Below are 576,716 nucleotides of genomic sequence, written 5' to 3'. Positions count from 1 at the left end.
CTGGACCTTCAAGTCCCCTAGTGGGACTTGAGAAAAAGTGTAAAAAAAGTATAAAAAAAGTTTGAAAACAATAAAAGTTTCAAGTAATAAAATAAAACACAATCCCCCTTTTACTCTTATCAAGTCCTTTATTATTGAAAAAAATAAAATAACCATACGTATTTGGTATCGCCGCGACTGTAACGACCTGAGGTATCAAAATATTATATTGTTTATTGCACGCGGTGAACAGCATAAAAAAAACCGTAAAAAACTATACCAGAGTTTCTGTTTTTGGTCACTTTGCCCTATAAATATAGGAATAAAAAGCGATCAAAAACTCGCAAGTATTCCAAAAATAGTACCTATAAAAACTATAGCTCGTTTCGCAAAAAACAAACCCTCATACAGCTGCGTTGACAAAAAAAATTAAAAAATTATGGTTCTCACAACTTGGCGACAGAAAAAATACATTATTTTTACACACGTAGTTTTATTGTGCAAAAAGCTGTAAAACATAAAAAAGTCCTATAAAATAGGTATCGCCGAACCCGCAGAATAAAGTTAACATGTAATTTATAACGCATGGTGAACGCTGTATAAAAAAACCTAAATAAAACGATGTCAGATTTGCGGTTTTTTGTTTACCTGGCCTCCCAAAAAATAGGATAAAAGGAAATCGCCAAATTAGGCCTCAATTTCGCATGGTACTCTTTCACTCCTGAGCCTGGTCGAATGTCCAGGCAAAAGATTAGGGTCACATATAGGGTGTTTCTAAAACCGGGAAACACTGCATAATAATTAGAGAGCTGTCTTGTTATGGTGGCACAAGCTGGGCACCACATATTGGCATATCTATGGAAAAAATCCCATTTTCACTCTGCAACATTGAGCGCGCACTAATTTCTACAAAATCGGACTTCTACAAAATAGACTACATATCCATGTATCCTTTTCAACCTGACATAGTTCCTCCTAGAAGATGTACAGTCCGATTCTATCTTTCTGACTTCCCTGTAGCGCCTCACACAGCGGTTACCCGCTAATCTTACAGCGCCATCCACGCAGGACCAGCATTGACTTAAGGTAAATTCCCTATACATAATTATGTGGTCTATTTGACAACACATCTCTACATCTCTATACTACCGACGAGACTTTCCATTCCTAGATCCATCCACTGTTACGTGTCTGTTATATATCTCTTGGTTTACTTGTATTTTCCTTTACCACCGTTTCAGATGATTACTATACATTGCTAATTATTACACATTGTCCACCAGCATTCTGCTATTGAACATTTATGTCTTATCTGATAACCTGCAAGCTCTCCGTGCAATTTATGATTTTTTCTGTACAATACACACTGTTATATGCATAGCCGAATATCTACTATATAGGTGTGTTTCACTCAGTGAAAACTTTCTTTTTTTCATTATTTGTTTGACCTGCAGTAACCTGTGTCACATAGATCTTACAGTACCCACTTACAACTGACATTGCTTCATATGAAGATTTATATACATCTGTGATCTGTACATAATTGATTTTATTGTTACTGATGACATTCTGTACCACTTATTACGGAATCTATACTTAAATAAATTTTGTTAATTCTATAGTGCCTGAGGAAGGTCAAGGTGTTGACCGAAACGTCGCACTGTCACTGGCTACAAATAAATAAATTATTTGTTTGGACAAATAACTCCACATTGGTGTGCATAGTACTTCTTTTCTCTATTGGATCGGGTTGGGCCCCTACTAATGTACCCACACCATTACCTAGTGCTATCCGAACCTTGTAACTAAGATATTCACCCTTTCGGACGTGCACAGATATATGATGTCCACACCCACATTTTCTTTTAATCAAGAAGAGACAGATTCTATTCTGTCACAGGTTACGATCTCTAGAGATTTCCTACAGACAGCCCCAACAGAGGTTCGAAGTAGAGATCTGGAAAAGCTCTCAAGACGTCTGATTAACCAAGAATTGCATAGTGCAACTTTAGCAGAATACATTCGAGTTCAGCGCATCCCAAGAGGGCTACGGATGCCCATCAGACCTACTATCTTCAAAGAAAACTCTGAATACTGCACTCAATTTGAGCACATTCTGAACAAGTGCTCCTTCGATCTTATGACCCTCACGGTGTCACACTTGCAGAAAAACATCACTGAATTGCAAGACAAGATTGCATCAGCAGACCAACAACCTTACCTACTCCTAACTACACAGAATTCGAGAAAACCCTGAAAACTAACCTCTTAATTCACCATACCGAGATTGAGCTCCATAAAAGGAAGAAATTTCAACGGGACCTTGAAGACTATAGGAATAACAGGGTGTATAAATGGCACGAGGGATACACCATTACTCGAGGTGGATACAGAGGATACACTCCCCCATCAGACTCCTCACTCTCGGGATCAGGGAGCGAGGAACTCAGAACACGCCAGTACTACCATCATTTTTTTAGACCAACGTCGGGGAAGGAGGCCAAGAAGAAGATGAGGAGGGGAGGTCGTAAGTCACGAAGACTTCAACAGACCGATGACGACCAGATCACAGGTATGACTAGTTATGCACCATCACTAGTCATCAATATTTCATCCAAATCCTTAGGTCCGGCCCAACTTACACTCCTGGAAAAGGGGCTATCATTCTGCCCTACCTACAGGTATAACTTGTTCCAATTGGACATGGACCTGAACAGGTTTTTCAGGATGTTAAGGCTTCGGGTTTATTTTTCCAATCCGGAAGAATCCCGAAGACCAGATGACCAAGCAACCTCCACTACGTCTTCCACCCTCACCTCTAAAGAACTTGGGTTGAGGAATAAAAGTCGGTTTCCCCCCCTAAGAACTCCCCACCCGTGGAGACCTTCATTCGATTCATACAACAGGAAGTTGAGACATTCAATCATGACTTTAATCTGGGTTATTATAAAAACCAGTCTAATCTGGACAACCTGGACAGACAAGCTCTTACCTCATTAATTGAGGATAAAGAACTAGTCATCAAACCGGCTGACAAAGGGGGAGCATTGGTCATCATGGACAAATCAGACTACATTGATGAAATTCAGAAGCAGTTACAAGACGACACTGTATATGAACGCATCAACCATGACCCCACAAATCGTATTGCCCGCAAAATAGGGACCACCCTTGATAAATACTTACAGGATAATGTGATAGACCAGGACACAGTCACCTATCTTACCAACTTACACCGCATTACACCTGTTTTTTACATTCTCCCTAAAATTCACAAAAGACTTCACAAACCCCCAGGGCGTCCAATAGTCGCATCAACTGACTCTATATTATCACCTTTGTCCATATTTCTGGAAAAATTATTGACACCTTTGATCAAAGAAACTGCGTCCTTCTTGCTTGACACCAATTCCTTCCTAAACATCATACGTGGCATACACACCTTACCTCCAGGGACCATTTTGGTCACGTGGGATGTCTGTAGCCTATATACCTCTATAACACATGAAAAGGGCATCAAAGCAGTGCACGAAATCATGGGCAAAAATGAGAAAAACACCTCTATCATTGAACTAAGTATCGATCTGTTGAATATTGTTCTTAACGAGAATTTCTTCCTATTTGAGGACACATATTACATTCAAAAACAGGGCACAGCAATGGGCTCCAACGTGGTACCCCCTTACGCCAACTGCTATATGACATATTTTGAGGAGCATCACATACACACGAACAATCTATACAAAAACCATGCACTTGTCTGGAAACGCTACATAGATGACATCTTCTGTTTATGGAATGGCACAGTAGAGACCCTACCAACGAGACTTTCCATTCCTAGATCCATCCACTGTTACGTGTCTATTATATATCTCTCAGTTTACTTGTATTTTCCTTTACCACCGTTTCAGATGATTACTATACATTGCTAATTATTACACATTGTCCACCGGCATTCTGCTATTGAACATTTATGTCTTATCTGATGACCTGCAAGCTCTCCGTGCAATTTATGATTTTTTCTGTACAATACACACTGTTATATGCATAGCCGAATATCTACTATATAGGTGTGTTTCACTCAGTGAAAACGTTCTTTTTTTCATTATTTTTTTTTGACCTGCAGTAACCTGTGTCACATAGATCTTACAGTACCCACTTACAACTGACATTGCTTCATATGAAGATTTATATACATCTGTGATCTGTACAGAATTGATTTTATTGTAACTGATGACATTCTGTACCACTTATTAGGGAATCTATACTTATATAAATTTTGTTAATTCTATAGTGCCTGAGGAAGGTCAAGGTATTGACCGAAACGTTGCACTGTCACTGGCTACAAATAAATAAATTATTTGTTTGCATAAATAACTCCCATATTGGTGTGCATAGTACTTTTTTTCTCTATTGGATCGGGTTGGGCCCCTACTAATCCACCCACACCATTACCTAGTGCTATCCAAACCTTGTAACCATAATAAAGTCCAATGTGTCACGAGAAAACAATCTCAGAATCGCTTGGATAGGTAAAAGCATTCCGACGTTATTACCACATAAAGTGAAACATGTCAGATATGAAAAATGAGGCTCTGTCAGGAAGGTCAAAAGTGACTAAAGAGGGAAGGGATTAATCGAGGCCCTATTGTTTATATTGTCTGAGGTTTATAATTATAATGAGTGTAAATATGCCACGGTACTGCAAATTACGATCTGAGGAGTTTTATGTGGAGGTGTGAGGTGAAGGTCACTGGTTGTTGTCACTCATATGTAAGAAGTACATGGCAGCTATGAGAGCCCGTTGGTTATGTTACCTGGGTGTCTTTAGGTTTGAGGAAGATGCTGCCCATGACCTGTTATATCTGCAGGGGTAAAAGTGCCATTAGGACAGTAAGTGACAGTGCGACAATTATGACCAATACCAGTGACGTGGAGAAGTTTGGATTATTGCCAATACTAGTAGGTTTAACAGTAAAGAAGGCGAGGGGCTTAGATGCCAGATTCGAGGGTCCATACCAGGTCCTCCTGATCTCGCTCACTGCAGTTAAGCTGGAAGGAAGGCCAACATGGATCCACGTCTCGCACTGCAAGAGGGTCTCTTCCAAAGAATGACTATCACCATTAACATCCTTATCCTGTTTCGTGTTATTGCACAGAGTGCTAAGGGGGGACATGTAGCAATCACCCAGGCTGATGGGGTGACCACCTTTTGGTATAATTCTTCTAATACACATGTAGTTACATACCAGTTTGAATTTGAGTCTCTTATCCCAATTATTACCGTTAATAAAAATGTAGACTGGATTAATATTATATATTACAACCAGCAGCGGTTTGTAAATTATACCCGAGATGCTTTACAAGGGTTAGCCGACCAACTAGGGCCAACCTCAACTATGACATTCCAGAATAGAATGGCTCTTGATATGATATTGGCTGAAAAAGGTGGGCTATGCAGAATGATAGGGACAACCTGCTGTACTTATATCCCCGACAACACCGGGCCCAAAGGGAAAGTCACAATGGCCATACATAAATTGGGGAGATTATCTCAAGAGTTGAAAAGGAACTCAGGTATTACCGACCCATGGGACCAGTATTTTTCATGGATGACTGGATGGCAGAAAATATTATCACAAATAGGAGTAGTGATAGTGGTCTTTTTAATACTATTCTCTGTCCTTGTGTCAGGAAAATGATGACGAAAGCTGTAGAACAGACTGTGTCCACTATGTTTACACAAATAGACGAGGTGACACCGACAGTCCCTTTAAAGACAACCATCCTGTATCCTGAGAAGAATAGGGAAAGTTAGGACCATTCCGAAACCTTGGAAGTCCAGGTACAAAGGGGGGTTACTCATAAGGAGTAGCTCGTCTTAAGCTGGTGAAGAAATCCAAAACCCCTACCCGCCTGGTTCGAGTGGTCAGTAGTAGGTTGCTAGGCAAGACTCAGGGATAGAGAGATAGAGTAATAATATTTTTAGGGGGGGACTGTCAGGGATCATTAGCATGTATATTGTTTGCAAAAATATTATCCTTACATAATCAATCAATATATATATATATATATATATATATATATATATATATATATATATATCAGTATATTCCACAGAGAACACGAATGGAACAAGATGGAGCCAGCATAAGGAACACGCCTATGGAAGACACCGCCCCTGGAATGCAAGAGGAGTGTACAGATGAACTCACAGCTGAATGGAGCCAAGTGGGCTTAAGCACGTCCCACATCTCTAGGGAGGAAACTTGTAAATTCTTTGTTCAATAAAGCTCAGTTGTACTTCCTACCTCACTGAGGGAGGATCTCTACCAACATTTGTCTGTCTGATATATCTCTTCCACGCATGCCCTCAGTTTCCAATTTACAGAGGTCGTTATTCGGTGTGGAATAACCGGGAAAAGGAAGGATCCCTGACACTTTGTCAATTGCAGAACAAAGTGCATAGTCCATCTTATTTCCTATGTGTGTGGACTGCAATATGTCGGCAAGACCATCAGAGAGTTTAGGAGACTGATCAGGGACCACATAGGTGACATCCGACGTAGCGAGGATACTCCAGTGGCACGGCATGTTTGGGAATGCCAAGGTGGCGACACAAATGTTATTAAATTCTAGGGGATTGAAGATATACGACCATCTGCTAGGGGGGGGGGGATTTGGATAAAGGGATATTACAAAAAGAGGCCCAATGGATCTTCCGCATGCATACCATGAAACCTGCGGGCCTCAATGAACAAATATCATATAAGTGTTTCCTTTAATCCCTATCCCCATCTGTTTGATCCGCATGTCTTCATCTAATATGTTCCTCTGGGCCATAAATACATCGTTTCAACTCTATCCTGCGCCTCCTGTTCATTTTTCAATCAATCCTTAGTTATATCTATTTATCATTCGTCACTCCGTTGCTAGGGAACGTGGGTTGCTTTTGGATATTACTTAACATTAAGCCGCCTCCTTAACTATCTAAACAGTTTAATGATGATAGGTCTTTTTGTTCCTTACCTCATCCTAGGTCGTTAATCCTCTCCTAGCTTGTTCTATAGCGCCTTATTATCCCTGGATACTAGGGACGCTTTGTTTACTCCTGTCCGCGATTGCAGTGTGCATCCGGGGGCTTGCCCAGCTCAGGTCGCGTCATCTGCGTGGCTTGTAGGGGATTGGCTGCCCGGGCGCCGCGTCATCGTTGGGGGGGAGGACTAGTACTATTTATGTCTGGCATTCACTCGGCTCGTGTTCGACCTGCTGACTAGTGTCGTGCACGAGCCGGGTTAATGTTTTAAGCATGCAACAGGTGCTTACCGGCCATTAGGTGTTTTAATTCAATATTATTGTGACCCCTGATGAAGCACCCTGTTTACTAAGTGGTGCGGAAACGCGTAGGGACACAGCTTTAGTGGAAAGTATTGACCAGGTGTTTATGATATAAATCAAGAGGGGGAGATACCTCCATGCATCGTGTGGTACACAGACCTAACAGTACCCATCTGCACCCCCCCTTGCTGGATATCGTGCTTACGCCTCTAATAGTTTCTTGGCTATTTATCCCAATTTTAGTTCTTGATTTCTATAGTAAAATTTACATTTTAATCATTCATATAGGCAGTGATATTTACATTGAATATAGGTGAACGTACATCTATTTCTATCAATACAACCGTCAGTTGTGTAGTGTCAAATTAGTTTCCAAAATAGGGTCACTTTTGGGGGGTTTCCACTGTTTTGGCACCACAAGACCTCTTCAAACGGGACATGGTGCCTAATAAAAACGAGGCCTCAAAATCCTCTAGGTGCTCCTTTGCTTCTGGGGACAGTGCTTCAGTCCATTATCACACTAGGGCCACATGTGGGATATTTCTCAAAACTGCAGAATCTTGGCAATAAGTATTGAGTTGTGTTTCTCTAGTAAAACCTTCTGTTTTACAGAAAAAAAAATAGAATAAAAAAAATATATAAATTTCACCTCTACTTTGCTCTACATTCCTATGAAACACCTAAAGGGTTAATAAACTTTCTATATGCTGTTGTGAATACTTTGAGGGATCTAGTTTCTAAAATGGTGTGTTTGATAGGGGTTTCTAATATATAGGCCCCTCAAAGCAACTTCAGAACTGAACTGGAAAAAAATAAAAATAAAGAGGCAATACTTTGCTTTCTACATTATACGGACAAAGAGCAGTGCCCACCTTGAGATGGCCCCAGTTTTGACAGTTTGTATAAACAGAGACCCCTATTAGACCGTTTCAATGCCCGGTTTTACCAAGCATACACCCCGAGAAGTGTATATCTATTGATGAGTCCTTGGTACATTTTAAATGGAGGCTTCAATTCCGCCAGTACCTGTCGAGTAAGAGCTTAAGGTATAGCGTGAAGATATATAAGCTGTGCGAGAGTGCATCAGGGTATACTTACAAATTTAGGATATATGAAGGGAAGGACACCAGTATTCAGCCCCCAGAATGCCCCCCTTACTGGGAGTTAATGCAAAAATTGTGTGGGATTTGGTGCACCCACTGCTGAACCAGGGTTTCCACCTCTCCCTGGATAATTTTTATTCCAACGTCCCACTCTTCAAGTGCCTCGCTTCCTGAAGTACTGCGGCATGCGGCAATGCTAGAAGAAATCTGAGAGGCCTCCCTAAGACTCTGCTTGGGCAAACACTCAGAAGAGCAGGGAACATTCTAGCAGCAACATATTGTGTATCAAGTACAAGGACAAGAGAGATGTCCTTGTATCGACAACAATACATGCCCACACCAGTACCCATTTACCAGTACAAGGTACCAGTACAGAGACCCCCAAACCGGACAACAATAAGTACATGGGAGGGATGGACTTGTCAGATCAAGTCCTGAAGCCCTACAGCACCATGCGGTGTGGTATAAGAAGCTGGCCATGCACATCATACAGATGGCATTATACAATGCGTAAGTGCTACGTCGATGTACAGGCCAGAGGTGAACTTTCCTGGAATATCAAGAGGTGGTTATCAAGAGGTGGTTATCAAGAACCTAATCTTTAGTGACCAGGAAGGGGGGGGGGGCACCCAGTACCTCTGGAAGCGAGGCCACACGCATAGTACCAGGGTAACACTTTCCAGGAGAAGTTCCCCAAACTGGCAAGAAGGGAAAAAGTCAAAAGACGTGCAAAGTCTGCTATAAGAGGGGGATAAGGAATAACACAATATATCAATGTGACACGTGTCCTGAAAAACCAGGGCTCTGTATGAAAGAGTGTATTAAAATTTATCATACATTCCTTAATTTTTAATCTACCCCAGTTTTACTTACCCTGATGCACTCCGCACAGCTTACCCCCCTCATCTTTCCCTTCTGAGCCCTGCTGCATGCACAGGCAGCTAACAGCCACATTGAGGGTATTGCCATACCCGGGAGAAACCACATTACAGTTTATGGGGTGTATGTCTCCGGTCAAAATGGTGACTACACCTCTAGATGAATGCCTTAAGGGGTGTAGTTTTTAAAATGGCGTCACTTCTCTGGGGTTTCAACTGTACTGGTACCTTAGGGGCTTCTGCATACATGACTTCGCACCAGAAAATCCCCAGTAGGCCAAATGGTGGTCCTTTCCTTCTGAGCCCTACCATGCGCCCAAACGGCAGTTTATCACCACAAATGGGGTATTGCCGCACTCAGAACAAATGGGGCAACAAAATGGGGTATTTTATTTCTTGTGAAAATAAGAAATTTTGAGCCAAAACTACATATTATTGGAAAAAAATTCATTTATTTTTAATTCACAGCCCAATTCAAATAAGTTCCGTGAAAAAACGATGGAGTCTAAATGGTCACAACACCCATAAATGAATTCCTTGAGGGGTGTAGTTTCCAAAATGTGGTCATTTCTGGTGGGTTTCCATTGCTTTGATACCTCTAGGGCTCTGCAAATGCGACATGGCACCCGAAAACAAATCAAGCAAAATATGCACTCCAAAGAAAAACACAGCGCTCCTTCCGTTCTAAGGCCTCCCATGGGCCCAAACGGCAGTTTATCACTACAAATTGGGTATTGCTGCAGTCAGGAGAAATTGCACAACAAAATGGGGTATTTTCTTCCCTGTGAAAAGAAGAAATTTTTATGAAAAATTACATCTTATTGAAAAAAATTTCATTTTTCATAGCCCAATTAAAATACGTGCTGTGTAAAAACTGTGAGGGGTGGAGTTTCCAAAAATGGGGATTTTGGGGTATTCCTACTGCTTTGGCACCTCAACACCTCTTCAAACCTGGCATGCTGCCTAAAATACATTATAATAAAAAAGAGGCCCCAAAATGCACTAGGTGCTTCTTTGCTTCTGGGGCTTGTGTTTTAGTCCACGAGCACACTACACCGCATTCCAAATGATTATGCATATGTGATTTTTCGCTGATTTTCCTAAATAGTCGATGCAAATGACAGTCAATATAATCTTCAAGCCATCAACCGTAGGAGTATAATGCAAATTGTATTGAACAAATCTCCTAATTAGAGATGAGCGAACTTATGATAAGTTCGGTTCGGCTGGTTCGCCGAATTTCTTGAAAAAGTTTGATTCGGACCGAACCTGTAATTCAAGAAAGCCCATAATAAATCATGTATGGAGCTCCCGTAATGGCGGGTGGCTACATGTGTGCACCCAGCATTACGGCAGCGTTGCTAGGCGACGTCAGTAAATAGTCACTGTCCAGGGTGCTGAAAGAGTTAACTCATCGGCAGTAACTCTTTCAGCACCCTGGACAGTGAATTCCGATCACAATATAGAGCAAACTGTTAAAAAGAAAAAGACGTTCGTACTTACCGAGAACTTCCTGCTTCTTCCTCCAGTCCGGCCTCCCGGCCGTTTCCTTGGTGATGCGTCCATCTCGACATCCGGCCCGACATCCCTGGATGACGTTTCAGCCAATGTGACCGCTGCAGCCAATCACAGGCCAATCACATGCTGCAGCGGACTGTCGCGTCATCCAGGGTTGTCGGGCTGGATGTCAAGAGAGGGACGTGTCACCGTTGCCTTGGTGACACGTCCCTCTTTCGGCATCCAGCCCGACCTCCCTGGATTACGCGGCAGTCCATGTGACCGCTGCAGCCTGGGATTGGCCTGTGATTGGCTGCAGCCTGTTATTGGCTGCAGCGGTCACTTGGACTGTATCGTCATCCCGGGAGGTCGGACTGGAGGAAGAAGCACAGAGTTATCGGTAAGTAGGAACTTCTATTTTTTTTTACACGTTGATGTATCTTGTGATCGGAAATCACTGTCCAGGGTGCTGAAACAGTTACTGCCGATCGCTTAACTCTTTCAGCACCCTGGACAGTGACTATCTCCTGATGTCGCGTAACGGAAAATCAGTGACTCATAAGCCGGGTTCGGTCAAAACGTGTTCGGCCGAACCCGGTGAAGTTCGGATTCGCTCATCTCTACTCCTAATGATAACTGATTTTTTTTAGAAGTAAAAAACTCAAAATGCACGGTTTCAAATTATTATGCACAACAGAGATCAAAACATTTTAAAGGTTGTAAAGAGAACTAAAATGGTAATTTGTTGAATTTGCAGCATCAGGAGGTCATATTTACAGAAATCAAAAGCTCTTTCAATGGGGGCGTGGCCAGCTACTGATGTGAGAGGACGTGTGTGGCGATAGCTCCGGGCCGGCATCCTGCATTATATCCTCCTGACGGTACTGTAATCCGTGAAAGTTGCCAAAATTCCTTACCAGCTACGTCGGAAGGGAAGGACATCTTCCAAAAAAAAGATGAGAACGCCTAAAGCGATGGACGCAGCGGAAAAACTGAAATCCTATGCCCGCGTGGTGATCCAAGATGGCGCCGGCGGGTGCTCTGCTGGGCAGGCCGCGGCAATGGCAGGGACATCCACATCAGCTCCCCCGGAACAGGATGCGGGACTCACGTTGCAGGAGGCATCGGATAAGCTGCTGACAGCCATCCTTGAGACACGCACGACACTCACGGCTAAGATAGATGAGGTGAGAGTGGACGTGGGCCTATTGAGGCAAGACCTGCAGAATGTGCGGGAAAGAGTGACGGAGACGGAGGGCAGGATTTCGGCCTTGGAAGATCTCACTGCTAATATGCCTGCGGCTATACAAGATCTGCACCGTAAAGTGGATTTGTGGCGCCAGAAAGCCGACGATCTGGAAAATAGATTGCGCCGTAATAATCTCCGCATTGTGGGGCTGCCGGAGAGGGCAGAGGGGCAGAGATCGGGAGAGTTTGTGGAGAAATGGCTGAAGGAGACCTTTCCAGATGCATCATTCTCGCTGGCGTATGCGGTAGAAAGGGCGCACAGGGTCCCGGCACGATTACCACCTCCGGGTGCTCCCCCAAGACCTCTGCTTGCTCGGATGCTGAACTGTAAAGATCGGGATACGGTTCTGCTGGAAGCTCGGAAGGCCGGAGGGATTCGCTTTGGAAATGCTTCTGTGTCCATATATCCGGATTTTCCTCCTGATTTGCAGAGACAGAGGGCGTCTTATGTCCCTATCAAGCGCCGACTACGGGACTTGCAGATTCCTTATTCGATGGCATATGCGGCTAGATTGCGGGTTGTGGATGGAGACAGGGCCATATTCTTTACGAATCCAACTGAGGCGGAAGAATGGATTACAAGAAAGCATAGGCAATCTCCCCGAAGATGAGTGCTGTGGCTGTGCAGGATGGAAGTTATGTCTGACATATGGAACTCATGGATACCCCATATTGCTTATAGTACAGACGTTCCAGCTGAAAGTATCCTTCTAAGATAATGATGTGATGATGTACCATATTATCTGCAACTTGTTATGGGGGGCATGAGGCCCATGTTATAAGGTGTGCAGTTTAAGCCCCATAGTAACATCCTTATATGTTCTAAATTGAAGGTATGGGGAACCGATATTATACGTCAGGTATTAAAATGTCTTTATAAGTGCCTGGGGATGCTGGCTCGGGGGTGTGCTACACTTATACAGATAGTGTATTTACGGCAGAAGAACGCTAGCCGTAGAAACTACCCCCTAGAGTATAGGCTACAAAGGTTAGCTCCTGTTGAGCAAGGTTTGTTTTTGAAGGGGTTATGAAGGATATGGAGTCAACTCACATTACAGCAGAACACGGCTTAGATATTGCATACCCACGAGTCATGGAGGGTAATGCATACGGGACTGGGATAATTGTTACTCAGGGGTTGGGGGATAGGCTCCAGGGCAGTGGTGCTCCAATGTGTGTTAACAGTATGAAATGGCAGGATTACGGTTAATGTCCTGGAATGTCCGGGGAATGGGGTCTCCTGAAAAGAGGCATATGATATTTACTACTGTGCGGGGACAGCGTCCACATATAACGTGTCTACAAGAAACACACATGACACCGGACAATGTGTCGAATCTGAATAAGCCCTGGGTACAGTGGGCGGGACACGCTTCGCACACTTCGTACTCCAGAGGGGTGGCCATCTTAGTACACGCAGAGCTTCGTTGGAAACTGCTACAATCCAATGTAGACCCGGAGGGGCGGTACATTTTTTTACATGCGGTTCTAGATGATTGCCCATATGTGATCCTGGGGGTGTATAATCCTCCACCAGCTTCATTGGCAGTAATTCAGGAAGCCGTCCGATTTGTGGCAGCACACCCGGGGGTTCGAGTGATCATGATGGGGGATCTCAACTTGGTTATGGACCCAGGTATGGATAGACTGCAGGGGAATGGGAGTAGAGGCCCTGGTAGTCCCACTCAGTTGAGCATGTTGGTAAAGGAAATGGGATGGATAGACTTGTGGAGGGTGACACATGAAGGGATCAGAGAATTTACATGTCACACATTGCAGTACAACGCGCTGTCCAGAATTGATTATATATTTGGATCACATGCGGTTTTAAAGGAGATAGAATCAGTGGATCATTTACCGAGGGGGATCTCGGATCATAGCCCGATCTTATTGACATTAAAAAGGCCACAGGTAGGCAGAAGGGGGATGGGTAAAATACATCCGTTTTGGCTTCAGCTCATCCAACAGAATGATCGCATACCGGATCAGTTATCAATATTTATAGAAGTGCATGCTCAGATGGAGAATCGGTCACTGGTGTGGGATACCCTCAAGGCCTATTTAAGGGGGTGTCTCCGATCCTCCATATCCTATGTAAAACGAGCATCCGCCATGCAGGAGGAGGACATAGCATATCAATGTTCACAGGCGGAAGGGGCATTTGTTCAGGATCCCACACCAGCTAACCGGAATGCATGGCTGGATTTGGGTAGACAGTATCTACAGATCCTGAGGGATAAGACATCGCGTAGCTTATTCTTTAGCAAACAATCCCATTTTGAATTGGGCAACCAATCGGGTAAAATTCTGGCACAAATGGTACGGAACAGCTCTAGATCCCCCCCGGTGATGGGCATAGCGGGGCCTGGAGATGAGATCTACACCTCCCCGAGAGAGATTCTCGAGCAATTTACACAGTTTTATGATCAGCTGTATGCATCAAAAGTTGATTATAGGATGGAGGAGATGGAGAGCTACTTGGATGGAATATCGTTTCCTACATTGACAGCGGAGGGGGTGGCATCGCTTGAGGCTCCATTTACGTTAGATGAGATTTTGGAGGGAATGGCTTCATTGGCCAAGGGGAAGGCTTCAGGGCCGGATGGTATTCCTCTGGAGGTATATTTACAATATGGAGAGTTGCTGGCCCCCCAATTGCTGGCCCTGTTTGAACACAGCTATCGGAATTCCGCTCTTCCGGAATCCATGTGTGACGCCACCATAATTGTGTTGCTGAAGCCAGACAAAAAACCAGAAGAATGTGGTTCCTATAGACCGATCTCGCTGCTGACCGTGGATTACAAAATCTTGACTAAGATGTTAGCTAGCAGGCTCTGCAGAGTGATAAAAGAGATCATCCATTCAGACCAGTGCGGCTTTATACCTGGCAAGTCCACCTCAGAAAATATTAGGCGGGTACAGGTGGTGACACAGATTGGATGGGAGGAGCAGCAGGACTGGGCGGTGGCATCTCTGGACGCGGCAAAGGCATTTGACTCGGTAGAATGGCCTTATCTGCTGGCAGTGCTGCGAAGATTTGGATTTGGGGAGAGATTTATTGATTGGGTTTCCTTGTTATATAAATCTCCATGAGCGCAGGTGTTGGTGAATGGGGCCCTGTCCCCTTCCTTTGGCCTCCATAGGGGCACGAGGCAGGGGTGCCCACTTTCGCCACTTCTCTTCGCTTTAGCCATTGAGCCACTAGCTCTTAACATCAGGAAGGATCCTGCATATATGGGAATTAGAATAGGAGACAGAGAGGACCGGATAGGACTATATGCGGACGATATGGCGTTGTTCATGGCGAACCCCAATGCCACCCTCCCAAGGGCTATTTCCCTCATTAACGATTTTGGAAGATACTCAGGGCTACTAATTAATTGGTCTAAATCATATCTGATGCCTTTGAGACAGGATAATTGTGGATGGGGCACCCAATTTAGCGGACTGCCAGTAAGATCAGAGTTCAAGTACCTGGGGATTAATATTGCTAGAGATAGCTCTAGATCGTATGGGTTAAATGTAGCACCCTTGGTCACGTATCTAAGGGACAAAATACAGGTGTGGAAAGGCCTGCCTTTGTCAGTAGCAGGACGCGTCAATCTATTAAAAATGATAGTAATGCCAAAGTTCTTGTATGTGCTGGAGCACATGGATGTGTTGGTGCCTAAAAGGTTCTTTAAAATAATAAACTCGTTGTTCGCGCCGTTTGTGTGGGGGGGGGGAGATCTAAACTCAAGCTGTCGATTCTACAAAGACCTAAAGATGAGGCTGGGGCTGCGTTACCGGATGTTTTTCTATATTACTTGGCGGGGCAGCTCAGGTACTTGATCTCTTGGGTCTCCCCCCCCCCCTAAAGACTAATGCTGAGAATCATCTAGCCCGGGTACTGGGCTTAAAAACTTTATGGCCGATACTGGAGCCGCATGATTTTAGACACCGCTCCCTGTTACCCTTACATAAGCTGGCGAGACGGGTCTGGCAACAGGCTAAAGATTTACTGGGATGTGTGGGGGTGGTGGCGGAGAGCCCGCTGTGGGATAATCCGAGCTTTTCCCATCTGCATGGGTTGGTGGGGAAACGTTACTGGTCATCTAGAGAGGTAGTTGCTGTATCACAACTGCTAACGGAAGAAGGGTCGGTAATGACGGTGAGTGAGATTCGGGCAGCATTCAATATACCGCCAGGGGATGAATTATATTGCATACAGCTTCATCATGCTCTAGTAGCACAATTCCCATTGAACTCCGTGACATACTCTAGCTGTGACTTGGTGGTGAGGCTGAGCACGCCGTTTACAAGGGGTGTTGTTTCCCAAATTTATTCTTATCTAATGGAGGCTAAAATGCGAATGGAGCCCCTGGGGGTGGAGGATGGGTGGCGTGCATTAATTCCACAACTCACAGCGGAGGACTGGAGGGAGGCGCAGGGCTCCCATCTGCTGGTTTCACCAGCTGCAAATAATAAGCTGGTGCAACTGTTCATCATCCACCAATGTTATTTAACGCCCGTAAAGTTACATCGTATGGGAAGAATGGCGTCCTCACAATGCCATAGGTGTGGAGAGATGAGGGCAGACTTTATACACCTAATGTGGGGTTGTTATCGGATTCTTCGTTTTTGGGAGGAGGTGGTTGCATTATTAACGGCAGTGATGGGGAGGACGATAACTTGCAGGCCGGAGGTGTGTTTACTGGGACTGCTAAATGAGGAGCAGTGGTCAATGTATGAGAGGATCTTTCTCAGAGAAACACTGTTTATGGCAAGAAAGGCGGTGGCCATGAGATGGATGGCGGATAGGATCCCGACAGTAGCGCAATGGCGCAAAATGGTCAATGACATGCTTCCATTTGAGAAAATAGTGTATAAACACCGGGGAAAGCCAGCAAAATTTGATCTGATCTGGGATGGTTGGTGCTCATCGAGTCTCACTCATTGTACAGTCCAAGGGCTAACAGCTGCTCTGGCACAAGCTGGGGGTGGGAGAGGGTAAAAGACTAGGGAGGATGACACATCCAGGTGCTTCAGGGTATGATGTATAAGAAGATTGGGGCGTAGTGATAGAATATTGAAATGTGGGAGTATTCCTATTCTCATGATGTAATGTAATAAAAGTCGGGTTGGATTGAATTGAGAATCCTGTATTATGTGTGTGTGGTCTGCGAACCACGGGTTATTATGATGGATACCTGCGAGTAATCCCTTTGTATATATGGATTCTTCTGACATATGTACTATTGAATGTATAATGTTCTCCTGATGTATGTGATGGTTTGACTCTGAGGGTATGTTCACACGGCCTATTTACGGACGTAATTCGAGCGTTTTTGCCCCGAATTACGTCCGAAAATAGCGCCTCAATAGCGCTGACAAACATCTGCCCATTGAAAGCAATGGGCAGACGTTTGTCTGTTCACACGAGGCGTATATTTACGCGCCGCTGTCAAATGACGGCGCGTAAATAGACGCCCGCATCAAAGAAGTGACCTGTCACTTCTTTGGCCATAATTGGAGCCGTTATTCATTGACTCCAATGAATAGCAGCGCTAATTACGGCCGTAATGGACGCGGCGTTCAAGCGCCTGCACATGCCGGTACGGCTGAAATTACGGGGATGTTTTCAGGCTGAAACATCCCCGTAATTTCAGCCGTTACGGACGCCCTCGTGTGAACATACCCTGACAGTTACTGTTAATAAAACGAGTTTAAAAAAAAAAGCTCTTTCAATCAAAAAAAAACTTAGCAGGCCAAGTTACATGTTAACAAAGTTCCCCTTCTTTGAGATCACCTTCACAACTCTTGCATCCATTGAATTTGTGAGTATTTGGACAGTTTCTGCTTAAATATCTTTGCAGGATGTCAGAATAGCCTCCCAGAGCTTCTGTTTTGATGTGAACTGCCTCCCACCCTAATAGATATTTTGCTTGAGGATGCTCCAAAGGTTCTCAATAGGGTTGAGGTCAGGGAAACATGGGGGCCACATCAGGAGTTTCTCTCCTTTTATGCCCATAGCAGCCAATGACACAGAGGTATTCTTTGCAGCATGAGATGGTGCATTGTCATGCATGAAGATAATTTTGCTACGGAAGGCACGGTTCTTCTTTTTGTACCACGGAAGAAAGTGGTCAGTCATAAACTCTACGTACTTTTCAGAGGTCATTTTCACACCGTCAGAGACCCTAAAGGGGCCTACTAGCTCTCTCCCCATGATTCCAGCCCAAAACATGACTCCGCCACCTCCTTGCTGACGTCGCAGCCTTCTTGGGACATGGTGGCCATTCACCAACCATCCACTACTCCATCCATCTGGACCATCCAGGTTTGCACGGCACTCATCAGTAAACACGGTTTGAAAATTAGTTACATAGCTTGTACGGTTGAAAAAAGACACATCATGTTCATCAAGTTCAACCAAGGGATGGGAAAGGGGAAGTTAAAAATTTCTACACATAGGAGCTAATATTTTTTTGTTCTATGAAATTATCTCAGCCTTTTTTAAAGCCATCTACTGTCCCTGCTGTGACCAGCTCCTGCGGTAGACTATTCCATAAATTCACCGTTCTCACAGTAAAAAAGGCTTATCGCAGGTTGAACCTTTCTTTTTCCAGACGGAGGGAGTGCCCCCTTGTTTTTTGAGGGGGTTTTACATGGAACAGGATTTCACCATATTTTTTGTATGTGCCATTAATATATTTATAGAAATTAATAATGTCCCCCTTAGTCGTCTTTTTTCAATGCTAAATAGGTTTAGTTCTTTTAATCTTTCCTCAAAACTTAGATTCTCCTTGCCCCAGGGCATCTTTTCTATGAACTGGAGCCGAGAACAGAACTGCATATTCTAGATGAGGCCTCACTAATGATTTGTAAAGTGGTAATATTACATCCCTGTCCCACGAGTCCATGCCTCTTTTAATACACGACAATATCTTGCTGGCCTTTGAAGCAGCTGATTGACATTGCATGCTGTTATTTAGTTTAAGATTTACAAGTACACCCAGATCCTTCTCAACAGTGACTCCCCGAGTGTAGCGCCCCCTAGGACATATGATGCCTACAGGTTATTCGTACCCAGGTGCATAACTTTACATTTATCTACATTAAACTTCATCTGCCAAGTGGACGCCCAAACACTCAGTTTGTTTAAATCCGCTTGCAATTTTACGAACATCTTCCATAGTCTGAACTATATTACATAGCTTGGTGTCATCTGCAAAAATAGAAATAGTGCTATTAATCCCATCCTCTATATCATTAATAAATACGTTGAATAATAGTGGTCCCAGCACTGAACCCTGGGGTACACCACTTATAACTGGGGACCATTCAGAGTAGGAATCATTGACCACAACTCTCTGGATACGGTCCTTGAGCCAATTCCCAATCCAATTAGAAACTATACTTTCTAAACATATAGTCCTTAATTTACCCATTAGACGTCTATGGGAGACTGTGTCAAATGCCTTTGCAAAGTCCAAAAACACTATATCCACAGCGGTGGTTTGACAGCTTCTGTCCTTAATAAAACCGTGCTGGCTGTCACTTATAATACTATTTATTGTCACATAATTCTGTATATAGTTCCTCAAACACTTTCCCCACAATGGATGTTAAGCTTACTGGTCTATAATTACCCGGCGAAGACCTAGAGCCCTTTTTGAAAATAGGCACCACATTTGCCCTGCGCCAGTCCCTTGGCACCATACCAGTCACAAGAGAATCTCTAAATATTATTAAGAGGGGGACAGAAATAACTGAACTAAGCTCCTTAAGAACTCTAGGGTGTAAACCATCTAGTCCCGGGGCCTTGTGTACGTTTATTTTATTTAGCCTGCACCATATCTACATTCATCCAATTCAGTATATCAACTGATATATTAACAGCACTCGCAGCGGCTACATCAGCTGCTCTTTCTTCTGTTGTATATACAGAGAGGAAGAGCCCATTTAGTAACTCTGCCTTCTCTTGATCCCCTGTGACCAACTCCCCATTACCACTATTTAGGGGTACATGTTCAGACCTTGGCTTTTTTTGCATTTATATACTTGAACAATTTTTGGGTTTGTTTTGCTATCCTTGGCCACCCGCCTTTCATTTTATATTTTTGCTGATTTTATTACCTTTTTACAGATTTTATTAAGCTCTTTATATTTTACAAAGGCTACAGCTGTACCCTCAGATTTGTATTTTTTAAATGCCCTTTTTTTGTCATGTATTGCCCTTTTTACAGAAGGTGTAAGCCATGTGGGGTTTAATTTTAGTCGTTTATACTTGTTACCTATAGGAATACATTTTGCAGTGTAATTACCCAAAGTAGATTTGAAAATCTCCCATTTATCATTTGTACCATTATTTAACATTAGTTCTTCCCAGTCTATATCCTGAATTGCAGCCCTCATCTTGGGGAAATTGACCTTCTTAAAATTAAGTGTTTTTGCCCTCCCAGCCTGTGTTTGTTTTTTACAGTATAGGTAAAATATAACTATATTGTGATCACTGTTAGGGTATGTGCACACACACTAATTACGTCCGTAATTGACGGACGTATTTCGGCCGCAAGTAGTGGACCGAACTCAGTGCAGGGAGCCGGGCTCCTAGCATCTTACTTATGTACGATGCTAGGAGTCCCTGCCTCTCCGTGGAACTACTGTCCCGTACTGAAAACACGATTACAGTACGGGACAGTTGTCCTGCAGTGAGGCAGGACTCCTAGCATCGTACATAAGTATGATGCTAGGAGCCCGGCTCCCTGCACTGTATTCGGTCCGGTACTTGCGGCCGAAATACGTCCGTCAATTACGGACGTAATTAGTGTGTGTGCACATACCCTTACCAAGGTTTTCACGAACATTGACATTCCCAACAAGCTCTGTATTATTAGAAATAACCAGATCCAACAGAGCTTCACCTCTAGTCGGGTCTTCCACAAACTGGCCCATAAAATTTTCCTGCAACAGGTTGAGGAAATGTCTCCCCTTTGCAGTTGAAGCCGAACCATGACACCAGTTAATATCCCGCTAATTAAAATCTCCCATTATGACTACAGTACCAGCCTGCGCAGCCCTTCCATCTCCTCAGTTATATTGGGGGGGTCTATAGATTACACCAAAAGTAATTTTTTCAGTGTTTACCTCCCTTTGTAATTCCACCCACAAGGTTTCAACCTCCTCACAAGCTTCACCCTCTAATGTTTCATTCACACTCGCCTTCATATCGCTTCTCACATACAGACATACGCCACCACCTTTCCTATTTGTCCTGTCTTTCCGAAAAAGTGTAAAACCCTGTAGATTTACAGCCCAGTCATAAGAAGAGTCTAGCCATGTTTCAGCAACACCAACTATATCTATATTTTCCTCCAGTACCAAGGCCTCCACCTCCCCTATTTTGCTTGCTAGACTTCTGGCATTTGTGAACATACACTTTAACTTGCCTTTAAATGTTTCACTTTCAGTATCAGAAATGTGATTATTTTACTTTTTTTTTTTTCATTTTCACTGCTGTTTTGTAAGGAAAGGATCTCCTTATCTTGTTGCCTAGTCCTCTCCCCCCAGTCTGTTTCTCCCCCCACCAATATAGTCTGACCCCTCTCTAACCTGACTACCCCTTTATTTTCTACATTGACCTCCCTCCTCAGCCCTAGTTTAAACACTCCGCCACCCCAGCTAAAATTCTCTCCCCCAGCACAGCGGACCCCCTTCCATTTAGGTGCAAATCATCTGCAGAATACAGTTTGTACCCCAATGAAAAGTCAGCCCAGTGCTCTAGGAACCCAAAGCCTTCTCCTCTACACCAAGACTTAAGCCATGCATTTAACTCCATGAGCTCCCGCTGTCTTTCCTGCGATGCGCATGGCACAGGCAGTATTCCTGAGAATACAACCTTGGAGGTCCTTCCCTTCAGCTTGTAGCCTAGTTCTTTAAAATTATTCTTAAGGCTCCTCCACCTACCATTTATTCTGTCGTTGGTACCGACATGGACCACAACAGATGGATCATCACCAGCCCCTCCCAGTAATTTATCCACCCGTTCCACAACACGCCGAACCCTGGCAAAAGGGAGACAGCAAACCATTCGGTTGAGGCGGTCTTGGCGACAAATTATTCTATCCGTCTTCCTGATTATAGAATCCCCTACAACTATCAATTGTCTTGGCTTACCTGCACTACCATCCCGCTGACTACTAGCTGGGCTGTTCTCCCGGCTGTTAGGGAGATCAGTATCCACTAGGGTTGCCATTTCTGAGACCGACACCCTCGCATCCTCGCCCAACTTGGCAATTTTGCTAGGAATATCAGATACAGGATTGGCCTTCCTTTTCTTTGACCCCTTTCTACTGCCCCTAACTACATTAACCCAGCTATCTACCTGATCCTGCTCACCCATGTCTTCACCCTCCAGTTCTAACCCACTAACTGCGTGCTCCGTGAGCAGCATGCTCCGCTCAAGATTGTCTATCTTCCTCAGTGTTGCATTTTGCTCCTCCAGATCTCTAATGCGAGCTTCCAGGTGAACAACATGTTCACATCTGCCACAGAGGTATTCACCCTGGAACTCCGGCTCCAGTCGTGCATACATATGGCAAACTGTGCACTGAAGAAAACCTCCAATCTTGCTTCATGTATTTCTGAGCCCACTGCAACCATTTCTGCTTGTGAGCATTGTTTAGGGGTGGCCGAATAATAGCTTTATGCACACTTACAAACCTCTGGAGGATCCTATACCTTGAGGTTCGCGGGACTCCAGAGGCACCAGCGGCTTCAAATACCTGTTTGCTGCTTTGCAATGGCATTTTAGCAGCTGCTCTCCTAATCCTATTAATTTGTCTGGCAGAAACCTTCCTCATTATGCCTTTATCTGAACGAACTCGTCTGTGCTCTGAGTCAGCCACAAATCTTTCCACAGTACGATGATCACGCTTAAGTTTTCTTGAAATATGCAATGTTTTCATACCTTGTCCAAGGTATTGTACTATTTCACGCTTTTCGGCAGCAGAGAGATCCTTTTTCTTTCCCATATTGCTTGAAATCTGTGGCCTGCTTAATAATGTGGAAGGTCCTTGTTAAGTAGTTTTCTTTTGAAAACACACCTGGCAAACTAATTATCACAGGTGTCTGAGATTGATTACAATGATCCAAAGAGCCCTAAAACATGAGTTTAATTGAAAAACTAATAATTAAATGTTTATGACACTTAAATCCAATGTGCATAATAATTTGGAACACAGTGTAGAGCCTTATGTGGGACATTTCTAAAAATTGCAGAATCTGGACAATACATATTTAGTAGTGTTTCTCTGGTAAAACCTTCTGTGTTACAGAAAAAAATGGAATAAAATTGAAATTCAGCAAGAAAAATTTAATATTTCAAAGTTCAGCTCCACTTTGCTTTAATTCCTGTGAAATGCCTAAAGGGTTAAAAAAAAACAACAACTTTCTAAATGATGTTTTGAATACTTTGAGGGGTCTAGTTTTTAAAATGGGGTGTTTTATTGTGGTTTCTATTACATAGGCCCCTCAAAGCCACTTCAGAACTGAACAGGTACCTTAAAGAAAATGCCTTTTGAAATTTTCTTAAAAATATGAGAAATTGCTGTTTATGTTCTAAGCCTTGTAACGTCCAAGAAAAATAAAAGAATGTTCAAAAAACTATGCCAATCTAAAGTAGACATATGGGAAATGTGAACTAGTAACTATTTTGGGTGGTATAACCATCTGTTTTACAAGCAGATATATTTAAATTCAGAAAAATTCTATTTTTTCACAATTTTTCACAAATAAACACTGAATATATCGACCAAATTTTACCACTAACATAAAGCCCAATGTCTCACGAGAAAACAATCTCAGAATCGCTTGGGTTGGTTTAAGCATTCTGAAGTTATTACCACATAAAGTGAAATATGTCAGATTTGAAAAATGGGCTCTGAGCCTTAGGGCTTATTCAGACGAACGTATAATACGTCTGTGCTACGCGCGTGATTTTCATGCACGTCGCACGGACCTATGTTAGTCAATGGGGCCGTTCAGACAGTCCGACATGTCCTATATTTATTTGTCATAAAATCACGCAGCCACGCATCATATGCTGATGACACACAGAGCTTTTATGGAGCTTTTTCGAACGCAAAATGCACGCGCTCGTGTGAATCCGGCCTTAAGGCGCAAACTAGGCTGTGTCCTTAACCCTTTCAGGACCAAGGGTCATCGATGCCGCAATGACCAGCCCCATTTTTCAAATCTGACATGTGTCATTTTATGTGGTAATAACTCTGGAATGCTTTTGCCTATCCAAGCGATTCAGAGATTGTTTTTTCGTGATATTTAGTAGTTTATGTTAGTGGAAAAATTTGGTCCATAAATTCATAGCTTATTTGTGGAAAAACACCAAAAATGTAAAAAAAATTTGCAAAAATTATAATTGTTATAATTTTAAATGTAATCTACTTGTAAAACAGATCGTAATACCACAAAAATTTATATTTGCATTGTTTTTTGAACATTATTTAATTTTTTTAGGACGTTACAAGGCTTAGAACTTTAGCAGCAATTTCTCACATTTTAAAGAAAATTTCAAAAGGCTATTTTGTCAAGGACCAGTTCAGTTCTGACGTGGCTTTGAGGGCCTTATGTACTAGATAGACCCCATAAATCACCCCATTTTAAAAACTTCACCCCTCAAAGTATTCAAAACAGCATTCAGAAAGTTTATTAACCCTTGAGGGTATGTTCACACGCAAACTCAAAAACGTCTGAAAATACGGAGCAGTTTTCAAGGGAAAACAGCTCCTAATTTTCAGATGTTTTTTAAGCCACTCGCGATTTTCGCTTCGTTTTTTTACGGCCGTTTTTGGAGCTTTTTTCAATAGAATCTATGAAAAATGGCTCTAAAAACGTCCCAAGGAGTGACCTGCACTTATTTTAAAAAAACTCAGTTTTTCCCATTGAAATCAATGGGAAGATGTTTGGAGGTGTTGGAGGGTATGTTCACACGTAGTGACCAAAAACGTCTGAAAATACGGAGCTGTTTTCAGGCGAAAACAGCTCCTAATTTTCAGACGTTTTTGTAGCAACTCGAGTTTTTAGCAGCGTATTTTACGGCCGTTATTGGAGCTGTTTTTCAATGGAGTCAATGAAAAACTGCTCCAAACACGTCCCAAGAAGTGACATGCACTTCTTTTTCGCGGGCGTCTATTTATGCGCCATATTTTGACAGCAACGCGTAAATTACACCTCGTGGGAACAGAACACCGTAAAACCCATTGCAAGCAATGGGGAGATGTTTGTAGGCGTATTAGGGGCGTTTTTTTAGGCGTAATTCGAGGCTTAAAACGCCCGAATTACGTCTGAAAACACTGTGTGAACATACCCTTAGGCGTTTCACAGGAAGTAAAGGAAAGTAGAGGTGAAGTTTACTAATTTAATTTTTTTTGCCGAAATTCATTTGTATTACATTTTTTTTCTGTAACACAGAAGGTTTTACCAGAGAAATGCAACTCAATATTTATTGCCCAGATTCTGCAGTTTTTCGAAATATCACACATGTGGCTCTAGTGTGATAATGGACTGAAGCACCGGCCTCAGAAGCAAAAGAGCACCTAGAGGATTTTGGGGTCTCCTATTTTCAGAATATATTTTAGGCACCATGTCAGGTTTGAAGAGGTCTTGTGGTGCCAAAACAGTGGAATCTCCCCAAAAATGGTTTTGGAAACTACATACCTCAAGGAATTTATCTAGAGGTATAGTTAGCATCTTGACCCGACAGGTCTTTTGCTATATTTATTATATTTTAGAAAATATTTTAAAAATGTAATTTTTACAAGGATTAAAGAATAAAAAGCACGCCAAAACTTGTAAAGCTATTTCTCACGATTACGGAAATACCCCATATGTGGTAATATACTGCTGTTTGGACCCACGGCAGAGCTCAGAAGGGAAGGAGCGCCATTTGGCTTTTGGAGCGTAGATTTTGCTTGGTAATTGCACTGTTTGGGGTTTTGCTGGTATTTCAGTCTATAATGTGGGGGCATATATAAGCTGGGCAGAGAACATCAGGGCATAATAAGAGTGTATAATAATGGGGTAAATAAATAATTCATAGATGTGTGGCCGGTGTCTCACTGATAAATGGTGCCCAATCTTATCCACTTTTGGACACTCTGCACAATTTCTGTCGCTATATTCTGAGCACCAGAACTTTTTTTTATTTTTTTCTCCACCGGAGCAGTGCGAGGGCTTATTTGTTATGTTCCAATCTGTAGTTTTCATTGGTACCATTTTAGGGTACATGTGATTTTTTGATCACTTATTAGATTTTTTGGCAAGCAAAGTGACAAAAAAAACATACATTTTGACAATGTTTTTGTCCTTTTCTTTTTTCCAGTAATCACTGTGCGATATAAATGACATTTTACTTTATTCTGTGGGTCGGTACGATTACGGCGATACCATATGTATATAGTTTTTTTTTATGTTTTGTGGCGTTTGCGCAATAAAATCACTTTTCTATAAAATTATTTATTTTGTATGTCACCATATTCTGACAGCCATAATTTTTTTATTTGTCAGTCAAAAAAGCTGTGTAAGGGCTTGTATTTTGCGGGACGGGTTGTAGTTTTTATTGGTATTATTTTGGGGTACATGCGACCAGCTGGTCCTCATAGGCTTCCGTGAATGGCAAACCCGAAGGACGTTGTATGGCCTCCGGTTTTGCCATGCAACCGACGGCAGCACCCGCAATCAGTCCACAGGAAAGTTTGTTGCTACAACAAACTTTGCCTGCGATCACATGATCGGGACCTGAACCAATCAGGTCCCGGTCATGTCTCCGGGACCAGAGGCAGGGGTTAACAGCGCCATCCGGGTGTCAGAACTACTCGGAGACACCCCGTTCGCGCTTTTAACACCCACTGTTAATTCACGTCGGCGCTGCACAGAGCCCAGCAAGCGCCGACGTGAATTTACTGTGGCCGGTCAGGAAGCAGTTAATAACGGTGATCATATTCTCTGTAGCCGAAACAATTGGTTCGACTGTCATAGAACTGGTTGCTGGGGAGCCGGGGACACTGACACCACCGGTGTCAGAGCGATATCCCCAGCGCTATGCCGGCAGAATCAGAGGTCTGCAGATTCACGTCCTATCAGCACGGGGTATATGCGAATAGGACGTGAATGTACAGATTGTCGGCATGAAAGGGTTAAGGGGTTAATATTATGTGTGATGTACTGGGAAGCTGGAAAAAAAATTGAGAATGGGGTGGAATTGGAAAACAACAGCAGGAACAGCCATTTGCTTATGGGTTTCGTTTTTACTGTATTCGATGTACGGTGAAAATGACGCATTACCTTTATTCTGCGCGTCAGTACAATAACGGTAATACCAAATTTACATATCGTTTCTGTTATGTTTTAGTAATTTAAAAAATGTAAATAAATAATATTTGAATAAAGAAATTTTTTGAATTGCCATATTGTAACCCCCGTAACGTTTTTATATTTCTATGTACAGCGCGGTGTAAGGCATATTTGTGTACGTGGAAAAATTTTGTTTTATTAATATCATTTTGAGGGCCAATGTGTTATGTATATTTCAATAAAGTTTATTTTATATCGTCATGGTACATGACTTGTGCTATGTGTGTTTCATTTTCTGGATATACTAGTAGTCTTCACAGTCTGGTATAGGTATTGATCATTTTGGGGAATGTCTGGCATTTCAATCACTTTTTATTAAATTTTTTGGGGGGGTAGAAGTGGCAAAAAAAAGTGATTCGGCCATTTTGACCTTTTTCCCCACTATGGCGTTCACCGTATTGGATTTATTATTTATCATATCAGCTACAGCACTTGATGGGAAGGGGGACGAATAATCATCGGGATTCTGCTCGGGCAATACTGCAGCATTTTTTGTAGTGGACACATTTGTATGAGGCTTTGGAATCTCATGGATTCAAAAACCATACTAGTGGATTGCTTACCCTGCTTATAATACATAAACTTTGGTAGACGGTAAGAGATATTTTAAATGTTAACGTTTGCACGATACTCACCTCCATATGTGATACTCCCTGGTTGTGTGACCTTTATTGGTTGGCAACAATTGCGGTTTATGCCCCATGCACACGACCGTGCCCGTAATCGCAGCCCACGATTGCGGGCATGGCCGTCCGCATTTTCAGGCCGTGCTCCCATACAAAGTACGGGAGCACAGCCCGTAAAACCGACATGCTCCATAACTCCCGGCACAGTTCTACGGCACGGCACCTATCCATAGTGCTACGAAAAGGTGTCCGCAGCCAATAGAACTGAATGGGTTTGTAAAACCGCGGACCGTGTTACGGTCCGCGGTTTTACGGTCGTGTGCATGGGGCCTAAGATGTGTGGGGCAATTACTGCAGGATTCGGACCTTAAAAACTTCTCTAGGTTTACAGAGTATTACCTCACTCACAATTTTATAAATACTTACAAATGAGACATGCATTTTCATCTGAAAGTGTGGCGGTTATGGATATGCAGCCCACTAACAATCCTGCTGTGGCGGTGATAACTAGCACTGGCTCTTTGTAGATGATTTCGCTAATATATTGGTTATTTCTCTCAAAATACCTGGACAGATTCCAACGTTGCAGATGCTCTGGCCGGGTATTCCGCTCCTAGAGGGAGCCATTGACGTAACTGTCCATGCATTTACAGGTGTTGAGGGATGTGTTGCTATCTACTAGAGGGGGTGGGATGGCACTATCTACAGTGGACACTGTGGCACTATCTACACGGGCACAGGGGTGTTTTCAGGGGGTTGGGACAAAATAATCATAGGAATGCAATTCACCAGTTTTTTTTGGTTTGTTTTTTTAACGGACATGAAAAACGGATGGCAAATGACTGATTAAAAATAGTCAGACGGCCTGGGAAATGGCTGAAAATTTTAAGACACAAAATGGCCATCAAAAACGGACAATTGATCTGTTTGTAACGGCTGTTTTTTTTCCACTGTCGTGTGAATATAGCCTTCTTCACTCTCCCCTGCCTTGGGAAAGCCCTTGACATCACTGTCCATATACGTCCAGTGACCTTATGGACTGTATTTCTGTAGCAGAATCCCTGGCCAGTGCATTGCCGATGCTCTGGTCGGGAATTCCGCTCCTGGAGGAGCCCCTGGCCTCACCATCCATATGTGGACAGTGATGTCGGGGACTCATCCTGGAGTGGAATCCCTGGCGAGAGCGTGGCCTGTGCTCTAGCTGGGGATTCCGCTCTTAGGGGGAGACCTAATGTCGCTATTTACAGGGGCAGGCGCTATCTTCAAGGGAGGTGTGGTACTATCTACATGTGCACTGTCTACAGGGGACACTGTGGCGCCATCTACAATGGGCACTAACTACAATGGGCATTGCGGTACTATCTACATGGGCACTGTGGTGTTTTCAGGGGGTTGGAACAAAAAAAAAAACAATACAAATTAATTTCATCTTTTTTATTATCGGCCATGATCAACAGATGGTAAATGGACATTAACCCGTTAGTGACTGCCCACATGTGTTTTTACGGCGGTCACAAACAGGCTTAATTCTGATGCAATTGCCTTTTTATGGCATTGCATTAGAATAAAGTAGCGCCGCCGGGAAAAGGGATAGCTCCCTGCTCTCAGCGACCGGAGGTAGCTGAGAGCTTGGAGCACTGGCTGGGGACCGTTGTTTGTGGTCCTCAAACCAGCGATCGCCGGTATTCAACAAATACCGCCAATCTCTGTTACAATGCATTTGAGGTGAATACAAGTTTTTTTTATCTCCTCTTACCATAAATGTTTGGAGAGTGGAGATTAACCCCTTCCCGACATTTGACGTATCCATACGCCAAAGTCGGTTAGGGGAAGTATGGAGCGGGCTCACGGAGTGAACCCGCTTCATACGATGCCGGCGTCGGCTGTTTGTTACAGCCGACACCTCAGAGTAACTCGAGCGCGATCCCGCTAGTTTAACTCGTTAAATGCTGCGGTCAACAGAGACCGCAGCATTTAAATCGTTAGAGGGGGCGACCCCCTCTAACAGCTCATCACGCCCCCCACAAAGCAAACGTGGGGGGCGATGGCTGTTATGGCTGCCTGGGGGCCTAATGAAGTCCCCCAGGTCCGCCATCTTTGTACACCTATTAAGCCCTGCCTCCGGCAGGGCTTAGTAGATGCCTGTCAGAATCACGATATACTGCAATACATTAGTATTGCAGTATATCGTGCAAGCGATCTAACGATCGCTGGTTGAAGTCTCCTAGGGGTACCAAAAAAAAAAAAGTAAAAATGAGTTAAATAAAGCTTTTTTTTTGTGTAAATATATATATATATATATATATATATTAAAAGTTCAAAAAAAAAAACTTTTCCCATTTTCCCGCTAGAGCATAGTAAAAAAATAAACATAAATTGGTATCGCCGCGTCCGTAAAAGTCTGAACTATTACAATATATCATTATTTAACCCGCATGGTGAACGCCGTAAAAAAAATAAATTGTAAAACGACAGAATCTCTATTTTTTTGGTCACCTAATCTCCCACAAAAAATGAAATAAAAAGTGATCAAACCGTCGTATTTACACCAAAATGGTATTATTAAAAACTACAGCTTATCCCGCAAAAAACAAGCCTTCATACCACTTAATCGACGGAAAAATAAAAAAGTTGTGGCTCTCAGAATTTGGCGACACAAAATAAATTTTCTTTTTTACACTTAGATTTTTACTTGTAAATGTAGTAAAATATAGAAAAAAATATATATATTTGAGCTCGCCGTAGTCGTATTGACCCAGAGAATAAAGTTAACATGTTGTTTTAATTGCACAGTGAATTTCGTAAAAATGGCGCGCAAAAAACCATGGAGGAATCGCTGTTTTTTTCATTTCGACCGCACAAATAATTTTTTTCCCGTTTCCTAGTACATTATATGGCAAAATAAATGGTGCTACGAAAATCTACAACTCGTCCCGCAAAAATCAAGCCCTCATAGTACTATATCGATGGAAAAATAAAGACGTTATGGCTTTTGGAAGGTGGGGAGGAAAAAACAAAAACGAAAATCTGAAAAAGGGCTGAGGCGGGAAGGGGTTAAAAAAACCCTAATGTTAGGCCCCCGCTGCCACCGATCGTGATGCCCCCTTCCCCGAACCCCACCGGGAAAAAACAAGATGGCGCACATGCGCTGTTTCTAAGGCATGCGCCGCCGGGAGGAGGGATAGCTCCCTGCTCTCAGCTACCGGAAGCCGCAATTGCGACCCCTACAGCGACACCACTGATCAACACAGATGATTTTTTTTATTTATTCATAGGCGATCAGGTCCTGGAACTAATTGTACAGCAGACAAATTTACATGGCAGGCAATTTGTGACTGAAAATACCAGGTCTTGCTATGCCAGAGTATGGATCCCCACAACGGTCTGTGAAATTAAAAAAAGATTGATTACTTACCGGTAATCGGTTTTTCAAGAACCTATGACAGCACCCCTGGAGAGACGTCCCATCCGCTGGACAGCAAACCTCTCCACACACCCAGCCTTTAGGAAGAACTCAGGATGAGAAGTAGTTTAGTTTGTTTTTTGTTTTTTTTTGTTTTGTTTTTGTTTTGTTTTTTGTGAAATTCCCTCACACCTTTATATATACAATATTTACAGAAATGCTTAAATTTAAGGTTAGCGATCCAGCTTATGAGGATCATTTGCTAGAACCATGGGAGGGTAACAGCGGGGTGCTGTCATAGGTTCTTGAAAAACCGATTACCGGTAAGTAATCAATCTTTTACCCTTTCACCTTAGACAGCACCCCTGGAGATGTAAAATAGAAACCAATATTTTTAGGGTGGGACCACAGCTTGTAGCATCTTTCTACCAAAGGCCAAGTCAGAGGCTGTATGCAGTTATAATCGGTAGTGTTTAAAGAAGGTGTGAGGAGAACTCCATGTGGCAGCCTTAGATATTTGGTCTAGGGATGCGTCTGCTCTCTCTGCCCATAAAGTGGACACGGCCCTGGTGGAGTGAGCTCCGAAAAACTCTGGTGGCTTGAGCTTCTGATTTATGTAGGCTAATTGTATGGCATGCTTGATCCACCTTGCTATGGTGGCTTTACTGGCTGCCGAACCTTTGTTGTGACCCTGAAATTGTATAAACAAGTTTTCTGAGGATCTCAGATCCTGGGTAATCTTTAAGTGTAGCGCCCATGGCCGCGGGCCGTCGGGTTCACTCACCTCCCGACGCCCGCAGTCATGGATCTGTGAGCGCTGGCCTCCATCTCCCTCCTAGGAGATGCCAGCGCTCACTTCCGCTCCGTCCAGCTGGGTCCCGTAGGGTGCGCGCGCACGCTCGCACCCGCTCTTAAAGGGCCAGAGCGCGCACATGAAAACAATGTTCATTAACCCACATGATTTCCTGCTCTATAAGAATGCCCCAGCACTTCTGATCCTTGCTTGAGCGTTGTTAGTCTTTCCCAGTCTGTCTCGCAAATGGTCCCTTAGTGTCTCCCGTTCCAGCTGTTACCTGTGCCCTGTTACCGTTCCTGTATTCCGCATTGTTCCTGTGCCTACCCGTGTTCAAGTGTCATCTGCCACGTCAAGTGCCATCTGCCACGTCAAGTGTCATCTGCCACGTCAAGTGTCATCTGCCACGTCAAGTGTCTCCTGCCACGTCAAGTGCCATCTGCTCATCGGATACTGCCCGCCACGTCTGGCGCCACTTTCCGCACCTGCCTCCATCCGTGCTGAAGCCACAGCCACCGCCCGGACTATTTCAGGTACCTAAGCATTACTGTCTGCCATCTTACTTTCACATAGACTGTGACCTGGTCAGCTGCCTCCCTGCTACGGCGGAGCGGCCTGGTGGGTCCACAAAGCCAGTGTCCGTGTCAGTACGCTCAGGCCATGGAACCCGCTGCCCATCCCAAGACCCCAGTACAGAAGACTCAGACAGAGATGCATGATCTACGCACTCGTCAGGATCAACTCCTTGAGGCGGTAAATTCTATTCTGGTCCGCCTGGATCTACTCACTGTTCCACCCCCGGTTCTTCCTCCAGGGGCTGTTGCCGTGCCACTGCCTGTTGCTCCCCGTTTGTTCCGGATCCTCAGTTCCTCTGCCTCTTCCTCCTCGCTACGACGGTGACCCCAGAGCATGCAGAGGATTTATTAATCAATGCACGGTGCATTTTAGGCTACGGCCTCATCTCTTCCCCTCCGAGGAGGCTAAAGTAGCGTTCATTATCTCCCTCCTCGCTGGCAAGGCCCTCGCATGGGCGAACCTAATCTTGGAGCAACAGGGACCTGTATCCTCGGACATAGCCTTGTTCCTGCAGTCCTTTCGTGCCGTGTTCGAGGAGCCGGGTCGAACATCCTCTGCCGCAGCCACTCTGTTGACCCTCAAGCAAGAAGGCTTCACAGTAGGGGAGTATGCGATCTCCTTCCGTACCCTAACAACCGAGCTGGCATGGAACAATGAGGCACTGGTGGCGACCTTCTGGCAGGGACTGTCCTCTCACATCAAGGACGAACTGGCAGCCCGCGACCTTCCTTCTACCTTGGATGCCCTCATCCTGTTAGCCACCCGGGTTGATATGAGAATCCGGGAGCTCTCTCAAGAGGTTCGTCAGGAGAGCCGGGCCCACAGACCAGCACCCCCTGCCCAGAGACCACTATTGCCCACTCCTAGTGCGCTACCTGAGGAACCCATGCAGGTAGACAGAGTCCGGTTATCTGAACAGGAGAAGCAGCGCAGACGCTCCTCTGGACTTTGCATGTATTGCGGCCTCAAGGGTCATTTTGTGCGTCAATGCCCACAGAAACCGGGAAACTCCAGTACCTAGGGTTGGTTGGAGAGGCAACTCTAGGTGGAACGTCTCCAAACGTTAAAACCTCTTCCAAATTATCGATACCTGTGGCCATCATCACCGGACAGACTTCACATCCTTCCTCCGCCTATCTTGACTCTGGAGCGGCTGCTAATTTTATCCACCAAGATCTAGTGGATCGGTTTCAACTACCCACAGTCCGTCTGGAGAGACCCCTGGCAGTTGCCTCTGTGAATGGTCTACCGCTGCCTGATCCAATCATGCTCATCACTGAGCCGGTGACATTACGGGTCGGAGCTCTTCACTCAGAACAGATCTTCTTCCTGGTACTACCCAAGGCTATCAATCCTATCCTGCTGGGTCTGCCATGGCTCCGTCTACATGCCCCGACACTCGACTGGAGTTCTGGAGAGGTTCTTCAATGGGGCTCCAGATGCCATAGCCATTGCCTGTCACAAGTCCGTCCTGTTGTGCCCCCTCTGCCTCAGTCACTCTCCGATCTACCTTCTCAGTATGCCAGTTTTGCGGATGTCTTCTGCAAACGAGAGGCTGAGACGTTGCCTCCACATCGGAATTATGACTGTCCCATTGAACTGGTTCCCAATGCTTCTCTTCCCTGTGGACGAGTATATCCTCTCTCCTTGCCAGAGACTTTATCGATGTCAGCCTATATCAAGGAGAACTTGGAGAGGGGTTTTATTCGAAAATCTTCCTCCCCGGCCGGGGCAGGATTCTTCTTCGTTAAAAAGAAAGATGGATCTCTCCGACCCTGCATTGACTACCGTGGTCTCAATCAGATCACGGTCAAGAACAAATACCCGTTGCCACTCATTTCCGAGCTGTTTGATCGCATACGAGGAGCCAAAAATTTTTCCAAGTGAGATCTGCGAGGGGCCTATAATCTAATCCGGATTCGCCGGGGTGACGAATGGAAGACGGCATTTAACACCCGCGATGGGCACTACGAATACCGAGTGATGCCCTTCGGACTGTGTAACGCTCCCGCAGTATTTCAGGAGTTCGTTAATGACATCTTCCGAGATCTCCTCTATACGTGTGTTGTAGTTTATCTCGATGATATTCTAATCTTCTCCCCAGATCTGATGACCCATCGGAGGCACGTTCGTCAAGTTCTTCTGCGACTAAGAGAGAATCGCTTGTATGCCAAGTTAGAGAAATGCACCAATTGAAAAGAGGTCCCTGCCCTTCCTGGGCTATGTCATCTCGGATCAAGGCCTTAAGATGGACCCTGAGAAGTTAAAGTCTGTCCTGGAATGGCCACGTCCTCAAGGCCTAAGGGCCATACAGCGGTTCCTGGGTTTCGCCAATTTCTACCGGCAGTTTATTCCGAACTTTTCTTCTCTGACGGCCCCCATCTCTACCCTTACCAAGAAGGGTGTGAACGCCAAGGTGTGGACTCCGGAGGCAGAGTCTGCATTCATTAGCCTCAAGAAAGCCTTCACTTCAGCTTCGATCCTCCATCACCCTGACATATCTCGGCAGTTCTCACTGGAAGTGGACGCTTCCTCTGTTGGTGCAGGCGCACTTCTGTTCCAGAGGAGCTCCAAAGGAAAGGCAGTAGTGTGTGGCTACTACTCAAGACTGTTTTCCTCTGCTGAGCGCAATTATTCCATTGGAGATCGGGAGCTACTGGCTATCAAATTGGCCCTGGAGGAGTGGAGACATCTTCTGGAGGGCGCTGCTCACCCCATCCTGATCTTCACCGACCACAAGAATCTCACTTACCTTCAGTCCGCTCAAAGACTGAATCCTCATCAAGCCAGGTGGTCACTGTTCTTCACCCATTTCCAATTTCTGCTCCACTACCGTCCCGCTGACAAGAACGTGAGGGCCGATGCCCTGTCCAGATCATTCGAAACGGAAGACACGGTGGAGTCCCTTCAGACGATCATAGACCCATCCTGCGTTGTCACCGCCAATCCTCTGCAGCTTAGAAGTATCCCTCCAGGGAGAACTTTTGTTCGGTTGGCAGACAGAAAAAGAATTCTCCGCTGGGGACACAGTTCTAAACTAGCTGGGCACGCCGGTGTCCGTAAGACCTGATCGCTCGTCACTTCTGGTGGCCCACGCTACCTAAGGATGTTCTGGACTTTGTCTCTGCTTGCACGGTGTGTGCCTCTAACAAGGTGGCTCACAGCAAGCCTGCCGGCCTGCTTCAACCCCTGCCTGTACCCAGTGCCCCCTGGCAGCACATCGCTATGGACTTAGTCACGGACCTTCCTCTCTCAGCAGGATGCAACACCATCTGGGTGGTGGTGGACCGGTTCTCTAAGATGGCACATTTTATCCCGCTGACCGGCCTACCCTCTGCTCCTCGACTGGCAAGCTTCTTCATTCAGCACATCTTCAGCTTGCATGGCTTGCCTCTTCACATTGTGTCCGACCGGGGGGTTCAGTTTACCTCCAAGTTCTGGAGAGCCCTCTGTAAACTCCTGGATGTGAGTTTGGACTTTTCCTCTGCCTATCACCCCCAGTCCAATGGGCAAGTTGAGAGGATCAACCAGATCATGGAAAATTATCTCTGCCACTTCATCTCTTCACAGCACGATAACTGGGTACAGCTTCTACCATGGGCGGAGTTTTCATATAATAACCACACAAGTGAGTCCACCACCTCCACTCCGTTTCACATCGTGTACAGTCAACATCCCAGAGTTCCTCTTCCAGTGTCGACTTCATCTCAGGTACCCGCTGCTGACTCTGCATATGGGGACTTCCTGCAAATCTGGCAACAGACCCGGTCCTCTATTTTGCAGGCGGTAGATCGCATGAAGCGTAAGGCAGATACCAAAAGAAGAGAGCCGCCTCAGTATCTTCCTGGGACTAAAGTCTGGCTGTCCTCTCGAAACATTCGCTTGAGGGTGCCTTCATACAAGTTTGCTCGCAGGTTCCTTGGTCCCTTCGAGATCCTGCAACAAATTAACCCTGTTTCCTACAAGCTGCGGCTGCCCCCTACCCTCAGAATTCCTAACTCCTTCCATGTGTCCCTTTTGAAACCAGTGGTCCTGAACCGCTACAGCAAGACCTCTAGTTCCACAGTTGCTTCCAGCGGTCCTTCTGATGTATTCGAGGTAAAGGAGATCCTGGACCGCAAGAGGGTAGGAGGAAGGACTTTCTATCTGGTGGACTGGAGAGGGTTTGGTCCTGAGGAGAGGTCCTGGGAGCCAGAAAAGAACCTCAGCGCCCCTACTCTTATTAAAAAGTTCCTCTCTCACTCTGGTCCCAAGAAGAGGGGGCGTAAGAGGGGGGATACTGTAGCTCCCATGGCCGCGGGCCGTCGGGTTCACTCACCTCCCGACGCCCGCAGCCATGGATCTGTGAGCGCTGGCCTCCGTCTCCCTCCTAGGAGATGCCAGCGCTCACTTCCCCTCCGTCCGGCTGGGTCCCGTAGGGTGCTCGCGCCAGCTCTTAAAGGGCTAGCGCGCGCACATGAAAACAATGTTCATTAACCCACATGATTTCCTGCTCTATAAGAATGCCCCAGCCCTTCTGATCCTTGCCTGAGCGTTGTTAGTCTTTCCCAGTCTGTCTCGCAAATGGTCCCTTAGTGTCTCCCGTTCCAGTGGTTACCCGTGCCCTGTTACCGTTCCTGTATTCCGCATTGTTCCTGTGCCTACCCGTGTTCAAGTGTCATCTGCCACATCAAGTGCCATCTGCCACGTCAAGTGCCATCTGCCACGTCAAGTGTCTTCTGCCACGTCAAGTGCCATCTGCTCATCGGATACTGCGCGCCACGTCTGGCGCCACTTTCCGCACCTGCCTCCATCCGTGCTGAAGCCACAGCCACCGCCCGGACTATTTCAGGTACCTAAGCATTACTGTCTGCCATCTTACTTTCACATAGACTGTGACCTGGTCAGCTGCCTCCCCGCTACGGCGGAGCGGCCTGGTGGGTCCACAAACCCAGTGTCCGTGACATTAGGTACTGGACTAGGCATCTTCTTACATCTAGGCAGTTAAACTGTTGTTCCCTCTGATTTTTTGGGGAATCATAAAAAGAGGGAAGGACAATATCTTGGTCTAAGTGAAAGGGAGAGACCACTTTAGGAAGGAATTCTGGTAAGGTTTTTAGGATGACTATCATCTAGCAGTAGAGTATGTGAAGGAAAGGCAGAGAGGGCCTAAATCTCACTCACTCTACGGGCTGATGTAATGGCTAACAAAAATGTCATTTTGAGTGTCAACATTTTCAAGGAGATAGAGTCTATTGGTTCAAAAGGTGGTTTTATCATAGCCCGGAGAACAAGGTTTAAGTCCCAGGGAGGAACTGGGGATCTTATCTGGGGTTTAAGTCTGCAGGCGGCAATTAGGAATCTCTTGATCCAGGGGTGTTCTGCTAATTTGAATTTAAAGAAGGAACTTAAAGCAGAAATCTGAACCTTTAACGTAGTAGGCCTAAGGTTTTTATTTAATCCTGCCTGGAGGAAATCCAATATTAATGGAATATCTGGTTTGGTTAAAGGATTAATATCCCTGCCTGCAAAATTCAAGAATGCCTTCCATGACCTCAGATATATTTTTGAGGTAATCGGTTTTCTACTGGCTATTAGGGTGGAGATGACCGATTCTGAGAATCCTCTTTGCCTAAGGATTATACTTTCAGTTTCCAGGCTGTCAGATGGAGTTTCTGAATGTCGGGGTGCATTACTGGGCCCTGATATAGAAGGTCTGACATGTTTGGGAGAACTCATGGTTGGTGTGAAGACATTTTTCTTAACCACGTGAACCATGGTCTCTTTGGCCAGAAGGGGGCTATTAGTATCACACTGGCTCTGTCTTCTCTGACCCTTTTTTATTACTCTTGGGAGGAGGTTCAGGGGGGGGGGGAGGCGCATACTCTCTCTTGACTCCAACACTGGGAGAATGCGTCTATTGTTGTTGGGTGGTCTGAAGGGTCTAGGGAGAAGAATCTCTGGGTTTTTCTGTTTTCCTTGGACGCAAATAGGTCTATTGATGGGGTTCCCCATTTGAGGATGATTTCCTGAAATACTGTTGTATTCAGGCACCACTCTGATTGGTGAAGCCTTTCTCGGCTTAGGAAGTCTGCCACCTGGTTGTCCTTTCCCTTCAGATGAACAGCTGATAGAATCAATAGGTGTGGTTCTGCCAGAGAAAATATCTGTGAGGATAAGTCCATCAGCGAGGCCGATCTCGTACCCCCCTGCCGATTTATAGAAGATACTGTGGTCGTGTTGTCTGAATATATTTTCAAGTGCTGACCTGAGATTGCATGTATGGATCTCTTTAAGGCCTGAAGTACTGCTGCCAGTTCCCTGAAGTTGGAGGATCTTTGAGCGGTCTGCTGATCCCACTGACCCTGAAGAAGAGAGGAGTCGTAATGGGCTCCCCACCCCCAAGGACTCGCATCTGTGGTCATGTTGAGAGTAGGGGTTAACTTCCATGGAATACCCCTCAGGAGGTTCTCCCTGTTCAACCACCATCTGAGGAACATCCTTGCTGCGGAAGAGATGTGTAAAGGCTGATCCAAGGAGAGACTGCTCCTGTCCCATTGATTTAAAATGTCCCACTGTAGTGGCCTGGATCTGAAGTGAGCCCATAGTACGGCTGGGATGCATGATGTCATGAGGCCCAGGACTGACATAGCTTTCCTGAAAGATGTCGTATGGCTCAGGTAGATCTCCGATATCCTGCTCATCAGGGGACCAATTTTTATTTATTTTTTCTGGAAGGAAGGACATCTGCTTGGAGGAGTCCAGCAGGGTTCCCAAGAATACACATCTTTTTGATGGGTTTAAATGAGATTTTTTAAAATTTATGTTCCATCCTAAATTTGTAAGAATATCCCGGACTATTTGTATATGTAGGGTCAGAGTTTGAACTGTCTCTGCGACCAACAGGAAATCATCCAGATATGGAATCAGGAGAATGTCGTTCATCCTGATGTGAGAGGTCATTTCCGCTATCAGTTTGGAAAATACCCTTGGGGCTTGTGAGATGCCAAAGGGGAGGGCTCTGTATTGTAGGTGAGATACGGACCCGTTGAGTGTCACTGCCACCCTTAGGTATCTTTGATGACGATGACATATGGGTATGTGATAGTAGGCATCCTCTAGGTCTATTGAGGCCATCGCGCAGTCTCTGGAGAGGAGGTTTATAGTTGACGTGATGCTCTCCATGCGGAATTTTTTGTAGGTCAGATAAAGGTTTAATTTTTTTAGGTTTATAATGACCCTGTGTATGCCTCCTGGTTTGTTCACAAGGAAGAGAGGGGAATAAAAGCCCTGACCTATCTCTGTGCTTGGTACCTGGATTAGGACCCCCCTTTTTTTTTTTTTTTTTTTGAGTGACAGAACTTCTATTTCTAGAATCTTTTGTTGGTCTGGGTTTCTTAGGGCCCTTGTGGGAAAAAAATCTGTCTGGGGGAAGAGAACTGAACTCTAGTACGTACCCGGTTTTTATGATTCCTAGAATCCAAGGATTTGCTGATATATTTTGCCAATCCTTGAGAAACAGGGAAAGGCGACCCCCCACTGCCCCCGTGGTGTCATTGTTGGTCCTTATTTTTAGGGTCCCTCTGGGGCTTGAAGAGAAAGGACTTGTTAGTCCTAGGAAATCTCGAGGGTCTAATTCCCGTCCCCTAGGGTTAGTGTACCCCCCTCTTTTATTACTGGGCCCTCTGAGACGAAAGGACTCTCTTGTGGGCCTTGCTTGTGCCGGGAATCCCTTCCTACTATCCGATGCCTTTTCCAGCAGGTCATCAAGTGGGGGCCCCCAGATAGCTTGTCTAGCCGAATTTGCCAGGGCCGATGATCTGGCGGAAAGGCATACAGCGTCTACTGAGGCGTCTGCCAAGAAGTCTGCTGCTTTAGAAAGTGTTGGGAGGGAGGCTAGGATCTGATCCCGAGGGGTCTTGTCTTTCAAATGTAACTCCAGTTGTGCGGGCCACACTTTCAGGGATCTAGCCACACAGGTGGCTGCGATTGCTGGTTTAAAACCCCCCGTAGAGGCTTCCCGGGTTTTCTTAAGGTAGAATTCGGCCTTCCTATCCATAGGGTCAGACAAGGAGCCAAGATCTTCAAAGGGAAGGGAGTGCTTCCTTGATATCTTGGCTACTGGAGCGTCAAGACTGGGGATGTTGTCCCAGTTCTTGCATGCGTCCTCTTCAAAGGGATACTTCCTTTTGAGAAATTTGGGAATACTTGTCTTCCTATCAGGAGTTTTCCATTCCTTCTTAATAAGGTTAGATATGTTCCTATGGATGGGGAAGGTTCTATTCTTCTTAGGGCCTAGGCCTTGAAACATAATATCCTGGACAGACCGTGGTTCTTTAGGGTCATCTATATTCATAGTCGCCCTGACTGTTTTTAGGAGTAGGTCTATGTCCTCAGTTGGAAACAGATTCCTTTCTCCCTCCTCCTCACCTGAGGAATCATAGGAGCTGTACTCCCCTTCTTCACCTAGCAGGGGATCCTCTTCAGCTGAGGAATCGGAGTCCATCCGGCTAGAAGAGGCGAACTGAGGATCTCTTTTCTTTTTAAGGGATTTTAGTGAGTTCCTAACTTCAGCCCTTACAATATCCTTACTGCTTGTGGCTAAGTTTGTGGACTCTTCGGAGATGATATTATCGAGACATTTTTGACAGAGTCTTGTTAAAGGAAGATGCGAGTTTCTTTTTACATATCGCACATTCCTTATTATGGGCCTTATCCTGTTTTTTTCTAGGACAATCCCTGGCCTAAACATATGCACAAGAGAAAGCGAACAGTATTAAGCAAGGAGGGGGGGTTTTCTTTCTTACCCCATATCCTGGCGTCCTTAAGTTCCGGACTGGAGGACTTGGCATCCGAGAGTTCAGTGCGTCCTGGTGCTTCTCCTGGCGATTCCATAATGGAGGAAGAAGACTGGAGGACAAAGCTCCTGCTGTTTCTGGCCTAAATAGGCCATGGATTGGCTGGGAGGCCCTCGGCTCCGGACGCTGGAGCGCCTCCTCCCCACGTGGGCCACCAGAACACTGCCCCCTGGAGTGTTGGATGCGTCACCACCCGGAAGTGACGCGTCGCGGCGACCGGACATGCCAGTGAGAGCGCCGGAAAGCCGCCAATGCTGGGTATGGTCCAGCCCCTTCCCGAGCCGAACGAGCCCCGGGAATCCGCTCCCCGCTAGAGGAAGGCCCACTGTTAAACCACCACCTTGCCTTGCAGCAGGAGGGGGACGATGGACCGGGAGAGGAGGGAGTATCTGTACCAGACTCAAGGTTGCTCCCTCTAAAGAAGACTTATACCTTCCAGAGCACCCCTAGTGGAATAAGGTGAGACCTTGCTGGGGGTCTGCAACCCCGGGAGAAGTGCTTTTCCTCAGGACAATCCTTCCATCCGGAGGACAGGAAACCTGACTGTGTGTGTGGAGAGGTGTGTCCATTTTTATATCCTCAGGTTTCCTGTCCAGCGGATGGGACGTCTCTCCAGGGGTGCGGTCATAGGTGAAAGGGTACAAATTTGGTTATTACCCTAAATATGGGGTCAGAAAAAAGCCTTCCATCCGGCCCTACTGGGCTACCAACGCTATCCACAGCACCCGTTTTTGCAGCCGTCATGTATTTTTCCGATAATTCCCAAATCCCACCAAGAAGTGACCCAGGCTATGATCACCACAACAAATTGAGAGCCCTTCTCTCCCTCCTAAGAGAGTAATTTTTAAACATATACCCCAGGCCAAAAATGATCGGTAGATGAGTCTCTTATGTCCTTCAACGGCCGTCCATGCTTTCGCAATTTATCCCCTCCAAAAGAGCCCGACACGGTGTGAAACGGGCTACACCTGTGGCTTTTTTTTATTTCTGAGGGCAGGGATCCCCCAGGATGCCCAGAGGATATTGGCATTAGTGGGAAAATTGTCTGGGAACTCATGGTGCCATTCCTACAGAAAGGGTACCATGTGTACACCGACAATTATTATAGTCCCTCCATGCTGCTAGTACAGGGGCCTGTGGGTCAACAAGACAAAACAGAGCCGGCTTCCCTCAACAACTGGTGTCCAGACGTATAACAAGGGGTGCTCTCATTTGCCAGTGACCAGTTGCTTGCGGTCAAGTGGAGTGACAAAAAGGAGGTTTACATGCTAACCACCGTGCATGAGGACACCACAGTGGCAGTGAGAGGGGAGCTACAACTGATAAGAGGAAACCGGTCTGTGTAGTGGACTACAATAAGTTTATGGGGGTGGGGGGGGTCGATGTACCTGACACAACCTTATCTAGTCAAACGTAAGACTAGGACCTGGTATAAAAAGGTAGCGATTTACCTCATCCAAATGGCTACTTATAACAGCTGTGTGTTGTACAAGACACCAGGAAGGCTCAGTTTCCTGCAGTACCAGGAAAAAATGATAGAGCTCTCCTGTTTGACACCCCCTGCACCTGGAGAATCCTTTGAGTCAGGGGATGTCAAAACGCTCACTAAGCGCCACTTCCTTCACCCCGTCCCTGCCACTGAGAATAAACAATACCCCCAAAAGAGATTCCGGGTGTTCAGTAAACATGGGAGGAAGGATACCCAGTTTTACATCCCCATGTGCCCTTCAAATCCTGACCTGTGCAACTTTCCCTGTTTTGAGACATATCACACCGTTTCTATTCATTAATTTTATTTAACATTTAGGGAACACCAAAAAGGGTGGGGTGGGGGGCATTAATTTTAGGGAGTCAATTTCATTTATTCACACTTTTGGTTTTAGTTTCCGGGCTTTCCAAGGGAGGGAGGGATTTTCATGGGGAGGTTGTAAAGTGTATTTATTTCAGACTGTAAAACTAATTTTTCCCCTTTATGATTTTTTATACAATTCTTGGACAATTAAATCCAGGACTTGATCACTCACAAATTAATTTCTATTATATAATTCTTGGACAATTAAATCCAGGACTTGATCACTCACAAATTAATATATTTTTTTTATTGTGCAGGAGCCCACAACTGCCTATTCAGAACATGGACCCCCACAAGTGTAGATAAATCCAACACATACGGCCTATGACACCGTTTTCTTATGACTATGTCCTGCCACATACAGCTGTTACATTCTTAATTCTCTACTGTGATACGGGCATGATATATATTTTTTTGGAGGATCTCTAATAAATCGAGCTGTTCCTTATCAATGCATCATGAGCTTTGTTACAGTTTTTACTAGATGTACTACACCTGACAATTCTTCTGGAAATACTGACATCATTTTGGGGATTAGTGATCCTTTACTGTTCCTATAGATGGTTTTGGACACTGTCCCTTTATATATTCTGTAGGTGATTGGTTGTTTTGTGCACATAGCGGTTCCTACCTTGCCGGGAAGGACCTGTTATGGTGTACCGCGTCACTTGGCAAGTTCGTCCCTCATATAGGGATTGACGGAGCTAGAGAGACGTTGTACAACCAGTCACTGAAAAAAAAAGCCTTGTCATGACAGCCCTGCAGGTGTTCTTCTATCTAGTGAACAGACTCGCGTTTGCCACATAATTGGATATATTGTCCTCAATTTTTTTGAAGATATTACCCGTCACTCCATTAGAGTTTATTTTTTACTCTGACCGATTTTATATTAGAACCGAATGCTGTCCACAATGACATCATAATGGCAATGATGTGGGACAACTGCTTCTTTTCAAGACATAGTCGTAAGTACAAGCAAATCTGTATATAGCGAGTTGCATCTGTTATGAATACACGGCTTCACTTCTCTTTTGTATGCCGCACATATTTATTAACGCGGCATATTTCTAACAAAATAATCTTTTAACAAATGTTTCCTCTATTTCAATGTAATAAGAATTTGAAGAAAACATTATATACCCATTGTGTCTGAAATAATACCCATTATTTCCTCCTTTAAAAAAAATTTTTGGTCAGCATGCTCAGTACACCACTAGATGAATACTTTTATGGGGTCTAGTTTTTAAAATGGGGTCATTTCTGTTTTTTGTTTTGTTCAGGCAGCTCAATGCCTCTAAATGCATGATATAGAACCTATAATTTATTAATCTGTGCCATGAAAGCCAAAAGGTTGCTCCCTCTCTTTTTGGCCAAGCCACACGTCTAGTAGGCAGATCGAGGCCACAATGGGGGTATTTTTGAATACAGGAGAAACAGAGTGATAGATATTGGGGTGTGTGTCTTCATTTTTATGTTCACTTTACAAAGAAATCTGTCTTTAAAATGATACATTTGTGAAAAAAGTGGAATTTTATTTTTTCACCTGCTTTGCATTAATTCTTACAAAAAAAAAAACTGTGGGCTCAAAATACTTACAACACCCCTTAACCCCTTAGTGACCGGGCCTGAAAAGACCTTAATGACCAGCTCAATTTTTCTGTTTTTGCCTCTCTGCGTTTCAGCAGCCATAACTTTTTTTTTTTTCATTGACGTGGCTGTATGAGGCCTTGTTTTATGCGAGAGAAATAGTATTCTTTTTTTCCCACAGTTTGGGGGTAAGAAAAAAATTTTTTACGGCGTGAATATAGGAAAAAGCGATTCTCAGAATAGTTTTTTTTGTTTATTTTTTATCCCGTTCACGTTTCACGCTAAATAACCCATTAGATTAATTCTTCAGGTTACTACGGTCGTGTAGATACCTAATATGCGTAGGTTTTTTGTTTTTATTTAGTGTAGGGGCAATAAAATGTATTTAATGCAAAATAAAGACTCTTTTTGGGACTTTTTTAATTTATTTATTTGTTTTGTTACTTTTTTTTTTTTTTAATCCCATCAAGGGATAACTTTATTTGTGACTTTATTTTTTACTTGTAATGTATTAGCATACTTCTGTACGCTAATACATTACACTGTGTCACTATGACACAGGCTGCTGATCGGGCAGCACATAGTGTGCCTGAACAGCAGGCACACGGAACAGACAGCCCTGGGGTCCTTTGTAGGTACCCAGGGCTGACTGCAGAGGGATTCCCCATTGTTTGATCGCATCACTGGAATCCCGGTGATGCGATCAAAGAGGGGAATTCCCTTTGATCATGCCACGGTCACGGACCGCAGTAATCAAAGGGTTAAACAGCTGGGGTCCGAATGTTTGCCGACCCCAGCTGTGTTCAGGAGGCTGCTCTAGGATCAGGAGCAGTTAGTTACAGCTCCTGATTAGAGAATGAGCGCTCACACGAGTGCTCATCAGCCTGATCTACAGCGACGCCAAAAGACGACTCTGTAGACTAAGCACCCGCACCGCCTGACGTCAAAAGAAAGTGGGCGGTTGGGAAGGTATTAATAAATACCTTAAGGGTGTAGTTTTCAAAATGAAGTAATTTGTGTGTGTGGGGGGTCATCATTCTGACACCTAGAAGCCTCTGAAGACCTGACTTGGTGCAGGAAAACAAAATGTACTTCAAAATTTATAAAATTATTATTACATTTAGAAGTCTTCTAAATTGTTCAAAATTTATTTTATTTTTTTCAAAAGTGTTGCCAAAATAGAGTAAAGAGATGGAAATATCTAATTAATAAAAAAATGTGCAGTATGTATGTACATATGTGATGACTTTTAACGCATTAAATAAACAATGGCTTTTGTTGTATGATATCACACTGCAGCAAGTTATCAGAATCAAGTTAAAGATGGCTACATCCGTATTGCAGTTCAAAATAGAGAATGTCAATTTTTAAAAATGTCATCAATTTTTGTATTTTTTAATTAATTTACGCAAATTGTATCAGTCTACTTTTACCACTAAAATAAAAGTACATGATGTGACGAAAAAACAATGTCAGAATAACTTGGATATGTAAAACTATTGGATAGTTATTCTCTGATAAAGTCAGACATAACAGATTTGACAAATCTGGCTTGGTCATTAAGGTACAAACAGGTCCGGTCATTAAGGGGTTAAAAAAGGACATGCGGACTGGAAATGGATAATAATTTGGAGACACTGATGCAGAACGGCCACAAAATGATCAGTTTTTAATGGCCATTTTTTTTCATTGTCGTGTGAATGTAGCCTAATTGTTACAGAGCTCTAACAGTGTCTATATACATATAGATTTATACATGTAAAATTACAAAGAAATATAATTTTTTTTACATTTTTAGTGATTTGTCTGCTCATAATAAAAAACGAAAAAACATGAAATTAAAAGCCTCATACGTCTCTCAAAAAAACAAAGTAAAAATAGTTATAATATTCAGAGGTTGCAAAGATATCATTTAACCCCTTATGACGCAGCCTAGTTTGGACCTTAAAGACAGAGCCCATTTTTCAAATCTGACATATTTCATTTTGTGTGGTAAGAACGTCGGAATGCTTAAACCTATCCAAGCGATTCTGAGATTGTTTTCTCATGAGACATTGGGCTTTATGTTAGTGGTAAAATGTGGTCGATATATTCAGTGTTAATTTGGGAAAAATAGCATTTTTCTCAATTTAAATGTATCTGCTTGTTCTGTTCCGACGGGCCATTTTTTTCTTTCAAAATGGCCGCGTTAAAAAACACCAGTGAAAAAGAAGTGCATGTCACTCCTTGAGCCGTTTTTCATTGAGTCTATAGAAAAACAGCTCCAAAAACGGACGTAACTATCGCCGTGAAAAATGCGAGTGGCTAAAAAAAACTTTTTTTTTTTCCAAGGGAAAACGGCTCCTGATTTTCAGAAGTTTTTATAGTAAGCATGTGAACATACCCAAATACTTATTGCCCAGATTCTGCAGTTTTGAGAAATATCCCACATGTGGCCCTAGTGTGGTAACGGACTGAAGCACAGGCCTCCGAAGCAAAGGGGCACCTAATGGATTTTGGGGCCTTCTTTTTTATTAGGCACCATGTCCTGTTTGAAGAGGTCTTGTGGTGCTAAAACTGTGGAAACCCCCAATAGGGAAAAATTTGGCAAACTACACCCCTCAAGGAACTTATCGAAGGGTATAGGGGGCATTTAGACCCCACAGGTTTTTTTGCTGAATTTTGTGGATTTGGCTGTGCAATTGAAAATCAAATTTTTCCGATAAAAGGTACAAATTTTTAATTTTGACAAGGAATAAAGGAGAAAAAGCACCCCAACATTTGTAAAGCAAATTCTCCCGATTACGGCAATACTCCATATGCGGTCATAAACTGCCAGTTGGACAAACGGCAGGGCTCAGAAAGGCAGGAGCACTATTTGGCATGTAGATTTTGCCGAATTGGTTTCTGGGCGCCATGTCACATTTGCAGAGCTTCTGAGTTACCAGTACAGGGGAAACCCCTTAAAAGTGACCCCATCTTGGAAACTAGACCGCTTGAGAAATTCATTGTACTTTTCATGGGGTGAAAGCGACTTTTTGATCAGTTTCTATTTTTTAATTCTACTATTGTTTTTTTATTCTATATTTTTTACAGCGTTCACTATGCGCTATAAATGACATTCACTTTATTCTGCGTGGCGATAAGATTACAACAATACCATATGTTTATAGTTTTTTTTATGTCTTCTGGCGTTTGCACAATAACATACTTTTTATAAAAAATAATTTACATATTGTGTTGCCATATTCTAAGAGCCATTACTTTTTTATAGTTCCATCAAGAAAGCCGTGTGATAACGTGTTTTTTGACAAACTGTAGCTTCGATCAGTAGCATTTTTAGGTACATGAGACTTTTTGATCTCTTTTTCTAAAAATTTTTGGAAGGTGAAGTGACCAAAAAAATTGTGATTCTGGTATAGTTTATTATTATTATTTTTTTTATGGTGTTCACCTACTTTTGTAGTTTAGGCCATTACGGACGCGGCAATACCAATTATGTGTAGCTTATTTGTTTGTTTATTTTATTAATAATAAAGGACTGATAAAGGGAAAAAGGGGGATTTTTACTTTTAAACTTTTTTATTTTGTCCCACAAGGGGACTTGAAGGCAGGGGGCCCTGATCGCAATTCTAATGCACTGCACTACATGCACTGCACTACGTGCGAACGATGCACTTACCATGACCTAATTGTACGTCAAGGAGCGGGAAGGGGTCAAAGCAGTGCATTTCAGAAATAGAACGTTTGACCTGGACTTAACAGAAGAAATGTTCCTCTCAGGCCTGCACAACTGCATATTTTTTTCATTCCTGACTTATGGGAGCCATAACTTTTTTTTTTTTTCATAGTCTTAGTGATATCAGGGCTGTTTTTTTGCAGGACGAGCTGTAGTTTTTATTGGTACCATTTTGGGGTATATGCAACTTTTTGACCACTTTTTAAAGTAACTTTTTTTTTTAAAATACTGTACTGTATAAATGAAATGTTAAACTTTATTCTGTGGGTCAGTAGGATTATGGCTATACTAAATTTATATAGTTTCTATGTTTTACTACTTCTACTACACAATCAAATTTTTTATAACAACACAAAACTTAAAAAAATAAAAAGGCCTTTTTTGTGTAAAATAAAAAAAAAAAGTCTATACTTACCCCAGCTGTTGTCGAAGCGATGCTTTCTTCTGTTGTTCGTCCAGGCCGGCCTCCTGGGATGTTTTACCCATCCCACGAGGCCGGTCTACACGGACGACAGAGGGACGCTTTGGTTCGACAACGGCCCAGGATAAGTAGAAAGTTTTTTTTTTCTCTCAAGCGCTGTGTGGTTTTTCAGGCTGAATTCCCTGCGGGTTCTTGGTCGGACATTCTGTGTAATATTACACTGCGTATACGACCCGTGGGAACCTGGCCTAAGGTTTTCCGTCTGAATTTGCAAGCAGAAAATCTGCAGCGTATTACAATAGTGGAAGAGATTTTAACAAACCTCATACAAATGCTGCAGAAAATATCCATGCAGAAATTGACCTGCAGTACGGATTTTTTAATCCTCAGCACATCAATTTATGCTCCTGGATGGTTGTGCATTTGGATTTGCAAATTTTCTCCATTAAGCTCAATGGGGAAATAAAAACTTGGAACAAATACCAACTGTTTAAAGTTTTGCTGCAGAAAAGCTGCGAATCCAGAGCAAAAATGTAAAGTAGAAAAATATAAAAAGCCCCATTTCTAAAAAAGAAAAAGGCTTTTTTTTTTTACATGAAAAATAAATATCATATGAACCTCCCATAGTCTACTGTTTGGTATCTATGATGCCGGTCTCCTGGGACGACATTTGTCCCATGTGACCACGGAAGCAACTCAAAGGCTACAACGTCACCCCAGGAGGCCAGCAGAGCAGTAACCAGTTGAGGGATTAGAGTATCTCCTCCCTTGCTTCCACAGCTACAAATTCGGACGAAAAACAGCACCAAAATTAAAACACAATTTGGTGCAGACTTTCAGACAGAATTTCCTGCAGAAACTGTGTTGAGTTTGCTGCAAAATTATCTGCAGCAAATCTGACCCCTGTACACCTACCCTAAATCAGTAGCTGAATGAAAGAAGTTGCACTAAAAAGGGCATTAAGCAAAACTTTTCCTCCACTTGTAGAATTCAAGAAAGACTGGTTTACACACATTAATGCTATAAGAAAAATTGTACGTAACTAAATAGCACCACCTTGTGGGCACTTACAAAAGTATACATAAGCTAATGCTACTCATTCAATTGTTAAATGCCTAACAATTTTAAAATATCAAGACTAGCTATATTGATAGACACAAAATGTTGCACTGCAGTTATCCACTCTATATGCAGCCTTATTCATTTTAGGACTGTGTTTCTGCTTAGGCTATGTTCACACTGAGGTTTTTTTTCAGGCAGAAATTCTGCCTCAAAATTCCATCTGGATTCTCAGCTTGCCGCGTTTTTTTGCATTGTTTTTCACCCGCAGCCATTGAGCGCCACGGGCAAAAAATGCAGCAAAATACGCTTTCTCATGTCAATGGCAGGTCAGAGACGTAAACGCCCGAAGATAGGGCACGTCGCTTTTTCCCGCGAGACTGTTTTTCCGCTCGCGGGAAAAAAACACCTCCGCCTCCCATTGAAATCAATGGGAGGCATTTTCGGACGTTTTTTAGCGCATTTTCCGATGCGGTTTCCACATAAAAAAAAACCTCTGTGTGAACTGGCCGTTACAGTTTCAGCAACTGTGCACTTTTGATATTTAAAGAGGCTCTGTCACCACATTATAAGTGCCCTATATTGTACATGATGTGATCGGCGCTGTAATGTAGATTACAGCAGTGTTTTTTTTATTTAGAAAAACGATCATTTTTGGCAGAGTTATGACCTATATTAGCTTTATGCTAATGAGTTTCTCAATGGACAACTGGGAGTGTTTTACTATATGACCAAGTGGGCGTTGTACAGAGGAGTGTATGACGCTGACCAAACTCTTATTCAGCACAGCTTCCGTTTCCGTCACCATTAGCGCAGTCGACTACGCTATTGATTCCGTCCGAAAACCAGCCGGAATGGTGACGAACGGAAACCATTAGCGATGTTTCCGTCACCATTGAGATCAATGGTGACTGAAACGGAAGCTGTGCTGTCACTTTCACTTTCCGTTGCGGGGTTCACCCGACAGAAACCTCAGACGGAACCCTGGAGCGGAAGCGAACGGTGATGTGAACAGGCCCGAACAGAAAAGTTTTGTATTTATTTAAGCTGGTTCACAAAAAAAAAGAATTCCAAATTCTACTGGACCAATTGCCTATTTAGAGACCGGCAGCAGCTCCAGGAGCGACATCATAAGGGACACACTAGGCGGATATGCTGAGTAAAACTACACAGCTTATCCGCCCCGGTAGCCGCAGGGAATTCTGCCAGCAAAACCGCACCAAATAGTGGCGCAGGTTTGGTGAGGCTTGTCCGCTGCGGGAATCCTGCAGGGAAAAAAAAGTTTAGACTTGCCCCGGCCGTAGTTTAGGTGACGCATCTCTCTCTTCTGAACGTAGCCCCGCCTCCTGGGATGACGCTGTAGACCACGTGACCGCTGCAGCAGTCACATGGTATGAAACGTCATGACAGGAGGCCGGGCTGCGCTAAGAATAGAGGATCGCGTCACCAGGACTACGGCCGGGGCAAATCTAAACTTTTTTATAAATGTAAAAAAGTACCTTTTTTTTTCTCATGTGTGATTTTTGCGGCAGAACCGCAGCATTTCCGCAACAGAGGAGCAGCGATTCCACAGAATAAATTGTCATGCTGCGGCTTAAAAAGCCAAAAGCCACACTGCAGGTCCATTATTTTTGCAGCGTGTGAATGAGATTTGTTTAAATCTCATCCACTCTGCTGCGACTGTAATACGCTGCAGATTTTCCAAAATAAAATGTGTTGCATAAAATCCGCAGTCTTCATGCCTAGTGTGTTCCTACCCTAAGGCCGGATTTACACGAGCAAAACGTGGCGTTTTCCGCATGCAAAAGGTCCATAACAGCTCCGTGTGTCAGCAGCGTATGATGCGTGGCTGCGTGATTTTCGCGCAGCCGCCATCATTATGACACTCTGTTTGTAGCACGCGGTGCTTTTCTGTTTTCATTCATAGTTTATACTGCTGCGGAAGTGCTGGGCGGGATTTTCACGCACCCATTGACTTCAATGGGTGCGTGATGCGCGAACAATGCACAAATATCGGACATGTCGTGAGTTTTACGCAGCGGACACACGCTGCGTGAAAATCACTGACAGTCTGAACGGCCCCATAGAGTAACATAGGTCCGTGCGAGGCACGTGAAAATCACGCACATTGCACGGACGTATTACACGTTCGTCTGAATAAGCCCTAACAATAAGGCCCAGTTCACAGAGTTTTTGGGCCTTGATATTGACTCGGACACCGTCAGAATCAGCACCAAAAAATTTCCAAAACCGCCTCCCATTGATTTAATCTGAAATCAATGGGAGCCAGTCGCGGAAAAAAGAAAAAGCAGCACGTCCTTTCTTGCCGTTGTTCCGCCTCTGACCTGCCATCGAAATCAATGGGAGGCAGAAAATGCATTTTTCGCTGCGTTTTTTGTCTGCTGTCCTCAATCGCAGCGGGCAAACAACGCAGCAAAAAACGCGGCAAGATAGTGTGGGCAGGTCAAAATCTGCCTCAAAATTCTTTAAGGAATTTTGAGGCAGATTTTTTCGGCCTGCAAAATACTGTGTGAACAGGGCCATACATAAACAGCACTTTGAGACACTTTACTCACCGTGTCAGAAGAGCTGCTCACACTCCAGTCTTCAGGCGATGTCTTCGGTCCAGGCTCCAGAAAATGGCGGGGATCGTGTAACTCCTGCCGCCGCGCAAGAACTGGATTCCTCCCCCTCTCCTTACGCAGCTACGCTCTGGAGAAGGAGGAGGAGGCGGAGTCGGATGAGGAGGCGGAGTCGGAGGACGACGAGGAGGCAGAGTAGTCGGAGGCGGGCCAGCAGGTAATTTTATTTCGCTAAATGAGCACTATATTTTATACTATATTTTGCTGATCCTACTTAAAGGGAACCTGTCACCAGCATTTCACGTATTAAACCGACTATACCTGGTGGTAGTGGGTGAAAAATCATTTCTATACAACCTATAATTCTCTTCTTAGTCGGCTCTGTAGCTTTAGTATTTAGCTTTTTCGTGTTCCCACACCGTATGCTAATGAGCAGAAAAGAGTCAGATCTTCATTTGAAAAGAGTCAAATCTTCGTTTTGAAAAGAGTCAAATCTTCATTCCTCAAGTCTTTCCGAGTTTACCTCACCTTCTTACTTTTGATTGACAGCTCCTCGCCTTCCCCCAGTACACAACATCCCGCGCTTGTGCATTGATGTCCTCTTCTGGTGTGTGCGCACAAAGGGACACCGGATTATTACGATAAAAGGCGCGAAACGTTTGCAGACCGTTATTTGCAGTCGGAGGAGGAGTTTAGGAGAGGGGATAACGACAATGAACTTTTTATAGCAGCAGCTAGTGAGGGAGAAGTAAAGTTCAATAGGTGAAATGCTGGTGACAGGTTCCCTTTAAATGCTCGACAATTGTATCCCACTTTTCTATACTGCCCTGCCCTCCAGGCTATACAAATCATTACGTACAGGGACATTGTATGTCCTTTAATCCTTCTGTGTTAGATATTATTATATCCATGCGACATCTAGTTTTCCCATTTCTCTTTTTTTTGTACATACTTGTTGTATATGTACTCTGTACCTAATATGTGCACTATTTCTGCGTTTGTTTGCAGAGTTTGACAAAGGCCGGATTGTGGCCGAAATATTACACCTTTTCGCTTATATTGCCCTATTCAAATAAACCAATTTTTGCATATTTCAACCAAATGAGTGTCTGAGTTTATCTTTGCATGCATTATTTAACCCCTTCCCGACATTTGCCGTATGGATACGTCATGGAAAGCTAGTGCTTCCTGCATTTTGCCGTATCCATACGACAAATGGTGGACACCGGCTCAGAAGTGGAGTCGGTGCCACCATCGCCGGAATTAGCTTCGATCCCCGCCATTAACCCCTTTAATGCAGAGGTCAAACGCGACCGATGCATTAAAGCTGTTTGCAGCTCATCTGAACCTTTCGGTGGCTGCACTGGCAACCGGAGGGCTAATACTGGCCTCCCGGTATGCCTAGCACGGAAGCCTTCCACGACCCGCCCGCCAGCAGAGCCTGAAAGGCTTCCATAGCCGACGGCAAGATGGCGCCGGCTCAGGAGCTGAGCCGGCGTAATCAATGGTGGATGTCAGCTATATGTTACAGCTGACATCCACCAATAACGGCAGGAACTGGAGCTAGCTCCGATCCCTGCCATTAACCCCTTAGCTGCAGTGTTCGCTGCATCTTAGAGGTTGCTAGCAGATCGCCAGCCCTGCCATGCAGTCAGGGCTGCCGCTGCTGCTTTGGCAACAGGAAGCCTAACAATGGCCTCCTGCTCTGCCATTATGGAAGACGATTAGGCCCCGTCGGGAGGCGAAACCTAATCGGCTTGCTGTCAGTGAATGACTGACATATCTAATACATCGCACTACATAGGTAGTGCAATGTATTAGTAAAAAAAGTTGGACGTTGAAGTCCCCTAGTGGGACTTGAAAAAAAAAAGGGTAAAAAAAAGTTTTAAAACATATAATAAAAGTTCCAAGTAATAAAATAAAACACAATCGCCCTGTTCGCTTATCAAGTCCTTTATTATTGAAAAAAAAAACATACATATTTGGTATCGCCGCGTCCGTAACCACCTGAACTATAAAAATAAGTTATTTATTCTACGTGGTGAACGGCGTAAAAAACAAAACGTAAAAAACTAAACCAGAATTGTTTTTCGGTCACTTTGCCCTACAAATATTGGAATAAAAGTGATCAAAAAGCTGCATGTATCCAAAAATGACTATAGCTCGTCTCGCAAAAAACAAGCCCTCATACAGCTCCGTCAACTAAAAAATTAAAAAGTTATGGTTCTCACAACTTGGCGACAGAAAAAATACGTTCATTTTACAAAAGTAATTCTATTGGGCAAAAAGTTGTAAAACATAGAAAAGTGCTATAAATTTGGTAATGCCGGAATTGTACTGACCCGCAGAATAAAGTTAACATGTAATTTATGACGTGTGGTGAACTCTGTATAAAAAAAACAAAACGAAAAAATATATGCCAGAATTGCAGATTCTTGGTCCCTTGCCTCCCAAAAAAATAGGATAAAAAGTGATCAAAAAGTCGCATGTACTCCAAAATGGTACCAATAATAACTACAGCTCGTCCCGCAAAAAACAAGCCCTCATACCAATAAGTCTATAAAAAAATAAAATTAGTTAAAGAGGCTCTGTCACCAGATTTTCAAACCCCAAACCCCAGGTGATCGGCGCTGCAATGTAGATAACAGTAACGTTGTTTTTTTTTTTCAAAAACGAGCATTTTTGGCCAAGTTTGGCCAAGACGCTGTGTGTCTGTGAACTGCCAGAAGCTGGGTGGTAACGAAGAAAAGTGGATGATGCTGATTCGTCAGCATCATACACTTCTATTCACAACGCCCAGCTAGTAAAACAAGTAAAAACGCCCAGATGTACACACACAATACACGCCCAGTTGGACATAACTTTAAACACGCCCAGTTGTACATAAGAAAGGCTCATTTGCATAAATATAAAAATGGTCATAACTTGGCCAAAAATGCTCGTTTTTGAAAAAAAAACAAAACGTTACTGTTATCTACATTGCAGCGCCGATCTGCTGCAATAGGAGATAGGGGTTTGAAAATCTGGTGACAGAGCCTCTTTAAGGCTTCCATAAGTCAGGAAACAAAAAATATGCAGTTGTGCCGGCCCGAGGAGAAAATTTCTTCTGTTTCAAGAGGCGAACTATCAAGGACCTAAAATTAGGGAACCAGGAAAGGTAGGGCCCAAATATATCTGCTGGAAGCAAAGGCGTCCGTATAATACCGGGACAATACTTCCCAGCAAAATTCCCCAAACTGCAAAGGTGTGGTGTGTGGACCAAAAGGGGGATAAGGAAGTACATTTATCAGCGTGACACAGGCCTGTGCAGAAAGGATTGCTTCACAGCGTAACACACATCTATGGATTATTTTACAGTTTTTTTTAACCCAATTATTATACCACCTGACTATGCCCCTGATGTACTTTTGCCCGGCTTACACATTATAAACGGAAACACCAGCAATACAAAACTACTACCAAGCAAATCCACGCTCCAAAAGCCAAATGGTGCTCCCTCCCCTCTGAACCCTACAGCGTGTCCAAACAGTGGTTTACTTCCACATATATGGCATCGCCATACCCGGGAGAACCCTTTTAACAATTTTTGGGAAAAATTCTACATTTTTACTTTGCACCCTCCGCAGCACAATCATTTATGGAAAAGACCTGTGGGGTGAACATGCTCACTACACTCCTTAATAAATGTCTTTAGGGGTGCAGTTTCCAAAATGGGGTCACTTCTCAGGGGTTTATTTTATTATTTCACATCAGAGCCCTGCAATTGTGAACCAATACTTTGTAAATCGACAAATTAGGCCTCAGTTTCGCACGGTACACTTTCACTCCTGAGCCCTGTCAAATGTCCAGGCAAAAGATTAGGGCCACATGTAGGGGGTTTCTAAAACCGGGAAACACAGAATAATTAGAGGGCTGTCTTGTTATGGTGACACAAGCACCACATATTGGCATATCTATGGAAAAAAAAAAATTTTCACTCTGCAACATCGAGTACACACTCATTTCTGCAAAACACCTGCAGGGTTAACATGCTCACTACAACCCTAGGTGAATACCTTGAGGGGTGTAGTTTTTTCAGAATGTGGTCACTGCTGGGGAGTTTCCGCTGCTTGGCTTTGCAAATGCGACAAAATGCCCAGAAACAAATCCAGTAAAATCTGCACTCCAAAAGCCAAATGGCGCTCCTTCCCTTCAGAGAGCTACTGTGTGCCCAAAAAGCAGTTTAATACCACATATAGGGTATTGCCATACTCGGGAGAAATTGCTTTACAAATGCTGGGGTCCTTTTTTTCCTTTACTTGTTGAGAAAAAGAAAAATTTTGAGCTAAAGCTACGTCTTATTGAAGAAAAGGGAGTGTTTTTATTTTCACTGCCCAATTCTAATAAATTCTATTAACCCCTTCACCCTGCTTGTATTCTGGGCCCTAATGACCAAGCCATTTTTTAAGTTTTTCCATCGTCACATTCGAAGAGCTATAAATTTTTTATTTTTGCGTCGACATAGCTGTATAAGGTCTTGTTTTTTGCGGGACAAGTTGTAATTTTTTAATAGCACCATTTTGGGGTACATATAATTTATTCATCAACTTTTATTAACTTTTTTTTTGGGGGGGGTAGAGGAAAACCTGAAATTCCGACAATTTTTTTGCATCCTAAATCTACGTCGTTTACCGTGTTGTATAAATAACACAATAACTTTATTCAACGGGTTGTTACGATTGCAAAGATACCAAATTTGTATCGATTTTGTATGTTTTACTACTTACACAGTAAAAACACTTTTTTTTCTCAAAATTATTTGTTTTTGTGTCTCCATATTTGAAGAGCCATAGCTTTTTTATTGTTCCGCCGATGCGGTTGTATGAGGGCTTTTTTTTTTTTGCAGGACGACTTGTAGTTTTTATTGGTACCATTTTGGAGTAGATGCGACTTTTTATCAAAAATTTTTTAAGTCAGGATTAACAGAACACAGCAATTATTCCATTGTTTTTTATTTTATTTTTTACAGCGTTCACCGTGCAGGTTAAATAATGTAATAGCTTTATAGTCGGGGTCGTTACGGTCACGGCGATACCAAATATGTGTAACTTTTTTGCTTTATTGTGTTTATTTAATAGTAAAGCATTTTGTAATGGGAAAAAGTGGGTTTTTCATTTTTTAACTTTATTCATCTTTTTTTTTACTTTTTTATTAGTCCCACTAGGGGCATTTCACTATGCGATCCTCCGATCGCTATTATAATACACTGCAATACTTTTGTATTGCAGTGTATTACTTACTGCCTGTCCATTTAACACGGACAGGCATCTGCTAGGACATGCCTCCGGCATGACCTAGCAGGCATTTACTACGGGCAGACCTGGGGGCCTTTATTAGGCCCCCGGCTGCCATCGGAGACACAGACACTCGGCGATCTTATCGCCGGGTGTCAGTGGGATGAGAGGGAGCTCCCTCCCTCTCTCCAAAACCACTCAGATATGGTGCACGCTATTGAGCACCGCATCCGAGGGGTTAAAGAGGTGAGATCGATACGAATATCGATCTCACACGTTTGAGCAGGAAAGCCCCCAGCCACCTCTGGCAGCTGAGAGCAGGGACATTATCGGCTCCCTGCTCTGTTTACTTTATTCTGATGCAGCGCCGTGAAACGGCTATTGCATCAGAATAAAGCCCACTAATGACCACCGTGAAAAGGCTTATCGGCGGTCATTAAGGGGTTAAAGACCTGTGGGGTCAAAATACTCACTACACCCCTAGATGAATTCCTCAAGGGGTGTAGTTACCTAAATGGAGTCACTTTTTGGGCGTTTTCATTGTTTTGTCCCCTCAGGGGTTTCACAAATGTGACATGGCCTCCGCAAACCATTCCTGCTAAATTTGAGCACCAAAAGTCAAATAGCGCTCTTTCCCTTCTGAACCCTGCCGTGTGTCCAAACAGCCGTTTATGACCACATGTGGGGTATTGTTTTACTCGGGAGAAATTGCTTTACAAATTTTGCGGTGCTTTTTCTCCTTCGGTCCTTGTGGAAATGAAAAAACAATTAGCTAAACCTACATTTTCTTTGAAAAAACGTAGAGTTTAATTTTTACGGCATAATTCCAATAATTTCTTCAAAAAACCTGTGCGGTCAAAATTCTCACTATACCCCTAGATAATTTCCTCAACGGGTGTAATTTGCAAAATTGGGTCACTTGTGGGGGGTTTCTACTGTTTTGTCCCCTCAGGGGCTTTGCAATTGCGATACTGCCTCCGCAAACCATTCCTACTAAATGTGAGCACCAAAAGCCAAAATAGCGCGCTTTCCCTTCTGAGCCCTGCATCCAAACAGCCGTTTATGACCACATGTGGGGTATTGTTATACTCGGGAGAAATTGCTTTACAAATTTTGCGGTGCTTTTTTTCCTTTAGTCCTTGTGGAAATTAAAACAAAATTAGCTAAACCTACATTTTCTTTGAAAAAATTTAATTTTAATTTTTATGGCCTACTTGCAATGAACCTGCGGGGTCAAAATGCTCACTATATCCCTAGATAATTTCTTTGAGGTGTGTAGTTTCCCAAATGAGCTCACTGGGAGATTTCCACTGTTTTGGCACCGCAAGAGCCCTTTAAATCTGACATAGTGCCTAAAATATATTCTAATAAAAAGAAGGCTCCAAAATCCTCTAGGTGCTCCTTTGCTTCTGAGGCCTGTGCTTCAGTCGATTACCACACTAGGGCCACATGTGGAATATTTCCTAAATCTGCAGAACCTGAGCAATAAATATTGGGCTGCATTTCCCTGGTAAGACTTTGTGTTACAAAAAAAATGGATTAAAAATGAATTTCTACAAAAAGAAATGAAATTTGTAAGTTTCACCTCTACTTTGCTTTAATTCCTGTTAAATGGTTAAGAAACTTTCTAAATGCTGTTTTGAATACTTTGAGGGGTGAAGTTTTTAAAATGGGGTGATTTATTGGGGGTTTCTAATATATAAGGCCCACAAAGCCACTTCACATCTGAACTGGCCCCTGTAAAAATAGCCTTTTGAAATTTTCTTGAAAATGTGAGAAATTGCTGCTAAAGTTCTAAGCCTTGTAACATCCTAGAAAAATAAAAGGATGTTCAAAAAACAATGTCAATCTAAAAGTAGACATATGGGGGATGTTAATTAGCAACAATTTTGTGTGGTATAACTGCCTGTCTTACAAGCAGATACATTTAAATTTAGAAAAATACAAAGTTTTGCAATTTTTCCCAAAATTTTTGTGTTTTTTACAATTAAATACTGAATGTATCGAGCAAATTTTGCCAGTAACATAAAGTCCAATGTGTCACGAGAAAACAATTTCAGAATCGCTTGGATAGGTAAAACCATTCCAAAGTTATTACCACATAAATTGAAACATGTCAGATTTGAAAAATGAGGCTCTGTCAGGAAGGTCAAAAGTGGCCAAAGAGGTTAAGGTGCCTACATTGGTATCAACTGTTTTCCAAATAATACCATAGTTTATACAATTATGTGAGTTTTAAGCAAAAAGAGGTGTTTATATGTTTAAAACTATTGATCACCATATAGTTTAAATTACTCCTAATGCTATGATTTCATTTATGTACAAACTGTTAATGCAGTAAAAACTAGGAATAAAATGGTAAACAGTAAAAAAGATGTTGATTTCACCATAAAACCAGTGAAGATAAATGTAATGCAAAGTTTGAAAGTATACATTTTAATTAAATTTTCAAATTGCTATTAATAATAAAACAAACTGTTAATCCCCGACATCTAAACAAATAGGTCAATATCAACCACTTCTTCCTTTCAAAACGTTATAATCAGAAAAAAAGATGACAGACTCAAAAAGAGTAAAGAAAAATAGACATTGCACTGAAAAGGGGGTCTTGGGTTTTTTTTTTTGGGGGGGGGGGGGGAATTACAGTGTTTGTTTTTATCTTCCACAACCAAATGTTTTGTTCCAGTGTTCATATAATTCTAGATCCTGCTTTGAGACACTGGGCCTCACTGTTTGGAAGGCATTTTGAAAATCAATGTAAGTAATAGGCCTAACTTGATCAGGTGATATGGTTGAAATATCTATGGCTTGAAGGCTGCGAATCGGACCAAGGGCAGCTTCTCGACACAACTGAGTCATGTCTGCACCAGAAAACCCTTCAGATTGTAAGACTATAGCGTCCACTTCCGTCTCAGAGAGGCTACAATTCTCTCGAGACATCAGGCTAACAACAATTTGCTTTCTAGCAGAGTCTTCAGGAAGAGGAACGTACAGTCTCTTAACCAGTCGTCTTCTAGCAGCTTCATCTATCTCTTGTGGTCTGTTAGTAGCACCAACCACAAGGATGCGGTCCTCTGAAGAAGTTGTGGCACCATCTAACTGCACTAAAAACTCTGTTTTAATTCGTCTTGAAGATTCATGTTCTCCCTCACCACGCTGTGATAAAAGGGAATCTATCTCGTCTATAAAAATGACAGCAGGCTGGTGACATCTTGCCACTGTAAAGAGAGCACGGACCATCTTTTCACCTTCACCTACCCATTTAGAAGTTAATGATGATGCACTAATGCTAAAAAATGTGGCCCCAGATTGACATGCAATACATTTTCCAATCAGCGTTTTTCCTGTCCCTGGAGGTCCAAAGAGAAGAATGCCTTTTGGTGGTCCTCGAAGTCCAGTGAATATGTCTGGCCTCAGCATAGGCCACACAACTATTTCCTTTATAGTCGTTTTGGCAAATTCCAAACCAGCAATATCATCCCAATTAAGTGGAGGGCCATGATCCATAATTTCACTCATGATGAGTTCTATCATTTTTGGTTCGATGTTTTTCAAACGCTCATCAGAAGGAACATTTGACTGGCTGTTAGTAGCTACATTAGCTTTTCTCTGTGCAGCATTGTCATCACCATCATCTTGCTTTGCAATTGGAGGAACAAATTTGCCATGCAGTCCACGCGAGCGCGCAGCTCCCAGTGACTTTTTTCCAGTACCATATGTTCCAGGAGCTGTGCTGCGGGACTGGCTATTATGTTTTTTCTGCTCTTCAACCCACAGTTGTTCTTTTGCAGTTTTAAAGCTACTTTCTTCAAGTGGATTTGGCATGCTCAATGTTTGTCTCTGATCTGTTACACATTTATGTGTATCTTCATCTTCCACTAAACAAAAAGTCTTCCTTTTTCCTGCATTTGGAAAAATACTGGCAGAATAAGGCCCAGGAACACTATATATATTTGCAGAAGTTGTTGCATCATTCTTTCCAAATATCAGAGTTGCGAGCAACGGTTTACTGGCATGTGGAACAGCTGGTGAGATATTAATATCTGTATATTTAATGTCTGCTGTTGTTGCCAATTTTGCTTTTTTAAATAACTTCGAGGTACCTTTAGTTGTCTCCTCTAATGCGTAACGTTCTGTCCTTTTATGTCCTAAACTGCTGTGATCTTTACTTGTAACCAATACATTTCCAAAGGTGCTGACCCCATTATCAACACTAAGTGGTGCATCTACGGAACTCAACTGGGACGGCAGGCCTGATCCAGCAGATTCAAACATTTCCTGTACACACTTTAATTTTAAAACATTGCTGGTAGTCAAAGACGATTGCCACTTTTCACTGTCATTCCGTGGACATCTGGCCAAAGACATAATGCTGTCTGCATAGTTATTTAGGCCAATACCCTCCTTGTCAGAGTCAATAATGGCAGCATACCTTTCTGCATGCTTCTTGAACAGGTGGGCTGCTGATTCCTGGGAGATCTCAGAGTTAGCCCATGCATACTGAATCTGATAAATATGTGCACGATATACATCTGCCTTCTGTACAGGGGAGCAGGTGGCAGAATTTAGAGCAAACACATTCTTTTGCCATTCACTCAGATGAACAGAGCTGGGATCGGGAGTCTCCATAGTTTTGCCTATAAATCAAAAAACAAATATAAAACATGAAAAATATTGTAGATTGTAAAATTTAAGACTCAAGAATTTTATTTTGCTTTCTAATACAAACTGTGAAGAAAAACCAAAAACATTTCTTGGATTTTCTGTGGCGGGAATAGATCGCTATATGCATAAAATACAAAATCACACCCAACTTAAAAAGTGCAACTAAAAGCACATACACCATCAAATGTGGATCTATTAACCCCTTAATGACCACCCATACGCCTTTTCATTAAGGGTACATATGCCTTGACATGAGCCCGGTACGGGTGTCCTACGTCAGCTAAAGCAGGTGTCACGCTGTCTGAAAACAGCCGGGCACCTGCTCTAGTGGGTTCTAAATTAGCATAGATCCCGCTAGTTTAACCCCTTGCTTCCTGTCACCCATCGGAATACCCGCGACGTGATCAAGGGGTGCCAATGGTTTTAATGGTGGGCGGAGGCTTAACAAAAGTTAACCAATGCTTACTAGGACCTGCCAAAGTTATAATGCACTGCAATACAGAAGTATTGCAATGTATTATAAAAGTGATCAAATGGTATATAGAGTAAATTTGTCCCGCAAAAAAATAGTCCCCATACAGCTATGTCGATAAAAAAAATATATAGCACAAAGTAGAGGGAAGTCGGCACCACTCTCAATCTTCACAGCATGGAACAGGCAGATAGATGCAAGTGGAGTCAGGGTTTCCTTGTTTAAGCAAACTTCGGGCGGTGCTCAGCATAAAAACAGACGGTCTTGTAGTATAATGTGAATGAGAGAAATGAAAATGCGGCACTCACCCGTTTGCAAATGTTCTTAACTTTGTGTCACCTTGGCGAGGGTAAAAGCATTACAGGGAGGACAGCTAGTTGTAGGTTACAGCCTGTTTCGCGCTGGAGATCGAGAAGAAGCGCGATCTCCAGCGCGAAACAGGCTGTAACCTACGACTAGCTGTCCTCCCTGTAATGCTTTTACCCTCGCCAAGGTGACACAAAGTTAAGAACATTTGCAAACGGGTGAGTGCCGCATTTTCATTTCTCTCATTCACAAAAAAAATATATATCTCCTTAAGTGAGACAATGGAAAAAAGAAAAAACTTGATTGGCCAGTAAAGGCTATCTAAACCTATGCACACTTTTTAAAAAAACAATGTATTATGTTATTTTAAACAACTTTTCAATTGTTTTTTATTTTACTTTTGAGATGCAGTTTCTATGTATCTTGGATACACAGAAGATGTAACTTGTGTTTCGAGCCGAATCTGTGAGGTCAGCGGCACTGACTGCTTTGATAGGCCTCCGATCGCCTTTGAAGTGACCGGCAACCCAGCGATCACGTTGCTGGGGTGCCGGTGGCTATAAACTCCTCACATGCTGCGATCTCTATTGAACGCAGCATGTGAGGGGTTAATCGGAGGCTAGCTCCGGTCCTGGCCGATACCTCAGGGTGACAGCTGTAACATACAGCTGTCACCCGGTGATGTCGCTGGCTCAGCTCCTGAGCCAGTTCCATCTGTTTCACGTACAGTTACGTGGAATTGCGTGAAAACACCAGCTCCCATCACGTTACTGTAAGTGAAATTGCGGGAAGGGGGTTAAAGGCGTATTAATCGAATTAATTAGATTAACCGCCCAGCTCTACTCGGATGTGATCGATAACAGGTGAAGCCTGCGTGTCAGACACATGCAGGACACGCTGTCACTGAAGCGGTCAGTCCCGCTGACCTGACAGATTTGGCTCTGAGCGCAAATTACAGCTTCTACGTATCCAGGATGCATAAAAGCTGCATCTCAAAAGTAAAAAAAAATTTCTTTCATAAAACACAATTGAAAAGTTATTTAAAGAGGCTCTGTCACCAGATTTTGCAACCCCTATCTGCTATTGCAGCAGATCGGCGCTGCAATGTACATTACAGTAACGTTTTTATTTTTAAAAAACGAGCATTTTTGGCCAAGTTATGACCATTTTTGTAGTTATGCAAATGAGGCTTGCAAAAGTCCAAGTGGGTGTGTTTAAAAGTAAAAGTCCAAGTGGGCGTGTATTATGTGCGTACATCGGGGCGTTTTTAATACTTTTACTAGCTGGGCGTTCTGATGAGAAGTATCATCCACTTCTCTTCACAACGCCCAGCTTCTGCCAGATCACGCTGTGACGTCACTCACAGGTCCTGCATCGTGTCAGACGAGCGAGGACACATCGGCACCAGAGGCTACAGTTGATTCTGCAGCAGCATCGGCATTTGCAGGTAAGTAGCTACATCGACTTACCTGCTAACGCCGATGCTGCTGCAGAATCAACTGAAGCCTCTGGTGCCGATGTGTCCTCGCTCGTCTGACACGATGCAGGACCTGTGAGTGACGTCACAGCGTGATCTCTGGAGAACACGCTCTGTGTCTGCACTGCCAGAAGCTGGGCGTTCTGAAGAGAAGTGGATGATACTTCTCGTCAGAGCGCCCAGCTAGTAAAAGTATTAAAAACGCCCCGATGTACGCACCTAATACACGCCCAGTTGGACTTTTACTTTTAAACACACCCACTTGGACTTTTGCAAGCCTCATTTGCATAACTACAAAAATGGTCATAACTTGGCCAAAAATGCTCGTTTTTTAAAAATAAAAACGTTACTGTAATCTACATTGCAGCGCCGATCTGCTGCAATAGCAGATAGGGGTTGCAAAATCTGGTGACAGAGCCTCTTTAAATAGGCTCTGTCACCACATTATAAGTGCCCTATCTTGTACATGATTTGATCTGCGCTGTAATGTAGATTACAGCAGTGTTTTTTCATTTAGAAAAATGATCATAGGAGTCATGACCTATTTTAGCTTTATGCTAATGAGTTTCTCAATGGACAACTGGGCGGGATTTACTTTTTGACCAAGTGGGCGTTGAGGAGAGAAGTGTATGACGCTGACCAATCAACGTCATACACTTCTCTCCATTCATTTACACAGCACATAGTGATCTAGCTAGAGATCACTATGTGCAGCCACTTACACACACATTAACGTTACTGCAGGGTCCTGACAGTGAATAAATATCACTAGCAGCCAGGATGTGATGTCTATTCACAATCCTGACACTTCGGTAACGTTTGTGTGAGATTTACAGCAAGGCAAGCGTAATCTCGCGAGATTGCGCTGTAAACTGTCATTTAAAACGAGAGAACGCTTGCTGTTCTGTAAATCTCACACAAATGTTACCGAAGTGTCAGGATTGTGAATAGACATCACGTCCTGGCTGGTTGCCGCTTCAAAACGCCCACTTGGTCAAAAAGTAAAACACGCCCAGTTGTCCATTAAGAAACTCATTAGCATAAAGCTAAAATACATCATAACTGTCAAAAATGATAGTTTTTCTAAATAAAAAAAACTGCACTTTTAATGTGGTGACAGAGCCTCTTAAAGTTTATGAATTAGATGTAGGGCTGGGCGATTTAGCCCAAAAATTATATATTATAGATTTTTTTAATACTTATTTTTTCTGTTTATTTAACAGCATTACCAAGAGATAACCTAATAACATTTTCTTTATATAAATAACTAACATATATTGCTATAATTATTGTACGTAACTTCACAACTTTTAACCTCTGCAAATACTTTATTTTATCATAAATACAATTGGAAAAATGTATATCTAATTGATTATAACTACTGTGTTCCCCGGTTAACAGAATCTATAATCAATGAGGCACTGATTGCACTAACATCCCCCTCTGCCCGTCACCACCTCAGCCGGTCTCCGACATTGCCAGATTCACGCGACCGTGATTGGACCGTGAAAAACGGTCTGTTTGTCAGCCGGATTTCACGGCCCGATCACGGTACATGTGAACGGGACTCCTGGCATCGTAGTCATCTAGGCTCCAAACACAGGACAGTGAAAAAAAATGGCCATTAAAAACTGATCAACCGATCAAAATTATTTTTACTGTTTTAGTTACAGCGGCTATGTTTGCTCTACACTGACCAGCTGTATCTTTCGCTAAATCCGGCTCCCGTCAGGTCCACGGGACTGACTGGTTCAGTGACAGTGGGTTCTGCATGTCACCCTGTAATCTATCACATGTAAGTTCATAAACCAGTCCGGTCCCCGGGACTGATGGATTCAGGTCATAGCGAACGATACAACTGCTCTGTATAGAGAATACAGAACAGCTGTATCTCAAAGAGTAAAAATAATTTTTTAGAAAAACTATATAGAACTAATCACACTTTATTTTAAAAAAATAATAAATTGCCTTTCAAAAGTGTCCTTAAACATAAATGGTACACTAGCTGATCAGTGACTGTGGAGGCACGGTCAATCATTATCAGACCATTCAGATACCATGAGCAGATTGAGGAGCAATACAGAATAATTTAAAACGTAAACATGATTGGCTTTGTGCCTTGATATTCAGGCAAAAAGGGTATATCTGTAAAGTAGGAGGGGGGTGGATTCTCTTAAAGAGCCCCCTTGCCAGTTCGGCAGACGAGCACAAGTCTGATCTCTCGCAAGAGATCAGTCTTGTCCTTGTCTTCAGAGAGCTGAAAAGTGAGAGCGTGCGCGTGCATGAGCGCTCTCCTCTCTCCAGCTCTTGCACTGTCCGCAGAAGTGAGACACCCCCTTGCCATTACACGCCGCCTTGCCAGTTCGGCAGACAAGTAAAAGACTGTGTGATCTCTCGCGAGAGTTCAGTCTTGTCCTTGTCTGCCGAGAGCTGAAGTGTGAGAGCGTGCGCGCGTACACGCTCTCCTCTCTCCAACTCTTGCTGTGATACTGTCCGTAGCTGATTGGACAGTGTCACAGCCATGTTACATGCCCCATTGCCATTACACGCCTTGTTGTCAGTTCAGAGGTTTATTTAAATATCAAGCGCCAAATATAAGAGCACCGATACCTAAATAACCGAGGAGGGTAGAAAAAAAAATGTAAAGTGCCCCAGGGCTTGTGCAGCCCTCCCCATTACATGCTGCACTCAGCGGCACATGTATGGGCAGGTGAAAGGTACTCTTTAAAGGCTATGGGTGTTTGTTTTTTTTTATATAAAAAGGTGTACCAGTGTGTTTGGTGCAACTTTCTAATTACTTTTTATTAAAAATCATTTTTACTCTGAGAGCAGCTGTATCTAAGCACTGGGACCTGAATCCGTCAGGTCAGCGGCACTGACAGTTTCAGTGTCAGCACTTCCTGCATCTCTGTCATGCAGGATCCAGCTGTTACGAATCACATCTATGTTCATAACTTAGATCTGATCGATAACAGGTGGATCCTGCATGTCTGACCCGCTGATCTGACGGATTTAGTTCTCAGTGCAAGCTACAGCTGCTCTGTATACAGTATACAAAACAGCGGTATCTCAAAAAGTTAAAATTATTTTTAATGAAAATTAGAAAGTTGCACCAAACACACGGATAGACATTTTTATTAAAAGAAAAAAAAAATTCAAATGTCAAAATAGCTTTTAAAATAATGTTCGGCTCTATTCACACGACAGGATCCGAGTGTCGGCTGATAAAAATGGCCGTTTTGGTCAGTTTTTCTCGCCCGTTTTGCATCCGTTCCGTTTACGTCCCGGGCCGTGTTTCCATTTTTAACGGCCAATTTTGACTCGTTTTGCATCAGTTTTTTTCCCTGGCCGTTTTAAAAACAGATGAATTTCACTTGTAGATTTTTTTCACACACTTCCCTCTGTAGATAATGCTACACACTGCCCTCTGTAGATACTGCCACAGCCCCTCTGTAGATACTGCCACAGCCCCCCTGTAGGTAGTGCCACACGCCCCCCTGTAGGTAATGCCACACAGCACCCTGTAGGTAATGCCACACAGCACCCTTTTTGTAGGTAATGCCACACAGCCCCCTGTAGGCAATGCCACACAGCACCCTGTAGGTAATGCCACACAGCACCCCTTTACATAGCAACCCCCCCCCCCCCCTCTTTCTCTAGATAGCTCCACTGTAGGGGACCGTTCCAGGAGAAGTCCCTGACTTCAATATCTATATATGGAATGTGAAGTCAGGGACTTCTCCTGGAGTGGAAACATAGGCCAAAGAACAAGGGATTCCGCTTCAGAAGTCCCTGACGTCACTGTGTCCATATATGGACAGTGAAGTCAGGGATTTCTGCTGGAACGGAATCCCCAATCCCCCGCTCCTACAGGCAGCAAAAAAATAACCTCCTCCTCACATGCACTTCGCACTGTGAGGAGAGCGCGAGCGACGGAAGACACGGCCGTCACTCGAAACACATTCCAGTGATTGCCGTGTATTACCCGGCCCCATAGACTTCTATGGGAGCCGGGCGGTCGGGAGAAGGGCCGAAAATAGGGAATGTCCCATTTTTTGACAGCCCCGTTTCTATCGTTCCTACTGCGGCCGTGTGAAGGACGTTTTTTGAACAGTCGTCAAACGTCCGGAAAACCCTGTCATGTGAATAGGGCCTTAATTTGTAATTTTATTACTTGGCTGGTATATTTACTATTACTGGCATAATGCATAAATGGTGATCCGGAGTCATTAACAGGCCACACACCTCATTAATAAATGTCATAGGGGGAAACCACTAGGTCCGACCTGGCCCTTTTTTTTATTTACCAGTTTGCTATAGTTAAAAAGTGTAGAAATTTGGGGTAATGGAGTCATGCTCAGTGACACTGAAGCTCCGCATAATTTTTGCAACACTTTCATATATGTCGTAAAGAGAGGCACAGGGCTTCCCAAATATGGCATTTATTTAATACACCATATTTTTCAAAGTATTTAAGCCAGAAAAGCGGTGTGAATGCACTGATAAGTCTGTGTCATTCCATATATTGTAGGCTGACTAAACAAGGAAAGGACTTCTCCCTACCTTACAAGAACTCCCTTAGAGCGATATTGATAAGTATTGACAATCAAAGCACACGTTTTCTGACCTGTTATAGTAACATAAGGAAAAGCGACACTTTTGCCCTTTTTTGTTTCACAGGCTGTACAAATTTTCCGTGGTTGTTCCTGTTGGCAATCAGAATTTAATACGACGAACCAGAAGAGACATAATAAACCACGTTTGGTTATCCATGCTAGCGAATCTGAGGAAAAAAAACCTACAGCGTTAGTAACTTACAGGAAGTGTCCGCTAGTACGGTCTCCTTGTGGACATTTTGTTGAAGCCCTGGTCTTGATTGGTGGAGAGCACGCACGGATGAGGGCGTGGCGGCCGCCTTACGATTCGCGCGTTTTCAAAGGGGCTGTTCCGCTGAATTCGGCGGTATAAGGCAGTTACGTATAGGGGAAGAATGTGGGTTGCGTCTGAGAGAATTTTTTTTTTTTTTGAGTATTGGGAGTATGTGGAAAATATAAATATTTGAGGGGTTAAAGGGTATTCCCATCTATGGTATCTATGTAGGATATGCAATAAATGCCTGATTTGGTCGTTGTATTCATTTCTGTGGGGAAAGAAGACCGTGACTTGGCCCACGGGAAAAACGCACGTGAATCTGTCTGTGTGCTGGGTTTTGCATCAGTGTGCTTTGCGAGTGGCATGTGTTTTTCACTCACTCGCCAGCACTTCTCTTTTTTTTTTTTCATTGTAATTAATGCGTAAAACAACCGTGTGCTGTCCATGGTTTTCACGCACTTATTGACTACAATGGGCGGCTAGGTGCGTTTCCGCTCCAGGAGAAGTCCCTGCCTTCACTGTCCATATATCGACACTGACGTCAGAGACTTCTGAAGTGGGATCCCTGGCGCTGTGGCCGGTATTTCCGCTCCTGGAGATGTCCCTGACTTACGGGTGTTTACGTCTGATCTCCCATTGACATCAATGGGAGGCAGAGAAAGCGCATTTCGTGGTGTTTTTTGCCAGTGGCGCTCAATGGCTGCGGGCGAAAATCGGCGTGCAGCCAGAGCACATTCTGCCTCAAATTTCCAAACAGAATTTTTAGGCTATGTTCACACGGGGTATTTTGCCGAGTTTTTTGACGCGGAAACCGCGTCGCAAAAAACGGCCCGAGAACGCCTCCCATTGATTTCAATGGGAGGTGTCGGCGTCTTTTTCCCGCGAGCAGTAAAACTGCCTCGCGGTAAAAAGAAGCGACATGCCCTATCTTCGGGCGCTTCCGCCTCTGACCTCCCATTGACTTCAATGGGAGGCAGGAGAAAGCGTATTTCTCGCTGTTTTATGCCCGCGGCGCTCAATGGCCGCGGGCGAAAAACGGCATGCAGGGAGAGGAATATCTGCCTCAAAGTTCCAAACGGAATTTTGAGGCAGATATTCCTCCCCCAAAATACTCCGTGTGAACATAGCCCAAGGCAGATTTTCTGCCTGCAAAAAAACTCTGTGAACCCAGCCTTAGGCTATGTTCACACAGAGTATTTTGGGGGAGGAATATCTGCCTCAAAATTCCGTTTGGAACTTTGAGGCAGATATTCCTCTCCCTGCACGCCGATTTTCGCGGCAATTATCGCGCCGTTTTTCGCCCGCGGCCATTGAGCGCCGCGGGCATAAAACAGCGAGATATACGCTTTCTCCTGCCTCCCATTGAAGTCAATGGGAGGTCAGAGGCGGAAGCGCCCGAAGATAGGGCATGTCGCTTCTTTTTCCCGCGAGGCAGTTTTACTGCTCGCGGGAAAAAGACGCCGACGCCTCCCATTGAAATCAATGGGAGGCGTTCTCGGCCCGTTTCTGCCGAGTTTTGCGACGCGGTTTCCGCGTCAAAAAACTCGGCAAAAGACCCCGTGTGAACATAGCCTTATATTGACTTTATTTTTTCACAGACAATGTTTTTTTTTAATTAACACTTTCTTACTGTACTGGGGTCTGCCATGTTTTATTTCATCTGTGCATGTGTCTCTTAACGACACATACACAGATGGAATACGGCAGCTACAGTGCATAGGACATAACAAACGGGAGCCGTTCCTTATATTCTGTTTATCCTTCATAGCCGCTTATCAGCTGTTTTTAAAGGAACAGTGTCACCAACATTTTTTTTTTTTATATCAGTTTTATGTTAGGGTTTTATTAAAAACGTTTATATTTATTTGTGTGTTTGTGTGTTACTTTTTTCTATTTTTACACTTTTTCTTCCCTATGGGGGCTGCCATTTTTTTTTCCATTTCTGTATGTGTCGATTAACGACACATACAGACATGGAATACGGCAGCTCCAGTCCCATAGGGACTGCGAACGGGGCCCGTTCCATCCACTTTGGTGTACGCCGTGTGTGTGGGAACGGCGCATGCGCCGCTCCCACACAGTCCGATTTGAAATGCGCGCCGTCCGGCGCCATTTTCCTGTGGACCGGAAGTCGCGGCCGGGCAGTAAGATTACTACTTCCGGTCGCGGCTTCCGGACTTGTGCACATGGAGCAGCGGCAGCAGACGGAGCGGACGGACCGGAGGGCGCGGCGGCAACTGGAGCAGGTAAGGGATTTCTATGTATGTTCGTGTTTCAGTGTGTTTTACTAGTGTATGTAAACCTTCTACACTGTGTGTTAGCTCAAAAAATGGCGACACACAGTGTAGGAGGTTAGACCGTTCAAACCCCTCGTTTCTCCCGGCACTAGCCAGGATAAAGGAGGGGGGGATTCTGAGAGCTCACTAGATTTTTTCCCAATTTTGCAGTATAAAGCAATGTGGTTGCTTTACCACATACAATGCTGCAATTTTGGGAAGTGCTCCATCTAGTGACCAGTGCTGGGAAATATTATAAACTGAATCCAATTTATAATATTTCCTGACTCGTGAAAAAAATAAAAAAAATTAGAACAATGTTTAATCACCTACACACTAATTGTTTAACTAAAAAAAAAACAAAACATGTTTTGCTAACAACACATTCCCTTTAAGAATCAGCGGCGAGCACACACACAAACACACACCCCCACCCCCCCCCCCAAACATGCCACTGAGGGGGGATTGTGTGATGGTGGGCGTATGTGTTTGGGGGGGGTTTTGTAGGACCTCTAGTATTTATTGTAGGGAGAAGACAGAAGTGGCTGTAGGTGAGTAGAAGTATTTATATTTTTCATATTGCTAACTTTATTTCTTTTGTTTTGCAGGTTCCGCTGGACCTATTGGACTTTTTTAAATAAAATGGTTAACAAGGATTGTGTGGGGGAGTTTTTATTTCAATAAAAATATTTTATTATGTCTCTGTGTTTTTTTAATACTTTATTAGCGCCTTAGTAATGGCAGTTGTCTGTTTGACGACGTCCATTACTAAGGCGGGGCTTACTGTTAGCCAGTATAAAGCTAGCACTAACCCCCCCCCATTATTACCCCGGTACCCACCGCCACCAGGGGTATCGTGAAGAGCCCAGTACGATCCAGTAGCCGACCATCTGTTGAGATGGCCGAGCACTAGGGTGGCCGCAGGCTTGTACTATGAGGCTGGGTTCACACAACCTATTTTCAGACGTAAACGAGGCGTATTATGCCTCGTTTTACGTCTGAAAATAAGGCTACAATATGTCGGCAAACATCTGCTCATTCATTTGAATGGGTTTGCCGACGTACTGTGCAGACAACCTGTCATTTACGCATCGTCTGACAGCTGTCAAACGACAACGCGTAAAAATACAGCTTCGGCAAAAGAAGTGCAGGACACTTCTTTCAGACGTAATTTGAGCCGTTCTTCATTGAACTCAATGAAGCACAGCTCAAAATTTACGGCTGTCGGAGAAGCCTCGCAAAATGCGAGGAGGAGCATTTACGTCTGAAACGAGGCAGCTGTTTTCTCCTGAAAACAGTCTGTCTTTTCAGACGTAAAGGCCAGTTCTGGTGTGCACATACCCTTTATTCAGACGAACGGGAAAAAACGTCCGTGCAACGCGCGTGATTTGCACGTGCATTGCACGGACCTATATTTGTCTATGGGGCCGTGCTGACATGTCCGTGATTTTTCCTCAGCGTGAGTCCGCTGGAAAAAAGTCACGACATGTTCGTTCTTTCAGCGTTTTTCACGCATCACGCACCCATTGAAGTCAATGGGTGCGTGAAAACCACGCATGCCGCACGGAAGCACTTCCGTGCGAACTGCGTGATTCGCGCAAGAGCTGTCAAACTCTTAATGTAAACAGAAAAGCACCATGTGCTTTTCTGTTTACAAACATCCAAACGGAGTGTCTTTGAGATGAGCGAACCCGGACAACCGAACCGAACTTCACCGGGTTCGGCCAAACTCGTTTTGACCGAACCCTGCAAAAAAATTTCCGGTACGCGACGTCGGGAGATAGTCACTGTCCAGGGTGCTGAAAGAGTTAAACTGTTTCAGCACCCTGGACAGTGACTTCCGATCACAATATACATGAACGTGTAAAAAAAAAAAGAAGTTCTGACTTACCGATAACTCCCGGGATGACAATTCAGTCCAAGTGACAGCTCCAGCCAATCACAGGCCAAGCACAGGCTGAAGCGGTCAAATGGACTGCCGCGTCATCCAGGGAGGTGGGGCCGGATGTCAAGAGAGGGACGCGTCACCAAGGCAACGGCCGGGAGGGAAGTTCTCGGTAAGTACGAACGTCTTTTTTTTTTTTTAACAGGTTGCTCGATATTGTGATCGGAATTCACTGTCGAGGGTGCTGAAAGAGTTACTGCCGATCAGTTAACTCTTTCAGCACCCTGGACAGTGACTGACGTCGACTAGCCTCATCTCTATGATGGCGGCTGCGCGAAAATCACGCAGCCGCGCATCATACACGGATGACACACGGAGCTGTCAAGTGGTTTTTGCGCGCACAAAACGCCGCCTTTTTGCGTCCGCAAAAACGCCACGTTCATGTGAATCCAGCCTTAGGCCTCATTTACACGAGCGTGTGTGTTTTGCGCACGCAAAAAAACGCAGCGTTTTGCGTGCGCAAAAGGCACTTGACAGCTCCGTGTGTCATCAGTGTATGATGCGCGGCTGCGTGATTTTCGCGCAGCCGCCATCATAGAGATGAGGCTAGTCGACGTCAGTCACTGTCCAGGGTGCTGAAAGGGTTAACTGATCGGCAGTAACTCTTTCAGCACCCTCGACAGTGAATTCCGATCACAATATACAGCAACCTGTGAATAAAAAAAAGACATTCATACTTACCAAGAACTTCCTGCTTCCTCCAGACCGGTCTCCCGGCCGTTGCCTTGGTGACGCGTCCCTCTCTTGACATCCGGCCCCACCTCCCTGGATGACGCGGCAGTCCATGTGACCGCTGCAGCCTGTGATTGGCTGCAGCCTGTGCTTGGCCTGTGATTGGCTGCAGCTGTCACTTGGACTGAATTGTCATCCCGGGAGGTCAGACTGGAGGAAGAAGCCGGGAGTTATCGGTAAGTCAGAACTTCTTTTTTTTTTTACACGTTCATGTATATTGTGATCGGAAGTCACTGTCCAGGGTGCTGAACCAGTTTAACTCTTTCAGCACCCTGGACAGTGACTGTCTCCTGACGTCGCGTACCGCAAAAATTTTTGCCGGGTTCGGTCAAAACGAGTTCGGTCAAAACGAGTTCGGCCAAAACGAGTTCGGCCGAACCCTGTGAAGTTCGGTTCGCTCATCTCTAAGACACTCCGTTTGGATGTTTGTAAACAGAAAAGCACGTGGTGCTTTTCTGTTTACATTCAGAGTTTGACAGCTCTTGCGCGAATCACGCAGTTCGCACGGAAGTGCTTCCGTGCAACCTTCGTGGTTTTCACGCACCCATTGACTTCAATGGGTGCGTGATGCGCGAAAAACGCAGAAATTTAGAACATGTCGTGAGTTTTTTTCAGCGCACTCACGCTGAGCAAAACTCACGGACTGTCTGCATGCCCCGATAGACTTGTATAGGTCCGTGCGACCCGTGTGAAAAGCACGCGCGTCGCACGGACGTATATCACGTTCGTGTAAATGAGGCCTTAGGCTGAGAAAGGCCCAGAAACCCTGGTAATGTGAGGCTGCTGTTGCTGTGTTGTATGCGACTGGTTATGAAAATCGGGGGGACCCCCACGTCGTTTTTTTAAAATAAATGAACAATTTTGTGGGGTCCCCCCCCCCCCTATTTTTTATAACCAGCCAGATACAACATGGAAGCAGCAGCTTAGCATTTCCAGGGTGGGAAAAGTCACTGTATTTGGCTCTTCCCAGCCTCATAATATCAGCCTGCGGCCGCCCACGGTTCTCAGCCTTCACAACAGATAGTCGTGTACTGAATTGTACCCAGCTCTTCCCGATACCACTGTTGGCAGTGGGTACCGGGGTAATGATGGGGGTTAGTATTAGCCTTTTTACTGGCTAATACTAAGCCCCGCCTTAGTAATGGACGTCGTCAAGCAGACAACTGCCATTACTAAGACGCTAATAAAGTATTAAAAAAACAGACATAAGAAAATATATTTATTGAAATAAAAACTCCCCCACACAATCCTCGCTAACCATTTTATTTAAACAAAAACTGTAGATCATCTCAGTAGTCCACCGAATCTACCACGAAGTTCAATAGGTCCAGCGGAACCTGCAAAAAAGTTAGGCCTCAAGCACAATTCAGTGAAATGCTTCAGTGTGCTATCCGTTTTTTAACGGATAGCACACAGACCCATTCATTTCTTGGCCATGCACAATCCCTTTTTATTTGCGTTTTTTTTTTTTTGCAGTTTTTGTGTGCGCTTTTTGCACGTTTTTGAACCAATTTGAAGACACCTTTTCCTGGCTGTAGCCAAAAATAAGGAGGGGGGTTGAGATTCCCTCCCACATTTACAGCAGCTGTGAGTCTGGTTGTTTTCCCTTATTCACCTTGCTGTAGTTCTGGGAAGTGCTCCCTCTGGTGGCCAACATCGGAAAACATGTCAAATTATTATCTCATTTTTAATACTTCCCAGCATGTGGAAGGAAAAAAAAAACACGGCAAAAAACTTACAAAATATAATAAAAATAAGTAACTTACTTAAAAAAAATGTTCATTCGCAACACATTCCCTTTAAAGTGAAAAAAAATTAATTTGATTTTTTTTTTTTATGTATGTTTTCAAATTTTTCCATCATCGCATTCACAGAGCTATTATTCTTCTGTCAACATAGCTGTGTGAGGACTTGTCTTTTCGGAATGAGTTGTGTGTTTCAATGGCACCATTTTGAAGTATGAATAATTTTTTGATTAACCTTTATTAACTTTTTTGGGGGAATAGGAAAAAACAGCAATTTCGCCATTGTTCTATGCATTTTAAATTTACGCCATTCACCTTGCTGAATAAAAAAACATGCTAACTTTATTCTATCAGTCGATACTGCGATACCACATATGTATAAGTTTTTATGTTTTACAACTTTTACACAATAAAAACACTTAGGGTATGTTCACACTCACTGTTTTCAGACGTAATTCGGGCGTTTTACGCCTCGAATTACGCCTGAAAATATGCCCTTAATACGCCTACAAACATCTGCCCATTGCTTTCAATGGGTTTTACGATGTTCTGTTGCCACGAGGAGTTATTTTACGCGTCGCTGTCAAAATACGGCGCGTAAAAAGAGGCCAGTGAAAAAGAAGTGCATGTCACTTGTTGGAACGTTTTTGGAGCCGTTTTTCATTGACTCCATTGAAAAACAGCTCCAATAACGTCCGTAAAATACGCAGCGAAAAACGCGAGTGGCTACAAAAACATCTGAAAATCAGGAGCTGTTTTGCCTGAAAACAGCTCCGTATTTTCAGACGTATTTTGCTAAGGTGTGTTAACATACCCTTAGGGTATGTGCACACGATAACTGCAATTACGTCTGAAATTACGGAGCTGTTTTCAGGAGAAAACAGCTCCTGAATTTCAGACGTAATTGCATGTACTCGCGTTTTGCGGGGCGTCTTTTACGGCCGTAATTTGGAGCTGTTTTTCATTGGAGTCAATGAAAAACGGCTCCAATTACGTCCCAAGAAATGTCCTGCACTTCTTTTGACGAGGCTGTAATTTTACGCGCCGTCTTTTGACAGCGACGCGTAAAATGACAGGTCGTCGGCACAGTACATCGTAAAGCCCATTGCAAGCAATGGGCAGATGTTTGCCGACGTATTGGAGCCGTTTTTTCAGACGTAATTCGAGGCGTAAAACGCCTCCATTACGTCTGAAAATAGGTCGTGTGAACCCAGCCTAACACTCAAATTATTTGTTTTTGCCCTCCCACTTTCCAAGAGCTATAACTTTTTATTTTTCTGTCAATGTCGCCATATGAGGGCTTGTTTTTTGCAGGACAAGACGTAGTTTTCATTTGTTCATAGGACATCCCTATTTGTGTGTTGGCAGTGTTAGATTAGTGGCCAAAGTTATTTGACCCTCCAAAAACACCAGCTGCTACTTCAAATCAGTAAAAAGTGTCCATCTGCCCACTTTGATGCCAGCTTTTTTTGCCCAAAACTACTTTGGACCAGCCTGAACTCTACTGGATTTGATGTGGGACATCTCTATCTGTGTGTTGATAGAGTTAGATTAGCGGCCCAAAGTTATTTAACCCTTTGAAACCACCAATTACTTAAACCAGTAAATAGTGTTTATCTGGCCACTTTTATGCCCAGAAATTGACAGGAGCAGGATTTAGCGCTAGATACAGCTGCTCTGTAAAGAGCATACTGAGCAGCTGTATCTCAAAAAGTAAAACATAAAAACTAATTATAAAGTTACACCAAACACACTGACTGACCTGATTATTAAAAGAAAAAAACCCAATATATATATATATATGCCCTGCAAAGGTTACATGACGGCCACAAACCTTCAATGCACCTTTCCCAGGAACAATGCATTCATGATAGCAAAAATGCCCTTACTTCCCCCTTAGCAACCAACAGTGCCCCCTTGACAGCCACAATAGAACCAATGCCAGACACAATGATCCCCTTAAACTTAGAATGTCCCTTATCTCCACCAAGATGCTACCATGACAGCCATAATGCCGTCAATGGCCCCTGACACCCATAAGGACCAATGACACCCACAATGTTTATTATCCCATCCACAATGTCCCATGACACCCACAATGCCGTTAACGCCTACATGACAGCCACACTCCCCCATGACAGGTTCTATGCCTCCTACAACAGTCAAACTGCCCCCATGACAATTACAATGCCCACTTTATCAGCCACAACGCCCACCTAAATACCACAATGATCTCAATGCCTCCATGACAGTGACAAAGCCCTTATGGCAGCCACACTGTCTCTAATGTCAGCTACCATGCTTCCAGTGGCTAGCCCTGATTTATCCCCTGAGGACGCTGCTTTTGCAGTGAAACATGTCGGGGGGCTATCGCAATTTTAATGTTCACTGTCGGCATAGCAGTTTACCTAACCTCAGTGTGACTTAAAGAGGCTCTGTCGCCAGATTTTGCAACCCCTATCTGCTATTGCAGCAGATAGGCGCTGCAATGTAGATTACAGTAACGTTTTTATTTTTAAAAAACGAGCATTTTTGGCCAAGTTATGACCATTTTTGTAGTTATGCAAATGAGGCTTGCAAAAGTCCAAGTGGGTGTGTTTAAAAGTAAAAGTCCAAGTGGGCGTGTATTATGTGCGTACATCGGGGCGTTTTTAATACTTTTACTAGCTGGGCGCTCTGAAGAGAAGTATCATCCACTTCTCTTCAGAACGCCCAGCTTCTGACAGTGCAGATCTGTGACGTCACTCACAGGTCCTGCATCGTGTCGGCCACATCGGCACCAGAGGCTACAGTTGATTCTGCAGCAGCATCAGCGTTTGCAGGTAAGATCGACTTACCTGCAAACGCTGATGCTGCTGCAGAATCAACTGTAGCCTCTGGTGCCGATGTGGCCGACACGATGCAGGACCTGTGAGTGACGTCACAGATCTGCACTGTCAGAAGCTGGGCGTTCTGAAGAGAAGTGGATGATACTTCTCTTCAGAGCGCCCATCTAGTAAAAGTATTAAAAACGCCCCGATGTACGCACATAATACACGCCCACTTGGACTTTTACTTTTAAACACACCCACTTGGACTTTTGCAAGCCTCATTTGCATAACTACAAAAATGGTCATAACTTGGCCAAAAATGCTCGTTTTTTAAAAATAAAAACGTTACTGTAATCTACATTGCAGCGCCTATCTGCTGCAATAGCAGATAGGGGTTGCAAAATCTGGTGACAGAGCCTCTTTAATGGTTAAACAGCAGTCTGCAGCTGCTGACCGAGTCAGTCACACTGCATCTATGTGATACGCTATATATACATATCGCATTCCCAATGACGCGCTAGCCGACTCTGCATAACTTTTTACTTCTTAAATGTTCTACGTCCTTTGTTTAAACGTCATCATTAAAAGTTATATTTTAATCGCTATACACCTCTATTAGTAGTTGGGAAATTGGGACCACTATGCTTAGGCATATCAGATGTTGCATTGAATAGTGCTAATGTTTAGGGCACTATGCTGTTTATTTCCTAATAAGATCCGTAAGACTATCGCTGTCATTGATGTAAAAGAACAGATGAAACTGGAAACGTCTGAACTGTTGGGTTCAAAAATACATTAATACATTAATACTGTTAAGGATCTGCTAGGCACAGCTTCTGTATCCACGCCCATAGGTAATCAGTCTGCACCTGCTTCTATGTCAGTGAGACTGACTCCATCTTCCACCACTCAGCATGGCAGGCTTAGGAGTGGGAGAGCCTATCACAGCCTGGCCAGACGGAGCTAGCTCCCGCCCTCTGTCTATTTATACCTGCCTTTCCTGTTCCTCCTTGCTTGTGATTCTTCTCTGTTGGTCTCCTGGCCCTGCTGCAGCTTCTTGAACTACTTGTCCCTGCTTCGTATTGACCCTGGCTTACTGACTACTCTTCTGCTCTGCATTTGGTACCTCGTACACTCCTGGTTTGACTCGGCTTGTTCACTACTCTCCTGCTCTATGTTTGGCACCTCGTACTCTCCTGGTTTGACTCGGCTCGTTTACTACTCTTGTTGCTCACGGTGTTGCCGTGGGCAACTGCCCCGTTTCCCTTGTTCTGTGTTTCCTTGTCTGGTTGTCTGTCGTGCACTTATTGAGTGTAGGGACCGTCGCCCAGTTGTACCCCGTCGCTTAGGGCGGGTCGTTGCAAGTAGGCAGGGACTGAGTGGCGGGTAGATTAGGGCTCACTTGTCTGTTTCCCTATCCCTGTCATTACAAATACATTAAATTTTTCCTCTAGCACAAGGTAAAGACAAAATTGTTGGTACCAGTCTCATTTTATAGTGCCAATGCATATCTGCACTAAAACACGTGTGATTTCTTGCTCTTCTTGACTCAGACTGGTGGATATTTTCATTAACCTTTGCTCATGATAATTATATGCCATTGTTAACAAAGTCTTCACCAGTACACATGGAAACAGCTGGTGGGGTCACCTCTATCATCGGGGCCTGTTTCTCATGATACTGCAGATGACTCCGTACACTGTATTGCGGCGGTGCTGGGATACTGCAGCTCTGTTCCTATTCACTTGAATAGGAGCAGAGTTGCAGTACTGCGGCACGGCTGATATACAGTGGTTGAAGCCTTCTGCTTCCGGAACCTACCTCTGCATAGCTTCCGGTGCCCGGAGGCAGCTGGAACAGCTGATTGGTGTGGGGGTCCGGGTGTCAGACCCCCCCATCGATCATATGCCGATGACCTATCCTGTGGATAGGAGATCAGTATAAAAAACAGCCCGTAGCCAGGACAACCCCTTTAAGGTTTTCATCAAGCCTGATCATAAAGAAGTTATTAATTTCCAACTGATTGCTTCTCCAAAGTTTCCATTTATTTTGGGGACTTCTTGACTTTCTACTCGCAATCCATCCATCAATTAGGAAGTGTATACATTTTTCGGCTAAATTGTATATCTAATCTTCGTCTTCACTTAACTGGGAGCACATGAATTTCAAGATATCTAAGCTAAAAAGAATGCACAGAAGCTTCCTCCAGGTTGGTCATATGATTGGCCAATAGAACTTTTACCCAAAGCTAAAATACCCTTTGGTCGTATCTGCTCTCTTTCGGAACCATAATTGAAAGCATTACGGGAATATTTTGATGAGAATTTAAAAAAAAAGCTTTATCCAGCCATCTACATCTCCTGCTAGAGCATCTGTAATGACGGGGGTAGGGAAACAGACAAGTGAGCCCTAATCTACCCGCCACTCAGTCCCTGCCTACTTGCAACGACCCGCCCTAGGCGACGGGGTACAACTGGGCGACGGTCCCTACGCTCAGTAAGTGCACGACAGACAAACAGACATGGTACACAGAAGCTAAGGGAAATGGGGCAGTTGCCCACGGCAACACCGTGAGCAACAAGAGTGGTGAACGAGCCGAGTCAAACTAGGAGTGTACGAGGTACCAAACGCAGAGCAGGAGAGTAGTGAACAAGCCGAGTCAAACCAGGAGTGTACGAGGTACCAAACGCAGAGCAGGAGAGTAGTCAGTAAGCCAGGGTCAATATGAAGCAGGGTCAAATACTTCAGAAGCTGCAGCAGGGCCAGGAAACCAAACGAGAAGAATCACAAGCAAGGAGGAACAGGAAAGGCAGGTACAAATAGACAGAGGGCGGGAGCTAGCTCCATCTGGCCAGGCTGTGATAGGCTCTCCCACTCCTAAGCCTGCCATGCTGAGTGGTGGAAGATGGAGTCAGTCTCACAGACATAGAAGCAGGTGCAGACTGATTACCTATGGGCGTTGACAAAGAAGCTGTGCCTGGCAGATCCTTTACAGCATCTTTGTTCTTTGTTGAAATTAAGAATTACTCCTTGCTTTCCTGCATTAACTATAGGGAGTTTAGTGTCACAGTTAAAAAAAATTTTGATATCAATTTGCATTTAGTGTTTTATTATAAAATCTTTTATTTATGTGTGTGTTTGTTTTTTACTTTTTTCTTTTTTCTAACTTTTACTTCACTATGAGGGCTGCCATTTTGTTTTTCATCTCTGTATGTGTCGATTAACGACACATACAGAGATGGAATACGGCAGCTACAGTGCATAGGAGTCAATGAACGGGAGCCGTTCCATTGACTATGCTCTATGGCTCTGTCCTGCGCAGACGCAGGTCAGAGTCACACAGAGCAGAGCAGCTGTTTGCAGGGAGAGAGCAGGAGCCAACTTGAAGACCAGCTGCACTGCAGGTAAGATGTGCGTCTCTGCAGGGGCGTAGCTAGGGGGGGGCAAGCGGGGCATGTGGCCCGGGCGCAGTTCAGAGGGGGGCGCCAGCGCCCCCTCCTCCTGCACTATAATTGTACCTGTGTCGCAAGTTCCGTGCCCGGCCATTCAGCGCCTCTCCACGAATGAAGCGACTGGTACCTTTTGTACCAGTGACGCTTCCATCAATGAAAGGCGCTGACTGACTGGCAGGGAAAGTCATCCTGCCCAGCCAATCAGCGCCTTTCATAGACGCCGCGTTCAACCCCCAGGAGACCTGCGCAGAAGAGAGCAGGTCTCCATGGCTGCCGGACGGCGTGGGAGCGGGAATAAGGTGAGTTTGAAATTATTATTTTTTTAAAAATTGTAATAGAAGTGTGGCTGTATCTGCGGGGGGTGGGGACTTTGTCTACACAGGGGACTTTATCTACGGGGGTGTCTATCTACAGGGGGACTATATCTACAGGGCTGGGCTATATACAGGGGGACTATATCTACAGGGCTGGGCTATATACAGGGGGACTATATCTGCTGGGCTATATACAGGGGGACTATATCTACAGGGGGGCTATATACAGGGGGACTATATCTACAGGGCTGGGCTATATACAGGGGGACTATATCTGCTGGGCTATATACAGGGGGACTATATCTACAGGGCTGGGCTATATACAGGGGGACTATATCTACAGGGCTGAGCTATATACAGGGGGACTATATCTGCTGGGCTATATACAGGGGGACTATATCTACAGGGGGGCTATATACAGGGGGGCTATATACAGGGGGACTATATCTACAGGGGTGGGCTATATACAGGGGGACTATATCTGCTGGGCTATATACAGGGGGGCTATATACAGGGGGACTATATCTACAGGGGTGGGCTATATACAGGGGGACTATATCTACAGAGGGACTATATCTACAGGGGACTATGTCTACAGGGGGCTATATACAGGGGGCTATATACAGGGGGACTATATCTGCTGGGCTATATACAGGGGGACTATATCTACAGGGGGCTATATACTGGAGTGGGCTGTCTATAGAGCACCATATACAGGGGTGGGCTATATAGTATATAGCCCCCTGTAGATATAGCCCACCCCTGTATATGGTGCTCCATAGATAGCCCACCCCAGTATATAGCCCCCCCTGTAGATATAGTCGCCCTGTATATAGCCCAGCCCTGTAGATATAGCCCCCTATAGATATATTCTCCCTGTATATAGCCCACCCCAGTATATAGCCCCCCCTGTAGATAGTCGCCCTGTATATAGCCCAGCCCTGTAGATATAGCCCCCTGTAGATATATTCCCCCTGTATATAGCCCACCCCTGTATATAGCCCCCCTATGTATAGCCCACCCCTGTAGATATAGCCCCCCTGTGTATAGCCCACCCCTGTAGATATAGCCCCCCCCCCGTGTATAGCCCAGCCCTGTGTATAGCCCAGCCCTGTAGATATGGTCCCCCTGTAGATATGGTCCCCCTGTAGATATGGTCCCCCTGTAGATATAGTCCCCCTGTAGATATATCTACAGGGGGGCTACATACATGGTTGGGCTATCTGTAGAGCTCTATATACAGGGGTGGGCTATATCTACAGGGGGCTATATACAGGGTGGGCTATCTGTAGAGCACTATAGGGGGAGTTATTTGTGGGACACTATATACAGGGGGGGTCTATATGGGGGCACTATCTACAGGGGCTCTATGGCAGGCACTATCTACAGGGGGCTCTATGGCAGGCACTATCTACAGGGGGCACAGTGTGTGTGTGGGACACGGTGTATGGTGCTATTATAATTAGAGGTGCAGTGTATGGCGCTATTATATTTAGGGGCGTAGTGTGTGGTATAATGATAACTTTATATTTATTTATAGGTGCAGAAATGTTGGAAAAGTGAGAAGCTGAAGACATGTGAGCGGCAAACTGCAGAAATGGACCGGGAGAAGTCATCATAGAGGTCTGGACCAAATGGAGAAAAAGAACTAGAATCTGAGACGTCACCGGTGAGTCACTTAATGTAAATGTTCATTCTGCCTCTAATCAGCACTGTAGTCACTGTATGATCTACAGCGAGATGATGGGTGACATGATTATGATATGATTTATTTTTTGTGAAACGGCATCTCCCAGCATATCCTTACCATTGTTCGGGCCATGCTGGGAGCTGTAGTTTTACGCGATACACACCTATACAGCAGGGGTTGCACTAAATTGAGCTGTATTTGTTCTGGGGCTGTATATATGTAGTGAGCTTGGTTCTGGGGCTGTATATAGAACCATATTGCTTGTGAAATGTACAAATAATTTTATGCTCGCGTTACATAAAAAGAAATGACACGTCGATTGGTAGAGAAAACAAACATGGCGAGGGGGAAGGAGATGTCGGGAAAGAGTTTGGGGGGGGGGGCGCCAAACTGAATCTTTGCCCCGGGTGCTGGAGAACCTAGCTATGCCTCTGGTCTCTGCATGTCCCACTCTCTATCTCACAGACCCCCGCTTTCGTGACCCCAGACGGGCCCCCCCACCCGACGCCCCCCCCCCGAAACGGCCCCCCTCCGACGCCCCCCCCCCCCCCCGAGAAACGGCCCCCCTCCGAAACGGCCCCCCCCCCCACTCTTGTGTGAAGGACACACGATGAAACTGTACTGGGAAAGCCCTGAACGATAAATCTCAAGTTGTGCTGAGACTGTTTGGGGATGTGACTAATGAACCTCTCAGTCTCAGCACAACTAGAGAGATTTATCGTTCAGGGGTCTGGGAAAGCTGGGTGACCACCATTACCCCTCCTACTGGAGTGTGAAAGGTTCATTAGTCACATCCCCAAACACACTCCACTAGGAGGAGTAATGGTGGTCACCCAGCTTTCCCAGAACCCTGAATGATAAATCTCTCTAGTTGTGCTGAGACTGAGAGGTTCATTAGTCACATCCCCAAACAGTCTCAGCACAACTAGAGAGATTTACCGTTCAGGGTTCTGGGAAAGCTGGGTGACCACACTGGAGTGTGAGAGGTTCATTAGTCACATCCCTAAACACTCCAGTATGAGGGGTAATGGTGGTCACCCAGCTTTCCCAGACGCAGATATAACCAGGAAAGGGCTGGATGGACGGGCTGAGGGTGCACAGGGTTTTTGGTGATCCCCCTCTGTCATGTGATCGGACCTAGGTTACCGATTCATCAGACGGGGGTTCATGTGACTATAAATCTGTCCATAACAAGAGACAGTGCACTCAGGACAAGCCCTGCCCTCATGCCGTAGTTGTGGTTCTGTCTGCGATGATGGCGGTGGGTGGCTCTGACACCCGCCTCCCCCGTCGGGTCATCTCAGGACAGAAGGAGTGTCCGGATTGGAGACACAGCGCCGCACCTGTCCTCAGGTTGTGTCTGGTATTGCAGTTCACCTCCATTGAAGTGAATAGGACAGAGCTGTAATACCACACACGACCTGAGGACAGGTGCGGCGCCATGTTTTCCTGGACGACCCCTGTAAGACTTTTCCCGTGTGTGTGTGTGTGTGTGTGTGCGTGTGTGGCAGAGCGGAGTGTGCACGGGCGCCGCTGATACTTCATAGCCGCTTATCAGCTGTTTTGAAGAATCAGCGGCGAGCACCCCCCCCCACACACACACACACAAATCCCCCAAACACACAAAATCAAGTGTAATCAAGCATTTTTTTTTGTGCAAAAAAAAAAAACATGTCAAATACACGGCGTGTGAACCGGTCAACTGAAAAGTCATTCACTTCACTTTCATCATTCTAAGGCTGGGTTCACACGACCTATTTTCAGGCATAAACGAGGCGTTTTACGTCTCGATTTACGCCTGAAAAGACGGCTCCAATATGTCGGCAAACATCTGCCCATTCATTTGAATGGGTTTGCCGACGAAATGTGCAGACAACCTGTAATTTTACGCGTCGCTGTCAAAAGACGGCGCGTAAAATAACAGCCTCGGCAAAGAAGTGCAGGACACTTCTTGGGACGTAATTTGAGCCGTTTTTCATTGAATTCAATGAAGAACAGCTCCAAATTACGGCCGTAATTGATGCCTCGCAAAACGCGAGTACGAGCAATTACGTCTGAAATGACGGAGCTGTTTTCTCCTGAAAACAGCTCCGTCATTTCAGACGTAAATGCAGTTAGCGTGTGCACATACCCTAAGGGTATGTTCACACACAATGTTTTCAGCTGAAAAATCGGAAGCAGAACGCCTACAAGCATCTGCCCATTGGTTTCAATGTGAAATACGGCGTTCTGTTCCGACAGGGCGTTTTTTACGTGGTAGTTTTCCAAAAACGGCACGTAAAAAGACGCCCGACCAAAATGAAGTGCACATCACTTCTTGGGACGTTTTTGGAGCCGTTTTTCATTGACTTTATAGAAAAACAGCTCCAAAAACGGCCGTTAAAAAACGTGAGTTTGATTAAAAAATGGCTGAAAATCAGGAGCTGTTTTCCCTTTGTTTAGTAAGCGTGTGAACAGAGCCTTAGCCTTTTGGTGTGTCCTATAACTTCTTCCAGCTGCAGAATCACACCTAATATGGCTGCCGGACACTGCTTAGCAATTTGAAGACACCTTTACCTGGCTTGTGAGAGGGGGGGGGTGAGGTTCCCTCCCACATTTACGGCAGCTGTGAGTCAGGTTGCTTTGCCTTATTCACCTTGCTGTAATTCTGGGAAGTGCTCCCCCTGGTGGCCAACATTGGAAAACATGTCAAATTATTATTTAATTTTTAATACTTTCCACCATACGGAAAAAAAACAAAAAATACAGCAAAAAACTTAAAAAATATAATAGAAATAAGTAACGACACTTAAAAAAAAGGTTTAATTTGCGACACATTCCCTTTAATTTCAGGACGAAGCCGTTATTTTTGTTTTTTGTTTTTGTTTTTCACTCCCCACCGTCCTAGAGCCATAACTTTTTTTATTCCTCTGTCAATGGAGTGGTGTGAGAGCTTATTTTTTGTCATTTCTATTGCCACTATTTGAAGTGCCATATAATGTACTGGGAAACTGAAAAAAAATTATTTGTGGGGTGGAATTGAAAAAAACTGAGATTCCTCCATTGCTTTTTGGGTTTTGTTTTTATGGCTTTCACCGTACTGTAAAAACGTCAACTCAAATTTATTCTGCAACTCAATACAATTACGGTGATAACAAATGTACAGATGTAGCTATCTATATCTTGACTTTTAACACATTAAATACACAGTGGCAAGAAATTTTATCATCACATTTTCAATGACTTTTCAATGTCTTTTGTTGTGTGATATCACGCTTCATCAAGTTATAATAGGATAAAGATGCCTACATCCGTATATATATATATATATATATATATATATATATTTTTGTGTATACTGGTTGAAGAGGAGAAGGACCACAATGCCACAATATTAATCAATGAACATGAACATGAGGTTCTTAGTTAAAATTTTGACCAAATTGTATAAGCCCACAATCCACTTCACGGCGACCTCCGATAAGTGGGTCCCTACTCTATTGGTTGCAGCATCGCATGGAGGCACCAGCCACCACAATACCGCACCCGCAGAGGTGGCAACCCAGAGGCCCAGAAACACCCCTGCTTCTGGGCCACGTCCCCCCACAAGTGCAGCACCACAGCAACAGAAACCACTACACATTATCACAACAAGTGAAAAGATGGAATGAACATACCTTTAGATGTGCCCCAGTGGCCAACTGAGAGCACAAGAGCAGAAACATTTATGAGGTCATTCCTTAATTTAAATCAGTTGGGTTAAAAGAGTGGAGTGCTGGTACCAGAAATTGCAAAAAGGGACTCTATAAATATACTGGTTGAAGAGGAGAAACAAGGACTGCACATCCACAATATTAATCAATGAACATGAATAGGAGGTTCCTAGTTAACCCCTTAAGGACGCAGCCTAGTTTGGGCCTTAAGGCTCAGAGCCCATTTTTCAAATCTGACATATTTCACTTTATGTGGTAATAACGTCGGAATGCTTAAACCTATCCAAGCGATTCCGAGATTGTTTTCTCGTGACACTTTGGGCTTCATGTTCGTGGTAAAATTTGGTCGATATATTCAGTCTTTATTTGAGAAAAATTGCAAAATTTAGAGAAAATTTACAAAAAATAGAATTTTTCAGAATTTAAATGCATCTGCTTGAAAAACAGACGGTTATACCACCCAAAATAGTTACTAGTTCACATTTCCCATATGTCTACTTTAGATTGGCATCGTTTTTTGAACATTCTTTTATTTTTCTTGGACGTTACAAGGCTTTGAACATAAACAGCAATTTCTCATATTTTTAAGAAAATTTCAAAAGCCTTTTTTTTAAGGTACCTGTTCAGTTCTGAAGTGGCTTTGAGGGGCCTATGTATTAGAAACCCCCATAAAGCACCCCATTTTAAAAACTAGACCCCTCAAAGTATTCAAAACAGCATTTAGAAAGTTTTTAACCCTTCAGGCATTTCACAGGAATTAAAGCACAGTGGAGGTGAAATTTGCAAATTTCGTTTTTCTTTCTGAATTTCAATTTTATTCTATTTTTTTTCTGTAACAAAGAAGGTTTTACCAGAGAAACACAACTAAATATGTATTGTCCAGATTCTTCAGTTTTTAGAAATGTCCCACATGTGGCTATAGTGCGCTCGTGGACTAAAACACAAGCCCTAGAAGCAAAGAAGCACCTAGTGCATTTTGGTGGTGCTTTTTTATTAGCATATATTTTAGGCAGCATGCCAGGTTTGGAGAGGTGTTGAGGTGCCAAAACAGTAGGAATCCCCCAAAACTGACCCCATTTTGGAAACTGCACCCCTCAAGGAATTAATTTATGGTTATTGTTACAATTTTGACCCTGTAGTTTTTTCACAGCGCGTATTTGAATTGGGCTGTGAAATTAAAAGAATGACAATTTTTCCAATAAGATGTCATTTTTGATCAGAATTTCTTATTTTCACAGGGAACAAAATGCCCCATTTTGTTGCCCAATTTGTCCTGAGTGCGGCAATACCCCATTTGTGGTGATAAACTGCTGTTTGGGCCCATGGGAGGCCTCAGAAGGAAAGGAGCGCTATGTGTTCTTAGGAGTCCAGATTTTGCTGGATTGGTTTTCGGGTGCCATGTCGCATTTGCAGAGCCTCAGAGGTATCAAAGCAATGGAAACCCACCAAAAGTGACCCCATTTTGGAAACAAAACCCCTCAAGGAATTTATTTATGGGTGTTGTGACCATTTAGACCCCACAGTTTTTTCACAGAACTTATTTGAATTGGGCTGTGAATTTTAAAAAAAAAACTTTTTTCCAATAAGATGTAGTTTTGGCTCAAAATGTCTTATTTTCACAACGAATAAAATACCCCATTTTGTTGCCAAATTTGTCCTGAGTGCGGCAATACCCTATTTGTGGCCATAAACTGCCGTTTGGGCCCATGGGAGGTATTAGAAGGAAAGGAGCGCTATGTGTTCTTTGGAGCCCAGATTTTGCTGGATTGGTTTTCGGGTGCCATGTCGCATTTGCAGAGCCCCAAAGGTATCAAAGCAATGGAAACCCACCAGAAGTGACCCCATTTTGGAAACTACACCCCTCAAGGAATTCATTTATGGGTGTTGTGACCATTTAGACTCCACAGTTTTTTCACAGAACTTATTTGAATTGGGCTGTGAATTCAAAAAAATGTAATTTTTTCCAATAAGAGGTAGTTTTGGCTCAAAATTTCTTATTTTCACAAGGAATAAAATACCCCAATTTGTTGCCCAATTTGTCCTGAGTGCGGCAATAGCCCATTTGTGGTGATAAACTGCCGTTTGGGCCCATGGGAGGCCTCAGAAGGAAAGGAGCGCTATGTGTTCTTTGGAGCCCAGATTTTGCTGGATTGGTTTTCGGGTGCCATGTCGCATTTGCAGAGCCCCAAAGTTATCAAAGCAATGGAAACCCACCAGAAGTCACCCCATTTTGGAAACTACACCCCTCAAAGAATTTATTTATGGGTGTTGTGACCATTTAGACCCCACAGTTTTTTCACAGAATTTATTTGAATTGGGCTGTGAATTAAAAAAAAAATTATTTTTTCCAATAAGAGGTAGTTTTGGCTCAAAATTTCTTATTTTCACAAGGAATAAAATACCGCATTTTGTTGCCCAATTTGTCCTGAGTGTGGCAATACCCTATTTGTGGTGATAAACTGCCGTTTGGGCCCATGGGAGGGCTCAGAAGGAAAGGACCACCATGTGGCCTACTGGAAATTTTCTGGTGCTAAGTCGTGTGTGCAGAAGCCCCTGAGGTATCAGTACAGTTGAAACCCCCGAGAAGTGACCCCATTTTAAAAACGACACCCCTTAAGGAATTCATCTAGAGGTGTAGTGAGCATTTTGACCCCACAGGTATTGTGTAAAAGATAATGCGCAGCAGATGGTGCAGAGTGAGATTTGCAATTTTCTATATATATGCCATGCCAGTGTCCGATATATTGTGCCCAGCATGTGCCACCGGAGACATACACCCCATAAACTGTAATGTGGGCTCTCCCGGGTACGGCAATACCCTACATGTGGCTGTTATTAGCTGCCTGGGCACACGGCAGGGCTCAGAAGGAAAGGACCACCATTTGGCCTACTGGAGCTTTTCTGGTGCTAAGTCTTGTACGCAGAAGCCCCTAAGGTACCAGTACAGTTGAAACCCCCAAAAAGTGACCCTGTTTTAAAATCTACACACCTTAAGGCATTCATCTAGAGGTGTAGTGAGCATTTTGACCCCACAGGTATTGTGTAAAAGATAATGTGCAGCAGTTGGTGCAGAGTGAAATTTGCAATTTTCTATACATATATGCCAATTCAGTGTCCGATATATTGTGCCCAGCATGCGCCACCGGAGATATACACCTCATAAACTGTAATGTTGGCTCTCCCGGGTACGGCAATACCCTACATGTGGCTGTTATCAGCTGCCTGGGCACACATCAGGGCTCAGAGGGGAAAGATGAGGAGGGGTAAGCTGTGCGAAGTGGATCAGAGCGAGTAAAACTGGGGTAAATTAAAAATAAAGGGATGGATGATACATTTTAAAACACTCTTTCATACAGAGCTCTGGTTTTTCGGGACACGCGTCACATTGATATATTGTGTCCTTCCTTATCCCCCTCTTATAGCAGATTCTGCACCTCTTTTGACTTTTTCCCTTCTTGCCAGTTTGGGGAACTTCTCCTAAAAAGTGTTGCCCTGGTACGATGCCTGTGGCCCCGCTTCCAGAAGTACTGTAAGGCTTCAGGACTTGATCTGACAAGTCCACCCCTCCCATGTACCTATTGTAGTCCAGGATGCAGTCTGGTTTGGGGGTCTCTGTACTGGTACCTCGTACAGGTACATGGGTACTGGTGTGGCATCTCCCTGGTCTTGTACTTGACACACAATATGTTGCTGCTAGATTGTGCCCTGCTCTCACCCCTTCTGAGCTTTGCCCTGCAGAGTCTTAGGGAGGCCTCTCAGATTTCTTCTAGCAGTGCCGCATGCCGCAGGACTTCTGGAAGCGAGGCAGTTGAAGAGTGGGACGCTGGTATAAAAATTATCCAGGTAGAGGTGGTAACCCTGGTCCAGCAGTGGGTGCACCAAATCCCACACAATTTTTGTATTAACTCCCAGTAAGGGGGGGCATTCTGGGGGCTGAGTACTGGTGTCCTTCCCTTTATATATCCTAAATTTGTAGGTATACCCTGATGCACTCTCGCACAGCTCATACATCTTCACGCCATACCTTGCCCTCTTACCCGGCAGGTACTCGCGGAATTGAAGCCTCCCTTTCAAATGTACCAGGGATTCATCTATAGAAATACACTTCTCGGGGGTGAATGCTGGGAAAACCGGGCACTGAAATGGTCTAATAGGGGTCTCCGTTTATACAAACGGTCAAAACTGGGGTCATCTCGGGGTGGGCGCGGCTCATTATGAGTATAATGTAAGAAGCGAAGTATTGCCTCATTTTTATTTTATTTTTTCGTTTCCAGCTCAGTTCTGAAGTTGCTTTGAGGGGCCCATATATTAGACACCCTTATCAAACACCCCATTTCAGAAACTAGACCCCTCAAAGTATTCACAACAGCATTTAAAAAGTTTATTAACCCTTTAGGTGTTTCACAGGAATTTAGAGCAAAGTAGAGGTGACATTTAATTAATTTAATTTAATTTATTAGGCACCATGTCCGGTTTGAAGAGGTCTTGTGGTGCTAAAACAGTGGAAACCCCCCAAAAGTGACCCCTTTTTGGAAACTAGAGACCTTGAGGAATCCATTGTAGTTTTCTTGGGGTGCATGCGACTTTTTGATCAGTTTTTATTCTAATCTTAGGTGGCGTGGGGACTAAAAAAACAGCAATTTTACTATTGTTTTTTATTCAATTTTTTTTACAGCGTTCACCGTGCGCTATAAATGACATATTCACTTTATTCTGCGGGGCGATACGATTACGGCGATACTAGATGTTTATAGTTTTTTTTTATGTCTTATGGCGTTTGCACAATAAAATACATTTTGTAAAATATCATTTACTTTTTGTGTTACCTTATTCTAAGAGCCATAACGTTTTTATTTTTCAATCAGGAAAGTCGTGCGAGGACTTATTTTTTGCGTAACGAACTGTAGTTTCCATCAGTACCATTTTTAGGGACATGCGACTTTTTGATCTCTTTTTATTCCATTTTTTGGGAGGTGAAGTGACCAAACAATTGTGATTGTGGTACGGTTTATTATTATTTTCTCTTACGGCGTTCACCGCGCGGGATAAATAACGACATCATTTTGTAGTTCAGGACGTTACGGACGCGGCGATACCAATTATGTATAGTTTATTTGTTTATTTATATATTTTTATTAATAATAAAGAACTGATAAGGGGAAAAGGGGGACTTTTACTTTTATTACTTTTAAATCTTTTATTTTCTTATTTTTACATAACTTTTTTTTACTTTTTTACACTTTTTTTACTTTGTCCCACTAGGGGACATGAGGGCAGGAGGCTCTGATCGCTATTCTAATACACTGCACTACATACGTAGTGCAGTGTATTAGAGCTGTCAGCTGTTCGCTGACAGCAAGCATAGTGGGTCCTGACTTTGTCGGGACCCACTAGGCTTCCGTCGATGGTGTAGCCAGAGTCCATTGTTAGGATTCTGGTTGCCATAGTAGCCATCACGGCCCGCTATCGTGTAGCAGGCCGGCGATGGCAGCTTAACCCCTAAGAAGCCGCGATCGCTATTGAACGCGGCTTCTAAGGGGTTAATCGGCGGGGACCACCGCGATCGGTCCCTGCACACTAAGCTGTGATAGCCTGCTGTCGGAAACAGCAGGTATCACAGCTCAGACACGCGCCGGGATTAAATGGCGCCGTGTTTACTCAGGTCAGTAATAGTACTGACCTGAGCGCGAACGTTCTACTTAGCAGGACGTACTATTACTGACCTGAGCGCGAAGGGGTTAACATTTTGATCAAATTGCATAAGCCTGCTTGCCACTTCACGGCGACTCCCGATAAATGGGTCCCTACTCTATTTGTTAAAAAGGCTCTGTCACCACATTATAAGTACCCTATTTCTTACATAATGTGATCGGCGCTGTAATGTAGATAACATCACTGTTTTTTTATTTTGAAAAACGATCATTTTTGACCAAGGTTATGAGCAATTTTAGATTTATGCTAATTACTTTCTTAAGGCCTAACTGGGCGTTTTTTAACTTTTGACCAAGTGGGCGTTGTAAAGAGGAGTGTTTGAGCGTGATCTAGCGAGTTCATGCGGTGCTGTCACATACACCCACATTAACTTTACTGAAGTGTCTTGACAGTGAATAGACATCACCTCCAGCCAGGACGCGATGTCTATTCACAATCCCGACACTTCGGTAAAGTTTGTTTGGGACTTAATCGCTGCACAGCTTGATCTCGCGGGATTACGCTATGAATGACAGCAGTAGCGTGATCTCGCGAGATCACGCTGTGCAGCGATCAAGTCCCACACAAACTTTACCGAAATGTCGGGATTGTGAATAGACATCGCGGCCTGGCTGGAGGTAATGCCTATTCACTTCAGTAAAGTTAATGTGGGTGTATGTGACAGCACAGCGTGATCTCGCTGATTGGTCAGCGTCATACACTCCTCTGTACAACGCCCACTTGGTCAAAAGTTAAAAAACGCCCAGTTGGGCATTAAGACAGTAATTAGCATAAATCTAAAATTGCTCATAACTTGGCCAAAAATGATCGTTTTTCAAAATAAAAAACAGTGTTGTTATCTACATTACAGCGCCAATCACATTATGTAGGAGATAGGGCACTTATAATGTGGTGACAGAGTCTCTTTAAATCTATTTGTTAAAAAATTGTCTTGTTTCACCACATTCTGAGAGCCATATCTTTTTTTATTTTTTCATAGATTGAGCGGTGTGAGGGTTTATATTTTGCAGGACCAGCTGTAGTTTTTATTGGTAGAATTTTTTGGTACATACAACTTTTTAATTACTTATTTTTAATTTTTTAAATAGCTAGGGTAACCAAAAACAGTGATTCTGGTGCTTTAATTTTTTTTAATGTTATATTGTAATAGTTCGGACTTCAACAGACACGGCAATTTTGTTTATTTTTTACATTACTTTAGAGGAAAAATGGTAAAAAGTTTTTTTTTTGAACTTCTAATATATAGATCTTTTTTACTTCTGAAAATGTAACTTTTTTTATACTTTTTACTAGTTCCCCTAGGGGACTTGAACCAGCGATCATCAGATCGCTGATACAATACACTGCAATACGAATGCACTGCAGTATATTGTTATTTTTACAGGATTCCTAGAGGCAGAGCTGAACAGATGCAGAAAAAAAGCAGACCTGGGAGTCTTCATTAGGCCCCTGGGCTGTCATGACAACCATCGACACCCGACGATCGCATAATGGGGGGGGCGATAGGCTGTTGGAGTTGGCCGCCCCTCTTTTTCTAAGAGCTTAGATGCCCCGGTCCCTATTGACCACGGCATCTAAGTGGTTAAATGGCCAGGAACACAGCGATCACTGTTCCTGGCTGTTAGTGCAGTGTGTCAGCTGTAATACACAGCTGACACCCGTAGCATATGGAGCGGGTTTAACGCGTGAGCCCACTTCATTGCTTGAAGGGGTTAATTTCACAATTACTTGAAAGGATTGGGACATCTAAAATATTTAAAGAGGCTTTGTCACCATATTATAAGTGCCCTATCTTCTACATAATGTGATCGGAACTGTAATGTAGATTACAGCAGCGTTTTTTATTTAGAAAAACGATCAATTTTGACCATGTTATGACCTATTTTAGACTGGGCGTTTTTTAGCTTTTGACCAAGTGGGCATTGTAAAGAGAAGCGTCATACACTTCTCTCCATTCATGTACTCAGCACATAGTGATCTTGCGTTGTTCACGATGTGCTGTCACTTACTCACACATTAACGTTACTGAAGCATCTTGAGAGTGGGTAGATATCACTTCCAGCCCGGACGCGATGTCTATTTACAAGTAACGTTTGTGTGGGACTTAATGACAGCAATCATGATCTCGCGAGATTGCTGTCATTAAGTCCCACACAAACGTTACCGAAGTGTCGGGATTGTGAATAGACATCGCGTCGTGGCTGGAAGCGTCTATTCACTCTCAAGACGCTTCAGTAACGTTAATGCGTGAGTAAGTGACAGCACATCGTGTACAACGCAAGATCACTACTATGTGCTGAGTACATGAATGGAGAGAAGTGTATGACGCTGATTGGTCAGCGTCATACATTTCTCTTTAAAACGCCCACTTGGTCAAAAGCTAAAAAACGCCAATTCGGCATTAAGAAAGTCATTAGCATAAATCTAAAATAGGTCATAACGTGGTCAAAATTTATTGTTTTTCTAAATAAAAAACACTGCTGTAGTCTATATTACAGCGCCGATCACATTATGTAGAAGATAGGGCACTTATAATATGGTGAAAGAGCCTCTTTAATACACTTGATCTAAGAGGAGCATATAACCTTGTTCAAATTTGTCCTGGGGATGAATGGAAGACTGCCTTCAGGACGAGAGATGGACACTTTGAGTAATCTTGTAATGTCTTTTGGACTTTGTAATGCTCCAGCCACTTTGCTACTTTTTTTTATTGATGTTTTCAAAGACTTATTAGATCAATTTGTAATAGCCTACCTGGATGAAATCCTTTTTTTTTTTTTCTAAATATTTATTTATTGAAATTTGTAGAAGAAAATAGGATTGTACTTATCTGTTAAATCAAAATGACTCTCTGTATTTTTAGTACAAACGGTGCCTTTGATCATTCCATCAACAGGTGGATGCTATACCTGCCAGACCCGTTATGAGCAGCTCTGCTCTAATCCATTAACTCGAGCAACGCCACTGGCTATAACAATGTATGTGTCATGCCCATGGTAGCGGGCCGTCAGACTCACTCACCTCTTGATGGCCGCAGCCATGGATCTGCGAGCGCTGGCCCCAGCCTCCTCCTCAGAAGATGCCAGTGCTCACTTCCGCTTACCTCGGCCGGGTCCCGCAGGGTGCGCGTGCATGCTCGTACCTGCTCTTAAAGGGCCAGTGTGCTCACCTGAGTTAAAGTCAAAATTAGCCCATGAGCACCCTGGACTATGAGAGGGGCCCAGCCCCTTTCTGCCTTGCCTGAGCCTTGTTGTCTTACCTTAAGTTTGTCTAAGCAAATGGTCTCCAAGTGTTTCCCAGTTCCCAGTGTTTCCCGTTCCTGCTACCTGTAACCTGTATCCCGTGCTATCCTGGTCAAGTGCCGTGTTGTGCTGAAGTTGTGCTGTGCTGTATACCACGACTGGTGCCTTCCTGCTGCCTAGTCCCAGCTGAGCCTGTCTTACTACTGTCCGAGCTACCACAGGTACACTATACGAACTATAGACTGTGACCTGTTTCCTGTTGGCCAGCTGCCATACCGTCAAGGCAGTACGGCCAGTGGGTCCACATACCAAACGTGACAGTATGACAACATGGATAGGTTTTGCATCGTCGCGCCGGCCCACACTGCTCATTCAGGTGTGCTGATCCACCGTACTGACGTCCGGCGCCACCCTGGAGCCGGGAAGTAGGCCATTTAAAAGTACAAGCCTCACTTATGCCAGGTGCTTTTAGCCAAACTACCAGCAAACCATGCTGCTTGCATTTAGTGAGCCCTCTTTGTAGCTCCAGCCCCCATCCCTGCTAAGAACCACATGGTGGGGAGCTGGTCTTAGAGTCCACTGTGGCACAGTTTCATTAGGTCCCCTGAGGAGTGCGGGTGTCTTTGAGACAATATGTAGATAGGGGTGTGTCAGGGCCGCAGTTACTAGGTACTGTTTGGGTACTGCCCTAGTCAGGGTGCGAACAATTTTCAGGGACATAGGGAGAGATTACAGGTCCAGCTGAGGGCTAGATTTGGAGGACCTAATCTTGGGGTTTACAAGCCCAGGACACGGATGCCCAATATGGGCACCTGTAACAAGAGGTCGCCCTAACAGGATCCCCTGGCTCCGGTACCCAACCACCACGCTGCACTTCAGGGAGACCTATAAAACCAATTCGCACAGTGTGGACTGTTGGTTTCCTTATACTTTTTCAGATTCTGTTGCATAACTTAAGGGTACCTGATATTCAAAGAGTGCCTTTACGAGGTATGCAGTTTGGTGTGGGTTCTTATGTTACTTTTCCTGACTTGTTCTCTGGTTTGTTTGCAACGCAGTTTGGTGATGGGGCGCATCTTTCACTTTCTTGTAATATTTGGTGGCTTTTAGTAAATTATATTAGTAATATGTGTGTCAAAAACAATAGAAAAGAGAGGGCATAGCATCTCTAGCCAATGAAGCTATTGGGAAAGATTCCCATATATCCAACTTGGTATAATAAACCAAGTCTAGAAGAGTAAAATACCTGGAGAAGCGAAAAACAACCATTCTTTAAATAATAATATTTTTGTTAGCCATAAGAAACACAGTGGATGGTAGGTTTAACCAACTAGGTAATTTAAACATTTGTCTCTAGAGCCCTAAGAAGCGGCAAAATATAATTTACAAAGGAAACAGGAAATGATTAGATGTACTCTGGAGGAAACATCTGTAAAAGAGGGAGTAGTAGTCGATTTCTATTTCTTGGCAATACATTGTCAAGCAAATATAAAATTATGGCAGACCAGTTTTAGGGAGAGGTGATGCCCATATTCAAAAAGGTCTTTGTCCAGGAGGGGTAAGAGACTTTGCAGTTGAACTGTTCTGGTATAACCTCATTGTCTCCAACGAAGAGGGGATAAGTCCGTAAAAACATGTTAGAGTTGTGCTGGTAAGAGATGCCACCTCATCTGGGTCTTTCTGGTAGATTCCAGGTGATTTGTGCATTTAGAAATTTTTGGTGTACATGTAAGAACTCTGAGCCAGTCTTCTAGAGAAAATAATAACTTAAGTTGTTTCTCCCAATTTAGTAATGTTTACAGGGCCTTTGTTCATACAATAGAGAGGTATATGTGGCAGAGAGTACTCGGATTGTAGTGGTTTTAAAGGTGAGGTATGTTTTCTAAGAGGAGCAGGTCTGAACTTGGTAAGTCCATTGATGTTGCGAGAGACAGTGTCAAATTTTTAAATGTGAATGAGAAAAATTAGATTTTTCTTAAAGATTTGAGACGGTTCATATTGTAAATCTGTTAAAGAAGTCCGCTAAAGAAGGAAGACCCCAAGTCAACTATTGAGGAAATTATATTTCCATAGAATTAGGGAAGGATAACTTTAGAAAGAAATGTTTCAATTAACTCAGGAGTGTGCTGGGGAGATGCAGGTATTTCTTTTTAGGATGTTAAGTCCAGAGTAATATTGGACAAAAGCATCTGCTATATCTAAAGGTCTAAAAATGTTGCCCTTTATGTGCTATAGAGCTAAGTCTTGATTTAGATTGTGATTCTTTATTTTTTGAAAAAGTAAAGATTCAGCATTGTCTCCAGATACATAAAATTGGTCTTTAGGCTTTTTTTAATGGCAACTCATATTTATGAAGCATTAATTCATGAAGCTGCCTGTGTGGCAAAGGAGATGCTTTGTTAAATGATTATATTATATCAAGTTGGTGTAGCTGGGACAAGATTGAGTGTTTCGCCTCATATCTTTTTTCTTTTGAAAAGCAGCTAGTTTTAGAAGTAATCGTCTTATGTAGGTTTTATGACAACACCACACTGTCTCATCCTTCACATCTCCCGTATCAATGTGAGAGAGAAAAATCTAAAAAATCTTAATGAGAGGTTTGGTTAAGGAAAAACAAATTCATTCTCCAAGGTATGTCCAGGGAGAAGGTAATATAGTGAGAGATATAGGAGAATGGCCAGACTAGGTTATGAGACCTATGGACATTCCACAAATGCCACTCGCAAAGCATACTGATGCATAACGCAACGCACACAGACAGATTTACGCACAATTTTACTGCACATAAAATCTGTCACGCTCGTGTGAATGTAGCCTAAAGGAAGAGAAAAACATATAATTTCTTTCACCAGAGCGGAGATAATGGAATGGCAGAAATTATGGAGATGGTTTTTCTTTGAGTGATTGTAATGTATCTAGTCTATTTTGACCCAGGGTGGTGGAGCAGTCCAGTTCAGGAAAAACTAGATAGTTAGAAATCTCCTGTGATTAATAAGCTGCCTTTTTGAATCCTGGAGACAAAACATTCAACCAACGGAGACAAAAAAAAGAATTTCGGATTAAAAGGATAGCTTTACATTAAGAGCATATAAATTTACTAAAGTGTAGGTTTGGTTATTAATGGTACAGATAATAATAATAATGATATCTGTACAGCCTAGGGGGTCAGTCCAAGACTTCTACAAGTAAAAAGAGAGAGTATTTCTTATCACGATTAGTGCCTCATTTCTTCTTATCACCTGCTAATTATATTAAGGGTGATTTTATGAATGGTGCAGGAAGGGGATTTTTTTATGTTTCCTGTTTGTATTTCCTATAACTTCTAGTTTTAATATGGTATTTACAATATTAAAGGGGTTATCCAGCCCCTAAAAATTGATGGTCTATCCTCAGGATAGGCCATCAATAGCTGATGGGCTGAGATCCGACTCCCGGGACCCCCTTCATTTCTACTTGCTCAAGACACCGTCGACACGGATGTAGCGGCGATTCATTGGTATTGCAGCCTTCTTCTCCCATTCACTTCAATGGGAGAAGAGGGCTGCAATACATATAATACCTTATAATATTGTACATACCATATTAAAACTAGAAGTTATATAGTGAACCTTCCAAACATAATTAGAAAACAATATACCATCTATAAAAGGGTGCCATGCCTTCTCTATGTTCATTGCTGTTTTTAAACTGAAAATTAAACAGAAATAATACACCATGTATGAAATACATAGTAAATAGTAGCAAGGTAAAATGCTAATAGAGATGAACTCGCAAAGAACTGTAAAAGTCAATTTGGCGCTTAAAGTGAGGCCAACCATGTGCAACCTGCCATGGAGGGGCACAATTTATACAGCCTGGTACATGTAATATAGAAAAATTATTTGTCATTATTTTTTTCCTCACATTAAAGATGCGGGAGCATTAAATGTGGATCTAAAAGTGGGCAAATGTGAGCGTTTATCTTGATGTAAACAATCAGTTAAGGCACGAAGCACAAAATTTGTACAAAAGATGTTCTAACACGTGACTGTGGTTCATTCTCGTTCTTTGTGAGTTAGACTCTGACTAAAAAGAAGAAAGAGGTCATCCAGCGATGTTTCGTAGTTTTAAAAAGGAATCGATGTCCCCACTTTTATTTGCATAGAAAAATAGATAAAATATGGATGAACACAGTAACAGGGTGGTTTCAAATAGGGCAAGTGCCCAAGCCTACGCTTTGCGAACACGGACTGTGTTCTTATTCATGGCAGATATTCTTATGCAATGCGTGCCTCTCTGGTTTATACTCTGGGACTGTGAAATGGGCGGTGTGATTCTGGTAGACACCTGGAGCTATCAGCAATGCAAAAAAGTAACCCTTGAGAATCCAGATGGAACCAGGGTATGTAGAACCTATATGTAGAGTTCCAACTATATGCTTTTGGAAATATATATCGATTATATGTGTGTGCAACAAGAATAGAAAGAGGAACCTCCAGCTCACCTTTGTTGCATGTATGATGTTGGATGGTCATGCACGGATCCTCGTGTCGGCACACGCTGAGTAGACAAAACTGAGAAGATCAAGGTTGGATCCAGCACGAAAAATACGATTCAATCCATGATTAAGGACGCTCGCAGCGTCTGAAACGCGTAGGCTTTCCTTCAATACTACAACCTTCCTTACACTACCAGGATGTCACGCAGTGTATCCAAGTCCTGATTTTAAACAGCCAAATTATTGGCCCATTAAACTTGGAAAATCCTTTCCATTTTATCGTATTTTTCGTGCTGGATCCAACCTTGATCTTCTCAGTTTTGTGTGCAACAAGCTGTGCACCTAAAAATATTGGAACTAAATCTTGTATAAAAGTTCATATATATAGTTGGAAACAAGGTCTGAAAGCATGAGATGGAGCAGTTTTTTAGGGTGTGGCCCAACAATGATATAGTATAAATGCAGCAAGAGACATACATGGCATTGTATATAGTTAAAAAAAAATATTTTGGTATATAGAAAAACATAGAGCAAATTCAAGAAAATAAAATATATGGTAAATTTTATCCCCTTGGAAGGGAAAAAATATGAGAGGAATTGGCTCACTAACAGTTGCTTGTATGGTTAGCACCAAACTTGGAAAAGAGAAAAAAAAGATTTGTTAATATAAAAACAATGGTCAGAACTCATGCCTAAATAAATGCATATGATCATAATTGCAGTCACCATGTTTGCGGTGTGTGCATTATTTTGCATCTCTAATTCATATGTTTGGTGTACTGCAATACAACCTGCATGTATACGTAAAAATCGAAACAACTAACGATGTCACAAAATAATCAGTGTGTGCCTTGCTTTATATCCACAAGCAATATATTTACTGTACTACAATAGGGGATACATGCATAGACGGAATCCCTAGACATAACAATATTGCGCCATACCATAGACAATTTTATACCCAGCCAGGTTTACCAATACATCAAATACCATATTGTTATGGATGAAAAAATGATCTACCACAAAATTAGATGTCTGATGTTTGCACGTAATAAGATGTAAGAAAAGATTAACATATATGAAAAATCTACTTAGTTTCAATTATAACGTCCGACATGAAAAAAGCTTGGTTGCGCATGTGAGATGATGATTTATCATGTATTGTAGATATATCATATATATTATCCGATGGAACTAATAATGGAACGTAAGTTCCTTTCTGAGATTCAAACCCAGAGGAAATCTCGTTTTTAAATGGTAGATCCAAAAGGCTTCTCTATTTAATAACCTGTCTCAAATCACCCAAACCCCCCCCCCCCCCCTAGTAGAGCTTTTGATTTTTTCTATTGCATATGTTTTAAACAAATTGATGCATCTGTTGTGGCAGGTGACAAAATTCCTGGCTGCATTAGAAATGTTGATGATAGCTGGGTTCCCGATGTATCCCAGATGTTCAAGGATTCTGACTTTGAGTTTTCTAGTCGTGCAACTAACATATTTGAGATTGCAACTAGTGCATTCTATAATGTATACAACGTATTCGCTATTACAATTAATGTGTGATTTTATTGGAAAACTAACTTCACCACCAGAGTCCTGGAATTGTTTCATTACTTTAGTAAATGTGCACACTCTAGATGGATGGGAACCACATTTATAAAAACCAGAATGTCGCAATCACGTTGATCTAATTTTGTTTGATGTAAGGAGTGAGGGGGGAGGGAATATTACCGAGAGTGGGTGCCCTGCGTGACACCACACGGCATCCACCTTTCAGGATGGTTTCTAATTTGTCATCCTCGTAGAGTATTGGAATGTATTTATGCATCATATCCCTAATATCATTGAATTTGTTGCTGTATTGTAAGACAAGAGTAGGTTTATCGGAATTTAAAGTATGGACTGTTCTTTCAATATCTTTGGTGTTATTAGCGAACAATAGGTCATCCCTGTTTTTGAACCCAACAATTGTTTTAGCTCTGTTGATGTTTGGCTTGCATTGCCAAACACAGAAGCTGCCATCTCAGCTCTTGAGCGTTGCGATTCTTGTGACATGGTCGTTTGATATGTAGTTCTGGTACCAAGAATGATTAAAACCAAGCGTATATTGAAAACAATGTTTCTCTATATGTAAAAAATGAGAGAAAACCACCTCGAGGCTAATGCCTTGGTTAGACTCCGACTAGTTGGGGTAGTTAAGATCTCCTGATCTGGTAATAGAGTTGCATACGTCCTAGAAGCTAGCAGGAAGCTCCCAAAAAAGCAGATTTGCAAACCTGCAGGAATTCAGGCAACAAAATATTTGCATATTCAAGATAAAATTCCATTGCTAGGCCATCTCGGCCAGCTGTTTTATATTTGCGCATCTCAGTTATGGTTCTATATACCTTTCTAAGAGAGAGAAAGAGGCCCCCAGACACATCCTTTGCTCCTCCGTTGAAAGGTATAAATTAAGCTTACCAAGTATATCCTTCAAGTCCTGTTCTCTACAATTAAATTCGGATGTATAAAACTTGGTATAAAATAACAGAAATGTATTCTGAATTTCATTGGTTTAATAAACCATACCCCCTTCTTTCTTACTAATCACTGAAATACATGAATTGACATAAGGTACTTTGACCAATTCAGAAGGCCAAGTTATCCATGTTGCTTCAGCTAGACTAGGGCCTCAGATATCAAGGACCCTTGAATAGCAGTTATATCCAGTAACAGTCGTGGCGTCTGCGCTGAGTTCGGGGAGTCGGACACAAGTTAAGGCTGAGGCTTCCGGTCGAGCGGTAGGTCGCGAAAATAGAATTGGTCCAGACTGGCCAATATTGAGCTGAAATTATTCGGCTGGTCACGCTGAGCAATATTCCAGGGCCTGAAATATTTTTTAAATGGAGATGGAAGGCGGATTGCCCTGGATGGTATCGGCAGTGTAGAGCTCTCACTTAGTATGTCCTTCCAGTTTGGTGGAAGGACACTCCCCTTTTTCAGATAATCTTGAGAAGCTTTGCAAACCTGTCTGCACTATACTACAACAACTTTGAGAACATTGCTTATACATTCAACTTGAGAAATGTGAGTTTGAACACTACAATTAAATTCTTTGGGTACATTATATTTCCAGAAGGTCTAAGTATGGACCCTAGTCAAATCAAGGCTGTTGTTGATTGGCCAACCCTAAGTAATTAAGAATTTCAGAGCTTTATTGATTTTGCTAACTTGTACAGAAAAATCAATCTAGACTTCTTCAAGATCATAGCACCTATAACTCCACTCACATAGAAAAATGTTTGCTTTACCTGAGGCTCAGGATGCTTTCACTAAGTTAAAGGCTCTCTTTACATTAGAACCCATATTAATTTATTCAAATCCACAGTAATTTTTCGCTGACAAGGATGATGCTACTGATTCTGCAGTAGGGGTAGTCTTGTTGCACCCATATGCCTATTCTTCTCATCAAAAGTCCTCATCTGAAAAAAACTATCATCTCGGATACTTCATACAAATTTGGAATCAGGGCTGGCCTTAGGATAGATGACACCCCGTGCGAAATTATCGTTCGGCACCCCACCCACATCATAAAAAAAAATGCTCTATAAAAAAGTATAATACCCCCCACAGTACAATGCCCTATATAGTGCCCCCTACACAGTATAATGCCCCCCATACAGTTTAATAATAATATTTAATAATATATTATAACCCCTTCAAGGACACAGTATTTTGTCCTCTAATTGTGCCCACAAAGTATTATGCCCCCTAAGTGCCATACACAATATATTGCCCCCTGTAGTGCCCCTACACAGTGTAATGTCTGCTTAGTGGCTTCCACACAATATAATGCCCCCTCCCCTGGCTGCCACACAAAGCCCCCCATGTAGATAATACCCCCCCTGTAGATTGTGCCATATAGCCTCCCTGTAGACAGTGCCATAATCCCCCAATCCTCCATGTAGACAGTGACTCCATAAAAAAATAATTGTACTCACCTAAGCCTCGTTCCCATGACGAACTGAGCTGCTCCACGGCGTGATCTTGTAGCCTAGTAGAGAGTTCCCCAAGCTTTTCGGACTTTAGGTACCTCTGGGAAAAAAACATTTCCTCAGGGCATCCCTACCAAAAATTGTTTCGAGAAAGACAGAAAACAGATAAAAACAAGTACTACACTCTTATGTATGTTCACACAGCGCTTTTTGTAAGCAGAAAAAATCTGCCTCAAATTTGACATTTGTTTTTGCGTTTTTTTTAAGCCGTTGAAGCTAAGACGCAGGCAAAAAATCACTTCAAACGAGTGCCACAGGTATTTTCTGCCTCCTATTAATTGCAATTGGAGGTCAGAGGTGGAAACCACTTGAAGATTATCAGCCCCCCACTTTTACAGTAAAATAACTATCAACCCGCAACTCACAGTAAAATGACCATCATCCTGCCGCTCTCACTAAAATGAACATTAGCCCGCCACTCACACATTTCCCATGTAGGTAGTGCCACACAGCCCCCATGTAGGTAGTGCCACACAGCCCCCTTGTAGGTAGTGCCACACAGCCCCCTTGTAAGTAGCGCCGCTGTAGCTCCCTGAAGGAACGGAATCCCCCTGTGGCCGGGGATTCCGCTCCTGGATGGAGCGCTTGATGATATATATATACATATATGAACAGAGACATCAAGCACTCCGTCCAGGAGTAGAATCCCCGCCACACGGGGATTCCGCTCCTTTAGGGAGCTACAGTAGCGCTACCTACAAGTGGGCTGTGTGGCACTACCTACAAGGGGGATGTGTGGCACTTCCTACATGGGAAATGTGTGAGTGGCGGGCTGATGTTCATTTTAGTGAGAGCGGCAGGATGATGGTCATTTTACTGTGAGTGGGGGCTGATGGTCATTTTAGTGAGTGGGGGGCTGATGGTCATTTTAGTGAGTGGGGGGCTGATGGTCATTTTAGTGAGTGGGGGCTGATGATCATTTTATTGAGTGGGGGCTGATGGTCATTTTAGTGAGCGGCGGGCTGATGGTCATTTTACTGTGAGTTGCGGGCTGATGGTTATTTTACTGTAAAAGTGGGGGGCTGATAATCTTCAAGTGGTTTCTACCTCTGACCTCCAATTGCAATTAATAGGAGGCAGAAAATACTTGTGGCACTCGTTTGAAGTGCTTTTTTGCCTGCGTCTTAGCTTCAACGGCTTAAAAAAAATACAAAAACAAATGTCAAATTTGAGGCAGATTTTTTTCTGCTTACAAAAAGCGCTGTGTGAACATACATAAGAGTGTAGTACTTGTTTTTATCAGTTTTCTGTCTTTTTTTAAACTATTTTTGGTAGGGATGCCCTGAGGAAATGTTTTTTTCCCAGAGGTGCCTAAAGTCCGAAAAGCTTGGGGAACTCTGTACTAGGCTACAAGATCACGCCGTGATGTCGGTGCCATCATCGCCGGATGTCAGTGGTGTATTACAGCTGACATCCGGCTGTAATGGCGGGGACCGAAATTAGCTTCGATGCCCGCCATTAACCCCTTAAATGTAGCAGTCAAAAGCGATCGCTGCATTTAAGTTGTTTGCAGCTAATCGGCACCCCAGCAATCAAATTCCGACGGCAAGTTGGTGATAGCTGTATGTTACAGATGACATCCACTGTTAACAGCAGGAACCGGAGCTAGCTCTGATTCCTAACATTAGTCCCTAGATGCAGCGATCGAAAGCGATCGCTGTATCTTATAGGATGCTAGCAGATCGGCAGCCCTGCCATGCAATCAGGGCTGCCAACTGCTGCTATGGCAACAGGAGACACAATGTCCTCCTGCTCTGCCATTACGGAAGCCGATTAGGAACAGTTCAAAAACCATTCTGGAACAGTTCAAAAACCATTCAAAGCAACCATTGATAAGTACATAAGTAAAATGGCTATACTGTACATAGACTAATTTTTTCTCTGTAGTTTGTTAATAATTTATGGTTCAATAATGATAAATCAGTAAGGTATGCCACATCTTCACATTTATTCTACAAGATTGATTCACATTGTTCTAACAGTATGGTCAACAAGAAAATAAATATACTTTTAGGAAAATACATGATGTGTAAACGCAACATATTTTTTCATTCCTTGATAAGTAGCGTCTTGGCCTGAAAGATAGAAATATTAAATGGTTAAGAAATTAACAAGGGCACTTGCTAAAATTAAATCCATAGAAGCTACATATGAGCCACCTGTTTAAGTGTATGGGAAACTGAATATGGCTCAGTCCCCCAGCTGCAGCTCTGAGATGCTGTTATACTTCTAGTTGTGATTGAAGGGGAATGGGTCACTGGAGCTCTGAAAGTAATTTTCCAGAGATCTAAGTGCTAATAAAATATATTTCAGAATTACTTAAAATGAATGAATCTGTACAAACGTAAAAACAATATTATAGCTGAAGGTACACTATACAAACAAGAAGCAAAGCAGAAAGAAGTGAGGAAGACCACGTGGCTAAACACAAATCCTTGATTATATGACTGGAAAAGAGGACGCTTAAATGGGTTTTGCCCATAAAGGACATTTATGACATATCCACAGGATATGTCATAAATGTCAGATACATGCGGGTCCTACCTCTGGGACCTGCATCTATCTCTAGAACGGGGTCCTCTAAACCCTGTTCTAACTTCTTGTGCTCACGTTGACTCCCGGCCACTTGCCGATTACATGGTCGGGAGTTACAGGAACAGAGTAACTCCATAGTAGTGAATGGCAGTTACGAAAGCAGCATTATTGTTATCGTTGTGGGAACGGACATTCCCACATAAAGACTGCATATGGAGGCATACAGAGGATTTTCTGTTGGATTCTGTACATATAATGGCATGCGCCACCTGTACACAGGTATTCTCCCTTAGAATTATTGCTTCTAGTGAAGAATAGCTCTGTATGTATGGCACACGATGAAGCCTATATGACAGCATACAGAAGTCTCCATGCACTGCCGCACGCAACCGTGCACATGGCTCTGCCGTGTGTATGGGCCATTAAGGCCACGCTATGGTGGTAGCCCTAGTTAAAGAGGTCCTGTCATCTGTTTTTGTTTTTTTTTCGTAAACCATTTACAATACCATCAATCCCCACGGCCACCTAATTCCTGCACTTTTTTTTTAAAATGTCCTCTCTGTGGTACCGCTATGGCCAGTGCTCTGTTTTGGAGCAAAATATGGTAATTACTAGCATCGTTTCAGGTAGGAGGAGACCTAAGCGCTCTTCAGTGGGCGTTGTGCTCTCCCTCACTGTGACACGGTCCAATCAATGCAGACCACTTCACAGCGATGCAGAAGACATGGTGATCTCGCAATATTTACCCATTCTCGCTAGACCAACCTCTAAATCGGTCATTCTGGAGCCGCTGCCATTTGAAAGGGAGGTGCAGACGCTGTGGGCAGAAGATAAGATTATTGGAGCAGCAGCTCCAATAATTAGCATGTCTTCTGCATCACTGTGAAGCTGTCCGCATTGATTGGACCGCGTCACAGCGAGGGAGAAGACAACGCCTACTGAGGAGAACTTGGGTCTCCTCCTCCCTGTACCTATGCTATTAATTAGCATATTCAGGGCCAAAACGAAGTGCTAGTTGTATAAATTAAACAAAACTCAGCTATATCTAATGTGTATGTGGGCGGGACTATCAACTCTCCTCTGATGCCTAATCCTTTGTTCCCTGGGGAGACAAGCCGTTGCCAGAGGTGAGCAATCGGCAGACATTTATTTTAATGTGTATGGCCACCTTAAAGGGGTTGTTTTAGGTTTAGAAAAACAGGGCTATTTTCTTCCAGAAACCGTGCCACCTGTATCCTCTGGTTGTCTCTGGTATTGCAGTTCAGCTCCATTGAAGTGAATGGAACAGAACTGCAAAACCACACATAACATATGGACAGCTGTGGTGCTGTTTTTGGAAAATGCAGCCATGTTTTTCTAATACTGTACAACCCCTTTAAAGAGGCTCTGTCACCAGATTTTGCAGCCCCTATCTGCTATTGCAGCAGATAGGCGCTGCAATGTAGATTACAGTAAAGTTTTTATTTTTAAAAAACGAGCATTTTTGGCCAAGTTATGACCATTTTTGTAGTTATGCAAATGAGGCTTGCAAAAGTACAACTGGGCGTGTTGAAAAGTAAAAGTACAACTGGGCGTGTATTATGTGCGTACATCGGGGCGTGTTTACTACTTTTACTAGCTGGGCGTTGTGTATAGAAGTATCATCCACTTCTCTTCAGAACGCCCAGCTTCTGGCAGTGCAGACACACAGCGTGTTCTCGAGAGATCACGCTGTGACGTCACTCACAGGTCCTGCATCGTGTCAGACGAGCGAGGACACATCGGCACCAGAGGCTACAGATGATTCTGCAGCAGCATCGGCGTTTGCAGGTAAGTCGATGTAGCTACTTACCTGCAAATGCTGATGCTGCTGCAGAATCAACTGTAGCCTCTGGTGCCGATGTGGCCGACACGATGCAGGACATGTGAGTGACGTCACAGATCTGCACTGCCAGAAGCTGGGCGTTCTGAAGAGAAGTGGATGATACTTCTCATCAGAACACCCAGCTAGTAAAAGTAGTAAACACGCCCCGATGTACGCACATAATACACGCCCAGTTGTACTTTTACTTTTCAACACGCCCAGTTGTACTTTTGCAAGCCTCATTTGCATAAATACGAAAATGGTCATAACTTGGCCAAAAATGCTCGTTTTTTAAAAATAAAAACGTTACTGTAATCTACATTGCAGCGCCGATCTGCTGCAATAGCAGATAGGGGTTGCAAAATCTGGTGACAGAGCCTCTTTAAGGAGAAGTGAACATTCATATGACCTGATCAAATGAAGAAACACAGACTATTCAGACAATAAGCACGAAGGAGCAGCACATCAAACTCTATTTATTATCGGATGCAGAGCCTCAGGGAACTTGACTCCAAAAGATCCAATCAATCCAACAATATAGAATAGTATCAGAACTCTGATAAGTAACGTGAAGTATAACGTTTATTTACCCATGTTTGCAGATGCAAGCAACGTTTCAGCTCCTCCATTGAAAAAAAGCTTCATGCCAATCCCTCGGCGCACATTCGAGATAACGGTCAGCTATATTTTATTTTTTCATTAAAAATAGTACTAGACAGTGGTGTCCCCTATCCCCTTTACTATATGTACTTACTATTTAACCCTTTCGCATTACAGCGTAAAACCAGCTTTCAGGGCATTGAGGTGGGCTGCGAGATACATAAATTGGCACTCTTTGCAGATGAGTTCCTCCTGTACGTTTCCTCCCCAACAGTTAGTATCCCTGTTATACTTTTCAGCAATTTTAAGGTCAATAACCACTAAGTCAATAAGGCAATAATGTCTCCCTAGTCCATACACTGGTGACTCCCCTTCGTGCTTTCTTCCCCTTTCAATGATTCCATATGACCTATTTTAGCTCTTCCACTATAACTTTAATCCCTTAATTAAAACTATTGAAGCAACACTATCAATATAATCAAAAGTCACTTTATCTTGGTTCGGAAGAATAAACGCCTTAAAAATTTATAAATTGCCACACTTGTTGTACTACTTTCAGGCACTACTTCCCAATGTACCTAGATGGTTCTTCCGTATATGTACGCACTTATCTCTTAACAGCCTTTATCTGACATGTTAAGCTCGAAAATTGTACTTCACAAAACAGAAACAAGATGGTGGTGGGCCTACTGGATTACCATCTCTGTCACACTGCCGGCCTATCATTGTTGATTTGTTTCACGCGTGCGTGTTAAAAGGTGGGCGATTTTATAATCCTCCCTTTCTTCTTTACCTCCTACCTCGCTCTTATGGCTTCCCTCAGCCTTCCGCCCTCAAGTCCAGGTCATTTCTCATGAATACTTTACTTACATAGTCTGTTATCTCTGAAACTTTAACAAACTATTTGATCGTCATGAAGTTTTATGATCCCTCCAGACCAGCTAGTTTGTTTGTTTATCTCTTTATAGCTTTTTCACCTCATGTGTGTAGTTTAATTTATCAGCCGAACGAGCTTAATTAGGCCTAGATCTGAGCCTCTATTCCCCTATAAATTTAGATGTAGCATAAGGAGAAGGCACTCGCGCGGGGGTGGCACGACTGCAGAAGTCATATTGGCAAAGTGTCATATTGGCAGTTTTGCATGGCAGTTAGACAGGGTAAGTTAGACAGGCTATGTGGACTAAACAAACAAACTTGCATACATTAAAATTATTACTTTAGAATTTGTATCTGTTTCCTACAACTGAACCATCGCAACAGGTTTACTGCCTCACTCATCATTGTAGCTGTTGTTGGTTTACAATCCTACCATCAATTTAGCCCTTTAGAAAATTCAGTCTACATAAGTGCCTCTTTCCTTCCCTCACCCATGTACAGCTCCCATGCACTATTCACTTTGCTGTATCACCTTAACCCATCTCATCCTACTGCTCAACACAGAAGTCGCTCTGATAAAATCACTGAACCATCTGCTGTCTCTTTCCATTCTCCTGCTACTAGCTGCAGGGGACATCTCTCCCAACCCTGGTCCTCCCATTTCTTCTGCCAAGCTCAACCACTTAACTGACACACATAGAAACCCTGCACTTCTCCGTAACATTTCTCGTATGTCTTCTGTCTCTTTTAACTGTTTACTCTGGAGTTCTCGGTCCATGTGCAAAAAACTCACCTTTATTCATGACTTCTTCCTTTATAACTCTCTCAACATTCTGGCTCTTACCGAAACATGGCTACACCGGTCTGACACTGCTTCTCCTGATGCTCTATCTTATGGTGGTCTCCACTTCTCTCATGCCCCCAGACCTGAGAACAGGCAGGGTGGAGGAGTAGGTGTACTTCATTCCCCACACTACACTTTCCAGGTCATTCCCCCTGTCCCCTCACTCACATTCCCCTCCTTTGATGTCCACACCCTCAGACTCTTTCACCCTTTTTCCCTCAGAGTGGCTGTTGTCTACCACCCCTCGGGCTCACCCTGCCAATTCCTGGATCATTTTGCTGACTGGCTTCCACAATTTCTATCCTCTGAAACACCCATTCTCATCATGGGTGACTTCAACATTCCCATTGATAACCCAATCTCCCCATTTGACTCCCAGTTTCTATCTTTAACCTCCTCCCTAGGTCTGTTACAACTTACTAACTCTCCTACACATGAAGACGGGCATTCGCTTGACCTGGTCTTTTTCCGACTCTGCTCAGTTTCTAAATTAAATAACTCTCCTCTCCCGCTCTCTGACCACAACCTTCTCTCCTTTTCTATCAAATATTCTCTGCCTCAGTTAATGCCTATGTATCAGTCATACAGAAATCTACATGCCATTAACACTCTGCAACTCATAGACAGTCTACAGTCCTCATTGTCCCATATCTCTTCCCTCTCCTGTCCCAATCTGGCCGTCAAACTTTACAATAACACTCTAAAAAATGCATTTGATGAAGCGGCCCCCGCTACACTCCGAACCACCCGACAAAGACTACGACAACCCTGGCACACGCCTCAATCCCGCTTTCTTCAGCGGTGCTTGAGATGTGCTGAACGTCTGTGGAGAAAATCGCATTTGGCTGCAAATTTCCACAATTACAAATTTATGCTCAAAACTTATAACTCTGCCCTTCACAGAGCCAAACAAGTCTATTTCACCTCTCTCATCTCCACACTATCTAATAGTCCAAAACGCCTGATACTTTTCACTCCCTCCTTATTCCTAAAGTGCAGACACCGATCACAGATCTCAGTGCTGGCCACTTATTTTAAAGTTAAAATTGACAACATCAGGGATGATATTATCTCGCAGTCCCCTAGTATCATCGATCCCCTTCCCTCCCGCACTCCCTCTTTTTCACTTTCAGCATTTGAGCCAATAACAGAAGTCACTAAGCTCCTCTCTTCTTCTCGTCCTGGTCCTAGTGATCCTTTCCCCCGCACACCTCCTCCAGTCTCTCTCCCCAGCGGTCACTAGTCATCTGACTAAAATATTTAACCTCTCTCTTTCTTCTGGTATCTTTCCCTCCTCTTTTAAACATGCCATTATAAACCCATTACTGAAAAAAACAATTCTTGACCCATCCAGCGCTGCTAACTACCGACCAGTCTCTAATCTGCCCTTCATCTCCAAACTCCTGGGACGCTTGTTCTACTCTCGCCTTATCCGCTATCTCCCTGCTAACTCCATTCTAGACCCTTTACAATCTGGTTTCCGCACTCTACACTCCACAGTGACTGCCCTTACTAAAGTCTCAAATGATCTCCTGGTGGGTAAATCTTTTAGCAAATACTCTCTCCTGATTCTTCTGGTTCTCCCTGCAGCCTTTGACACTGTAGACCATAAACTCCTACTTAACACGCTCCACTCTATTGGCCTTAAAGATACGGCTCTCTCTTGGTTTTCCTCCTATCTCTGAACGCTCGTTCAGTGTATCATTTGCAGATTCTACTTCTCCTCTTCCCCTTGCTATTGGGGTTACTCAGGGATCAGTCCTAGGTCCGCTCCTCATTTCGCTCTACACAGCGCCTATTGGACAAACTATCAGCAGATTTGGCTTCCAATACCATCTCTATGCTGATGACACCCAATTATATGCCTCTTCCCATGACATCACTGCCGCTCTAATATAAAACACCAGTGATTGTCTGTCCGCTGTCTCTAACATCATGTCCTCTCTCTATCTGAAACTGAATCTTTCTAAAACTTAGCTTGTGTGTTCCCACCGTCTACTAACCTACCTAAACCTGATGTCTCCATCTCAGTGTGTGGCACTACCGTAACTCCTAGGCAGTATGCCCGCTATCTCTGGGCTCGTTTTGGCTCCAATCTTACTTTTATTCCTCACATTCAATCGCTTTCATGCTCCTGTCACTTTCACCTCAAAAACATTTCCAGAATCCGCCCTTTTCTTACTGAGGAAACCGTCAAAACGCTCATTGTTGCTCTGATTCACTCTCGTCTTGACTACTGTAACTCATTACTAGTCGGTCTTCCCCCTCACCAACCTCTCCCCTCTCCAATCTATCCTCAATGCAGCAGCCAGGCTCATCTTTCTAACCAACTGCTACACCAAAGCCTCCACCCTGTGCCAATCACTACACTGGTTGCCCATCCCCTTCAGAATTAAATTCAAACTTATTACTCTCACACACAAAGCTCTCCGCAGTACTGAACCTCCTTACATCTCTTCCCTCATCTCGGTCTACCAGCCTACTTGCGCTCTATGTTCTGCCAACAACCTTAGACTAAAATCCTCCATAATCCGAACCTCCGACTCCCGTCTCCAAGATTTTTCAAAGAATACTCTACCACAGACAATCATATTAATTCCTAATATCCAAAGTTTTAAACGTGCCCTGAAAACACATCTTTTTAGACAGACCTATAACATTTCTTAATCTGACTCCTTCCCTTGGCCCAATTAGTCATCAGAATAAGATTCCCTCACATTTCTTGCACCCTAATGCAGTTCATGTCCGTCATACACGGATACCAGCTGGTGACTGGCTCATGCAGCTTTATGTGTACCACCCCATGTGTATAAAAGATGGCTGGACGATTGCACTGAACAAACACTTTTACACTTTGTGTCTCCCTTATTTTCCTCATAGATTGTAAACTCTTGCGAGCAGGGTCCTCAATCCTCCTGTCAGAATTGTAAATTAGATTTCTCACTATGTAATGTCTGATATTGTCTGTTTATGTTCCCTCTAAATTGTAAAGTGCTGCATAATAATAATAATAATAATAATCTTTATTTATATAGCGCCAACATATTACGCAGCACTTTACAATGTAGAGGGAACATGAAAACAATATCAGACATTACATAGTGACAAAGTTCATTTACAATTCAAACCTGGGGAGTGAGGACCCTGCTCGCAAGAGCTTACAATCTATGAGGACATAAGGGAGACACAAAGTGTAACAGTGTTTGTTCTGTACAATGGTCCGGCCATTTTTATACACATGCGGTGGTAACATAAAGCTGCATGAGCCGGTCACCAGCCAGTATCCGTGTATGACGGACATGAAGAGAAGGAGTGTGAGGGAATCTTATTCTGATGACTAATCTAAATGGAGGGCCATGAAAAGGAGTCAGATTAGGGAATTTTATAGGCCTGTCTAAATAGATGTGTTTTCAGGGCACGTTTAAAACTGTGGATATTGGGAATTAATCGGATTGTCTGGGGTAGCGCATTCCAGAGGACGGGTGCAGCACGAGAGAAATCCTGGAGACGGTAGTGGGAGGTTCGGATTATGGAGGATTTTAATCTAAGGTCGTTGGCAGAACGTAGAGCCCGAGTAGGGTGGTAGACAGAGATGAGGGAGGAGATGTAAGGAGGTGCAGCACTGTGGAGAGCTTTGTGGGTGAGAGTAATAAGTTTGAATTTTATTCGGAAGGGGATGGGCAACCAGTGCAGTGACTGGCACAGATTAGAGGCGTTGGTGTAGCGGTTGATCATAAAGATGAGCCTGGCTGCTGCATTGAGGATAGATTGGAGAGGGGAGAGTTTAGTGAGGGGAAGACCGACTAGTAATGAGTTACAGTAATCAAGACGAGAGTGAATCAGAGCAACAATGAGAGTTTTGGCAGTTTCCTCCGTAAGAAAAGAGCGGATTCTGGAGATGTTTTTTAGGTGAAAATGACAGGAGCGTGAAAGGGATTGTATGTGAGGAGTAAAGGAAAGATCTGAGTCAAAAATAACCCCGAGACAGCGGGCGTGCTGCTTAGGAGTTATGATAGTGCCACACACAGAGATAGAGACATCAGGTTTAGGGAGGTTAGTAGATGGTTGGAACACAAGGAGCTCAGTTTTAGAAAGATTCAGTTTCAGATAGAGAGAGGACATGATGTTAGAGACAGCGGACAGACAATCACTGGTGTTCTGTATTAGAGCAGGGGTGATGTCACGGGAAGAGGTATATAATTGGGTGTCATCAGCGTAGAGATGGTACTGGAAGCCAAATCTGCTGATGGTTTGTCCAATAGGAGCTGTGTAGAGAGAAAAGAGGAGTGGACCTAGGACTGATCCCTGAGGAACCCCGATATCAAGGGGAAGAGGAGAAGAAGTGGAACCAGCAAATGACACACTGAATGAGCGGTCAGAGAGATAGGAGGAAAACCAAGAGAGAGCCGCGTCCTTGAGGCCAATAGAGTGGAGCATGTTAAGTAGGAGTTTGTGGTCTACAGTGTCAAAGGCTGCAGAGAGATCCAAAAGAATCAGGAGAGAGGATTTACCGTCCGATTTAGCCGCCAAGAGATCATTTGAGACTTTAGTAAGGGCAGTTTCTGTGGAGTGTAGAGTGCGGAATATGTTGGCGCTATATAAAGGTTATTATTATTGATATACAGTGATAGCTTTTATGAGAATCTCTCATCTTGACCTGGCCCTCTGACGCTGGTCTTTGGGAACCCCTACTTTTCTAAGGGGGTTACATAGATCGTAAATCTGCTCTCAACCAAAATCTCTATGCACAACCATCTTCAGCTTTTTGGATAGATACCATACTTTGTCTTGGCCTCAGGCGATACGACCGGTGGGGATTAGTGTCTGTGCCAGCAGCTGTAATCGTTTCTATCGCTCCCTATCACCTAATTCACTTTAACAACTTAGCTTTACAAAGACTCTGGTCCCTTATACGATCTTCCTTGGTCTATGGACGGTTGAGGGAAGAGATGGCCAAGACTGAGATCCCACTATTTTAGGGGAAATGAGAGTGCGATCTTGGACGCTCCTTAACTCCTGCTGAGTGGGATAGTCTTCCAGGTCACGCACAAATCTTCTATTTCCGAATACATGCAGGAAAAAACTATAAGATATTATCCAGGTTGTATAGAACACCCGATTTGATTAATAAAATATATCCTTCCACTCCAATAATGTCCAAATTTTCTGTAAGGGTTTTTTTTTCACTATATTACGCATTTTCTACAGCTAAGTTGCCTTACCTTCCAAATCATTCCTTTGTGTTCCTGATTCCAGACCCCTTGTGTTTGGCTAAAAAAGGGCTGTTTAGACATTTCCTAGCAGTTTAACAGACTATAGCAGGTCTCCGGAAGCCCTCAGGTCCATCTCCAATGGGTGATTTTCTTGACGGTTTAACCATACGAGAATGGATAAGCTGACAGCTACTGAGGCAGACAAGTTCTCTTCCTTCATGACTGCGTGGCAGCCATTTGAGCTTTTCCGTGAGGCTGACGGGTTCAGTCTTGGCTAGCTTCTAAGACCCCTTAGATGACTTGCTCACAAGAATGCCAATTCCTACCTTTTTCACATTTGTCCCTTTTCCCCCTCTTTTCTTGTCTTCTTTCCTTTTATGTCCGTCATTCATCGTCTTTGTCAAGTTGTTAAAATTAGTAGACGAGATTAATATGTACTTTCCTGTTGCAGTAGTAATGGCTGACATTCCTATATTACTACTACAGACCAATTCACTTGTTACGGTCAGATTTCTAATTACCAATTCCATAGTTATTGACTATGTGCTTCTCTTTATAAATTTTTTCTTGAGTTACAGTATTTCTTTCTATTTAACATAACATTTGAAAACGCTTTGAATAAACAATGATTTAACCAATAAATCTCTGTGGAGGAGCTTGTTTCTGTGAACACGGGTTAATAAACTTTATACTACACTTTATTTATCGAAGTGATGCTTGTACTATTCTATATCACAGACAATTCAGAGATAATATTTGAATAAATGAGATCACAAAATACCAAACTCTTACCATAAAGCGTCTTGTTATTTTTTTTCACCTTCTGCCATTAGAAATTCAGTGGCCAGTTCTTCAATATGCTTCCAGGCAAATACAATGTGATTGGATTCGACAGTTCGAGCACATACAGCAAACCGTAAAATAAACTTATCTCCTAAGCAGCATGGCACTAAATGTATTTTCTTTAAATTATTTATCTTTTGAAGAAAAGATTTGTTCAAAGTGTTGGATCCCTAAATGAAGAAAAATAGGGCAAATATTTTTTTAATTTTTGGATCTCATATATATTTAATTTATTCAATCAACTAAATGCGATTAAACAAAATGATATTTTTATGCAAGTTCTCTAAGAAACAGTTTATTTTTTTAATTATAATATTTCTTTGTTTTCATCATATGTATAAGAATAAGCTTATACAGTATACATATCAGCACATATTGCATAACTCCGATATTGCGTCAATAGTATAAAGTACATGCCTATATGCATATTACACATATGTATAACATTATATTAACCCCCCCCCCCCCACCCATATCCACCTGGAGGAGCAGAAAAAAAACAAAACAACCTATCCCTATTACTTAATACATGTTCAGAAACCAAAATAATCTCTTCAAGGGGTCAACGGATCACCTGCGGTTCTCGTTTTATTACTTTCCACTCTATAACACACCACTGCCTTATTCATTAATTTCTTCCATGCATCCACTGATGGGGTCTTAGATGATTTCCAATTTGAGGCAATTACTCTACTCGCCAGAAAAAAAGCTTTCAAGCAAACTAATTTCAGTTGTAAATTGCCCTCCAGTTCCGAATCAGTACCCAACATTTGGTTTTCAATATTTAATGAAAGCGGGATCCCAATAGCTGCTCCCAAAACCTGACCCACTTGTTCCGAGTATCTTATTAATCGTGGACATCGCCAGAAAATATGTATCATATCCGCTGTAATTCTAAGGCACCTCAGACATTTATAAGGTTCCCCCTTGGAAAATGTACTCATAATCTTTGGGGTATAGTACAACAGCTTATTATCATAAAGATATTTTGGTTATAAGTTTGTGATCAGGATTCACAATTGCATCCAGTGGAGTAACTACCACAGTAGCAGCCGTAGCAGCTGCTACGGGGCCCGCAGCATGGGGGGGCCCGTGTCGCCCTGACAGGCACATTATATAGCCGCGGGGGGGTCCGGGGGCCCGGTGATAGCCACTGCACTGATAGTCTGCCACAGACAGTTGAATAGGACGGCGATAGGTGGTAGGAGGAGCGCTCAGGCAGGGGAGAGGACAGGGGGCGGAGCTAAAGGGAACGAACGATGTGAGACTTCGGGCGGAGGACAGTACAGTCAGGACTGCCGGAGTAGTACTATCTCATAGTACGGGCGGAGGACAGTCACAGGACGGGTGGAGGACGTGCAGACTGCAGAGGACAGGTAGATGAAGCTAAAAAGTTCATGGGAGAAGGGAGAAGTTTTTAGGTAGAAAAATCTGCCTCATAATTCCTTCCGGAATTTTGAGGCATATTTTGACCTGCCGGCAGAACACTTCCCGTGTTTTTTGCTGCGTTTTTTGGCTGCGGACATTGAGCGCCGCGGGCAAATTTCTCTGCCTCTTATTGTCAATGGGACGTCAGAGACGTAAACGCACGAAGATAGGGGCAAGTCGCTTGTTCCCCTGAGCGGTTTTTAGCGCTCGCTGGAAAAAAACGCATCAGTTTTCGTCTGTTTTTTTTACACATTTTCCGACATGGTTTCCGCGTCAAAAAGCATGCTGAAAAACTCAGTGTGAATTCCCCCTAACACATATACTGATGCCTGCCTGGCCCTGCCCTCTGCCACGTTATAGAACTTCAAACTTCACACACATTACATTAAAGAAAGGGGTCCTCTGGGCATTTTATATTGATGGCCCATCCTTAGGATAATGCAATACAGCCCCCTCTGTAGATAACGCCATACAGCCCCCCCAGTAGATAACGCCATACAGCCCCCCTGTAGATAACGCCATACAGCCCCCCCTGTAGATAACGCCATACAGCCCCCCCTGTAGATAACGCCATACAGCCCCCCCTGTAGATAACGCCATACAGCCCCCTCTGTAGATTACGCCATAAAGCCCCCCCTGTAGATAACATCATACAGCCCCCCCTGTAAATAACATCATACAGCCCCCCCTGTAGGTAACGGCATACAGCCCCCCTGTAGGTAACGCCACACAGCCCCCCGTAGGTATCGCCACACAGCCCCCCGTAGGTAACGCCATACAGCCCCCCATAGGTAATGCCATACGGCCCCCCCATAGGTAACGCCATACAGCCCCCCGTAGGTAACGCCATACAGCCCCTCGTAGGTAACACCATACAGCCCCCCTGTAGGTAATGCCATACAGCCCCCCCTGTAGGTAACGCCACACAGCCCCCCCTGTAGGTAACGCCATACAGCCCCCCTGTAGGTAATGCCATACAGCCCCCCCGTAGGTAACGCCATACAGCCCCCTTGTAGGTAACGCCATACAGCCCCCCCCGTAGGTAACGCCATACAGCCCCCCCCCCCGTAAAAAATCCGACCTATAGTGTGTCCTACAAAAGACATGTATCCTCTATCCACAGGATAGGGGATACATGTGTGATCGCTGGCAGCGATAAGGAGAACCTGTGACTTCTGGCGTCTGCGCAGCTCAATAAAAATGAAAGGAGCGCTGGTCACGCATGCGCACAAGCGCGACCAGCGCTCCATTCATTTCTACGGAGTTGCCGACACAGACCCCGGAAGTCCGAGGTTTGTGGTGGAGAACTTCAGGGGACTTTCGGACTGTTCTCCCTAGTGCTGCCAGCGATCACACATGTATCCCCTATCCTGTGGATAGGGATAGGGGATACATGTCTTGTTTAATGGCAGAGCGGGGAGATACCTCCCTGCTCTGCCGTAGTGTTCAGTGGCGTCGCGCTGTAGCAGCCACCGCGGCAGCTAGCGGAGCCTCCGGCCATGGGGGGGGCTCGTGCCGGCGGGCGACACGGGCCCCTTCATGCCGCGGGCCCCGTAGCAGCCGCTACGGCTGCTATAGCGGTAGTTTCGCCACTGAGTGGCATATACATAGGAGTGCAGGCACGCATTTTAGAAAAAGAGTAAAATGCTGTTTATGTGCACTGTGCAGCACACAATCTTAACCTGCTATTGCAAGATGCAATGGCTAATATTAAAGAAATAGCAAGTTTTTTTGATGTAGTGCAGAATTTGTATACTTTCTTTGCGGATAGTATAAAACGGTGGGAAATTCTTTGTTCATTCACAACTAAATCCAGCATAACATTGAAGAAGTTGTGCCCTACACGTTGGTCATCACGCTATGAATCCCTGCTTGCTTTACGTTTCCGTTTTATGGATGTTTTGCAAGCACTGTCAAAGATCATGGTTACCTCATCAAAACCAAAAGAAAGAGAAGAGGCTGCATCTATTAAACAAAAAATTGAGTCATTTAAATTTATATTTTTAGTTGTACTTCAGACAAAAATTTTGAAAAAGGTAAATGCAGTTTCAAAAGTTTTGCAAACTAAAAACACTGATTTGTCCAAGGCGTCAAGTTTAATTAAGAATGTTGCAGAGAGTCTTGGTCAATACAGGAATCAGTTTGAAGAAGCAAAACGTACTGCAGCATCACTTGCACAACAGTGGGACATTTCACCGCAATTTGAAAAGAAACGGATCCCCAAAGTCAAGCGCCATTTTGATGAATTGGCAGTTGATGAGAGATTAAATGATGCTGAAAAACATTTTAAAGTTACAATTTTTTTCCCATGTTTAGATATTATAACATCTCAGCTTCTAAACAGATTTAAGGGACTTTATCAGGTTCTTGGTCGATTTAACATAATTCAGCCTGCAATGCTTTCATCTGCATCTGATGATGATGTATACAAATCTGCATCAAATCTGCAAGAAATCCATCAGGAAGATTTATCACCTACTTTTCTTGGGCAACTGCTTAGTTTTCGGTCTGCATTAGGTGAAGAGATTCACAATTCATCCTCAGTCAGTGATCTTGCTCACCTCCTATTGGTAGACAACAGTGCCCTTTCATCTACACTGCCTGATGTGTGCGTAGCCTTGCTATTATTCTTAACATTACCTGTGACAGTAGCTAGTGCCGAAAGATCATTTTCCAAGCTAAAATTGATCAAAAACGACTTGAGGAGTACTAGGTCAGAACAAAGGCTTTCTGGGCTAGCAGTGCTGAGCATTGAAAATGAGAGTGCTAGGAAACTAGACATAGACAGCATTGTGAACACCTTTGCCGAAGTCAAGGCACGCAGGCGTGCCTTGTAAGAAACGGTCTTTTGCGTAAGTGTAAAGTTCTTTGGGAGTTGGGGAGGTTTTAGAGGGGCCACATGAGGGTATTTTTAGTGTAAAATTCTGGTCAAGTCTAAAATAAATCCTACCCTCAGGATAAAGTGCCTGATCTCCATGACAGTATTTGTATGAATGTTGTAGAAACCCAGTTTTGTGTCACAAATGCATTTTAGAATAAGGAAATTGTTTTTGGAAAAAAATTCCGATAATCCGGCAAATTACCAGAAACATGTGTACATGCTTCAGGTGACTACGGGGATTATGATAGGCTAAATTTTAGCCCGGAAATCGAAAATTTTGTGCAGTCCGATAATCCGGCAAATTACCAGAAACATGTGTACATGCTTCAGGTGACTACGGGGATTATGATAGGCTAAATTTTAGCCCGGAAATCGAAAATTTTGTGCAATCCGATAATCCGGCAAAATACCGAGAACGTGTGTACACGATTGGAGTACTTGCGGGGATTATCATGCGCTGATTTTCAGCTCAAAATTCCAGAATTTTCTGCAGTCCGATAATCCGGCATGTCAAATGAACAGCTTGATTTTACGTTTGCCTTGTTATTTGGATTAGGAATATTTGTCATATTACTCTTATGGTGCGGAGGGCACGTACTCGAGTGGTGTCTCAGACGAAGAAAGTAAGCTAGTTATAAAAGGACTGTAAAAGGAAGATTCTCTGGCCAGAGTAGAAAGTAAGTACGGAAACTAGAAACTGTCTAAAATAGATGAGAATAGAATTCATCTGTCAGTAGCTAAAATCTGTAACAAAATACGGGTGTGCCTAAGGCCACCACTTACAGTCACAAGATGGGAAACTTGGTTACCCTCTTTAAAAAGAAGTTTCGAGGGGATAAGTAACTGTCTCAAATAGGTGAGAAAGGAATTCACCTATCAGGAAAATTACCCCCTACATAACTTAGGGTCTGCCCATAGGCGACCACTTATAACTAGGCAACAATGGGGAACTTGGTGTTCCTATTACGAGATGAGCACCCACAAGGACTGACAGCCAAACAGGTAGTGGCGGAAAGAGAGGGAAAGGATGTGACAAAAGGAACGAATCAGTTAATGAAGGCATGTGGAATGGGAAAAGCGGGAAGATTAGATCTGGAAAAATGGAATGAATGTTGTGACACAAAACGTGGATGGTTGAAAGATAAAAAGTTACAGGGGAAAGCAGAAGCATGGAGAAAAGTGTCAGAAGAAGTAGTACGAGGAGGTTTCAGAGAAACAGAATGTAAAGATAAGCTTTAGTACGCTTGTTATAATGAAGGTGGTAAACAAAGAAAGGAAAAAGCAAGTAGCCCACCGGGGTATGGGGTAGTCACGACGCAGGGACCAGGGGGATGGACGTGTAGAGTGTGTGGTCAGCAGAATCAAGCATGGAGGGATACTTGTTTTGCATGTGGGGCAGAAAGACCAGGAGGGCAAAATCCCCTAGGGATATATCCAGTGGTACCAAGAATGAGTAGCACAAACCCCTTTGCCCCCTCACCTCAACAAGTACCAGAACCATATAAACAAACAATAGGGTTGGCCCCTGTAGTGTTGGCAGGAATAACCCCAGTAACAGGAGGAGCCGAGGGCTCAACGGATGAAAGAGTAGAAACTAGAGCGTATAGAGAGAAAAGGCAGACCAAGCCGCAAAAGCAGCAGCCTTAAAGCCAGTAGGTCCAGTAACAGTTATGATGTACCAACATCCTGAAGACTCCGTGGTCAACATCAGCCCCACAATACTACAAAATCTGCAAAACCAAATATCCAAAGAAGAAATAACTAGATGGCAGAATCAGGGAGCTACCCTGAGAGCGGATGGACTATGGCAACAACAAAATAAGCTGTGTCTGCCACAAACAATGTTCCCTATGATGGCACAGGTAACGCATGGACAGACACACCAGTCAAAAACAGCAATGATGGACTTGGTTAACAAAACCTGGTATGCTCCAGGGTTTAGCACTGTAGCGAGTAAGTTTGTACAAGGGTGTATGGTATGTGCCACCAATAACGTGGGGAGAACAGTGAAAGTGCCACAAAAACACACCCCAAAGCCAATTTACCCATTCCAGAGACTACAGATAGACTATATTCAATTACCAAAAGTCGGTACCTATGAGTATGTGCTTGTTTGTATTGATCTCTTTTCAGGATGGCCAGAAGCATTTCCAGTAACCAAAGCTACAGCCTTAGCCACAGCAAAGAAACTGATCAACGAGGTGGTGTGCAGATATGGAGTTCCAGAGGTGATCGAGAGCGACAGAGGAACTCATTTTACGGGTGAAATCATGAACCATGTGTTGTCAGCTCTAGGCATAAGTCAAGCCCTACATACACCATACCATCCACAGAGCAGTGGGAAGGTTGAGAGACTAAATGGGACTCTCAAATTGAAAATCCAAAAAGCAATGGTAGAAACCGGGAAACCATGGACCGAGTGTCTACCATTAGCCTTGTTCTCAGTAAGATACACTCCAACAAAAAGAACAGGTCTCAGCCCATATGAGATCTTATTTGGATCGGCTCCCAGATTAGGATGTTATTTTCCACAGGTGCTCCAAATGCAGTATGGTAGACTAACAGATTATGTATCAACGCTGAACAAACAATTGACCAAGGTGCATGCACAAGTCTTTGCTTCCATTCCAGATCCTGATTCAGTTGAAGGGACGCATAAGTTAGAACCGGGAGATTGGGTGGTCGTTAAGAGACACGTGAGGAAAAGTCTAGACCCAAGATTTGACGGACCGTTTCAAGTCCTACTCACAACAAGCACCTCAGTGAAGCTCGAAGGAAAGGCAAGCTGGATTCACGGCAGTCATTGTAAAAAGGTTCTTCAGCCAGAAGAATGAAGATCTTTGCGGTTGTTGCGGCGGTTGTTGCGTGTGCTCTTATACAAAAAGGCAGAACTGCTACTCCTGTACACGTAATCAGTACAGAATAACTGGAACAGTTCAGGACAGGGTGGGCGAATGCCACAGTGGATAGAAAGCAGGGTAACTACACCTGTAAGGCCAATGCCCCGTGTTATACTACAAATGTGACTACAACCGAAGGGACTTGGAAAAAAGGACCACATGGAGGGACTGTGTACCTTCACATAGACAAAACAGCCAACATTAGCATACAAGAAGAGACGCCGGGGCTGTTGCTTTGTTGTTATGAACCAGATTTACAGTATCTACAGAAATATACAACCAGTAAAAATAGAAACGAAATGATAAATAAGACTTATGAAAGATGCAACAAGGAGAGGCTCAACTCTACGATTGTAATAAAAGAAACTGATGGGATGATATTATGTATGAATAATAGCGAAATAAGAAATAGAAGATATTTTGTATTCTTGATAACAATTTTTAGAGATAGTTTTAAGCCACATATAACAGTACAAAGTCTGGAAAGAATCCCACACACTTGTAAGAGTGCTGTGTAACCCAACAGCAGAAAAAGAATGTACACTTCAATATTTCCTTCCCTGAATCCCCCAGCTGTCATAGACAAAAAAGAGAATGGTATGACACGCTATTAGGAGGGGTAGGAACGGGATTAGGAGTATTGAATGGTATACAGTTAGAAACAGTTATGAACAAATTAAACTCAGTGGGAGACGACACATCTACTGCATTAAGGATAGGTGCGTCATGGTTACCTACTACCTTTGACTTACAGCAAAAAGGGTTAGCTATAGATGAACTGTTTCTAAATGTTTTTAATGAAAGTATGCTAACCGAATATAGAACATTACAGAATGTATCAACTTTTGTAAATTGGACAGTATGTACGCTTAAAAAAATGTGGCAACAAGAACAGATGAATAATTTTAAGAATAAATTGTTTAGTAGTCATGTTAGGCAATGGACAGACATTCTGCCCATAGGAGAGAGAAATGATACGTGGTTATTGTTACAGCCTGAGTATACTGAGTGTACACCTAAATGGTGTGCAGGAAGACTAATAGCATTTAATGTGAAAAATCCTACTCTATTATGCAAATTTATTGTTATGCCAATGGTAATGATTGATCCGGTGACATTATTAGGACAATATTGGATGCCGGAAATGAAAGGAACACACATAGATTCTCAAAATAAGACAAGGAATATAGATTTGTGCCAATTAACAGAGCAAGGATATGTATGTAATCAACAGTCAGGGATATATGAACCCTGTCTAATGCAGCACCAGGATAATCCCAGAAGCTAACCTACAGGTTTATATTGAAGTAGGTCCACAGCATGTATGTTTAATAACTAACAACAAGCAGACCCTTAGCCAGTTTAAACTCACAGGACCATTTTCAGGATGTCTATACAATGTGACGCATTTGACTTGGGGGAACCAAACTATAGTGTTCCTGCCTACTTTAGAAGAAATAATGTCCACTATATGGGTACCTGAACCTTTGCCCTATGGAAATTTTAGTTTATCTTTAGACGAATTGAAAAAGGTGTTACAACGATCAGGAGAAGTTGAAAAACTAATCCAAGCCCATAATGTAACTCTAAGTAGGGTGAAAATATTGGCTACAATAGCAGCTAGGGAAGTGATACATTTGTCATCAGCAATTAAAGATGCTAGTGCCCATCACTGGTATGACGTTTTTACAGGATTCTCACCTACAGCTACTAAAATATTACATGTGCTTTTCCAACCATTGATTTGTTTAATGATATTATTTGTATTGCTTACATGTTTTAATTGTTATGCATTTTGTAAAATAAGGGAAGCATTCAGTCAGAGGCCTATACATTATGATGAAAGAATGTTGTGAGATTACCCCACCTACATACCTGTGTGAATCAAGTGAAGAAATGGATCGAAGCCTTGCTATCCGGAGATAGAAGTAGCATTGGAATTTAGGTGTTGGTAAAATCACAAAAGGAGGGATTGTTATGGTATAAATCTACATATATAATGTATTTGGGACCATAAGGAGTGAAATGTTATAAAGGAGAAACATGTGTTACAATAGAATGGGTATTTTAGAAAGGTTAAAGGAACAGTGTCATCACAAATTATTTTTTTATATGTTAAAGATGTTAGTGCTTTATTAAAAACGTTTATATTCATTTGTGTGTTTGTGTTTTACTTTTTCTTTTTTTTACACTTTTTCTTCCCTATGGGGGCTGCCATTTTTTGTTCCATTTCTGTGTGTGTCGATTAACGACACATACAGACATGGAATACGGCAGGCACAGTCCCATAGGGACTGCGAACGGCTCCCGTCCCATTGACTGCAGTGTACGGCGTCTGTGTGGGAACTGCGCATGCGCCGCTCCCACACAGTCCTATTCGAAATTGGCGCCGTCCGGCGCCATTTTCCTGTGGACCGGAAGTCGCGGCCGGACAGTAATATTACTACTTCCGGTCGCGGCTTCCGGATTTGTGCACTTGCACCAGCGGCAGCAGACGGAGCGGACGGGCCGGAGGGAGCCGCGGCGGCAGGAGCAGGTAAGAGATTTCAATGTATGTTCGTGTTTGTGTGTGTTTACTACTGTATGTAAACCTACTACACTGTGGGTTAGCTCAAAAAATGGCGACACACAGTGTAGGAGGTTACATCGTTCAAACCCCTCGTTTATCCCGGCACTAGCCAGGATAAAGGAGGGGGGGATGCTGAGAGCTCACTAGAGCGAGGGCTTTTAACCCAACGTTGCAATGCTGCAATTTTGGGAACAGCTCCATCTAGTGACCAAAAATGGGTAGTATTATAAATTAGAAATAATTTATAATATTTCCTGGACTCGTGCAAAAAAATAAAAAAAATTTGAACAATGTTTAATCACCCACACACTAAATGTTTAATTTTTAAAAAAAAAACATGTTTTTCTGGCAACACATTCCCTTTAAGAGAAGAAATAGTTTGCAGATGCTCTGCCGTCCCTTGAAATTGCAAACAGATGGTGGTCAATCACTTGACCAACCCCCCTAAGCATAAAGGAAACCCAAGGGAATACCTGGTGCTCCACCAATGAGCTTTATGGGAAAGGAAGATGTAAGGCTTGAATATACAGATGACTCATATGTTATGGAATGTTCTTTGTTCGTCTGATGCTATAAGTATGAGCACTGTAGTTCAATAAATTAGAAGGATTTTTACCTTGAGAAACGTCTCAGTGTATCTGTTGCTTCTCCGAGCTCGCACCCCCCCACCTGATTTGAACCTGCATGGAGATCAAGGCGTAAAGTGACCTCATTGCGATCACACTGTTAAAGAGGCTCTGTCACCAGATTTTGCAACCCCTATCTGCTATTGCAACAGATAGGCGCTGCAATGTAGATTACAGTAACGTTTTTATTTTTAAAAAACGAGCATTTTTGGCCAAGTTATGACCATTTTTGTAGTTATGCAAAAGTCCAAGTGGGTGTGTATTATGTGCGTACATCGGGGCGTTTTTAATACTTTTACTAGCTGGGCGCTCTGAAGAGAAGTATCATCCACTTCTATTCAGAACGCCCAGCTTCTGGCAGTGCAGATCTGTGACGTCACTCACAGGTCCTGCATCGTGTCGGCCACATCGGCACCAGAGGCTACAGTTGATTCTGCAGCAGCATCAGCGTTTGCAGGTAAGTAGCTACATCGACTTACCTGCTAACGCCGATGCTGCTGCAGAATCAACTGAAGCCTCTGGTGCCGATGTGGCCGACACGATGCAGGACCTGTGAGTGACGTCACAGATCTGCAAAAGGTTTCTTTTCTCTCCACTGTTGGAGCGGGGCTTTTCTCTCTGCCTTTAACCCCTCGAATGCCATTATCAAAGCTGATCGCTGCATTCAAAGCTAAACTGAGAAGGGGGTGTCCCCTTTGCTCGCGGCACAGGAAATCCCTGTGACGCGATCAATGGCTATACCTGGTATGGGCCACTGAAGGACCCCTGGGCTGTCTGACCATATTCCTTGTTAGTGCATACTGACGTATGCCCTAACAGCTGCCTGTGTACAATCGGTACAGAGGCTAATGTATTGGCATATAGATATATGCCAGTACATTAGTTAAACAATCAAAATGAAAAATATCTCTCTATGGGATTAAAAACAAAGCTACGTTAATACAAAAAAAAAAAAAATGTAATTTTAAATAGAATTTTTTTTTTTTTTAAAAACGCCACAGAAATACACATTAAACTTTTCTAAATATAAGTCCCAAAACATGAAATAATATACGCATATTTGGTATCGCCACATCCGTAACAACCTGCACAATAAATTTATAACGTTATTTATGATGATCGGTGTATGGTGTAAAAAAAATAAAAATAAAAAAGAAGAAAACTGCAGCGGAACTGCTATTTTTTCTACATTTTTCCCAAAATAAAAATGTACATAAAATTAAAAGATTATGTAGGTACCATTTTTTTTGCACCAGGATGCAAAGAGGGAAATATAAAAAAATTGTTCTATCCTCAAAGCCAAACTTGGCCGTGTCCTTAAGAGGTTAAAGAATTTAGTATACATAATTTCAGGAGCACAACATGCCTTAAAGAGGCTCTGTCACCACATTGTAAGTGCAATTTTAGATTTATGCAAATTAGTTTCCTAATGCCCAACTGGGTGTGTTTTTACTTTTTACCAACTGGGCGTTATACAGAGGAGTGTATGATGCTGACCAATCAGCGTCACACACTTCTCTCCATTCATGTCTATTTGTATTCACTGCACAGTGTGATCTCGCAAGATCATGTTGTGCGGTCACATACACCCACATTAACTTTACTGAAGTGTCTTGAGAGCGAATAGATATCACCTCCAGCCAGGACGTGATGTCTATTCACACTCCTGACACTTCGGTAAAGTTTTTGTGGGACTTAATCACACAGCACAGCTGTGCTGTCATTCACAGCGTGATCACGCGAGATCATGCTGTGCTGTGATTAAGTCCCACACAAACTTTACCGAAGTGTCGGGAGTGTGAATAGGCATCGCGTCCTGGTTGGAGGTGATGTCTATTCACTCTCAAGAAACTTCAGTAAAGTTAATGTGGGTGTACGTGATAGCACAGCGAGATCACGCTGTGCTGAGTACAGATGAGAGCAAGGAGGAAAAAGAACGTATCTTTAGAAGGCGCTGCTACACTTCAAGTAAATGAAGGGACATGAAGAAATGGTAATCACATAAACGAAAATACATACATCTATTTAATAATAATAAAAATTATATCAGTGGCAACGCGTTTCAACGCTGAACTAGCGTCTTCCTCAGGCCATAAAAAACACATTAGTCACCCTTTTAAATACTTCAATACATTTGAAAAAGGCTGCAAAAGAAACAGAGGTCAAAGTGTAGCCATGACGTCATTAACAAAAGGGGAGTAACAATAGTTCGTCATTCACCAACAACTAACAAGAAACATTATCATGCAACCAGCAAAATTTAAAAATTATAAGCAATATATCACTAGTTAATACATTTAAAATATACTAAACCTAATAAATACATAAAAAGTTAATAGGTTAAAAATCAGACGACCAACAATACAAGCAAAGGAAATATACTAAATTTGAAGCCAATTACTCACATTAGTGCGAATAATGGAGGCGACTCCATCAACAATAAATAAGAATTTCCTTGTAGTGAGAACCTGACCGATAGTGCGCCGCTGGTTGCTAGGCAGCACAGGCGACGCCAGTAAGCGTCCCTGGAGTCCAGGCAACTACACGCGGCTACAGAAGCCGACACCTGGGTTTCACCTGGGTGAAAACGACAAGGAAGCAAAACCATAGAGGGAATACACTCCAGGTAAGTAGGTTGCTCCTTACTAAATTTACTAAGTTTCAATGTGTCAACCAGAATCACAATGTAGTTTAAATCAAAGGATGTATAACAAATTATGACGGAGTGAACCAGTGAATATCTGTTGGTTGCAAAAAAGGAAAAAAGATTCAAGTGGTTATAGATGTATACATAAGAATACACGTATACACATTTATATACATCAGCCAAACAAAATTGTATAAATGTACACAGAAAGTGTAACTTAACAAAAGGGCATGTATGCATTAATCAAGGGATGATTCAATTTCAGAGATATCGTTTAAACCACTTGGTTGTAATGTTTGAAGTCTGAATATCCAATAGTTCTCCTGTTGCTTTAATTTGCAAAATCTATTTGGAACATCAGGAAAGATGTGCTCTATAGGGGTGATAGTAATACTGTTAAATTGACTGTTCTGTACAGAGGCAAAATGTCGGGAAACGGTGTGTTTAAGGAAACCTGTATTAACATTGGATCTATGTTTATTTATCCTAGTACGTAAGCATTGAGTTGTTCAACCTACATAATGTAAGTGGCAGGAGCATTCCAAAAGGTATATAACATATGAGCTACCACAATTTAGGAATGTCTTGATGGGGAAGGATTCCTTAGTAACAACTGAAGTATACATATCTTTCCTGTCTGACATGTTAGTGCAACAAAGGCATCGTGAATGGCCACATTTGAAGGAGCCATGTAAACTAGACAACATTGTAGGACTAGATGATTTAGAGCAGGGGTCTCAAGCACACGGCCCGAGGGACACAGAGCCGCTAGTATTGGCTCTGCTCCGAGACTCTGGAATTCCCTGACATCGCTGTCCACATATGAACAGCGATGTCTGGGGCTTCCCCAGAGCCGGAGTCCCGTGCAGAGCGCTAGTATCGGCTCTGCCCCGGGACCCTGTGGAATTCCCTGACATCGCTGTCCATATATTGACAGTGTGTCAGGGTCTTCCCCAGAGCAGAGTCCAGAGCAGAGCGCTAGTACAGGCTCTGCTCCGGGACTCTGTGGAATTCCCTGACATCGCTGTCCATATATGGACAGTGTGTCAGGGTCTTCCCCAGAGAAGGAGTCCCAGTGATGTCAGGACCACAGCTGGAGTCCCAGGAAGAGCATACTAGCGCTCTGCCTGGGACTCCAGCTCTGGGGTTGCCCCTGACATCTCTGTCCATATATGGACAGTGATGTCAGGAGCAGAGCTGGAATCCCAGGCAGTGCTAGAAGCGGCTCTGCTCCGGGACTCCATCACTGGGCAAGCATCCACAGAGGGCACTGCGGCAGCATCCACAGAGGGCACTGCGGCAGCACCCACAGAGGGCACTGCGGCAGCACCCAGAGGGCACTGCGGCAGCACCCACAGAGGGCACTGCGGCAGCACCCACAGAGGGCACTGCGGCAGCACCCACAGAGGGCACTGCGGCAGCACCCACAGAGGGCACTGCGGCAGCATCCACAGAGGGCACTGCGGCAGCATCCACAGAGGGCACTGCGGCAGCATCTACAGAGGGCACCGCCAGACTGCATTTAGCGACACTTAAACTGGAAAACTGGATTGTTGAAATAAGCACGTGGAGAAATATCTCAAATTTTAAACCTAGCGGTATTATTATAGTAATGTAGTATTATTATTATTATAGTAATGTAGTGTTATAGTAGATCAAATAAGTAATTTATTAACAATAATTTTGTATTGTATCAAATTTGAAAGTAATGCGGCCTGTCAACTTCCCATTTTTTCTATATGCGGCCCACTTACCCTGCTGAGTTTGAGACCTCTGATTTAGAGCTTTTCACTCTACTGGGAGCAAGAATATGTTTTAGTGATTGTGAACGTCTAAACTTGATAATCGGCCTTTCGGGCTATTCATCTTTCAAAAATGGATCACTCCTAAGGATATGCCAATACTTATACAAAATAGCCCTAACAGCTTTATTACCACTGTTAAAAGAGGTGATACAGTTGTTATTACACCTCTTAACCTCATTTTTCGTTCGTGTTTGATTAATATAGAATTCCTGTGTTAACTTAGTAGCTTTAGAGTGTGCCCCTGTAATCAAGTTGTGAGGGAAATTTTTAACCCTAAACCTTTCTTCCAATATGTTGCATTCCTCAATAAAATTGGTTTCTCTGGTACAATTTTTTCTCACCCTTCTAAATTGTCCGAAGGGTAAATTTTTTTTATCCAGGGAGGATTGTACACTAGGTGAGAAAATATTATCACGTTTAGACGTTCACAATCACTAAAAAATATTCTTGCTCCCAGTAGAGTGAAGAGCTCTAAATCATCTAGTCCTACAATGTTCCCTAGTTTACATGGCTCCTTCAAATGTGGTCATTCACGATGCCTTTGAACATGTCACACAGGAAAGATATGTATACTTCAGTTGTTACTAAGGAATCCTTCCTAAATTGTGGTAGCTCTTATGTTATATACCTTTTGGAATGCTCATGCCACTTACATTATGTAGGTTGAACAACTCAATGCTTACGTACTAGGATAAATAAACATACAGTAGATCCAATGTTAATACAGGTTTCCTTAACCCCTTAGTGACCAGCCCATTTTAGGCCTTAATGACCAAGCTATTTTATTCGTTTTTCTATAGTCGCATTCAAAGAGCTATAACGTTTTTATTTTTTCGTCTACATAGCTGTATGAGGACTTGTTTTTTGCGGGATTAGTTGTGCTTTTTAATAGCACCATTTTTGGGTACATATAATTTTTATATTAACTTTTATTAACCTTTTTGGGGGGGATTATAAAAAAAAACTGAAATTCCGCCATTGTTCTATGCGTTTTTAAATTGACGCCGTTCACTATGCGACGTAAATAACATGTTACCTTTATTCTATGGGTCGGTACGATTACGGCGATACCACATATGTGGAGTTTTTTTTTATGTTTTACGACTTTTGCACAATAAAAACACTTTTGAACTAAAATTATTTGTTTTTGCATCGTCGCTTTCCAAGAGCCGTAATTTTTTTATTTTTCCATCAATGTAGTGATTTTTTGGGCTTGTTTTCTGCGGGACAAGACGTAGTTTTGAATGGTACTGTTTTGGGGTACATGGGACTTATTGATTAATTTTTATTATGACTTTTTTGGGGGGCAATGGAAAAAAATTGCAATTTCGCCATAGTTTTTTGCGTTTTTTTTTTACGGTGTTCACTTTGCGGTTTAAATTACATATTAACTTTATTAATGGAGTCATTACGGTCGCGGCGATACCACATATGTGTACTTTTTTTTTTTTTTTACACTTTTACTAAATAAAACCACTTTTTATGGAAAAAAATGGTTTTATTTATTTTTTTACTGTACTTTTTATTAATAATCTTTATTTCACTTTGATGACTTATTTTATTAGTCCCACTAGGGGACTTTACTGTGCGATGTTCCGATCGCTGCTATAATGCTCTGGTATACTTCGTATACCAGAGCATTATTGCCTGTCAGTGTAAATCTGACAGGCAATCTGTTAGGACGTGCCTCCGGCGCGTCCTAACAGGCATATGTCCAGGGCAGACCTGGGGGCTTTTATCAGTCCCCCGGCTGCCATGACACCCCATCGGAGACTCGCGATTGCATTCGCGGGCCGCCGATGGGTGACAGAGGGAGCGCACTCCCTCTGTAAACAAAGTTAAATGCCGCGGTCGCTATTGACGGCGGCATTTAACGGGTTAAACGGCCGCGATCGAAGTAAACTTCGATCGCGGGCGTTGGAGCAGGAGCTCAGCTGTCATCAGACAGCAGAGCCCCGGCTCCAGCCTGCACGGGGGACCCGTGCAGGACTTAGACTAGGCTGACGTGAAAAGGCGTCAGCCTAGCCTAAAGCCCATTAGTGAATCACGTAAAAAGGCGTATTAGTGGTCACTAAGGGGTTAAACACACCGTTTCCCGACATTTTGCCTCTGTACATAACAGTCAATTTAACAGTAGTAGGGCTTATTTAGACGAACGTGATATACGTCCGTGCAACGCTTGTGATTTTCACGCGCCTCGCATGGACCTATGTTAGTATATGGGGCCGTGCAGACTGTCCGTGAGTTTCAAACAGCGTGTGTCCGCTGCGTAAAACTCATGATATTTGTGCATTCTTCACACATCACGCACCCATTGAAGTCAATGGGTGCGTGAAATCACGTGCAGCACACGGAAGCACTTCCGTGTGACGCGCGTGATTCGCGCAACAGCAGTAAAAAGTATGAATGAAAACAGAAAAGCACCACGTGCTTTTCTGTTTACAAACAGTGTCATAATGATGCCGGCTGCGCGAAAATCACGAAGCCACGCATCATACGCGGCTGACACATGGAGTTGTTAAGTACCTTTTGCGCGCGCAAAACGCCGCGTTTTTTGCATGTGCAAAACGCACACGCTCGTGTAAATCCGGCCTTACTATCACCCCTATAGAGCACATCTTTCCTGATGTTCCAAATAGATTTTGCAAATTAAAGCAACGGGAGAACTATTGGATATTTAGACTTCAAACATTACAACCAAGTGGTTTAAATGATATCTCTGAATCATCCCTTGATTAATGCATACATGCCCTTTTGTTAAGTTACACTTTCTGTGTACGTTTATAAAATTTTGTTTGCCTGATGTATATAAATGTGTATACATGTATTCTTATGTATACATCTATAACCACTTGAATCTATTTTCCTTTTTTGCGTCCTACAGATATCCACTGGTTCACTCCGTCATAATTTGTTATACATCCTTTGATTTAAACTACATTGTGATTCTGGTTGACACATTTAAACTTAGGCTGGGTTCACACGACCTATTTTCAGACGTATACGAGGCGTTTTTTGCCTCGTTTTACGTCTGAAAATACGTCTCAAATACGTTGTTACACATCTGCCCATTACTTTCTATGGGTATAACGCTGTATTGTTCCCACGACGCGTAATTTTACGCGTCGTACGGCAATTACGACGCGTAAAATTACGCCTCGTAAAAAGAAGTGCAGGACACTTCTTTGGACGTTTTTGGAGCTGTTTTCTCATAGACTCCAATGAAAACAGCTCCAAAAACGGACGTAAAAAACGCCGCGAAAACGGCGCGAAAAACGCAGCGAAAAATGTGAGTTGCTCAAAAAACGTCTGCAAATCAGGGGCTGTTTTCCCTTGAAAACAGCTCTGTTTTTTCAGACGTTTTTGGTCCCTACGTGTGCACATACCCTTAGTAAATTTAGTAAGGAGCAACCTACTTACCTGTAGTGTATTCCCTCTATGGTTTTGCTTCCTTGTCGTTTTGACCCAGGTCGGCTTCTGTAGCCACGTGTAGTTGCCTGGACTCCAGGGACGCTTACTGGCGTCGCCTGTGCTGCCTAGCAACCAGCGGCGCACTATCGGTCAGATTCTCACTACAAGGAAATTCTTTTATTTATTGTTGATGGAGTCGCCTCCATTCTTCGCACTAATGTGAGTAATTGGCCTCAAATTTAGTATATTTCCTTTGCTTGTATTGTTGATCGTCCGATTTTTAACTTATTAACTTTTTATGTATTTATTAGGTTTAGTATATTTTAAATGTATTAACTAGTGATATATTGCTTATAATTTTTAAATTTTAAATTGGTGAATGATTTAAAAGGGTGAATAATGTGCTTTTTATGGCCTGAGGAAGACGCTAGTTCATCGTTGAAACGCGTTGCCACTGATATTTTTATTATTATTAAATAAATGTATGTATTTTCGTTTATGTGATTACCATTTCTTCGTTTCCCTTCATTTATTTGAAGTGTAGCAGCGCCTTCCAAAGATCCGTTCTTTTTAGTCCTTGCTCTTATTATTACTTGCGTGGACCGTAGGGTTAACCGGTTCTTGGGTCTTGACAGCAGCACACACTGGATTATTTTTTTAGAGCACGGACTTATTTTACCCAGGTGAGCATACTACTGTATGTATTCTCTTTTTGCCTGCCTGGTTTATCTGCACTATGTGGCTTCGTGCTTTTAGTACAGATGGACATGAATGGAGAGAAGTGTATGACGCTGATTGGTCAGCGTCATACACTTCTCTCCACAACGCCCACTTGGTCAAAAGTTAAAACACGCCCAGTTGTCTACTAAGAAACTAATTAGCATAAATCTAAAATTGCTCATAACTTGCTCAAAAATGATCGTTTTTCAAAATAAAAACCACTGTTGTTATCTACATTACAGCGCCGATTAGATTATGTAGGAGATAGAGCACTTATAATCTGGTGACAGAGCCTCTTTAAGTGTTATGTAACTGGGTGCAACTAAGTCCATATATAGAGACTATCTTTGAATAATGCATCATGGCAGTAACAAATCTAAAAGGACTTTTTTAGAATCACATAATGAGAAACATGCATGGATTGCAAGAATACCGTAAACACAATGCATTGAATCACACACTGTGAATGCCATTCAGCTTTGTACACATACCTTTTCGTTTTTAAATGCTTAGGAAAATAATTACAACGATATTTGTCTGGCTCATTATCATTCTAACAAGTCTAGTACATAGAACAATGATACATCCAACAGCAATGTTCACAGCTGCTTTTCACCCCAGCGGGGCTCAATCTGAAATGTGGCACCAGCACAAAGGAAAATCGTGCCCTCTCAGTTAAAACAGCAACATCTCGTGCAATCCTTTGCATGGGCTCCTCACAATACTCAGTAACTGGCAGCATCACAAGTAGGAGAACTGGGGCATTAAATTGACTAAGTGGGAGGAAGTTGGGGTATAATCATATTGTAGCAAAATAAACAAACAGGATCACACGCAATCCCCTGAACCGATTAATGACATTTGTGTTAAAGGGGAAATTGTGAGAGGAGCTTTCACAGCATAATTACTCAAGTCAAGCTCCTGTTAAATAAATTCTAGATTGTTTTATGAAACTATCTATCTAAGACAGAGTAAAATGGGAATTGATCACTTGGAAGACATGATAACCTGACACTTATGCATCTGGTAGTTCACAAGAGCATACATACAGATCTAATGCCGATCTTATATAGTATCTGAAATCGAATTGGACTCTGCCATGTACACAGCATCAAATCTGATAGGGCTTGTCCACACGTAACGGAATTGCTGCAGAAAATGTATGCAGCATTTCCATTAAAGCTAGCAGAAATTCCGCTGCGGAAAAACCGCACTATTTCCTGCGTTTTTTACTGCAGAAAATGGATTTTGCTGCATTTTTTTTCTCAAGTCTGTGAGATGGTGATAGCTCTTCCAAAAAAAAACAGCAATTCAGTCCACTTTCCGCAGCAGGAATTGACATGCTGCGGTACGAAAAATATGCACCTCTGGTGAATTTCTGGTCGGAAATTTTACGCAGAGCATGGATGAGATTTGTTAAATCTCACCCAAATGCTACTATTGTACTCTGCTGCGTATATTTTCTGTCTGCAATTCCGGACAGAAAACACGCAGGAATTCCGTTACGTGTGGACTAGCCCTTACCATATAATACATAAAAAACGAGTATTCTATATAGACATGGGCCAGTTTACTGGAGTAAATATGAAGAATTGATGTTAGGGCTCATGCACATTGGCACGCAGCCTGTAAGGCGGAGCTATCCTATCCTTATGAAATTGGAGGTATAGGTAGGTACATTAGAGGGCATATGCACCTCTGTGGAAGCTCTATTAGGCCTTGTATACACAGTGCAGATTTGCATGTATTTTTTGTACCTAAAGGTCAGTTTCCCACGGGAGGAATATGTGGTGTAAAAACCATGCAGCGTATCAGACCTGGAACCCGCAGTACATTTTGTCTAAAAACTGCACCACATTGCAGAAAGCAGTGGTAAAAACCGCTCATACTTACATAGGCCATTGTTATGGCGACGTGTCCCTCCATTGCAGTCTGGTCCGGCCTCCCTGGATGACGCTGCAGCCTGTGATTGGCTGCAGCAGCCGTCACATTGGATGTAATGTCATCCCAAGAGGCTGGCCTCTGATGTCATCCAGGCCGACCTCCTGGGATGACGTATCATCCTATGTGAGAACCGCTGCAGCCTGTGATTGGCTGCAGCGGTCACATGGGATGCAACATCATCCCAGGAGTCCAGACTGCAGGAAAAATAAGGGTGTTCTGTGTAAGTATGTTTTTTGTCTTTGTTTTTTTCCGTAGTTGTGATTTTTGTGGCATAATCGCTGCGAATACGCTGCAAGAGTCGCAACACTTGGTTTTCTGTTGCGGGTTTTGCATCTCCATTGAATTCAATGGGGGAAACCCCACAATGGAAAATCAACCAAAATGCAGCATAAATTGACATGCTGCAGAATTAAATTCCACACCACAGGTGAATTTATTACCGTTTACGCTGCATTTTGTTCTGCAGGGGAGGCATGAGATTTTATCATTCTCATCCACTTTACTTCTACTGTAAACACACACACACACACGATACGTACACACACACACACACACACACACACACACACACACACACACACACACACACACACACACAGGATACGTTGCTCACTATCTGCAACAGAAAATCTGCAGCATAATCTCAAAAAAAGTAGATAAATATGTCACAGAAATCTGTAGCAAATAATGCATTTTCGCTGTGCATATTGCTGTGGTTTTACCTGCGGATTTAGTTTTAAACAAGGATTATAGCAAAGTATATGTGCACCTGTAGATTTCCAGTGGTTTTTACTGTTTCCACTGCATAAACGCTGTAAGAACCGCAACAAAACAAATCTTGCAGAATTTATGCTCCCCATTCAGGACTATGGGCCAAACAATGAGCAACTCTTTACAGAACCCACAGCATAAATTGACATGTTGCGGAATTGAAAGTCGCACCGCAGAACACTTTCCGCACGACTTTTCTGCGTTTTTTTCTAGTCAGGGCATGCCTGAGATTTGCTACATCTCATTCACTTTGCTGCTCATGTAAATGCTGCGGAATTTCCACACAGAATCCCACTGCAGAAATTCTGCCACGTTTACGCTACGTAGGAACCCAGCCTAAGGCCTGGTTCCCATGTAGCGTAAACGCTGCGGAATGTCTGCGACAGAATTCTGTGCTGAAATTCTCCAGCATTTACAGTAGCAGCAAAGTGGATGAGATTTCGAAAATCTCATACCCAAACCTGCAGCGAAAACGTTAATAAATTAACCTGCAGTGCGGAGTTTAATTCAATTGCAAATCCCGCAACAGAAAGCCAAGTTTTGCTACTTTTGCGGCGTATTCGCAGTGATTACATCACAAAAATCGCAACTACGGAAACAAAAAAAAATAAATACTTACCCAGAATGTACTCCTTCCTGCAGTCCGGCCTCCTGGGTTTCAGCGTCACATGGCCTGCAACATCATCGTGGGACGCTGGACCACGCTCAGAGAAGAGGGAGGGGGTAAGTTCAAGTTTTTTTCTTTCAAGCGCTGCTTTCCGCCCGAAAAAAAGCACCACATTGTGATGCGATTTTTCTAATGGAATGTACTGCGGGTGCATTTAGATGAAACCTTTTTTCTGCAGGGCCTGGGGGTACTAGTAGAAACTAATTCCCCCGATACGAAAAGCCCCAAAAAAGGCCAGCGAAAAAGCCAAACAATAAAGCCTACTCATCAGGCGAACTACACACCGACCAGACCACATGAGCCATCAAACACAACAGTCCCTCACAACCAAACCTTTTCGCAACCCACGTAATGCCTGGCCTACCAGGAAGTGCTTAGTGCCTGGAAACCAGCTTCCATAGATATGTTCAAAGTTAAGCAAACAAGCACCAACTGGCACAGCAAACGGACGACCGGAGGGGAAGATGCAGAAGCATTATTAATTGCCATAACCACCCCCAAGTTATAGCAATGAAAGTGAATTTTCTTGTCCCTGAGCCTGTCACACCAAATGGTAACCGCAACCACGATAGAAAACAGGTCAAATTTTTTAAGTCAATGGGTGCGTAAAAATCACGCACAGCACACGGAAGCACTTCCGTGTGATGCGCGTGATTCGCGCAACAGCAGTAAAAAGTATGAATGAAAACAGAAAAGCACCACGTGCTTTTCCGTTTACAAACATACAAACAGAGTGTCATAATGATGGCGGCTGCGCGAAACTCCCGCAGCCGCGCATCATATGGTGATGACACACGGAGCTGTTAAGTGCCTTTTGCGCGCGCAAAACGCCGCGTTTTTTCCGCGCGCAAAACGCACACGCTCATGTGAATCCGGCCTTACTCTAACTTCCTTTAGATTAACACCTTGCCGCCCCTTGATGTACTATTCCATCATGATGAGTGCATCGTTCACATTCAGTGACAGAATAGTACGTCACGGGAGGATCCGCCATTCTGGCCCCCCACCCGGTGCACATAGGAGCTGTGGCAACTGTGGTCTCCATCAGCAGTTGCCGCAGCTCCTTCTCCAGGGACTGATCCCGCCATTTACCATAACCCCTTAGAAGCTGCGTTCAGTAGCGATCGTGGCTTCTTAGGGGTTAAAACACCATTGACTTCCCGCGACATGATCGTGGGTGCCTATGTTTGCTATGTAAACCGGTGGCCTAACAATGGTCCCCGTCTATGCCATCTACGGAAGCCTAGTAGGTCCTGACAAAGGAAGTACCCACTATGCTTGCTGTCAGTGAGTAGCTACGAATGCAGTGCAGTGTATTAGAATAGCGATCAGGGCCTCCTGCCTTCAAGTTCCCCAGTGGGACAAAAAAAAAAAAAAGCTGTGTAAAAATAAAAAAATAAAAGTTAAAGTAATAAAAAGTAAAAATCCCCCTTTTTCCTCTTTTTAGTCTTTTATTCTTAAAAAAATATAAAAATAAACTATACATAATTGGTATCGCCGCTTCTGTAACGGCCTGACTGCTATTTATCCCACACAGTGAAAGCCGTAAAAGAAAATAAACCATACTAGGATCACAATTCTTTGGTTACTTCACCTCCCCAAAAAATGGAATAAAAAGAGTTCAAAAAGGCAGATGTACCCAAAAATGGTACTGATCGAAACTACATTTTCGTTACGCAAAAAACAAGTCCTCACATAGCTTTCTTGATGGAAAAATAAAAAAAAGTTATGGCTCTTAGAATATGGCAACAGAAAAAGTAAATGTTTTTTTTTTAAAAAGTATTTTATTGTGCGAAACACCATAAGGGTATGTGCACACGAGAACTGGCTTTTACGTCTGAAAAGACAGACTGTTTTCAGGAGAAAACAGCTGCATCGTTTCAGACGTAAAAGCTCCTCCTCGCATTTTGCGAGGCGTCTTTGACGGCCGATCATTTGAGCTGTTCTTCATTGACTTCAATGAAAAACGGCTCAAATTACGTTTCAAAGAAGTGTCCTGCACTTCTTTGCCGAGGCAGTCATTTTACGCGTCGTCGTTTGACAGGTCGTCGGCACAGTACGTCGGCAAACCCATTCAAATGAATGGGCAGATGTTTGCCGACGTATTGGAGCCGTATTTTCAGGCGTAAATCGAGGCATAATACGCCTCGTTTACGCCTGAAAATAGGTCTTGTGAACCCAGCCTTAAACATAAAAAAACTATAAACATATGGTGTTGCCGTAATTGTATCAACCCGCTAAATAAAGAGTGAATATGTAATTTATAGTGCACGGTGAATGCTGTAAAAAAAAAAAAATTAATAAAAAAACAATAGTAGAATTTAACCTACACACAGGGTACTATATTTAAACCTACTTCCATTACACTATGTCCCCTCCTGACGAAAGGTGCAAAACGTGTTTTTCCTGAGACCACTGACAGCCATCATGCCAGCTGCAGGTAATTGAGATTATCCCACATCCCTGACCAATGTGTATATATTATCAACAGTAGTATATCACTGTCTAAGGGCTTATTCACACGAACGTATAATACGTCCGCGCTACGCGCGTGATTTTCACGCGCATTACACGGACCTATGTTACTGAATGGGGCCGTTCAGACTGTCAGTGAATTTCACGCAGCGTATGTCCGCTGTGTGAAACGCTCGACATGTCCAATATTTGCCTGTTTCGCGCTGCACGCTCCCATTGAAGTCAATCGGTGTGTGCAAATCACGCTCGGCACATGGAAGCAGTTCCGGGTGCCGCACGTGATTCACGCAACAGCAGTAAAATAAATTAACGTGCTTTTCTGTTTGCAAACGTAAATAAACAGAGTGTCATAATGATGCCGGCTGCGTGAAAATAATGCCATATGCTGATGACACACAGACCTTTTGCGCGCACAAAACGCAGCGTTTTTTTTGCGTGCGCAAAACGGACACGTCCGTGTGAATAAGGCCTAAGACTGTGGATTGTGTCAGGGGGAATTTGGATAGAGGTATATTATATGATCTAATTGTATCTCTTTGCTAATTTGTTGCATATATTTTATGGCTATGCTGGCACTTTGCTGATGGTCTTAGAGCTATCATTTTAAGTATGTTTTAATCATGTATGTATATTTGTGTGGGTTCTGGGGGATATCCATGTTTATGGAACGATAAAGTATGTAATTTTGGACAAATACATGTCTAGAACTATTTTTGTTGCAAAATGTGTGTTTGAGGCATATATAGGGTTACTATTGTTTGGATTATGTCTTACGCTTATATTTATGCCCAAAAGGTATTATAGGTGTTAATAAGCAATAAATATTGAGTTGCGTTTCTCTGGTAAAACCTTCTGTATTACAAAAAAAGAAAAATTGAATAAAAAAGGATTTTCTGTATAAAAATTTTTATTTGTACATTTCACCTCAACTTTGCTTTAAATTCCTGTGAAACACCTAAAGGGTTAAGAAACTTTATAAATGCTGTTTTGAATACTTTGAGGGGCCTAGTTTTTTTTAAAATGGGGTGATTTATGGGAGGTTTCTAATAGATAGGCCCCTCAAAGCCATTTGAACTGAACGGGTACCTAAAAAAAAGGCTTTTACATTTTTCTTATAAATATGAGAAAATGCTGCTTATGTTCTAAGCCTTGTAACGTCCTCGAAAAAATAAAACAATGTTCAAAGAATGATGCCAACATATAGTAGATATGGGAAATGTGAAATAGTAACTATTTTGTGTGGTATTACTATCTGTCTTACAAGCAGATACATTTAAATTCAGAAAAATGCACATTTTTTAAAGTTCTCTACATATTGCTATTTTTCACAAATAAACACTGAGTATATCGACCAAATTTTACCACTAACTTAACCCCTTCCCCCTGCTGGCATTCTGGGCCCTAATGTCCAAGCCATTTTTTAGATTTTTCCATTGTCACATTCGAAGAGCTGTAACTTTTTTATTTTTGCGTCGGCATAGCTGTATAAGGTCTTGTTTTTTGCGGGACGACTTGCAGTTTTTATTGGTACCATTTGAGAGTAGATGCGACTTTTTGATCACTTTCTATCACATTTTTTTTAAGTCAGGATTAACAGAAAACAGCAATTTTTCCATTGTTTTTTATTTTATTTTTTACGGCGTTCACAGTGCAGGTTAAATAATGTAACAGCTTTATAGTCGGGGTCGTTACGGACGCGGCGATACCAAATATGTGTAACTTTTTTGCTTTATTGTAGTTTTTTTTAATAGCAAAGCATTTTGTAAGGGGAAAAGCTGGGTTTTTCATTTTTTTTTTTTTCACTTTTTTTTTTTATTAACTTTATTAAACTTTTTTCACTTTTTTACTAGTCCCACTAGGGGACTTCACTATCCTCCGATCGCTATTATAATACACTGCAATACGTTTAAAACGGACAGGCATCTGCTAGGTCATGCCTGCGGCATGATCTAGCAGGCATTCGCTGCAGGCAGACCTGGGGGTCTTTATTAGACCCCCGGCTGCCATAGAAGACACAGACACTCGGCGATTTTATCGCCGGGTGTCAGTGAGATGAGAGGGAGCTCCCTCCCTCTCTCCAAAACCATTCAGATGCGGTGCTCGCTATTGTGCACCGCATCTGAAGGGTTAAACAGGTGAGATCGATACTAATATCGATCTCACCCGGCAGAGCAGGGACGCCCCCAGCCCTCAGCTGCTTCTGGCAGCTGAGAGCAGGGAGATTTCACGGCTCCCTGCTCTGTTTACTTTATTCTACAGCAGCGACGTAGTTTGGCGGCGCTCTAGAATAAAGCCCACTAATGACCGCCGTAAAAAGACGTATCGGCGGTCATTAAGGGGTTAAAGTCCAATGTGTCACGAGAAAACAATCTCATAATTGCTCATATAGGTATAAGCATTCCAGAATTATTACCACATAAAGTGACACATTTCAGATTTGAAAAATGGGCTCTGAGCCTTAAGGGCTTGTTCACACAGAGTTTTTTGCAGGAGGAAAATTCTGCCTCAAAATTCCGTTTGGGATTTTGAAGCAGATTTTGTCCTTCCTGCACGTCGTTTGCCGCAATTTTCGCTGCGTTTTTCGCCTGCGTCCATTGAGTGCTACGGGCAAAAAACTCTGCGAAATACGCTTTCTCTGCCTCCCGTTGAAGTCAATGGGAGGTCAGAGGCATAAATGCGCGAAGATAGGGCATGTCCCTCCGCGAGGCGGTTTTACAGCTCGCGCGAGAAAACCGCCCCACGCCTCCCATTGAAATCAATGGGAGGCATTTTCGGCCGGTTTTTGACGAGTTTTGCAGAGCGGTTTCCACGCCAAAAAGTTAGTCAAAATACTGAGGCCTAAACTAGGCTGCATCATTAAGGGATTAAGATTGGTGTATGAAGGCCTTTTCATGTTTTGGGTCTTAATGGCCAGAGCAAATTTTCCCTTTCGGAGTCACTGTATACAGAGACATGCAAAATAATTTGTGTTTTCTACATCCCTCTAGCCCCCTCTGCCGCAGGGAATTCCTGTGATATCATTAACCCCTTCCCACCACAGCCACTTTTGGACCAAATGACAGAGCCCCATTTTTTTAAATCTGACATGTGTCACTTTATCTGGTAATAACTTTGGAATGCTTTAACCTATCTGAGAATGTTTTCTCGTGAGACATTGGACTTTGTTAGTGGTAAAATTTGGTTGATACAATCAAAAAATTGCAAAAATTAGAATTTTTATAAATTTGAATATATCTGCTTGTAAGACAAATAGTTATACCACACAAAATAGTTACTAATTAACATTTCCCATATGTCTACTTTGTATTGGCATCGTTTTTTGAACATCCTTTAATTTTTTGAGGATGTCACAAGGCTTAGAAATTTAGCATAAATTTTCAGATTTTCAAGAAAATTTCAAAAGGCTATTTTTACAGGGACCAGTTCAGATTTGAAGTGGCTCTGAGTGGCCCATACAATACAACCCCCCCTCCATTTTAAAAACTGAACACTTCAAAGTATTTAACACAGCATTTATAAAGTTTCTTAACCCTTTAGGCATTTCACAAGAATTAAAGCAAAGTAGAGGTGAAATTTACAATTATTTTTTTTGTCTGGAACTCCTTTTTAATCCATTTTTTTTATAACACAGGAGGTTTTACCAGAGAAACACAACTCAATATTTATTGCTCAGATTCTGCAGTTTTTAGAAATATCCCACATGTGGCCTTAGTGTGATAATGGACTGAAACACAAGTCTCAGGAGCACCTAGTGAATTTTGGGGCCTTCTTTTTATTAGATTATATTTTAGGCACCATGTCAGGTTTGAAGAAGTCTTGTGGTACTAAAAGAAAGGAAACACCCCAAAAGTGACCCCATTTTGGAAACTATACCCCTCAAGAAATTCATCTAGGCGTAGTGAGCATATTGACCCCACAGGTCTTTCATAGATTTTATTAGAATTAGGCCGTGAAAATAAAGAATAAAATTTTTTCCAATAAGACACTTTTTTTTTATTTCCACCTGGACAAAAGGAGAAAAAGCACCCCCATATTTGTAAAGCAATTTCTCCCGAGTAAAACAATACCCCACATGTGGTCATAAACGGCTGTTTGGACACAAGGCAGGGCTCAGAAGGGAAAGAGCGCCATTTGGCTTTTGGAGCTCAAACTTAGCAGGAATGGTTTGCGGAGGCCATGCCGCATTTGCAGAGTCCCTGAGGGAACAAAACAGTGCAAACCACACACAAGTGACCCCATTTTGGAAACTACACCCCTCAAGAAAATTAGTTAAGGGTATAGTGAGCATTTTGACCACACTGATTTTTTCCATAAATTATTGGAAGTAGGCCGTGAAAATGAAATTCCAAATTTTTTTCAATAAAATTTAGGTTTAGCTGATTTTTTTCTTTTTTGCATTTCCACAAAAACTAAAGGAGAAAAAGCACTCCAACATTTGTAGAGCAGTTTCTCCAGAGTACAACAATAGCTCATATGTGGTCATAAACGGCTGTTTGAGTATATGGCAGGGCTCAGAACATAAAGCGCACTATGCAACATTTGAGGCCTACTATGGTGGTATTTACTGCCCTGTGTCATGAAACCAGAGGCTCTAGGGTGTCAAAATATTAGAAACCCCAGAAATGTGACCTCATTTTGGAAACTAAACCACTAAACAAATTCATCTAGAGATATAGTGAGAAATTTTAGATTGAAAAGTAACACCCTTCAAGGTATTCATCCAGGGGTACAGCAAAAAAAATTATTTGTGAAGTGACGACCCTCTAGTTATTCATCTAGGGGTATAGTCAGAATTTTAAATTTGTGAAGTGGCACTCCTCTAGGTATTCATCTAGGGTATAGTAATTTTTAATTTGTGCAGTAACTGAGGAGGACAACCTGGAAAACCGGCAATGGAGGGAGAGGGAATGGAAGGTCCTACTACCAACCTACCCACTGTTCCATAAAATCCAGCCCAAAAAATAAATCAAAGGCCTCAGCAAAAAAAAAAAGAGTTGCTGAGACAACCAATCTCATTTGGATTTATTCTTCTCACCCAGTTTTGCAACCCATGTGAGAAAGACTCTCCCTCGGGTTCTTGGTATAGTGAGAATTGTTTGTTTTGTTTTATTATTTTTTATTTTTTTTACACATTTTAAATGAGCCAATGGAGCTGGTCAGTAAAAAAAAATAAAATTATTTGTCATGGCCAATAAGGGAGACAGAAAAGGTGGATAAAGAATAAATAGAGGTGTGATATATTTTGAAACATTGTTTCATGCGCAGGCAGGGCTTTGTGGGACACGTCTCCCATTGGTATATGGTGTCCTTATGAATGCCTCGCTTGGCGCACACACACACACACACACACACACACACCAAATTTTTGTTTTATCCTGCTGACCGAAGGACTAGATGAGCTGGTCAGCAAATATCAGGGCCTTAATGACTTCTTCCTGAAATTGCAGGAACGTGTCGCTACTGCCGGCATATCTGCAGAGGACAAAGGTGTTGTATAAAGCCATCTGTGTAAGATGGACAGAAAGATTTTTATACCATACCTTGGTCTTGCACATGGTGCTGTATGGTTTTATGACCTGGTCAGACAGGTCATAACCACCCATATATTTATTGTACTCCTGTATTCAAAATGGTTTGGGGACTTGGGTGGTGGATCCGCGTACAGGGACAAGGCTACAGCTAATGTCATGAATGCTGGTCAGTATAAGGACATTTCTTTTATACTTATATTTCAGAAGCAGCAGTTTGTCGCTGCGGACAGCTCTGCTTTCTTCTAATTTCAGTGTCTGACCCAGCAAAGTTTTGCAGAGGCCCTTCTGATTTTTGCAGATTGTTCCACATGCCAATGTGGATCTGGACGAGAGAACTTTTAACAATGGGACACTGTTGTAAAAGTTGCCTAGATATAAATGATATCCTTTGCCAAGCTAAGGCTGGGTTCACACGACCTATTTTCAGGCGTAAATGAGGCGTATTATGCCTTGATTTACGCCTGAAAATAAGGCTCCAATACGTTGGCAATCATCTGCCCATTCATTTGAATGGGTTTGCCGACGTACTGTGCCGACGACCTGTCATTTACGCGTCGTCGTTTGACAGCTGTCAAACGACGACGCGTAAGATGACTGCCTCGTCAAAGAAGTGCAGGACACTTCTTTGGACGTAATTTGAGCCGTTTTTCATTGAATTCAATGAAGAACAGCTCTAAATTACGGCCGTCAATGACGCCTCGCAAAATGCGAGGACGAGCAACTACGTCTGCAATTACGGAGCGGTTTTCTCCTGAAAACAGCTCCGTAATTTCAGCCGTAATGGTCAATATCGTGTGCATATACCCTAAGGATGAACAAGATCCCATACGATCTTTCCACTAATTCCTAGGAAGGAGTGGCATTCTGGGGGATCTATATGGGAGTCTTTCCCCTCAAACTCTAAAAGACTAGGTGTAACTGGTGGCACTTTCACATAAAGTTTAATGCCGTACTGGGCTCTTTTATTGGGTAGATACTGCCTAAAATGCAGTCTACCCTTGAAGCTCACTAGGGATTCATCTACTGCAATGCTTTGTTGGGGTGTATAAACTTGGGAAAAACTTTTAGAGTAGAGGGCAATTAAATTAATGGTCTAATTTTATAGAGCTTATCAAAACTTGGGTCCTGAGGGGGTGGGCAGTGGCTGTTGTTGTTGTAGTGCAGGAACTTCAGGATCGCCTCAAATATTCTGATAATTGTGAGGTACAGGGGGGTATTATATAAAATATCAGGAGACCAATAGTTAAATACTTGGCTGTTTGACGAGACCAAAGCTTAAAAATAGGCCCCAAAATTTCCCTAATTCCACTGCATTTGTGGGGTTCCAATTTTGGCCTCTCGCATGAAATGAGTCGGGGTTCTGGGATATGAACTGACCTGCATATAGGTTGGTCTGCTGGACCATTAAATTTAAAAGTGTGTCAGAAAAGAAAAGTTTAAAATAATCTATGGGACTGAACCCTGTACTATCAAATTGAATGCCTGAAGTGGTTGTAAATTCAGGCACCTGGGGGGTATAATTGTCCACAGCTACCCATGTCAGCTCGGGCAGAGCAGGACCTATGGCTCTTCTGTGCTGACAGGGGGGGTGCAGACTCAGAGTCGCAGTATACGGACGAAAATGAGAGCACAAACTGCGCTTCACCTTCGCTTGCGCTGTCCGTATCGGAGCAGAGCATTTTATATGCTTCCTCTGCTGTGAAAGCCCTCCTGGCCATATTGGGGGATTTTACAAATGTGAACTAAAACAAAAAATAACTAAGGTCATTTCTGTGTAATTTTGTTCTTCTTTAACTTATTTTTTTTTTAACAAAAAAAAACCCCCTGCCACTCCCAAGAGAGCAACGAGAACGGACCGGCGACCAGTGACCCTGCTGTATTTAATAAGTGAGGATACTCTACCAGGGAAATTCTAACTGAGGTGTCATTGCTACCCAACAGGGAACTCGAGCAGTGGGCAATCTTGGGACACAGCAGGGCGATGGCGACCAGGTACTGCGACAAGTAATGTGACAGTTGTTGGCTGGGCACAGGTCACAGAAGGGCACTTTGGGTGGATTAATCAGATGACCAGTGGGCACCAAAGGTGGTGATCACTGGTCAGTGGGCAGAAATTGGGCAGATCTGAGGGTTTTATAAGATCTCTACTTCTCTTTTCTTCACTATACTTCACTACGACCGACCCTGACAAGCTCTCACACACAACAGAGCTGGTCAGAGCCGGCGATGCCTGTGAATCCTGCCTCCTATGCTGTAATAGTACTGACTGGCCAATCACAGCGCTTGACGACACGGGACCATTCTGATTGGTCCCGTGCCAGTGAGTCCTGCCTGGGAACGGTCAATAACAGTTGCGGTCAATACGCTGTCAACGTGTCACTTAACATGGTGACAGTTTAAAGCCAGGGCGTGACTGTACGCCAGATTGCGGTAAACCACTTGCAATCTGGATGTACAGTCACGCCCATTTGCGGGAAGGAGTTAAAGGGTTATTCCCATCTCAAGCGTTCATTTTTTCCCACTAATATGACAAATTATTTAAATTACACCTACGTACACCGTTATAACTGCAAAACAATACAGATTTTAAAAATGAATGTATTTACTAAAGTACATATATTGACATAATCTAACAGTTTAAAATATGATTTCTGAGATGGGAATACACTTTTAATGAAGTCACTAGTTTCCCTATCAACTGGCTAAATTCAGAAACAGCGGCTTCTGCATTTGGGAACATAGGGGCGGATTTACCAAGATTGGTCATTTATACGCGAGTCCTAACTTTAATAAATATGTTGCATCTGTCCGCGCACCACAGTTTGTGTATAGTTACCGCGCTTGTGCGCCATCCACTGACCCCCCCGCCACATTGGACATGAAATAAAAACAATTTATACGCACTTCACGGCTTCTCTTCTCCTGACCGGGTCCCTTCAGGCTCCCTCAGCATGCTGTGACTCATACAAGGTCCCGATGTGGAGCAATGTCAGGGCCTTATACGTGACGCAGCACTCAATGTCCTGAAAGCAGTGTCACATAGAACACTGCTCGGCGCCAGAGTGGACACGGGGAGGAGAAGCAAAGAGGAGCGGTGAGGTGAGCATAGCTATGTAGTTGATAAGGTTGGAAAAAAAAACAGGTCCATCAAGTTCAACCTCTAATACCGCGTTAAGCCAGGAAGGCAAAACCCCCATGAGGTGGATGCCAGATTCCTCATTAGGGGAAAAAAAAAATCCTTCTCGACTCTAAAGATGGTAATCAGAATAATTTATTTTTTTAATTGTCCGATGAAGGGGGTGTGGTTTACTCCAGGGGGGCAAAGTACAGGGCCCGGCATAGGCCTTTACATTGTTACGCCCAACAGGCTGAAGCTACAGTAGATTGTGCTATAATTTACCTCTGCTTTCTGGAGTAAGTTATAATAAATTTGTCAGGCCGCTGTGTAAAATGCCTTTTTTTGTTGCGTTGCGTCGAAAGGTTGATAAATTCAACATGAACACTGTATTTACATTTTTCATAGAAAGGGCACTGATTATTTCAGTTCTCATTCACAGAACAGGATCAACTCTGCTGATGGCATTGTGTACAGGAGGATACAGTGCCATCGAAGAGAGAATGCAAATGATTGGAACAAGGAAACCATGAGCCTGTGCATCTGGTGGCAAGGGATTAATAATCCCTCCAAAAACTGATATAAGTGTGATGTGTACCTGAGTTCCCAGTCATTTCTACTTACATAAATGCACTATGTTCTTGCTGCTATTTATAGAGAATATAAAATACATTCACAGACAAATCACAGCTGCATGTACAGTGAAGGAAATAAGTATTTGATCCCTTGCTGATTTTGTAAGTTTGCCCACTGTCAAAGACATGAACAGTCTAGAATTTTTAGGCTAGGTTAATTTTACCAGTGAGAGATAGATTATATAAAAAAAAAAAACAGAAAATCACATAGTCAAAATTATATGACTTACAAAATCAGCAAGGGATCAAATACTTATTTCCTTCACTGTATGCAAGTACTTCTAAAACACAAATAAAAAAAAAAAATCTTACCTTTAAACGGAAGCATACAAGACCCAAAATAACCTGTGCACATATTTCAAACCGGTCATCCTTTTTTACAAACTCCAGAAATTCCTGTGCTAATCGTATATGCTGCCATAGATAAATAATATACAAAATGATAAATTAGAATATGTATTTCCAAGTTACATTTTCACACAAATATTAAAAATTAACACTCAGCAGAAATAGCATTTAAAGCGATTTTCCAACTAAATTTACTCTTAGAAGAATTGGATTGATACCACAGCCTACAATGGGGTATAGCATGGCATAACTGCTGCCATTCTGCTTTTCGCCTTCTCTGCTGTTATTTAATGTAGGCCAAGGTGGTGTGAGGCCAAAAAGCAGGATTGTCGCGGAAAGATGGAGCTCACACACGGACACAAGCAGACAGCAATAAAACACACTATAGGTAAAATCTACACTATCTAATAACTATAATATTTTTAATGGGGCTGTAAAGCAGCATGCCCCTAGCAACCTGTGTCTCAGTCCTAGTTAAAATCTTCACGAACTTTACTGTATTGTATATGTGAAAACAGAAGTACATTAGGAAAGTACCAAAGAAGCAGTAGTCCACTTAAATTAACTATATCTAATTAAAAAAAAAGTTTAGAAGAGTCTTAAAGTAAAGGCATTTTTTAAATATCTGACATGCTGACTGTAAATACATACAATATTTTCTGAATAACTTTCTCAGAATTCTCGTCATATATGACAAAAAGCTGCTATTATCAAAGTGTACACTAGAGGGAGTCAAAGAAAGTCTATGGGAATTCAATATAATAATTTTTAGCTGCCAATGATCCATTACAAATGTCTTTTGTAGTTAAAGGATTTTCACGATATTGTACTGTTTTTAATTATTTTGTACTTCTGTATCATCCAAACAGTATCTAGTTTATATACGGTACTGTAGTGTTCTAAGTGTCTTTTAAATTGTAAAAATTTGATAAAGGAAGAGAGTTAAGGAAAGAAAACTCATGTCACATCATTCTTTAAAGAAAGTGGGTTGTTCTTGGTGGACAATCTCTTTAGACGGCTCCTCAACAGTGAATTGATCACCAGAAGTTTGGACGTTGGATCCACCAATCGTTAGCTGTTATTGCCTGTAGAATCTGTTAGGGACCTTTCCCCTGAAGAAAACATATCTCATCCACACACTGCGTAAATATGGAGAGGAAAAACCGCTCAGAAAATGATGCGGGGTGCAGAATTTTATGCCGCAGCATGTCAATTGTATTCACGTAAATGCTGCTTATTTCTTGCGAGTTTTCCCCATTGAATTCAATGGGGAGGTAAAACTCACAACAAATAGCAGTTGTTGCATTTTTTTGCGGCGGGTTCTCAGCAATCCCGCCGCAAAAAACGCAACTCAGAGAGAAAACAAAAAAAAACTCATACTTACCCAGAAAGTCTATTTTCCTCCCTCCAGCGCGGCCTCCTGGGATGACGTTTTGATCCCATGTGACCGCCGCAACCAATCACAGGCTGCAGCAGCAGTCACATGGGATGAAACATCCCAGGAGGCCAGCTAGTATGACGTCACAGGGCCGGTCTCCTGGAATGACGCTTCATCCCATATGACCGCCACTGCAGCCAGTCACAGGCTGCAGCGGTCTCCTGGGATGAAACCTTATCCCAGGAGGCTGGCCTGCTAGTAGGCCAGTTAATGCAGCCGTTTTCCGCAGCGGACATTCTGGGCGAATAAGTGCACCACTGTGCGGATACGCTGCGTGCTTTTACACAACGTATCGTCCCATGTGAACCTGGCCTAATAGGGCACATGAATCTGGGTTGTTCTAAATAAATAACATTTTTAGGGTAGGAACACACTAGGTGTAAGCACTGCGGATCTTCCACAAGTAATTTCACTGCGGAAAATCCGCTGCGTATTACAGAAGCAGCAGTGTGGGTGAGATTACAACAAATCTCATCCCCACACTGCGGAAAAAAAATCAGCACATAAAATAGCACTGCAGGTTAATTTATCAGCCGCAGCATGTCAATTAATGCTGTGGAATCACTGCTCTTGTGTTGCGGGTTTTCCTCGTTGAATCCAGTGGGGTGCTTAAACCCCCAACAAAGTGATGTGTGTTGCGACATTTGTGGCGGAATCGCAGCGATTCCAACACAAAACACTGAAGTAAGGAAAAAAAAATTAAAATAAGTTATACGTACTCCGAGTTCCCTGCTTCCTTTCCAGTCCGGCCTCCTAGGATGACGTTTCATTCCATATGACCACTGCAGCCAATCACAGCCAATCAGCCAATGGCCGGAGCCTCCGCTAACAGCCGCTATGGCTGCTACAGCGCGACGCCACTGAACACTACGGCAGAGCAGGGAGGTATCTCCCCACTCTGCCATTAAACAAAAGACATGTATCCACAGGATAGGGGATACATGTGTGATCACTGGCATTGATAGGGAGAACGGGGGACTGAAAGTCCCCTGAAGTTCTCCATCACAAACCTCGACTTCCGGGATCTGTGTCGGAAGCTCTGTAGAAATGAATGGAGCGCCGGTCGCGCTTGTGCGCATGCGTGACCACCGCTCCTTTCATTTTTATTGAGCTGCGCAGACGCCGGAAGTCAGAGGTTAGTCATGGAGACCTTCGGTGGACTTTCGGTCCCCCGTACTCCCTATCGCTGCCAGCGATCACACATGTATCCCCTATCCTGTGGATAGGGGATACATGTCTTTTGTAGGACACACTGTATGTCTGATTTTTTTGGGGGGTTGGGGCTGCATGGTGTTACCTACAGGGGGCTGTATAGCGTTACCTACAGGGGGGGCTGTATAGCGTTACCTACAGGAGGGCTGTATGGTGTTCTCTATAGGGGGGCTGTATGGCGTTCTCTACAGTGGGGGCTGTATGGCGTTTTCTACAGTGGGGGCTGTATGGCGTTAGCGCCATACAGCCCCCCTGCAGATAACGCCATACAGCCCCCCCTGTGGGTAACGCTATACAGCCCCCCTGTAGGTAACGCCATACAGCCCCCCCTGTAGGTAACGCCATACAGCCCCCCTGTAGATAACGCCATACAGCCCCCCCTGTGGGTAACGCTATACAGCCCCCCTGTAGGTAACGCCATACAGCCCCCCTGTAGGTAACGCTATAGCCCCCCCTGTAGGTAACGCCATACAGCCCCCACTGTAGAGAACGCCATACAGCCCCCACTGTAGAGAACGCCATACAGCCCCCACTGTAGAGAATGCCATACAGCCCCCACTGTAGAGAACGCCATACAGCCCCCCCTGTAGAGAACGCCATACAGCCCCCCCTGTAGTGAACGCCATACAGCCCCCACTGTAGAGAACGCCATACAGCCCCCACTGTAGAGAACGCCATACAGCCCCCACTGTAGAGAACGCCATACAGCCCCCCTGTAGAGAACGCCATACAGAGTCCCCCCTGTAGATAACGCCATACAGCCCCCTTTGTAGCCCGCTACGGCTGCTTCGGCGGTAGTTACACCACTGGTTATGTACGATGCCAGGATTAACTGCCTCCCTGCGGAACTACTGTTCCGTGCTGAAAACATGATTACAGTATGCCCTGAAATACACTTGAAATAGCCTGCAAACAGCTTCCCATTGATTTCAATAGGAAATACGCTGTGTAGTTCATATGGGCATTATTTTACACTTCAGAATTGAAAAACTCCTCGTAAAAGTTCACTTCTTGAAACGTTTTACACGCTGATTTTTACCATTTGCTATTCACACTTCAAAAAACGCTTAGAAAATACCCATCAAAAACGCTTGCAAAACTCAAAAAAGTTTTGAAAAGCAGTTCCAAAGACGCCTGGATTTCAGACACGGATGTCTCTTAAATCAGTCTTGTAATTTTCAGCCTGATTTTGGCCATGTGAACACAGTTTTGATGCCGTTTTTAGCTCAGGTTTTTTGAGCCAAAGCCAGAAGTGGATCCAAAAGGAAGGAAAGATATAAATATATAAAGTAATGACGCAGCAAAAAATGCCACAAAAACTCTTTCAGACGAGCATATTTGTAAACGTCCATAATACGGATCCGTAAAGTAGAAGTATTACTGATGGTGTAAAGGATCTGCCAGGCACAGCTTCGGGGTTAACTCCCTTAATTAATCAGTCAGCACCTGAATCTACATCCCTGAGACTGACTCCAGCTTCCACCACTCAGGCTGGCAGGCTTAGGAGTGGGAGAGCCTATCGCAGCCTGGCCAGACTCAGCTAGCTCCCGCCCTCTGTCTATTTATACCTGCATTTCCTGTTCCTCCTTGCTTGTTATTCTTTTTCGTGTGGTTTCCTGGCCCAGCTACAGCTCCTTCTATTTTGTTCCTGCTCCATACTGACCCTGGCTTACTGACTACTCTTCTGCTCTTCGTTTGGTACCTCGCACACTCCTGGCTTGACTCGGCTCGTTCACCACTCTGGTTGCTCACGGTGTTGCCGTGGGCAACTGCCCCTTTCCCTTGCTTGTATTCCCTTGTATGTTTGTCGTGTTTGTCGTGCACTTACTGAGTGCAGGGACCGCCGCCCAGTTGTACCCCGTCGCCTAGGGCGGGTCGTTGCATGTAGGCAGGGACAGAGTGGCGGGTAGATTAGGGCCCACTTGTCCGTTTCCCTACCCCCCGGTCACTACATAATAACAAGCCCATACCTAGTCTACCCTGGTCCCTGACACTACTATGGACCCCCGTGAGACCCTGGCTCAGCAAATGCAGGGTCTCTCCCTACAGGTCCAGGCCCTAGCTCAGAGGGTCAACCAGCCTGATGCTACCTTGGTAGTTCCCCTCACAGCACCTCTTGAACCCCACCTCAAGTTGCCCGACCGGTTCTCAGGGGACCGGAGGGCTTTTCTCTCCTTTCGGGAGAGTTGTAGGCTTTACTTTCGTTTAAAGCCTCATTCCTCAGGTTCTGAGAGCCAGCGGGTGGGTATAATTATGTCCCGGCTCCAGGAAGGGCCCCAAGAGTGGGCCTTCTCCTTGGCTCCTGACGCCCCTGAACTTTCCTCCGTTGATTGTTTCTTTTCTGCTCTCGGACTTATTTATGACGAGACTGACAGGACTGCCTTTGCCGAGAGTCAGCTGGTGACCTTACGTCAGGGTAAGAGACCTGTTGAGGAGTATTGCTCTGACTTTAGGAAGTGGTGCGTAGCTTCTCGGTGGAATGACCCTGCCTTAAGGTGCCAGTTTAGGTTGGGTCTGTCGAATGCCCTGAAAGACCTGCTAGTTAGCTATCCCTCTTCTGACTCCCTAGACCAGGCTATGGCTTTAGCGGTACGACTTGACCGACGTCTCAGGGAACGACAACATGAACGTTTATGTGTTTTCTCCTCCGACTCCCCCATGATGTCTCCCGAAGTTCCGTTGCTTCGTTCCTCCCCGAAAGACTCAGAGATACCTATGCAACTCGGGGCCTCCGTGTCCCCCCAACAACGTAGAGAATTCCGCAGGAAGAAATGGTCTCTGCTTCTACTGTGGGGATGACAAGCATCAAGTGAACAACTGTCCTAAGCGTAAGAATGCAGCCAGAGAACTTCCGCGCCTAAGTGATCATCGGGGAGGTCACTTGGGCGCACAGGTATTTCCAGTAAATAGGAAACGTACTAAGATCTTGCTTCCCTTTCAGGTCTCTTTTGGTGGTAGGTCTGCTACCGGCAGTGCCTTCGTGGATTCAGGGTCCTCTACTAATATTATGTCTGTGGAATTTGCTATGTCTCTTGCTATGCCTCTGATTGATTTGCCTAAACTTGTCCCGGTAGTGGGTATCGACTCCACTCCTCTTGCTAATGGTTATTTTACACAGCATACCCCTGTTTTTGAACTCCTTGTTGGCTCCATGCATTTGGAGCAATGCTCTGTACTGTTGATGCAGGGATTATCGTACGATTTGGTTCTAGGCCTTCCCTGGTTGCAGTTGCATAATCCCACGTTTGACTGGAATACTGGGGAGCTAACCAAATGGGGTAATGAATGTTGTACGTCATGTTTTTCTGTTAATTCTATTTCTCCCCCTGAGGAGGCGAATACGCTACCCGAGTTTGTTCAGGACTTCGCTGATGTTTTCTCTAGGGAGGCCTCCGAAGTGTTACCTCCTCATAGAGAATATGATTGCGCTATCGAATTGGTACCAGGAGCTAAGCTTCCTAAGGGTAGGATATTTAATCTTTCTTGTCCCGAACGTGAAGCCATGAGAGAGTATATACAGGAATCCCTGGCCAAGGGTTACATTCGTCCCTCTTCTTCTCCGGTAGGTGCTGGCTTCTTCTTCGTGGGGAAGAAGGATGGTGGTCTTAGGCCATGCATTGACTACCGTAGCCTGAATAAGGTCACGGTAAGGAACCAGTATCCCCTTCCTTTGATTCCTGATCTCTTTAATCAGGTTCAGGGGGCCCAATGGTTCTCTAAATTGGATCTACGGGGGGCGTATAACCTTATTCGCATCAAAGAGGGGGATGAGTGGAAGACTGCGTTTAACACGCCCGAAGGCCATTTCGAATACCTCGTCATGCCCTTTGGGTTGTGTAATGCCCCTGCGGTCTTCCAGAATTTCATAAATGAGATTTTGAGAAATTACCTGGGGATATTTCTTGTAGTGTACCTTGATGACATACTGGTGTTTTCCAAGGACTGGTCCTCCCACATTGAGCATGTCAGGAAGGTGCTCCAGGTCCTTCGGGAAAACAAACTGTTTGCCAAAACCGAAAAATGTGTGTTTGGGGTACAGGAGATACCATTTTTGGGTCAAATCCTCACTCCTCATGAATTCCGCATGGACCCCGCCAAGGTTCAGGCTGTGGCGGAATGGGTCCAACCTGCCTCCCTGAAGGCGTTACAGTGTTTTTTGGGGTTCGCTAATTATTACAGGAGATTTATTGCTAACTTCTCGGTCATCGCTAAGCCTCTTACGGACCTCACTCGCAAAGGTGCTGATCTCCTCCACTGGCCTCCTGAGGCTGTCCAGGCTTTTGAGGTCCTTAAGAAGTGCTTTATCTCGGCCCCGGTGCTGGTTCAGCACAACCAAATGGAGCCATTTATCGTGGAAGTTGACGCATCTGAGGTGGGAGTGGGGGCTGTCTTGTCCCAGGGTACCAGGTCCCTCACCCATCTCCGCCCCTGTGCCTACTTCTCCAGGAAGTTTTCGCCAACTGAGAGTAACTATGATATTGGCAACCGCGAACTCTTAGCCATTAAATGGGCATTTGAAGAGTGGCGCCACTTCCTGGAGGGGGCTAGACACCAGGTAACGGTCCTTACCGACCACAAGAATCTGGTTTTCCTAGAATCTGCCCGGAGGCTAAACCCGAGACAAGCTCGATGGGCGTTATTTTTTACCAGATTACATTTTTTGGTTACCTATAGGGCTGGGTCTAAAAATATTAAGGCTGATGCACTGTCGCGTAGCTTCATGGCCAGCCCTCCTTCGGAGGAAGATCCTGCTTGTATTTTGCCTCCAGGTATAATCATTTCCTCGATCGATTCTGATTTAGTCTCTGAAATTGCTGCTGATCAAGGTTCAGCTCCCGGGAACCTTCCTGAGAACAAGCTGTTTGTTCCCCTGCAATTCCGGCTAAGGGTACTTAGGGAAAATCATGACTCCGCACTATCTGGTCATCCAGGCATCCTGGGTACCAAACACCTCATTACCAGAAATTATTGGTGGCCTGGGTTGCCTAAAGACGTTAAGGCCTACGTCACCGCTTGTGAGGTTTGTGCTAGGTCCAAGACTCCCAGGTCCCGACCAGCGGGCTTACTGCGTTCGTTGCCCATTCCCCAGAGACCTTGGACACATATCTCCATGGATTTTATCACCGATTTGCCTCCATCCCAAGGCAAGTCGGTGGTGTGGGTGGTGGTAGACCGCTTCAGTAAGATGTGCCACTTTGTGCCCCTCAAGAAACTACCCAACGCCAAGACGTTGGCTACCTTGTTTGTCAAACACATCCTGCGTCTCCATGGGGTCCCTGTCAATATTGTTTCGGACAGAGGGGTACAATTTGTTTCATTGTTTTGGAGAGCCTTCTGTATGAAGTTGGGGATTGATCTGTCCTTCTCCTCTGCCTTCCATCCTGAAACCAATGGTCAAACGGAGAGGACTAATCAATCTCTAGAACAATACTTAAGGTGTTTTGTCTCTGACTGTCAATATGATTGGGTCTCATTCATTCCCCTTGCCGAATTTTCCCTTAATAACCGGGTCAGTAACTCGTCAGGGGTCTCTCCCTTTTTCTGTAATTTTGGGTTTAATCCACGGTTCTCCTCCGTTTCACCTGGTAGTTCCAACAATCCCGAGGTAGAGGTCGTTCATCGGGAACTGTGCACAGTCTGGGCCCAGGTTCAGAAGAACCTAGAGGCGTCCCAGAGCGTACAAAAAACTCAGGCTGATAGAAAACGTTCTGCTAACCCCCTGTTTATGGTTGGGGATCTGGTGTGGTTGTCGTCTAGGAACTTGCGTCTCAAGGTTCCGTCCAAGAAGTTTGCTCCCCGGTTTATTGGGCCGTATAAGGTCATTGAGGTCCTCAATCCTGTCTCCTTCCGGCTGGAGTTACCCCCGTCTTTTCGTATACACGACGTGTTTCATGCCTCCCTCCTTAAACGCTGCTCCCCGTCCTTGGCTCCCTCGAGGAGACCTCCTGTTCCCGTCCTCACCCCTGAGGGGGTGGAATTCGAGGTGGCCAGGATTGTGGACAGCAAGATGGTCCAAGGCTCCCTCCAGTACCTGGTCCATTGGAGAGGTTACGGGCCCGAGGAGAGGACTTGGGTACCCGCCCGAGATGTTCACGCTGGGGTATTGGTCAGGAGGTTCCACCTGCGTTTCCCCAGTAAGCCAGGTCCACTTAGAAAGGGTCCGGTGGCCCCTCATAAAAGGGGGGGTACTGTAAAGGATCTGCCAGGCACAGCTTCGGGGTTAACTCCCTTAATTAATTAGTCAGCACCTGAATCTACATCCCTGAGACTGACTCCAGCTTCCACCACTCAGGCTGGCAGGCTTAGGAGTGGGAGAGCCTATCGCAGCCTGGCCAGACTCAGCTAGCTCCCGCCCTCTGTCTATTTATACCTGCATTTCCTGTTCCTCCTTGCTTGTTATTCTTTTTCGTGTGGTTTCCTGGCCCAGCTACAGCTCCTTCTATTTTGTTCCTGCTCCATACTGACCCTGGCTTACTGACTACTCTTCTGCTCTTCGTTTGGTACCTCGCACACTCCTGGCTTGACTCGGCTCGTTCACCACTCTGGTTGCTCACGGTGTTGCCGTGGGCAACTGCCCCTTTCCCTTGCTTGTATTCCCTTGTATGTTTGTCGTGTTTGTCGTGCACTTACTGAGTGCAGGGACCGCCGCCCAGTTGTACCCCGTCGCCTAGGGCGGGTCGTTGCATGTAGGCAGGGACAGAGTGGCGGGTAGATTAGGGCCCACTTGTCCGTTTCCCTACCCCCCGGTCACTACAGATGGGCTGACTTCTAGGGAGAAAATTGAACAAGACAGCCCCTTTGAAAAGAGGATGCAATATGGATCACATACGGAAGCATCCGTATTTTAATCACTTTCCATGGACTTCCATGTGCATTTCGCAATACGGATGAAAGTAGTGCATGCTGCGTTTTTAAAATGTGCCCATATATTATACACCCCTTATCGATTAACATTAGCTCCGTATTGCGGTGCGTAAAAAACGAATGGAATACGGATGCAAAATACACTTGTCTGGAAGGGGCCTAAAACTGTTTGTGTGATCCTGGCCAAAAGGGTGTACTTACACGTGCAGTTTTTCTGGCATACTTTTTTACCACATAATCCACAAAAATGACATGCGCACCAAAAAATGTGCGTATGAAAAAAAGAAACCATTTCAATGTATTAGTAAACTCCGAGAACCAGCTCCAGCAGGGTCCAACTGCCAAAAGGTTCAGCTCACTTGTCTCGGAATGTTGGGACACAAACTTCAATACTTTAAAAAAGAGGAAATCCAGCACAGTGAGCGACCATAAAATCCAATATTTATTTTTCACATTTTCAAAAGCACACGCGTTTCTAACTTCACAAGGTCTACAGTCTAGAAAGATTTAAATGTATTGGCACTCTTTTTTTTTCAATGAAAAAAACGGACTTAATATGGATCAGAAATATGGAAGTGTGAATGTGCCCAAAACCTGCACAAAGTACACCCTTAACAGATTTTTTTACTGGCGTAAAACAGAAGTGTGTCAGGTTGATATTTATCATTTTAAATACATTTACCTTTCGTATGTGATCCTGCAGTCCATTTACGCCATACATTCTTAAAACAAACCACAATTTTAAAGAGCGAAACCTTCTTCCCAGTGGGATCTGCCAGTGCTTTTATAGAAAAAAAAAAAAAAACGTTTTAAGCAAGGTAAACAAAACGTATTCATTTCTTTAAAATTTTCATTTCAAGATTTAGAATCTTAACAATCTTGCTCTCATTGTGCTTGGTTGAATAAGTGGCTGGTGTAATAAGTGTAGTTATTAAACCGGAGTGTGTTGCCATGCTGACAGAGTATTTAAACTATTGCTGAGGAGGTCAATGCAGAAAATTAAGAGGTAGTTAGGTTAGAGAGGGGTCAGACTATATTAGTGGGGGGAGAAATAGACTGTGGGGAGAGGACTAGGAAACAGGATAAGGAGATCCTCTTGTTACAAAAAAACTGTGAAGATGAAAATGCCCAAATAATGTCAAATCACAAAAATTTAAATGCAAGTTAAAGTGTATGTTCACAAATGCCAGAAGTCTAGCAAGAATGGGGGCGCTTGAGGCCTTGGTACTGGAGGAACATATCGATATAGTTGGTGTTGCCGAGACATGGTTAGACTTCTCATGACTGGGCTTTAAATCTACGGGATTTTACACTGTTTCGAAAAGACAGGGCAAATAGAAAAGGCGGTGGTGTATGTCTGTATGTTTGTGAGAAGTGATATGAAGGCGAGTGTGAATGAGGCAATAGTGGGTGAAGATTGTGAGGAGATTGAAACCTTGTGGGTGGAATTACAAAGGGAGGCAAACACTGAAAAAAATTACTTTTAGTGTAATCTATAGACCCCACAAAATATCTGAGGATAACCGATGGAGCGGGCAACACCGGGGGGGGGGGGGGGTACTGTAGTAATAATGGGAGATTTTAATTACCCAGATATTAATTGGTGTCCTGGTTCGGCTACAACTGCCCAGGAAAGACAACCTGTTGCAGGAACATTTTATGGTCAAGTTTGTGGAAGACCCAACTAGAGGTGAAGCTCTGTTAGATCTGGCCATTTCAAACAATGCAGAGCATGTTGGGAATGTCATAGTTTGTAAAAGCCCCGGTAACAGTGATCACAATATGTTTTTTACAGTATAGATAAAATGTAGCTAGACACAGACTGGGAGGGCAAAAACACTTAATTTTAAGAAGGCCAATTTCCCCAGGATGAGGGCTGCAATTCAGGACATTGACTGGGAAGAACTAATTTCAAATAATGGTACAAATGATAAATGGGAGATCTTAAAATCCACTTTGTATAATTATAGTGCAACATTTATTCCTATAGGTAACCCCACGTGGCTTACGCCTTCTGTAAAAAAAGGGCAATATGTGACAAAAAAAAATGGCATTTGAAAAACACAAATCTGAGGGTACAGCTCTAGCTTTTGTAGATTACAAAGAGTTTAATTAAATCGCAAAAAACTATTAAAACCAGTAAAAATACAAAACAAAAGGCAGGTGGCCAAGGATAGAAAAACAAATCCCCAAAAATTCTTAGAGTATATAAATGCAAAAAATCCAAGGTCTGAACATGTAGGACCCCTAAATAGTGGTAATGGGGAGTTGGTCACAGGGGATCAAGAGAAAGGAGAGTTACTAAATGGGTTCTTTAGCTCTGTATATACACAACAGAAGAAAGAGCAGCTGATGTAGCCGGTGCCAGTGCTGTTAATATATCAGTTGATATATTGGATGAATGTAGATATGGTGCAAGCTAAATTAAATAAAATAAATGTGCACAAGGCCCCTGGACCAGATGGGTTGCACCCTAGAGTTCTTAAGGAGCTTAGTTCAGTTATTTCTGTCCCCCTCTTCATAATATTTAGAGATTCTCTAGTGACTGGTATAGTGCCAAGGGACTGGCGCAGGGCAAATGTGGTGCCTATTCTCAAAAAGGGCTCTAGGTCTTCCCCGGGTAATTATAGACCAGTAAGCTTAACATCCATCGTGGGGAAAATGTTGGAGGGGCTATTGAGGGACTATATACAGGATTATGTGACAAAAAATAGTATTATAAGTGACAGCCAGCATGGTTTTACTAAGGACAGAAGTTGTCAAACTAACCTGATCTGTTTTTATGAAGAGGTGAGCAGAAGCCTAGACAGAGGGGCGATTTAGTGTTTTTGGACTTTGCAAAGGCATTTGACACTGTCCCTCATAGACGCCTAATGGGTAAATTAAGAACTATAGGTTTAGAAAGTATAATTTGTAATTGGATTGAGAATTGGCTCAAGGACCATATCCAGAGAGTTGTGGTAAATGATTCCTACTCTGAATGGTCCCCCGGTTATAAGTGGTGTACCCCAGGTTTCCGTGCTGGGACCACTATTATTCAACTTATTTATTAATGATATAGAGGATGGGATTAATAGCACTATTTCTATTTTTGCAGAGGACACCAAGCTATGTAGTAATGTTCAGTCTATGGAAGATGTTCATAAATTACAAGCCGATTTGGACACACTAAGTATTTGGGTATCCACTTGGCAAATGAGGTTTAATGTAAATAAATGTAAAGTTATGCATCTGAGAAGATTGTAATACTGTGAACCTCCACTACAAGTGTGTCAGTGAATGGGAGAAGGCTGTAATACTGTGAACCTCCACTACAAGTGTGTCAGTGAATAGGGAGAAGGCTGTAATACTGTGAACCTCCACTACAAGTGTGTCAGTGAATGGGAGAAGACTGTAATACTGTGAACCTCCACTACAAGTGTCAGTGAATGGTGGAAGGCTGTAATACGGTGAACTTCCACTACAAGTGCGTCAGTAAATGGGAGAAGGCTGTAATACTGTGACCCTCTACTACAAGTGTCAGTTAATGGGAGAAGACTATAAGGGTATGTTCACACGGCAGCGTCCGTAACGGCTGAAATTACGGGGATGTTTTCAGGAGAAAACATCCCCGTAATTTCAGCCGTAATGGCATGTGCAGGCGCTTGAACGCCGCGTCCATTACGGACGTAATTGGCGCTGCTTTTCATTGGAGTCAATGAATAACGGCTCCAATTACGCCCCAAGAAGTGACAGGTCACTTCTTTGACGCGGGCGTCTATTTATACGCCGTCTTTTGACAGCGGCGCGTAAATATACGCCTCGTGTGAACAGACAAACGTCAGCCCATTGCTTTCAATGGGCAGATGTTTGTCAACGCTATCGAGGCGCATTTTCGGACGTAATTCGGGGGTTAATACGCCCGAATTACGTCCGTAAATAGGCCGTGTGAACATACCCTAATACTGTGAACCACCGCTACAAGTGTGTCAGTAAATGGGAGAAGGCTGTAATACTGTGAACCTCCACTACAAGTGTGTCAGTGAATGGGAGAAGATTGTAATACTGTGAACCTCCACTACAAGTGTGTCAGTGAATGGGAGAAGGCTGTAATACTGTGAACCACTACTACAAGTGTGTCTGTGAATGGGAGAAGGCTGTGATACGGTGAACCTCTACCACAAGTGTGTCAGTGAATCGGAGAAGACTAGAATACTGTGAACCTCCATTACAAGTGTGTCAGTGAATGGGAGAAGGCTGTAATACTGTGAACCTCCACTACAAGTGTGTCAGTGAAAGGCAGAAGATTGTAATACTGTGAACCTCCACTACAAGTGTATCAGTGAATGGGAGAAGGCTGTGATACTGGGAACCTCTACTACAAGCGTGTCAGTGAATGGGAGAAGGCTGGCATACTGTGAACCTCCACTACAAGTGTGTCAGTGAATGGGCGAAGGCTGTAATACTGTGAACCTCCACTACAAATGTGTCAGTGAATGGGAGAGGATTGAAATAATGTGAACCCGCTCCATTACAAGTGTATCAGTGAATGGGAGAAGGCTGTAATACTGTGAACCTCCACTACAAATGTGTCAGTGAATGGGAGAAGATTGTAATACTGTGAACCCGCTCCATTACAAGTGTGTCAGTGAATGGGAGAGGGCTGTAATATGGTGAACCTCTACTACAAGTGTCAGTGAATGGCAGAAGGCTGTAATACAGTGAACCTCCATTACAAGTGTGTCTGTGAATGGGAGAAGGCTGTAATACTGTGAACCTCTACTACAAGTGTGTCAGTGAATGGGAGAAGGCTGTAATACTGTGAACCTCCAATACAAGTGTGTCAGTGAATGAGAGAAGGCTGTAATACTGTGAACCACTACTACAAGTGTGTCTGTGAATGGGAGAAGGCTGTGATACGGTGAACCTCTACTACAAGTGTGTCAGTTAATGGGAGAAGACTATAATACTGTGAACAGTGGTGTAACTACCACTATAGCAGCCGTAGCGGCTGCTACGGGACCCGCAGCATGAGGGGGCCCGTGACACCCGCCGGCACGGGCCCCACTTCTCATGGCCGGAGGCTCCGCTAGCAGCCGCTATGGCTGCTACAGCACGATGCCACTGAAGGGGTTGTTCCTACAAAAGACATGCATCCCCTATCCACAGGATATGGGATACATGTGTGATCGCTGGCAGCGATAAGGAGAACAGGGGACTGAAAGTCCCCCGAAATTCTCCATTACAAACCTTCCGGGGTCTGTCGGCAGCTCCATTGAAATGACTTGTGCACTTGTCGCGCTTGTGCGCATGCGTGACCAGCGCTCCTTTCATTTTTATTGAACTGCGTAGACGCCGGAAGTCCGAGGTTTGTCATGAGAACTTCGGGGGACTTTCGGTCCCCCTTTCTCCTTATCACTGCCAGCGATCACACATGTATCCCCTATCCTGTTGATAGAGGATGCATGTCTTATGTAGGACAAACTATAGCCCGTTTTTTTTGGAGGGTGGGGGGGTCTATATGGCGTTATCTACAGGGGGGGCTGTATGGTGTTATCTACAGGGGGGGCTGTATGGTGTTATCTACAGGGAGGGCTGTATGGTGTTATCTACAGGGAGGGCTGTATGGCGTTATCTACAGGGGGGACTGTATGGCGTTATCTACAGGGGGACTGTATGGCGTAATCTACAGGGGGGGCTGTATGGCATAATCTACACGGGGGGTTGTATGGCGTTATCTACACGGGGGTTGTATGGCGTTATCTACAGGGGGGCTGTATGGCGTTATCTACAGGGGGGCTGTATGGCGTTATCTACAGGGGGGCTGTATGGCGTTATCTACAGGAGGGCTGTATGGCGTTATCTACAGGGGGGATTTGGGGCTGTATGGCATTATCTAAAGGGGGCTGTATGGCGTTATCTACAGGGGGGCTGTATGGCGTTATCTACAGAGGGGCTGTATGGCGTTATCTACAGGGGGGATTTGGGGCTGTATGGCATTATCTAAAGGGGGCTGTATGACGTTATATACAGGATAGCTGTATGGCGTTATCTACAGGATAGCTGTATGGCGTTATCTACAGGGGGCTGTATAGAGTTATCTACAGGGGGCTGTATGGCGCTATTTACAGGGGGATGTGTATGGCGCTATCTACAGTGGGTTGTATGGTTCTATCTACAGGGGGCGCTGTGTGGCGGAATCTATAGGGAGGCACTATCTACAAGGGGGGGTTGTGTGATACCCAGGGGAGGGGGGCCCTCAGTCAAAAGTTGCAGTATAATGCCCGCCAAAGCTACCCCATACAGTATAATGCCCGCCATAACTGCCCAATAGTCGACTGCGCTATTGGTTGCATTAAGAACAACGGAACCTTGTCACAACGTTGACAAACGGAAACCTTTAGCAACGTTTCCGTCACCACGGAGATCAATGGTGAGGGAAACAGAAGCTGAGGTTTCAGTTTGCCGTTCCGTTGAGGGGTTACCTGACAGAAACCTCCAACAGAACCCCTCAACGGAAGGGCAATGCTGTGAACACAGCCTAACACATATGGTAGGCTTAGATACAGGGCCCAAGTGCATGTGTGATACGGATTGTTGGACCCTGTATCTACTAATCTTTACTATAGTAACGGGGACCCGTCTAGTTTATTACATAGGCCCCAGTTACTATAGTAACTTTTCATTGATGTGGTGCGGGGGACCACGGCCGATCGCAACCCTATAGTTACGCCACTGATTGTAGCGTGTTTGCTATGTGTCCTATGTGTGAATGGCGTATGTGTCATGTGTACAATGTGTTAGGGCTCCTTGTGCAGCATGTATGTGTATGTTTACATTTATTTTTGTCTAGCTCTGTTGCTGTTGAAGGCTTGGGGGCTCAGGTAAACTTCTTACACAGGGCCCTTTGCATTCAGTCCACACCCTGGTCATTTTAAGTATGGTGCACAAATAAACATACAATCTTACGTATCATATTAATGATAAGAACTGCTCCAATGTACAGTATGATAAATATGTTTTAAATGATTTATAATAAGGTTCAATACTCTGTACATCTTGTGTTACCAGATTTGATATAATCTAATAATAAAAAAAAATATTCTACTCTTAGGCCGGATTCACACAAGCGTTTGCGTTTTGCGCACGCAAAAAGTGTGGTGTTTTGCGTGCGCAAAAGGCACTTAACAGCTCCGTGTGTCATGATCATATGGTGCGCGGCTGTGTGCTTTTCGTGCAGCTTCCATCTTTATGACACTCTGTATGTTTGTAAACAGAAAAGCACGTGGTGCTTTTCTGTTTTCATTCATACTTTTCACTGCTATTGCGCGAATCACGTGCATCCCACAGAAGTGCTTCCGTGTGCTGCGCGTGATTTTCACGTACCCATTGACTTCAATGGGTGCGTGATGCGCGAAAAACGCAGAAATATAGGACATGTCGTGAATTTTACGCAGCGGACTTACGCTGCGCAAAAATCACTGACTGTCTGCACGGCCCCATAGACTAACATAGGTCCGTGCGACGCGCGTGAAAATTGCGCGCGTTGCACGGACGTATTTTACGTTCGTCTGAATAAGCCCTTATAGTGAACATATTCCAGTCAAGTGCTAAAGAATAGAACTTTAAACTACTTACCCTGTAGTCTGTCACCAGCCCTGAAAGAGACAAGTCAAAATAAGAATAAAAAAGATAAATTGGTATGTGTGTGTGTGTGTGTGTGTGTGTGTGTGTGTGTGTGTGTGTGTGTGTGTGTGTAAAAATAACATAGTAATCTAATTTAACCCCATTAAGGATGCAGCTATTTAAGGCCTTGAAGACACAGATTTTTTTTGTTTACCATTACTGCATTCCGAGAGCTATTTCTTTATAGTTTGTCCATGGCCATAGCCCTAAGTGAGCTGGTTTTTTGCAGGATGAGTTTTTTTAATGGAACCAAAAAAATATTAGCTCCTATGTGTAGAAATTTTTCCTTCCCTTTTCCCTTCCCTTGGTTGAACTTGATGGACATGTGTCTTTTTTCAGCCGTACTAACTATGTAACTATGTAACTATGTAACTATGTAACCATTTTGGGATACATATAATCTATTTTTTTTTTGAGGGGGAATAGAAAAAAAACAAAACAGAAATTCCGCTATAGTTTTTTGGGTTTGGTTTATACGGCGTTCCTTGTGTATAAATGAGATTTTATCTTTATTCTGCGGGTTGTTATGATTATTTATTTAATTTTCCGGCGACGGAGCTTCATGAGGGCTTATTTTATGTGGGTCGAGCTGTATTTTTCATTGGCACCATTTTGGGGCACATAGGATTTATTGACTTAAGGGGTTAACGGAGCTCATGGAAAATACAGAAAATTAACTATATGTTTCTGAAGGGCCACCATGTGATGCCACCATAGCCCAGGAGTATTTTTTTTTTTCATGTTAATTATCTTGCTAAGCTCTGTGCAGTACTGTTTAGATGTTGGCAGGGCTTGCTATTGGCAGGATTACCATTTAAAGGACTACAATTCCCATGATTCCTCTCCCCTCTCACAGACATTACCAATATTTTCACCTGCTTGCGTAGTCACTGATGAGGTGAGAGGGAGCCCCTCTCTCTGTCTTACCACTTAGATTGAGCTCTGATCCCGGCCACTGTAATATACAGTTGACACCTGCAACCATCGGTATCACTTGCATCATCTACTGCAGATAGGTGGGAAAGAGTGCTTTAAATTAAACGGAGATAGAGAGTGTGGGAGCGTGCTAGAGTGTTTAGAACTAAAGTGTGTTTGTCTTAAGTGTGTGACTGATAAAGTGGCTTTAGATTCAGGGAAAGTAAAAGTGAATTACTGGTATCTAGTCACTGTTTGTCTCCATTTACTTGTATTAATTACTTTGTTTTAAGTGACTGTGTCTGTGACATCCTCATTAGTAACAATGTGCTCCATACTTAATGCTGTCCAGTGTGCGTCTTGTGCAATGTATGCAGTTTTTGAACAGCTTTTTGAGGGTGTATACTTCTGTGCAAGATATGTACACGTTGCCCGCTTGGAAGCCCAGTTCCTGGATCAAAATAAGCGACTTGCAACACTGAGATTGATAACATGAAAAGGAGTTTGTTTCTCACTGAGCAGGCACTCACTGGGGCAGATGTGGGGTAGGATGGATGTTCAGGCTGGTGAAACAGCTAGCACGGTGACAGAAGGCGGGGTAGAGGGAAGAGTGTCAGGGAAGCTAGTCCTAATCTGGCACACACCAACAAGGATATCAGTTCAGGGGTAGCACTGCTGCAGCAACACACTTCCTCTGACAACAAGGGGGTACCTGCTCCAGTAAGGAGGGGAATATGAGTATAGGGCAGGCCGGAGAGGTGCTGGTAGTCAGGGATTTAATTATTAGTGGAACAAATAGGGCAATCTGTCACAAAAACCGGGATCGTTGAACAGTGTATTGACTTCCTGGTGCTCGAGTTTGACATATCGTGGATAGGGTTGATAGATTACTGGGAGGGGCTGGTGAGGACCCAAGTGTCAAGGTCAACAATGACAAAGTAAGTGATAGGTGAAAGGTCCTTACAAATTATTATTCCGGCAAATGTAGTAATTTTTTAAATACTACCTGTACCACATGCCACACCAAAGAGTCAGCGGGAGATTAGGAACGTAAACAAGGGTGTCAAGAACTGGTGTAAGAAGGAGAGGTTTGGGTTCTTGGAGAATTGTACAGACAACTCTCTGGTAGGGATGGGCTACACCTAAATGGAGAGGGTGCAGCTGTGCTTGGGGAGAAGGTGGTTACGAGGTTGGAGGAGTGTTTAAACTTGGGATCGGGGAGGAAATATACACATGTAGAGGGCAAGATAATGTATGTAGATAGAGATCTTGGACTTATTAAGGAAACTGGTGCTGGAACAGAGGAAGAGGTTAGAATAGTTGAGTGTTTATTACCACAAAGGCAAAGGGTTGTGCCGAAACGTTTGTAGGGTTGGCGTCATCTGGGTCATCACCGTTTGGGACAAGAAACAAATTATGTTTGTAACTATTTTTGTGGCTCAGACTGTTATGCTGTAATACATTGTCCTTGTACTACTGGAAATTTACTTATACATTAGTATGGAATTTCTTTGCTACTAGACTTATGTAACAACTATTTATCGGACTATGTCCCCGTGATGTTGCCAACAGTATCCCCAGTGTAGCTGGTATTATAGCTTTAATACAATTATGATACATAACATAATTATATTGTTTTTTCACGTTTTGTGGCTTTATTTCATTTGTCCCTATGTAAAAGGTTGAGTTTTGAGATATACATGTCTATATGTGTAGAGAATACAGAGCTGCTGCATCTCAAAAAGTAAAACTAATATTTCATAAAAACTATTTATAAAGTTGCACTAATCACACTGACCAACCTGTTTATTTTTAAAAAAATGCCATTCAAAGGTTTACACATGTGTATGCACTTGTCTTTTTGTTTCCATTGGTTTGGCTAAATTGTGTAAAGTAATTAATACAAAGGTGGATGTCACGGAGCGGGTTAGTGGACCCACTAGGCCGTACCGCCGCAGCGGGGAGGCAGCTGGCCAAACAAGAGGACACCCCAGAAATACAATGTCCCGCACAAGGGTACCTGAATAGTCCAGATGGTGGCCGCAGCTCTGGCACAGATGAGATGGGTGCAGCAGATGGCGCCAAACGTGGCGGATGACACAGGAGCCGCAAGTTGCGCCAGACGTGGCAGATAACACAGGACGTGGCGGATTCCTCCGGACGTGGCGGATTCCTCCGGACGTGGCAGATTCCGCTGGACGTGGCAGATGACACAGGACGTGGCGGATTCCTCCGGACGTGTCAGATCACACAGGAAGTGGCGGATTCCTCAAGACGTGGCAGAGGACACAGGACGTGGCAGATGAAACAGGACGTGGCGGATTCCTCCGGACGTGGCAGACTTGATACTAGGGCAAAGCACGGGAAACAGGAACGGGAACAAGGTACGGGTAACAACAGGAATGGGAAACACTAAGGGACCATTTGCAAGACAAACTGGGAAAACTAACAACGCTCAGGCATCGAACTAGGGGGCTGGACCCCTCTTATAGCCCACGGTACTCACGGGTCAAAGGTCGTTCAAGATGTCCGGTGCGCGCGCTGCCCCTTTAAGAGCGGGCTCCGGCGAAGGTGAGTGGATGCAAGCGCTGGCGTCTCCTGAGCAGGAGGCTGGGGCCAGCGCTTGCCGACTCGTGGCTGCGGCTGTCAGCGGGAGGCTGGAGCTGACAGCCCGCAGCCACGGACATTACAGTATCCCCCCTCTTACGCCCCCTCTTCTTGGGACCGGAGCGAGAGAGAAACTTCTTTTGAAGAGTTGGGGCATTGAGGTTCTCCTCTGGCTCCCAGGACCTCTCTTCGGGGCCAAACCCCCTCCAATCCACCAAATAAAAGGTCTTTCCTCGCACTCTCTTGGTGTCCAAGATCTCCTTGACCTCAAAGATGTCCGAGGAGCCGCTGGGAGCAACTGCAGGGCTGGGAGTCTTGGAATAGCGGTTTAGGATCACGGGCTTCAGGAGGGAGACGTGGAAGAAGTTGGGAATCCTGAGGGTAGGAGGCAGCCGAAGCTTGTAGGCGACAGGGTTGATCTGCTGCAGGACCTCGAATGGTCCAAGGAACCTGAGAGCGAACTTGTATGAGGGCACCTTCAAGCGAATGTTCCTGGAGGACAGCCAGACTTTAGTCCCCGGAAGATACTGAGGCGGCTCTCTTCTCTTAGTATCTGCCTTTCGCTTCATGCGATCTACTGCCAGCAAAATAGAGGACCGGGTCTGTTGCCAGATTTGCAGGAAGTCCCCATATGCAGAGTCAGCAGCGGGAACCAGAGATGAAGTCGACACAGGAAGAGGGACTCTGGGATGTTGACTGTACACGATGTGAAACGGAGTGGAAGTGGTGGACTCACTTGTGTGGTTGTTGTAAGAAAATTCGGCCCATGGTAGAAGCTGTGACCAGTTATCGTGCTGTGCAGAGATGAAGTGGCGGAGATAATTCTCCATGATCTGGTTGATCCTCTCATCTTACCCATTGGACTGGGGATGATAGGCAGAGGAAAAGTCCAATCTCACATCCAGGTGTTTACAGAGGGATCTCCAGAACCTTGAGGCAAACTGAACCCCCCGGTCGGACACAATGTGAAGAGGCAAGCCATGCAAGCGGAAGATGTGCTGAATGAAGAGACTTGCCAGACGAGGAGCAGAAGGTAGGCCGGTCAGCGGGATAAAATTAGCCATCTTAGAGAACCGGTCCACCACCACCCAGACAGTGTTACATCCTGCTGAGGGGGGAGGTCTGTGACGAAGTCCATCGCAATGTGCTGCCTGGGGGCATTGGGTACAGGCAGAGGTTGAATCAGACCGGCAGGCTTGGAGTGAGTCACTTTGTTAGAGGCACACACCGTGCAAGAAGAGACAAAGTCCAGAACATCCTTAGGTAGCATGGACCACCAAAAGTGACGAGCAATCAGGTCTCTGGTTTTACGGACACCGGCGTGCCCAGCAAGTTTAGAACTATGTCCCCAGCGAAGAATTCTTCTCCTGTCTGCCAACCGAACAAAAGTCCTCCCAGGAGGGATGTCTCTAACCTGCAGAGGATTAGCAGTGATAATGCAGGACGGGTCTATGATGGTCTGAAGGGACTCCACCGTGTCTTCTGTCTCAAACGATCTGGATAAGGCATCGGCCCCACATTCTTGTCCGCGGGACGGTAGTGGAGCACAAACAGAAAACGGGTGAAGAACAGCGACCACCTGGCTTGACGAGGATTAAGTCTTTGAGCGGACTGAAGGTAAGTGAGGTTCTTGTGGTCGGTGAAGATCAGGATGGGGTGAGCAGCGCCCTCCAGAAGATGTCTCCACTCCTCCAGAGCGAATTTGATGGCCAGCAGCTCCCGATCTCCAATGGAGTAATTGCGCTCAGCAGAAGAAAACAGTCTAGAGTAGTAGCCACATACTACTGCCTTTCCTTTGGAGCTCCTCTGGAACAGAAGTGCACCTGCACCGACAGAGGAAGCGTCCACTTCCAGTGAGAACTGCCGAGATACGTCAGGATGATGGAGGATCGAGGCTGAAGTGAAGGATTTCTTGAGGCTAATAAATGCGGACTCTGCCTCTGGAGTCCACACTTTGGCGTTCACACCCTTCTTGGTAAGGGTCGAGATGGGAGACGTCAGAGAAGAGAAGTTTGGAATAAACTGCCGGTAGAAATTGGCGAATCCCAGGAACCGCTGTATGGCCCTTAGACCTTGTGGACGTGGCCACTCCAGGACAGCCTTCACTTTCTCTGGATCCATCTTGAGGCCTTGATCCGAGATGATGTAGCCCAGGAAGGGCAGAGAACTCTTCTCAAAGACGCACTTCTCCAGCTTGGCATATAAATGATTCTCCCTCAATCATAGTAGAACCTGACGGACATGCCTCCGATGAGTCGTCTGATCTGGGGAGAAAATCAAAATATCATCGAGATAAACAACAACACAGACATAGAGTAGATCTCGGAAGATGTCGTTAACGAAATCCTGAAACACTGCGGGGGCGTTACACAGTCCGAAGGGCATCACCAGGTATTCGTAGTGCCCGTCCCGGGTGTTAAATGCCGTCTTCCATTCGTTACCCTGGCGAATCCGGACTAGATTGTAAGCTCCACGCAGGTCAAGTTTAGAAAAAATTTTGGCCCCTCGTATGCGATCAAATAGCTCAGAAATTAGTGGCAGCAGGTATTTGTTCTTGACTGTGATCAGGTTGAGGCCCCTGTAGTCAATGCAGGAACGAAGGGATCCATCCTTCTTTTTAACGAAGAAGAATCCAGCCCCGGCCGGGGAGGAAGATTTTCGTATAAAACCCCTCTCCAGATTCTCCTTGATATAGGCCGACATGGATAGAGACTCAGGCAAGGAGAGAGGGTATACCCGTCCACGGGGAAGAGAGGCATTAGGAACAAGTTCAATGGGGCAGTCATAGGTGCGATGTGGAGGCAGCGTCTCAGCCTCCTTTTTGCTGAAAACATCTGCATACTGAGCAAAATGGGGAGGCAGTCCCGACAGCGACTGAGGCAGAGAAGGCTTGACAGGATGGATCTGCAACAGACAACGACCATGGCACTTGGAGCCCCATTGGAGAACCTCTCCAGAATTCCAGTCCAGGACTGGGGCATGTAGTCGAAGCCAAGGCAGGCCCAGCAGAACAGGATTGATGGCCTTGGGCAAAACAAGGAACGAAATAAATTCAGAGTGAAGTACTCCAACCTGGAGCTTCAACGGCTTGGTTTTAGAGATAATGGGATAAGGCAGAGGCAATCCATTAACTGAGGCAACAGCCAAAGATGTCTCCAGGGGAACTGTGGGCAGCTGAAGATGATCCACCAGCTCTTTCTGGATGAAATTTGCAGCAGAGCCAGAGTCAAGATAGGCAGAGACTTGATGCGTCCTGTCGCCGGATACCAGGGTCACAGGAATAGTCAATTTGGAAGCGAATCCTCTGTTAGATTCCGTTCCAACTAGGGTTGTCTCTCCAACCAATCCTAGGTAATGGGGTCTCTCCGGCCTCTGGGGGCACAGACGCACAATATGGCCTCCATGGCCGCAATACAAACAAAGCCCAGAAGTGCGTCTGCGTTGTTTCTCCTGGGTAGACAATTTAACATTATTACTCTGCATCGGGTCCTCTGGTGGGACGACTGAGAAGGATTGCGGGACAGCAGAATCCAGCCTGGGAAGTTCTCTCCCTCGGAGAACCTCTTGGGAACGTTCCCGGATCCTCATGTCGACACGGGAGGCGAGTAGAATAAGATCGTCCAGGATAGATGGCAGATCGCGAGCAGCCAGCTCGTCCTTGATCCCTGAAGACAGTCCCTGCCAGAATGTAGCCACCAAAGCCTCGTTGTTCCAGGTCAATTCAGCAGCCAGGATACGGAACTGAATGGCATATTCGCCCACGGAGAGGTCTCCCTGGTGTAGGGTCAGCAAGGATGCAGCAGTCGAAGAAACTCTCCCATCTTCCTCAAAGATCGAGCGGACGGTCTTTAAGAAGCACTGCAAGTCCCGGGTCTCTGGTCCCTGATGTTCCCACAGACGATTTGGTCCATGCCAGGGCTTTGCCGGTAAGGAGAGAGATGATGAAGGCGATCCTGACGTCATCCGAACAGAAGGACCTGGCATGTAGTCTGAAATGGATCAGGCACTGATTCAAAAATCCCCTGCAGGACCTCGGATCTCCGTCATAGCGTGGAGGTAGCGGCAAGAAACACAGGGGGTTGGTACCGGTACAGACAGGAAGTGTAGCAGGCGGAACCGCAGGAACGGGTGCGGTGATGACTGTGGTTGTAGCAAGCAGCCGATGGGCTATGGCGTTCACCGACAGGAGGAGCTGGTCTTGTCGTGACTGGAGATCCTCCATCTCAGTCAGCATGGCTTGTGTAGTCAACGTCTCAGGTTGACCAGCGGGGTCCATGGCCTGAGCGTACTGTCACGGAGCGGATTAGTGGACCCACTAGGCCGTACCGCCGCAGCGGGGAGGCAGCTGGCCAAACAACAGGACACCCCAGAAATACAATGTCCCGCACAAGGGTACCTGAATAGTCCAGATGGTGGCCGCAGCTCTGGCACAGATGAGATGGGTGCAGCAGATGGCTCCAAACGTGGCGGATGACACAGGAGACGCAAGTTGCGCCAGACGTGGCGGATTCCTCCGGATTAGTGGCAGATAACACAGGACGTGGCGGATTCCTCCGGACGTGGAAGATTCCTCTGGACGTGGCAGATGACACAGGACGTGGCGGATTCCTCCGGACGTGGCAGATGACACAGGACGTGGCGGATTCCTCAAGACGTGGCAGAGGACACAGGACGTGGCAGATGACACAGGACGTGGCGGATTCCTCCGGACGTGGCAGATGAAACAGGACGTGGCGGATTCCTCAAGACGTGGCAGAAGACACAGGACGTGGCGCGACTTGATACTAGGGCAAAGCACGGGAAACAGGAACAAGGTACGGGTAACAACAGGAACGGGAAACACTAAGGGACCATTTGCAAGACAAACTGGGAAAACTAACAACGCTCATGCATCGAACTAGGGGGCTTGACCCCTCTTATAGCCCAGGGTACTCACGGGTCAAAGGTCGTTCAAGATGTTCGGTGCGCGCGCTGCCCCTTTAAGAGCGGGGACGAGCGTGCGCGCGCACCCTGCGGGCTCCGGCGAAGGTGAGTGGATGCAAGCGCTGGCGTCTCCTGAGCAGGAGGCTGGGGCCAGCGCTTGCCGACTCGTGGCTGCGGCTGTCAGCGGGAGGCTGGAGCTGACAGCCCGCAGCCACGGACATTACAGTGGACAGCATTCTGTTCCAATTGGTCATGACGAAATTAGAGGCTTGGGCAGAGAAGTGGCAGATAAGGTTCAACACTGATAAACATAAGGTTTTGCAATTGGGAAGGTAAAATACAGTCAACATTGCAAGCTAAATGGGAAAACATTGGGCAATACGGACATGAAAAAGGACTTAGGAATTTTAGTTGACCGTAAACTTAACTGTAGCAACCATTGACAGGCAGCTGCTGCCCTTGAAAATAGTATCATGGGGTGCATCAAATGAGGCATAAATGAACCTAACCACAGAGTTCCACCACTTAATAAATTACTAGTACGATTGCACTTGGAATATTGTGTACAGTACTGGGCACCAGTACACAAAAAAGACATAGTAGAGCTAGAGCCGGTTCAAAAGGTGGGCAACTAAAGTATTAAATGGAATAAGTGGACTACAGTACCCAGAAAGATTATCAAAATTAGGGTTATTTCCTTTTAAAAAAACAGAACTAAGTGGTGACCCAATAACCTATGTATAAAGACATCAAAAGTGAATACAGAGATCTCTCATATGATCTATTTATACCTAGGAGGGCCGGCCTTCGGGGTGTGCGACTTGTGCGATCAAACAGGGCGCATTACCCCAGCAAGAGGAAGGGGGCGCTGCACTGGCTCCCCTTGCATTTCTGAAGCGCCCGGCAGTGCCGCAGGCCCCGTAGCAACTGCTACGGGGCCAGCGGCATGACAGCACCCCCTAGTCCGGCCCATAACATTTATGGGCTGGGTAGTGTCAATAGCACCGGGGGGGACTCCGGTGCTAGGGACTGCCACATTCACTTGTCCTCACTATACAGGGGAAGGACTGTCTGGCACTCTCTATGGGGGCTGTGTGGCGCTAGCTACAAGGAGAGAATGTGGCACTATCTAAAAAGGGGGGGCTGTGTGTGGCGCCTTCTACAGGGGCTGTGTGTGGCGCTATCTGCAGGGGACCAGGTGGCACAAAGGAGGCATTATTACTGTGTGGGAGGCACAGTTACTGATGGGGCACTTTTATTGTGTCGAGCACTGAGGGATCATTATTACCATCTGGGGCACTGAGGAATGAGTTTGTTTAGAGGATGGGGTATAGGGTGCTGGATAAGTGAGAAACCAACATTGTCTGTGTGTCAAAATCTGCAGAGACAAGTCGTGGCTTGAGTAAGCCGTCAGTGTTCTGGGCTAGATGGTGAAAAAAAAGGGAAAGTGAACGAATAATCATAGAAAACATCACCTGTAAGTCACTATAAAGACATGTTCTCTTATATCGGCAGCAGAGCTCCTGTGGATATCTGACATCTACCGCTATATGGTCACTATATGGTGGTAATATTGGCCTTTGTATAGTGGATTTTATTCAGTAACAGTATGTGGGTATTATTCAGTTACTATGCGGTTATAGTGTGGTGGTATTCAGTAACAGTATGGGGGTATTATTCAGTCACTATGTGGTTATGGTGTGGCGATATTTTTCAGTAACAGTATGAGGGTATTATTCAGTCACTATGTGGTTATGGTGTGGTGGTATTATTCAGTAACAGTATGGGGGTATTATTCAGTCACTATGTGTAACAGAGTATATATATATATATATATAATTTTTTTTTAATTTCGTGTGTGAGAGGGGGACACATGCTTTGGGGCTTGCAGCACCCCTAGAAGCGGTAGAAATCAGTTCTCAGCACAACACCTTCTGAATTGATTGCATTATTGATACAATAATTCAGCATTTAGGGCCCCACTGGCTCCGGTTCGGCCGGTTCTTCCCTGCTCCGGTGCTGGCGCTGCACTGATATGGACACGTGACGTGTTATGTGACATTTGTAAAGGATCTGCCAGGCACAGCTTCTGTATCAACGCCCATAGGTAATCAGTCTGCACCTGCTTCTGTGTCTGTGAGACTGACTCCTTCTTCCACCACTCAGGATGGCAGGCTTAGGAGTGGGAGAGCCTATCGCAGCCTGGCCAGACGGAGCTAGCTCCCGCCCTCTGTCTATTTATACCTGCCTTTCCTGTTCCTCCTTGCTTGTGATTCTTCTCGTTTGGTTTCCTGGCCCTGCTGCATCTTCTGGAACTATTTGTCCCTGCTTCATATTGACCCTGGCTTACTGACTACTCTCCTGCTCTGCGTTTGGTACCTCGTACACTCCTGGTTTGACTCGTCTTGTTCACTACTCTCCTGCTCTGCGTTTGGTACCTCGTACACTCCTGGTTTGACTCGGCTCGTTCACTACTCTTGTTGCTCACGGTGTTGCCGTGGGCAACTGCCCCATTTCCCTTAGCTTTTGTGTACCCTTGTTTGTTTGTCTGTCGTGCACTTATTGAGCGTAGGGACCGTCGCCCAGTTGTACCCCGTCGCCTAGGGCGGGTCGTTGCAAGTAGGCAGGAACTGAGTGGCGGGTAGATTAGGGCTCACTTGTCTGTTTCCCTACCCCTATCATTACATAATCACAAGCCCATATACCTAGTCTACCCTGGTCCCTGACACTACTATGGACCCCCTTGAGACCCTGGCTCAGCAAATGCAGGGTCTCTCCCTACAGGTCCAGGCCCTGGCTCAGAGGGTCAACCAGCCTGATGCTACCATGGTAGTGCCCCTCACCTCACCTCTTGAACCCCACCTCAAGTTGCCTGACCGGTTCTCAGGGGACCGGAAGACTTTTCTCTCCTTTCGGGAGAGTTGTAGGCTCTATTTTCACTTAAAGCCCCACTCCTCAGGTTCTGAGAGCCAGCGGGTGGGTATAATTATGTCCCGGCTCCTGGAGGGGCCCCAAGAATGGGCCTTCTCCTTGGCTCCTGACGCCCCTGAACTTTCCTCCGTTGATCTTTTTTTTTCTGCTCTCGGACTCATTTATGACGAGACTGACAAGACTGCCTTTGCCGAGAGTCAGCTGGTGACCTTACGTCAGGGTAAGAGACCTGTTGAGGAGTATTGTTCTGACTTTAGGAAATGGTGCGTAGCTTCTCGGTGGAATGACCCTGCCTTAAGGTGCCAGTTTAGGTTGGGCCTGTCGAACGCTCTGAAAGACCTGCTAGTTAGCTACCCCTCTTCTGACTCCCTAGACCAGGTTATGGCTTTAGCGGTACGACTTGACCGACGTCTCAGGGAACGACGACTTGAACGTCTTGGTGTTTTCTCCTCTGACTCCCCCATGATGCCTCCCGAGGTTCCGTTGCTTCGTTCTTCCACGGAAGACTCGGAGGTACCTATGCAACTCGGGGCCTCCGTGTCCCCCCAACAACGTAGAGAGTTCTGCAGGAAGAATGGTCTCTGCTTCTACTGTGGGGATGACAAGCATCAAGTGAACAACTGTCCTAGGAGTAAGAATAAGCAGCCGGAAAACTTCCGCGCCTAAGTGATCATCGGGGAGGTCACTTGGGCGCACAGGTATTTCCCGTAAATATGAAACGTAATAAAATCTTGCTTCCCTTTCAGGTCTCTTTTGGTGGTAGGTCTGCTATCGGCAGTGCCTTCGTGGATTCATGGTCTTCTGCTAATATCATGTCTGTGGAATTTGCTATGTCTCTAGCTATGCATCTGATTGATGTGCCTAAACCTGTCCCGGTAGTGGGTATCGACTCCACTCCTCTTGCTAATGGTTATTTTACACAGCATACCCCTGTTTTTGAACTCCTTGTTGGCTCCATGCATTTGGAGCCGTGCTATGTACTGTTAATGCAGGGATTATCGTCCGATTTGGTTTTAGGCCTTCCCTGGTTGCAGTTGCATAATCCCACGTTTGACTGGAATACTGGGGATCTTACCAAATGGGGTAATGAATGCTTGACGTCATGTTTTTCTGTTAATTCTATTTCTCCCCCTGAGGAGGTGAACACGCTACCTGAGTTTGTTCAGGACTTCGCTGATGTTTTCTCTAAGGAGGCCTCCGAAGTGTTACCTCCTCATAGAGAATACGATTGCGCAATCGATTTGGTACCATGAGCCAAGCTCCCTAAGGGTAGGATATTTAATCTCTCTTGTCCCGAACGTGAAGCCATGAGAGAGTATATCCAGGAATGCCTGGTCAAGGGTTACATTCGCCCCTATACTTCTCCGGTAGGTGCTGGCTTCTTCTTCGTAGGGAAGAAGGATGGTGGTCTGAGGCCATGCATTGACTACCGAAACTTGAATAAGGTCACTGTGAGGAACCAGTATCCCCTTCCTTTGATTCCTGATCTCTTCAATCAGGTTCAGGGGGCCCACTGGTTCTCTAAGTTTGATCTACGGGGGGCTTATAACCTTATCCGCATCAAAGAGGGAGATGAGTGGAAGACTGTGTTTAACACGCCCGAAGGTCATTTCGAATACCTCGTCATGCCCTTTGGGTTGTGTAATGCTCCCGCGGTCTTCCAGAATTTCATAAATTAGATTTTAAGAGACTACCTGGGGTTATTTCTTGTAGTGTACCTTGATGACATACTTGTGTTTTCCAAGGACTGGTCCTCCCACATTGAGCATGTCAGGAAGGTGCTCCAGGTCCTTCAGGAAAACAAACTGTTTGCGAAGACCGAAAAATGTGTGTTTGGGGTGCAGGAGATACCATTTTTGGGTCAAATCCTCACTCCTCATGAATTCCGCATGGACCCCGCCAAGGTCCAGGCTGTGGCGGAATGGGTCCAACCTGCCTCCCTGAAGGCGTTACAGTGCTTCCTGGGGTACGCTAATTATTACAGGAGATTTATTGCTAACTTCTCGGTCATCGCTAAGCCTCTTACAGATCTCACTCGCAAAGGTGCTGATCTCCTCCACTGGCCTCCTGAGGCTGTCCAGGCTTTTGAGGTCCTTAAGAAGTGCTTTATCTCGGCCCCGGTGCTGCTTCAGCCCAACCAAATGGAACCATTTATCGTGGAGGTTGACGCGTCCGAGGTGGGAGTGGGGGCTGTCTTGTCCCAGGGTACCAGGTCCCTCACCCATCTCCGTCCCTGTGCATACTTCTCCAGGAAGTTTTCGCCCACTGAGAGTAACTATGATATTGGCAACCGCGAACTCTTAGCCATTAAATGGGCATTTGAAGAGTGGCGCCACTTCCTGGAGGGGGCTAGGCACCAGGTAACGGGCCTTACCAACCACAAGAATCTGGTTTTCCTAGAATCTGCCTGGAGGCTAAACCCGAGACAAGCTCGATGGGCGTTTTTTTTTTTACCAGATTCAACTTTTTGGTTACCTATAGGGCTGGGTCTAAAAATATTAAGGCTGATGCACTGTCGCGTAGGTTCATGGCCAGCCCTCCTTCGGAGGAAGATCCTGCTTGTATTTTGCCTCCAAGTATAATCATTTCCTCTATTGATTCTGATTTAGTCTCTGAAATTGCAGCTGATCAAGGTTCAGCTCCCGGGAACCTTTCTGAGAACAATCTGTTTGTTCCCCTGCAATTCCGGCTAAGGGTACTTAGGGAAAATCATGACTCAGCACTATCTGGTCATCCAGGCATCCTGGGTACCAAGCACCTCATTGCCAGAAACTATTGGTGGCCTGGGTTGCCTAAAGACGTTAAGGCCTACGTCGCCGCTTGTGAAGTTTGTGCTAGGTCCAAGACTCCCAGGTCCCGACCAGCGGGCTTACTACGTTCTTTGCCCATTCCCCAGAGACCTTGGACCCATATCTCCATGGATTTTATCACCGATTTGCCTCCATCTCAAGGCAAGTCGGTGTTGTGGGTTGTAGTAGACCGCTTCAGTAAGATGTGCCACTTTGTGCCCCTCAAGAAACTACCCAATGCTAAGACGTTAGCTACCTTGTTTGTCAAACACATCCTGCGTCTCCATGGGGTCCCTGTCAATATTGTTTCTGACAGAGGGGTACAATTTGTTTCATTGTTTTGGAGAGCCTTCTGTAAAAAGTTGGAGATTGATCTGTCCTCCTCTGCCTTCCATTCTGAAACTAATGGCCAAACTGAGAGGACTAATCAGTCTCTAGAACAATATTTAAGGTGTTTTATCTCTGACTGTCAATATGATTGGGTCTCATTCATTCCCCTCGCCGAATTTTCCCTTAATAACCGGGTCAGTAACTCGTCCGGGGTCTCCCCCTTTTTCTGTAATTTTGGGTTTAATCCACGGTTCTCCTCCGTTTCACCTTGTAGTTCCAACAATCCCGAGGTAGAGGTCGTTCATCGGGAACTGTGCACAGTCTGGGCCCAGGTTCAGAAGAACCTAGAGGCGTCCCAGAGCATACAAAAAACTCAGGCTGATAGAAGACGTTCTGCAAACCCCTTGTTTATGGTCGGGGATCTGGTGTGGCTATCGTCAAAAAATTTGCGCCTGAAAGTCCCGTCCAAGAAGTTTGCTCCCCGGTTTATAGGGCCGTACAATTTCATTGAAATCCTCAATCCTGTCTCCTTCCGACTGGAGTTGCCCCCATCTTTTCGAGTACACGACGTGTTTCATGCCTCCCTCTTTAAACGCTGCTCCCCGTCCTTGGCTCCCTCGAGGAAACCTCCGGTCCCTGTTCTCACCCCTGAGGGGGTAGAATTTTAGGTGGCCAAGATTGTGGACAGCAGGATGGTCCAAGGCTCCCTCCAGTACCTGGTCCATTGGAGAGGATACGGGCCTGAGGAGAGGACGTGGGTACCCGCCTGGCATGTTCACGCTGGGATATTGGTCAGGAGGTTCCACCTTCGTTTCCCCAATAAACCAGGTCCACTTAGAAAGGGTCCGGTGGCCCCTCATAAAAGGGGGGGTACTGTAAAGGATCTGCCAGGCACAGCTTCTGTATCAACGCCCATATGTAATCAGTCTGCACCTGCTTCTGTGTCTGTGAGACTGACTCCTTCTTCCACCACTCAGGATGGCAGGCTTAGGAGTGGGAGAGCCTATCGCAGCCTGGCCAGACGGAGCTAGCTCCCGCCCTCTGTCTATTTATACCTGCCTTTCCTGTTCCTCCTTGCTTGTGATTCTTCTCGTTTGGTTTCCTGGCCCTGCTGCAGCTTCTGGAATTATTTGTCCCTGCTTCATATTGACCCTGGCTTACTGACTACTCTCCTGCTCTGCATTTGGTAACTCGTACACTCCTGGTTTGACTCGGCTTGTTCACTACTCTCCTGCTCTGCGTTTGGTACCTCATACACTCCTGGTTTGACTCGGCTCGTTCACTACTCTTGTTGCTCACGGTGTTGCCGTGGGCAACTGCCCCATTTCCCTTAGCTTCTGTGTACCCTTGTTTGTTTGTCTGTCGTGCACTTATTGAGCGTAGGGACCGTCGCCCAGTTGTAGCCCGTCGCCTAGGGCGGGTCGTTGCAAGTAGGCAGGGACTGAGTGGCGGGTAGATTAGAGCTCACTTGTCTGTTTCCCTACCCCTATCATTACAACATTACTATGCAATGTATGTCAGACTTCGTGCAGCCGCGGGGCCGAATCAGAGAAGGAGTGCCCAATGGTGAGTGAAAACCAACCAACACTCTCTCCCCGGGCCTCCAAAGCATTATTTATTCTTTGTGGGGACACTTGGGGGACATTATACTGTGTTGGGGCATTATACGGTGTGTGGCGCAATATACTGTGTGGGGGCATTATCCATTTATGGGGCATTTTGATGATTAGGTGGGGGCGCCAAAATTTTTTCCGCACATGGCGCTATCTATCTTAAGGCCTGCCCTGCCCAGGACTGTAACAATAACAAGGGGGCATCCTTTATGTCTTAATGAAAAGAGGCTTCTACACAAACATAGAAGGGGATTCTTTCCTGTAAGAGAAGTGAGATTATGGAACTCTCTGTCAGAGGAAGTTGTTATGGTAAATTCGCTGAAAGTGTTCAAACGAGGACGTATGCCTTCCCTGAGCGTAATAATATTACTGAGAAGTTAGGTTTGCTAGATTGTAGATGGGTAGCTAATCCAGGGATTCATTCTGATTGCCATATTGGAGTAGTTTTTTTTTTTTAAACTCTTAAAACCATATTAAACTCTTATTAACTCTTAAAACCATATTGGAGTAGTGAAGCAATTTTTCTTTAAGATGAGAACAAATGGCTTTTGCCTTATCGGGGGGGGGGGGGGGGGGGCAGCATTCCTCTGAATTAACATTGCTGAAAATTAGGTTGAACTGGATCAACATGTGTCTTTTTTCGGCCTTATAAACTCTCATAGGATACTATGATTCCCTCGTCGTACATTTACAGAGCTTGCGTCTAACCATATAGTGCCAGTGCCTTAAATGTACAGCAAATGTCACCGAGGGGTTAAATAGTTTTTTTTTGGGACAAACATAAATAAAATCTACTGTACTTGTTAGGATGTGTATAAAGTTTGTAATATATCTTGTGTGACAACTCAGTTACGTCACTTAACCCCCTTAACCTCTTCCCGACATTTGTCGTGAGTATACGTCATGGAAAACTAGTGCTTCCCGCAATTTGTCATATACTTACGACAAATGGATGGCACGGGCTCAGAAGCGGAGTCTGCGTCAACAGTGGCCGGGTCAGCTGTATGTTATAGCTGACACCCTGCTGTAATGGCAGGGACCGGAGCTGGCTCCAATCCCTGCCATTAACCCCTTATATGCATCGGTCGCTGCATCTTAGTGGTTTGTGACAAATCGGCAGCACTTCGATCGCAGGGCTGCCGATGTCTGCTATGGCAACAGGAGGCCTAACAACGTCCTCCTGGTCTGCCATTACGGAAGCAGATTAGGCCCTGTCCAGAGGCGGAGCCTGATCGGTTTGCTGTCAGAAATGTCATTCGTTCATTAATACATTGCATTACATAGGTAGTGCAGTGTATTAGAACATGAATCAGACAAATGGAGCTTCATGTCTCCTAGTGGGACTAAAAAAAAAAGTGTAAATAAAATGTGAAAGTTGTAAAAAATAAGTTACAAGTAATAAAATAAAACACAATCGCCCTTTCCATTATCAAGTCCTTTATAAAATAAACCCTACATATTTGGTATCGCCACGTCCGTAACGACCTGAACTATAAAAGCATTATTTTATTTATCCCGCGTGGTGAACGCCGTTAAAAAAACAAACCACTAGATAACAATGCTAGATTTGCTGTTTTTTGGTCACTTTGCCTTCCAAAAATTTGAATGTAAAGTGATCAAAAAGTCGCATGTATTAAAAAACGGTACCTATAAAAACTATAGCTCGTCTCGCAAAAAAATTAGTTATGGTTCTCACAAGATGGCGACAGAAAAAAAATACATTCTTTTTACAAAAGTAATTTTATTGTGCAAAAAGTTGTGAAACATGAAAAAGTGCTATAAATTAGGTATCGCCGGAATCGTACAGACCCACAGAATAAAGTTAACATGTCATTTATAATGCATGGTGAATGCTGTATATAAAAAAAAAAAAACTATTCCAGCTGTTTTTTGGTCACCTTGCCTCCCAAAAATAGGATAAAAAGTGATTAAAAAGTTGCATGTACCCCAAAATGGTACCAATAACAACGACAGCTTGTCTCGCAAAAAAACAGCCCTCATCCCACTACGTCTATGAAGAGATAAAAGAAGTTAAGACTACCATAAGTCAGGAAAGATACAATATGCAGTTGTGCTGGCCCGAGGGGAAAATTTCTTCTGTTTCAAAAGGCGATTTATCAAGGCCCTAAAATTAGGGAACCAGGAAGGGGAGGGCCCAAACATATCTGCTGGAAGAGAGGGTGCCTGTATTATACCAGGACAACCCGTTCCCAGCAAAATGCCCCAAACGGCAAAGGTGCACAGTGTGTACCAAATGGGGATAAGAAAGGATGCCATTTATCAGTGCGACACTGGCCTGTGCATAAAGGATTGCTTCACAGCGTAACACCTCTATGGATTATTTTATTGTATTGTTTTTTTACCCCATTATTAAACCCTCTTATGACCGGATGTACTCCGCACAGCTTACCTATGCCTCCACATTATAAACTGAAATACCAGAAAACTCCAAACAAAACTACCACCAAGCAAAATCCACGCTCCAAAAGGCAAATGGAGCTCCCTCCCTCCTTTTCCCCTACAGTGTGCCCAAACAGCAGTTTACTAGCATATATATGGCATCGCCATACCCGGGAGAGCCCTTAACAAATTTTGAGGTGTGTCTCTCCAGTGGCACAAGCTGGGCACTACATATTTGCCACTAAAATGGCATATCGGGGGAAAAATTTCAATTTTTACTTTGCACCATCCGAAACACAATAGTTTATTGAAAAGACCTGTGGTGTCAAAATGCTCACTACATCCCTTAATAAATGCCTTGAGGGGTGTCATTTCCAAAATGGAGTCACTTCTCAGGGGTTTCTCTTACTATTTCATATCAGAGCCTCTGCAATTGTGAACCAATGCTTTGTAAGTCGCCAAATTAGGCCTCAATTTCGAACGGTACTCTCTCTCCAGAGCCCTGTTGAATGTCCAGGCAAAAGATTAGGGCCATATGTAGGGTCCTTCTAAAACCGGGAAACATGGAATAATAATAAGAGCTATCTTTTCATGGTGGCAGAAGCTGGGCACCATATATTGGCATATTTATGGAAAAGTTGCCATTTTCACACTGCAACATAGAGTACACACTAATTTCTGGAAAACATCTGGGGGGTTAACATGCTCACTATGCCCCTAGGTGAGTATCTTGTGTGGTGTACTTTTGAAAATGGTCACTTCTGGGGGTTTTGGTCCCACAGGGGCTTTGCAAGTGCGACATAGCGCACAGAAACCAATCCAGCAAATCCATCTGCACTCCAAAAGCCAAACGGCGCTCCTTCCCTTCTGAGCCCTACCGTGTGCCCAAATAGCAGTTTATGACCACATATGGGGTATTGCTGTACTCAGGAGAAATTGCTTTACAAATGTTGGGGTGCTTTTTATACTTTTATTTGTTGAGAAAATGAAACCTGTTTAGTTAAGTCTACGTCTTATTGGAAACACCTGTGAGGTCAAAATGCTCACTACATCCCTAGATTAATTCCTCAAGTAGTGTCGTTTTCCAAATAGAGTCGCTATTGGAGAGTTTCCACTGTTTTGGTCCCACAGGGGCTTTGTAAAATGACACGGTGCCAAGAAACCAATCCACCAAAATCTGTGTTCCAAAAGCCAAATGGCGCGCCTTCCGTTCTGAGCCTTGATGTGTTCCCAAACAGCAACTACAAATATTGGGGGGGGGGAGCTTTTTCTTCTTTATTCGTTATGGAAATTGTTGTTTTTTTAGCTAAAACAACATATACTTATTGGTAAAAATTATAATTTTCTTTATTTTCACGTCCAAATTCTAATAAAATCTATGAAACACCTGTGGGGTCAAAATTCTCTGTACACCCCTAAATGAATGTGGGCTGTAGTTTCCAAAACGGGGTCTTTTTTGGGGTGTTTCCTTTGTTTTGGCATCACTAGACCTCTTCAAACCTGACATGGTGCCTAAAATATAATCTAATAAACAGAAGGCCCCAAAATCCTCTAGGTGCTCCTTTGCTTCTGAGGCCTGTGCTTCAGTCTATTTGCACACTAGGGCCACATGTGGCATATTTCTGAGAACTTCAGAATCTGGGCAATAATTATGGAGTTGTTTTTCTCTGGTAAAACCTTCTGTGTTACAGAAAAAAAATGGAATAAAAATGAATTTCTGCAAAAAAAATAAATTACATTTGTAAATTTCACCTCTAAATTGCTTTCATTCTTGTGAAACACCTAAAGGGTTAAGAAACTTTCTAAATGCTGTTTTGAATACTTTGAGGGGTGCAGTTTTTAAAATGGGCGGATTAATGGGGTTTGTAATGTATAGGCCTCTCAAAGCCACTTCACAACTGAACTGACCCCTGTAAAAATAGGCTTTTGAAATTTTCTTAAAAATGTGAGATATTGCTGCTAAAGTTCTAAGCCTTGTAACGGTCTAGAAAAATAAAAGGATGTTCAAAAAACTATGCCAATCTAAAGTACACATATGGGAAATGTTAATTAGCAAGTTTTGTTTTTTTTGTTAAAATATCAGTTATATCTTGAAATGTAAGGGGTTTGGGGCATAGGTTGAAGAGATGTGCAGTTTTTGATTTGATCTACAGGGGGTAATATGTCTTATGGAGATGCATCTTGTTAGAGGAATAGGAAGACAAATTGAAAGCTCATGGATGGGTAAAAGTTATCATTCAATAATCTCCTCATATTCTATGGGTGTATCAATCCTTAACCATAGGAATATTAACATGCAGATATTCGATACCTTTATCGATGTGAAGGGGAGATTTGTGGTTTATATGATAAATTCGAAGGTATTCTCTCTGTCATTGTTGCAATATATAGTCCCCGTCCTTGTCCGCTAGAGGAGGATACGACTTTGTCATGTGACCGGCACTTCTGTACTCTACGTACAAGCAGGAGCAGTAGTACATCGATTACATAGAGTACAGCGGGGCCGGTCACATTACAAAGAGTTGTATCTTCATCAAAGAAGGCTGTGCAACTATACTTCTGGTCCCCTGGCAGCACTATAAAAATCTAGGAAAATCTTAGAATCAGCACGACGGAGGATTGGAATGTATATCAGTGAGTGTACTCACATACTGCAGCAAATACACTGCTAATAATTTTTGGTCCCCACATAACCATAAGTTACATCTGGCATACATTATTTTCCTTATGTCTAACAGTAAATACTAAGTAATCCAGAAGTAAAGAGCCCTTGAAACAAATAATCACTACTGGCCTTTGAAAAATTCTGAACAAAAATGCTATGATATTCTCCGTATTAAAGATCTATACAACCTGGAGAGTTGGCTGACATGTTCTTTTCTACCATACAATTTTTAAACAAGTATCTGATCAAGAAATTGTAAGTACAGTGCTTCACCTGCATCATAAATATCCAACCTTTATTGGAGAAAACATTAAAAATCACTCGTTGGCCTGCAATTATCTTAATCATATAGTAAATCCAGGTTAGTTTAGCTGTGGGAGCCTTCAATTAGCTTTAATTAAATGCTGCATTGAATGGGCTGCCGCTACTGACCCTTTTGTTCTAACACTTTTTCTGCCAGTGAGGCATAACTTAGGCTTGGTGAGTGTTTGTGTGGCAGTGATTTTAATCTTTATGTCTACAGTGTTTTTGACCAACGAAAATGTGGCGTGATTTTCTATCATGTAAACGGCTTTCTGCACTTGAAACTTTGAAATTCAACCTTGTAAGGATGTTGCAAATTATATTGTTTCAATTAACATGGGTTATGAATAAGCAAAATGGTGGGGGAATCAACTCCATAATTCTGCATTTGTGACTGTTGTACAGTTATAAAATAGTGTTATTACAGTCACACTGTATATTGCGGATAGCCAGGGCTGGACTGGCCATCTGTCAGTTCTGCCAAATGCCAGATGGGCTGGTTGGCTGTTCCCCACACAATTATTTTTAACTATAACTGCAGACTGGAGCTTATTCACTTTGGGTGTCTGATCAGACTTATGCAGGGCCGAGTCTAGCATTTCTGCTGCCTGAGGTGAAAATTGAAATGGTGCCCTCCCAGATGTTGATGGACATCCCCCTGGATGTTCTACATCACTAGCAGCCTCCTCCAACTCTTGCGGATGCGCCGTTGACTTGTACTGGCATGCGCAGTGCAGCTGGGCAGAATACACCTCGCTGCACAGCGCATGCCCAAGTAGTACAAGGCAATGGTGCATCCGAGGAAGTTGGAGAAGACTGGTAGTGATATATAACAGCCAGGGGATTTCAATCAAACATTGAATGGTGAGTTCCGAGGAAGGACTATGTGACTCTTCAGGATAGCGGCACCGCCCCATGACCCTTTAATGAGTAATTAGCATATAGCATGCGCTATTTTAAATGTTGATTTTATAGATTTTGCTGCATATGAAACAAAATACAGGGGAATGTTTGGAAATATTGTCAGGTCATGTATTACCGCATGGTAGCGGTTCAAGGGGTTAAAATTACCTGACAGGTTCCCATTAAACTTACAATGAATTGAAAACAATTCTATTTGCTCTGAAATTTCGTTATTCTAAATATATCCTATATAATTACGTCTCCAGAACCAAGCTCAATACATATATACAGCACCTGAACAAAGCTCCGTACATATACACAGCATCAGAACAAAGCACAGTACATATATACAACACCAGAACCAAGCACAGTACATAGATACAGCACCAGAACTTAGCTCAATACATAAATACAACACCAGATGAAAGCTCAGTACATATCCGGTCATATGTGATACGGTCTGCTGGGCCAGTATTTAATTCTCTCATGCGTGATACGGTCTGCTGGGCCCTGTATCTAAGCTTATCATGCATGATACCGTATGCTGGGCCCTGTATCTAATCCTCTCGTGTGATACTGTCTGCTGGGCCCAATATTTAATTCTCTCATGCATGATACTGTCTGCTGAGCCCGGTATCAATTCCTCTCATATGTGATACTGTCTGCTGGGCCAGTATTTAATTCTCAGGCGTGATACTGTCTGCTGGACCCAGTATCTAAGCTTATAATGCATGATACCGTATGCTGGGCCCTGTATCTAATCCTCTCGTGTGATATGGTCTGCTGGGCCCAATATTTAATTCTCTCATGCATGACACGGTCTGCTGGGCACTGTATCTAATCCGCATGTGTGATACAGTCTGCTGGGCCCTGTATTTAATTCTCTCATGAGTGATATCATCTTCTGAGACACTGTGTCTAAAGACCTGGCAATACAACTGAAATCTATGGGCCATCGACCATGAAGAGAAGTGGGGGGCAAGAAAACATTTGCACCAGGGGTCATGAGCCTTTAGCTATGCCCCAAAAGTGGCAGAGAGGAAGCAATACTTTCTCTCCCCAGAAGGAAAGAGCCAACCCACCAGCCCAGAAATGGTTAGTTCACCATTTGGTCCGTGGGGGTGGGAACCTGACCAGCAGATTTAATAGGTCTCATTACATAAGAAAAAGAGAGAAGGCACCGCTGAGCGGCTGCTGCATTCTGAGCTAATAAGCAGTCACTGGACCTGATATACAGCCGCTGCTCAGCAGTGCTGCTCTCCCTATTACAGTCCCCAGTAAACCAACACTCCCCAGTAGCTGAAGAGAAGTTAAGTTCTGTTCACATCTTCATCGGAGCCTTTGTCACAGTTTTCATTCAATTTGACTGGAAAAATAATTCTGCATATTACAGTGAAAGTTTATGGAATTGCTATACAAGCAATTCCCCAAAGGCAGCTGGAGACTGTCTGGATCAAGCGTACAAGTAAATCACCCGCGTCAAGTTTGTCACCACTCTAGTCAGCAGAGTCTAATGGTCTACACCAGAGCCCACCGCAAGGTAGGTTGGATTTTGCCGCATAGAACCCAGGTTGCTTTTCAGAATAAGGTTTTGGACAGGGGTGCTCTTGCATGCAATATCAGAACGAATAACCAGGAAAGCCAGAGGGGTGACCATAGGTTTCCATTTGCATCACCGTTGATTTCAATACCGTAGTCGACTACGCTATTGCTTCAGTCAAAACGACGGAACCCTTGCTCAACTGAGACAAACGGAAACCATTTGCACCATCTCTGTCACCATTGAAATCAATAGTGATTCAAGCGGAAACCTATGGTTTCCATTTGTTTCAGTCAGAGTTCCGTTCGTGGGTTCCCCTGACTGAAAGCTCAGACGGAACGCCTGAACGGAGCCCTGACAAAGATGTCAATGAAGACTTATTAATGTGTACAGTATATACAATTCCATTATTCATGTGTGCACTATATATGATTGCATTATTAGTGTGTACAATAGATAGCGCTAATATAAAGAATTTGGCCAGTAATTACTAAAATATTCATTTTATCCACCTAATAATAAAACCAATATCTCATTTATCCTTGTTTACTAGCACTAAAAATAATGACATGTAAACGTGTCAAAAACGCTTTTTAAAATACAGGCGTTTGACGCCTTTTTCAAAGCTTTTTTGGTGCATAATTAGGGCTCCCATTGACTATGTGAATTAGGCGTGTTTTCATAACCTTTTTACGCACCAAAGAATTGACCTGACACTTTTTGTGCAACGTGGTTTTGAAACACTTAAAGGTTCCTTTTTTTTTTCACGGAAACAATAGTACTGTCGACTGCGCTATTGTTTCCATGAAAAAAAACTTTACCGAACGGAAACATACTGAAAATGGGAGCATTACCATTGTAATCAATAGCAATGCAAACGGAAGCTATAGTTTCCCTTCGACTTTCCGTTCATCGGTTCCTCTGACAGAAAGGGTGAACGAAACCGATGAACAGAACCCGAATGCTGATGTGAACAGGCCCTTGTTTATATATGACATTTTCGAACAGCACAAGTGAAAGGCAGCATATCAAGGAGCATCAGAAACTATGTACAATTTATTTTTTTATAGCTGGAAGGTGGACTTGCAACCGCAAAAACATATTGCGTGGACAGTAGATGGGCCACTTTGCTTTGAAATGCCAGGGTTGTTTTTATGTCCCAGTCCGGCTCTGCTGATAGTTCAGGAGAGTTGTGAAAGGGGATGAAAACTAAAAAAAGGGCCGCTTGTTAGAGTAGCTCCTTGAAGCATGTAACCTGGCACCACACATGTACAGTGTCTTGCAAAAGTAAGTTGGTGTTTTTCCTGTTTTGTTGCTTTGCAATGTGGAGCGGCGGTGCTCACCGCTGTTCCTTCAAGACAGCGGATTGGTGGCTATGAACTATAAGCAGCACACGGGCGCCGCTGATCCTTCATAGACACGTATCAGCTTTTTTTCAGAATTAGCGCCGAGCACCGCTGCTCCGTAATTCATTGCTCCGACTGTGAATCGCCCTCTAGCGGCGGTTCACCGTATTACAGCCTTCTCCCATTCACTTGAATAGAAGAGGCATTAATAGTAGGAGCAAGGAACGACAGAGTAGCGGTACTTGCCGCTGTTCATTCAAAACAGATGATTGGCAGCTAAAGATCAGCAGCACACAAGCAGTAGCCGCTTATTAGCTGTTTTGAAGAATCAGTGGCAAGCACCGCTGCTCCGTCGTTCCTTGCTCCTGCTATCAATGCCTCTCCTATTCAAGTGAATAGGAGAAGGTTGTAATACTGTGAACCAGGCGATTCACAGTAGTAGCAAGAAACGAACGAACGAGCAGTGATGCTCGTCGCTGATCCTTCAAAACAGCTGATAAGCGTCTGGAGCAAGGAATGAAGAAGCAGCGGCATATTACTAACTTTTTTTTGTTTGTTTTGCAGGTTCCACTTGAACGTTTGGACTACATTGTAGATTCGTTGGACGACTTTTTAAATAAAATGGTGGAGGAGGATTGTGTGGCGGAGTTTTGATTTCAATAAAATATATTTTCTTATGTCTCTGTTTATTAGCGTCTTAGTAATGGACGCGGTCAAACAGACAACTGCCATTACGAAGGCCAGTAAAAAAGCTAGCACTAACCCCCCCATTATTACCCCGATACCCACCGCCACAAGGGCTATCGGGAAGACCTGGGTACGATCCAGTACCCGACCATCTGTAGTGATGGGGTTCCCCCCATTTTCATAACCAGCCAGATACAATAAAACAGCCGTTGCCTAGCATTTCCAGGGTGGGAAGGGCCACTGTTTTTGGCCCTTCCAAGCCTAATAATACCAGCCAAAAAAAAAGCGCCATTTCCTTTCTTGTGACTTCTGCCTCTGACCTTCCATTGAAATCTCTTTGGTGGCATTATTCGTGGCACTTTTGCCAGTGGTTCTTGCTCTAGCTTCAATGGCCATGGGCGAAAATTGCCCGCGAAAACAGCAAACACAAAATACGTAGGCAGTTTAAAATCGGCTTCAAGATCTAAGTAATCCAGCGTATTTACGACGTTGTCCAAACGGTCGAGCAGAGCCTGCAAGATAAAAAAATAAAGCTACTAATATAAAAAATAAAAATCTTCTCACCTACAGCGACTTCTGTCTTCTCCCTGCACCGCAATAGAAACTAGACGCCAATGAAAAATAATTCCCTTAGGGCATGGTCACGCCGCCTCAAAAAAAAAAAAAAAAAAAAAAGTGTAAAATACACTATCGTTTCTTGTGAAGCTCCTTTTAAAATACAGGCATTTACATGTTTTTTTACGCATTTTAGGAATACTTTTTGCTTGTTTCTTTACGTGTCTTTCAAGCGGCTTTTTCCATGTTTTGTACGCGCTTTTTGCCACGTAATTATTACTCCCATTGACTATGGGAACATTTACGCGTTTTACGTGCCAAAGAATTGACAAGACTTTTTTTCCGTAACATGTTTTTTAAAAACGATCGCGTATAAACTCGCATTAGGTTTGTACTAACGGCGCGCTTTCCCATTGATGTAAATGGGAAGCTTAATCAAGCGCTTGACAAGTTTTCCGGTACATAGAATGCGCAAGAAACCGTGTCAAATACACGCTGTGTGAACCTCTCAACTGAAAAGTCATTCACCTCAGGGTCTTCCCTCTTGACTTTCATCATTCTTAGCCTTTTACCAGCTGCCATTGTAAAAACACTCGCAAAATGGACCTGAACATTGCTTAGCAAATTGAAGACACCTTTTCCTGGCTTGTAGCCAAAAATGGGGAGGGGGCGAGTCTCCCTCCCACATTCACAACAGCTGTGAGTCAGGTCGCTTTGTCTGATTCACTTTGCTGTAATTCTGGAAAGTGCTCCCTCTGGTGGCCAACATAGGAAAACATGTCAAATTATTATTTCATTTTTAATACTTTCCACCTTGTAGAAGAAAAAATAAATAAATACAGCAAAAAAAAACGTACAAAAAAATAAAAAGTAACTTATTTAAAAAATAAATTTAATTCACGCCACATTCCCTTTTACTTCATAAGTCACATAATTAGTTGCATAAGGTCCCCCAGTGTGCAATCAAAGGGTCGCATGATTCATCACGATGTCAGTATAAGGCTAGATTCACCTAGGCTTTCACGTCCGAGGTGCATCCGTGCTATGGAGGCATGCGTGAAGCGTGAAAAAATAGGACGTCCTATTTTCTCACAAACCCTTCACACGGTCCGTGAACGGCCACATTGAATTATATAGGTCCGTTGTTTCAATGGCCATCACACGGACGTTTAACACGTTCGTGTCAATAAGACCTTATGGTCAGTTCACACGTTGTATAAATACTGTGGATTTTCCGCAACGGAATTAGTTGTGGAAAATTTGCAGCAAATACAGTAGCAGCAAAGTGGATGAGAAAACAAATCTCATCCACACGCTGCTTAAATACTGTGTGGGAAAAACCGCTCAGAAATTGACCTGCGGTGCGGAATTTTATTCTGCAACATGTCAATTGTTATTGCATAAACGCTGCTTTTTTGTTGCAGGTTTTCTCCATTAAATTCAATGGGGAGGTAAAAGCCGCAACAAATAGCACTTTTTTTGCAGTTGGTTTCTCAGATATTCCGCCACAAAAAGCGCAACTGTGATAAAAAATAAATAAATTTCATACTTGTCCAGAAGTCTGTGTTGCTCCATACAGCACAGCCTCCACGTGACCGGCCTGGATGATGTCAGAGGGCCGGACCCTGGGATGATGCTTCATCCCATGTGACCGCCGCTGCAGTGGTCTCCTGGGATGAAACGTCATCCCAGGAGGCCGGCCTGCTAGCAGCAATGTGCCCTCTAAGCGTATGTTCACACGGCCTATTTTTGGCAGTTTTTCGGGCCGTAAACGTCCGAAAAATCGGAAGCAGAACGCCTCCAAACATTTGCCCATTGATTTCAATGGGAAAAAACGGCGTTATAGAAAACAGCTCCAAAAACGGCCGTAAAAAACGCAGCCAAAATCGCGAGTGGCTTAAAAACGGTCTGAAAATCAGGAGCTGTTTTCCGTTGAAAACAGCTCCGTATTTTCAGTTGTTTTTGACTCAGCGTGTGAACATACCCTTAGTCTTGGCAGATACTGAGCGGGGCATTTAGGGAGCAGGGCGAGTCTCAATCAATGGGGGGGCGATCTGATGACCAAAAGTAATACCCCCAGTAAACGCCAATATAGCGACTAAATAAGAAAACTTATTTTAAATATTACAAGTAGAGCAGTAAAATAGACTGTTAAAAACACCAATTATAGGCATCAATGTAAGAATCCCTCATTACACCACTGTCTCCTGTAGATAGCGCCACACAGACCCCCTATAGATAGCGCCGCACAGACCCCCTGTAGGTAGCGCCGCACAGACCCCCTGTACATAGCGCCGCACAGACCCCCTGTACATAGCGCCGCACAGACCCCCTGTACATAGCGCCGCACAGACCCCCTGTACATAGCGCCGCACAGACCCCCTGTACATAGCGCCGCACTGACCCCCTGTACATAGCGCCGCACAGACCCCCTGTACATAGCGCTGCACGGACCCTCTGTAGATAGCGCTGCACAGACCCTCTGTAGATAGCGCTGCACAGACCCCCTGTAGATAGCGCCACACAGACCCCCTGTAGATAGCGCAGCACAGACCTGCTGTAGATAGCACCACACAGACCCTGTAGATAGCGTCACACACATCTCCCTGTAGATAACGTCACCCTCCCTGTAGATAGCATCACACACATCCCCCTGTAGATAGCATCACACGCATCCCCCTGTAGATAGCCACCCCCTGTAGATAGCCTCACACGCAGCCCCCTTGTAGATAGCGCCACACAGACCCCCTGTAAATAGTGCCACACAGACCCCCCTGTAAATAGTGCCACAGCAGACATTCCGGGCGAACTGCACCACAGTTTGGTGCGAGTTTTTTCGGCCGGAGTTCCCTGCAGCACACAGGACAGATACGCTGCGTGCTTGACCACAGCATTTGAGGGGTTAAACGGCCAGGTATAGTGATCGCTGTTCCTAGACGTTAGTCCCGGGTGTCAGCTGTAAAACACAGCTGGAACCCGCAGCGTATGGAGCACACAGTCCATGAGCTCCATACTTCCCTATAAGGGTACGTTCACACGTCTTAACAAAATACGTCTGAAATTACGGAGCTCCTGAATTTCAGACGTTTTTGCAAGTGCACGCGGTTTTCGCGGCGCACGTAACGGACATAATTGGAGCGGTTTTTCAATGGAGTCAATGAAAAACGGCTCCAATTACGTCCCAAGAAGTGACATGCACTTCTTTGACGCGGGCGTCTTTGTACGTGCCATCTTTTGACAGCGACGCGTAAAATTACACCGCATCTGAACAGAACATCGTAAGACCCATTTCAAGCAATGGGCAGATGTTTGCAGACGTATTGAAGCCGTCTTTTCAGGCATAATTCGAGGTGTAAAACGCCCTGAATTACGTCTGAAAATAGGGCGTGTGAACATACCCTCACGCTTATCATATACGTGATAATGCGTCAAGGTGTTAAACATCCCACGGAGCACCATTAACCCCTTAAGGACAGGGCAAATTTTGCCCTTGACAGAAGAATTTCTTGATTTTTTTTTTCATTCTTGCATCCTGTCGGTCATAACTTTATTTTTTGTTCAACGTAGCTATAGGTGACTGTTTTTTTGTGGGACAAGTTGTACTTTATGTAGGTGCCATTTTTTGGTACATTTACATTATAAAAAGACAAGCCCATCCAAAATACCATACAACAGATGGAAAATGTGCATGGAAAGTTACCTCAATATTATAGAAAGTCGAAAAAAAGCATAGGTAGCTACTATAAAATATAACCTTTAATAATTACCCTTAAATCAGGTGTATAGACTCACAGGATGCCCACTGAGCTGGGGGGGGGGCGTGGCTTGGCTGTTGGAGCTGTTGGCTGCTTGAGAGCTTAGCTCCTGCACCAGTTCAGCTACTAAGCGACTAGAGCCTCGGAAAAAAAAAAAAGTGCTTTGTTTCTGCTGCAGACTGCAAACTTACCCAGCAAGACCCAGCGAGATGCCTAGACGTCGTAAACCGATGACGAGATTAACCCGGCTCACGGACTTCTACTGTCCTCGCCACTCGAACGAAGAGCAAGAGGGACAAGACGGCGAAGATACTTGCGGAGACACGTGCTCTCAAACAGGGTCACTCACCCGTGATTCGCCTCGGCATTCCCCACCACGGAACACGTCAGAGATGAGGGAGCAGAGATGGGGGAGCTCAGCGCCCATTCTAGCTCTCCTGCCGCTGATCGTCCAGGATGAACACTGTGATGATGGCTTGCAAACCGCCGATGTTTTGACCTCCGATGGGCGTGGGCGCCTTTCATCTAAGCAAGGCTCTATGCGAGGCTCCACGCAAGGATCCGCTTCTTCCTCTCCAGCCCCTCAACAACCCAGGCATTTCAGGCTCCTGTCGCAGCATTCCTCAACGGATAAGGTAGGGACGACTGAATTTTGTGACTCCCTAACCTCTGAATATGGTGACATTTTGGGAAATTTACCTTCCTCTATGAATCCTGTTACTGAACTTACTTCGAAAGCTATGCTTCAGGCTCTCAGTACCTCTTTACATGCTGGTTTTGCAAAACTGCTCCACCCTATGTCTGTGGCAATTCAGGAAGTTGAGCAAAGGATGCAACATGTGGAATCCAAAATCTGAGATTTTGTCACTTCTCATAATGATTTAATGGACGCTCACTACGATTTAGCAGACAAGGTCTCTCAGGTTAAAGCGAAGATAGCAGACCTAGAAGATCGGTCCCGCTGGAACAATGTTACGTTTAGGGGGATACCGGAAGATGTTGCAGCATTAGATTTTATTAGTTATGTACAGGGCTTCATTAAAACCATGCTTCCTCAGTGCACACCTAGAGATATGATTATGGACCGAGTTCATAGACTTCCGAGACCCAAACACCTATCAAGCGATGTCCCACGTGACGTCTTGGCTCGTGTCCATTTCTATCACGACGTCAAAGAGCTGTTGATGGCATCCATTAGAAAAAAAGACGCTAACCCACCCTAGTATAATATGATATCCATTTTTACGGATTTATCTGCTGTAACTCTCCAATTGCGGAGACAATTAGCCCCTGTCACATTAGCCTTACGGGATCATAAGATCTTATACCGCTGGGGCTTCCGAGTCCGTTTACTCATCCACCGCAATAATTCTCTTCATGTTATCCGGACCCTCGCAGACGGTGTGGCCCTCCTGCGAAGATGGGATATCGTGGTATCTACCCCAGGGATAACATCTAAAACCAACCTTCCCCAACTGCGAGATGAGTGGAAAATAGAGGGCCAGCGCAAACAACAACAAAAGCGTTGAAAAATTGAGCATTTATATATTCCTACTCTTTCAAAATAAATATTTGCAGCATCTATATAATGGCTTACTCAAATTCATACGAGGCTCAAAATACCTATCCTTTTGGTGCAGAGGCGACCACCTTGACCAACATCAAGATGACTGTTTTTTCCCCCTATTTTGTGGACAGTGTTGACTGTTCCTGTATGTTTTTTTTTTCATTCTTTCATTGATGTCTTTTTTTTTTCTTTTTTTTTTTTCTTTTTTTAAATGTTTTTCTTTATTTATTTATTTATTTATTTATTTATTTATTTTTTCAGCCAGCAGATCAATAGAAAGTCGATTTCGTATTAGACGAACATGGTTTAATATGATGCATATAATTTTTGGCACTTCCAGGTTATCAATACGCACTGTCTGCTCTTATATCTGGCAGTCACCAGCATACCCTTTCTTTATAAAATGGTTATTAAAATAGCTTCCTTAAACGCTAAGGGCCTTAACAGCCCACACAAACGCGCATACATGTGGGCGGAAGCTAAATCTCTGGCATGCGACATTCTCTGCGTTCAAGAGACACATCTTTTACAAAAGGATGCACCCCGAATCTCACATAACTCATTTCCCTATACTTACCACTCTCATTTTTCTACAAAGACTAGAGGTGTTCTGGTGGCTGTCAAAAACTCTGTTGTTTTTCAACAAATTCAGGTTCACATTGACCCTAACGGTCGCTTTGTTATATTAATATGCATGATCAACAACGTTTACACGTTAGTAAATCTATACGCTCCCAATAGAAATCATATTCGCTTTTTCCAAAAATTAAGTCGCCTTGTTCACAAATATAGGCAAGGGAGATAGTGCTATGTGGAGATTTCAATTCTATCATTGATACTTCATGAGATACTTCAAATATCTCTCGCCAGTTACACAGTCCATTAAGGAATCTTATTGGGAATCATGACTTATACGATGTATTGCGTGCACAACATAGCGCAGAAAGGGACTTTTCGTTCTATTTGCACTTTTATAATAGTTACTCCCGTATTGATATGTTCTTGGTAGATAAAGAGTCACTTCTCTCCTCAAAAAATTGAACTATTGAGATGATCAAGTGGTCTGACCACACAGCTATTACCTTGATTCTAAAGGAATATAATAATGTGAACCAGACTTATCTTTGGCGATGTAACCCCTTCCTACTCTCGAACGCTACTCATAAACAAACCATAATAGTAGAGCTTCGCGACTATTTTTTGAACAACGACACCTCAGATATAAACGATTTTACCCTCTGGAATGCCCATAAAGCATTCATCAGAGGTACCCTTATCCGCTTGGGACATATCGTAAAAAAAACAAAGATTCGCTACAATTTCCTCCCTTACGGCGGAAATTCAACAATTGGAATCCCAGAATAAAACTACACAAACCCAGCAACAAGCAGAACAACTATTTAACTTGCGACAGCGTCTTTGCTGTAGCCTTTTATTCAATTATGAAAAAAACCTTAAAAAAACAAAAGCTAAATACTACTCCCAAAATAACAAAGCTGGTAAATTGCTAGCAATGCGCATCAAAGCTCGACATCAGAAATCGAAGATTCCGTTTCTCATACACCCTCACAGTAACATAAAACAGACTCACCCTAAAGACATAGCTAATCAATTTAAAGACTTCTATTCCTCATTGTATAACTTATGGTCAGACCCTTGTTCCTCTCATCCATCCGGGGTGGACATACAAAACTTTCTTCACAACTTGGCTCTACCGACACTCTCAGAGAATCAACTAATGAGCTTGAATTCTCCAATACAGGAAGCAGAGATTACTACTGCAATTCAGCAATTGCCCTGTAAGGCTGGGTTCACACGAGCACATTAACGTCCGTAATGGACGGACTTATTTCGGCCGGAAGTCCCGGACCGAACTCAGTGCAGGAAGCCGGGCTCCTAGTATCGTAGTTATGTACGACGCTAGGAGTCCCTGCCTCTCCGTGGAACTACTGTCCCGTACTGAAAACATGATTACAGTACGGGACAGTTGTCCTGCAGAGAGGCAGGGACTCCTAGCGTCGTACATAACTATGATGCTAGGAGCCCGGCTCCCTGCACTGAGTTCGGTCCGGGACTTCCGGCCGAAATACGTCCGTCCATTACGGACGTTAATGTGCTTGTGTGAACACAGCCTAAAGGATCTGCCAGGCACAGCTTCGGGGTTAACGCCCATAGATAATCAGTCTGCACCTGCTTCTATGTCTGTGAGACTGACTCCATCTTCCACCACTCAGGGTGGCAGGCTTAGGAGTGGGAGAACCTATCACAGCCTGGCCAGACGGAGCTAGCTACCGCCCTCTGTCTATTTATACCTGCCTTTCCTGTTCCTCCTTTGCTTGTGATTCTTTTAGTTTGGTTTCCTGGCCCTGCTGCAGCTTCTTGTACTATTGTCCTTGCTTCATATTGACCCCGGCTTGCTGACTACTCTCCTGCTCTGCGTTTGGTACCTCGTACACTCCTGGTTTGACTCGGCTTGTTTACTTCTCTTGTTGCTCACGGTGTTGCCGTGGGCAACTGCCCCTTTCTCCCCCTAGCTCTGTGTACCCTTGTCTGTTTGTCTGTCGTGCACTTATTGAGCGTAGAGACCGTCGCCCAGTTGTACCCCGTCACCTAGGGCGGGTCGTTGCAAGTAGGCAGGGACTGAGTGGCGGGTAGATTAGGGCTCACTTGTCTGTCTCCCCACCCCCCGTCATTACATGCCCAGTGGTAAATCCCCTGGTCCAGATGGACTTTCAAATGTATATTATAAATCCTTGCAGGGAATTTTAACTCCCTATATGAGCAGATTTTTTCAAAAAGCTATGTCATCTGGCTCTATGCCAGCAGAAAACCAATCAGCTCTAATAGTAACTATCTCAAAACCAGGTAAAACCATGGACGCCCCTCAGAATTTTCGCCCTATATCGTTATTGAACACGGATGTTAAGCTATATGCAAAAATTTGGGCTATGAGACTTGCCCCCCTTCTGCCTTTATTGATAGAGGACCAAGTAGGATATGTGAAAGGCAGACAGGCTTCAGATAACACATGTAGAGTGCTAGGCTTGTTACATCATATAGAACGGTCACATACCCCTTCTGTTATGTTAACTCTGGATGCGGAAAAAGCGTTCGACCGCATTCATTGGGCTTATGCTTTCTCCACTCTTGAAAAAATGGGTTTTCAGGGGGCGATACTTATGGCTATTAAGGCTTTATATTCACATCCTTCTGCTAAGGTTTACACTAATGGTGTGTTATCAGATAGCTTTCAAATAACTAATGGTACCAGGCAGGGATGCCCACTATCCCCATTGGTGTTTATCCTATCTATAGAACCACTTGCACAACTTTTAAGAACACACCCTAATATACACGGGATACAAATAGGACAGAGAGTACATACCGTGTTTCTATATGCGGACGACATTATACTGTCGTTATCATCACCAGCAGATTCCTTGAAATCTGCTCTGGAATGTATTCAAATATACGGACGGATTTCTTCATACAAACTCAATATTCAAAAGTACCCGATATTACCGTTGAACCTCCCTCCACTGACATCTCACCTTCTTAAGAATAAATACCTCTTTGATTGGCAGGAAAGAGGTATTCAATACCTGGGTATCACGTTGACACCATTACATAAATCTTTATACCGTGCTAACTATGAACCCTTCTTAACAACAATTCAACTAGAGACCACCAGACTACATAAAATGGAAGTATCATGGGTAGGTAGAGTTGCTACTTTTAAAATGATGTTACTACCAAAACTTTTATATCTATATAGAACAGTCCCAATTGGCATTCCGAAGTCTTTCTTTTACCGCCTTCAAAAGATCCTTATGGGATATATATGGTCCTACCGTAAACCAAGAGTGGCCTCTTACATCCTGACAAAAGTTTCGGAGGACTAGGAATACCTAATGTATACGGATATTATGTTGCCACCTTGGTGGCACTTTTTAGCTTGGGCTGGCAGGATAATCTCCTCAAACACTGGGTTCAAATTGAACCCATGTATATCTTCCCTTCTAGTATGAAAGCACTTTTTTTTCTAGAATTTTGGAATGTCCCAATCCCTAGCCAAATCTCTCCATTTACAACAGCCGCTTTAGCCTGCTGGTCTTACTTGCAACATGAATCAATAGACAAACTTCCTCTTCTCAAATCATACCTTCCTATTGATATACTAGAATTGGCTATCCCTGACCTACACTTAAGAAACTGGAAGACCAGAGGTATAACCACCCTCTCTCACATATATAATCAAGACCGACTTAATTCTTTTGAATATCTTACATCTAATTATTCATTACGAAACAGTGACTTCTATAAATACCGTGTTTCCCCGAAAGTAAGACAGTGTCTTACTTTCTTTTTATCCCCAAAAGCCCCACTATGTCTTACTTTCGGGGTATGTCTTATATTGGAAAAAAATTGTCGAATTATTTTTTATTTTTTTTTCACAAACTTTATTTAACTGTTTTACATTTTTTTTTTTTAGTCCCACCAGGGGACTTCACTATGCGATGTGCCGATCGCATATATAATGCTTTGGTATACTTAGTATACCGAAGCATTATTGCCTGTCAGTGTAAAACTGACAGGCAACCTATTAGGTCATGCCTCCGGCATCGCCTAACAGGCAGATGCTGAAGGCAGACCTGGGGGTCTTTGTTAGACCCCCGGCTGTCATGGAAACCCGACGGCGACCCGCGATTTGTTTGCGGGGGCGCCGATCGGGTGACAGAGGGAGCTCCCCCCTCTGTCAAACACATTAAATGCCGCTGTCACTATTGACAGCGGCATTTAATGGGTTAAACTTCGATTCCGGCAGTTGCAGCAGGAACCAGGCTGTGTATAACAGCCGTGCTCCTGCCGCTGATGGAGACGTATGGAGAGGGGGGCGGCGCGGAAGTGGGCAGGAGGCAGCAATACCCCCGTGTTTCCCCGAAAGTAAGACATATGTCTTACTTTCGGGGTACGGCTTATATTAGCCGACCCCCCTGAAACCCCCGATACGTCTTACAATCGGGGGTGTCTTACTATCGGGGAAACACGGTATCTGCAAATCAGACACTTCGCTAGAGACCGGGACAAATTACGCCCTGTATGTAATTTAAAGTTATTTAGACTGCTTGATAAACCCACAAAAAATCTTAGAGGTATTTACAATATTTTAAAAACGAATGCTGAATTAAGCAAAACTCATAATAAACCAAGGCACACAGTCTGCCTATACAGACATTTTTGAAAGAATGGGTCGTTCTAAAGTGTTTACTAAATTAAATCGTGGTACTGTAATAGGATGCCACCGTTGCAACAAGTCAGTTTGGTAAAATTCTTCCTTTCTAGTTATTCCTCAATCAACTGTGAGTGGTATTATTGCAAAGTGTAAGCATTTAGGAACAACTGTAACCCAGCCACGAAGTAGCAGAAGACTTAAAGTTACAGAGTGGTGTCGCCGACTGCTTCTAGCGCATAGTGCATAAACGTCACTGACGCTCTGCTTACCCAATAACTGCAGAGTTCCAAACCTCCTCTGGCAATAAAATTCATACAAGAACTGTGCATCGGGAGCTTCACGGCATGGGATTCCATGGCCGAGCAGCTGCATTTTAGTTTTTCATAACCAAGCACATTGCCAAATGTTAAAGGGAGTGGTGCCTGACATTACAAGTGCTCTTCTGGATGAATGGACAAAATTTCCCACAGACACACTCCAAAATCCTGTAGAAAGTCTTCAAGAAGAGTAAAAACTGTTTTAGCTGCAAAGGGAGGACCAACTGCATATTAATGCCTATGGATTTTGAATGGGATGTCATAAAAGCTCCCGTAGATGTAATGTGTATGTGACCTAGTTCTTTTGTCTATATAGTGTATGTGTCTCTTATTTTATTTTTTTCCCTAACAGGAAATATGATCAGACAGTCCTGCGGTCCTTCAATGGATGTCTGCCCATATAAGGTATGTTCCTCGATCGCATCACAGAGAATCCCTGTGACACAATCAAAGGGGTCCCGCTTCTAATTTTCCCTTTGAATGCCACGATCAGCTTTGATTTCAGAATTCAAGGGGTTATTCTGATCTCCTCCGTGAGAGCGGAGCAGTTGCTGTGTAGTACAGCCGTTGCCCCGCTTCTGATCGTACGGGCATACTTGATGTGCCCATGCGATCAGCATGACCTGTATGCTTGTAATTATGCAGCAGCCTTCTGCCGATCATGACAAGCATATACGTGATGCAACGTTAACCGGTTAAATCCATTATAACCAAATGGAAATAATATGGCACAATTACAAACCTGGCAAGAGAAGACCGCCCACCAAAACTCACAGACTGGCTAAGGAGGGCATTATTCAGGAATTTAACAAAGACACTAACAATAACACTGAAGGAGCTCCAAAGATCCACATCAGAGATAGAAGTATCTATCCATCGGACCACTATAAGCAGTACACTCAGAGTGGGACTTTATGGAAGAGTGGCAAGGAAAACCCTATTACTTGAAGGAAAATATAAGAAAACACGCTTTGAGTTTGCCAAAAAGCATGTGGCAGTCTCCCCCAAACACATGGAAGAAGGTTCTCTGGTCAGATGAGACTAAAACTGAATTTTTTTAGTCATCATAGGAAACTCTATGTGTGGCTCCAACAAAAGACCTCATTACTTCAAGAACCCCATTCCCACAGTGAAGCATGGTGGTGGCAGCATCATGCTCCGGAGATGCTTTTCATCGGCAGGGACTGGAAAACTGGTCAGGATTGAAGGAAAGGCAGTAAATACAGGGCAATTCTTGAGGAAAACCGGTTTCAGTCTGCCAAAGATTTGAGACTGGGACAGAGGTTGACCTTCAAGCAAGGACAAGGACCCTAAACCAGGGCCGGCCTTCGGTTGGATGGTGCCCTCTGCGGGATAAAAAAAAATGTATATAGATTTTTTTTAACCCTATGGACGATTTTTGGTTTGAATCTCTATTTTCTTTTTTTCGGAATAATTAAGAAATTACTGTGCATGCATTTCCCTTATCTAAAAAAAATACAGACAACAATTCTTATACATTAGGTTCTTCTTACGCAACACGACCATGGGCTGTGTAAACGAGCGCCGATCAATGAGATAGCTAACAAGGAGCTATGTTTCACAAGGAGCTATGTTTGGGGACAAGCGTTCGTTACTACATTCGCTCATTTCCATATACTTCTGTCATGTCGGCGGCACGTCTCCCTGTTTACACACCAAGATGTGCTGCCGACAGCAATAATATTTATTGCTGTATAAACAATACAATCAGAAGATGAATGAGTGTTTGCTCGTTCATTGGCTGATCGTTGCCATCGTTGAACACTCGTTTGCCCGATAATTGGCCCATGTAAAAGGACCTTAACCTCATAACGCCGAAGGACGGATATATCTGTCCTCTGCAGCTGCTAGTTCGCGCAGGAGGACGGGATATATCCATCCTTTGATCACGCGTGTACTGACAATGTACCCACGCGATCAGTGGCAGGAGCACGGCTGTTATACACAGCCTGGCTCCTGCTGCAACTGCCGGAATCGAAGCGTGCTCTGATTCCGGCAGTTTAACCCATTAAATGCCGCTGTCAATAGTGACAGCGACATCTAATGTGTTTTACAGAGGGAGGGAGCTCCCTCTGTCACCCCATCGGTGCCCCCGCAAAGAAATCGCGGGTCGCCGTTGTGTTTCCATGGCAGCCGGGGGCCTAACAAAGACCCCCAGGTCTGCCTTCAGCAAATGCCTGTTAGGCCATGCCGGAGGCATGACCTAATAGATTGCCTGTCAGTTTTAGGCTGGATTCACACGAGCACATTACGTCCGTAAAGGACGGACGTATTTCAGCCGCAAGTCCCGGACCGAACACACTGCAGGGAGCCGACTCCTAGCATCATAGTTATGTATGATGCTAGGAGTCCCTGCCTCGCTGCAGGACAACTAGTTCCATGGAGAGGCAGGGACTCCTAGCGTCGTACATAACTATGATGCTAGGAGCCGGCTCCCTGCAGTGTGTTCGGTCCGGGACTTGCAGCCGAAATACGTCCGTCCTTTACGGACGTAATGTGCTCATGTGAATCCAGCCTTACACTGACAGGCAATAATGCTTTGGTATACTAAGTATACCAAAGCATTATATATGCGATCAGCAGATCGCATAGTGAAGTCCCCTGGTGGGACTAAAAAAAAAATGCTTAATCAGTTAAATAAAGTTTGTGAAAAAAATAAAATAAAAATTACAGTCAAAATCAAATAAAACTGCCCAAAAAGTGGTTTTATTTAGTAAAAGTGTCCAAACAAATAACACATACACATATATGGTATCCCTGCGATCATAACGACTTGAACATTAAAATGAACACATTAATTAAACCGCCAAATGAACGGCGTCCAAAAAAAACAACGGCAAAAATTCTCTCTTTTCTCCCATTCCCCCCATAAAAAATGTAATTAAAGTTAATCTATAAGTCCTATGTACCCCAAAATAGTACTAATGAAAACTACACATTGGCCCGCAAAAATCAAGCCCACATACGGCCACATTGACTGAAAAATAAAAAAATTACGTCTCTTGGAATGCGGCGATGCAAAAACAAGTAATTTTTTTCTAAAAGGGTTTTTATTGTGCAAACGTAGGAAAACATATAAAACCTTTACATATTTGATACCCCCGTAATCGTGCTGACCCATAGAATAAAGTTAACATGTTATTTACGCTGCATAGTCATCGGCGTAAATTTATAACGTGGAAATTAATGCTGGAATAGCTGCTTATTTTCAATTCTCTCCTAAAATAAAGTTAACAAAAGTTAATCAATATATTATAAGTATCTAAAAATGGTACAATTACAAAATACAACTCGTCCCGCAAAAAACAAGCCCTTATACGGCTATGTCGACGGAATAAAAAAAAAAGTTACGACTCTTGTAATGCGACCGTGAAAAAACAAGAAATAATCCTCGGTCATTAACGTGCAAAATGGCCTGGTCATTAAGGGGTTAAGGGAATTGCATGCACAGTTATTCCATAATATATACTGATTAACAGTATATATTTTGGAATACTGATTATCAGTATATAATCTGGAATAGCTCTGCCTGCAATTCCCTAATGTAAAATAATTGTGTCTTGGTATTTTTTTGTAGATAAGGGAAAAGCCTGCAAAGTAATTCCTTAATTACCCTAAAAAAAAAGTTTCTACTCTTTGTATATGAGACACACTGTCTAATGTAAATAGAGGAGAGAGAAACACTGCATATGAGACAGTCTCTGTTCTCTCTGTATATAAGACAGGAGAGAGACATTCTAATGTAAAGAAAGAGAGAGAAACGCTGAGGCCCCATCCACACGATCGTATTTTTGTCCACCCGTAAATACTGGCGTAAATACAGGTCCTTGGTCACACGTATTCGACCCGTATTGCACCAGTATTTACGGAACCGTGCCCGTATATACGGGTTCGGTGTCACCCGTATTTACGGGCACGTTTTCGCTGCAAAATTACACTGCAGTAATCGGCAGCCCTTCTCTCTATCAGTGCAGGATAGAGAGAAGGGACAGCCCTTTCCGTAATAAAAGTAAAATTTAAATTCATACTTACCCGTCCGTTGTCTTGGTGACGCGTCCCTCTCTTAACATCCAGTCCGACCTCCCTGGATGACGCGCAGTCCATGTGACCGCTGCAGCCAGTGATCGGCCTGTGATTGGCTGCAGCGGTCACATGGGCTGTAACGTCATCCCAGGAGGCCGGACTGGAGGAAGAAGCAGGGAGTTCTGGGTAAGCATGAACGTCTTTTTTTTTTTTACAGCTTTATCTATATTGTGATCGGTAGCCACTGTCCCTGGTGCTGAAAGAGTTACTGCCGATCGTTTAACTCTTTCAGCACCCTGGACAGTGACTATACACTGACGTCGCCTAGCAACGCGACCGTAATTACGGGTGCACACACGTAGTCACCCGTAATTACGGGAGCCCCATAGACTTCTATGGGCCTGCCAGTGCCGTAATTACGGCCTGAAATAGGATATGTTCTATATTTTTCAACGGCACGGGCACCTTCCCGTAAGCATACGGGGAGGTACCCGTGGCCAACAGAAGTCTATGGGCCCGTAATTACGGGCCGTAATTACGGGCCGTGATTACGGGCGTTTTTACGTTCGTGTGCATGGGGCCTTGAGACAGTCTCTCTCTCCTCTGTGTACATTAGTCAGCCTCAGTTTCCTTGTCCTTTATACTTACCTGGCTGCAGTGTCTCATCTACATCCTCCTTCCTGGGTCTCTCCTTCCCCCTTGAGAGCCCACAGGATCTAGTGTGTGCCTCAGTGTGTGTGTCCTCAAGTTCGTCTTCCCATCAGTACATGGAAGGCAGGGCATGGTGAGGCAGCCCAGCAGGTTTGCAGAGGAGGGTGAAGATGTCGGGGGAAGCTGATGCTAAACAGGTCGGGGGTCAGCAGGGTGTAAGTTTGGAGAGCTTGAAAAAGGTCCTATAGCGGGACGGAAACGTTGCAGCTGTGTTGTCTGAATAAAACTACACCTTTTTGATTTCTTATATATATATATATATATATATATATATATATATATATATATATATATATATATATATATATAAAAATATATATATATATATATATATATAATATTTTAGTTAACTAAGCAATCAAACAGATTTATTTAATATTAGATATAGGTTATGGTAGAAGATATTGTGATACATACAGTGAAGGAAATAAGTATTTGATCCCTTGCTGATTTTGTAAGTTTGCCCACTGTCAAAGACATGAACAGTCTAGAATTTTTAGGCTAGGTTAATTTTACCAGTGAGAGATAGATTATGTAAAAAAAAAAACTGAAAATCACATTGTCAAAATTATATATATTTATTTGCATTGTGCACAGAGAAATAAGTATTTGATCCCTTTGGCAAACAAGACTTAATACTTGGTGGCAAAACCCTTGTTGGCAAGCACAGCAGTCAGACGTTTTTTGTAGTTCATGATGAGGTTTGCACACATGTTAGATGGAATTTTGGCCCACTCCTCTTTGCAGATCATCTATAAATCATTAATATTTCGAGGCTGTCGCTTGGCAACTCGGATCTTCAGCTCCCTCCATAAGTTTTCGATGGGATTAAGGTCTGGAGACTGGCTAGGCCACTCCATGACCTTAATGTGCTTCTTTTTGATCCACTGCTTTGTTGCCTTGGCTGTATGTTTCGGGTTATTGTCGTGCTGGAAGACCTAGCCACGAGCCATTTTTAATGTTCTGGTGGAGGGAAGGAGGTTGTCACTCAGGATTTGACGGTACATGGCTCCATCCATTCTCCCATTGATGCGGTGAAGTAGTCCTGTGCCCTTAGCAGAGAAACACCCCCAAAACATAATGTTTCCACCTCCATGCTTGACAGTGGGGACGGTGTTCTTTGGGTCATAGGCAGCATTTCTCTTCATCCAAACACGGCGAGTTGAGTTAATGCCCAAGAGCTCAATTTTAGTCTCATCTGACCACAGCACCTTCTCCCAATCACTCTCAGAATCATCCAGATGTTAATTTGCAAACTTCAGACGGGCCTGTACATGTGCCTTCTTGAGCAGGGGGACCTTGCGGGCACTGCAGGATTTTAATCCATTACGGCGTAATGTGTTACCAATGGTTTTCTTGGTGACTGTGGTCCCAGCTGCCTTGAGATCATTAACAAGTTGCCCCCGTGTAGTTTTCGGCTGAGCTCTCACCTTCCTCAGGATCAAGGATACCCCACGAGGTGAGATTTTGCATGGAGCCCCAGATTGATGTCGATTGACAGTCATTTTGTATGTCTTCCATTTTCTTACTATTGCACCAACAGTTGTCTCCTTCTCACCCAGCATCTTACTTATGGTTTTGTAGCCCATTCCAGCCTTGTGCAGGTCTATGATCTTGTCCCTGACATCCTTAGAAGGCTCTTTGGTCTTGCCCATGTTGTAGAGGTTAGAATCAGACTGATTAATTGAGTCTGTGGACAGGAGTCTTTTATACAGGTGACCATGTAAGACAGCTGTCTTTAATGCAGGCACCAGGTTGATTGGGAGCGTGTAACTGGTCTGGAGGAGGCTGAACTCTTAATGGTTGGTAGGGGATCAAATACTTATTTCTCTGTGCACAATGCAAATAAATATATATAATTTGGAATATGTGATTTTCTTTTTTTTTTTTTATATAATCTATCTCTCACTGGTAAAATTAACCTAGCCTAAAAATTCTAGACTGTTCATGACTTTGACAGTGGGCAAACTTACAAAATCAGCAAGGGATCAAATACTTATTTCCTTCACTGTAGTTTTGTGCACAATATTGTAAGGTGAATTTATTTTTTTACGTTTTCTTTTTAGGCCTGAGGTCTGTTTCCTTTCCATGCCACATGAAGCAAATAATTGTATATTTGTTCTCCTGGAGCAGCTGACTGACAACTTGATGATACATGTCTATTTATACCATGTTTTCTTTCCTTTGCTGCCTTGGAGGGAGAACAATGAGCATGTATGACCATAATGATGATTTTTAGATCCGGAATATATGATACTGATTTGTTAAATGTAAATTGACATGTGCATTAGTTAAAGGAATATACAGTTTTCAGGAGTGGTACCAAAAAAATGGAACCGTATAAAAGGAAGAACTTTTTTTTCGATCCAATCTAAATTTTAGCTAAAAAAAAAAAAAAAGTCACACAAAGACTAAACCAAATCTGCACGATGTTAACAAGACCTTATATTGCTTCTGTGGGACTCTGTAATAAAGTTGATTCAAGGGCGCACAACATGTACCACTTCTTATATTTGTCCAGCGATTTTCAATTTTAACATGTAATTTAAGCGTATCAGTCACCATAATATGCTACCCTGTTTAACCCCTTCTCGACATTGACGTATCCATACGCCAAAGTCGGCTAGGGGAAGTATGGAACGGGCTCACGGAGTGAACCCGCTCCATATGATGCCGGTGTCGGCTGTATGTTACAGCCAACACTTCAGAGTAACAAGCGGCATAGTGCTCGAGCGCAATCCCACTTTAACGACCCCCTCTAACAGCTCAACGTGCCCCCCACAATGCAATCGTGGGGGTTGCGATGGCTGCCTGGGGCTGCCTAGGTCCGCCATCTTTGTGCTCCTATTAAGCCCTGCCTATGTAAAAAAACAAATAAAAAATTAAAAGTTAAAAAAAAAAAACCTTTTCCCATTTTCCCCCTAGAGCATAGTAAAAAAATAAAAATAAATAAACATAATTGGTATCTGCTCGTCCGTAAAAGTCTGAACTATTACAATATATCATTATTTAACCCACACGGTGAACACTGTAAATAAAAAAAAATTGTAAACTCCAGAATCCCTATTTTTTGGTCACCTCATCTCCTACAAAAAATGAAATAAAAAGTGATAAAAACGTTGTATGTACCCCAAAATGGTATTATTAAAAACTACAGCTTATCCCGCAAAAAATAAGCCCTCATATCACTTAATCGACGGAAAAATAAAAAAGTTATGGCTCTCGGAATTTGGTGACACAAAATAAATGTAATTTTTTACACTTAATAAAAGTAGTGAAATATAGAAAAAAACTATATATATTTGGTATCATCGTAATCGTATTGACCCACAGAATAAAGTTAACATGTTGTTTTAATTGCACAGTGAATTCCATAAAAACGACGCGCAAAAAAAACAATGGAGGAATCGCTGTATTTTTCATTTTCTACCCCACAAATAATTTTTTTCCTGTTTCCTAGTACATTATATGGCACAATAAATGGTGCTACGAAAAACTACAACTCGTCCCACAAAAATCAAGCCCTCATAGGACTATATCGACGGGAAAATAAAAAAGTTATGGCTTTTGGAAGGTGGGAAGGAAAAAACTAAAATTAAAATCTAAACGTTTTTTACGACGGTAAGGGGTTTAAGGTCAGCATTTTATGGGGACAGGTCAACTGTACGATTAGCGCAAACGGCAGAAAACAAAACAATATTGTAATGTTTGGATAATAGCAGCTATCAAACAATGCAGCAGACTTATAAGCCTCCTCACCACTGACTGATGGCTGCATGTACCAGTGACTGACATCTGCTACAATAATAGTTTGCTTGTCCATGAGGAATAACACTATTTCTGGGCATTATAAGACTTGTATTCTGCCTTTTTTTTTCTTTAACAGTTTTCCCCTCTGCAGTCAGTCTCTTTCTCTCTCTCATTCATTCATATACATACATACATACATACATACATACATACATACATACATACATACATACATACATACATACATACATACATACATATACACACACATACAGCATGGAGAATATTATACAGCAGTAGTGTAGCTGAAAATCCAGCACTGGGGCGAGATATAAATCTTACTATGAGCAGTTGCACGTCTGTATGTGTATTTCTCCGCTCTCACTCTGCTCCTTCTCTCCTCCTCCACCTCCCTTCTACATAGACATCTATGGGCAGCTATATCCTGATCCCTCAGTGACCTGAGAGCTCGTCTTGTCTAAGACAAGACTGAGAAAGCAGTAAATTCAGAGTTAGTGCACACTTTAGGAAGGAGGTGGGGAGGAAGGAGCCTGATAAGTGGAGTAAGAGGCATTTTTCTCTAATAAGATATATGACAAAGTTTCCTATATTTGCTTATACTATTGAAATATGCAAAGTTTACTCAAAATGCAGTCGCTTTTTAAAGACCACTTCTCAAATCCAAAATTCAGTTTTGGGCTCCACATTGTAAAAAGAATATCGGAAAGAGAAGGTTCATAGGCGGGTAACTACAATTTTAAATGAGATGCAAGGTGTCTCCTAAAATGAGTTCTAGAAAAATCTGTCTTGTTGCGGGAGCATGATGATGTATGGTGAAAGCTAAGCGGCATTATGGTAAAAACTTAAATGGCGCGTCTGTTGAATTTCAGAAAACGTTGGTGTGCACATACACGTATGCAAAGACTACTGTGCAGTTTCACACTGTGCTGAGGTATATGGTTTTTTTTTGGGTGGGGGTTTGCATCTGTTTTTGGGTGGCATAAGACTGTATACTACTGGAGCATTTGTAACTTGTGTCCATTTAATGGATCAAATTTGCTGCAGAAAATTCTGCAGCAAATCCAACCCAGAATTCGAAGGGAAATCTGCCAGAAAATCTGCACCAAATCGTCCTGTGGAGATTAAAAAAAAAAAGAAGAAAAGACTATACTCGCCTCCCTGGTGCTCTTGTGGCAACGTGTCCCTGGTCCTCTGGATGGTCTCTGTACAGCTGGCATCCCAGCTGTACAGAGACCATCAGGATAACGAGGGACATGTTGCCACAGGAGCACCAGGGAGGTGAGTATAGTCCTTTTTTTTAAACTATGAAAAAATACTGGGATATTTTTTGGGGACTTGACATTTGTTGCAGATTTAGATAGATAGATAGATAGATAGATAGATAGATAGATAGATAGATAGATAGATAGATAGATAGATAGATAGAGACAGACACAGATAGACAGAACACACACACACACACATTTTGTAGGTAGCTGGACTTTTCACATGCAGACAGTCTGGTCCAGTAGTCGGAGCCTCTTGACATAAATCGGCAATGATGGTTGCCTGGAGTTCAGTAGTCAGGAGGAGGAGGAGGGGAAGAGAGCCGATGTGACAGGAGAGCCTTATGTGAACTTCCCTGACCTGCTTTCTGCCTGTCCTGTCTCTGCAGACTTCCTCCCCCTCCCTCCGCTCGTCCCCGACTGCTGACAGCTAATGAAAGAACAGCTGGAGCAGAGAAGGGACATGCAGGGTGGAGAAACAAGTCCTGCGTGATGCAGCAAGTGAGGTTTTAACCAGCACACTGGTCCAATGCTTGCAGCGTGTGGGTGGCCTCTCTTTTGCCGCCCCCACACAATGCTGAAGGCTGTCGCCAGAGACCAGCAGCTTATCCTGCCTCTAAGTAGGTGCGGCCCTGTGCACCCGGCCTGGCGCCCCCCCTACCTTCTGTCTTAGTTGCGCCCGGGGCACATGCCCCGCCTGCCCACCCCTAGCTACGCTCCTGTGTTAACCCACCCCCCCCCCTGTGTGCGTGCCTGTACATTGCCTGACAAACTCTATGATGTTTTTTTTATCATATGAGAGTGTTTTATAAAGTCAAAATATATTTGATATAGACCAGAGGTAAACTTTAAGGCCTCATGCACACTTCCATCACCGTTTTCTCGGCCGTTTTTGACGGATACGTGTGTCCGTTTTTGTTTCCGTGTGCACTCCGTTTCCGTTCCGTGTTTCCGTTTTACACGGACGTTTTGCTTCCGTTTGGCTTCCGTTTTTCCGTTTAAAAAACGGATGTGAACTTCATTTGAACCTGTCACATGTCCCAGGAAACACCCATAGAAAGTTTACAAGAAGTTTCTGGTGCTGTTTTCTGTAGCTTTCAGAGCATAGAGAACAGTTTGAGATTACTCTCAGTGGCGGATTATCATATGGGCGTTTCGGGCGGCCGCCCGGGGCCCGAGGCTCCCAGGGGGCCCATGGCAGCCCGAAACGCACATCATCTCCTAAATCTATTCAGCGCGCTAGCGCTGCTAACGGCCGAAGATGAGGAGGAGCAGGGAATTGGCCGGGAAATAGGTAGGACACGCCTCCCTGACAAGTGCGGGCCGCCGCCATTGAGTAACAGAACAGCGACGGACGGCTGTTCTGTTACTCCAAAGCAGCAAGAGAAGAGCCGGGCGGGCGGTCACCGGCGCTGAGGTCAGTACAGGCTTATCCTCCTGCCCAACTGGTTCCCGACCGCTGGCTGTATTTTTACAGCCAGCGGTCAGGGACGGGTCTTTAAAACCCGAGCCATAGACTTTCTACGGCTCGGGTTTTAACTTGCTGCCCGCGCGATCGGGCAGCTGAATGTCGGGTCTCCGGCTGTCAGTGACTGCCGGGGACCCTGAGGAGAAGATAGGAGCAGCTTTCGCTGCTTCTGTCTTCTCTGATCTCTTTTACACAGCGCTCAATGAACGCTGTGTAAAGGAATAGAGACAGCAGCAGCGGCGCTGTCTCTATTCCTCCCGGTGATCATGTGACTGGTCACATGATCGCCGGGTGCCGTTAGTGGCAGGCTGCTGCTGGGTCTTACTAGACCCAGCACAGCCCTATTAGTGACAATCGTCACTATGAGAGGGCTGATTTCCCCTGTAACTGGGGCTGCTGTGCAGCTCCAGTTACAGTGGAAAAACATGGTGTAAAACAAAGAAAAAAAATATATAAAGTTCCCCAAAGGTCTTTTTTGACCTTTGAGGATCAGACCATAGTAATAAAAAATAGTAAAGTGGAAAAAAAAATTAAATAATAAATACACATAAAATACCCACCCCAAAAAAAACGTTCCCCCCCCCCGCCAATCATTGTTGTAACGCTAGCGCTGACCCAATTACCCTAATATAGACATGTAATATATTAAAATTTACGGTAGACAATGACGATTACAAATAAAAGGTCTATTTTAGGGTAAAACTATGTTATTGCCAAAAAAAAATAGCTGAAACGTAAAAAAGCTTAATTTTTTACTATTATTTTCAAACTTTATGAATAAAAATTCTAAAATAGCAAAAAAGGTGTGTATAAAAACGCTAAAAAAATGAAACCTGCATTGTCTACGGAAAAAACGTCGCAAAAATCACGTCGGTTTTATTTTTTTTTTATAAAAATGTGTGTTTGGGGCAACTTTGTAATTACGTTTTATTAAAAAATATTTTCACTTTTTGAGATACAGCTGCTTTGTATCCTGTATCCGTCAGGTCAGCAGGACTGACGGGATCAGTGAAACGGGCCCTGCGCTAAATTATAATCTTAGATGTGATAGATTTGAGGTGGATCCTGCGTGTCACTGATCCTGTCAGTCCTGCTGACCTGACGGATACAGGATACAAAGCAGCCGTATCTCAAAAAGTAAAATATTTTTTAATAAAATCAATCAATCACACTGATACACACACATACTATATATATATATATATATATATATATATATATGTATATATATATAACTATAATATAAAGTTTTTAAATGTGTACATAACATTGTGGCACTATATACAAGGGGGAGCGCTGTGAGGCACTATATACAAGGGGGAGCGCTGTGAGGCACTATATACAAGGGGGAGCGCTGTGAGGTACTATATACAAGGGGGAGCGCTGTGAGGCACTATATACAAGAGTGAGCGCTGTGTGGCACTATATACAAGGGGGAGCGCTGTGAGGCACTATATACAAGGGGGAGCGCTGTGTGGCACTATATACAAGGGGGAGCGCTGTGAGGCACTATATACAAGGGGAGCACTGTGTGGCACTATATACAAGGGGGAGTGCTGTGTGGCACTATATACAAGGGGGGGCTGTGTAGTGCTATCCACAGTGGTATGTGTGTGGCGCTCTTTATAGGGGGGGCTTTTTGGTGCTATTTACAAGAGGGGGAGGGCTGTGTGGCGCTCTCTACAGGGGGGCTGTATGGCACTATCTATAGGGGGCTGTGTGTAACCCTCTCTACGAGGGGGATGTGTGATATATAGAGGGGGCTGTGTATGGCGATATCTAGGGGGGTGTGTAATATCTACAGGGGCTGTGTGTGGCACTATGTACAGGGGGCTGTGTGTATGTGATGTTTTACAGTGTGTGGTATTATTATATTCAGGCGCGCAGTGTTTGGTGCTATTATATTTAGGGGTACACTATGTGGCACCATGATAACTTTATTTTCGTTTATAGGTGTGGAAATGTTGGAAAAGTGAGGAGACGTCTAAGTGGCAAATTCTGCAGAAATGAGTCATGGCCGGGAGAAGTCGTCATGAGCGCTGGACCGGATGGAGAAGAAAAGAGGAAAAAAACTACTAGAATCTGAGACGTCGTCACCTGTGAGTCACTAGATTTATAGAGAATCTGTCACCTTTCCTGACATGTTTATTATAGGAAATCCTTGTATTTCACAAAAAGTCTTTCTGCAGTCCAGGACTGATAGACAATTCCCCTTGTCAGGAGGTTGTGTCCCTGCACAGTGTGATCCTGTCAGTATGTAGGGACACCGCGCTGTGACAAGGTAAATCGTAACACTGTTAATGCTTGCCCAAAAAGGTAGTGTTAAAAATGGTTACGGCGCGGCAGGGCGGCGGTGAGGAAGGGGGGCCCAAGTTTGGGTAACAGCCCAGGGCCCATGGTCTACTTAATCCGCCACTGATTACTCTGCTTCGCTTACTTTGGTTTTTTGGGTGTTTTGGAGTGAAAATATGAGCCTATCTTCAGGAATGAATGTTTACTGTAGTCTGTGAGTCTGTGAACTTTTGCTCACCCAGCCGTTGCTATGGCAACGGATCCGTCAAAAACGGACGGCACACGGAAGCCTTCTGTGTGCCATCCGTTTTTTTTCACTGACCCATTGACTTCTATGGGCCACACGGTCACTGAATCACTGAGCAAAGTAGGACATGCTCTACTTTGCACGGAACGGAACAACGGATCCGTTTAAATAACTGAAGTGTGCATGGAGCCATTGAAATGAATGGGTTCAGGGTGCCATCAGTGACAAAAACGGAAGGCACCCTGAAGGAAAAAACTGAGTGGGCATGAGGCCTAAAATGTATAAGGATGCAGATTAGAACGTGATTGTCAATATTTATCCATCGACACATTTGACTCACCTGATTCTTGCTGATCATATTGAAGGTAAACAGGATCTACTTTGAAGGCACCAATTAAGTCTGATCTTTTTTTTATCCTGTGATATACAAGGAGACTAATTAGCAGTCTGATTTAGAATGTAATAAGAAGTACATTGCTGCAGATAAACAATAAAATAGGTGATAATGTCCAAAAATACTTTAGTGACATTCCATCCTTAAAACCATTTTTTCATTTTTCCTAAATATGTTAAAAATGTTCTGTTGATTAATATATCTTTATAGCAGTTGGAGCTCATTTTTTTTTTTATAGTATAGAGCTTCATATCCCCTGCATAGACAAACTTAAAACAAAATATACTGTCTGTCACCGCCACTAGAGGGAGCTTAGGAGCTAACTGCAAACTGTTATCATTCATTTATTATTTTTTAAGTTTTACTAGTTACATTTTTTTTATCATAGTGAACAGGCTTCTGAAAAATCCTGGTCACACTAAGCAAACTAACTGTGTTTTTAAGGGAATTCTGTGTTTTTCTAAAGCTTCAGCATGCATTACACTTTGTGTTTCTCTCAGATTTGTTGTTACCTTTTTGACATTATTGAGAAGAAAAACAATGGCATGTTTTCATATGCATTATTAGGATGTTCTTTCAGGCCCTACTATACCTCCAGATTTTATTAACTCCATACTAATACTGTATTTTCATAAAGCAGTGTAAATTGTGATGGCTGAGGGCTCGTGCATATTACAATGTTGCGTGCACAGACCCTGTACAGTGACACACAGCGTTAAGGACCTGTAGAGACATTGTGTTCTGACTACAAGTCTGTATTATAGGCCATTGGGGACTTTAAGAGGCACAATATTATTCCCTAGAAGCAATAGCTAAAACGACCTCACTAATAAGGCATGGGATGGAGCATACCACCTCTGTGTGTCTCAGCATAAAATTGGAGGCAGTGTCATAGCTATAGGGGTCGCAACAGCCCAGGTCCCCCATTGCAACACAGCGCTGACCGCGCTGGTCCCGCTTTCAACTGAATCTGCGTCCGCAGGATGCACATTCAGTTAGATTCAATGCTGGAGCCTTGCTGCAGTATTCATTGTGCCGCAAGCGGCTCGGCGCAGGCAGGCGCAATGTAGTGATGTCATCGCGCCTGCCTGCGCCGAGTGCAGAGGAGGAGAAGGATCTCCTCCACCCGTCGTGGTAATAGGGATAGGGAAGTAATTATGTTATTGTTTTTCTATTAGGTACATATGGGGGCATTATTCTGGTTATGGGAGTGATGGGGCTCATATGGTAGCTGCTGAGGGGGCATTAAACTGTATGGGGGCATTATACTGTGTGGGACTGCTATAGGGGCATTATAATGTGTGGGGCATTATACTGTATGGGGCAGCTATGGGGGACTATACTGTATGGGGGGCATAATACTGTATGCGGCAGCTATGGGGGTATTCTACTGTATGGGGTATTATAGTGTTACATATACTTACGTAGTTAGTACGGCTGACAAAAAGACATGTCCATCAAGTTCAACCAAGGGATGGGAAAAGGGAAGGGAAAAATTTCTACACATAGGAGCTAATATTTTTTTGTTCTAGGACATTATCTAAGCCTTTTTTAAAGCCATCTACTGTCCCTGCTGTGACCAGCTCCTGCGGTAGGCTATTCCATAGATTCACTGTTCTCACAGTAAAGAAGGCTTGTCGCCTCTGTAGGTTGAACCTTTCTTTTTCTAGACGGAGGGAGTACCTCCTTGTTTTTTGAGGGGGTTTTACATGGAACAGAATTTCACCATATTTTTTGTATGTGCCATTCATATATTTATATAAGTTAATCATGTCCCCCCTTAGTCGTCTTTTTTCAAGGCTAAATAGGTTTAGTTCTTTTAACTGGTTGCCGACACAGGACGAGAATGCTCGTCCTTAGCGGCGGATAGTTCGCGCATTAGGACGAGCATTCTCGTCCTGTGTGACAGCCGTCTCTGACAGCGGAGAGGAGAGAAACATCTTCTCTCCAATGTTAACCCTTTGAACGCCGCGATGACAGCTGATCGCGGCGTTCAAGGAGAGGGGACTGCACATTGATCGCGTCACAGAAGATAACTGTGACACAATCAAAGCCCACAACTCATATGGCCAGACAGCCCAGGGTCCATTGAAGGACCCCAGGGCTGTCTGAACTTATTTCCTGTTGTTAGGGCATGCTGAGGTATGCCCTAACAACTGCCTGTGTACAATCAGTAACAGGCTAATGTACTGGCAAATAGATCTATGCCAGTACATTACAGTTACAAAATCAAAATGATAAATCATTAAATAAACTTTTTAAAATATAAGTCCCAAAACATGAAATAATATAGACATATTTGGTATCACCATGACCGTAACAACCTGTACAACAAATGTATAACATTATTTATGATGATCGGTGTATGGTGTAAAAAAAAAATATTAAAACTGCCGCGGAACTGCTTTTTTTCTGTAATTTCGCCAAAATAAAAATGTATAGAAATTAAACAATAATGTATTTGTACCAAAAAATGGTACCTACATAAAGTACAATCTTTCCTCATAACTTAGATTCTCCATGCCCCTTATTAGCTTCGTTGCTCTTCTTTGTATTTTTTCCAACTCCAGGGCATCCTTTCTATGAACTGGAGCCCAGAACTGAACTGCATATTCTAGATGAGGCCGCACTAATGCTTTGTAAAGTGGCAATATATCATCCCTGTCCCGCGAGTCCATGCCTCGTTTAATACACGACAATATTTTGCTGGCCTTTGAAAGTAGCTGATTGACATTGCATGCTGTTATTTAGTTTATGATTTACAAGTATACCCAGATCCTTCTCAACAAGTGAATCCCCCAGTGTAGCTCCCCCTAGGACATATGATGCATGCAGGTTGTTGGTACCCAGATGCATAATTTTACATTTATCTACATTAAACTTAATTTGCCAACTGGATGCCCAAACACTTAATTTGTTTAAATCCGCTTGCAATTTACGAACATCTTCCATAGACTGAACATTACTACATAGCTTGGTGTCATCTGCAAAAATAGAAATAGTGCTATTAATCCCATCCTCTATATCATTAATAAATAACTTGAATAATAGTGGTCCCAGCACTGAACTCTGGGGTACACCACTTATAACCGGGGACCATTCAGAATAGGAACCATTTACCACAATTCTCAGGATACGGTCCTTGAACCAATTCTCAATCCAATTACAAACTATATTTTCTAAACCTATAGTCCTTAATTTACCCATTAGACGTCTATGGGGGACAGTGTCAAATGCCTTTGCAAAGTCCAAAAACACTACATCCACAGCGGCCCCTCTGTCTAGACTTCTGCTCACCTCTTCATAAAAACAGATCAGGTTAGTTTGACAACTTCTGTCCTTAGTAAAACCATGCTGGCTGTCACTTATAATACTATTTTTTGTCACATAATCCTGTATATAGTCCTCAATAGCCCCTCAAACATTTTCCCCACGATGGATGTTAAGCTTACTGATCTATAATTACCCGGGGAAGGCCTAGAGCCCTTTTTGAAAATAGGCACCACATTTGCCCTGCGCCAGTCCCTTGGCACTATACCTATCACTAGAGAATCTCTGAATATTATGAAAAGGGGGACAGAAATAACTGAACTAAGCTCTTTAAGAACTCTAGGGTGTAACCCATTTGGTCCCAGGGTCTTGTGCACATTATTTTATTTAATTTAGCTTGGACCATATCTACATTCATCCAATTCAGTATATCAACTGATATATTAACAGCACTGGCACCGGCTACATCAGCTGCTCTTTCTTCTGTTGTATATACTGAGATAAAGAACCCATTTAGTAACTCTGCCTTCTCTTGATCCCCTGTGACCAACTCCCCATTACCACTATTTAGGGGTCCTACATGTTCAGACCTTGATTTTCTTTGCATTTATATACTTGAAGAATTTTTGGGGATTTGTTTTACTATCCTTGGCACCTGCCTTTCATTTTGTATTTTTGCTGATTTTATTACATTTTTACAGATTTTATTAAGCTTTTTATAAATTTAAAAAGGCTACAGCTGTACCCTCAGATTTGTATTTTTTAAATGCCCTTTTTTTGTCATGTATTGCCCTTTTTACAGAAGGTGTAAGCCATGTGGGATTTAATTTTAGTCGTTTACACTTGTTACCTATAGGAATAAATTTTGCACTATAATTACCCAAAGTAGATTTGAAAATCTCCCATTTATCATTTGTCCCATTATTTAACATTGGTTCTTCCCAGTCTATATCTTGAATTGCAGCCCTCATCCTGGTAAAATGTATGGGGCATTATACTGTATGGGAAAGCTATGGGTGGCATTATACTGTATGGGGCATTATACTATATGTGGTAGCTATAGGTGCAATTTTACTGTGTGGGGGCAGCTTTTTAAACATTTTACTGTGTGGTGGCATTATACTGTGCGGACAGCTGTGGGGGAATGATACTGTGGGGGCATTCATTGGCTCTGTCGGGCAAGGCAGCTGGGCATAGGCGCCGCAGGGGTTTGGTGGTGTTGGGGAGGGGTAGGGGGGCCCAAGCTGAATTCTTGCACCAGGGCAAATGAGCCTTTAGCTACGCCCCTGACTGGAGGCATACACATGTACAATATGGGCCCATATAATTTATTTATTTTTTTACTTTCAGAATACATTCTCTATGCTCTTCTTTTTATTTTCTCAGAAGGTTGCAAATACACATTAGTCAAATGCATAATAACAATTGTATCCATCTGTCCATTGATTTCCAAGATAAAAAAAAAGTTGTGCATTTAAATTTCACTAATCAGTGGTTTGGAAATCCATATAATTAAGCATAGAACTTGTCCAATGCCGCATTAGTGGGTGTTTGATATGATAATCCGACAAAAGTCGGGGGTCTTCTAAAGCAGCTTGTACTCCGTATATTGGCCTCTATACTCTCTTCCAACTCAGAATATTGTGTTTGTTTACATCTTGCCTCGATCCACTACTGTTCTCTGTGGATACTGCCGCTGTGGTGGTAACAACTTACTGTGCCTATAGTATTATTGTAGACCGGGCATGGGGCTTAAAAATGTATATCAATATTATGTATATATATATATATATATATATATATATATATATATATATATATATATATATATATATCTGTGTGTGTGTGTGTGTGTGTGTGTGTGTGTGTGTGTGTGTGTGTGTGTATACTGTATATATGTGTTTAGGAGTGCTTATATGTGTGTGAATGTATTTTTATAAAAAAATAAAATACCAATAATCCAAAATTTTGAACAATCAGGTACCACAATGGTCCTAAAATTGGCAGATTATGTGAATTTTACTGCACTGTAGCATATGCACTTTTTTCTGCAAGAAAGAATAAAGTGGGCTATTTAGCACCTCCACAGAACCAATAACCATGACAAACATATGCCATGAGGACAGCGTTTTACATGTGTACTTGATAGAAGCTTTACAGCATGCATTTGTATCCTTTTTTTTAGTATATGTCTTCATGTGTGAAATATGCTTATGTCTAGAGAAATTGGAATAGTATGATTGTAAGTCTGCTGTTTAAACAATCCGTGTGTGTGTGTGTGTGTGTGTGTGTGTGTGTGTGTGTGTGTGTGTGTGTGTGTGTGTGTGTGCATTCAGTTATTGTTCTAGTGAGTCAATAAGCTTTTTTTATAACAAAGGTTGATACAATGTATTTGTTTCTGTCTCCGAAAAGCATACATTCCTTGTTTGCTCTGTGCAATGTAAATAATATGCAGGTGTCACAATTCCTCCAACATTTATGAGAATAATCAAATTATTTTTAAACTGATATTGAAATTAAAGAGCATTGGACTGAAATTATCTTTATTGATAATCTTCATACCTAAGGTTTTTAATAGCTAGTGATTGAAAGGCCCGATCAGATGGAGCGATTATCGTACACATTTTTTGTATAATCGTTCAAATGTAAGAGATAATTGCCATGTGTATTAGTGTGCAGCGATCAAACGACGAACGATAAATCGTTGAGTTTCCGTGTATCGGCTATATCCACCTGGTTGAAAGATCATTATTTGTCGCTGCCACATCCCCTCGTCTAATCAGAAATCTTCCATTCGTTAGAACATCAGTCTATTCCGCTCCACCTACAAACTCAATAATCTTTGTGTGTAATCGCTGTATTGGCAATTGCAGTAATGACTGAATAGCGCAAATCTTTAGCAATTATTGTCACATGTAATAAACCTTCTTTCAAACGCAAACGACTCGCTAAAACATTGCTCGTTACTTATAAAATAATATCTGCTTGTCTAATAGGACCCTTACACTATGAAGCCAGAGAGATATTACACTTATACCTATTAATTTATTGTAACTTACCAAAATGTAGAACAGTCAAAGTTGACCAGAAGCCACTTATGAGGATTAAAATTAAAAGAGTCTGCAAACTAAATTAACAAAAAATATAATAATTATTGAAAGAACAGCACAACAAATAATAAACCATTCAATTCACTGACTACACCTATCCATTTCTTTTCTAGAGTGCCAAAATAACAATGCAAGGAGGGAACTAAACAGGAAGTACTATAATAAAAAGGTTGGAGATGACTGGGAAGCTATTGAGTTTTATATCTGCTGACAGATGCGATGGATCCAACGTCGCTGTGCAATTTCCTTCAGTAACCAATATGCTTAATTAAAAGGAAGAATGATCAGGAAATTGGAGCTGGCTGAAGCACGTGGTCCCGCTATTTTATCAGATTTTATTGCTCTTTTTATATATTTTCACCACGTAGGTTATCTCGGTTTGACTGCCTGAGGTCTCATCATTGTTATATTGATTTATACGGTGACAAACCATCTATGCTTATCAGGCAAACTAAAGCCTTCTCAGGATATTAAAGTTTCATATTACCAAACAAATATATTGTGGTCCTGACATATAAACTAAATGGGATTCATATGGATTACTATGGAATTTGAGTTATCGGTGCCGCCTACTGCAGCATGAAGAGAATCCACATTTTCAAAAAGGGTGAGGTGTAGCGGACTGGGAACTCTAAAGGAGTTTTCAGGATTCTAGCAAAGGAAGATTAACCGATAAAGTACATTGGGAAGTTGTCTATGTCCCTAATCTGCATTCTTCATTCTGGAGCTGCTTTAGTAGAAATAAACAGACATTGTTTGTCTCCTCAATGGGAGATGTCAATTAAATGGAAATGTCCATCTATGTTTACATGGCTGCTGCTATGAAGCCAACCACTGGGTGCAGCAGTGAGGCCAGTAAGGCTTTATGTCGACGCATACCACCCTGACTTGTCATTCAATATAAATAGACCTAAGTACAGCATGTGACTGCTATGGCAAGAATCTAACTTTAGTCATAAATGGAAAACAAAACATCATGTACAAGATACATACGTAAAAGTGTTTACAGAGTTACTCCACGTAAGTATGGCCTTATTGTGTGTGTTTTTGTCATTGTCAGTTTCTTTGTGTAATTCCCAGCATCTGTGATTAATAGTTTGTGTCATCACCTCTGAGCGTATTTATTTTAATACATTAAACTTACGCTTACTCATTGTAAAATATTGGTTTTAAGGAAGTCAACAAATATCATTTATTATTTGAAAAAGAGCATGCCCCTGGTGCATTGTATGCTTATGTAAAACCTAAATGATGGTGACTTCTAAAGTGCACGTAACCTTTACATGTCTTGAATAGAGAACATGGATAAATATGCCTAATATTTAAAGGGGTACTATGGTTTTAACAAATAATAATTAAAGTTATACACTGTACTTACTAAAAAAAAATCTGTACCAATGACTCATGGTTATCAAGGAATCTGCGTGCAGTCATTAAATAGAAACTTTCAGTCCGCTCCCAGGAAATAAACTTTGTTCTGATCATTTGATGGACACTAGAAGAAACAACTCTGATAACTGTACTGTAACTCTTATCAGTCCTGCACCTGTGTCCATCACATGATCAAGGAGATTTTTATAACTGGAAATAAACAATTAGGGTTCCTAATGAATGACAGCAAGCAGAGATCATGTGAAATGGATACAGAAATATTGGAAAATTAAAAAAACTTTTCATTATACAAAGAAGAACATATTTGCGGACACCGGAATACCCCTTTAACTCTACAAAATTAGTGATATCTTGTACTTTAGCTATACTCACCTCCACACCTCTCATAAGATATCGGAACTCTGGACAAATAAAGGCACTTCCTGCGTATGCAGCATCAACGTGCAGCCATATATTTTCTGCATTACCTGTAGATGAAAAGCTGGTGTTGCATAACTACATATATTGGATAAATGCAATTGGGTAAAAAATTTAATTATGAGACGTGTCTACAGCCAACACAGCAAGTGACAGCATGTAATCCGAATGATCGTTGCAAGGATTAAGGCCAGGAGGCATCTATTAAAATGAGGTATTTGTGGACGGAGTTGTGGTGCAGCATTTAAAGAGGCTCTGTCACCACATTATAAGTGCCCTATCTCATACATAAGGAGATGGGCGCTATAATGTAGGTGACAGCAGTGGTGTTTATTTAAAAAAATGATCTATTTTCACCACTTTATTAGCTTTATTTGCGTAATGCCCAAGTGGGCGTGTTTTTACTTCAGACCAAGTGGGCGTTGTACAGAGGAGTGTATGACGCTGACCAATCAGTGTCATGCACTCCTCTGTACAACGCCCACTTGGTCTAAATCTAAAATCGCTATTAAAGTGGTGAAAATATATAGTTTTTTTAAAATAAAAAGCACTGCTGTCACCTACATTATAGCGCCGATCTCCTTATGTATGAGATAGGGCACTTATAATGTGGTGACAGAGTCTCTTTAACTGGATTCCAGCATGGCCTGTTTTTCCTAAGGCCCTGTTCACACAGTTTTTTGTAGGCAGAAAATTCTGCCTGGAAAAATCAGCTCCGTTTTTTATTTTCAGTGGTTTTGCAAAACAGGCGTTTACGTGAATTCTGCTGCCTTTTTTGGCACATATTTTGTACCTCTTCAATAGGCAAAGGGAAAAACCGCAAGCGTTTTTTGCCATAAAATGTGTAGAAAAAAAAATCAAAAACCGCTGAGGGTGTTTGCTGTGTTTTTTTACATCCCCCATTAATTTGCGTTTGCGGAAAAAAAAACGCCTGCACCTTCTATCGAAATCAATGGGAGGCAATTTTGGCAATTTTTTGACATGGTTTCCTTGCCAAAAACTGCGTAAAAAAACCTCAATTTGAACAGGGCCTAAAGATTAGCGACTATAATACAGCTATCAGATTCTACTGGGCACGGAGAAATGTAGCTCAACATTAAAGGAGTATATTCAGTTGGCACTGTTTGAATATCTGGACCATGCTATCAACCAGAGTATCCAATGTACAGCTCTTCTAAAGATACTATGTTGGGTTTTCCTAGTAAAATGACAATCCTGGAATATAACACAGAGGATGATAGCTGACAGCACCTATTGAGTCATTTGTGTGGTTATACAGGTCTTTGTCTATAGAATAGGCTTCAATAGAACTACGTGAACCAGGTATACAGTAAAATCTTATCCAATTTGGCAAAAGTAATCAGCTCATTACTAAAACACTGTATAATATTAAGTGCTGTAATTAGATTGTATTGATGCTTACAGATAGGCCCCAGTTCCATTAAGTTGTCAAAAGAACATGATGATGTTGTCCCCAAGGTGGCACATACCTGCAAAAATAGCAATTGACATGCGTTTGGTTTGGTTCAACATTCACGTGTTAATATTGATAATCTTGTTGTATGCTTATATTTTAATGATTGTGTCATGTTTCACAATATTTCAGGGACAACTTTTTCTATACATTTTTGTGTACCCCCTGAAAAGCATAGGCTGCTCACAAGCTTGTGAAATGTAAAACATAAAATAACCAAACAGATTATCTCTACTAGTAGACACATCAGGATCTGTATTCCCTTAAGAGTGGATATAATAAAAGAAAGGGTAAAAACACGTAAGAAGAGTAGCATACTTTCTCACATAAGATCCTATGCTACAGTGTAATTCCAGTTTCATTAGAGGCTCTGTCACCAGATTCTCAAATCCCTATCTCCTATTGCTTGCTTGCTAGAACGATGTGCAGCCACATACACAAGTGTCCTGATAATGAATACACATGACCTCCAGCCTGGACGTCATGTGTATTCAGAATCCTGACACTTCTGAATCTTTTCTGTGAGATTCCAGCAAGCCACGCGTAATCTCGCGAGATTACGAGGTAAACGAGATTTTGTTTCCCTTGCTGGAAATCTCACAGAAAAGATTCAGAAGTGTCAGGATTCTGAATACACATGACGTCCAGGCTGGAGGTCATGTGTATTCATTATCAGGACACTTGTGTATGTGACTGCACATCGTTCTAGTAAGAACGTGATGCTGCAGTGTAAATGAATGGAGAGGAGTGCATGATGCTGATTGGTCACTGATTCGTCAGCATCATACACTTCTATTCACAACGCCCAGTTACTAAAACAAGTAAACACGCCCAGTTAAAAACACAATACACGCCCAGTTGGACATACGAAAAAAAACACGCCCAGTTGTCCATTTCAAAGCTCATTTGCATATATATATAAAATAGCTCATAACTTGGCCAAAAATGAACGTTTTTAAAAAAAAAAAAAAAAAAACTTTACTGTTCTCTACATTGCTGCGCCGATCACATGCAATAGGAGATAGGGATTTGAGAATCTGGTGACAGAGCCTCTTTAAATGTTGGTGAATTGCCCTTAAAACGTGGGAGTATGAAATAATTTACCTACTTTAGATCTGATGTTCAAGGTAAAGTAGATTAAAATGTATGCATACTAAGTTTAATGCTATTTTACCGATCATTTATTAAAAACCATTGGCTGTGTGCTTTATACCACTCCAGCCAATGACAGGCATTGCGCACAGTTACCTCAGGCCTAAGGGTGACTTCTTAGCAGTGAAATAAACACTTTGGGGGACATTTATCAAGCAAAGTCCATTTAAAAACGAGTGCACATGTCTTGCCCCTGGTTTATTATGTGTTTTAGAACTGCCTCACTAGACCGTTTTGAAAAAGTATTTAGGAAAGGAGGGGATGGCCAAGAGTCGGGAGGGGGTTGGACTTGACGGACCGGTGTCTTTTTTCAACCTTATTATCTATATACCTATCAAATGCACCATATTTATTAATAACACGGTCCATTTTTTTGGCTAAAATATTGTTGTACAGTAAACGAACCAAGAGATAGACACTTTTCTGTTCCTTAGGCTAAGATGTCTGGCAAGATGCACCACATTTATCACACGGCGTGTGTCACAGTGATAAATTTGGCACAGTTTCTATCTTGTCTAGTTTTATACGGTCTCATTTTAAGACCGTATTATAAATTCTCCTCTTCATGTACTGATGTTACTTCCACCGGCAGTTTAACACACGAATGCTGAAACATTGTTTTTAGACAATATGGGGCAGATTTACTTAGACTAGTGCTTCATATCCTAATCTGAATTCAGACTTAGCTAGAGCAAAATACGCACTTCTTAGTAAATTTGTTCATCTTTGGCGGTCTGTGCAACAAATGTTGAAATCTACGTCTGCTACGAGCAGGCATAAATTAGCACTATAATTTATTCCAGTTTCTGGCATAAATTATAGTAAATCTGTTGGTGGGTCACCACGACCGGCTAACTCCAGCGTGTGCCAAAATGTGAGACTATTTATAGCCACAAAAGTGGTGTAAAACCATTAATGAATTCCCACTATGTGTTTCAGCACTTGATGGTCCCATTCTGTGAGCTTGTGGTGGCTACCACTTTGTAGCTTAGCTGTTGATACTCTTAGACAACAACTGTTCTATGAGCATCTCCGGCAGGCCACTAATTGACTTTAGGCAGGTAATACGTGGAAGTCACTATTATACTTCTAATGTATGTCTACGAAGTTTGATTGGCTTTATTTTATGTACTTGCAACAAAGATATTGGCCGAAATGGTTTAACCCACTAATCAGAATGTCTATTTCACATACTTTTCACGATAGATAGATAGATAGATAGATAGATAGATAGATAGATAGATAGATAGATAGATCAATAGATAGACAGATAAATATACTTACAAACACTGGGATAAGCCCTTCTGCCTTGTCTTTCTCTAAAGTCCTCTGGAGAGCCTGTCCACGAGCTACAAAGTTCTCGTCTGACTGAATCTTCTTCATTCTCACCCCACTGATTAGTCCAGCCCGTTCCACAGACGAGTGAGCCTGCCGTTAAACATCTTGATTTCAGTCTTTGAAATGTTTTTTTTTTTTAAAAACATGCGTTCGGTAAAAGTAAAACATGATTTTAATGGGAACATTTTATCATAAATTTATAGCATAGATGAATTGCTGACCAGGATCTCCGCAATCACTAGAACTTGTATAATGTGAACCTACTGTACACAGGCACTGTGCCGATCAGCAAGTTATTGCATATCCTAGCTACAGTATATGTGATAACTCAATGTAGTGGGAGAACCACTGCTTTAGTGACTTAAAACCATAGAACCTCTTCGAGGCCGGGTCTACACGTGACGTAGACGCTGCAGATTTTTTTGTGTGGAAAATCTGCAACGTTTACAGAAGCAGCAAAGTGGATGAAATATGAACAAATGTCATCCTCATGCTGCGATTAAAAATCTGCATAGAATATGTGTGTAAATTGACCTGCGGTGCAGATTTAAAATCCACATCATGTCAATTTATATTGCAGAATCGCAGCAGATTTGTTGCAGATTTTCTCTACTGAGTTCAATGGGGGAAGTCAAAATCTGCATCAAGAGCCCATTGTTGCGGAGCTTACTGCAGATCAGCTGCGTAGGCTATGTATCCGCAGCAAAATTCACAAATAAAAAACATGTCATAGTTTTACATAAAAAAAACACTTTACTCACCCTTTCTTGTACTCCCATCGCATCACGTACCTGCTCCCCCCGCTGGTTTCCGTACAGCGGCCTTCTATGAGGATGTTTGATCACATGTGACCGCTGCAGCCAGACAGATCTGACAAAACATCATCACAGGAGGAGGTTTGCATATTTTGTCCGTTGATTCCGCAGCGGTAAACCCACCAGAAAATCTGCACCTTAAAATTTACGATTTGGTGTGGATATTATGACGAATAACCCTGGGGTTTCTGGGTCGGATTGGCTGTGGAATTTCCTGCAACAAAACCTACCCATGTGAACATACCCTGTGTATGGGGCTTTATACTGTAAATGCAACTTTTAAGAATTTCTGGGATGTGTAGTTGACATACAAATATTTAGAAAGTCAAAGTTAATATACTTGTATTCCTTTGTGTTTTCTCATCTTTATCATGTGTCACTGGAAAAGGATAATGGTACTCGACCCTTGAAGAGTAACTCATTTCTAATGTGAGTCAGTATCCCCTGACATTCTGCAGTCTGTATGAGCTGTCATTTCCCATTTCTTATCAGCGTTTCTGTACAAAGACCAATTCCCTCAACAAGTGCCCTGCAGCTAGAAGGAGGATGGACGGGGCAGCTGCCCTTTCAGGAAATAAAACCAAAGCAATTTCTTTATGGCCTAAAGCAGTGTAAATATACCCCGCTTAATCCTACTTGTTATTACACAGGAAGTCTGCAGGACCTAATGTACTCGACTTTATCCCCACATCATAGCTTTTATATTTGACCAGTGTCCGTGAAATAGACTTTAATAAGCTGCTGACATTTTAGAAGCACATTTATTTTTATTTGAATAATTATTATATTAAAGTTACCGATGAACTGAGATCGACATGAAAAAAAAGTGCGTACTACAAAAACAATGCTACTTTGAAATATGCTGTGTGCAATTTTATGCTCCTTGTATATTTATTTTCTAATTTTGCTTGACAAATTAAAAAAAACATACATTAGAAATGTGCATATGGGGCCAATGTACGTTTAAAAAAATAAAATCTATGCAGTGTCGTATCATGCGTAGAGAATGGCTGCACATGCCACCCGTCACCTCTTTTGGCATATCCAAATAGAGCAAAATGGGCAGCAATTCAGCACAGTTACTATAAAAACAACACTGCGATTCATAGCCAGGGTATAGACCTTGCCTCTTTCTGTATGAAATTAGAGATTTTTTGCAACAATTCATGTTATTAGTTCACGTTATTGCATTATTTTTTGTTGAGAAAAAAACGGGGATTTAAAAGGGAGTATACCTTCTTTTTGTATTTTATACCATATTCAGCTGCATTGAATTTTTTTTTTACGAGGCTGGAAAATACCTTTATCCTGGGTTCCACGGGTCGGATAAAAAGCTGCTTAAAAGTTCAGTGTATCCCACCCTGGAACTCGCAGGGAATTCTGGCCGAAAAACCGCACCAAATTGTGGTGCAGTTTCTCGGGCAAAATGTCTGCTGCGGAAAGCAGCAATTTAAAACAAAAACTATACTTATCCCGCCCGGTTTCCCTAGTCATGGTGACGCATCCCTCTGTTGCCCGGCCTCATGGGATGACATTTTATCCCATGTGACCACTGCAGCCTGTGATTGGCTGCAACAGTCACATGGGATAATACGTCACCCCAGGAGGCCAGCCTGGACAGAGAAGTATAGATATCTAGGTAACTGTAAGCTTTTTTTTTTTTCTAAATTGTGATTTTTCCTACAGAAAGGCAGCCTTTCCGATGCAAACATCACAACATTTGCGATTTTTTTGTGGGCTTTACTCCCTCACTGAATTCAATGGGGAAAAGCAGCAACAGAAAAGCAGCGTATCCGACCTGGAACCCGCAGTACATTCCGTCTGAAAAAAATCGCACCATTGTGGTGCAGTTTTTCGAACGGAATTTCCGCTGCGGAAGAAAGTACTTATCCCTTCCATCTTCTCTGAGCGTAGTCCGGCCTCCTACGATGAAGTTGCAGGCCATGTGACGCTGCAGCCTGTGATTGGCTACAGTGTTCACATGGAATGAAAGGTCATCCCAGGAGGCCAGACTGCCGGAAGAAGAGGACGTTCTGGGTAAGTATAATTTTTTTTTCGTTTTCTGGAGTTGCGATTTTTGCGGCGTAAGATTTAGGAAATGTCATGCCCACGCTGCGGAAAAAAAACACATTAATAAATTGACCTGCGGTGCGGAATTTAGTTCCACAGCATTTCAACTTATGCTGCGTTTTTGTTGATTTTCTGTTGGGGGTTTTCCCCATTGAATTCAATGGGGATGCAAAACCAGCAACAGAAAGCCAAGTGTTGCGAATTTTATGGCGTAATCGCAGCGATTACGCTGCAAAAATCACAACTCCGGAAAACAAGAAAAAAATAAATCTTACTTACCCAGAACGTACTCCTCCTTCCTGAAGTCCGGTCTCCTGGGATGACGTTTCATCCCATGTGACCGCTGCAGCCAATCACAGGCTGCAGCATAACATGGCCTGCAGCATCATCGTAGGAGGCCGGACTACGCACAGAGAAAATGGAGGGGGTAAGTATGAGCGCTTTCTTCCGCAGTGGAAATTCCGTTAGAAAAACGATTTTTCAGAAAGGAATGTACTGTGGGCTCCAGGTCGGACACGCTGCATAATTTTTACGCATTATATCCGACCAGTGGGAACCTGTCCTAAATTGACATGCTGCGAATTAAAAAACCGCACCCCAGGTCAATTTATGAACTTTTTTTGGCTGATTTTTCACGCAGCGTGTGGATGAGAATTGTTCAAATCTTATCCACTTTGCTTCTATTGTACTACGCTGCGGAATTTCCGCAATGAAATCCGTTGCCGAAAATACGCAGTGTTTATGCTACGTGTGGACATTCCCTTAAGGTTTTTTCCAGGCAGGCTGCTACGGCACGAAAAACACAATGTTTAAACCACTCCTCACTTTAAAGTTTAAAGAGGCTCTGTCACCAGATTTTGCAACCCCTATCTGCTATTGCAGCAGATAGGCGCTGCAATGTAGATTACAGTAAAGTTTTTATTTTTTAAAAACGAGCATTTTTGGCCAAGTTATGACCATTTTTGTATTTATGCAAATGAGGCTTGCAAAAGTCCAAGTGGGCGTGTTTAAAGTAAAAGTCCAAGTGGGCGTGTATTATGTGTGTACATCGGGGCGTTTTTACTACTTTTACTAGCTGGGCGTTCTGACGAGAAGTATCATCCACTTCTCTTCAGAACGCCCAGCTTCTGGCAGTGCAGACACACAGCGTGTTCTCAAGAGATCACGCTGTGTCGTCACTCACAGGTCCTGCATCGTGTCGGACGAGCGAGGACACATCGGCACCAGAGGCTACAGTTGATTCTGCAGCAGCATCTGCGTTTGCAGGTAAGTCGATGTAGCTACTTAGCTGCAAATGCTGATGCTGCTGCAGAATCATCTGTAGCCTCTGGTGCCGATGTGGCCGACACGATGCAGGACCTGGGGCAGGAAGTGAGTGACGTCACAGCGTGAGCTCTCGAGAACACGGCTGTGTCTGCACTGCCAGAAGCTGGGCGTTCTGAAGAGAAGTGGATGATACTTCTCGTCAGAACGCCCAGCTAGTAAAAGTAGTAAAAACGCCCCGATGTACGCACATAATACACGCCCACTTGGACTTTTACTGTAAACACGCCCACTTGGACTTTTGCAAGCCTCATTTGCAAAAATACAAAAATGGTCATAACTTGGCCAAAAATGCTCGTTTTTTAAAAATAAAAACGTTACTGTAATCTACATTGCAGCGCCTGTCTGCTGCAATAGCAGATAGGGGTTGCAAAATCTGGTGACAGAGCCTCTTTAAATGGAGCCTAACAGCAACAGAGCGACACATGAAGCATTAACCAAGTTATAGGATTATCAATGCCTAGAGTTTATTGAGTTATTGAGGTGACTAATATAACAAACCGTTCTACTGGGCAGGAATAAGAGAAAAATTACAGGAAGTGGTTGATAGCGGAGAAAATTCAGATATTCAATAAAAATCCTAGTGGCTACACCTGTTCCTGTTAAATATAGCAAAATGCCTCCAGGGAAAAGAAGGGCTTTTCTAGTAACAAACTGATCCAGCATTCACTTTGCTTTCCGGTTATTACATTTATGGCATTGAGAGTGATAATTAATACTGATATGGTGAAAGTGGCTTCTAATAGATGCCTCAAAGCAGCGTCCTGCATCAGTTCCGCTCCAAGAGAAATGAAGGATTCACTGATTTAGATTTACAGCAACCCAATGACAGAACAAACTAATAAGATGTTCTGTACATCATCAACAATTTTTTTTAAAGATGTTGTCCTGTTTTGGGTGGTACACTCTTTGTTCATTTTGCAAATAAATGGAAAATTAGGCATTTCACAGCACCCATTGATTAATTTTGCCAATTAATTTAAATGGATGATGGTAGTCCACCAGAGCGGAGAGGTACTCCTTGGGCCCCATGCACACGAACGTGTTTTTGCGTTCGCAATTCCCCCGAAAACTCACGGGAGAATTGCGGACCCATTCATTTCTATGGGCCCATACACACTATCCGTGTTTTCACGGGTTCCCGCATGTCCACAAATCCGTGCCGCATAAACTCAGGACATGTCTTATTACGGCCCGCAAATTCGATGCGGACATGCCCATAGAAGTCAATGGGCCCGTGGAAAATGCGGATACACCTCCGTGTGTCAACCGCAGTTTGCGGATTTTCGGAAGTGTTGCTAGGCGACGACCGGGAATGAGTTCTGTCTTTGTGAAGGCTGGAGAGAGTGCAGAAAAGCAGCAGAGAGCAGCATGGCTTCTATGATCAGCGTTGAGAAGTTAATCATCCTGGTCCAGCACAAGCCCTTTCTATGGGATAAGCGCCTGGAAGAGTATTCTGACAGGAATCTAAAAGATCTTGCCTGGCAGGAGGTCTGCGATGAACTGTATCTGTCAGAGTGGGAGAAGGCAACAAAAGCGCAAAAGAAACGCATGGGTAAGTTTCACACCTTGATGCTGTTTGTTATTTTTTAAAGGGTACTTCTGTCATGTCATAGTGACATGTCTTAAGTTTTGATTGGTGGGGGTTGGATCACTGAGACACCCACCAATCGCTGAAACGAAGCTGCAGAAGTGCACGTGAGATTGCTTAGTTTGTGCGATTAGTGGGGTTCTCATGGTTCGGACCACCACCAATCAAAATCTGACATGTCACAATTAGGGTATGTGCACACGTAGTGACCAAAAACGTCTGAAAATACAGAGCTGTTTTCAAGGGAAAACAGCCTCTGATTTTCAGACGTTTTTTGAGCAACTCGCATTTTTCGATGCGTTTTTCGCGCCGTTTTCGCGGCGTTTTTTACGTCCGTTTTTGGAGCTGTTTTCATTGGAGTCTATGAGAAAACAGCTCCAAAAACGTCCAAAGAAGTGTTCTGCACTTCTTTTGACGAGGCTGTAATTTTACGTGTCGTCTTTTGACAGCTGTCAAACGACGACGCGTAAATTACAGGTCGTCGGCACAGTACGTCGGCAAACCCATTCAAATGAATGGGCAGATGTTTGCCGACGTATTGGAGCCGTATTTTCAGGCGTAAATCGAGGCATAATACGCCTCGTTTACGCCTGAAAATAGGTCGTGTGAACCCAGCCTTAGGGCACGGGCAGACGTGGTGGAATTGCTGTTGAATTCAATGCAAAAACTGAAATCTGTGGCAAGTCCGCTGTCTTTTCTGCAACGTTTGAATTACCTGTCAAATATGCAAATGTTGGTGCAGATTTGTTGCATAAATGCCCCAAATCTGCACCAACATTTTCAGTGGAAAAACTCTACCACGTATGGTCGTGCCCTTACATTTCAGAAGTTCGAGTAACGTTACACTTCAAATATGTTGATCTGTGATTTTTTTATTTTATCTCAGAGTTGACTAGTTGACTTCTAAAGGGGTTGGGACAAGCTTTTGACATCATGTTGTACCTGGGCTTTTTTTTTTTATCCGCATTTTGCGGATTACATACGGATGAACTGCGGAGGACATTTCACGGAACACGGTCCTGGAATTTGCGGACCAGAAAAACACTACGGTCGTGTGCATGAGGCCTTACAGTTAATAGAGAGAGAAACCGCCTTTATTCTACCTCCGAATACCCTAATAGGGCAATCTCATCATCGCTAGGATATATGTCATTACATTTGGATCTGCAGGGGTCTGATCTCTGGGACCCCCACTCATCCTCAGAAGGAAGGGACAACGGCCTTTTTGGAATTTCTCATGGAAAGAGGCACTTCCAGCCACCCAATGTGAAGGGAACTGCAACATAGCTCCATTCGAGTGAATGGGACTGTGTTGTAGAACCCTATCGGGAAAATGAGTGAAGGAGCCATAGCGCTTAACTAGCGTTGCTGCCCCTTCATTATAAGGATAGTGCGGTCCAGATAGGTGAACCCTCGACATTTAGTAAGTGATAGCATATCCTACCAATATGCCATTCCTTACTTTAGTGGGAAAACCCCTAAGAGGGTTTTTTTCTACCGGTCACTCACTTGAAAGTAATTTGCAGTGTTAGAAATGTATCCTGTTTATTGCTTGGGTAAAGTCTATCTTTGGCCATCATTTTTTTTACCATATTCTATTATTATTATTATTATCTTACAGTATTTTCTCTTATAGTCCTATAACAAACCTGGTCAGAAGTATAAGCTACCATACGACTGATAATTTCTGCTTCACTTAAATCAGGTTTTTCAGCCTGCAGTCGCCTTGTAATCTTGGTCCTGGCTGCTAGCAGAGCCATTAATGTTGCTTCACTTGCAGTACCCTAAGAAAGAAAGAACATAATTATAATCATAATTTATAATTTTGTCCTAATGTCTCCCCCTCTTGGTAAAGCAGCAAAGTGAATGAGATATAGCAAATCCCAGCCACATGCTGCGGGAAAAAAATATAATAAAGTGTGAAAAAGTCGCAGAAAAGTAATGCGGAGAAGTCGAACTGTACACAATATTCCATGTGCGATCTTACTAGAGATTTATAAAGTGGTCGACCTATGTTCTCGTCATGTGCATTTATGTCCATTTTGATGCACTCCATGATCTTATTTGCCTTGGCAGCAGCTGCCTGACACTGGTTGCTACAGTTAGGGCCAATTCACACGAACATGAATAACGTCCGTGTGCTGCGCATGGAAATCACACGCAGCACATGGACCCATTGAAGTCAATGGGGGCATGAAAACCACGCACCGCACATGGATGCACATTCGTGTGCGGTGCGTGATCTGCGCATCAATTCGATTGAAAATAAAAATAAATGAAAAATATGTGCTTTGCGAGTGCGTGAATAACACATGCCACTCGCAAAGCACACTGATGCATAACGTAGCACACACGGACCAGATTCAAACGTATTTCACGGGCGTGAATCTGATACGCTCGTGTGAATGTAGCCTTAATTTTACCATCAACTAAGTCCTTTTCCATGCCAGTATTGCCCAGTATTTTCCCATTTAGCTTGAAATGGTGATATGTATATGTATAATGCTGAACTTCAGAGAACTGGTGGGTGTTTTCTGAAATCGACCACCATGGACATCAACAGAACTTGTCCTTCCCCTGGCTGTAGTCATAAATCACAGCCATAATGAAGCAGAGTTAAGAAAAGCAGAGTTCTCACAATGCTATACTCTTTGATAACAGGAAACCAGCAGAATTTTAATATTAAACTCAAAACAAAATGAGAAAATAATTTTTTACCAAGATACTAAACATGATTTTATGTAGTAATGTGTGTGAAATATTGTCCCAAAGCAGAAATATCCTTTGAGTTGTGTGTGATCTCAACTCATTGAAAGCTGAAACAATGATTTTTCCATATTTACCTCTCTAATAACAAATTCTATGCTCCAATTGGAATAGACAATAGAGAGCACGGTCTCTGCAGATATTAGTATCAGGTTTATCAAGCACTGACATCAACTCCATGATAATTTAATGTCTGCTGACGACAGCATCAGAGGATTTGAGATATTTAATGAAAGACTTATCATGGATCCTCACAAAAGATCTTTTCGGACAAAATATATTACATGAAAGCGACCCATTCATGTATCCCTTAAAAGCAAGCCCAAAGAGTAGCTTTTGTGTATTCGTGTATTTCTATGTTTGTTATGTATACACTGTTGAGAGAGATAACCTAGACATTTTTTTTTAAAAAGGAGGAAATTAGCTCTGTCTGATAAGATAGTTGGCGTTAGGAAAACAGTAACGTCACAAATTGAATAGCACCATTGTGGGTGTGGATAGAAAGATAAACTGACCATACAATATAGATTTTTGATGGCCAAAAATGAGAATTTAGACCATTTTCTTCGAAATGTTGGTACCGTTTTCTGACACAAACGAGCGTGACACACTGACACATGCCGACCAAAGGAAGATAACTGTGGAAAAGTTCATCAGCCGTTGCAAAAACATGAAAATTAGTTCATGTCAAACAACAGATGTGCGCCATATCAAACAAAGCACAGACCAGGCCACAGTCCATCGACCAGTGATTTGTCATTGTATCCTGTGGCATTGTCGTCCAGAACAACCTTCACAGACCAATCCTGAACGACAAGTGGTCAAGAAAACGTCCATGTAAAATCACTAGTGCATAACCAGCAATAGATAGATAGATAGATAGATAGATAGATAGATAGATAGATAGATAGATAGATAGATAGATAGATAGATAGATAGATAGATAGATAGATAGATAGATAGATAGATAGATGATAGATAGACAACATTTTGGTTTTTAGTATCCAAGGGGAAAGGGAGCAGGCTTCATCCTTCTAGTCTCCAGTCCGAACTTCCCGCTGCTGCGTTTTTACATGCACATCTCATGCTGGGACAGAAGCCACTACTTACAGCATATATGGAGCATGTAAAGCATTGATGGAGATTTCCGAAGCAAAATCTGCCAAAACACTATTGTGAATTACAGCAACAAATTAAGTAGTACGCAAAGTTATTATGTATCTTTCAACAATTATATGCCTTTCTCGATAACTTTGAAAAAAGTTTTAAAAAAAAAAAAAGAGTAAATGATCCCCTAATGTAAATGATAAGAATATTAGGAAGCACCAAGGAGTCCCATGACCATATAAACGTAAGTATAAGTTTATACAGGTCTTGGAACATGACAGATCACGTCTGCGGGAAGTTATAAGTATTGACTTTGTAGCTTCTCATGTTTATGTAAGGCCTCGTGCACATGGCCATATTACGGCTCTGCTCCACCTTCAAGCTGTACAGAGCTGTAATATGACTCCCATAGAAATGTATGCCTCTAATTTCATACAGTATCAAACATATTCTAACGTATGCAGCCGCAGGCCAGATTACAGACAGCCATTGTCGCTGCAACACCAATACCGGATACCTCAGAACCCTATGGTTATATACTAGTAAGTTTGATTCTTTAGAACCACATAAGTTCTGGTAGATTCAGCCGTAATACGGACTTCAAAATGTGGCTGTATTACAGCCGTCTATATGGGCATCATATGGCACCACACGATTATTGGTTGATAAGAAATTACATGTTATTCCTTACTATATTTAAATATTCCAAAAAGCAAACAAAGAAAAAATTCTAGTGCATTTTCTACAAGAAGAAATTACGATTAAAGTCGATATGGGTCCCATCTTATACAAGGCCCTTATGTAGCTGCATTGATTACACATGTCATATGTCAGGATTGCATAAACACAACATGAGGCATTCAACAAATGACACGTGCGATTTCCATTTTTATTTATTTATTATGACCTCTTCCCCTGTTGCACTACATGAATAGCATTATGGTCATTTTTTTTTTGTGACACTCCTAATAATAGTGCACTATTCTTCTCTGCTAAAATGCTATAACCCAGCAGTGACTAGTGACTCTGGTATTATACACAGTCACTTTAGTGTGGACAGCGCAGAATAACGGATATACACAGGAATGCCAATAACTTTACAGTATATGTGATTAGAATTGTGAACTGTAAAGTAGCATATCTATCTATATCTTCCTATTAAAACTTGATTGGCTTTTTGCACAAATTGGAAATAGTAAATGGAGACTAAGTATTTTTTAAAAATATTTACCGTTGCCAATAAATTGAAGTGTTTCATAGAAATTAAAGAGTTAATTGAAGTTGCTATGGCAAAGACAGCAGCTGTAGAATTCTGCCGTCCATGGAGCGCTTTCTTTCATCTCTCATTTCAAGTGCTGCCTCAGACACAGCAGCTGATAATGATGCCTCGGAAAGATTCAGCTTTTCAAATGCAATTACATGGCAATTTTCACAGGCAATAGTTTACCAACAGCGCAATTACAGCTTGGCTCAGTAATATGCTTTTAGCCTTTTCCAGTCACACAGCGTTTAGGATTGTGCCCTCTTGTACGTTCAGGAGAGATAGAAAATCGATAATATAAAATGTCTTACAAGACACAACACCACGTTGGAGACTCGCTTGTTTTCCTAAATGTCAATTATTTTGGTGTCACCGGCTTTTACTGATAATTAACATCTCCTGGTAGAAAATAAAATGTTTGTTTTTATTGAAAATGTGATTACATTAAAATCCCGCACTTAGTACGGATGTTAACAAATGCATAGTAAATTATAGTGTAGCGCAGTCTGGTTGTGGACCTTCATATCAAAATTTTCACATTGTGTAAGTATTGTGAGCCCGGAGCTAGGCAAAGCTCATGACGGGTCTGGGCCTGCAAGGGGCTAACTGGATGGGTATTATGACTATAGCCTGGTGGGAGGATTTGAGTTAGGAATGTGGCTAGGGTGCTGGGAACATTGGTGGCAGAGTCTAGGGGGTATACATAGGTGGTAGGTAGGGAAGCCATTTTATGGCTTGAAAAATGTTGTTAGGAGAGGGTGCTAGCAGCCAGTTAGAGAATTCTGCAGTGGGGTTTTTTGTGTAGTTTAGGGCCTAGTGGTTTGCTATGAAGGGGTTGGAACTGTTGGTAGCAAAGATTAGGGAGCAGGCAGCTGAGAAGGGACATGAGTGGATTCAGGAGCAGTTGGGGCCTCAGCGGGGTCTCCTTTAGGACGTCCCAAAGGGGACCGGTGTTTCAGGCCGCCGGAGCTCCTCAGCCCCTCTATTTCACCGGTTCCCTGGTGCAGAAGGAGGAGTGTCCCCCCCCCTTACCTGATGGCAAGATGGTGGCTGTTGCCAGGCTGGCGGTGCCAGCGGAGAGGAGCAGTCGTGGTCCCACCAATAAGGGTGGTATGAGGTGGGTGGCTGGTCCGCTCGACCGCAGCAGAGTGAGGAGGCCAATGGAGCAGCGGGGGCTCAGTTGGGAGAAGCTTGCTTCAGTGTCGGTTCAGTAGACAGAGACATCTCCTTCCAATCCCCAGCATGGCGGGCTCATTTAGAGAGCCTGCCCGGAGTTCTTCAGGGGGACCTGAGACAGGCCAGGATCATGCGGCTGCTGGCGTGAGTGTTGCTTGCTCTCCTGTAGCACTATCTGCTGGGTGGGAGGCAGGGGAAGGTATTACACCCTGTAGCTTGGGTGTTCTAGCGCCACCATCAGGGCAAAATGTATATTACAGCAGTGGTGGCAGGCCACAAGCTGGACGAGAATGGTATTGCAGCAGTGGAGGCAGGACAGCGCCATCTGTTGGTCAGAATGTATATTACAATTGTGTGGGAGGGCCTGCGCCCCCTGTCGGTCTACCAATGAATGCTGGTGATTTTCCTCAGCTGGCGCCGCCTGGTGGTGACACTGGCCAAATTGCCGGTGTTTTGTCTGTATCTGCTGTTGCAGGTATCGTCTATTGCGGATTGTGGCTTGGAGGCGACCGATGCTTTTCAGCGGGCACTTGGTGTGCCCAGGTCCATCGGTCAGGAGTTGATGTTGGTGGAGTCTGGACGGACGTCCCCGTTAGCGTGCAGCGGCGTGCAGTCTTCTGGTGAGTCACAGCAATTTTGCACCACACACGTACATAATTTTCCTAATAGTAATCAGTCAGCTCAATCTATTTTAGGTAGCGGTTCAAGGGGGATCTGTCACTTACATGTGGGGCCCGGTGTAATTTCTTGGACGGGTTACATCAGCTGTTAGTGTCTGTGGATAGTTCAAGGGTCGCAGCTGGAGGGAGCGTGGTCTGCACAGGGACACAGCGTTGGGGTCTCAAAGAAAGAGCACTGGGCGGGGGTTGATGCCGGTAGCATGTATATTTGCTTTGAGGGGCCGTTAGGGACTCATTTAAAACCAAGGTGAGGTAGAACATTTGGAAGCGGGAGAATTTCGATATTTTTCACATTGTTGCCGTTGAAGCGTTTTAGTGTCGAGCGTTGGGAAAGAGTTAAGGAGCATCGTAAGGAAGAGGATGAGGAGAGGCGGCGGTATCGTTTGATTCCGCCCATATTTGGGAATTGGCTTCAAGCCTTTTCCATCATGGCTAGTGTAGTGAAGGAAAGATATCCGGAAACATTGTTCCGGCTTTGTTTGTTACTTGGATTCTCTTTGCAAGGCTTATGTATGGGGGATCTTCTTGGCTTAAATATGACGTGCAGTTTTGTCAGCGTATGGCAGTCCAGTACTTTGTTTTTTGGGAATCCAACTTGATTCTCAGGCAAGGGAATGTAGGTTACCTGATTCAAAACTTACTGATTTGCGGACATTGGTGCAGGAGGCTCTGGTGAAATCAAAAATCACCCTGTGGTTTCAGCAATGCCTTTTTGGGCAAACTCAATTTTGCCTGTAGTATTTGTAGGCGTTTAGCGCAAGCAACTGCTGGGGTTAGGCGTCCCCACCATTTTATCCGCTTTCGGCATGAGCGCAAGGACGATTTAAGGGTTTCGGATACGTTTTTAATTGATTATAATGGGAGTAACGAATGAGTCGTTGCAGTTACACACAGATGCTCGGGCTCAATTAGTTACGGGGCATATTTTAAAGGACAATGGAGTGTGGGTACATGGCCTTTGTAGTGGAAGGAGTGTGGTTTGATGGGGAACTTGTGTTTTCTGGAGCGGTTTCCAATTCTTGTGGTGGTAGAGAATTGGGGAAACCTGTTGCCTAATCAGTCTGTGGTCTTTTATTGTGATAATATGGCGATGGGGAGCGCTATAAATTGTCAGCTAATTCTCCTCCTGTAATTACGGTGTTGCGTTGGTTGGTTCTTCAGTGTTTGAATGGAACATTTCAGGGCTGTTCATGTTCCGGGCATTGCCAATAACATTGCTGATTCTTTGTCTCTCTTACAGTGGGCGCGTTTTCGGTTGCTGGCTCCAGAGGCGGAGAGGGATCCTGTTCCTTGCCCGAGCATCTCTGGGGGGTGGTTTCGATCGCCTGATACAGTGGGCAAAGAGTTTGCTGGCCCCGGCTATGTTGGATGCCTATACCAGGGTTCGGGTGAGATGTTTCAACATGAGGATTCATGGCATGGTCAATGGGGTTCTTTAAATTGTTTAAAAGGGATGTTTTATTTTTTGTTGTCTCTTATGGAGAGTGGGGCTTCGGCTTTCTCTATTATTAAGTCAGTGGCGGTTCTTTCATTTTTGTTTAAGCTAATTGGGAGGACAGATGTCACTAAACACTTTTTGATAACAAGGGCTCTTCAAGGTTTTCAAAAGGGGTCAGTAAGGCAGGACCAGCGCAGGCCTGTATAATTTGCAATGTTGGAGGACCTTTTTTGTCAATTTGATGGAGTATCCCATTAGGATTATGAACCGCTTTTATTTAAACTGGCTTTTTTTGGGCTTTTTATGCTGCGTTTCAGGTGGGGGAATTAGTTAATCCCTCCAGATGGGTACATATTCAGATGAGAGATGTAGTTCCACGTGAGGGAGGGAGTTTTGAGAATTATGCGGTCATCCCGAAACTGACAAAAAAGGCAAGGATTTGAAATTTGCTGGAGTAGGGCTGGATATTAGGGCTGGGGTGTCCTGTCCAGTGGGATGTTTTCTGAGTTTTATGGCAGTACGTCCTCACGTTTTTTCCTCTTTGCTGGTGCATGCGGATGGTTCAGCTTTGTCCAGACTTCAATTTATTGCTCTTTTTAAAAAATGCATTCAGGGATTGGGCCTTTCACCTCTTGACTACAGCTCGCATTCTTTTCGCATTGGAGCTGCTTCTGAAGCTGCTCGTTTCGGTCTGGACGTTGCATCCGTTAAGTGGAAAGGTCATTAGAAGTCCAGTCGTTTCCGGTCTTATGTTAGGCTGCATTTGTTGGGGTGTTGATGGATTAGTAAGAAGTGCTTACATACGGTCATGCCAATGGCCGCGGGCCGTCAGGTTCACTCACCTCCTGACGCTCGCAGCCATGGAACTGTGAGTGCTTATCCCCATCTCCTCCTTAGGAGACACCAGCGCTCACTTCCGCTTCTCCCGGCCGGGTCCCGTAGGGTGCACACGCACGCTCGTGCCCGCTCTTAAAGGGCCAGCGCACGCACCTGAAATTAGTACTAAATTAGCCCATGAGCATCCTGGACTATAAGAAGGGTCCAGCCCCTTCCTGCAATGCTTAAGCGTTGTGGTCGTCCCCCAAAGTTTGTCTAATCAAATGGTCTCCTAGTGTTTTCTAGTTCCCAGTGTTCCCCGCTCCTGTACCTGTGTCCCATGCTATCCTGGTCAAGTGCCGTGCTGAGCTGAAGTCGTGCTGTGCTGTATACCATGCCTGTCCTGCTACACCATGCCTGACGTATGCCTGCTGCCTAGTTCCAGCCAAGCCTGTCTTGCTACTGTCCAAGCTGCCTCAGGTACACTTTACGAAATATAGACTGTGACCTGTGTCCTGTTGGCCAGCTGCCATACCGTCAAGGCTGTACGGCCCAGTGGGTTCATGTACCCAATGGGACAGTACATAGTTACATAGTTACATAGTTACATAGTTAGTACGGCTGAAAAAAGACACATGTCCATCAAGTTCAACCAAGGGAAGGGAAAAGGGAAGGAAAAATTTCGCTCAGGCCATGGACACCGCTGGTTTATCCAAGACCAAGATGACGTCACAAGAGATGCGAGCGGATAAGCTAGACCTCCAGTCTCGACAGGACCAACTCCTCCAGGCCTTGAACATTATCGCACGTCGGCAGGAGGTGCAAGATGCCGTTCCTCCTACTACATCTCCTGACAGTGTTGATCCCAGATTTTCTTTGCCACTTCCTGACCGCTATGATGGAGACGCAGGGACCTGTCGTGGATTTTTGAACCAGTGCCAGATCCACTTCAGCCTGTATGCAATGGCATTCTCGTCTGATGGCGCAAGGGTCGCTTTCATCATCTCTCGCCTCACTGGCAGGGCCCTTGCATGGGCGAATCCTATCTTGGAGAGACAAGGACCAGACACCTGTGACTTCCAGGGGTTCCTCCGGACATTTCGCATGGTGTTTGAGGAGCCTGGACGAGTCTCGTCTGCACCCGCCTCCTTGCTGAACCTACGCCAAGGAGACACCTCCGTGGGTGGGTACGCCAGCCACCTCCGCACCCTGGTGGGAGAACGGTTGTGGAACAATGAGGCCCTGGTGGCTACATTCTGGCAGGGACTGTCTCCAAAGTTTAAGGACGAGCTTGCTGCCCGAGATCTACCGTCTACCCTGGAAGACCTCATCCTTCTGGCTGCCCGGATTGATCTAAGGATCCGAAAACGGCTCCAAGAAACTCGTTGGGAGAAAGGACTCCCTAGCCCGGTCCCTACTTTGCAGCAACCCCTGCTGTCCTCAGATGCCGATCCTCCTAAGGACTTGGTGAGGATGGACCAGTTTAAGCTATCTCCCCAGGAGAGACAACGCAGACACATCTCGGGACTCTGTCTATATTGCGGCCTCGGAGGCCATCTTGTGCATCTGTGTCCCAAAAATCCCCAGATCCTAGGGTTGGTGCGAGAGACAACCTTGGGTAAAGAAGGACTTTCGTCTAAATTGTCCATTCCCGTGACCATAGTGTCCGGCGAGAAAACGCATCGGGTCTCTGCATATCTGGACTCTGATCCGCTGCTAATTTCATTTGTAGAGACCTGGTGGATCTTCTCCAACTGCCCACTACCCCTCTGGAGAGGCCATTGATGGTTGCATCTGTAAATGGACTACCTCTGCCAGACCCAGTTATAGCTGTGACCAAGCCGCTGAGGCTTCAAGTGGGAGCCCCCCACTCTGAGCTCCTCTCGTTCTTTGTCCTGCCCAAGCCGTCAACCCCGTCCTGCTGGGTCTGCCTTGGAACAGACTACATGCCCCAGTCCTGGACTGGAATTGTCCATTCCTGTGACCATAGTGTCTGGCGAGAAAACGCATCGGGTCTCTGCGTATCTGGACTCTGATCCGCTGCTAATTTCATTTGTAGAGACCTGGTGGATCTTCTCCAATTGCCCACGACCCCTCTGGAGAGGCCATTGATGGTTGCATCTGTAAATGGACTACCTCTGCTAGACCCAGTTATAGCTGTGACCAAGCTGCTGAGGCTCCAAGTGGGAGCCCTCCACTCTGAGCTCCTCTCGTTCTTTGTCCTGCCCAAGCCGTCAACCCCGTGCTGCTGGGTCTGCCTTGGAACAGACTACATGCCCCAGTCCTGGACTGGAATTCTGGAGAGGTTCTCCAGTGGGGCTCCGAGTGTCTCAACCATTGCCTGGTACAGATTCCTTCGGCTCAGCCTCCTCTGCCTCAGTCCTTGGCAGGATTGCCTGGTCATTATTCTGCATTTTGAGACAGCTTCAGCAAGAAATAGGTGGAGACGCTGCCCCTACATCGGGCAGATGACTGTCCTATCAACCTAGTTCCTGGTGCTTCCCTTCCCCGTCTTAGGGTAGATCCTCTCTCCTTGCCAGAGACTCTGTCCATGTCCACCTATGTTAAAGAGAACTTGGACAGGGGCTTCATGCGGAAGTCTTCCTCCCCGGCAGGAGCCGGGTTCTTCTTAGTCAAGAAAAAGGATCGTTCTCTGCGTCCTTGCATCGACTACCGGGGTTTCAACCAGATGACGGTGAAAAATAGGTATCCGTTGCCATTAATCTTGGAACTGTTTGATTGTATACGTGGTGCCAAGATTTTTTTCTAAACTAGACCTGCGTGGGGCTTACAACCAAATCCGGATTCGCCAGGGTGACGAATGGAAGACTGCATTAACACCCGTGACAGACACTATCAATATCTAGTAATGCCCTTCGTCCTGTGTAATGCTCCCGCGGTCTTCCAGGAGTTCGTTAATGACATCTTCCGCGACCTCCTCTAGGTTTGTGTTGTGGTCTATCTTGATGACAGCTGCGGTTAAGGGAGAATCGCCTGTACGCCAAGTTGGAAAAGTGCGTATTTGAGAAAGATGCTCTACCCTTCCTGGGCTACATCACCTCGAATTAAGGTCTCGAGATGGATCCTGAAAAGGTAAAGTCTGTCCTGGAATGGCCACGCCCTCATGTCAACCCTCTGCAAGTTAGAGACATTCCCCCAGGGAGGACTTTTGTGCGTCTGGCAGACAGAAGAAGAATCCTCCTCTTGGCTTCACAGTTACAAATTGGAAGGTCACGCGGGTGTCCGTAAGACCCGAGATCTGATCGCTCGTCAGTTCTGGTGGCCCACGCTGCCCAAAGACATCACTGACTTTGTCTCCTCCTGCACGGTGTGCGCAGCAAATAAGGTTGCCCACTCCAAACCGGCGGGCCTGCTTCAGCCGTTGCCTGTGCCCGATGCCCCCTGGCAACATATTGCTATGCCACAGACCTGCCGCCTCTCTCTGCTGGTTGCAGTACAGTCTGGGTGGTGGTGGACCAATTCTCCAAAATAGCTCATTTCGTTCCACTGACAGGCCTACCGTCTGCTTGCCGACTGGCCAATATCTTCATCCAACACATCTTCCGTCTGCACGACTTGCCTCTACATATTGTGTCGGATCGGGGGCTTCACTTCACCTCGAATTTCTGGAGAGCCCTCTGCATATTCCTAAGGGTGAAGTTGGATTTATACTCTGCCTACCATCCCCAGTCCAATGGTCAAGTCGAGAGAATAAACCAGATTATGGAGAACTATCTATGACACTTTATCTCCAGACAGCATGATGACTGGGTGCAGCTGCTTCCCTGGGCTGAGTTCTCCTACAACAACCATACTAGTGAGTCCACCGCTAAGAGTCTACTCTACATTGTCTATGGCCAACACCCTCGTATACCTCTTCCTGTTTCTACTACGTCCCAGATGCCTGCAGCTGACTCTGCATTCGTGGACTTTCTACAGATCTGGCAGGAGACACGATCTTCTATTCTGCTGGCGGTCGACCGCATGAAGAGAAAGGCAGACACAAGACGACAAGAGCCTCCCCAGTTCCTTCCAGGTACTAAGGTCTGGCTGTCCTCTAGGAATATCCGGCTGAGGGTGCCATCGTACAAGTTTGCTCCCAGGATCCTTGGACCCTTCGAGATTTTGCAACAAATCAACCCTGTTTCCTCCAATCTTCAGCTGCCTCCTACCTTCAAGATCCCCAACTCCTTCCATGTCTCCCTGCTGAAGCCAGTGATCTTGAACCGCTACTCCAAGACTTCCACTCCTGCAGTGGCTCCCAGCAGTTTATCAGAGACTTTTGAGGTTAAGGAGATCCTGGACAGCAAGAGAGTGGGTGGAAGAACCTTTTATTTGGTGGATTGGGAGGGGTTTGGTCCTGAAGAGGGGTCCTGGGAGCCAGAAGAGAACCTCAATGCCCCTACCCTCCTAAAGAAGATTCTGTCTTATTCTGGCTCCAAGAGAAGGGGGCGTAAGAGGGGGGGATACGGTCATTCCCATGGCGGCGGGCCGTCAGGTTCACTCACCTCCTGACGCCCATAGCCATGGAACTGTGAGTGTAGGTCCCCATCTCCTCCTCAGGAGACGCCAGCGCTCACTTCTACTTCTCCCGGCCGGTTCCAAGTGCGCGCTGGCCCTTTAAGAGCATGTTTTTAATTTTGGGTTGAAGGAGGGCCTGGAGCAGAGTTTTCAGGTTTGGCAGTGTATGAAAGCTTGAGGAGTCAAGTTTTCATGCTGTGGCGGGACTTTGGCAATTGTATATTATGATTATATATTGCTGTCTTAGACACAATATATTGGTTTTTCATTTTGAAAAGTTATGAAGGCAGTGGCTTAGGGCTTTTCTATGGGGAGGACCCTGGGAAGCGTGGTACGGAGTGGAGTTATAGTATACCCGTGGTGATGCCACTGTAGCTTATATGGTCAGGGCTAGTTAAAGGGAATGTGTCGCTAGAAATGTATTTTTATTTTTTTTAGTTAAACTGTTAGTATATAAATGATTAAACATTGTTCTAATTTTTTAAATTTTTTCACGAGTCAGGAAATATTATAAATTAGATTCTAATTTATAACATTTCCCTGTGCTGGTCACTAGAGGAAGCAATTCCCAAAATTGCAGCATTGGCATGTGGTAAAGCAACCACATTGCTTTATGCTGCAAAATTTGAGAAGACACACTCACTCTAGCGTCCTCAAACAATCCCCCCTCCTTTATCCTGGCTAGTGCCAGGAGAAAGGAGGGGATTGAATGTACAAACCTCCTACACTGTGTGTCGCCATTTTTTGAGCGAATACACAGTGTAGTAGGCTTGCATACAGTGGTAATCACACAGTAAAACACGAACAAACACAGACATAACTTACCTGCTCCTGCCGCCGCCGCTCCCTCCGGTCCGTCCGCTCCCTCTGCTCCTAGTGCTTGATTCAGAACACATGTCCGGAAGCCGCGACCGGAAGTAGTAATCTTAATGTCCGGCCGCGGCTTCCGGTCCACAAGAAAATGGCGCCGGATGTCGCTCGGCCGAAGACCTTCCATTTGGACTGTGTGGGAGTGGCGCATGTGCCATTCCCACACAGACGGCATACACCATAGTGAATGTGAACGGCTCCCATTCGCATTCTCTATGGGGATGTATGTGCCGTATTCCATCTCTGTGTGTGTCGTTAATCGACACATACAGAAATGAAAAAAAAAAAATGGCAACCCCCATGGAGAAGAAAAAGTTAGAAAATAAAAAAAGTAAAACACAAACACACAAATAATTTATTTTTTTTAAAATAAAACACTAAAAGCAAAATTATATAAACATTATTTTTTTTGCGACACCCTTCCTTTAAGGGTATTGCTTTATTTATATTTGGCGGTTGTCAAGGACTAAGGCACTACCCTTAACCCTTTAATGATCAGCCAATTTTAAACCTTAATGACCAAGCTATTTTTAACGTTTTTTCATCGTCGCATTCCAAGAGCTATAACTTTTTTATTTTTGCGTCGACATAGCTGCATAAGAGCTTGCTTTTTTGGAGGACAAGTTGTATTTTTTAGTAGCACCATTTTGGGGTACATATAATTTATTGATTAACTTTTATTAATTATTTTTTGGGGGGGGGGATAGAAAAAACCCGACATTTTGCCACAGTTTTTTGTGTCCTAAATCTACGCCATTTACCATGTGGTATAAATAACACAATAACTTTATTCAGTGGGTTGTTACAATTGCAATAATACAAAATTTGTATAGATTTTGTATGTTTTACTACTTTTTTTTAAAAAAATTATTTTTTTTTGCGTCTCCATTTGAAGAGTCATAACTTTATTGTTCCGCCGATGCAGCTGTTTGAGGGCTTTCGTTTTGCGGGACGACAAAGTTTTTATTGGTACCATTTTGGAGTAGATGCGACTTTTTGATCACATTTTTTTTTAAGGCAGGATTCACAGAAAACCGCAATTTTGGATTATTTTTTTTTTACGGTGTTCACCGTGTGGGTTAAATAATGTAATAGCTTTATAGTTGTGGTCGTTACGGACGCGGCAATACCAAATATGAGTAACTTTACTTTATTTTTATTTATTTTTTAATAATAAAACAATTTTGTAAGGGGAAAAAGTGGGTTTTTCATTTTTTTCAATTATTTTTATTAACTTTATTAAACTTTTTTTTTACTTTTATACTAGTCCCACTAGGGGACTTTAACAGGTTCCCGACCGCTGGCCGTAAATATACGGCCAGCGGTCAGGGTCTCTAAAGTCCGGCGTATAGTATATATACGGCCGCACTTCAGAGACTGTGCACGCGCGATCGCGTGCACACAGCTCTATGCCCTGGCTGTTGCTAACAGCCATGGGCACTGGGCAGAATGTCAGGGGTCAATCTTTTGGCCCCTGAACATGTGATCGCTGTAACAACCAATCACAGCGATCACATGCATTTCTGCATAGAAAACAGTGTGCACGCGATCGCGTGCACACAGCCCTGTGCCCTCGCTGTTACCAACAGCTCTGGGCACTGGGCAGAGTATCAGGGACCAATCTGATGGTCCCTGAACATGTGGTCGCTGTGACAACCAATCACAGCGATCACATGCATTCCTGCTTATAAAACAGTGTGCACGCGATCGCGTGCACACAGCCCTGTGCCCACGCTGTTACCAACAGCTCTGGGCACTGGGCAGAGTATCAGGGACCAATCTGATGGTCCCTGATCATGTGGTCGCTGTGAAAACCTATCACAGCGACCACATTTGTTTTATTTTGACTTTTCTGGCAGTAAATCTCCTGCCTCTTTTCTTCTCCTCAAACATTGTTTCAGTTTGAGGAGAAGAAGAGACTCGGGAGAATTGCTGCCAGAAGAATACAGTGAAAAAAAATACAGTTACACTAAAACATTCTCTGTATAGATAGATTTCTATCTATACAATCTATCTATCCATCTATCTTTTTTTCTATCTATCTACCTTTCTTTCTTTTATTCTATTAGAATAGGCAGGTAGGGAGTATATAATTCTATATATATCCACATATATTTAATATATATAGCAATAGCGGTTTATTTTTTTGTTAGCGGTAGTGTAGATATATATAGCAGTTAGTTTGTGTGTTTTATAAAAAAAAAAAAAAAAAAAATTTGTTTAGTTAGTGTTAGTGTTAGTTACGTTATGGCGAGGAAGTTGTTTAGCGCCGAGGAGGCATACGCCATGCTGTGGTCTGAGTCGGAGACCGCATCAGAGATGGCGTCCGAGATGGAACCTGTTTTAGGTAGTGACGATAACAGCGTCACGTCAGGTTCATCTTCAGGGGACGTTGTCCCTGATGCAGTCGAAACTGCAGAACATGAAAGCGCAGGGCCAAGTAGCGCTGTAGCACGGGACAGCCTGGTCCCTCCAGTCCAGGCTCTTGTATGGGCACCTGCCCCATCTTTTGGGCCTAGAATCCACGGATTTACGGCCACTCCTGGCATAACCGTGGACAATACAAATTTTGTCCAAATGGATTACTTCCATTTATATATAACGGACGACATCCTAAATCAGATTGTCCACGAAACAAATTTATATGCCACGCAATATATAAGGCAGAAACCTTCATCCACCCATGCCAGAGATTGGACGCCCACCAATTTGCAGGAATTAAAAATTTTTTTGGGGCTCACCCTAAATATGGGTATTGTCAAAAAGCCCTCCATTAGGTCTTACTGGTCAACAAGACCCGCCCAAGCCACCCCAGTATATTCTGCAGTAATGCCCAGGTCTCGTTATGAGACAATAATGAGGTTCCTCAAACTTCAATGACAACGCACAGGCCCCCCCAAGTACCGATGCAAACCGGGATCGGTTGTTCAAAATAAGACCGCTAATAAATTCCCTGAATAATTTATTTCTGCAACTCTACACCCCTGAGCAGAATGTAAGTGTGGACGAATCCCTCCTCAACTTTCATGGCAGACTTAGCTTTCGCCAATATCTACCTTCCAAAAGGGCAAGATATGGCATTAAGCTCTACAAATTGTGTGAAAGCGGGTCAGGATATACCACCGCCTTCAGGATTTATGAAGGGCGGGACCGCACAATAAATGTTCCTGGATGCCCCCCTGATCTTTCCACCAGCAGTTAGATTGTGTGGGAGATAATGCAGCCTCTGCTTCACAAGGGGTACCACCTGTACTGTGATAATTTTTATTCGAGTGTGCCCCTGTTTAGGCATTTGCATGCTGCAAGGACTGGGGCATGTGGTACCATGCGCAAAAACCGAATTGGTTTTCCACAGCAATTAGTGGGGAAGCGCATGGTAAAGGGGGACTCCTGTGCTTATGCATCTGAGGAATTGCTGGCGGTCAAGTTCAGGGATCGCAAAGATGTGTATGTGCTAAGCACGATTCATACCGCAGGAACAGTGGCAGTGAGGGAAAGAGGGGCAACATCGGACAAGCACAAACCAGTGAGCGTGTCCGAATATAACAAGTACATGGGGGGGGTGGATTTAAGCGACCAGGTTTTACAGCCCTATTTAGTAAAACGCAAAACTAAAACCTGGTACAAAAAGGTGGCCATTTATTTGTTACAGGTGGCCATCCACAACTCATTTGTGCTCTATAAAAAAACAGAGGCAGAGACACATACCTGGATTTCCAGGAAAAAATTATTGAAGGCCTCATTTTTGATGTTCAGGACACCCGAGAATGCCCCCAGTCTGAGGATGTCACGCGACTGACTGAAAGACACTTCATCAGTCGGATTCCCCCAACAGCAACCAGAAGCAACCCCCAGAAAAAGTGCCGCGTCTGCAGAAAAGACGGGCACCGCAAAGATTCCCGATATTTCTGTCCCTCATGTCCCTCGCAACCAGGCCTGTGCATTGAGCCATGTTTTAAAAAATACCACACTGTTCTGAATTATTAGATTTTAGTTAATTTGTTGAAAATATATTTGCCCTACATTACGTTTTTATTTTTCCCCTGATTTTACTCCAAGGGTGAGGGAGGGAATGGGTGGGGGGTGGATGTCTTGTTTGATGTTTTCTAAAGTTCATCTGCTGGAGAGCTCCATTTGCATTAACCTGAAATTTCTTATTTTAGAAAACCCCAAAAAATAAATTCCCATTATACCCCTAGATGAATATTTTGGGATTTCTGCTTCAAGAGCAGATATTTTGGAAGTGTTATAGAAACTCTGTTGAGTTTTGTAAAACCAGCTTTGAAAAAAAGCGATTTGTGAAATAATCTTCTTCTATCCTCCGCCCTCCTACATCTCTATGTGATAAATAAGGCCACATATTTGGTATCCCCGTGCACGGGAGAAGTGGCAGAATGTGAACGGAGATTAATTTTGACCGTGGTCTATGCTGTGTGTGAAAAATGCTGGTATAAACTGACGCATTTGCTAAAAAATTGCTAATTTTATTTTGATCCATCTTATTCAAGAAACTTTCAGAAGAAAACTGGACTGTCTAAAAATATGATAAACCCCTTGAAGGAAACCTTGTGGGGTCTACTTGTGTGAATGAAGTCATTTATGGGGTGTTTCTAATGTTTCAGCAGCATTACGCCCCCCAGAAAACAGTATGCGGCTATAAAATCAAGTGCAGAATTCCTGGACCGAAAAGGCCAAAAAGCCTCCTTTTATGCCAAGCCCTGGCACATGCCCGTGAATAAAGCACACATATTTGGTATCCCCATGCACGGGAGAAGTGGAAGAATGTGAAATGCGATGAATTTTGTCCGTGGTCCATTTTGTGTGTGAAAAAGCTAGCATAAACTGACGCATTTGTTAAAAAAAAAGGTAATTTTATTTTGTTCCATCTTATTCAAGAAACTTTCAGAAGAAAACTGGACTGTCTAAAAATATGATAAACCCCTTGAAGGAAACCTTGTGGGGTCTACTTGTGTGAATGAAGTCATTTATGGGGTGATTCTAATCTTTCAGCAGCATTAGGCCCCCCAGAAAACAGTATGCGGCTCTAAAATCAAATGCAAAATTCCTGGACCAAAAAGGCCAAAAAGCCTCCTTTTATGCCAAGCCCTGGCACATGCCCGCACAGCGAATAAGGCACACATATTTGGTATCCCCATGCACGGGAGAAGTGGAAGAACGTGAAAGGAGATGAATTTTGGCCGTGGTCTATACCGTGTGTGAAAAATACTAGCCTAAACTGACGCATTTGCTAAAAAAGTGCTGATTTTATTTTGTTCCATCTTATTCAAGAAACTTTCAGAAGAAAACTGGACTTGCTAAAAATATGATAAACCCCTTGAAGGAAACCTTGTGGGGTCTACTTGTGTGAATGAAGTCATTTATGGGGTGTTTCTAATGTTTCAGCAGCATTAGGCCCCCCAGAAAACAGTATGCGGCTATAAAATCAAATGCAAAATTCCTGGACCGAAAAGGCCAAAAAAGCCTCCTTTTATGCCAAGCCCTGGCACATGCCCGAACAGCGAATAAGGCACACATATTTGGTATCCCCATGCACGGGAGAAGTGGAAGAACGTGAAAGGAGATGAATTTTGGCCGTGGTCTATACCGTGTGTGAAAAATACTAGCCTAAACTGACGCATTTGCTAAAAAAGTGCTGATTTTATTTTGATCCATCTTATTCAAGAAACTTTCAGAAGAAAACTGGACTTGCTAAAAATATGATAAACCCCTTGAAGGAAACCTTGTGGGGTCTACTTGTGTGAATGAAGTCATTTATGGGGTGTTTCTAATGTTTCAGCAGCATTAGGCCCCCCAGAAAACAGTATGCGGCTCTAAAATCAAATGCAAAATTCCTGGACCGAAAAGGCCAAAAAGCCTCCTTTTATGCCAAGCCCTGGCACATGCCCGCACAGCGAATAAGGCACACATATTTGGTATCCCCATGCACGGGAGAAGTGGAAGAACGTGAAAGGAGATGAATTTTGGCCGTGGTCTATACCGTGTGTGAAAAATACTAGCCTAAACTGACGCATTTGCTAAAAAAGTGCTGATTTTATTTTGTTCCATCTTATTCAAGAAACTTTCAGAAGAAAACTGGACTTGCTAAAAATATGATAAACCCCTTGAAGGAAACCTTGTGGGGTCTACTTGTGTGAATGAAGTCATTTATGGGGTGTTTCTAATGTTTCAGCAGCATTAGGCCCCCCAGAAAACAGTATGCGGCTATAAAATCAAATGCAAAATTCCTGGACCGAAAAGGCCAAAAAAGCCTCCTTTTATGCCAAGCCCTGGCACATGCCCGCACAGCGAATAAGGCACACATATTTGGTATCCCCATGCACGGGAGAAGTGGAAGAACGTGAAAGGAGATGAATTTTGGCCGTGGTCTATACCGTGTGTGAAAAATACTAGCCTAAACTGACGCATTTGCTAAAAAAGTGCTGATTTTATTTTGATCCATCTTATTCAAGAAACTTTCAGAAGAAAACTGGACTTGCTAAAAATATGATAAACCCCTTGAAGGAAACCTTGTGGGGTCTACTTGTGTGAATGAAGTCATTTATGGGGTGTTTCTAATGTTTCAGCAGCATTAGGCCCCCCAGAAAACAGTATGCGGCTCTAAAATCAAATGCAAAATTCCTGGACCGAAAAGGCCAAAAAGCCTCCTTTTATGCCAAGCCCTGGCACATGCCCGCACAGCGAATAAGGCACACATATTTGGTATCCCCATGCACGGGAGAAGTGGAAGAACGTGAAAGGAGATGAATTTTGGCCGTGGTCTATACCGTGTGTGAAAAATACTAGCCCAAAGTGACGCATTTGCTAAAAAAGTGCTGATTTTATTTTGTTCCATCTTATTCAAGAAACTTTCAGAAGAAAACTGGACTTGCTAAAAATATGATAAACCCCTTGAAGGAAACCTTGTGGGGTCTACTTGTGTGAATGAAGTCATTTATGGGGTGTTTCTAATGTTTCAGCAGCATTAGGCCCCCCAGAAAACAGTATGCGGCTCTAAAATCAAATGCAAAATTCCTGGACCGAAAAGGCCAAAAAGCCTCCTTTTATGCCAAGCCCTGGCACATGCCCGCACAGTGAATAAGGCACACATATTTGGTATCCCCATGCACGGGAGAAGTGGAAGAACGTGAAAGGAGATGAATTTTGTCCGTGGTCTATACCGTGTGTGAAAAATACTAGCCTAAACTGACGCATTTGCTAAAAAAGTGCTGATTTTATTTTGTTCCATCTTATTCAAGAAACTTTCAGAAGAAAACTGGACTTGCTAAAAATATGATAAACCCCTTGAAGGAAACCTTGTGGGGTCTACTTGTGTGAATGAAGTCATTTATGGGGTGTTTCTAATGTTTCAGCAGCATTAGGCCCCCCAGAAAACAGTATACGGCTATAAAATCAAATGCAAAATTCCTGGACCGAAAAGGCCAAAAAGCCTCCTTTTATGCCAAGCCCTGGCACATGCCCGCACAGTGAATAAGGCTCACATATTTGGTATCCCCATGCACGGGAGAAGTGGAAGAATGTGAAAGGAGATTAATTTTGGCCGTGGTTCATACCGTGTGTGAAAAATGCTAGCATAAACCGACGCAATTGTTAAATTCTTGCATTTTTTTCCAATTTTGCCCACTTTAGAGAAAAAAAAAAAAATGATATATACTGACAAATGCCACTAAAACAAAGCCCTATCTGTCCTTTAAAAAGAGTCTAAAATTCAAACATGAACTTTATTCACCTGCAGAGTTATAATCATCGAAAGAAGCGCATAGCAAAATTGTGAAATTTGCTCTGGTCATTTAGCTGTAAAACAGCCTAGTCCTTAACCGGTTAATATGAGATCCTCCGATTGCTTTTGTAATACACTGCAAAACAAAAGTATGGACAGGCATCTTCTAGGCCAAGCCTCTGGCATGACCTAGCAGGCATTCAATACAGGCAGACCTGGGGGCCTTTATTAGGCCCCCGGCTGCCATAGAAGACACAGACACTCGGTGATCTTATTGTCGGGTGTCGGTGGGAGAGAGGGAGCTCCCTTCCTCTCTCCAAAACCACTCCGATGTGGCGCTCGCTATTGAGCACCACATCTGAGGGGTTAAACGGGTGAGATCAATACCGATATCGATCTCACCCGTTCAAACAGGGATGCCCCAGCCCTTAGATACCTCTGGTAGATGAAAGCAGTTGGATTATTTATTTATTCTCATGCAGCGCCGTGAAAAGGCATATGCATCAGAATAAAGCCCGTTAGTGGCCGCCGTGAAAAGGCATATTGGCGGTCATTAATGGGTTAAGCTCCATTTAGCTCTCTACTGTCAGAGGAAGAGATGAATGAGAGTCGAAAACGGAAAGCATGTCGGCAGCAGTACGGGAGTGCCCAGGCAGAGCATCAGCTGATGCTCTGCTCAGGGACTCCAGTACAGCTGCCGAAGTTACTGTCCATATATGGATAGCGACAGTGACGTTGGCAGCAGTGCTGGAGTCCTGCTCATTAACTCCGGCTATAGGAAACCCCTGAAGTCACTGACCAAATGTCGGGAGCAGTGCTGTAATCCCGAGCAAAGCGCTCGCTGATGCTCTGCTCGGGGACTCCAGCAATAGGCAATGTGACAGCCCCTTGCGGTCATGCCATTGATAACAAGCCGACGCAAACAGCACAGGAAGAAAGCTCTCAGTCACGTGGGGCCGTGTCGGCACGTCATCAATATTAGAAAAGCTCCAGGACTTCCGGGAACAATTCACCGGGTTTGAATGGCACCATTTAGTACCGAATTTTTAATTAAAGTACATTAGTAAGTGACTTCTTTTTACATAAAAATATGAATGCAAAGCAATTTTTTTTCCCGGATAACCCCTTCAAGCAATGTCTCATTTAGGCCAGGATCACATGCACAGTTTTGATGCAGCTTTTTTTTAGCGAAACACTGTAAAGCCTCCTTCACACACAGACAATTTCTGGCATTTTAAACTGCACCAGAAAATGATTCTAAAAATATAAGCGTTATTAAAATGTAACATGCGTTTATGGCGGGCAGAGGGGGCCCAGTCAAAAGTTAGCTATGGGGCCCAGTCTTTTTTAGTTATGCCCCTGGATCACACACACACAGTTTTGATGTATTTTTTGGCCGTTTTTGGCTCAGGTTCTTTAGCCAAACATAGAGTGGATACAAAAGAAAGGAGATGCATCAGTTTGTTTTTTTCTATACCTTTCGTTCATACTCTAATGTAACATCTGGTCACACTTAAAACTGCATGAACGCCATTAGGCTGGATTCACACGAGCACATTAACGTCCATAATGGACGGACGTATTTTGGCCGGAAGTCCCGGACCGAACTCAGTGCAGGGAGCCGGGCTCCTAGCATCATAGTTATGTACGACGCTAGGAGTCCCTGCCTCTCTGCAGGACAACTGTCCCGTACTGTAATCATGTTTTCAGTACGGGACAGTAGTTCCACGGAGAGGCAGGGACTCCTAGCATCGTACATAACTATGATGCTAGGAGCCCGGCTCCCTGCACTGAGTTCGGTCCGGGACTTCCGGCCGAAATACATCCGTCCATTACGGACGTTAATGTGCTCGTGTGAACCCAGCCTTAGGCTGGATTCACACACAGCATTTATTTTTTTTGTGTTTTTGATTATTTTTTTTTTACCACAGCTTGATGTTGCATTAAATTCTATAGTCCAATTTATAATGCACTACATACAACTGCGTTTTGGTTTGCAGCGTTTTGACAATTTTGCGGTCCGTGGCATTTTTTTTTTAAATGCAGCATGCTCTGAATGTGGCGCTTTTGTCCGACGTTGTTTTCCAATAGGCTTATCTATAGGTCTTCAAAAACGGCACTAAAAGCACCTTGAAAGACACATGTTAATCTTAACGCTTTTTTGATGCAGCTTAAATTTAAAGAAATTTTCTGTGAGAAGCAGGCTTCTAAAAAATGCCACGAAAAATGCAGCAAACCGCTATGTGTGAATCCAGCCCAAAGAAGTTTTCTGAGTTATATAAACCCTCTTTAAGGGCTTAAAATGTTAAAATAAAATTTTTTGTAATATTCTTACCTTATCAATACCGCTCAATTCCTGGGCCACTACTGCCCAGTGTTCCTGGTCCCTACGGTTTACAAAATGTACATAATGATGTCACATGACTATGGTGGTGACATGATGTTCTTGGACAAAACATAATTGCGGCAGAATTTCAGACGTAATTGCATGTACTCGCGTTTTTACGGGGCGTCTTTTATGGACGTAATTTGGAGCTGTTCTTCATTGGAGCCAATGAAAAACGGCTCCAATTACGTCCCAAGAAGTGTCCTGCACTTCCTTTGACGAGGCTGTCATTTTACTCACCGTTTTTTGACAGCGACGTGTAAACTGACAGGTCGTCGGCACAGTACATTGTAAAGCCCATTGAAAGCAATGGGCAGCTGTTTGCCGAAGTATTGGAGCCATTTTTTCAGACGCAATTCGAGGCGTAAAACGCCTCCATTACGTCTGAAAATAGGTCGTGTGAACCCAGCCTTAGAATTAGGGTATGTTCACACGAAGTGAGCAAAAATGTCTGAAAATACAGAGCGGTTTACAGGCGAAAACAGCTCCTGATTTTCAGATGTTTTTGTAGCAACTCAGGTTTTTCGCTGCGTTTTTTACGTCCGTTTTTGGAGCTCTTTTTCAATGGAGTCAATGAAAAACGCTGCCTCCGAAAACGTCCCAAGTGTCCTGCACTTCTTTTGACGCAGTCATTTTACGCGCCGTATTTTGACAGCGAAGATTAAAATAAAGGCTCGTGGGAACAGAACATCGTAATTCCCATTGAAAGTAATTGGCAGATGTTTGTAGGCGTATTAGGGGCATTTTTTCAGGCGTAATTCGAGGCGGAAAATGCCCAAATTAAGTCTGAAAACACTGCGTGTGAACATACCCTTAGACTCCCTCCACTTCAAGTCTGACCAGTCCGGCAATGTTATAGATGAAAGGTTTACACCCAGTTCACACCTTGCAATTTCAAATACATAGTTACATAGTTACATAGTTACATAGTTAGTACGTCTGAAAAAAGACACATGTCCATCAAGTTCAACCAAGGGAAGGGAAAAGGGAAGGAAAAATTTCTACACATAGGAGCTAATATTTTTTTGTTCTAGGAAATTATCTAACCCTTTTTTAAAGCCATCTACTGTCCCTGCTGTGACCAGCTCCTGCGGTAGGCTATTCCATAGATTCACAGTTCTCACTGTAAAGAAGCCTTGTCGCCTCTGCAGCTTGAACCTTTTTTTCTCCAGACGGAGGGAGTGCCCCCTTGTTTTTTGAGGGGGTTTTACAAGGAACAGGATTTCACCATATTTTTTGTATGTGCCATTAATATATTTATATAAGTTAATCATGTCCCCCCTTAGTCGTCTTTTTTCAAGGCTAAATAGGTTTAATTCTTTCAATCTTTCCTCATAACTTAAATTCTCCATGCCCCTAATTAGCTTCGTTGCTCTTCTTTGTATTTTTTCCAACTCCAGGGCATCCTTTCTATGAACTGGAGCCCAGAACTGAACTGCATATTCTAGATGAGGCCTCACTAATGCTTTGTAAAGTGGTAATATTACATCCCTGTCCCGCGAGTCCATGCCTCTTTTAATACACGACAATATCCTGCTGGCCTTTGAAGCAGCTGATTGACACTGCATGCTGTTATTGAGTTTATGATTTACAAGTACACCCAGATCCTTCTCAATTAGTGAATCCGCCAGTGTAGCTCCCCCTAGGACATATGATGCATGTAGGTTGTTGGTACCCAGATGCATAACTTTACATTTATCTACATTAAACTTCATCTGCCAAGTGGACATTTCTTTCTTTTAGAGAATTGATTACTAAAACAAGGGTATGATTCAAAATATGTATAAAGCATTCAGTTATACGTTTCTTCTCTTTAGGGTATGTTTACACATGGCAGACTCATTGCTCACATTTCTATGACTGAAAATCAGTTCCGAACATCTAAATGGAGTTGTTGAAAAAACAACAAGAAACTGCATCAAAATACGTTATGTGACCTGGACCCTTCATGGGTTTTCCTATGAAACGAAGTGCTAATTAATATATTAACTATACAAAACGAATAATTTTACCAATGGGAAGTGTTTTTTAAAAAAAAAAAAATATATATATATATATATATATATATATATATATATAGATCCAGATATATTCCAATGATGATCTTAGTTTGGTGCCCATTGCTGTTTCCACTGTATGACTCTTTGCACGTCCATGTTGCATATGGAATATTAGCAGGTCAATTATGTATGCCACAGTATGGTACCTCCACAGTAAGGGCATGACCAGACGTGGCGTAATTGCTCTGGAATTCCGCTGCGGAAATCCGCAGCGTACACGTTTCTCCATTGCTTTCCACAGCTTTTTAGTGAGGTTTGTTTACACGTTGCGGAAAACTCTGCTGCGGACCATAGGCTGTGGTGCGGAATTTGGTGTCCGCAGCATACACTGGTTGTTGCGGACGTGTAGCGCACTTGTTGCGGACTCATTGCGGAATTTCTCCATTGACTTCAATGGAGAGTCAAAATTCTGCAATGAAGTCTGCAGATGTTATGTGTGTTGCGTTGCGTATTTGTTTTACGAACATGACATTTCTTCATTCTGGCTGGACCTACGTATTTCTAGGTCAATGGCCAGACTGAGGCCCCATGCACACTAACGTAAAAACGCCCGTAATCACGGGCCGTTATTACGGCACAGGCAGGCCCATAGAAGTCAATGGGGCACCCGTAATTACGGGAGCGTTGCTAGGCGACGTCAGGAGATAGTCACTGTCCAGGGTGCTGAAAGAGTTAAACGATCGACAGTAACTGTTTCAGCACCCTGGACAGTGACTACCGATCACAATATACAGCAACCTGTAAATAAAATAGAAGTTCCTACTTACCGAGAACTCCCTGCTTTTTCCTCCCGGGATGACGTTTCAGTCCAAGTGACGGCTGCAGCCAATCACAGGCTGCAACGGTCACATGGACTGCCGCGTCATCCAGGGAGGTCGGGCTGGATGTTGAAAGAGGGACGCGTCACCAAGACAATGGCCCGGTAATTATGAATTTCTTTTACTTTTACTAGGGAAAGGGCTGTCCCTTATCTCTATCCTGCACTGATAGAGAGAAGGGAAGTACTTTCACCTCAATACGCAACGGCTAGTCCGCATCAATTTAATGCCCATTTTAGGCAGATTCCCAACAGAAATACGCCACGTCTGGTCATGCCCTAATGCTTCTGACAGAAAATACCTCCATGGAATTCTTTGGTGCATGCCGTTTTTGGTGTTTTTAGCGGAATCTCAAAGAATGTGTGAGAAAAAAAGGCCAGTTTGATTTACTTATCCGATGGATCTGTAATATGACCATGTGCATTACCGTATAGAGTGGCTGCCATCAATCAGGCAGCACATTAAGGCCCTGTTCACACAGAGTTTTTTTACAAGTTTTTTGACGCGGAAATCGCGCCGCAAAACTCGTCAAAAACCGCCAGAAAATGCCTCCCATTGATTTCAATGGGAGTTGGACGAGTCTTTTTACCGCGAGTAAAAAAAACGTGTCGCGGTAAAAAGAAGCATCATGACCCATCTTGAGGCGGTTTCCGCCTCCAAAACCCCATTTCAATTAGTCAGAAAGAGGAAAAAAACGCCTCGACGAGTGTTTTGACGAGTTTTTGTCAAACCACTGTGCAAAAACCGTCTGGAGCAGTTTTTGCAGGAGGAGTTTTCCTCCTGCAAAAAACTCAGTGTGAACACAGCCTAAAGGGGTTGTATTGAATTTTAAAAACATGGTTGCTTTCTTTCAGGAATAGCACCGCACCTGTCCATGCATTGTATCTGGTAATGCAGCTCCGCTCCTTTGAAGTTAATGGGGCTGAGCTGCAATACCAAATACAACCTGTTGACAGCTGTGGCGATGTTGTTGGACGAAAACAGCAATGTTTCCCTAATCCTGAACAACTGTTCAAGGAGGCAGAGTAGATTTAAGGCAGTTAGGAACAAAAGCAAATCCTAGGGCACAATTATAAAGATACACTATCGGTACACAAGTCTAAAGAATCTTTGTAGCTTGTGCTGTACTTTCCAATATGGCACTCACATGAAGCACAATACGATACACACTAAGGTTGTAACTGGCATTTTTAAAATCCGTTTTAGGGCCCATTCACACGAGCGTGAATAACGTCCGTGTGCTTCGCATGGAAATCACTCACAGCACACGGACCCATTGATTTCAGAGAGACCGTTCACACATGCGTGAGTTTTCACGCAGCTAGAGTCTGCTCCGTGAAACGCACTGCAGGTCCTATATTGGTGTGTCTTCACGCACCTATGCACCCATTGAAGTCAATGAGTGCGTGAAAACCATGCACCGCACACTTATGCACATTCATGTGCGGTGCATGATTTGCGCATCAATTCATTTGAATTTTTTTTTTAAAAAAAGGATGTGCTTTGCGAGTGCATGAAAAACGCATGCCGCTCGCAAAGCACACTGATGCAAAACGCAACACACACGGACCAGATTCACGCATGTTTTTTACACGCATGAATCGGATACGCTCGTGTGAATGTAGCCTTATGCTTTTCGGCCGGCACTTCTAAATATTGTTAAATAAGGAGTTAATACTGAATGCCATTTTTAGAACAATTACACCTTTACCGGGACATCACTTAACAGTTTCTGCATGTTTTTTTAACCGTTCCACTACTGCAGTAGTGGCGCATCATCTTACACCATGTAAACATTCGTTTGACATCCAGGCAGCTTGAAAATAATTTTTTGTACATATACATTATGTCATATATTGCTGTGATGTGTGTCAGGAAGGGTTACATAGTTACATAGTTAGTACGGTTGAAAAAAGACACATGTCCATCAGGTTTACTTACTTCATAAATTCATTCTCCAGTGTAATAAAGAAAGAGAAAACACAATTATTGAGCCAATAAAAAAAGCATTGTTCCCAGCAGAAGTGCATATCTTGTAGGGCAATGTGTCAAGGTTCTCTTTTTAATGAATTTTAATGTGAACGATCACCTTTTGAGGTCCATATTGTTAAGAATGTGGTTTCTTACCTGAATTACTCCTCCACCTTCACCTTTACTCCCAGCTAAGAACTGCTCGGGCAAACCAATCATCTTCCCCAACCAGTCCAACATTACTGTTTCTAGCTCTGTGCATGCTGGACTTGAAGCCTTGACATAAATAGATAATAACCGAGAAAATAGTAGAAATAATCATTTCTCTAGTAAAGATTACAATGGAAACAATAAGAATATAACTACCTAGTTGAATACCATCTGATATCACAAACCCTCTGACATATACTGTTTAATAGCTATGGCTTCAAAACATATTTTTATCAAGAAAAGCAGTCAGAAAACTTACCCAAGAAAAGCCAATACATCCTATGGCCCCGCACAACATATCAGCAAGCATTGCTGGGTATGAACTCCCAGCGGGAAAATAGGCAAAAAAATATGGGCTGTGCCAGTGAGTAACCTGGAAGAAAATGTTGAAGCAACAATATAACATTAAATTAGCCATTTTATTTTTCTTCTTTCAGATGAATATTTACAGAGAAAGACAACAGAAAACGCTAAGACAATTACATCTTGGCAAAATGACTCACATATTAGGCAACGTGGTTAAAAAGAAACCTGTATTATAATCATTATTTTAGCGCTTTGTAATTAAAGAATGCAATGCAACGGAATCCACATCTAAAATATGTGAAATTTTGCTGGGGATTCACTGCAGTCAAATCAGTGGTGTGAACTTATGACACTTTGGAATCCACTCTAAGGCTGGGTTCACACGTGGCGGAATTTCACTTAAATTCCGCTGCGGACACTCCGCAGCGTTAATCCGCAGCGGAGCCGTTTGTCCATTGACTTACACTTTAATTTAGCAGTGTTCGTTTAGACGAGGCGTAAAATTCCGCTGCGGAGCATAGGCTGCGGAGCGGAATTTGGTGTCCGCAGCATGCTCTGTCTGTTGCGGAGCAGTGGCGGACTCATGGCGGAATTTCTCCATTGACTTCAATGGAGATTCTAATTTCCGCAATGAAGTCCGCAGCTGTCATGCACATGTTATGTGTGCTGCGGATCCGTCTTGCTTTTTTAACTTGACATTTCTTCATTCTGGCTGGACCTATGTATTTCTAGGTCTACAGCCAGACTGAGGAAGTCAATGGGGCTCCCGTAATGACGGGAGCGTTGCTAGGAGACGTCAGTAAATAGTCACTGTCCAGGGTGCTGAAAGAGTTAAGCGATCGGCAGTCACTGTTTCTGCACCCGGGACAGTGACTACCGATCCCAATATACAGCAACCTGTAAAAAAATAGAAGTTCATACTTACCGAGAACTCCCTGCTTCTGTCTCCAGTCCGTCCTCCCAGGATGACGTTTCAGTCTAAGTGACGGCTGCAGCCAATCACAGGCTAATAACAGGCTGCAGCGGTCATATGGACTGCCGCGTCATCCAGGGAGGTCGGGCTGGATGCCGAAGGAGGGCGCGTCACCAAGACAACGGGCGGTAAGTATGAATTTCTTTGACTTTCACAAGAGAAAGTGCTGTCCCTTCTCTCTATCCTGCACTGATAGAGAGAAGGGAAGCACTTTTCCCGCAGTCCGCAGCAGCTAGTCCGCATCAATTTACTGCACATTTTGTGCAGATCCGCAGCAGAATCTGCAACGCAGATTCTGTGCGGCATTGATGCGGACAGTTGCGGAGGAAATCCGCCACGTGTGGTCATGCCCTAAGGCCTACCAAACACAAGCGTGAACACACTACAGGGAGCCGGGCTCCTAGCATCATAGTTTATGACGTTCGGTGTCACTGCTTCGCTGCGGGACAACTGTCTCGTACTGAAATCATGATTACAGTACGGGACAGTTATCCTGCAGAGAGGCAGTGACACCTAGCGTCATAGATAACTATGATGCTAGGGGTCCGGCTCCCTGCAGTGTGTTCGGTCCGGGAAATGCGGTCGACATACGGACCGCATATCACGGACCAAACACGCTCGTGTGTGGGAGGCCTAAGGGCACATTCAGATGTGGCAGAATTTTTCCGCTGTAAATGTTGGTGCAGATTCGTGGCAATTACGCAACGAATCTGCAGCAACATTTGCATATTCGACAGGTAATTCACAACGGACTTGCCGCAGATTTTAGTTTTTGCATTGCAAAGGCTGAAATCTGCAGTGAAATTCTGCTGCTTCTCCGCAACAAAATGTGCATGCTGCGGATTGAAAATCCCGCACCGCAGCCTAAATTCTGCACAGTTATTTTCCGCAACAAATGAATTAAGTTAGTTAAAAATGTATAGAAACCAAATGTAAAAAACGCCCGCTGCAGAATTCCACTGCGGACTGTCCGCAGCGGAAGCCAACAGCAATTCTGCCACGTCTGAATGTGCCCTTAGGTTTCTTTCCCACGGCAGTATTCTAATCAGTATGTTGCATTAGTATTTTTGAGCCAAAAACTGGAGTGGGAATAAAACACGAAAGTGGTGTAAATCTTTCCATTAAACTTCTAGTTTTGGCTTCCAAATACCGAAGCAAAATACTGACCAAAATACTGCCGTGTGAAAGTGGCATTACAGGTATTAACCAATAGAGCATTATGTTTAAAGATTAAAGGGGTTTTTCCATGAGAGACATTTATGACATATCCACAAGATATAATCCAAAAAATAAAATATTCGAAGCAGCACAAATCCCGAGACAGGAGAAAGACCCTCCATTTGTCACGTGTCGAAACGTTGCCATTTTTTACTGGATGTTTGACCAATAAAAGAACATATTGATTAAAATTTGGGAGACGTGTGCTGCTGTTCAACCACGCTTTTCCTGAGGATATCCACAGGATATGTCATAAATGATGAGGGATCGGCACCTACTGTATCTCTAGAACGGGCCCCCCTAAACCCTTTTCTGACGCTCTGTGTTGCGGCAGAAGCAGGTGAATTCTGACCATGACTTAGGAAACCGCGTAGCACGCTAAGCTACGCCGTTTCCGTAAGTCCCATAGAACTGAATGGTAGTTACGGAAACAGCGTAACTCGCATGCCATGCAGATTCCGTAACTGCCATTCCCTACTACGGGAGTTACGGAAAGAACGTAACTCAGCGAGCTACGTGGTTTTCATAACTCCTGACCATATAGACAGGAAGTGGCCAGGTAGGCAGAGGGAGCAGAAAAAGGTAGAACGGGGTTTAGGGGGATTCCTGTGGATATGTCATAAATGTCTCAGATGGGAAAACCCCTTTAATGTAAGTACTTGTATCTAGCACTTCTAGTAACGATATATTTGTTGTTACCTGTCATAATACTATACAATGCAGTACACATTGTAATGCATTTACTACTGTCATAAGCGCGCGAAAGCATTTCTTCGACATATAAGACGAGGTTCACCAGAGTTGAACATGTGTGTAATATTTCGTTCTCTCAGTGGGGCAGATTTACTAATACTGTAAGTTTTAGACACCATAAACTGAGAAATTTGGTGCATTTTATGACTACCTTGTCTAAGAGTGTTACATGTGTGATAAATATGACACACTAGACACTTTCTCTCCTTTATACCACCCCTTGTTTGGCTTAATTTTTGATGGTTTTTGCACCAAAATTTTGGCACACAATGTCGTATTCGAAGCAATGCCCCATTCTGCTAGACCATGCCCCTTTCTTTCTAAGCAACAACCCCTTGCCGCACGTGCCAAAAAAAGTGTCTAAAACAATTAATAAATGTGGCGCACCGCATATACGTCGGAATTCTGCCACATTTTGAAGAGTAAATCTGCTTCAGTGTGTATAGGCTAAATACTAACATATGCACTGATAAAATAAAGCCAGTAAAGGGAACCTTTTAAGCAGATGAAAATGTGCTAAATGTTGCCTGTACCTAAGGCTCAATTCACACGTCGCATTAAAATCCAACGTGTATTTCCTCAATAGATTCCTTTGATTTCAGCTGATGGAGTGCAGCAGATCCACACGAGGATTAGCCCTATTGTCATTCAGTTTGGCTAATCCTCTGCTTTTCAGTGCGGAACATACAGAAATAAGTAGCATTCTACTTCTTTCCGCAGCTAATTTTTTGTGTGGTATGGACCAAAGTCTGAGTGGAAAATTTCTGTAGCATATGAATGGAGTTGTATATACCCCTTTTACATGCATAGGATGTGTATTGTTATCGGATTTGATGTGGATGTCAAATCTGACACGTGTTAACGGGGCCTCACACACTAAGGGCTTATTCAGACGAACGTGATTGGGCCGTGCAGACAGCCCGTGATTTTTACGCAGCGTGAGTCCGCTGTGTAAAACTCACGACATGTCCGTTCTTTGTGCGTATTTCGCGCCTCACGCACCCATTGAAGTCAATGGGTGCGTGAAAATCACGCGCACCACACGGAAGCACTTCCGTGGGACGCGCGTGATTAGCGCAACAGCAGTGAAATGTATGAATGAAAACAGAAAAGCACCACGTGCTTTTCTGTTTACAAACATACAAACGGAGTGTCATAATGATGGCGGCTGCGTGAAAAGCACGCAGCCGCGCACCATATGATCATGACACACGAAGCTGTTAAGTGCCTTTTTCGCACGCAAAACACCGCGTTTTTTGCGTGCGCAAAACACACACGCTCGTGTGAATCCGGCCTCAATGCAAGGGAGGGAGCATTAATAATTCCATTCAAAATGATTATGTCAACCTCCTGAGCTGTTCATTACAATGTATTTTATTTAGGACTATGCTGGTCTTTGTCTCTTCAGCCTTAAATGGAGACTAAAGGCCCTATTAGATGGAGTGATTATCGTATGAATTTTAGTTTAATCGTATATTCGTCATGTGTAATAGCGTGCAATGATCAAACAATGAACCATAAATCGTGGATCGGCCACATCGTCCTGACAGAAAGATTATCGTACCTTGCCGCCACATTCCCTCGTCTAATAAGAACTCTTCCAGTCATTGGCAGATTGGAGATGAGGTGTGTTTTTGGTTGTAGGCGTGTCTCGAGGTGTGTGTTAAAGGGGTTTTCCACTTTCTGACAACTGAAGACCTATCCACCGGATAGGTTATCATTATATGATCGGTGCGTGTCCGATACCCGGACCCCGCACCGATTCGCCACTCCGGCTGCCTCTATGCATCGGATGTTTGGAACGGTATGCATTAGTTGGAGCCGCAAGCAGATGGCTCCAACCACTGCATAGCGGCCGTTCGGCAGAACTGCAGTTCTGCTTCTATTCACTTGAATTGGAGCAGAGCTGCAGTATTGCAGCTCGGCCTCTATTCTTTTACCCAGAGCCATCTGCTTCCGGCAAGATTGTCCGTTGCCCAGAGGCAGCTGGAGTGACGGATCAGTGTGGGGTCCAGGCATCGGAAATGCACCGATCACATACTGATGACCTATCCGGTGGATAGGTCATCAGTTGTCAGAAAGTGGAAAACCCCTTTAATTCATATGTTTATCTCTTTGTTTTCTATTGGTTATTGAAAACCGGAAATACATGACCGAAGGAATAGAGAACAAACAGTCATGCTTGCGTTCGCCATTTTACATCAGGCATGCAGTTCGAATAGATCCTCGACATTGCATTCCCTACTACCTCAACACGGCGTTCAGAAGTGGTCTTGAAAAGGTAAACATTGTATTAAATATAGTATTTAAGGTAATATCCAGTCTATAGTTTTTTTTATGTATTACTAATGTACAAATAAAATATATATATACACACACACACACACACACACACACACACTGTAATTGTTTGTTATATATCTATTTATATGTAATTAAATCAAGTGTACAAAATATGTATGCAATGTACACAGAATCACTACCACATTTTTTTTTTTAATATGTAGAAATGTGTATTACAGGCATTAAAGTGGAAAGACAGAACGCTGAGTTCATAATAGATTTCATTGAAATGTACCGCTCTTGTAGCCGTTTGTGGAAAGCGGAAAATGAAAAGCCTAGAATATTGCAATCGTCAGAAGAAGACTGAGGCTTTTAAAAAGTTAATAGAAGTTTGAAAGAAATATTATCCTACAGCAGACCGCAAATTTGGCAAACAAAAGATGCAGAATCTGCGAACTGTCTACAAGAAAGTGTCATACTTTCTGGGAATGACTGATAGAAATCCATCTATGTCCCAGTTCATTCTCACCCTTCTAGAATTTGTGCTCACGCAAAACTTCTTTACTTTTAACGGGTCCTTCTACCTACAGCTCCAGGGCACGGCAATGGGGGCAGCTTGTGCACCTTCATATGCCAACCTGTTCCTGGGGCTGTGGGAGAGGGACCTGTTTCTATCTGACCAGATATCATCAATGGACAAGGTGGTCCTTTGGACCCGGTTCATTGATGATATCTTCATTATTTGGCATGGCACCAGTGACGAATTTGCTCTTTTCATGACAAATCTCAACATCAATGATCTTAATATTCACCTGACTTGGAAAACCAGTGAAGTAGCTATTGATTTTCTAGACGTATTTATTAGACGGGATATTGACGGCTATATCAGGACAGATATACACAGAAAGGACACGTCAGTTAATTCATATTTACATGCTTCATCTTCACACCCGAGTCATCTGATCCGTGCCATCCCCATCGGTCAGTTCTTGAGGATTAAAAGGCTATGCTCATCTAACGATGATTTTGAGATACAGGCAAAGAATTTAAAACAACGTTTTCTTGACAGGGGATACAACAGAAGATGTATTAACAGGGCATATGAGAGGGCAAGGCGCTCAACACGGACCCAACTTCTTCACCCCATCACCAAGAAAAATGTGGACTCAACAATCAGGTATGTCACCACCTACCACGACAGATGGGGGCAGATGAGGAAATGTTTGGCCAAACATTGGTCAATATTACAAACCGATACTACTTTATTAAAAATTCTTCCTGCAAAACCCGCAGTAGCATCGAGAAGAGCAAGGAATCTTCGTGATACCCTTGTCCACAGCTACCACCAACCCCAAAGTATAAAACCAATCTTTGGTGCGTCCAAACCAAAATGGGGCTGTCGCCCCTGTGGAAGATGTATAGCCTGCCCAAATGTAGCCAACAGTGACGAATTTGTGGACTCGACTGGCCAGATGACATACAAAATCACTTGGCCAATCAATTGCGGTACCAAGGGAGTGATCTATTACGCATGGTGCCCATGCCCAAAGATCTATATTGGCCTTACCAGTAGAGAACTTAAAATTAGAACAAGGGAACATGTGAATAGCATAGAGGCAGCGAGGGGCACCGTTCCAGAAAACATCGAATTATTAAAAACTCTCCCGAGGCATTTCTTTACGCACCATGGATGGGAATCCAGAGTCCTCAAAGTCAAGGGCATTGACTGTGTAAAAACTGACTTGAGAGGTGGTTCAGTAATAAAAACTGTCTAAATTGGAATCCAGATGGATCTGGAAATTAAAGACAGTACAACCGAATGGTTTGAACGAAAACTTGGGATTTGCAGCATTTTTATAGAGGTGTCGGGATCTCTCATGGTGTCAGTTTTAATTGTCTAGCAACGATTAAGATATTGTCGTTTCTAACTTTTATGTTTCTAATTTCTACTTTTAATGTTACAGATGATCGTTTATGAACTTGCTGTGATCTAACAGTTAATGACCTCCTGAGACCATAACAACTTCTTCATTTTGATCTAAATAGTTTATTCTAGGGGATTTATTCAACCATTTTACAACGATGGATACGTAGAAAACATGGGGACATAACACTAATATATTTATTTAAGTGTGTTTTTTTACACTATTTTATCATCTTACTTAAACGGTTTTTTCATTTTTTATTAATTTCTTATTTCATCATCACTGGTACATTATACACATACATACACACACACACACACACACACACATACACAGTTATTATCTTTTATTCACCCCATTTCATTTATTTTTTATTCTCGCACGCTTACACACATACACATTTTATTCATTATTTTTATTTGACACCCATTTACATATCCTGATTTTTTCAGTTTAATTATGTACTTACTTATTATTTTCCAGTCACTGTCACTTATTTAGCAACACACACACTTTCACATCACTTTTATTATTGATGTACCTAACAGTGCCATCATTATTATGTATCATACACCTTTTCACGCTCCTTTTGTGTTTGATCGTATGATCATCAGATCTAAACTAATGGATGCTTTATAAATACACAGACACGGTGTACATTTGCGGATTTTTCATTGTGTATGTGTACATATTTTTCTTCATGTTTATTGTTTTCATTTTTGTTGTTTTATTTATTTTTTATTTATTTGTTATATGTTATTTTTTGTATTGGAATTCGTCATACACACCTGTGTTATTATCACAATACCAGTGTCACTAGTATATTTCAATCACTGTTAAAAATTATTTCTGCTGTGGGTATGTCTTTTTATTGAAATTTGTATTAATAATTAGCATATTATATATGTTTGTATTGTTTGAATGCACTATGTGTATATATTATAAACTAATTTTGGTATTTTCTGTACATATGAGCGGGTATATACATATATATATTACATATTGTATACACTCTTAAAATATAAAAAATATATATAATTTTTGTTACAGTTTTTTTATATGACACCCAACCACTATTTTGTATTTGTATTACTGGTTCATGTATATATATGTATGTATATGTATTTTCTATGTATATATATATTTTTTATGTGTGTACATGTTTTTTATATGTTTTTTATATATTTTTTATGTATGTATTTATGCATATGTTTGGTTGTGTGTTCTCATGTCTGTTCATAACACATGGGCACATGCGCATATATGCAATATAATTCACAAAATCATTTTATTTATATTACGAAATTACGGTAGGGAAAGAAATAGGGATAGTCAAACAAAGAATTAATCGTAACCAATGTAATATTCATATTCATATTTATTTTATTACTATGTTCACTTATTTTTTCTTTCTTTTTTTCTTTTATCATATATTTTGTTACATTTATATATATATATATATATATGTATATATGTTTGTTCACACATTTTTATTTATTTATTTATTTGTTTTCTCATTATTTTATTTATTCATCATTATTATTTTCATTTATTTAATTATATTTATTACTTCTTTTCTGTGCTATGTATCTTCTGATCGAATCCATCTGAATATCCCATCATTTCTCTGATACTTCTTTCAGTGCGCATGCGCGGCCTGTTGGTCCGGGTCTCTGCTGCCTCGGCCGGATCAACATGGAGGCGTGGCTCTCGTCTTCCGGGGTCTGAGTTCGTGCCTGGGACGTGGACATGCCGGAACTTGTGTCTGGCTGTCTATGTCCCTGGCCGGACTGGGCTGCGGGACACGTGACCCTCGTCCCTTTCCGGTCCGGCGGCTGACACACCGGATTATCGGGCCGCGACATATCACGTGGCAATAGTGATTCTTAGCAGCTTCAGCTGCTCCCCTGGTCTTTTGATTGCTCTCTGATTGTTTAAAGAATGTCTCCTCACTTTCTGACACCACCCCCAGACGAAGGCTCGAGGGCCGAAACGCGCGTCGGGGTTGATGCCAGACAGTGCTGTTTTTGACATGGGTAAGACGTCCTGCTCTATTTCAGAGCCTCCAATCGTATTGTTGTAGTGTTGTTTTCATGCATATACTTAATGATGGTTATATATGTGTAGGTGGATTGGTGCTGTACTTAGAACTCCTGCATCTGGCTGTGACCAATATACACCGCCTGGTGTGGTCTTTATCCATTACACTGGATGCAGGACTGTGTGCACTGTAGCCACACTCACATTTATTTATTTATTCATTTATTCATGAATTAGGAATTGTCATTTTTTCCCTTGTCACTTTGGTATTTATGTATTATAACTCCAACCTTATATATATCGCTGTCTGGTATCCTTTTCATACTGTGGCCGTCATCTTTAACTTTTAAATGTTCTTGTTGTATGTTTCAAGAAAATTTGCTACTTTTAATCCAACCTCGGTGTGTCGGACTCCGTTTCTAGGTTTACACTGTCTACAAGAAAGAACTGAATAAAGTTCAGTCTTCCAATGATCCAGTGCGAGTACAAAAGAAGTGTACACCCCAAGATGGTACTTTGACATGTTGGCATTCACAAAGAAACAGGATATTCCCTGTTGTTCGTATTACAATTTTTCAACTGAATCCACTGTAGAAGAACAAGAAGCTTTGTCAGATTCTCATGAGTAATAAATGGTCTGCAGTAAAAAAGCAAATATTTTAAATCACATGGATTAAATTTTATTTTTTTTAGTAATGAGATATTTTATTCAGATAGGTTGTGCTCCTTTAAGTTTCAAGTAGGTGAAGCTTAAAGAGTCTCTGTCATCAGATTATAAATGCCCTATCTCCTACATAATCTGGTAGGCGCTGTAACGTAGATAAGTGTTTTATTTTGAAAAACGATTTTGAGCAAGTTATGCACAATTTTAGATTTATGCGAATTACTTTCTTAATTGACAACAGGGCATGTTTTTACTTTTTTACCAACTGGACGTTGTAAAGAGAAGTGTAAGATGCTGACCAATCAGCGTCATACACTTCTCTCCATTCATTTTTAGCAGTACTCGCAACACAGCGTGATCTCGCGAGATCACGCTGTACTGTCACATACTCCAACATTAACTTTACCGAAGTGTCTTGAAAGTGAATAGACATTGCCTCCAGCCAGGACGCGATGTCTATTCACACTCCCGACACTTCAGTAAAGTTTCTGTGAATGACAGCACAGATCACGCCGTGCTGTGTAAGTCCCCAAAAAACTTTACCGAAGTGTCATTGGTCAGCGTCATACACTTCTCTTTACAACGCCCAGTTGGTAAAAAAAAGTAAAAACATGCCCAGTTGTTTACCAAGAAAGTAATTAGCATAAATCTAAAATTGCTCATAACTTGCTCAAAATGTATTGTTTTCAAAATAAAAAACACTGTTGTTATCACATTGTAGGAGATAGGGCACTTATAATCTGGTGACAGAGCCTCTTAAAGTGTGAAGTGCTCTCTGCATTGAGCTGCTCCACACCCCTTACCCTCTGCTTTGAGTGACCGCAAAAGTGACCTTCCGGTTGGAAGTTAGTGATGCTCCACCTTCTGTGCCTGTTCATGTAGTTTTCCTAGATTGTACAGTTAGTTATTGAGCATGTTCCAAACTGCTGACAGACTTCATTTAAACCCATATTATATTTCCTAATCCTTTGTAATCAACTTGTATTGCATAAATACTGCATGCAAAAGCAGCTTGGTACTGTATTTACATAATTTTGTGTCTGCATTTGCCTATGAAATGTATGGTCTGTTCAAATCATGCTATTTCCTTTTGTCCAAAATACTTTAAGCGCTGAGCCTAGGGAAACACTGACATTACTGTTCATATATGGACAGTGATGTCAGGGACTTTCAACTATGTAGGTCAAGGCCAGAGCATTGCAAGTGCTCTGACCAGGAACCCGTCAGTGACGTTAGGGGCTTTGTAAAGCAAAAATCCCCAGCCAGAGCATTCGCAATGCACTGGCCGGGGATTCCACTACTGGATGATAGAAAAAGATAGCGTATAGGGGAGGTGACAGATGTAAGATTGGTCTCTTTTAATCTTGTCCCTACCTTATTAATTTCATTCCTCTGAACTAACTTTTTATTTGGTGCGTCTGTGGCAGAGTCATGGCACTATTGTGTGGCCATGTGAGGCCTCACTGTTAATGCCTGTATTTAAGACCTGAATCCCACCCCTTCGGTGTAGCCATGAGATTAGACAGCCAATCCGCATATAGGACATTCAACTGATGTCCGCAGACCGCCGTCCAATCCGTGTTCAGTGTCTAGAGGGCCTGGCTATTGCATAGCATCAGCGGCTCATGTTAAGATGGGAACCTTTAAATTGACACTAACTTTTCAAACAACTTATGTGTAAAGGATCTGCCAGACACAGCTTCTGTGTCGACGCCTGTGGGTAATCAGTCTGCACCTGCTCCTAAGTCTGAGAGAGTGACTCCTTCTTCTACCAGTCAGGCTGGGAGGCTTAGGAGTGGGAGAGCCTATCACAGCCTGGCCAGACGGAGCTAGCTCCCGCCCTCTGTCTATTTATACCTTCACTTTCTGCTCCCCCAGTGCCTGTGATTCTGCCTGTTTCCTGGCTCTGCTGCTGCTGCTTGAACTATTTGTCCTCTGCTCTATTTTGACCCTGACTTACTGACTACTCTCCTGCTCTGCGTTTGGTACCTCGTACACTCCTGGTTTGACTCGGCTCGTTCACTACTCTCATTGCTCACGGTGCTCCGTGGGCAACTGCCCCATTTCCCTAGCTTCTGTGTACCCTTGTCTGTTTGTCTGTCGTGCACTTATTGAGCGTAGGGACCGTCGCCCAGTTGTACGCCGTCGCCTAGGATGGGCCGTTGCAAGTAGGCAGGGACTGAGTGGCGGGTAGATTAGGGCTCACCTGTCTGTCTCCCTACCCCGTCATTACATAATCACAGGCCCATACCTTTTCTACCCTGGTCCCTGACACAACTATGGACCCCCTTGAGACCCTGGCTCAGTAAATGCAGGGCCTCTCCCTACAGTTCCAAGCCCTGGCTCAGAGGGGCAACCAGCATGATGCTACCCTCGTAGTTCCCCCCACCTCACCTCTTGAACCCCACCTCAAGTTGCCTGACCGGTTCTCAGGGGACCGGAAGACTTTTTTCTCCTTTCGGGAGAGTTGTAGGCTCTATTTCCGCTTAAAGCCCCACTCCTCAGGTTCTGAGAGCCAGCGAGTGGGTATAATTATGTCCCGGCTCCAGGACGGGCCCCAAGAATGGGCCTTCTCCTTGGCTCCTGACGCCCCTGAACTTTCCTCTGTTGAGCTTTTCTTTTCTGCTCTCGGGCTCATATATGACGAGACTGATAAGACTGCCTTTGCCGAGAGTCAGCTGGTGACCTTACGTCAGGGTAAGAGACCTGTTGAGGAGTACTGTTCTGACTTTAGGAAGTGGTGTGTAGCTTCTCGGTGGAATGACCCTGCCTTGAGGTGCCAGTTTAGATTGGGTCTGTCGAATGCCCTGAAAGACCTGTTAGTTAGCTATCCCAATTCTGACTCCCTAGATCAGGTTATGGCTTTAGCGGTACGTCTTGACCGACGTCTCAGGGAATGACGACTAGAACGTTTTTGTGCCTTCTCCTCTGACTCCCCCATGATGGCTCCCGAGGTTCCGTTGCTTCGTTCTTCCACAGAAGACTCGGATGAATCTATGCAACTCGGGGCCTCCGTGTCTCCCCAACAACGTAGAGAGTTCCGCAGGAAGAATGGTCTCTGCTTCTACTGTGGGGATGACAAGCATCAAGTGAACAACTGTCCTAGGCGTAAGAATAAGCAGCCGGAAAACTTCCGCGCCTAAGTGATCATCGGGGAGGTCACTTGGGCGCACAGGTATTTCCCGTAAATATGAAACCTAATAAAATCTTGCTTCCCATTCAGGTCTCTTTTGGTGGTAGGTCTGCTACCGGCAGTGCCTTCGTGGATTCAGGGTCTTCTGCTAATATTATGTCTGTGTAATTTGCTATGTCTCTAGCTATGCCATTAATTGACTTGCCTAAACCTGTCCCGGTAGTGAGTATCGACTCCACTCCTCTTGCTAATGGTTATTTTACGCAGCATACCCCTGTTTTTGAACTCCTTGTTGGCTCCATGCATTTGGAGCAGTGCTCCGTACTGGTGATGCAGGGATTATCGTCCGATTTGGTTTTAGGCCTTCCCTGGTTGCAGATGCATAATCCCACGTTTAACTGGAATACTGGGGATCTTACCAAATGGGGTAATGAATGCTTGACGTCATGTTTTTCTGTTAATTTAATTTCTCTCCCTGAGGAGGTGAACACTCTACCTGAGTTTATTCAGGACTTCGCTGATGATTTTTCTAAAAAGGCCTCCGAAGTGTTACCTCCTCATAGAGAATACGATTGCGCAATCGATTTGGTACCAGGAGCTAAGCTCCCTAAGGGTAGGATATTAAATCTCTCTTGTCCCGAACGTGAGGCCATGAGAGAGTATATCCAGGAATGCCTGGCCAAGGGATACATTCGCCCCTCTACTTCTCCGGTAGGTGTTGGCTTCTTCTTCGTAGGGAAGAAGGATGGTGCTTTTAGGCCATGCATTGACTACCGAAACTTGAATAAGGTCACTGTAAGGAACCAGTATCCCCTTCCTTTGATTCCTGATCTCTTCAATCAGGTTCAGGGGGCCCAATGGTTCTCTAAGTTTGATTTACGGGGGGCTTATAACCTTATCCGCATCAAAGAGGGGGATGAGTGGAAGACTGCGTTTAACACACCCGAAGGTCATTTCGAATACCTCGTCATGTCCTTTGGGTTGTGTAATGCTCCCGCGGTCTTCCAGAATTTTATAAATGAGATATTAAGAGACTACCTGGGGGTATTTCTTGTAGTGTACCTTGATGACATACTTGTGTTTTCCAAGGACTGGTCCTCCTACATTGAGCATGTCAGGAAGGTGCTCCAGACCCTTCGGGAAAACAAACTGTTTGCTAAGACCAAAAAATGTGTGTTTGGGGTGCAGGAGATACCATTTTTGGGTCAAATCCTCACTCCTCATGAATTCCGCATGGACCCTGCCAAGGTTCAAGCTGTGGCTGAATGGGTCCAACCTGCCGCCCTGACGGCATTACAGTGCTTCCTGGGGTTTGCTAATTATTACAGGAGATTTATTGCTAACTTCTCGGTCATCGCTAAGCCTCTTACGGATCTTACTCGCAAAGGTGCTGATCTCCTCCACTGGCCTCCAGAGGCGGTCCAGGCTTTTGAGGTCCTTAAGAAGTGCTTTATCTCGGCCCCAGTGCTGATTCATCCTAACCAAATGGAGCCATTCATCGTGGAGGTTGACGCCTCCGAGGTGGGAGTGGGTGCTGTCTTGTCCCAGGGTACCAGGTCCCTCACCCATCTCCGTCCCTGTGCCAACTTCTCCAGGAAGTTCTCGCCCACTGAGAGGAACTATGATATTGGCAACAGTGAACTCTTAGCCATTAAATGGGCATTTGAAGAGTGGTGCCTTTTCCTGGAGTGGGCTAGGCACCAGGTAACGGTCCTTACCGACCACAAGAATCTGGTTTTCCTAGAATCTGCCCGGAGGCTAAACCCGAGACAAGCTCGATGGGCATTATTTTTTACTAGATTCAACTTTTTGGTCACCTATAGGGCTGGGTCTAAAAATATTAAGGCTGATGCACTGTCGCATAGCTTCATGGCCAGCCCTCCTTTGGAGGAAGATCCTGCTTCTGTTGATTCTGACTTAGTCTCCGAAATTGCGGCTGATCAAGGTTCAGCTCCCGGGAACCTTCCTGAGAACAAGCTGTTTGTTCCCCTGCAATTCCGGCTAAGGGTACTCAGGGAAACTCATGACTCTGCACTATCTGGCCATCCAGGCATCCTGGGTACCAAGCATCTCATTGCCAGAAACTATTGGTGGCCTGGGTTGCTTAAAGACGTTAAGGCCTACGTCGCCGCTTGTGAAATTTGTGCTAGGTCCAAGACTCCCAGGTCCCGACCAGCGGGCTTACTATGTTCTTTGCCCATTCCCCAGAGACCTTGGACCCATATCTCCATGTATAATATCACCGATTTGCCTCCATCTCAAGGCAAGTCAGTGGTGTGGGTTGTAGTAGACCGTTTCAGTAAGATGTGCCACTTTGTGCCCCTCAAGAAACTACCCAATGCTAAGACATTAGCTACCTTGTTTGTCAAACACATCCTGTGTCACCATTGGGTTCCTGCCAAGATTGTTTCTGACAGAGGGGTACAATTTGTTTCATTGTTTTGGAGAGCCTTCTGTAAAAAGTTGGAGATTGATCTGTCCTTCTCCTCGGCCTTCCATCCTGAAACTAATGGCCAAACCGAGAGGACTAATCAGTCTCTAGAACAATATTTAAGGTGTTTTATCTCTGACTGTCAATATGATTGGGTCTCCTTCATTCCCCTCGCCGATTTTTCCCTTAATAACCGGGTCAGTAACTCGTCAGGGGTCTCCCCCTTTTTCTGTAATTTTGGGTTTAATCCACGGTTCTCCTCCGTTTCACCTGGTAGTTCCAACAATCCCGAAGTAGATGTCGTTCATCGGGAACTGTGCACAGTCTGGGCCCAGGTTCAGAAGAACCTAGAGGCGTCCCAGAGCATACAAAAGACTCAGGCTGAAAGAAGACGTTCTGCTAACCCCTTGTTTGTGGTCGGGGATCTGGTGTGGCTATCTTCTAAAAATTTGCGCCTTAAAGTCCCGTCCCAAAAATGTGCTCCCCGATATATAGGGCCGTACAAGGTCATTGAAGTCCTTAACCCTGTCTCCTTCCGACTGGAGTTACCCCCGTCTTTTCGAGTACACGACGTGTTTCATGCCTCCCACCTTAAACGCTGGTCTCCGTCCTTGACTCCCTCGAGGAAACCTCCGGTCCCTGTTCTCACCCCTGAAGGGGTAGAATTCGAGGTGGCCAAGATTGTGGACAGCAGGATGCTTCAAGGCTCCCTCCAGTACCTGGTCCATTGGAGAGGATACGGGCCTGAGGAGGTTCCATCTTCGCTTCCCCAATAAGCCAGGTCCACCTAGAAAGGGTCCAGTGGCCCCTCTTAAAAGGGGGGGAGTACTGTAAAGGATCTGCCAGACACAGCTTCTGTGTCGACGCCCGTGGGTAATCAGTCTGCACCTGCTCCTAAGTCTGAGAGAGTGACACGATCTTCTACCAGTCAGGCTGGGAGGCTGAGGAGTGAGAGAGCCTATCACTGCCTGGCCAGATGGAGCTAGCTGCCGCCCTCTGTCTATTTATACCTGCATTTCCTGCTCTTCCTTTGCCTGTGATTCTGTTTCCTGGCTCTGCTGCTGCTGCTGCTTGAACTATTTGTCCCCTGCTTCATTTTGACCCTGGCTTACTGACTACTCTCCTGCTCTGCGTTTGGTACCTCGTACACTCCTGGTTTGACTCGGCTCGTTCACTACTCTCCTGCTCTGCGTTTGGTACCTCGTACACTCCTGGTTTGACTCGGCTCGTTCACTACTCTCGTTGCTCACGGTGCTCCGTGGGCAACTGCCCCATTTCCCTAGCTTCTGTGTACCCTTGTCTGTTTGTCTGTCGTGCACTTATTGAGCGTAGGGACCGTCGCCCAGTTGTACGCCGTCGCCTAGGACGGGCCGTTGCAAGAAGGCAGGGACTGAGTGGCGGGTAGATTAGGGCTCACCTGTCTGTCTGCCTACCCCGTCATTACATTATGCTAATCTAATAGTGTACCTGATATAGATCAGCGTTGTAATCATTTTATCCATGCAAATTCTGTGTGAAGTTACTGCCACTAGGTGTCTCCCTTTCTATAATCTGTGGTCCACCCCCTGTTGTCAAACAAAGTCCGTCCCTAGTTACAGAGCAGAAGAGACGGACTGCAGAAGGTGGAGGTCTGCCTCTTAACTGCATGTCTTCATACAAGTCTATGGAGAGGGGAGGGGAAAGCAGAGAGAGGAAGCAGGAGCAGCATAGAAGACATGATAGCTGTTACGCTCCGCCCACTAGCTCAGAGAAAAATCTGAGAATTAGAGATAGAGGGGGAGAACTGCTATAAAATGCAGGATACAAGTCACTTAATGGACAGAAATAGTGTTATTCCTCATTTACAAACACATACGGACAGCTTATTCACCGGAAAAGATAGGTACACTTTAAAGAGTCGCTCCAGTCAAAAACTAAAAATTCAGCGTTTTTTCAGCGAGAGGCATGGAGCTCTACAAGCTCCCAGAGTTTAATTGACCTGAATGGTGCAGTTACAGAAATTCATGGTGTCACCTACTCGGCTGCAGCTGGAGCCTGTGCTAGCAATAACAACAATAATGCAGTGGTGTCCTGAACCGCTTTGGAGCCAGTATAGGAAATATACCCAAACAGAATCACATGATTTTACAATGATGGATTACCTCCCTGTAGGCTCTTAATAGGGCACCTGTTAAGATCTATAAATGCCACATTTTTCTGCCAGTCAGGTTCCATAACACAATGTTTGGAACTGCCAGTTTAACATTTCCCCAGCCTGGGAGGGGCTGAGTTGTGTGTACTCGCCCACTGATATCTATGTAAGGAGAGGTAATTAACATACGGCTGACTAAGTAGTAATACCAAATAACAGGAAGCACAAATACATTACAATGTAACAGTAAGGAACACATATAAACACCATGTGTTGGCGGATTTTGCATTTTTGACCGGAGTGCTCCTTTAACCACCCTACTGATTTTCCCGATCTGAGCTCTTTCAACAGGGAAATGACAATACAGCACAGGGCAGCAGTGTAACTGCAGAGGGAGCCTAGCCCCGGCTAGATCGCAGCTAGAATCTTGGCTTTAAATTAAGACAAAGATTGCAGTTCTAGCCAGGATCTAGCCTGTGCCAGAGCAGGTTGAAGTAGGTGCAGCCCTCACTTCTGCCTTTGTGAAGAGCAGAGGGAGGTCAATGGGGGATGTGCTGGCAGCAGTGTGGCGAATCTATGATCTTTCTCCCGTCCCTGTATGTTTTCAGATGACCCCAGGGGAGGGGTAACGTGGACTTTTGTTTTATGATATCACCCCCCTCATCAATCAAAGACAATACTAGCTCTATGGTTTCATGGTGTAATCATGTAATGTATTTTTTTAAATCACTACTGTGCACCAAATTAGTCTGTTAACTACATAAACAAATTATTTTGTTAAAGGGTTTTCATTGTGCTAATAAAACAATACAAATTTGTCATCACTGCAATCATAACGATCAGTAAAATCATGTAATTTATACTTTTATGATGAACGCTGTAAAAATAAACATTAAAAAAACCATGGCGGAATTGTTATATTATATTTTTTGAGGGGGGGGGGTGAAAATAAACGACGTTAGTTAATACATTATATGAACCCCAAAATGGTTCCTATAAAAACTAAAACTCATCCCAAAAACTACAAGTTGTCATGGAGCTACATTGAAAAAAAAAATAAAAAATTATGTCCGCTGGAACACAGAGGGAATTTTTACTGGTCCTTAAGGCGAAAATTAGTTAGGTCACTAAGGGGTTAAAATGCACTTAAGGCACCTGAGTTGTGACAACTATCTTTGGTTAGGGGGTTTAAAATAATACCTAGGCCTCCTTCCCACACACTTTTTCCAGCGATTTAAAATTCATATAAAAGAAACAAACATGAGTCTTTAATGCCATGTTTTATAGTTATATTTTGTGTAAATTTTTTAATGCCATACCTAGAGCATGCTGCATTTATTTAAAAAAAAAAAAAAGTCACTGACCTCGAAAATGCTAAAAAAAATATTATTATAGACTTTAACCCCTTAGTGTCTAAGCCTGTTTTGTGGACACAGCCGATTTTTGCAAATCTGACGTCTTACTTTATGTGGTAATAACTCCAGAATGCTTTTGCCTATCCAAGCGATTCTGAGAATGTTTTCTCATGGCATGTTGTACTTTATGATACTGAAAAAATGTGGTTGTTAAATTCAATATATATTTGTAAAAAAACACCAAAATTTAGAGAAAATTTGCAAAAATCTGCATTTTTCTAAATTGTAATGCATCTTCTTGTAAAACACATTGTAATACCAAACAAAATATTTACTAGTTAACATTTCCCATATGTCTACTTTATGTTTGCATCATTTTTTGAACGTCCTTTTATTTTTCTAGGACGTTACAAGGCTTAGAACTTTAGCTAGAATTTCCCGCATTTTCAAGAAAATTTCAAAAGGCTATTTTTTCAAGGACCAGTTCAGATCTGAAGTGGCTTTGAGGGCCTTATATATTAGAAAGTCCCCATAAATCACCCCATTTTAAAAACTGCACACCTCAACATATTCAAAACAGCATTCAGAAATTATTTTAACCCTTTAGGCATTTCACAGGAAATAAAGCAAAGTAGAGGTGAAATTTACAAATTTCTATTTTTTTTTAATGAAATTCATTTGTAATACAGTTTTTTCTGTAACACAGAAACTCAATACTTATTGCCCAGATTCTGCAGTTTTTAGAAATATCCCACATGTGGCCCTAGTGTGGTAATGGACTGAAACACCGGCCTCCAAAGCAAAGGAGCACCTGGTGGATTTTGGGGCCTCTATTTTATTAGAATATATTTTAGGCACCATGTCAGGTTTGAAGAGGTCTTGTGTGCCAAAATCGTGGAAACCCCCCAAAAGTGACCCCATTTTGGAAACTACACCCCTCAAGGAATTTTTCAAGAGGTATAGTTAGCATTTTTAGACCACAGGTTTTTTGCTAAATTTATTGGAACTGGTCTGTGAAAATGAAAATCTACTTTTTTTCTGAAAAAACATATGATGTTTTAGTTTTTACAAGGAATAAAGGAGAAAAAGCACCCCAACATTTGTAAAGCAATGTCTCCCGATTACGGCAATACCCCATATGTGGTAATAAAATACTGTTTGGACCCACTGTAGGGCTTAGAAGGGAACGTGGGCCATTTGGATTTTGGAGCGCAGATTTTGCTGCAATGGTTTTCGGTGCCATGTCGTGTTTGCAAAGCCCTGGAGGGACCATAACAGTGGAAACTCCCCAAAAGTGACCCCATTTTGGAAACTACACCCCTCAAGGAATTTTTCTAGGGGTATAGTTAGCATTTTGACCCTACACGGTTTTTGCTGAATTTATGGGAATTATGCCGCGAAATTGAAAATCTAAATTTTTTCTAATAAAATGTCGTTTTAGCTCATATATTTTCATTTTTACAATAGATAAAGGAGAAAAAACACCCCAATATTTGTAAAGCAAACTCTTCTGAGCACAGCAATACACCCATGTGTGGTAATAAACTGCTGTTTGGACACATGGCGGAAGTTAGAAAGGACGGAGCACCATTTGACTTTTGGAGCTCAAGTTTTGCTGGAATGGTTTGCGGCTCCATGTCACATTTGCAAAGCCACTGAGGGGCCAAAATAGTGCAAATTATGTGGAATTATGCAGTGAAAATGAAAATCTACATTCTTTCCACTAAAATGTTGAAATTTTTTAATTTTCACAAGGAATAAAGGAGAAATAGCGCCCCAACAATTGTAAAGCAATTTCCCATATGTGGTTATAAACTGCTGCTTGGATACACCGCAGGGCTCAGAACGGCAGGAGTGCTACTTGGCATGTAGATTTTGGTTGATTGTTTTTTGGGCACCATGTCGCATTTGCAGAGCCCCTGAGGTACCCGTACAGTAGAAACCCCTGAGAAGTGACTCCATTTTGGAAACTATACCCCTCAGGGTAATTATCTAGGGGTGTACTGAGCATTTTGATCCCACAGGTGTTTCATAGATTGTATTAGAATGAGGCAGTGAAAATGAAACAAACAATTTTTTTTTTCCCAAAAATATGTAGTTTTGCACCCAATTTTTTTCCACAAGGGGTGAAAAAACAACACATAATTTGTTACCCAATTTCTCCGGAGTACGGCAATACCCCATGTGTGGCCCTAAACTGCTGTTTGGGTACATGGCAGAGCTCAAAATGGAAGGAGCGCCATTTGGCTTTTAGAGCGCAGATTTTGCTGGACTGGTGTAGGGGCGCCATGTCGCATTTGCAGAGCTCCCTTAGGTACCAGAGTAGAGTGTAAAACCCTGAGAAGTGACCCCATTTTGTAAACTACACCCCTCAAGGCATTTATCATTTGCCTGGACATATGACAGGACTTAGTAGTGAAAGGCGCATGTGAGACCTATTTTGGGGATTTTCGCAGCATTAGCCCACAATGGCAAGGCTCTGGGGTCAAATAGCAAAACAAACCCCCAAGTAGTGACCCCCATCTTGGAAACTGCACCCCTGAAGGCATTTTATTAACGGGTGTAGTGAGCATTTTGACCACACAGGTTTTTTTTTTCTATTAGAAATGTATTCTCAGTGGATGGTGCAAAGTGAAAATTGCAAATTTCCACAGGTATATGCTATTTTAGTGCACAATATTTTGTGCCCAGTTCGTGCCACTGAAGACAAATACCTCAAACTGTTAAACGGGTTCTCCCGGGTATGGCGATGCCATATATGTGGACGTAAACTGCCCGTTGGGCACGCTGCAGGGCCCAGAAGGGAGGGAGCGCCATTTGGCTTTTGGAGCGCAGATTTGCTTGATAGTTTTGCTGGTATTTCAGTTTATGATGTGGGGGCATATGTAATCTGTGCGGAGTACATCAGGGGCATAATAAGAGGGTTTTTATAATGGGGTAAATAAATAATAATTCATAGATGTGTGGCCGGTGTCGCACTGATAAATGGTGCCAGATCTTATCCGCTTTTGGACACTCTGCACATTTTGCATCGCCATATTCTGAGAGCCAGAACTTCTTTATTTTTTCTCCACTGGAGCTGGGTGAGGGCTTATTTGTTGCGGGACAATCTGTCGTTTTCATTGGTACCATTTTGGGGTACATGCGATTTTTCGATTACTTTGTATTTCATTTTTTTTGGCAAGCAAGGTGACCAAAAACCTGCAATTCTGATGTTTTTGTTTTTTTTGTTTTCTTACGGCGTTCGCCATGCGCTATGAATGACAATTTTACTTTATTTTGCGGGTTGGTACGATTACGGCGATACCATATGTATATAGTTTCTCTTATGCTTTGCAGCGTCTGCACAATAAAATCACTTTTGTTTCAAATAATTTATTTTTTGTGTCACCATATTCTGAGAGCCATAACTTTTTTATTTTTCTGTCAAAAAAGCTGCCAGAGGGCTTGTTTTTTGCGGGACGGGCTGCAGTTTTTAATGGTATAATTTTGGGGTACATGCAACTTTTAGATCCCTTTTTTTATTCTGTTTTGCGAGGGGTAGTGACTAACAAACAGCGATTCTGGAATAGATTTTTATTTTAAAAAAATTACGGTGTTCACCGTACGGGTAAAATAGAGTGATATTTTTATAGTTTGGGTCGTTACGGACGCGGGGATACCACATATGTGTACTTTTTTATGTTTTTTTGTTTGTCCTATAATAAAAGACTTATTATAGGAAAAAAGGCTGTTATAGTGTTTTTTTAAACGTATTTTTTTCATGAAACTTATTTTTTTTTACATTTTTATTAACTTGTTTTAACTTTTTTTGTGTCCCACTAGGGAACTTGAAGGCATGAAGCCCTGATCGCTATTCTAATACACTGCACTACCTACATAGTGCAGTGTATTAGAGCTGTCAGCTATTCACTGACAGCAAGCCTATTAGGCTTCACCTCCCGGCTGGGCCTAATAGGCTTCCGTAGCGATTATTAGGCTACGGTTGCCATAGAAACCATCGGAACACCCGCGGGTGCCAATGGTTGTCATTAGCAACCATAGGGTGCGATCTAATCACTTAGATGCAGCGATAGGAGTTAATCAGCCGGATCGGAGCCTAGCTCCGGTCCTGTCTGTTGCAGAGGGGTGTCGGACATCTGATTACCGGCGGTGATAGCGCTGGCTCAGAAGCCAGCTTCTGAGCCAGCGCTATCACATACACCACGTCATAGAGCTGTGATTGTTCACTTTGCTTTGACTGACCAATCACAGCGATTGCCGGCAGGAGACAGCCGTGATTGGTCCCCTGCCGACTTACTGTTCCGATCAACTGTCATAAACAGTTGACGGCACAGTTCTGTCACCTTGTCCTTTGACAGGGTGACAGTTTTTAGCCAGGACACACCGGTATGTCCCTGTGCCTTAAAACACTTCAATCCAGGACGTACCGGTGCGTCCTGGTGTGGTAAGGGGTTAAAGTAACATCTGGCCTCAGCAGTTTTTGGGCAAAAAGAAAAGTAGAAAAAAACGCCACCGAAAACATGACTAAATGCTTTGTGTAAATCCAGCTTTAAATGGGTTGTCCACTTTAGTAAACCTACTACCATATACCCTATTTTTGAGTTTATATAGGGGCATGGTCCTCTGTTCAGAATCTTCATCTCTTGGCCAGAGTGTAGAGTGGTTACAAGGAATCTCTGGAGGACCTGTCATGCATTACACAGACATTAATTTCCCCTTTGGTAGCATCGCAGGGAAATGAAACACTTACTGCCAGATTTTCCCATATTAAAGAGGCTCTGTCACCACATTATAAGTGCTCTATCTTGTACATAATGTGATCGACGCTGTAATGTAGATTACAGCAGTGTTTTTTATTTAGAAAAACGATCTATTTTCACCAAGTTATGACCTACTTTAGCTTTAGGCTAATGACTTTCTTAATAGATAACTGGGCGTGTTTTTACTTTTGAACAAGTGGGAGTTGTGGAGAGAAGTATATGACACTGATCAATCAGCGTCATACACTTCTCTCCATTCATTTACTCTGCACATAGTGATCCTGCGTTGTTCACTATGTGCTGTCACATACACACACATTAACGTTACTGAAGTGTCTTGACAGTAAATAGACATCACTTCCAGCCAGGACGGAATGTCTATTCACAATCCCGAAGAGAGGTGTAGAAAGAAGCGGATTTTCCCTCTGGCGCAACCTACGTAGGATGTGATCGTTTCTACTCAGTCGGAGGACAGGTGAGTAAAAAGCAAGACTTTATTTTTGTACAAAATACAACAAAAAGTTTTGAGATCGAACAGATCTCTTCCTCAGGCAATGTACGAATGATTGTAATTGACACAAACTCTGCTATATATCACGGGAGGGGAGTCGGCTCAGAAACGACTACTGGGTTAAAAAGGTATATATGTAAACAGTGAATAGTGATGTCTTTTTAAAAACAAAAGTTGCTGTGTTACAATAGAAGTGTTAAAATAAGATAGGAATTATTAGCATTAAAATGTATATAAACAGACAATATCATGTCCACAAAATTTCTTGGGTTATTGGATATCAAATTTTTTCTTTTTTTAGGTAATATCATGTGTTAAAATAGAAATCGTAACGGAAGTTCGGATACTAAAATACCATATAGAAAAAGGCATATATAAATGTGATATAAAAAAAGGGGTTTTCAAATTGCAAGTGATGAAAAAATATATATAATTGTATCATTAGCAGTTATTAGAAAGATATAAAAAAGTAGTAAAAAAGTAATAACAGTAAGGCTTAGAGTAAATTGGAATGTAGAGAACGTTACTAATGGTTTTCATAATGTGTCGCTAATTTTCTAGTAAACTTAGTATTAAATGTACAATACTTTATTTTGCAACAGTTTTTTTAAATAATTTTTTATATATGATTCATATGAGTATAATCTCGGAGGGTCTGACCAAGGGATAGTTTTTGATCATTATATTGATTATTATAATCATTATTAAGGACGAATAGTATGTTAATTTTAATTCGATAACTGTCTCCATTTTTTTATTTAATCCTTCTGGAATCAGAGTTTTCAATTTATATATCCAGAAGTTTTCTCGGTTGCACAATGACCCAAAATGATTTGTACTAGATATAGCTATTTGTTCTATTGGTATGATCTTAAAACAGTCGAAATTACCCTTGTGTGCAATAGTACAGTGTCTCGAAATACTATGTAATAGAAATTGGTTTTTGCAATTCGACTGGTGTTTATTAACCCGGCAGTGTAGGTTCTGTGTAGTTCTTCCTACATACTGTAAACCACATTGACAGTTGATTAAATAAATAACATATTGTGATTGACAGTTTAAATTGCTCTCAATCTTATATGTGTTTATAGTTTGATTTGATTCGAAGACATCGGTTTTGATGATCATGTCACAGCACAGGCATCTAGTGTTGTTACATTTTGAACTGCCTTTTTTCGTTAGTTTTGCATCAATTATTGGTTTAATTTTGTTGTTCTTGATAGAAAAAATTACACGACTGGATGCTAAGATGTTTTTAATTGTTTTTGCCCTCCTGAACGTGATTAGCGGCTTGATAGGTAAACTCTTATTTAGATAAGGGTCACTTTGAAAGATGTGCCAGTGTTTACAGATGATATTTCAAATTTTTTTTCTGTGCACAATTATATTTTGTTACAAAGTTAAAAGAAAATTTGTTTGTTTTTTTGTTATTTGGCATTTTTTCATTTGCATTAGTAGTTTCAAAACAATCTGATTGTTTCAGGCTTTTTGTATTTTTGTATGCATCTGACAATAGAGTACGTGGGTAGTTTTTTCCCCTGAATCGTCTATATAAAATGCGACTTTGTGTGTTGAAGTCAGTATTTGAGGTGCAATTCTTTCTTATACGCATATATTGACTATATGGCATATTCTGTAGCCATTTTAAATAATGACCACTTTTAAAGTCCAAATAGCTATTACTGTCGACTTTTTTAAAATGTGTACATGTCGTGATTTTTTTCTTCAGTCTTTGTTACTACTAAATCCAAGAAATGGATTTCCCTTTCTTGGATGTTGAAGGTAAAATTAATTCCCCACTGATTTTCATTTAATGACTGGCAAGAAGACGTCGCAGAGATTACATCTCCCTTCCAGACAATGAACAAATCGTCAATATATCTTCTAAAAAAGACAATATGGGAAGTTGCCCATATATGTTGCCAGATGTGTGTCTCTTCGAACATGCCCATGAATATATTGGCATAACTGGGCGCCACTCTGGTCCCCATTGCCGTGCCTCTAACTTGATGGTAGATGTTGTGGTCAAAAGTAAAAATATTGTTTTCTAAAATAAACTCCATACCTTTGCATAAAAATTCATTTTGTAGGGGTAATAAATCTAGATCTCTGTTTAACATTGTTTTGAGCTTTTTTAAGCCGGTTTCGTGTTCAATGTTACTATATAATGAGTTAACATCTAGTGTAATGAAAATTAGATTGTCTGTGATCTTAATTAAATTAATATCTTTTATTAATTGTGTGCAATCTTTAAAAAAAACTGGGGAGTTCCACAACATATTTTTGAAGAAAAATGTCCAGATAATGAGACAAATTACATGTCGGTGATTGAATCCCCGAGATGATGGGTCTGCCTGGGGTTTTCCTGATGTCTTTGTGGATCTTCGGAAGGTGATAAAAAAACGGCATGTTAATATTAGTGGGAATTAAATATTTTTTTTTCTTTTATATTTAACATTTTATTAAAATAGGCCTGATTGATCAGCAGTTTCAGATTTTCTATAATCGTAAAAAGTGGATTGTGGGTTAATTTGGCATAGTAATTCGTATCTGATAAAATTTTAGTGGCTTCAGAATGGTAGTCTACAGTATTTTGTACAACGGTGCCTCCACCTTTGTCTGCTGATCGAATTACGATTTTCTTATTATTTTTCAAATTTTTCAAAGCTGATTTTTCATTTGGGGTTAGGTTATTTTTCCCGACAGGCTTGTAGGAATCAAGACGTTCCAAATCATTAGAAACAAGATGATAAAATGTATTAACGAAATTCCCTTGGCTTGCTATGGGATAGAATTTAGATGTCGGTTTTAGATCAGTATGTATAAATGGATCTATTTGCACTGTTTCTGAACAGGGGTCTTGGTTTATGTTGATGATTTCGTTGGGAGGCTTGTTTTTCGTAGCTAGAAGTTCAAAGTGTCTATGTAATGTAAGTTTTCTAGTAAATTTATGTAAATCTAGAAACAGCTCGAATCCATTGCTATTAGTGGTAGGGCAAAAGTACAGTCCTTTATTAGGAAGTGATGTTTCTGCATTACTTAAATTATAATCCGATATTGTAGCGCCCATGGCCGCGGGCCGTCAGGTTTACTCACCTCCCGACGCCCGCAGCCATGGATCTGTGAGCGCTGGCCTCCGTCTCCCTCCTAGGAGATGCCAGCGCTCACTTCCGCTCCGTTCGGCTGGGTCCCGTAGGGTGCGCGCTCACGCTCGCGCCCGGCCTTAAAGGGCCAGCGCGCGCAATTAGGAAATCGTCATCATTATCAACTGTCACGATATCCTGGTCTATGAGAACGCCCCTGGCCTTCTAATCCTTGCCTGAGCGTTGTTAGTCTTTCCCAGTCTGTCTCGCAAATGGTCCCTTAGTGTCTCCCGTTCCAGCTGTTACCCATGCCCTGTTACCGTTCCTGTATTCCGTATTGTTCCTGTGCCTACCAGCGTTCAAGTGTCATCTGCCACGACAAGTGCCATTTGCCACGTCAAGTGCCATCTGCCACGTCAAGTGTCTTCTGCCACGTCAAGTGTCTTCTGCCACGTCTAGTGTCATCTGCCACGTCAAGTGTCTACCGCTTCATCGGATACTGCCCGCCACATCTGGCGCCACTTGCCGCACCTGCCTCCATCCGTGCTGAAGCCACAGCCACTGCCCGGACTATTTCAGGTACCCAAGCATTACTGTCTGCCATTTACTTCCGCATAGACTGTGACCTGGTCAGCTGCCTCCCCGCTACGGCGGAGTGGCCTAGTGGGTCCACATACTCTGTGTCCGTGACAGATATATTGAATATAGAAGTTTGTTGCGAAGCTAAGGTATGTTGTTTAGTTTTTATTTTTTTATTTTTGCCTCCCCTAGTTCCTCTGAAGCGTTTTTTCTTTTTTTGGGGTGAAAAAAGTGAGTTATGGTTAATGTTGAAGGGTTTTTTGGGGAAATTACCTCTAAAAAAGGGGAGCATTGTGAAGTAGATGGTGGGGGCCCTTCTGTATAAGGGGAGATACAGACGAACGTTGCGTTTTTGCGTGCGCAAACAACGCGGCGTTTTGCGCGCGTGTCAGCAGCGTGTGCAATGCGTATTTTAACCATGTATGCGTGTAATACGCGCGTAAGACATGCGTTTTTCCCGCGCGTGTAAAAAACGCACGCAGCTGTTCTGTTGACGGCAGCCTCCAAAAAGGCCAAGAATGCAACACCCCTGCTTGATGTGTGCACCTGTGTTTATTCATTTGTGTGCTTTGGGTGCAACCCAGTGTTCCAACCAGTATTTGCGGTTACTTTGTATGCCACACTGCATTGATGCCACCTAGCTCTCTGGCCCGTGTCCTATTAGCATGGATGCTATCCCGGAGGTTTGGCCAATGCGGTAGCATTCTACGGCCACACTGGCGGAGATCAGGTAGGATGTGGGTTCACCCAATAGTGGCCCAACGCACCTCTAAAGGGCATTTTCATACCCTCTTTGCTGACCTCCGTCGTCACCCCGAGAAATTTCGCGCCTTTTGCCGCCTGTCTGCGCCTGCCTTTGATATGTTGCTGGAGCTGGTTCGGCCTGGAATAACCAACATGCGACGCTGTATTTCCCCAGAGGAGCATCTCCTTGTCACCTTACGGTATGTGCTGTTTTGTTATCCAGGTTACACATTCTTTTAGGTGCTTCATGTCCTACCTAACATGTTTGCTTTGTGGTTTGCTTTTATGATTTCCTGTAGATTTCTGGCGACCGGCAATAGCTACCATTCTCTTCATTTTGAATTCCTTATTGGAGTGTCCACAATTTCCGGCATTGTCCCAGCAACCTGTGTGGTCCTGTGGCAGAGATTGAAGAGCAGCGTGATCCCTCAGCCTACGGCCCAACACTGGCTTCGCATAGCGCAGCAGTTTGAAACCGACACCCAATTTCCCCACTGTATTGGTGCACTCGATGGGAAGCACATCCGTGTGCAGAAACCGCCCCACTCTGGGTCTCGATACTTCAACTACAAGCAGTTTTTTTCTATAGTCTTGCTTGCCTTGTCGGACTGTAATTTCTGCTTTACCAATGTGGACATCGGGTCCTATGGAAGCTCTGCGGATGCCCGCATTTTTCGCTCGTCCAGAATGGGCCAGCGTCTAATGTCTAACCAACTTGATGTCCCCGAGCCTAGCATCCTCCCTGGCACCAGCGGTCCACCCTTATGTTATGGTTGCAGATGAAGGTTTTGCCCTCAGCAGACAAGTCATGCGTCCATATGCGCGGAGGGGCATGGATAACCGTAGGCGCATTTTCAATCAGCGCCTATGCAGAGCACGGAAAGTCGTGGAATGCGCTTTTGGCATCATGACCAGCAAGTGGAGGGTCCTGATGACAGCAATGCAAATGTCGCCGTCAAATGTGACATGTGTGATCAAAGCCTGTGTTGTGCTGCACAACTTTACCCGCATCCATGATGCCGCTCATGATGGGGAATATATGGTAACATCTGCACCCACCACAAGCCTCGGCCAGGCTGCTCGGCCTGGGCGGCCACCGACATGTGGCCAGCGAGTGCGCCACCAATTTGTGGAGTATTTTGACAGCCAGCCTTGAGCTGGAAACCTGGCAGAACGCTGCCATTTGAGGTGTGGTGAAGTTAGTATTATTTTATCGAACGTCTGTTTATCCCTCTAGTCCTTTTTTGTTTTGGGGGGGGGGGAGGGTTAGGGACTCGCAAAACTTGAGGCCCCTTGACGTGGGTTGCGAGCTTAAAGCTCGGTAGGCGCTTGGAATACCCTTTTTAGACGCCAATAATTCATGGACATAACATCCTCTTGTGTAGACAATGGATTTCCTGCCCTATATGTCAGCGCCCCTTTCTGGGTGAGTAAAGGTAGGTATGGCCAAACAATAACTATACTAATAACACCTCAGTTCCTGGTATTCCAAACCCCTTCCAACCAACGAAGACCTCAACGATGTGCTGGAGAAATGTCATAACGTCCCAACCTCTTACAACATGGCACTTCATAGCGGTAGAGGGTGTAGAAATGATGCGCAAGGTAACAAAAGGATTGTCCAAACGGAAGTGAAATATATCAAACTTTTGCGTTTATGTTTGTGGCACATACACGCCATACCTAAAAAATACACACGCGGGAAAACATACCCGAACAAAAGATGGCACCAACATGATGCATATACTAAAGAAACATGGACGGATTCCTAGGCTGTCATGGGTTTGTAACATGTGGCCTTAGAACACACTTGCCCCTACAGATTCTGATAGGCATGGGGCGGCGAGCTGTAACCAGACATTTCCGCACCACTATGCTGTCCCCGGCCCTGATGTGGATGTTCCTGCACAGCATAGTGGGGGTGATACTGCTTTTGGTAGGCCTGAGGCTGCATGTGAGCCTGTAAACTTGGGCCAGGTAGGGAGTATGGAGGAAAGTGACGGACAGGGCCAGGCATTGGGGCAGGGGAGAGGAATCTTGGGGCAGGAGGGTATTGCGCCATCTGCGATAAGACGGGGGCAGGTTGGGAGGGCCCTGGCAAATGGGCCCGCGCTGAGGGCATAAAAACACTACGCCAGTGCTCTATAGATGTAAAGCACCGGCCTGGACTTAGCGGGGGTGTCGCACTGTCGATTAGCGACAGCATATTGGATTGAAGCCGCACCAACCTATCCACGGGTACCCGCCGCATCAAAGGTGCCATGCTGAGACAAAAAAAAATCGTGATTGTCCTCATCAGCAGCACGGCACAGGTACTCCAGAACACGGGCGTCCACAAGTGCACCTGCGGGTGGGTTTACAAGGCGTCTGCGGCGCGGTGCTGCATGGCTAGGTGCCACTTGGTCCGGTTGTCCTGCTTCAGGCGCTGAGGCGACTGGGCCAGGATCCTCTCTGGTGGCCTCCGGGGTTAGGGCAACCAGGGGAGCGGCGGATTCGGACGCCTGGCTACACTCGAGCCGTGCCTCCTCTTCTGACGCATCCAGAGTGTCGCTAGTTCTAGAACTTAGGGGACACGTCAGTTGAGGAAACAAATTTAATGTGCAAACACAAAGCTGCTTTGGCGTATCTGACATTTTTGGAAGGTGACGTTTGCAGAAAGGGACAACAACGAGTACTTACGGTCGCATGTCCATTATTTCACGCAGGAACAACAGCTGGTCGTAATAAATGTAGCGGCGTTTGCGTGTTCCACCTTCTCCGCTGCGGCCGCCGGATCCATATTCTCTACGGAACTGGTCCCTTGAGCTGCGCCACCGTCTCTTTACATCGTCCACTGTATGATTAATAAAGAACACATCATTCAACAAACACACCAGATGTGACTGCGCACACAGACAGTGCATATAAACTACTGTACCACACGTCTACACAAAAACAAACCTAACTTGATGATACTATAGAAAGATGCCACTGAACGGAAACGTTGCCAATGACAGGCATTTATTCACCAGGGACGCACTAGCCAATATGGATGTCATTATACACATCAATGTCGACACACAGATATCCACTCACCAATTCGTTGGCGGTCACGGGTGCGGCTGTCGGCCCACTCCTGCTCGAATAGCGCCTCTGCTATATGCTCCCATGCTGCCTCCTTCAATGTGCGGTCATGGTAGGACTCCGCATGGGTGTTCCAGACCTCCGGACGCTCCTAGACTAACGTGATGAGCTTCGCCACATCCATCTGCCGAGGCATGCCTGCAAGGTGCTTGTGGTGCTTTTGCAAACGGTTTGGCCTCTTTTTGAAAACCTGCTGTCTAAGCTACTTCCTGCTTTTCTGCTGGTTTGAACTAGTTAGTTCAAACTCCTTAGCATAGAGACAACGTGTACTGCGTGAAAAACGCGCGTTCGCAGCTGCTGCCACCGTATGACATGCGTGATTTTCACGCACCCATTGACTTCAATGGGTGTGTGATGTGCGAAATACGCAGAGTTATTGAACCTGTCGCGTATAGTACGCAGCGAACAAACGCTGCGCAAGAAACACGCACTGTTTGAACTGCCTCATTGACTTCTATAGTGCTGTGCGTGGCGCGCAGAAAAAACGCGGACTGCACGCGCGCAAATCACGCTCGTGTGAATCCCCCCTAAATATTAGAGGAAAAGGCTGAGATCAAAAAAGGAACAGACATATTTGTGCCTGCTTTGGTGTTATCTATAGTAGTACCTATTATTTTATCTGAGAGATTTAAAAGATCAGATCGAGAGTGGCAGGTTCTCTGGTCGGAATCGGATATTGTTACTATGTCTGGGGTTAAGGAGGTAGTCAGTTTATTGTCTAATTTGTTTGGGATAGGGGGGCTAGCTGGTGAGTTGTGTATAGTGAACAGGGAAAAATCCAGAAGATTCTCTGTAGGAGATGTCAGATGGGATACAGTAGGATCAGTTGTGTTAAAAGGAGTGTCTATTTGAATTTCTATCAGATAGCTTATTTTCCGAAGTTTTGTCAGTTGGTATAGCGTCTTGTTTCTCTTTATTATATTTCCTATTAAGGAATAGTCTACGTGATCTCACTATTTCCATTCTCTGGTCTTGTGATAATGTATTAGATCCCTGTTGGGGGGTATTCTGTAGATGGAGTGAAATTTTTGGGAAATTTTTGTAGGGAATTTGTTGCATATTATTTCGTTCAGATCGAAGAAATAATGGAGGACGTTTATTCCATGATCTAACTTGGTTTGTTAGGTAGTCAGTTCTATCTCTTGAAAGTTTGTTTGCTTTCTTTTCAATTAGTTCATGTTCAAGTTTGAAAATTCTATTGTTAATTTTGTGATTAATATAGTGAAAATCCTGGTGTTTGGAATATAATTGTAGTTGTGCAATAATAAATTCAATTTTGTTTATAAGTATAGTACATAATGATTTTCTTTTAGTAAGTAGCCTGTTGATCATACCCCTGGTGCAATCTTCCATGTAAGTATCCCACTCAGTGGTAAAAGGAAGGTCATCCTTGAATGTGGATGAAAAAGGCATTCTTAAACCCCTAGGTGAAATTTTTTCTTTTAGATAAATCTCTAAAAACATTACGTCGATGTGATGTTGCATCTCGGTTTTGCATAAATTTTCTAGATTGAGTCATTGTGCAACCGAGAAAACTTCTGGATATATAAATTGAAAACTCTGATTCCATAAGGATTAAATGAAAAAATGGAGACATGTATCTAATTAAAATTAACATACTATTCGTCCTTAATAATGATTATAATAATCAATATAATGATCAAAAACTATCCCTTGGTCAGACCCTCCGAGATTATACTCATATGAATCATATATAAAAAATTATTGTAAAAAACTGTTGCAAAATAAAGTATTGTACATTTAATACTAAGTTTACTAGAAAATTAGCGACACATTATGAAAACCATTAGTAACGTTCTCTACATTCCAATTTACTCTAAGCCTTACTGTTATTACTTTTTTACTACTTTTTTATATCTTTCTAATAACTGCTAATGATACAATTATATATATTTTTTCATCACTTGCAATTTGAAAACCCCTTTTTTTATATCACATTTATATATGCCTTTTTCTATATGGTATTTTAGTATCCGGACTTCCGTTACGATTTCTATTTTAACACATGATATTACCTGTTTATATACGTTTTAATGCTAATAATTCCTATCTTATTTTAACATTTCTATTGTAACATAGCAACTTTTGTTTTTAAAAAGACATCACAGATATTCACTGTTTACATATATACCTTTTTACCGATGGCTTGACCTGTCAGTGCTGACCGGCTAGTCGTTCCTGAGCCGACTCCCCTCCCGTGATATATAGCAGAGTCTGTGTCAATTACAATCATTCGTACATTGCCTGAGGAAGAGATCTGTTCGATCTCGAAACTTTTTTTTGTATTGTGTACAAAAATAAAGTCTTGCTTTTTCCTCACCTGTCCTCCGACTGAGTAGAAACGATCAAATCCTACGTAGGTTGCGCCAGAGGGAAAATCCGCTTCTTTCTACACCTCTCTTCCAAATTATTACATCGAGACCGTTCCCTGGCTCTCGAACCGGATTTCCGGCTGCACCGATTTCCAAGTCCTCACTACCATCAAGGACCATTATTTCATATGACTGTGGATGTTATGCTCCCAGCATAACTCCCTAAGGTGAGCATTACCATGTCATCCTCTGCCTGACATACTTTTTTCTACAGTTTCATGCACTACGTGCGCTTTGTTTTTTCCCTTACTTCCCGTATTCACAATCCCGACACTTCGGTAACGTTTTTGTGTGACTTACTCACACAGCACATCGAGATCACGCTGTGCTGTCATTTACAGCGACATCTCGCGAGATTACACTTGCTGTGCTGTAAGTCCCACACAAACGTAAATGTCCGAAGATAGGGCATTTCCCTTCTTTTTTCCGCGAGCCGGTTTTTCCGCCGCTTTTTGGCGTGTTTTTTGTGTCAATGCATAGGGACACTTTGTGATCTGCTTATTGTCAAAGTAGTGATTGTCCAAAACAGACAACCCCTTTAAGCTAGCAATACACATAAGATAGTTGTCAGCTGAATGTTCATTCGTCCTACAGCTATCTCTCCCCGACCAACCATAAACATGCTTAGTCAGCTCCCCTAAGCTTACATGTTTATTCAACAGGGAAGAGGGGGAATTTTTAAAGGGCAAAAAAAGCTAAGCTTTTAGTGACATACTAAGATACTTTTTGGAACTTTTCCAAATCATGTTGGGATAACATAGGGAATCAGTTTTGTAGCTAAGTAAATGCAAAAAAAACCCATAAAACTCTTTATTATCCAAATAGCCAACCCATGAAGTACCATAATATACTGATATAAACTTCATTTTTCAGACATAGTAGCTGTTATTAATGACCTTTATGCTGGTATTTCTTACCCCAGGCATGATTAAGCTCTCAACATCTTTCATTATGTCTTCATATGTTTCTCCTTCTTCCGGAGCAGAGTCCGGGATCAAGGGTCTTAAGTATCCAGGTTCCACATCAGGAAAAACTTGCCTTGATTCAATCTGCTCCAGGTAATTTGCAATGTAGTCCACCATATCCCTTCCTCTCTTTCTGAACTCTGCAGAGTTCATGCTAGCGTATTATTTTTGTAGGTAACTGTATAACCTGAGAAGATAATCACATGATAAAATATTTATAGTCCTGGTTATTGCATTATAGAAATGATTTGTCACAAAAATGATAAATACTATAAATAGTATTTTTTATTTTATACCCCCTTTGAAAAAATTTAATATTAATGTCTAAAACATTGCTAAATATGTAACTATTTTGCAATCATAAATGAATAAAAAATAAAAAAAATACATCTCTAAAACCCCTGGTAAATATGACAAAGATTCACACATAAATCTGTCACACTTGATAATTGCGTCACATCTTAACATAACACATTGGAAGTAAGAAGGATGTGATCTATTCCCGTAGTATTTGTCCTTTGTGATGAGCGGTTAATGGTGAATGGGGAACATTACTTGAAGTTTTACTGCAAAGTACGGTGCAAATGTCACACCCTCCTAGAAACTGGGAGCCTTGATATCATATTAGCTAAAACTTGGAGAAAATCCTGGTAGGAATTTCTTGTGATGTGTAAAAACTGAACATAAGTTGGGCAGCCAGGTAACAAATAACAATGCAGACGTTGCATGCAGCAGCCCTGCCTGTCTCTCACAGCAGTAACTCACAGCTCAATCACAATCACCATTTAAAAGCTAAAATTACATAGTTACATAGTTTGTACGGTTGAAAAAAGACACATGTCCATCAAGTTCAACCAAGGGATGAGAAAGGGGAAGTGGGATGGGAAAGGGGAAGTAAAAAAATTCTACACATAGGAGCTAATATTTTTTTGTTCTAGGAAATTATCTAACCCTTTTTTAAAGCCATCTACTGTCCCTGCTGTGACCAGCTCCTGCGGTAGGCTATTCCATAAATTCACCGTTCTCACAGTAAAGAAGGCTTGTCGCCTCTGCAGGTTGAACCTTTCTTTTTCCAGACGGAGGGAGTGCCCCCTTGTTTTGTGAGGGGGTTTTACATGGAACAGGATTTCACCATATTTTTTGTATGTGCCATTCATATATTTATATAAGTTAATCATGTCCCCCCTTAGTCGTCTTTTTTCAAGGCTAAATAGGTTTAGTTCTTATAATCTTTCCTCATAACTTAGATTCTCCATGCCCCTTATTAGCTTCGTTGTTCTTCTTTGTATTTTTTCCAACTCCGGGCATCTTTTCTATGAACTGGAGCCCAGAACTGGACTGCATATTCTAGATGAGGCCTCACTAATGCTTTGTAAAGTGGTAATATTACATCCCTGTCCCGCGAGTCCATGCCTATTTTGATACACGACAATATTTTGCTGGCCTTTGAAGCAGCTGATTGACACTGCATGCTGTTATTTAGTTTATGATTTACAAGTACACCCAGATCCTTCTCAACAAGTGACTCCCCCAGTGTAGCTCCCCCCTAGGACATATGATGCATGCAGGTTGTTCGTACCCAGGTGCATAACTTTACATTTATCTACATTAAACTTAATTTGCCAAGTGGACGCCCAAACACTTAGTTTGTTTAAATCTGTCTGCAATTCACAAACATCTTCCATAGTCTGAACTATATTGCATAGCTTGGTGTCATCTGCAAAAATAGAAATAGTGCTATTAATCCCATCCTCTATATCATTAATAAATAAGTTGAATAATAGTGGTCCCAGCACTGAACCCTGGGGTACACCACTTATAACTGGGGACCATTCAGAGTAGGAATCATTGACCACAACTCTCTGGATACGGTCCTTGAGCCAATTCTCAATCCAATTACAAACTATACTTTCTAAACCTATAGTCCTTAATTTACCCATTAGATGTCTATGAGGGACAGTGTCAAATGCCTTTGCAAAGTCCAAAAACACTATATCCACAGCGGCCCCTCTGTCTAGGCTTCTGCTTACCTCTTCATAAAAACAAATCAGGTTGGTTTGACAACTTCCGTCACTTATGATACTATTTATTGTCACATAATTCTGTATATAGTCCCTCAATAGCCCCTCAAACATTTTCCCCACAATTGATGTTAAGCTTACTGGTCTATAATTACCCGGCGAAGACCTAGAGCCCTTTTTGAAAATAGGCACCACATTTGCCCTGCGCCAGTCCCTTGGCACTATACCAGTCATGAGAGACTCTCTAAATATTATGAAGAGGGGGACAGAAATAACTGAACTAAGCTCCTTAAGAACTCTAGGGTGTAACCCATCTGGTCCCGGGGCCTTGTGTACATTTATTTTATTTAATTTAGCTTGCACCATATCTACATTCATCCAATTCAGTATATCAACTGATATATTAACAGCACTGGCAGCGGCTACATCAGCTGCTCCTTCTTCTGTTGTATATACAGAGCGGAAGAATCCATTTAGTAACTCTGCCTTCTCTTGTTCCCCTGTGACCAACTCCCCATTACCACTATCTAAGGGTCCTACATGTTCAGACCTTGGCTTTTTTGCATTTATATGCTTGAAGAATTTTTTAGGATTTGTTTTACTATCCTTGGCCACCTGCCTTTCATTTTGTATTTTTGCTGATTTTATTATCTTTTTACAGATTTTATTAAGATCTCTATATTTTACAAAGGCTACAGCTGTACCCTCAGATTTGTATTTTTTAAATGCCCTTTTTTTGTCATGTATTACCCTTTTTACAGAAGGTGTAAGCCATGTGGGGTTTAATTTTAGTCGTTTATACTTGTTACCTGTAGGAATAAATTTTGCACTATAATTACCCAAAGTAGATTTGAAAATCTCCCATTTATCATTTATCCCATTATTTAACATTAGTTCTTCCCAGTCTATATCCTGAATTGCAGCCCTCATCCTGGGGAAATTGGCCTTCTTAAAATTAAGTGTTTTTGCCCTCCCAGCCTGTGTTTGTTTTACATCAAACCATTTATCTGCATATAAACAAATCAGTCTTTCTGTGTTTGCAAGTGAGCAAAATCTATCAAGTTTGTTATCACCCCCTCCCCCCCAGCAATACAAGACATGACCTCTTTGGCAAAAGTATACAGTCAGCAAACACTTAACTGCTTCTACCTAAGAACTATAGGCCATGTCGATAGTACAGTGTATAGGAAGACCTGTTTGTTTGCTGCCCTTTCTATATCAACATTATCAAAAGTGCTCTCATGTATGAAGATTACCAAAAAGGCACAGACGGGGCTTCCCTTAGAATGTACTGCTTACATGGCCAAATCAGACTATCGTTTCCCACAGGGGAGACTCTAGGCACTTTGATCCATGGCCCGTGCCCTGGATTATAAGTATATTGCCCCAAATCGCTTATCAGCAGCTTTTTAAACAAGAAACGTAATTTATTTAACCCCTTCCCGCTCCTGGACATACTATTAGGTCATGGTAACTATAGCGTTCGCGCTCCATGACCTAATAGTACGTCTCGGGAGTAACGGCCGTTTCGGCCGTCCTCCCGACACATACAGGAGCTGTGACAGCTGCTGTCTTGTTCAGCAGCTGTCACAGCTCCTACAGCGGGGACCGATCGCTGTGTCCCCGCTGATTAACCCCTTAAAAGCCGCGTTCTATAGAGATCGCGGCTTTTTAGGGGTTAAGCTGCCATTGCCGGCCTGCTACGCGATAGCGGCCGGCGATGGTGACTATGGCAACCGGACACCAAACAATGGCGTCCGGCTATGCCATAGACGGAAGCCTAGTGGGTCCTGACAACGTCAGGACCCACTATGCTTGCTGTCAGTGAGTAGCTGACAGTTCTAATACACTGCACTACGCATTTAGTGCAGTGTATTAGAATTGCGATTAGGGCCTCCTGCCCTCAAGTCCCCTAGTGGGACAAATTCATCAAGTAAAAAAAACAGTTAAAAAAAGATGTGTAAAAATAAGAAAATAAACGTTTTAAAAGTATTAAAAGTAAAAATCCCCCTTTTTCCCTTATCAGTCATTTATTATTAATAAAAATATATAAACAAACAAATAAACTATACATAATTGGTATCGCCACGTCCGTAACGGCCTGAGCTACAAAATTATTTCGTTATTTATCGCGCACGGTGAACGCCGTAAAAGAAAATAATAATAAGCCGAACGACAATCACAATTGTTTGGTCACTTCACCTCCCAAAAAATGGAATAAAAAGAGATCAAAAAGTCGCATGTACCGAAAAATGGTACTGATTGAAACTACAGTTCGTTACGCAAAAAATAAGTCCTCGCACGGCTTTATTGATGGAACAATAAAAACGTTATGGCTCTTAGAATAAGGTAACACAAAAAGTGAATGATTGTTTACAAAACGTATTTTATTGTGCAAACGCCATAAGACATAAAAAAAAGAACTATAAACATCTGGTATCGACGTAATCGTATCGCCACGCAGAATAAAGTGAATATGTCATTTATAGCGCACGGTGAACGCTGTTTAAAAAATAGAATAAAAAATCAATAGTAGAATTGCTGTTTTTTAGTCACCACGCCACCTAAAAATAGAATAAAAACTGATCAAAAAGCCGCATGCACCCCAAGAAAACTACAATGGATTCCTCAAGGGGTCTAGTTTGCAAATTGGGGTCACTTTTGGAGGGTTCCCAATGTTTTGGCACCACAAGACCTCTTCAAACCGGACATGGTGCCTAATAAAAAAGAGCATATATAAAGTACAGTGAAGTTTACCGCTCAGACGGCACTGGTAACAGTCCAATATCATTCAGTATAGACACTCTCTCCCAGAAAAATGCAGTGGACAGTCCGCAATCCAATGAGGGTGTGGATGGTAATTCTTATCCTTGTAGTTCCACCAAGCTCCTTATCGTCTCCCTCCACATTCAAAGAACTCCTGGTAGGAAAAGGATCTTATGTCTCTAATAGATGGAAAAAGGAAGACACATAGTGCAACACCCTCTGAAAAAGATTGCTCCACGCCAAGTTTAATACATACTCACAGAAGTAACAAGAAATAAAAGCATCAAGGTAAGTAAAAATCTTTAAAATTTCTAGGCGGCACGCCAAACACTCTCGCCCGACCCTGGGTTTCGCCCTTCCGGCTTCCTCTGGGGCATCAAATCCTCTGATGCCCCAGAGGAAGCCGGAAGGGCGAAACCCAGGGTCGGGCGAGAGTGTTTGGCGTGCCGCCTAGAAATTTTAAAAATTTTTACTTACCTTGATGCTTTTATTTCTTGTTACTTCTGTGAGTATGTATTAAACTTGGCGTGGAGCAATCTTTTTCAGAGGGTGTTGCACTATGTGTCTTCCTTTTTCCATCTATTAGAGACATAAGATCCTTTTCCTACCAGGAGTTCTTTGAATGTGGAGGGAGACGATAAGGAGCTTGGTGGAACTACAAGGATAAGAATTACCATCCACACCCTCATTGGATTGCGGACTGTCCACTGCATTTTTCTGGGAGAGAGTGTCTATACTGAATGATATTGGACTGTTACCAGTGCCGTCTGAGCGGTAAACTTCACTGTACTTTATATATGCTATTTAGGGTATTTGTTGGATCATACCCAATTTAGTTTTGCCTGCTCCGGTCTGAGAGAGATTTTGTGGGTATTTGAGCCAAGAGAAACCACCATTATATTAATAAAAAAGAGGCCTCAAAATCCACTAGGTGCTCCTTTGCTTCGGAGGCCGGGGCTTCAGTCCATTACCGCACTAGGGCCACATGTGGGATATTTCTCAAAACTGCAGAATCTGGGCAATACGTATTAAGTTGCGTTTCTCTGATAAATCCTTTTGTGTTATAAAAAAAATGGTATAAAGAGGATTTTCTGACAGAAAAAATTTTAAATTTCATCTCTACTTTGCTCTCAATTTCTGTGAAACACCTAAAGGATTCATAAACTTTCTAAATGCTGTTGTGAATACTTTGAGGGGTCTAGTTTCTAAAATGGGGTATTTGATAGGGGTTTATAATATATGGGCCCCTCAAAGCAACTTCAGAACTGAACTGGATCCTAAAAAAATAAATAAAAGAGGCAATACTTCGCTTCTTACATTATACTGATAATGAGCCGTGCCCACCCCAAGATGACCCCAGTTTTGACCGTTTGTATAAACGGAGACCCCTATTAGACCGTTCCAGTGCCCGGTTTTCCCAAGCATTCACCCCCGAGAAGTGTATTTCTATTGATGAGTCCCTGGTACATTTTAAAGGGAGGGTTCAATTCCGCATGTACCTGCCGGGTAAGAGGGGAAGGTATGGCGTGAAGATGTATAAGCTGCGAGAATGCATCCGGGTATACCTACAGGTTTAGGCTATATGAAGGGAAGGCCACCCCAAACCAGACTGCATCCTGGACTACAATAGGTACATGGGAGGGATGGACTTGTAAGATCAAATCCTGAAGCCCTACAGCGCCATGCGGTGTGGTATAAGAAGCTGGCCGGGCACATCTGGAAGCGGGGCCACACGCATCGTACCAAGGCGGCAACACTTTCCAGGAGAAGTTCCCCAAACTGGCAAGAAGGGAAAAAGTCAAAAGAGGTGCAAAGTCTGCTATAAGAGGGCAATAAGGGATGACACAATATATCAATGTGACACGTGTCCCGAATAACCAGAGCTCTGTATGAAAGTCAGTTTTAAAATTTATCATACATCCCTTGGTTTATAATTTACCCCAATTTTACTTACCCTGATGCACTCCGCACAGCTTATCCCCCCTCGTCTTTCCCCTCTGAGCCCTGCTGTGTGTCCAGGCAGCTGATAACAGCCACATGTAGGGTATTGCTATACCCGGGAGAACCCACATTACAGTTTATGGGGTGTAGGTCTCTGGTCAAAATGCTCACTACACCTCTAGATGAATGCCTTAAGGGTGTAGTTATTAAAACGGGGTCACTTCTTGCGGGTTTCAACTGTACTGGTACCTCAGGTGCTTCTGCATACATGACTTCGCACTAGAAAATCCCCAGTAGGCCAAATGGTGGTCCTTTCCTTCTGAGCCCTCCCATGGGCCCAAACGGCAGTTTATCACAACAAATGGGGTATTGCGGCACTCAGAACAAATCGCGCAACAGAATGGGGTATTTTGTTTCTTGTGAAAATAAGAAATTGTCAGCCAAAACTACATATTATTTGAAAAAAATAATTTTGTTTTCATTCCCAGCCCAATTCAAATAAGTTCTGTGAAAAAACTATGGGGTCAAAATGGTCACAACACACATAAATGAATTCCTTGAGGGGTGTAGTTTCCAAAATGGGGTCATTTGTGGTTGGTTTATATTGCTTTGATACCTCTGGGGCTCTGCAAATGCGACATGGCACCCGAAAACCAATCCAGCAAAATCTGGACTCCAAAGAACACACAGCATTCCTTTCCTTCTGAGCCCTCCCATGGGCCCAAACGGCAGTTTATCACCACAAATTGGGTAATGCCGCACTCAGGACAAATTGGGCAACAAAATTGAGTATTTTATTTCTTGTGAAAATAAGAATTTTTGAGCTAAAATGACATATTTTTGGAAAAAAATATATATTTTTTTAATTCCCAGCCCAATTCAAATAAGTTCTGTGAAGAAACTATGGGGTCTAAATGGTCACATTACCCATAAATGAATTCCTTGAGGGGTGTAGTTTCCAAAATGGGGTCACTTCTGGTGGGTTTCCATTGCTTTGATACCTCTGGGGCTCTGCAAATGCGACATGGCACCCGAAAACCAATCCAGCAAAATCTGCACTCTAAAGAACACACAGCGCTCCTTCCCTTCTGAGGCTTCCCATGGGCCCAAACGGCAGTTTATTGCCACAAATGGGGTATTGCTGCACTCAGGAGAAATTGGGCAACAAAATGGGGTATTTTGTTCCCTGTGAAAATAAGAAATTTTGATCACAAATGACATTTTATTGGAAAAAAATTAATTTTTTTAATGTCACAGCCCAATTGAAATAGGTGCTGTGAAAAAACTGTGCGGTCAAAATGGTAACAACAACCATAAATGAATTCCTTGAGGGGTGTAGTTTCCAAAATGGGGTCACTATTGGGGGATTCCTACTGTTTTGGCACCTCAACACCTCTTCAAACCTGGCATGCTGCCTATAATATATTCTAATAAAAAAGAGGCCTCAAAATGCACTAGGTGCTTCTTTGCTTCTAGGGCTTGTGTTTTAGTCCACGAACGCAGTAGGGCCACATGTGGGACATTTCTAAAAACTGCAGAATCTGGACAATACATATTTAGTAGTGTTTCTCTGGTAAAACCTTCTGTGTTACAGAAAAAAAAATGAATACAATTGAAATTCAGCAAGAAAAATGAAATTTGCAAATTTCACCTCCACTTTGCTTTAATTCTTGTGAAATGCCTGAAGGGTTAAAAAACTTTCTAAATGCTGTTTTGAATACTGTGAGGGGTCTAGTTTTTAAAATGGGGTGTTTTATCAGGGTTTCTAATACATAGGCCCCACAAAGCCACTTCAGAAATCAAGAGGTACCTTAAAAAAAAGGCTTTTGAAATTTTCTTAAAAATATGAGAAATTGCTGTTTATGTTCTAAGCCTTGTAACGTCCAAGAAAAATAAAAGAATGTTCAAAAAACGATGCCAATCCAAAGTAGACATATGGGAAATGTGAACTAGTAACTATTTTGGGTGGTATAACCGTCTGTTTTACAAGCAGATGCATTTAAATTCTGAAAAATGCAATTTTTTCAAAATTGTCTCTACATTTTGCAATTTTTCACCAATAAACACTGAATATATCGACCAAATTTTACCACGAACATGAAGCCCAATGTGTCACGAGAAAACAATCTCAGAATTGCTTGGGTAGGTTTAAGCATTCCGACGTTATTACCACATAAAGTGAAATATGTCAGATTTGAAAAATGGGCTCTGAGCCTTAAGGCCAAAACTAGGCTGCGTCCTTAAGGGGTTAAAGGTCCATTCACACGTTATGATTGAGGTGCAGTTATTTGGTTAGACTCGCAGTGAAAAACCATATGCATAAAAAACGCAACCGCATAAAAAAAATACACCAAATCGCGGTAAAAACATGGTTTTCGTATGAGGTTTTTCGATGCAGTTCTAACCGCACCTAATATGCAATGTGTGAATGGACCCTAATGCACTGCTGCTTAATACGTGCGTCAGCGTGCGTAACTTGACTTCTCCCCCATTATCTCCTCCTATCCTCAGCGAGTTTGTTGTGAGATTACTGTCTTCAATTAGTGCAGTCAGTGGCAAGTCACGCTTCACATTTTTATGTCTATAACGGCGGCTGTGGACCCCACCGACTTCAGTGTGTGCAGCAGAGAAAAAGCAAGTGACCCAGCATACAGTCAGTACAAAAGCATGCTGCTGCCACTGCACATTGTCTACATTTAAACGTGGCTTCTGGCTGCGGACCCCATCAGCGTCAGTGCCTGCCGCACAGCCAGGAACAAGTGTCCCAGCTTGCAGGCAGCACCAATTTTCCCTTTTTGAGTTAAACATTGGGTGATACAGAGGGGGGCACTATTTATTTGTGGGTGTACAGAAGATGTACTATTACATTGTGGGGGTACAAAAGAGGCACTATAAATTTGTGGGGCCACAAAGGGGATATTATTACTTTGGGGAGGTCCCATAGGCGGATATTGGGGGCATACAATTTGTGGTGGTAAGAAATCGCCATGGTGGTCTGCACCCGGATAGAGAAGAAAAGGGAAAGTGAATGACTACAATCAGAGAAGACATCACCTGTGAGCCACTAGATATAACTGTATAGTATTTACTTTTCACTGAGTAGAACTGGTATTTGACTATTATTTGGTGACTGCATTACTTTGATTTACACTATCATACATAGAACTGAGCTATTTCCAAGCCTTTAAAGAAGTGTCTGGGGGCTTGTGCCCCTGAACTTTTAGAGCTCCTGGTTTCCCAAATACACTTGGACAGCATTATAGTTTTGCAAAGTATCCCTCTGTGTCTTTTGTCAGATTTGTCAGTTTTAGAGCATGTCCACCCACAGTACAAAAACGGCAACATTTCTGACCATTTTTTGTGCGGAAAATCAGCAGCATTTTCGCAAGAGACATTGACATGCTGCAAATTAAGAATCTGCACTGCAAGTCAATTTACGTACTTCTATTCTGCATATTTTTTTCGCAGCGTGTGGATGAGATTTCTTGAAATCTCGTCCAATATGCTGCTACTGTATTACGCTGCGGATTTTCCACAAGGAAAATCGGGGCTACACTGAGACTTTTTGTAGTTCTACTGATTCATTTTAACTATTGAGCTGCAGCGCAATAAAAAATCTGCAGCTCATCCGCCCTGTGCGCACATACCCTAAAATGCACCTTTCTTATCACAGAAAGAAAGAAAAGGAATACTATACACAGATGCATGCTATAGGTAATTATTCATTAAAGGGGTATTACCAACTTAGACATTTATGGCTTACCCACAGTATATGCCATAAATGTCTGGTAGATGCGGGGACCACACTTATATCGAGAACATGGGTCACCCGACCCACTTTTTCCCTTGGGCAGCGGCCGCTGGCCACAGATTCCAGGCGGAGGCTGGTGGAGAGAGCGATGGTGGAGACAGAATGAAGAGAGCCACAGCCCCCTCTCCACTATTTCCCGCCTAGAATCGACAGCTTGTGGTTGATGCACCAGGCAAAACAGGGGTGGACATCTATCAAACATTTATGGCATATACTGTGGATATGGCATAAATGTCTAGGTTGGGAATACCCATCTAAACTTGTTTACTCTATCATACATGATAAATACACTGGCTCAGCAGCTAAGTTTACCTGGCTGAAGGAAAGCACTGGGAGCCAGGAAATAACCTTCCAGATAAAATTATGGATTATAAACTTCACAATTACAGTAAGGCAAACCTAAAATGTTTTTTAAATATCTTGCATGTCATTGTTAATAAATATTTAATGTATTAGGAAATATTGCAGGCAGCCTAGTGATAAGAAGATACAAGCTTCTATTGTCGTGTGTATATATATAAATACACACACACACACACACACAGACACACACAGACACACACACACACACACACACACACAGACACGCACACGCACACGCACACGCACACGCACACACACACACACACACACACACACACACACACATAATAGGAAAAACATATCATCATCATCATCATCATCATCAATATCAAAGTTGTTGTGGCTTAGATTCCATGCCACAATCACTGCCAAATTATTTTCGCTCTCAGAATACATTTCCCTTACATTTTATGAATTTGAAATCACTTGCCTTGGTTTTCAACTCCCAGAGCTTTGTCGGTCCAAATGTATTTTTTTCAGTTTTCTTTGCAACACGTGTTATTATCTCTAACTAAAGTGAACTTTGTTTTCTCAGATGGAGTTTGCTCACTTTGCATTTTACTGGATAATTATTCCAGAAAGCATTTTCCTTAGCTCACCTCTGTTTGCTACAAACTTTAACCAATTAGTGACCAGCCTATTTTGGGCCCTAATGACCAAGCTATTTTTTTTTTCCGTTTTTCCATAGTCGCATTCAAAGAGCTATAACTTTTTTATTCTTCCGTCGACATAGCTGTATGAGGACTTGTTTTTTGCCGGATTACTTGTACTCTCAATTTAATTTTGGGGTACATCTTTTTTGATTAACTTTTATTAACTTTTTTTGAGGGGGAATAGAAAAAAACCCTGAAATTCCGCCATTGTTCTATGCGTTTTAAATTCACTGTTACATAGTTACATAGTTTGTATGGTTGAAAAAAGACACATGTCCATCAAGTTCAACCAAGGGATGGGAAAAGGGAAGGTAAAAATTTCTACACATAGGAGCTAATATTTTTTTGTTCTAGGAAATTATATATCTACTGTCCCTGCTGTGACCAGCTCCTGTGGTAGACTATTCCATAGATTCACAGTTCTCACAGTAAAGAAGCCTTGTCGTCTCTGCAGGTTGAACCTTTTTTTTCTCCAGACGGAGGGAGTGCCCCCTTCTTTTTTGAGGGGGTTTTACAAGGAACAGGATTTCACCATATTTTTTGTTCGTGCCATTAGGTGCGTACATCGGGGCGTGTTTACTACTTTTACTAGCTGGGCTTTCTGATGAGAAGTATCATCCACTTCTCTTCAGAACGCCCAGCTTCTGGCAGTACAGATCTGTGACGTCACTCACACGTCCTGCATCGTGTCGGCACCAGAGGCTACAGATGATTCTGCAGCAGCATCGGCGTTTGCAGGTAAGACCATGTAGCTACTTACCTGCAAATGCTGATGCTGCTGCAGAATCATCTGTAGCCTCTGGTGCCGACACGATGCAGGACCTGTGAGTGACGTCACAGATCTGCACTGCCAGAAGCTGGGCGTTCTGAAGAGAAGTGGATGATACTTCTCATCAGAAAGCCCAGCTAGTAAAAGTAGTAAACACGCCCCGATGTACGCACATAATACACGCCCAGTTGTACTTTTACTTTTCAACACGCCCAGTTGTACTTTTGCAAGCCTCATTTGCATAAATACGAAAATGGTCATAACTTGGCCAAAAATGCTCGTTTTTTTAAAAATAAAAACGTTACTGTAATCTACATTGCAGCGCCGATCTGCTGCAATAGCAGATAGGGGTTGCAAAATCTGGTGACAGAGCCTCTTTAAGCTCTTTATATTTTACAAAGGCTACAATTTACTGTGCGGCATAAATAACACATTACCTTTATTCTATGGGTCGGTATGATTACGGCGATACCACATATGTAGAGGTTTTTTATGATTTACGACTTTTGCACAACAAAAACTCTTTTGAACTAAAATTATTTGCTTTTTGCATCGGCTACTATGGCAACCAGAATCCTAACAATGGACTCTGGCTACGCCATCGACGGAAAGTCAGGACCCACTATGCTTGCTGTCAGCGAACAGCTGACAGCTCTAATACACTGCACTACGTATGTAGTGCAGTGTATTAGAATAGCGATCAGAGCCTCCTGCCCTCATGTCCCCTAGTGGGACAAAGTAAAAAAAGTGTAAAAAAGTAAAAAGAAGTTGTGTAAAAATAAGAAAATAAAAGTTTTAAAAGTGCTAAAAGTAAAAATCCCCCTTTTTCCCTTATCAGTCCTTTATTATTAATAAAAATATATAAATAAACAAATAAACTATACATAATTGGTATCGCCGCGTCCGTAACGGCCTGAACTACAAAACGATCACGTTATTTATCCCACGCGGTGAACGCCGTAAAAAAAAATAATAATAAACCGTACCACAATCACAATTGTTTGGTCACTTCATCTCCCAAAAAATGGAATAAAAAGAGATCAAAAAGTCGCATGTACCTAAAAATGGTACTGATCGAAACTACAGTTCGTTACGCAAAAAATAAGTCCTCGCACGACTTTCCTGATGGAAAAATAAAACAGTTATGGCTCTTAGAATAAGGTAACACAAAAAGTAAATTATACTTTACAAAATGTATTTTATTGTGCAAACGCCATAAGACATAAAATAAAACTATAAACATCTGGTATCACCGTAATCGTATCGCCCCGCAGAATAAAGTGAATATGTCAATTATAGCGCACGGTGAACGCTGTAAAAAAAATAGAATAAAAAACAATAGTAAAATTGCTGTTTTTTAGTCACCACGCCACCTAAAAATAGAATAAAAACTGATCAAAAAGTTGCATGCACCCCATGAAAACTGCAATGAATTCCTCAAGGTCTCTAGTTTCCAAAAAGGGGTCACTTTTGGGGGGTTTCCACTGTTTTAGCACCACAAGACTTCTTCAAACCGGACATGGTGCCTAATAAATTAAATTAAATTAATTAAATGTCACCTCTACATTGCTCTAAATTCCTGTGAAACACCTAAAGGGTTAATAAACTTTCTAAATGCTGTTGTGAATACTTTGAGGGGTCTAGTTTCTGAAATGGGGTGTTTGATAAGGGTGTCTAATATATGGGCTCCTCAAAGCAACTTCAGAACTGAGCTGGAAACTAAAAAATAAAATAAAAATGAGGCAATACTTTGCTTCTTACATTATACTGATAATGAGCAGTGCCCACCCCGAGATGACCCCAGTTTTGACCGTTTGTATAAACGGAGACCCCTATTAGACCGTTTCAGTGCCCGGTTTTCCCAAGCATACACCCCAGAGAATTGTATTTCCATTGATGAGTCCTTGGTACATTTTAAAGGGAGGCTTCAATTCCGCCAGTACCTGCCGGGTAGGAGGGCAAGGTAAGGCGTGAAGATGTATAAGCTGTGCGAGAGTGCATCAGGGTATACCTACAAATTTAGGATATATAAAGGGAAGGACACCAGTTTTCAGCCCCCAGAATGCCCCCCCTTACTGGGAGTTAATACAAAAATTGTGTGGGATTTGGTGCACCCACTGCTGGACCAGGGTCACCACCTCTACCTGGATAATTTTTATACCAGCGTCCCACTCTTCAACTGCCTCGCTTCCAGAAGTCCTGCGGCATGCGGCACTGCTAGAAGAAATCTGAGAGGCCTCCCTAATACTCTGCTTGGGCAAACAAGAAGAGGTGAGAGCAGGGCACATTCTAGCAGCAACATATTGTGTGTCAAGTACAAGACAAGGGAGATGCCACACCAGTACCCATGTACCTGTACGAGGTACCAGTACAGAGACCCCCAAACCAGACTGCATCCTGGACTACAATAGGTACATGGGAGGGGTGAACTTGTCAGATCAAGTCCTGAAGTCCTACAGTACTTCTGGAAGCGGGGCCACACGCATCGTACCAGGGCAACACTTTTTAGGAGAAGTTCCCCAAACTGGCAAGAAGGGAAAAAGTCAAAAGAGGTGCAAAGTCTGCTATAAGAGGGGGATCAGGAAGGACACAATATACCAATGTGACACGTGTCCCGAATAAACCAGAGCTCTGTATGAAAGAGTGTTTTAAAATTTATCATCCATCCCTTTATTTTAATTTACCCCAGTTTTAATCGCTCTGATCCACTTCGCACAGCTTACCCCTCCTCATCTTTCCCCTCTGAGCCCTGCTGCGTACCCAGGCAACTGATAACAGCCACATGTAGGGTATTGCCGTACCCGGGAGAACCAACATTACAGTTTATGAGGTGTATATCTCCGGTGGCGCATGTTGGGCACAATATATCGGACACTGAATTGGCATATATGTATAGAAAATTGCAAATTTCACTCTGCACCAACTGCTGCACATTATCTTTTACACAATACATGTTGGGTCAAAATGCTCACTACACCTCTAGATGAATGCCTTAAGGGGTGTAGATTTTAAAACAGGGTCACTTCTCGGGGGTTTCAACTGTACCGGTACCTTAGGGGCTTCTGCGTACAAGACTTAGCACCAGAAAAGCTCCAGTAGGCCAAATGGTGGTCCTTTCCTTCTGAGCCCTGCCATGTACTCAGGCAGCTAATAACAGCCACATGTAGGGTATTGCCGTACCCGGGAGAACCCACATTACAGTTTATGGGGTGTATGTCTCCGGTGGCACATGCTGGGCACAATATATCGGACACTGACATGGCATATATATAGAAAATTGCAAATCTCACTCTGCACCATCTGTTGCGCATTATCTTTTACACAATACCTGTGGGGTCAAAATGCTCACTACACCTCTAGATGAATTCCTTACGGGGTGTCGTTTTTAAAATGGGGTCACTTCTCGGGGGTTTCAACTGTACTGATACCTCAGGGGCTTCTGCACACATGACTTAGCACCAGAAAATTCCCAGTAGGCCACATGGTGGTCCTTTCCTTCTGAGCCCTCCCATGGGCCCAAACGGCAGTTTATCACCACAAATAGGGTATTGCCACACTCAGGATAAATTGGGCAACAAAATGGGGTATTTTATTCCTTGTGAAAATAAGAAATTTTGAGCCAAAACTACCTCTTATTGGAAAAAATTACATTTTTTTTAATTCACAGCCTAATTCAAATAAATTCTGTGAAAAAACTGTGGGGTCTAAATGGTCACAACACCCATAAATAAATTCCTTGAGGGGTGTAGTTTCCAAAATGGGGTGACTTCTGGTGGGTTTCCATTGCTTTGATACCTCTGGGGCTCTGCAAATGCAACATGGCACCCGAAAACCAATCCAGCAAAATCTGGGCTCCAAAGAACACTAGCGCTCCTTTCCTTCTGATCCCTCCCATGGGCCCAAACAGCAGTATATCACCATAAATAGGGTATTGCCGCACTCAGGACAAATTGGGCAACAAAATGGGGTATTTTATTCATTGTGAAAATAAGACATTTTGAGCCAAAACTACATCTTATTGGAAAAAAGTAGTTTTTTTTTAATTAGCAGCCCAATTCAAATAAGTTCTGTGAAAAAACTGTGGGGTCTAAATGGTCACAACACCCATAAATAAATTCCTTGACGGGTTTTGTTTCCAAAATGGGGTCACTTTTGGTGGGTTTTCATTGCTTTGATACCTCTGAGGCTCTGCAAATGCGACATGGCACCCGAAAACCAATTCAGCAAAATCTGGACTCCTAAGAACACATAGCGCTCCTTCCCTTCTGAGTCCTCCCATGGGCCCAAACGGCAGTTTATCACCACAAATGGGGTATTGCCGCACTCAGGACAAATTGGGCAACAAAATGGGGCATTTTATTCCCTTTGAAAATAAGAAATTCTGATCAAAAATGACATCTTATTGGAAAAATTGTCATTCTTTTAATTTCACAGCCCAATTCAAATACGCGCTGTGAAAAAACTATGGGGTCAAAATGGTAACAATAACCATAAATTAATTCCTTGAGGGGTGCAGTTTCCAAAATGGGGTAAGATTTGGGGGATTCCAACTGTATTGGCACCTCAACACATCTCCAAACCTGGCATGCTACCTAAAATATATGCTAATAAAAAAGAAGCACCAAAATGCACTAGGTGCTTCTTTGATTCTGGGGCTTGTGTTTTAGTCCACGAGCGCACTAGAGCCACATGTGGGACATTTCTAAAAACTGCAGAATCTGGACAATACATATTTAGTAGTGTTTCTCTGGTAAAACCTTCTTTGTTACAGAAAAAAAATAGAATAAAATTTAAATTCAGCAAGAAAAATGAAGTTTGCAAATTTCACCTCCACTTTGCTTTAATTCCTGTGAAATGCCTGAAGGGTTAAAAAACTTTCTAAATGCTATTTTGAATACTTTGAGGGGTCTAGTTTTTAAAATGGGGTGTTTTATGGGGGTTTCTAATACATGGGCCCCTCAAAGCCCCTTCAGAACTGAACAGGTACCTTAAAAAAAAGGCTTTTGAAATTTTCTTAAAAATATGAGAAATTGCAGTTTATGTTCTAAGCCTTGTAACGTCCAAGAAAAATAAAAGAATGTTCTAAAAACTATGCATATCTAAAGTAGACTTATGGGAAATGTGAACTAGTAACTATTTTGGCTGGTATAACCATCTGTTTTACAAGCACATGCATTCAAGTTCGGAAAAATTCTATTTTTTCAAATTTTTCTCTAAATTTTGCAATTTTTCACAAATAAACACTGAATATATCGACCAAATTTTACCATTAACATAAAGCCCAATGTCTCACGAGAAAACAGTCTCAGAATTGCTTGGATAGGTTTAAGCATTCCGACGTTATTACCACATAAAGTGAAATATGTCAGATTTAAAAAATGGGCTCTGAGCCTTAAGGCCCAAACTAGGCTGCGTCCTTAAGGGGTTAATTATCTACTTTCCACAGGATAGGTCATAATTTTCTGATCGCTGGGGGCCCCACCACTGGGACCCCACCAATCGTGAGAACGGGGGCCCCAAACCACCCATTCCACCACACTGCACCGCTGCAACGAGGAGGAGCTTGAATGGAGCGGCGGTCGAGCATGCGTCCGTCTCTCTATTCGCTGCCTATGAGATTGACTAAAACAGCCGGATGCTGTCCTTGGCTGTTTCCGCCAATCCCATAAAATTTGAAAAAAAGCGGCAGCGCACATACTTGACCACCACTCCATTCAATGTCCTCCTCACTGTAGTCGAGCAGTGAGGAGGAACAAGGGGTTCAGGAATCTGTGAATTGGTGATAATTTATGATTTTAGGAAAAATCCTTTAATGATTGTACAATAAACTGCAACTTTATTATATATTTTGGGACATAGGTATACATACTGTTGTAGGAAGATCTGGCACTATGAAGAAACGGTCATTAATTTAATTTACTTTATGTATGGCAAACATATTAGCAGTGTTCAGTAATAATAAAAGGAAGTTACCGTCAGCTCGTCATCACAGAGAAAGAGATAGTCGGCGAACCATTGGACATTCACTTCATTCCGGTGAATTGTCGCCCCAAAATCAGCCCATCGACAGGAGATCAGCTTACCGTGGTCCGAATAATAATGATTTAGTGTCAGTCTTATATTCTGTGTTGAGCCGTATAGAGAATAGCTCAGCTTCTACATCCGGAGGGGAGGGTAGTCGGTGGTCTCCGGTTTGACGATTGGGTACTCAATTTCCTTGGTTATTGCCCTGCTGGGGACTAATTTGTCCCAAAAAACGAAATAAAAAATATGGAAGAATGATTATGTGAATATATGGTCATTAATCTCGGAGGAGATGGTGACAGTTGATAAAGAGAGAATGTTTGAGGGGGTGCGGAGAAGAAGCCAAAAGTCTCTAACACTTTCGGCAATTGGTGGCAGTGTTTCGCAGTGCTTGCTCATGTTATTTGTCAGAAGTATCCTGAAAAAGGTAGTGAGCTCTTTGTCTATCTGGACACGATCTTTAGCGCCAACAAGCGTGCCGCAGTTTGGTGGCGCTATGATGAAGAATTCAGGTGTCGGCTGGCGATGTCACTAAGCGTTGGCCGGGTGGCGAAGGCAACAGACGTCTGGTTGCAATTTATTTTGGTACAAAAACCGGCGTGCCCCTTTCCTGGCGCCGCCGCTTCATCGGGACATGCTCCTAGTGGAGTGGTGAGCATCCGAAAGGAGCATGTTGGTTATTCAACTAAGGGCATTACCGGTTCTTTGCTTCATGCAAATTCCAGAATGAATGCTCTATCTGCACAGGGTTCCATTCGGTTTTGCGGTGTTTCCTCAAAAATAAGCAGCCTGCAAAACCTTGGGTGTCCAGCCTGCCGAAGAACACCAGTGAGCGTACACGCGATGCAGGTATGGTTAGATCAGTACCCCAAGAGGCAGGAAGCAGAGTTCCTCAGTGACGGTTTTAGGAATGGTTTTTATATTTCACAATGTTGCGTCTACTGTTTGTTTGTTATTGTCTGACAATTTGAAATCTGTTAAAGAGAATGTTGTGCTCGCGGTTCAGAAATTGGAAAAGGAAGTAGCTTTAGGGAGGATGGCGGGTCCCTTTGTGGACCATCCATTGACTAATCTTAGGGTCTCTCTACTTGGTCTGGTTCCCAAAAACGATTCAGGGAAATTTAGGATGATTCATCATTTGTCTTTCCCGGCGGGAGAGTCAGTTAATGATGGTATCTCCATGGCGAAGGCTACTGTGTCTTACACTTCACTTCTTTTGATGCGGCGGTTGTTTTGGTTAGGAGTGCGGGCGCGGGAGCCCTTTTCTCTAAATCCGATATGGAGTCTGCATTAAGTTGCTGCCAGTACATGAGAGTTGCTTTCATCTCCTTGGCTGTCAATTTGAGGGCTTATTTTATGTGTTTGCCTATGGGCTGCTCTATCTCCTGTAGCTATTTTGAGACCTTTAGTTGTTTTCTAGAGTGGATGTTTCATTTTAAGTCTGGTTTTTCTTCGGTCGTGCATTATCTGGATGACTTCTTATTTCTAGGTCCGAAGGATTCCTTAGTTAGTTCGTATTTGTTACATACCTTTAGGGGACTGATGTTGCGGATTGGCGTGCCTGTTTCGGAAGAGAAGACAGAGAGCCTGTTGACACGATTGTTTTTTTGGGGAATTGAAATAGATAGTCGAGATGGGTTTTTGCCTGCCAAGGGACAAGTTGGATCGCTTAGTTCTTTGATAGAGCAGTTTTTAGCGGTTAAAAAGGTACTTTTGCAGTCGTTACTTGGTCTGTTGGTTTTTGCTAGTAGAGCAATACTGGTAGGTAGGGTCTTTTCTAGGCGCTTGTAGTTGGCCATGATGGAAGCTTTGCGGCCTGATCATTTCATCAGGGTTACAAGATCGATGAAAGCAGATTTGAGACTTTGGCTTGATTTTTTGCACAGTTTTAACGGGAGAAAGGTGTGGCAGGAGGCAGAAGTGTCTAACGATGATTTGAAGTGGTTTACGGATGCTGCGGGTGGCGGTGGTTTCAGTGCAATATTTAGCGCTTGTTGGTGCAGGGACCCTTTGCCAGTGGAGTGGTTTACTTTGGGTCTCACAAAAATTGTTCCCAATTATTGTTGCAGTTGAGTTATGAGGTGGAAATATAGCTAACAGGAAGATTTGCTTTTAGACAAGCAACATATCAGTGGTGCTAGTGGTGACTAGCCTGTAATCTCGGTCTCTTCAAGTCTTGGCTCTATTACGTCATTTAGTGTTACGTTGTCTGCTATGGAATATTTTGTTTAGGGCCCAGCCTGTTCCCGGGGCTCACAACGTTCTGGCTGATGCTTTGTCCTGTTCGCTGCTTCATCTCTTCAGGAGCCTACACCCAGGAGCAGACGAAGTGGGGGTGCCATGCCCCACATCCTTATGGAAGGTGGTTGAGAACAGCTTTGAGCCTTAATACAGAGTTCGGTGGCGCCAGGCACATGGGGGAGTCATAGTAAGTTCTGGCTTGAGTGGCTCGAGGTGGCCGGTTCTCCTTTTCCCCCCGAGTAGATTAAGTGCATATGCGTATCACACTGGATTTTTTTTAGTGCGTCTGCATAATAAAGGTGATTCGGCAGCTGGGGAGAAAAAAGCCATGTCTTGGATAGCTTTTATGTTGAAGTTGTGGGGTTTTCTGGATGTGGCTAAACATTTTGTTGTTAGACAAGCTTTGAAAGGTTGGGTAAAGGAACACATGGATAAAGATAGGAGGTGCCCGGTCTCCTTTGCAATGTTAAGGAGGATTTTGGAGGTGCTATCTTTAATTTGCAGTAGCGAATACGGATGTTGTTTATATAGGGAGACATTTTCAATGGCTTTTTTCGCAGCTTTGAGAGCAAGCGAGTTGGTGGCTCCTAGCAGGACAAGATCAGGGGTCTTACTGGCTGAGAATGTGGTTGCGCTTCCTGGTGTAGTAAAACTTTGCGTTCCCAAGTCCAAGACGGATCAGTTGGGAAGAGGTGAATGGCTGACTATTCTGAGTTGATCGGGTCGGAGTATTGTCCTGTACGCTTGCTGAATGCATACGTTGGGGTTCGGTGAGCGGGCGCTCCCTTTTTTCTGCATGACAATGGGGTGGCACTTACGCGGTTTCAATTCCACTCGGCTTTCAAGGCATGTTTGCGTCATTTGGGTTTGCAGTCATCGGAATTCAGGACACATTCATTTAGAATTGGTGCAGTTACGGATGCAGACCTGCTAGGAATGGGCCTGGAGGATATTATACGTCTTGGTAGATGGAAGTTAGCCAGCTATCGTTTAAGTTGTTTTTGTTATGGTGTGTTTTCTCTTTCAGATGCTGCAGACATACGCATCTGGCTGATAGGACACTCCTACATTTATTGGGTGGCACGTCGGGTGGTGGATCGTCTGGGGGGGGTTTATGCCTCGGTTTATCTTCGGCTGATTTTCACTAAGGAGGGGTGAGAGGTATGCGCTGGGCACAAGTGCTACCGGAAGTGGTGTCGGTGAGCCGTGACCGTTCTGGGCCGGTTGTGACCCTGGTTCACACCGGCGGGGACGACTTATGCCAGGTGAAGCTGGGCAAGTTACTTCCCTTGATGAAGTCTGATTTCAATCGCTTTGGATGTTTTTTTCGAAAATGGATCCTGGTCTCGTCAGAGATGGTGCCTCGACAGGCTTTGAGAGGTGCAAGGGATCCAACGGCAATCGAGCGCACAAGACGGTTGCTAAATTTGCACATGTCGCATTTTGTCAGGGCTCTGGGGGTGTAGTGATCAGATCGAATGCTCGAGGGGGATTGTCACGATCTGTGGGGGTGTGGACCCACTGAGCTGCAACGCCTTAGCAGGATAACAGCTGGCCAAACAACAGTGTACCAAGTCAATATATATATATATAGTCCAAGCACAAGGGTACCTGTTATAGTCCAGACAGTAGTAACGGCTAGGCACAGCCGGGACCATGGCAGCAGGTGGTGATGCAAAACTTGGCGGAGGACACCAGACGTTTGTGCAACACAGCAGGCATAATAGACAGCAAAATGCGACTCCACACTAGAAATGGCACAGGAACAAATACAGCACAGGATACGGGTTATAGGGCACGGGAACACAGGGAACAGGATACGACTACGAGACCATTTGCATGACTAATAGAATACAGACAATGCTCAGGCAAGGAGTAAAAGGGCAGAGCCCTTCTTATAGTCCAGGGTGATCATGGGCTAATTACTGATGATTTACATGTGCACGCACTGGCCCTTTAAGGTCAGAGCGGAGCAGAAGTGAGCGCTGGCGTCTCCTGGGAAGGAGATGGGGACCAGCGCTTACAAGTCAATAGCTGCAGGCATTGAGGTGTGAGTAATCCCGACAGTCCACGGTCGTGGATGTAACAGGGATAATGGTGATCTCTTGTTCTCAAATATAGGGAATTACATTTTTCTATCCAGTTTGCAGGACGACGTTGAAGTGGCTTTGCGGTTGTTGGACATCCTCCTCCTTGACGGTGTTTTTAGTGAAACAATACTGTACGGGGTTCACCCACTTGCTGAAAGGATAGTAGCAAGGTGGTACACTCCCAGAAAAAAGTTGTATAGTTTTTATAACGTTTTTAAAATGTAATACTTATCGTAATGTTTGTTATTAAAATAAAGCTGTGGTCACTCCACTTACCCAACACACAGTCTGGCGTAATTTAATGTTAGTATAAGTACTGGACAGAGAGACAAAACTATTTGTAAGTGATCCTGGCAGTCTTATGGGCACTGAAGGGGTTACGGAAAGGGCCTAGGACTGCAGGGTAGGGAGAAGAAGGGGTGCATTGAGCGGGAAAAGGTCTCGTGGTCATCATTACTAAAGGGGTTGAAGAAAGGGAGGGGGACAGATAGAGGGGCAGATAGCTTAACCGCTTCCCGACCGCCCACAGTAAATTCACGTCGGCACTTGCTGGGCTCTGTGCAGCGCCAACGTGAATTCACAGTGGGTGTTAAAAGCGCAATCCGGGTGTCTCAAAGTAGCGCTGACACCCGGATCGCGCTGTTATCCCCTGCCTCTGGTCCCGGAGACATGATCAGGACCTAATTGGTTCAGGTCCCGGTCATGTGATCGCAGGGAAAGTTTGTTGTAGCAACGAACTGGAAAGTTTGTTTCTATAACAAACTGGAAAGTTTGTTGCTACAACAAACTTTCCCGGGGACCGATTTCGGGTGCTGCAGTCGGTTATAAGGCAAAACCGGAGGCCATACAACAGCCCCCGGGCCTGCCATTCACGGAAGCCTATGAGGACCAGCCTGAGGCCGGTCCTCATAAGCTTCCTGTCAGTGTGACTCTCAGCGTCACACTGAGTTTATAATACGTTACACGGCCTAGGTAGTGTAATGTATTATAGCAGCTATCAGTGCTGCAGGTCTAAAAGTAAAACAAGAAAAAAGTTTAAAAAAAAGTAATAAAAATGTTTTATAAAAGTGTAAAAACAAGTTATAAGTTACAAAAACATTTATTATAGGAAAAAAATGTTACCACATATTTGGTATCACTGCGTTCGTAACAACCCCAACTATAAAACTATAATATTATTTTTCCTGCACGGTGAACACCGCAAAAAAAATTAATAAAAAAACAATGTCAGAATCACTATTTTTTGTCATCAACCCACCCAAAATATAGAATAAAAAGTGATCAAAAAGTCGCATGTACCCCAAAATAGTACCAATAAAAACTACAACCTGTCCCACAAAAAACAAGTCGTTACACAGCTTTTTTGACTGAAAAATAAAAAAGTTATGGCTTTCAGAATATGGTGACACCAAAAATTAATTATTTTATCGAAAAGTGATTTTATTGCGCAGACGCCACAAAACATAAAAAAACTATATACATATGGTATCGCCGTAATCGTATCGACCCGCAGAATAAAGTAAAATGTAATTTATAGCGCACGGTGGAAACTGTAAAAAAAAAAAAGACAAAAACAATTGTCAGAATTTATGTTTTTTTGTCACTTTGCTTGCCAAAAAAATCTAATAAAAAGTGATAAAAAAAATCACATGTACCCCAAAATGGTACCAATGAAAACGACAGATTGTTCCGCAACAAATAAGCCCTCACACAGCTCGGTGAAGAAAGAATAAAAAAAACTTCTGGCTCTCAGAATATAGTGACAGAAATTGTGCAGTGTCCAAAAACGGATAAGATTGGGCGCCATTTATCAGTGCGACACTGGCCACATATCTGCGGATTATTATTTATTTACCCCATTATTATACCCTCTTATTATACCCTGATGTACTCTGCCCAGTTTCCACATACCCCCACATTATAAACTGAAATACCAGCAAAACCCCAAACAGAACAGTTACCAAGCAAAATCTGCGCTCCAAAAGCCAAATGGCGCTCCCTCACTTCTAAGCCCCACAGCGTGCCCAAACACCAGCTTACGTCCACATATATGATATTTTATATCCGGGAGAACCCGCTCAAGATTGTATGAGGTATTTGTCTTCAGTGGCACAAACTGGCCACAACATATTGTGCACTAAAATGGCATATCAATGGAAAATTGTAATTTTCACTTTGCACCATCCGCTGCGCATTAACGCCTTCGCGCACCACAACTTAATAGCATGTCGTGGTGCGGGGGGTTATATATGGAGCGGGCTCATGCGCTGCGCCCGCTCCATATTCTGCAGGTATCAGCTGACACCCGGGACTAACGGACAGGAACAGCGATCGCGCTGTTACAGGAGCCTGTAAAAATGATATTATACTGCAATACATTAGTATTGCAGTGTATTGTACCAGCGATCTAATGATCGCTCGTTCCAGTCCCCTAAAGGGACTTTTGGGAGGTTTCCACTGTTTTGGTACCTCAGGGGCTTTGCAAATGCGACATGACACCCAATCTGCGCTTCAAAATCCAAATGGCGCTCCTTCCCTTCTGAGCTCTGCCGTGGGTCCAAACAGCAGTTTAGTAACACATATGGGGTATTGCCGTAATCGGGAGAAGTAGTTTACAAGTTTTGGGGTGCTTTTTATTCTTTATTCCTTGCAAATATTTTTTTAGAAAAAAAGTAGATTTTCACTTTCACAGACAAACGCCAATAAATATAGCAAAAGACCTGTGGGGTCAAGATGCTAACTGTACCCCTAGATAAATCCCTAGAGGTGTGTAGTTTCCAAAACTGTGTCACTTTTGGGGGATTTCCACTGTTTTGACACTACAAGACCTCTTCAAACCTGACATGGTGCCTAAAATATATTCTAAAAAAAGGAGGCCCCAAAATCCACTAGGTGCTCCTTTGCTTCGGAGACATGTGTTTCAGTCCATTATCACACTAGAGCCACATGTGGGATATTTCTAAAAACTGCAGGATCTGGGCAATAAATATTGAGTTGAATTTCTCTGGTAAAAGCTTCTGTGTTACAGAAAAAAATGTATTACAAATGAATTTCAGCAAAAAAAAAAAAGTTGGCAATTTCCCCTCCACTTTGCTTTAATTCCTGTGAAGCGCCTAAAGGGTTAAGAAACTTTCTGAATGCTGTTTTGAATACTTTGAGGGTGCAGTTTTTAATATGGGGTGATTTATGTGGTCTATCTAGTACATAAAGCCGCTTCAGAACTGAACTGGTCCCTGTAAAAATAGCCCTTTGAAATTTTCTTGAAAATGTGAGAAATTGCTGCTAAAGTTCTAAGCCTTGTAATGTCCTAGAAAAATAAAATAATGTTCAAAAACAATGCAAATATAAAGTAGACATATGGAATATGTGAAATAGTAACTATGTTGGTATTACTATCTGTTTTACAAGCAGATACATTTAAAATTAGAAAAATCATAATTTTTGCACATTTTTTCTAAATTTGTATGTTTTTCACAAATAATCAATACATTTATTGACCAAATTTTTCCACTAACAAAGTACAATATGTCACGAGAAAACAATCTCAGAATCGCTTGCATAGGCAAAAGCATTCCAGAATTATTACCACATAAATTAACACATGTCAGATTTGAAAAAATGGGGCTGGTCCTGAAGGCCAAAATGAGCTCGGTCCTGAAAGGGTTAAATGAGCAGTCTTAACCGTTGCGCATTCTCTTACGTCTGCCTGCACGGTGTGAAGAACGCTGGCCCTTCCCACCCCATTATTGTTGTCTCTTATGTGTACATTCACCTATGTTTAGTTTCTTTTGGATGTCACAGCTTGGCAGTGTTTTTAGTGAAAAGATACTGTGTGGGGATCACCTGCTTGCTGCATAATATTTACTAGCTTTTATACCCGGAGTTGCTCGGGAGGTTGACTTACGGTATAGATAGAGTAAAAGCTCACTATATAAATACCCAATTATGTGTTGTAAGGCCCCATGCAAACGACCGTAGAATTCGTCCGTAATTACGGACCCATTCACTTCTATTGCCCATGGACACCTTCCTGTATATTTACAGGAAGGTGTACGTGCCATAGAAAGGCTCCGCAAAAGATAGGACATGTACTGTTTTTGCTTTTTACGGACCGTGCTCCCATACTTTATATGGGAGCATGACCCGCATAATAATTAGAGAGTATTAAAAGTTAACTTACCTGCTTCTTCCTCCAGTCCGGCCTCCTGTGTGCCAATCACAGGCTGCAGCGGTCACATGGACTGCCGCGTCATCCAGGGAGGTCGGACTGGATGTCAAAAGAGGGAGGCGTCACCAAGACAACTGTACGTATGAACTTCTTTTACTTTCCATCGCTGCGGAAACTCTGCCCGAAAGGGCTGCCCCTTCTCTCTTTCCAGCAGATAGAGAGAAGGGGCTGCTGATTAGTGCAGACATAACGGATCTGTAAGTACGGGTGGAATACTGGTGACACCGGACCCAATGTTATTAGAAGCACCATTAAATATCCTTAACACTATGATCACATGATCAATTTTTTTTTATTCCTTTTAGGAAATAAAAGTCCTAAGCCAGGACTCCTAGACTAAACTACCAAGTGGTGGATGAGGGGTGAGGACTTCTGATTCATGCCCATTTGGCATCGTTCTTTTATATTCCAGTTATATTGTGTTTTATATTCGTTATATTATATATGTTTTATATTCGTTATATTATATGTATTATATTTCAGTTATGTATCGTTATACACCAGTTGCAGGTATTTTATGTATATATTATATACCAATTATTCTATAATTCACTTATGTTATATATGTCATCACCTTATATATATTTTTTTCGTTCTTAATAAAATGAGTTTTTGCAGTCCTGTCACTGTATTTCTGGTCTCTACGGGTGGTGCGGCCACATGCTGGGAGTTGTAATTTGACACGATATAGACGATGTGTCCAGTGGCGTAACTACCGCCGTAGCAGCAGTAGCGGCTGCTACGGGGCCCACGGCATGGGGGGGCCCGTGTCGCCCGCCGGCACGGGCCCCCACATGGCCGGAGGCTCCGCTAGCAGCCGCTATGGCTGCTACAGCGGGACGCCACTGAACACTACGGCAGAGCAGGGAAGTATCTCCCCGCTCTGCCATTAAACAAGACATGTATCCCCTATCCACAGGACAGGGGATACATGTGTGACCGCTGGCATTGATAGGGAGAACGGGGGACTGAAAGTCCCCTGAAGTTCTCCATCAAAAACCTCGGACTTCCGGGGTCTGTTGGCAGCTCCGTAGAAATGAATGGAGTGCCGGTCGCGCTTGTGCGCATGCGTGACCAGTGCTCCTTTCATTTTTAGTGAGCTGCGCAGACGCCGGAAGTCAGAGGTTAGTCATGGAGAACTTTGGGGACTTTTGGTCCCCCGTTCTCCCTATCGCTGCTAGCGATCACACATGTATCCCCTATCCTGTGGATAGGGGATACATGTCTTTTGTCGGACACGCTGTAGGTCGCATTTTTTTGGGAGGGGGGACGCTGTATGGCGTTCCCTACAGGGGGGGCGCTGTATGGCGTTCCCTAGAGGGGGTGCGCTGTATGGCGTTCCCTACAGGGGGGGCGCTGTATGGCGTTCCCTACAGGGGGGGCTCTGTATAGCGTTCCGTACGGGGGGGGGCGCTGTATGGCGTTCCCTACAGGGGGGGCTCTGTATGGCGTTCCCTACGGGTGGTGGGGGCGCTGCATGGCGTTCCCCACAAGGGGGGGGCGCTGTATGGCAGGGGGGGCTCTGTATGGCGTTCTCTACAGGGGGGGCTGTATGGCGTTACCTACAGGGGGGCTGTATGCCATACAGCCCCCCCCCTGTAGGGAACGCCATACAGAGCCCCCCCTGTAGGGAACACCATACAGCGCCCCCCCTGTAGAGAACGCCATACAGCCCCCCCTGTAGGGAACGCCATACAGCCCCCCCTGTAGAGAACGCCATACAGCCCCCCCTGTAGAGAACGCCATACAGCCCCCCCCTGTAGGTTACGCTAAAACAGCCCCCCCTGTAGGGAACGCCATACAGCTTCGTCCCCCCTGTAGATAACGCCATACAGCCCCCTGTAGATAACGCCATACAGACCCCCCTGTAGATAACGCCATACAGTCCCCCCTGTAGATAACGCCATACAGACCCCCCCTGAAGATAACACCATACAGTCCCCCCTGTAGATAACGCCATACAGCCCCCTGTAGATAACGCCATACAGACCCCCCTGTAGATAACGCCATACAGTCCCCTGTAGATAACGCCATACAGCCCCCTGTAGATAACGCCATACAGACCCCCTTGTAGATAACACCATACAGCCCCCTCTGTAGATATCTACAAAAAGGGCTGTATGGCGTTATCTACAGGGGGTGCGCTGTATGACATTCCCTACAGGGGGGGCTCTGTATAGTGTTCCCTACGGGGGGGCGCTGTATGGCGTTCCCTACAGGGGGGGCGCTGTATGGCGTTCCCTACAGGGGGGGGGCTCTGTATGGCGTTCTCTACAGGGGGGGCTGTATGGCGTTCCCTACAGGGGGGGCTGTATGCCATACAGCCCCCCCCTGTAGGGAACGCCATACAGCCCCCCCTGTAGGGAACGCCATACAGAGCCCCCCCTGTAGGGAACACCATACAGCGCCCCCTGTAGGGAACGCCATACAGCGCCCCCCCCTGTAGAGAACGCCATACAGCCCCCTGTAGAGAACGCCATACAGCCCCCCCTGTAGGGAACGCCATACAGCCCCCCCTGTAGAGAACGCCATACAGCCCCCCTGTAGGTTACGCCATACAGCCCCCCCTGTAGGGAACGCCATACAGCCCCCCCTGTAGGGAACGCCATACAGCGTCGTCCCCCCTGTAGATAACCCCATACAGACCCCCCTGTAGATAACGCCATACAGTCCCGCCTGTAGATAACGCCATACAGACCCCCCCTGTAGATAACGCCATACAGTCCCCCCTGTAGATAACGCCATACAGCCCCCTGTAGATAACGCCATACAGACCCCCCTGTAGATAACGCCATACAGTCCCCTGTAGATAACGCCATACAGCCCCCTGTAGATAACGCCATACAGACCCCCTTGTAGATAATACCATACAGCCCCCTCTGTAGATATCTACAAAAGGGGCTGTATGGCGTTATCTACAGGGGGGTCTGTATGGCGTTATCTACAGGGGCTGTATGGCGTTATCTACAGGGGGGACTGTATGGCGTTATCTACAGGGGGACTGTATGGCGTTATCTACAGGGGGCTGTATGGCATTATCTACAGGGGGCTGTATGGCGTTATCTACAGAGGGGGCTGTATGGCGTTATCTACAGGGGACTGTATGGCGTTATCTACAGGGGGCTGTATGGCGTTATCTACAGGGGGGACTGTATGGTGTTATCTACAGAGGGGACTGTATGGCATTCTCTACAGGGGGGCTGTATGGCGTTATCTACAGGGGGGCTGTATGGTGTTATCTATAGAGGGGGCTGTATGGTGTTATCTATAGAGGGGGCTGTATGGCGTTATCTACAGAGGGGGCTGTATGGCGTTATCTACAGGGGGGGTTGTATGGCGTTATCTACAGGGGGGGCTGTAAAAAAGGCACTATCTACAAGGGGGGGGGGTTGTGTGACACCCATGGGAGGGGGGCCCCAGTCAAAAGTTTGCTATGGGGCCCAGTCTTTCCTAGTTACGCCCCTGGATGTGTCTATTTCATAGATAAGCAGCTCTGCACCTGTGGAGCTACTACAAGCCTCAGCATGCCCTCAGTGAGAGGATACATAGAGGACTACTGCACTCGGGGTAACCACTACTCCCTCTAGTAATCCTTTCCTCCGGGATTCACCGTCCGGACCGCGTCCTGAAGTGATATGACATTCACCGGCAGTGGAGGGAGATGCAAAGCCCCCGCTGTACCTCAAACTCCACACATAATGTGACCCCAAAACTGAGGCGGCGGCTGCTCACCCGACTCACCAGCTTCCTGTGAGGACGCGACAGCGCGGGAAACTGGGGACGTCACGTGACACATTTGGCGCACACGAGAAGCGGCTGCAGGACAGAGCTGAGGCGGCTGCACACAATGATGGAGGGCAGAGCCTGGAAACAAAGGTGTCAGGTACAAATTCAATGCATTTTTTTTTTCGTAGCTAAAAATCATGAGGGTCTCATCTCTGACGGGATTATTCAGACGTAGCTGTCGTGGCGTTTTGTCGCGATTTTGCGACATATGAATGGGACAGCTACAGTTCTGTTCATCTGAATAAGAGGTTCTGCGGCATACAGAACACGTTATACAAATGTTCTGACATTGTACAACTTATGACATATCGTAGAGACATATCAGATACTGTGATTGTCAGGGTCTATGTTCTCGGTGCCACTAAACATTTCTGTTCCACGGTCTCCAGTTTTAGAAAACCTCTTGCCCCAGGGCACCATAGTTTTTGTTGATGGATTCTTTGTTTATTGATCCATCTGGAACAAGAGTGCTTCCATAGTGACATCAGTAGATAATGGATTTCAAATTCAGTCCAAGTGGAATTTACCCTACAACCTTTCAAAACAAGCAGTAAACCCAGCATTATATCTGTACCAAGACTGACATATCACTATTAACCCCTTAACGACCGCCCACCGTCTTTTGACGTCAGGCGGTGCAGGTACTCAGTCTACAGCGACGCCTTTTGGCTTCGCTGTAGTAGAGGGGGTTTAACGGCACCCTGGTGACATCTGCACTAAAAACCGGCTGTAAGTAACAGGTACGGTTCTTAGTGCAGCCATCAGGACCTGCCGATTTCGTCGTAACAGCATGTGACCGCTGTGACAGCCAATCACAGCGGTCACATGCTGTTACTGCATACAGAGCCGCCGGGAGTGTGTAAATGACAGCTCCTGCTCTAAGAACGAGCTGCTGCTAGCAGCTCTGTTCTTAGAGCAGTGATCAGGAGCCAATAGTATTGGTTCCTGATCTTTTGTGATCACTATGAGATCTAATCATAATGATCACTACTGTAAAATAAAAGTAAAAACATGTATCTGTTTCTCCTCACTGTTCTAGCTGTGGAGAGAAACAGATACAAGTGTGTCAGTGTCCCCACACAAAATCACTTGTTCCTCACACACGGTTTATTAAAAAAAAACTAATTTTTTTCAGTATTTTATAGTATATAGTATATACATATATATATAAATATAAATATATTTACTGTATATACAAAGAATCGTACTATAAACTACTTTCTTTTTAGGGTACGCTGTTAGACGGCGTGTACGCTGTTAGGCCTCATGCACACGACCGTAGCCGTGTGCACGGCCGTGATTTTCGGGTCGGCCGGCTGCGGACTGTCAGCCGCAGGCCGCCCGCAAATCGCGGGACATGCACATGGCCGCCGCCATTGTTTTCAATGAGCCCGGACCGCAGAACAGGGCCGTAATAAGACATGCCCGTTCTTTCTGCGGTCCGGGCTCCCGGGCCGTGCAAGGACCGCAAAAACTACGGTCGTGTGCATGGCCCCATAGAAAAGAATGGGGCCGCAATTCTCCCGTGGATTTTCGGGGGAATTGCGGCCGCAAAAACACGTTCGTGTGCATGGGGCCTTAGACGGCGTAGGGTACTGTTCTGGGCTTGGGATTACGGTTTGTGTTAGGCGTAGGGTTTAGGTTTAGGTTTGAAAAAAAAAAACGTAAAAAAACAATAAAAAAAAAAAAAAGTCTAATTCTTTTAGTGTTCTTAGTTGATTAGGCTTCTGCACACGACCGTGCTCGTACGCCGTGAGAAAACGGGAAGGTACCCGTGGGTAACAGAAGTATATGAACCCGTTATTGCGGGTCGTAATTACGACCCGCAATAACGGCTGTTTTTACGGTCGTGTGCATGAGACCTTAGTTGATAAAAAAAAAATTTGAAACCGCTAGTTCCATTTATTATTTGCGGTTTAGACTGTATAATCATGATGGCTGCCAGAAGATACAGCGTTGAGGACGCCTATCAGATGCTATGCTCAGATACGGATTCTGCATCTGAAGTTGAGCTTTTAGGGTATGTGCACACGTAGTGACCAAAGACGTCTGAAAATACGGAGCTGTTTTCAAGGGAAAACAGACCCTGATTTTCAGACGTTTTTTGAGCAACTCACGGTTTTTGCTGCGTTTTTTACGTCCGTTTTTGGAGCTGTTTTCATTGGAGTCTATGAGAAAACGGCTCCAAAAACGTCCAAAGAAGTGTCCTGCACTTCTTTTGACGAGGCTGTATTTTTACGCGTCGTCGTTTGACAGCTGTCAAACGACGACGTGTAAATGACAGGTTGTCTGCACAGTACGTCGGCAAAACCATTCAAATTAATGGGCAGATGTTTGCCGACGTATTGTTGCCCTATTTTCAGACGTAAAACGAGGCATAATACGCCTCGTTTACGTCTGAAAATAGGTTTTGTGAACCAAGCCTTACTTGAAAGCGACAGCGAAAGTGTCGCTTCAAGGGATTCTATGGATATGAGACCCAGCACCAGTGATATGGGAGACGGCGCAGTTGCCACAACGTCTGTTCAAAGTGCAGCCCCTGAAATTGCACAACCCCACCAAACCGATTTAGTGTGGGAACCCACAAGTTTATTTTCTCCCACCATAAATGACTTTATTGCTACTCCTGGCATAAGTCCCAATGTCAGTAATTTTTCACCACTAAATTATTTTAATATTTTTATTACGGACCAAGTTTTGGAACATTTTGTGCAGGAAACAAATTTGTATGCCAGGCAGTACATTGCCAATAAGCCTTCGTCACGTAATGTCAGGTTGTGGAATCCCACAAATTTCAAAGGGCGTCTCTCATTCCGTCAATTCATACCCTCAAAAAGTGCAAAATACGGGGTAAAGATTTACAAGTTATGTGAAAGCACTACTGGCTACACATGTGCATTTAAGATCTACGAGGGTAAAGACAGTGAATTTAATCCACCAGGGTGCCCTCCAAATATTGGTACCACTGGTAAGATTGTGTGGGATTTAATTGGCCCTTTCCTACAAAAGGGGTATCATGTATACACGGACAGTTTTTATACCAGTGTGCCATTGTTTAGCGCCCTTCATTGTGCCAACACCGGAGCCTGTGGCACAATACGCAGGAATCGCAAAGGTTTCCCACGTCAACTTGTGGATAAAAAACTGCGAAAGGGGGAGTCATGCACTTTTCAAATTGAGAAGATGCTGGCTTTAAAATTTTGTGACCGCAAGGACGTCTGCATGATCAGCACTGTCCATTCAAGTGCAACAGCAACTATTAGAGAACGTGGGGCCTCTGCAGATAGACAAAAGCCTGTGTGTGTCATCGGCTATAACAAATTCAGGTTGCGATGTAGAACGCATTTGTCCTGTACAAAAAATCAGCGGGCAGGGCGACATTCTTTGAATTTCAGGAGAAAGTGATTGAAGATCTCCTATTTCAATCTGCAGACCAGAGAGTAGTCCATGAGTCAGAGGATGTACACCGACTTGTTGAAAAACATTTTTTACACCCCATCCCTTCAACATCTAACCAAAAATACCCAAACCAAAAATGTCGGGTCTGCAGCAAACGAGGACAGCGAAGTGAGTCACGATATTATTGTTCCGCTTGTCCTTCCAACCCTGGTCTATGCATAAGTCCCTGTTTTGTCCTTATCAATACACTATGGGCTTTATTACAGTTTTGTTCGGGTTTTTGGTGGACCTCTTACACCCGACAATACTTCTAGAAATAGCGACATTAATTTGGGGAGTAGTTGTCCTTTACTGTATCTATACATACGGTGTGGGACACTGCCCCTTTATATATTCTACAGGTGATTGGTTGTTTTGTGCACATGGCGGTTCCTACCTTGCCGGGCAGGGGCTTGTTATGGTGTACCGCGTCACTTGGCACATTCGTCCCTTATATAGGGATTGATGGAGCTAAAGAGACGTTGTATGACCAGTCACTTTGAATAATAAAGTCATTACAGCCCTACAAATTTTCTTTCATCCTGTGAACATGCTCTAGTTTTCCACATAGCTGGATACATTCTTCCTCCTTTTTTTGGGATATATTGCCTTTTTCCGCCAACAGTTTAATACATTTTCCCATTCTAACTTACTATATATCAGAGCGGGTTGATATACATAATGTCTATGGACTGACATAATTTCAGGACAGCTGCTTTCTTAGCACGACATAGTCATAGGGTGTAGAAACTGTTAGGGACATCTATTTCTCAATCTAGAAAAGTAGAATCCTCCCATTTTCAAAGCAAAATGTGTGTCCTGAAAGTCTCCGGGTGCTCCCTTCCTTTTGGGTCCTGCCGTGTGTCCAGGAAACACATTAAGGCCACAATGGGGATATTTTTGAACACAGGAGAAACAGGGTGATACATTTTCTGGTGCTTTTCCTTATTCTCATGTCCTCTGTACAAGAAATCTGACCTTAAAATGACACATTTGTGAAAAAAAGTGAAATAAAATTTTCTTTCCACCTGCGTTGCATTAATTCCTTCGAAAACTGTGGGGTCAAAATACTTAGTACACACCTAGATGAATACCTTAGGCGGTCTAGTTTTCAAAATGGGGTCATTTATGGGGAGTTTCTATCTTTTTGGCAGCTCAGTGCCTCTATAAATGTGTAATGGGACCTTCGCTCCAGTTAGGGACTCGCAAGTCTGGGGATCCTTGTCGTGGATTGCGAGCTTGCGTCCTTTTGGCCAAAATGATCACTAATACCCCAGGTATTTTTCATTATTACTTATATTCGCTTCTTTTGGACACAGCCAGGTCTTTGATGCTGGGAGAGCATGGTGTGTTGTTGTTTGGCCTAGCAAGCAGGGTAGCCCGCTCTATGAATTATCAAGGCGTCACAAATAGGCTTCTACCTGGCTAGACACGTTGCGCCTCATGACTTACACACTATCCCTCCATGTTTCACACACTTGCATCCCATTATTCATTTATTTTTTAGGCACTTTATTCATTACTGCCCCCTATATTTCACTTACATTATTACACTTGCACATACACTATTCATTTATTATTTCTTACTACACATCCCATGCACCACATACCACTCCCCTCAAGACTAGTGGGAGTGGCTATTATTATTTAAAGCACCTGCTCACTCGCCTTCATCAGCGTTTCTGACCTGGCTGTGTCCATTTGTAAGTATGGCCTTTTTCGGTGTTTTTGCATAAATGTCCTTGTTTTTATCTGTTTTGTCTGTACATCAGGAGCTTTTCGCTCCAGTTAGGGACTCGCAAGTCTGGGGATCCTTGTCGTGGATTGCGAGCTTGCGTCCTTTTGGCCAAAATGATCACTAATACCCCAGGTATTTTTCATTATTACTTATATTCGCTTCTTTTGGACACAGCCAGGTTTTTGATGCTGGGAGAGCATGGTGTGTTGTTGTTTGGCCTAGCAAGCAGGGTAGCCCGCCCTATGAATTATCAAGGCGTCACAAATAGGCTTCTACCTGGCTAGACACGTTGCGCCTCATGACTTACACACTATCCCTCCATGTTTCACACACTTGCATCCCATTATTCATTTATTTTTTAGGCACTTTACTCATTACTGCCCCCTATATTTCACTTACATTATTACACTTGCACATACACTATTCATTTATTATTTCTTACTACACATCCCATGCACCACATACCACTCCCCTCAAGACTAGTGGGAGTGGCTATTATTATTTAAAGCACCTGCTCACTCGCCTTCATCAGCGTTTCTGACCTGGCTGTGTCCATTTGTAAGTATGGCCTTTTTCGGTGTTTTTGCATAAATGTCCTTGTTTTTATCTGTTTTGTGTGTAATGGGACCTGAAACATTTTCAAGCAAAATGTGTGTCCTGAAAGTCTTCAGGTGCTACCTCCCTTTCGAGCCCTGCCGTGTGTCCAGGCAACGCATTAGGGTCACAATGGGGGCATTTTTGAAAACAGGAGAAACAGGGTGATATATTTTGGGGTGTGTTTCTTCATTCTGATGGTCGCTTTACAAAGAAATCGGTCTTCAAAGTGATACTTTTATATAAAAAGTTTTTTTTTTTTAAATTTCACCTGCTATACATTACATTTAGCAAAAAACTGTGGGGTCAAAATACTCACTACACCCCTAGATAAATACCTTAAGGTGTCTAGTTTTCTAAATGGGGTCGTTTATGGGGAGTTTCTATCGTTCTGGCAGTTCAAAACCTCTCCAAATGTACAGTGGGGCCTAAAACATTTTCAAGCAAAAATGAGACCTGAATGCCTCCGGTTGCTCCCTTCCTTTCGGGCCCTGCCGTGTGTCCAGGCAACGCATTAGGGTCACAATGTGGGCATTTTTGAAAACAGGAGAAACAGGGTGATAGATTTTGGGGTGTGTTTCTTCATTCTGATGGTCGCTTTACAAAGAAATCGGTCTTCAAAGTGATACTTTTATATAAAAAGTGTTGTTTTTTTTTAATTTCACCTGCTATGCATTAAATTTAGCAAAAAACTGTGGGGTCACAATACTCACTACACCCCTAGATAAATACCTTAAGGTGTCTAGTTTTCTAAATGGGGTCGTTTATGGGGAGTTTCTATCGTTCTGGCAGTTCAAAACCTCTCCAAATGTACAATGGGGCCTAAAACATTTTCAAGCAAAAATGAGACCTGAATGCCTCCGGTTGCTCCCTTCCTTTCGGGCCCTGCCGTGTGTCCAGGCAACGCATTAGGGTCACAATGTGGGCATTTTTGAAATCAGGAGAAACAGGGTGATAGATTTTGGGGTGCATTTCTTCATTCTTATGGTCGCTTTACAAAGAAATCGGTCTTCAAAGTGATAATTTTATGAAAAAAGTGAAATTATATTTTTTTACGCCTGCTTTGCATGAATTCTTACAAAAAAACTGTTGGGTCAAAATACTTACAACACCCCTTAATAAATACCTTAAGGGGTGTAGTTTTCAAAATGGTGTCACTTGTGGGGGTTTCCACCATTCTGACACCTATGAGCCTCTGAAAACCTGGCTTGGTGCAGGAACACAAAATGTACTTCAAAATTTATAAAATCATTACTAAACTTGTAAGTCTTCTAAATTGCTCAAAAAAAAATTTTTTTTTTCAAAAGTGCTGCCAAAATAGAGTAACGCGATGGAAATATATATTTAATAAAAAAAATTGTACAGTATGTATGTACATATGTGACATATTGCAGTTAAAAATAGGGAAAAATGGTAATTTTTACAAAATTTCTCAAATTTTTCTATTTTTTCATTAATTTCCGCAAATCGTATCAGTCTACTTTTACCACTAAAATAAAGTACAACATGTGACGAAAAAACAATGTCAGAATTACTTGGATATTCAAAACTTTCACAGAGTTATTCTCTGATAAAGTCAGACATACCAGATTTAACAAATCTGGCTTGGTCATTAAGGTCTTTTCAGGCCCGGTCATTAAGGGGTTAAGGCCCCCTGCACATCATATGTTTGACATATATGCCGGAAAAGATCCCAATGTATGTTTTAAACGTGGGCTGTAACGGATGCCCTAACAGTGGCATCCGTCACCGTAGACTATAATGGTATCAATTAGGCTGGATTCACACGAGCGTGTTTGGTCCGTGATATACGGACCGTATGCCGGCAGTATTTCCCGGACCGAACACATTGCAGGGAGCCGGGCTGTTATCGTTATAGTTATTTATGCCGCTAGGAGTACCTGTCTTGCTGCGGAAAACTGTCCCTTACTGAAAACATGATTACAGGTGTATTCCCATCAGGGACATTTATGACATATCCACAGGATATTCCAAAACAAATAGTAGGACAACAGCACATGTCTCCAGATCTTCAAAGTGGTTTTATTGTCAAAACATCCACGTCAAACAGGCTTCAGCCTGTTCAAAACAGTGGGGTCTTTGATATAGCTGAAAACCTCAAAAATTCATCTTGACAGAGTTTTGAAAAGAATTGTTGGACTGAAATAATTAGAGAAGGTAGAGCTAATAAAGCTAATAATTCTTCAGCTCAGCATAGACAACAAAAGAAAGAATTGCTGATGTAGGCAGTGCCAGTGCTGTTAATACATCAATTAATATACTTACTTAATTTGCTGAATGTAGATATGGTACAAGCTAAGTTACATAAAATAAATGTGCACAAGGCTGCAGGACCAGATGGGTTACACCCTATAGTTCTTATAGAGCTTAGTTCAGTTATTTCTGTCCGCCTATTCATAATATTCAGAGATTCTCTAGTGACTGGTATAGTGCCAAGGAACAGGGCATATGTGGTGCTTATTTTCAAAAAGGGCTCTAGGTCTTCTCCAAGTAAATATAGATCAGTAGGCCTAATATCTATTTTGGGGAAAATGTTTGGGCGACTCTTAAGGGGGTTATCAGGGCTTTTAAAATTGAGGGCTTATCCTTAGGATAGGCCATCAATATTAGATTGGTAGGGGTCAGACTCTCGGCACTCCGCCGATCAGCTATTTGAATAGGAATAGCACAGTGCTGGAATACCTTGCACAACCGCTAGGGGGCCCCATTCTAGAGATAGGTGCGGGTCCCAGAGGTGGGACCCGCATCTATCTGACATTTATGACATATCCTGTGGATATATCATAAATGTCCCTCATGGGAAAACCCCTTTAATGATAGAAAAGGGGTCATTAATCTTTGGCAATCCGGCTGTTGTGAAACTATAACTCCCAGCATGCTTTGACCAAAGGTTTTATTATTACAGCCAGAGGCTATCAAAGCATGCTGGGAATTGTAGTTTCACAACAGCTAAAGTGCCGAAGGTTGCTGACCCCTGATATAGAGGATGGGATTAATAGCACGGTTTCTATTTTTGAATATGACACCAAGCTATGTAGTATTGTTCAGTCTGTGGAAGTGGTTAATAAATTACAAGCAGGCTTAGGGTATGTTCACATGCTTAACAAAAAACGTCTGAAAAATACGGAGCTGATTTCAGAGAAAACAGCCTCTATTTTCAGGCGTTTTTGAAGCTGAGGCTGGGTTCACACGACCTATTTTCAGACATATTGGAGGCGTTTTACGCCTCGAAATACGTCTGAAAAAAAAGCCTCGAATACGTCGGCAAACATCTGCCCATTCATTTCAATGGGTTTGCCGATGTACTGTGCTGACGACCTGTAATTTTACGCGTCGCTGTCAAAAGACGACACGTAAAATAACAGCCTCGTCAAAGAAGTGCAGGACATTTCTTGGGACGTAATTGGAGCCGTTTTTCATTGAATCCAATGAAGAACAGCTCCAAATTACGTCTGTAATTGATGCCTCGCAAAATGCGAGTACCAGCAATTACGTCTGAAATGCAGGAGCTGTTTTCTCCTGAAAACAGCTTCGTAATTTCAGCCGTAATTGACGTTATCGTGTGCACATACCCTTAGAATGAAATTTGGAGCTTCTTTTCAGACGTTTTTTGAGGCGTTTTTCATAGTGTTCAATGGAAAATCAGCTCCAAAAAACGCCTCAAGAAGTGACATGCTACTTCTTTTTACGGAGCGTCTTTTTACGCTCCGTTTTTTTACATCGAAGCGTAAAATAAAGGCTTGTGGAAAGAGAACATCGTAATTGCTATTGAAAGCAATGGGCAGATGTTTGTAGGCGTATTAGGGGAGTTTTTCAGGTGTAATTCGAGGCGCCTCCATTACGTCTGAAAATAGGTCGTGTGAACCCAGCCTTAGACAAAGAGTGTTGAGGGATCAACTTGGCAAATGAGATGCAATGGGGATGAATGTAAATTTATGTATCTGGGTGCTAATAATTTGCATGTACCATATGTCCTAGGCGGAGTTAACCTAGGAGAGTCACTTGTTGAGAAGGATCTGGGTGCAGGGCCGGATGGCACCATGTGCGTGTCTCTCTATTGCTGCCATCCACAAATATTTTTTTATCTCATATATACTGTACATAAAGACATAAAGACATATTATACAGGCAAATATATATAGGTAAATATATACACACACACACACACACACACACACACACACACACACACACTGTAGTGGATATTACCTGCAGTCCTATGTAACACCACAGATAACACACACACACACACACACACACATACACACACACACACACACACACACACAGGAACTTACCATCACTCTGCACAGGTTTCTTGCTGGATGTAGCTTCCTCCCCTCCTCTGCTCTTGCTGCCTTCTCAGTGTGTGTAACGAGGAGCAGAGAATATAGAGTTCAAATGGCCTGCACAGTGGCGCCCAAACATGCTAGGAGGCTTCAGCGACCTGTGCACTCGCACAGGTCGCACCCCCCCCCCCCCCCGCAAAAACCAGCCCTGTCTGGGTGTACTTGTAGATCATAGACTAAATAACAGCATGCAATGCTAATCAGCTCCTTCTAAGGCCAGCAGGATACTGTTGTGTATTAAAATAAAAGGCATGGACTCGCGGGACAGGGACATAATATTACCATTTTACAAAACCTTAATGCGGTCTCATCTAGAATATGCAGTTCATTTCTGGGCTCCAGTTCATAGAAAGAATGGCCTGGAGTTAAAAAAAGGAAAAAAAAAGTACAAAGAAAAGCAACTAAACTTATAGGTTATCTAAGAATCTAAGTTATGAGGAAAGATTAAAAGAATAAAATTTATATTTTAGTCTTAAAAAGAAACGACTAAGGGGGGACATGATTAACTCGTATAAGTAAATAAATTGCTCAACCAAGAAATCTGGTGAAAAGCTGTTAAATGCAAAATCCCCTCAAAGCACAAGGGTCACTCCTTCCATCTGGCGAAAAAAAGGTTCAATCTTCAGACAGAACGCGGACATTCATAAAGATGAAAAATGGTACATGTTTTGCAGATGCAAATCGGACAAGTTGTGTAAGTAAGGTATAACTATGTAACTATGTTTCAGTTGTATTCCTAAGACATTTGTATTTCTATGATACCTTACCTATTAGGTTTATCTTATGGTGCAGAGTATGTTTTTCTCTTCTCAGACACCACAAGAAGAAAAGAGGAGCCTGGAGACTTCTTCTTCTGTTATTGGGTCAAATGCAGAAAGCGAAGAAGAGGGAGTGCGGGAGGGAAAGGGATCGATGTTACTAGGGGACTGGGAGATAATATCATGCCGGATGTTAACTTTAAAATAAGTGGCCAGGTCTTCAACACTGAGATCTGTGATCGGCGTCTGCACTTTAGGACTAAGGAGGGAATGAGATGTATCAAAGAGGCGTTTTGGATTATTAGATAGTGTGGATATGAGAGAGGTGAAATAGACATGTTTGGTGCTGTGGAGGGCAGAGTTGTAAGTTTTGAGCATAAATTTGTAATGGAGGAAATTTGCTGACAAGTGTGATTTTCTCCACATTCGGTGCATCACGAGCTGAAGAAAGAGGGATTGAGGCGTGTTCTAAAAAATCCACCAACAGTAAAATAGTATACACAGCAATGAGATAAGATGCATAGGAAATATACCAAAATCAGCACCCCATGAGTGAATGTCTACTGAAAAATGGGTGGATCTTACCAGAATCAACAGCATTGGTCTGTGGAAAGACGAGACAATCAAAGCCATCCATTTAAAACGCTTTAAGCACAGCCAGCCAACGTTGATTCTGGTAAGATCCACCCATTTTTCAGTAGACATTAACTCATGGTGTGCTGATATTGGAATATTTCCTATGCATCGTATCTCATTGCTGTGCATACTACTGTTTTACTGCGGGTGAATTTTTTTTATAGGCTCTTCCAGTTATCGTACACTGGAGGTCTCCACATACCGTTTATTTTTCTTGTTTGTCCTGTGAGTTTATACACCTGATTTTAGGGGTATTTATTAAAGGTTATATTTTATAGTAGCTATTTATGCTTATTTCGACTTTCAGATACTGTGTCGGAAGAAGACCAGGTCAAGTGAATGCTCGTCTTCATGTGTAGAAGAATTAATAAGTTGTGACAGACCCAGAGAGACATTGCCGACATGCAGCCCCTAATGACTCTACAGCTACACAGCTCGTCTCCCCCACTTCAAGTTTTATTGCGAGGGGGGTAATAAAATTAGATTTAAGCAGAACCACTTTGAAAGCTTGTGAAGATAAAGTTTGTAACACATCTTCCCACATCCTGTGCAACCTGAGGGTATGTACATACGCAGTGTTTTCAGGTGTATTTTGGGGCATTTACGCCTCGAAAAACGGCTGAAAAAACGGAAGCTGAATGCCTACAAACATCTGCCCATTGAAATCAATGGGAAAAACAGCATTTAGTTCATTTTAAAAAACGGAGCGTAAAAAGAAGTTCATGTCACTTCTTGATGCGTTTGGAGCTGATTTTCCATTGAACACTATGAAAAACGCCTCAAAAGAAGCCTGAAAAGAAGCTCCAAATTTAGGCTATGTTCACACAGAGTTTATTGCAGACGGAATTTCTGCCTCAAAATTCTGTTTGGAAGTTGGAGCCAGATTTTCCTCTCCCTGCACTCCGATTTTCGCTGCGTTTTTTGCCCGCGGCCATTGAGCGCCACGGGCATAAAACGCTGCGAAATATGCTTTCTCTGCCTCCCATTGAACTCAATGGGAGGTTAGAAGCGTAAATGCTCGAAGATAGGGCATGTCGCTTCTTTTTCCTGCGAGGCGGTTTTCCCGCTCACGGGAAAAAGATGCCTCCGCCTCCCATTGAAATCAATGGGAGGCATTTTCAGGTCGTTTTTGACGAGTTTTTTGGCGCGGTTTCCGCGTCAAAAAACTTGTCAAAAAACTCCGTATTTTCAGACGTTTTTTAGTAAACGTGTGAACATACCCATAGGCTTGGTTCACACGACCTATTTTCAGGCGTAAACTAGGCGTATTATGCCTCGATTTACGCCTGAAAATACAGCTACAATACGTCGGCAAACATCTGCCCATTCATTTGAATGGGTTTGCCGATGTACTGTGCCGACGACCAGTAATTTACGCGTCGTCGTTTGACAGCTGTCAAACGACGACATGTAAAATGACTGCCTCGTCAAAGAAGTGCAGGACACTTTTTTGAAACGTAATTGGAGCCGTTCTTCATTGAATTCAATGAAGAACAGCTCAAATGTTCGGCCGTCAAAGACGAGGAGGAGCTTTTACGTCTGAAACGACGCAGCTGTTTTCTCCTGAAAACAGTCTGTAATTTCAGACGTAAAAGCCAGCTACCGTGTACACATACCCTTATGTTCACACGCAGTGAACAAAAACGTCTGAAAATACAAAGCTGTTTTCAGGCGAAAACAGCTCCTGATTTTCAGAAGTTTTTTAACAACTCGCATTTTTCCCTGCGTTTTTTACGTCCGTTTTTGGAGCTGTTTTACAATGGAGTCAATGAAAAACGCCTCCAAAAGCGTCATAATAACTGTCCTGCACTTCTTTTGACGAGCCGTCATTTTACGCGCCGTATTTTGACAGCGATGCATAAAATAAAGGCTCGTGGGAACAGAACATCGTAATTCCCATTGAAAGCAATTGACAGATGTTTGTAGGCGTATTAGGGGCATTTTTTCAGGCATAATTCGAGGCGTAAAACACCCGAATTACGTCTGAAACCACTGCGTGTGAACATACCCTTAAGGTGAATAGAACACAAAAAATATTATTAGTCGCCTCTGGTCCTGAAAGTTTAGAGTATAAAAAAAAACTTTGAATGGTGGAGAGAGGGTTCAGGCTCCCGGGCAATGCACGGACCATGGAATGCACGGTCGCGTGCATGGGCCCTTTGAAATGAATGGGGCCGCAATTCACCCGCAGATTTGTGGGTGAATTGCGGCCGCAAAAAAACGTTCGTGTGCATGGGTCTTACAGTAGTTTTTACTCGACAATTTCAGGTATTGCAGTAATTGCCAGCAATATTATGAAAGATTATGTCTTTTTTTTTATTGTCAGGGCTTGTCACATGATGGTCAATTCAGTTCAGGGAGGTACCAATTAAAAAATTCCCAATTACATTTATTTAATCCAGCATTTTATAGTCCAGCATTTGGAAATCTGTACACTAGTTTCCAACACAGCTGCATAATAATTGCGTAATATTCTTAGGGCTTGTCCACAAATAATGGAATTGCTGCAGAAAATTTCTGCAGCAATTCCGTTGAAAATAGTAGCTTTTCCGCAGCAACAAAAACGCACCATTTCCTGCGTTTTTGACTGCAGAAAATGGGGCGTATTTTGCTGAGTTTTTCAGAGGAGATGAAATTTATTAAACTCACCCACTTTGCTGCTACTGTATTCTGCTGCGTTTTTTCCGTCCGCAATTCCGGACAGAAAAAACGCAGCAATTCCGCTAAGTGTGGACGATCCCTAACGCCTCTTACAGATGAACATTTGTGCCGTCCGTGTCCTGTCAGTGATCCGAGGAAAGATAGGACATGTTCTATCTTTCCCCGGATCGGAGACTCGGACCATTTTTCACAGACCCAATTCACCCGCTAAAGTGAATGGGTCCGTGAAGACTATCGGGTGCCACTCGGATGCTGTCAAAGACGGCCCGAGTGGCACAACAGTCGTGTTCATGAGGCATTAGTGTTCCTTCACACCAGTACCAGGAGACAGCAGAGAGAAAACAAGGAGACAAAGTAATGGTAGACTATTTTATGCCAGCATTTTATTTTGGGCTGTCTTTATTAGGGTCTACCAACCTTTACAAGTAAATTGGACATACTTTTTTTAGTTGACAATCCAGTAAACCAAGCAATCCTACTATATTTACAAATAAGGTGTGTTCCGTCAACTATTCATGATCCCTAAACTGATGAATTGCAAAATAAAACAAATGTCCAGCCACCTAAACTAGAACAGAACCAAGATTTCCAGTGCTAAAATGGTTAAACTGTAACCAAAGCAACGACGTGTATAAAGAACAAAGATGCATTTTACACTATGTCTGAACGGAGGGGAAATAACAAACAAGAGAGATACAAAGGGGTCCTGGACATAACAAATGAGCAGCCAAAGGAAAAAAAAAAACACACACTGATAATTAGATTACATGTATGGATTGAGAAGGGGACATGCTATATATCTAATGTGAGTGAATGTGGATTTAGGCTGTGTTCACATTTATTTGTCATCGGTTCTGTTGTAGAACAAATGAGTAATGATGACAAAAACTGATGCGACTGATGACAAGAGTTGTCCTCAGGAACATCAATTTTCCATCCATTGTCCCATTCACTTTAATGAATAGAAATCTCTACTGAAGTCAATGAGAAAATGTAAATTTTCCAATTTGTATTTTTTTTATATTGAAATCAAAGCGAGGATAGATGGAAAAAGCTGATGTCATTTGTGACACTAGTTGTTTTGATCCATCGCATCCATAGTCCCATTGAATTCAATTATAACAACCTAATGGGAAAACGGACTGGACAGTGGACTTTGTTGGCAATGGAGAAGAAACAGAGTTGCAAAAGAAATCCTATTGAAGTCAATGATTTTTTTCATTTCTTTCCAACCATCATTTTATGTCATAAGATGTCCTAAAGAGATTAAGGGCTCATCCACGCTTAACACCATAAGTAGAAACGCTACAGAAATAAATATATCTACTGCATGAATTATTCCATTAACACGACTCATCTTGTATTAGGTTGCTGAAGGTTTGTCCCCATACCTTTTTTTACTTACTTTCATACATACATTTACATATATACTGGGTCCATATGGAAATAATAATGAAGCTGTAAAAATGGGGAATTGTTTCACCAGACATGGGGGGGGGGGGATTTAACAACTTTTCTATGCTGGTTTTCTTACATAGAAAAGTGGCAAATGACAAACTTCTGAGCCGTTTCCGCCACTCTTCGCATATTTTTATTTTTTTTTAAATGGGTGGAGCTTAGTGAAAGGGTGGGGCCATGGCTGCCTGACGCAATTACTATAATTCACGCTAGAACAAGCATAAAATGATCATTTGTATTCAGGAGTATACCGTAAAGATGGGAAAAGTATAAATTAAAGACATTTATTAGTTCTTTTGTATGGATCTAATAAGATGTATCATAAATGCATTGCGTGAACAAGACTGGATTCTGGGTAGAGATAATAACAATGTCAGTTTGGATCCAGCATTGTTTTCCAACAGTTTTCTAAGTAGAAAGTGACAGAAAATTTTCTTTTTCAGGGTCACATTCAGTGTGACTCTGAAGTTCAGCCCACCTTTCTTGGCACAAAACTAGCGTAAACACACCTAAAATAATTTGCGGTACAATAATAGCTTTGGTAATGCTTCAGCCACTTAGTACCAAATGTGACGTCACTGGCATTATAAATCAGATTAGAAGATCTGCTGAACAGAATCCTCTATCCTTACATTTTATTGTTAATGGATGTTCATCAGTTTGTTTTTTTGTTTTTTGTTTTTTTAATTTTGAATGATTGCTAATGTGCTGTGGAAAATACTGGCGGTAATAAATTAAGGTTATTATTATTATTATCTTGTAACATGTAAACGTGCAGAGAAATCACAGATGCATATTATTATTACAATGGCAGATTTAAGCAGCGACCACAATGCTGTAATACAGCTCAGTGCAGGAGACCTATATTTAGATCCAAAAACAGGATTGGATCCCCTCAAACTTTTTTCTGGGTAGTTTGAGTCTAATACCACTTTAAATGAACACAAAATATTGAAGACAGCAAAGCAGTATATATTCTCAAATGCATGCATCATGGGATTGATGAGAGTACGAATAACTAACCAAGTAAAGTATTCTGAATACCATTTTCTACTCACTATAATCAGTGAGTATCTGATAAGTATTTCCTTCTGCAGTTGAATATTTACGATAAAGAAAAGCTATAAGGAAATGTGTTACTTATGGGCACATGTAAATGAATCAAGACAATGAATCAAGGGGTTTTCAAATATATATGATTAGAGAATATTGAAATATTTTTAAAATAAATATTTTAGACAAATATACACACATATATAGTAGTTATCAATTGTAAAAACAAATCAGATGTAATACAGTAAATATTGAGTTCAAGCTGTACTTTAATATAAAAGATAATATAGCAGTACAAATGAACAATAAGGCTCAGAGCTCCACTAATCCAGTTATTTATCTTCTGGGGATTAGGTAGACACAAAGCTGCAAGAGGAGAATGTTACTTACAGTTTACAGTGTAAATCCCCTGGATCTCCAGTAGCCGCACTCTCACATATGATACACTGGGCAAGCTGTTCACTCTATATAGTCAGCATATCCACCTCCCTCTGGCCAATCACAGACACTTGCATGTCATTCAACAATCAGCTGCATCTCTCCGAAACAGCATCACTCTATTAGTATACTCCATTGTACTGTAGAGATTAGCAAATCACACTTCTAGGAAATGAAAACCAAAATATATCAGATTCACGGTCTTGCTTCAATATGCCATATGACAGGGCTAGCCTTAGGCAAGAGGGCGCCCTGTGCAAGATTATTTTGGTGCCCCTCCCATACTACAGCCATAGAAAAGACTATTTATACCCAGGTAGAAAAGTGTTTATCTATCAAACAATATCAATCCATATCAGTTAGTTAACTACACAAATACACTACCTAAAAAGCAATGTTCCCTCTAAGGGTATGTGCACACGGCAGCGTCCGATACGGCTGAAATTACGGAGCTGTTTTCAGGAGAAAACAGCTCAGTAATTGCAGACGTAATTGCTCGTCCTCGCATTTTGCGAGGTGTCATTGACGGCCGTAAGTTAGAGCTGTTCTTCATTGAATTCAATGAAAAACGGCTCAAATTACGTCCAAAGAAGTGTCCTGCACTTCTTTGATGAGGCAGTCATTTTACGCGTCGTCGTTTGACAGCTGTAAAACGACAACGCGTAAATGACAGGTCGTCGGCACAGTACGTCGGCAAACCCATTCAAATGAATGGGCAGATGTTTGCCGACGTATTGGAGCCGTATTTTCAGGCGTAAATCGAGGCATAATACGCCTCGTTTATGCCTGAAAATAGGTCGTGTGGACCCAGCCTTAGTCTTGACAGCTCCTGAGCAGAGCAGTTAGGGAGCAGGGCAAGTCTCCATCAATGTCGTTCGATCAGATGACCAAAAGTTATACCCCCAGTAAACACTAATATAGCGACTAAATAAAAGAATAAGAAAACTTATTTTAAATTAGTTTTAATTTAGTTTTTAAATACTATAATATTACAACTACACCTGTAAAATAGACGGTTATAAACACCAATTATAGGCATCAATGAAATAATCCCTCATCACACCACTGTCCCTGTAGATAGCACCACACAGATCCCCTATATATAGCGTCACACACTCCCTCCCTGTAGATACTGCCACACACAGTGCCCCCTTGTAAATAGTGCCACACAGACCCGCCCTGTACATAGCATCACACACAGGTCCCCTGTAGATAGAGCCACACAGCCCCCCTGTAGATAAAGTCAAACAGCCCTCCCTGTAGATAGCGCTACACAGACCCCCTATAGATAGCGCCACACAGACCCCCTGTAGATAGCGTCACACCCCCACCCTGTAGATACTGCCACATACAGCCCCCGTAGATAGCGCCACACAGGCCCCCTCTAGATAACACCACACACAACCCCCTGTAGATAGCGCCACACAGCCCCCATGTAGATAGTGCCACACAGCCCCCATGTAGATAGTGCCGCACAGCCCCCCTGTAGATAAAGCTATACAGCCCCCTTGTATAAACTGCCACACAGCAATCCCCCCTCTCCTTATATGTACTGCCACACAGCAATCCCCCCTCCTCTTGTATATACTGCCACACAGCAATCCCCCCTCCTCTTGTATATACTGCCACACGGGCAATCCCCCCGACCTCTTGTAAATACTGCCACAATGTAATCCCCCTCTCCTTGTATATACTGTCACACAGCAATCCCCCATCCCCTTGTATATACTGCCACACAGCCCCCCTCCCCTTGTATATACTGCCACACAGCAATCCGCCCTCCCCTTGTATATGGTGCAACACAGCAATCCCCCTGTGTATATAGTGCTACACAGCCCCCCTCTCCTCTTGTATATACTGCTACACAGCCCCCCTTCCCCTTGTATTTACTGCCACACAGCCCCCCTCCCCTTGTATATACTGCCACACAGCAATCCCCCCTCCTCTTGTATATACTGCCAAACAGCAATTCCCCCCTCCTCTTGTATACACTGGCGTAGCTATAGGGGTCGCAGCGGTCGCAATTGCGACCGGGCCCTGAAGCCAGGGGGCCCACAGCCCCCCGCACCACATCAATAAAAAGTTACTATAGTAACTCAGGCCGCGGGCCCCTGTTACTATAGTAACAGACTGTACTTACCTTCCTGGTTCCGGATCGCAGCGGAGGTCCTGACGTCAAGTGCTGTGCGCAGCGCATGACGTCACAGCGCTATGCGCCGTGCACAGCATCGAGACAACAGAACTACCGCCGCGGCTGAAGAGGAAGGTAAGATTAGCCCTGACTGGCGGGGTCCGACTCCTGGGACCCGCCAATCAGCTGTTTTGAAGGGACCGCAGCACTCGTACGAGAGCTGCTCCCCTTCATTCCGGTCACACTGTGAATCGGTGTCGGCGATTCACAGTGTGAGCGAGTAGTGAAATGAAGGGGAAGCAGCTCTCGTACGAGTGCTGCGGCCCCTTCAAAACAGGTGATTGGCGGGTCCCGGGAGACGGACCCCGACACATCAGCTATTGATGGCCTATGCTGTGGATAGGCCATCAATGTTTAGGGCCTGCACAACCCCTAAGCCTACGATGTAGCAGGCTTAGAGGGCCCATTAGACAGGATCACAGATTGTGTGATGCTGTCTGCTGGGCCCTGTATCTAAGCCAATCACATGGTAGGCTTAGATACATGGTCCATGCGTGATCCTGTCTGCTGGGCCCTGTATATAAGCCTACCACACTGTAGGTTTAGATACAGGGTCCAGCACACAGTAATCTTATGTGTTACTAATCGTTTTTTTTGTGTGTTTTCTTACAGGTTCGGTCGTTGGACTACGTCGGATTCCAGGACTACTTCGATGACAGCTTTTTTTTTTATTATCAATAAAATGGTTAATGAGGGTTGTGTGTTTTTTTTTTTTTATTTCAATAAAATATTTTTTCTATGTCTTTGTTTTTTTATAAACTATATTACTACCGCCTTAGTAATGGCCGCCGGCTGATTGACAGTTTCCATTGCTAAGGCGGGGCTTAGTGTTAGCCGATGCAGAGGCGAACACTAACCCCCTTTATTACCCCGGTACCCACCGCCACCAGGGGTGCTGGGAAGAGCCGGGTACGATCCAGTACCTGACCATCTGTAGTGATGGTCAGCCACTGGGGTGGCCGCAGGCTGGTATTATCAGGAGGGGAAAGGCCAGATAAAGTGGCCCTTCCCACCCTGGTAATGCTAGGCTGCTGCTGCTTTATTGTATCTGGCTGGTTATGAAAAATGGGGGGGACCCCACGTCATTTAAAAAAAAATTAAATAAAAAATAATTGGAAAGAATGATGTCGAGTCCCCCCCCCAATTTTCATAACCAGCCAGATACAACACAGCAGCAGCAGGCAGCATTACCAGGGTGGTAGGTGCCACTGTTTTTGGCCTTCCCCAGCCTAATACTACCAGCGTGCGGCCGCCCCGGTGCCTGACCGTCACTGCAGATGGTCGGGTACTGGTTCGTACCCGGCTCTTCCCAGTACCCCTGTTGGCGGTGGGTACCGGGGTAATAATGGGAGTTAGTGTTGGCCTCTGCACCTGCTAACATTAAGCCCTGCCTTAGTAATGGAGGTTGTCAATCAGCCAGCGGCCATTACTAAGGCGGTGATAATAACGTTTAAAAACATACAAGGACATAGAAAAAATATTTTATTGAAATAAAAAAACACAACCCTCATTAACCATTTTATTGAGAATAAAAAAACCGCCGTCATTGAAGTCCTCGTATCCGAAGTAGTCCAACAACCGAACCTGTAAAAAAAACACAAACACACAAAAATAATCAGTAACACATAAAGAAGCAAAATTATTATTCTTACCTTTCCTGGGTCCAAAGCTGGAGCCGCAATGTCAGCGAGCTGGGCCCTGTATCTAATCCTATCATGTGTGATACTGTCTGCTGAGCCACTGTATCTAATCCTATCATGTGTGATACTGTCTGCTGAGCCACTGTATCGAATCCTATCATGTGTGATACTGTCTGCTGGGCCCTATCTCTAATCCTATCATGTGTGATACTGTCTGCTGAGCCACTGTATCTAATCCCATCACGTGTGATACTGTCTGCTGAGCCCTGTATCTAATCCTATCATGTGTGATACTGCCTTCCGAGCCACTGTACCTAATCCGATCATGTGTGATATTGTTTGCTGGGCCCTATATCTAATCCGATCATATGTAATACTGTCTGCTGGGCCCTATATCTAATCCAATCATGTGTGATACTGTCTGCTGAGCCACTGTATCTAATCCTATCATATGTGATACTGTCTGCTCAGCCATTGTATCTAATCCTATCATGTTTGATACTGTCTGCTGAGCCACTGTATCTAATCCTATCATGTGTGATACTGCCTTCTGAGCCACTGTATCTAATCCTATCATGTGTGGTACTGTCTGCTGAGCCACTGTATCTAATCCAATCATGTGTGATACTGTCTGCTGAGCCACTGTATCTAATCCTATCATGTGTGATACTGTCTGCTGGGCCACTGCATCTAATCCTATCATGTGTGATACTGTCTGCTCAGCCACTGTATCTAATCCTATCATGTGTGATGCTGTCTGCTCAGCCACTGTATCTAATCCTATCATGTGTGATACTGTCTGCTGAGTCATTGTATCTAATCCTATCATGTGTGATACTGTCTGCTGGGCCACTGCATCTAATCCTATCATGTGTGATACTGTCTGCTCAGCCACTGTATCTAATCCTATCATGTGTGATACTGTCTGCTCAGCCACTGTATCTAATCCTATCATGTGTGATACTGTCTGCTGGGCCCTATATCTAATCCAATCATGTGTGATACTGTCTGCTGGGCCCTATATCTAATCCAATCATGTGTGATACTGTCTGCTGAGCCACTGTATCTAATCCTATCATGTGTGATACTGTCTGCTGAGCCACTGTATCTAATCCTATCATGTGTATCAGCTGTAGCCTTTGTAAAATATAAAGAGCTTAATAAAATCTGTAAAAATGTAATAAAATTAGCAAAAATACAAAATGAAAGGCAGGTGGCCAAGGATAGTAAAACAAATCCTAAAAAATTCTTCAAGCATATAAATGCAAAAAAGCCAAGGTCTGAACATGTAGGACCCCTAGATAATGGTAATGGGGAGTTGATCACAGGGGATCAAGAGAAGGCAGAGTTACTAAATGGGTTCTTTAGCTCTGTATATACAACTGAAGAAAGAGCAGCTGATGTAGCCGGTGCCAGTGCTGTTAATATATCGGCTGATATACTGAATTGGATGAATGTAGAGATGGTCCAAGCTAAATTAAATAAAATAAATGTGCACAAGGCTCCGGGACCAGATGGGTTACACCCTAGAATTCTTAAAGAGCTTAGTTCAGTTATTTCTGTCCCCCTTTTCATAATATTCAGAGAATCGCTAGTGACTGGTATAGTGCCAAGGGACTGGCGCAGGGCAAATGTGGTGCCTATTTTCAAAAAGGGCTCTAGGTCTTCCCTGGGTAATTATAGACCAGTAAGCTTAACATCCATCGTGGGGAAAATGTTTGAGGGGCTATTGAGGGACTATATACAGGATTATGTGACAATAAATAGCATTATAAGTGACAGCCAGCACGGTTTTACTAAGGACAGAAGTTGTCAAACTAACCTAATCTGTTTTTATGAAGAGGTAAGCAGAAGTCTAGACAGAGGGGCCGCTGTGGATTTAGTGTTTTTGGACTTTGCAAAGGCATTTGACACTGTCCCCCATAGACGCCTAATGGGTAAATTACGGACTATAGGTTTAGAAAATATAGTTTGTAATTGGATTGAGAATTGGCTCAAGGACCGTATCCAGAGAGTTGTGGTCAATGATTCCTTCTCTGAATGGTCCCCGGTAATAAGTGGTGTACCCCAGGGTTCAGTGCTGGGACCCCTACTATTCAACTTATTTATTAATGATATAGAGGATGGGATTAATAGCACTATTTCTATTTTTGCAGATGACACCAAGCTATGCAATATAGTTCAGACTATGGAAGATGTTCATGAATTACAGGCAGATTTAAACAAACTAAGTGTTTGGGCATCCACTTGGCAAATGAAGTTTAATGTAGATAAATGTAAAGTTATGCATCTGGGTACCAACAACCTGCATGCATCATATGTCCTAGGGGGAGCTACACTGGCGGATTCACTTGTTGAGAAGGATCTGGGTGTTCTTGTAAATCATAAACTCAATAACAGCATGCAGTGTCAATCAGCTGCTTCAAAGGCCAGCAAGATATTGTCGTGTATTAAAAGAGGCATGGACTCGCGGGACAGAGATGTAATATTGCCACTTTACAAAGCATTAGTGAGGCCCCATCTAGAATATGCAGTTCAGTTCTGGGCTCCAGTTCATAGAAAGGATGCCCTGGAGTTGGAAAAAATACAAAGAAGAGCAACGAAGCTAATAAGGGGCATGGAGAATTTAAGTTATGAGGAAAGATTGAAAGAATTAAACCTATTTAGCCTTGAAAAAAGACGACTAAGGGGGGACATGATTAACTTATATAAATATATTAATGGCACATACAAAAAATATGGTGATATCCTGTTCCTTGTAAAACCCCCTCAAAAAACAAGGGGGCACTCCCTCCGTCTGGAGAAAAAAAGGTTCAAGCTGCAGAGGCGACAAGGCTTCTTTACAGTAAGAACGGTGAATTTATGGAATAGCCTACCGCAGGAGCTGGTCACAGCAGGGACAGTAGATGGCTTTAAAAAAGGGTTAGATAATTTCCTAGAACAAAAAAATATTAGCTCCTATGTGTAGAAATTTTTCCTTCCCTTTTCCCTTCCCTTGGTTGGACTTGATGGACATGTGTCTTTTTTCAGCCGTACTAACTATGTAACTATGTAACTATGTGTGATACTGTTTGCTCAGCCACTGTATCTAATCCTATCATGTGTGATACTGTCTGCTGGGCCCTATATCTAATCCAATCATGTGTGATACTGTCTGCTGAGCCACTGTATCTAATCCTATCATGTGTGATACTGTCTGCTGGGCCCTATATCTAATCCAATCATGTGTGATACTGTCTGCTGAGCCACTGTATCTAATCCTATCATGTGTGATACTGTCTGCTTAGCCAATGCATCTAATCCTATCCATAGTTTATAGGGTCGTAGTGCTATAGATATGCTGTCTCCTATACACACATAATTTTTTTTGGGGCGGACACATATGTATTGGGGCTATTTCCCTGACATTTTAAGCCCTGAGGGTATGTTCACACGGCAGCGTCCATTACGGCTGAAATTACGGTGCTGTTTTCAGGTGTAATTTCAGCCGTAAAGGCATATGCAGGCATGTGTGTCTTTCGCTGCGTCCTTTACGGACGTAATTGGAGCTGTTTTTCCATGGAGTCCATGGAAAACGGCTCCATTTACGTCTGAAGAAGTGACAGGCACTTCTTTGACGCGGGCACCTTTTTTACGCGCCGCCTTTTGACAGCGGCGCGTAAAAAAAATGACTGTCGGCACAGAACATCGTAAGACCCATTCTAATGAATGGGCAGATGTTTGCCAACGCTTTTGAGCCGCATTTTCGGACGTAATTCAATGCTAAAACGCCCGAATTACGTCCGTAAATAGGGTGTGTGAACCCAGCCTTAGTGATGCCCCTGGCTGCTAGTGCTGCATTGTTGGGTCACTCAGGAGACCCAGCGATGCAGCTGAAAGCTGCGGACCGTCGGCCATGAGGAGTTTGCGGGAGGGGGGGGGGCCCAATAAGAACTTTTGCATCGGGGCCCATGAGCCTTTAGCTACGCCCCTGCTTGTATATACTATCACACAGCAATCCCCCCTCCCCTTTTATATATGACTGTGCACATACCGCTATTATGTACAGGCTAGGGTGGATTATAACATAAATCATATAAATAATTTGAATGCCACTCAATTAAACTTTTAAACGTGGCTTGACACGAGGGTCGGTCACAGCTTTATTGCACCCCGTCCTGCAGAATTAAAGAATAAGAAAAGTTATTTTAAATTAAGTTTTAATTTAGTTTTTAAAAACTATAATATTACAAGTACACCTGTAAAATAGACCGTTATAAACACCAATTATAGGCATCAATGAAAGAATCCCTCATTACACCACTGTCCCTGTAGATAGCACCACACAGACCCCCTATAGATAGTGTCACACAGACCCCCTGTAGATAGCGTCACACTCTCTCCCTGTAGATACTGCCACACACAGTGCCCCCTTGTAAATAGTGCCACACAGACCCGCCCTGTACATAGCATCGCACACAGGTCCCCTGTAGATAGAGCCACACAGCCCCCTGTAGATAAAGCCACACAGCCCTCCCTGTAGATAGCGCCACACAGACCCCCTGTAGATAGCAACACACCCCCTCCCTGTAAATAGCGCTACATAGACCCCCTGTAGATAGCAACACACCCCTTCCCTTTAGATAGCGCCACACATACCCCCTGTATATAGCGTCACACCCGCTCCCTGTAGATACTGCCACATACAGCCCCCATAGATAGCGCCACACAGCCCCCCTGTAGATAGCACCACACACAACCCCCTGTAGATAGCGCCACACAGCCCCCCTGTAGATAGCACCACACACAACCCCCTGTAGATAGCGCCACACAGCCCTCCTGTAGATAGTGTCACAGAGCCCCCTGAAGATAGCGCCACACAGCCCCCCTGTAGATAAAGCTATACAGCCCCCTTGTATGTACTGCCACACAGCAATCCCCCCTCTCCTTGTATATACTGCCACACAGCAATCCCCCCTCCTCTTGTATATACTGCCACACAGTAATCCCCCTCCTCTTGTAAATACTGCCACAATGTAATCCCCCTCCCCTTGTATATACTGTCACACAGCAATCCCCCATCCCCTTGTATATACTGCCACACAGCCCCCCTCCCCTTGTATATACTGTCACACAGCAATCCGCCCTCCCCTTGTATATGGTGCTACACAGCAATCCCCCTGTATATAGTGCTACACAGCCCCCCTCTCCTCTTGTATATACTGCTACACAGCCCCCCTTCCCCTTGTATATACTGTCACACAGCCCCCCTCCCCTTGTATATACTGCCACACAGCAATCTCCCCTCCTCTTGTATATGCTGCCAAACAGCAATTCCCCCCTCCTCTTGTATATATTATCACACAGCAATCCGCCCTCCCCTTTTATATATGACTGTGCACATACCGCTATTATGTACAAGCTAGGGTGGATTATAACATAAATCATATAAATAATTTAAACGACACTCAATTAAACTTTTAAACGTGGGTTGACACGAGGGTCGGCCACAGCTTTATTTATTATTTATTATTTAAATATTTTCAAAATAAACTTTTCCTATTATACCCGTATGCCAGCCCGCCTAAGGAAGGGCATGTAGGTCATACCGTTTACTAACAAATTACCGCCACGAGGAGGGTGTGCATCCTTAACTGCACATACCTACTCCGCCACGACCCCCGGTCAACCTGAATAAAGCCTCCGCTATACCATCCTGGAGTCCTGACAAAAAAATGTCCAACCCGATATCAGTGAGGTGCACCCCGACCTGCAGAAATAAACACCTATTATCACCTTCCAACTGCCTGTGCACTTCACCACCGGCTCTGACGTATCTGGAGACCCTTGTGTTTAACAGACGTCTGCCCCTTTCATTGGCATTAACATCACGGGCACAATGCCATTCTGCCCTGGGAATCACTTCGGACCATACAAGTACTAACTGAGAAAAAAATTAAGTAAACCTTTCTAGGTCCGACTGAATTAACGCTATCAGTTCACTTAAAAGGACGGAACATAAGTCGTTCCCCCCAAAATGGATCACCAGCACCGTAGGTGTTACTCGCTGCCTGCTGATAGCTACCACTTCCAGCAATACCTCCAACCATCTCAGGCCTCGAACACCCCTCCAATGAATGTCAGCTCCCAGCAATCCCAGTGAGAGACCTCCCGTTCGTAAGGCAGCTCTCCATTCTGCCAAGAAAACATACGAGTGCCCGAGGATCCATATCACGGTGCGAGAACCTGTAATTAACAATCAAAATTAATTTAAAATCAGATCCGGGCGGATATAACCAGCAAAACACTCAGCGCCCAATGAGGCGAACCTCGCCGTCGGATAGGACTGGCCATGGTAGCAGCCCAAATGCGGAATGAGCGGGTTCCAAACTCCTTAGGGGGATAACCCGCGCTGGCTAGGGCTGACCTGAAAACTGACGAAAATTGGAACCAAATGAGAGGTTTGCTGTCTAGGTGAGACAAAAATTGAGAACCCGACAAACGTACTTGCGAATATTGAGCAATAGCCTGAACAGGGCAGGCAGGCCCAGGTACGGGCCGCACGGATACCCAACAACCTTTCCCAAATACATCCGTCTTGGATTTCCGTATGCGGAATCGAACACCCGAGCTAGATAACACAACATCATTAGTTAATAAACCATCCCGGGTGGAACGCGGACATGGCGATTAATTCGGAAATGCGTAAAGCTCTGAAAAAGGCCAAAACAAAGGCCGCTGTAAACAAATAAACTTCAAAAGGGTAAGAACAAACCTCCGCTAGGACCTGTAACAATTTTAGGAGGATAGGGTAAGAAACTGGATGTCTGGCCTCGCGCCTAACTGCAGATTTCTTCCATCCCTTCAGCGCCTGGGCTATAAAGGACTTAGTGACCTCCGGCCAAGGACGCAACCTAAATAAAAAGGCCAGACCTTAACCCCTTCCCGACATGCGCCGTACATGTACGGCGCTGTCGGGAGGTGCTTCAGAAGCAGAGCCGGCACCATCACCGCGGGGTGACAGCTGTATTATACAGCTGGCACCCTCCTGTAACTGCCAGGACCGGAGCTATTCTCCGATCCGGCAGATTAACCCCTCAGATGCTGCGCTCAATAGAGCGCAGCATCTGCTAGGTTTTCACCCGATCGGCAACCCTGTGATGCAATCGCTGGGTTGCTGTGGCAATCGGACGCCAGAAAATGGCGTCCGAGTCTGCCTTGTACGGGAGCCCATGAGGACCCGCCTTCGGCGTGTCCTCATAGGCTTGCTGTCAGTGAATAACTGACAGCGCTAATACACTGCACTTCGTATGTAGTGCAGTGTATTAGAGTAGCGATCGGGGCATCAGGCCCTCATGTCCCGTAGTGGGACAAGTCAGAAAAGTAAAAAAAAGATAATAAAAATGTGGTAAAACAATAAAAACACACACATTTCAAATAAAAATAAAGCTAAACTGACTTTTTTCCCATAGTTAGTCTTTTATTATGGGAAAAACCGTAAAAATTAAAAAAAACTATACATAATTGGTATCGCCGCGTCCGTAACGACCCAAACTACAAAACTATTATGTAATTTATCCTGCACGGTGAACGCCGTAAAAAAAAAACATGAAAAACAACGCCAGAATCTTTGTTTTTAGGTCACATCTCCTTCCAAAAAATGCTATAAAAAGTGATCAAAAAGTCACATTTACTCCAAAATAGTACTAATAAAAACTACAATCCGTCCCGCAAAAAATAATCCCTGACACCGTTTCGTGCACGCAAAAATAAAAAAGTTATGGGTCTTAGAATGGCGACACAGAAAACAAATAATTTTATAAAAAAAGTGATTTTATTGTGCAAAAGCCGCAATACATAAAAAAAACTATATAAATTTGGTATCGCCGTAATCGTATCGACCCGCAGAATAAAGCTAACATGTAATTTAGGGCGCACTGTGGATGCCGATAAAAAAAACAATAAAAAACTATTCCAGAATTGCTTGTTTTTGGTAATTTCCTTTACCAAAAAATGAAATAAAAAGTGATCAAAAAGTCGTATGTGTTCTAAAATGGTACCAATAAAATCTACAGCCCGTCTCGCAAAAAACAAGCCCGCACACCGCTCAATCAACTGAAAAACAAAAAAGTTACAGCACTAGTAATGCGGTGATGAAAAAACATCTCAATGCGCAGGCCTGAGGGGAACATTCCTTCAGTTTCAGGGCCCTAGTATTTAGGAACTAGGAAAGGGAAGGGACATAGCACATCCGCTGGAAGCGAGGGCGCCCGTATTATACCAGCGCAAAACGTTCCCAGTAATATTTCCCAAACTACGAAGGAGAAAAAGTCCCCAAAAGGTGCAGGGTGTTACAAAAGGGGGATAAGAAAGAAAACCGTTTATCAGTGTGACACCGGCCTGTGCATAACGGATCGCTTCACAGCGTAACACACATCTATGGATAATTGTATTATTTACCCCATTATTATACCCTCTTATTATGCCCTGATGTACTCCGCACAGATTACATATACCCTGATGTACTCCGCAGATTACATATACCCTGATGTACTCCGCACAGATTACATATACCCTGATGTATTCCGCACAGATTACATATACCCTGATATACTCCGCACAGATTACATATACCCTGATGTACTCCGCACAGATTACATATACCCTGATATACTCCGCACAGATTACATATACCACCACATTATAAACTGAAATACCAGCAAAACCCCAAACAGAACTGTTACCAAGCAAAATCCATGCTCAAAATGGCGGTCTATTCCTTCTTAGCCCTACAGTGTGCCCAAACAGCAATTTATGGCCACAAGTAAGGCATTACCATACCCGGGAGAACCCGCTTAACAATTTATGGGGTAAGATTCTCTAGGGGCACAACATCTTGTGCGGTGAATGGGCAGATCAGTGGAAAAATTGCAATTTTCACTTTGCACCATCCACTGCGTATTCATTTCTGAAAAACACCTGTGGAGTCTAAATTCTCACTACACCCCTTGATAAATAGTGCCTTTAGGGGTGTAGTTTCTAAAACGGGGTCACTTTTGTTTGGTACATCAGGGGTTTTGCAAATGCAACATGGCGTCCGCAAACCATCCCAGCAAAATCTACGCTCCAAAAGATAAGTACCGCTCCTTTTCTTCTGAATGCTCCCATATACGTAAACAGCCTATTATAACCACATATGGGGGGTTACCGTACTCGGGTGAAATTACTTTACAAATGTTGGGGTGCTTTTTCTTCTCTATTCCTTGTAAAAATGAAAAATGTTGATCTAAAACTACATCTTGTTGGAAAAAAAAAATATTTTTCATTTTCATAGCTTAATTCTAATTAATTCAGCAAAAAACCTTTGGGATCAAAATTTTCACTATACCCCTAGATGATTCCTCAGGGGGTGCAGTTTCCCAAATGGAGTCACTTTTGGGGTGTTTCCACTGTACTAGTACTACAGGGGCTCAGCAAATGTGACATGGCGCCCAGACACTATCCAAAATCCAAATGGTGCTAGTTCCATTCTGAGCCCTACCGTGTGTCCAAACAGCCGTTTATGACCACATGTGGGGTATTGTTTTACCCGGGAGAAGTTGCTTTACTAATTTTATGGTGCTTTTTCTCCTTCAGTCCTTGTGGAAATGAAAAAAAAATACCTAAACCTACATTTTATTTGAAAAAATGTAGATTTTCATTTTTACGGCCTACTTCCAATAAGTTCTGTAAAACACCTGTGGCGTCAAACTGCTCACTATACTCCTAGACAATTTCCTCATGGGGTGTAGTTTCCAAAATGGGGTCACTTGTTGGGGGTTTCCACTGTTTTGTCCCCTCAGGAGCTTTGCAAATGCGACATGGCCTCCGCAAACCATTCCTGCTAAATTTGAGTTCCAAAAGCCAAATGGCGCTCTTTCCCTTCTCAGCCTCGCCGTGTCTCCAAACAGCCGTTTATTACTACATGTGGGGTATTGTTTTACTCGGGAGAAATTTCTTTACAAATTTTATAGTGCTTTTTCTCCTTCAGTCCTTGTGGAAATGAAAAAAAATTAGCTAAACCTACATTTTATTTGAAGAAATGTAGATTTTCATTTTCACAGCCTAATTCCAAAAATTTCTGCAAAAAACCTGTGGGGTCAAAATGCTCACTATACCCCTAGATAATTTCCTCAAGGGGTATAGTTTCCAAAATGGGGTCACTTGTTGGGGGTTTCCACTGTTTTGTCACCTTAGGGGCTTTGCAAATGCGACATGGCCTCCGCAAACCATTCCTGCTAAATTTGAGCTCCAAGAGCCAAATGGCGCTCTTTCCATTCTAAGCCCTGCTGTGTGTCCAAATAACCGTTTATTACCACATGTGGGGTATTGTTTTACTCGGGAGAAATTGCTCTACAAATGTTGTGGTGCTTTTTCTACTTTAGTTCTTTTGGAAATGAAAAAAAATTAGCTAAACCTACATTTTATTTGAAAAAATTTAGATTTTCATTTTCATGGCCTAGTTCCAAAAATTTTTGCAAAAAAACTGGCCGGTCAAAATGCTTGCTACACCCCTAGATAAATTCCTCGAGGGGTGTAGTTTCCAAAATGGGGTCACTTTTGGGGGGTTTCCACTGTTTTAGTTCCACAAGACCTGTTCAAAGCTGACATGGTGCCTAAAATATATTCTAATAAAAAGGAGACCCAAAATCCACCAGGTGCTCTTTTGCTTCTGAGGCCGGTGCTTCAGTCCAGTAGCACACTAGAGCCACATGTGGGATATTTCCTAAAACTGCAGAACCTGGGCAATAAATATTGAGTTGCATTTCTTGGGTAAAACATTCTGTGGTACAAAAAAAATGGATTCAAAATGAATTTCTGGAAAAAAATAATGAACTTTGTAAATTTCACCTCTACTTTGCCTTAATTCCTGTGCAATGTCTAAAGGGTTAAGAAACTTTCTAAATGCTGTTTGGAATACTTTGAGGGGTGCAGTTTTTAAAATGGGGTGACTTATTGGGGGTTTATAATATCTAAGGACCTCAAAGCCACTTCACAACTGAACTGGCCCCTGTAAAAATAGCATTTTGAAATTTTCTTGAAAATGTGAGAAATTGCTGCTAAAGTTCTAAGCCTTGTAACGTCCTAGAAAAATAAAATGATGTTCAAAAAACGATGCCAATCTAAAGTAGACATATGGGGGATGTTAGTTAGCAACATTTTTGTGTGGTATAAGTGCCTGTCTTACAAGCAGATACATTTAAATTGAGAAAAATGCAAATTTTTGCAATTTTTCGCTACATTTTTGTGTTTTTCACAATTAAATACTGAATGTATCGGGCAAATTTTGCCAGTAACATAAAGTCCAATGTGTCACGAGAAAACAATCTCAGAATCACTTGGATAGGTAAAAGCATTCCGGAGTTATTACCATATAAAGTGAAACATGTCAGATTTGAAAAATGAGGCTCTGTCAGGAAGGTCAAAAGCGGCCAAAGAGGGAAGGGGTTAAAGGCGTCGCTGCGCAACTGCTCCTGAAACACCCCGTTCCAACAATTTTGCCAAGTATGCCAATACATAAGATCTAAGGGTAGTTTAGTCTGGCCCCAGAACCAGATCACCAACAACATCCAGCCACTTATACCACGCCTTACCGTACGTCACCCAAGTGAACGGGGCAAGGGATGATCTCACGAGCAGGACCAGCTGAGATCCAGCATCCTCCTCAACGTATCCGGGCAGCTGGCCCCCACCATGTCCAACTGTGGGCAAAGTGAACGGAAAACCTGCCAATTAAAACGTGACAGACCATCAGCGACTTTATTTTGGACACCTGGAATATGATGGGATCTAAACTATATGTTGTGTTGGAGGCATCTTAACACCAGATGCCTAATAAACACAATCACGGGGGGGGGGGGGGAGAAGTTAAATGGCTAACAGCATGAACAACACTGGAATTATCTGACAAAAACACCACTGATGAATTAGATAATCTTTCCCCCCACAGCTTGACGGGAACTATGATGGGAAACATTTCAAGGAGCGTCAAATTTCTGCACCAGCGCCGGTCACGCCAGGAATGGGGCCAGGGGGCCGCGCACCACGAAGAGCCAAATATTTCTCCAAAGCCGGCGCAGCCTGCTGCGTCTGTAAACTACTGTATCTCATGGTTGGACACCGGGGGTGCCCTCCAGCATGTTCGCCCATTATAATCCGATACGAAATTTAACCAGACCTGGAAATAGCTCCTGAGGGCTGAAGTAATACGCACGTAGTGCGTTGGGGACCGGACGCCGGCAGTTGCTAAGGACAAAACGCGACCCATCGGCATTACTCTACTCGCGAACACCAACAAGCCCAAAAGCGATTGGACTTTGCGGAGCTGTAACTTTTTGGCAACTATAGCCACGGACAAGTGTGACCTCAATTTTACAACCTTGTCGACCGGTAAATGGAACACCATTTCAACAGAATCAATCTCAATTCCTAAAAAGAACAACACCGTGGTCGGACCCTCAGTTTTTTCTTCCGAAAGGGGGACGCCGAAACGGGCGGCTAAACTGCGGGAAGAATTAAGTAAAAATTGACAACGTGTCGACGAGGAGGGGCCTACGAAAACAAAATCGTCCAAATAGTGTGTTGTGGAAGAACAGCCCGTTAATTCCCTCAACACCCATTCTAAGAAGAAACTAAAAACCTCAAAATAATAACAATGGAACAACCCATGTGAAGGCACATGTCATAGTAAAATTGCCCATCCACCTGGCAACCGAGCAGGTGGAAACAATCAGGGTGAACAGTTAATAACCAGAACGCAGACTCCACGTCCGATTTGGCCATAAGAGCTCCCCGGCCAGACTGGCAAACTATATCTACCGTTTTATCGAAAGAGACATACGAGACGGCCGACAGGTCTTTATCTATCCCGTCGTTAAAAGAACCTCCCTTTGGGTATGACAGGTGGTGGATTAAATGGAATTTGCTGGGTTCCTTTTTGGGCACTACCCCTAAGGGGGATACGCGCAGGTTAGGAAATGGTAACTCAGAAAAGAAGCCGGCCATGCGGCCCAGCTCCAATGCCTTGGCCAACTTATCCGTAATAACGGATGGGAAATCTGTAGCTGATTTCAAATTGCCTGCAAATAAGGGTGACGGGTTGTAAACGAAAGGGATAAAGAAACCAAATGAGAAACCTGTTCTAAGCAGGGCGGCTTCCAAATCTTGGGATACCGGTCTGGCCATGGTAACATTTCTACCACGCATGTTGGGGTCCTCTATCCTACCCTTATTATTGAGATGGTTACATCGGACGGCTGGGTGGGCGCCCCCACAAGAAGAGCATTTATGTTTAAATTTGCATGATCCATAAAATTTACAGTGGCCTTCGTTGAAGAGCCAGCATGAACCAGTTCGCTTAATGTTGTGGGCCCCGACCCCTACGGGAGATCCACCGAACAAGGATGGAGAGGAAGCCGTTGGCTGAAAGGGGCGCTGTGACTTCATAAGCCTTAGCCAAACGTCTGTTGCCTTGGTGTCCCAACCTACCTCCTGTTTTTGCGACATACGCCTGCGGAACTCCTCGTCGTAGCGCCACCAAGCTGCTCTTCCAAGGGACTTGGACGCGCTAAAAATAGTGTCTAGGTATACAAATAGCTGGAAGGATTTTTTGGGGCAAATCTGCGACGCTACACAACCCAATACTGCAAAAGCTTGCAACCAATTATTGAAGGTTTTAGCCACTTCAGGGTTCGCAGGAACCCCCCTTTCAAAGCGTCACTCCCTGTCGACCTTCGCTGAATCCACCGACACCAAGGACCAAATATCAACGTATTCATTACGTGCTATTTTTTCCCTGGTATCGTCGGACAAGTGAGCGCCGAGGGGGGAGGATACCACAAAAGTAAGTATTCCTGAAGGCGGGCATGGAGGTACCTGCCATCGATGTGGATGCTTCCACTAGTGTTTTCCCAGTCTCCACCTGTGAGGCTGGGGTGGCTGAGGCTGCTGGATTACACGGCAACAGGGATTGTAAAACATTAATTATATCAACATCAGAAGTACCGCCTGAACCCCAAGCCCTAAGGCAATCATACTCACCGTGTCCAGATGACGATGCCAGAACCAGAGCCGTCGAAGGTGGAGGGGGAGGAACAGGTGCTGAAGTTGCTACTGGGACCTCCGCAATTCTTGGTCTTGCCGACCGACGGCGATTGGATGAGCGGTTGCTATTGCTACGTCCGTCATGGCTGTCACGTGGACTGCCGTGGTGCGAGAGCTCGCCGAATTTGAACTTGAAGATGAAGGCGACCTCCTATGCCGCGTGCGACGTCTGCTTGAACGATGAGATGAACGGCGTCTAGATGACCGCAGAGAGCGGGAACGACGAGTACGGTTGGTGTCCCTGGAGCTTACTGACGAGGCCCGCTCACTATTTTCCGCCAGCACATAAGCAAGGCCCAAGCCAGCAGGTATGACCAGAGCAGCGCTTGGTGGACGGGGTGGGGGTGGTGGTGCTTGTTTCCTCATCCTGGGTAAATCTTGGGTAAATCTTGCTCACATGGGAAGAAATCCTCATCACTGTCTCCCAAGGAACAATCACCCCCATCATTCAGCGGGGAAGTGACGTTTCATGCCAACCTCCGGTGATAGTACCTGGTGGATCCATGCCCACTGTGCCTCTTCCTGTGTTCCTCCTGTAGGCTGGTGGAAGGGGAGCCCCCCTTGGTAAATCCACAGATGCTGCCATACAGTATAATGCCCCCTTAGCAGGAGCCCCAATACAGCATAATGCCCCCTTAGCAGGTGCCCCCATACAGTATAATGTCCCCATAGTGCCTAATAAATAAATAATAAAATAAATACTTACCCAGCCCCGTTCCCACGACAAGTTGAGGAGATCCCTCTGCTCCTCCATTCTGTTCTATGAGTGGCTCGGTGCAGACAGGCGCGATTACGTCACTGCATTGCGCCTGTCTGTGCCGAGCTGCTAACGCCCGCTTACGCAGTGAATGCTGAAGCAGGGAGGTGACATTTCCCTGCTTAAGCATTGAATTCCACTGTATCTGCATCTTGAGGACGCAGATACAGTCTAAACTGGAACATACAGTACCACCGTCCATCCAGGACAGCGGGACACTGCCGGGAATTACTGTCCCGTTAAATCCTGGATGGTTGAGAGGTATGTATCCTATTCCACTCCTGAATAATTGCCTCCTTGAGTGTTTTGTTTCTTCATAAGGAGTGCTAATGTGTCTCTTCAAAATTTCCCATAGTTGCTTGATAGGGTTGAGGTCAGGGTCAAATACTGGGTCTCTGCAGAATTTTTACGTTGTTTTTCCTTAAGAATGCTGCATTGGCCTTGAAAGAATGTCTGGGTTATTGTCATGTTAAAAATGTGTGGGACAATGCCCTTGTCGCCCGTAAACCGACACAAGCCGCGGTGTCACCATAACAATGAGACAGTACAGCTCTCCTTTTTGTGCTCCTCCAGCTGCAGGATCATGACCCAGCGCAGCGTCCCTGAAACATTAGTTCCGACTATACTAGCCAGGGACCGTCATCCAAATACGCTTGTGGGTTTATGGTCTAATACCAAGCGTTACAGCAATTCTCACTGCTCTCCTCCCCTTTGGAATGCCATACATTTAGGATGTCATGAGATCCCAAAAAAACTTACTTTGGTCGCTTTAGACCAGATCATGGATTCCCAAAATCTTGACCTTTAACAATATGAACCTTGACAAAAGCTAAACAGACTTTCTTATGCTTTTTCTAAAAATGATTATAGATCTAATAAAGACTCCAAAAAGTTAGATGAAAATACTACACGGTGCCATCCTAGATATAAAGAGATTTTAGGCAGAAAAACAATAAGGGGGACAAATTCCGGGATACTACAAGCACACTTTGAGGTAGAAAAATATATTTTTTATTTTATTTCATTTAATTATATAATAATTTATATCATTATCCGAAGATATATGCCTTTTCGAGGTTATTTCTTAACCATATACAAAATTATTTAAAAGCGCAACCTGGCCAGGTTTTTTTTACATACCATGAACAGTACAAAAGATAGTATATACACAGTTACCTACCAATAATTTAAAAAATAAATAGAACACTTATCCAATACATATATTATAATGGGCAAAAATGTCCTCGGCAAAAGAAATTCATATATAAGAAAAGAAACAAGGGTGCAAATGGTGAATATGATCAGGACAGCTATACAAAGTAACTCAGAGTCATAGATTATAAGCATTTCCCATCTGGAAATGTAGAGCAAGATATCACATAGCCTCTATACTTCTGTCTAGAGACTTTCTCGGGACAGACAGATTCAATAAAGTATTATGGTGAGTAACCATGTATACTCATCTGCATTTGTCTTTGGAGAGCGAGTTTGTAGCTCTATGTCCAGAGCAGGGATTTCGTCCTTATATATCCCCGTTTCGAAAGCACTTGGCTGTATCTCTCCTGGTCATGGAGTTTTACCCAACTGAATCACAAGGTCCGAAGTGTGCTGGTCCAAAAAGCTCAATCCAAATGTATCATGGGCTAATCCTCGCTGTGTTTCAACCTGCATATGTCTCAAGTTTCCAAGCAACTGGTATAGTTCCGATATGGTTAAAGAAACAGGGCAGATTAGTGGCCAGGTATCGGATTCACACAGCGTTGCCTATCACACGTGGAGTTCCACAACGCTGTAGATGCATAGTACGATGACGTCACTTCCAACCATGCGCCTGTGTCGTCTGACACGTTCCATCCCCATTGGGATTTCCTCAGAGCCATTGCAACAGGTCAAGGTAATGCGGCATCTTATAATGCTACTCTTAAAGCGAAAAATTACTTAGCTAAATATAGATTAAGTGAAAAAATTTCAGCAAATAAAGAATTTTAGGCTAATAGATGTCTCTTTCCCCAAAGTGTATTAAATATCAGGGAAAATCAAATAAACTAAGAAAAAATATATATTATATGTAAAGAAAAACAAGAAAACAGGGGGTCAAAATATAATTATTAAGGCTAATGATTATCAATCCTTTTAATGTTCAGTATCACAGATTGTCCAGGGAGGGTTTTTCCAAGGATAAGGAAACCAACTCATCCTAAAGAGTAATAAGTAAGATCTCAATAGGTTATCGCAAGATCATAGAAGCTCATTTATTTGCCATATCATTATCATCATAACATCTGCAGTACCCATAATATTACTATTTTTCTTGGAAGTATGCATCTCCCTTCTATTATATTGTTGGGCTCTATTGTATCCTTATTTAAACATCTTTTTAGAATAACCCCTCATTTGAAAATGTGTGGACAGATAATATGCTACCGATTTAAAAATCCTCAAATTTCAAACAATTTAGTCATATTCAGAGGAATTGTCCTTTAGGGATCCCCTTTATCTGGGAGGAACGATGATGACTACTAGTAGCCAGCAGTGTTTTCCCTGCTGTTGGCTTACGAAAAGTGGTAGTAGTTAGTCTATTACCTTCCCTGTTTATATTGAGATCTAAACAGCTAATAGTAGATTCACTGAAGGTAAGGATAAGTAATGAATTTAAATTCAATGGGGGTGAAACGCGTCAGTCGACACATGTGCATGTTTGGAAGTGATGTCACCATACTATGCATCTACAGCGTTGTGGAACTCCACGTATGATAGGCATCGCTGCCTAAACCCGATACCTGGCCGCTAAACTGCCCTGTTTTTTAGCCAAATCAAAACTTTACCCCTCCTGGGGTTACATGAAGTTACTCTCCTCGGAGAAACACCAGTTGTTTGTAAACTTGAGACATATGCAGGTTAAAACACAGTGAGGATTAGCCCATGATACATTTGGACTGAGCTTTTTGAACTGGCATACTCCTTGCAAATCAGTTGGGTGCACTCTATGACCAGGAGAGATACAGCCAAGAGCAATCAAAACAGAGATATATTAGGAAGAAATCCCTGCTCAGGACATAGAGCTACAAACTCGCTCTCTAAAGACAAGTGCAGATGAGTATACATTGTGTCATGCCCATGGCCGTGAGCCGTCAGGCTCACTCACCTCCTGACGCCCACAGCCATGGAACTGTGAGCGCTGGTCCTCATTTCCTCCACAGGAGACGCCAGCGCTCACTTCCCGAAGGGTGCGCGCGCACGCTCGTGCTCTCTCTTAAAAGATCAGCGCACGCACCTGAGATTAAGTGCAAAATTAGCCCATGAGACCTGGACTATAAGAGGGGTCCAGCCCCTTCCTCCCTTGCCTGAGCCTTGTTGTCATTACCCTAGTTTGTCTAAGCAAATGGTCTCCTAAGTGTTTTCCAGTTCCCAGTGTTTCCCGTTCCTGCTACCTGTAACCTGTATCCCGTGCTATCCTGGTCAAGTTCCGTGTTGAGCTGAAGTCGTGCTGTGCTGTATACCACGCCTGTCCTGCTACACCACGCCTGGCGCCTGCCTAGTCCCAGCCAAGCCTGTCTTGCTACTGTCTGAGCTACCACAGGAACACTATACGAACAATAGATTGTGACCTGTGTCCTGTTGGCCAGCTGCCATACTGTCAAGGCATAGGCCATGGACCCCGCTGGTCAATACAAGACCATGATGACGTCACAAGAGATGCGGGCGGATAAGCTAGACCTCCAGTCTGAACATGACCAACTCCTCCAACACCTTGAACATTATTGCACGTCGGCTGGAGGTGCAAGCTGATGATCCTCCTACTACACCTCCTGGCAGTACTGATCCTCCAACTACACCTCCTTGCAGTGCTGATCCCCGATTTTCTTTGCCACTTCCTGACCGCTATGATGGAGATGCAAGGACCTGCCGTGGATTTTTGAACCAGTGCCAGATCCACTTTAGCCTGTATGCAAGGGCATTTTCATCTAATGGTGCAAGTGTCGTTTTCATCGTCTCTCTCCTCACTGGCAGGGCCCTTGCATGGACAAACCCTATCTGGGGGAGACAAGGACCCGAGACCCGTGACTTCCAGGGGCTCCTATGGACATTTCGCACAGTGTTTGTTGAGCCTGTATGAGTCTCGTCTGCAGACGCCTCCTTGCTGAACCTACTCCAGGCAGACACCTCCGTGGGCGAGTACGTCATCCACTACCGCACCCTGACGGGAGAACTGTTGTGCAACAATGAGGCCCTGGAGGCTACATTCTGGCAGGGACTGTCTCCTAGGATAAAGGACGAGCTTGCCGCTCGAGATCTACCGTCTACCCTGGATGACCTCATCCTTCTGGCCGCCCGGATTGATATAAGGATCCGAGAACGGTTCTAAGAAGCTTGTCAGGAGGGAGAACTCCCTAGTCCGGTTCCTACTTTGGAGCAACCCCTTCTGTCCTCTGATGCTGATCCTCCTAAGGTGTCTGTGAGAACGGACCAGTTTAAGCGGTCTACCCAGGAGAGACAACACAGACGCACATCGGGACTCTGTCTATATTGTGGCATCAGAGGCCATCTTGTGCGCCTGTATCCCCAAAAGCACCAGAGCCTAGGATTAGTGGGAGAGACAATCTTAGGTAAAGAAGGACTTTCATCTAAATTATCCATTCCCGTGACCATAGTGTCCGGCGAGAAAACACATCGGGTCTCTGCGTATCTGGGCTCTGGATCCACTGCTAATTTCATTCGCAGAGACCTGGTGGATCTTCTTCAATTGCCCACTACCCCTCTGGAGAGGCCATTGATGGTTGCATCTGTGAATGAACTACAGCTGCCAGACCCAATTATAATCAATATATAGACTCCAAACAGAGTTGTAATAAGGGCTGGGAGCTGTTTAAACCACAACTGTCCCCCCATGTCATCTAGGCGGCTCCATAAACTAATCCATATACCACAGAAAAACAATTCAGAGCCTTTGACGCCAATGTATATATATATAAAAGTTTTTAATTTTTATTACACAAACACCATAAATAGTTAAAATAACATAAAGATACGAGTCTAGTATAACAAGCGGAGACCGCACCAAATACTGTTGCTACCTATAGTCTATGGGTAGCCATATAAATACTTAGGCAGACGTCTATTTCAGAATCATAGTATCACTAATACACCATCTCTCAGAGAAAAGAAGAGAGAAAATATCTCCATAGGTAGGAGGTTATGAGCAAGAGAAGGTGCAGTACATATAATAATGATTTGAGCAAGATTAACTGTCAGGTCACAAGCTTACCCATAGGTAGAGACAGAGAGTAAAGAAAGGCAGTGTCCGCTCCGCTGCATAGACCCCGACGCGCGTTTCGCCACGTGTGCTTCCTCAGGGGGATGTATACTGATGTGTGCCCCATCGTTACCCTTATATAATGCCTAGACCGTGTGATTATGATGATGTTCAGCGGCGCATCACCGCTGGGACGGCCGGAAGCGAGGCAATCCCCACATCCGGCTCCCGGCACGGCAGCACGTGTTCGGATTCCGGACGCATAACGGGAGTTACGGACATGCGCAGTGCGCCAAAGGAGGCGGAGGGGGAGCGCATCGCAAGCAGACGTCACAGCGGACATGCGCACAACACCACCAAATAGAAGTATGGAAACCTGAACCAATGTATTAAGCTAGTCGATCACCCTATCCTCTCACTGTAGATTATATTAAAAATATGTTGGTTAGTGAACCTAGTAAACTATCTCACCATAATAAAATGCATATGGGTCATGAGTGTATAAAAGTTATATCATAGCCCAATAATTATAAATATATTAAAAAAATGTGTCTTCATTTACCTGTGTATATCTATTGTAAAAAAAGAGAAAACTGTGTAAATGTGTAGTAAAGGGATTTTTTTATATTTTCTAATATATATACATATTAATGTGAGAGACAAAGTCGTCTGATGTTCCGACTACTCCCGTTTGTGTAGATAAAGGAAAGTGAGTAAAAAGATTATAAGAAGTGAAATAAAGAAAGTAACAAAAGCAAAGAAAAACAGTGTATAATGTAAAATTTCATACCACTAAAAAGATATTATTAAGGGGTGCATAATGACCCAAATACATATAAGAAGCACGTGCCGTATAATAAGAAAAAGGAAATACTAATTACATAGAACAATGAATACATAAGGAAATTAAATAGCATACGCCAATTTTACACATAAAATATTATGTATATATCAACAAATGGAAAAATATATACGATTGACCCAGTCAGTACATACAAAATAATCAGTCACAGAAATAAATAATGACCCAATTACAGAGATAAGACGCCCCATATATCAAAAGTGGAATATTAGTTATATACGTCAATACATACAAAAATATACCTAAATGAGGTACATGATGACCCCAATATATAAATATATCTCAAACACCCCATATATAAAAAATAGTGAGATCTTAATATGTATAGAAAAATATATATATTAATTAATACAATCAATAAATAAATAAAAACTCAGTAGGTAGAGTACATCATTATCCAAAGTGTCTACTAGACCACCCCATATACAAAAATAGTGAAATATTAGTTATACGAATCAATAAATACAGAAACATAAATAGACTCAATATATAAATGCCCCAAAAATAAGAATAGATAAAACGCCCCAAATACACAAATAAAAAAATTAAAAAATGCTTGATAGAATATTTAATTGAATAGGTCAATATCAAAGGGATAAATATATAAATAAGTGATAGCCATATATTATTTCCAAATAAAACAATCCAAAAACCACCCCATATACAAAGATAATAAAATATTAGTCAAATACATCAATAGGTACAGGGAAATAAATATCTAAATAATAACGATATATTAACTCGATTCTGTAACCAGCATAAAAATATATACTATATATATCTGGTATTATAAATACTCATAGACATACATTAGATATATTAGGAGTTAGTGCCCATATATTGAGATACAAAGTCAAAAAGAGAGTATTTAAGCACTGCCCGAACATAACAAATACAATTTCCATACAGTGAAAGACAGGAATACAATTGTTATACACATTGTCCCACGAGGATCCATAGTATTCCGGCCCATTCCAAAGAGCAAGGTAGAGGGTACTTGATATATCACACATAATGCCTAATAGAAAGGACATATAGAACAACACATAATTAAAATACAAGAATAAAAATGGATGGACGGTAGAGATTGTCGGATAAGTTTACAGAAATGGAAAAGTCCCCTTGGTGTCATGGATCCCAACATGACAATCCATTTACATTCCCTTTGCGCCAAAACCTTCTTCACATTACCCCCCCTGATGCCACAGTGTATTCTGTCAATACCTTTAACTGAAAAGGTTCTCGGATTGCAATCATGGTGAATCTTAAAATGCCGAGGTATAGTTTTTAGTTGTGTCAGGTCATCTACCTTGCTGGCCCCCAGAATGTCACGTACGTGTTCTCTAGTACGGATTCTCAGTTCTCAAGAAGTCAGTCCAATGTATATTTTTGAGCACCCACATGTAGCGTAGTAAATCACGTGTGTCGTACTACATGAAATATATTCACGGATATCAAAGTGACGTGCTCCATCTGCTGAGGAAAAATTTGTTGCCCGACAAATGTTAGCACAGGCTCTACATTTACCACAAGGATAACATCCTTTTCTTGGTCCACGAGAACCAAAAAGGAGATACCTGATGTGGGACATAGTGGCTTTTTACAAGGAAATCCCTTAGGTTCCTAGCTCTTCTAGCTGTCATCAGGGGTCTGTCAGATAAGTTCTGGGCTAACTGAGGTTCAGACATAAGGATGGGCCAGTGTTTCTCCAAGATACTACGCATCTTGTTCCACTGCCCGTTATAGGTGGATATAAAACGTACCCCGGATTCACTGTCTAGTTGTTTTTTGGGTTTAAGGAGGTCATGACGCAACGTCGTTTTTGCTCTCCTATAGCCCAACTTTATGGCTCTATTACTGTATCCTCTTTCCATGAATCTATTCCTCAGATCTGCTGATTGTTGTTCAAAAAGGGCATCCGACGAGCAGATCCGCCTCATCCTAAGAAACTGACCAACCGGGATGGCTTTGATCGTGGATGGAGTGTGGGCTGATGAGGCATGCAGCAAAGAGTTAACCGATGAAGATTTGCGAAATACATCTGTGTGTAAATCATCATAATCACACGGTCTAGGCATTATATAAGGGTAACGATGGGGCACACATCAGTATACATCCCCCTGAGGAAGCACACGTGGCGAAACGCGCATCGGGGTCTATGCAGCGGAGCGGACACTGCCTTTCTTTACTCTCTGTATCTACCTATGGGTAAGCTTGTGACCTGACAGTTAATCTTGCTTAAATCATTATTATATGTACTGCACCTTCTCTTGCTCATAACCTCCTACCTATGGAGATATTTTCTCTCTTCTTTTCTCTGAGAGATGGTGTATTAGTGATACTATGATTCTGAAATAGATGTCTGCCTAAGTATTTATATGGCTACCCATAGACTATAGGTAGCAACAGTATTTGGTGCGGTCTCCGCTTGTTATATTAGAGTCGTATCTTTATGTTATTTTAACTATTTATGGTGTTTGTGTAATAAAAATTAAAAACTTTTATATATATATATATATATATATATATATATATATATATATACATTGGCGTCAAAGGCTCTGAATTGTTTTTCTGTGGTATAGGGGCAGACCCAATTATAGCTGTGACCAAACTGCTGAGGCTCCAAGCCCTCCACTCCAAGCTCCTCTCGTTCTTTGTCCTGGCTAAAGCCGTCAATACTGTGCTGCTGGGCCTGCCCTGGCTCCGACTACATGCTCCGGTCCTGGACTGGAATTCTGGAGAGGTTCTCCAGAGGGGCCCCGAGTGTCACAACCGTTGCCTGGTACAGATTAGTTCGGCTCAGTCTCCTCTGCCTCGGTCCTTGGCAGTATTGCCCGGTCATTATTTTACATTTTCGGATGTCTTCAGCAAGAAAGAGGCTGACACTGCCCCCACACCGGGCGTATGACTCTCCTATCGACTTGCCAGAGACTCTGTCCATTTCCGCCTATGTTAAGGAGAACTTGGAGAGGGGCTTCATACGGAATTCTTCCTCCCAGGCAAGAGCCGGGTTCTTCTTCATCAAGAAAAAGGATGGTTCATCGGAGTCACGTCCGTCAAGTATTGCTACGGCTAAGGGAGAATCGCCTGTACGCCAAGTTGGAGAAGTGCGTGTTTGAGTGAGATGCTCTACCCTTCCTGGGCTACATCATCTCAAATCAAGGCCTCAGGATGGATCCTGAAAAGGTAAAGTCCGTCCTGGAATGGCCACGCCCTCAAGGCTTGAGGGCCATATAGCGCTTCCTGGGATTCACTAATTTCTACAGACAGTTCATTCCGAACTTCTCCTTACTGACATCTCCTATATCTACCCTCACCAAGAAAGACGTGAATGCCAAGGAGTGGACTCCAGAAGCAGAGGTCGCATTTAATTGCCTGAAGAGTGCCTTCACGTCAGCCTCTATCCTCCATCATCCAGATGTTTCTCGACAATTCTCGTTGGAGGTGGGCGCCTCCTCTGACGGTGCTGGTGCACTCCTGTTCCAGAGAGGTTCCAAGGGCAAGTCAATGGTATGTGGCTATTATTCTTAGCTCTTCTCTTCCGCAGAACGCAACTACTCGATTGGGGATCGGAAGTTACTGGCCATCAAATTTGCTCTGGAGGAGTGGAGACATCTATTAGAAGGCGCAGATCATCCCATCTTGATATTTACGGACCACAAGAACCTCACTTATCTCCAGACGGCCCAAAGACTGAATCCTCGTCAGTCCAGGTGGTCGCTGTTCTTTGCCCATTTCCAGTTTGAGCTCCACTACCGTCCGGCCGACTAGAATGTGAGGGCCGATGCCTTGTCCATGTCATTTGAGACAGAGGACTCTACGGAGTCTCCACATAATATTATTAACCTGTCCTGCATCATCCCTGTCAACCCTCTGCAAGTTAGAGACATTCCCCCGGGGAGGACTTTTGTGCGTCTGGCTGACAGAAGAAGAATCCTCCGCTGGGGACACAGTTTCAAATTGGCAGGTCACACGGGTGTCCGTAAGACCCGAGACCTGATTGCTCGTCAGTTCTGGTGGCCCACGCTGTCCAAAGACATCACAGACTTTGTCTCCCCCTGCAATGTGTGCGCAGCAAATAAAGTTGCCCACTCCAAACCGGTGGGCCTGCTCCAGCCGCTGCCTGTGCCTGATGCCCCCTGGCAACATATTGCTATGGACCTTGTCACGGAGCTGCCTCTCTCTGCTCGTTGCAGTGCGGTCTGGGTGGTGGTGGACCGATTCTCCAAGATGACCGTCCGCTTCCCAACTGGCCAAACTCTTTGTCCAACACATCTTCCGTCTGCACGGCTTGCCTCTCCATATTGTGTTGGATCGAGGGGTTCAGTTCACCTCAAAATTCTGGAGAACTCCTCGGTGTGAAGTTAGACTTTTCCTCTGCCTACTATCCCAAGTCCAATGGTCAAGTCGAGAGAATAAACCAGATTATGGAGAACTATCTCCGACACTTTATCTCCAGCCAGCATGATTACTGGGTGCAGCTGCTTCCTTGGGCTCAGTTCTCCTACAACAACCACACTAGTGAGTCCACTGCTAAGAGTCCATTCTTCATTGTCTATGGCCAACACCCTTGAATACCACTTCCTTTTTCCACTACGTCCCAGGTGCCTGCAGCTGACTCTGCATTCAGGGACTTTCCACAGATCTGGCAGCAGACTCGATCTTCTTTTCTGCTGGCGGTCGACCGCATGAAGAGAAAGGCAGACACAAGAAGACGAGAGCCTCCCCAGTTCCTTCCAGGCACTAAGGTCTGGCTGTCCTCTAGGAATATCCGGCTGAGGGTGGCATCGTACAAGTTTGCTCCCAGGTTCCTTGGACCCTTCGAGATTTTGCAATAAATCAACCCTGTTTCCTACAAGCTTTGGCTGCCTCCTACCCTCAAGATCCCCAACTTCTTCCATGTTTCCCTGCTGAAGCCGGTGATCTTGAACCACTTCTCCAAGACTTCCACTCCTACAGTGGCTCCCAGCGGTTCATCAAAAACTTTTGAGGTTAAGGAGATCCTGAACACCATAGAGTGGGGGGAAGAACCTTTTATTTGGTGGATTGGAAGGGGTGTGGTCCTGAAGAGAGGTCCTGGGAGCCAGAAGAAAACCTCAATGCCACTACCTTCCTGAAGAAGTTTCTCTCTCATTCTTCCCCAAGAGGAGGGTGCGTAAGAGGGAGGATAGTGTCATGCCCTTGGCCGCGGGCAGTCAGGCTCACTCACCTCCTGATGCAGCCATGGAACTGTAAATGCTGGTCCCCATCTTCTCCTCAGGAGACGCCAGCGCTCACTTCCGCTTCTCCCGGCCGGGTCCTGGCCGTGTCCCGTAGGGTGCGCGCGCACACTCGTGGCCGCTCTTAAAGGGCCAGCGCGCGCACCTGAGATTAAGTGCAGAATTAGCCCATGAGACCTGGACTATAAGATTGGTCCAGCCCCTTCCTTCCTTGCCTGAGCCTTGTTGTCGTTACCCTAGTTTGTCTAAGCAAATGGTCTCCTAAGTGTTTTCCAGTTCCCAGTATTTTCCGTTTCTGCTACCTGGAACCTGTATCCCGTACTATCCTGGTCAAGTACCGTGTTGAGCTGAAGTCGTGCTGTACTGTATACCACACCTGTCCTGCTACACCATGCCTGGCGCTTGCCTGCTGCCTAGTCCCAGCCGAGCCTGTCTTGCTACTGTCTGAGCTACCACAGGTACTCTATACGAACTATAGACTGTGACCTGTTTCCTGTTGGCCAGCTGCCATACCGTCAAGGCGGTACGGCCCAGTGGGTCCACGTACACAACATGACACATGGTTACTCACCGTAATACTTTATTGAATCTGTCTGTCCCGAGAAAGTCTCCAGACAGAAGTATAGAGGCTATGTGATATCTAGCTCTACTTTTCCAGACGGGAAACGCTTGCAATCTATGACTTTGTATAAATGTCCTGATCATATTTACCATTTGCCCCCTTGTTTCTTTTCTTATATATGGAGTTCTTTTGCAGAGGACATTTTTGTCTGTTATAATATATGAATTTAATAAGTGTTCTATTTATTGTTATACTTATTGGTAGGCAACTGTGTATAAACTATCTTTTGTACTGTTCATGGTATGTAAAAAAAAATGACCAGGTAGCGCTTTTAAATAATTTTGAATATGGTTAGTAAATAACCTGGCAAAAGACATATATTTTTTTTTTCATTTATTCGGATGATATAAATTATTATATAATTAAATGAAATAAAATATATTTTTCTACCTCACAGTATCCTGGAATTTTTCCTCCTTTTTTGTTTTTTGCCTAAATTTTCTTATGCTTTGTGTGGGTTATTTTTGCTTTTATGCAGGGTGCTTCTTACTGTGTGCATTAAAAAAACAGTCACACTGGTTTAGCTTGCCACAGATTTTTTCAGCTCTAAGACACTTGCTCGGCAATTCATTTGCACTTTTTTTCACGAGGTGAAAGCTTATAGTGACGGCCTGAACAATTCTTGGAACTTGTCATAACATCATCTTATTTATTTCTGTTTTACTTCTGCTATTGTGTTCCAACGCAAAGGGATATTCCCACCCAGGGCCGGCCTTAGGATAGATGGCACCCCGCGCTAAAAAAAAATTTGGCGCCCCGTGCGAAATTATCTTTTGGCGCTCCACCCCATTATAAAAAAAAATGCCCCTTAAAAAATGTATAATGCCCCCACACAGTATTATGCCCTATATAGGGCCCCCACACAGTATAATGCCCCTTTAGTGCCCCCCATACAGTTTAATAATAATATTTAATAATATAATATATTATAACCCCTTCAAGGACACAGTATTTTGTCCTCCATTTGTGCTCACACAGTATTATGCCCCCTAAGTGCCACACAGTATATTGCCCCCTGTAGCAACCCCACACAGTATAATGTCCGCTTAGTGGCCCCACACAGTATAATGTCCACCTCCCGTGGCTGTCACACACAGCCCCACTTGTAGATAGTGCCCCCTCTAGACTATGCCATACAGCCTCCCTGTGGACAGTGCCATAATCCCCCACCTCCTCCTTGTAGATCTTACCATACAGCCCTCCACCTCCCCCTTGTAGACAGTGCCCCCCAAACAAAAAAAAATAGGCCCCGTTCCCACGATGAACTGATCTGCTCCTTGTAGGTAGTGCCACACAGCCCCTTTGTAGGAAGTGCCACACAGCCACCTTGTAGGTAGTGCCATACAGCCCATTGTAGGTAGTCACACAGCCCCCTTGTAGGTAGTGCCACACAGCCCCCTTGTAGGTAGTGCCACACAGCCCCCTTGTAGGTAATGCCACACAGCCCCCTTGAAGGTAGTGCCACACAGCCCCCTTAAAAGTAGTGCCACACAGCCCCCTTGTAGTTAGTGCCACACAGCCACCTTGTAGGTAGTGCCATAAAGCCCATTGTAGGTAGTCACACAGCCCCCTTGTAGGTAGTGCCACACAGCCCCCTTGTAGGTAGTGCCACACAGCCTCCTTGTAGGTAGTGCCACTCAGCCCCCTTGTAGGTAGTGCCACACAGCCCCCTTGTAAGTAGTGCCACACAGCACCCTGGTAGGTAGTGCCACACATTCCCACCTGGTAGGTATTGCCACACAGCCCCCTGGTAGGTAGAGCCACACAGCACCCTGGTAGGTAGTGCCATACAGCCCCCTGGTAGGTAGTGCCACAAAGCCCCCTTGTAGGTAGCACTCCACGCCACTCCTGTAGATAGAGCCACTGTATCTCCACTGAATGAGCGGAATCCCCCTGTGGCTGGGGATTGCGCTCTTGCAGCGCTCCACTTGATGTGTCTGTCCGTATATGGACAGTGACATCAGGGGCAACTCCTGAAGCGGAACCCCCGTCCACAGCTTTGCCGACGCTGTGACCAGTGATTCCACTCCAGGAGAAGCCCCTGTCGTCTGTGTCCATTTATGGACAGAGACACCAAGTACTCCATCCAGGAGCGTAATATCCGACCACACAGGGATTCCACTCCTTCAGGGAGCTACAGTGGCGCTAGTAGATAGCAGAGAAGGAAAATACCTCCCTGCTCTGCTGGAGTGGCGTCGCTACCGCTGTAGCAGTCACTGCGGCTGCTTGTGGAGCCGCCGGCTATGGGGGGCCCGCGGCATGATTTTCTGCTGGTAATGAGCGCCGATAGTCGATGCAGCAAATTGATCAGGCAATTGGTGAAGATCACCTGTCTCACCAAGGAGAATAGGTCAGGGGGACCACATTGGTGTACACCACCGTATAGAGCTAGGTTGGTCAGGAATGGGGGAAAGGAGGAAGTTATAAAAGTTATTTATTAATTCAACTCTAGACCACATCTTCCTCCTTTCCCCCATTCCTGACCAACCTAGCAAATTGATCAGAGCTCGTTCAGCTCCATCTACATGGAGCAACCATTGGTGCTGTATGTGACCGAACGATCGCTAGTGCAATCTTTCAGGCACATACTGTATATAGTTTCATTATTGTCTGCAGTACATCCCTATTTACACGGGGAGATGTGCTACCGACAACTGATGATTTTCATGCCTGCATAAAAGTTTTAATTAGTTTGATCGCTAGGCCCATTCAAACGAGGCAAAGATTGGGAACAAGCAATCTAAAGTGTTCTGATTCGCTCGAGTATAGACCCGTGTAAGAGGGCCTTAAGGCAACCCTGAAACTTTTTATAATGGCCAAAGTCGGGTAGGGGAAGTATGGAACGGGCTGCTATTGTTGCCTGGAGGCCTAATGAATCTAACGATCGCTGGTTATATTAGTACCCTAGGGGGACTAATATAAAAAGTAAAAATTAGTTGAATAAAGTTGTTTTTTTTATGTAAAAAAAAAATGTGAAATGAAAAGAAAAACTCCCTTTTCCCATTTTCCCCCTAGAGCATAGTAAAAAAATAAATAAATAAACATAATTGGTATTGCCGTGTCCGTAAAAGTCTGAACTGTTACAATATATCATTATTTAACCCGCACAGTGATCGCCGTAAAAAAAAAATTGTAAACACCAAAATCTCTATTTTTTGGTCACCTAATCTCCCACAAAAAAATTTAACAAAAAGTGATGCAAAAAATAATCCCTCATACCACTTAATCGACGGAAAAATAAAAAAGTTACGTTTCTCGGAATTTGGCGACACAAAATAAATTTTCTTTTTTACACTTAGGTTTTTACTTGTAAAAGTAGTAAAATATGGAAAAAACTATATATATTTGATATCACCGTAATCGTATTGACTCACAGAATAAAGTTAACATGTTTTTTTAATTGCACAGTGAATTCCGTAAAAATGGAGCGCAAAAAACCATAGAGGAATCGTTTTTTTCATTTTCTACCACACAAATAATATTTTTCCCATTTCTTAACACATTTTATGGCAAAATAAATGGTGCTACGAAAAACTACAACTCATCCTGCAAAAATAAAGCCCTCATAGGACTATATCGATGGAAAAATAAAGACGTTATAGTTTTTGGAGGGTGGGGAGGAAAATGAAAATCTGAAAAAGGGCTGCGGCGGGAAGGGGTTAAGCGACAGCTGCAGTTCACAAGCTCGCATGCAACTCAATGTATTCCTTTGGACTGCAGCTGTAGCTTAATAGTTAAAATCAATCAATAACACTACAAAAAGTCTTTAATGTAGCCTTTAGGGTATGTGCACACGACAACGCCAAATACGTCTGAAATTACGGAGCTGTTTTCAGGAGAAAACTGCTCCAGAATTTCAGACGTTTTTACAGGAGCACCCGTTTTTCGCGGCGTCTTTTACAGACGTAATTGGAGCTGGTTTTCATTGGAGTCAATGAAAAACGGCTCCAATTACATCCCAAGAAGTGTCCTGCACTTCTTTGACGCGGCCGTAATTTTACGCACCGTTTTTTGACAGCGACGTGTAAAATGACAGCTCGTCTGCACAGAACATCGTAAGACCCATTGCAAGCAAAGGGGAGATGTTTGCCGACGTATTGGAGCCGTCTTTTCAGGCGTAATTCGAGGCGTAAAACGCCTCCATTACATCTGAAAAGAAGTAGTGTGCACATACCCTTAGGCTTCATGCCCACTTCAGTCTTTTTCTTCAGGGTGCTAGCCGTTTTTCTGATGGCTAGCACCCTGACCCATTCATTTCAATGGGGCCATGCACATTTCAGTTTTGTTGACGGTCCCGTTGCTCTGTTCCGACAAAAGTAGAGCATGTCCTACTTTGATCCGAGATTCCGTGACCGTGAGGCCCATGCAAGTCAATGGGGCCGTCAAAAAAACTGAAGGCACACAGAAGGCATCCGTATGACGTCCGTGTGTGACGGAGCCGTTGCCTAGCAATGGCTGGGAGGGCAAAAGTACAGGGTGGGCCATTTATATGGATACATCTAAATAAAATGGGAATGGTTGGTGATATTAACTTCTCGTTTGTGGCACATTTGTATATGGGAGGGGGGAAACTTTTCAAGCTGGGTGTTGACCATGGCGGCCATTTTGAAGTCGGCCATTTTGTATCCAACTTTAGTTTTTTCAATGGGAAGAGGGTCATGTGACACATCAAACTTATCGAGAATTTCACAAGAAAAACAATGGTGTGCTTGGTTTTAATGTTACTTTATTCTTTCATGAGTTATTTACAAGTTTCTGACCACTTATAAAATATGTTCAAAGTGCTGCCCATTGTGTTGGATTGTCAATGCAACCCTCTTCTCCCACTCTTCACACACTGATAGCAACACCGCAGAAGAAATGCTAGCACAGGCTTCTAGTATCCGTAGTTTCAGTTGCTGCACATCTCGTATCTTCACAGAATATACAATTGCCTTCAGATGACCCCAAAGATAAAAGTCTAAGGGGGTCAGATCGGGAGACCTAGGGGACCATTCAACTGGCCCATGACGACCAATCCACTTTCCAGGAAACTGTTCATCTAGGAATGCTCGGACCTGACACCCATAATGTGGTGGTGCACTATCTTGCTGAAAAAACTCAGGGAACGTGCCAGCTTCAGTGCATAAAGAGGGAAACACATCATCAAGTAGCAATTTCAGATATCCCGTGGCCTTGAGGTTTTCATTGATGAAGAATGGCCCCACTATCTTTGTACCCCATATACCACACCATACAATCAATTTTTGTGTTCCAACAGTCTTGGAGGGATCTATCCAATGTGGGTTAGTGTCAGACCAATAGCGGTGGTTTTGTTTGTTAACTTCACCATTCATATAAAAGTTTGCCTCATCACTGAACAAAATGTTCTGTGTAAACTGAGGGTCCTGTTCCAATTTTTGTTTTGCCCATTCTGCAAATTCAGTGCGCCGATCTGGGTCATCCTCGTTGAGATGCTGCAGCAGCTGGAGTTTGTAAGGGTGCCATTTGTGAGTAGCTAATATCCGCCGAAGGGATGTTCGACTGATGCCACTCTCCAGTGACATGCGGCGAGTGCTACGCTGTGGGCTCTTGCTGAATGAAGCTAGGACAGCCACTGATGTTTCTTCATTAGTGACAGTTTTCATGCGTCCACATTTGGGCAAATCCAACACTGAACCAGTTTCACGAAACTTGGCAAGCAGTTTGCAAACTGTAGCATGGGAGATGTGTGGTCTCGTAGGGTGTCTTGCATTGAAATCTGCAGCAATGACCCGGGTACTGCGTTCACCAGAGATCAACACAATTTCTATCCGCTCCTCACGTGTTAACCTCTGCGACATGTCAATGGCTGTAAACAAAGAAACGCTTGTAAATAACTCATGAAAGAATAAAGTAACGTTGAAACCAAGCACACCATTGTTTTTCTTGTGAAATTCTCGATAAGTTTGATGTGTCACATGACCCTCTTCCCATTGAAAAAACTAAAGTTGGATACAAAATGGCCGACTTCAAAATGGCCGCCATGGTCAACACCCAGCTTGAAAAGTTTCCCCCCTCCCATATACTAATGTGCCACAAACGAGAAGTTAATATCACCAACCATTCCCATTTTATTTAGGTGTATCCATATAAATGGCCCACCCTGTACATTAGAGATATTACACTAATCGGCAGCCACTTATCTCTATCCGGCACTGATAGAGAGAAGAGAATGCTGATAAAAATAAAATAAAAAGAAGTTCATACGTACCCCGGTCGTTGTCATGGTGACGAGTCCCTCTTCTTCCTCCAGTCTGACCTTTCTGTATGACGTGGCAGTCCATGTGGCCTCTGCAGGGTGTTATTGGCTGTACAGGTGGTCACGTGGGATGAAGCGTCATCCCTTAAGGCCGGCTTTCTGATGTCATCCAGTCCGGCATGACCGCGACAGCCACTACAGCCTGTGATTGGCTGCAGTGGTGACATGGGATGAAACGTAATTCCAGGAGGCCGGACAGGAGGAAAATGCAGGGAGTTCTGGGTAAGTATGAACTTATTTTTTTATTTTTTATTTCATTAAAATTGTATATTGCGAGCGCCGAGCATGGTCATTCTTCAGCGCTAGTAACTGTCCAGGGTGCTGAAAGAGTTACCGCCAATCAGTGCAGCCCATTAACTCTGTACAGTGTTTAGTGCTGAGCAACCCTGCTCTTTCAGCACCCTGGACAGTACCATGCTCGGCGCTCGGAAACCGAAACACGGAGTGCACACGGGAGTGCACACGGAAACGCCATAAGACATAAAACAAAATCTATAAACATCTGGTATCGCCGTAATCGTATCGCCCCGCAGAATAAAGTGAATATGTCATTTATAGCGCACGGTGAATACTGTAAAAAAAATAGAATGAAAAAACAATAGTAGAATTGCTGTTTTTTAGTCACCACGCCACTTAAAAATAGAATAAAAACGGATCAAAAAGTCGCAGGCATCCCATGAAAACTACAATGAATTCCTCAAGGGGTCTAGTTTCCAAAATGGGCTCACCTTTGGGGGGTTTCCACTGTTTTGGCACCACAAGACCTCTTCAAACCGGACATGGTGCCTAATAAAAAGGAGGCCTCAAAATCCACTAGGTGCTCCTTTGCTTCGGAGGCCGGTGCTTCAGTCCTTTACCACACTAGCGCCACATGTGGGATGTCTCTCAAAACTGCAGAATCTGGGCAATAAATATTGAGTTGCGTTTCCCTGGTAATACCTTTTGTGTTATAAAAAAATATGGTATAAAAAGGATTTTCTGACAAAAAAAATAAAATATGTACATTTCACCTCTACTTTGCTCTAAATTCCTGTGAAACACCTAAAGGGTTCATAAACTTTCTAAATGCTGTTGTGAATAATTTGAGGCGTCTAGTTTCTAAAATGGGGTGTTTCATAGGGGTTTCTAATATATGGGCCCCTCAAAGCAACTTCAGAACTGAACTGGAACCTAAAAAAAAAAAAAAAATGAGGCAATACTTCGCTTCTTACATTATACTGATAATGAGTCGTGCCCACCCTGAGATGACCCCAGTTTTGACCATTTGTATAAACGGAGACCCCTATTAGACCGTTTCAGTGCCCGGTTTTCCCAAGCATTCACTCCCGAGAATTGTATTTCTATTGATGAGTCCTTGGTACATTTTAAAGGGAGGCTTCAATTCCGCCAGTACCTGCCGGGTAAGAGGGCAAGGTATGGCGTGAAGATGTATAAGCTGTGCGAGAGTGCATCAGGGTATACCTACAAATTTAGGATATATAAAGGGAAGGACTGCAGTATTCAGCGCCCCCAAAATGCCCCCCCCCCTTACTGGGAGTTAATGCAAAAATTGTTTGGGATTTGGTGCACCCACTGCTGGACCAGGGTTACCACCTCTACCTGGATAATTTTTATACCAGCGTCCCACTCTTCAAATGCCTCGCTTCCAGTAGTACTACGGCATGCGGCACTGCTAGAAGAAATCTGAGACATGCCACCTGAAAACCAATCCAGCAAAATCTGGACTCCAAAGAACAAATAGCGCTCCTTTCCTTTCCTGAGCCCTCCCATGGGTCCAAACGGCGGTTTATCACCACAAATGGGGTATTGCTGCACTCAGGACAAATCAGGCAACAAAATGGAGTATTTTATTTCTTGTGAAAATAAGAAATTTTGAGCTAAAACAACATATTATTGGAAACAATTTTTTTTTGAATTCCCAGCCCAATTCAAATAAGTTCTGTGAAGAAACTATTGGGTCTAAATGGTTACATTACCCATAAATGAATTCCTTGAGGGGTGTAGTTTCCAAAATGGGGTCACTTCTGGTGAATTTCCATTGCTTTGATACCTCTGGGGCTCTGCAAATGCGACATGCCACCCAAAAACCAATCCAGCAAAATCTGCACTCCAAAGAACACACAGTGCTCCTTCCCTTCTGAGGTGTCCCATGAGCCCAAACGGCAGTTTATCGCCACAAATGGGGTATGGCTGCATTCAGGAGAAATTGGGCAACAAAATGGGGTATTTTGTTCCCTGTGAAAATAAGAAATTTTGATGAAAAATGACATCTTATTGGAAAAAATTGAATTTTTTAAATTTCACAGCCTAATTCAAATACGTGCAGTGTAAAAACTGTGGTGTCAAAATGGTAACAACAACAATAAATGAATTCCTTGAGGGGTGTAGTTTCCGAAATGGAATTCCTACTGTTTTGGCACCTCAACACCTCTTCAAACGTGGCATGCTGCCTAAAATATATTCTAATTAAAAAGAGGCCTCAAAATGCACTAAGTGCTTCTTTGATTCTGGGGCTTGTGTTTTATTCCACGGGTGCACTAGAGACACATGTGGGACATTTATAAAAACTGCAGAATCTGGACAATACATATTTAGTAGTGTTTCTCTGGTAAAATCTTCTGTGTTACAGAAAAAAAATTAATACAATTGAAATTCAGCAAGAAAAATTAAATTGTTACATTTCACCTCCACTTTGCTTTAATTCCTGTGAAATGCCTAAAGGGTTAAATAAACGTTCTAAATGCTGTTTTGAATACTTTGAGGGGTCTAGTTTTCAAAATGGGGTGTTTTATGGGTGTTTCTAATTCATAGGCCCCTCAAAGCCACTTTGGAACCGAACAGGTACCTTAAAAAAAAGGCTTTGGAAATTTTCTTAAAAAGATGAAAAATTGCTGTTTATGTTCTAAGCCTTGTAACGTCCAAGAAAATTAAAAGAATGTTCAAAAAACGATGCCAATCTAAAGTAGACATATGGGAAATGTGAACTAGTAACTCTTTTGGGTGGTATAACCATCTGATTTACAAGCAGATGCATTTTAAAAAAATGCTATTCTTTATAAATTTTCTCTAAATTTTGTAATTTTTCACCAATAAACACTGAATATATCGACCAAATTTTACCACTAACATGAAGCCCAATGTCTCACGAGAAAACACTCTCAGAATGGCTTGGCTAGGTTTAAGCATTCCGACGTTATTACCACATAAATTGAAATATGTCAGATTTGAAAAATGGGCTCTGAGCCTTAAAGCCCAAACTAGGCTGCATCGGGGTTAAGGCTACATCCAGAAGAATGTGTCTGATTTGCGTGCGTAAAAAACGCAGCATTCTTCCTACATTTCATGTCTGTGTGCCATTAGTGTGTGTTGTGTATTGGTATCAGTGTGCTTTGCATGTGGCATGTGTTTTTCACATCCGTGCAAGCAGTTCTTTTTTTATTTTTATTTCTCTGCACTTCTTTGTTACTGATATGTGCAACACAGAGAGCACACGGATATGGTCTGGCAGTTAAACCACCCATCTAGACATCCCTCGAGGAATCGCCACATGTAAACACGCATTGTTGGATTTTTTTGGAAGATTAGTAGTAAATAGTTGCGTGAGAAGAAATCCCCAAATCATACGCATTATCAAAGTGTGTCAAGACACCCTTAGTTTTTACATGCGGTTTTGTTAACACTTTCCCCACTTAAATCAGGAATTTATGAGATACTCTCTAATAATGAGGTAATGAGCGTATCACACGCAGTGTTTTCAGGCATATTTTGGGGCTTAAAGGGGTTTTCCCACGAGAGACATTTATGACATCAACAGGATATGTCATAAATGTCAGATAGATGTGGGTCCCACATCTGGGACCCGCACCTATCTCCAGAACGGGGCCCCCTTAACCCCGTTCAGCCGCTGAATGAGGTGTTTTCCGACCTTGAAAAAGTTTATATGGTCGTGAGTTACGTAAACAGCGTAACTCGCGGAGCTACGCTGTTTACATAAGTCTCATAACTTAATGGTAGTTACAGAAACAGCGTAGCTCGCATGCTACACTGGTTCTGTAACTGCCATTCACTACTATTGGAGTTACGTAAACGTTCTGGAGATAGGTGCAGGTCCCAGAGGACTCGCATCTGTCTGACATTTATGACATATCCTGCGGATGTTTCATAAATGTCTCTCGTGGGAAAACCCCTTTAAGCCCCAAAATATGCCTGAAAACACTGCGTGTGATACGCTCATTACCTCATTATTAGAGAGTATCTCATAATTTCCTGATTTAAGTGGAAAAACAATAGCTACACGCCTACAAACATCTGCCCATTGAATTCAATGGTAAAAACGGCGTTTAGTTCAGATGGGGTGTTTTTTTATGCTGCTGTTTTAAAAAACGGCACGTTAAAAGAAGGAGCATGTCATTTCTTGAGCTGTTTTTGGAGCTGTTTTTCATTATGTCAATGGAAAAACAGCTCCAAAAAAGCCTAAAAAAAAAATTTTCGGCTGCAGAAAGTGCTGAAAATAGCTCTGTCATTTTCAGCCATTTTTTATTTTGAGTGTGAGCAATTTTTGTGTCAGAAAAGCAGCAATTCCGCTGCAAAAATCGCAAAAACAACAACTCATTTTCTTGTTTAAATATAAAAAATCAATACGTATTTCTTTGGCATTGTCATAGCGACGGTTCCTTGATTACCCGGCTGTTTTCTGTGCTGCTATCCTCCTGGAATGATGTTTCATATGATGTGACTGCTACAGCCAATCGCAGGCTGTAGCGGTACCATGGGAGGCCGGACTGCATCGAGACCAGAAGGGCACGTCACTATGGCAAAGCCAGTAAAGGTAAGTATTGGCTTTCTTTTTTTTGCCTCTTCTTTTCACAGCAGTGATTCTGGACGAAAATCTGCACCACAATTCCTTTTCCGGGTTCTAGGTCAGACACTTTGTGTAATTTTAAATAGCGTATCTGACTCCTGTGAGCATACGCTTACTGTATTCACTGAAACTGAATTAACCAATTGTCATAGTGAACTAACGGAAAAAGTTCAAAAGGCCTGGATCTCTTTCTTGAGTGTAATGATATTACATAGTTACATAGTTAGTACGGTTTAAAAAAGACACATGTCCATCACGTTCAACCAAGGGATGGGAAAAGGGAAGAGAAAAAATTCTACACATAGGGGCTAATATATTTTTTCGTTCTAGGAAATTATCTAAGCCTTTTTTAAATTGTATTGTCAAGTCATGTATTACCGGTTCAAGGGGTTAAAACTACCAGACAGGTTCCCATGAAATATAAAATGAATTGAAAACAATTCCATCTGTCCTGCAATTTTGTTATTATAAATATATCCTATATAATTACAGCTCCAGAACCATGCTCATACATATATACAGTACCACAACCAAGCTCAGTACATAAATATAGCACAAGAACCAAGCTCTGACATATATACAGTACCACAACCAAGCTCATACATATATACGGCTTGAGAGCCAAGCTCAATACATATATACAGCACAAAAACAAACCTCAGTACATAAATATAGCACTAGAACCAAGCTCTGACATATATGCAATGCCAGAAGCAAGGTCAGTACATATATACAATACCAGAACCATGATCAGTACATAAATACAGCCCCAGAACCAAGATCAGTACATACATATAGCCCCAGAACCAAGCTCAGTACATAAATACAGCACCAGAACAAAGCTCAGTACATATATATCCCCAGAACCGAGCTCAGTACATATATACAACACCAGAACCAAGCTCAGTACATGAATACAGCACCAGAACCAAGGTCAGTACATATATACAGCACCAGAACAAAGCTCAGTACATAAATACAGCACCAGAACAAAGCTCATTACATATATACAGCACCAGAACAAAGCTCAGTACATGAATACAGCACCAGAACAAAGCTCAGTACATATATACAGCACCATAACAAAGCTCAGTACATAAATACAGCACCAGAACAAAGCTCAGTACATAAATACAGCACCAGAACCAAGCTCAGTACATAAATACAGCACCAGAACCAAGCTCAGTACATATACATATATACAGCACCAGATCAAAGCTCAGTACATATATACAGCCCGAGAACCAAGCTCAGTACATATATACAACACCAGAAAAAATACAGCTCAATTTAGTGCAACCCCTGACGTATAGGTTTGTACAGCGTAAAACTACAGATCCCAGCATGACCCGAACAATGGTAAGGATATGCTGGGAGATGTTGTTTAAAAAAAAAAAAAATCATACCACCCATCATCTCGCTGCAGATCATAGAGTGACTACAGTACTGATTAGAGGCAGAATAAACATTTACGTTATGTGGGGGCGTGGCCTTCCTAGCATGTAGCTGGACATGTGTTGCAGGAGCTCCCTCCATACATCCTGAATAACTCTATTTAAACCTACCAGAAACTTCATTTATGGAGACTTTTTGCTATCTGTCGGACTTCTAAATCTCTCTGGGACCGAGAAGTGCAGTGACTCTTCTATTTCCCTGACCTGCTGTACTGTTTGCCACTTCTCGCTGGGTGCGTTGGAGGAGCTGGGCACCATCTTGTAGCCACGAGGTGTGGCGGCTGCTGCGCGGTTCTTTTCCTTGTTCTGAAGGACTTGGATTTTACACAGTGCTGTTGGACCGTACCTTACATGCAGGGATTGCTGGAAAAGCTTGAAATGTGGGGACCGTGAGTACATGTTATCCCGGCTGCCACTGGGACCACGAACACAATGTAGCTATATAGCAGGATCTACACTAAATCCCCAGTGCGGCCCTAATTCTCTCCACTATAGCACACAGGACGACAGTATGTCTAAAAAAAGCAAGGTTGGACAGAGTGCTAAAGATAAAGGCAATCCGGAGGGTGCTGTTATATCTGTTAAAGAAACCAGGAAACCTGATATGCAAAAGGAGATAGCGGCCCGCCTTGAGCAATGTGCTCACTCTCTATCCGCGCCAATGCCGGACGGGACATCTACTAACCCTGCTAATGTTGCATTGTCTGTGGGTCTGTTAGTGGAGCAGACTGAGTCTGAAATACATGCAGATGTACAGGGATTGATAAATATTGCTGCTACTACTCCTCAAACGGAGACTTCTTCCCAGCCTGAGGTCGCAATTGAGCCAACGCTTAAGGACATGTTTATGGTGGTCAAACAATGCAATTCTGTCCTTTGTACCCTACAGCTGCAAGTGGGGGGAATTATGGAATCCTTGGCTATAAGCAAACATGACATACAGCAGGTCACGGAATGCACGACAGCGATGGAGGGTCGGGTCTCAGAGTTGGGGGATACTGTGGCGCCAGTGGTTAGAGAAACTAGACAACATGCACAAGAAATTGCGGATTGGTCGCACTAATTTGACACCATTATTTTCTATTGAGAGGGCTCACCAGGACTTTACCACCTGGGGCTCCTCCTCGCCCCATTTTGATCAAGTTGTTACATTACAAAGACAGGGACACGGTACTACGTAAAGCGCGGGATCACGCAGATATTACCATTCCGGGTACTAACGTGTCTATTTATCCTGATTACTCAGCAGATGTGCAGCGGAGAAGAGCTAAGTTTCTTGAAGTCAAACGCTGCACTGGGTGAGACTTACTTTTTTATTACGCCAGTGGAAGCGATGTCCTGGATTGAGCGACATGAGAGATGGTTGCGCCAAGAGGGAAGAGAGGATACTTGAGAGATTATCTTGAAAGGATTTTTACAGAAGTGTGTCTTGGAATTAGCCATGAATAAGAGCACAGTCAGTTCTCGAAACGCGTAGGCTTATATCCATTTGCCATCTCAACCACCTTGTCACTCGATTCTGAACGCCACAATTAAGGTGTTTAGCGCTGATCGGCAGCCCCCATGTGAAATCACGGGGGCTGGCGATGGTACCCATGGCAACCGGACACCAGACAATGGCTTCCGGGCTGCCATGTACAGAAGCCTATGAAGACCAGCCGGAGGGTGGTCATCGTAGGCTTCCTGTCAGTGTGACTGTTACGTCACAATGACAGTTGGAATGCATTACACTACGTAGGTAGTGTAATGTATTCCTGCAGCGATCAAAGCTGCAAGTCTAAGTGTCCCCTAGTGGGACAAGTGAAAAAAGTAAAAAAAAAGAATAATAAATGTTTTAAAAAAAACTGTAAAAATAAAAGTTATAAGTGATATAAACAAGAACTGCTTTTTTTCCTATAATAAGTCTTTTATTATAGGAAAAAAAATTAACACGTAAAAAAAAAGTACACATATTTGGTATCACCGCATTCGTAACGATCCCAACTATAAAACTATAATATTATTTTTCCCGCACGGTGAACAGTGCAAAAAAAATAAACGAAAAACAATGCCAGAATCACTATTTTTTGGTCACCACCCCTCCCAAAATATACAATAAAAAGTGATCAAAAAGTCGCATGTACGCCAAAATATTACCAATACAAACTACAACCCGTCCCGCAAAAAACAAGCAGACACGCTGTTACAGGAGCCTGTAAAAATGACAATATACTGCAATACATTAGCATTGCAGTGTATTCTACAAGTGATCTAACGATCGGTGGTTCAAGTCTCCTATGGGGACTAATAAAATATGTAAAAACAAAAGTAAATAGTTATTATTAGTGGAAAAAATTAAATAAATATTGAAAAGTCCAAAAAGAAACCCTTTTCACATTTTTTCTCTAAAGTAATGTAAAAAAAAAATCCGTAAAAGTCCAAGCTATTAGAATATACCATTATTGAACTCACACGGTGAACGCCGTGAAAAATAAAGAATTTTAAACGGCAAAATCACAGTTTTTTGGTCACTTTCGCTCTAACAAAAAATGTAATGAAAAGTTCTCAAAAAGTCTTATGTACCAAAAAATGGTACCAATAAAAACGACAGCTCATCCCGCAAAAAATAAGCCCTCACACCACTCTATTGACGGAAAAATAAAAAAGTTGTGGCTCTCGGAAAGCGGGGAGGAAAAACGAAAAAGAAAAAGCAAAACATGGATCAGTTCGGAAAGGGTTAATTACTTTCTAATGAAAACCCATTTATGACCACATGTGGGGTATAGCCATACTCGGGAGAAATTGCTTTACAAATGTTGGGGTGCATTTTCTCCTTTATCCTTTGTGAAATTGAAAAAATGCAACATTTTTGTGGAAATAATGTTGATATTAATTTTCACGGCCTAACTCTAATAAATTCTGCAAAAGACGTGTGGGGCCTAAATGCTCACTATACCCCTAGATAGATTCCTTAAGTGGTGTCGTTTCCCAAATGGGATTACTTTTGGGGGGCTTCCACTGTTTCGGTCTCTCAGTGGCTTTGCAAATTCGACATGACACCCAAAAACTATTCCAGCTAAATTTGAGCTCCAAAAGCCAAATAGCGCTTCTTCACTTCTAAGGCCTGGTGTGGGTCCAAACAGCAGTTTATTACCACATATGGGGTATTTATGTAATCAGGAGAAATTGTTTTACAAATGCTGGGGTGTTTTTTCTCCTTTATTCCTTGTAAAAATTTAAAATGTCTAAGTTCTTACAGAAAAAAAGTAGATTTTTACCTTTACAGACTAATTCCAATGAATTCAGCAAAACAACTGTGGGGTCAAAATGCTAACTTTACCCCTAGAAAAATTCCTTGAGGGGTGTAGTTTCCAAAATGGGGTCACTATTTGGGGGTTTCCACTGTTTTCATCCCTCCATTGCATTGCAAACGCACTGAAAACTATTCCAGCAAAATCAGAAATCCAAAATCCAAATGGTGCTCCTTCTCTTCTGAGGTCTGCTGTGGGTCCAAACAGTACTTTATTACCACATATCGGGTATTGCTATAATAGGAAGAAATTGCTTTACATCGGTTGGGGTGTTTTTTCTACTTTATTCCTTGTAAAAATTTAACATTTCTAAGTTTTTTCACAAAAAAAGTAGATTTTCATCTTCACATACTAATACAAATAAATTTAGCAAAAAAACTGTGGGTTCAAAATGCTAACTATACCCATAGATAAATTCCTTGAGGGTGTAGTTTCCAAAATGGGGTCACTTTTGGGGGGTCTTTACTGTTTTGGTACCACAAGACCTATTCAAATCTGACATGGTGCCTAAAATATATTCTAAAAAAAGGAGGCCCCAAAATCCACTAGGTGCTCCTTTGCTTCTGAGGCCTGTGTTTTAGTCCATTACCGCACTATGACTACATGTGGGATATTTCTAAAAACTGCAGAATCTGGGCAATAAATATTGAGTTGCATTTCTTGGGTTAAACCTTCTGTGGTACAAATTTTTTTTATTACAAATGAATTTTCGAAAAAAAAAAATGAAATTTGTCAATTTCACCTCTATTTTGCTTTAATTCCTGTGAAACGCCTAAGGGCAAAGCCCCACGTGGCGGAATTGCTCTTGAATTCCGCTGCGGACACTCCACAGCGTTAATCCGCAGCGGAGCCGTTTCTCCATTGCCTTCCACTTCTTTTTAGTAGGCTTCGTTTAGACGAGGCTGAAAATTCCACTGCGGAGCATAGGCTGCGGTGCGGAATTTGGTGTCCGCAGCATACAATGGATGTTGCGGACCAGTGGCGGACTGGTTGCGGACTCATTGCGGAAGTTCTCCATTGACTTCTATGGAGATTCTAAATTTCGCAATGAAGTCCGCAGATGTCATGCACATGTTATGTGTGCTGCGGATGCGTCTTGCTTTTTTGACATGACATTTCTTCATTCTGGCTGGACCTATGTATTTCTAGGTCTACAGCCAGACTGAGGAAGTCAATGGGGCTCCCGTAATTACGGGAGCGTTGCTAGGAGACGTCAGTAAATAGTCACTGTCCAGGGTGCTGAAAGAGTTAAGCGATCGGCAGTAACTTTCTGCACCCTGGACAGTGACTACCGATCCCAATATACAGCAACCTGTAAAAAAAATAGAAGTTCATACTTACCGAGAACTCCCTGCTTCTGTCTCCAGTCCGGCTTCCCAGGATGACGTTTCAGTCTAAGTGACGGCTGCAGCCAATCACAGGCTGCAGCGGTCACATGGACTGCCGCGTCATCCAGGGAGGTCGGGCTGGATGCCGAAAGAAGGACGCGTCACCAAGATAACGGCCGGTAAGTATGAAATTCTTTTACTTTCACTAGGGAAAGTGCTGTCCCTTCTCTCTATCCTGCACTGATAGAGAGAAGGGAAGCACTTTTACCGCAGTACGCAGCAGCTAGTCCGCATCAATTTACTGCACATTTTGGGCAGATCCGCCGCAGAATCTGCAACGCAGATTCTGTGCGGCATTGATGTGGACAGCTGCGGAAGAAATACGCCATGTGGGGCCATGCCCTAAAGGGTTAAAACACTTTCTGAATGCTGTTTTGAATACTTTGAGGGGTGCAGTTTTCAAAATGGGGTGATTTATGGGGACTTTCTAATATATAGGGCCCTCAAAGCCACTTCAGAACTGAACTAGTCCCTGAAAAAATAGGCTTTTGAAATTTTCTTGAAAATATGAGAAATTGCTGCTAAAGTTCTAAGCCTTGTAACGTCCTAGAAAATATAGGATGTTCAAAAAACGATGCAAACATAAAGTAGACGTATGGGAAATATAAACTAGTAAGTATTTTGTGTGGTATTACTATCTGTTTTATAAGTAGATACATTTAAATTTAGAAAAATGCTAATTTTTGCAAATTTTCTCTAAAACTTGGTGTTTTTTACAAATAAATATTGAATTTATCGACCAAATTTTTTCCCTAACATAAAGTACAATATGTCACGAGAAAACAATCTCAGAATCACTTGGATAGGCAAAAGCATTCCGGAGTTATTACCACATAAAGTGACACATGTCAGATTTGTCCTGAAGGCCAAAACAGGCTCAGTCCTGAAGGGGTTAAAGAGATAATGATAAATAAAAATAAAAAAGTTTTATTATTAATGTTGATTAAAATCCAATGTATTGTAACCGAGGAGTCCAGATGTCCCCTATTTCTACACTCTGGACCGATACGTCCGTGTATAACAAGAGCCTGTTTTATGGGGAGCCCCGTATATTTGTTTTGCCCCCTTCCCTTTGACTCTGTACAGAAAATTTAGAGGCAGTCTAATCAGTTCCTGTATATAAAGTAGACTGCACAAGTGCTATTGTATAAATATTGGTCTATTATATAAACACGGGTGCTATGTAAGTACAAAGCCTATGTCATGTTAACTGTTTATATAGATCGCTAAGTCTGGTGCTGAATCATACACAGTGGACGTACAGTACAACTGATGTCTGCTATGAAGCCAGGTCTCTTCACCGGGCTGTAAAATTAAGCCCAGCAGTGGAGAGGCCCCACTGAACAGTGATAGGATGCGCCGCAATCACAAGTGTCATCCGTGTTCGGACCTGCATAGAAACAAGCAGATGACGTACCTTGCACAAACTGTTGTGAGAAGGTGGACAGAAAACAGTTAGGAGAAAACCGGAAGAACTCTGGTAAGAGATTACCTAAATGCCGTCAACCAGGCTCCACGGAACCTGTGTGCAGCGGACGTGGAGAACGATGAGTGCATGTGCCAGTGAGTTTGAATAACCTACAAACATGGCTATAGGTGTATGACTATAAAAGTATGGTCATCATTCATTTGCATAGGAACAAGTAGATGACGTGCCTCGCGACAGATAACAGCTGGCTCACCGCCCACAATGTTGTGAGAAGGTGGCCAGAAACAGTAGGAGAAAGACAGGATCAGACTCTAGTAAGAAATGACCTAGATGCCGTCAACCATGCTCCACGGAGCATGTGTTCCGCGGACGTGGAGAACGGTGAGTGCATGTGCCAGTGAGTTTAAATAACCCACAAACATGGCTATGGGTATATAACTATAATTGTGCGGTCATCATTCATGTTACCCTAATAAATGGAATAAAGCAAACTCTGTGAGGTATACATTGGAAAATGAAAAGTTGTTACCAAACACCCGACGCGCGTTTCGCCGGCAGTTCTGGCTTTTTCCAGGGTAGGGAGCACAACAAATATACGGGGCTCCTCATAAAACAGGCTCTTGTTATACACAGCCATATCGGTCCGGAGTGCAGAAATAGGGGACATCTGCACTCCTCGGTTACAATATATTGGATTTTAATCAGCATTAATAATAAAACTTTTTTATTTTTATTTATCATTATCTCTTTAAGTCACACATTTTTCCCCCTTCCCCTTTTCCCTTAGTATATTTTGTTATTTTATTTAAATCTGCCATTTGAACCTCTCAAATCGTAAGTAGACACAGACTGAAGATCTGTTTGCTTATATTGTAAACTATATGATATTCATTGCTATTTATGCCCCACCGCCATTTTCTAGTACGGTTCTTAAGTCAGCTCTGGGTTTCTTATTTATTTATTTTTAACAATAATTTTTTTATTAATTTTCATATAATTACAATTACACATATGTCGTTCCAACGTAAGCTTTAAAAAGAAAAAGAGAGAGAGAGAAAAAAAAGAAAAAGAGGAAGAAGAAAATCGATAATCATGAAATCATAAACAATCATGAAATCATCAAGTCATCAAATCATATCCATAAAGCCAGCATCGAGTTTCGGTTCACATTATTTCAATTTGTTCACTAAACTTGGTTGAGAAAAAGGGCTAAGAATCCAATTACTCCAAATATTAGTGAATGTAGAAGAGGAAAAGTTGCCATATGCTATTATTTTTTCGTACGCATAAGAAGTGTTGATTGATGAAAGCAGTTCCTGAAATGTAGGGGCACAAGCGCTTTTCCAATGTCTGGTCAAGACTAATTTGGCCATAACCAAGATTTTACATGTCAAAAGTCTGAATCTGGTATGAAATACCTCCATGTGTAAGAAGAGCAACGCTAAATAAGGGGGCTTGGGAATCTTGAGATGAAATAAAGATTCTAACAAGTTAAACACGTGTTTCCAATATTCATTTATAGCAGGACAGTCCCACAGTGTATGTAACAGAGTACCCTTGTGTCCACAACCTCTCCAACAATCTGCTGAGGAATTACGATACATCTGATGTAGTTTATCTGGGGTGTAATACCAGTGTAGGTTAGTTTTGATAGGTGCTTCTACGTGTGAACAACATTGTTAAGTCGAGTGGATACGTTTAAAGGCTGTTAGCCTGTAATGGTGGGGGGGGTAGGGAAACGGACAAGTGAGCCCTAATCTACCCGCCACTCTGTCCCTGCCTACTTGCAACGACCCGCCCTAGGCGACGGGGTACAACTGGGCGGCGGTCCCTGCGCTCAGTAAGTGCATGACAAACACGACAAACAAACAAGGGAATACAAGCAAGGGAAATGGGCAGTTGCTCGCGGAAACACCGTGAGCCACAGAGTAGTGAACGAGCCGAGTCAAGCCAGGAGAGTGCGAGGTACAAAGCGAAAAGCAGAAGAGTAGTCGGTAAGCCGGGGTCTGTATGGAGCAGGATCAAAAAGTAGCAGGAGCTGTAGCTGGGCCAGGAAACCTCAAGGAAAGAATTCACAAGCACAGATGGACAGGAAGAGCAGGCTTAAATAGACCGAGGGCGGGAGCTAGCTGAGTCTGGCCAGGTTGCGATAGGCTCTCCCACTCCTAAGCCTGCCAGCCTGAGTGGAGGAAGCTGGTGTCTGTCTCAGGGATGTACACTCAGGTGTTGACTGATTAATTCTGGGAATTAACCCCGAAGCAGTGCCTGGCAGATCCTTTACAGTACCCCCCCTTTTATGAGGGGCCACCGGACCCTTTCTAAGTGGACCTGGCTTACTGGGGAAACGCAGGTGGAACCTCCTGACCAATACCCCAGCGTGAACATCCCGGGCGGGTACCCAAGTCCTCTCCTCAGGCCCGTATCCTCTCCAATGGACCAGGTACTGGAGGGAGCCTTGGACCATCTTGCTGTCCACGATCCTGGCCACCTCAAATTCCACCCCCTCAGGGGTGAGGACGGGAACAGGAGGTTTCCTCGAGGGGGCCAAGGACGGGGAGCAGCGTTTCAGGAGGGAGGCATGAAACACGTTGTGTATACGAAAAGACGGGGGTAACTCCAGCCGGAAAGAGACAGGACTGAGGACCTCAATGACCTTATACGGCCCAATAAACCGGGGAGCAAACTTTTTGGACGGAACCTTGAGACGCAAGTTCCTGGATGACAACCACACCAGATCCCCGACCACAAACAGGGGGTTAGCAGAACGTCTTCTATCGGCCTGAGCCTTCTGTATGCTCTGGGACGCCTCTAGGTTCTTCTGAACCTGGGCCCAGACTGTGCACAGATCCCGATGAACGACCTCCACCTCGGGATTGTTGGAACAACCAGGTGAAACGGAGGAGAACCGTGGATTAAACCCAAAATTACAGAAAAAGGGAGAGACCCCTGACGAGTTACTGACCCGGTTATTAAGGGAAAATTCGGCGAGGGGAATGAAAGAAACCCAATCAGATTGACAGTCAGAGACAAAACATCTTAAGTATTGTTCTAGAGACTGATTAGTCCTCTCCGTTTGGCCATTGGTTTCAGGATGGAAAGCAGAGGAGAAGGACAGATCAATCCCCAACTTATTACAGAAGGCTCTCCAAAACAATGAAACAAATTGTACCCCTCTGTCAGAAACAATATTGACGGGGACCCCATGGAGACGCAGGATGTGTTTGATAAACAAGGTAGCCAACGTCTTGGCGTTGGGTAGTTTCTTGAGGGGCACAAAGTGGCACATTTTACTGAAGCGGTCTACCACCACCCACACCACCGACTTGCCTTGGGATGGAGGCAAATCGGTGATAAAATCCATGGAGATATGTGTCCAAGGTCTCTGGGGAATGGGCAACGAACGCAGTAAGCCCGCTGGTCGGGACCTGGGAGTCTTGGACCTGGCACAAACCTCACAGGCGGCGACGTAGGCCTTAACGTCTTTAGGCAAACCAGGCCACCAATAATTTCTGGTAATGAGGTGTTTGGTACCCAGGATGCCTGGATGGCCAGATAGTGCGGAGTCGTGATTTTCCCTAAGTACCCTTAGCCGGAATTGCAGGGGAACAAACAGCTTGTTCTCAGGAAGGTTCCCAGGAGCTGAACCTTGATCAGCAGCAATTTCAGAGACTAAATCGGACTCGATAGAGGAAATGACTATACCTGGAGGCAAAATACAAACAGGATCTTCCTCCGAAGGAGGGCTGGCCATGAAGCTACGCGACAGTGCATCCGCCTTAATATTTTTAGACCCGGCCCTATAGGTAACCAAAAAATTGAATCTGGTAAAAAACAACGCCCATCGAGCTTGTCTCGGGTTTAGCCTCCGGGCAGATTCTAGGAAAACCAGATTCTTGTGGTCGGTAAGGACCGTTACCTGGTGCCTAGCCCCCTCCAGGAAGTGGCGCCACTCTTCAAATGCCCATTTAATGGCTAAAAGTTCGCGGTTGCCAATATCATAGTTACACTCCGTGGGCGAAAACTTCCTAGAAAAGTAAGCACAGGGGCGGAGATGGGTAAGGGAGCTGGTACCCTGGGACAAGACGGCCCCCACTCCCACCTCGGACGCGTCAACCTCCACAATAAATGGCTCCCTTTGGTTGGGCTGAACCAGCACGGGGGCCGAGATAAAGCACTTCTTGAGGGTCTCAAAAGCCTGGACGGCCTCAGGGGGCCAATGGAGGACATCAGCACCCTTGCGAGTGAGGTCCGTAAGAGGCTTAGCGACGACCGAGAAGTTAGCAATAAATCTCCTGTAATAGTTAGCGAACCCCAAAAAACACTGTAGCGCTTTCAGGGAGGCAGGTTGGACCCATTCAGCCACAGCCTGAACCTTGGCAGGGTCCATGCGGAATTCATGAGGAGTGAGGATTTGACCTAAAAATGGTATCTCCTGTACCCCAAATACACATTTTTCGATTTTGGCAAACAGTTTGTTTTCTCGAAGGACCTGGAGCACTTTCCTGACATGCTCTATGTGGGAGGACCAGTCCCTGGAAAACACCAATATGTCATCAAGGTACACTACAAGAAATATCCCCAGGTAATTTCTCAAAATCTCATTTATGAAGTTCTGGAAGACCGCAGGGGCATTGCACAACCCAAAGGGCATGACGAGGTATTCGAAATGGCCTTCGGGCGTGTTAAACGCAGTCTTCCACTCATCCCCCTCTTTGATGCGAATAAGGTTATACGCCCCCCGTAGATCCAATTTAGAGAACCATTGGGCCCCCTGAACCTGATTAAAGAGATCAGGAATCAAAGGAAGGGGATACTGGTTCCTTACCGTGACCTTATTCAGGCCACGGTAGTCAATGCATGGCCTAAGACCCCCATCCTTCTTCCCTACGAAGAAGAAGCCAGCACCTACCGGAGAAGAAGAGGGACGAATGTAACCCTTGGCCAGGGATTCCTGGATATACTCCCTCATGGCTTCACGTTCGGGACAAGAAAGGTTAAATATCCTACCCTTAGGAAGCTTAGCTCCTGGTACCAATTCGATAGCGCAATCGTATTCTCTATGAGGCGGTAATACTTCGGAGGCCTCTTTAGAGAAAACATCAGCGAAGTCCTGAACAAACTCGGGTAGCGTATTCACCTCCTTAGGGGGAGAAATAGAATTAACAGAAAAACATGACGTACAACATTCATTACCCCATTTGGTTAGCTCCCCAGTATTCCAGTCAAACGTAGGATTATGCAACTGCAACCAGGGAAGACCTAGAACCAAATCGTACGATAATCCCTGCATCAATAGTACAGAGCATTGCTCCAAATGCATGGAGCCAACAAGGAGTTCAAAAACAGGGGTATGCTGTGTAAAATAACCATTAGCAAGAGGAGTGGAGTCGATACCCACTACCGGAACAGGTTTAGGCAAATCAATCAGAGGCATAGCGAGAGACATAGCAAATTCCACAGACATGATATTAGTAGAGGACCCTGAATCCACGAAGGCACTGCCGGTAGCAGACCTACCACCAAAAGAGACCTGAAAGGGAAGCAATATCTTAGTACGTTTCATATTTACGGGAAATACCTGTGCGCCCAAGTGACCTCCCCGATGATCACTTAGACGCGGGAGCTCTCTGACAGCATTCTTACGCTTGGGACAGTTGTTTACTTGATGCTTGACATCCCCACAGTAGAAGCAGAGACCATTCTTCCTGCGGAATTCTCTACGTTGTTGAGGGGACACGGAGGCCCCGAGTTGCATAGGTATTTCTGAGTCTTTAGGGGAGAAACGAAGCAACGGGACTTCGGGAGGCATCATGGGGGAGTCAGAGGAAAAAACACATAAACGTTCACGTTGTCGTTCCCTGAGACGTCGGTCAAGTCGTACCACTAAAGCCATAACCTGGTCTAAGGAGTCAGAAGAGGGATAACTAACTAGCAGGTCTTTCAGGGCATTCGACAGACCCAACCTAAACTGGCACCTTAAGGCAGGGTCATTCCACCGAGAAGCTACGCACCACTTCCTAAAGTCAGAGCAATACTCCTCAACAGGTCTCTTACCCTGACGTAAGGTCACCAGCTGACTCTCGGCAAAGGCAGTTCTGTCAGTCTCGTCATAAATGAGTCCGAGGGCAGAAAAGAAACAATCAACGGAGGAAAGTTCAGGGGCGCCAGGAGCCAAGGAGAAGGCCCACTCTTGGGGCCCTTCCTGGAGCCGGGACATAATTATACCCACCCGCTGGCTCTCAGAACCTGAGGAGTGAGGCTTTAAGCGAAAGTAAAGCCTACAACTCTCCCGAAAGGAGAGAAAAGCCCTCCGGTCACCTGAGAACCGGTCGGGCAACTTGAGGTGGGGTTCAAGGGGTGCGGTGAGGGGAACTACCAAGGTAGCATCAGGCTGGTTGACCCTCTGAGCCAGGGCCTGGACCTGTAGGGAGAGACCCTGCATTTGCTGAGCCAGGGTTTCACGGGGTTCCATAATGGTGTCAGGGACCAGGGTAGACTAGGTATAGGGCTTGTGAATTTGTAATGGTGGGGGGGGTAGGGAAACGGACAAGTGAGCCCTAATCTACCCGCCACTCTGTCCCTGCCTACTTGCAACGACCCGCCCTAGGCGACGGGGTACAACTGGGCGGCGGTCCCTGCGCTCAGTAAGTGCATGACAAACACGACAAACAAACAAGGGAATACAAGCAAGGGAAATGGGCAGTTGCTCGCGGAAACACCGTGAGCCACAGAGTAGTGAACGAGCCGAGTCAAGCCAGGAGAGTGCGAGGTACAAAGCGAAAAGCAGAAGAGTAGTCGGTAAGCCGGGGTCTGTATGGAGCAGGATCAAAAAGTAGCAGGAGCTGTAGCTGGGCCAGGAAACCTCAAGGAAAGAATTCACAAGCACAGATGGACAGGAAGAGCAGGCTTAAATAGACCGAGGGCGGGAGCTAGCTGAGTCTGGCCAGGTTCGAATAGGCTCTCCCACTCCTAAGCCTGCCAGCCTGAGTGGAGGAAGCTGGTGTCTGTCTCAGGGATGTACACTCAGGTGTTGACTGATTAATTCTGGGAATTAACCCCGAAGCAGTGCCTGGCAGATCCTTTACATAGCCATTGATCTTTCTCGAAGGTCATGCCTACATTTTTCCCCTTCCCCTTTTCCCTTAGTATATTTTGTTATTTTATTTAAATCTGCCATTTGAATCTCTCAAATCGTAAGTGGACACAGAGTGAAGATATGTTTTGCTTATATTGTAAACTATATGATATTCTGTGTATTATCATTGCTATTTATGTCCCACCGTCATTTTCTAGTCCGTTTCATAAGTCAGCTCTGGGTTTCTTGGTAAGTGCTCCGGAGGCTCCATTGGTCATCTTATTAGATTTTAATAATTTAATTGACCCGTTATTAGATAAATTCCCAATGGTTGCTGCTACTGCTTCCTCTGATATTACCAGATTCAGTCATTTCTTATGAGAATTGGACTTGCAAGACCTCTGGAGGCTCCGGGCACCCGACCTGAGACAATATTCCTGCTATTCCGCCTCTAATAATTTATTGTCTCATATAGACCTTTTTTTGGGAAACACTCGCATGTTAGCATATGTTGACTGTGTAAGATACCTCCCACACTCTTTATCAGATCACACACCTGTCCTACTGACTTTGGGGCTTCAGTTGCTCTTAATAGGCATCCAGGCTGGAAGCTTAACCAATTCTGGTTGAAATTGGTGGGTGGGGTGTATTAGATAGATTGAAGGAGTATTTTCAACAGAATCTGGGTTCTACCTCTATACTAGTAGTTTGGGATGCAATTAAAGCCTTCCTGCGGGGTGTCATCATACAAGAGGTGTCTAGAGTTAAAAGGAAAAATAGGGAATTAGGAGTACTGAAAAATTCCAGAATGCAGGAAACGGAGGGGAAATATATATTAAACCCTACGCAGGAAAATTTGAACCATGGAAGGAAGCGCAGGATGCACTCACGGCACATGATAAATGAAGAGCGGAGAATAAACGCATGTTTATGAGACAGCGATATTTTGAAGAAGGGGAACGTACTGGTCATTAGTTGGCTACTATTGTTAGAATACAACAGGATGCTTACTTTGTAGCGGGTATTCGAAATGGGCGGGGTGATCTTGTTACTGACTAAAGGTATTTTAAATCAATTTTGTGAGTATTCCTGGTTGTTATACACCTCTGGGGTTGTGGTCTCTGATGAGGATTTAAATGTTTATCTCAATGGTATTTCCTTACCATCTTTATCGACTGAGCAATGCGATTTCCTGTAGGTGCCTCTCACGCTGGAGAAGTTAGAGGTTGCAGTAAGGCAGATGACCAATGACAAGGTTTCCCTGTTGAGATTTACAAGACATATGGTGACCTATTGTTACCCCAGATGTTGTCAATGCTACAGGTGGCAGAGGAGGGGGAGACTGCCCTCTTCAATGATGGAGGCACTGATAGTCGTTATTTTGAAGCCGGATTGGGATCCGGATTGTTCTGATTCCTACCATCCCATATCTTTACTATTAACTGATATTAAAATGTTGGCTAAAGTCCTGGCGCTCAGATTGGGAAAGGTTGTTACATCTCTTGTGCATAATGATCAGGTGGGCTTCATGCCATCTAAATTCACTGATATAAATATTAGGCATTTGTTCCTGAATCTCCAGGCGGTCCCGGATACTCCTGGGACTCGGCTTGTGTTGTCTCTGGATGCTGCTAAAGCATTTGACAGTGTGGAATGGGCTTATCTGTGGGCCGTCCTGGAGAAAATGGGATTTGGACCCCGATATATCTCGTGGTTGCGAATAATGTATAATGCACCTAGGGCTCGGGTATGGGTCAATAATATAGTGTCTTATGTTTTTACTCTGGAAAGAGGTATGAGGCAGGCAGGGGCGGATTATAATGAGGGCAATATGGGCAAGTGCCCGGGGCCCGAGACTGGAAGGGGGCCCAGTTCACCCCGATTCTCCCTTACCGGCTGTTAAAATTACAGCCGGTTCAGAGAACCGGAGTGAAGCGGACCTCTCACCCAACCAGTGGCGTAGCTATAGGGGCCGCACTACACAATAAAAAGTTACTATAGTAACGGGAACCGCGGGCCCGTTACTATAGTAACTACAGTACTTACCTTCCTGTTTCCGGTGCGCAGCGCATGACGTCACCACCATCCTGTAGTTCAGAGTCAGGACATCCGCCGCAGCTGAAGAGCAGGGTAAGTTTCATATCCCTGTCTGCTTAAAGCTGATTGGTGGGGTCCGACTCCCAGGACCCCCGCCAATCACCTGTTTTGAAGTGGACGCAGCACTCGTACGAGAGCTGGTGCTTCCCCTTCATTCCAGTCACTTGCTCACATTGTGAATCCATGTCGGCGATTCACAGTGTGAGCGAGTAAGTGAAATGGGAAGCAGCTGTCGTAACAGCGCTGTGGCCCCTTCAAAACAGGTGAGTGGCAGGGGTCCTGGGAGACGGACCCCAAGCCATCAGCTATTGATGGCCTATCCTGAGGATAGGCCATCAATGTTTAGGGACTAGACAATTCCTTTTAAGCTTACGATGTTGCAGGCTAAGAGGGCCCATGAGACAGGATCACAGATTGTGTGATGCTGTCTGCTGGGCCCTGTGTCTAAGCCAATCACGTGGTAGGCTTAGATACAAGGCCCATGTGTGATCCTGTCTGCTGGGCCCTGTATCTAAGCATCTTACATAAGCACATGGTAGGCTTAGATACATGGCCCATGTGTGATCCTGTCTGCTGGGCCCTGTTTCTAAGCATCTTACATTAGCACATGGTAGGCTTAGATACATGGCCCATGTGTGATCCTGTCTGATGGGCCCTGTGTATAAGCATCTAACATAAGCACATGGTAGGCTTAGATACATGGCCCATGTGTGATCCTGTCTGATGGGCCCTGTACTTAAGCATCTTACATAAGCACATAGTAGGCTTAGATACATGACCCATATGTGACCCTGTCTGATGGGCCCTGTATCTAAGCATCTTACATAAACACATAGTAGGCTTAGATACATGGCCCATATGTGACCCTGTCTGATGGGCCCTGTATATAAGCCTACCACATGTACTGTATAAGATTACTGTCTGCTGGACCCTGTATCTTGACAGACCAATATCACACATGGGCCCTGTACCTAAGCCTACCACATGTGTTACCAATCATTTTTGTTGTGTTTGTGGTTTTTTACAGGTTCGGTCGTTGGACTACGTCGGATTCGAGGACTACTTTGATGATGGCATTTTTATTATCAATAAAATGGATAATGAGGATTGTCTGGGTGGTTTTTATTTCAATAAAATATTTTTTCTATGTCTTTGTTTGTTTTTTAAACTTTATTATTACCGCCTTAGTAATGGACGCCGGCTGATTGACAGCGTCCATTACTAAGGCGAGGCTTAGTGTTAGCCGGTACAGAGGCTAACACCAACCCCCATTATTACCCTGGTACCCACCGCCACCAGGGGTGTCAGGAAAAGCAGGGTATGATCCAGTACCTGACCATCTGTAGTGATGGTCGGGCAATGGGGCGGCCACAAGATGGTATTATTAGGCTGGGAAAGGCCAAAAACGGTGGCCCTTCCCCCCTGGTAATGTTAACCTGCTGCTGCTTTCTTGTATCTGGCTGGTTATGAAAAATGGGGGGGACCCCGCCAGATACAACAGCAGCAGCCTAGCATTACCAGGGGGGGGGGTTCACTGTTTTTGGCCTTTCCCAGGCTGATATTACCAGCCTGTGGCTGACCCGGTACGCGACCATCACTACAGATGGTTGGGTACTGGTTCGTACCCGGCTCTTCCCAGTACCACTGGTGGCGGTGGGTACCGGGGTAATGGGGGTTAGTGTTAGCCTCTCTGCCTGCTAACATTAAGCCTCGTCTTAGTAATGGATGTTGTCAATCAGCCAGCAGCTATTAAGGTGGTAATAATAAAGTTTAAAAAAATACAAGGACATAGAAAAAATATTTTATTGAAATAAAAAAACAAACACAATCCTCATTAACCGTTTTATTGAGAATAAAAAAAACGCTACCATTGAAGTAGTCCTCGAATCCAACGTAGTCCAACAACCGAACCTGTAAAATAGCACAAACATACAAAAATAATTAGTAACACATAAAAAAGCAAAACAATTCTTATACTTACCTTTTCTGGGTTCAATGCTGGAACCGCAATGTCAGCGAGCTGGTCCCTATATCTAATCCTATCATGTGTGATACTGTCTGTTGAGCTACCGTATCTAATCCTATAATGTGTGATACTGTCTGTTGAGCTACTGTATCTAATCCTATCATGTGTGATACTGTGCTGAGCCACTGTATCTAATCCTATCCATAGTTTGTAGGGTCGTAGTGCAATAGATATGCTGTCTCCTATACACACACACACACACACACACACACACACATTCAGGGGCACAGTGTATAGTACTATTATATTGAGGAGTACAGTGTATACTACTATTATATTCAGGGGCGTAGTGTATAGTACTATTATATTCAAGAGTGCAGTGTATACAGTGTAATACATCCCCAGAACCAATGTACTGAGCTTGGTTCTGGGGATGTATATATGTACTGAGCTTTGTTCTGGTGCTGTGTATATATATACTGAGCTTGGTTCTGGCGTTATATATATGTACTGAGCTTGGTTCTGGCGTTGTATATATGTACTGAGCTTGGTTCTGGGGATGTATATATGTACTGAGCTTGGTTCTAGTGCTGTATATATGTACTGGGCTTTGTTCTGGTGCTGTATTTATGTACTGAGCTTGCTTCTGGGGCTGTATTTATGTACTAAGCTTTGTTCTAGTGCTGTATATATGTACTGAGCTTGGTTCTGGTGTTGTATATATGTACTGAGCATGGTTCTAGTGCTGTATATATGTGCTGTGCTTTGTTCTGGTGTTGTATATATGTACTGAGCTTGGTTCTGGGGCTGTATATATGTGCTGAGCTTGGTTCTGGGTCTGTATATATTTACCTTCTCTTAAGGTAAAAGTATATGTTAAATCTACTTTTACCTTAAGAGAAGGTAAATATATAAATCCAAAAAACCATGAAGGAATCTCAGTTTTTTCCTATTCACCCATTATATGGTACTTTACATGGTGCCAATAAAAACTATAACTCCTCCGGCAAAAAAATCCTTCACACACCCCTCCATTGACATAAAAATAAAAAAGTTATAAAGCTCCTGACCACTTCAGTGTCCCAAAGTATTCTGCTTTCTCTCTTCTATATGGCTCATTCTGCTTTTACAGCTAAATTAAAGCCATGCCAGGTCTGTGGCCGCCTAAACAGGAATCTGCAAATATATACGGTACAGGGTCTCCAGAGCTCGCGGGGGGGGGGGGTGCCCAGACGTGAAAAAGTGCCCGGGGCCCATGGTACCCTTAATCCGCCCCTGGAGGCAGGGATGCCCCTTATCACCCTTACTCTTCACTCTGGCGATAGAACCCCCGGCAATTAAGCTTAGAATGACTCAGGAAATTGTAGGGTTTCAATATGTAAGGTTGGAGGAGAAAGTGGCATTATATGCCAATGATCTCCTCTTGTTTCTGGGAGATGCAGATGAGTTCTTATCCGAGGCTGTCCGCATTATCACTTTGTTTGGTACATATTCTGGTCTCACTATCAATTGGAACAAATCAGCCTTGCTTCCAGTAGATCCGTTAATAGATTCCTTACCATCTAATTTGACTATGGTCCTGGTTATGACACAGTCTAAGTATCTTTGGGTACAGATTACTTGTAGAGTCATGGACTTTATTCCTCTGAACATCTTGGCACTTCTGGGAAATTTTAAAATGAAGACTGAGGCCTGGGGTAAATTACCATTGGGATTGGTAGGCAGAGTTAATTTACTAAAAATGATCTTGATGCCGCAACTACTCTATGTCTTGCATAACTCCCCAGTATGGATTCCCAACTCTCTGTTTTACAGAATTAATCAAATATTCAGGGGGTTTATATGGGGATGGGGAACCCCTAGGATTAAGTTGGAAACTCTGCAGTTGTCCACTTATGAGGGAGGTCTGGCGGTCCCTAATCCTCAAACTTTTTGGCGGCGCAATTGCAACATTTTAAAGGTTGGGAAGTTTCGGATAATGGGAGTTCCAGTGGGGCAATATTATCTCATTTGTTAAGACAGGGTTCTTTGTTTTCTTTGCTTGAAGCACACCGCTTTAGACTCCCACCCAATCCTATGCCGACTGTTTCCTTGATTCATAAGGTTTGGTGGAAGACTCGGGACTTATAAGGCATCACGGAGATTACTTGGTTCACACCTTTATGGTAAAACGTAAGGCTATGGGAGTTGTATCAATTAAGGGGGTTTGAACAGTGGGACAATATTGGGGTCAAATATATCTCTCAAATATATAAAGAGGGTGTACTCAAATCTTTCCAACAGTTGCATGAGGAGTTTACTCTGCCCAATACCTTCTTTTATCAGTACCTACAGTTGCGGCATGCATTGACAGCATAATATGGAGAATCCCCCCCAGAGGTACAGACCTCAGTGATTATACACGTGTTTGAGACTGAGGGTAGTGAGAAGGGTGTAATTTCATTCTTATATGGTCAACTATTGACCTATGTGTTGAAATTACCTTTAGATCAGGTGAGAGAAAAATGGTCTCGTGATGGGGGTAATATATCTGAAGACGCTTGGAAAAGCATTCTTGCGGATGTCCCGTTGATTTCACTTAATGTGGCACACCGCAGATCTCAGTTATTTTTACTTATTAGAGTTTATGGTACTCCGGTGATTTTAAAGAAAATGGGTCTTCGAACTGATGCAAGGTGTCCAAGATGTCCAGAGGAACAGGCAAACCTTATTAATATGATGTGGGGGTGTCCCATTTTGCAGAGGTATTGGGAAGAGATTTTTAAAATTGATAGATAGGTATTTGGTCTTCGGGTACACGTGATCCGTTAGTGGGTGTTCTGGGTTATGTGGAGGATCTTGAAATCACTAATTTCCAAAAATTGGCGATCCAAAATGCACTGTATGAGGCGGTTGGACTCATCTGCACCTGCATATAGTGAATTGGTTAATCATATGAATGGTATTATACAGTTGGAGAGGGTAGTTTATCTCAAACGTGGTGTGCTTAAAAAGTTTGAAGGTCCCTGGACAAAGTGGTTGATGTCACCAGGTTTGCCGTCAGCTTTTCTTATGAACAGTGTACCTGTCAGCCTATTGGATTAGACTCACTACTATCTGGTGGGAGACGGCACGCAGGTAGGGAAGTGTTGGGAGGCTTGATGTAATTCAGTAGAGTAATACAGTGCATAGTACTCTTTGCAAGTGGGTGGGATGGGAAGGGGGAGGGATGAGGCGGATGGGATGTTATTGTCACATATGTTACTTGTTTGTATATTATGAAAACATGTGTCAATAAAAACTATTTGATTTTAAAAAAACACATTTACATTATGTGACTCACCGGTGACGTCTCAGATTCTAGTTATTTTCTTCTCCCTCCGATCCAGACTTCTATGATGGATTTCTCCCGGCCACGACCAATTTCTGCAGTTTTCCGCTCAGATGTCTTCAGCTTCTTACTTTTAAAACATATCTGCACCTATAAACGAAGATAAAATTCTCAACACCTCTAAATATAATAAAGCGCCATACACTGCAACACTAACTATAATAGCGCTATACACTGTCCCTGATTATAATAGTACAATACACTGGGTCCCACATACACAGCCACCTGTAGATAGTGCCCCCATAGCCCCCTGTAGATAGTGACCCCCTTAGAGCCTGTAGATAGTGCCCTACATAGAAGCCCCTGCAGATATTGCCCCACATACAGCCCTCTGTAGATAGTGCCATCATATCTCCAGATCAGCAAGGAAATAGTGCTAACCACTGAGCCACCTACATATAGCTACCCCTATAGATAGTGCTCCACATCTAGCCCACCTCTGTAGATAGTGCCTCACATATAGCCCACCCCTGTAGATAGTGTCCCACAAATAGCCCACCCCTGTAGATTGTGCCCTACAAATAGCTCCCTTTATAGATAGTGCTCCACATATAGCTCACCTCTGTAGATAGTACCTCACATATATCTCCCCCTGTATACAGTGTCCCACATATAGCCCACCCCTTTAGACAGTGCCCTACAGATAGCCCCCCTGTAGCTAGTGCCCCACAGGTAAGCCAACCCTGTATATAGTGTCCCACATATAGCCTACCCCTATGGATAGTGCCCTACAAATAGCTCCCACTATAGATAGTGCTCTACATATAGCCCACCCCTGTATATAGTGTCGCACATATAGCCCACACCTGTAGATAGTGCCCTACATATAGCTCCCCTTGTATATAGTGCCCCACATCCCCACATATAGACCCCCCTGTAGACAGAGCCCCAACTGTAGATAATGCCACTCACAGTTTTAGTAAGAAAAAAAAATTACCTGATCCCGTTCCCGCTCCATACTGTGGCAATGCAGATCTGCTCTCTTCTGAGCAGGTCTACTGGAGCTGAACGACACAAGCGGCGCGTCGTTGAATGATTTGCCCCGTCAATCAGCGCCTTTCAAGCACGGAAGCGGCACGATGATGTCGTGCCCGGCCATTCAGCGCTAATGCTATAGACGCAGGTACAATTACTGCAAGAGGGGTTGGCTATCGCTAGCACTGGGGCCCCCTCCGGTGCTAGCGACATCACCGGGCATGAGAGGCCCCGTAGTAGCGTCGCTACCGCCAGTGGCGTAACTACCGCTATAGCAGCCGTAGCGGCTGCTACGGGGCCGGCAGCATGAGGGGGCCCGTGCCACCCACCGGCACGGGCCACCCCTCCCATGGCCGGAGGCTCCGCTAGCAGAAGCTATGGCTGCTACAGCGCGACGCCACTGAAGGGGTTGTTCCTACAAAAGACATGCATCCCCTATCCACAGGATAGGGGATACATGCGGGATCGCTGTGACAACCAGCGATAAGAGGAACGGGGGACCGAAAGTCCCCCAAAGTTCTCCATGACAAACCTCGGACTTCCGGGGTCTGTCTGCAGCTCCATAGGAATGAATTGTGCACTGGTCGCACTTGTGTGCATGCGTGACCAGCGCACCATTCATTTTTATTGAACTGCGCAGACGCCGGAAGTCCGAGGTTTGTCATGGAGAACTTCGGGGAACTTTCAGTCCCCCGTTCTCCTTATCGCTGCCAGCGATCACACATGTATCCCCTATCCTGTGGATAGGGGATGCATGTCTTTTTTAGGACAAACTATAGGCCGTTTTTTTGGGGTGGGGCTATATGGTGTTATCTACAGAGGGGTCTGTCTGGTGTTATCTACAGGGGGCGGTTCTGTATGGTGTTATCTACAGGGGGGGTTCTGTATGGTGTTATCTACAGGGGGTCTGTATGGCGTTATCTACAGGGGGGATTTGGGCCTGTAAGAGGTTATCTACAGGGGGGCTGTATGGCGTTATCTACAGGGGGGCTGTATGGCGTTATCTACAGGGTGGCTGTATGGCGCTATCTACAGGGGGGCTGTATGGCGTTATCTACAGGGGGCCTGTAAAGCGTTATCTACAGGGAGCTGCGTATGGCGCTATCTGCAGGGGGCTGTGTATGGTGCTATCTACAGGAGGCTGTGTATGGCGCTATCTACAGGGGGCTGTGTATGGCGCTATCTACAGGGGGCTGTGTATGGCGCTATCTACAGGGGGCTGTGTATGGCGCTATCTACAGGGGGCTGTGTATGGTGCTATCTATAGGGGGGCGCTGTGTGGTGGAATCTATAGGGAGGCACTATCTACAAGGGGGGGTTGTGTGATACCCAGCAGGGGGGGGACCCAGTCAAAAGTTCGCTATGGGTCCCAGTCTTTCCTAGTTACGCCCCTGGCTACCGCTATATCAGCCATAACGGCTGCTAGTGGCGCCGCTGAGCATATGGAGGGGTCGTGTCAGCGGGCGGCACGGGCCCCCTCAAGCTGCGGGTCCTGTAGCAGCCACTACGGCTGCTACAGCGGTAGTTACGCCCCTGGGTGGCAGCTTAAGGGGCATTATACTATAAGGGGCAGCTATGGGGGCATTATACTGTATGGGGGCAGCTATCGGGGACTTATACTATATGGTGGCAGCTAAGGTGGCATTATATTGTATGGGGGAATCTATGGGGGCATTATACTGTATGGGGCAGCTTTGGGGGCATTCTACTGTATGGGGCAGCTATGGGGCATTATATTGTATGAGGGCAGATATGGGGGCATTATGCTGTATGGGGGCAGCTATTGGGGCATTATGCCTTATGGGGCATTATACTGTATGGGGGTATCTATGGGGGCATTATGCTGTATTAGGGCAACTATGGGGTATTATGCTGTATGTAGAAATTTGTTTGGGCATTATACTGAATGCGGGAATCTGTGTGGGTATTATACTGCATGTGGGTATCTGTGTGGGCATTATACTGTATGGGGCATCTTTGTTGGCTTTATGCTGTATGGGTGCATCTATGGGGGCATTATACTGTATGGTGGCAACTATGGGGTTATTATACTGTATGGTGAAAGCTAGAGGGCACTATACTGTGTGGGAGGCACCATGGGAGTATGTTACTGTGTGGGCTGAACCGGGTTTGTCAGGGCAGGGATTGAGCGGGATTAGAGGTGTGGCTTAAAAGAAAAAAAATTTGCAATGCTTGAAAGTTGGGAAGTATGGTTTAGAGCGTGCATTTACTTTCTGATCACATTGTTCCTTTTTTCCTGTGAGTAAAATATGAAGGTTTTGTCATCTTTTATGATCATTGTACTCTCCCTTTGACATCATGTCAGACATGTGAAATCCCTTGATTCTAAACATATGATGGAAATTTGTTGCAATTTATTTTGCTCATAATTTATTACTATTTTCTCCATAATGCAACTATTTTATATGTACAGGCTTCCACTTAAAGCACTAGAAGGGTCAGTTCACACATTGCGTAAATACTGCGGATTTTCCGCAACATAATTAGTTGCGGAAAATCGCAACAAATACAGTAACAGCAAAGTGGATATAATAAAACAAATCTCATCCACACACTGTTCAAATATAGAGCGAAAAAAATGCTCAGAAATTGACCTGCGGTGCAGAATTTTATTCCGCAGCAAGTCAGTTGTATTTGTGTAAAGGATACTTATTTTTTGCTGTTTTCCCCATTGAATTCAATGGGGAGGTAAAACCTGCAACAAATTGCAGTTTCTGTGTTTTTTGGTGGCAGGTTCGCAGCAATTCCACCGCAATTCCAACGCTGCAGCCAACTGCAGGCTGTAGCGGCGGTCACATGGGATGAAACGTCATCCCAAGAGGCTGGCCTAGATGACATCAGAGGGCCGGCCTCCTGGGATGACGCTTCATCCCATGTGAGTGGCGCTGCATCCAACAACAAAAACTGCACCACAGTTTGGTGCAGTTTTTCGCCCCGGAATTCCCTGCGGCACACAGGGCGGATACGCTGCGTGCTTTTACACAGCATATCAGCCCGGTGTGAACTCAGCCGAATAAAGGGACTTGAAAGCAAAAAAAAAGAAAGGTACACCAGCCCTGAGCTAGGCTGGTTTTGGATTACGCCATCTGTGGCCTTCTTCATTGAAATAAATGAGCGTTGTTGAAACAATCAAATGACAGCACCTAGCAGTGGTTGTACGAACACACATCAGTGTTTTATTACAAGTCTTTCTGCCATACTTGCGAAAATTATTTTAAGTATGGAAACTATGACAAATATTCAAGAAGTAAATTAAACAATATAAAACTCCCTATAAAAAGTCACTAAAGTGTGTAAAAATATACTTTAGAAAGGAACATATAAAAAGAACAGAAAAAAGTTGTATTAAGATTTAAACAATTAAGCATTAAAAGAGCCTACTATACACAGTGCTTTCTTACCAGCTCAATTAGTCAGATGACAGCACATTGTGAGGGAAGCCTCAAAATGCTCATTCATCAGCACTTATTTACGCAAATATTTTTTTATCCTATTTTTCTACTCATTGGTTCAGTGCTGCAGCTTGATGGAGCTACTAAATACCAGGTAGAATTTGAATAGCTATGCCCACCTAGAAAAAAAGCCCTGCAGATTCTCTATGAGGAACGAGAATTAATGAGAAGAAGTACAATTACTCCAACTAGTAACCATAACAAGAAAACAGGCATGAAGGCTGCAAGGATCAGCCAGAAGGGATCCGAGCCTAGCACAAACCTTCTAGACCAAGCACCTCCTCCCCAGGGCTGGCCTTAGAGGTGTGCCCCCTGTGCAAATGCACAGGGCGCTGAAGCCTCCCAACATGTAGGGGGCGCCACTGGGCTCTGCCTCTGCTCTGTCATCTGCTCTTGGTTACACAGGGAGGAAACAAGAGCAGAGGTGGAAGTTCCACCCTCAGCCCGCCCCTGCAAGTAGCCTCTCAGCAAGTAAGGCGCCTATGTGTGTCTACGTGTCTGTGTATATAGGTCTCTGTGCTTGTATGTATATATGTGGCAGTATGTGTGTATATGTACCTGTGTGTCTATATATGTAAAATAAATCCTATACACAGGGCATACATACTGCATCATCTAGCATAATACATCCTTGTGACACGACTGTACTCCTATTATATATTAAACCAAGCAAGAGAAAACCATGGAGTCTATAAGTCAAAAAAATGCAAAAAATATAATCTTTTTATTACACAACAATATTGTAACGACGGGGGTAGGGAAACGGACAAGTGAGCTCTAATCTACCCGCCACATTGTCCCTGCCTACTTGCAACGACCCGCCCTAGGCGACGGGGTACAACTGGGCGGCGGTCCCTACGCTCAGTAAGTGCACGAGACAAACATACAAGGGAATACAAAGCAAAGGGAAAGGGGCAGTTGCCCACGGCAACACCGTGAGCAACCAGAATGGTGAACGAGCCAAGTCAAACCAGGAGAGCACGAGGTACCAAACGCAGAGCAGGAGAGTAGTAGTAAGCCAGGGTCAGTATGGAGCAGGATCAAATAGATAGGAGCTGTAGCTGGGCCAGGAAACCACACGAGAAGAATCACAAGCAAAGGAGGAACAGGAAAGGCAGGTATAAATAGACAGAGGGCGGGAGCTAGCTCCGTCTGGCCAGGCTGCGATAGGCTCTCCCACTCCTAAGCCTGCCATCCTGAGTGGTGGAAGATGGAGTCAGTCTCAGAGACGTAGATTCAGGTGCAGACTGATTACCTATGGGAGTTAACCCCGAAGCTGTGCCTGGCAGATCCTTTACAAATATTATACTGGTTACAAATATATGTTTTTTAAAATGAATCACAAATAAAAGCATGGCCGCCAAAGAGGAGTCAATGTTCAAAAGATACAACCATGTGAATATGAGATTATTGGAATACGCCACAGAACAAATGCATAGTTCACAGTAAAAATGTAGTTAGGTACACTGGCAGAAGATAATGTGTTAAGAGCCCTGCTGTTTACAAATAAATAGGAAGGATGTTTGTATCGTACACTAAGATTAGGTTTCAAATGAACCAATGGAGAGTGTTACATCCAAAAATTTCCTCAGACATATATAAATGCTAAGTGCAAATGGTATTGATGTGTCCAGGGCAACAAAAACATCAAACAGTAAGTAACAGAGTACTAACCCATGTGGCTGGGACTCAAGGAATGGCGACCGGCTCCAACGCGTTTCGGCTACCGCCTTCGTCTGGGGGTGGCACCTACAGGTATACCCTTCCTATTTATCTTGCAAAGACGCCAATCGGAAAACGATTGACCAGGGGAAAGTAATCCACTAGATATCTACCTCAATCAACTGTTGGCGTCATGTCCGCGTTTGTCGATAGACAATCATCACATGGTGTGGGCATCATGTGATACGTGATGAGTGCGCCGCGTGATGATATCACAGCAGCGCCTCTTGTCACGTACACATCGAGATGCCGACTCGTGGTGAGTTGCTAGGGACGCCAGTGCATGCGCACTTGATTGAGGTGTGTTTCCTATAGTACACAACGAATCTAATAGCTCCGATATATGTAGAGAGAGGAATTCCATAGCGTTTAGAAAAAGATTCCATATTCAATACGTAGAAATATAAAGAGATATGCATGTGTCCCCTTCCATGATTATATATAGCTAAAAAGTTTGTTGACATAAGAGAGGTCATTAAGATAGTCAGCACAGAACAAAAACATAATTAATTAGTACAAAAAAAGGATAAAAATTAAAATTAAAAAATAATTGTGTATATAGATATACTACATTTAAAAATTGGTTATAAAATATAAAACACATTACTTTATATTTCCCCATGGAACAAAAGTTTATATGATACTAAAATAAAAATAGTCCATATTAACATCAAATATGGTGTGCATAAAAAATATATATGTGACATTGTGAACAAATAAGTACCATATATTGATAAGAAAATATATACATATATATATATATATATATATATATATATATATGTGCTAATCATACATATATGTGAACACATATGTGTTGATCTACATCACCACGGTAATATATTATGTGCAGAGTGATTACAAAAATAGATAAATACTATATAGTGATAAAAAATATATATATATAAATATATACGTACATATACATATGCACATATAGTCCATCCCTACATTAATGTGTTATGTGGAAAATAGTCTAAAACAATTGGTGCCAGTATGAAAATACAAAAGTATATAAATTAAGTGACTAAAGTGCAATAATACAACAAATCCATTGAATTAAAAAATTATTCATTAGAAGTCTATGCGTTTCATTATTCTCCACTGCCATATATATATTACCATGGGGATCAGCAAAAAAATAGATACAGAAACGTATCTATGGAGATCAGTATAGTATATCATATTAATATAGTTTCTTTTATTGCAAAGTTGATGCATCTCTAAATATTGAAGGTATTCATAAACGTCTATGTCTGATGAACTAGGAAGAAAAAAGAACATATGTTAAAATCACAAAACATTATTACATTACACAATTAAAAAATGATGCCACAATAACATACACAGTGATCAGAGAAACTAAGCGTACCCGTGCGATCCGTTTAAGCCTCTCGGCTGCATGGTCCTCAAAGTCCAGATCCATTTACTTTCCAACCTTAATAGTTTCTTCATCAGATCTCCACCTCTTATATTCATTTCCACATGATCTATTCCTCGCACTTTCAGTAGCCTGGAATTACAGTTATGATGCTGTTTAAAATGACGTGGGATCGTTTTTAGTTTTTCTATTTTGTCAACATCATAAATCTCCTTTGCGGATTCAATGTCCCGTACATGTTCACGGACTCTTATTCGAAATTCCTGTGTGTTTTTTGTTTTTTTTTCCTAGTTCATCAGACATAGACGTTTATGAATACCTTCGATATTTAGAGATGCATCAACTTTGCAATAAAAGAAACTATATTAATATGATATACTATACTGATCTCCATAGATACGTTTCTGTATCTATTTTTTTGCTGATCCCCATGGTAATATATATATGGCAGTGGAGAATAATGAAACGCATAGACTTCTAATGAATAATTTTTTAATTCAATGGATTTGTTGTATTATTGCACTTTAGTCACTTAATTTATATATACTTTTGTATTTTCATACTGGCACCAATTGTTTTAGATTATTTTCCACATAACACATTAATGTAGGGATGGACTATATGTGCATATGTATATGTACGTATATATTTATATATATATATTTTTTATCACTATATAGTATTTATCTATTTTTGTAATCACTCTGCACATAATATATTACCGTGGTGATGTAGATCAACACATATGTGTTCACATATATGTATGATTAGCATATATATATATATATATATATATATGTGTATATTTTCTTATCAATATATGGCACTTATTTGTTCACAATGTCACATATATATTTTTTATGCACACCATATTTTATGTTAATATGGACTATTTTTATTTTAGTATCATATAAACTTTTGTTCCATGGGGAAATATAAAGTTTTAATGTAAATGTAATTTAATAAAAATGTACATTTTTATTTTTCTCCTTTTTTTGTACTAATTAATTATGTTTTTGTTCTGTGCTGACTATCTAAATGACCTCTCTTATGTCAACGAACTTTTTAGCTATATATAATCATGGAAGGGGACACATGCATATCTCTTTATATTTCTACGTATTGAATATGGAATCTTTTTCTAAACGCTATGGAATTCCTCTCTCTACATATATCGGAGCTATTAGATTCGTTGTGTACTATAGGAAACACACCTCAATCAAGTGCGCATGCACTGGCGTCCCTAGCAACTCACCACGAGTCGGCATCTCGATGTGTACGTGACAAGAGGTGCTGCTGTGATATCATCACGCGGCGCACTCATCACGTATCACATGATGCCCACACCACGTGATGATTGTCTATCGACAAATGCGGACATGACGCCAACAGTTGATTGAGGTAGATATCTAGTGGATTACTTTCACCTGGTCAATCGTTTTTCGATTGGCGTCTTTGCAAGATAAATAGGAAGAATATACCTGTAGGTGCCACCCCCAGACGAAGGCGGAAGCCGAAACGCGTTGGGGCCGGTCGCCATTCCTTGAGTCCCAGCCACATGGGTTAGTACTCTGTTACTTACTGTTTGATGTTTTTGTTGCCCTGGACACATCAATACCATTTGCACTTAGCATTTATATATGTCTGAGGAAATTTTTGGATGTAACACTCTCCATTGGTTCATTTGAAACCTAATCTTAGTGTACGATACAAACATCCTTCCTATTTATTTGTAAACAGCAGGGCTCTTAACACATTATCTTCAGCCAGTGTACCTAACTACATTTTTACTGTGCACTATGCATTTGTTCTGTGGCGTATTCCAATAATCTCATATTCACATGATTGTATCTTTTGAACATTGACTCTTCTTTGGCGGCCATGCTTTTATTTGTGATTCATTTTTAAAAACATATATTTGTAACCAGTATAATATTGTTGTGTAATAAAAAGATTATATTTTTTGCATTTTTTTGACTTATAGACTCCATGGTTTTCTCTTGCTTGGTTTAGTGTCTATATATGTGTCTACATGTGTATGTTTGTCTCTGTATTAGTGTGTATATGTTTCTGTGTGTATGTATGTATATATATATATATATATATATATGCCTCAGTGTGTGTTTATATGTGCCTGTGTCGGTATAGTTACCAGAGTGTGTTATCTGTGGTGTTACATAGGTCTGCAGATAACATCCACTACGTTATCCGTACTCAGAGCTATCACTTTGTTATCCGTGGTGTTACACAGGACTGCAGGTAACATCCAATACATTATCTGTACTCAGAGAGTTATCTCTGTGTTATTTATGGTGTTACATAGGACTGCAGGTAACATCTATTACATTATCTGTACTCAGAGAATTATCTCTGTATTATTTGTGGTGTTACATAGATCTGCAGGTATCATCTACTACATTATCTGTACTCAGATAGTTATCACTGTGTTATTAAATAGGACTGCAGGTAACACTACTAAATTATCTGTACTCAGAGAGTTATCAGAGTGTTATGTGTGGTGTTGCATAGGACTGCAGATAACATCCACTACATTATCTGTACTCAGAGTAATCAGAGTGTATTATCTGTGGTGTTACATGGGACTGCAGATAACATCTACTACATTATCTGTATTCAGAGAGTTATCACTGTGTTATCTGTGGTGTTAAATAGGACTGAAGATAAGGCTTCGTTCACATCTGCGCCGGGGTTCCGTCGGGTTTCTTTGGATATCAGGGCATGCTGGGAATAGTAGTTTTACATCAGTTGGAGAGCCAGAGGTTGCTGACCCCTGCTTTAGTAATTTATGTAGTCCTTAATGGGACCCATACTGATGGGGCTGTCCAGGAGTTATATTGCCTTTTGTACTGTTTTAAGGGCACTTACCAGGAACTGCTTTATTCTGAAAAGTAGGAACATGTGTCTCCTAGACTGTCACAGACTTATTAACAGCCTGTTCAAAGTCTGAAACATCATGGGCAGTCCTGATGTCTTCAACCATATTGGGTGCTGGTTCAGGAAGAGGGGGCTACACCATAAGATCCTCTACATGTTTTCTTTACTCAGCACTAATTGTTTTATTATTGCAACTGACTGTTGTTTTAACTACATTTGTTTTATCTTTGATTATTTTATGTTATTTGTATGGTTAGTAAGCGCCTATCACTTTTGGATTGGTATGACTACCAGCCTAGCTGCTGGGTTTTCTCAGTGCTTCCTGGTTTGCAATGCAGAGCCAAACCTATCTCTTTTTCTGCATTCAATCCTGGTCCTGGATGGGATATTTAATGTGATTGTCCACTACCGGACAACCAATGACCCCCCCCCCCCACCAGATAGGTCATCAGTGTATCATCGGTGCAGGTCCAACACCCGAACCCCACACCGATCAGCTGCATCGGCTGCCTGCGTGCATCATATGCCATTGCATAGTATGCAATGTATGGAGCCAGAAGCAGTTGGCTCCGTACATTGCATAGCAGCCATGCTGCCGAACTGCAGCTCTGCTCCTATTCACTTGAATAGGAGCAGAGCTGCAGTACTCTGTAGTACTCTGTGGCCGGAGCAATCTGCGTCCGGCATGGTCGTCCGGTGCCTGGAGGCAGCCGGAGAAGCTGATCGGTGTCCAGGTGTCGGACCCCACCCATCATATACTGATGACCTATCCAGTGGATAGGTCATCAGTTGTCCGGTAGTGGACAACCCCTTTAACTCTGGCTTTGTCTCTCAGTTTTTCTTTTGTAATTTTCATGTGTATGCATGTATCTGACCTAGCTGTGATAAACTCCATGAACCACACCTTTATTACTTTGGATTTTCTCTGGATTAACCTTCTGCTTACTGATTTGGACTTGTATTGACTCTGCTGGTTACTCGACTCTGCTTGTTTGACTTCTCCCTTGGTATGTCAGGTTTTCTGTTCTGGTATGGCATGCAACTGCACCTCTTGTCTAACATCTTACTCTGCAGCTGCAACCTGGGTCACAAGCATCCAAATCCAACCAGGCTCTGGTGAAAAGCTGGAGGTGTCTTAGACTCTGCCAACCCGATTTGAGGCTGCGTATTAACTTATGTGCCTGATCCAGACAGTTTCCTGCTACTTTTAGGGAATCGCTCTTATAGTAATTCCATAAGCATAAATCCCAGAGAAATTGCTCAAATAGCTATTCCTTGACATGTACCTTTTGATGGGTTTGAAATACTGACCTTTTTCTCCCAGCAAGAACGTAGTATAAGTAATTAAAAAAACAGACCACTTCCAAAACAACTGGTGCAGGTCTTCATAGGGGCTCCATCCAACTGGCTCCTAACAAAGTAAAAGCAAAAAGGGAAAGTAGACTGCACTCACGTCTTAATGCAAATATGTTATAAATGTAAATTGTCATGCAACGTTTTAACTCAGCAGCCAAAAGACTTGAGTGCTGTCTACTTTCCCTTATTGCATTTAGAGCTTATAGTGACCACAATATCCTAATTATTACTTTCGCTTAAGGGAAAAGGCTCAAAATTCTTTATGAAGTTGATACTAGCTTTCCAAGAGCTCCATAGTGGTCATCTACAGACATTTTATTTGAAAAATTGAGACAGAACAGGAATGAGAGACACCAGATTTCTTGATGTGTATGTATAGCTTAATGATCAACAATGCATTGGATGATCACAAGCAAGATATAAGGCAAGTGACAAAAGGGTGGTACATTAGATACATTCTTACACATGAAACTTCAGCTCTATGCCAATAACGTGGTCACAATTATGGGATGTGGAAGTTTCCATTAAAGTGAAGTGTACTGTTGGCATTCCTCGCCATGAAATTCCAAAATACTGACATTGCATTGAACGGTAAATATATTTAAAATTAAAAAGGTTAGTTGTATTTCCACTGTGTGGTAAGAATGACAACTTAACTTTATTCTGCTGGTCAATAAAATGACGCCAATATCAGAAATATATATATATATATATATATATATATATATATATATATATATATATATATATATATATATATATAAACAAAGAAAAAGCAGCACCGTTCCTTCTGTATAGGGTGCAAAAAATTCCCGTTCGGACACTCGACCAGTGTCCCAAATAACCAACACACTCCGAAATACGAGACAGCACTCCAGTTGTAGTGAAAAATAGGATCACTTTAATCACCCCTTGCGAGAGAAAGGCCCCATGGAGTAGGGCTGAAACGTCGCAAGGGGTGATTAAAGTGATCCTATTTTTCACTACAACTGGAGTGCTGTCTCGTATTTCGGAGTGTGCTATATATATATATATATATATATATATACATATATATATATATATATATATATATATATATATATATATATATATACATATATTTTTAATATTTTACTATTTTTAAATATAAAAAACTATTTGTTAAAATAAAAGGTTATTTTGTGTCGCCATATACTGAAAGCCACAACTTTTTTTATTTTCTCCTCAATTGAGCGGTGTGAGGGCTTATTTTGTGCAGGTTGAGCTATATTTTTTATTGGTACCATTTTTTGGTACAAGGACTTTTTAATCACTTTCTGACAAAAAAGAGTGATTCTGGTGTTTTAATTATTTTTTTACGTTATTCACCGTGAAAGTTAAATAATGTTATTGAAAATGGAAAAAGGGGTTTAATTTGAACTTTTAATATTTTATTTATTTTTTGTACACTATTAAAATAATTGTACATTATTTATTAGTGCCCCTAGGGGATATGAAACAGCGTTCGTCAGATCGCTGGTACAATACACTGCAATACTAATTCGCAGTGTATTGTCATTTTTACAAGCTCCTATTAAGCCGTGCCACAGGCAGAACTTAACCGGAGCAGAAAGAAGGCAGACCTGGGGGCCTTCAGTGGGCTCCGGGCTGCCATGAAATCCATCATCACCCCGCAATTACATCGCTGGGGGGGGGGGCGATGGGCAGTCGAAGTGAGCCACCCCCCTCTTTCTAATGGCTTAGATGCCGTAGTCGCTATTGACTGCATCATCTAAATGGATGAAGAATTAAGTGTTCTCCTGTTCCTGGCCATTAGTACAAGGTGTCAGCTGTAATACACAGCTGACTTCCGCCCGTGAGCTTGCTCCATACTTCAAACCCCACACCAGGACGTACAGGGTCAACCTGGTGCGTCAAGGGGTTAATAATGAGCTTGTCTGTGTTCGCTGGAGACTTGATGAAAGACCTCATACAGCCACATAGCTAAGGCTTCGTTCACATCTACGTCAGGGCTCCGTTCTGACGTTTTGTCGGAGCTTTCCGTCGGAACGGAGCCCTGACTGACACAAACGGAAACCATAGGTTTCAATGGTGATGGATCCGGTGCGAATGGTTTCCGTTTGTCTCCATTGTGCAACGTTTCCGTTGTTTTGATGGAACGAATACCGTAGTCAGCTAGAATGGTGATGGAAATGGAAACCTATGGTTATGGTTTCCGTTTGTGTCAATCAGGGCTCCGTTCCGACGGAAAGCTCAGTCGGAACGGAGCCCTGACGCAGATGTGAACGAAGAATAACTTAATTTTCTCTATCTATCCCTACTGTTATCAGGTATTTCTTGGGTCACCAGGAAAATCATAACCATCTGGTAGGTATTTGCCTTTCACTTAGCACCTGCCGGCTTGAAAGATCCACAGCAAGAAATAAGTTTAGGGATACATCATATATAAACATTATAAACTGCTAGTTTTTGAGGATTTTTTTTCAGGTTTGGGTCCCATTAGTGCCATAAACAAGTTCTGTCCATCTTTGTCTTCTTCCTTCTTCTTCTTCTTCTTCTTCTCTTAACTGATTGTCACCCCTCGGAGTATCCACTCAGTTGTGGCATCAGGCTACTCGGTGGTGTTCAGTGGGTTATTTATTATCACCCACCTCCTGTTAACTTACTTGTCCTCCCGCAGTGAACAACACTTGGATACTGCTGACTCGTTCATCTTGGTTGCCTGGTGTTCCAAGTGGATTTCTCCTTTACCTTGTTGTCAATGTTGTCAACAGGACTTAGTATGGTTCTTCTCATCTGTCAAAAAGCGATTGTTTAATGATCACAATCTCTTGCAATCATTTCATGATAAGCACCTTCTATTGGCTCGGGCTGAGCCTGCCTAGTGGCTCCGTGTGAGTCAAAGATGAAGTTGCTCATTTTGATAATCCATTAGCATATCTGTTGACACTTGTTGGGGATCCAACCTTTGTAATTTTCCAAACACGAGTTCATATAGGGACAGGTCAAATAATTCCAATTGCATTTAAAACAAGTGGCCAATTTGTGCCATTATCCTTTTTAGCTTGTTTCTTTTTTTCATATAAGATTATACCTTTCCATGGTAGTGTGCCTGAACCTGAGCTCCTTCACACTATTACTAATTATCTGACAGTCATAAGATGTGGAAAGCTTCTAGGAAGACCAGGACGAGGTCCTCTAATCGTCTCTCTTTTCCAAAAGGGGACATTGACCCTTTACAGCCGCAATACGATCAGGCCTCCACTCCACCTGAGGACAGTGACATCAGGGGAAACTCCTGAAGCAGAATCCCCGTCCACATCATTGCAGATGCTATGATTGGGGATTCCACTCCAGGAGAAGCCAATGACGTCATGCACACAGACGACAGGAGCTTCTCCTGGAGTGGAATCGACGGTCAAAGCGTCGGCAACGCTGTGGACGGGGATTCCGCTTCAGGAGTTTCCCCTGATGTCACTGTCCATATATGGACAGAGACATCAAGGAGCGCTCCAGGAGCGGAATCCCCGGCCACACAGGGATTCCGCTCCTTCAGGGAGCTACAAGGGCGCTATCTATACTGGATGTGGGGGGTTGCTATCTACAAGGGGGCTGTAGGCTGTGTGGCACTACCAACCAGGGGGCTGTGGGCTGTGTGGCACTACCAACCAGGGGGCTGTGTGGCACTCCATACCAGGGGGCTGTGGGCTGTGTGGCACTCCCTACCAGGGTTCTGTGCGGCACTCCCTACCATGGGGCTGTTTGGCACTCCCAACAGGGGGCTGTGTGGCACTCCCTACAGGGGGCTGTGTGGCGCACTCTACAGTGGGCTGTGTGGAGCTATCTACAAGGGGGCTGTATGGCGCTATCTACAAGGGGGCTGTGTGGCGCTACCTACAAGGGGGCTGTCTGGCGCTACCTACAAGGGGGCCGTGTGGTGCTACCCACCAGGGGTCTGTGTGGCGCAACCTACAAGGGGCTGTGTGGCGCTACCAACAGGGGGAATCTGTGAGTGGTGGGCTGATGGTCATTTTACTGTGAGTGGTGGGCTGATGGTCATTTTACTGTGAGTGGGGGGCTGATGGTCATTTTACTGTGAGTGGGGAGCTGATGGTCTTCAAGTGGTTTCCGCCTCTGACTTCCAATTGAAATTAATAGGAGGCAGAAAATACCTGTGGCGCTAGATTGGAGCTTTTTTTTGCATTCGCTTCAACAGCTTAAGAAAAAACACAAAAAAAAGGTCACACAACACTGTCAGTTTCTGAAGGAATTTTGAGGCAGATTTTTTTTGCCTTACAAAAAACGTGTGTGAACATACCCTACATAAAAACAACAAAACATTTTTTTTTTAAGCAAATAGTTTTATTTTTTTAAAAGTGGTAAAACATAAAACAAAACATAAATTTGGTATTGCCGTAATCGAATCAAACTATAGAATAAGGTGAATATGTAGTTTTTACCGCCTGTTGGATGCTGTAAAAACAAACCCCCCCCCCCCCCAAATATGGCATAATCACTGTTCTTTACCCATTTTACCCCACAAAAAATTATTTTTCAGCTTCCCAGTACATTATGCGGTACAATAAATGGTGCCATGAAAAACTACAACTTGTCCCACAAAATGTCGACGAAGAAATAAAAAGTTATGGCTTTTGGAAGGCGGGGAGGAAAAAACGAAAATGGAAAAACTCAATTGGCCGTGTCTTTAAGGGGTTAAAAGCGTCCCAGTTACAGTGCCATCTAGTGACACTGGACATACATATCAGTCAATACATTACAGTGCTAGCATGTATATCCGAAACTAATCCATTAACAATGCAGCCCATCTGATCGGTCAGTGTCAGTATACCCAATTACCGGATATGGGCCTGATAACTCCTCCCTCGTTGTTGACACCAATATCCAGTGGACCATTGGTTCGTTGAAGGCTGATCGTGCGGTTTTGGACAGCGACTAAACTGTGTAACTCACAGTACATAACACTGAATAATAGTGCACTGATTTACCTGCACGATGTTAAGTGATGCAGGGTGCTTCAGCGTCTTGATCGCTGTGGACTCTGGAGACGATCACACTGCTTCACATGGTCCATGCCCTAAGACAGAATCGCTCCTTTTATTCTAAACATTTTTACCTTCTTTTTCCAGTTATGTAGCAGGTAATCATCAGAGCATTACCTTCTTTGTGTTTTGATCGGCCACATATGAACTCAGATTGGGCAGCGGTCTGCGGATGTCAGTAAGATGTCCTAATTGGCTGTCTTATCCATTGTCTCCACTCGAAGGGTGGGATTCAAGGGTTTAAATACAGGCATAGCTGCATGGGCTCACAAGGCTAAAAAACAGTGTCGTCACTATGACAGAGGAATACCCCGGTGGTCCATGCACTCAATTCTTTATGACAGAATCCCTGAAGTTGTGCCAAATAAAAAGGTGGTGCAGAAACACATAGGGTCCTAGTCATTTTTGTGGATAGCGCAGTGAATTGAGTTACAGTAGGTAGTGACAGAGTTAAAAAGGGACAAAAAAGCAAAACTATATCGTTCGCATCTCCTCTGCTCTATATTTTTCTATTCTTGCCTGATAAGGTCAGTTATAATAATGAATTGCTATTTTAGCGACTAAGAACACATACGTAGTATATAAATTTACAGGTATATTAAGGCATTGATGGCAAAGGTCCATTGAGCAAAGCTTGGGACATCTAACTCGTGGTGTGTCCAAATACCAGTTTAATTTTTCAAATGACCAATTTATCTATATTAGCTAGAGCTCTGCTTCTATTCATTTGAATAGGAGCAGAACTGCGTTAATATAGCATGGCCGTTGTACAGCTTCCAGCATTGACTACTGCAAAACGTCCGGTGCTAGAGATGGTCGGTTGTCGGACTCCCACCGCTCATATACTGATAACCTATCCTGTGGAAAGATCATCAGTGTGAAAAAACTGCCCCATGCCCAGACAACCCCTTTAAAGTGACAAAAGTTTTTTAGGTCACATGACAAATGCAAAATCCCCCATCATAGGGTGCCAGAGGAAAATTGATGAGGGACCATTCACTTAGCTCTATTACCTATCAGTAAAGTATCCAATGGGGGATAGCACACCAATGGATGTATTCCTGGAGGTGGTCATAGATTGGTTTAAGAAATTGGACACAAGCCTCAGCATAGCATAAGCAATTTAGAGATGCATGCTTTACTTTTACTTGAGAGGAATCAGTCCATAGTCATAAAACTGTTGGATAAGGGCGACAACATTGTCATTGTTATTGTCGCGGTCGCGGCGTTACTCACCCTCCGATGGCCACATACACACAAGCTCATGCCAGCGTTTCGGCACACTGTACTGTCCCCGTCTTCTGCTAGGATGCGCACGCGCACGCTCCCAGCCTTAAAGGGCAAGCGCACGCACCTACTAAAAGCTATATCCGATCCCTGCTCTCTCTGCTGTATAAAAAGGACTTCTTCCTCTTCCTCCTTGTCTGAGCGTTGTTGTTGTTGTTGTCTTCCCATGTTATATAAGCAAATGGTCCTTAGTTCTATCCTGTTCCCAGTGTTCCCGTATCCTGCTTCCCGTGTCCTGTATCTTGTAACTGTGTTTGATCCTGAGTAGTAGTCTAGTGTTGGAGTCGTGTTTGTTCCATCTGTCCTGTATCATCTGCCACGTACAGTGTCAACTGCCACGTCCAGTGTCAACTACCACGCTAAGTGTCATCCACCACGTCCTGTGCCATCTGGCACGCCAAGAGTCATCTGTGCCACAAATAATCTATGCCAAAGCGTATGCTTGTGTGTGTCTGGACCAGTGGTTCCCTACCGGGGTGCCATGAGAACCCTCCAGGGGTGCTGCGACACTCCGCTCATCCAATGCACATAAAATAAAATAAATAATAATTTTGGTGGTAGCAGACCAGAAATTGTGTGAGAACTGGAGCCAGGGGAATGCTGGGAGATGTAGTCCTCTCCTCTTATACCTCTTCCCTGTAATGTCCTCTGATATCACATAATAACAGTCTGGACATACTGGGAGTTGTAGTTCTCTCCTCTTATACCTCCTCCCTGTAATGTCCTCTGATATCCCATAATAAAAGCCTGGACATGCTGGGAGTTGTAGTTCTCTCCTCTTAAACCTCCTCCCTGTAATGCCCCATAATAACAGCCTGGACATGCTAAGAGTTGTAGTTCTCTCCTCTTATACCTCCTCCCTGTAATGTCCTCTAATATCCCATAATAACAGCCTGGACAGGCTGGAAGTTGTAGTTCTCTCCCCTTATACCTCCACCCCGTAATGTCCTCTGATATCCCATAATAACAGCCTGGACATGCTGGGAGTCGTAGTTCTCTCCCCTTATAACTCCTTATTTATTACTTCCCCAGGAGTAAGCACAATTTCTGTCTGTTACTGGGGGGGGGGGGTGGGACTGAGGCTGATGAGCTCTTTATTGGCAGGGGCTGATGGTCACTTTACTAGAGGGGCAGATGGTCACTTTACGGGGGGGCTGAGGCTGGTGGTCTCTTTACTGAAAGGGGCTGATGGTCTTTTTTACTGGAGGGGGCTGATGTTCTCTTTACTGGAGGGGGCTGATGTTCTCTTTACTGGAGGGGGCTGATGGTCTCTTTACTGGAGGGGGCTGATGGTCTCTTTACTGGAGGGGTCTGATGGACACTTTACTGGGGGGGCTGATGGTCACTTTACTGGAGTGGGCTGATGGTAACTTTACTGGAGGGACTGATTGTCACTTTACTGGAGGGGGCTGATGGTCACTTTACTGGGGGGGGCTGATGGACACTTTACTGGAGGGGCTGATGGTCTCTTTACTGGATGGGCTGATGGTCTCTTTACTGGAGGGGGCTGATGGTCAGTTTACTGGGGGGCTGAGGCTGATGGTCTCTTTACTGGAGGGGGCTGATGGTCTTTTTACTGGAGGGGGCTGATGGTCTCTTTACTGGAGGGGGCTGATGGTATCTTTACTGTAGGGGGCTGATGGACACTTTACTGGGGGGGCTGATGGTCACTTTACTGGGGGGGGGCTGATGGACACTTTACTGGGGAGCTGGGGCTGATCGTCTCTTTACTGGAAGGGGCTGATGGTCTCTTTACTGGAGGGGGCTGATGGTCACTTTACTGAAGGGGCTGATGGTCACTGTACTGGGGGGGCTGATGAACACTTACTGGGGGGCTGGAGCTGATGGTCTCTTTACTGGAGGGGGCTGATGGTCTCTTTACTGGAGGGGGTTGATGGTCACTTTACTGAGGGAGCTGTTGGTCACTTTACTGGAGGAGACTGATGGTCACTATATTGGAGGGGGCTTATGGTGACTTTATTGGGGGGGCTGATGGTCATTTTACTGTGAGTGGGGGGCTGATGGTCATTTTACTGTAAGTGGGGGCTGATGGTCATTTTACTGTGAGGGGGGCTGATGGTCATTTTACTGTGAGTGGGGGCTGATGGTCATCTTACTGTGAGTGGGGCTGATGTTCCTTTTACTGTATGGGGGCTGATGGTCTTTGAGTGGTTTCCACCTCTGACCTCCTATTGAAATTAATGGCAGGCAGAAAAAAACCTGCGGCGCTCGTTTGGAGTGATTTCTTGCCTGCGGTTTTTGCATTAGCTTCAACAGCTTAAAATAAAAATGTGGGCAAAAAAAACATCAAACAACGCTGTCAATTCAAAATCTGCCTCAAAATTCCTTTAGGAATTTTGAGGCAGAATTTTCTTCTGCCTTACAAAAAAAAGTGTTTTTTTTTTTTTTTCTAGGGGTGCCTCGAGCTTGAACAGGTTGGAAAACTCTGGTCTGGACTCTCATACAGGTACTCTGGCGCTAAGACTTTCATTGAGTCTTCTTTGGCCAGTTGCCACTCCTCTATGGTGGAGCGGCCTAGTGGGTCCAAATACCCCAGAATCGTAACAGTACACTCAGGCCATGGATACCACTGGTCAACCCAAAACCGCAATCCAGCTGATGCAAGCAGACATGCATGACCTCAGAGCATGCCAGGATCAGCTCCTACAGACTGTCAACGCTGTAATTTACTTTTGGACCATCCTTCTGTTCTTCCTTTTTGCTGCTAACACTGCTCCACCACCTATTATCCCTCCTACCTGTCCTGGGTCTGCAATCTCGTTGCCTCTACCTCCTCGCTACAACGGGGAACCCAAGACCTGTAGAGGTTTCATTCCCCAGTGTATGATACACTTCAAGTTACGTGCCCATCTCTTCCGCTCTGATGAGGCCAAGGTTGCTTTTATTATTTCTCTCCTCTCTGGCAAAGCCCTGGAATGGGCAAACCCCATCTTGGGATGAGAGGGTCCGGAATTCTCTGATTTGCCATTGTTTTAAGAGACTTTCCATACAGTGTTCGAGGAACCGAGTCGTACATCCTCTGCAGCTACCTCACTGCTGACTCTCTATCAAGGAGAATCAACTGTAAGGGAGTACGTCATCTCCTTCCATACACTGGCAGCAGAGCTAGCCTGGAATAACGAAGCTACAGTGGCAACTTTCTGGCAGGGACGATTGCTACGTATAAAAGATGAACTGGCAGCTCGAGAGCTTCCCTCTACTTTGGATGCCTTGATACTGCTAGCAACTCGGATCCATATGAGGATCCAAGCGCGCACTTGTGAAGTTCGCCGGGAGAAGAGATCTTGCCAATTGGCACCTAAGTTTCAAAGACCTCTTCTGTCTTTTCCTGTAGTTCCCCTGGAAGAGCAGCAAAGCAGACATTCTTCTGGATTGTGTCTGTAGCGTGGTCACAAGGAACATTTTATGCACCAATGCCCTCTGAAACCAGAAAATCTCCAGTATGTAAGCTTGGTTGGAGGGACAACTCTATGTGAATTTTCCCCTGCTACTAAATCCTCTCTCAGGCTATGTTCACACGGGGTCTTTTGCCGAGTTTATTGACGCGGAAACCGCGTCGCAAAACTCGGCAGAAACGGCCCGAGAACGCCTCCCATTGATTTCAATGGGAGGCGTCGGCGTCTTTTTCCCGCGAGCAGTAAAACTGCCTCGCGGGAAAAAGAAGCGACATGCCCTATCTTCGGGCGCTTCCGCGTCCGACCTCCCATTGACTTCAATGGGAGGCAGGAGAAAGCGTGTTTTATGCCCGCGGCGCTTAATGGCCGCGGGCGAAAAACGGCGCGATAATTGCTATTCACACGGAGTGTTTTGGGGGAGGAATATCTGCCTCAAAATTCCGTTTGGAGCTTTGAGGCAGATATTCCTCCCCCAAAATACTCCGTGTGAACATAGCCTTAGACTGTCTATTCCTGTGTCTACTATCACCAGTGAAGGATCGCACAGTGTGCCTGCCTACTTGGATTCCGGAGTGGCTGCAAATTTTTTCCAGCAGGACCTGGAAGACCGTCTCCACTTGGCCACTTTCCTTCTGGAGAAACCTCTGGCGATCGCTTCAGTTGATGGACAGCCCCTGCCGGACCCTATTCTGTCTATCACTAAACAACTGAGACTACAGATAGGAGCCCTCCATGCTGAATCAATAGCCTTCTACGTCTTAACAAAAGCTATTAACCCCCTCCTGCTGGGATTGCTATGACTTCGCCTGCAAGCTCCACTCCTCAATTGGAATTCAGGATAGGTCCTCCAGTGGGGACCCCAATGCCTTCACCACTGTCTGCCTCAGGTTTGACCTGTCGTCTCCTCTCTGCCTCAATCTCTCTCTGGACTATCTCCACAATATGCAGGTTACGCAGATGTTTTTAGCAAAAAGGAGGCAGAAATCCTTCCTCTCATCGTACTTATGACTGTCCTATCGAGCTGCTTCCTGAAGCCTCTCTCCCTCACGGACAGGTTTATCCCCTGTCCTTGCCGGAAACCCAGACCATGTCGGAGTATGTCAGGGAGAACCTAGAGAGGTGGTTCATCAGGAAGTCTACTTTGCCAGCTGGAGCTGGATTCTTTTTGTGGAAAAAACGGATAGATCACTTCGACCATTCATTGACTACCGTGGGTTGGACCAAATCACAATCAAGAACAAGCACCCCTTATCTCCGAGCTCTTTGACAGGATTCGTGCAGCCAAGGTGTTCACTAAACTGGATCTACGCGGGCCCTATAACCCAATCCGTATCCGCAAGGGTGACGAATGGAACACCGCATTTAACACCCGAGATGGTCACTACGTGTATCTAGTAATACCTTTTGGACTGTGTAACGCTCCAGCTGTGTTCCAAGAATTTGTAAACTACATCTTCCGTGATCTCCTGTATGTCTGTATGGTGGTGAATCTGGATGACATCTTCATCCACTCATCTGATCTGACGACGCATCGGAAGCATGTACGGCAAGTCTTGTTGCGGTTAAGGGGGAATAGCTTGTACACGAAACTTGAAGTGCGTATTTGAAAAAAATTCCTTGCCCTTCCTGGGGTATATTATCTCTGATCATGGCCTTCAAATGGATTCAGAAAAGGTGAAGTCCGTCTTGAAGTGGCCACGCCCTCAAGGTCTCCGAGCTATCCAAAGATTTCACGGATTTGCTAATTCTCATCTCTTACTGCTCCCATCTTGGTAAGGGCAGAGACTGATGACTCTCAAGAAATTATAGGATTATTGCTGTAAACCCTCTAGAGATCAAGGACATTTCTCCTGGAAAAAATGTTGTCCGTTCTGCTGACAGGAATGGAATTCTCCGCTGGGGCATAATTCCAAAATGGCTGGGCACTCTGGTGTCTGAAAGACTCGGGACTTTATTGCTCATCACTACTGGTGGCCCACGCTACCCAAAGATGTTGTGGACTATGCTTCTTCCTGTATGAACTGTATGAACTGCGCCCAAAACAAGGCTACCCATTCTAAACCTGCAGGCCTGCTCCTACCTCTGCCAGTTCCTGATACCCCCTGGCAGCATATCGCTATGGACTTTGTTACTGACTTTCCTCCTTCTGCTGGATGTACTACTGTCTGGGTCGTGGTGGACTGCTTCTCAAAGAGGGCACATTTTGTCCCTTTAACTGGTCTTCCCTCTGCTCTTCATCTAGCAAGTTTGTTTACCAAACACATCTGTCATCTGCATGGCCTCCCCCTCCATATTGTGTCAGATTGGGGTGTACAATTCATATCTAAGTTCTGGAGAGCCCTGTGTGGGCTCTTGGATGTGAAATTGGACTTTTCTTCCGCTTATCACCTGCAGTCTAATGGCCAAGTTGAAAGCATCTACCAGGTACTTGAAAATTACCTTCGTCCCTGCGGTTCTGACATCTTTGAAGTAAGAGAGATCCTGGATTACAAGAGGGTAGGGACTGGAAATGGTTTGGTCCTGAAGAGAGGTCATGAGAGCCTGAAGAAAATGTGGATGCTCCAGCTCTCATCAGGAAATTTCTCTCACGCTCTGGGCCTAAGAAGAGGGAGCATAAGGGGGCGTACTCATACGGCCGCGGTTGCGGACCGCCGGTATTATTCACCCACCGATGTCCGCAGACCCAAGAGCTCATGCTGGTGTCTTCCTCTTCTGTACTGTCCTCGGCTGCTGCTAGGTTGCGCTGGCTCTCGGTCCCGGCCTTAAAGGGCTAGCACGCGCACCTACTAAAAGTTCCCTATCCAATCCCTACCCTTCCTGCTGTATAAAAAGGACTCTGCCCTCTTCTTCCTTGCCTGAGCGTTATTGTTGTCTTCCCATGTTAGTTTAAGCAAATGGTCCCTTAGTTGTATCCTGCTACCCGTATCCTATATTCCGTAACTGTGTTTGTTCCTGAGCTGAAGTCTAGTATTGGAGTCATGTTTGTTCCATCTGCCACGTCCAGTGTCATCTGACACGACCTGTGTCATCTTGCACGTCCAGTGTCATCTACCACGCTAAGTGTCAACTGCCACGCTAAGCGTCATCTGTGCCACAAATCATCTGTGCCAAAGCGTCTGCTACATTTCGTGTCTGTCTGGACTCTCATACAGATACTCTTGCGCTAAGACTTTCATTGACTGTTGTTTGGCCAGCTGCCACTCCGCTATGGCGGAGCGGCCTAGTGGGTCCACATACCCCAGAATCGTAACCGTCATTATGTACTATTCCCAGTAGAAGGATGTGTGCCTAAAAATCCTTGACGAGGGAACCGGCTGTAAAATTCTACCAAGTGATCCTACTAATGTCTTAATGTATTGAGCTTCAATTTGACCTTGATGCAGACTGTATCAAGAGCTAAACAAGAGAAACTCATTGATAACAAGAAGCTCTAATTTTTTTTCCCATACGCTCACAGATTTTACAGCTTACCCAAGGTGCATAAGGGGCTACACCCATTGAAAGGTCGTCTCATCATTTCTGGAATCTACCAGAAAGCCAGTTATTACCAGGGTCACATTCTAAGACCATTTATCTCCACACTGCTATGGTATGTGAGAGATGAATGTTTTGCAGAGACTAGATGGGATACAGTGCGAATTAGGCTAATGTTTAGTTTGCTTGGATGTGGATGCCTTATACAGCTTTTTTTTTCGTTGATTTGGATTGTGTGGCTGTTGAATGCTTCCTGCAAAGCAGGGGTGTACATTTTCAACTATACAATACATTTGTGATTGAATTGCTCATGTTCATTCTAGAACGCAACTTTTTTGTGTTTAATTGTAAGTTCTTCTACCAGCTCAGAGGTATGGCCATGGGGATTCCATGCACACTGATGTATGCTAACCTCTTTCTGGTCTCGTGGGAGGAAAAAGTTGTATTTAATGAGTGGATGGAAGAATAGATATCGATGATTCCGATAATAATTAGGTGGAACAGTTGGCACCCCCAGGATTTTAAAATATCGGCTAGAGGTCTTAGGGATAGTCTTCGGTGTAGAGGTTACCCGTAGGGGATCCTATAAGAAACATACCAACAGACATTGCTCACAAGTCTGGAACAACTATCTAAACCCCAAAACCAGATTTCAGGAAGAGGCACATACATGAATCATAGAAACCTCTTGGGGCATATTAGTCGGATCCCGATATTGGAGTACTGATAAGTGACAGACCCTCAATCTTGAACAGATGGGGCCATAACAGAAATAGGTTGGTACATAGCCACATGAAATCAATTAAGCCACAGAGGACCTGGCTGGTGGATAAGACGATTAGCACCTATAGATATGAGGCAATCAAAGCATTACATTCCACAAAAACTAGCAAGACCTTTACCTGTACAGTAAGGGGTGAAACATATCGGATGAGTGATTAGTGGAATAGCTATAATACCCCCCTCCCAAACATGTATAATGCCCCCCCTCCCTCCCATTCACAGTAAAATGCCCCCATATGTACGGACCTAATAGAAAAATAATAACATACATACTTACCTATCCCCGTTCCCCCACCGGGTGGAGGATCCTTCTCCTCTTCCGGTCTGTGCGATGTGAGTAACTCGGTGCAGACAGACGCGATGACGTCACTACATCGCGCCTGCCTTCACCGAGCCACTCACAGCACACTGAGCACAGTGCAGTGGAAGCAAAGGATCCTCCACCCGTCTTGGGAATGGGGATAGGTAAGTATGTATGTTATTATTTTTCTATTTGATCCGTACATATGGGGGCATTATACTGTGTATGGGAGGGAGGGGGTATTATAATGTGTATGGGAGGGAGGGGGGCATTATACTGTGTATGGGAGGGAGGGGGCATTATACTGATTATGGGAGGGGGCATTATACTGTGTATGGGAGGGAGGGGGCATTATACTGTGTAGGGCAGCTATGGGGGCATTATAATGTGGGGGCAGCTATGGGGGGAATTATACTTTGTGGGAGAAGTTATGGGGGGCATTATACTGTGTGGGGCAGCTATGAGGGGCAATATACTGTGGGGGCAGCTATGAGGGGCATTATACTGTGGGAGGAGCTGATATGGGGGCATTATACTGTGTGGGGGCATCTATGGGGGAATTATACTGTATGGGGCAGCTATAGGGAGCATTATACTGTGTAGGGGCAGCTATGGGGGGCATTATATGGTGTGGGGGCAGCTATGGGGAGAATTTATATATATATATTAACAGACCACTACATTTTTTTTTGTTAGCAAAATTATGTAATGGGTTTTCTATACCAGTGGTAATATAAAAAGGAAGGTGGATGTGTATGGGAGGGAGGGGCATTATACTCTGGGGACAGCTATGGGGAGCATTATGCTGTGTGGGGGAAGCTATGAGGGGCATTATACTGTGTGGGGGAAGCTATGGGCACATTATACTGTGTGGGGGAAGCTATGGGAAGCATTATGCTGTGTGGGGGCAGCTATGGGGAGCATTATGCTGTGTGGGGGCAGCTATGGGGAACATTATGCTGTGTGGGAGCAGCTATGGGGGGCATTATGCTGTGTGGGAGAAGCTATGAGGGGCATTATACTGTGGGGGAAGCTATGGGGGGCATTATACTGTGTGGGCAGCTATGGGGGGCATTATACTTTGTGGGAGAAGCTATGGGGGCATTATACTGTGTGTGGCAGCTATTAGGGGCATTATACTGTGGGGGAAGCTATGAGCGGCGTTATACTGTGGGGGAAGCTATGAGGGGCATAATACTGTGGGAGGAGCTGATATGGGGGCATTATACTGTGTGGGGGCAGCTATTTTGGGGCATTATACTGTGGGAAGAGCTGATATGGGGGCATTATACTATGTGTGGGGGCAGCTATGGGGGGCATTATACTGTGTGGGGGCATCTATGGGCAGCATTATACTGTGTGGGGGCAGCTATGGGGGGCATTATACGGTGTGGGGCAACTATGGGGAGCATTTATATATATTAAAAGACCACTGCATTTCTTGCGCTAGCAAACCCGTGTAACGGGTTTTCTATTCTAGTGGTGATATAGAAAGGAAGGTGGAGAAACCTGTTTTAAGCTATCTTTGGGAATGCCAAACAGGAAATTCTGCAAATAAAATTACAGGGCATTGAACTGGTTACCCCTCTTGATAGAGAGGGTAATTTTGACAGAAACGTGATGCAAAGGGAGGCTTAGTGCAACTTTAGGATGAATGCTATTACAAACACAGGGCCACCAATGAGCAGATATCGTTTGCCTGCTATATTTAACCCCTTGGTGACATCTGCCATACGGCAGATATCGCAAGGGGAGATATGTGCGGGTTTAAGAGATTAGCCCGTTTCATACACACCAGGTGTTTGAAGTAAAGAATTAAAGCTGACACCCTCCTCTAACAGCCGGGATCGGAGATTACTCGAATCCCTGCCATTTAACCACTTAGATGCTGTGGTCAATAGTGGCATCTAGGCGGTTAGGCAGTGGTGGGGCCCCCTATGTCACTTCATTCCAATGTGACGCGATCGCATGGAGCTCATGGTTTGTCATGGCAGCTGGGGAGTTGTTGTATAGACCCCCAGTTTTGCCATCTTTTTATTCGGGGTTAACAGGGTAACACTAAAAGGACAATACACTTAAATACAGTATTGTGAGAATTTTTTTTTTTTAAAAAAGAAGTTAAATTAAATTTACAAGAAAATTTATGAAAAAAACATTAAAAGTAAAAAGAAAAACTTTTTCCCTTTTTTTTACATAAAATAATGTAAACAATAAATAAATAAACATAATTGGAACCACCATGTCCTTGATCTATTAAAATAATAGGTTATTTATCCCGAACAGAGTATGCCATAAACCCAAAAAAATACCAGAATTGCTGTTTTGGTCACCGCATCTCCCAAAAAAATTGAACAAAAAGTGATAAAAAAAAGAAGCCTTTCAAAAAAGCTCTCAGATAGCACAATCAACAGAAAAATAAAAAAGTTATGGGTCTCACAATATGGCGACACAAATGTAAAAACATTTTTTGTTAAAGTAGTATTACGTTAAAAATATATATATAAATTTGGTATCACCGTAATCGAACTGACCTGCAGAATAAAGTTAACATCAATTTTTTATTGCACAGTAAACAACGTAAGATAAAAACTAAAAAACAATGGTGGAATTTTTGATTCTACCCCACAAAAATATTTTTAATTATAGTGTACATTAAATGTAAAGGATCTGCCAGACACAGCTTCTGTGTCGACGCCCGTGGTTACTCAGTCTGCACCTGCTCCTAAGTCTGATAGAGTGACTCCTTCTTCTACCACTCAGGCTGGGAGGCTGAGGAGTGGTAGAGCCTATCACAGCCTGGCCAGACGGAGCTAGCTTCCGCCCTCTGTCTACTTATAACCTTATCCGCATCAAAGAGGGGGATGAGTGGAAGACTGCGTTTAACACGCCTGAAGGTCATTTCGAATACCTCATCATGCCCTTTGGGTTGTGTAATGCTCCCGCGGTCTTCCAGAATTTCATAAATGAGATTTTAAGAGACTACCTGGGGGTATTTCTTGTAGTGTACCTTGATGACATACTGGTGTTTTCCAAGGACTGGTCCTCCCACATTCAGCATGTCAGGAAGGTGCTCCAGGCCCTTCGGGAAAACAAACTGTTTGCTAAAACCGAAAAATGTGTGTTTGGGGTGCAAGAGATACCATTTTTGGTCAAATCCTCACTCCTCATGAATTCCGCATGGACCCTGCCAAGGTTCAGGCTGTGGCTGAATGGGTCCAACCTGCCTCCCTGAAGGCGTTACAGTGCTTCCTGGGGTTTGCTAATTATTACAGGAGATGTATTGCTAACTTCTCGGTCATCGCTAAGCCTCTTACGGATCTCACTCGCAAAGGTGCTGATCTCCTCCACTGGCCTCCTGAGACTGTCCAGGCTTTTGAGGTCCTTAAGAAGTGCTTTATCTCGGCCCCAGTGCTGATTCAGCCTAACCAAATGGAGCCATTCATCGTGGAGGTTGACGCCTCCGAGGTGGGAGTGGGTGCTGTCTTGTCCCAGGGTACCAAGTCCCTCACCCATCTCCGTCCCTGTGCCTACTTCTCCAGGAAGTTCTCACCCACTGAGAGTAACTATGACATTGGCAACCGCGAACTCTTAGCCATTAAATGGGCATTTGAAGAGTGGCGCCACTTCCTGGAGGGGGCTAGGCACCAGGTAACGGTCCTTACCAACCACAAGAATCTGGTTTTCCTAGAATCAGCCCGGAGGCTAAACCCGAGACAAGCTCGATGGGCGTTATTTTTTTACTAGATTCAACTTTTTGGTCACCTATAGGGCTGGGTCTAAAAATATTAAAGCTGATGCACTGTCGCGTAGCTTCATGGCCAGGCCTCCTTCGGAGGAAGATCCTGCTTGTGTTTTGCCCCCAGGTATAATCATTTCCTCTGTTGATTCTGACCTAGTCTCCGAAATTGCGGCTGATCAAGGTTCAGCTCCCGGGAACCTTCCTGAGAACAAGCTGTTTGTTACCCTGCAATTCCGGCTAAGGGTACTCAGGGAGAATCATGACTCTGCACTATCTGGCCATCCAGGCATCCTGGGTACCAAGCACCTCATTGCCACAGACTATTGGTGGCCTGGGTTGCTTAAAGACGTTAAGGCCTACGTCGCCGCTTGTGAAATTTGTGCTAGGTCCAAGACTCCCAGGTCCCGACCAACGGGCTTACATGTTCTTTGCCCATTCCCCAGAGACCTTGGACCCATATCTCCATGGATTTTATCACCGATCTGCCTCCATCTCAAGGCAAGTCGGTGGTGTGGGTTGTAGTAGACCGCTTCAGTAAAATGTGCCACTTTGTGCCCCTCAAGAAACTACCCAATGCTAAGACATCGAGGAAACCTCCTGTCCCTGTTCTCACCCCTGAAGGGGTAGAATTCGAGGTGGCCAAGATTGTGGACAGTAGGATGGTCCAAGGCTCCCTCCAGTACCTGGTCCATTGGAGAGGATACGGGCCTGAGGAGAGGACTTGGGTACCCGCCTGGGATGTTCACGCTGGGGTTCCATCTTCGGTTCCCCAATAAGCCAGGTCCACCTAGAAAGGATCCAGTGGCCTCTCATAAAAGGGGGGTACTGTAAAGGATCTGCCAGACACAGCTTCTGTGTCGACGCCCGTGGTTACTCAGTCTGCACCTGCTCCTAAGTCTGATAGAGTGACTCCTTCTTCTACCACTCAGGCTGGGAGGCTGAGGAGTGGGAGAGCCTATCACAGCCTGGCCAGACGGAGCTAGCTCCCGCCCTCTGTCTATTTATACCTTCATTTCCTGCTTCTCCTTTGCCTGTGATTCTGTTTGTTTCCTGGCTCTGCTGCTGCTGCTTGTACTATTTGTCCTCTGCTTCATATTGACCCTGCCTTTACTGACTACTCTCTTGCTCTGCGTTTGGTACCTCGTAAACTCCTGGTTTGACTCGGCTCGTTCACTACTCTTGTGGCTCACGTTGTTGCCGTGGGCATCTGCCCCTTTTCCCTTAGCTTCTTTGTACCCTTGTCTGTCTGTCTGTTGTGCACATAGTGAGAGTAGGGACCGTCACCCAGTTGTACGCCGTCGCCTAGGACGGGCCGTTGCAAGTAGGCAGGGACTGAGTGGCGGGTAGATTAGGGCTCACCTGTCTGTCTCCCTACCCCGTCATTACATTAAATGATACTGTTCAAAAATGCCCTGATCCGGCTCTTGGAAGGCGGGGATAAAAAAACTAAATTAAAAATGTCCTGGACGGTCAATAGATAAAGTATGCCATCTTTTATGTCTGATGTGCAAGTATGGGTATCCCAACTAATTCATTTACACTGCAGCCCATCTGACTGGTCAAGTGTCAGTATACCCGATTAACAGAACTGGGTTAGATAACTACTCCCTCGTTGTTGACACCAGGGCTGGACTGGAACTTCAAATCAGCCCTGGCATTTTTAAGCACACAGGCTATTGTGTTGGGCTGGTGTACATGGGGACCACCTTTCAGCTATACAAAGACATGGGGGACATTTATTAAAACATGTGTAAATGAAAAGTGGAGTAGTTGCCGATAGCTCCAACCTCAACTAAACCACTGCATTTCCCCGAGAATAATGAACATAGTCATTATTCTGGGGGTCAATATTTTGAGTTGAAAAAAATCCACGCAGATTTTTTTCCGCTTCAAGGGAATCTGGTATAAAATGCAAAATATTAGTGGACTTATTTAGGTGTGGGATCCAGGACTTAGCTCTAATCAAATCCTGAATGCATGATCTTGGCCTAATACTGAAAGATTGCAAATTATACCATTTCACAATGCTAAAATATCACCATGTTACATAGTTACATAGTTAGTACGGCTGAAAAAAGACACATGTCCATCAAGTTCAACCAAGGGATGGGAAAAGGGAAGGGAAAAATTTCTACACATAGGAGCTAATACTTTTTTGTTCTAGGAAATTATCTAACCCTTTTTTAAAGCCATGTACTGTCCCTGCTGTGACCAGCTCCTGCGGTAGACTATTCCATAGATTCACAGTTCTCACAGTAAAGAAAGCTTGTCGCCTCTGCAGGTTGAACCTTTTTTTCTCCAGAGTGCCCCCTTGTTTTTTGAGGGGGTTTTACATAGAACAGGATTTCACCATATTTTTTGTATGTGCCTTTAATATATTTATATAAATGAATCATGTCCCCCCTTAGTCGTCTTTTTTCAAGTCTAAATAGGTTTAATTATTTTAATCTTTCCTCATAACTTAGATTCTCCATGCCCCTTATTAGCTTCGTTGCTCTTCTTTTTATTTTTTCCAACTCCAGGGCATACTTTCTATGAACTGGAGCCCAAACTGAGCTGCATATTCTAGATGAGGCCTCACTAATGCTTTGTAAAGTGGCAATATTACATCCCTGTCCCGCAAGTCCATACCTCTTTTAATACACGACAATATCCTGCTGGCCTTTGAAGCAGCTAATTGACATTGCATGCTGTTATTTAGTTTATGATTTACAAGTACACCCAGATCCTTCTCAACAAGTGAATCCCCCAGTGTAGCTCCCCCTAGGACATATGATGCATGCAGGTTGTTGGTACCCAGATGCATAACTTTACATTTATCTACATTAAACTTCATTTGCCAACTGGATGCCCTAACACTTAGTTTGTTTAAATCCGCTTGCGATTCACGAACATCTTCCATAGACTGAACTATATTACATAGCTTGGTGTCATCTAAAAAATAGAAATAGTGCTATTAATCCCATCCTCTATATCATTGATAAATAAGTTGAATAATAGTGGTCCCAGCACTGAACCCTGGGGTACACCATTTATAACTGGGAACCATTCAGAGTAGGAATCATTGACCACAACTCTCTGGATAGGGTAATTGAGCCAATTCTCAATCCAATTACAAACTATATTTTCTAAACCTATGGTCCTTAATTTGCCCATTAGACGTCTATGAGGGACAGTGTCAAATGCCTTTACAAAGTCCAAAAACACTATATCCACAGCGGCCCCTCTGTCTAGGCTTCTGCTCACCTCTTCATAAAAACAGATCTGGTTAGTTTGACAACTTCTGTTCTTAGTAAAACCGTGCTGGCTGTCACTTATAATACTAGTTTTTGTCACATAATCCTGCATATAGTCCCTCAATTGCCCCTCAAACATTTTCCTCACGATGGATGTTAAGCTTACTGATCTATAATTACCCGGGGAAGACCTAGAGCCCTTTTTTAAAATAGGCACCACATTTGCCCTGCCATTCTCTAGTGACTGGTATAGTGCCAAGGGACTGGGCACTATACCAGTCACTAGAGAATCTCTGAATATTATGAAAAGGGGGACAGAAATAACTGAACTAAGCTCTTTAAGAATTCTAGGGTGTATCCCATCTGGTCCCTGGGCCTTGTCCACATTTATTTTATTTAATTTAGCTTGGACTATATCTACATTCATCCAATTCAGTATATTAACTGATATATTAACAGCACTGGCACCGGCTACATCAGCTGCTCTTCTTTCTGTTGTAAATACATAGCTAAAGAACCCAGTAACTCTGCCTTTGCTTGATCCCCTATGACCAACTCCCCATTACCACTATCTGGGGGTCCTACATGTTCAGACCTTGACTTTTTTGCATTTATATACTTGAAGAATTTTTGGGGATTTGTTTTACTATCCTTGGCCACCTGCCTTTCATTTTGTATTTTTGCTAATTTTATTACATTTTTACTGTAACTAAATAATAGTATGAATCCAAAAATATATTTAGCCATATACACACACACACTCACATGCTGGACACATGGCGCACAGATGCAAGCCACAAGCTGGACACATGCCGCACTTATGCCCCTCACACCTAGGGCACATGCCACTCACACACTAGAACATGCCACTCACACACTAGACTTAAACCACACACCACTCATGCACACTGGATACAAGACGCACACAAATGCCACGAATACATTAGAAGCAGTCACAAAACTCAAATTGCATATTTCACTCATACAATGGACATACACTGCACCAATCATTCACACTACAAAAATCAATCAAACACACTATTTCACTCACATTGCTTTCTTTTGTAGACTACTGATTCTTGGGCACTGGCAAGCAGGATGCTGGCAGTACCTAGGCATCCATACCTGAGTCACCCCTCCACCATTAAAGGGGTTTTCCCACGAGAGACATTTATGACACATCCACAGGATATGTCATAAATGTCAGATAGATGCGGGTCCAACCTCTGGGACCCACACCTATCTCCAGAACGGGGCCCCCTAATCCCCGTTCAGCCGCTGTGTGTTGCGGCTGAATGAAGTGTTTTTTCCAACCATGAAAAACGTTATATGGTCGTAAGTTATGTAAACAGCGTAACTCGCGGATCTACGCTGTTTACGTAACTTCAATAGTAGTGAATAGCAGTTACAGAAGCAGCGTAGATGCTATGTTTCCGCAACTACCATTAAGTTCTATGAGACATACGTGAACAGCGTAGCTCCGCGAGTTATGTTGTTTACGTAACTCACGACCATATAACGTTTTTCATCGTCGGAAAAAACACTTCATTCAGCCGCAACACACAGAGGCTGAACGGGGATTAGGGGGCCCCGTTCTGGAGATAGGTGCGGGTCCCAGAGCTGAGACCCACATCTGTCTGACATTTATGACATATCCTGTGGATGTGTCATAAATGTCTCTCGTGCGAAAACCCCTCGCCCATGTGTCCATGAAGCCACTCTCATTTTACTAAGCTCCTCCCATCTGTGGTTCAAATTAATCATAACCTGATACTCACCCTTCTAACCCTCCAGCTCCTGCTATCTACAGTAGCTGGACCCCCACCTCCCCTCCAACAAGCAGGCTGCTTGCATATGCAGACTATACTGTGTGCATCATCCATGTCCTCTATACTTATGCCCCTCACTGTAGCAGGCAGCTTACATGATGCTAAAGCAGCTAAAGAAGTAAACCTGCTGGCGCTGCAGCCATCAGTAACACACGTAGCAGGAGCTGGAGTCTCCTTCTCCTTGGCAGCCAGACTGAAGCTGTTCTCAGGGGTCAGAAGAAACAGAAAGCCTATCACTGATTGGCTGTATTCTCGGCCAACCAGCGCTAGGCTTGTTTGTACATGCCGGTAGGTCAGGTACTGATTCTCCTTTTCCGCTGTGGCACCAGAGATGTTGTAAGCTGATGAGCTGCGCGTCACCGCAGAAAACAAGTCTAGAGCTGATTAGCTATGATTAGCCAACCAGCGCTTTACTTGATTTCTGCAGTGCTCCTTATCATCGTTGCAGAGTACACAGCAATGCATCTCGGAAAGATGTCATTTTGAACATCATCAGTTATTGTAATGTTGTTGCTTGTGTTCATCACTGTCCGACACTGATGGTGTGGCCGGCCAGCAGATGGCCCACTGCTAACAGACCCATCTGGCATTTGCCAGAACTGCCAGATGGCCAGTCCAGCCCTGGTTGACACCAATATTCAGTAAAGCATTCTGGTTTTGAAGCCTGATCACCACTGTTACATTGTTACATAGTTGATAAGGTTGAAAAAAAGACACAGGTCCATCAAGTCCAACCTATAATCCTACCTTGTTAATCCAGAGGAAGGCAAATCCCCATGAGGTTATGAGCGGCAACTAAACTGTTTCACCACTTAGTGCTGGTTTAAGTGGTGCACGGTACTTCAGAGGCTTGGTTGCTGAAGACTCTAGTGGTAATCACACTGCTTCACATGATCTATGCTCTAGGACAAATATAGCTCCTGTTGATCAGAATATTTGTCCCCCTGTTTTTCCAGTTGTATAGCACACAATAATCAGAGCATTTTATTAGCCGCGTAAAGTTTCCAATAAGAACATGAGATGCTGCGGCTAGGCCGGGCCACTAGCCACTACACTCGGATTGGACATCGGTTTGCAGACATGAGTGGGATGTGCTAATTGCGAATTGGCTGTCGTATGTCATGGCTTTTCCCAAGGGGTGGGATGAAGGGGTTTAAATACAGGTGTTAGCAGTGTGAGCTCCCACTGACAAACAACAGTTACATAGTTACATAGTTACATAGTTAGTACGGCTGAAAAAAGACACATGTCCATCAAGTTCAACCAAGGGAAGGGAAAAGGGAACGGAAAAATTTCTACACATAGGAGCAAATATTTTTTTGTTCTAGGAAATTATCTAACCCTTTTTTAAAGCCATCTACTGTCCCTGCTGTGACCAGCTCCTGCGGTAGGCTATTCCATAAATTCACAGTTCTCACTGTAAAGAAGCCTTGTCGCCTCTGCAGCTTGAACCTTTTTTTCTCCAGACGGAGGGAGTGCCCCCTTGTTTTTTGAGGGGGTTTTACAAGGAACAGGATTTCACCATATTTTTTGTATGTGCCATTAATATATTTATATAAGTTAATCATGTCCCCCCTTAGTCGTCTTTTTTCAAGGCTAAATAGGTTTAATTCTTTCAATCTTTCCTCATAACTTAAATTCTCCATGCCCCTTATTAGCTTCGTTGCTCTTCTTTGTATTTTTTCCAACTCCAGGGCATCCTTTCTATGAACTGGTGCCCAGAACTGAACTGCATATTCTAGATGAGGCCTCACTAATGCTTTGTAAAGTGGCATTATTACATCCCTGTCCCGCGAGTCCATGCCTCTTTTAATACACGACAATATCCTGCTGGCCTTTGAAGCAGCTGATTGACACTGCATGCTGTTATTGAGTTTATGATTTACAAGTACACCCAGATCCTTCTCAACAAGTGAATCCGCCAGTGTAGCGCCCCCTAGGACATATGATGCATGCAGGTTGTTGGTACCAAGATGCATAACTTTACATTTATCTACATTAAACTTCATTTGCCAAGTGGACGCCCAAACACTTAGTTTGTTTAAATCTGCCTGTAATTCATGAACATCTTCCATAGTCTGAACTATATTACATAGCTTGGTGTCATCTGCAAAAATAGAAATAGTGCTATTAATCCCTTCCTCTATATCATTAATAAATAAGTTGAATAATAGTGGTCCCAGCACTGAACCCTGGGGTACACCACTTATAACCGGTGACCATTCAGAGTAGGAATCATTGACCACAACTCTCTGGATACGGTCCTTGAGCCAATTCTCAATCCAATTACAAACTATATTTTCTAAACCTATAGTCCTTAATTTACCCATTAGGCGTCTATGGGGGACAGTGTCAAATGCCTTTGCAAAGTCCAAAAACACTAAATCCACAGCGGCCCCTCTGTCTAGACTTCTGCTCACCTCTTCATAAAAACAGATTAGGTTAGTTTGACAACTTCTGTCCTTAGTAAAACCGTGCTGGCTGTCACTTATAATGCTATTTATTGTCACATAATCCTGTATATAGTCCCTCAATAGCCCCTCAAACATTTTCCCCACGATGGATGTTAAGCTTACTGGTCTATAATTACCCGGGGAAGACCTAGAGCCCTTTTTGAAAATAGGCACCACATTTGCCCTGCGCCAGTCCCTTGGCACTATACCAGTCACTAGAGATTCTCTGAATATTATGAAAAGGGGGACAGAAATAACTGAACTAAGCTCTTTAAGAATTCTAGGGTGTAACCCATCTGGTCCCGGAGCCTTGTGCACATTTATTTTATTTAATTTAGCTTGGACCATCTCTACATTCATCCAATTCAGTATATCAACTGATATATTAACAGAACTGGCACCGGCTACATCAGCTGCTCTTTCTTCTGTTGTATATACAGAGCTAAAGAACCCATTTAGTAACTCTGCCTTCTCTTGATCCCCTGTGATCAACTCCCCATTACCATTATCTAGGGGTCCTACATGTTCAGACCTTGGCTTTTTTGCATTTATATGCTTGAAGAATTTTTTAGGATTTGTTTTACTATCCTTGGCCACCTGCCTTTCATTTTGTATTTTTGCTAATTTTATTACATTTTTACAGATTTTATTAAGCTCTTTATATTTTACAAAGGCTACAGCTGTACCCTCAGATTTGTATTTTTTAAATGCCCTTTTTTTGTCATGTATTGCCCCTTTCACAGAAGGTGTAAGCCATGTGGGGTTTAATTTGAGTCGTTTATACTTATTACCTGTAGGAATAAATTTTGCACTATAATAACTCAAAGTAGATTTGAAAATCTCCCATTTATCATTTGTTCCATTATTTGACATTAGTTCTTCCCAGTCTATATCCTGAATTGCCGCCCTCATCCTGGGGAAATTGACTTTCTTAAAATTAAATGTTTTTGCCCTCCCAGCCTGCGTTTGTTTTTTACAGTATAGGTAAAATGTAACTATATTATGATCACTGTTACCGAGGTTTTCACGAACATTGACATTCCCAACAAGATCTGCATTATTAGAAATGACCAGATCCAACAGAGCTTCACCTCTAGTCGGGTCTTCCACAAACTGGCCCATAAAATTTTCCTGCAATAGGTTGAGGAAATGTCTCCCCTTTGCAGTTGAAGCCGAACCATGACACCAATTAATATCCCGGAAATTAAAATCTCCCATTATCACTACAGTACCCGCCTGTGCAGCCCGCTCCATCTGTTTATATATCTGACCTTCCATCTCCTCAGTTATATTGGGGGGTCTATAGATTACACCAAAAGTAATTTTTTCAGTTAAAACAAAATAATTACACTTTTTAATAGACAACCAATAAAGTATTATTTTAACCCCTAAATGACATGTCACGTACTTGCACGTGACAGTCGTTAAGGGGAAGTATGGAGTGGGTTCACGGGCTGAGCTCACTCCATAATCAGCGGGTGACGACTGTGTTATACAGCCGACACCTCACTGCAATGGGTGGAATCAAAGATACTTTTGATTCCGCCCATTTAACACCTTAAAAGCTGTGGTCAATCGCGACCGCAGTTTTTTAATAGTTAGAATCAGGGGGCGTCGGCAGGGCTTCAAAGGAGACTGTCAGAATCACAATATACTGCAATACATTAGTATTCCAGTATATCACGCAAGCGATCCAACGATCGCTGGTTTAAGTCCCCTAGGGGGACTAATAAAAAAAAAGTAAAAAACAGTTAAATAAAGGTTTTTTTTATGTTCCAAGAAAACAAAAGTATTAAAAGTTCAAAAAATCCCCCTTTTCCCATTTTTCCAGTAAAGCAGTGTTCTAAAAAAAATAAAAGGTAACATTACTGGTATTGCCGTCTCCGTAAAAGTCAGAACTATCACAATATAGGGTTGTTTAACCCGCTCGGTGAACACCGTAAAAACATATATATAAAATCTGCAAATTGCTGTATTTTGGTCACCTTAGCTCTCGCCCTGCAAAATTAAAGCCCTCACACCGCTAAATTGATGAAAAAATAAAAAAGTTATGGCTCTCAGAATATGGCGACACAAAACATGTTTTTTTTAGCAAATAGTTTTGTTTAAAAGTGGTAAAACGTAAAACAAAACATATAAATTTGGTATCGCCATAATCGTATCAACCTGGTGAATATGTAGTTTTACCACCTTATGGACGTCATAAAAACAAAACCCGCAAAAAATGGCGTAATCACTGTTTTTTGCTCATTTCACCCCATAAATAATTTTTTTTCAGCTTCCCAGTAAATTATGCGGTACAATAAATGGTGCCATGAAAAACTACAACTTGTCCCACAAAAAACAAGCCCCCATACGGCTATGTCAATTAAGAAATAAAAAAGTTATGGCTTTTGGAAGGCGGGGAGGAAAAAACGAAAATGAAAAAACTCAAATTGGCCGTGTCCTTAAGGGGTTAAACGTCTTTTCAAGCAGAATTTCCCATTTTCAGATTATTTATTGTAGACAAGAACTAATTATATTAGTAAAGGAAAATTATTTGTGATAAAAAAATTTATTAGGTGGATTTTCTTACTGCTGATCTGAACACAGATAGATGGATCAGTGATGCTAAGTAGTTATTCTCTGAAAATGAGTCGAAGTCTAAGCATAACTGCCTTGTTCCGGCATCTCACCAGGATCTACAAGGATCATGTGAGATCCTGGTGGGAAGTTCAAACACTCAAAACTTATCTTAAACATCACATTGTCCCTCAGGGTTTGAGAATCACACTGGCACCAGCTCAGAATGTGAAGTTCTCTGATCTTGTGAAAAAGTGAATAAAAGCATTCATAGAATCATCCTTGAGGTATATGAAAATCCTGTTAGAAGGGAAAACTAATATTGTTGTCCAAAGAACACAAGCACTGAAAGACAGTACTCCAACAAGCGACTAATTTACAGTACAAATCTAGGAGAGAACACATTTCCAATTTATCAGGGATACTCAGGACTTTAAGGTTACATTCACACGACAGTGAAAAACGGCCCATGGATAATGGCCATCAAAAAATAGGACACGGCCAGACGGCCCCCATATAAATCAATGGATTTGTTTTTAACGTCTGTCAAGCAAACAGTGGCCCTTCCCAACCTGGTAATGCTAGCCTGCTGCTGTTGTGTTGTATCTGGCTGGCTATGAAAAATAGGGGGGACCCCACGTAATTTTTTTTATGAATAATTGGACAGCACGATGTGGGGTTCCTCCATTTTCATAACCAGCCAGATACAACATAGCTGCAGCAGGCTGCTTACCAGGGTGGGAAGGGTCACAGTTTTTGGCCTTTCCCAGCCTAATAATACCAGCCTGCGGCCGAACCAGTGCCCCTTCGTCACTACAGATGGTCGGGTACTAGATTGTTCCCGGCTCTTCCTTGTGGCGCTGGGTATCAGGGTAATAATGCGGATTAGTGTTAACCTCTTCATGTCGAACATTAAGTCCCCCCCTTAGTAATGGGCGTTGTCAATCAGCCAGCATCTATTACTAAGGTGGTAGTTATAAAGTTTAAACAAATACAAAGACATAGATAAAATATTTAATTGAAATAAAAATTCCACACAACCCTCGTTATCCATTTTATTGAGAATAAAAAAAACGCAGTTATCGAAGTAGTCTTCGAATCTGAAGTAGTCCAACAACTGAACTTGTAAAAAAAACACAAACACACAAAAATAATTACTAACATATCAAAAAAGAAAATAATTCTTATACTTACCTTTCCTGAGTCCAGCGCTGGAGCTGCAATGTCAGCGAGCTGGGCCCTATATCTAAACCTATAATGTGTGATACTGTCTGCTTTGCCCTATATCTAATCCTATCATGTGTAATACTGTCTGCTGAGCCACTGTATCTAATCCTATCATGTGTGATACTGTCTGTTGAGCCACTGTATCTAATCTTATAATGTGTGCTACTGTCTGCTAAGCTGCTGTATCAAATCCTATCCATAGCTATAGGGTCGTAGTGCTATAAATATGCTGTCTCATATATATATATATATATATATATATATATAGTCATACACACAATTTTTTTTGGGGGGGTACATATGTTTTGGGGCTATTCCCCCTGATGTTTTAAGCCCTTAGTGATGCCCCTGGCTGCTAGTGCTGCATTGTTGGATCACTTAGGAGACCCAGAGATGCAGCTGAAAGCTGCGGGCTATCGGCCATGAGAAGTTTGGGGGAAGGGGGGCCCAAGAAGAACCTATGCATCGGGGCCCATGAGCCTTTAGCTATGCCCCTGGCCACATTCATTTGTATTTGAGTCCTCAGGACTTAGATACAAATGAATACCATAGGTTACAGGTCACGTTCGGCTTGCAGCCTATAAGGAGCTGGGAAGACTCCCTGCGCAGGCCGGCGTGATGAGGTACTGTGCATGCGTCTATTTTGGAGGATTCACACACGTCCAGCTGGAGCGGCCGCCACGGGGTAAGGTAAGTAAACTGTATATATTTTTTTAGGTGGGGACTATCGCTGTGTATATGTTCATGGAGGGGGGGATTGTTCCGTTACACTATATACAAGGGGGAGTACTGGGTGGTCCTATATACAAGGGGGAGGGTAGCGCTGTGTGGGCCTGTATACAAAGGGGGGCTGCTCTGTGACACTATATACAAGGGGGGAGTTCTGTGTTGCACTATATACAAAGGGGGAGGGCTGTGTGCACTATATACAAAGGGGAGCGCTGTGTGACACTATATACAAAGGGGGAGCACTGTGTGACACTATATACAAGGGGGGGAGCGCTGTGTGACACTATGTACAAAGTTGGAGGTCTGTGTAGCACTATATACAAGGGGGGGGCTGTGTAGCGCTATCCACAGCGGTATGTGTGTGGCGCTCTTTATAAGGGGGGCTTTTTGGCGCTATTTACAAGAGGGGGAGGGCTGTGTGGCGCTCTCTACAGGGGTGCTGTATGGCACTATTTATAAGGGGCTGTGTGTAACGCTCTCTACGGGGGGATGTGTGATATCTACAGGGGGCTGTGTGTGGCGCTATCTATGGGGATGTGTAATATCTACAGGGGCTGTGTGTGGCACTATGTACAAGGGGCTGTGTGTGGCACTATGTACAGGGGGCGGTGTGTATGTGGTGTTTTACAGTGTGTGGTATTATTATATTCAGGCGCGCAGTGTTTGGTGCTATTATATTTAGGGGCACAGTATGTGGCACCATGATAACTTTATTTTCGTTTATAGGTGTGGAAATGTTGGAAAAGTGAGGAGCTGAAGACATCTGAGTGGCAAATTCTGCAGAAATGGGTCATGGCCGGGAGAAGTCGTTATGAGGTCTGGACCGGATGGAGAAGAAAAGAGTAAAAAAACGACTAGAATCTGAGACGTCGTCACCTGTGAGTCACTAGATTTATAGAAAATCTGTCACCTCTCCTGACATGTTTATTATAAGAAATCCTTGTATTTAACAAAAAGTCTTTCTGCAGTTTAGGACTGATAGACAATTCCCCTTGTCAGGAGGATGTGTCCCAGCACAGTGTGATACTGTCAGTATGTAGGGACACGGCCCTGTGACAAGGGGAATCGTAACACCCATTTCTTAATGCTTGCCCAAAAAGGTAGTGTTAAAAATAGTTACGCCGTGGCAGGGCGGCGGTGCGGAAGGGGGGCCCAAGTTTGGGTAACAGCCTAGGGCCTATGGTCTACTTAATCCGCCACTGGGGCATTGTACATAGTGGTCAACTGTAGTGAATTTTCCGGGACTGTTCAGAATTTACAGAGACAGTCCCTGAAAATTCCTACAGGGAGGGTGGGGGAGAGTGTGTGTGGCATAATCTACACGGGATCTGTGTGGCATCATCCACATCTGGGCTGTGTGGCATCATCTAAATCGGGGCTGTGTGGCATATACAGGGGGTCTGTCTGGAATCATATACAGGGAGGGAATGGCATCATCTGCAGGGAGGTTGTGTGGCATCATCTACAGGGGAGCTGTGTGGCATCATATACAGGGAGGCTGTATGGCATCATGTACAGGGAGGCTGTGTGGCATCATATACAGGGAGGCTGTGTGGCATCATATACAGGGAGGCTGTGTGACATCATCTACAGTGGGGCTATGTGGCATCATCTACAGGGGGCTGTGTGGCATCATCTACAGGGGACCTGTGTGGCATATGCAGGGGGTCTGTATGGCATATACAGGGGGTCTGTGTGGCATCATATACAGGAAGGCTGTGTGGCATAATATACAGGGAGGTGTGTGGCATCAACTACAGGGGTCTGTGTGGCATATAGAGGGGGTCTGTGTGGCATCATCTACAGGGAGGCAGTGTGGCATCATCGACAGGGATGCTGTGTGTCATCATCTACAGGGAGGCTGTGTGGCATCATCTACAAGGGGGCTGTGTGGCATCATATACAGGGAGGTGTGTGGCATCATCTACAGGGGGGGCTATGTGGAATCATCTACAGGGGGGCTGTGTGGCATCATATACAGGGTGGACCAGTACCCCTACCAGTACACCAAGATGGGGGAAGCCGCCCTACTTAGATCTGTTTTTTCTTTTTGTTTTTTCACTCCTTTTACTTTTCAGTCGGCTCCTGTTTAGTCTAGGAATTTGAGGTCTGCTTCGGAATTTCCGGTTGCCATTAGAGAGAAGGTTTAAAAAGAAGTGGTGCTGGGTCGCATGGCAGGCCCATTTATTAACTTGCCCATCTCCAATCTTCGTGTTTCCCCTCTCGGTATTGTTCCTAAAAAGGAGCCTGGGATATTCCGTCTCATTCATCATCTTTCTTGTCCCAAGGCACAGTCTGTTAATTATGGTATCAGTAAGGAGCTCGCTAGGGTTCCTTATGCTTCCTTTGACCATGCAATTGATCTGGTCTGTCGTGCAGGTCAGGGGGCCCTTATGGCTAAATCTGACATTGAATCCGCTTTTCGTTTGTTGCCGGTTCATGCGGATTGTTTTCATTTGTTGGGATGCCATCTTGAAGGTTTTTTCTACTGTGACATGGGTTGCTCTATCTCTTGTTTTTATTTTAAGGTGTTCAGCTCTTTTCTCGAATGTGTTTTACGCAGCGTTACTGGTTGTGGCGCTGTGCTGCACTACTTAGATGATTTTTTGTTTGTCAGTCCTACTTCTTCATAGCAGTGACAATCTTTGTTGAGATCTTTTCAGTATATTTCCCAGCATTTTAGGGTCCCAATGTCTGAGGAGAAGACTGAGGGCCCTTCAACAATGCTATGTTTTTTGGGTATCGAAACAGATTCCATGGAGATGCTTTTACGTTTGCCTGCGGATAAGGTCCTTAAGTTGTAGTTGTCTTTGGATTTGGCTTTGTCTTCTCGTAAATTGCAATTACGATAGGATCCAGTCCTTCTTAGGCTTGCTGGTTTCCACTTGCAGGATTATGCAGATGGGCCCAATTTTTTTCTAGGCGCTTGTCTTTCTCTACTGCTGGTGTTACTGTAGCAACTCATTTTGAGCGCATTACATCTTCCATTAAGGCTGACTTACGCGTAACTTTCTGGAGGAATATAATGGTCGAACTTCAATGGCAAGTGGTATTCACAAACATTGGGAACCGCTATGGGGACGCCCGTAGCGTGTACATACTCAAATATCTTTCTTGCATTCTTCGAAGAAACATAGATCTTTAATGTATCAAACAAATTTTCTCGTCACATTAAACTCTATTTGAGATATGTGGACGATATTTTCATAATCTGGTCAGGATTTTTCTGGGTTTGTAGACCACCTCAACTTTAATAACAGCATGAATATGAAATTCACTTACAAATATCCATTAAAGAGAACGTTAGGTTATCGCAAACCAACAGCAACTAACTCATTATTGCATAAAAACAGCTTTCACCCACACCACACTAAAAAGGCCTTACCGTATGACAGTTCATACGACTTAGACGTATCAACGACAACGACAACGACAACGAGCAGGCCTTTCTCCAGCAGGCGTTCAAACTCAAAGAACGCCTCCTGGAGAGAGGCTGCTTTATTCAGACGAACGGGAATTACGTCCGTGCAACGCGCGTGACTTTTACGCACGTCGCACGGACCTATATTAGTCTATGGGGCCGTGCGGACATGTGCGTGATTTTTACTCAGCGTGAGTCCGCTGAAAAAAAGTCACGACATGTCCGTTCTTTGGGCGTTTTGCGCGAATCACGCACCCATTGAAGTCAATGGGTGCGTGAAAACCACGCATGCCGCACGGAAGCACTTCCGTGCGGACTGCGTGATTCGCGCAACAGCAGTGAAAAGGATGAATGAAAACAGAAAAGCACCACATGCTTTTCTGTTTACAAACATCCAAATGGAGTGTCATAATGATGGCGGCTGCGCGAAAAGCACGCAGCTGCGCATCATATGCTGCTGCCACACGGAGCTGTTAAGTGGCTTTTGCGCAGGCAAAACGCTGCGTTTTTGCGTGTGCAAAAACGCCACGCTCGTGTGAATCCAGCCTAAAAGTAACAACGAAAACTGACTAGATAAATCTATCCCAAAAGGGAATTATAAATGTGGCCACTGCAATCACTATCGCTTCCTTCTGAAGTCTAGATGTTTAAAAATAGGGGGTATAACTGTCAGGGTGCGCCAATTCATTAATTGCAAAAGCAAATTTGTGGTGTATGTCATTTTCTGCCCATGTGGTCATTTTTATATTGGCAAGACAATAAGCTGCCTACATGTGAGTTTCCGGGAACACTGCAATTCTATTGCAACGGGCGTGGGAGCCCCAAGATTAATAGAACATATTAGGAACACTCACGCAGGCAGATCAGATGTCCTCACATTTGCAGGGATAGAAATGGTTAATTTACGGTGAGTGCGGTTAGTGCGGCTCTATTTCCTTCTTCATTTATTGTAATGGTCGAACTTGTTGGGGTGCTCCTTCAATTTCGAATCAGGATTTAGAATTGAGTACTGATGCTGATGGAGCTGTGGGCTTTGGTGCCATGTTTGGTTCTTCCTGGTGCGCTGGCCCCTGGCACAACTCTTACGTTCTAGAGGTTCTTTACTTGAGCTTTTTCCTATTGTTGTCGCCGTTGGGAGGGAGGGTGCCATGTCTGATCAATCTGTTGTTTTTTTGTCAGACAATTTGAGTGTTGCTTTGCTGTAAACCATCTTAATTCCTCCTCGGGGCCTGTGGTGGTACTGCTTCATCATCTGGTGTTGCGTTGTTTGCACTTTAATATTCATTTCCGGGGTCGCCACATACCGGGAGACGACAATGCCGTTGCTGACTCTCTTCTTCGTTTTAATTGGCAGGTTTTTCGTTCCCTTTGAGACTTGATGCCCGGACTCCTTGTGGAGGATGCTGGATCTCAGTTGGTCCCTTTCGTGAGGTTGTCACTCATGCCATCTACCTATGGTAATGCGTGGGCTGAATTGTTGCATGTTGCTGGAGATAAAATTCTCACTCATGAGCAGGATTTACGGACGACTGTAATTTTGGAGTAATTGTCGCGCTTGCGCGAGCGAGGTGTATCCAGCCTTGTTGCCCAACGCCGTCTTGCTGGCGTGACATTTTTCTCGAAGTTGAGGGGTTTGTCGGATGTTACAAAGTCTTGCTTTATACTGCAGGTTTTGAAGGGTTGGAAGAAATCTGCGACCAGACGTGAGTCCTGTCGGCCAGTGTTTTTTCGCTCTCTCTATCGTTTGTTCTTCTCCTTATGAGACGTTTTTATTTACTGCGACCTTTTTTTTTTTTAAATCAAACCAGTTTTTATTGATAATACAACATATATCATACATCTCATGTACATTAACTTGGTTCCAACCGTCAATACATTTTCAGTTTTGTACAACATATACAGTTATATGTATCATAACTCCCCCTTCCCTCCATCCCAACTCCCCCCCCCCCCGCAGTACCTCCTCCTTTCCCTGACTCATATAACCATTCTCTCTCCTGCCTCCTACTGATATATCCATACTTGCCTCCTGATCATTCCACCTTAAGGTGTATTCTACCTCCCTGCAGTGCCATAATTGTGTTCCCATTTTCCCCATTGCTTATCATATTTGTGTATTGCCCCACGTTTTAGGTATATCCGATGTTCCAATGCCACCGTGTGGTTAACGTATCCCACTAGCTCAGACACCTCCGGGGGATCCGCATTCAACCAATATTTTGCTATTAGTTTCCTAGCATGATACAAAACCTTTTTTATGGCCAGTAATTCAGCTCCATCTCCTCCCTCCTCCCCCATGCAGCCCAACACATAGATCTTAGGTTCCAACGGAAAAACTCTCCCAAATACACTCTCTACCATGCCTCCAACCTCCTTCCAGTAATCATTCAGCTTCGGACAACTCCAGAACATATGCTTTATGACTGCCCCCTCAAACGAACACCTGGGACACTCCTGCGTTGGTCTGAGTCTCATTTGCATTAACACCTTAGGCGTCCTGTACACTCTATGTAGGAGAAAAAGTTGTGACCTCCTGTGTGCTACATTAATGGAGAGCATTTTGGGCGATTCCAGTATCTCCTCCCACTCATCATCAGTTATATTCCCCACATCCTCTTCCCATTTGCATCTGATCACCCCCATCGGATCTCCAAGGAATTTGGAAAGTAATGTACCATAGATCACAGAAATAATCCCTTTAGTGTCTTTTGCTCCCAATACCTGTTCCATCACTCCCATAGTAGAGCAGCCCAAGTCCACCAATCTACCCTGGGCCTGCGCCGCATGCCGCAACTGGAGGTATTGATAAAACATCCGATGTGGGAGTCCGAACTCCTCCTGTAACTGTGAGAACAATTTGAGACTTCCCCCCTCATATACCTGGTATACATATCTGACCCCAGCTTGTTCCCACTCCTGAAAGCCGTCCAAGATATGGAATTCCCATAAGTATGGATTATCCCATAGAGGCATATAATTGGAGCACCCAGTAACGCCCAGTATTTTTTTGCATTCCCACCAGACCCTATGTATCAATAGCAAAGTCGGTTTCCCTTTCGCCTCCCTCCTCAGTTTATGAGACTCCATTGCCTCTAGTATATCCTCGCCCCGACTCAAATGATGCACCAGTTTCCCACTAGAACCCCACTCTTCCCTATTCTTCCAACCTTTAAAATGTTGTGCTTGGGCTGCTAAGTAATATATCCACGCATTTGGAATAGCTAATCCTCCCTTTTCCGTTGGTAATTGTAATTTTTCCAATTTAATCCTGGGGATCCCCCTTTTCCACACTAAGTCCCTAAACAGATTATGTATTCTCCTGAACCAGTATTTAGGCAACCACACTGGGGCATTATGCACCACATAAAGAACCTGAGGCATCAGAATCATTTTAATCAGGTTTGCTCTTCCTAGCGCTGAAAGTGGTAGTCCAAGCCATATTCTGGTCTTATCTTTTAGTTTGTCCAATAATGGTTTCACATTCAGCGCAACAAAATCCTGCACCCTCCCCGAGACCTTAATCCCCAGATATTTAAATTCCTTAACACAAGGTACAGCAATTCCCCCCACCACCAGTGGCCCCTCCAATGGTTTGAGTGGCAGCAATGTCGACTTACTCCAATTAATTTGAAGCCCTGAAAATTTGCCAAACCGTTCCAATATGGTCATTATCAACGGCAGTGACCGAACTATCTCTCCCAGGAATAGTAAAATATCATCCGCATACAATGCTATGCGTTCCTCCAGCTCCCCACATCGAAACCCTTCTATACCCGAATGTTGCCTTACCACATTTGCCAGAGGTTCGATCGCTAGAGCGAATAATAGCGGGGAAAGTGGGCATCCCTGACGCGTCCCCCTCTCCAGTCTAAAGGAATCTGACATCCGCCCATTGGCTCGAATCCTAGCCACCGGATCCTTATACAGCAATTTTACCCATGTTATAAAATTATTCCCAAATCCGAACCGCTCCAAAACAGCCCACAGATACCCCCACTCCACACTATCAAATGCCTTAGCCGCGTCTAAGGACAACACTGCTCTACCCTGTGTATCTGCAGCCTCTGTCTGCAAATTCAAGAATAATCTTCTTAGATTAACTGCTGTAGATCTTGATGGCATAAATCCCGACTGATCCGGGCCCACTATCTTAGTCACCACTCTTGTCAGCCTATTAGCCAGAACCTTTGCCAAAATTTTTACATCTGCGGACAGCAGGGATATTGGTCTATAAGAATCCGGCTGTGTTCGATCTTTCCCCTCTTTAGGAATGACTACTATTGCCGCTTCATACATAGTCTGTGGCAGTCGTCCCCTGGCAAAACTATCTTGGAACACCTCTAATAACTCTGGCAGAAGCTCCCCCCCATATGTTTTGTACAGCTCAGTAGGTATACCATCCATGCCTGGAGCCTTTTCATTTGCCATAGAACTCACTGCTTCCTGCAATTCCTCCAATGTAATTGGCTCTTCCAGCCACTCTCTCTCCTCCTCCCCTAAGGTAACCCACTCCATTTCCTCTAGATAGTCTGTCAATAGATCTTCCGGATAATCTACCCTCGTACGATACAGCTCGGTATAGAAGGACTTCAACACATCCAGTATGTCCCCTGTTTCTCCAACCAGTGTCCCCTCTTTATCCTGCAATTGGTGGATGAACGCACCCTCCTGCTGAGGCCTAGCCATATTTGCCAACAATCTTCCCGTCATTTCCCCCTCCTCATAATATTTTTGCTGCAAAAACAACCTTTTGTTAGCTGCCTGTTCCAGTTGATGTTCCTTTAGTAATTTTAGGGCTACCTTCCACTGGGCCTTCGTTTCTGCTGTATTATTAGCTACATGAGTCTCCTCGGATAATGTCACCCTTTCCAGTAGATGTTTTCCCACCTGTCGTGATCTATTTTTAATGGTCGTGATTTCCCGGATATACACCCCCCTGATATTCGCCTTCATAGCATCCCATAAGATATCTATAGGTACCGTACCTTTATTAAACTCAAAGTACTCCTGCAAGCTCGCAGTTATTATCTCCTCCCCCACTAGTCGTATCCAGAACGGATTTAGCCTCCAATGCAGTCTTAGCCCCCCTATCTGCGGACTAGTTCGAACTTTCAATATCATTGGGGAGTGATCAGACAGTGACCTTGGCAGATATTCCACCCCTTCCACACACTCAATCCCTAACCCGTTACTAAACATCAAATCTATTCTAGACAACGATCCATAAGTAGATGACACACAAGAATATTGCGTAGTAGAGGGCCACTTTGCCCGCCAAATATCCGTGTACCCCACCTCTATCATGTACTTCCCAAACCGCGTCAGAACCCCCCCCCCCCCCTTTTGGAAATTTATCACGTCTTATATCCATTACATTGTTGAAGTCTCCCATAAGTATAGTCGGGACCATCGGCCAACTAGCCAGCCTTTCCAACACTTCTCTTATTGGAACCACCAAGTATGGGGGAGGCACATACAGTACCACAATTATACATTCCCAATTAAACAACTTACAATGTACCCCTACATATCTGCCCTCTCCATCTTTAAAGGAAGCCAAACAGCAAAAAGGTACATCCCTATGAACCAGGAGACTAACCCCCCTTGAATATGTGGAATGATAGGAGTGAAAGCTGTGTCTAATCCACACCCTATGTGCCTGTTGCACAGTATCAGCGGTAAGATGCATTTCCTGTAGTCCCATCACTCCAGCAGACTGCCCTTTCAGAAAGTCAAATATAGCTTGCCGTTTTGTTGCCTCTCCCATACCTCTCACATTCCAGGACAAAAGATTTACCCTACCCCCCATCTATCCATTTTTTTTATCTGACAGAGGCCATTACCCTTGAATCCAGTGCCAATCAGAGCGTACTGCATTTCCAACTCCCTTTCCCTCCAAAACATTCTCCTCCCTCCACCCCCCTCCCTAACCCGCCCAACATTCCAGAAACTTACCCTCCAAAGAGGGCCCGGGCTGGTGAAGAAATCTCCACCAATGTGACTATTCAGCTTCCCATTTACACTGCAGAAACACATCTTTTCCCACAATATAAACCTGAGAACCACAAACCTCCCGCCACCTTACTACCATAGACATATAGCATTTTAGTGACTCCAACATCTTCAATTAACCTGACATCTCTATCTTTCCTTCAGCATTATAAACCTAGAGGCTGCAGCCCCAAATTAGAACAGTAAATAAAATGCAGAAAAAACAATGCCTTATTCCCCTGTGCGGCGCATCCTCCTTTTTCATAGTAAGCAGAGTCCCCTCTTCAACCATCCACCTGATAATCACGCAGCAGCTTCCTCACGATTCTGACGAAGGCGATCCTCGTGACTGTCCAGCCATCTTAACGCATCTTTTGAGTTCTCAAAAAATTGTACAGATCCCAGCGCCGCAACTCGAAGTTTCGCCGGGTACAACATGGAGTATTGAACACGCAGATCCCTCAGTCGTCGTTTGATATCCAGAAATTGCATCCTTCTTTTCTGGACCTCTACAGAAAAATCCGGGTAAAATGACACTTTCACACCATTCACCCGTATATCCTGCTTTTCCCGGGCCTGGCGAAGAATTAAATCTCTGTCCTTATAATGAAGCAGCTTTACCAGCACAGGTCTTGGCGGCCGTCCAGGTGGACCCGGGCGAGTTGGTACTCTATGGGCTCTTTCCACCGCAAACAATGGTGTCAACGACTCCTTGCCAAACACCTCCAGTAACCATTTTTCGAAATAGGAATCCGGATTGGACCCTTCCACTTTTTCGGGTATTCCCACCATCCGTACGTTATTGCGACGTAAACGGTTCTCCAGATCATCCGTTTTAGATAACAGATAAGTAACATCCACAGCTACCGCGTTTACATCTCTCCTCATGGGCAGCATTCTGTCTTCCACATCACTGACTCTACCTTCCACCGCTGTTGTACGCTCCGACACCTTCTGCAGATCGTGCCGTATTATGGAAATATCCTCCTTTATTCCGCCCACCTGGCAAGTGAGTTTAGCTAGCGTGGCATTACATAGGCTTACCGCCGAAAAAACATCTGCCAACGTAGGCCCAGGCTTATTTGAATTGTGCGGGCCTCGATCCAGCCCTCCTCCTGAGCTGCCTGCAACATCTTCTCCATTCTCCTCCTCCTCCTCTGAGTCCACCTGTGCCCGCAGCGGTTCATATCTGGACCCGGAGCAGCCTGCCTGCTTTTTCCCTCCTCCTGTCATCTCTCCTCCAGCATCTGCCTTCACGGGTGTCTTTCTGGCAAAGCGCTCCAGTCGGGATGCCGCCGCCCCTCTCAAGTCTCTGCTCTCTGCCATCACGCACATGTCGGCGCCATCTTGTAATCCCAGCTCACCTTCCTCTGCCGCCTTAGACTTCCTTGAACGGGTCATTACAGCCTCCAGAGTCTACAAAATAGTGTCACCAGGTTCTCCTCCTTCTCCCCTCTCTGCACAGGTATGTCTTTGTTAGAGGAATTTAGCCACAGGATGTGTTTCAGGATATCGGCAGCAGGAGCTCCGGTTCCTGCGTCTGCTCACATATGCCGCTAAGCCACGCCCCTACTGCGACCTTTATGCTATTTTTTTTGGTGCCCTTCAGATTTCTGAGCTGGTCCCCATGAGTGCGTCTCGCCCCAGAAGTCTCTTGCTTGAGAATGTTATTCTCTCATCTGTGGGCGTTCACCATCATATATGTCGCTCCAAGACGGTTGTTTTTGGAAGTGGCTGTTGGGTTTCTCTGCATCCTGTTCCAGGGGTCGCTTGCCCGGTTGCTTCGGTGTTGGCCTTTTTGCAATTGCATCGACCTGGTGTTTTCAGTTTTCCTCAGTTCTAAAAAAAAGCGTTAGTGCATGCAGGTTTTTCTCAAGGCGAATTTGGTACTCATTTATTTTGGATCGGGGCCGCCACTATGGCCAGGGAGCTGGACCTATCAGACGCAGAGGTCCATCGTATCGGTCGGTAGCATACGATTGCCTTTCGGGATATGTTCGTCCTGATTTTACACTAATTTGTTTTTTTGTTAGGTTTTCGTCCATCGGTCTGGATTTTGGGACACTCTTATGTCTTCTGGGCGAAGTACAGAGCGGCTGTTCGACCAGATGGTCTCTCATCGGTCTTCTCTGAAGCCAAAGTCTATTGGAGGGGTCTCCGGGGCCTACGCTAGCTGCATGCTTTACCTGAGGTGGCGTAAATAAGTCAGCACCGGCTGGTGCCTACAGTGTTAGGGGTGCATCTTGGGGCAACAATCTGTGCTCTGTCCGCTTGGGTGGGCTGATTTCCCTTATTCATTCAGATCTGGAGAGGTTTTCTTAGTTATTTCCTCAGATGGTGCTGGTTTGGTCCGAAATTGTCCCGATAGTGGTTTGGCAGATTATGAGGGACGTTAATGCCATAGAAAGGTAGACATCTTTTGAATACCAGGGTGTCCCGGTATGTTAGGTCCCGGGGTGGAGTGGTAGTTCGGCACCGTCAGTTAGAGGGGGATAATCGTTGGCTATGGTTGCTTGACGGTGTTCATTTTACCGGCATAGGTTTGGACATCTTCTTGTCTGGGATTGAGGATCGGATTGAGCAGACTTTGTTTTTGTTGGCCTGGGGTTGAAGAGTCATGTATTTAGGGATTAAACGTTCTCCTTATGGCGGATGGTTCATAATTGCCGGTTTTACCGACATGCCCTTAGTTATAGGTTGGCAATCGGGATCTATTAATCTCTTGGTTAAGGTCACTAAGTTTATTGACATTATTTAATCAATACAAGTTTAGTTATTTTATTAATTTATCTAAATAAAGCTAAGTCAACCTGCTAATATGTGTCATGCATCTTATTTTGGTATTTATTTTCCTAGTCTACTTAAAGAGGCTCTGTCACCAGATTTTGCAACCCCTATCTGCTATTGCAGCAGATAGGCGCTGCAATGTAGATTACAGTAACGTTTTTATTTTTAAAAAACGAGCATTTTTGGCCAAGTTATGACCATTTTCGTATTTATGCAAATGAGGCTTGCAAAAGTACAACTGGGCGTGTTGAAAAGTAAAAGTACAACTGGGCGTGTATTATGTGCGTACATCGGGGCGTGTTTACTACTTTTACTAGCTGGGCTTTCTGATGAGAAGTATCATCCACTTCTCTTCACAACGCCCAGCTTCTGGCAGTGCAGATCTGTGACGTCACTCACAGGTCCTGCATCGTGTCGGCACCAGAGGCTACAGATGATTCTGCAGCAGCATCGGCGTTTGCAGGTAAGTCCATGTAGCTACTTACCTGCAAATGCTGATGCTGCTGCAGAATCATCTGTAGCCTCTGGTGCCGACACAATGCAGGACCTGTGAGTGACGTCACAGATCTGCACTGCCAGAAGCTGGGCGTTGTGAAGAGAAGTGGATGATACTTCTCATCAGAAAGCCCAGCTAGTAAAAGTAGTAAACACGCCCCGATGTACGCACATAATACACGCCCAGTTGTACTTTTACTTTTCAACACGCCCAGTTGTACTTTTGCAAGCCTCATTTGCATAAATACGAAAATGGTCATAACTTGGCCAAAAATGCTCGTTTTTTAAAAATAAAAACGTTACTGTAATCTACATTGCAGCGCCGATCTGCTGCAATAGCAGATAGGGGTTGCAAAATCTGGTGACAGAGCCTCTTTAATATGTTAAATATGCTTCATATGCATACAGTCTAGTTGGCCCTCAGGCGTATAGCCGCTGGACCTTGAACTGTTGCCCTAAGGGATTAAAGAGGCTCTGTCACCACATTATAAGTGGCCTATCTCCTAAATAATGTCATCGGCGCAGTAATGTAGATAACAACCGCGTTTATTATTTTGAAAAACTATCAATTTTGAGCACAGTTTTAGATTTATGCTAATTACTTTCTTAATAGACAACTGGGCGTGTTTTTACCAACTGGGCATTGTAAAGAGAAGTGTATGAGACTGACCAATCAGCGTCATACACTTCTCTCCATTCATTTTTAGCAGTACTCGAAACACAGCGTGATCTCCCGAGATCACGTTGTATTGTCACATACTCCCACATTTATCGAAGTGTCTTGGGAGTGAATAGACATCACTTCCAGCCAGGACGCGATGTCTATTCATCACTCCCGACACTTACGCTGTGCTGTGTGAGTAAGTCCCCAAGAAACTTTACTGAAGTGTATGGAGTGATGAATAGACATCACGTCCTGGCTGGAGGTGATGTTTATTCACTCCCAAGACACTTCGGTAAAGTTAATATGGGAGTATGTGACTGAACAGCGCGATCTCACGAGATCACGCTGTGTTGCGGGCACTTCTAAAAATGAATGGAGAGAAGTGTATGACTGTAATGTCCATGGCTGCGGGCTGTCAGCTCCAATCCCCTCCTGACAGCCGCAGCCACGAGTCGGCAGGCGCTGGCCCCAGACTCCTCCTCAGGAGCCGCCAGCACTCGCGTCCACTCACCTCAGCTGGATCCCGCTCTTAAAAGGGCAGCGCGCGCACCGGACCTTTTGATGAACTTTGACCCGTGAGTACCCTGGACTATAAGAGGGGTCCAGCCCCCTGCTTCTATGCCTGAGCTCTGTTGATGTTTCCTAGTTTGTCTATATGATGGCCTCCTAGTGTGTTTCCTGTTCCTGTACCTGTTCCAGTTCCTGTTCCTGTACCTGTTCTTGTTCCTTGCATTCCATACCAACCTGGTTGAGCACTGTGCTGTGCCAAAGTCGTGTCGTGATGTATCCACGTCTGACCTGCTTCACCTTGCCTGACGTCTACCTGCTGCCTAGTCACAGCCGAGCCTGCCCAGCTGCTGTCTGAGCTGCCACAGGTACCTATACGAACTATAGACTTTTACCTGCTCCCTGTTGGCCGGCTGCCTTAGGCGGTACGGCCCACTGGGTCCACAGACCCTTCGTGACAGTACGCTCAGGCCATGGAGCATATATATTTGTGGATTTGATCTTACTATTTTTTTATTTAGTGGGATATTTATTTTGTAGTGTCTGAATGTCTGAAGAAGGTCGAATGTATAGACCGAAACGTTGATTACTACTTTTCGCTATATGTGAAATAAAATACCACTTATTGCATAATACCTTGGAGTGCTTAGTTCCCATTTTTTTTATACGTTGGCGTGGAAGTCTACTCACACACCCTTGAAACACGGAGTGCTGCGGGATCAAGAAAGTACCAATGTGAATATCTAGACATTTGAGATTTCTATGTAAGGCTACATTCACACGAGCGTATCAGATACACGTGCGTGAAAAATGCGCGTGAATCTGGTCCGTGCATTTTTCACGCACTTGCAAAGCACATTTTTTTCCAATCGAATTGATGCGCAAATCACACACCGCACACAGATGTGCATCTGTGTGCGGTGCGTGGTTTTCACGCACCCATTGACTTCAATGGGCGCGTAGGTGCGTGAAAACGCAGCAATATAGGACGTGCAGTGAATTTTACGCAGCTGCCTCTCGCTGCGTGAAAACTCACACGTGTCAACTGCCCCATTGAAATCAATGGGTCCGTGTGCTGTTCGTGATTCTCATGCGCAGAACACGGATGTTATTCACGCTGGTGTGAATGAACCCCAAGTGTGCTAGTTTGTCGATTGGAGATGCAGATAAACAGAGGCTTTTATTGTTCAAAGGGAGGTCTGCGGGGGAAGTAAGGGGAGTGTGTAGAAGGAAAAGAGAGATAAAGCGCTCTTTTTTAGGTCCAGGGGATGGAGGATATTAAAGAGTTTTAGGATTTAGGATTGTAATGGTGAGAATGAACATTATTTGTTAAGATAGGCAGGTGGTGGAAGGAGGATAGAGTAGAGAATTAATGTGGTGTTTAGCAGTTACCTTCATTTCCCTTCTGGTTAAATTCTGGTTAAATTCTGGTCTAATTCTGACTAGTGCACTTATGAAGTTGCACCTTGAGATGTCCCACAGAATTTAATTAAAACATTGATGAAGATATTTAGTTTATTTTATCAATACTTTAGGTGGTTAAAAATTATGAGTACAATTTTTTACTGTTTTTATTCCTATTAGTTCTACCAGCCCCTACAAAATAGTTATATAAATATGGTACAGAAATAAACATAGGCATAGCAGATGCAATGGGGTTCTGTACTTGCAGGAATGTCATTTCTTTTTATTGCTGAAATCAAGGTAGGGGCTAGTTAGCCGTAATGCCCCTAAAAGGCATTAGCCCCTAAAAGGCATTAGCAAAGGCCATGTGCATAACGCCTAAACCTTTGTTGAAATACGTGGTAATCACCATGCCTACAGAGGTCACTGAGGCCTTCAATAAGACGGTTATAGATGCCTATGATTCTAGAAAGGGATTTAAAAATATTGCTAAATAAATAGACACCAATCATTCCAGTAGATCGCCTACAAATGGAGAGGATTTCAATGGAGAACAACTGACATTTTACCCTGGCTAGGCCGTCATAGCAAGTCAGCCCAAGAGCAGAATGTAAGATGCTGAAATAATTCTCTAAGAATCCCATAATTTGACCATGGAACCTACGAGCAACTGTTGCCCCCACTGATTTTAAAGTGCATGCTGGTGGAAAGAGGTTGCACAAATTAGATCTACATGGGAGGTGTACCAAGAGGAAACCTTTGCTGTTTAGAAATATCAGGGTAAGACAATAGTTTGCCATGAACACCTAGGCAAACTGCCTCCTTTGTCAAGAGCACATTGTTCCAGATGTATAGCTAAGCAGATTAAAGCTTAGCGGAAAGTGGACCTCGCAACCTGATAAAGATTCTGAGCATACCAGTTAGGCTAGGTTCACACTTGCTGGTTTGTTCTCCGTTTAATGTAAACCAGAACATAATACAAGCATCCGACATATACCTTAAACACAGGCTGTGACAGTTTTCAAATAAGCTTTTTCATGATGTATGCCATTACAGCCTAGACGGATACCATTGTTAGACATCTGTTTAATGCAACCTTCACCCATAGGCTATAATGTCATCAATTTAACATATACGTAATAAAAAGCTATTGAAAAGCTCATAACGTATACATTAAATGGATGCCTGTAACGGACGCCACACATTGGGATCCGTTACACATGGGACATGGGCTTATATGGTGTCTGTTTAACAGTTGTATTTTTACAGGATACCGTGGGGTAGAATAGCATAGTCTACTACGATGTTCCATACTTCAGTCTTTCAGTATACTGAAGTATACCTGCCAGACGGAGGACAAAAGGAGACTTTTGGCCTCCATCTAAATAATGGACCGTACGTTAGCACCTTTTCCATCATACAATCTAAGTGTAGGAGAAAAAACGCAGTGTGAACCCAGTCTAAATCCACCAAGGAATGGCTGGAAAAAGAAGAAATAGAGGGCTTTTAACCCCTTTAGGACACAGCCTGTTTTGGCCTTGTGGACACAGATGATTTTTTCAAATCTGACATGTGTCACTTTATGTGGTAATAACTCCGGAATGCTTTTACCTATCCAAGCGATTCTGAGATTGTTTTCTCGTGACATATTGTATTTTATGTTAGTGAAAAAATTTGGTCGATAAATTCAATATTTATTTGTGAAAAACTTCAAATTTTAACAAAAATGTGCAAAAATTTGCATTTTTCAAAATTTAAATGTATTTGCTTGTAAAACAGATAGTAATACCACAAAAAATAGTTACTAGTTACCATTTCCCATATGTCTACTTTATGTTTGCATCATTTTTTTTCACGTACTTTTATTTTTCTAGGACGTTACGAGGCTTAGAACTTTAGCAGCAATTTCTCATATTTTCAATAAAATTTCAATAGGCCATTTTTTCACGGACCAGTTCAGTTCTGAAGTGGCTTTGAGGGCCTTATATATTAGAAAGTCCCCATAAATCACCCCAGAGAAATGCAACTCAATATTTATTGCCCAGATTCTGCAGATTTTAGAAATATCCAACATGTGGCCCTAGTGTCCTAATGGACTGAAACACCGGCCTCCGAAGCAAAGGGTCACCTAGTGGATTTTGGGGTCTCCTTTTTTTAGGAATATATTTTAGGCACCATGTCAGGTTTGAGGAGGTCTTGTGGTAAAAAAAAGTGACCCCATTTTGGAAACTACACCCCTCAAGGCATTTTTCTAGGGGTATAGTTAGCATTTTGACCCCACAGTTTTTTTGCAGAATTTAGTGGAATTAGTCTGTGAAGATGAAAATCACCTATTTTTCTGTGGAAACATAGAATTTTTTCATTTTTACAAGGAATAAAGGAGAAAAAGCCGCCCAGCATTTGTAAAGCAATTACTCCCGATTACAGCAATACCCCATATGTGGTCGTAAACTGATGTTTGGACCCACAGCAGGGCTCAGGAGGCAAGGAGCGCCTTTTGGATTTTGGAGCGCAGATTTTGCTGGATTGGTTTTCAGTGCCATGTCGGGTTTGCAACGCCCCGGAGGGACCAAAACAGTGGAAACCCCCCAAAAGTGACCCTATTTTGGAAGCTACACCCCTCAATGAATTTTTCTAGGGGTTTAGTGAGCATTTTGGCCCCTCAGGATCTTTTTTTGAGCTAAGGTGACCAAAAAACAGCGATTTTGGCGCTTTAAATTCTTTATTTATTACAGCGTTCACCGTGCGCAATAAATTACATTTTAATTTATTCTGCCGGTCGGTACGATTACGCCGATACCATATGTGTATAGTTTTTTTTACGTTTTGCAGCGTTTGCACAATAAAATTAAGTTTCTATAAAATAATTTATTTTCTGAGACACGCTATTCTGAGCCGTAACTTTTTTATTTTTTCGTCAGAAAAGCTGTGGGAGGTCTTGTTTTTTGCAGGACGGGTTGTAGTTTTTATTGGTATCATTTTGGGGTAAATGCGACTTTTTGATCACTTTTTATTCTATATCTTGGGAGGGGTGGTGACCAAAAAATATCGATGCTGACAGTTTTCCGTTTATTTTGTTTGCGCGTTCACCGTGCGGAAAAATGAACATTATAGTTTCATAGTTTGGGTCGTTACGAACACGGTGATACCAAATATGTGTACTTTTTTTTTAACGGTTTCATTTTTTCCCTATAATAAATGAGTTATTATAGGAAAACAAAACCTTTTATTTTTACACTTTTATAAAACATTTTTATTAACTTTTTTTTACTTTTTACACTTTATATTTTTGTTTATTAACTTTTCTTTTACTTTTTACACTTTATTTTTTTGACCTGCAGCTCTGATCGCTGCTAGAATACATTTCACTACCTAGGTAGTGTAACGTATTCCAACTGTCAGTGTGACGTCACAGTCACTCTGACAGTTGGTCTACGAGGATCAGCAGAGGCTGATCCTCATAGGCTGACATACATGGCAGACCTGGGGGCCGTTGTCTGGCCCCCGGGTGCCATCACAAGCATCAGAAGCCCCCACGATTGCATGGGGGCTGCTGATGCGCAACAAATCTGCTACATGCGGAGATCGCAATCGAGCCCCGCATGTAACGGGTTAATTGGCTAAATCAGCGTCGATGAGCCGCTGATCGGCAACTCTGGAGTGTCCGCTGTCGGGGACAGCTGATCTCCAAGTTCCCGATGCACACTGTCGCCGACAGTGTGCCACCGGGAACGACACAGTGACTTCCTGTCACTCTGATAGGAAGCCTATCAGGACCAGCCGAAGGTTGGTCCTGATGGGCTCCCGTCCATGGCAGACCCGGAAGCCATTGTTTGGCTTCCGTTTGCCATAGTAACTTTCGGCAAACCCCGCGATTTCGGACCGGGGTCTGCCGATATGTTAGAAACCCCCAAAATTCGGCGATTGCACCTGATCGCCGAATTTAAGGGGTTAATTCGCCTAAACCAACGGCAAAGGACCACTGGTCGGCAAGAGTGGAGTGTCAGCTGATCTCCCGATTCCCGGTGCACACTGTCGCCGACAGTGTGCACCGGGAAGAACTCAGTAACTGTACGTCCTCGTGCGGGAAGTAACCTCCCGCGACGACGGACAGTTACGTCCTGGTGCGGATAGGGTTTAAATGCCAAGTTAAAGTCTACATCTAAGGCTGGATCCACACGAGCGTGCCGTTTTTGCGCACGCAAAAATGCAGCGTTTTGCCTGCGCAAAAGCCACTTAACAGCTCCGTGTGGCCTCAGCATACCTGTGTGGCCTGTGCTTTTCGCACAGCCGCCATCATTATGACACTCCATTTGGATGTTTGTAAACAGAAAAGCACGTGGTACTTTTCTGTTTTCATTCATCCTTTTCACTGCTGTTGCGTGAATCACGCAGTTCGCACGAAAGTGCTTCCGTGCGGCATGCGTGGTTTTCACGCACCCATTGACTTCAATGGGTACTTGATTCGTGCAAAACGCCCAAAGAACGGACATGTCGTGACTTTTTTTCAGCGGACTCACGCTGAGTAAAAATCACGCATATGTCTGCACAGCCCCATAGACTAATATAGGTCCGTGCGACGCTCGTGAAAATCATGCGCGTTGCACGGACGTAATTTCCGTTCGTCTGAATAAAGCCTAAATCTTATCAAGATGTAGGAGGTAAAGATGAGCGAACTTTTGAAAAGTTTGGTTCGGCCAGTTCATGAAATTTCGGCAAAAATATGATTCAGACCGAATTAGCTCGAACCGAACCCGAATTTCACCAACAGCCCTAAAACTCGTGTATAACACTGCCTAAGAGTTCTAAAAGCCCTGTATAACATTCTTAGGTCGTCTAGGAGTGTAAGCACTTTTGAGCTGTTTTTAAGGCAAAGTTAATGTCAAAGTTATGGCAACATGTATGGCTATTGGGTAAATGGATAGTAGCCGGTGGTAACTAACAACTTGTTTAAAAATATACTGCAGTAATATGCTCTGGCAATGCAAGAATAACCCTGTGTATTTATCTTCAATTACAATATCTAGTAATACATGGCTCTACCTTATGTCCTCAACTGCACATGACTATTGTATCCCACTGAAGTTCATTCCTCTTTCCTTCCTAAAAGGCCAGATTCCCTCTCTGGACCTGTCCCTGTGGCAATCTAAAGGATTGATTACGGTTCAGGACTTATACGATAGTCATCACACTCTTCACTTTAAACACCTCACAAACCATTTTCATCTCCCTAAAAGAGAATTTTATAAGTTCCTGCAGGTGAAAGATTTCCTCCATCGCTCTATTCCCACTTCTAACTACATTGCTAAGGAGGTTTTACTGCACCTTACGTCATTAAATAGAAATTTTATTATAACATACTGGATGATAAAAATTGTTTTTTAAAAACCGCTTCTGTACTAAAGTGGGAAAAAGATTTAAATCTAACCTTTTCCATTGACCAATGCAAAGGTGCCTTCAGTTGTATCTACAAGGTTTTTCGTTACACCTCATTCCAGGAAGCAATCTTCAAGATTAACATGAGATAGTATTTTACGCCCTCTAGACTACATTTGATGTTCCCTTCGTCCTCTCCTTTCTGTTGGAGAAAATGTGTAGCTCCAGTAAGACTCCTACATACCCTCTGGGACTGTTCAAACATTAGGCCTTTGTTGCTGGCAGCCCACCGTGTAAGCCAAACAGTTACATACTTAACTTTTCCGTTGAAACCGGAATTAGCACTACTGTTAATAGGTTGAAAGGATTTCCTGGGCACCTCAATCACAATTGTGGCAAGTATTCTCATGGCCACAAAATTTGTATTGACAGGACATTGGAAGTCTGTTTCCCAACCCCATATACAGGAGATTGTTACTCTAGTAATTGTGGTATCCCAGAGGATGCAGATGTTATGAGAGGACCTGATGGGGATAGTAGTCCCCCTAATGGCTGGTTTATTAGTTATGTCACGGTAGCTGTATTGATCCAAACCTGGGGCACCTCTCTTAGGACACGCACCAAATCAATTGTCAAAAATGGAGAGCAAAATCAGACACAGTCCTCTGCTAACCAAAAGTCTCTTTACTGAGGAGAAATTCCATAAAGTGTAGCAATAATTCACAGCAATGCAGTCTCTCATTACAAGTGTAGTGGAGTGTGCATGTGAGTAGGACCCCTTGTTAGCGGACTTTCAGGGATATGCTTTTGAGGAGTAATGCTGACACAGTACTTTCCTCAGATTATGCAGTTTATGGTTTTGGGGGACACACTGTCCTCATTATGGCTACAGAAGGGATCTGCACCGGTTGGCTCCCGGCGGGTGACTAACTTGAGGGAAATGTAGTTACTCACGGTCCTAAGACACGTGGCTTGGAAACCACGGAGCAGTGGACTTGACCGGAGGTCTACTTTAAGGTCCAGGATTGCAGAAAGGCTCATCTTGAAACTGCTTCTTTCTAAAAGATAGATTCTCTCCTTCTCGGAGGCGGAAGAAATGTATATGTTATCCCCTCTGTATGGACTGGTGAAGGGTCCTAGGAATATCTGTGCTTTGCATGGGCCGTGAGATTCACCATGCAGCTCCTAGGCGTGGCAGGTAGATAGCTGTAGATTCCCTGCCATCTCTTGCATAGCATGGGTTGCTGGCACCTCACTCTAGACTCCCCAGAACTCGTCTGCACTGGTTTTCCTGGCCTCTGCTAAGAGGTAGGCTGGGCTAAAGTCTCCCCCCCACAGAATGCTAGAAGCTTCTGGAGGGAAAACTGGTTATGTCTCAGGAGTGATTGAAATCCTACACTCACATGCACTTACAGTGGGTCAACCATAGATGGCAGCAAAGTAATTAAGACATGGAAAAATACACAGTGTATGCACACAGGAAATACATGATATACAGAGGCATACTGACACACAGTACCATTACATTGTGACAAACCTACTACCATACGACAACTACTCCTATTATGGAAGTAGGGAGTGTACTGGGACACTACATAAATTCCACCTGTACTTACGAGAAACTGATCTTGTCTCAACACCTACAAAACGCAAAAATTTACAAAAAAATAGAATAGTTGGGTTCAAAGTTCATACTTTAAAGATTTACTTTTTCCCGTCTCTATACCTTAATTGATAACACCAATGTGTGGTGTCCTGAGGTGGGGTGCATAATCTGTTTCGCTTCTGTTTTTGGTACATTTACCAAGGGTACATTTCTCTCCCTATAGAGACTTCGACTGTTATTCAAGTCTGATTGTGACAATCTGCATAACTCAAATTGCTATTGTTTGCATATATAGAGTGTAAGCACATGTGATGTCTTTGCATTTTCTGTTCTTTTTGCTGATATTTCTCTTTCTGTTCTGTATGTAATTACCTCTATTGTGAGATTTTCTTAATAAAAACTTTCTGATTTAAAAAAAAATAAAAAAATACACTGCACTAGCACATTTTCTATGCTTTTTAGAATTAAACATTTTTCAAAAAATTTGCCTTTCTTGGTAGTGGCATATGCCTGCCGGTTTTAATACATACACGGTAAACGGAAGAAGCAATGGCTTTTTCCAAGTGTTCCAAAAATTTATTTTACAAACTGCCAAAAAACTATCTCATTTTGGGGAGTAGCAACAGAGAGCATCCTGGAAAGTGAAGAAGAAATTGATTTTTTACTAATGAAAACCGGAAAAACTATCCCTTTTTTTTAGATCATCGGGTTGACCTGTGGTTGTTGTGTAGGCCTAGTAGCAACAGCAGGGGTGGTGGTAAAAGTAGCTGCATCAGCAGTGGCACAATATAAAACAATGGACTGGACAGGAGATCTGTGGTCGTGTAGGCCTGGTAGTAGCAGGCAGCAGGGGTTGTGGACTGGTGGTAGTAGTAGTGAGTGGATAGCAGAGGTGGTGGTAGAAATAGCTGCATAAGCAGCGGCACAGTAAAAAACAATGGACAGGACAGGAGATCCGTGGTTGCGTAGGCCTAGTAGGTGCGGGCAGAAGCAGGGGTGGTGAAATGGTGGTAGTAGTAGCGACTGGACAGCAGGGGTGGTGGACTGGTGGTAGTAACAACGAGTTAACAGCAGCAATGGCAGATCTAGTCAGTGGAATCAGGCCCAGGGGTTTTAAAACCGATTCATTTTAACAAACATGAGTTTTTCCATGCTTCTGGCAGACAATCTTGTTAGTTTATGGGTGACGATTAGAGATGAGCGAACTTATGAAAAGTTCGGTTCGGCTAGTTCGCCGAATTTCACGAAAAAGTTCGATTCGGACCGAACTAGTTCTGACCGAACCTGTAATTTCTGTGCGCCAAGCATGGTACTGTCCAGGGTGCTGAAAGAGTTAATGGGCAGCACTAACTCTTTCAGCAACCTTGACAGTACCATGCTCGGCGCGCGGAAAATAAAATTTTAATGTAATAAAAAATAAAAAAAAATCCGTTCATACTTACATTCCTCCTGTCCGGCCTCCAGCGATGACGTTTCATCCATGTCGCCGCTGCAGCCAATCACAGGCTGTAGTGGCGGTCACGCACGTCACGTGACCGCCTCTGCAGCCAATCACAGGCTGCAGCGGCCTCTGCAGCCAATCACAGGCTGCCGCGGCCTCTGCAGCCAATCACAGGCTGCCGCAGCCTCTCAGCGTCATACACTCCTCAACATCTGCACGCTCCTCTCCTGAAATATTCTGTGCTGCTGGGAACTCTGCTCTTACCATTACGTAGCTCTCAGTCTGTTACCTCTCCTCCACTCCTGTCCTCAATAACACCTTCACATGATTGGCAAGTCACCACGTAATGGTAAGAGCAGAGTTCACAGCAGCACAGAGTATTTCAGGAGATGAGCGTGCGGATCTTGTGCGGGGTGGTGACTTGCCAATCATGTGAAGGTGTTATTGAGGACAGGAGTGGAGGAGAGGTAACAGACTGAGAGTTACGTAATGGTAAGAGCAGAGTTCACAGCAGCACAGAGTATTTCAGGAGAGGAGCGTGCAGATTCTGTGCTGCTGTGAACTCTGCTCTTACCATTACGTATCTCAGTCTGTTACCTCTCCTCCACTCCTGTCCTCAATAACACCTTCACATGATTGGCAAGTCACCTGAAATACTCTGTGCTGCTGTGAACTCTGCTCTTACCATTACGTAACTCTCAGTCTGTTACCTCTCCTCCACTCCTGTCCTCAATAACACCTTCACATGATTGGCAAGTCACCACCCCGCACAAGATCCGCACGCTCATCTCCTGAAATACTCTGTGCTGCCTTAAACTCTGTGGACAGGTCAGGATCCTGTTTCTTTTAAATGCTGCTGGGGAACCGCTCGATCCACTATATAAGGCTGCGCTACAGTGCTTGGGAATAAGTGACTGGGGCAGAAGAGGATGGAGGCGCAGCCTTATTTTGTGGATCGAGCGGGTTCCCCAGCAGCATTTAAAAGAAACAGGATCGTGACCTGTCCACAGAGTTTAAGGCAGCACAGAGTATTTCAGGAGATGAGCACGGCCGGCCACGGGCAGCCGGTCGTTTTTCCGAGCAGTGCTCCCATTATAAAGTATAGGAGCACGGCCCGTAAAATAAAAAAAATAGAACATGTTCTATCTTTTTAACGGCATGGGCACCTTCCCGTGAGAAAACGGGAAGGTACCCGTGGCTAACAGAAGTCTATGGCCCGCTATTTCGGGTCGTAATTACGACCCGTAATAACGGGTGTATTTACGGTCGTGTGCATGAGGCCCCGTAATGACAGGTGGCTACATGTGTGCACCCGTCATTACGGCAGCGTTGCTAGGCGACGTCAGTAAATAGTCACTGTCCAGGGTGCTGAAAGAGTTAACTGATCGGCAGTAACTGTTTCAGCACCCTGGACAGTGAATTCCGATCAGAATATAGAGTAACCTGTAAAAAAAAAAGACGTTCATACTTACCGAGAACTTTCTGCTTCCTCCAGTCCGGTCTCCCGGCCGTTGCCTTGGTGACGCGTCCCTCTCGACATCCGGCCCAACATTCCTGGATGACGTTACAGCCCATGTGACCGCTGTAGCCAATCACAGGCTGCCGCGGCCTCTGCAGCCAATCACAGGCTGCAGCGGCCTCTGCAGCCAATCACAGGCTGCCGCGTCAGGAAAGAAGGTCGGACTGGAGGAAGAAGAGGGACTCGTCACCAAGACAACGACCGGGTACGTATGAAATGCTTTTTATTTTATTTTTAATCAGCAGCCTCTTTTCTCTATCAGTGATTGATAGAGACAAGTGGCTGCCGATTTGTATAATATTTTTGACCGGGTTCGGTCAAAACGTGTTCGGCCAAACCCGGTGAAGTTCGGATTCGCTGCGAACCAAACTTTTCCCGATGTTCGGACCGAAACCGGGTTCGGTTGTCCCGGTTCGCTCATCTCTAGTGACGATGCCACTTGCCATGCTGAATACCCTCTCTGACACTACACTGGCGGGTGGACAAGATAGTAGACCCATGGCAAACTGGGCCAGTTCTTGGGAATGGTCGAATCTGCTGACCCAGAATTCCATAGGGTCTGGGCTCAGGGTATCTGCCGGACAGGGCACAATCCATATTGGACTGAACCTGCTTGTTCAAGCTGAACCTCCCTTTGGTGATGGTGTATCAGGTTTGCATATTAGATGTAAAAACTTCATCATGTTCTCCAAACTGAAATGGCTGCTGATGCTGTTGCAGAGGCGGTGGAGCTTTGGCTAAGCATGGAGCCTGAGAGTGGTCCACCGTGGCAAGCTGGCTGCATATATTCTCCCGATAATAAGTCAAGTTTGCCTCCCTCTCGGAAGGCGGAAAAAATTCCCCCATTATGGTTTTATACCGAGGGTCTAAAAGTGTGGCTATCCAGTAAACTGTGTGCTTCATGGTAACAATACGGCTGTCAGTGAGCAAACAATGAAGCATACAGCTTGCCATAATTTCTGAGAGCCCAGTTGGTTCCATCTCCGCCCCATACTGCCATGGTTGTTCATCATCATGGTCGTCATTATCAGTATTATCATGTTGGGTATCTGTCCCCTATCCGTTCCTGTGATAACTGGACCGATTCCATCTCCAAATCCACCTCCGCCTCAGGTACTACCTCCTCATCCTACTCCACCTCCTCAACATCCATTGTGCTGCAAACCAGTGTGTTCCTTCCTCCATCCCTTGCTGAATCACCTCTGTGAGCGTTTGCTCCAGAATGAATATCAGGGGCATAACATCGGTCATCCAGCTGTTGTCCCTGCTGACAAATCTTGTCACCTCTTCAAAGAACCTCACAACTAGACAAGCGCCCTGATCATCTGCCACTGCCTGAGCTGAAAATTACACTTACTTCAAAAGCTGTCCATCGGCTGAAATCATTCACCGCTTTCCACTGTTTGTACAGACGGTCCAACGTGTAAGGTGGAATTCCAGTGTGTTGGAATGCCGCAAATCAGGCAGAGCTTGCCCCTTGACTGGCAGGCTGTATTCTAGAGACTACACCGTGCAGTGGCACAGGTCGCATCACTCCAGCAGGTGGAAGGGGGCGCTACGCTGGCTCCCTTCCCCTGCTTGTTTCAGAAGCGACTCAGCAGCTGCTTTTCCGTCTTGGCATGAGGGCGCCCGTGCTGATGGTCATTATAGTGAGTGACGGGCTGATGATAATTTTACTGAGTGGGTGGCTGATTTTTTTTGCCGTACAAAAACCGCTGTGTGAACATACTCTAGGAGTGTAGTGCTTGTTTTTAGCCGTTTTCTGTCTTTCTCTAAACAATTTTTGGTAGAGGTGCCCTGTGGAAATTTTATTTTTCCAGTGGTGCCTTGAGTGGGAAATTCTGTACTAGGCTACAGAATCACGCTGGCCTACGCAAGAATCCCGTTGTGGGAACGGATCATAGGGGAGTACAATTTTTTTTTATTGTTTGAGGGCACTGTCTACAAGGGGGAGGTGGGGGGCTGTATGGCATGATCCACAAGGAGGTGGGGGATTATGGCACTGTCTACAGGGAGGCTGTATGGCACAATCTACAGGGTAGCACTATCTAGAAAGGGGGGCTGTGTGGCAGCCATGGGAGGGGGGCATTATACTGTGTGGGGGCCACTAAGCTGACATTATACTGTGTAGGGGTACTACAGGGGGCAATATACTGTGTGGGCACAATTAGAGGACAAAATACTGTGTCATTGAAGGGGTTATATTATAAAATATTATTATACTGTATGGGGGGCACTAAAGGGGCATTATATTGTGTTGGGGCACTATATAGGACATTATACTGTGGGGGGCATTATACTTTTTTATGGGGCATTTTTTTATGATGGGGGTGGGGCGGCAAAAGATAATTTTGCACGGGGCGCCATCTATCCTAAGGCCGGCCCTGCCAGCAGCAATGACACTGTTCTGTGTATTACACACACACACACACACACACACACACACACACACACACACACACACACACACACTGTCTGACCCTAGCAGCTAGCTAACTCTCCCTACAATTTATAGCTTGTTGTTTCAAAGTACTGCTCCTGCTCAGCACTGGTTCTATTTATCTATAAGGGTATGTGCACACACACTAATTACGTCCGTAATTGACGGACGTATTTCGGCCGCAAGTACCGGACCGAACACACTGCAGGGAGCCGGGCTCCTAGCATCATACTTATGTACGATGCTAGGAGTCCCTGCCTCGCTGCAGGACAACTGTCCCGTAGTGTAATCATGTTTACAGTACGGGACAGTTGTCCTGCAGCGAGGCAGGGACTTCTAGCATCGTACATAAGTATGATGCTAGGAGCCCGGCTCCCTGCACTGTGTTCGGTCCGGGACTTGCGGCCGAAATACGTCCGTAAATTACGGACATAATTAGTGTGTGTGCACATACCCTAAGTGTTATGGATTGTGTTGTTCACCGTGTCTCTCTCTGTCACAGAATTCTTCTTGTTCCCAGATTCTTTGCCTAAAATGGCTGCTGAAGCATGGTGCGTAGCCTTTTATACTGCCTCCTGGTTGGCTGGTAGAGCGGTTTCCAAGACATTATGGGCTGGCCTGAAATCATGTGATCCTTTCTCCTCCTCTCTGCCATGTGGCAGACGCCATCTGTAATATTAGCGATTTTACCAGGTTGGGCCGAAACAAAATCACACTTATACCACAGTTCAGACCGAAACAGAGTTTGGGTGTTTCGGTTCGCTCATTTCTAGAAGGACGATTTGAAATGAGATGCCCTTAAACGTTGCAAAGCTGGAAAAATTGTAAAACATTTCTCCCAGTCTATGTCAGAAACTGGAAACTGTTCCTGATAAAGGTGGGCAATAGATCCAAGACTGTAATTCCTTTTTCCTTAGAAGGAAATATCTTTAATTTATTTTACTCAATTACATAACCTTTATCTTTTTAGTATTTAAATGAATATCAAATATGCCACCTAGGTAAAACTAAGTAAACCACTTCACATGGTATGGCCTTACTTTTTATCATGACGGCAGATTTCTAATGGTTGTCACCCGAACAGTGAGGGGCTGAAAATTTGTGCTTGTTCAGTTTGGGGAAAAAGATGATCTTATTAATATATGTTTTAAGCACACTTACCCTGCCCCTACCCAACGCAGTCTCTCCCCGCCCAGCGCTCCAATCAGTGGCGGATTATCATATGGGCGTTTCGGGCGGCCGCCCGGGGCCCGAGGCTTCCAGGGGGCCCATGGCAGCCCGAAACGCACATTATCTCGTAAATCTATTCAGCGCGCTAGCGCTGCTAACGGCCGAAGATGGGGAGGAGCAGGGAATTCGCCGGGATCCAGGGGTAGGACACGCCTCCCTGACAGTGCGGGCCGCCGCCATTGAGTAACAGAACAGCGACGGACGGCTGTTCTGTTACTCCAAAGCAGCAAGAGAAGAGCCGGCGGGCGGTCACCGGCGCTGAGGTCAGTACAGGATTATCCTCCTGCCCAACTGGTTCCCGACCGCTGGCTGTATTTTTACGGCCAGCGGTCAGGGACGGGTGCTTAAAACCCGAGCCATAGACTTTCTACGGCTCGGGTTTTAACTTGCTGCCCGCGCGATCGGGCAGCTGAATGTCGGGTCTCCGGCTGTCAGTGACTGCCGGGGACCCTGAGGAGAAGACAGAAGCAGCTTTCGCTGCTTCTGTCTTCTCCGATGTCTTCTTACACAGCGTTCAATGAACGCTGTGTACAGGAATAGAGACAGCAGCAGCGGCGCTGTCTCTATTCCTCCCGGTGATCATGTGACAGGTCACATGATCGCCGGGTGCCGTTAGTGGCAGACTGTTGCTGGGTCTTACTAGACCCAGCACAGCCCTATTAGTGACAATCGTCACTGTGAGAGGGCTGATTTCCCCTGTAACTGGGGCTGCTGTGCAGCTCCAGTTACAGTGGAAAAACATGGTGTAAAACAAAGAGAAAGTAGATATAAGGTTCCCCAAAGGTCTTTTTTGACCTTTGAGGATCAGAACATAGTAATAAAAAATAGTAAAGTGCAAAAAAAAAAAATAATAATAAATACACATAAAATACCCACCCCAAAAAAAACGTTCCCCCCCCCGCCAATCATTGTTGTAACGCTAGCGCTGACCCAATTACCCTAATATAGACATGTAATATATTAAAATTTACGGTAGACAATGACGATCACAGATAAAAGGTCTATTTTAGGGTAAAACAATGTTATTACCAAAAAAAAATAGCTGAAACGTAAAAAAGCTTCTTTTTTTACTATTATTTTCAAACTTTATGAATAAAAATTCTAAAATGGCAAAAAATGTGTGCATAAAAACGATAAAAAACGAAACCTGCATTGTCTACGGAAAAAACGTCGCAAAAATAACGTCGGTTTTATTTTTTTTTTAATAAAAATGTGTGTTTGGTGCAACTTTGTAATTACGTTTTATTAAAAAATATTTTCACTTTTTGAGATACAGCTGCTTTGTATCCTGTATCCGTCAGGTCAGCAGGACTGACGGGATCAGTGAAACGGGCCCTGCGCTAAATTATAATCTTAGATGTGATAGATTTGAGGTGGATCCTGCGTGTCACTGATCCTGTCAGTCCTGCTGACCTGACGGATACAGGATACAAAGCAGCCGTATCTCAAAAAGTAAAAATATTTTTTAATAAAATCAATCAATCACACTGATACACAGACATACTATATATATATATATAATTATAATATAAAGTTTTTAAATGTGTACATAACCTTGTGGCACTATATACAAGGGGGAGCGCTGTGTGGCACTATATACAAGGGGGAGCTCTGTGTGGCACTATATACAAGGGGGAGCGCTGTGTGACACTATATACAAGGGGGAGCGCTGTGAGGCACTATATACAAGGGGGAGCGCTGTGAGGCACTATATACAAGGGTGAGCGCTGTGAGGCACTATATACAAGGGGGAGCGCTGTGAGGCACTATATACAAGGGGGAGCGCTGTGAGGCACTATATACAAGGGGGAGCGCTGTGAGGCACTTTATACAAGGGGGAGCGCTGTGAGGCACTATATACAAGGGGGAGCGCTGTGAGGCACTATATACAAGGGGGAGCGCTGTGAGGCAAGGGGGGGCTGTGTAGTGCTATCCACCGTGGTATGTGTGTGGCGCTCTTTATAGGGGGGGCTTTTTGGTGCTATTTACAAGAGGGGGAGGGCTGTGTGGCGCTCTCTACAGGGGGGCTGTATGGCACTATCTATAGGGGGCTGTGTGTAACGCTCTCTACGAGGGGGATGTGTGATATATAGAGGGGGCTGTGTATGGCGATATCTATGGGGGTGTGTAATATCTACAGGGGCTGTGTGTGGCACTATGTACAGGGGGCTGTGTGTATGGTGTTTTACAGTGTGTGGTATTATATTCAGGCGCGCAGTGTTTGGTGCTATTATATTTAGGGGTACACTATGTGGCACCATGATAACTTTATTTTCGTTTATAGGTGTGGAAATGTTGGAAAAGTGAGGAGACGTCTAAGTGGCAAATTCTGCAGAAATGAGTCATGGCCGGGAGAAGTCGTCATGAGCGCTGGACCGGATGGAGAAGAAAAGAGGAAAAAAACTACTAGAATCTGAGACGTCGTCACCTGTGAGTCACTAGATTTATAGAGAATCTGTCACCTCTCCTGACATGTTTATTATAGGAAATCCTTGTATTTCACAAAAAGTCTTTCTGCGGTCCAGGACTGATAGACAATTCCCCTTGTCAGAAGGTTGTGTCCCTGCACAGTGTGATCCTGTCAGTATGTAGGGACACCGCGCTGTGACAAGGGGAATCGTAACACTGTTAATGCTTGCCCAAAAAGGTAGTGTTAAAAATAGTTACGGTGAGGAAGGGGGGCCCAAGTTTGGGTAACAGCCCAGGGCCCATGGTCTACTTAATCCGCCACTGGCTCCAATGCATGTCTCGGCAGGGATGTCAGGTGGCATATACGCAGAGCGTCTTATTTAAAGCACCAGCATACAGGCATCAGTGCCAGCTGTTGTTAGTTTCCCAAATTGGTTAACTAGTTTCTCCCTGAATTACTGATTAACCAATTTTTTTTTTTGTCCCGGTCTACTCTTTTGGATTATCCTTTGTACCGCATATCCAACTCTTTTTCCAACTCCGCATAGCCAACAATTACAGTTGCCAAACCCTGGGTTGTCTGACTAACCTCCTGAACTGAAACAAATACTTGACTCTGCTTCGTACCTGCCGCTGATCCCTGCTTACATTAGTCCTTTTCTTCTCTGGAATTTATTTTTCTCTTGGCTGTTACCCTTAGCAACCATATCTGCAATCTCCTATAATTGTTTGGTTAACATTCAACCACCGGACTAGCTAGAAATATTGAAGTCCTGGGACAAGCGGAGTACCTTTGACTGGAACGGAGGTCATGGAAAAGGAGACTACCAAAGGTGAATTGTGGCCCTTGTCTGGTTCTTTCCCTGTATATCATAGGAACCAAATTGTAACAGTACATCTAAGGGTATGTGCACACGTATGGACCAAAAACGTCTGAAAATACGGAGCTGTTTTCAAGGGAAAACAGCTCCTGATTTTCAGACTTTTTTGAGCAACTCGCGTTTTGACGAGGCAGTCATTTTACGCGTCGTCGTTTGACAGCTGTCAAACGATGACGCGTAAATGACAGGTCGTCGGCACAGTACGTCGGCAAACCCATTCAAATGAATGGGCAGATGTTTGCCGACGTATTGGAGCCGTATTTTCAGACATAAAACGAGGCATAATACGCCTCGTTTACGTCTGCAAATAGGTCGTGTGAACCCAGCCTAACAGTTCAGCTAACCATGGAGACTGTATGGTTGTTAGTTATTCAAGTACAGAACCTAATGCAATTGCTGCATGATCTGTCTGACTGCCTGACTTCACTAGAGGCTTTGGTATGCTCACCTCAAGGGTGTTGCTTACCGGATTCCTATTCCAGAACCCAGGATTAACCTCGCTGATCAGTTCTCATGTAATTGCGTAGAATTTGTCATCTTTCACGAGAGTTGTTCTGTGTATTTTATAATTCGTCCTCATTCTACTGGGACTGAGTAGCAGCGAGGACTATAAGGCCTTATGCACACGAGCATATTTCACATCCGTGTTACGCACGTTAAAAAAATAGATGTCACACGGACCTATGCAATTCAATGGGGCCATTCAGACATTGTGTTTTTCACGGTGTGTGTCCGCTGCGTAAAATTTACTGCATGTCCTATATTTGTGCACCACGCACCCATTGACGTCAATGGGTGCGTGAAAATCACGGACAGCACACGAGTGTGCTGTTCGTGATTCACGCAACAGACTAAAGAAATTAGGAGAAATAGAAAAATGTCAGTTATTTTTGCGAACGTAAAAAACACATGACATACGGATGACATACGCACGTAAAAAACACAGACGCGCACGCTACACGGATGTCACATGGAACTGCAATGCAGGAAAAACACTGCGTTTTTTTTTACGCACGCAAAACGGATACGTTCGTGGGAATAAGGCCTAAGGGTTTTTCTGATTTATTTTCTGAAAAAGAATGTGAAAGCTTACCCCCTCAGAGATTATAATTGTCTCATTGACCTCATCCCTAGGTCTCACCATCCTAAAAGATCGGTCCGTAGAAGATTATGAACGAATCTAGAGGGAAAAAAGGTGACACATGGTGCCACATTGGAGAGATCAACCAGGATGAGTAAAAATCGATAGGGCGAAAGTAAAACCTCTCACCTTAACCCCTTTCCCGTTGCGCCACTTGCAATTTACATTGGAAAAGGGTATTTAAATATGTCGCCCACTCAAAAGCCATAGTTGCCGAGTCTCTCCTGTATTACATAGCAGGGACACAGCGGCAACGCTTGCGATCAGAAAAATTTCTGATAGACAGATACAATGTGCTTTAGCACAGATATCCCAATTTCCCAGCTACTACTAGAATTATGGCATTAGGTAAAACATAACTTTTAATATTCAACTTTAGAATTAGAGTGCCATGAAAGAACGGTGGACGTACAACATTGAATTGAGATAAAAATATGCTGAGTCAGTTAGCGTGGCATTGGAGATGTAAGATGTGTTAGCATCTCATGGACGTTATGTGGCTGATATGTACGGCAGCTGCAGACTGCCTAAAGAGCCTCTGTCCCACGTAGGGTAAAGTACAATAGCTAACGGCGAGTAGGTTAAATTAAAAAGCACTAGCCCCCCCGACATGTTTCACTGCTGAGCAGCATCTTCAGGGGATAATTTGGGGCTATTACCGGCGCGTACAAAAAATGCTTCCTGTTATAGTAGGGGAAACACCCCTCGTGGGGTGCGTCATCCCCAGTTGTAGCCAATAGGATTCACAGTGAGGGTCGAGCCCTCATACTGTGTGACTGGCATGTCGGCTAGCCTATGTAGTGAGGCTGCTGTTCACTCCGTCACAGGCCGAAACCGGCGCATGCGCATTATGGTAAGAACGGGTGATAGTATTTTTTCCCTTTTCTTCTAAAGGTAGGGACGACTGTTATAATGTGGTGTCTGCAAGTACTAGGCAGAACACCACATATGCGGATACGTTACTTTGTGGCATAACGACAGGGTTTGCCACATCACATCACGTTTGGATGCGATCCTGATGTTCAATGTATTGATAAAGAAGATAAGGCCAGATCGAATCAATAAGTTATTATTCAGATAAAATGGCATATATAAAAGGAAGCAAGAGAGTTATGCTCTATGTTGTACTAAGGGGCTATTTATAGCTCCTAAGGGTGGGACTACAGTGGCAGGTAGACTGTGTATACAGGTAATGTTTGTTGTATACAATATCTGAGAGATTGCATCACATAATAGTGTGTAGTATACATATGATTATCAAGATTGGGACTTGACATGATTCATGTTGTTTGGATAGTTTGAATGGAAATTCATGAGGAATATTTATAAAAGGTTTTATAGAAAGTTTTTATAGAAAAGCAGCGAAAGTGAAGCCCTCATTTAGACCGACGGGGCTGAGAGATCCTAACCTATGTATCCAGCGTGCTTCTTCTTGTAACAGTTTTTTGTCTAAATTGCCAGCTCTAGGGCCCAATTTGACTTGGGTGATGCCCCAGAATTTCAGGGCACTGGCATTACCCTGGTGGCAAGATCTAACATGTCTGGAGAGAGGGGTGTCTTCTTGTGTGTTGATTGTACTTACATGTTTGGAGATTCTTCTCCTAAGCTGTTGAATTGTCTTGCCAATATATAGTTTTGGGCATGGGCATCTGGCAGCGTATATAACACCACTGCTCTGGCAGTTCATAAATTGTCTGATGGTATACTGTTTTCCATCTGCAGGGTTGTTAAAGACTTTAGTTTTTGGTATAAATGGACAGAATGTACATCTGCCGCATGGGAAAGAGCCCATGGTGGGCGGTGGGAGCCAGGTGTTACGAGGATTAGACGTCTTAGTATAGTGACTGTGTGTTAGATGTTCCCGAAGGTTCTTGCCACGTCGGTAAGTAATACTGGGGTGGTCAGAGATAACCTCAGCCAAGTCCGGATCGGCTCGTAAGATGGGCCAATGTTTCTGTAAGATGTTTGATATTGAGGAGGAACAGGTATCAAAATTGCCTATACATCTGATGGTAGTGGGACACTTGTCCTTGTTGGTAGCTAGATGTGTATTACCGTATAGAAGTTCGTCCCTTGAAGTGGCTTTTGCTCGTGCATACGCCCTATGTAAGGTCTTTTTGGGATAGCCGCGTGCTATAAATTTTTGAAAGAGAGTATGACATTCTTGCTGAAAAGTTTGTTCGTCAGAGCTGTTCCTCCTAGCTCTCAGGTATTGTCCTATAGGTATACCTTTTTTGAGTGCTGGTGGATGGAAGCTACTCCAGTGAAGAAAGCTATTTGTAGCAGTCTCCTTGCGGTAAATGTTGGTGTGTGTATACCTCCACCAGAATCCAGAGAGATCTGAAGATCAAGAAAATTTATTTGTTTGGTGTGTATTTGGTGAGTGAATTTCATCCCTATTGTGTTGTGGTTGAGAATGTCCATAAAATCAAGAAAAAGTGTTTCGTCCCCATCCCAGAAAACCAATATATCATCTATATACCGTCCCCAGAATGAAATGTGACTGGTGAAAAAAAGTAGGTCCTCGTTGAAAATTAACGTGTCTTCCCACCATCCCAAAAATAAATTGGCATAAGTGGGTGCACAGATTGTGCCCATAGCAGTGCCCTTGAGTTGATGGTAAAGTGTGCCATCAAAAAGAAAATAGTTGTGCGTAAGTAGAAAGTGAAGAAGTGATATTGTAAACTCATTGTGAGCATGGAATTGTGTGCCTTTTGTATTCAAAAAGTGTCTGACTGCTTTTAGTCCAAGTTCGTGCTTTATATTAGTGTAAAGAGACTCTACATCTATTGTGGCTATTAACGTGTTGGTGGAGACATTGATCTCCTGGATTCTGGTGAGGGTATCTTTGGTATCTTTCAAGAAGGATGGTAGTGCTCTGACAAATGGTGATAAGATTTCATCAACATATTTGCTTATTCCCTGTGTCAGGTTGTCGTTACCCGATACGATGGGTCTGCCGGGAACGGGGATGGTGTTTTTGTGTATCTTGGGCACTGCATAAAATGTAGATAAGGTTGGAGTGGGATTGAACAAGAATTTATATTCATCTTGAGTAATCAGTTCTTCAGATTTGGCTTTGTTCAGAAGCTGACTTAGTTCTGCAAGGAAACGTTCTGTAGGGTTCTTTTCCAGGATGATATAAGTTGATACATCATTTAGAAGTCTGTAGACCATGGAAACAGTCATCTCTGTCAAGAATGACAATATTCCCACCTTTATCAGATGATTTTAATACAATTTCGTTGTTTTTGCTAAGTGCATCTAACGCGGTCTGTTCCATTTGGCTAAGGTTATCTCTGACGCCAGCTTTTTGTGTCCTAAGTTCGCCAAGCTCAGCACTCACCAACTTGACGAAAATGTCAATATGTGCGAACTGGGTGAAAGGGGGGGAGTCATACGTGATCTAGGTCGCAGAGTTGAGAATGGGCCAGTAGCTGTGCTCACTCTACATTCATTTTCATTCGCTAAATCCTCCAGAGCATGCAAGGTTCTGAGCTCTGTAGGGTCAAGCTGATAAGTATTGGTGTTGGTTTTGAAATATTTGTGCAGGGCGAGCTTCCTTGCAAAGAGATGGATATCTTTCGTCCATGTAAACTCATCAAAAGCAAAGGTGGGGGTGTAAGATAAACCCTTGCATAGGAGTGTTTTCTGATGAGTGTTTAGTTGTACGGACGACAAATTGCATATCTGCATGTTGTCAGAGATTTGATTCCCTACGTTGGTTGCTTCATCTGGTTCCATGGTGTTTGCTGTACTCCTAAAAAAGGAAACGTATTTGGAGAACATGTAAGGAAGGAATTTGTATTCGTTGCTGTAACGCTCCCACCACCATCTACTATGGATGGAGTTGATGGTATATTCGTTGTTGATGGTGCATTTTTCGTCTTGGGTAAGGACGAAGAGCGTGTGAAAGAAGATACTGAAAAGGGTGTAGGAGCAATCGTATGTTGTCCATTGGGGCCAAAACATTGTGTATTCGTTTTGTTAGAAGTAGTATATATTCTTTTAGAGGGGTTGAATTTGTTGGTTCTGATCTTGCGTTTTGCCCCTAATCTGTTGTCACCATTAGGTGGCCTCGGTTCATCAGTACCAGAAACGTCTGATTCAGAAATCTCCCTCTAATCGTACCTACAGAACTGAGGATGAGGGTTACGAGTACAGTAGGTATATGCTTGGCCTGTGTCAAAATCTCTACGGTCCCTTATATATTTGCAATGTTTTCTTTCTTTAATTTCTTTTTGCAAGTGTTCTATATTTTTTGGTAATTTTATTTCGCAATCTGCAAATTCTGGCTCTGTATTAAATGCTTGTATGTCACTAATTTCCTTTTCTAATTGCACGCTAATTTTGCCAAAATCTCGCTTTTCAAAATCTAGCAGGTAATGTAGCATACGTAATGAGCTGTCGGTTAATAGTTGTTCCCAACCTTGAATAAAGATGTTGTCATTTCGGTATGAGTTGGGAACTAGATTAATACGTAGCCGTCTGTAGATGATTTTTTGCTGGATATATGTTTCTAGACTTGTAATTTCCCAACATGACCGAACGTATTGTTTGTACGTTTTTTGTATATCTCTGAAAGCTGTCTGTACGTCGAATTTATGCAGAGGTATATTGTCGGTGGAAAATACTAGCGCTGCCTCGGATGAAAGATCATCCGGATTGAGTTTTCTGGAAAGAAAGCTCGCCATACCCCAAAGTTGGAGTTGTGGGAATTCCTTACGTGTTGTATTATTTTTGTAATGTAATAGGCAAAGGGTCGGGGTGAGGGTGATTAACCCGGATTATTTAAATTAAGATAAAGGGGACCCTAGTAGCTGGCAGGGATGTGTGATTCAAATAGACAGATACAATGTGCTTTAGCACAGATATCCCAATTTCCCAGCTACTACTAGAATTATGGCATTAGGTAAAACATAACTTTTAATATTCAACTTTAGAATTAGAGTGCCATGAAAGAACGGTGGACGTACAACATTGAATTGAGATAAAAATATGCTGAGTCGGTTAGCGTGGCATTGGAGATGTAAGATGTGTTAGCATCTCATGGACGTTATGTGGCTGATATGTACGGCAGCTGCAGACTGCCTAAAGAGCCTCTGTCCCACGTAGGGTAAAGTACAATATCTAACGGCGACTAGGTTAAATTAAAAACGCTTTTTTAATTTCTGATCGCAAGAATTTAACCCCTCAGATGCTGGTGTCCGATGTAAAGGAGCAACAAGTGGATTTTGTGGCCTCCTTTCTTTTAGAATACATATTAGGCACCATGTCAGGTTTGAAGAGATCGCATTTTGACCCCTTAGTTATTTTGCTAAATTAATTTGAATTAGTCTGAAGATTAAAATCGACTTTTTTTCCTGAAAAAATAGAATTTTTTAATTTTTACAATGAATAAAGGAGAAAAAGCACCCAAACATTTGTAAAGCAATTTCTCCCGATTACAGCAATACCCCATATGTGGTAATAAACTGCTGTTTGGACCCAAGGCAGGGCTCAGTAGAGAAGCAGCACAATTTGTAGCACAGATTTTGCTGGAATGGCCTTCAGGTGCCATGTTTGCAGAGCTCCTGAGGTACCAGTAGAGTGAAGTGACCCCATATTGGAAACTGTACTCCTCAAAGAATTTATTTAGGGGTGTGATCACTTTTATGACCCCATTGTTTTTCTGGCTTGAAAAATAAAATGTTAAATTTTTTACAAATGCGCCATTTTTTTGGGCAGATTTTTCACACACAGCATATAAGTGAAGTAAAGCTCCTCAATATTTATTGGGGTATTTCTTCAGAAATACCCCCAAAGTGGTCTAAATATGTTGTCTGGACACATAGCAGTCCCTGGAAGTGAAGACGCACCACAAGGATTTTGAGATACACATAGTTAGAGTATTAGGTATTCATCTAGGGGTATAATGAGGGTTTTTAGTTTTGTTATACAGCCGCTGCTACAGCAGTAGCAACAGCACTATAGCAGAGCAGGGAGGTATCTCCCTGCTCTATCTACTAGAGCCACTGTAGCTCCCTGAAGAAGCGGAATCCCCGTGTGGCCGGGGATTCCGTTCCTGGAACGCTCCGATTGATGTATCTGTCCATATATGGACAGTGACATCAGGGGAAACTCCTGAAGCGGAATCCCCATCCACAAATGGACACGGATGACAGGAGCTTCTCCAGTTGCCCCTAATGTCACTGTCCATATATGGACAGAGACATCAAGCGGAGCGCTCCAGGAGCGGAATCCCCAGCCACACGGGCATTCTGCTCCTTCATGGAGCTATAGTGGCGCTATCTACAGGAAGGGGGTTGCTATCTACAAGGGGGCTGTGTGAAACATCCTACCAGGGGGCTGTGTGGTGCTACCTACAAGGGGGCTGTGTGGCACTACCTAAAAGGGGAATCTGTGAGTTGGGGGCTAATGGTAATATTACTGGAGAGTTGGGGGTTGATGGTCATATTACTGAGAGTGGGAGGCTGATGGTCTTCAAGTGGTTTCCACTTCTGGCCTCCAATTGAAATGAATAGAGGGCAGAAAATACCTGCAGTGCTCGTTTGGTGCTTTTCTTCCTGCATCTTTTGCATTAGCTTCAACGGCTTAAGAGAAAAAATGCAAAGAAAAAAAAAAAGGTCAAACAACGCTGTCAATCCCTGAAGGAATTTTGAGGCAGATTTTTTTTTTGCCATACAAAAAGCGCTGTGTGAACATACCCTACGAGTGTAGTGCTTGTTTTTAGCCATTTTCTGTCTTTCTCAAAACTATTTTACAGTACGGGTGCCGAGGAAATGTTTATTTTTCCAGTGGTGCCTCTAGTCCGAAAAGGTTGGGAAACTCTGTACTAGGCTACAGGATGACGCCGGCCTACGCATGGATCTCGTCGTGGAGCAGCTCAGTTCGTCGTGGGAAAAGGGGAGTACAATTTTTATTTTTTTCTTGGGGGCACGGTCTACAAGGGGGGAGGTGGTGGGGTTGTATGGAATGATCTACAAGGAGGTGGTGGGGGATTATGGCTCTTTCACTTTCTACAGGGAGGCTGCATGGCAAAATCTACAGGGGGGCACTATAGTGTGTGGGGGCCACTAAGCGGACATTATACCGTTTAGGGGTACTACAGGGGCATAATACTGTGGGCACAATTAGAGGACAAAATACTGGTGTCCTTGAAGGGGTTGTAATATATTATTAAATATTTTATTATACTTTATGGGGCACTAAAGGGCATTATACTTTTTTTATGGAGCATTTTTTTTTATTTTTATAATGGGGTGGGGTACCATCTATCCTAAGATCAGCCCTGGATAAAGGGAGGGGTGGGGGTTTCAAAAATATAAAAAAAATTAATCCAGGGAGGTGTAGAAGATCCGGAAGCTGCGGAAGCAGTCCTTCATACAGAGTTGATGGACAGGTGTCACACTGTGCAAAAAGGGGTATCCGTAAGGATACTATATATCAGACACGTCACCTTTTTTGTGCCCTCCGTTTTTTTTGGTGTTGCAGGCACGTCACTTGGAAAGTGCTTCCCAGGAACGATACAGCAAGAACTACTTGTGTCAGGTCCGTATTTCACACCGAATAACCACCTCTGTAAATTGAAAGCTGAAGGCATGCCTGGAGAGAAGTACACCACACAAATGTCTGAGGTACAGCTTCAATGTCAGCCAGGAGGAACTGAACTTTATTCAGAACCAAGAAACACACCCAGAGAAGACACATGCCCCTCCCTATAGATGTGGGACTTGCTTGAATTCCATTGGCTCTTCTGCTGTAAGTCTTCCTATACATTCTTCTGCACACTCCTCTTGGCATTCCAGGGGGTGGTGTCTTCCATAGGTGTGTCCGACATGAACAAAGAACTTGTTATATATATATCAGTACATTACACAAAGAACTGAAATGTATATACATATGTGTGAGGATAATATTTTTCAAACAATATACATAGTATTGATCCCTCACACTTGAATCCGCAGAACTTTCCCCCATCTCCAAGCAGAAGAAATGTTAGAATTTTTTCTTGGTACTCTAAGTAGGTACCCGGGTGGCCAGCTTTACGGAAAATTCTAAATTAATTGTACAGTGCCACCTGCACAAAGTACACTGCCAATTTTTTGTACCAAATGTTGCTTCTCCGAATGGCACTATACGGTTTTAACACCAGGTCATTCAGGTCAACCCCCCCATAAATTTATTATATGCCTGAATGTATATAGGCTTCATCGTGGACGTTGTGAATCCACGTGTAGGGTGCAGCTAGCATCATGCATAGATGTCAACATGCATATATTTTTATTTTTTTTATTCCGGTATTTCAGACACAGGACCCCATCCTGCAGAAATTCCCTGCTTTCTCCAATTTGCAGGGATTGGCCGATGAGTGTCTTGGGAAGGTGCCGCTGTTACAACGATCTCCGGCATTGGAGCGCTTTTATGGGTCCATTGCCATTGACTGGGGAGTGTTAGCTGTTGGGGACAGCTGACCTCCACGTTCCCAGTGCAAACTGTCACTGACGGTGTGCACCGAAAACCGTGCAGTAACCAAGTCCTGGTGCGCGAAGCCACTGGCCACCCGGACATACAGTTACGTAGAGGTGCGTTTAGGGGTTAAAACTTAATTTCCATAGTGTTGCTCTCACCCTAAATGCGGACATAAGTATGCTTAAAGGAACAGTGTCATCACAATTTTTTTTTAATATGTTAAAGATGTTAGTGCTTTATTAAAAACGTTTATATTTATTTGTGTGTTTGTGTTTTACTTTTTCTTATTTTTACACTTTTTCTTCTCTATGGGGGCTGCCATTTTTTGTTCCATTTCTGTATGTGTCGATTAACGACACATACAGACATGGAATACGGCAGCCACAGTCCCATAGAGACTGCGAACGGGTCCCGTCCCATCCACTTCTGTGTACGCCACCTGTGTGGGAACTGCGCATGCGCCACTCCCACACAGTCCAACTTGAAATTGGCGCCGTCCGGCACCATTTTCCTGTGGACCGGAAGTCGCGGCCGGACAGTAATATTACTACTTCCGGTCGCGGCTTCCGGACTTGTGCACTTGGACCAGCGGCAGCAGACGGAGCGGACGGGCCGGAGGGAGCCGCGGCGGCAGGAGCAGGTAAGAGATTTCAATGTATGTTCGTGTTTGTGTACGTTTACTACTGTATGTAAACCTACTACACTGTGTGTTAGCTCAAAAAATGGCGACACACAGTGTAGGAGGTTAGACCGTTCAAACCCCTCGTTTATCCCGGCACTAGCCAGGATAAAGGAGGGGGGATGCTGAGAGCTCACTAGAGCGAGGGCTTTTTACCCAATTTTGCAATGCTGCAATTTTGGGAATAGCTCCATCTAGTGACCAGCAATGGGAAATATTATAAATTAGAATTAATTTATAATATTTCCTGACTCGTGAAAAAAATAAAAAAAAATTGAACAATGTTTAATCACCTACACACTAAATGTTTAATTTAAAAAAAAAAAAAATCATGTTTTTCTGGCAACACATTCCCTTTAAACTTCTCCCCTGCCTAGTGGTGTTAGAGTGGGGGAGAAAAAAACCCAGTTTACAGACTGCCTTTATTATTCAGTTATAACTAAAACAGGGAGAGCAAGCACTTTAAATTAGATTCATCGAACAAACGAAATATAGGAGCTACACTGTAGCATGTAGTGGGTGCTATCCTCAGAGGAATCTTGACAAAAGACCTCAAAACGAAATTAGACCCCAATCCAAAAGAAGGGGCAGCAATCAGATGGTATAGAAAAAGAAAAAATTTATTCACCCAACATACAGCCAATGTTTCACCTTCGCTTTCGGCTTGAAAATGCCTTCAATGGGAAGGTGAAACGTTGCCTGTATGATGGGTGAATAAATTTAGTATTTTTCTATACCATCGGAATGCTGTCTCTTCTTTTGGGTTGGGGTCGTATTTCCTATTCAAATGCTCGAAAAAAAGCTATATAGTTATCAAGTTACTGGTTACTTAAAACATTTACTTTCAGTAAAACTAGTGAAAAGTTACCTTGTGAAACGCTTAAGTGTTCAATTAGGGTAGGTCCCTGCTGTGAACATATGCTCTTAGGAAAAGCTGCTTTATATAGAACGATTGTTTTACAATTAATGGCTTATTAGGCCATGTTCACAGAGATGAAGGCAAGCAACAAATTTAAAGGGATGTCTGAGATCAGAACAAAGGGTCTGCTTTTTTGCCATTGTATTGTGAGGGGTAAAATCGGCTTGTCAATAAATGCAGGCTTACTGCAGAGAAGAGTAAGAAAAAAAAAGTAACCTACCTGGGGGTGGGGTAGAGGTTTTCCAAGCAGAGGTAGAAACAATACTTGGAATTTGTGTTCAAAATAGTAGCTGGATTTTAATTTATTAGGTTTTTTAGCGTTGCTCTGCTTGTTTCTTTCAGGAAAGTGGGAAAAAAAATCTAAGGGTTTGCCCATTTCTGTGATCGGAGACAGATCACAAATAAATATGTAATTACTTGACAGACAAGTTATTTGTCAGCATGTAGAGGAATCTTAAATTAGTTACTATAAGTTTGGATAAAATTACCATCCATTAACAGCCATTTTTTTTATTCCCCCAGTTATTGGTGGAAAATAAGCCTCACAGAAAAAACGTTTGCACTTTAATTTTGCAGCCAGACAACCATTTAACGACGGATGATGTTTAAGCAAATGAAGCAGACATCCACTACTTGTGTAACTCTCCACAAAACCTAATCTTGTGGAACAACTGAAAAATTCTTAAAATGTATTTGCTTTAAAATACTTGAAACTATTTGCGCACCACTTTAGTTAAAACGGTCTCAGGTTTTACAAAAGAAATATGATATGAAAAATGACTCATGTTTAAACTTATTTAGACCTCAGCTGTTAAAGTAATGATAAGTGTTACTAAACTTTTAAAAAACATTTTGACATGTCATAGTGACATGTCAGAAGTTTAGATCGATGGCGGTCCATACACGGAGACCCACACCGATCGCTAAAAGCGGCAGAAGGCCGGGTGAGTGCTATGCTTCTAAGCTTTTGATTGGCTTTCCTGGGAAAGTCGAGCAAGCGATGTACGAGCTCAGACTTTCTGTTGAGCCCGTACACCGTTTGCTCGGCTTTACATTTTAGATTCCATAACTGGCCATTACAGCAAAGAAATGTAATTCTGAACAAGAATAAAACAGGAGAAAATAAAACCGCTGATGTATTGCTAGGTGTTCTGAAGCCAACTATCCGAATTACATTCGGCTGCACATTAACAGACATTGCTAGCCATAAGAGTATAGTAAAAGCCAAATAACATTGGTTCGATGCATTTATTAGATCTTTAAAAACAATATTTCTTTCTAGAAACAAGAATAGAGTACACATTAAATATTAAAACAAATGTCTATTTGAGTTATAGTTTATGGTTGTGTACAGAAGAATTCCAGACACAAGGATCACAAAATTCTGCTCAGAGATAGAAAAATGATCGAAAAAAATCAGCAGGCATCTTTACTTAATTGTAATCTCTATCAGATTAATTTCACAAAACCTTCAATAAAGGTAAGACACATTCTTGGCCACTCACAAGAGTGAATGTCAGTCAAGAAATAGCATGTTCATTCATTGAAGTTTTCTTCGTGACCCTCTGTGTATTATAAACACCTTTCTTCACAGGTCACCTCAAAAAGACAACACAAAAATTCAAACTATTTAATACTGTCTTTTAGTCCCAAATCCAGGCTGTCTAGGTTCATAAATAAGCCATTACCCTGATTCATTCACTTTAATCCTGGAAGCCGAAAGAAACAGACAATGGTTTCATAAGAGATGAGGACTACAACTCTACTGATTGGTGTCAACCTGAATAATAAAATGGCACAACAGATTTTAGTCCTACTTTTCATTGACGTGCATATATTTCTATGCGTTAAACACAATTTATAAACAAATATCTTTGCCAGTGTTCGACGTGGCATTCTGACCAATTTATAAAATACTGTACACATTAGAAAAAGAAAAAACAAACATAAAATCAAGTTTCTTCATTTTATATGAGGCAAATACATGGAATAAAGTAATGACAAGGTGTTCCATAATCTAAAATACAGTGTTTCTATACTTGTAGTTGCATGGTACAGCTGAAGCTTTTTATTGTCACAAATGATTGCCGAGTCTTGCATTGTATTCTTCTCTAGCTCTTCTGTCAGCAGAATTTAAAGTTAGATTCGTTTCCTTCAAGATTACATAATCCTGTTTTTTGTTATATTAAATTCCCATTTCCAAAAGAGCGTCGTTGGAATAACTGAATCTTCCTCTTTGGCAATGGGAGCCTCAGAGTTGTCTGAAAAACTAGGGATACAAATATAAAATGGATACAAATGACAAAGTCACAGAACTTTGTTACTCTAGGTAGACATTCATTTTTTCACAATACTCAGCCTGTTCCAAGTTAATGTGGCCATGATGCCAATTTTAATGGTTGAGGCAATTATACCTGTACTGTATCATAGCAGTTATGTTTCCTGATAAAACAAGATAGGCTGGATTGAAGGTAGAGAGAAACTGTAGTTCAAACATTGATGCATAGTTATCACTTACAGACTCAAGCTTATTAGGACAGATATAGAACAGCCATTTTTCTTAGTGAGTGAGAAGAGGGAAATAAGTCTGCTCCGATTTCCCGATAAGTTCTACAAAAGATGCATGCAGGTGGCAGGAGACAAGCCTTGCAAGAAAGTGGATTGTAGTTTCTTCCCAGTAAATCCGTTTAGGGTTGTAGCATTTCACATGTTACAGCACATGAACCTGCTGCATAATTTAAAACGCCAAACCAGATCTTTTCAAAAGGCTGTAATCCATATTGAAAACGCAGGAGTGCAAAAATGTATTTCAATAAAAAAAAAAAAAGTAAACAAATCAGTCTTAATTGTCAAGATTACTCCAGGGCAAAGTGTCCTTATTCCCACCCTCCCTCTTTCTAAACAAACTCCCACACCTAACCCAACCAGTTCTAGGATAGTTGTTCAAGGCTCGTTTCTAGTAAGCAGCCCAACCTACAAAATTTGCATTTTATTTCCAAGACTACAAAACGCCATATTCCATTTAGAGATGCTGGAACAAAAATCGATGAATTTACAAGAAACCAGCCAATTGTGAAACGTTGGCACCAGCTGATTGATCAGAGTCTCAAGGTGCATGTTTAGACACAAGTCTTTTTCCCCCAATAGGACCCAGGCCCACCCCACAGTCAATGTTCCAATTTATTCAAATAGTCTTTTGTCGGAGGTCATAAGGCCACTCTGATGCAGTGGTATTTAAGCTTGCATGGCAGAACTCCTTTATTTAGCTGATAAAATTCAACAAGCTGAATTAAATCTGTGAATTTGGTATTGCCATCATCTAGGCTAAAGAACATCTGGCCATCGTCTTCACACTGAAAAAAAAAAAGTTTTTCAAATGTGAATAAAGTTAAATGTATTTATAAAATTTCTATCTGTATGTTAAAGAGAAGCATTTAACGAAAAAAAAAATGTGAAACCAAAAACCTTTAATACAGAGGCAGATCACAGTGTGATCTATGCGCTCCTCCACCTCACATCAAAACAATATGGTTTGTGATACAAGAAAATATTTTCATTACCGTTTTGTGTTTGGAAAAGGGAGTCATTCATTATGACGTTTTATATTGTACAAACAGTGCAAGGTCGCTCGAATATACAGATAAGGATGAGGTCAATTAGTTTCGATCCTTTCTCCTTTGCAGAATTGCTTTATTCAGACATGTTTTATTTCGAGTTCTCCCACATCAACTCAATTCACTGTATTAGTGTGAAGTTTGACTAGGGCAATACATACATTTTTCTCCTCAACCATTCAGATGGAGACTTTCTGTATTTTATGATTATTGTTTTATCACATAACCAAATCATATTTCAGCTTATGAACAAATGAATGGCCATTTTTGAGATTTCTTGTTCAGTTCAGTATTCATAGTTCCTTCAATACTGCACAATTATCCAGATCCTGACACATGCAAAGTATCCCATACTATCACCAAGTTTAATTGTTTTGATGTTGTATTTGCAGCAGGCTAAAGCTGGTCATACACATTAGATAACATCTCAGCTATCCATTTGGCATTTCTCAGGCTGAAAGGCCTTTACCAAACGGGAGGGTCCTGTACTGTAAATGAGTCAGGGAGTCATTTGTTACAACTGCTACTCCGATACCTCGGATAGGATAAACAAATTTGACCTGGCAGCTGCCTACTACCATGTTCCATCTATTCCATCACACAATCCCGGAAGAAGAGATCGACCACTGAGAAGAGGTCTCCATTAAAAAAGTTTAGTCCCTTCAGATTTATTAGGACTCAAAAAGGTACCATTTTATTTTTTAATAGAGGGGATTAAAACGCCCTCTTTCTTGCCTGAGGGGTAACTGAATGAGAAAAATCTAATTACATAACCTTCTGTTTTAGCCGGACCTTTCAAAATTTGTGGGGAGGAACCTGTCAGGGAGGCGGGCTGCTACATTTTAGGTGGTGGTCTGATTTTATAATACCGAGGATGCCTGCTTTTGAAGAAATACACAATTTTGAAGAAAGACTCCCTTGGCGTCATTGTTGTGGCTCTATTTTTAAAAATTTCCTGTAGTCTGTCCTCTTCTCATCTTGCTTTCTATTAACCCCTTAAAGACCAGGCCAATTTGCGTTTTTTCATTTTCGTTTTTTCCGCCTCGCCTTCCAAAAGCCATAACTTTTCTATTTCTTTGTCGACATAGCCATATGAAGGCTTGTTTCTTGTGGGACAAGTTGGAGTTTTTCATGTAACCATTTATTGTACCGCATGTACTGGGAATTCGACCCAAAAATATTTGTGAGGTGAAATGGGCAAAAAAAAACTGCGATTACACTATTTGTGGGGGGTTTTGTTTTTACGGCGTCGATCAGAGGGTAAAAACAACATATTCACCTTATTCTACAGGTGATTACGGCGATACCAAATGTATATATGTTTTGTTTTTACTAATTTGCTAAAAAAAAAAAAAATATATATATGTTTTGTGCCGCCATATTCTGAGAGCCATAACTTATTTTTCCATCAATTTGGAGGTGTGAGGGCTTAAAGGGAAGGTGTCATGATTTTTTTAATTATTATATTGCTTTTAATATGATATTAACATAAATTTTATTTATTTGTGTTCTCATGTTCTACTTTTTACTGTGTTCTTACTTTTACTTCTCTATGGGGGCTGCCATTTTTTTAAAATCTCTGTATGTGTCGATTAACAACACATACAGAGATGCTATACGGCACATATAACCCCATAGAGAATGCGAACGGGAGCCGTTCCATTCTCAGAAGCGTGCGCCGTCTATATGGGAACGGCGCACGCGCCGCTACCACACAGATCAAAACGAAGCTCGTTCGTAGAGCGAAATCTGGCGCCATTTCGCCATTTTCATGTGGACCGGAAGCCTCTGACTACTTCCGGCCGCGGATTCCGGCCATATGTTCAACGAAGCGAAGGCGCAAAGAGGAGGAGCGTAGACCAGCGGAGGCGGCGGCAGGAGCAGGTAATTTATGTTCGTGTATGATGTGTGTATTATGTGCGTGTATGTTTGTGTGATACGGTCTGCTGAGCTCTGTATCTAATCCTCCTAGCACTGTGCAGTCGCTACGAAAATGGCGGCACACAGTGTAGGAGGTTTGAAGACATTCAAACCCCTCCTTCTCCTGGCACTAGCCAGAAGAAGGGAGGGGGGATTGTGTGAGGACACTAGAAGAGTGTGTCCACCACAAATTTGCAGCTTAAATCAATGAGGTTGCTTTACCACAGTGACCATGCTGCAATTTTGGGAACCGCTCCCTCTAGTGGCCAGCACATGGAAATGTTATAAATTAGAATCTAATTTATAATATTTCCTGACTTGTGAAAAAACTTAAAACAATGTGTAATCACTTAAATACTAATTGTTTAACTGAAAAAAAAAAAAAAAAAATTTCTGGCGACACATTCCCTTTAAGTTTTGTGGGGCCAGCTGTAGGTTTTCAAAGATACCATTTTGGGGTACATGTGACTTTTTGACCACTTTTTATGAGGAGCTAAGGTGACCAGAAAACAGCAATTTGCATTTTTTATATATATATTTTTTTTACGTCGTTCACCGAGCGGGTTAAGCAATTCTATAATGTGATAGTTTGGACTTTTACGGATGCATATATGTTAACTTATTTTTTTTAACATTGCTTTAGGGGAGAAAAAAAAAATGGGAAAACGTTTTCTTTTTAACTTTTAGCATTATAAAAATCTTTATTTAACGGTTTACTTTTTTTATTAGTCTCCCTAGGGGACTTGAACCAGCGATCGTTGGATCACTTGCAGGATATACTGCAATACTAATGTATTGCAGTATATCGTGATTCTGACAGTCTCCTTTGAAGCCTTGCCAGAGACCAGGGTTCAAAGGAGTACCAAGATGGCAGACCTGGGGGCCTTTTAGACCCCAGGCTGCTATAACAACCAGAGTCACCGGCCGATCCCGTCGTGGGGCGGCGCCTCCTGATTCTAACAATTTAAATGCTGCGGTCGTTGTTGACCACGGCATTGCAGTGAGGTGTCGGTTGTATAACCGTAACCCGCTGAGTATGGAGCGAGCTCAGCCCATGAGCCTGCTCCAACTTCCCCTTAAAGACATATACTAGTATGCGGCAGCAGTTAATGGGTTAAATTTAGGGGCAAAACAAATAAAACATTTTACCCCGAGTAGTAGGGCTGGGCAATTAATCGAAATTCGGCGCAATTAATAGACGTCATCTTGTGAATTTCGGGTTTATCAATTATTTTCTCCCTGTTTAAACTATATATGCATCTTCAAGATGCAGATACAATAAAATCTAATGGTAGAGCAGGGGGCTGTAAGGTCCCTGCTCTACCATTCACTATGTATCGCTGGCTGGGCGCGAGGCAGTGAAGTCATCGCGCCTGTCTGCGCCGAGTTGCACAGACTAGAGGAGCAGAGGGATCTCCTCCACTAGTCATTGGAACGGGGTTAGTCGAGTACGTATATATATTTTTTTTATCAGGCACTATTGTGGGGGCAATATACTGTGGGAGGGCAGTTATGGGCGCATTATACTGTGTGGAGGGCAGTTATGGGGGCATTATACCGTGTGGAGGGCAGTTATGGGGGCAGTATACCGCGTGGAGGACAGTTATGGGGGCAGTATACCGCGTGGAGGACAGTTATGGGGGCAGTATACTGTGTGGAGGGCAACTATAGGGGCATTATAATGTGTGGGGCCGCTATAGGGGCATTATAATGTGTGGGGTCACTATAGGGGCATTATAATGTGTGTCGAACACTATGGTGCAATATACTGTGGGGGCAGAGTCAGGGGGTAGATTATGTACAGTAGTATACAGCAGGCTCAGGGGATACATATTTATTCAATGGCGTAGCATGCAAATAGGGGGTGTGCCATGCAAAAGGGGTGTTGTCTAAATTAACGTAATCGAGGTTACTTGTTCAATTAATCGAGATTTTGTTTTAGGTCATAATTGCCCAGCCCTACAGTGTAGGTTGCCTTCTCCCAAAAAATTGTCTAAGGGAGGGCCAATTACAAGTTCACATTTCCAATATGTCTACTTTAGATTGTATATATTTTTTTTAAAAACGATGCCACACTACCGTTCAAAAGTTTAGGGTCACTTAGAAATTTCCTTTTTAAAAGAAAAGCACAGTTTTTTTCAATGAAGATAACATTGTTAATGTGCTAAATGACTATCCTAGCTGCAAACGTCTGTTTGTTAATGCAATATCTACATAGGTGTATAGAGGGCCATTTCCAGCAACCATCACTCCAGTGTTCTAATGGTACATTGTGTTTGCTAACTGTGTTAGAAGGCTATATGGTTGTGTTCAGATGGCACTGGTTTCTTTGGGTGCTCGAGGTAGGGTCCCAACCCGGGTATAGGTTAAGAATTTGTACTCGGCACACCTTGCTTGTGTTAGAAGGCTAATGGATGATTAGAAAACACTTGAAAACCCTTGTGCAATTATGAAAGAACCGCTGTAAACAGTTTTGCTGTTTAGAGGAGCTATAAAACTGACCTTCCATTGAACTAGTTGAGAATCTGGAGCATTACATTTGTGGGTTCGATTAAACTCTCAAAATGGCTAGAAAAAGAGCGCTTTCATGTGAAACTCGACAGTCTATTCTTGTTCTTAGAAATAAAGGCTATCCCATGCGAGAAATTGCCAAGAAACGGAAGATTTCCTACAATGGTGTGTACTACTCCCTTCAAAGGACAGCACAAACAGGCTCTAACCAGAGTAGAAAGAGAAGTGGGAGGCCCTGCTGCACAACTGAGCAACAAGACAAGTACATTAAAGTCTCTAGTTTGAGAAATAGACGCCTCACAGGTCCTCAACTGCAGCTTCATTAAATAGTAACCGCAAAACGCCAGTGTCAACGTCTACAGTGAAGAGGCGACTCCCTTCAGGGCAGAGTGGCAAAGAAAAAGCCATATCTGAGACTGGCTAATAAAAGGAAAATATTAATATGGGCAAAAGCACACAGACATTGGACAGAGGAAGATTGGAAAAAAGTGTTATGGACAGACGAATCGAAGTTTGTGGTGTTTGGATCACACAGAAGAACATTTGTGAGACGCGGAACAACCGAAAAGATGCTGGAAGAGTGCCTGACGCCATCTGTCAAGCATGGTGGAGGTAATGTGATGGTCTAGGGTTGCTTTGGTGCTGGTAAAGTGGGAGATTTGTAGAAGGTAAAAGGGATTTTGAATAAGGAAGGCTATCGCTCCATTTTGCAACACCATGCCATACCCTGTGGACAGCGCTTGATTGGAGCCAATTTCATCCTACAACAGGACAATGACCCAAAGCACACCTCCAAATTATGCAAAAACTATTTAGCGGAGAAGCAGGCAGCTGGTATTCTATCTGTAATGGAGTGGCCAGCGCAGTCACCAGATCTCAAACCCATAGAGCTGTTGTGGGAGCAGCTTGACCGTATGGTATGCAAGAAGTGCCCATCAAGCCAATTCAACTTGTGGGAGGGGCTTCTGGAAGCATGGGGTGAAATTTCTCCCGATTACCTCAGCAAATTAACAGCTAGAATGCCAAAGGTCTGCAATGCTGTAATTGCTGCAAATGGAGCATTCTTTGACGAAAGCAAAGTTTGAAGGAGAAAATTATTATTTCAAATAAAAATCATTATTTCTAACCTTGTCAATGTCTTGACTATATTTTCTAGTCATTTTGCAACTCATTTGATAAATATAAGTGTGAGTTTTCATGGAAAACACAAAATTGTCTGGGTGACCCCAAACTTTTGAACGGTAGTGTATATTTTTCTTGGACGTTACAAGGCTTAGAACATAAACAGAAATTTCTCATATTTTTAAGAAAATTTCAAAAGCCTTTTTTTTAAGGTACCTGTTCAGATTTGAAGTGACTTTGAGGGGCCTATGTATTAGAAACCCCCATAAAACACCCCATTTTAAAAAACTAGACCCCCTCAAAGTATTCAAAACAGCATTTAGAAAGTTTTTTTTAACCCTTTAGGCATTTCACAGGAATTAAAGCAAAGTGCAGGTGAAATTTGCAAATTTAATTTTTCTTGCTGAAGTTCAATTTTATTCTATATTTTTTCTGTAACATAGAAGGTTTTACCAGAGAAACACTACTAAATATGTATTGTCCAGATTCTGCAGTTTTTAGAAATGTCCCACATGTGGCTCTAGTGCGCTCGTGGACTAAAACACAAGCCCCAGAAGCAAAGAAGCACCTAGTTGATTTTGAGGCCTCTTTTTCATTAGAATATATTTTAGGCAGCATGCCAGGTTTGAAGAGGTGTTGGTGCCAAAACCGTAGGAATCCCCCAAAAGTGACCCCATTTTGCAAACTGCACCCCTCAAGGAATTTATGGTTGTTACCTTTTTGACCCCACAGTATTTTAATTGGGCTGTGAAATGTAAAAAATGACATTTCCAATAAGATGTAATTTTTGATAAAAATGTTTATTTTCACAAGAAATAAAATACCCCATTTTATTGCCCAATTTGTTCTGAGTGCGGCAATACCCCATTTGTTGTGATAAACTGCCATTTGGGCCCATGGGAGGGCTCAGAAGGAAAGGACCACTATTTGGCCTACTGGAGCTTTTCTGGTGCCAAGTCATGTATGCAGAAGCCCCTGAGGTACCAGTACAGTTGAAACCCCCGAGAAGTGACCCCATTTTAAAAACTACACCCCTTAAGACATTCATCTAGAGGTGTAGTTAGCATTTTGACCCCACAGGTACAGTGTAAAAGATAATGCGCTGCAGATGGTGCAGAGCGAGATTTGCAATTTTTTCTATATATATATGCCATGTCAGTGTCCGATATATTGTGCCCAGCATGTGCCACTGGAGATATACACCCCATAAATTGTAATGTGGGTTCTCCCGGATACGTCAATACCCTACATGTGGCTGTTATTAGCTGCCTGGGCACACAGCAGGGCTCAGAAGGGAAAGATGAGGGGGATAAGCTGTGCGGAGTGCGTCAGAGTAGATTAAAAATCTAAGGGTATGTGCACACACACTAATTACGTCCGTAATTGACGGACGTATTTCGGCCGCAAGTCCCAGACCGAACACAGTGCAGGGAGCCGGGCTCCTAGCATCATACTTATGTACGACGCTAGGAGTCCCTGCCTCGCTGCAGGACAACTCTCCCGTACTGTAATCATGTTTTCAGTACGAGACAGTTGTCTTGCAGCGAGGCAGGGACTCCTACCATCGTACATAAGTATGATGCTAGGAGCCCGGCTCCCTGCACTGTGTTCGGTCTGGGACTTGCGGCCGAAATACGTCCGTCAATTACGGACGTAATTAGTGTGTGTGCAAATACCCTAAGGGATGTATGATAAATTTTAAGACCACTTTCATACAGAGCCCTGGTTTTTCGGGACACGTGTCACATTGGTATATTGTGCCCTCCCTTATCCCCCTCTTATAGCAGACTTTGCACTTCTTTTGACCTTTTCCCTTCTTGCCAGTTTGGGGAACTTCTTCTGGAGAGTGTTGCCCTGGTACGACTCGTGTGGCTTCGCTTCCAGAAGTACTGGGTGCCCCCTTCTTGGTCCCTAAAGATTAGATTCTTGATAATGATGTGCACGGCCAGCTTCTTATACCACACCGCATGGCGCTGTAGGGCTTCAGGACTTAATCTGACAAGTCCAGCCCTCCCATGTACCTATTGTAGTCCAGGATGCAGTCTGGTTTGGGGGTCTCTGTACTTCTACCTCGTACAGGTACATGGGTACTGGTGTGGCCATGTATTGTTGTCAATACAAGGACTTCTCTCTTGTACTTGACACACTATGTTGCTGCTAGATTTTGCCCTGCTCTCATCCCCTTCTGAGTGTTTGCCCAAGCAGAGTCTTAGGGAGGTCTCGCAGATTTCTTCTGAGGCTGGGTTCACACGAGCATGTTACGTCCGTAATGGACGGAACGTATTTCGGCCGCAAGTCCCGGACCGAACACACTGCAGGGACCCGGGCTCCTAGCGCATCATACTTATGTACGACGCTAGGAGTCCCTGCATCTCCGTGGAACTTCTGTCCTGTACTGAAAACATGATTACAGTACGGGACAGTTGTCCTGCAGCGAGGCAGGGACTCCTAGCGTCGTACATAAGTATGATGCTAGGAGCCCGGCTCCCTTTAGTGTGTTTGGTCCGGGACTTCCGTCCGAAATACGTTCCGTCCATTACGGACGTAACATGCTCGTGTGAACCCAGCCTAACAGTGCCGCATGCCGCAGTACTTCTGGAAACGAGGCACTTGAAGAGCAGGACGCTAGTTTAAAAATTATCCAGGTAGAGTTGGTAACCCTGGTCCAGCAGTGGGTGTACCAAATCCCACACAATTTTTGCATTAACACCCAGTAAGGGGGGGAATTCTGGGGGCTGAACACTGCTGTCCTTCCCTTCATATATACTAAATTTGTAGGTATACCCTGATGCACTCTCGCACAGCTTATACATCTTCACGCCATACCTTGCCCTCTTACTCGGCAGGTGCTGGCGGAATTGAAGCCTCACTTTAAAATGTACCAGGGACTCACCAACAGAAATACACTTCTCGGGGCTGTATGCTTGGGAAAAGAGGGCATTGAAATGGTCTAATAGGGGTCTCCGTTTATAGAAACGGTCAAAACTGGGGCCATCTCAAGGTGGGCACGGCTCGTTATCAGTATAATGTAAGAAGCGAAGTATTGTTTAATTTATTTTTTTTAAGTTCCAGTTCAGTTCTGAAGTTGCTTTGAGGGGCCTATATATTAGACACCCTCATCAAAGACCCCATTTTAGAAACTAGACCCCTCAAAGTGTTCACAACAGCATTTAGAAAGTTTATGAACCCTTTAGGTGTTTCACAGGAATTTAGAGCAAAGTAGAGGTGAAATTGACGTATCTTTTTTTTGTCAGAAAATCCTTTTTTTTCCATTTTTCCCTGTAACACAGAAGGTTTTACCAGAGAAACACAACTCAATACTTATTGCACAGATTCTGCAGTTTTGAGAAATATCCCACATGCGGTAATGGACTGAAGCACCGGCCTCCGAAGCAAAGGAGCACCTAGTGGATTTTGAGGCCTCCTTTTTATTAGGCACCATGTCCGGTTTGAAGAAATCTTGTGGCGCCAAAACAGTGGAAACCCCCCAAAAGTGACCCTATTTTGGAAACTAGACCCCTTGAGGAATTCATTGTAGTTTTCATGGGGTGCATGCGACTTTTTGATCAGTTTTTATTCTATTTTTAAGTGGCGTGGTGACTAAAAAAACAGCAATTCTACTATTGTTTTTTTCTAGAATTTTTTTTACAGCGTTCCCCGTGCGCTATGACATTCACTTTATTCTGCGTGGCGATACGATTACGGCGATACCAGATGTTTATAGCTTTTTTTTATGTCTTATGGCGTTTGCACAATAAAATACTTATTGCAAAAAATAATTTTCTTTTTGTGCTACCTTATTCTAAAAGCCATAACTTTTTATTTTTCCATCAAGAAAGGCGTGCGAGGACTTATTTTTTGCATAACGAACTGTAGTTTCGATCAGTACCATTTTTAGGTACATGCGACTTTTTGATCTCTTTTTACTTCATTTTTTGGGAGGTGAAGTGACAAAAAATGTTTCATTCTGGTACGGTTTATTATTATTTTCTTATATGGCGTTCACCGCGCGGGAAAAATAACGAAATAATTTTGTAGTTCAGGCCGTTACGGACGCGGCGATACCAATTATGTATCGTTTGTTTATTTATCTATTTTTATTAATAATAAAAGGACTGATAAGAGAAAAAGGGTGATTTTTACTTTTATTACCTTATTTTTACACAACTTTTTTTTTACTCTTTTACTTTGTCCCACTAGGGGACTTGAGGACAGGAGGCTCTGATCGCTATTCTAATACACTGCACTACATGCGTATCCAGTGCATAGGTCATCAGTTGCCAAAAAGTGGAAAAACCCTTTATGAGGTCAAAATTGGTGCAGGAAACAAAGTACCAGTCACAAATTTAGGTTGTGCGGTTATAGGCACAACACTATTAATAAAGCATATGTGACAAATGCCCTGTCGACTGCCTCCCTCTGCTGCCCATCTGGAAGGTACACCACATGCGGGCAAGGGTGGGGGACGTATGGCCAGTCCAGGGATCCGGTGCCAGGCACATAGGAGTCAGTTTGCATGCCGTATTTTGACCTTGATTTTGACGCGGAAATACGTGAAAAGACTTCATTTCAGTGGGAGGCAGAGGAATTTCTCACCGCCCGCAGCTTTTACATTAGATTTATTTCAAAAATGGAAAAAAATGCAACAAAAAGAGTGGAGAAAAAAAAAAACCCGCCATTTCAAAAATCTGATTTTTTTTCTGACTGACAAAAACTGACCCTAAAGTAGTCTGTATACACGCATTTTAAGACTGTACTGGTTCCTTTATCATATTACCTAACCCACCTTTCCCTGTTTAGGTCAGTTATTTATTTTTTACATTTCAGTACGATTAACATATTAATAGGATTTTTAAAAAATAGTTCATTGTCGTTTCTCCTCATTTCAGAGCCAGAATTTAAATCATTGCTATGTTCACACCTGCATTATGCCATTCCGTTGCTCTGCTCCATCAGAAGAGAAGAACAGGGGAATAACAGAAGCAATGGTTCTGTTGCACCACAGACACCACCAACATCCAACGGAATCCAGGGACTTGAGTGGGTTCCGTTGGGGTGTCGCTATAGTCTCCGGTAATCTCTACCAGATCAGAGACGAAGGTCCCTAATAACAGCCTCCAATGCAGATGTGAACGAGGCTTTAAACGGTCATTATAAAGAGTACATAAGTTACCATGGCAAGACACATAGTAGTGTAAAATTCGCATGTCTGGTCATGTAAAAAAAAAAAAGTCACTTCCAACCCAGTGAATTTTCTCCAGTTTGGTAGCATCGAATAGCATTGGTATACATATATATTTTTTTAATATTAGCAGCTCCTTTTGTAACATCTACTTATGTTTTTACATTTCTAGAAAACCAAGGCTTTCAATACTCACAGGCAAAATCTGGAAATGCTTTATCTTCTGGTGATGACACAGTGTAAGTACAAATGCCTTTGGATTACTCTGACTGTCTCGAAGGAGAAAGAGTCTGAAAGAGCAAAAGAGATTACTTACAATGTTGCTTAGCCAAATAATAAAACTGCGTCATAAATCATTTTCTAATAAAAGAACTTGCGATCAAATATTATGAAAAAAAGATGAAAATGTAAAATTAAGAAATATTGTTTCAGTAAGCGGCCTGATCTTGGTCAGGTAACAGATTTAGCCACTGCAAAACTCACATCTGTGCCTAGTATCACAGTGATAAATGCCCACATACAGCCATTCCGACTTGTCACCCAGCTTTCCCAGTACCATGAACGGCAACATTGTGGAGCTGTAATGGCGATTCACAGGCTATATTGCCCTGATACTAATGGTTAGAAACACACAGTATCTGAGCAGCATTGTGAGCATTTTATATACACAATATGCCCTCCATCACACCTCCGCAGAGGTCGTTACCCAGCTTTCCCAGACCTGCCTTGTCATGCATTGATAAATCCCCAACTTTCATATTGAATAATTAGTCACATTAGGTATTCGGAAGCACGGAAAAGCCAAGTAAGAATCGCTGCGAGTCCCATGCAAACGATTGTCAAAAATCTCCGTAATTGCTTAATACAGTCCGAAATTACGGACCCGTTTGGTTCTATTGGGCGCGGACACCTTTCCGTAGCACTACGGATAGGTGTTCGTCCTGTGGAACCGTGCCGGGAATTATTGAGCATGTCCTACATTTCGTTTGTTTGGGAGCAGGGACCGAAAACGTGGCCCACAGCTGTCGGCGGCCGGCCGTGCATGCAATCGCGCGCCGTGATTACAAGCACGGCCCTGTGCATGAGGCCTGAAGCTGTGATGGACAAGTCTATCTAGTAATGCTGTGAAAAAACCTCCATACTGTAGAATAGCAAGGCAGATTTGCCCTTCAGGGTTACAGGAAAACTGGGTAAGCATGTAGAGCTGTAATAGAGACTGCTGAATACTAAATCTATGAAAGCATTTTCAGGAACTTGGGAAAGCTGGGTAACTTGCACAATGTAAGGGTATGTTCACAAGTTGCATTTGCAGAAAGTTCTGAACAAATATATTAGTAACAGCTGCCCTATTATATAAAATAAATGAAAACAACAAACAGAAAACTTACATACCTATTTCAGGTAGAAATTCTTGACTTGAAGCTGGACTGAATCCTTGCTCCAAGTTGTTCAGTATTGCCCAGCTTACAGAATATATTCTAGTCAATAATGCCCATAGCTCTCTGCTCTGCCATTCTGTGTTTTAGGCCTGTGTCCTACAAGTCACCAGACCCACGCACAGGGCGTCAGCATCCCCGCACAGGCGGTGCAATGACATCACTGCATTAGACCACCTGCCCTAGGATGTTAACCACAACACATGAAGAGGTCTCACCCGCTTGACTCGTCATGGAATCGGCCAAGTTGGGCAAATAGGAACAAAGAGGGCACTATTGTCTATGAGAGAGAACATAGATGTCAATTTCTATTGTGTGGTGGTGGTGGCGGCACACATTGTTTTAGGGCACACGGGGAATTATTACTTTTTAGGGAGCACAAGAGGCATTACTACTTTTTAGGGGTCATTATTACTTTCTAGGGGCACAAAAGAGGCATTTTTAATGTGCTGGGCACAATGGGGGCATTGTCAATGTGTTTAAGCAGAAAGGTCATTATTACTGTCAGGGGGCATTGTTACTGTGTAGAGGTCACAAAGGGGGATATTACATTATAACTTTGTTTAGGCATAAACCGGGCATTATTACAGTCTAGAGGGCACAAACGGGGCATTATTACCAGGTAGTGGCACAAAAGGGTCATTATTGCTATTTGGAAGCACAAAGGGGGCACTAAGAGGAGCACCATTACTGTGGGCAAAAAATGGGGCACTATTAATGTATGGGGGCACTGACGAGATCAGAATTCTTGTGTTTGGGTACAAAAGAGGACACCAACTGTGTGGTGCACAATTTATTTTACATAACTTCCTTAGGGATCTGAATATTCTTTTTACTACAGAGGCTGGGGGTGGCTGCAGAAGTGTGGACAGCAAACCATGCAGAAATGAGTCGTGGCTGGAAGAATCAGTCATGATGGTCTGGCCTGGATGGAGCACAAAAGAAAAGATACGACCAGAAGACAAGACCTCACCTGGGAGTCACTAGATTTAGAGAGGAGATATCACATTTCTTGACCGATCTGTATTTCACCCTTGTATTCCCTATAAGATAACAGTTCTGGAGAATCTTTACTTAGAATTCTTTGTTGCGACGTTCCTCCTATTCCTCGTAGAAATGTTTGAATATGGTCTAGCCTACATGGAGACTTTGTGACGCAACTAACCGATTTTAACAATGGCGCTACAGCTTCATATATTGAGTTGCATGCAATCTAGTGGACTGCAGCAGTCACCCAATAGTTAAAATCAATCCGTAGTGCTACAAAAAGTATCCATGTAGCCTTGGGCTAATTAAAAACTCGGTATCACCATTCCCACTGTTAATAGGATGTATCACCAAATAGTCCGACACTGTCAGCGATGATAGGACACTGTCAAACAGTGCAGGGTCACAACCCTTTGACAAGGGGAATGTTAATGCAGAGTTGTCAATTTATTCAAAATTTCCAAGAGGAATTGGAGACGACACAATGCAGAGTTCTAGGAAAAGATGCTCCATGGGGACTACAAGTATTTAGTAAAACAGATATGTCAGGAGAGTTGACAGATACTCTGAGGCCCCATGCACATGACCGTAATTTTGTTCCGCAATTACGGACCGTAATTGCGGATCAAAATACAGTTTCATTCATTTCTATGGCCCAAGGACACCTTCCAGTATATTTACGGGAAGATGTCTGGGCCATAGAAAGCTTCTGTAAAAAATGCCCTATTTTTATATTTTACGGACCGTGCTCCCATGCTTACGGCCCGCATGGTCAAGGCCGGCCATTCCCGCAATCACGGACCATGATTACAGGCACGGTCGTGTGCATGGGGCCTAAGTGGTAGATCAAACTAAGTATTTTGTAGGCAGAAAAAAAATCTACCTCAAAATTCCTTCAAGAACTTTGAGTCAGATTTTGAACTGCCAGCGTCGTTACGCTTTTTTTTCCACTGCGATTTTTGCCTGCGACCATTAAAGCTAATGCAGGGACTGCGGGCAAAAAAGCTGCAAAATAAATGCTCAGAAACGAGCGCCACAGGTTTTTTCTACCACCCATTGATTTCAATGGAAGGTCAGAGGCGGAAATCGCAGCAAGAACGAACATGCCGTTTTTTTTTCCCCGCGAGCAGATAAATGCTGCCTGGGGAAAAAAGCCTCTGCCTCCCATTGAAACAAACGGGAAGGTGATTCGGCAATTTTTTGCCGCCGATTCCAACGCGGTTTCCTTGTCAAAATTAGCACCAGAAAACGACCCTAATTGTTCTGTATCCTGTTTGTGATTGAGTCTGATCAGTGAATCATTCTCTTGTAAGGTGTGCACATCTCCCCTTGAAAGGAGGAAATGTCCTGCAGACAAGATGCAAAATATAGGATTACGAACGATCATATTAACTATCGTTCATCCCCATACATGACGACCATTGCTTCACGTAAATGAAGCAAACAAGGGCCGATCCACAAGTTGAACTTGTAGATCAGCGATACTTACCGGCCAGTAAATCTGGTCATGTAAAAGGACCTTTAGTGATGCCGTTTTTTTGATAGAATCAATAGCGCGCAGTCAACTGTGCTATTGATTCGGCAAAAGAATGGAAATCTTACGGAATGGAGACGTACGGAAACCGTTAGCAATGGAAGCATTACCATTGAAATCAATGCTAATGCAAACGGAAGCTATGATTCCATTTGCCTTTCCATTGATGGGTTCTTCCGACGGAGAGGGCTGACTGAACCCATCAACGGAAACTGAACGCTGATGTGAACACACCCTAATACATCAGCACAGTCTAAGTATATAAAGAGGAAGGGCACAGCTGGTTACTTCACTCACCAGCATCTGCCACTTCATTTTGAAGCAGCAGGCCAGAAGAAGGGATGCATTGAGGGAGTTAGGTTGGAGCATTTTTTTTAAATAATAATCCAACATATTCCTCAGTGCTTTAATAACTATAATACCATGTATCAATAATAATAATAACAATAATAAAACAAAAAGAGTTGGAGGATTACAAATCCAAATAAACATCAGTTCTCTTGCTATTCAATAGAATCAGGCACTATGTCCTGCATAGACTTTTCTCTAGTTAAAGGGATTTTCCCACGAGGGACATTTATGACACATCCACAGGATATGTCATAAATGTCAGATAGATGCCTCCTCTGGAACCCACACCTATCTCTAGAACGGGCCCCCCTAAACCCCGTTCTACCTTTGTCCGCCATCACTGACTCCCGGCTACTTCTTGACTTTATAGTCAGGAGTTCCAAAAACCGCGTAGCCCGCTGAGCTACTCTGCTTCCGTAACTCTCATAGTAGTGAATAGCAGTTACGGAAGCAGCGCCGTTTCCGTAACAACCATTCAGTTGCCCTCCGTAGATCGTGCCACAGTGCCCTCCGTAGATCGTGCCACAGTGCCCTCCATAGATTGTGCCCTTTGTAGATAGTGCCACAGTGCCCTTTGTAGATAGTGCCACAGTGCCCTTCGTAAATCGTGCCACAGTGTCAATAGTAAATCGTGCCACACACACACACACACACACACACACACACACACGCTTAGAAGGGAAGGAGCGCTATTTGGCTTTTGGAGCTCAAATTTAGCTGGAATAGTTTTTGGGTGTCATGTCAAATTTGCAAAACCCAGAGGGACCAAAACAGTGGAAGCCCCCCAAAAGTAATCCCATTTGTGAAACTACACCACTTAAGGAATCTATCTAGGGGTATAGTGAGCATCTAGACCCCACAGGTCTTTTGCAGAATTTATTAGAATTAGGCCGTGAAAATTAATATCAACATTATTTCCACTACAATGTTGAATTTTTTAAATTTCACAAAGGATAAAGGAGAAAAATCACCCCAACATTTGTAAAGCAATTTCTCCAGAGTACGGCTATATCCCATATGTGGCCATAAATGCTCTTTCATTAGAAAGTAATTAACCCTTTCCGGACTGATCCATGTTTTGCTTTTTCTTTTTACGCTCCATACATCACCCCCCACACCACGACATGCTATTAAGTCATGGTGCGCGAAAGGTTTCATGCGCAGCGGATGGTGCAAAGTGAAAATTACAATTTTCGACTTATGTGCCATAAATACCTCAAAATATTAACCGGGTTGTCCCGGGTATGATGATGCCATATCGGTGGACGTAAACGGCTGTTTGGGCACGCTGTAGGGCTCAGAAGGGAGGGAGCGCCATTTTGCTTTTGGAGCACAGATTTAGCTTGGAAGTAGCTCTGGCGTTTTGCTGGTATTTCAGGTTATAATGTGGGGGTACATGTAGGCTGGGCAGAGTACATCAGGGGCATAATAAGAGGTTCTAATAATGGGGTAAATAAATAATAATCCACAGATATGTGGCCAGTGTCGCACTTATAAATGGTGCCCGATCTTATCTACTTATAGAACACTGCACATTTTGCATCGCTATATTCTGGGAGCCAGAACTTTTTTTATTTTCTTCACCACCGGAGCTGTGTGGGGGTTTATTCTTTGCGGGACAATCTGTCATTTTCATTGGTACCATTTTGGGGTATATGTGGTTTTTTTTTTATCACTTTTTAATCACTTTTTATTCCGTTTTTCATCAAGCAAGGTGACCAAAACCAATCAATTCTGACAATGTTTTTTATTTATTTTTTACGGCGTTCACCCTGGGCTATAAATGAACATTATATTTTATATATATTTTATATATATTTTATTTTATACCATATGTATATAGTTTTTTTATGTTTTGCAGCGTTTGCGCAATAAAATAACTTATTTATAAAATAAACTATTTTGTGTGTCACCATATTCGGAGAGCCATAACTTTTTATTTTTCAGTCAAAAAAGCTGTGTAAGGGCTTGTTTTTTGCGGGACGGGATGTAGTTTGTATTGGTACCATTTTGGCATACATGCGACTTTTTGATCACTTTTTATTGTATATTTTGGGAGGGGTGGTGACCAAAAAAAATTGTGATTCTGGCATTGTTTTTCGTTTATTTTATTTGCGGTGTTCACCGTGCAGGAAAAATAATATTATAGTTTTATAGTTGGGGTTGCTACGAACGCGGTGATACCAAATACGTGTACTTTTTTTTTTACATGTTCATTTTTTTTTCCTAGAATAAAAGTCTTATTATAGGAAAAAAAAAGCAGTTCTTGTTTATGTAACTTATTTTTACACTTTTTAAAAAAAAATATTTTTATTCTTTTTTTTTACTTTCTTTACTTGTCCCACTTGGGGACATTTAGACTTGCAGCTCTGATCGCTGCTGGAATACATTACACTACCTACGTAGTGTAATGCATTCCAACTCATTGTGACGTGACCGTCAAACTGACAGGAAGCCTATGATGACCAGCCTCCGGCTGGTCCTCATGGGCTTCTGTACATGGCAGACCGGATGCTATTGTCTGGCGCCTGGTTGCCATGGGTACCATCGCCAGCCCCGCTAAACTCCTCAAATGTGGCGATCGCAATCGACCGCCGCATCGAAGGGGTTAACTGCCGAAATCAGCGGCGATGGGCCGCTGATCGGCAACAGGGAATGCAGGGCAGACACCCTGCACAGTTAACCGCCGCTGCAGTGTAGCGCCGCGCAGCGGTTAACTGTCAAAGCACTGACGTAACTGCACGTCGAGGTGGGCGAAGTTACTTCTCACCACGACGTGCATTAACGGCAAGGTGCGGGAAGGGGTTAAATGGAGCGGCAGTGTGCATGCTTGACCGACGCTCCATTCAATCTCCTCACTGCATTCGAGCAGTGAGGAGAAACGGGTGGTTCGGTAACCCCTTTCTTAGGTCTTATTCAGACTAGCGTGTCTGTTTTCGTTCTACAAAAAAACTGAGCTTATATCATGCACTTTAGTTCCATGTGGTATCAGTTTTTTTTTTTTCTGACCAAAATAGGACATGAAGTGAATTTCACGCAATGGACACTGCGTGAAAAACCACGATGAATAGCTCCATTGAATTGCTTAGGTCCGTGTGCTGTCAGTTTTTGGAATTGCATAGGCCTGTTTGCTCGTCCCTTACAACCAGTGATTGTCCCAGGAATAGGGCCCCTGCGATCGGAAAATTATAGATATAGGCGATAGTCTGGGAAAACCCCCTTAATTATACTCAAATTCAGCGCTTTTTTGTAAAGGGTTCTCTACCAGCACATGGGTATTTGCACAAGCACACTTTTTTCACTCTTTTACAAATTTAGATTTATTTTGAATTTTTGTAAACACAAGTATTTCTAATAAACAATTTATTGAGTAAGCAGACCGAGATAAAAGATGTGATATCTGCTTTTTACAAAATGTTGAATGATTTTTGTAGGGTACATATTCACAAGAGTAATAGATGGGTTAAGGAAATGAATGTGAAGGTAATCAGGAATAAATATTTATAGGGTCCCCACGCAGATCTTATTAAATGATGCAGTTTTTTCGATAAATATTACTCTTCTCATACTTCTCTCTGCCTGAAAAGGTTTATTACCCAATGCTGGTTTAATTCATTATAATTTTTTCCTGTTATGGAAACGTCCAAAACTGCATAAATACTGGATGTAAGTGCTGCTATGAACTGGAGAGTTCCTTAATTGGGCGATATCTGATGATTCAGTGCTTTGCATTCTAGGAGTGTCGGATATACTTAGCAGACGATTTCCGTAAAACATCTTGTTCCTGGTTCGTTTGTTATTACATTGGTGCCTAGGCCATCCACCAGACTTTAACCCCTTAATGACCGGGCATGTTTGTACCTTAATGACCAAGCCAGATTTGTCAAATCTGGTATGTCTGACTTTATCAGAGAATAACTCTGTGAAAGTTTTGAATATCCAAGTAATTCTGACATTGTTTTTTCGTCACATGTTGTACTTTATTTTAGTGGTAAAAGTAGACTGATACGATTTGCGGAAATTAATTAAAAAATAGAAAAATGGAAGAAATTTTGTAAAAATTACCATTTTCCCCTCTTTTTAACTGCAATATGTCACATGTACACACATACTGTACAATTTTTTTAATTAAATATATATTTCTATCTCTTTACTCTATTTTGGCAGCACTTTTGAAAAAATAAAATAAATTTTCAGCAATTTAGAGGACTTACAAATTGAATAATAATTTTATAAATTTTGAAGTACATTTTGTTTTCCTGCACCAAGCCAGGTTTTCAGAGGCTCATAGGTCTCAGAGTGATGGAAACCCCCACAAATGACCCCATTTAGAAAACTAGACCCCTTAAGGTATTTACCTAAGGGTATAGTAAGTATTTTGACCCCACAGTTTTTTGCTAAATTTAATACATAGCAGGTGAAAAAAAAAAAATTTCACTTTTTTTCATAAAAGTATCAGTTTGAAGACCAATTTCTTTGTAAAGCGACCATGAGAATGAAGAAACACACCACAAAATCTATCACCCTGTTTCTCTTGTTTTCAAAAATACCAACATTGTGGCCCTAATGCGCTGCCTGGACACACGGCAGGACCCAAAAGGAAGGGAGCACCCGGAGGCTTTCAGGACTCATATTTTGCTAGAAAATGTTTTAGGCCCCACTGTACATTTGGAGAGGCTTTGAGCTGCCAGAACGATAGAAACTCCCCATAAACGACCCCATTTAGAAAACTAGACCCCATAAGGTATTTATTTAGGGGTATAGTAATTATTTCAACCCCACAGTTCTTTGCTAAATTTAATGCATATCAGGTGAAAAAAAAAATAATTTAACTTTTTTCATAAAAGTATTTGTTTGAAGACCGATTTCTTTGTAAAGCGAACATGAAAATGAAGAAACACACCCCAAAATCTATCACCCTCTTTCTCCTGTTTTCAAAAATACCCACATTGTGGCCCTAATGCGTTGTTTGGACACACGGCAGGGCCCCAAAGGAAGGGAACACCCGGAGGCTTTCAGGACTCATATTTTGCTTGAAAATGTTTTAGGCCCCACTGTACATTTGGAGAAGCTTTGAGCTGCCAGAACGATAGAAACTCCCCATAAACGACCCCATTTCGAAAACTAGACCCCTTAAGGTATTTATCTAGGGGTATAGTTAGCATTTTGACCACACAGGTTTTTCGCTAAATATATTGGAATTAGTCTGTAAAAATTAAAATGTACTTTTTTTCTGAAACAACATAGAAATTTTTATTATTTACAAGGAATAACGAAGAAAATGCACCGCAACATTTGTAAAGCAATGTCTCCCGATTACGACAATACCCCATATGTGGTAATAAACTGCTGTTTGGACCCACAGCAGGGCTCAGAAGGGAAGGAGCGCCATTTGGATTTATGATTTTGCTGGAATGGTTTTCGGTGCCATGTCGCATTTGCAATGCACTGGAGGGACCAAAACAGTGGAAACCCACGAAAAGTTACCCCATTTTGGAAAAACCTTCAAGAAATTTTTCTAGGGGTATAGTGAGCATTTAGACCCCACGGGTCTTTTGCAGAGTTTATTGGAATTAGGGCGCGAAAATTAATATCAACATTTTTTCCACTAAAATGTTGCATTTTCTAATTTTCACAAGGGATAAAGGAGGAAAAAAAACAACCATTTTTTATAAAGCAATTTCTCCCGAGTACGGAAATACCCCACATGTGGTCAGAAGTTTTTTCATTAGAAATGAATTCATTTCAGGACTGATCCATTTTTTGCTTTCATATTTTAGATTTTCACTCCCCGCTTTCCAAGAGCCATAACTTTTTTATTTTTCCATCAATATAGCGGTGTGAGGGCTTATTTCTTGCGGGAGGAGCTGCAGTTTTTATTGGTACCATTTTTTGGTACATAAAAAGTGATTCAAAAGTTGTATTACATTTTTTTTTTTAGAGCGAAGGTGACAAAAAAAATAAAATTGCGATTTTGGCGGTTTCAATTATTACATTTTTTTAAGGTGTGCACTGTGCAAATTAAATAATGGTATATTGTAATAGTTCGGACTTTTACGGACGTAGCGATACCAAATTTTTTACATTACTTTAGAAGAAAAATGCGAAAAGGTGTATTGTTTTTTTAACTTTAAAAAAAAATAATTCTCACTACTAATAACTATAATTCTTCTACACATTTTATTATTCAATCCCCTTAGGGGACTTGATCCAGCGATCATTGGATCACTGGTACAATATACTGCAATACTAATGTATTGCAGTATATTGTTATTCTTACAGGCTTCTGTAACAGAGCGATCACTGTACCTGTCCGTTAGTACCGAGGGGGCCTGCTGTAATACACAGCCGACACCCGCAGCGTATGGAGCGGGCACAGCACGTGAGCCGGCTCCATACATCAACCGCCGCACCATGACGGGCAATTAAGTCATAGTGCGCAAAGGGGTTAATGCGCAGCGGATGGTTCAAAGTGAAAATTGCAATTTTCCACTGATATGCCATTTTAGTGCATAATATGTTGTGCCCAGTTTGTGCCACAGAAGACAAATACCTCATAAAACGTTAAGCGGGTTCTCTCAGGTATGGCGACGCCATATGTGTTGGCGCAAACTGCTGTTTGGGCACGCTGCAGACCTCAGAAGGGAGGGACGCCATTTTGTTTTTGGAGCGCAGATTTTGCTTGGTAACTGTTCTGTTTGGGGTTTTGCTGGTATTTCAGTTTATAATGTGGGGGCATATGTAATCTGTGCAGAGTACATCAGGGCATAATAAGAGGGTATAATAATGGGGTATATGTAATCTGTGCGGAGAACATCAGGGCATAATAAGAGGGTATAATAATGGGGTAAATAAATAATAATTCATAGATGTGTGGCCGATGTCACACTGATAAATGGCGCCCGATCTTATCCGCTTTTGGACACTCTGCACATTTTGCATCGCCATATTCTGAAAGCCAGAACTTTTTTATTTTTTCACCACCAGAGCCCTGTGAGGGCTTATTTGTTGCGGGACAATCTGTAGTTTTCATTGGTACCATTTTGGGGTACATGCGATTTTTTTTGATCACTTTTTATTCAATTTTTTTGCAATCCTGAGCAAAAAACAGGAATTCTGACACCGTTTTTTAGGTTTTCTTTTTGCGGCGCTCACCATACGCTATAGGTGACATTTTTACTTTATTCTGCGGGTCGGTACGATTACGGCGATACCATATGTATATAGGTTTGGTCCTTTTTTTTTAGCGTTTGCACAATAAAATGACTTATTTATAAAAAAAAAAAATTCTGTGTCACCATATTCTGAGAGCCATAATTTTTTAATTTTTTAGTCAAAAAAGCTGTGTAAGGGCTTGTTTTTTGCGGGACGGATAGAAGTTTTTATTGGTACTATTTTCGGGTACATGCAACTTTTTGATCACTTTTTATTCTTTATTTAGGGAGCGGTGGTGACAAAAAAAATTGTGATTCTGTCCTAGTTTTTTATTGATTTTTTTTGGGGTGTTCATCGTGCGGGAAAAATAACATTATAGTTTTATAGTTGGGTTCGTTACGAACGCGGTGATACCAAATATGTGTACTTTAACGTGTTCATTTTTTTTCTATAATAAAAGTCTTATTATAGGAAAAAAAGCATTTTGTGTTTATAGAACTTCTAACTTTCATTTTTACACTTTTTTTAAAACATTTTTATTACTTTTTATTACTTTTTTAACTTGTCCCACTAGGGGACACTTAGTCTTGCAGCTTTGATCGCTGCTAGAGTACATTACACTACACACATAGTGTAATGTACTCCAACTGTCATTGTGACGTGACTGTCACACTGACAGGAAGCAGAGGAGGAACGGCCGGAGGCTGTTCCTCCGAGGCTTCCGTACATGGCAACCCGGAGGTCATTATCTGACCTCAGATTGCCGTGACAAGCATCGGTAGCCCCCACGATCACTTCGTGGGGGCTGCCGATGTGCTTCAAACCACTTAAATGCGGCGACGGCAATCCGTCGCCGCACTTAAGGGGTTAACTGCCGAAAGCAGCGGCGATGGTCCGCTGTCCGGCGAGACTGATGTCTCAGCTGCCTAGGACAGCTGTCAGCGCGCGTCTGTCACTCTGTGTTTACACAGAGTGACAGTTTGAAATGTGGACGAAAATGAACGTCATGGTGAGGGAACTAGCAGCCGACCATGACGTTCATTTTCGTCCTTGGTCGTTAAGGGGTTAAGGAATGGAAAAGAGATTAAAGAGGCTCTGTCACCACATTATAAGAGGCCTATATTGTACATGATGTGATCGGCGCTGTAATATAGATTACAGCAGTGTTTTTTATTTAGAAAATCTTGTTAGGGATCTGCCAGGTACTTCATCTAGCTATACTCCTGGGATTAATCAATCCACACCTGAGGCCAGACCTGCTCGACTGACACCATCTCCCACCAACCAGGGTGGCAGGCTCAGGAGTGGGAGAGCCTATCGCGGCCTGGTCTCTCGGAGTTAGCTCCGCCCCCTGCCCTTTATTACCTGCCCTGTGCTCTCCCTCAGTGCTTGTAATTCTTTTGGATTCCTGGCCTCTGCTGCTTGCTCCAGCCTGCTTCTGCCGTGCTTCTGCCTTGCTGCAGTTCTGCTTGACCTGCTTGCTTGCCCTGGCTTGCTTCTGTCTCTGTGCCTGCTCGGGTGTACTCACTTCGTCCTGGTCCTGACTGTTCGTTCGCCGCCCCGTTTCCTCGTGGCGTTCCGTGGCTACTGCCCCTTCCCTTGCGTGTTCCCTGTTTGTCTTCCTGTGCACTTAGCCAGCGTAGGGACCGCCGCCCAGTTGTACCTCGTCGCCTAGGGCGGGTCGTTGCAAGTAGGCAGGGACAGGGCGGTGGGTAGATTAGGGCTCACTTTCCCTTCACCTCCTTCCTGCCATTACATAATTACAAGCCCTTACCTAGTCTACCATTTCTCCTACGCTGACGCTATCATGGACCCCCTTGAGACCCTGACCCAGCAGATGCAGGGCCTCTCCCTACAGGTCCAGGCCCTGGCCCAAAGGGTCAATCAGGGTGACGCTGCTTTAGTAGTACCCCTCACCTCACCTCTAGAACCCGACCTCAAGTTACCTGACCGGTTTTCAGGGGACCGTAAGACGTTTCTCTCCTTCCGGGAGAGTTGCAGACTGTATTTCCGCCTAAAGCCCCACTCCTCAGGTTCCGAGAACCAGCGGGTGGGTATCATCATATCCCGACTCCAGGAAGGGCCCCAAGAGTGGGCCTTCTCCTTGGCTCCTGACGCCCCTGAACTTTCCTCTGTTGATCGTTTTTTCTCTGCCCTCGGACTCATTTACGACGAGACTGACAGGACTGCTTTAGCCGAGAGTCAGCTGGTGACCTTACGTCAGGGTAGGAGACCGGTTGAGGAATACTGTTCTGATTTTAGGAAGTGGTGCGTAGCTTCTCAGTGGAACGATCCGGCCCTAAGGTGCCAGTTTAGGTTAGGATTATCTGACGCCCTGAAGGATCTGCTGGTTAGCTACCCCTCGCCTGACTCCCTTGACCAGGTTATGGCCCTAGCAGTACGACTTGACCGACGTCTCAGGGAACGTCAGCTAGAACGCTTCAGTGTGCTCCCCTCTGACTTTTCTGTGATTCCCCCCGAGGTCCCGTCTCCTCGCCCCTCCACGGAGGACTCGGAGGTACCTATGCAACTCGGGGCCTCCATGTCCCCTCGACAACGTAGAGAGTTTCGCAGAATGAATGGTCTCTGCTTCTACTGTGGGGACGACAAGCATCTACTGAACACCTGCCCCAGGCGCAAGAATAAGAAGCCGGAAAACTTCCGCGCCTAAGTGATCATCGGGGAGGTCACTTGGGCGCACAGGTATTTCCCGTTAATGTGAAACGCAATAAAATTTTGCTTCCCTTTCAGGTCTCGTTTGCTGGCCGGTCTGCCACGGGCAGTGCTTTCGTGGATTCTGGCTCATCTGCTAATATCATGTCTGTGGATTTTGCTATGTCTCTAAAGATGCCTTGTATTGATTTACCTTATCCCATCCCTGTAGTAGGAATCGACTCAACCCCCCTTGCTAATGGTTATTTTACTCAGCATACTCCTGTTTTTGAACTCCTGGTTGGCTCCATGCATTTGGAGCAGTGCTCTGTACTGGTGATGCAGGGATTATCGTCTGATCTGGTATTAGGTCTTCCCTGGTTGCAGTTGCATAATCCCACATTTGATTGGAATACTGGGGATCTCACCAAATGGGGTAATGAATGTCTTATGTCATGTCTTTCTGTTAACACTATTTCTCCCCGGGAGGAGGTAAACACGCTTCCTGAGTTTGTTCAGGACTTCGCCGATGTGTTTTCTAAGGAGGCCTCCGAGGTGTTGCCCCCCCATAGAGATTACGATTGCGCTATCGATTTGGTGCCTGGTGCCAAGCTTCCTAAGGGTAGGATATTTAATCTTTCATGTCCTGAACGTGAAGCGATGAGGGTGTATATCCAAGAATGCCTGGCCAAGGGTTTCATTCGCCCCTCGACTTCTCCTGTAGGTGCTGGCTTCTTCTTCGTGGGGAAGAAGGATGGTGGTCTTAGGCCGTGCATTGATTATCGTAACCTGAATAAGGTCACCGTAAGGAACCAGTACCCACTTCCTTTGATTCCGGATCTTTTTAATCAGGTTCAGGGAGCCCAATGGTTTTCTAAGTTCGATCTACGGGGGGCATATAACCTTATCCGCATCAAAGAGGGGGATGAGTGGAAAACTGCGTTCAACACACCCGAGGGTCATTTCGAATACCTGGTCATGCCCTTTGGGTTGTGTAATGCCCCTGCTGTCTTCCAGAATTTTATTAATGAAATCCTGAGAGAGTACCTGGGTAATTTTCTTGTTGTGTACCTTGATGACATACTGGTGTTTTCCAAGGACTGGTCCTCCCACGTGGAGCATGTCAGGAAGGTGCTCCAGGTCCTTCGGGAGAATAATCTGTTTGCTAAGACTGAAAAATGTGTCTTTGGGGTACAGGAGATACCATTTTTAGGGCAAATCCTCACTCCTCATGAATTCCGCATGGACCCTGCCAAGGTTCAAGCTGTGGCGGAATGGGTCCAACCTGCCTCCCTGAAGGCGCTACAGTGTTTTTTAGGGTTCGCCAACTATTACAGGAGATTTATTGCCAACTTCTCGGTCGTCGCTAAGCCTCTTACGGACCTTACCCGCAAGGGTGCCGATGTCCTCCATTGGCCCCCTGAGGCCGTCCAGGCCTTTGAGACTCTCAAGAAGTGCTTTATCTCGGCCCCCGTGCTGATTCAGCCCAACCAAGAGGAGCCATTTATTGTGGAGGTTGACGCTTCCGAGGTGGGAGTAGGGGCCGTCTTGTCCCAGGGTACCAGCTCCCTCACCCATCTCCGCCCCTGTGCTTACTTCTCTAGGAAGTTTTCGCCCACGGAGAGTAACTATGATATTGGTAACCGCGAACTTCTAGCCATTAAATGGGCTTTTGAGGAGTGGCGGCACTTCCTGGAGGGGGCCAGACACCAGGTAACGGTCCTTACGGATCACAAGAATCTGGTTTTCCTAGAATCGGCCCGGAGGCTTAATCCTAGACAAGCTCGGTGGGCACTATTCTTTACCAGATTTAATTTCTTGGTTACCTATAGGGCTGGGTCCAAGAATATTAAGGCTGACGCTCTGTCACGTAGTTTCATGGCCAATCCTCCTTCCGAGAAGGATCCCGCTTGTATTTTACCCCCTGGTATAATCGTCTCTGCCACGGATTCTGATTTAGCTTCTGATATCGCGGCTGATCAGGGTGCAGCTCCCGGGAACGCCCCTGGGGACAAACTGTTTGTTCCCCTGCAATACCGGCTGAGGGTACTCAGGGAAAACCATGACTCCGCTCTATCTGGTCATCCTGGCATCTTGGGCACCAAACACCTCATTACCAGAAACTATTGGTGGCCTGGGTTGCCTAAAGATGTTAGGGCTTACGTCGCCGCTTGTGAAGTTTGCGCTAGGTCCAAAACCCCTAGGTCCCGACCTGCGGGCCTACTACGTTCCTTGCCCATTCCCCAGAGACCTTGGACCCATATCTCCATGGATTTTATCACCGATTTGCCTCCATCTCAGGGCAAGTCGGTGGTGTGGGTGGTAGTCGACCGCTTCAGCAAGATGTGCCACTTTGTGCCCCTTAAGAAGCTACCTAACGCCAAGACGTTAGCTTCTTTGTTTGTGAAACACATCCTGCGTCTCCATGGGGCCCCAGTCAATATCGTTTCTGACAGAGGGGTACAATTTGTTTCCTTATTTTGGAGAGCTTTTTGTAAAAAGTTGGAGATTGATCTGTCCTTCTCCTCCGCCTTCCATCCCGAAACTAATGGCCAAACGGAAAGGACCAACCAATCCCTGGAACAATATTTAAGGTGTTTCATCTCTGACTGTCAATTCGATTGGGTCTCATTCCTTCCCCTTGCTGAATTTTCCCTGAATAACCGGGTCAGTAACTCGTCAGGTGTCTCCCCGTTTTTCTGTAATTTCGGGTTTAACCCAAGGTTCTCCTCCGTCTCCCCTGGTTGTTCCAATAATCCTGAGGTAGAGGAGGTTCATCGGGAACTGTGCACTGTCTGGGCCCAGGTTCAGAAGAACCTAGAGGCGTCCCAGAGCGCACAAAAGATTCAGGCGGATAGTAGACGTTCTGCTAACCCCCGGTTTGTCGTCGGGGATTTGGTCTGGTTGTCGTCCAGGAACTTGCGCCTTAAGGTCCCGTCCAGGAAGTTTGCTCCCCGATTTATTGGACCTTATAAGATCATTGAAGTCCTCAACCCTGTATCCTTCCGTCTGGAGCTCCCCCCATCCTTTCGCATACATGACGTCTTCCATGCCTCCCTCCTTAAACGCTGCTCCCCGTCCTGGTCCCCCTCGAGGATACCTCCTGTTCCCGTTCTCACCCCTGAGGGGGTGGAATTCGAGGTGGCCAAGATTATGGACAGTAGGATGGTCCAGGGCTCCCTCCAGTACCTGGTCCATTGGAGAGGATACGGGCCGGAGGAGAGGACTTGGGTACCTGCCCGTGATGTTCATGCTGGGGTATTGATCAGGAGGTTCCACCTCCTCTTCCCCACTAAACCGGGTCCCCTTAGTAAGGGTCCGGTGGCCCCTCATAAAAGGGGGAGTACTGTTAGGGATCTGCCAGGTACTTCATCTAGCTATACTCCTGGGATTAATCAATCCACACCTGAGGCCAGACCTGCTCGACTGACACCATCTCCCACCAACCAGGGTGGCAGGCTCAGGAGTGGGAGAGCCTATCGCGGCCTGGTCTCTCGGAGTTAGCTCCGCCCCCTGCCCTTTATTACCTGCCCTGTGCTCTCCCTCAGTGCTTGTAATTCTTTTGGATTCCTGGCCTCTGCTGCTTGCTCCAGCCTGCTTCTGCCGTGCTTCTGCCTTGCTGCAGTTCTGCTTGACCTGCTTGCTTGCCCTGGCTTGCTTCTGTCTCTGTGCCTGCTCGGGTGTACTCACTTCGTCCTGGTCCTGACTGTTCGTTCGCCGCCCCGTTTCCTCGTGGCGTTCCGTGGCTACTGCCCCTTCCCTTGCGTGTTCCCTGTTTGTCTTCCTGTGCACTTAGCCAGCGTAGGGACCGCCGCCCAGTTGTACCTCGTCGCCTAGGGCGGGTCGTTGCAAGTAGGCAGGGACAGGGCGGTGGGTAGATTAGGGCTCACTTTCCCTTCACCTCCTTCCTGCCATTACAAATCTATCATGTTTGACGGAGTTATGACCTACATTAGCTTTATGCTAAAGAGTTTCTTAATGGAAAACTGGGCGTGTTTTACTATATGGCCAAGTGGGCGTGGTACAGAGGAGTGTATGACGCTGACCAATCAGCATCATACACTTCTCCCCATTCATTTACACTGCACATTGCGATATAGCTATATTACTATGTGCAGCCACATACACTAACATTACTGCAGTGTCCTGACATTGAATATACATTAATTCCAGCCGGGACGTGATGTCTATTCAGAATCCTGCACTTCGCTAACGTTTCTGTGAGATTTTCAGCAAGGCATACGTAATCTCGTTTTAAATAACATTTTACAGCGTAATCTCGCGAGATTACGCTTGCCTTGAAGTAAATCTCATAAGATCATATTTTATATCCAATTCAAAAATTTAAAGGTTCTATCGTGAGTGGAATCCTTGGATCTTCTGTATGGATGTTGGGGAAAGACATGTTAATAGATTATGAATGTAATTTTTTTTATAGTTCTTTTTTATTTCTTAGGTTGCTTTCTCCTTCTCCCCACCTCCGGTCGAAATTGGATTGGGTTTGTTGGAAGGGTTAATGTATGCTTCTATAATATGTTATTGATGCTTCTGTGTGCAGAATATTTATACCAGAAACCTTTTTTGAAATGCAAGATAAAAAAACATTTTGTTTTAGCCGGGCTTAAAAACGTCTATGGTAGAGTCTAAACATAGCCCGTCCACTATGGGTGAATAAAACATATTAAGATTCGGCCAATTTTTGGAGCGCCACTCTCTTTGCTACATGTGGTTACCGTCCAGGTTTTGGAGATCAACCTGTGAGATGAGCACCCTTCTGGGATTTGAAATCCTTTGCAGTGTGCCTCCGTACGGCAATTTTTTCTGTATGTAGTTGTGTGTATAGCTAATCCGTATTTTCTCAATGAGATTCTTAACTAGGATATTTGAGAAGAGAAAAAAATAAAAAAAAGAGAATAAAACTGCAATGCAATACGATTTTTCTTACCCATCCACAAGCCCTTGTTGCTTAATGATTGTTTGCGATTCTTCTCTAGGTATTCTTCCGTGGAACCAAGGTTGTGTTCTATGAATTACTATTAAAACAAAGATCAAGCAACTTTACAATTTTAACCTTCAATTCCACTAGCATTACATTTTACTGCTAACAAGCAAGTAAAGAAACAACACACAAGTGGAGCAGCATTTATTCACCTGTGCTGAGTGTGGAAGGATGAAGTGGGCTTTGGCTTCCCAAAACATTCATACGTGAACTCCGCTTCTATAAAATAATAAAAAAAACATCAGAAATGTTGCTTTAGTTTTATAAGCAGTCATACTGTGTTAGTACAAATCTAGTTCCAGCGCATTTTACTATGTTAACTTGTACTTCACACCTAATCATAAGATTCTATTTTATAAGTATACTACTGGGTAATTTAGAATTACAGGTTACTTCATTTAAAGACAAACACTCTGGTCTCATTTTTATTATGGCATATGGCAGGGGTCCTTACCAGTGCTGTCACTAGCATCGGGCATCCGGGGCAGAAGCCCAGATTTTTGTCCCTGTGCCCCGGATCCCTGGGCAACTGCCACATACAATGGAATACTATGGTGGAGTAGGGAGCTATCAGCTCCCTGCTCCACCATTCAATAGGCGATGATAGGCCTGCAGTCTACAAAATGCTGGGAGAGGAGCCCTGCGCAGGACGGCATGATGACATCACTACACTGCGCCAGCCTATGCAAGGGCCCTGTCTCGTCGACTCATAGGCTGCAGGCCTAACGTGGCTGAGGAGTCCGGAGGAGTAGCTTTGTTCCTTGTGGGAATGAGCCTAGGTAAGTACAAGGTTCTTTTATTTGTTTGGGGGGCAAACAAAGGAGCACTGTAGGGCACTATCTAAAAGTGGCACAGTGTGGCATTGTCTACAAGGGGCACTGCGTTTCAACTATCTACAAATAGAACTATCTACAGGGGGCAGATAAGCCTCGGATTTCTGATGCAGACTGCCTATGGAAAATCTGACCCATATGAATATAGCTCATGGTGCTCAGCTCGAACCTTCACCTGACGGCAGACCCAGGTAAGTGGACCTTCACTAAAATAGTCAAGTACCCCGGGCATATGGTGTGATAAGGCAGTATGACATTTACCCTCCAAGCATGACCTTCCTCCACTGCAGCACTTTGTGCTTCCAACGGATTTTCAATAACTCTTCCTGTCTGTCCAGAGAAATCCATTGCAACTAAGCAATTTTCTGACACACTTCTCTGAAATAAGATTAGAAATTTAAGGAAAATCAGGTTTTAAATTCAGCCTTAACATTTGTATTTATAAGAAAATATGTTGCGGTGCAACTGCACGATCTATAAAAATAAAAAGGATGAAGCTTTGAACAAAAAAGAAAACACCATTACATACTTTGTGTTATTGGCTTCTTCTGCAGCACCCGATGCTATTAAATGCAGCAGAAAAGGCGTGTCAACTGCAGTAGGTGAAATTGTGGCAAATCCGGAAGGCAAACCCTTTGTAAAACCTACTTCACATGCATTGTAACGGTTCTTTTTTGTGGGTTTTTGCCAAAGATCCAAAACTAATATGCCATGTGGGAATGCAGCCTTCGCCAACAAACTTTTTTTTTTGTATGTTTGAAATTCTAGGGTAACTGTTTCGCTCTCATCCCTGTAGAAGTGGTGCGATTTGCCTAATCCATCTCTTATGACGAAAATAGTGAAATCCCTTTAACTAAGCATCCACGAACACCATAAAAAAAAGGAGGTGCTGGTGCAAAGTAGATGCTGCCACGTGGCCCCTCTCTACCAATTTTGCAGTATGATCTGCTTAATTTACATAACTTCTGATCATTATCGGGCAAACAGGGCAGCGATGAGCCGATGAATGAGCAAATGATCATTTATGAGGCCATACAAATGGTCGCTAGACGGCAGCACATCTCCTTGTGTAAATAGGGGATGTGCTGCCGACAAGATGCAAACGCATGGGGATGATCGCTTGTCCCCATCTTCCCCTTCATTGCACCATTTCAATGGAGCAAGCATTTAAATATATGAAATCTGCAAAATATGTGGCTACTTGTCCCTCGGGCATGCTGTGCATTTGGAAAATCCATAGCATGTCCTAAACATATACAGTGAAGGAAATAAGTATTTGATCCCTTGCTGATTTTGTAAGTTTGCCCACTGTCAAAGACATGAACAGTCTAGAATTTTTAGGCTAGGTTAATTTTACCAGTGAGAGATAGATTATATATATAAAAAAAAAATAAGAAAATTACATTGTCAAAATTATATATATTTATTTGCATTGTGCACAGAGAAATAAGTATTTGATCCCCTACCAACCATTAAGAGTTCAGCCTCCTCCAGACCAGTTACACGCTCCAAATCAACTTGGTGCCTGCATTAAAGACAGCTGTCTTACATGGTCACCTGTATAAAAGACTCCTGTCCACAGACTCAATTAATCAGTCTGACTCTAACCTCTACAACATGGGCAAGACCAAAGAGCTTTCTAAGGATGTCAGGGACAAGATCATAGACCTGCACAAGGCTGGAATGGGCTACAAAACCATAAGTAAGACGCTGGGTGAGAAGGAGACAACTGTTGGTGCAATATTAATAAAAAGGGAAGACATACAAAATGACTGTCAATCGAAATCGATCTGGGGCTCCATGCAAAATCTCACCTCGTGGGGTATACTTGATCCTGAGGAAGGTGAGAGCTCAGCCGGAAACTACACGGGTGGAACTTGTTAATGATCCCAAGGCAGCTGGGACCACAGTCACGAAGAAAACCATTGGTAACACATTACGCCGTAATGGATTAAAATCCTGCAGGGCCCGCAATGTCCCCCTGCTCAAGAAGGCACATGTACAGGCCCGTCTGAAGTTTGCAAATGAACATCTGGATGATTCTGAGAGTGATTGGGAGAAGGTGCTGTGGTCAGATGAGACTAAAATTGAGCTCTTTGGCATTAACTCAACTCGCCGTGTTTAGAGGAAGAGAAATGCTGCCTATGACCCAAAGAACACCGTCCCCACTGTCAAGCATGAAGGTGGAAACATTATGTTTTGGGGGTGTTTCTCTGCTAAGGGCACAGGACTAGTTCACCGCATCAATGGGAGAATGGATGGAGCCATGTACCGTCAAATGCTGAGTGACAACCTCCTTCCCTCCACCAGGACATTAAAAATGGCTCGTACAGCCAAGGCAACAAAGGAGTGGCTCAAAAAGAAGCACATTAACGTCATGGAGTGGCCTAGCCAGTCTCCAGACCTTAATCCCATCGAAAACTTATGGAGGGAGCTGAAGATCCGAGTTGCCAAGCGACAGCCTCGAAATCTTAATGATTTACAGATGATCTGCAAAGAGGAGTGGGCCAAAATTCCATCTAACATGTGTACAAACCTCATCATCAACTACAAAAAACTTCTGACCGCTGTGCTTGCCAACAAGGGTTTTGCCACCAAGTATTAAGTCTTGTTTGCCAAAGGGATCAAATACTTATTTCTCTGTGCACAATGCAAATAAATATATATAATTTTGACAATGTGATTTTCTTTTTTTTTATATAATCTATCTTTCACTGGTAAAATTAACCTAGCCTAAAAATTCTGGACTGTTCATGCCTTTGACAGTGGGCAAACTTACAAAATCAGCAAGGCATCAAATACTTATTTCCTTCACTGTAGTAGGTTTTTTCTACAAAGTATGAATGAGATTTAAAAAAGGGTAATTTAATTGTAGAACTTGACTACATCGAACATTCACAAATTCCACAACATTTGAAAATACACATTTAGACTGAAGTAATATCACTACATTTTAGGGTACGTATTACGGCTGTAAAACTCAGACCCCACGTGGATCAACAAACCTTAAGTCATAGAACCGTATGGTGATCTAAGTTCATGGTGTCCTGGTGTTGCTGCTGTATTATGGATCTTAAAATGCATCTATTGTAGCTGTCTGAAGAGGGCCTAAGGCACCAGTGGTTGTACACTTCTTGGTCTTCATATATCTGCCCATTTGCAACACATGGGACTCTAAAAGCTCCCAAACAATCTAACAAAGTAAATACACAGACTTGTCCAAAACTATTTATACTGCAGAGGTTTCTAAAAGTACAAAAGCTAATATTTTAAAGTATTAGAGACCTACTGGTGCAGAGAAGTTTGTGTGCAAGGTTTTCTGTTGAGGAATTCTATAGTTCTGATAAAGCAGCATGCCATACTGTAGGGGAAGATGAGAAAAATATTAACATTTCTAAACACTATTTGATCAGAAGGTAAAAACTAAAACTACAATTTTTTTTATGTTTGAGTTCAATGTATTTTACAGCACTAGCACTTAAATATCCCTTGATAAAGAAAACTCATCATTATAGCTTTGCTAATAATCAATTGCCATTATTATATGCTTATGCTACATATATGTGCACTCTGGCTATGTATACGGTGCCTCTGAAATGTATTTTACATCATCTTGCTAGCTAAGGTTTGTTCTTAAACCGTATTCTATGAATATCAGACTGCTGGACTCCTTACCAGGCCTTTAAGGCCGTTCTGATATAAGACTGTCTAGTTTACTGAAAACAGACATGAGATTCCAGACAACATAAAGCTTGTAAATAGACTGATGTGTTATTAGTACGCATTTCTTGTGTGGCCAATTACTTGTAATGCAGTTCCTTGATGGCAGTTAGCCAGAAAAGACCTTTAAAAGGTGCTCTCTAAAAGTCAATCTTTAGATCTTTCGTCCAACTTCTGAGGATCTCCATGGCCATGATTTTCTTATTTCTCGCTCTCATTATTGTAACGGTTTTCTTAATAAAGCTTTCTTTTAATTTCAACGTGAGACAAGAGAGTTCGTTCAAGATTTCCTTGTTTGGTTTATGGTAATCGTAAATACTATTAAAGAGTACTATGAAAAAAGAACCTCTTGGAAGGTATTTATTCTCCTTGCGGAGATCCCGCTGAGTGTCTTAAAAGCAATGCTCACTGGGAAAAAGTACTGATAATGAGGAATAACAACTCTGAAACAGTAATGTCTACACATTGGTGTCTCTGGTTTGGCTATTAACCAGTCATGTTTCAAGGCTCCATATAGTGTCAAACATTGACTTTCTGGCAGAGAGCTATTTTGGTAATTCAATGGTTTTTAACAAAATATGAGGTCCCTTAAATAAAACCAAACCAATCCTGAACCGAATGTAAATAATAAATTTCTGTTTCACAGTTTACATAGGTGCAGAATCACCACATTGTGGATCTTGCACTATGTACCACTTTAGACTGTTAAAATAAAATGTACACTTGGAAGATACCTTCAAGAGTCTGAATGCAGTCATCCAACATGTCCGAGTTTGCTCATCTTCTGCACAAAGAAATTTCAGCTCTTTAATATCGGTTAGGACTCTGTTGGGCTACAGGAAAGGAAAACGATAATTCTATTTATATAGTCTGAAAAGACATTTCTACTTCTAGTCTGAATTATATCTAGCTAGTTTAAAATATACAAACTGTACCCTATTGTTTTGAATAGAATAAAAAGGGACAATACACACTTGTAACTATCATTAAAGCGGTTTTCCCAATAAGAACATGTATCCCCTATCCACAGGATAGGTGATATAGGTATGATTGCTGGGGGCCCCACTGTTGGGACCTCCACTGGTCACTAGAAGAGGGGTTCCAAGCTCCTGTTTCTCCTCACTGCATATTCGCATTGAGAAGGAATCTGTATGAAGTGGTGGTCACGCATGTGCCCTGCCGCTGCATTCAAGGTCTACGAGGCCGATGTAGACAGCAGAGGGCAGCGCTCAAGTTATTTGGTGGTAAACTGCTGTCCTTAGTCTGCTGTAATAGTTTTCCAACTTAATTTTAACTCCTTAACAAACCAAATAAAATGCTTCTTCTACCTCAAATACTAATGCTGTGTTCACACGTTCAAGATTTGTCTGTCAAATTCAGAAGTGTATTTCACAAATAATCTGTGGCAAAAGTCCAAGGCTTACACCGATGTCTGCCGTGAATGTTCCAGGGTAAGCACAAGGTTTAGCCTGATTTTCATTCAATGGAGCTAATCTGTGATTTTTCCGTGTAGAATCCGCAAGAATAATGAACAAGCTTATTCTTCACGTAGTTTATTTTATTTTTAACTGCGCAGACGAAAAACCTTTGCAGATTTTTTTCCTAAGAATGTGAATGGGGTATAAAATACCCCATTCATTTACATTGGATGCAGAATGTTAATAGATTTGATGATGATGATGATGATTTAGGCGCAGAAACCATGACTAAATTCTCATCAATTCCTAGACGTGTGAGCATAGCCTGAAGATCTGAGTGGGCTCACCAAGCAAATAAAGGAGGCCTCCATACTGCATAAAACTTCTAGATCTTCTGCCATGTTGACAAGGCATAAAAAGGTAATGCCAAAAAATGAAATACTGCTGTCACGCATCATCAGCAATAGAAAAATAAAACCTTAACATTTATAAAAATGGATATTGTACTCAATTGTTAACATTGAGGCGTCACCCTGAATAGGGATGCACGGAAACTTCGACACTGTTTCGATACCGTGCATCCCCAAACGGTTCGATACCGTTATTTCATGTACTAATGATTGCCGACACTGAAGACAGAACGTGGTGGGCGCACTGCAAAACACCTCCATGTTCTGTCTTCAGTGCCTGAACCGCCGCTCATTAGTGCACTGCCGGCCACATCTACTCATGATGACCGCACGCGCACTCAAGGTCATGAGCGGGGCAATGGCTGTATTACACAACCAAAGCCCCGCTCTATAAAGGCGGAGATCAGAGAAACCTCTAGTCTCCGCCGCTATTCCCCTGAATGCTGCGATGAAAGCTGACTGCAGCATTCAAGAGAAAGTGAGAAGGGGGGATGCCCCTTGGATCGCATAACAGGAATCCCAGTGATGCGATTGATTGACATTCCATATATGGGCAGACAGCCCAGGGTCTCTTTAAGAACACCAAGGCTGTTTTACCATATTTCCTGTTAGGGCACACTTAGGTATATCCTAACAACTGCCTGTGTACTATCAGTACACAGGCTAATGTACTGGCATATAGATATATACCAGTACATTACGCTCAGCATACAGATATATGCCAGTACATGAAAGTTTAAAAATAAAGTAAAAACAAAGTAATAAAATGTTTAAAAAATTACACATACACCTTTTTTACAATAAACATTAAAAATACGTCTCAATACATAAAATATACACATATTGGGTATTGGCGCAGCCGTAATAACTTCCACAACAATTTGTTTGCATCATTTTTTACGTGTACGCTTTAAAAAATAAAATAAAAACGGCTTTCTTTCACTTATTAATGTAAGGCACGAGCTGTGATGAATTTAACCTCCATGTGCCTCACATTAACCCCTTCGCGCTCAGGTCAGTACTATTACGTCCTGCTGAGCGCATCGTTCGCGCTCAGCTCAGTAATAGTACTGACCTGAGTTAACACGGCGCCATCTTTCCCCGGCGCGTGTCTGAGCTGTGATACCTGCTGTTTCCGAAAGCAGGCTATCACAGCTTAGTGTGCAGGGACCGATCGCGGTGGTCCCTGCCGATTAACCCCTTAGAAGCGGCGTTCAATAGCGATCGCGGCTTCTTAGGGGTTAAGCTGCCATCGCCGGCCTGCTACACGATAGCGGGCCGCGATGGCTACTATGGCAACCAGAATCCTAACAATGGACTCTGGCTACGCCATCGACGGAAGCCTAGTGGGTCCTGACAAAGTCAGGACCCACTATGCTTGTGGTGAGCGAACAGCTGACAGCTCTAATACACTGCACTACGTATGTAGTGCAGTGTATTAGAATAGCGTTTAGAGCCTCCTGCCCTCATGTCCCCTAGTGGGACAAAGTAAAAAAAGTGTAAAAAAGTAAAAAGAAGTTGTATAAAAATAAGAAAATAAAAGTTTTAAAAGTGCTAAAAATAAAAATACCCCTTTTTCCCTTATCAGTCCTTTATTAATAAAAATATATAAATAAACAAATAAACTATACATAATTGGTATCGCCGCGTCTGTAACGGCCTGAAATACAAAACGATGTCGTTATTTATCCCGCGCGGTGAACGCCGTAAAATAAAATAATAATAAACCGTACCACAATCACAAATGTTTGGTCACTTCATCTCCCAAAAAATGGAATAAAAAGAGATCAAAAAGTCGCGTGTACCTAAAAATGGTACTGATCGAAACTACAGTTCGTTACGCAAAAAATAAGTCTTCGCACGACTTTCCTGATGGAAAAATAAAACAGTTATGGCTCTTAGAATAAGGTAACACAAAAAGTAAATTATACTTTACAAAATGTATTTTATTGTGCAAACGCCATAAGACATAAAATAAAACTATAAACATATGGTATCGCCGTAATCGTATCGCCCCGCAGAATAAAGTGAATATGTCAATTATAGCGCACGGTGAACGCTGTAAAAAAATAGAATAAAAAACAATAGTAAAATTGCTGTTTTTTAGTCACCACGCCACCTAAAAATAGAATAAAAACTGATCAAAAAGTTGCATGCACCCCATGAAAACTACAATGGATTCCTCAAGGTCTCTAGTTTCCAAAAAGGGGTCACTTTTGGGGGGTTTCCACTGTTTTAGCACCACAAGACCTCTTCAAACCGGATATGGTGCCTAATAAATTAAATTAATTAAATGTCACCTCTACTTTGCTCTAAATTCCTGTGAAACACCTAAAGGGTTAATAAACTTTCTAAATGCTGTTGTGAATACTTTGAGGGGTCTAGTTTCTGAAATGGGGTGTTTGATAAGGGTGTCTAATATATGGGCCCCTCAAAGCAACTTCAGATCTGAGCTGGAAACTAAAAAATAAAATAAAAATGAGGCAATACTTTGCTTCTTACATTATCATTATACTGATAATGAGCCGTGCCGACCCCCCCCCCCCCGAGATGACCCCAGTTTTGACCGTTTGTATAAACGGAGACCCCTATTAGACAGTTTCAGTGCCCGGTTTTCCCAAGCATACACCCCTGAGAATTGTATTTCTATTGATGAGTCCCTGGTACATTTTAAAGGGAGGGTTCAATTCCGCGAGTACCTGCCGGGTAGGAGGGCAAGGTATGGCGTGAAGATGCATAAGCTGTGCGAGAGTGCATCAGGGTAAACCTACAAATTTAGGATATATGAAGGAAAGGACACCAGTATTCAGCCCCCAGAATGCCCCCCCCCCCTTACTGGGAGTTAATGCAAAAATTGTGTGGGATTTGGTGCACCCACTGCTGGACCAGGGTCACCACCTCTACCTGGATAATTTTTATACCAGCTTCCCACTCTTCAACTGCCTCGCTTCCAGAAGTCCTGCGGCATGCGGCACTGCTAGAAGAAATCTGAGAGGCCTCCCTAAGACTCTGCTTGGGCAAACAAGAAGGGGTGAGGGATGGGCAAATTCTAGCAGCAACATATTGTGTGTCACGTACAAGACAAGAGAGATGTCCCACCAGTACCCATGTACCTGTACGAGGTACCAGTACAGAGACCCCCAAACCAGACTGCATCCTGGACTACAATAGGTACATGGGAGGGGTGGACTTGTCAGATCAAGTCCTGAAGCCCTACAGTACTTCTGGAAGCGGGGCCACACGCATCGTACCAGGGCAACACTTTTTAGGAGAAGTTCCCCAAACTGGCAAGAAGGGAAAAAGTCAAAAGAGGTGCAAAGTCTGCTATAAGAGGGGGATAAGGAAGGACACAATATATCAATGTGACGCGTGTCCCGAAAAACCAGAGCTCTGTATGAAAGCGTTTTAAAATTTATCATCCATCCCTTTATTTTAATTTACCCCAGTTTTACTCGCTCTGATCCACTTCACACAGCTTACCCCTCCTCATCTTTCCCCTCTGAGCCCTGCTGTGTGCCTTAAGGGGTGTAGATTTTAAAACAGGGTCACTTCTCGGGGGTTTCAACTGTACCGGTACCTTAGGGGCTTCTGCGTACAAGACTTCGCACCAGAAAAGCTCCAGTAGGCCAAATGGTGGTCCTTTCCTTCTGAGCCCTGCTGTGTGCCCAGGCAGCTAATAACAGCCACATGTAGGGTATTGCCGTACCCGGGAGAGCCCACATTACAGTTTATGGGGTGTATGTCTCCGGTGGCACATGCTGGGCACAATATATCGGACACTGACATGGCATATATATAGAAAATTGCAAATCTCACTCTGCACCATCTGCTGCGCATTATCTTTTACACAATACCTGTGGGGTCAAAATGCTCACTACACCTATAGATGAATTCCTTAAAGGAACAGTGTCACCAAAATTTTTTTTTTATATCAGTTTTATGTTAGGGTTTTATTAAAAACGTTTATATTTATTTGTGTGTTACTTTTTTCTATTTTTTAACTTTTTCTTCCCTATGGGGGCTGCCATTTTTTTTTCCATTTCTGTATGTGTCGATTAACGACACATACAGACATGGAATACGGCAGCTCCAGTCCCATAGGGACTGCGAACGGGGCCCGTTCCATCCACTATGGTGTACGCCGTGTGTGTGGGAACGGCGCATGCGCCGCTCCCACACAGTCCGATTTGAAATGCGCGCCGTCCGGCGCCATTTTCCTGTGGACCGGAAGTCGCGGCCGGGCAGTAAGATTACTACTTCCGGTCGCGGCTTCCGGACTTGTGCACATGGAGCAGCGGCAGCAGACGGAGCGGAAGGACCGGAGGGAGCGGCGGCGACTGGAGCAGGTAAGTGATTTCTATGTATGTTCGGGTTTCAGTATGTTTTACTAGTGTATGTAAACCTTCTACACTGTGTGTTAGCTCAAAAAATGGCGACACACAGTGTAGGAGGTTAGACCGTTCAAACCCCTCGTTTCTCCTGGCACTAGCCAGGATAAAGGACGGGGGGATTCTGAGAGCTCACTAGAGCGAGGGATTTTTTCCCAATTTTGCAGCATAAAGCAATGTGGTTGCTTTACCACATGCAATGCTGCAATTTTGGGAATTGCTCCATCTAGTGACCAGTGCTGGGAAATATTATAAATTGAATCCAATTTATAATATTTCCTGACTCGTGAAAAAAATAAAAAAAATTAGAACAATGTTTAATCACCTACACACTATATTGTTTAACTAAAAAAAAAAAACATGTTTTGCTGGCAACACATTCCCTTTAAGGGGTGCCGTTTTTAAAACGGGGTCACTTCTCGGGGGTTTCAACTGTACTGATACCTCAGGGGCTTCTGCACACATGACTTAGCACCAGAAAATTCCCAGTAGGCCACATGGTGGTCCTTTCCTTCTGAGCCCTCCCATGGGCCCAAACGGCAGTTTATCACCACAAATGGGGTATTGCCACACTCAGGACAAATTGGGCAACAAAATGGGGTATTTTATTCCTTGTGAAAAGAAGAAATTTTGAGCCAAAACTACCTCTTATTGGAAAAAAATTACATTTTTTTAAATTCACAGCCCAATTCAAATAAATTCTGCGAAAAAACTGTGGGGTCTAAATGGTCACAACACCCATAAATGAATTCCTTGAGGGGTGTAGTTTCCAAAATGGGGTGACTTCTGGTGGTTTTCCATTGCTTTGATACCTCTGGGGCTCTGCAAATGCGACATGGCACCCGAAAACCAATCCAGCAAAATCTGGGCTCCAAAGAACACATAGCGCTCCTTTCCTTCTGAGGCCTCCCATGGGCCCAAACGTCAGTTTATCACCACAAATGGGGTATTGCCGCACTCAGGACAAATTGGGCAACAAAATGGGGTATTTTATTCGTTGTGAAAATAAGACATTTTGAGCCAAAACTACATCTTATTGGAAAAATTGTCATTCTTTTAATTTCACAGCCCAATTCAAATACGCGCTGGGAAAAAACTACGGGGTCAAAATGGTAACAATAACCATAAATGAATTCCTTGAGGGGTGCAGTTTCCAAAATGGGGTCAGTTTTGGGGGATTCCTACTGTTTTGGCACCTCAACACCTCTCCAAACCTGGCATGCTACCTAAAATATATGCTAATAAAAAAGAAGCACCAAAATGTACTAGGTGCTTCTTTGCTTCTAGGGCTTGTGTTTTATTCCACGAGCGCACTAGAGCCACATGTGGGACATTTCTAAAAACTGCAGAATCTGGACAATACATATTTAGTAGTGTTTCTTTGGTAAAACCTTCTGTGTTAAAGAAAAAAAAAATTATAAAATTGAAATTCAGCAAGAAAAATGAAATTTGCAAATTTCACCTCCACTTTGCTTTAATTCCTGTGAAATGCCTGAAGGGTTAAAAAACTTTCTAAATGCTATTTTGAATACTTTGAGGGGGTCTAGTTTTTAAAATGGTGTTTTATGGGGGTTTCTAATACATAGGCCCCTCAAAGCCCCTTCAGAACTGAACAGGTACCTTAAAAAAAAGGCTTTTGAAATTTTCTTAAAAATATGAGAAATTGCAGTTTATGTTCTAAGCCTTGTAACGTCCAAGAAAAGTAAAAAAATGCTCTAAAAACTATGCAGATCTAAAGTAGACTTATGGGAAATGTGAACTAGTAACTATTTTGGCTGGTATAACCATCTGTTTTACAAGCACATGCATTTAAGTTCGGAAAAATGCTATTTTTTCACATTTTTCTTTACATTTTGCAATTTTTCACAAATAAACACTGAATATATCGACCAAATTTTACCATTAACATAAAGCCCAATGTGTCACGAGAAAACAATCTCAGAATCGCTCGGATAGGTTTAAGCATTCCGACGTTATTACCACATAAAGTGAAATATGTCAGATTTAAAAAATGGGCTCTGAGCCTTAAGGCCCAAACTAGGCTGCGTCCTTAAGGGTTTAATAGTAATTAACCCCATCATGTACCTCACACATTAACCCATTATGACTGAGAAACATGATGGGCTTAATTACTATTAATGTGAGGCACATTCAAAATCCATCACACCTCACATCAGAAAATGGAAGAACTTTTTTTAAATTTTTTTATTACTGTTTGCAAAGTATCGTTTTGGTATCGAAATCGCAATACTACACAAAGTATCGGTATCGAAGTCCAAATTCTGGTATTGTGACATCCCTAACCCTGAATATGAAGCACAGTGTTGTATCCGCAGAAGAGGGATCTTTTGTACCAAAGAGCTATTGGAGACTGTTAATAGGCGGTGTCACTCTTTTCATTATAGTTAGAGTAGATAAATTGTGGAACACAACACAAGAAAAATGCTAAATAACTAGAGCAAGCCTTTTACGGACACCCAAAAAGCAGAACTATAGGGAGGTTTTGGTTTAGAAATCAGCAAAATTGTGTGAAGTAACTCTGCACTTATACTGATCCGGAGTAAAATCCTGTATAAGAGACTATTCCTTTACAATAAAAAAAAAACATGGTGCTGTATACATCTGTTAATGAGTTACTGTAAAAAACGTATACCTTAAGGTTTTCTGCAGTACTGAATAGCATATTAGGATATTTTGTCTAACATAGCCCATAACTGGTGTGAACAGAGACGCAGGAAAGCAATGTATCGAAAAAAATGGTTCAACTATTCATGTAAAAGGTAATTTGTCAAACGTTTGACTTCACTGACGTGTGTATAGTATGAACAGTTAGGCCTCATGCACACGACCGTAAAAACACCCGTTATTACGGGTCGTAATTACGACCCGTAATAACGGCTTCATAGACTTCTATTGGCTACGGGTACCTTCCCGTTTTCTTACGGGAAGGTGCCCGTGCCGTTGAAAAAGATAGAACATGTCCTATTTCTGGCCGTAATAACGGCACGGGCAGCCCATAGAAGTCTATGGAGCTCCCGTAATGACGGGTGGCTACGTGTGTGCACCCGTCATTACGGGAGCGTTGCTAGGCGACGTCGGTAAATAGTCACTGTCCAGAGTGCTGAAAGAGTTAACTGATCGGCAGTAACACTTTCAGCACCCTGGACAGTGAATTCCGATCAGAATATAGAGCAACCTGTAAAAAAAAAAAAGACGTTCATACATACCGAGAACTTCCTGCTTCCTCCAGTCCGGTCTCCCGGCCGTTGCCTTGGTGACGCGTCCCTCTCGACATCCGGCCCGACTTCCCTGGATGACGTTTCAGCCCATGTGACCGCTGCAGCCAATCACAGGCTGCAGCGGTCACATGGACTGACGCGTCATCCAGGGATGTCGGGCTGGATGTGAAGAGAGGGACGCGTCACCAAGACAACGGCCGGGTAAGTATGAATTTCTTTAACTTTTATTACAGAAAGGGCTGTCCCTTCTCTCTATCCTGCACTGATAGAGAGAAGGGCTGCCGATTAGTGCAGTGTAATTTTGCAGCCAAAAACGTGGCCGTAAATACGGGTGGAATACGGGTGACACCGGGCCCGTTTTTACAGGCACGGGCCCGTAAATACTGGTCGAATACGTGTGACACCGGACCCGTATTTACGCCAATATTTACGGGTAGGAAAAAATACGGTCGTGTGCATGGGGCCTTAGACAGGTTGAAAAATGACAATGCTCTGTTCACACTTGTGTTTGTTCTCTTCCTTCAAGTTTCTGTTGTGTTTTAGTGGTCAGAAAAGTACAACATGCTGTGCCATTCCATTCTCTTAATAAAAAAATAAAAAAGAGAAGAAACCGGATGAGCTTATTATAAGCCAATGGGAACGGAACAGATTACAGTGGATCACAATGGGCCCAAAATATCTGCAATGAATCCTGTAAATCCGGAAGCCACGATGTAAGTGTGAACATTACATTTATGTATTTTTTAATATGCATTCTGCACTGAAAATGGATCTTCAACCAGGAAATACTATGCATTCATTTCCTCATTACCTTGACACAAAATCCAAAGTCTGTTGGCGAATTATACAGCTTTCTACAGGATATCAATGAATAAATATTGCTATCTTCTAAGTCAGATATTCCTTGTAAGTGCCTTGGTTCCTGAATCAAAACAGTAAGAATACATTTTAGTACAAAATAATTTACGAATAATCCATTCTAAGGCTATGTTCACACGGAGTATTTTGCAGGAGGAATATCTGCCTCAAAATTCCGTTTGGAAGTTTGAGGCAGATTTTCCTCTCCCTGCACGCCGATTTTCGCTGAGTTTTTCGCCCGCGGCCATTGAGCGCCGCGGGCATAAAACACCGTGAAGTACGCTTTCTCTGCCTCCCATTGAAGTCAATGGGAGGTCAGAGGCGGAAGCGCCCAAAGATAGGGCATGTCGCTTCTTTTTCCCGTGAGGCAGTTTTACTGCTCGCGGGAAAAAGACGCCGACGCCTCCCATTGAAATCAATGGGAGGCATTTTCGGGCCGATTTTGCAGAGTTTTGCGACGCGGTTTCCGCGTCAAAAAACTCGGCAAAATACTCCGTGTGAACATGCTGTAATTCTTGGTATTAATAGTAAATAGCTTCTAGCACTTTTTGTTACAATAAAATGTATATTCTGTAAGGATTCAATGAAATATCACAATGTTTATCAGAAAATGTATATTAACTTATAAGTATTTATGAGAAGCCATTCTGATTAAAATATGCAGATGAAATGCAGGTGGATCACCATGTACGTTATATAAACCGTAACCATTAGAAAAATCTGAATATGTAACATGTTTGGATCAAAACACTTTGCAAAAGTGGTAGGATTTTTATACATTTTTAAAAAATGTGTAAACACATTTGAGGGGAAAAATGTTTTTGGGCAACTTTCATTGAAGAATTATAGAAATTATTGTATTTTTAACAAACCAGTAAACTACCTTTGATGTTCCTTTTGTGGAGCTATAAAGACCAGAACGCCTCAAGCACACAAATAATTTCTTCCAAGACTTTTTTCCAGTTTCTTTAATATACAGAAAACCTTGAATTTCTGGACAGCTGTTGGCATTCAAAAAATTCTGCAAAAGAAAATATTGTGAGCTGTTCATTAATTAAACCTAGGGATAAAAAGCCTAGCATCAGAGGTAGTTCAGAAGTTGCCACAAGCATACGGATTTCTTTTTTTCTTAATGTACATAAAGCGACTAGTTACTGTGTTATGTTGCTAACAAAAAAGTTGATCATATGAGGTCTTGCTGCTGAAACCAAGTTAACTAACATGTCAATTCAATGCACTTAGGAAACAACTATGTAATATATTTGCATTTTCAAACGCCGTATCTCCCAGCCAGGGCCGGCCTTAGGAGTGTGCGACCTGTGCCATTGTACAGGGCGCATCACTAGCAGGTGGAAGGGGGCATTGCGCTGGCTCCCTTCCCCTGCTTGCGTTTCAGAAGATCCCTGGGCCGGCGACTTAGCAGCTGCCTTTCTGCCCGGGCGCTTCTTCTCTCAGTGGCGTCGTTACCGCTCTAGCAGCCATAGCGCATCTCTCTGCTCTGCTATCTACTAGCGCCACTAAATGAACAGACGTCAGGGGCTTCTCCTGGAGTGGAGTTCACGGACCCTGCGTCTACAAGGGGGCCGCGTGGCACTACCTACAAGGGGGCCGCGTGGCACTACCTACAAGGGGGCCGCGTGGCACTACCTACAAGGGGGCCGCGTGGCACTACCTACAGGTATCTGAGTGGGGGGCTGATGGTCATTTTACTGTGAGTGGCGGGCTGATGGTCATTTTACTGTGAGTGGCGGGCTGATGGTCATTTTACTGTGAGTGGCGGGCTGATGGTCATTTTACTGTGAGTGGCGGGCTGATGGTCATTTTACTGTGAGTGGCGGGCTGATGGTCATTTTACTGTGAGTGGCGGGCTGATGGTCATTTTACTGTGAGTGGCGGGCTGATGGTCATTTTACTGTGTGAGTGGCGGGCTGATGGTCATTTTACTGTGTGAGTGGCGGGCTGATTATTCTTCTCCAGGGGTGCCTAAGAGTCCAAAAAGGTTGGGAAACTCTGTACTAGGCTACAGTATCCCCTTGTCGTTGGCGTTGTGGAGCAGCTCAGTTCGTTGTGGGGACGGGGCCTAGCGGAGTACAATTTTTTTGTTTGGGGGGGACGGGGACTGTCTACAAGGCCGAGGTGGGGGCTGTATGGCACTGTCTACATGGGGAGGTGGGGGCTTTATGGTACTGTCTACATGGGGGAGGTGGGGGATTATGGCACTGTCTACATGGGGGAGGTGGGGGATTATGGCACTGTCTACATGAGATGGGGGATTATGTCACCGTCTACAGGGAGGCTATATGGCACAATCTACAGGGGGCACTATCTACAAGACGGGGCTGTGTGTCGAAACCAGGGGAGGGGGCATAATACTTAGTATAATGTCCACTTAGTGGCCTCCACAGTGTAGGGGCACTAAAGGGGGCAAAATATGGTGTCCTTGAGGGGGTTATAATCTATTATATTATTCAATATTATTATTATACTGTATGGGGGGCACTATTCTGTGGGGGGGCATTATACTTTATGGAGCATTTTTTTTATGATGGGGTGGGCGATAATTTCGCACGGGGCGCCATCTATCCTAAGGCCGGCCCTGCTCCCAGCCAGTCACGTGATACATTGTAAATAGAAAATCTGAACTTCCGCTGCTGTCCAGTACACTATTTTCCTCTTCGGGCAATCTCAATATCCGGCACGTCATTCTTGATGTCACTGTACACTAGAGAGGTTGAACCGGATCCTCTGCCTCCTCCATCTCTGAGCTTACATGGTTGATACACAAAGCGTGTTCACCATGCATGCTCAATCCTCAAGCAGTAACTGTGCCTGCCTGGCTTGCACTCACTTCCCAGCCTCTGCATCATTGGAATTGTAGGCTGTAAGAAATACAGCAAACGGCCGGGGAGAGGAAGGGGCCGATGTAAACTAAGGAAAGCGACTGCCGCACTCAGAAAATGAGTAAATTTAACGAGCAATATAGCTAGGCAGCATTGGCACACCAAACATAGGAGGGATATATCATTAAAAAGTTAGAGACTAGAAATCGGAAAACCCTTTTAAGATAGGAAGCTGATGTCATAGTTAAAATCAAAATCGATCTGGTGTGTAATGCGTGGTAGTGCTGGGTCCTTCGAAGCAAAAGCTGATCTTTGTAATAGGCCTCTCAGTGCCTGATAATCTGTACAGACCTAGTAATGCTCACAGTTGAGTGTATGTCACAATATATCCAGTCTAGACAGACAATCTTTTGTAAGTTTAACACATTGAAGCAGATTTACCATTCAAAATGCACTGGACATCTGTCTCAAATGGAGACAGAATTCTGGCGCACATGCCAAGTGACTCTTGTTTATGTTTTATTATTTTTTCACAACAAGGGCGTGTGGTTTAACAGAAAGGGGTTTGTGGCTAAACAGGGCTGACTTGCACCAAAATTTGGCACAAAAAACGGTCTAAGCCAACCAAGATATAAAGGCACAAGAGAAAAGTGTCCAACAGCACCACTGGGATAAACTTAGCACATCTTCTGACTGCCTGGTCTAAGTTTACGCTGTCTAAATCTTAATGTATTTTTACACGGAGCCGTTCAACGAGAAAGCCTGCTTTCACAAAAAGCTAGTACATTATCATTATCTGTTTACACAGGGAGATGTGCTGCCAACAATAATATTTTCAGTATTCAAAATGATACGATCAGCTGATGAACGAGCGTTTGCTCGCTCATTGCCTTGTTTACACAGGGCAATTATTGTCAACGAGCGTTCTGTGAGCGCTCGTTTGCCCGATAATTGGCCTGTGTAAAAGGGCCTTTAGACAATATTAGTAAATCTTCCCTATTGTAGCAAACCCTCAGGAGAAAAAGTTTTGTGCTGTAAGCGTATCAGTGTAGATTACACAGTTACATAGTTCATAAGGTTGAAAAAAAAGACACAGGTCCATCAAGCCCAACCTATAATCCTACCGTGTAAATCCAGAGGAAGGCAAAAACCCCATGAGGTTGATGCAGATTGCCTCGATAGGGGAAAAATTCCTCCCCGACTCCAAATATGGCAATCAGAATAAATCCATCCCGGGATCAACGTCCCATCTCCAGAACCTAGTACTCATAACCTGTAATATTATATTTTTCAAGAAAGGCATCAAGGCCCTTCTTGAACTTGTTCAAAGAATCAACCATCACAACATCCTGTGGCAGAGAGTTCCATAGTCTCAGAGTAAAAAATCCCCGTCTGTGATGGTGGTGAAACCTTTTTTTCCTCTAGACGCAGAGGATGCCCCCTTGTCCTTGTTATAGTCCTAGGTGTAAAAAGATCATTAAAAAGGTCTATGTACTGTCTAATTATATATTTGTACATTGTAAATAGATCGCCCCTAAGCAGTCTTTTTTCTAAACTGAATAGCCCCAAGTTTGATAAGCTTTCTTGCTGCTACAATCCACCCATTCCATTAATTAGATTTGTCACTCTTCTTTATACCCGTTCTAGTTAAGCCATATCCTTCTTATACACAAGTGCCCAAAATTTTACACAATATTTCATATGTGGTATGACTAGTGATTTGTATAGAGGCAAAACTATGTTCTTGCCATGAGCATCTAGGCCTCTTTTGATGTATCCCAAGATTTTATTTGCCTTGGCAGTAGCTGCATGGCACAGATTGTTAAAGGTAAATGTACTGTCCACCAATATCCCCAAGTCTTTGTCAGTAGCAGTTTTACCATTTAATGAATAAATTGTAAAATTTGTTTCCTCGGCCCAAGTGCATAACCTAAGATTTGCCATTTTTGTGCCCAATCCCCCAGATCCCTTTGTTAGTATTACATTATCCTCCTCTGTGTGGATTACTGTACAGAGCTTAGTATTATCTGCACATTCTAAAATTATACTCTGTACACCCTCTACAAGGTCATTATTAAACATTAAAAAGAAGAGGGCCCAATACTGATCCCTGTAAAACCCCACTGGTAACGGTGACCCACTCTGAGGATGTACCATTAATAACCACCCTCTGTTTTCTATCACTGAGCCAGTTGTTGACCCAATTACACATATTTTCTCCCAGTCCCAGCATTTTCATTTTATATACCAACCTTTTATGCGGCACAGTATCAAACGCCTTGGAAAAGTCTAGATACACCACATCCCAGCCTTACCACGTCCAGTCTAGAACTTACCTCCTCATAGAAGCTAATCAGATTGGTTTGACAGGACTCTAACATCACATATCGGAAAACCGTTCTCCAGTACATATTTTTTTAGATCAAAGCGAGGAACAGAGCATGGATCCAGGGAGAATGTAAATATTTCCTAATATTTTCTTAGGGAGTGTTTTCTCCCTCGAGTCACACGCTCGGAACCTCCTCTTGATCTAAAAATACATATAGGGGAACATATCTTTTGTACAGGATATATCACAAGCCTAAAGAGCATGGAGTCCAAGTTGATTAACAGAATTTATTAGACTGCATACACTTTCGTAAACCCTCAGCTGTATTAGGACTTTACTGGTTTTCAGCCTCTAGAGGTTACAAAGTATACTAAAAAGTTGCATAGCTGCCCGAACCCTTTTAGGTAGTTTGCATAAATTAGGAAGTTGCATTAACAGTAATCTACTGTATTAAAGCGGCTAAAAGAAACAAATTCTGTGGCGCTTCCCATTCCCGCTTTTAGGCCTAGTTCACACAGTTTTTTGCAGGCAGTTTTCGCAGAGTTTTTCGTCCACGGGCAAAACCCGCTTGGAAACAAGTGCCGTGGGTCCGTTCTGCGGGGGGTCAGAGGCGGAACCGCAGCAAGAATGGACATGACGCTTTTTTTCCCCCCATAGAAATAATGGGGGGGGGGGGGTTCGGACATTTTGTGTCACAGATTCCAACGCGGTTTCCGTGTCAAGAAGGTTGTGACCTAGGCCTTGGTCTCATGAAAGTCAATAGCCTGCTAATGTCTACCGTGTGCTGTAAATTTTTATTTAAAGTGTAGCTAAACGTTCAACAAACTTCTGACATGTCAGAAGTTTGTATTGGTGGGGGTCCGAGCACGGAGACCCCCACCAATCGCTAGAGCGGAGCAGCTGAAACATTAGTGTGAGTGCTCAGCTGCTTCGTTTCTGTTCGGCTTTTTCCGGAAATAAATGTATCGGTGTAAGGACTCAATAGAAAGTCTATGAGCCCGTACTCCAATAAATTCGCTTTCCGGAAAAAGTCGAAAAGAAACAAAGCAGCTTAGCGCTCACTCGAACGCTTCAGCTGCTTCGTTCTAGCGATTGGTGGGGGTCTCAGTGCTCGGATCCCCACCAATACAAACTTCTGATATGTCACTATGAACATTTAGCTACACTTTAAGAATTTATACTTTTTACAAATAAACTATCAAAAAATATGCAAGATACATCTAACCATTTACACCAAGTATTTTACATCTATGTTATTCTTTTAAAATGCATTTTATTCACATTTCTAACCCACAAACATTAGAAGTGAAAGGGAGAGGCCATTTTAGTAGGCGATTCATTATGCAAATAATCAGCTAGAATGTATACCCCAGTATTTCAGTCCATAAAAATGTATGGCTTATCCTCAGGGTAGGCCATCAATAGCTGACCTGTCTGGGTCCAGCTGCCCGGAACTCGCCGATCAGCCTTTTTTAAGGGACCACTGCGCTCGTAAGAGCGCTGCTTCCCCTTTATTCCAGTCACTGCTGCTATTGTGAATTGCCGACACAGCAGTAGCGGCGGTTTACAGTTACATAATTACACAGAAATCGGCTTTAGATCGGTACCCGAACTTCCTAAAAAAATCAAAGGGTAGAAAAAGGACGGAGCATAACTCTGCAACACCCCCCTGACACTGCTGACTTGTTGGAAGATCAGTCTAAAAAGCAGAAGTGCTTAATCATTACCAGATAAATAATATATATTAACTTAATAGTACAGGTAACGGTTGCAAAGATACCAACTACGTGTACTTTATATAAAAAAAAAATCCATAATAAAGCATTTTGTAAAAGAAAAGGTTTATTTATATATATATATATATATATATATATATACATATACACACACATACATACTTTTGAACATTTTATTCAATTTGTAAAAAATTGTTAGTCCCATAAGTTCATGACCCCGTGGCCGCGCTTTTACCGCGTTTGACGCAACCTACACAGCCCCAGCATTGTAAATGTATGGCGCACATCACCCAGGGTTTAATTTCTTCCAGACATGCACGCAAACCACAGTAAAATTATGTTGCGGTGATGGCACGGACTCAGAAGCTGAGCCCGCGCCATTACCGCCGGGGTGTCAGCTGTATATTACTGATGACACCCGACTAACAGCCAGGACCAGAGCTAGCCTCCGATCGGGCCGATTAACGTCTTAGATGCCGCAGTCTATAGTGCCTGCGTCATCGAAGGGGTTTGTAGCCGATCGGCAATCCAGCGACGTGAACTCTGGGGTGCCCGATGGTTGCTATGGCAACCAGAGGCCTCTCAATGGTCTTCTGGCCTGCGAAGTATGGAAGCCTAATGGGCCCTGCCAGAGGCGGGACCTAATAGGCTTCCAGTCAGTGTATAACAGACAGCTCTAATATATTGCACTACATAGGTAGTGCATTGTATTAGTATAGCGATCAGTAGTGCAGGCTTTCAAGTCCCGTAATGGGACAAAAAAAAAAAGTAGTATTGCTGCAACCGTAACGACCCAAACTATAAAACTATCATGTAATTTATCCCGCATGGTGAATTCTGTAAGAAAAATATATGAAAAACAATGCCAGAAATGCTGTTTTTAGGTCACATCTCTTCCCAAAAATGTAATAAAAAGTGATCAAAAAGTAAAATTTATGCCAAAGTCGTATCAATAAAAACTACAGACCATCCCGCAAAAAACAAGCCCTTACACAGCTTCGTCAATCCAAAAAGTATTGGGCTTTTAGAATATGGTGACAGAAAACTTTTCTTTTTAAAAAGTGTTTTTTTTGTGTGTGCAAAATCTACAATACACAAAACTACAGTATATAAATTTGGTTTTGCTGTATTCATATCAATCCGCAGAATAAATTTAACACGTACTTTATGGAGCACGGTGAATGCTGAAAAAAAACAAAATAATAAAAGACAAAACTCCAGAATTGCTGTTCTTTGGTAATTTCCCCTTCCTCAAAATTAAATAAAAATGTATCAAAAAGTTGCATGTGTCCCAAAATGGTACAAATATAATCTACAGCTTGTATCGCAAAAAAACAAAAACAAAAATAGCCCCGCACATCTATGAATAATTTTATTATTTACCCCATTATTATACCACCTTATTATGCCCTGATGTACTCTGCCCAGCCTACATATGCAGCCACATTGTAAACTGAAATACTAGTGAAAAAACAAAAACTACCAAGCAAAATCTGCCATCCAGAAGCCACATAGCGCTACCTTCATTTTAAGCCCTACAGTGTGCCCAAACAGCAGTTTACGTCCACATGTATGGCATACCCGCTTAATTTATGGGGTAAGATTCCTCAGTGGCACAAGCTGGGCACAACCTATTGTGCACTGGAACGGTAGATAGATAAAAAATTTGCACATTTCACTTTGCATTATCTGCTGAGTATTCCTTTCTGAAAAAACACCTGTGAGGTCTAAAGGCTCACTACACCACTTGATAAATGCCTTTAGGGTTTTAGTTTCCAAAAAACGGGTCACTTCTCAGGGGTTTCTTTTATTACTTGACCTCAGAGTCTCTGCAATAGTTAACCAATGCTGTGTAAATTGCCAAATTAAGCCTCAAATGCACATCGTGCTCTCACTCCTGAGCCCTGGCGCATGTGTAAACAAAAGATTAGGGCCACAAGTAGGGTGTTTATAAAACCAGCAAACACTGAAAATACCGCTCTCCAATTATTATACATAGTGGCACAAGATGGGTTCAACATATTGGGCACTGAAATGGAAAAAAATGCTCACTATAGCCCTAGATTAATTCCTCAAGGGGTTTAGTTTCCCAAATGGAGTAATTTCTCAGTGGTTTCCACTTTTCTAGTACTTCAGGAGCTCTGCAAATGCAACCTGCATTCGAAAAGCCAAATAGCACTCCTTTTCTGTTCCCAAATAGCAGTTTATGTCCACATTTGGGGTATTGCCATACTCAGGAGAAATAGCATTAGAAATTTTTTGGTGCTTTTTTTTCTTTTATTGTGGAAATATATATATTTTTTTTTAGCTTAAACTGTATTGTATTAGAGAAAACTTACATTTTTCACTTTCGTGGCACAATTCTAATAAAATCTATGAAACACCTGTGGGGTCACAATGCTCACCGCTCCCCTAAATTAATTACTTGGGGGTCATGGTTCCCAAAATGTTGTGCTTCTTGGGGCTGTTTCTTAGGTTTTGGCTCAAGATCTCTTCAAACCGGACATGGTGCCTAAAATATATTCTAATAAAAATAAGGCCCAAAAACCCACTAGGCACTCCATTTATGAGGCCTGTGCTGCAGTCACGAAGCACACCAGGGCCACATAGGGGATATTATATAAAAACATCAGAATCCAGGTAATAAATATGGAGTTGCGTTTCTCTGTTAACACTTGCTGTGTTACAGGGAAAAAAGGATTACAATTGAATATCTTCAAAAATTTATATATATATATATATATATATTTTTTTTTTTTTCTTACCTTACCTTCACTGTGAAAAGCCTAAAGTTTAACCCTTTAACGACCAGCATATTTTAAACCTTAACGACCCAGCTATTTTTTACGTTTTTCCATCGTTGCATTCCACTAGCTATAACTTTTTTATTTTTGCGTCCACATAGCTGTATCAGCAGAAATGTCACCACTTTTTTGCATCCTAAATCTACGCCATTTACAGTGTGGTATAAATAACACAATACCTTTATTCAGCGGTTTGTTACGATTACACAGTAAAAACACCTTTCTTTCAAAATTATTTGTTTTTGTGTCTCCATATTTGAAGAGTCATAACTTTTTTTATTGGTCCGCTGATGCAGCTGTATGAGTGGTTTTTTTTGCGGGACGGCTTGTAGTTTTTATTGGTACAATTTTGGAGTAGATGCAACTTTTTGATCACTTTTTTTTAAGGCAGGATTCACAGAAAACAGCAATTTTTCCATAGTTTTTTTATTTTATTTTTTGTGGCGTTAACCGTGCGGTTTAAATAATGTAATCACTTTATAGTTGGGGCCGTTACGGACGCGGTGATACGAAATATATGTGTAACTTTTTTACTTTATTATTTTTTTTTTTTTTTAACAGTCAAGCATTTTGTAAGGGCAAAATGTAGGTTTTTTATTTTTTTTTATTTAACTTTATTAAACTTTTTTTTTTTTTTTTTACTTTTTACTAGTCCCTCTATGGGACTTTAATATGCGATCATGCAATCGCTTTTATAATACACTTTTGAATTGCAGTGTATTACTGCCTGTCCATTTAAAACAGACAGGCATCTGCTAGGCCATCCCTCTGGCATGACCTAGCAGGCCTTCACTACAGGCAGACCTGGGGCCTTTACTAGGCCCCCGGCTGCCATAGAAGATCTTATCGCCGGGTGTCGGTGGGAGAGAGAGGGAGCTCCCTCTCTCCAACACAACTCAGATGCGGCACTCGCTATTGAGGGGTTAAACTGGTGAGATCGATACTTCTATCGATCTCACACGTTCGAGCAGGGATGCCTCCAGCCCTCAGCTACCTCTGGTAGCTGAGAGCAGGGAGATTTAACGGCTCCCTGCTCTTTTTATATATTCTGATGCAGCGCCGCGAAAAGGCGTATGCATCAGAATAAAGGCCATTAGTTGCTGCCGTGAAAAGGCGTATTGGCAGTCACTAACTGGTTAAGAGACTTCCAAAATACTTTGAGGGGTGCAATTTTTAAGATAGGGTGATGTATAGGATGTTTCGAACATAGACCCCTCAAAGTCAACCAAGAACTGAACTGGTATCTTAAAAAAAAAAAAAAAAAAAAAGGTATTGGAAATGTTCTTGAAAACGTGAGAAATTGCTGCTGACATTAAGCCTTCTAACACCCTAGAAAAATAAAAGGACGTTCAAAAAATGATACAAAGTAGACTTATGGTAAATATTAACTACGAACTATTGTGTGTGGCAGGACTCTTACAAGCAAATTAATTTAAATTTGATGGGAATGTTTTCAAAATTTTTGGTGTTTTTCACAAATAAACACTGCATATAGCTACCAAGTTTTACCACTAGCATAAAGTACAATGTGTCACGAGAAAACAGTCTCAGAATAGCTTGGATAAGTAAAAGGAATACAAAGTTGTAACCACATAAAGGGACACGTCAGATTTGAAAAATGAGGCTCTGTCAGGGAGGTCAAAAACGGCTGCAGCGGAAAGGGGTTAAAGAAGAAGTTTGGTTTGCTTTTCTCTGGATCAATACATGTTAAGGCTTAGGGATGACGTCAGCTGTACGAAACCCACCTGCTTAAATTAACTATAGTCGTCCGTGGTGCGCGGTAGTAGATTGCAGAGTGGAGGCCCCACCTCTTACATCCACAACAACAATGCGTTACAGCGCAGATTACTTAATCATTTTGCGCTGACGTGATTACATCATCTGCGCCACATCGCTTGTTATTGAGGATGCGAGTGGCGCCAAGTACCAGTAAGAAGACAGTGACGGGACCGTTCAGCTTGTCGTGGGAACGGGCTTTTTTCCCATTATTTTTATTGGAGCAAAGGGACCAAACTGCAGACACAAACTCGTGACCTAAAACTATTACATGGGGGCACAAACTGGGGGCCTAACATTTATATTGGGGCAGGGCAGAAACTGGGGGCCTGAATTTTAAATGGGGGCATAAACTGGGGGATTAGCTTTTAAATGGGAGCACAAACAATGGACTAACTTCTATATGGGAGCACAAACTAGCGGACGATCTTGAATATGGGGGCACAAACTGGGGTTCTAACTTCGAAATGGGGGCACAAACTAGAAGTCTAACTTCTATATGGGGGCATAAAGGGGGCCTAAATTAAATACAGGGGCATAAACGGGACCTACCTTCTATATGGGGGCATAAACGGGGCATCGTTAGCACTGGGCCTTCGGGGCCAAGCACTGGATCTTCGGCCTGGTGCCCCGGGTGACTGCCACATTCAGTGGTGTATCTATAGGGGTCTCAGCAGTCACAATTGTGCCCGTTACTATAGCAATGACACTATACTTGCCCTCCTCCTTCCTGAGCGCAGCGGTAGCCCTGATGTCTTCTCGCATCATAACGTTACGACGCTGGATGGTGTCAAGATATCCGCTGCACCCGGAGCCGAAGAGGAGGTGGAGTGTAACATTACTGTCTGCTGGGCTCCTGCATGTAAGCCTGCCTTGTGGTAGACTTGGATACAGGGTCTAACAGACCGTATCACACATGGACCCTGTATCTAAGCCTACCACATGGTAGGCTTAGATACAGGACCATATAAAGTGTTTTCCTATTTACGGTATAGTTTCTGCCTTTATACTGCCACCACTCAAGTTGCACTGCAGAGGGGCCCACATAAACCGGGAGCCGGCCCGGCTTAGGATACAAAGACACGAAGGCTTTAAGATCGGTCAGCATGAAGGCAATCATTCAGATGTCAGAATGTTTGTACATCACCATGCCAGACTGAACTGGTAGATCAAGGACGAGGTTTAAAAAAAATTAATAAATTATTTTTCATAATATGCCGATCATACCTCACACAGTCTAAGCGGACGACCACATGAAAAATCTATCATCATCAATTACCTTTTTAGCAGACATTGATAAGTCTTCAGACATTTAAAAAAAAAAAAAAACTACTGTTGTCTGAAATGGTCAAAATATTACATTTTAGACCACTTATCGAACGTGTATGGGCAATTTAAGGATATGTTCATAAACAGCAGATTTGTTGCATAGATTTCTGCCACTGTCCCATTCATTTGAAGAGAGTTTGCATAAATCAATGCACATGTTGGAGAAACAGCCCCATTTTTATGGATGGAACAAATTTTTCGGCGCAGAAATTTCTGCAACATATCTGCCATATGTAAACATACCCTTAGAGCTTCCGAGTAGGTTGTGCCAACAATCTGCCTTTCAAAGACTGTCGACAGATCCCTGGCCTGTTCTATATTACATAGTACTAGTTTTGAGATTGTTCTTTACTTGTGCTGGTTAATATTTGCAGTTTTATTTTTTCTCTCTTCATAGAGTAATCTAAAAATCTCATGTTATTAAAATGTCTAGCTCCAACTACCAGCAGGCTTAACAAGTTTAAACCTAGTTTCTCGGATATCTGTCTTCTGGCTCTTTTATTCCATTTATTTTTGACATCCCCTATTTCAAAAGGTTATTAAAAGCAAGTACGTAAGTTCCTGTATGATGCTCTAGGAGTTGCTGTCCCCGATGATCCGAAGATCTGCCTTCAGAAGAGATTTCCTTCACCCTCTGACCGATTATCTTTGAGGCCCTCAATCATGCAAGATGGCGTCTTCTTCCCTCCATACTCCATGACTGTAAAAACCGTTAATCTTAGGTTGCCCCTTAAAAAATAGATATCTAAGCTATATCTCTAAGGAGGTTAAGGTCCACTAAAATTTGGATCAGATGGATTAATACATCGGACACAGTCTGTTCCCATTACCCCTCCTTTGAGTGAGTCAATGAGCACGTAAGGAGTTGTTCATTGTAAATTTTTAATACACTTTAGCATGGATTTAAAAGACAAATGTCTAGTTAAAAAAAAAAAAAAAAAGTCTCAGTCTAGACTTCCCCTAATAGGTTTACCTATATGAACATGTGTTTACGTACACTTAAAAACTATGTAAACCTTTAATAGTGATTTTTTATTTATAAAAACGTTCAAATTATTTTTTTATTAAAAATTATTTTTACTTTTTTGAGATAGAGCTGCTCTGTATCCTGTATACAGAGCAGCTGTATCGTTCACTGAAAACTATACCTGTCAGGTCCGCGTGACTAACCGGTTCAGTGAAAGCAGGTCCTGCGTGTGTCTGACATGCAGAATCCACCTGTTATCCATCACATCTAAGGCTTCTTTCACATCTGCGCCAGGGTCCCATTCCGAAGTTCCATCTGAGTTGTCCGTCGGAATGGGACCCTGACTGACCCAAATGGAAACCATAGGTTTCTGTTTCCATCACCATTTATTTCAATGGTGACGGATCAGGTGCAAATGGTTTACTTTTGTCTCCATCATGCAAGGATTCCGTAGCTTTGACGAAATCAATAGTGTAGATTTAGTCAAAACGACTGAACCCTTGCACAACAGAGACAAACAGAAACCATTGGCACCGGATCAGTCACCATTGAAATCAATGGTGATGGAAACCTATGTTTTCAGTTTGTGTCAGGGTCCCAATCTGACGGACAACTCAGATGGAACGTCGGAACGGGACCCTGGTGCAGATGTGAAAGAAGCCCAAGTTCATAACTTAGATGTGATAGATTACAGGTGGATGCTGCGAGTCAGACACGCAGGACCCGCTCACACTGAACCAGTCAGGTCTGCGACTGACTGATTCATGTCTTCGCAAAAGTTACAGCTGCTCTGTGTACAGGATAAAGAGCAGCTGTATCTCAGAAGGTCATTTGAAATTTGCACCGAACACACTGACCTTATTAAAAAAAAACAAAAAAAAACTGTTTCAAGGGTTTACATAGCCTTTAAGTTTTTTTTTTTTTTTTAAACCTTTTTTTTTTTTATACTGATAACCGATCCACAGGATAGGTCCACAGCATATGATTGGTGGGGGTCCGACACCCAAATCCAGCACCGATCAGTTGTTCCGGAAGAAGCCACTGATCAGAGGCAGTCGGAAGCTATGAAGGGGTTGGTGCCGGAAGCAGAAGGCTCCGACCACTGTATAGCAGCCGTGCCGGGTGACTGCAACTCTGCTCCTATTTACTTGCAGAGCTGCAGCACGGCTACTATACATTTGTCGAGAGCCTACAGCTGCTATCACCTACCCCTACATAGTTTCCGGCTCCCAGAACAGCTGATCGGTCAAGGTGTCTGATCCCCACCAATCATATAGCGATGACCTATACTGTGAATAGGTTCATCAGTATAAAAAAAACTTTTTAGGAATATATCCCACATTAGAAACACGCAGCCTTTGGGAACCATTCAGGGTATTTTACAGTATTTAAAGTGTAACTAAACCTTCAACATGTTATAGTGACATGACAGAAGTTTTGATTGCTGGTGGTCCAAGCACTGAGACCCCCACCGATCGCTAGAACAAAGCGTCAGAAGTGCTCGGGTGAGTGCTGAGCCGCTTAGTTTCTGATCTGCTTTTTCGGAAAGACGATGAGAAACCAAAAGGCTCAGCGGTCACCCGTGTGTTTCTGCCGCTTCGTTCTAGCAATTGGTGGGGGTCTCAATGCTCGGACCCCCACTGATCAACACTTCTGACATGTCACTGTGACACGTCAGTAGTTTGTTACAATTTTAGTTACCCTTTAACATTTATTATGATTCAACTTTGCACACTTGTTAAAATAATGCTATGTTCACAACTGTGTCGGGGGTTTCCGTTGTTCTGCTCTGTCAGATGAGCAGAACAAGGGAAAACAGGAAGCGACTGTTCTGTTGCACCACGTATACTACCGGAAGCCAACATAACCCATTGACTTTAATGGGTTATGTCTGCTTTCCGTCAGGGGGTCTGTGGTTTTACCGGACACAATAGCACAGAATGTTGCGCTATTTTTTCTAGTAATTTCGGCCGGATCTGCAACGAGTACTCCTAACGGAGTCTCAAATATAGATGTGAAGGAGGCCTAACAGTTTGAAATACGTAAATAGGCATTAGATTTACCTGCAGTAATTCAGATTTGGGAATGCTACCATTTGATTGCTGACACCATGCAACCATCTGTTCTGGAAAGAAATTCTTAAAGATGAAGGAAAAAAATAATCAAAACAAAATTAATAACTGAAAACTTAAAAATGTTACTTAAAATAAAAAGCAACTTCTGTGGCTGAAAATAACTTGTACATTAACAGCAAACTTCCCTACAGTAAGGTGCCCCAGCGATCTGCATACTGAGTGGCTAAAGGAACATTACCAAATGACACATTTATGGCATATCCACGGGATATGCCATAAACGTCTGAGATGAGTCTTGCACTTATCTCCAGAACATGGGTCAGCCAAACCCGTGCCACCTGGTGAGACGGTCACCGCATCCAGGCATGAACTAAATGGGCTTGATTCCTCTTCACTTCTATGGGAGTTCTAGAAACAGCAAAGCATGCTTGCTCAGCCGTCCTCAAAACTGCCACATAGAACAAAACGAGAAAATCCTTGATTTTTTGTGTATGCTTATTTTATGAAGTAGCTTAGGCACCCACAGTTCTGTCTTTCGTTTTAAGTCAAGCTCCTCTGATAAATCCTGGCTTAAAACCTCAGAAGAAAGGCAGGACAGGGCAGGGTTTCAACAAAGGGTCTGCCCCTTTCAGAGCGGTTACCCTATTTATTTCTGCTGACATTTCCCAGGGCATTCTAGGCAATAACTATAATGACCTGACTAACAGTAGAGCTCCATATAAGACAGTTTTCCTACCATGCCCCTTTATTTAAATTCTAATTTAATTGCTGTACATTATATTTTGGGCACTTGGGTTTTACTATATAAATAAAACCGTGTATTCAGGATACCAAGATTCATACTCCAATGCATTCCAGTAATATATCCACCTAGGATAACCCCATTTCTTAAGGATCCGCCACGGATTAGCTAAATGTTGGGGATCCCAGCAGTTATATCACCCAGCTATCAACTGGAACATTCAAATATATGAACATGCAGAGCTGTCGAAGGTTAGATCTGCTATTTGCAGTGGCTCTCCAAATTGGCAATGCAGGTGGAACTAAGCAAAAGACCACCTCTGACTCGACAACACCTTTAACTATAATTGTTAAGAGTCAAAAAAAAACTCTTTAAATTATCACAATTCAACATACTGGTGAAAAAAAGTCACGGCAAGTTTGATCTGAACATGGTCTACTTACCACAGGATTTTTGAAAAATTCATATTTTGCATAATTCTTTCTGAACAGAAACTTGCTTTCACTTGTCATCATGGATTGAATTTGCACAACCAATTCATGGTCTTCAAGACATCGCTCTAATTTAAAGGATATAAAGAGTCACTTGTATATTCAGAAGAGAGACGTTTTCGCTCATTCATTATCATTGGTGGCAGGTAAGTGAAAGTAAGCAGTCTTTTAAAAATGTGTCCCTTTTGGAGCTAGTAAAATATCTTCGGGTCCCATGCACACAACCGTAGTTTTTATCCCCATTACGGACCCGTAATTACGGATAATCCGTGAACCCATTAATTTCTATAGACCTCGGATACCTTTCCGTATATTTACGGATGCATGTCCAGGCCATAGAAATGATCCACAAAATATAGAACATGTCCTATTCTTGTCCGCAACTTCGGCATGGACTCGCCCATAGAAGTTTATGGGCGCATGCTAAATTGCGGACGGCTACAGATGTGCATCCGTGGCTATCCATAATTGTGGAAGGGTTGCAATGCGACGGCAGGTGATCCCTTAAGAAAAGCGATCATGTGACCTTTTCAAGGGTTGGGACATGTTGGTGACCTCACTTGTAGCCTCCCTTTTTTTTGAGGAGCCATAAATATGTGCCAGATATGCAGAAAAAAAAACACGGATCCGTATTTGCAGACACTACGATTGGGTGTATGAGTCCTAAGATGGATTGGACCATCAACAGTGTAAAATGGTGGGCATGGCCAACTTTTAACATCAGTTTAACAGTGCATATATTTATTAGGATATCGCAACTTTACTTACTATGTTATTCAAATTCAAGACCAGTACAGTCCAGAGCCAAATTAAAAGTTCTGCTGGTTGTCATTGAGAACAGTTCGCTTGTCAGACAGCTTAGCAGAGCACTTATAGAAACGTTCCACCTGCATTATATCAGATTACTCTGCACACAAAATTGTGTCACCAAGGCATGCTAGATTTTTGCAGGCAGAAAAAAAATAAATAAAAAAATCTACCCCACAATTCCTCTAGGAATTTTGAGGCAGATTTTGAACTGCCTGCACATATTTTTGGATGTTTTTCGCCCGCGGCCATTGAAGCTAACGAAAGGACCACAGGCAAAAAAACACAGCACAAAACGCTCAGAAACTAGCGCTGCAGGTTTTTTTTTGCCTCCCATTTATTTCAAGGGGAGGTCAGAGGCGGAAACCACGGTATAAAAAGAACAGGACACCTTTTTTTCCCCATGAGCGGCTAAAGGGGGGGGGGGGATTTTGACTGTTTTTAGACGCTGATTAAGATGCGTTTTCTGTATCAAAATCAGCGCCAAAAAACTTTGTGAGCTGATCCTTATACAGGTAGCAACTGAAGATCGGTACAAGAAGAGTAAATTGCTAAATTTTTTATGTAGATTACACCCATTTGTAAACTGTAAAATGGTGTTACTGCCGACGACAGGTATAATTCCGCAGCAGATTTTGCGGCGAGATCAGCCACACAAAATCCGCCGTGTGAACAGGATTTTATGGATGATTGGCTTTTGTTTCCATGTGGTGATCAGGCTGGAGGAACCTTCAAACAAGGATTTTATAAGTCTACATAAGCATTGATATTTTGTTTTAAAAAGATAATCTAAAGCTTTCTTGAAGTGATTTCTTTCTGCCAAAACCAGTTCCTGAAAAAGAATATTCCACAGCATCACCGAAAGGCTGGGTTCCCGCGGGACGGATACGTTGCGTAAAAAACAGGCAGCGTATCTGTGAAGCCCGCAGTATATTCCGTCCGAAAACTACACCATGTCTTTTTGGACAGAACTTCCGCTGCAGAAAGCAGCGGTATAAACTGCTCATACTTAGGTCGTTGTTATGGCAACGCGCTACCCCATCGCAGTCTGGTCCAGCCGCCCTGGATGTAGCTACAGCCCCTGTGTGTCTGCTGCAGCCTGTGATTGGCTGCAGCGGTGGTCACATGGGATGTAACGTCATCCCAGGAGGCCGGACAGCAGGAAGGAGGAGGGCGTTTTGGGAAAGTATAATTTTTTTATTATTTTCTTTAGTTGCGATTTTTGTGACTTAATCGCTGCGAATTTGCCGCAAAACTGGGCATTGTGTTGCGAATCCACAACAGAAAATCAACAAAAACGCAGCATAAATTGACATGCTGCGGAATTAAATTCCGCACCGCAGGTTAATTTATTAGCGTTTCAATTTTTAAAGCAGCGTGGTCATAAGATTTTCTGAATCTCATCCACTTTGCTGCTACTGTAATTGCAAATTCCTGCACAGAATTCCGTTACGGAAATTCCCCAGCGTTTACGCTACAAGGGAACCCGGCCTTACAGTAAAGCCGCCTTGTCGCCCCAGATATTTACCTTTTTTCTAAAGATGGAAAAACTCCCTGTATTTCATCAACTATAAAATGTTAGAACTCTTTGCAATCCGCACCTATACCTCACAAATTTAAAGCAGCCTAGGCCTGACGGTCTACCGTAATAGACGAGGCCTCCACTGGTTTTCCCCGGGCTCAATTACCCCTCAATCCTCTGATCGAAAATACTTTGTTTAGGCTGCGCACTTTGAGGCCCTGTTCACACAAAGTTTTCTGCTGGCAGAAAAAATGCACCTCAGAATTCCTTCAGGAATTTTAATCGGATTTTGACCTGCCAGCGCTATTTTGCTTTTTTTCCGCCCACGGCCATTGAAGCTAATAAAAAGGACACAGCCAAAAAACGCAGTCAAAAACGCTCGGAAATGAACGCTGCTTGCATGCAGCTTTTTTCCCCTGTGAGAGGTTAAGAGCCGCCCAGGAAAAAATACGCCTCTGCCTCCCATTGAAATCAATAGGGAGGGGGGAGCGATTACGGACGTTTTTTGGCGCAGATACCGTTGCGGTTTCCGCGTTAAAATTAGCGCCAAAACCCCAAGTGAGAACAGGGCCTGAAGATACCAACTTCTTTTTTAAAAACATTCAACACCACACATGAATTTCACAGGTTTGTACTACAACCTTCCATTGCTGCAGGATATTATGACTGGACCAATGTTTGTTCTGTTCCAATTTTTGTTTTTCTTAGAGTATATTTACACAGAGTTTTTTGTAGGCAGAAAATTCTGCCCGGAAAACTCGGCTCCGGTTTTTTTTAAGTAGTTTTGCACCACACGCGTTTTTTGAGGAGCTTTTTACCCATTTATTCACAGACAAAGGGAAGAAGCGCAAGTATTTTTGCTGAAAAACGCATAAAAAAAAATTTTTGGGCTGGATTCACACGAGCACATTACGTCCGTAATTGACGGACGTATTTCGGCCGCAAGTCCTGGACCGAACACAGTCCAGGGAGCCGGGCTCCTAGCATCATACTTATGTACGACGCTAGGAGTCCCTGCCGGACAACTGTCCCGTACTGAAAACATGATGACAGTACGGGACAGTTTTCCGGAAGCGAGGCAGGGACTCCTAGCATCGTACATAAGTATGATGCTAGGAGCCCGGCTCCCTGCACTGTGTTCGGTCCGGGACTTGCGGCCGAAATACGTCCGTCAATTACGGACGTAATGTGCTCGTGTGAATCCAGCCTATATGTCCGTCTCCCATTAATTTCAATGGGGTTTTTGAGGTGAAAAACGCCTCAAGATAGGGCATGTCGCTTCTTTTTCCTGCTAGCATTCTCTTTTGCTCGCAGAACAAAAACGCCTCTACCTCCCGTGGTTTCCGCGGCAAAAACTCAGTGTGAACAGGGCCTTAAACGGTATTTGTAAAAATATTGAATAAAAACTATTGACAAAAAATAAAAGAATAAAGGTGGTTACGGTCAGTCACAAAATTGTGAGGAGGAAAAAAAAGGGGGAAAATGGCTGATCTCATGGTACACATACATAATTTTAATTCTTTTGTATTTTTCCTATTTAGGATGAGTTTACGCGGGGCGGATATACGCTGCATAAAAGCTCGCAGCATATCCATCCTGTGCGCCAGAGGGAGTTCCGGCAAAAAAACACGCAGTTTTTTGCCCAGAATGTCCGCTGAGGAAAACTGTAGCACTTAGCTAGTAGGCCGGCCTCCTGGAATGGCGTTTCATCCCATTAGACTGCTGCAGCCTGTGATTGGCTGCAGCAGGCACATGGGATGAAACGTCATCCCTGGAGGCCGCCCTATAGGAAGAAACAGACTATGTATAAGATTTTTTTTTTTAATTTTCACTACAATGGTGAGGGAAATGGAAGCTTAAGTTTCCGTTTGCCTTTCCGTTTGTGTTAACCCGACAAACCCTCAGCGGAAAGGAACGCTGATGTGAACAGAGCCTTAGGTCTTATTCACACGACTGGGAAAGTCAGCCGTGCGACGGTAGTTTTTTTTAACGGCCGTCACACGGCTGCAATAAAATGAATCCATGGCTATGGGGCCATTCACACGGCCGCTTTTTTTAACAGACTGTGAACGGCCTGGGAAAAATCCAGGAAATGTCCTAATTTTGACCGTTTTCCAGTATCAGTCAATAGACTCAAGTGATCTGTGAAAACGAGTCCCGCACAGGTGCAAATCTGCCGTGAAAAACTGAGGTTTTCACGGCCAAATTGACACCCAGTTGTGTGAATGGAGCCTAAGGCTCTACTCACACTAAAGGGTCCGGGTGTCGGCCGATAAAAGCAGCTGTTTTGGTCCATTTTGCATCTGTTCCGCGTTTCCGTTTTTAACGGCCAATTGTGACCCATTTTGCATCAGTTTTTCACGGTCCGTTTTAAAAACAGATTCATTTGATTTGTCAATTTTTTGGGTTCCAACCCACTAAAAACACACACAGGAAGGTCACGATCGGCCTGTCAGTTTTATCTTGCTTTCATAGTATAAAGTGCTTTGTTTGATCCCTCAGCTTCTTTGCATTGGTTTCTGGCTTTTTCTTTACTAATTTTGACTTGCTACCATGTCCTGCCAACCTTTTAACTGTGTACTGCAGCTTTGGCAGAACTTTCGGCAGTTCGTACAGCAAACGCAGACGTTGAACGAAGAACCGAGCAGGTCTGAGAAGGCAGGGCCGCCATCAGGAATTTCAGGGCCCCCTACAGCTAAATTTTCTGGGCCCCCCTACCGTGGCACCGCCTGTTAACGGTACTCCATCCAGCACCATATCATGGTACCCAGGGCCGCCATCAGGGGGGGTATTATGGGTACTGATGTGAGAGGCCCGGCCAAACCTAATTGAAAGGGGGGCCCGGCAACTGCCGCGACTTGCCTTTGGTAGAAAAAAAAAACAGGCCCCTGCAATGGGGCTTGTTTTTTTCACCAAAAGAATGTCGTGAGCTGCGGGCCCCCCTTTCAATTAGGTTTGGCCGGGCCTCTCACATCAGTACCCATAATACCCCCCCTGATGGCGGCCCTGGGTAGCATGGGGGTCGTCATGGGGGCCGTCAAACACTGCCGCCCGTGCGACCGATCGCGCGCACCCGCAAACTCCCGCGCATGCGCACCCGCGAACTGCGCACCGAATTTTGAGGCAGATTTTGACCTGCCCAAACTATCTTGCCGCGTTTTTTGCCCGCGGCGATTGAGGACAGCAGACAAAAAACGCAGGGAAAAATGCATTTTCTGCCTCCCATTGATTTCGATGGCAGGTCAGAGGCGGAACCGCGGCAAGAAAGGAAGTGCTGCTTTTTCTTTTTTCCGCGACTGGCTCCCATTGATTTCAGATTAAATCAATGGGAGGCGGTTTTGGAAGTTGTTTGGTGCTGATTCTGACGCCGTGTCCGAGTCCATATCAAGGCCCAAAAACTCTGTGAACTGGGCCTTATTGTTAGGGCTTATTCAGACGAACGTGTAATACATCCGTGCAACGTGCGTGATTTTCACGCGCCTCGCACGGACCTGTGTTACTCTATGGGGTCGTGCATTCTTTAAGGAATTTTGAGGCAGATTTTTTCGGCCTGCAAAATACTCTGTGTGAACAGGGCCATACATAAACAGCACTTTGAGACACTTTACTCACCGTGTCAGAAGAGCTGCTCCCACTCCAGTCCTCTTCAGGCGATGTCTTCGGTCCAGATGTCGTCCTTGACCTCCAGGCTCCAGAAAATGGCGGGGATCGTAGAACTCCTGCCGCCGCGCAACAACTAGACTCCTCCCCCTCTCCTTACGCAGCTACGCTCTGGAGAAGGAGGACGAGGCGGAGTCGGACGAGGAGGACGACGAGGAGGCGGAGTCGGACGAGGAGGCGGAGTCGGAGGCGGGCCAGCAGGTAAGTAAACTGTGCGCCGCTGTCCCTGTGTGGCTGTCCTTCCCCGTAGATCGGACTTGTGTTGCGGGCGCACCGCCTCCCTCTCAGCGGCGCGCCTGGTCGTTCGCGCGTGGGCGCGGTCATGCGCGCGCGGGTGCGAGCTTGCGGTCGTTCACGCGCGCGCGCAAGCGGTGTTTCGCGGCGGTGATGAGAGGGGGGCCCGCAGCTCACGGCGGTGTTTGACGAGAGGGGGGCCCGCAGCTCACGACATTGTTTTGGTGAAAAGAACAGGCCCCATTGCAGGGGCCTGTTTTTTTCTACCAAAGGCAAGTCGCGGCAGTTGCCGGGCCCCCCTTTCAATTAAGTTTGGCCGTGCCCCCTACACTAGTACCCCTAATACCCCCATGATGGCGGCCCTGTGTAGCGCGAATCACGCGCGTCACCCGGAAGTGCTTCCGTGTGCCGTGCACGATTTGCACGCACCCAATGACTTCAATGGGTGTGTGCTGCGCGAAACACGGGCAAGTATATGACATGTCGTGAGTTTTACACAGCGCACACACGCTGCGTGAAATTCACTGACAGTCTGAACGGCCCCATTCACTAACATAAGTCCGTGCGACGTAATAAATATCACGGATGTATAACCAGTTCGTGTGAATAATATTGTCATTTGTAGTGAATTTTCGGTGCACAATCCGCACCAAAAATAGGAGGCAAGTAAGTGGCTTATTCAGATGTCCATGTTCGGTCTGTGATATAAGGACCGTGTATCGGCCATATTTCCCGGACCGACCACAGTTCAGGGAGCCGGGTTTCTAGCATCACAGTTATCTATGATCATAGTCCCTCCCTTCCCGTGGGAATACTGTCCCCGGTCCCGTACTGAAAGCATCATTACAGTATGGGACAGTATTCCCGCAGAGAGGCAGGAACTCCCAGCAACACTGATAACTATGATGCTAGGAGTCCGGCTCCATGAATTGTGGTCAGCCTGTGAGATACAGCCGATACACGCTCCGTATGTCACGGACCGAATGCGGCCGTCTGAATAAGGCCTTAGTCTAGTTACACAGTGCGGTGAAATCCCATTTTTTTGCCACAATTTTTGCAAAAAAACGTGACTTGACCGCACTGTGAGAATATAGCCTAACAGCACTTTTCATGTTTTGTATCTTTTTTTTATGCAATTTTCGTAATTGCGGCACAAATCACGCGGTTTTGCCGCGATTTTTATATAATCGCGGCAAAACTGCGCCATTTTTGCCGCGATTACGAAAATCGCGGCAAAAAAGCGCTAGGAAAATGAAAAAATACCAAAAAACTTTTTAACCAACTTTATACAATCTACAAATGGGGTCAGGGGGATGGGAATCAGAATGGATAGGGGAACATACTCACCAGCCTGCAGGTCCGGTCGGCAGTGTAGAGGAGCTGGGGGGCGGGATCTCCACACGCAGCTTCAGCACATGCTGCATCTTCCCCTCCAGTGAAGCTACAACAGGTATGCAGGGGCTGCCGCGAGTGTTGCTAGGGGAGTGTCGCTAGGGGGGTGTTGCTAGGGGGGTGCCGCGGGCGTTGCGAGGGGGGCCCGTGAGCGTTGCGAGGGGGGGCCCGTGAGCGTTGCGAGGGGGGGGGCAACAGTCCGAGGGGGGGGGGGCGACGGCAGCCCGGCGGGCCCCTTTTACGTCATCCATGTGGCCGGGCCCCTGACGGGAGTACCAGTAATACCCCCCTGATGGCGGCCCTGTGAGAAGGTGACAGGGCTCTGCAAGAGAGCAGGGACAGGGTAGTTCGCAGAAGACAGACCACTGTTTTAGATGAGGGGGGACAGAAGTTGAAGGAACAGGCTCTTTGTGGGGTCAGAATGTGCCGGGGTGTCGGACAGGGAATACAAAAGATTGCAGAGGGGCACAGAAAGTGGTAGGGTTACTATGGGGAACAGAAAGTGGCAGGGGCTCTCATGGGGTGCAGGGGACACTAAAGAGGATTTTGCACTTTATTTGTGGTGGGGGCTCAGACCGTGGTAAAGGCTCTGTGGGAGTAGGGGAGAGAGGCAAAGGCCAAGTGGGGGACCAAGGGGGAGAGTGTAGGTGAAAGCAAGGTCGTATTTAGATGCTGCCCTAGACACTTAGTGCCAATGCCCCCTATAACTCCCAAAGTTACAAAAATAGTAGCTCGCTGACATTGCTGCTTCAGCGCTGGACCCAGAAAAGGTAAGTATAATAATTGCTTTCCTTTGTGTGTTACTAATTATTGTTTGTTTTTTTTTTCTTTTTTACACAGGTTCGGTTTTTGGACTACTTTGGATTCGAGGACTACAGTTTTTTTTATTCTTAATAAAATGGTTAACGGGGTCGTGTTTTTTTTTTTTTAAGATCTGTTTTAAAGAGGCTCTGTCACCAGATTTTGCAGCCCCTATCTGCTATTGCAGCAGATAGGCGCTGCAATGTAGATTACAGTAACGTTTTTATTTTTAAAAAACGAGCATTTTTGGCCAAGTTATGGCCATTTTCGTATTTATGCAAATGAGGCTTGCAAAAGTACAACTGGGCGTGTTGAAAAGTAAAAGTACAACTGGGCGTGTATTATGTGCGTACATCGGGGTGTGTTTACTACTATTACTAGCTGGGCGTTGTGTATAGAAGTATCATCCACTTCTCTTCACAACGCCCAGCTTCTGGCAGTGCAGATCTGTGACGTCACTCACAGGTCCTGCATCGTGTCGGCACCAGAGGCTACACTTGATTCTGCAGCAGCATCAGCATTTGCAGGTAAGTAGCTACATCGACTTACCTGCAAACGCCGATGCTGCTGCAGAATCATCTGTAGCCTCTGGTGCCGACACGATGCAGGACCTGTGAGTGACGTCACAGTGCTGCACTGTCAGAAGCTGGGCGTTGTGAAGAGAAGTGGATGACACTTCTATACACAACG

General features: G+C 43.4%; 3 protein-coding genes across 8 annotated transcripts in view; all 3 read right to left on the bottom strand.

Annotated features, from left to right (window-relative positions):
* Window positions 1–60,601: 60,601 nt before the first annotated feature.
* Window positions 60,602–70,001, bottom strand: FIGNL1 (fidgetin like 1). Of its 3 annotated transcripts, none has more exons than XM_075828541.1 (2): window positions 69,920–70,001; window positions 60,602–62,818 (listed from the first exon to the last, which is right to left on the bottom strand). In XM_075828541.1, exon 2 carries the CDS (start codon window positions 62,808–62,810, stop codon window positions 60,837–60,839), a length of 1,974 nt encoding a protein of 657 aa, XP_075684656.1. In that variant the 5' UTR covers window positions 62,811–62,818; window positions 69,920–70,001; the 3' UTR covers window positions 60,602–60,836. The 3 variants fall into 3 exon arrangements, with proteins under 3 accessions (XP_075684656.1, XP_075684655.1, XP_075684654.1); XM_075828540.1 differs by lacking the exon at window positions 69,920–70,001 and adding an exon at window positions 69,665–69,880; XM_075828539.1 differs by lacking the exon at window positions 69,920–70,001 and adding an exon at window positions 69,729–69,880.
* Window positions 70,002–108,023: 38,022 nt separating this feature from the next.
* On the bottom strand, window positions 108,024–353,124 carry DDC (dopa decarboxylase). Of its 2 annotated transcripts, none has more exons than XM_075828537.1 (15): window positions 353,004–353,124; window positions 305,167–305,401; window positions 270,101–270,214; window positions 269,788–269,907; window positions 241,673–241,807; window positions 234,171–234,314; window positions 231,684–231,750; window positions 230,216–230,310; window positions 228,401–228,468; window positions 222,018–222,094; window positions 170,453–170,472; window positions 163,518–163,616; window positions 153,286–153,387; window positions 118,798–119,018; window positions 108,024–108,169 (listed from the first exon to the last, which is right to left on the bottom strand). In XM_075828537.1, the coding sequence occupies exons 2-14, from the start codon at window positions 305,365–305,367 to the stop codon at window positions 118,812–118,814; spliced, it is 1,449 nt and encodes a 482-aa protein (XP_075684652.1). In that variant the 5' UTR covers window positions 305,368–305,401; window positions 353,004–353,124; the 3' UTR covers window positions 108,024–108,169; window positions 118,798–118,811. The 2 variants fall into 2 exon arrangements, with proteins under 2 accessions (XP_075684652.1, XP_075684653.1); XM_075828538.1 differs by lacking the exon at window positions 353,004–353,124 and adding an exon at window positions 316,547–316,624.
* A 150,368-nt stretch (window positions 353,125–503,492) lies between these two features.
* GRB10 (growth factor receptor bound protein 10) overlaps window positions 503,493–576,716 on the bottom strand; it is a 439,832-nt gene continuing 366,608 nt past the window's right edge. For 2 of the 3 annotated variants that reach the window (XM_075826992.1, XM_075826993.1), the window contains 11 exons: window positions 567,563–567,678; window positions 566,366–566,440; window positions 551,405–551,542; window positions 550,475–550,585; window positions 540,943–541,041; window positions 539,778–539,849; window positions 536,750–536,866; window positions 535,808–535,874; window positions 535,602–535,689; window positions 516,738–516,831; window positions 503,493–505,545 (listed from right to left, as the gene is read on the bottom strand). In XM_075826992.1, coding sequence (XP_075683107.1) covers window positions 505,399–505,545; window positions 516,738–516,831; window positions 535,602–535,689; window positions 535,808–535,874; window positions 536,750–536,866; window positions 539,778–539,849; window positions 540,943–541,041; window positions 550,475–550,585; window positions 551,405–551,542; window positions 566,366–566,440; window positions 567,563–567,678 — 1,124 coding nt within the window. In that variant the 3' untranslated portion in view covers window positions 503,493–505,398. The remainder of the gene's footprint in view (window positions 505,546–516,737; window positions 516,832–535,601; window positions 535,690–535,807; window positions 535,875–536,749; window positions 536,867–539,777; window positions 539,850–540,942; window positions 541,042–550,474; window positions 550,586–551,404; window positions 551,543–566,365; window positions 566,441–567,562; window positions 567,679–576,716) is intronic. The other variant, XM_075826991.1, reaches the window with a different exon arrangement.

The sequence above is a fragment of the Rhinoderma darwinii genome, chromosome 5, assembly GCF_050947455.1.
Source record: "Rhinoderma darwinii isolate aRhiDar2 chromosome 5, aRhiDar2.hap1, whole genome shotgun sequence".
NCBI lineage: Eukaryota > Metazoa > Chordata > Amphibia > Anura > Rhinodermatidae > Rhinoderma > Rhinoderma darwinii.
This window is presented reverse-complemented; position numbering and strand designations above follow the sequence as displayed.

Coding starts and splice junctions, on each gene's coding strand:
- FIGNL1 (XM_075828541.1), bottom strand. CDS start 62,810: ATGGAGACTCCCGATCCCAGCTCTGTTCATCTGAGTGAATGGCAAAAG.
- DDC (XM_075828537.1), bottom strand. CDS start 305,367: ATGAACTCTGCAGAGTTCAGAAAGAGAGGAAGGGATATGGTGGACTAC. Junction 270,215..305,166: donor AGAGCTTAATCATGCCTGGG/GTAAGAAATACC, acceptor ATTTTCTTCCAG/GTTACTCACTGGCACAGCCC. Junction 231,751..234,170: donor AAGGGCTTATCCCAGTGTTT/GTAAGTATATTT, acceptor CTATTTTTGCAG/GTATGTGCCACCTTGGGGAC.